The sequence below is a fragment of the Ambystoma mexicanum genome, chromosome 2q (genome assembly GCF_040938575.1).
Source record: "Ambystoma mexicanum isolate Mex_15411 chromosome 2q, UKY_AmexF1_1, whole genome shotgun sequence".
Taxonomy (NCBI): Eukaryota; Metazoa; Chordata; class Amphibia; order Caudata; family Ambystomatidae; genus Ambystoma; species Ambystoma mexicanum.
In genome coordinates, this window is record NC_090924.1 from 1,119,825,994 (window position 1) to 1,120,402,709 (window position 576,716).

Consider the following 576,716-nt stretch of genomic DNA (forward strand, 5'->3'; position numbering starts at 1 on the left):
TACACGTACCGAGGCCAATCGCGTGTGGAACTTCCTGCACACCCCGTAGTACACGTACCCAGGCTAATCGCGTGTGGAACTTCCCGTGCACCCTGAAGTACACGTACCCAGGCAAATCGCACGGCTGGGGGGTGGGGGTGATAGGGGACAGGAGTGGGGGCCTGATGGAGGCTGCCCCTGCACTGCTGGGGGGTGGGGGTGGTGGGAGACATGAGTGGGGGCCTGGTGGAGGCTGCCCCTGCACTGATGGGGGGTGGGGGTGGTGGTAGACATGGGTGGGGGCCTGGTGGAGGCTGCCCCTGGTGGCTGGGGGGTGGGGGTGGTGGGAGACATGAGTGGGGGCCTGGTGGAGGGTGCCCCTGGTGGCTGGGGGATGGGGGTGCACGGGGACATGTGTGGGGGCCTGGTGGAGGCTGCCCCTGCACTGCTGGGGGTGGGGGTGGTGGGAGACATGATTGGGGGCCTGGTGGAGGCTGCCCCTGCACTGCTGGGGGGTGGGGGCGATGGGAGACATGAGTGGGGGCCTGGTGGAGGCTGCCCCTGGTGGCTGGGGGTGGGGGTGATGGGAGACATGAGTGGGGGCCTGGTGGAGGCTGCCCCTGCACTGCTGGGGGGTGGGGGTGGTGGTAGACATGTGTGGGGGCCTGGTGGAGGCTGCCCCTGGTGGCTGGGGGGTGGGGGTGATGGGAGACATGAGTGGGGTCTGGTGGAGGCTGCCCCTGGTGGCTGGGGGGTGGGGGTGCAGGGAGACATGAGTGGGGGCCTGGTGGAGGCTGCCCCTGGTGGCTGGGGGGTGCGGGCGGTGGGAGACATGAGTGGGGGCCTGGTGGTGGCTGCCCCTGGTGGCTGGGGGTGGGGGTGATGGGAGACATGAGTGGGGGCCTGGTGGAGGCTGCCCCTGCACTGCTGGGGGGTGGGGGTGGTGGTAGACATGTGTGGGGGCCTGGTGGAGGCTCCCCCTGGTGGCTGGGGGGGTGGGGGTGATGGGAGACATGAGTGGGGTCTGGTGGAGGCTGCCCCTGGTGGCTGGGGGGTGGGGGTGCAGGGAGACATGAGTGGGGGCCTGGTGGAGGCTGCCCCTTGTGGCTGGGGGGTGGGGGTGGTGGGAGACATGAGTGGGGGCCTGGTGGAGGCTGCCCCTGGTGGCTGTGGGGTGGGGTTGGTGGGAGACATGAGTGGGGGCCTGGTGAAGGGTGCCCCTGGTGGCTGGGGGGTGGGGGTGCAGGGGGACATGTGTGGGGGCCTGGTGGAGGGTGCCCCTGCACTGCTGGGGGGTGGGGGTGGTGGTAGACATGTGTGGGGGCCTGGTGGAGGCTGCCCCTGGTGGCTGGGGGGTGGGGGTGATGGGAGACATGAGTGGGGGCCTGGGTAGGCTGCCCCTGGTGGCTGGAGCGTTGGGGTGGAGGGAGACATGATTGGGGGCCTGGTGGAGGCTGCCCCTGCACTGCTGGGGGGTGGGGGCGATGGGAGACATGAGTGGGGGCCTGGTGGAGGCTGCCCCTGGTGGCTGGGGGTGGGGGTGATGGGAGACATGAGTGGGGGCCTGGTGGAGGCTGCCCCTGCACTGCTGGGGGGTGGGGGTGGTGGTAGACATGTGTGGGGGCCTGGTGGAGGCTGCCCCTGGTGGCTGGGGGGTGGGGGTGATGGGAGACATGAGTGGGGTCTGGTGGAGGCTGCCCCTGGTGGCTGGGGGGTGGGGGTGCAGGGAGACATGAGTGGGGGCCTGGTGGAGGCTGCCCCTGGTGGCTGGGGGGTGCGGGCGGTGGGAGACATGAGTGGGGGCCTGGTGGTGGCTGCCCCTGGTGGCTGGGGGTGGGGGTGATGGGAGACATGAGTGGGGGCCTGGTGGAGGCTGCCCCTGCACTGCTGGGGGGTGGGGGTGGTGGTAGACATGTGTGGGGGCCTGGTGGAGGCTCCCCCTGGTGGCTGGGGGGTGGGGGTGATGGGAGACATGAGTGGGGTCTGGTGGAGGCTGCCCCTGGTGGCTGGGGGGTGGGGGTGCAGGGAGACATGAGTGGGGGCCTGGTGGAGGCTGCCCCTTGTGGCTGGGGGGTGGGGGTGGTGGGAGACATGAGTGGGGGCCTGGTGGAGGCTGCCCCTGGTGGCTGTGGGGTGGGGTTGGTGGGAGACATGAGTGGGGGCCTGGTGAAGGGTGCCCCTGGTGGCTGGGGGGTGGGGGTGCAGGGGGACATGTGTGGGGGCCTGGTGGAGGGTGCCCCTGCACTGCTGGGGGGTGGGGGTGGTGGTAGACATGTGTGGGGGCCTGGTGGAGGCTGCCCCTGGTGGCTGGGGGGTGGGGGTGATGGGAGACATGAGTGGGGGCCTGGGTAGGCTGCCCCTGGTGGCTGGAGCGTTGGGGTGGAGGGAGACATGAGTGGGGGCCTGGTGGAGGCTGCCCCTGCACTGCTGGGGGGTGGGGATGGTGGGAGGCATGAGTGGGGGCCTGGTGGAGGCTGCCCCTGCACTGCTGGGGGGTGGGGATGGTGGGAGGCATGAGTGGGGGCCTGGTGGAGGCTGCCCCTGGTGGCTGGGGAGGTGGGGGTGGTGGGAGACATGTGTGGGGGCCTGGTGGAGGGTGCCCCTGCACTGCTGGGGGGTGGGGGTGGTGGTAGACATGAGTGGGAGCCTGGTGGAGGCTGCCCCTGGTGGCTGGGGGATGGGGTGATGGGAGACATGAGTGGGGGACTGGTGGAGGCTGCCCCTGGTGGCTGGGGGGTGGGGGTGGTGGGAGACATGAGTGGGGGCCTGGTGGAGGCTGCCCCTGCACTGCGGGGGGTGGGTGTGGTGGCAGACATGAGTCGGGGCCTAGTGGAGGCTGCCCCTGGTGGCTGGGGGGTGGGGGTGGTGAGAGACATGAGTGGGGGCCTGGTGAGGCTGCCCCTGCACTGCTGGGGGGTGGGGGTGGTGGGAGACATGAGTGGGGGCCTGGTGGAGGCGGCCCCTACACTGCTGGGGGGTGGGGGTGATGGGAGACATGTGTTGGTGATCAGTAGTGCAAGGTGACATGTGGGTTGGCTGGTGGGCATGGCCATGGTGGATCGGTTGCCTGTGGGAAATGAGCAGGGGTGCAGGGTAGTCCCCTGTGGTGTGGGCTGCCTGCAGGGGCCGTGGAGAGTGTAGAGGGAACACTTGGGAGGACCCACATGGCCAAATCACGTGTAGCATTCCCCGGCACCACCGAAATACACGTATCCTGCTGAAATTGCGTATGAATCTTCCCGCGCACCTCGGAATACACGTACCCAGGCCAATCGCGTGTGGAACTTCCTGCGCACCCCGAAGTACACTTACCCAGGCCAATCGCGTGTGGAACTTCCCGCGCACCCTGAAGTACACATACCCAGGCCAATCGCGTGTGGAACTTCCCGGGCACCCCGTAGTACACGTACCCAGGCTAATCGCGTGTGGAACTTCCCGCGCACCCCGAAGTACACGTACCCAGGACAATCGCGTGTGGAACTTCCTGCGCACCCAGGAACACACGCACACTCTATTTTTCACACAGCGGGTGTCCGTGTTTGTCGGTACCCCTTTGCACCTCATTTGTCCTAGAGGGCCACTGTATGGCCCATTAATCATGTCTGTATATGGGTGCTTTTTGTTAGCGCACATTTTGGCGCACATTTTTTTCAGTCGCAGGGGTGCTACCACCTGCCTTCTTGTGGCGTACTTGTTTGGCCCTGTGCGCCTCTTTGACCGTGCGCTGGTTTGCCCTATTCGATTCCATGAATACGGGTTGTAGGCGAGCGTGTGGGCGTTCCGCGCACTTGCCTCCTGCACTTCCCCCGTGACGCCCATATTTTCACGCGTTGTTCCCCATTCCGAGTGTTACGCCCCGTGTTAAGCCTACTTTTGTGATGTGTGCCGCGCTATGTGCGATTTCGCAGTGGCCGTGGCGCACGCTGTTGAATGACCTGTGAGCCAGCGTGCGCGGCGCACATTTTTAGCGCACATCCAATGTTTTTCTCGCGCACGGACTTGCATGAATCGATGTGCGCTGGTTTCCCTGCGATTTTCGCACTTGCACTGCGATTTTCCGCACTTTTACTGCGATTCGCACGTTTTGGCACCTCTGCGCTGGAATTTTTGGCGCACATTATTTCCATGAATCGACCCCCTAGTGTCATCTGCGTAGTTTGTAAATCTCACTCCATCATCCTCCAGCAGTTGAAATAGTGGTACAGTGAAGATATGATATAGTGATGGTGAGACATGGGCACCTTGAGGTATCCCATGCTGAATTTCTACTGGGTTGGCTCTGCTGTATTTTTGCATACCCTTGCTAGCCATTTCTCTAAGAAGACTTCATCCAGGAAACTGCAGTGCTGGAAAATACAACCACCATCTGCAATTTTTCAATCAACAGTGTATGGTCTACCAGATCAAAGGCAGCAGAGAGGTCTAATAACATAAGCAATGCCATTTTGCCCTTGTCGATAGATTGTAACAAACTCAACTTCGGGTATTGTTCGAGCAGCAGGTCACTCCTCGAGTTGCTGTGAGTCCCACTCCAGGGACTCAGGGACAAACATGGGGGAAGCTGGCACACAACTGTAGGGGTCCTTCAACATGGTGAGTTCCTCTGGTGCCGCTGTGGCTGGTAGAAAGGCATGTCTTGTTCCAGCAGCAGGTTCACCCCCCCAACGATCCCTGGGGATGCTTAAGAAACAGAGCTCACCTCTGCCTTGGAACACCAATGTTTACCTCACAACTGGAGGACTCTAGAAAAGACAGCTCTCCCAGCAGGGCAAAACCAATATCTTCTTCAAAGGTTGGAGTCCAAAAGATGATTACGTCTAAAGGTAATTGGACTAAAGCTAGCCGCTTTATTGTCCCAATACCTTTTCTTGAAAGAAGTGGACTTTGCTGCTCTGACATTCCCCTTTAAGTGATTCTCTCTAGAGGAAATGAAGGGGACAGGAAGAAGAGATAGAGGGAGAGAGAAACAAGGTGGAACACATCTTCCCAACTGTACAGAGCCCTCCTGTCTATTCTAAACCACCCCTTTCCTTCTCACAAATATAACGACCTTTAGAAAGGCTAACCCTAGTGTGAGGCTTCTCCCTTTGAATGGGTGTTGTCCTTTGAGTCATGGGACCAGGACAGCTGTCTGTTGTGTGTGGCTGGCTTTGGAGGAGGGAGTTACCTACCCTCAAAAAGTGATCAAAGAGGTGGCATGGCCATTCAGGTTACAGTCCTGTCATTTAGCAGGCTTAGACTGTCTGGCTAGAATATGTGCTGACACATGTGTTATATCAAATTGAATGTGGCTGCAATGATCATAAATAGTGCCATGTACCATGGCTTAACTCAGGCATAGCTTATAGTTAGAGTTTACCATGCCACCATCATGGGCTACCTCTTATCATCATAGTTCGATACAGGGTGCATATCTTAAATCAACCCCTGCACTGTAGAGACCTTACTGTCACTGCAGCTGTGTTAATGGGGCACCTGTGACCTTTGAACCTGCTCTGTGCCACTGTTAGAGTAGGAGCTGTCGATTAGGATACTGATGCAGCAGGGCACAGGTACACACTATGTTTTTGGCATGGAACTTATGACAGGGGAATCTGATCAAAAGATTAGCCTTTCAGAGATGGAATTACCCGCATAATTTTAATAGTTGACACAAATCAACAAAACAAGGGTGTTCAAATCCTTGTCTGGTAGCAATTCATCACATTCATACATGGATGATGGTCTACAATTACCCTCTATAATTTTCATATGTGCTCAGACTAGGAACCAACCATATATTCTCTTCAGAGTAGCATTATTTTGAGAATGTAAATCCAATATCTATCATAATATTTTTCTCTAGCTCCAGCACAAATCAGTGGTGCTATAGGAAATACAATGCTATGCATATTTTGTCGTTTTCTCCGGTCGCAACACTTGCTGTGTGGGTCCTAGATAATCAAGTGCATTTTATATTGCCAATTGTGTATGAAAGTATTTAAAAATACAGAAGATGACCAGTTGAGATATTTTGAATGTCTATTGCATATGCATACTGCTGTGCAATGATAGCTATTCAGATTTTATTTAATAGGAATCGATTTTTGCGCATTGTGGATGTCAACAACAGTGAGACAAAAATAGGCATGTTATTTTCCTTTTCTGTAGACAAGTGGCATGTACTGACTTGTATAGAATATTGTGTGCATTTTATCCAGAATAAAGTTAGGGAACCTTCTATGATAAATAAAACCAAATATTTATATCAAAAACAGTTTGGTTCTTCTCCTAGAATTTCGGGGTGCAATTTTTCATGGTATTGGTGTATGAATAGGGGATGCCATTTCTGTACAACACATCTTCAAAGCTAAAATACATTCTACAAATCAAATCATTATTACAATCCCATAGTTTATGATTGCTAAAGGTAGAATTGGACTGGATTTTCCAAGTGTTTTGAGATTTCTTGGTTCCAGAAGAAATTCTACAATAGACCATATGTATAGCTTGTTAAATTATTTTAAGTCGTTTGGATCGTTTGAGATATTTTCAGGACCTGACAGTTATCATTCAGCATGCATCATGAGCCTGAACTTGATTGACCTAAACAATGGTTAATCTACTGTGTCTAAATCATTCTCAGAGCATGTCTCCTCCAATGGTCGAACAGATAATGGGAAACTATTAGACAAACATTGTATCCTGCAGACATTAATTAGCAATCATGCTAAGGAGTATGGAAACTGTGTTGGTGTGGGTGTGGAAAACGTGTTAAATGCACTAAGACACCATACTACGACAGGCTTTGGCTGGGTGCTTTGATGGTGTAGAAAGGCCTAAACCATGCATTTAATAATTGGAAATGCACAAAAAGAAATATAGCGGAAATGTCCCAAGCCAGGAAAAACTATAAGGAAGAAGGAACTAGCTCAGCAATTTTTGGAACAGTTCCTTGATGCTGTGGCAGATAAAAAGTGAAGGAGATTTTGGGGCCTCACTGATCTTTGCTCTTTCTTGAATATCGATCTTAGTGTAACATCCCAGAGTGTTGGTTCTCATACTTTTAGGCATATCGCCGAATAGCCCTGGTTTAGATCTAGTTCTTAGGGACACTGAAATCACAAAAACAGTGAAGTAAACGAAGAGCTTAGGGTCCATATGGAGTCACTGGCAATCTATTTGATGTCATGCTATCCATTTTCTAACTTGCACCTATATGCCATGATTAGATTAATGTGATACCCTGAATTCTGGCAATTGGCTACACTTGTTGTTCCTATTTTTTTTTTAAAAAAGGGGACTACTCATCTACAAAGGGATATTGTTGTATATCACTTCTGGGGATTCTTTTAGCAAAATGAATATTAACTAAACTGTAAAAGGTAAATGATAAGGACATCTTAGCACCGAACCAGCTCGGGTTCCGAGAGGGACTTTTGACAACAGAACACATATTAAACGTATTCTTTATCATTGCCAAGTGCATTCATTGCAGAAAGAACCAATATATCTCACATTCATGGACTTGTCAACAGCCTTCAATTCAATTATTTGATAATGCATTAATTTAGGAAGAAAGAGATGAAATATTATGAGGCAGACGGCAAATAACACAATGTGTCTAACAAACTGAGAAATATTTAAGTGAAGTGAGTTATCTGAATACAGAATACTATTTAGGTAAGTATGTTTTAGTCAAATAATTGTTTATTTAAATGTATACAAAGAAGTTATTATCCCTAAGCTGTGCTTAGGAATATATTGCAGAAATACTAGCGTGTGACACAATATAAGTGGAGTTTATGAAAACTGTTAGGGAAGTGAAGATAATTGCCTTAGCACATATTATAACTGATATTTTTCTTACAATGTAATGATATTCGGTTGATTGTAATGGACCGGAACAAAAAGCAGTCCCAATGGTGGGATCTAGCTGGCATTGCATTTATTCTTGGTGCAGGAATACACTGTACAACCCACCTTTTAAACATTACTGATAGGATAGTGTAGCCCTTAGATTTAACTTCCTTTATTTACTACGGGAGAATTCTATTCTGTTGCTGTTATGCTCTTTGCTGCATTCGTTCTCACTGCATGTCTGCAGCCTGAGTGTTTCATTGTATAAGTTAACTAACGTATCATCCTGCTGGATAACCTTCAACATGCTATCTAATTTATTTACCTAGGTCCTAGAAATGTAACTACACAGTTAGACAGATTTAGCTTACTCCTGGCTATACCTATTGTAGTCTAGATTTCCTCATTACCCAATTTTTAAAGAATCTGTCCAGCACTTACTATTCTAAACCATATAGAAATGCAAGTATTAACCAAACCTAACCCTCACTTAAAGCATCTCCCCTTTCCCTTTTTAGTTATCCTCACCCACACCCTGCAGCTCCACCCCAAGACATGCCAAACATGGCAAGAAATGTTAAAGACTGAAGAATCAAAGCAGAGGAAAGGGTACAGAAAACAATGTAACCAACCTGTATGACTTCCTCAGATCATCCAACAGGAAAGCTGCTCAGACCACTAACAACCTGTATATCCAGATATTTCTTTAAACTCCCACCCGAGCCAAGCTCCGTTGACCAGGCGCCCATGCCCTAGAGCAAAAGAGTATGTGGAGCAACAGTCCACAACTTTTTTCCAAAAGGCCAAGTCACAAACATCACCAACCACCCTGACCGGACAAAACCAAGAGCTACCACGAAATGGCTGGCACCAGACGTCTATTGAATATTGCTCATTCAATTGCTAAACACACATTTTTGTAACCTCTTCTAGGAGAATTAAATATAGCTACTCTTCATCACTAAGACCTGGCTCTCTGATTATCAGTCACCAGTTATTAACAATCATCCAACCATGCTACAAAAACAAAGGTGCCTATCATGCCAATAGCAGAGGAAGTAGGATAACTAGTTCAAAGATATTTGATCTACGTCTCAACACTTCCCATTGCAAAATCAAAGACTGTGAATCACTCTCCCCTGTCTGACCATCATCCAAGTCATAATCACTGCATTTTCTTCTCATCCTGAAATCACCATCCCACAGACTGACATTTGCTGTCAAACTTGCAGATAGGATACTAAACATATCTCTGGTTCAACAATGTTTCTAATTACTCAGAGATGTCAATCTCTAGCTTGAAAAAGAAGGCAATCATATCAAAAAGTCATTTAGAGCTGTCACTGAACAAAAATGGAGGACTCAAATTTTGGGCGAGGTTAGTTTTGTAAACCTTTAATAGCATCACTTCATGATGAACACTGGAATGGGCAACACCCACTCTCCACGCAATTCTGAAACTACATTACTCCATCCCTTTACCTGTAACTTTTTAGTTTCCAAGTGCATTGTCTTCAAAACAATAAATGGACTTTTCTATGACCCCACCAAGTAAGCCTAGCAAACTTAGATGCTCAAGGGTGTTTCTCAAATCTGCAGCCAATGTCACAACAGATGTGTACCCTTAATATAATTAAGACTAGCATTATTCCATCATCACGTGTTATAAACAACTTATCTTCATTGCTGAATATACTTTCAGTAATGTAATCAAGGTTATTAGTAATTGTGCTAGGGCAGCTGAACACAAGTGTATGAGTAAATATAGCATTATTACTTTTTCTATCTTTAGGTAATTATTTACATATATCTGAATTTTTCGTGTACAAAGCAAACCTTGGTAGTTACATTTTTTATTTTTTAAATGGTTGATGGCCCAACACAAATAGTATGGCACTGAGTCGATGGCCTTTTTGGTAAGAACATTGTCACTGTCTGAACCACAGTTCACCTTGTTATGTTATCAGGATTTATAGACCACACTATCACCCAGAGGCATCATGGCACTAGGATATAACAATGGTTAGACAAGAATCAAAGATTAGAACAGAAGCATCTTCAGGAGATGCCAGAACTCGAGATTATTAAAAAATGTTCCTAAGTGAAGGAGGCAGACCATCCCAAATTTTGGCTGTTGCAACATAGAAGGCACGGTCCCCTACCTTGGTTAACAGGGAGGAGGGGTCAGATAATAAACAGGCAGATAAAGACTGAAGAGAGCCACTAGGCAGATATTGCACACATGTGTCCTGTATATAACTTGCTCCCAGGCCATAAAAGGCCCGATGCACCAGGCAGAGAGATTTAAATTCAATTTGTTTGCCACCAGAAGCCAGTGGAAGACACAAAGTACCGCCGTGATTTGATTCCCATAGGGAACATTCCTAGCCACCCGAGCAGCGAGATTCTGCAACAGTTGTAATCGATGGATCAGGCCCTTGGGCTGCGCACTGTATAGAGCATTGCAATAGTCAATGCGGCTCAGCACACAGGGCGCGACAACTGGAGGGCAGACGTAAAAAGGAAGCATAGGAAGAACTTTCCTAAGAATCTTGAGATGGTAATGTTGGTCTCTCTGCATAGATCAGCTATCCATCCCATTTCAATCTTCACAAAGGTGATCACACTCGTCGAACCATCCAAATGACCCACCACACTTATTAGAGCCTGAAAAGACTTAGGGCCTCATTACACGGATGGCGGAGAACCATGGCGCTATTAGCGCCATGGTTCATGACAGTAAAATACCGGCACCGCCTTGGTGGAAAGTGGAATTACCGCCCCATTCCAAGGTCGGCGGGGCGGTAATTCCCGCTTCCACCATTGCCCTTCCCCATTCCCATTTTTGCCCCATAGGGCATAATGGGAATGGGGAAGGAGCTAATTACGGTACCGCAAATTGCGGTACCGTAATTAGCTCCCTGGGTCCCTTTGCGGGTTGGTTTTTAACGCCTGCAAACAGCAGGCGTTAAATTTCCCAACCCGCAAAGGGTCCTTGTAGTAAGGCGGTAAGGATTTACTGGTACCGGTAAAATACCGGTACCGGTAAATCCTTACCGCCATCCGTGTAATGAGGCCCTTAAACTTAACATTGTAATGGTGATACTTGAACAACCCATACATTACAGTAGATTCACAAATGGCAACACTGAGAACACCAATAGCAAAACAAAAGAGGTGATGGCTGGAATATTTAGAATACATCTTAACCTCTGGCATTGACTGGACAACCCTCCAGACCATCGTTCTTCGCCTGCCAAGCCATTACAAATGGGGAAAGACCATATGCAAATTTCTACTCTGTGTGGCTCACTGACTTTGAAGACAGCTTTGTTAGTCCACTTCTAAAAAAAGCACATCTGACTGGAAGAAAAAAGAAGTTTGCTAACGCCTCCTCTCAAACACTTTTTTTATTGGAAAAGTTCTGGAAAATTTAATATGCGACTAGTTCTGGGAATATGTAGAATGAACAGCACACTTCACGAGGTCCAACATGGTTTAATAATTAAAACATCTCTGTACACTGTTGACCATATTGAATCAGCCTTGGATGAGTATCATTAAAAGACAAATTCTTCATACAGCACCCTAACCCCCATAGCCGAGACATCCTTACTATTTTGTAAAAAACTTGGATTATGGCTGAACTCCGTGGTACTTCAGCAAGTCCAAGTGATGCAGGAAGAGTTGGTGACAGAAGGAAAAGGGAAGATAAGATCGTGGCAGGCATACTGGAACTGTCTTACACACAAACTTTGGTTCTGAAGAATAAATTGGCAGCACATGGGGTGATTAACCTAGAGACTCTCACGCAGACATCACAGACATAATGCTCAGAACTCCTGTAGCCCCCACAATCTGTTACAGCACTTACAGAAACTAGACCAAGCCAACTGCAGCTAGCTAGGAGACAGATATGCAAGATAGACACACCAGTTCCATCATCCTAGAGGTCTGTCATTGTGTTTGCTTGTGACTACGTGAAACATATGGCAAACAAGGCCACCAAAGGAAAATAACAAACTAATGGCAATATCAATGTGATCATTACCATTGTGACCATGCCCATGTGAGAACCAGCATCCAAAATCTTAGCAAATAACATAATTTCCTGGCTTCATGATATAGTTCGTCCAGGACCTCAAGGTCAAAAGACATTAAAGGAATGGTGAAAGTACGATAGTATCATCATGGGCTGTGGCAAAACAAATCTTCCACTCTTCCCTATGTTCAAAAAGGACATAAGGAGGGAGTTTTTTTCAAAATGAAGCTAGCTTTGGGCAATTCAAACCCAGCTGTTTCTTACTGGGAATTAGCCAAGTAAATCGAAAAAAATCGATCGAATGTTACATTTTACCGATTTCAGCCATTACCATTACATACATTTTTAAAAATACCGAACATGAAGAGCAGGGGTTGTTCCGTATTTTTGGACTCCAGGGATGCGTGGGTGTCCTCCGCTTCCTCAATATTGGAGTAGGAGGACTGAAAAAAAAGACAAAAAAGAAAAAGGGTACTGCAGGAGTGCAGAAAAGGTGGTGACAGAGAAAAGACAAGTAGTGAATTAGGGGGACATTAGTTTGGTTTGTTTGGTCGCAGTAAAAATGTATTTGCAGCAAAATTGAGTACGATCAATTCCGCCACAAACAATCCTACCACGGTCAAACAACCCAAATCCTCTTATTGAACCCAAGATAAGCATTGTTTAGAATAGTAAGAGCTTTTCCATGAGTTCAGCACACAGCATGGGTCCATTTATTTCTTATGAGAGCATTTGTTTCCAATAAGACTAAACTGCGTAGTAACATTTTATGGTTTTCTCTATTACTTTTCCCTTAGGCTTTACGTTGGTAGGAAAACCAATGTGGTATGCATAGACTACAGTGTTAGTCGGATATTATTCCTAATACATGCTCATGTCCTTTTTTTTCCTCATTACAATTATTCTTGAATGTGATTTCTGCAGTCTCAACAATTGCTCTCAACAATTTCTAGTATCGTTGTATTATGTTTTAGTTTGTGACATTTTTCATTTGTACTGCACAATTGCTTTTTGGTGCACTTAAAATCCCGAAGGTGGAAGTGTGCTAAAAAGAATTAAATCAGACTCTACCCATCAAAAGGAGCCTTGTCCTTAAGCTCACATATTTACAAGGACACGTTTAAATTCCAAATCAGGGGGTCCGATTTTCACACATGTATAGCACAGGGGAGTTGTCGCACAGACAACAGTCACCTGTAATCATCCTAAAACAATGCTGTATACCACAAAAGCATGCAATGAAACATGCACTGAGACCCAAATCCCCACAAACACTCTTTTTCACGGCATGCATCCTTCATAATGTAAATGTCTCAAGAATGTAAATTCCCAAATGCGCTTCAGCATCGAGTTTGTATAGATCGTTCTGTTTTTTTGCTGGTGTGTCATAGTTTTAAATTCTGTCGAGTATGATAATCATTGGCTTTGTGATTATATGCATTAATTTTGAACTTCACAGTGGCATTTCCTTAGCAAGCAAAAGGGAGGCAACATTTGTGCCCCCATTATGAATTTCTTCTAAATCCCCCTGTTGTTTCTTGGTATTAGGTCTGCCTTTGCTATAATTACACACATGGTAGGAACACAGATCTGGGAAGGATGTCGTATGCTTTGTGTGTGGTTGCTAGGGTAAAGTTGCATTAGCTTCATCCCTGATTGTTTCCATGCAATTTATGCCATGGAGCTATTTCAGACCCATGGTGTTTAATGTCTTACTGTTAGCCAGAGCTATTGCGCGGTTTGTTTTTCCCCTGCTATTCAACTTGCAATTGCGTGCATTTGTTCAGTTTTGTTACCAGTGGTGTTCTGTTCCTTCGGTGAACTTAGCGGAAAAGCTAAATGACCACCATTTAAAAAGACTAAATCCTCATGAAGTAGCATGTAAACATCAGTGCTTCATTGAACATTGCATTTGCATCAAGAGAAATGAAAGCAGTGCACCATGACAAGTTTTAAAAGTCCCAGTCTAGGTTTTGATGGCGAAACCTAGCAATACACTGCCTCCCACTACACCACATAGCCAATCATATATCAAATCTGTTGAAAACAAACAATTTTTGTGAAAAAGATAGGAACGTTAGAATTGCTGGAAATCCTCATGCCCGCAGGGATTGGCTTTCTGATTCTTCCTGAATAAGCGCATTCCACCAAATGGTGCCTAGTTTTCTACCCTGCGCTTCCATTTGAAATCAATGGGGCAATGACTGAAGCCATTGTTGTGATGGCGGCTGTCATTGCTCAACTACTCTGGGTGCCTGGCAAAGAGCACCCTGGTGTGTAGGGAAGTGTGCATCAGACTGGGCAGGTTTCCAGGTTTCTGCAACCTTAATGGAGAGCATGTGGTTATTCCCTGATTAGTATCCTGAGGAAGATCCCAGCCATGCAGTGGGCTATTTCCAATGGTTCCACTCCATCAAAAGTATAAACAATCCAGAAATCGGCCTTTAACCTGCGTCAAATACATATTTTTATCTTCTCAAAATAGGTTACTATAAAAGCATGCTGTATTTTTCTATAATGTGCAGAAAAAGGGAAGGTTTAGCTCTTCCCTAACTAACACCAACAGGGCATTAGAAACACATTAGAAACGAGGATCGTTATGCGCTTCCCTTTCTGCTAATGACCGTGGCTGAGCTCAGCGAATTAACACAGCCATTGCACACAGCAGTGAGTAGGTTGGAATTATTTTGGGCCCAATAGCCTCTGAAGCATCTGTGGCTTGCAAAGTGCAAATGAACACGTAGTATACTATTACTGTAAGTATTTATGAATAATACAACATTTATTTCATCTCAAACACTGCTCTTTCTACAAAGCGCAATCCAATCTTTTCCTACTACAATGGGCCTTGATTTACCAAGGTTTTTCAATGGGACTGAGCCATTGTAAAACACTTTTGTAAATCAGGTCCAATATCTCGCTCTGGACTGCGTTGTTTGGCGTGGTCAGGGTCAACTTTCAATGGTTTTGCTGTGACGGTCTGAAGTTAAGTACATTTATATGAGTGTCTGCTGCGGCCGCTGTACCGCATTGAGTTCTGGGTTGCAGATTGCACCAGTTGTTTTGTAAAGAAGTTAGCAAGCAGCGAAACATCTGGGAACTTTGGGTGGGCTCGGCATTTCTGTGGAAGAGGAGGCAGGGAGGGAAACTTCTCCTTAGACTGGAGTGCCACCCTTGTTCTCTGGCCAGGGAGTGCCTCGCTTTGCACAATGGTGGCCATTATCAGCCACCCGTAAACTGAAAAGCAGCTCCACAAAGCCAGCCACTGGTGCTTTGTGCATGAGTACTGGCACCTCATACCGGGCCTTCAGGGCGATTGAGGAACATTTTGTTATCACACGCAGGCCAAAGCAGGCCTTTGAAAAACCCCACCCATCCAACCAAAGGTTATAGCCCCAACAACTGCTCTTGTCCCAAGACCCCTGAATTCTGAGATACCAGTTGACCCCAGACCACCGATCATAAACCAATCCACCATAAAAGATCTAAGAGCATGGTCGTCCCACTTTTATTTCAAAATAACATGATTTGTAATGCGAGGTACAAGGAAGGATACATTATAGATCAAAAGCGAGGGTGGAAGCCTTGGAAGCTGAGAGACATGATCGGGATGAGTGAGGATATGTGGGACTCCCCCTGTGCCAGTCCTTGAGCATGCCAGGTGCACTGGATAATGATAGAGTAGCACTGTTCACAAATTTAGCTAATTGCTTCTTTGGTCTTGGTTCCCTGGAGACAATGAGCCCAGCAGACCCCACGCGATGGAAGACGGACGGACTGGGATGGGACCAATGAACTGGCACCCCATGGAGTAGTCTGACCACGTATAGGGTCACACCAACCAGCCACAAAGGTTTCAACTGTATACAAAAGATGCAATATATGATGCTGTGTCCACTTTTAAACCTTCTGCTTGCACTCTTTTTTGCCAGTATGTTCCATGGCAACAGAGTTCTTTGCTGATGCACCTATTTTGGAACGAATAAACACTTGTTATCTTTGCAACAGTTTCTTGGGCCTTTTTCCCTAGCGGGTTGTATTTTTTGTGGTGTGAGCATTTAGGGGTATGTCTTCACACTGGCTTGGTGGCATAAGGTAAATATTTTGCAATGCTTTTCACATAATCTGTTAAACCTCCGGTGCATACTGGGTTCTGTGGGAGGTGTTCCAAGCTGTCAAACACTGTTAGCATATCACCCTCTACCCACAGAGCTATCCAATTCATTCTGCTCTGGGCCTGAAGATTGGCGTTCACCACCAAGCTACCCCAACGGGTAGGGTATAGTCGTGTTGGACATGTATCACTGACACACCATGAACTGTTTTCCGGGCGTGTCTATAGTTACGCAGGAAGCTTCTTATCTGTAGACTAGTATGTTGTGCTGAGCGTTGATCTTGAAAACGTTGTCACAAATCTTCATAATAGAAGCAAATGCATAGCAGCTCGGTTTCCTTCAAATTTTGGGCCTCATTACACGGATGGCGGTGGACCAAGGTGCTATTAGCACCTTGGTCCATGCCGATAAAATACCGGCACCGCCTTGGTGGAAAGGGGAATCACCGCCCTATTCCAAGGTTGGTGGGGCGGTAATTCCCCCTTCCCCCATTGCCCTTCCCCATTCCCATTTTTGCCCCATAGGGCTCTATGGGAATGGGGAAGGTGCTAATTACGGTACCAAAAAATTGCGGTACCGCAAATTGTGGTACCGTAATTAGCTCCCTGGTCCCTTTGCGGGTTGGTTTTTAATGCCTGCAAAAAGCAGGCGTTAAATTCCCCAACCCGCAAAAGAACCTCGTAGTAAGGCGGTAAGGGTTTACTGGTACCGGTAAAATACTGGTACAGATAAACCCTTACCGCCTACCGTGTAATGAGGCCCTTTGTCTCAGCTATGGCTTCCCACTCCTCACTAGGTAGAAATGTCCTGATGTTGCATTGTCAGGTCTTAGATCAAAGGGTAGTAGTGTGTAGCCATATGCATAGTAATTGTGTGGGAATGCAACTGCTGCATCACGCATGTGTGTCCCTGTAATAGACACCAACTCCATGTACTCCCTAATTATGTTCGGAAGTATGCTTTTGCGGGGATCAGGTCATCATCATTCTTATGCAAAGCGGCATAGTTCATGTTACAGTGTTTGTAGTCGAAGGGGTTTCGAGCGTATGCGCCTATGAGCAATGTTGTTTCAACAATCCCCATGATGATTATTTGGGGGAGTAGTCCCAGGAACAGGTTATCTTGACTTAGACCACAGCTATGGTAGGAATGCTCAAGATTTTCAGGGCTACCCTCCCAACTGGTTACTTCACATTAGATATTTGCAACACCTCTGCATGCTCTAGTCTAATGGTTGGGGAGAGGGTCACACATTTAACTAAAAAACTAGCCAATACAATAACTACCTTGTATAGTTCAGCATCCCCGCCGATGAGACAGAAAGCCTCCGTATTTCAGGATAGTTTCACTTTAAGGTCAACACCATTTATCAACAGTTTATCCTGAAAGAAAAGTTCTGAATGTAGATGCCCTAGTAAATCTAATGTTCTAATGCCCCCGGCGTAGCAGGCTCTCTTCACAAACCCTGCATTCTCACCATCCAGAACTGTGGAGTCGAACTGCCCTGCGGTGTCTCGTAAAAGAGACAGGCCGAAAGCTGGTTTTCAAGGCATCGTGCCATAATATAATATGGACTCTATATAGGCCCTGTAGGCATACACATTATACCTCTGTGTTATCATTTGATCGGCCAGTCTTACATTCACATGGTTGAAGATTGTGGCTATGGGCTATGCGATGGTAGCCACACATACACGTAATGTTGGTGCAGTCTGCATTTGTTACTTTACAGTTAGATGCACCAGTGTGTTGTTCAAATCCAGATGCATGTCGGTTGATCCCAATATAAAGAATTTTATGGGGGGCTAGCAGCAAAATCACTGACAGAACCGACATCTCCATGAAAAAACTTTTCTCGATTCTGGTTTCGATTGGCAGCACTCTGAAGAGATTAAGCTCTGATTTCACATACTCCTAGGAGGATCAGTGTAATAAGGCAATTGTTCTTTAGAATTTATTGCTGCTTTTGTGTCTATCAGGGGTAACATGCTTCTTCTTCGTATTCAGGTGTCTATGTCGGCTCTTCAAGCTTCTTTTCTTGGTGGGTTATGGGGGGCCGTGCAGATGGGTAATGGACCTCTTCCTCTTGACACTCCTATGGGGTCTATTCATTTTTTTTTGTGTGTGTGTTACAGTTCAAAGAACTTTTCACAAATCTTAATACAGATCAATTAAAAAAATAGAAATAGAAATCAACAAACATACTGATAGCAATTAAAAGATCATCAATAGTACAATATTCAGATCATTAAAAGACATTCTTACATAAAACAATTACAATGTTGCAATGATATAAAAAAAACAGAACAGAGCCACATATGTAGAGGACACTAAATATGTCTATTTCTCACACAGAACCAGGAAAAGAGGAGTAGCCTGAAATGTGAGCATATTAAGCCGCCGGGGGGAAGAAGGTACAATTATAGCTCAGTTATAGCTTCACATTTCCTTCAAATTCCCTAAGGCGTAAATTCACCACCTTCCAGATCTGAGTTATTGCGATTATGAGACTCCAATTCCAACCTGCTAAGCATCTCAACCAAAACCTTTCGCTAGCAATATATGTCAAATCATATTTATATCTAGAGAAATATTTCTCGTAAATAGAGCTCATATTTTTGCAGCAGGTAAGAACATGTCTGATGGTTTCCTTCTCTGTTTCATTACAACACAGTCTGCACATCCTCCCTTCCGCTGGAATTTTTAACCATGCTCCCCGTGCCCCTAGAACATTGAGGCGGTTGAGCCTCATGTCCAGGAATATTTTCCGATTTTCTTTAGAGGGCATTAACTTTAGGTAGTACTGTGTTTTATTATGAATTTTGCAAATGTACACAGGGAGCTGAACTCAGCAACCCTATCATTGCTGTAGGCCCAGTCCCACTTTTCCAGCGAATTTTTCAGAGTCTTCAGTACCACCCCCTCACCATATTCCCATTTTGGTACAAAAGCAATTCTTTCGAAGGTCTCCAGAATTTTTTTCTGGAAGGTACTCAAAGCTACCATGTTTCCACCCTTCAGTCCTTCATGTATTATGTATAGTAGAGTGCCTTGCTATTTTGATACATAGCTTTGCCCTGTTATATTCGATATGAGCAGGCAAGGAAATCAACCTCATTTATAACCGAATGGCCTGAATCGGCATATAATTAGAGAAACCCAGTAGTCTCCTCCAAATCACACCCTCTGTCACATCTGCCCATTCAGACCAATCGGAAAAGGAGGCTTCCAGAGCATACAAGAAAATTGCAACCAACTTTTTTTTGTAAATATTGATAATTCCCAGTAGACTAAAACCTGTAGTCTTCTTCAAAAAGATTTTGACAGCTGTTAAGGTTAGTTCTTTTGCTCAGTTGAACTAACTGATTCATTTTCTATCTCTTGCCACATATCTCCTGCTCCAGATATTTATAGCTGTTTACTTTCTTTATAGATCCCAGGGGGCACAGTATGGTCGATTTTTTACAGCAATGTGGTCCAAAGGCCATAAATTGTGTTTTTTTCAGATTGATTGATTGATTGATATTTTATTTCTATCGTGCTCGTACACAAGTGTTTCAGAGCGCGACAAGGCAAGGGAGGGGAGCAGGGGAGAACAAAACATCGATCTTACTAGGCCCAGTGACATTGAGAATGCGCAAGTGCATGGGAGAGGGGGGAGGGGAAAAGTGCATGGAAGTGGGAGAAGTGGAAAGTGCGAAGCAGAGGAGAAACAGATAAACAACAATAAATAAATAATAAAGGCAACAATCAGTGGTAACGCAGCCAGCAATTTGCAAGTGCTAGGTTTAAGGCAGCAGACAGGGTAGGTCTGATAAGTGCAGGAAAAAAAAGGGGGTGCTGTATGGGTACAGATACAGACCCCAGTGCAAAGGGTGGCACGGAGGCAGTGCAGGAGGGTGGCAGGGTGAGCAGGTACCTGGGCCCGAAGGACAGAGGGTGGCCAGGTGCACGGTGCCAGGAGAGAACAGATCAGCAGGGGAGAGGGGGAGCGAGAGGCAGAAGAAAAGAGGAAGGTCTTGAGGTGCTTCTGGAACCAGAGATACTTTTTCTCAAGTTTTAGAGTGGCAGGGAGGCTGTTCCAGAGGGAGGCCCCAGCCAAAGACAGAGATCTACCCCCAGCTCGTTTCTTTGAAAAACGACTGACCCTGAGGGAGCTGGAGGTAGAGGAGCGAAGAGCTTGAGAGGGGAGGCATTTTGCGGAGGGATAGCTGAAGGTATTTTGGACCCAGAAAGCCTTGTAGACAATGCAGAGGGTTTTGAATTTAATCCTTTCATCCACTGGGAGCCAGTGGAGAGATTTCAGAGCTGGAGAGATACGATCCCAGGGCTTGAGGCCAAGGACAAGTCTCGCAGTCCTGTTCTGGATTAGTTGCAGAGGGCGGAGAGTAGAGGCAGGTAGATTTAGAAAGAGGCTGTTGCAATAATCCAAACTAGAGAGAACTAGAGCTTGGGATACCATGAGCTTCTGGGGGAATAGAGAGGAAAGGCAGAGTACCTCTTAAGAGGTGCAGTCGGAAATTTGACTTTTTAGAGACCTCAGAGATGTAGATGGAGAAGGAAAGGGTGGAGTCAACGATGACCCCGAGGTTCTTAGCCTCGCAGGTGGGGGTAGGAGGAGGGCCAAGGGAGGCCAGCCAGAGAGTGAGGGAAAGGATGGTGAAGGTGTGCCAATGAGGAAGATCTCTGTCTTGCTGGCATTCAGACAAAGATCATTGGCGGCACACCAATCTTGAATGGCAGTTAGGCCATCAGAGATGAGAGAGGGAAAGGAGGTGGCAGAGGGCAGCCTGAAAATGAGTTGAGTGTTGTCAGCGTAGCACTGGAAATTTGTGCAAATTTGAGCAGAAAGTGGCAATACACTGGGCGAGAGTTGCCAGGTATTGGTTGAAAAGCCAGGGAGAGAGGTTACATCCCACAGAACACCACAGGTAGAGAGGAAGATAGATTGACAGTCATGCCATTGGTTGTAGCGTAGGTACACAATGAAGCAGCACTATTACAAATGCCCACATATGTATTGTCCATGATTATCCACCCCACCTTATGCTGGCCAATTTTGGGGAAGGCATTCATTTTATCTTTAAAAATATGGCCAAAATCTGACATGAACAAATTATAGAATGTGGGCGCTAGTGCGCATCCTTTTTATACACCTTTAGAGATGTTGATGGATTCAGATAGCGTGCCCTGATTATCCAAGCGTATCATGGCCCTGCTGTCAGCATAGATCATCATACAAAAATATAACAAATTCGCAGGCATACCACAGGCTTTAAGTTTTGTCCATAATCTCCCCTGCTCAACTGAGGCAAAAGCGAAGGTGAAATCGACAAATAGTACATATAGTGGTAGGTTTTTATCACAATTAGCCTGTTCTATTAATGCATTAAGTATGAAGATGTTATCAACCGTTGCACAACCTTTACGGAAACCAGTATGAGCTTTATGTAAGATGTTATCCTTCACAATCCATTTGTTAATTTCCTGTAAAATGATAGTACAGAAAATCTTACTGGGGACATCAGTAAGGGCTATTAGCTTATAGTTCTCTAGGAGATTGCGCGGACCACTCTTGAAGATAGGTATAATATTAGAAGTCTTCCAAGAGTTAGGCATCCTCCCTGTATCAATAACTTTTTGGAACAGTATTAATAATATATCAGCCCAGATTTCTGTATTTTTTTTTAGGATGATATTACAGAGGCCACCTGGTCCCGGAGCTCAGGAACTCTTTAGCCTCTTAATTGTTAACAAAATATCATCCCTGCATATGGTCATATTAGCTGTAGGGCATATATCAAGTTTTGGAGGATCCCCTTTAAATTTTCCGGTTAGAAAATTTGCCCAAGTACAGCCATCAATGGGGATCAGGAGCTCTGGACTCCCAACATTATTGAGGCTTCTAAAACAGGCTAAATACTTCCTGGAATCACCTTCAGTAAGCAATCTAACCATATGTTGCCAGCTAGAGTTCTTCTCAGAGGCACGATAGAATTTGATCTCATTGGAATTCCTATTTGAATCTCCCTTCTACCTTTATGAATTGCTTTGGGGCTCAGGCAAAGCTTATTACATTGACGCATTTTGCTTCGCATCTCCCTTTTCATACCCCTTATGTTTTTTTTAAACAGTCTGCCATTAATAGCTTCATTCTTTAAGGGACAGACTTTCCCTGTGATAGGCATAAAATCAGAGAGGTGATTAGAAATCCACGCTACTATATTATCCACCGAGGTGTGCAAGAATTGTTCAGCTTCAATTTTTTTACCCCATCTTTTTCCTTTGGCCAAATTGGTATCAGACCATCCAATTCTTATACCCTTACTGTCGGTGTATATTTCACCTACAGCATCCAGGGCTGGAGGGGTGATATCCAATTCAAGCCTACATTGTAGTAGATGGTGGTCACTAAAGAGATTGCCCAGAGTTTCAAAACCTTTAGTCTGTCCAAGTAGCTTATCGCTTAGGCAGATATAATGAAGGGTGGAAGTATGCGCATTATGAGCCCATGTTATGGTATTAGGGGATTTATTGTGCTTCCATTTAGTAGTCCTAATTCGATATCAGTAATAAAGGTTCTCCAGATTTCTGCTTTGCTTAGTAGGCCTATATCATCAGCCAGCAAATTAGCATTAAGATGCCCTTCAAGTATAATGTTCATTTCACCCTCCCCCATGGATTGAGTGGTCAGAAAATCAAATATAGTCTGTTGTATAGCAAAGGTATGGTCTAAACCTGGCGGATCATATATGTTAATCAGCAGGATTTTGGAGGTACTAGGCAAGACAACCTCCACCATTTGAACATTGGGATTTATTGGCAACAATACACATTCTTGAGATTTTAATATATTGGAGACCAGAATGGTAAGGCCTCCAAAGGGTAGACCCTTCTCTCCCTTTTTTGCAGCATTATGATATGCTGTAAAATCATCAAACAGCGCACCCTTCATTAGCCATGTTTCCTGCAGGAGTACAAATAATGCATCTTTCAGTAAGTGAAAGGAACCATTTTCTCAGACAAGATGGGAATGGCCCCTGGTGTTCCATGATTTAATAGTGTAATCCAATCATTCACCACTAGATACTGGTGACAGAAAGGAACATAGCCATTCCCAGTGAGATTTGTTTATATAATTTCCCATTTTTGCACCTTTTAGCCGCTGATCGTTTTTAGCAGGGGTAGATGTATTACTATGACCTTCTGCCTTATCATGTTTTACATCCAGAAGATAGCCATATTGCTTCATCTCATCTTTATATTATCTCACAAGACTTACCACTGAATCAGAATAACAGTGAATTCAGCTAAAACTGCCCCTAAGGGCTCAACAAATTTGATGTACCCACTTTTCAGTATTCGTAACTGGAGTTGCCTATGCAGGGCTTCCAGCAGCACCCTCCTGTTAATAACAGTAGTATTTATTTTATTCATACAGCAGATAGTGAACTGCTTTTTTTTGCAAGAAACCATTAGTCGGATTCACAGTTTTATTTAGCCCACCAGGCTTTACCTCGGATTTACCAGAGTTTACCCAGTTATCCTAGACTATTTTAGAAAATGCCACCTTTGATTTTGTAATGGGCAGTGATATATCTGTCGATTCGGTCGACCTATAGCTACTGTTCACCGAAGAGACATCATCATCATCGACAGAGCTATCACAAGCATCATCATTGTCATCGACAGAGCTATCAACCTGTTCATTTGACTGTTTGATGGAGCTGATTTTAGTTTTCTCAGCATCAATCTCCCATGATGTTAATGTTCCCTTTTTTTTCGGCACACTTTTTTTCAGCACACTTCGTTGCATTCTTGGCTGCCCTCTCTCTCTCTCTTTTAGTGCCTTTGAAGGGTTTCCCCTGTCAACCAGTGTTTCCCCGTCTTTAGCAACTTTCTGTAAGTCTCTAAGTATCTTATGTTTCTCTCTTTTAGAAAAAGGGCAGCTGTTTTCATTCTCACACTCGCTCCCTGCCAATATTTCAACCAAGGTGGATTCCAGGTTAACTTTACACATTTCCACAATTGGCTCAGACATTAATGAGACTTCAGATCTAGTATCAACTTTTCCCTTCTTACTGGATATATTGGCCTTGGCTAGATCTTTTAGCATATCGGCATTATTCCTAGCTTGTGCAGCATTAATATAGCAAAGCCTAATAACATTTTAAGTGCAAAGCTAGTTCCAGAATTATAGGCATCACGATCTCAAAATTTTGATTCAATATTGCATTTTCCACAGTCCTGGTTAAGAGTCATAGGGCCTCATTCCGAGTATGGCGTTAAGGGATAGCGGCCACCGGTAATGAGACCGGTGGCGGTGATCCCTTGCCGCCATACTCCGAGTTCCCTTTGCGCCCTCGCTCTTAACACCTGTTTTGAGCAGGTGTTAAAGTCGAGGGCGCAAAGGGGCCTCCAAACCAATAACGGTGACCCTAATGAACGGTCACCGTTATTTGCATCTACCCCGTTAATAGCGCCATTGGTTAGCGCCGTACTCGGAATGAGGCCCATAGATATGCTATCCTGTGCAGCACTGACTTCTGCAGTTGTTGCGTCAGCCAGACTAGTCAGACGGGGAGAGCAGGAAAGTCTTTCCTTATTTGTGTTCGTTGTAGTACTTGAAGAAATAACCACAGTACTCGGATCATGATTACTGACGGCATCCTGAGGTTTAGCTGAGTCTGACTTCCCAGACCTCTCTAGGTGAAGAATTTGGCCCTCCAAACTATAGCACAGGTTCAGTAATGAATTATTGTAATCGAACCCTGCCGGAATACCGACCTCGTCACTCGTGATAGTAATAGTAGATAGTGGTTCAGAGTGAACTTGCGCCACAACTGTCTGGTCGCTGAAAAAGTCAGTGATCTTCTTTTCCTTGGCTAAGGAAGTTTGTGGGCTATTTTCCATTGTAGCAGGGGCTTCCCCCTATTTTATTTTATTTTTGCAGATTTAGTATTTTTCAGTTTACTTCTGAGCTTCATAATGCAGTCTCTACTGCTTGTAATGAAGGAACACCGCCTGATGCTCTAAATCCGCAAAAGTATAAAAGTCGTGCCGGCTCAAAGAGCTTAATCCATAGTCACAATTCGGGGAGCAGCACAGGGTCGCGTGATCAAAGGAGTTTCACTCCCGCAGTCTCACGCTATTCCCCAAGATATTAGCACAATAGGCAGTGAGGCGTTTCTTACCTATGAGGTAGTGCCAGCCCTTGCACAGTTCCAGTTGGCGTTTAATTCCAGCAGTCTGGAAACCCTTAGCAAACAGCAAACCAGTGCAGCATACAGCACCCTTTACTCCACTGTCGAGCTTCACCATTCAAATAATACAGCCAGTATCACCAGCTGCCGCCAACTGCCAGTAACTGCTTCCAAACTCTGCTTCCAAACTCTGCTTCGCTCCCTGAGTTTGGGAAGTATTTATTGTCACCACCTGCAGCGCGTGTAGACAGGGAAAACAGCCTCGCCTCCTGCCAGTAACTGCTTCCAAACTCTGCTTCCAAACTCCACTTCGCTCTTTCCTATAAATGAAGCCTGATCTGTCCTGTAGTTCCTTTTTCTGTTTGGTGAGATGATTGGCAACCACTGTTGTCACGCTCCTCATGACGTCTTTTGCAATATTTGTGGTCACCGTTTTCACATGTCGTTTAGCTATTTCGTTGCCACATCGTAGGAAGGGCATTGTGCGTCTGAAGAGAATTCTAAAGATACTGCTGAGTCCAGATTCATACATTATAGTTCTCACACCAAAATATGGCTGATCGCAATAGCCGGACTGGGTCCTTTAATATTCCATATAGGCCCTAGGGCCACCATAGTTCTTTAACACATTCATTGTAATGCCTTTTTATAAGCCTTTCAGCTGAGGCGGTCTGAGGTGCAGTCACAGCCAGATGGTTCCTTATTTAAATGATACAAACTGTCATTGTTTGTCTCTTATCTGTATGTTGACAGTGTCAAAATGGTTTTCACACATGGGGATGTAATCGGGTTTGCTGTATTGAATGTTCACAATATGCTGTTGTTTCCTTTAATCAGTAATGGTAGCGGAGCTATCAGCTAGGTTTTGTCTTGCGCTTCTTTACTTCCAGCGTGCGTCATGGTTATCAATATGGTTCGCAGTCTCCCCATTGTTGACAACCTGACAGACGTGCCCGGTCCCTGAAAAAAAATGTTCTGCTGGTGCAATGTCGTATCACCATATTCGGGTATAGTTGATATGCTTTTGTTGATGACTCTGACAAGAACCTGGATATCTGGGAAGTGCTGCTCTGTGAACCATCCCAGTGAGAGCCTTGAAAGATTTGTTCATTTTATGATAATTGTGATGTCCCCCCCTGCCTAAAGTATGCCACAAATGTACTGAACTTCTGTGAGCGCCACTGTCCTTCCAAATGTATGGGTTTTGGCCAGCTTTACTGTGAAGTTGGATATTTTGCTCTCGGGAATATATCTGCAAAGGCGTTGAGGGGAGCATAATGTAAAATAGTGTAGACACCATGACGTTTCCGCTATACACCTGTGCCCTCAAGAAAACTGACATCCACCCAACTGTTGGATTTGACAGGCCGTCCCAACCATTTCCCTATATTTTCCTTCTTAGCTCCACAGCCTTTACTCTTTATGACTTTTTCTGTTCTATAAGCTAAGTGACTTTCTGGATCTCTTCCCTATAGAAAACATATTGAACAGCTACCCCTAAGTAATCAACAAGTCTGTATATATAAAGACCTTCGCAAAGTGCCACTCCATCTATTGTAAAGATCTAATACTTCACAAATTCAGCAAATTTACTTGCAGTCCTGTAATGGTGTATTACACTCAAAAAGCAGTGCCTATTATAACCTTCGGTGCTGAAACTGCCTCGGGAAAGACTATTTTGGGAAAAGATTGAGGGAAAATATTGGCAAACGATTTCAATCTACCCAGCTCCACTCCAATCCCCTTGATTTGTTTTGAGTTGGCTGCCTTATCTCTGTTTGCCATTAATTCCTGGAAACTATGTTCATTCTTCAGGAAATGTCTAATAGCAGCAAAAACTGCCGATCTTTTGTTTATTCTTTCATCTCACCTGCTGTTATCAACACAACCATTTCCAATAAAATGGAGAAGCTTCACTTTAAATCTATTAGCTGCTACAGATATAGCAATTGAGCTTTTAATACCTTATCTGTGTCATGTTCAACTCAAGCTTTATCAACATGACTGGATAATGACCCAAAAACAAATGTTGTACTTATACAGATTTTAAATCTATTTTATTTGACTAAAAATAATTTAAAACCATGGCTTCATATCTTACAAAATTCAGATTAAATTTATGGCATACAAGAGACATTCAAACCAGATGGGGGCTTCTTGAAAAAAATTATAATCTGTGTTGATTCTGTAAAAATGAACTTCACAAAGAAACCGTGCAGCATCTGGTAGTTGAACATCCGGCCCTATCTGAAAGACGATACAAATGTTTTAAGCACTTGTTTATTACTCTCCAAAGTTTGTGCAATGATGATGTTCATGCAATGATGATGTTGTCAAAAGAATGTGCACAGAAAAACCTAAAATTAGAATTGCCACTATCCAATTCTTAGAAAGTTTAGAACTGAATGCACAGTAATATAGTGCTTGGGAAATAAGTGCTGATGTTGACAAACGACCAAGGACCTCTACATACAAGGGATCTTTGTAATAAATCAATATGTTATTTCTTGTATCTAAAAATCTTTGCAACCCCTTGTGCTATATTGTACATTTTTTGCATATTTTATAACTGGTTTGACCAATATTTTATGTAAATTCTATATGAATTTGACTAACAAAGGACCTAAAATCCTTGGAAATAACTGCTTTATTCTTTTTGTTGTTTTGTGGATTCAATGTTTTTTTAAAACAGGATATTTCATGTTAATTTTAAAATTATGACAATTTACATGATTAGATTGTTAATTGTAAAACTGTGATATTGCAAAATCATGTTATTTTAAAACTGTAAATTGAAAGGTTGATTAATCACCCAAACAATAATAAAAATAAAAAAATATTAAAAAGATCTCATTTCTCTAGTTCTGCTCATACTCCTTTGTAAAGTGTAGAGGGAGGAAACGGACACAAATTTGGCATTATGATTGGTGTACACTTTTATTTGAGATGGAAATAAAGAGAAAACCTACCTCTCCCTATATTTGTGGGGGGTTTTCCCGCTTCACCTAAAGTGCTGACTGAAGTGTTATACTCCAATTCTAGATGTGACAGAAAACCACCATGCAACCTCGTTTGTGACTCTTTGAAGACGTTTCGTGGCACTTTACCACAGAACCTGATCACGGGAGGAGTGCAGGCAAAGACCACACTTCAATGAATAATTGAGTCACGAACAATGGCGGATTTCTGCCACAACTAGTTTTGGAGAATAAGACTTCAGTCAACATTCAGCATACATAGTCACAAATGCACTGTTTTATGAATGAGAGTCATGGAGCAACACAAGACTATGAGGCTGTGAAACCTTTATTTTTGGGGACACAACTGAATACCAACAGATTGTAACAGAATCTTTTAGACAAATATATTGAACACAATCCAGCTTGATCGATGAACTCCTAGATGGACTGCCTTCCTTTGACCAAACATTAAGATGTGACAAGGGCCTCATGAGATTGAAACACGTGTTGGCATTGTTTGTTTAATGATCATAAAAACATAATCATAAAAACATTTATGTTTATTGAGCGTTATATGTGTGTACTTATTTATAAGTAGGGATTTGGACTATTATTGGTACTAATAATTAACTTACCAAGTCTAGTTTCTTTTCAATTTTATTGGGAGTTAAGGAGCGCATGAAATAGAGCCCTCCCTATTCAGAGTTGTACCGGTGCATCTGACGTTCTGTGCTCGTCGGTGCCTGTTAGCCCTCCAGGAAAGGCCTGGCGGGCTGACAGGCACCCACGACCAAAACACGTAGTATGGTGATCCGGGAACTGCGGTACCGCCTGCTTACTGGTAGCATAGTTCCCAGACTTCCAGGGTCGTAATGAGGCCCTATGTGTCTGCATTGTAACATATGTGTACCACCAAAGACTATGAGAGTACTCTATCTCATCCTGCAACACTCATCTCCCGGTGTAACTTCTTTGTTGCAAGTCTTTGTCTGGCTGCGTGAGAGTGTTCTTCATTCCCAGATACTAGTTTCAATTCATCATCTGCTTGGCCGGTCATGTGTCCCGAGACCGTGCTTTTGAGCTCTGCAGCTCTAAATTAGTCTGAGTTTATTAAAAATCATTTGCATTTACTGTGGCTGGTGTTGCTATAGTTTAGGGAATGGAATGTCACTTGTATCTTTATGGCCTTGGCAGACGTCCCTGTCTCATACGTTTGCTCCTCTGTGCAGCCTGAATTAAGCTCTGCTTGTCTCTTGCTCAGGGTATTGGCCTATGGTGGTTTTCCTAAGCCATGGCCTGGCTGCTACATGTTCGTGTTATTCCATAGCTCTCCATTTGTTAGTAAAAACAGTGGTTCTGTTAAGTCCCATAGGTGCTACTGCAGTCCCAGTGGGTTATTTGCATGTACGCATCTGCAAGCGTGTTCAAGATCTATTGCTTCTTGTGATTTTCTGATTTGCTGCGGTTAAGCTAATGACAACATAATAAAGCAAAGGCAGTATGTATATGTATCTATCCACTAGCTATAGTAATGTACGCATGTGTTCTTCATGTATTTGGGTGCGTGCCTGTGTCCCGATGTGCGGATGGCATGTGTGCTTCATGTCTAATGCTGCTATGTCGTGGGGCTTCATTCTGACTTTTGAGGTAACCAAGCCGCTGTTTGTGGCATGGCTGCCTCCAAAATCGTTCTGAACTCGGCCTGTCATGAGTCCATCCCTCGGGGACCCAGACCAAGTCCAGCAACCCCGGAAGCAGGCATCAAGTTATCCCAAGCAAGCCCAACAACCCCTGCTAGGGGCTATTTGGATCTAGTCCTGGCGCCTATGGCGCCAGGCTCATATGGAGAGTCAGTCCTGGCACCATAGGCACCAGGCTCATAGATTAAAACTTACCTGATGCAGACCATGCTGCAAGAGCTCCAAGCCAAAAAGAGTCTTGGAAGGGACTACTTTCCTTAGGGACTATTTTTTTACTCGGGCAGGGCTGGGAAGGAATACTTACCTGGGACTACTTTGGAGGCTATTTAAACCATGCCCGAAGAGAAGCACACTCTTTGCGTTATTCTGCATCCAGCAGCGTAACGCTCACCGTGCCTGCAAGTCTGCATCCAGCCTTCTGCCACGCCCGCCTCGAGTTTGGAGCTCCTAGAAAAAAGGAGAAAGAAGGAGATATGGTTAGAACAAGAGCAATACCTTTGATCCTTACCTGAATTCCCGATCCATCGCGCCTTCGAGCTGGAAGAAAGAAGCTATTTATGCACGTCGCCTTGCCTGCTGCAGCGCCTCGCTGAACTCACCTGCCTTTGCTGCATCTTCACATTCCACCGCATCCTCCTGCATGTTCCCAACACACTCCGGCACCTAAGGAGAAGACAAGAACAGTAAGGTGAGCCAAGGGAATACACAGAGGAATATTAGTTACCCCCCCATAGACTTACCTGATTTTACCACCGGGGGTACTATTCCTCTTCATGGGTCGGCGCAGCTTCCACTGCATCTTCGCCGAACCCTGGCCCCTAAGGGGAAACAAAAGGACAGCAAGGTGAAACAAAGGGACTAACAAGGGGAACCCTCCTCACCACAATCAGACTTTCCTGATTTTACCGCCGGAGGTATTATTCCCCGAGACTTCATACTTTCTCTCAGCGCCTGAATAAGGGAGAAAGCAACAGGTTACATATTGACATTATTTTATCGAACTGTGTTGGAAAATACAAATCCTTACCAGAATACTACCGGTTGCCACGAGGAACTCTTCATTAGGGTCAAGCTGCAACCTGCAAGGAATCGGACATGAGGGAAAGTCAGGCATTTGACTCTTATGAACTTTATACTTACGGCGTCTTGCCGGGAATCTCGGAGTAAATATTGTTCTGGAACTCACCAATTCCTTCGAGCCAGTGAAGCAACTGGTTATCAACGTGCCTCTGCGCTCAATGCAGGATGGAGAGCTCATCTTTTCAAACCATCAGGTGAGACTATAAGAGGGGACATCAAAGGTGATCTGTGGGGAGAACAGCGGGGGTGGGGGGATTTACGCTCAACTCCACGGGTGGTTAATTCCCTTTCTCCATTTGCAGAAGAATATTCCTACGGGCCAAGCAAACGAAACTAGGTGGGCCAGTCCAGTCCATCATCTCGGCCCTACGCGTCACATTGGTGGAGACCGCAGCAGTCCAGGTCCGATCGATGCCTCTGTAGAAACCAGGTGAGCATAACAGAACACGAAGCCTACCCACAAATTCCCACCCGGGCGTTATGGATACCTCAGAGACTGACCAATTGGCCCAATTACTAGGGGAACTGAGGGCTGAAGTGCATTCCGCCCATCAAGAAACCAATGCTCTTAGGAGAGAACTGATTTTGTCAAAGGAGCGAACTGATGACCTTGCTAGGCAACTATTGCAAAGCCAGGCTGGACAAGCACCCCTACCTAGTTCCGGGGGAAATCCAGCCCCTGTGTTATCGAGTAACCCTGTGCAAATAAACCTACCAGGAAATATTCCATTAGCTCCACCCGAAGGCTTTGCCAGAGATCCCAAAAGGTTTGCCGTGTTTATGAACCAATGCTGCTTGCACTTTTTATGCAGACCTGGAGCCTTCCCAAACGATCAAGCCAAGGTAGCCTTTGTATTGTCATATCTCAGCGGCAGTGCAGCTGATTGGTCAATTCCACTAGTTCCTCAGGATGATCCAATTCTTCGGGATTTTCAGGGCTTTCAAACGAGCATGGAAAGACTATTTGCCCGGCACTCCCCAGGACAGGCCCTGGATAACGAACTTTTGTCCCTATGACAGGGTAACCAGGACCTTCTATCCTACATCGCAACCTTTAATAGGTTGATAGTGGAAACTGGATGGCCTGAGGTAAAACGAATCACGTTATTTCATCAAGGGCTTCGAAGAGAACTCAAGGATGTCTTGGCTCAAGTCGTGAACCCACCTCAAGACTGCGCTAAATATATAGACTTAGTGGTCCAGTTAGATCACAGACTTCAGAACAGAAAGGCTGATCGGGCCAAGTTTGAGAATCGGGTGTTGGTCAAAACTCACGCTAACCCCAAAGGAGCAGATGCTTCAGAACCCAGGCAAATCGGAGGGGTTAAAGGATCCTTGACCCAGAAGGAAAGAGAAAGGAGACGGCAAATGCAGTTGTGTCTATATTGTGGAACTTCTCGGCATTTTCTACGGGATTGCCCTGCAAAACCACCCAAGAAGGTGGTAGGAGCTGCTGATAAAAGCCATATGGAGTCAGACTCGGGAAACAACCACGCCCGACAAGTGTAGTGGTCCGCTTGCCGAGCTTGAAGAAGGATACTCAGACCTCGCTTTTCATCATACCATTGATCCTCGTAGATCCAGGGCAGCCATCGCAAATGCACGCAGTAAGGGCATACATTGATAGCGGGGCCATAGGAACCTATGAGGACTGTGAATTGGCTTCCAGGATGAATCTACCTCTCTGCCGAAAAACCACCTCAGATGTTATCACCACAGTCGATGGAACTGAAATTGCCTCTGGGCCTGTAACTCATTCCACCGCAGAGATGACACTATTGGGTCAGGAAGGGCATCGAGATACTATTGTGTTTGATCTAATCAAAGCCCCACAGTTCCAAATAATACTGGGGATACCTTGGTTGGAAACACATAATTCTTGTATTGATTGGCGAGAGAAGAGAATAACCTTCCCGGATTGTGCACAAACCTGTTACCCAAAGAAAAGTCAGAACGCAGGCCTGGCCACAGTAACCACAGCAGTCATGCAACTACCTCCAGAATGCCAAGAATTCCAGGATGTCTTCCAAAAAGAACAGGCAAACACCTTACCTCCTCACAGAACGTACGATTGTCCAATCGATCTCATACCCGGTGCACAACCCCCTTGTAGCAGGATCTATGCCCTTACCGAACCTGAGAATCTTCACCTACGACAATACTTAGACCAGTACCTTGCCAATGGCTTTATTCGCCCATCCAAGTCCCCTGCATCTTCAGCTTTGTTCTTCGTGCCCAAAAAGGAAGGTGACCTCAGAACGTGCATAGACTACCGCGCATTGAACCAGATAACTGTTAAGAACCGATACCCATTGCCTCTGATCCCTGAACTACTAGACCAAGTGAAGGACGCTTGTATATACACTAAATTCGATCTCCGGGGGGGCATACCATCTGGTACGTGTAAAAGAAGGCGACGAATGGAAGACTGCTTTCCGCACTAAGTATGGGTTATTCGAATACCAGGTGATGCCTTTTGGGTTGTGCAATGCACCAGCAGCCTTCCAATACTTCATGAACGATGTCCTTCGTGAACTCACTGATGTTGTGTTGTCGTATATATCAATGATATTCTAGTATACTCCTCTTCAGAATCTGACCATGTGAAGCACGTCCGAGCAGTCCTTGAGAAATTGCGCCAGCACAAACTATATGCAAAACTGAGAAAATGCGTTTTTCATGCCACAGTAGTTGAATTCCTTGGGTTTATCCTGACCCCAAAGGGAGTCCGAATGGACTCACGAAAGGTGGACGCAATCCTTAAGTGGCCATCACCAAGTTCAGTTAAAAGAGTACAAAGCATGCTCGGCTTTGCCAATTTCTACCGCAGATTCATCCCAGATTTTTCACATATTGTACATCCCATCACAGCACTCTTGCGAAAAAATAAATGCTTTATGTGGACTGAAGAAGCTGATAATGCCTTCAAAGAGCTGAAAGCGAAATTCACGTCTGCACCTGTATTAAAGCACCCGCGCCCTGAACTTCCATATATAGTGGAAACTGATAGATCCAGTCTAGCCATGGGAGCTGTCCTGTCTCAAAAGGACCCTGAAACTGGCCAGCTTCATCCAGTAGCATTTTGGTCCAGAAAGTTCTCGGCACCCGAGTTGAACTATGCGGTTACCGACAAGGAGTTATTAGCCATTAAATCCACCTTCAAGGCTTGGCGGCACTATCTTCTCGGTGCCAGCAGGCATACCATTACTGTGATCACCGATCACCGGAACTTTCAATATTTAAAGACAGCCAAGGCCCAATCGTCACGTCAACTCTGATGGGCATTGTTCTTTGCCGAGTTTGATTTCGTAATAACCTATCGACCAGGTTGTAAGAATGGTAAAGGAGACGCCTTATCCCGAATAGGGATGGGAGAGGCAGAAGTGAACCCAGAACCAGTACCTATAATTTCCGAACAAGGAATTCTTGGCATGACTACTCTACAGACACTAGAGGACATTCAGGTAAAGCTCCAGCAACTCTTTGATCCTACAGCCCTGCAGGACTGGGTAAAAAAAGGCCCAGACTACTCTGTCACCATTGATCTGCCTTATTATCAAGGGCGGCTATTTCTGCCACACAAGGAACTACAAGAGCTAGTCATTTCCCGTTATCATGATACCCTAATGGAGGGGCACCCAGGTATTGCAAAAACTGAAGCTAAAATTAAAAGACAATTCTGGTGGCCCACTGGCGACGAAAGGATATTAAATCATTTGTGATGTCTTGTGGCATTTGCGCCCAAAACAAAAGTCAAAAGAAAAAACCAGCGGGACTCTTACAACCTGTAGACATTCCGCCTACGCCATGGCACACCTTATCATTAGACTTTATTACTGATCTACCCCAATGCAATGGATTTAACACCATTCTAGTTATTGTGGATCTTTTTTCCAAGATGGCCCTCTTTATTCCTTTAAAGGGATTACCTTCAGCTTCAATCCTGGCTAAGGAGTTCCTCGAAAACATTGTTTGCATACACGGATTTCCGTCCATATTAGTCTCTGACCGGGGCAGTCAATTCATTTCACATATTTGGAAAAAATGCTGTCAATTGGCGCAAATCGATGTGACGTTATTGACCAGTCACCACCCCCAGACCGATGGTCAAACGGAGAGGACCAACCAGACTCTCGAACAATACCTGCATTGTATGTTACATCAGCCTGAGAGTAATTGGAAAGACATTCTTTGGATCGCCGAATATGCATACAATAATTCAGTACACTCTGTAACTGGACAAAGCCCCTTTTATACCTTATATGGGCACCATCCTCGAACCTCAGCCTTGACTCACCCCAACACTTAGAAATGCCCGCAGTGGACCATCTGCACGCTACGATTACACAAGCCTTTAAGGAAGCAACTACACATTTAAAACAGGCGAAAGAAAAATACAAGAAAGATGCTGATCGGCATAGAAGTGATTCTCCACAATTCCAGATAGGGGACCAAGTATGGTTAGCCACAAAACATATACCTCTAAAGGGAACACAGACCTTTAACCCCAGATATTTGGGACCTTACTCTATTAAGGCCTTTATCCCGGTGGCTGTCAAGTTGGACTTACCTGCAAATACGCAAATTCACCCCGTCTTTCATGTGTCACTTTTGAAGCCAGTGCAACCAGGGACAAGACTAAATAAGCCACCAGACCCTATCCTTGTAGACGGTGAACCCAAATTTGAAGTAAAGAACATCCTGGACTCCAAGCTGATAAAGTCAAAACTCTTTTATTTAATCGATTGGAAAGGTTACGGACCACAGGAAAGGTCATGGGAACCTAGTGACCATGTTCATGCACCCCGATTGGTGAAAAAATTCCACTGAAATTTCACAGACAAACCGAAACCACAGGGAAGAATGACTTTAGGAGGGGTCTTGGGGGGGAGTGCTGTCATGATGCCTACCCCCGGGGACCCAGTCCAAGTCCAGCAATCCCGGAAGCAGGCATCAAGTTATCCCAAGCAAGCCCAACAACCCCTTTGGCGCCAGGCTCATATGGAGAGTCAGCCCTGGTGCCATAGGTGCCAGGCTCATAGATTAAAACTTACCTGATGCAGACCATGCTGCAAGAGCTCCAAGCCAAAAGAGGCTTGGAAGGGACTACTTTACTTAGGGACTATTTTTTTACTCAGACGGGGCTGGGGAGGAATACTTACCTGGGACTACTTTGGAGGCTATTTAAACCACGCCCGAAGAGCAGCACACGCTTCGTGTTATTCTGCATCCAGCAGCGTAACGCTCACCGTGCCTGCAAGTCTGCATCCAGCCTTCTGCCATGCCCACCTCGAGTTTGGAGCTCCTAGAAAAAGAGAAAAAGAAAAGGTTAGAACAAGAGCCATAACTTTGATCCTTACCTGAATTCCCGATCCATCGCGCCTTCGAGCTGGAAGAAAGAAGCTATTTATGCGCGTCGCCTCATCAGCCTTCGCAGCATCTTCACATTCCACCGCATCCTCCTGCATGTTCCCGCCGCACTCCGGCACCTAAGGAGAAGACAAGAACAGCAAGGTGAGCCAAGGGAATACACAGAGGAATATTAGTTACCCCCCCCATAGACTTACCTGATTTTACCACCGGGGGTACTATTCCTCCTCACGGGTCGGCGCAGCTTCCACTGCATCTTCGCCGAACCCCGGCCCCTAAGGGGACACAAAAGGACAGCAAGGTGAAAAAAGGGACTAACAAGGGGAACCCTCCTCACCACAATAGACTTATCTGATTTTACCACCAGAGGTATTATTCCCAGAGACTTCATACTTTCTCTCAGCGCCTGAATAAGGGAGAAAGCAACAGGTTACATATTGACATTATTTTATCGAACTGTGTTGGAAAATACAAATCCTTACCAGAATACTACCGGTTGCCACGAGGAACTCTTCATTAGGGTCAAGCTGCAACATGCAAGGAATCGGACAAGAGTGAAAGTCAGGCATTTGAACTCTTACGAACTTTATACTTATGGCGTCTTGCCGGGAGTCAATATTGTTCTGGAACTCACCAATTCCTTCGAGCCAGTGAAGCAACTGGTTATCAACGTGCCCCTGCGCTCAATGCAGGATGGAGAGCTCATCTTTTCAAACCATCAGGTGAGACTATAAGAGGGGACATCAAAGGTGATCTGTGGGGAGAACAGCGGGGGTGGGGGGATGTATGCTCAACTCCACGGGTGGTTAATTCCCTTTCTCCATTTGCAGAAGAATATTCCTACGGGCCAAGCAAACGAAACTAGGTGGGCCAGTCCAGTCCGTCATCTCGGCCCTACGTGTCACATTGGTGGAGACAGCAGCTGTCCAGTTCCGATCAACGCCTCTGTGGGAGCCAGGTGAGCGTAACACCGCCCTTGTGAATGGAGTAATTACCTGTCAATTCCAAGGTTGGAGGGACCAGTAATTCCCCATTCACCAGGGCCCTTCCCCATTCCCATTTGAGCCCCCATAGGTCTCAATGGGAATGGGGAAGGCGCTAATAACGGTACCTTAAATTACGGTACCATTATTAGCACTAAAGTCCCTTTGCGGGTCCCGTCCTTAACGCCTGCTAAAAGCAGGCTTTAAGGAAGGACCTGAAAAGGGAACTCGTAGTAGGGTGGTAAGGGTTTAGCGGCAGCGGTCTCGTTACCGGTGACCGTTAACCCTTACTGCCCTACTCGGAATGAGGCCCATGGTGTCTCTAACGATGTTACAGCATAGCTTCTTCATTTTTTAGTCAAGACCTGTCAATTGTGGTCTCCTCAGTTGCATCTTGAGACTCTGCATCCACTCTAGGTAGAGTTTGTACTGCTCTTGGGTTGTATGGCTGGCAGAGTGGGTACCTTTCTGCATACTTGTCTGGTGTAGGAGCACTAGGAACCAGTCCAAAATGGTATGGACGATCATGGTATTTGCGGTTCTTCTTCCGGGTCATGTGTCTTGTGGGAGGGGACGCAGTGGTAGGATTTGCCTGTCCTTCTCTCTGGGCTGCCATATCTTTGTAATGCCTCCAAGATGTCCATAATAGTTTATGAAAGACCAGTACCTGTAGCAGCATGATCCTTTGGGGTTGCACCAGATCAATTTTCCCTCTTAAGTTCTTGGATCACAGGGGTTGTTCCTGCTGGGAATAAGTCACACAGTGCGATTTCCTCCATCTGATTGTTTTTGTTCTCTTACAATGTCATCATTAATTTCCCATACGGTCACGTCTATAAGTATCTGCATTCTGATTGCCTCCTCTGCTGTTTTCTGGCACCTTGCAATGCATACCTTAATCCCAAATGCTGATGCTGTTCCTAATATGAGCACTCCTGCTAACACATTCAGGCTACCTGACAAACATGATGACATCCATAACCATAGATATGATAGCTAGTTCATGTCTTTCCCTGTCACACGTGCTTCATCTTCTATCTTCGCATGCATGTGTGCCAATTGTGCTACTGCATAAGAGAAAGTTACATTATCTTCATCGTTAGCTGGTGTGAATGTGCAACATGAACCCCCGATCTTGGCGCAAACTCCTCCTTCCATCGCTGTGAGGAGATCTAGAAGATATCTTTTCTGGAGTGCAACCAACCTGATTGCTCTGAGCTCTTCTTTTATGCGTTGAACCTGTTCACTGTTCAGTTGATTGATACCATCAGCTCGCATCAAGTGATCTGTAACTATTTGACATTTCTGTATGTATGTATTCCTGGTATTAGTAATTCAAAGAACATTTGTGTTCAACTGAACAGTCTGTGTTCCGCTGGGATCTCATCCAATGCTGCTTCTGATTTTACTGGGATGTAATTCCCCCCGCTTTTCACTCTTCTCACTCCTGCCGATTTTTCCACCTCTTTGGGTTCCATTGCTGGAGTTTCCTCAACTGACCACTTCCGTCGTCTATTATTCTCCATCTTTGGGAAATCTTCGAGCTTCACATCCTTCTTAATTATCACCAATGAAGGCATGTTGATGTGTACCAGGGAGCATACTCCTCCCCAATCAGGTGGCAGTTTTTTGCACGCCCTCGATCTGCACACACAATAGTGAACCATTAGTAATGCTGTTCCTACATTCATTGCTGGAAGTTGTTTGATCATCTTACATCCTACATTCTCAACAACTTCAACGTCACCATTGTTCTGGTAACACAAGGCTGGTGTCTTCAGGGGAAGTATTGGTATCGGCCCAGCTTTGTTCTTTACCCATGTTAGTATGTTTGCGTTTGTCCCATTCCTTCAGGAACTTGCATTTTCTTTCTGCACCTTATTCACTGCTGACTTTGCCAGTGTCAGTGCTTTGCTTCCCACTACTCCATCTTCCCATCTGCCATTAGTGTATACCCGTCCATAGATCAGTATCTGTGGTCTCTCCCAGCATTCAGGCTCTCCTCCTATCTCCTTTACCCTAGTCCATGAGCATGGTAAGTCCTTCAGTGTGATTGTCTTTGTCTCTCCCTTCTCCGGTCTGTCAGTCATGTACCGCAAGCCTTCATGTAGCTGCCAATAGTTGCAATGATAAAGAGGGATCGAGTCAAAAGCTACCCTTGACATAGGCGTGACAAGGGGTCAACAGGACCATGCAGTGTATCTAGGTGGCTACTAGCTTGAGAAGAGATCACCGTGAGATACAGAGTTAAGAAGAGTTTATTTAAACTAACAAGAAGACATATTTACAGAAGTTACATGTGCCTTGGCACAGGAAATATGTGTACTGAAATGCATTGTAGTCTGCATATTGGTGAGTTAGTAAGCAAAAAAGTGACAGTTTATTTCTTGTATTTTTTCAAGTCACAATACATTAACATTGTCGACACACTAGTTGGTGTTTCTGGTTCGGTAAATGAATGGCAAAAGGCAGTGGCTTTGAAGTGGAGCAGCGCTGCAAAGTTGTACCAAACTGTTTTCAGGACTAAAGTCGTGGTCGGGACTTTGTTAATAGAGATGGGTGACCTCCTAGAGTTAGATAAGGAATTGTGTTAGGTGAGGGTGGTCAAGTGATGCCAGTAAATGGAAAAAAACAGCAAGGAGGTCAACTTACCATGTGCAAGTAAGTAAACGCCATGGCTGAAATCTTGATTTTTCCAGTTGCTAGTTTATTGCAACTGGGGAAGCAGTCTGTGTAAGTCAGATGCCAGGATCTAAGTAAGCAAATGTCGAGGTAACAAATTGATTAAAAAACATAGGATGCAGTGGCAAGTTAATGGGTGCATCTCTGGGGATTGGAGTGCAGAGTAGCCATGCCTATTTTGTGTGGGGTTGGGCCACTAAGGCCTGCTACAATAAGGCAAGGACATATTGATCGCTTGTATAAAATCATGTAGGTGGCGGTGATCCGGGCAAAATCACTGGTAAAACCGCGAAAAAATGTTGTGCTCTAGGAAGTCTATGGTGCATATGGTCAAAAGGAACTATCCTTTTGTGGAACTCCATGGATCTGGAAGCCGTGTGTCTCGTATTCAGGAAGTAAGAGTGGGACCCGAGCGAAGCTTGCGATTTCAGAGATATCGAACATAAGTACAAACAGCAGGTGAGCGGGGTGCGGTATTAACGGAGGGAGTGTGGCTGCCCGATGGTTTAGAGTCCGTGAAGAGGAGCTCTGCTAGAGCTGTGGTCTTACCTGTGGCGAAAGAAGCTGTGTCACTGCGTAGAAGCTAGGAACCGGCTGTGCGCATGCGTGCCTTGTGATTGCTATATTTATTCAAAAGCGACCAAACTTTATTGAGCTGGTACTGCGCATGTGTTGGGGGAGTAGTGTCTCAAATGCATCTTGTTTCAAGAAAGTCAAGGAGAGCAATGTCGGTGTTGCATCTTGTTTTAGACCAGAAAAGCACATAGTTATGAAAACATAATTAAAATTAGAATTTCTGCTGGCGCATACGTCATTGTCAAACTAGGGGGGGGGTCTATGTTATTGTTGTCAATGTGGCATAAATCGACAGTAGTACATTGGTTGTATCGCATTTACATCTGGAACATATATGTTTATTATGGTGAACACAACAATATGGATGCAGCAATGTTATGGCTTTCTTGAGACAATCTCTGCATGAGGAGATGTTGGCCTCAATGGACCTCCACCGCCAAGTGATGGCTGCCTTGCGACAAACTAACAAAATGCAGTTGGAGAAGTCAAGGGTCAGCAAGCAAGCTGACTCTTTGACCATTCACGATAGCCATCATCAGGACCTTGTTGCGATTGGGGCCCTCTTCCATGCACACCCCTCGAAAGTGGCCCTAGCCAATGAGGACCATCTGAACCACCCAGGTGATGCCATTGGCCATGGCCCCACACACCCCTATCCTCGTGCCACTAGCACCCCTTCTTCATGCACCTTTGTGTCTAGAGGCATGTGGATGGAGTATGGATGTTTCTAATGGTTTTCCCACTCCAAGGTGGACTGTTTTCAGTTTCCCTGAATGACAGGGCCATAGTTCTCTAGAGGGCAGTGACTCAACTGCCCATGCTACTGGGAACATTATTGAGCTGGGGACAGGACATTTGGACATTCTCAGTGAACTCAACTGACGCAGTCTCGTGGATTACTACAGCCTCCCACATACAGGTTAACATTCCATTCAGCATTGATGGATATATGTGCGGTCTGTCAGATGGACTAATCCAAACAAATGTCATTGTCATTTCAAATGTCTTGCCTTTTCCAGTGCCAGCACTCCCTGAGAGGATATCCTGGGCACCCTATTTCCATCCAAATATCCATTTCCTTTCTGGACACTGACCCTCCTAGCAACAATGCGGAGGCCCAGTGTTAGGTGGAGATGGAGAGGGATTAACAGCACACCAGCTGTAACAGCAGGTAAGCTTGTGCACTGTCATGCATTATGATATGATATATACGTGGCCCGCATCCCTCTTAGATGGCCGCCACATTCTGAGGATCTAGACCAGAACGCCCCTCTACCGATGCTGTTTCCTGATTGGTTGCAACATTGCACATTAGCCAAACATCTGTTGCCAGCTGGTGAACGCCGTCCCCGAAGCAAGGCACTGAATTAAGGCACCTGACAAAGCTGACCGAGCGTGCCGTGCTGCGGGCTGCCCGCTGTCCTTAGGCGCACTCAGAGCCTTTCCTCTGTTGTCGCTGCCTGTTATCAATGCCCGCCACAACGTACTTCGAGATCCCTAAGGTGAGACGTGAGTTGTTCTGAAACTATTGCCTACGCATTTCTGTTCCATTTCCAGGCCTGAGCCCTGGTCTATTTTCCTGCAAATAACTCCCATCAGTCTCAGGATGACACAGCAAGCCTAGATGAACTAGCCTTGTTTACACCTTAGTCGTCATATGTAAACACCTACAAGTACCTCTACTTCCGCCGGGGGCCAATTTCCGCAAAATCACTACGTACTCTTATTCCTACCCACTATTAATAGCCTATCAATCCTTGGACCCATTCCACCAGCTACCAACAGCATGATAAACAGTTGCTGGTAATCAGACTCATGAGAATATCTCACATTACCTTGCAACCCCACGATGGACGTTCCGTGTCACTCTCCCATTACTTTATATCGTACACCTTACAATCCAAAACTCGCCAAATTATAAATGTGATCTGGACTGTGTAATACTATTAGACTTGATGAAAGTGTCTGCTGAGCATGATCCTGCCAAGTGCTTTGTGATTGTGATTTTGATGTTCTGCCCCACTGCACTATTTGTATGCGATCAGGCTGTACGCCCCCCTTGTTATCTATCATCTGACTATAACCGTAATGTCTGCCTCCCACTAGCTGATCCGGTCCACGTATTATAGCCTGTCTGCTATACTGGTTAGTCCACTTGATTCCTTTGTCTAATGCCTACCTGACTTAGACGTGCCTTTAGCAAACCTAACAAACCTGCGCATTGGTCTCTTGTGATACCCAAATGTATTATAGCACGCTGCCCATTGCCCATTGGATCTGCTTATTCTAATCTTCCACTATGTGATAAGCTTCATGCTTAATGGTTCTCTCTAAGACCATCTACGTTACAATATGCTGCCTATTGTCTGCTATACTTGCCTATTATATTCACATACTGGGTGATTGATTTCATGCTCATGTGCCTGCTGTACTTGCCTATTGTATTCACAAACTAGGTGTTTGATTTCATGGTCACGTGTCTTATACAATTCACTGTTGTGTTATAGCATGCTACCTACTGTCTATTCCATTTGTCTACTGTGCCCCTATACCACCAGTGCCTATCGTGCACACATGCTAACTAATTAGGCACAGCTCAACGCCTGTATTAGTTGAACTCATCTGCTGTACCTTTTCCATTCTGTGCTTTGTGACACTACTATGCTAAATTAACCAAGAGCTCTATCTATGTAACCACACTACCTGCATGGTTCGCACCTGTGACAAGGTGTTTCCCTCACCAAGCATCAGCATGTCCACTAAAGTTACCAGCCAAACCATCTGCATACTATTACTTATATCAAGCATCACATTCTGCCTTGTTAGACGCCACACACAGATACTTGGGGACCAACCTCTTTCCATGGAGGACCCCCCATACCAAATGTTGAGTAACCCATGCACTACTGAATATAGGAATACCCATCTCAGAGCTAGGCTAGCTAAAATATATGATTCCCGTAGAAGTTCGCTACCCTTCTCTTTATGAAAAAGAACACCTAAAACTCTGCCTGTCCCTACGCCCACAAGTACCAAATCAGCACATAACCACCCTCCTAAGACAAAAAGAGGATTAGGCCAGCACCTGAATCCTAAAGACCAATTATCTTCCCACCCAAGAACTACAGCTCCCACTAGCCCCCCATTAAAGGAGCCTTAATAAACTCTAGATCACTAGTAGCTCATGCCACAGAGATTGCCGATCTGATTCTGAGGGATAACTTAGACTTCCTCGCCATCACCGAGACATGGCTACATGCAGCAGCAGGCCCTATGCTTATGCTAGCAGTGCCTGATGACTATACTATTCTAAGACAAGATAGACAAGGGACTAGAGGAGGAGGTATTGCCATTATCTGTAAATGCAGCTTCTCTATGAGATTAGCCCCCTCCTACGATATTCAATCATGCAAAGTATTCTCAGCCAAAGTACCTCTGAATAACTATCAAACCCTGAACATCCATTTGATATATCGCCCCCAGGCCCAATTGGGACATTTGAGGAAGACATTAACACAATTCTAGCTAATAACCTAAAAAACACTACTCAAGCATTACTATTAGGCAACCTTAATTTAGGCTTCAATGACCCTTCGGACCAGTCTGCCATGGCACTTGTGAATACTGTCTCAGATCTAGGCTTCACCCAAAGAAGCACAACCCCTACCCATTACAAAGGTAGAATACTAGATAGGGTGACAGACCACAATTGCCATGCCAACATCCTCTCCATCTCACAGCTAGCTTAGACCGACCACCTCCTAGTCTCATTTACGCTCTCTACTAATAGACCCTTGCCTACTCCTGCCATCACGGTGAAGTGGGAGAATGGAAGAACAGGCTCCCGCCCTTCCCCTCTCGCGCTTGGCCTAGGGGATCACAGCCCAGACACCCGCCACGAGAGGAGTTTGCCTATCTACCGGACGACCAAATACCCTGGTACAGGAACATACGGATGTGCCCATCTACCTGCCCAACAGCCCGCCCTGTCCATGCCGACACCTGCGGCACGGACCAACTCGACTAAACCTACACGTCGTTAGAGATGCCATGACGACCTAGCCAACGGTCAGCACACCTGTGCAAATATACACACCGGACACTCCCGCACCAATCCACACGAAGAATATACTCAGTGCTATGACGTAGGCGACAGACATACTCACGAACGTACATCTTTATTATTTTCCACATAGGCTTTCAAAATGCAGAAACGCAAGACACATCATGAACTTATATAAAAAAGGCTTGCTCACGCTTCTTCTAAGAGCCATGTACCATAATGAAGAATATAACGGGGACACGATACTGAGGACAAAGCAATATGATACCGTAACCTAAAGCGCTCTGCATCAAACGGTTCCACCTATGACCCAAGCCCAAGTAGGCTGCAGGCAAAAGCTTCCATGAACATTGAGTGAGCAAGAACTGGGTTGCTGACCCTGCAAAATGAGCCCGGCGAAAGCACACCGCCAAGGGCACGATGTTGCAATCTCGCATGCTGCAAGCCAACGCCAAGGTCGCACCTGCAAGATAAACCAGGCACACAGTAGGAAAAACAATATTAATTGTGTTGAATTTTGCCTCAAACACGGTCCCACCTCACGTGACAAAGTCAAACCTGACAAGATGCCAAGCCCAGGAGGAAGGAGACGCCTGAATCCCACGTTTTGAGACACAGGCAGATACAATTAAAAGACTCATTTGGACATCTGCAGCAGTGGGAGTATTCGACCTGCCAACATATGAATAAATCCTCACATTGTTTACACCTACCCATATTAAAACATTGTTGCAAATGACAGGTGCACCGCGAGCTGGGAACAGCGATAGTCCCAGACTGGGAGGCTCGCAAGCGGACCAATTAGAACTTGGGGTTCTTATCACTGACGCCATTCACATTGACCAATCCTCAGAGGTCTTCATGTAACAATTTTCATGTATCAAATTGAAGGGACAGCCCAGGTATACCACCTGACTAACTCTCAGCCAATAACACCGTTCTCTATATGTGCGCTATACTAACCCTACCACTCGAGTAACCAATCCAGAGTGGAGATAGGTTTTTGCTAAAACTTTCCAAGTGACGCAAGTAGCATGTCATACTAAGGTAAAAAGGGCCTGCGAGCCCCACGATTGTTTGTGTGTCAGGACGGACGCGTACGCTCCTTGACCCATCCCTGCCGTTTTGTCTAATAAACAGCAGAGTCACCTTGCTTCTTGCGTGTGTCTCATACTCTATCTCTTTTGGGATATACGGGAGGAGTTGGGGCCTCCCTGCCCGGAGGTCTGCGGACGGTCCGGCCGACCCCGGCAGAATTTCCCCCCCGACAAGTTGGAGGCACTGCTGAGATCTGTTTAAGATCTGCTTTTTTATTTTTACTTTTTCCAGGTAATCGCGTTGCGAGGAGGCCCGGCGGCGCGGCCCCCTCTGCCGTTGCCCCCTTCTGAGGACTACAGGACCATCGTGGAGCTGCGAGAAGACCGGACAGCGCAATCCGGATATTGGCCCTCGGGAGCCGGTTGAGAAGTATCCCGCCCGCGGTTGGCGAGTGTCCAGACGTGGTACAGACGAGGGGAGGTGGCGAGCCGCTTGGAGGGGTGCATGCAGTCGAGCGGCCCCGCATCAAGAGAACTTGGTGAGCATGCCACGCACAACAAGCAATGTGAAATTGTGAGGGAGGGGGGAGGAATTAAATACGGGAGGTGGGAGGTGTTGCACAGGTGCGCGGCGAAGGTTTGACAATTTAGTGTTGGCAATGGAATGAATGGTAGCCGAACGAGAGTGAGAGCAGTCGGCTACGTTATGCGAGGGGGGGAGGGCGGAGCACGAAAACATCACGTGCGGCCGCTCGTAGACACTGATATGCCTAGGTCGCGACTACGTGTAAGGGTGTGTGTGTGTGTGTGGTTTCCTACGATTTGGCATTTATTGATCAATGAGTAGATGAGGATCCCTATTGTTCGAGCAAGAAACTCGATAGGTAGATGACGTTTCCCTGTAGGCGGTAGCTAGTTAGTTGCCCAATACGGAAGATAATTGGCTGGTTAAGCCCCCCTGTCGAGGGGCGTATCACATGCGAGGCGACGCAGCGTGCGCAGTCCGATTATATTATTGATTACCTTGTTCCAGGAGTGACAGGAAGACAGCTGTGAGGGTAACGGGGGTAGATTGCAAGTGTATTTTGAACTTAAAGAATATATGAAGAACTTACCAGTAGCTCGAAGAGATCGGTGACGTTACCAGTAGGGCTTTCATAGGATATCCCGAGCACAAGGCATCTTTCTTTCTGAGAGTGGTGAGGAAGAGAACTGTGGTAAGGGAGTGGAAACGGAGACAAATGGTAATGAGCTGATCGGGGAAAGGTGAAACGGGGGACGTGGCTGCTCACGGAGAGCGCCGACCACGGCAAGTGTAGAAGAAGGAGGAGGAGCAAGTGAAAATAGGACGACTGTATAAGAACGTCATAAGGGGCACGCAGCCGCAGGGGGCTACGTGCGCCTTGGCCGCAGGGGGCCGTAAGGGTGTCGTATAAAGGAAGAAAGACAGAAGAAAGTATACAAATGTAAATACTATATTTTTATAATTTTCCTTAGCGGACTATCGCAAGTCCCCAAACTTACGGGGCCAGGTAACGATATAAGACTGCATATTGTAAACTGCTAGTGAGATAACCGCTACCAAATAGGGGAAGGGTAACAAGTGGAGCGCTACTTTGTCATACGGGACAGGATCGGGAGGGTGGGGGAACACCCTCACTACCCCACTACAGCACATATGTACAACACTGTCACCCCATAGGGAGAAACTGATTAAGTATAGTAAAGAATGGACCCAGGGGACGGACAACAAAATGATAACACCGTGGCCGCCTAATGGTAGCTTCGATCCATATGCCCAACATTCACTACTAAACCATCTGCATAATACATACAAAGGGAAGAAGTTGGCAAACCACGTGGAGGTGTTTAACTTATGGAGGATGTTCCAAGGGTCCCGACCAGGACCAAATGGAATGTTCACTGTGGAGGAAATACCGGAAGAAAAAGAGATTAAGGAGGAAGGAGAGGATGGGAAAAAGGGGAGTCAAGACCCAAAGAACACGGGGAACGGACAAGAGAGAGGAGAAAAGAATAATACATCAAATGAAATAAAAAAGGAACCGAGCAACAATATACCCCTAGCAAAGGGAGTGAAAACAGAGGGAGGGGGGTTGTACCCTTTAAGGGAGTTAGGAGAAATAGAAAGAGGTCAGTTAAGGGCGGCTGAGGGGTACTCGAACCCGGCATACAGCCCTCCACCATATGTGGCTCATAGGAAGATGCCAGCAGGGGAGGGGAGGACTGGAGAAGAACAAACTGTGGAAATAGGAAATGATGAGTGGGTAGCTGCACAGATACTATTAAAATTACGAGGTTCATTAACAGGGGAAGAGAAGGAGGTAGTAAGGAAAACAGACGAGGAAAATACCAGGGAGAGTGGAATGAGAGGGTAAGAGCTGTTACGGCAAAAGGAAGAGATTTTGGAGGAACGACTAGCAGAATTAAGGGATGAGCAGAATGAATTGATCAAACAGCTCGAGAGGGAGGAAAGAGAGAGAGCGAGGAAAAGGAAAGAAGGTAAGAACGAATTGGAAAAAATAAGGGAACGAACTGAGGAGCAAAGGAGAGAAGCTGAAAGGGTAAAAGCAGCAGCAGAAAGGGTATCAAGAGCAGTGCTGCGAGAAAAGAAAAGGGAAGAAGAAGAGAAAGAAAAAGAAATGGCAATGTGGAAGAGGAGATTACTATCAGAAACGACTAAGAAATACGAAGAAGGGAGGGTGATAGAGAGCATATTGGAAAGGGAAAGGGTGAAATGGGAAAGGAAGAAAGAGGATGAAAGAATACTGGAACAAATGAGTAGTGAAATAATGGAGGAATTAAAAAGGAAAAGGGAAGAAAATGGTAAGGAGATGGAGGAGAGAAATGAAGGAGAAAGAGAAGATAGGAGAAGGGAGAGTGAAGTATGGGGGGATGTATATAGAGACACAGAAGTAGCAACAACATCAGCGCAAATGGGAGCGGTTGATAAAGGAGAAAAAGGAGAACTGGACCTAATAGACTTACAAACAGTAAAAATAAAGGGGGAAAAGACCGAGTGGGGGGTGCCGTTTATGACTGACTTTTGTAGTGAGGAAGAAGAAGGAGTGGAGAAGGAAGGACGAAAAAGTGAAAGGGAAAGCCTAGATAAACTATACATCACCCGGACCAACACAGACTCGCCATGGATCCGTAGGAGAAAGGATGAACTGGAGAGAAGTGAGGAGGATGAGCAAGGAATAGCGGAAAGACAGACACATGAGGCCGCACCGTCCCCATCACGCCCTCTCCCATCGCACCCTACATGCTCAACCACCTCACGCTCGTTACGCACAATAAAACTTGCGCCCTTCACAGACGAACTAACACCCTATGCATGTCGGCTTAGGGACCTCCCTAGACGCAGGCAGGAAAGACGAATACACATGCCCACATTAAATACAGGAAATGATGGAAGAGGGGGAAAAGATGGAGAAGAAAGAGTTACGAGCAGGGGAAATACGGATGAAATTGACGATGTAGAAGAAAGGGAAGAAGAAGAAGGGTGTGAGGACTCGATTTTATGGAACACAAAGGGTAAAATGAGACATAACTTAATGCCACTTCTGGAGAGGGGAGGGGTTAGGCCACAGTATGTGCCTTGGAAGCATACAGACAAAGAAAATATAAAATGCAGGCTCCCATCATTAAGTGGAGGTGCGGGTAAGTGGATATATGAAATGGAAAAACACACCACAGGACAGAAACTGGCAGTAGGAGATGTGAAGGGCCTTCTAATATCGATATTAGGGGATGCAGCGGATGACATTTGGAAGAGAGCGGGATTCCCTGGGGTAACAATAACAAACACATCGCATGATAGGGTACCATTCGCAAACTGCAGACATGCACTATGGCAGGCACTGAGGGTACAGTACCCAGACACATCAGACATAGGAGCAATTACCTCCCGCAAGATGCGTGAGAACGAAGATCCTGTTGATTATATCCAGGAAATCCAAGAGAAGTGGCGCATGGAAACTAGATTACAAATGGACAAAACACCCGCAATATTTTATCATATACTAGTACAAGGGCTCCCGGAAGGAGTTCAGAAACAACTGAAGAAAGTAGTGGGAATGGAAGCAAAAGCATGGCCAGAAATACAACTGACTATAGTGCATCATTGCAGGACATGGCAAGGAAAAATGAAACAAAAGGAAGAGGACAGGAAAACGGAAGAGGCTAAACTAGTACAGAAAAAGCTTACAAAATACACAATGGAAGGGGCACTAATAACTACGCCTACAACAATGACCCAAAGCCCCACACAAGTAGTGGCTGCACAAGATCCCTCCCAAATACCACCTTCACAGACTATAACACAACAGGTGCCGCCACTACAGCCATACACGACCAACATGGGAGGAGGATACCCAATGCCAGGAGCTGGGTATTATAATTACAACAGGGGTAGAGGAGGAATTATGAGAGGGAGAGGATACGGATATAATACCCAACAGCAGGTAGGAGGACTTAGAAGTTCCTATCCCACAGGGCAACCAGTATACCAGGACAACACAGGGAGCTTTCCATGGCAGAGTAGGGAACCACCGGTGTGTTGGAGTTGTGGACTATTAGGGCACATGTCACGCACGTGTAGAGTAAGACCAGGAACACCATCATGGAGTGAGCAGGGACAACCAAGGCCCACACAGGAACAGCAGGGCATACAGCAACAGCAGACGTTGCAACAGGGAAATGAACAGCAACAACTAATAACACAACAACAGCCACAGACACATTCACTGACACAACAACAGGTAGCGATAACACAACAACCCCAAGTACAACAAACACAACTGGGTAGGGTGACGGTGCTGGGACACAACCCTTACACAGGAAATGGTCAATCGCTGTACCCTCAATAGGACAGCCCACAGACGGCCTTGGTGTGTCCCATCCTGTCAGTAACACCTAATAGTGCGGAGGAACCACGCATAGAGGTAACAATAGGTGACAAAAAGTTATCATTCCTTGTTGACACCGGGGCGACCCGGTCTTGCATAAGGGAGGGTAAATTTAAGATGTCAGGCGAAGCCATGAACACCCAAGGATTCTCTGGGGCTAAAGGGTTGGTTCCTTTTACTGATAACATTCCCTTATCTATAGGAGATTATGACCTGTCAGTCCCACTTCTATATTATAGTGCCTCAACAGTAAATATACTGGGGAGAGACATAATGAACAGGTTGAATATGACGATCTCATTTACTGAGGACGGCATAATTTGCTCCACTCCAGGGATTAACATGCTCACGGCACGACAGATTATGCAAGCATACTGCGGACAAACAGCGATTAGGGCGGAGCCAGTAGATGGCGAGCTCTTCCAGTACGGGACAGACATGGCATTTGCATGGATGCCAGGGATAGAGGGAAAAATGTGGAGGAGGCCAGCAGCCTATCTGTTCAGACCAGAAACACCAGTCAATGAGCCAGAAGGAAATGTGGTTCCAGTGGACATTGAGAGCATTATAGCAACAGCTGATTACATTGCTGTACATGCCCAAGACAGAGCAGGAAGGGCATGGAGGGCAGTGATAGCACTAGCGGAAGGATGTAGACTCACCCAGGTGTCAGATGAGGAGCTGTTCTCAGATGAAAAGGAGGAAGGTGAAATGGTGTTTATGATGAGTGTGGAAATATGGCTAAGAGTGGCGTACAAACAAGTAGCACAGAAAATTGCAATGGCGCTTGAGGCACCCGCATGCACCCCAGTCCCCTTCTTTAAGGAGGATATGACAAAGGTACCCACATCACTCTGGACTGGACTACTAGCCCCTATGACGTGGGGTGCATAAAAAGTATAGGGGGAGTAAGGATAAAATTGAAAAAAGGTGCAATACTCCCCAGAGTGAAACAGTACCCACTATCAAAAGAGGCAGATGAGGGCATATATGAAACCATAACGGCCCTTATAAATAATGGCATATTGGTCCCCTCAGAATCACCATGTAACACGGCTGTATACCCAGTGCGCAAGGCTAAAGGGGGTTCTTGGCGCTTCATACAGGATCTCAGGCCCTTGAACAACATAGTAGAAGCAGAGTATCCCATAGCAGCAAACCCGGCCACAATATTGTGTGGCATTCCAGCAGAAGCATCACGATTTACAGTGATCGACCTTAAAAATGCAATCTTCTCAATACCATTGCACCCAGACTCACAAGATCTGACAAGCTTCACTTACAGAAACACAAAGTGGAAACACACCAGATTGCCACAAGGGTATTGCGAATCACCCTCAATTTTCAACAGAGTAATACAGATGGATTTGGGTAACATTGAAGTGGAAAGCACAGTGTTGCAGTATGTCGATGATATAATAATTTGCAGTACAAACGAAAGAACATGCAGAGAGGACTCATTAAAGATGTTGACAATATTGGCTGAGAAAGGTTACAAGGTAGACATGGAAAAGTTACAGTACTGTCAAGAACAGGTACTTTACATTGGTCAGCTCATATCCCAACATGGAAGAAAGATTGCACCACAAAGAGCACAGGCCATTTCAAACACACCAGTGCCACAAACAGTGAGGGAACTGCAGCAGTTCCTGGGTCTATGCAACTACTGTAGAGCATGGGTATTTGATTACAGCTCATACATAGGGCCCCTGCTTGAGGCGTCAAAGGAAGCTAATAAAGGGGAGAAAAATCTGAGGTGGACAATGGAAATGAAAGAGGCTTTTGATGAGTTGAAAGATGCGATATCAACTGCTCCGGTACTGGCATCCCCAGACTATGAGCGACAATTTTTTATATTTTCACATTGCGACTCAGCAGTAATGAAAGCAGTGTTGGCCCAAAAAACAAGCATGGGCTACAAGCCAGTAGCATTCTACAGCGGCCACTTAGATCCTGTGATGCTAGGTCATTTCACTTGCGAACAAGGTCTCGCCGCAGCTGCTTTTGCGGTAGAGAAAGCATCAGCAATAACCATGGGGTGCCCAACTACACTGTTTGTGGAACATGCACTATTTGCCATATTGAATAAACCTAAGTCCACCCTAACCACGCAAAGGGCATCAGGTTATGAGATCATCTTATCCAGAGCTGAACTATCAATTGTTAGATGTAGCACGGTCAACCCTGCAAGGTTCCTAGCAGAAGTATTTGAGGAGGGAGATTATGCCCACGACTGTACGCAAATAACTGACATGTACTCATGTACTAGAAAGGTTGAAGAAAACGCGCTAGAGGGAGGTGAGCTCTTGTTCATTGATGGGTCATCAACTATCGACCAAAGGGATGGTGTAAGGAGGACTGGGGCAGCAGTGGTTAAAATGATGGAGGTACCGGTGTGTGTGGCCATGAAATGTGTACAATTACCACAGCATTACTCTGCTCAAGCAGCGGAATTAGTTGCACTGATCTTGGCGTTGAAGGAAAGCTTTGACAAACGAGTGACCATATACTCCGACAGCACGTATGTTACATCCACTGTCCACTCAGGGCTGTCGAAATGGAGAAGAAGAGGGTTTAGGAGAGCTGATGGCACTCCAGTGCAACGTGCCCTCCTATTGGCTGAACTAATTGAAGCAATAAATGACCCCCAAGAATTAGCTTTAGTGAAATGCACCGCACACACCAATGGCGAAGATCACATCTCAAAAGGGAATGCAGCAGCAGACGCACATGCGAAGTATGCTGCATACTTTGGTGAGATATGGAACCCCCCAGAGTCACAGAGAGGGAGAGGGAGGGGAATGGCTAAGGAGATGTTGATAAGAGAAGGGTACACCCATCTCCCAGCCACACAGATTATGGAGCTACAAGCGGCTGCACCAATGGGCGAAAAAGAAATATGGGTAAAAAGAGGATGCACAATGTCACCAACCGACGCACTATGGCGCCAGGGTGACACTGGAAAGGTTGTAATACCATTGGCACTTTTGAACACCGCCCTGAGCCAACTACATTACCCAGCCCACACAGGTAAGGAAGTAATTGCAGCACGAATTAGGGAAGACTGGTTCTGCCCCGAGTTAAATTCTCATGTGTCAAATTTTATCAGCAACTGTCTCACATGCCAACAGTTTACGGCCGGCCACACTCTGAAGGTGATAAGAGGTACTATACCCCGGCCAGAGGGACCGTTCCGACATCTCCATATTGACTATGTTGATATGATCAACGTATGTCAAGGAAATAGGTATATGATTGTAGTAGTATGCCCATTCTCGAGGTGGATTGAAGCAGGGCCCTGTTCACACCAGATGCATTTAGAGCAGCTAAATTCCTAGTGAGGGAGGTCTTCCCTAGGTGGGGAGTGTGTGAGGTATTAAGGTCAGACAATGGCCCACATTTCGCAAACGAAATGTTCCAGCACATTACATCCTTGCTGAACATCAAGCATAAATTTGCATGTGCATACCACCCACAGGCCAACGGACTATGTGAACGCCTGAACGGCCTATTAAAGGAGGCAATTGCAAAGATACAGCAAACAACAAAGAAGAGTTGGTTATATTGCCTTCCATTAGCCCTATTTGAGCTAAGGAATAGACCAGGGTCCGACCACCACCTCACCCCTCACGAGGTGGTTACTGGACGTCAAATGCGCCTCACCCCTAACGCCAACATCAAGAGCATTTACAGACCACGAGAGCACTGCGAGTGTTCTTGGTGATGAAATGTACCAATATGTGTCTTCTTTGATTACTAGTGTAGTGTTTGTGTCTCAACAGCTCGAGCGCACGCGGGGCGGGTCTAACAGCGACCAACAAGAAGACGTGGATAAAGAATTGGAAAAGGAAAGACTGTGCAAAGGTGCTAAAGGTGACCACATACTACTTCGCAATTTCAACAGAAAGTGGAACAGTCCACGATTCACTGGCCCCCATCTGGTAGAAGAGGTATCAACGAGAGCAGTAAAGTTACAGGACAAACGTGGTTGGAACCACCTACACGACGTAAAGATCTACAAACTCCAGTCCCGCCCCAGCGCCACCGACAGGGCCACAGGAAGAACAACAACAGCGTCACCAACGGAGGAAGAGACTTCTCCCACAACTAGCAGCCTAAGTGTCCCCATACCCTGCCACCCCCCAGATTCCCCAGAGACAACTATCAGAAAAGAAAGGGGTGATCCCCATACCGCCCACCCCATGGTTACACGATCAAAGGGTAAAGAGACTCCCGCCAGCCTGAGCCCCAAACCCTCTGCCCATTGACCCCCTACCCACTGTAATAGTAACTGAACTGAAGGACATTGTTTTTGCAAATATACACATGTAAACACCTGAATGTTCTCTGTCTTTTCTCTCGCACATGCAGGTAAAGCGTATTATTGTACTGTTAAGAAAGTAGATAACTAACTAATTCACTGCCCAGGAGTAGATGGTACCCTCAGACGATAATTACCTGGAAGAATTGTCACACCAATTTGTATATGAAATAAAGCGGCCAATGTACCTGAAAGGAAGGAGGGTACGTGTCTACTACACAGCATTCCTCTTGGCCATAGAACATTCAATGCCCCACCTCCAACCATACTTGCCTGCCCTAAGAGATAGATCGCTTAGATTGGCGTGGGAACATCTCTTCACCTGGGCACTGAATGACTTCTTGATAGGGAGAGCTTAATAACGATAACTAACCTTAATAACGAGCATATTAAGAATTTTCAGGCGGGCAACTGTAACGTCGCAAGAATAAGCTGCCGGACTGCAGCAAGGTAAGAGCAAAATGCCGGTGAAATTAGCATTTGTAATATAATTGATAGGGATTTTAATGATCACCGGGTTCTTGGCTGCCTCTGTATGGCAGTACAGCTATGCTATTGATATTATTGCTGTACCCAAACCTAATATACCCCCATCCCCAGCTGCAACAGGTGTTACGTCAGGTGGTACTAGTAAAACCCACACCAGGAAAATAGAGTCAAACGCAGCACATACTCAGATAATAAAGGCATTGACAACTATGTACAAGATTCAGCACACGTCTCTAACAACATGTGGTACCAACACATGACCAAAATAGGCAAGCAGACAACAGAAGACAGCTGCTACATTTGCTCATTGATCCCATACGCCATGAGCGCTTCTCGAACATTTGTTGCTACGGAGATAGATGAAAAAATAGCACGATGTATAATATACCTGGCACTGTTCCAGACGAAAGGAAGATTCCAAGGGACAGTGGTGCATCTGGTGTGGAAAACACGAGATACATATCCATATGAAAACAACTTCCTTAAGACTTATTTGAGTTACCACAAGAGCAGTCTACATGCTGAAGGATTCAGATACATAACAAGTGGTCCTGAAAAAGGAGAAACAAAGAAGGTAACACTGCAGTACCTACCATGTGATTGGTATGCCGCTGAAGTCCCTGGTAAAAACGGATGTTGGGAAAGACCACTGATGATAATAACAGGGAAGGTGTACATGGACAACAAATGGGACATAGCAGTGGTTGGCAGCAACATGGTAACAAGAGAAAATATTTCAACTATTGATGGACATAACCATAGATGTTGGATGACTTGGATCAAGTGCGTACCCATGCTTACGTGGATGGAGAAGGATGAAGACCCAATAACAATATTGCTGTTAACTGCGCCTAAGGTATGCTACCAACATAAAGGAGAGGTGGATGTAGGATACAACACCAACTGTGAAAGCGTGATGGAGTTACCTGAGGGGGGAGCAGGAACAGCAGTGGTAATGGACCATTACTGGGCCTGTGGAGACAAGGCGTATCACACACTTCCCCCTTTATGGAATGGTGTATGCACTATAGTACACGTTAATGTACCATCACTAGTGGTACCCCAGAAGCATGTGAATATGGCGAATCTCCCCAAGATGGATGAAGGAAACAAAAGGAAAAAGAGATCTGCACAGCCTCGAAAAGGATCAGAGAACAGACGCAACGGCAACGACACTGTCCTCAACAGAAGGAAAAGACAAGGAGAACCTCTGACAGGAAATTACCTGTGGGGAAGGTCGGAAACAGCACTGACCTCAATACCGCCGGAACACAGACTATTCAGCAGAGCAGCTATGTTCTTCTCCTCAATAATACATCCTGGACTGCAGGCTTACGCAAACGCAAAATGGCTCCAGATAACTAGGTGGGAACTAATGATGACAATCAGCTCTACAGTAAATGGATTCAATGCAATAAAAGAGGAATTGCGAGCAGTAAGAATGGTTGCACTACAGAACAGATATGTACTGGACCTCCTCACAGCAATGGAAGGAGGAGTTTGCGCAAAGATAGGACAATCATGCTGAACATTCATTCCTGCTAACGATGCTGACAATGGTACCCTCACGGAAGCTGTGTCACAATTGGCCCAGATGCACTCAAAAATGATGGATGAAAGTAAAGGTGTGAAAAAGGATGAGAGCTGGTTTTCAATATTATGGTCATAGATGCCATCTTGGCTGTCAGATGGACTGAAGATTATAGTTGGATGCACTATTTTGGCTGGAGCTGCACTGATCATAATAAGATTTTGGAAGGCCCGGAAGGCACGCACCACAGACGAGATGATCGAAATGGTTGTATACACCTCTTGATGCCAACAGATGACGGCCAACACACAGGTACAATAATAAAAGAGAGGCAGAAGTTGCGCAACCAGATCATCACCAACCACCTGGACCCACCATCTGTAAAACTCGAAAACCCAAGAAACCCAAGGAGCTACATAGGGAAATGGGTATACTGCACTCCTGGAGGAACATGTGAATATATGTATTGGTCATTCGAAGACCATGTTAACCACTATGGACATTTGGGAGGAATAACTAAAATATGGAGAGTAAGAGGAGATAAAGAAAAGGATATGTTTGTGGTCGACAAGTCGACCAGAGGGGGGACTGAAGTGGGAGAATGGAAGAAAAGGCTCCCGCCCTTCCCCTCTCGCGCTTGGCCTAGAGGATCACGGCCCAGACACCCGCCACGAGAGGAGTTTGCCTATATACCGGACGACCAAATACCCTGGTACAGGAACATACGGATGTGCCCATCTACCTGCCCACAGCCCGCCCTGTCCATGCCGACACCTGTGGCACGGACCAACTCGACTAAACCTACACGTCATTAGAGATGCCATGACGACCTAGCCAACGGTCAGCACACCTGTGCAAATATACACACCGGACACTCCCGCACCAATCCACACGAAGAATATACTCAGTGCTATGACGTAGGCGACAGACATACTCACGGACGTACATCTTTATTATTTTCCACATAGGCTTTCAAAATGCAGAAACGCAAGACGCATCATGAACTTATATAAAAAAGGCTTGCTCACGCTTCTTCTAAGAGCCATGTACCATAATGAAGAATATAACGGGGACACGATACTGAGGAGAAAGCAAAATGATACCGTAACCTAAAGCGCTCTGCATCAAACGGTTCCACCTATGAACCAAGCCCACGTAGGCCGCAGGCAAAAGCTTCCATGAACATTGAGTGAGCAAGAACTGGGTTGCTGACCCTGCAAAATGAGCCAGGCGAAAGCACACCGCCAAGGGCACGATGTTGCAATCTCGCACGCTGCAAGCCAACGCCAAGGTCGCACCTGCAAGATAAACCAGGCACACAGTAGGAAAAACAATATTAATTGTGTTGAATCTTGCCTCAAACACGGTCCCACCTCACTTGACAAAGTCAAACCTGACAAGATGCCAAGCCCAGGAGGAAGGAGACGCCTGAATCCCACGTTTTGAGACACAGGCAGATACAATTAAAAGACTCATTTGGACATCTTCAGCAGTGGGTGTATTCGACCTCCCACATATGAATAAATCCTCACATTGTTTACACCTACCCATATTAAAACATTGTTGCAAATGACAGGTGCACCGCGAGCTGGGAACAGCGATAGTCCCAGAATGGGAGGCTCGCGAGCGGACCAATTAGAACTTGGGGTTCTTATCACTGACGCCATTCACATTGACCAATCCTCAGAGGTCTTCATGTAACAATTTTCATGCATCAAATTGAAGGGACAGCCCAGGTATACCACCTGACTAACTCTCAGCCAATAACACCGTTCTCTATATGTGCGCTATACTAACCCTAACACTCGAGTAACCAATCCAGAGTGGAGATAGGTTTTTGCTAAAACTTTCCAAGGGACGCAAGTAGCACGTCATACTAAGGTAAAAAGGGCCTGCGAGCCCCACGATTGTTTGTGTGTCAGGACGGACGCGTACGCTCCTTGACCCATCCCTGCCGTTTTGTCTAATAAACAGCAGAGTCACCTTGCTTCTTGCGTGTGTCTCATACTCTATCTCTTTTGGGATATACGGGAGGAGTTGGGGCCTCCCTGTCCGGAGGTCTGCGGACGGTCCGGCCGACCCCGGCAGAATTCCCCCCGACAACGGCCCCACCCACTCTAACCAGAAATAAAAAGAGTATCACAGCGGATAGACTCATCCCTGCCTTACTCCCTACCCTTAACTCACTTCCTGACAATGCCGACTCAGAGAGCATGGTTGAGGAATATAATAAAATTATGACCTCTACTTTAGACCAGATCGCACCCATTAAACTCAGACCAAACAAGACAAAAAACCATCTGAACAAATGGTTTACACCCTTCCCAAAAAACCTAAGGCAACAAAAAATAAATTTTGAGGCTGCCTGAAACTAGTACCCTCGGAAGCTAATAAATTAAAGCTCACCAAACTCTCATCCTTATATAAAAAAGAAATCTGCCTAGCTAAGCGGGTCTCCTACGACACTCGCATCTCCCAAGCTAATGCCAATATGAAAGAACGATTTACTATACTCAAGGAATTAGAGACCCCTATCGCTATTACGGACACTTGCAACAAAGATAAAAAAAGGTTTGCAGACATCCAACATGCACTCGCTAACAAAGTATCTACTTTACAATATAAAATATCCCCCAAAAAAGACTCTTTAAAGAACCCACCACCACACAAAATAACTGGGAACACAGCTGAAACCCAACCTACCCGATTCAATTTCTTCAAAGTATCCATCCTTGAGGTAGAAAGAATTATTCTGGCCCTCAAACCCTCCAACTGTCAGAGCGATCTTTGCCCTGCACAGCTCAACAAGGATCCGGCTCGAGACCTATCACCCTTCATAGCCAAGCTCATCAACGCTTCCTTCGCCACTGGTACTATCCCCACTACCCTCAGAAAATCATGGATACTCCCACTCTAAAAAAAAAATGTTAGATCCCTCTACACCTATCAACTATAGATCTATCACAACTGTCCCCTTTCTCTTAAAAATACTAGACAAGGTAGCCTACAAGCAAATATAAAAACATCTGGAATTACACCACTTGCTAGGAGCTAGACAATCAGGCTTCCATCCACAACACAAACAGAGACTGCCCTCATTGACCTCAAGACCCAAGTCGATGAGCTCAGAGACAGTGGTAAATCAGCCTAGCTCCTCCTCCTAGATCTCTCAGCTGCGTTCGATCTGGTGGATCATACAATATTATGCAACCATCTCGACACAGCAGCACACTTCTCCAAGGACGCCATAACTTGGATTAGATCGTTCCTAAATGGCAGAACTATGAGAGTCTTCTCGCCCTCTGCAGCCGCAGACCCTATACCCATCACTTGCGGCATACCACAGGGATCTTGCGTTTCACGCACACTGTACAACATCTCCACCAAGCCCCTTTTCAATGATCTGGACAATCTGGGTATCACCTACACTAACTATGCAGATGATACCCAGATACTCCTCCCACTTTCAGGGGATTACAACAAGGATTGGGCCTTGGTGAACAGAGTGTACATCATAATCCAGGCATGGATGGCCACGCACGGTCTATGCCTTAATGATCATAAAACAGAACTCATCATCTTGGGCACCCCATCAACCTAAAAAAACTGGGACCTGACTACTCCTCATTTATAATTGATGGTAATTGTATCAAGGTAGCACAGGAGGTAAAAATATTAGGTTTTTATCTTGACTCTATGCTTTCATTCTCTAAACAGGTCAATATGTTAGCATCCACAGCGGCCTATACGTGCAAACTTATAAGGACAGGCAAACTATTTCTTTCCAACAGACTTCAGATTCTACAAAAATACGCCTTAAAATGCACTCTTAACCTCCCGCGTAAGGCTCACATCTCCATGGCCAGCAAAGATGCCCAATGGCTCCCCATCCGCTACAGAATTAAATTAAGAACGCTTGTCATTACACACAAGTGCCTATCACTGACTGCCCCACGCTACCTATCTGACAAATTCTCTAGACACAGCACCTCCAGACCTACCAGAACTCCCTACCTGCACCAACTAAAGATCCCCAAATTCAATCTAAAAACAGCAGGAGGCTCCAGCTTCCCTGTTCTTGCAGCTCAATGCTGGAATACACTCCCTCTCGCTATCACATCGGAAGCTTCCTTCTGGCCATTCAGAGTCATGGTGAAATCTTGGCTCTCTACCTAACATGCTGCCACTCTTCTACACACTTGCCTGTCTCCACCAATTCCTACCGTATGATTTAACCGCATCCTGAAACGGACCATAATGTAACCCCTTCCTCACGTTCTACTTTATTTTCTACTCTCATTGTACCCTTCTATGTAACATTGAATGTATGTACCCATTTCTTTTGATTTCACGCAACGATATGTAACTATGTTGTCCACATGATTATGCGCCCAGCTACCCAAGGGTTCGGCCGCACTCTATAAATAAACACACACACACACAGAAAAAGATCAACTTTGTCTTGTTATTCCAAGGACCTAATTACAGATTAAGAGGTGATCGATGTTTCTCAGTGGCTGGACCCCCTATTTAAATAAGACTGATGATTGTCCACTTTAGATTTCAAATTCTGTGCTACTTGTTCTCAGTATGATCAAGCTTTTCGTTATAAATGCTACCATCTGCTTGATTAAGTTTGCTGTGTGCATGTTTATAAATATTTCAAATTAAAATTCATCATGGGGAACAGAGGATGGAGGGGGCATCAACATGCATCATGGAGAAACAGAGGGGAGTGGGGGACATCAACATGCATCATGGGGGAACAGAGGAGGAGGGCCTCAACACACATCATAGGGGAACAGAGGAGCAAGGGGACTAATCACACATCATGGGGGAACAGAGGGGCCAGGGGCATCAACAAGCATCACAGGGGAACAGAGGTGCAGGGGGGCACTCACGTGTATTATGGGGGACCAGAGGGGCATGGGGGCACTCACATGCATCATGAGGGGACCATAGGGGGATGGGAGGCATTCACTTGCATCACAGGAGACCAGAGGGGACAGGGGAGCACTATAACCAAAACACAGGGGACCAGAGGGGGAAGGAAGGCACTCACAGGCATCACTGGGGATCAGAGGGGCAGGGGGCACTCACATGCTTCACGTGGGGACCAGAGGGGTTATGGGGGCACTCACATGCATCACGGGGGACCAGAGGGGCCAGGGGAGCACTAAAACCAAACACAGGGGACCAGAGGGGGAAAGAAGGCACTCACATACATCACAGAGGACCAGAGGGGGCAGGGGGGCACTCACATGCATCACGGGTGAACAGAGGGGCTGAGGGGCACTCCGATGCATCACGGGGGACCAGAGGGGTTTGGGGAACGCTCACATGCATCACAGGGGGATCACAGGAGCTGGGGGCACTCATATGCATCACAGGGACCAGAGGGGGCTGTGGGGCACTCACATGCATCAAGGGGGATCAGAGGGGCCAGGGGCGCGCTAAAACCAAACACAGGGCACCAGAGGGGACAGGGGCGCACTCACATGCATCACGGGTGAACAGAGGGGCTGAGGGGCACTCACATGCATCACAGGGGACCAGAGGGGGTTGGGGAACACTCACATGCATCACAGGGGGATCAGAGGAGCTAGGGGCACTCACATACATCACAGGGACCAGAGGGGGCTGTGGGGCATTCACACAAAATACAAGGGGGACGGGAGGGGGCAGAGGGGCACTCACATACATCAGAGGAGACCAGAGGGGCTGGGGGGCACTCACATGAAACATGGTGGACCAGAGGGTGCAGAGGTGCATAGCTTGTGCCATATGCTTCTCAATAGTGGCATGATGTGGCACATGCTGCAGGGTTGAGCAATGTAATTAAACACGGTGATAATTAAGTGATAATCACTGTCACTAAAGATGTGAGTTGTCCTACATAATTGAGTGTGTGCATGTCTGCTCGATCAGCTATGCATGTGCTTTGTGTTACTGGTTACACCTCCATGACATGCTGCTTGGAGTCAGTCTCCTTGGGATGTTCCTGTGCACATGTTGTTGGTCAGGGGCATTGCAGTTGCTTCTTATTCATGTGTAATTACATTTACACTCCTGTCATGCCAGAATTGCATGCCATTTCCTGACATCTGTAATGTCAAGTAGCCATTACAGATGTCAGGAAATGGCATGCAATGCTGGCATGACAGGAGTGTAAATGTAATTACACATAAATAAGAAGCAACTGATCATGCAACACACCTGACATTCACAATACACATACGAGTATGATCCAGATGACAAGAATGCATGTGGATGTTGTGTGAAGTATGTTATGCATTGCTGGTGAGGTGTGAATGTCGGAGGCCTAAATGTCTTTATACTGTGACATGTGCAATGTTGCTGCTGTGTTCCCATTAATGTGACCAAGAACTGTTGATAGTGAGGGGTGTGTAACCTTAGTTCATTTAGATACATTGTTATATTATGTGAGTGGCTACATTGCTTTCTGGTAGATTTGGGGAACATCCTCATGAAAGGACAAGGGGCATGTTGACGGTATCAGAGACACGCACGAGGAGGGGTTGTTGGGCAGTGTATGCTATGATGAATCGCAGTCATGTGTCCCTTCTCCCCAAGGAGGAGACTCCCCCTATAAGGTGTTGGTGAGGTGAGCCAGCTCTGAAAGACACTCCCTAGGGGTTGAGTCAAGTGGGACCTCATCATAAGAGAGTCCCCCTTTGGGGACCAGTGCTTTCATTCCTGTGAGGAACTCCCTAAGTCAAATACCATAGCTGCATATCTGGAAATATATTCTATGAACAGTAGTGTGGCAAATGTATGTTTGGCTGAAGACAATGTGAAATGAAACATATGTGGAAGAAAAAGGGAAGATGTATCTTTAACCATAGATGTGTATTTAACTACGACGAATCAGAGCAGGAGAGAATGGGAGTACTATGCAAAATGGAAGCCCCCGGACATCATCACACCATGTGAAGGTGAAGTCAAGTCAAGTCACAGAGCCTGCAACATTCGAAGAACGAGATCAACACAGAGTGAGATGCTGGAGGCCTAGCGTATGCAACTTCAAAGGAAGCTGTACGAAAAGGAACAGAGAGGAGAAGTACCTGGTAGTGGCGTGACCACAACCAGCATGACGTTTATACTTGCCATGAAGAAGGCTGGGTGTTTTAAAGAACATTACCCACACCGTTGGCCGAATCTCAAGTTGGCAGTTTAAAATTGACTTTTTGTCTGTGATCTATATTTTTAAAGTGAAAATGTGTGGGTTTGTGGCTGGGTTTACTTCACACTGTTTCACCAATCTGCACCAAATTGTGCAAAGTTACCTGTTAGGACCCTCTGCACAATATTGGTTGCATGACATTTTGACACCACGCCACTTACCCTGGATTTCACCAAAAGTAAAAAAAAAATGTCTGTGTTTGTAACTTGTTGAAGCGTTGTTCCTTACACAATTCCACACTGTTTCAGCATTCTGTCCCAAATTCTGCATAGTTACCTGTTAGGAACCTCCAGACCTTACTGGCTACCTATTTATAAATAAATAGATAAATAAATACATACATACATACATACATACATACATACATGACATTTGGTCAGTGTTAGGGAGAATTCTCAAGAATGTGCTAATTTCCCTTACCTTTTGAGACCCCCAGCAACTTCTGGATTTCTGGGATTTAATTTACCTGGGAAGCGTGTGCGCCTTTTTTTCCCACTCTTCCATGTATTTTTTGTGTGTTTTACTTTTGTGTTCTTTGGTTATGGAGTTTTAAAGCAACTCCAGTGGCATCATCTTTTTCTGTGTGTCACACAGCACCTTCAGTGCAGTGGCACAGAGGTGTCTTTCAGACTCCCTAAGGTTTAAATACCTTCTCTGGGACTGACTACCGTCTCCCAGAGCATGTACAGTTAAATTGGCTTTACTAGTCTTTTTAAATTTACTAACCCAGCACACACTATCTTCTAATAGAGTGCTGGAGGGATTGCTTAGCTTCCCCTGAGTCAAAACACTCATGTAACAGTAAAATATTACCTTTTTCTACTTTAAATGGCTGGTGGCAGTGGTTTAGAACAAATACCATGATTGTTCGTGACCGCTAACAACGGTAGCTAAAAATCGGGTCAGCCATGCTTTTCAATATGGCGCCCAAGGCCTATCTGTAAAAACAGTCTCCGGTCATCTTTTTTCACCAAAGGAAAAGTCCTTCTTGTGTTTGTCTCTGCGCACCAAATCTGGTTTGGTGCCTTTGTCCGTTGGCCTTTGAGAGTCTGGGGTAGAAACGCCCGAAACTCCCTGTGCTTAGTCTCCTAGGAGATCTGAATGCATTCTGGCATGAATGGCTGGCTCGCTGTCTGGCAAGGACAGCCACCCTGCTGTGTGAGTGACAGACTGACTGGAATGAATGGGGGAAAACTGTTGAAAAGCAGGTCTCTGGGACTTGGAAAGCAAAGTCGACCACTGGAACGAAAGAACTGAAGACGAACTGAAGGACGAGGACTGCTGCAACTCCTGGATGACCAGTGAATCCCTGCTGCAGGTCCAAATTGCCTGAATGAAACTCCAATCGACAGACAAGCACTTCAAGGTTAACTTCTTCCCTTGAGTTTGGTGGGAAGAACCAACTCGTAACCCACTTGGACACCGTCCCCAACTGGTCAAACTTTCATCAGAGCGCTGTTGAAAACCAGATAGCCAGTGGGAAGGAACACAGCTCATGGATTTTAAGACACCTTAAACCGACCTCTTGCTACAGCTTTTGGCCTCATCCCTGGGCAGTGCAGGAACCTCCCGACGTCCTCCTTCTTGTCCCCATGACTGAAGCTCAGGAACAGCGAGATCTGCTCGAACTGCTAGGAACAACTGCCTCAGCTACAGCTTTCTTTATTGACAAGGTACTGTGCAACCGCGGTCTGGAACTATTTTCGGCCATCTAGAAAGTGTGTGAAACTTTCCTCAACTTCAAAGGCTTGTCTTTCCCTAAACATTCGTCAAATTTTTCGCCTAGACAAATTCTTCTAAACTCTGTGGCAAAGACTTAACCATTATCTACCAGAACTGTGTTATCCTATACAAAGACTCTGATCCATTGGCTTTGGCCCAGGCCTATGAGAATAATTGCTGGTTGTATTTAAATGAAACCCTTTTCCCTGCCTAAGAATGTATTTGGGCTGTATATTCTTATAACCTTGTCTTTTTATCCCTTTAATAAGTATTTGAAGTGCCATTTTGCTCTCACTTCATTTTTGAGCTAAACTTGTTCAATTACTTACCGGTTGGATTTGTGTGGTTATTAGTGTGTGATATTGAGCTGCTTATGCTAGTGTAATGTGTTCTAACTGACTGAGTAAATAAAGGTATATTCTTTTACCAAGAAACCTTGAGTAAGTGTTTACTTGAATCACTGTATCAGTTGTTCCTTTGTGTAACTAGTTCTACTGTTCACTTAAACTCTTGAGATAAGTCTGGCTGTTCAGCCATTGCTACCACTTTACTGTGTAGTACAGGCTTGTACCAAAGGTGACATTGTGCTTACACTTGTAGTCCTAATTGCCTGAAGGTTTCCCAAAGGGTACTGCAGGTAATTCTGCCTAACACAGAGATGCTAACTATGTGGTTGAGAAATTTCATTGATTGCAAGATGACAGCCTTGTAGACAATGCTGCAGGAATTGAAGGTGTAGTAGACTTGCAATTGTTCACTATGTAGGTATATGGTTGTAGAATTAATGTAGCCTAATTTGTAGAGTATGTTGATGGTTGGTGCAACTGCATACGGGACACATCTCAGGGGTAGGATGTTAGACAAAAGGGATTACATAGGGTTGTGGCACACACCCTGGTAGGAGAGCAACCTGGGAAACTGAACTGGGCAGGGAGATGTTAACACTCTTCGAAATCAGATTTGACTCTGACCTCTTTCTCTTCCCATTCACAAACATCTGTGTTTATGGAATGCATGACCTTGTGCAAGGGTCCAAACGAAATATCACTTGGCATGTTATGAAAAGTACTGCACATCTAAGTAATATAAGCTATACATTTACAGGAAGAATACAACGACATTGGAACCTTCCAGACAGGTGTCCTTTCCGACTTAAGTCTTACATACCACATGCATCGTCTTGTGGGGCCATCCAGTCTTTGCTTGCAGACATTGAAGGTGAGCATTGTGACACAGCCAACGTGTATGTCTTTCACATCCACTGACAGTGAGGGCAGAATTCACCCTTGAGACACATTAGGTCAGGCATCCCATACAATACATACCTATATTGGCTTAGGAATCCGTATATGCTGGACAAGTGGTGGAACACACACACCTGTCATCCATACATTGGTGTAGGAGGAGTGGTCGCCCTCATATTGTGTGAGTATTGGTCAAAATAATCTTAAATTGAATCTTCTATTGTACATGCTATGCCACCTATGGCAGACCTAGACCCACCTTGACATCGAATCTAGACACCCCAGCAATAGATTATAAACTACATTGCCTTTGTCTGCTAAGATGCACAAAGTAATGTAACACCCAATCTGCTACGTCTCTCCCTTCCATGCGACCTCGCTCCTCACCTGCCCACATACACCTATGGAAAGTACTTGTTCATCCACATAGCCCAACATTTGTATGGATCATGCTATCTGACCCTATTTGACTGTGCTGTGCCTTATGGTCACTAGTAGGCCACATTCTGATTGTGATGTGCCTTATGGTCACTAGTAGACCACATTCTGATTGCGATGTGCCTTATGGTCACTAGTAGACCACATTCTGATTGTGTTGTGCCTTATGGTCACTAGAAGACCATATTCTGATTGTGATGTACCTTATGGTCACTAGTAGACCACATTCTGATTGTGCTGTGCCTTATGGTCACTAGAAGACCACATTCTGATTGTGTTGTGCCTTATGGTCACTAGAAGACCACATTCTGATTGTGATGTGCCTTATGGTCACTAGAAAACCACATTCTGATTGTGTTGTGCCTTATGGTCACTAGAAGACCACATTCTGATTGTGATGTGCCTTATGGTCACTAGAAAACCACATTCTGATTGTGTTGTGCCTTATGGTCACTAGAAGACCACATTCTGATTGTGATGTGCCTTATGGTCACTAGAAGACCACATTCTGATTGTGTTGTGCCTTATGGTCACTAGTAGACCACATTCTGATTGTGTTGTGCCTTATGGTCACTAGCAGACCACATTCTGACTGTGTTGTGCTTTATGGTCACTAGTAGACCACATTCCGATTGCGTTGTGCCTCATGGTCACTAGTAGACCACAGTTCGACTGTGCTGTATCCTATGATCACTAGTTATCATTAACCTGCCTCATGCTATGCCTGCCTAATTACCGCTGACCATATCACGCTAGACACTCCCAAGTTCTACCCACCTATCTGCTCCATTTAGCGGTAATGGAATCCCCTACCTACGATACTACTCCATCCTGATACTGGAATTGGAAGTATGCTACCTTGCAATACTGTTCTGTACCATGGCTACTGCCATACAGGTGGACTCCAATAGCCAGGAATACACTGGTCAGTCACCAGTACCTGCCTTAGACCTTAGCCTACTAACCCCTATAAACATGGTGCAACCTAATCTCTCCTTACTCTACAAGGCCCGAGAGATAATACCCTACGCCTCTTTACCATGCGCCACGTCCAATAGAAATAACAGACTTCGCGCCAGACTAGCCAAATTACACGAACCACTGAGAAGAGCCCTTCCAGCCACCAATCTCAAAACAAATTACAAACCCAACTCTAAACCGCCCCGTCCAAGGTCCATCTTGAACGCGAATACCCTGCAACTTAACCATAAGCCCAAAGTTTGCAATATCTCTGACAAGTAAACGAGTAAACAAAACACCTGATGCCTCCCCTCTCAAAGGAGCGCTTCTCAATGCAAGATCACTAGTCGCACACGCCACTAATATTGCCGACTTAATCACTGAAGGGAACTTGGACTTCCTTGCAATTACGGAAACGTGGCTCCATAATGCAGCAGGACCTGCTCTTATGCTAGCTATCCCTGATGGCTACACCATAGTCAGACAAGACCGTGATAATGCCCGAGGTGGCGGTATTGCTATTATCTCTAAAAGCGCTCTTGGGCTTAGACTAGTCCCCACCTTACTATCACAATCTTGTGAAACTCACACTGCCAAAATTCAGATAAATAACTCGCAATCCCTTACTATACACCTTATATATAGACCACCGGGCCCTCTTGGTACCTTTGAGGAAGACCTGCATAACATAATTATGAATAACCTTAAACCTACCATGCAACTAATCCTATTAGGTGACTTTAACCTAGGTTTTAATGACCAAATAGATAAAAACCCTACTGAAATAGCCAATACGATCAAAGCACTAGGCCTCACCCAAAAAGTCAATAAACCTACTCACCTTAAAGGGAGAATATTAGACTGGATAGCGGACCTTAATTGCTCAGCCACTATTTCATCCATCCTGCCTTCAGCATGGACAGACCACTCTCTGATCTCCTTTCACTTATCCACTATAAGACCTATTCTGCTGGCTCTACCACTAGCGCCACCATGCTCAACCAGGAGTAAAAAAAGTACCACGGTAGAGAAAGTTATCCCTGCCATTCTGCCCACACTCAACGCACTACCTGAAAAACTTGACCCCAGCAGCCTAGTTCAGGAATTTAACAACATTATGCTCACCACACTGGATAAAATTGCCCCTATCAAACTTAGGCCGAGCAAACCAATAGCCCACTTGAACAAATGGTTCACCCCACAACTTAAAGACCTCCGCACCTTAAAGAATAAAAGTGAAAGTAATTGGAGACTTTGCCCCTCTATTGAGAACAAAGCCAAACTAACTTCACTTTCTTCACACTACAAGAAGGAAATCTGCTAAGTAAAACGCAATTCATACGACAAGCGTATTGCTAACTCAAATTCAAGTATGAAAGAACTCTTTTGCATACTTAAAGAACTAGAGTCCCCAATTATTACTCCTGATGTCTGCACTAAGGACAAATCCTGGTGTACTGACATCCAACATGCCTTAGCAAATAAAATTGATACACTCCAGAATAAAATTCAACAAAAAAAGAAGTTCTGAACTTACAGTACTCGCCTAACACCCTCCTGCCTAACAAGTCACCATCGGCACACAATAATACCTTCCATTTTTCCAAAATGTCTACCCTAGAGGTAGAAAAAATCATCCTATCTTTGAAGCCCTCGAACTGTAAAGGCGATATTTGCCCAGCACAGCTAATAAAAGATGCTGCCAGAGAACTCTCTCCATTTATAACTAAACTGATAAATGCCTCATTTGCTACTGGTACCATACCTGCTAACCTTAAACAATCCTGGGTGCTACCCCTCCTCTAGAAACAGACACTAGATCCTCTTATTCCCACCAACTACCGGCCCATTACCACGGTCCCATTTCTACTAAAAATATTGGATAAAGCTGCTTACATTCAAATTCAAAAACACTTGGAATTGCATAAACTTCTAGGCAACAGACAATCTGGTTTCCGCCCACTACATGGAACAGAGACAGCCCTAATCTATCTAAAGTCCCAAATAGACGAGTTGAGAGACAAAGGAAGGACATTACTCTTGCTCCTACTTGACCTCTCTGCCGCATTTGATCTGGTCAACCACAAGGTCCTATGCCGGCACCTTGATTCTGCAGCTCACTTCTCCACTGGTGCCATCAAATGGATTGAGTCCTTCTTGAGCGAGAGAACCATGAGAGTCTTCTCCCCCTCAGCAGCTGCCGACCCTACACCCATCCTATGCGGTGTTCCCCAAGGGTCCTGCGTCTCGCATACCCTTTACAATATCTTCACTAAGCTACTGTTCGATGATCTGGACCAGCTGGGTATCACCTACACTAATTATGCAGATGATACTCAGATTCTCCTCCCACTTTCTGGGGATTACGGTACGGACATGGGCTTAGTGAACAAAGTTTACCTTATCATCCAAGCATGGATGGCCACTCATGGCCTGTGTTTGAACGATGATAAGACTGAACTTATAATTCTGGGTTCGCAGGCCAATATCAAAAAACTAGGCCAAGAATTCTCATCATTCAATATTGACGGAAATACCATTAAAGTTTCCAAGGAAGTAAAAACCCTTGGATTCTACTTGGACTCCACACTGTCCTTTGATAAACAAGTCAAATCCCTTACCTGTGCTACGGCTTACACCTGCAAATTACTCACAATTGAAACAATCACCCTACCAATGGCAAACACAAAAATAGTGGCATGATTAGTGGCATCATCCATGCCCCACTGCTACTAATACTTCAATTACACCAAAGCATGAATTTTCAACAGGACAGTTACAGAGTGCAGACATCATTGCTGGAGCTAAGACGTTGTTATTATTCTGAGACATCTGGGAGTTTTAGTTAATTCGTTTTTGTCAGAATCTGCATATTGACATGACCTGGGATTTACTGGTTGGGATTGCAAGGAAGTTGATGGTTCCATACATTTCCTAAATAGTTGAGTCTGAGAATCACATGTCAGCCAGATGTAACACTCATTCATTGTGGTAGCAATGATTTGGGGCATGTATGAGGCATGTCTTTGGCTTTCATGATGAAACAAGATTTAGAAAAACTCATGGAACCTTTTCCTCACACCACCTCCTTTTTTTCCAAACTAATTTAGAGACTTAGATGGAAGTCAAGCACCAGATTTAATTCTAAAATTGAGAAATCTCAGAGAAATGTAGTTGCTGTTTTCATCATAGATCACATACATCTGTGGATATCCAACAACAACATCCAATTCTACATGTCTAACTTGTATAGACATGATGGAGTACATCTAACGGATCACGGAAATGCACTTTTTCTTGACCCCATTAAAGCAGCAATCCAGTTTTGCTGAAACACTACAATCAGTGTGCCCCAAAACCGTTGTTTTAAGGACTACCTATTACACACATATACATATGTATAACTGCGAATAATCCACAGCTACAAAAAAATAAACACAACACACACTACATGTTTAATATCATTGCATACCTTCAATAGGTGACTCTTAAAAGAGCTGTTGTGCTTTTATGTGAAAATCATAACAAAACTTGTATATTTATTGCGACAACTCCTCCACTTCTTCATTTCTCTCTGCTCTTCCCTTAGATGACTAATTAATGTTCTCTTTCCATTAAGAAAATATCTTGCGCTCCCTATCAAAAATATCTGACCACAGCTTGAGTACACACCCCTTTCTTCATAGACTCTGTCGATAGTAATGTTATAAAACCAACAACATGTTGTTAGTCTATGCTTGTGAAAGACATCACCTATATTCGCCAATATCACTATTAGTCCCTTTCTCAAAATTCTCTATTCCTCCATAATCTTCTAAACAAGGAGATTCATCACCATACAGCCCACTCAATGAGTCATCAGCATCTGCTTCAACTTGTCTCAATTTTTCCACCTCTAAACAATATTTCCAAAATGTCCACCAATAACAGTATGTATTGACTCTTCATCTCCACATCTGCTAATAACACATTTCTCTCACAGGACAATGTAAAGTAAATACCACCTTCCAATACCATAACATCTTTCAAAATCTACCTTGGATCAACCAATCAGACATTCCTTTCAAACTCATATTCTTATTGGTGTAAATTTGTCTCCTTTACCTGTATAGCTGTGGTTATAATGTCACCGAGTGGGATCCAGTATCTGTGGCTATCAATGCAGCAGTTATAGCCGTGGGTACCATAGCTGCCAAGAAATACACAAAGTCCCATTGGCTGTCCAATAACTGCAGCTATAGCGATAGCTGTATTGCCACGGTTATAAAATGTGCCGAAATAGAACGACGGCTATTGTCTGCCAAAATCATTTGGACTAGGTAGATTGCATGTGTATCACCACCCTTCTGATTTGGACAACTAGCCTCTCTTCTGTGCCCACCGGCCAGCCCATGTTGGTGGCTACCTTCAGGGAGCATTGCTGTGGGCTCTGGTCGGCCCTGTGACTTTCCTTTGGACCTGGTGCACCTTCCGCTGACTTAATTCCAGCTATGGTGGCTCCACAGCTGCAGGTTCCCTCTGTGCTGCTCTACCAATGCAGAATGCATGGTCCCTCTTCATCCATCAGGTAAGTCAGCTGTTTTCTAGTAGGGTGAATGGCCGTTCCACTTCTGACCCTTGAGAGGCGTTTTGCCTTTGCGCCTCGCATCCCAGTCCCCCTTGTTTCTCTATGCTGCACTGCTGACCTGCTTGTGGCTCCTTCAGGCAGGGCTGACCTTTTCTCTCCTGTTTTCCCTCTTCTGTTTTGAATGTGACTTGACCAATAGGAATTCTGGAACAACTCGAATGTTCACTAGTGGTTCCAGGAGTTCTCCGTTGGGTATACTAGACTCTTTCTGATCCCAGTATTTATTATTTTGGTTACGTGACAGATGTGCATGGGGTTACAAAGTAGGGGTGAGGTAGATGAGGGGGGCTGGATTGGAGTACACTGTGTTCTCCTTGGATCCCACCTCTCCAACAGATGGTTCACTCTCCATCGGATACTTCCCCTGAGTACCACCACCAAGGAGACTATCGGGTGGTGGCCTCCCCTCCCTGGCAGCATTAGAAGGAGATCCCCTCAGGGAGAAGTGACAAAATCCAAGGGTTTTTCACACTATGTAGTCTCTAAGTAGTGCATATACGTTTATGTGTACATGCCATGTGAGCAGGCTAGTAATGGAAGAGCCTAATGGAATCACCCAAATATAAACTCTGGGGTTAGCATGTGGGAGAGAGGGAAGAGCCTCCATTTACCATTGGTCACATGTAACTTTGTCACACAGCCCACACCATTGATTTAACCATGAAGGACGTTTCAGACATATCCCAGCTGATACCAGCACTAGCTGTACAAGTGTGAATTTTCAAAAATCTCACTTGTGTGTCTAAACAGGGCTTCATCAAATTACTGATCCATTGGCAGCTGATCAAAGGCACATCACCTTTATCTTTCAAAGTAATTTCCCTAAAATGGATGTAGCAAAAGAGATGTTGCCTTGTTCGAACATCTGGCAGGCATTACAAACTAGTGATCGATGAGGTACCTTCTTACGATTTACGTATTTATTGGTTGGAGATTGTTATGGCACCAACTGTAGTCACACCAACTTCATGGCACCTGCAATGTCTGGGAAGGGGGGGATACAGAGATGATATTTCACAGGGCTAGGAAGCAATTCATATCAGTTATTGAAAGGGGAATGACATGGAGAAGTTGCTCTAGGAGCATGTACATGGCATGTCAGTGGACAAGTGCATTAGAAACATCTGCAAGCACACGACAACAGGATCACAAAGGAAGGTAAGTTAATGCCCAAGACCTGGTGGATCACAAAATGAGTGAGATCCATTAGCAGGTTAGTAGAGTAGTCAAAATATAATTCCCTTTCAACTTGGTTTACAAAGAGAGGAAATCATTGTTTGGATGTTCACTTGCTTTACTGCCCACACTATCATTCACACTTTCTGAGCCACACTCTGCCCACTAAACTACCCAAGTTATTTTCTACCTCCTCTGAATACCCCATCTCCAACAGCTCATTGAGAGGCACACACTGTCCAAGAATGAGAGGACGTTGCCCACATTCAATAAACATTTTCTTTCTGCTTGCTGACAAATTTCAGATCACTATCTGAGTGGGATCTTTAATTAAATATGTAATCAACATTTTTTTTTTAAATTTGTTTGTTTGAATTTTCGTAAAAATAACCAAAATCCTGCAAACGTTATTTGTTTTGGAGATTAATTTGATTTGATGTGTCATACTAAACCAACTTAATTTATTGACTCAAATCCAATGTACGGAGCCCTATCTGTTTATTGCACATCATCCAATAAGTCAATTACGCAATGGTTAAGGTTTTGTTTTGGATGTAGTCCCCTGGCACTCCCAATAATCACATACTGTTTCACCAGAAAACATTCCTTGACCTTTGCCAAGGCTACTCAAGGGAAGTGGTATGCTTAGCTCAACAATGATTATAATGTTGATAATGTCAAATAACTGCTCTAATTTGAATATTTTGTCATCATTATGTTTGGTCAGCTGGTTTTATTTCTTTATCTGAGAAGTGGAAAAGAAAGGAGAGAAGATGGCGACCACAGTGTAGTGAGGTGGGGAGCTCGAAAACGACTTTCCACTTAGATTAATATGTCTGCTGGATAGACCTGACCTCTCCCTACCATTACGTTGTTCGTCTTGGTCCTCCTTGTCATCAGTGTTCTTTCCCTACCCTGTTGCGTTCTTGCCCAATAAATATCTATTGCGTTTCCTTGGTTGGGTCTCTTGACCCCACAGACTGTCTGCAGCATTAGGCGGGCGTGCTTTTCGGCAGAATATTGGCTGATCTTGGTCCCATGAAGAGTATGTTTTGTACTGGTGACCTGGTGGATAAAGGGGATTGTTGGAAGTCTGGTGGTCTATTATTCAGCCTCTCCATATTGCATGATGTGGTACAATCTACATCTGGGTTAAGTGATTGAATGGGGCAATATATTGTGCTTAGTTTTAAGGATTAGGAGGCTGCATACTCCTATGATTCCTCTCAGCCAAGCCTGTTTTCAGGCTAAGGCTTTCGTTAGTTAGTGCATGGTCTGATGGCTGGATCAAATAGTGTCAAACACAAAGCAAGAAGGGGAAATCTTAACTTTAGAATGTGGAGTATGATCGTGCTATGTAAAATGAAGAGAGCTACTTTATCACATGTAGCTTTTTGGATTAACCCGTACCACTATATGTCTTCCTTCTCTTATAGCTTATCCTACCTGTCTTTATGTCTTTCCTTTCAGGCTGATTTAAGGAAGAGGAGGGGTTTCTAACCTTTCATGATTGACTGTTGGCTGGACCTCTGAATTGTGTGCATGGATGGGGCGTTAACTAGGCTGGCTGGGAATATATGAGAAAGGTAAAAGTAGATAACGTGTAGTTCTTGACATTCCCCACGTCCACTTTCTAAGTGTGTTCCAATGTAAAAGAGCAGCAGATTTGGAACACCAGAATGGCTGCCCAGAGGAAGAACACCAATGACGAGACTTACTTCCTTTGCATGGATAGAAAGTGATCAGATCTTGATGGGGTACTTAACTTTTTAGACCTCGTTTGTCCTAAAAGAAAAGGTAGAGGCAAAGGGAGGTCTAGAGACTCAAACCCCATCTCTGGAGCACGCTTGTAAGATTTAGTATATAAGGGAGGGAGAACAAGTGAGAAGTAGTATGCATATAAAGTACTAGATGCATAACTATCGTGGGCAGCAATGTATTCACTGAGCAGCAATGGGTGACCGCTCATAAAAAAACAAGAGTGAATCTCAAGTTGCCTATGATGTCAAACGGAACACAGAGGTCAAATTAACCCTTTTATTAATAAAGGCCAATCTACATTTCTAAGTTAAGTATGACTCTTCTTTGTCTCTTTCCCATCCGCTGTGCTTACCCTATGGGCCAGCAGTACAGGGGGTGGTAAAGTGAGATTTGGGAACCTGAGCCAAAAGAACATATTTGTGGTCATGCCACCCTTACCAACCTCCCTATTTGTCAGCATCCTTTACTATCCTTGCCACCACAGACCTGGTGAGGTGATGAAAATGTCGTGTCACAGACATATGACTCACATATTCCACTGCCATGATGTCTTAGAAGGAGGCTATAGCCCTTAGAAATAACGTTGGTGGTTATGTCTACTTATCTAAGCCATGTACACCATAGTGTATTCTTATTGAAATCAGACAACAAACATATGATATCCAAAGCTCCAACAGCGTATGCCATGAACATGGACAGGTCTATTGTGTCAACAGAGGAAACTGTGGTGAAATAGCAGGCCATAGTGCAATCCTCTAACATGCTAACAACACATAATATGAGGAAAGTACTCTGTGAGTAGGAACACATAGCAACGAGAACCTATCTCGATGAACCTTTACATAAGGGCTCTTGCATTAAAGAAAATTCTCCTGAGCAGTTTGAAATCAAGCTTTAATTCAGCACCTGTTAGTGTTTCTGCTGCAGTTCACCACATTCTGCCACAAAACATATGTTCAGGAATAGGTTGGGATTCTGCCTTCAAACGCGAGATTATATTTGGGAGAACGATGTATACATGCTTGGGTTGTAGGGCGCTATCATTTTCTAAGTAACCTCTGCCATTATGTTCCCTGTTGCTCCCTTAGGTCAACCAGGCATAAGCAGTTTAAAGTGCCAATTGTGTTGAAAAGTGGACACATACGTTCCAGGGCAACCCTGCACCCTTATAATTTAGAAATAATGTCAACCATCAATCCATATGGAAACCTCTATACAGTTGTCTATTTCAATTATTGGTTGTGCCCTCATAAGTACAGGATTTTCACCATATAATGGTTCTCTTTGGAGCCTACGTTTGTGCTTAATTCATATTTAATACATACATTAAATATTAAATAGACAAACATACAGAGAAAATGTGTGCAGTGCTACTGATAAAGTACGTCTCAAGGTCAGTTCTGGCGCTCAGACTCTAGGCTTTAAATGTTGCAACGCATCAATGTTTATAATGTGATTAACCAACACGCCATGAAAACAAGTCTACAAAAAAGCACAAAGAAACAAAATCTAAGTTTAAAATATGCAATATCTTTTACAAGAGAAAAACAAATAAAATATGCATTTTATGTAGCATAAGAATAGTCTTGCTACAAATATTTCAGTGAGCACCGCAGCTCTCTGACATTATATATATATCTCTGCAGGGGCCATACATTTCTCTAATGGTGCACACATTTTTGGATTTACATTTGGGCGCTGTACATGTCTATGAAGGCAGCATGTGAATTAACATATGAGAAAATGATGTGGCATATCATGTTCTTGCTTTGGGTTGGGTTGTGATGCAGGAGTGCAAGAAGCATAGGTTGCACCTAGATATTGATTCAGGAGTAAGGTCTTTAGTTCCTTCCTAAACTGCACGATCACTGTAGACGTCCAGGTTCATTTCTGAAACGCATGGGGCAACAACACAAACTCTGGAGTACATGATAAACACGAACCATATATTTAGCAATGCATTCCACTAGGGCAGGTGGATGACATATCTAGGAGTGATAGGGGCATGGCGGGCATACACACTGACCAGGCTCTGAAAGTCTGGAAGATAATAACCATTAAGGCTCTGGTGGCATTGGCAATTATAATTCCTGCTGACCTTTGTTTTGGGGGTTGTCTTCCAGTCTCCACAACCCAAGCTGGGAAATACATTAGCCGGACAACAGTAGCATTAAAGCAAGAACAACGATTGCATCTCCTTGGAAATTTGAGAGGGCTTGACAGTGTTAGAGGTGAATTCAACAACAGCTTAAGTGTGAGGTTGACATCAATGATGAAGTGACTCTGATGGGTGTTGTTTGGACACCCAGGGACTCCTTGAATATTTAGAGGGGATGTAGTAGGTTCGTCTTTGGATAAGCGTGTCTCCTGTCTTCTTGGATATGCATGAGGGTAAAAAGACTACTAGCCAATCTGAGGTAAGGTAGCCCTGGATCAGGAAGTGAAATGCCAGACGTAGCTGTGCTAAAATGGGCACATGTGCTGTGGAGTGGCTTACAGCCACTGGTACCTCCTCTGTCACCCAGGAAGGACTACAAGCGCCAGACAGAAGCTTAATAGAACAGGCTGAAGTGGGTGTTTCTCATTCAGGTCCACTGTTCACTTATTGTTTCATTGTTCCGGACAGATGATCCTGTGTGAAAGGTGTAAAGTGCCAGGTACACAATAAACTGTGTGTTGCAGTCCCAGACTTAGTCTAGCAGGCTGTGGGCAGAGTGCAATTATTGTTGCCGAATAACAAAGAATGCCTTAACGAATATGGGGAATCAAAGGCTAGCAGGATGAATCCAGGCAGCTGCCTGGAGCATAGTCAGGACCAAAGAGGGGCCTTTTCTTAAGTAGAGTTTGAGAAAGGGGCATCCGGATATTATCACATGTGATTGTGAGATATGTTCAAACTCTTGTGGGGGAGTGTGAAGTGGTATGGCCGGAACAATGAAGGACAGAACTTGAGAAGGAGAGAATCCTCTCTACTTGGAAACATTAACACACACATGTTTTACATTTATGTTCACTTGCCATTTTCTTTGGACTTTAAATGGTGAACACAAAAGACAGAGACCACTGAGACCTTTCATTGTCTTAAGTGGAATACAAGTGTCTGAAATGACTATACACAACAGCCATAAAGCAGCCAAGCCAGAACTCACACTGTGCGGCTTCCCTTATGATGCATCTTGCAGACTCAGTAGAATGGATCCTTTGCATGAGGAATTGGCTGCAATGGGCAGGCAGGAAAGGGGAGAAACATGTGCCATGCTTAACTCTAAAAGTCAGATGCTATGAGCGGTGGACTGGGAACCAAAAGAGGACAGGGAAATAATGTGCAAAGCGGCCCCATATTACACATTTTCAGCAGTCCCAATCCCTTTCCTATGAGAAAATGTGGACATGATATAGGTTATCACACAAAAGAGGTCATGGTTGCAGATGCCTGCCTTGAAAGCAGAGTTCCCTATAGGCCAGTCCACCCCTGGATATTATTATCATTATACAGAGCCCAAAAGATACAATTCTTCTTGGTTCTGCCGTACCGATAGGTTGGCCTATAGTCGTGCCATACCTACTAAAAAATCCTCTCTAGTGTATCCATCACAGTGCAATCTCTGAAACATTCTGGTTTTAGTTGCTTACATTTATTTAATTTTGTTACACTAAAAACAGTTTAAATTGAAATTTAGAGTGAATGCCAGCAAAGCAAAGGGTTGGCCCTCGTTATTATAATGGCTTTTGAAATAAAAATAGGCAGTGTGCGGTAACACTGCCTAAGTTTACCACCTGCCGGATTATGAGGCTAGTGGAAGTACTGCATAATAGTATTGCAAACGATGTCATATTGTGAGGACACATACTTTATTTTCAGGGCTGGTTGTCACCTACAGCCGGGTCCCCAATATGAAGTCGGATACGTGCCTCACAATTATTGCATGAGGTAATTATAGCAACTGTCGTCACAGAATAACTGAAAATAAGGCAGTCATGGCTGCAGATTTTTTAACTTGGCTCTGTGATGTTGATTTACATCTTCCGACATCTTTTAGGTGGGTGCTCCTCCTCTTTCCATCACACCCCTACCTACACACACACACATACACACGCACAAACACACACACCCCCTGGACCTCCCCCACCCCCTCTGTTTGTACTTCTACTTTCTCCATTACTGCATCTGTACTTGGACGTACTCCTGCTGGTGCTTTTTCATGTTCATTCTTCCCATACCAAATGCAATCTGGCACCCACATTTTATACATGTTTTTTTGTTTTTAAGGGAGTTTTTCTGGTGTTTCATTTGCATTTCTATGTATTGTAAGAGGATTCAATTCAACACTACAGCTAAGTCAACGCCTAGTCTATAATACTGAAAGAAAACCCTTATTGATATATCTTTATGTCCAGTTCATGCGTTCTGGATGACTACCCCTATATAACACCCCTCTCTTGGAATCCCCCTGACCCCACTGAGCCAAGAAGTAGTTCTGTTTTGCAAGTTTAAAAGGTTTATTTGATAATTTAAAATATATATATATCACACTTTATAATAAATTAATAATTGAATAGCACACTTAATCTGATATGATAAAGATCAACAACGGAGAATCTGGCACTAGCACACTTCTTATAATCACTAATGAGTTGACATGAAATGGATAAGGTAGCACACTGGTAAATAGGAACAAAAGTATAATGTGGTAGAGGATGCTTTATGTAAGCTCAGGTGGATGCAATATTCAATGAATGCAGTACAGAAAATACTCAATATGATTTCAACCAAAAAATGTAATCACTTTTCTCTGGCAATCCCCTCCCCCCCCTTGATGCAAGGCAAGGAAATGGAAGGAAAACACACAGTTCTCAGAAATGCAATCAATGTAAATCAGTTTACCCCAGCAAGATTACACTACAGAAAACAGATAGGAGTTTTGAAAACACAGGCAAAATGCTTTGATATGTGCTAGCAATGGATGAGAAATATGCTGGAAATGCTTTTAATTCCCTTTCAGAGGTTCAGGGTGAGTGGTATCTAGTTAATATTAGTCCAGGCTCACACTAGCAATGATGCAGGGATAGTTAGCAGGTTAAACGAATTTCTGGCAAATGGAAGGCAAGCAGCAGCAGTTTTTACATGTGAAGAAATTTGCAAATCGCGGTAAAATTCGCGAATGCGTGTTCCGCGATTGCGGTAAAACTATTAGGGGTAGGAATGCGGTTCTAGGTTCGTAGGAAAGCCACGATTCTAACCTTTCAGATGAAAGTTATTGCAAGTCTCTAGCACAAACGGTTGGGGAGATATGAGCGATTTTGTGAAGGTCGTTTTTCAGATTTGAAATTTTAAAGTTCAAAAAGACAAGTGCAGCTTGCAACTAGGAAATGACAAGTGACAGCTTTACAAATGACAGGTGACAGTTAGGAGGCAGTTCTACTTAGATTAAATAGATTGAATTATATTATTTTAACTAGGAGATTGGTTCTGCACAGTTTTCTAGGTACTCACACTATATTCTTGAGTGAAATGGGCCTCGCCATGGATCTGGTCAGGTTTTAAACTCGCCTCTGGTCTCTGCACTTCACAGTGATCTGGGTCAGCTCTCTCTGGTTCTCTGGTCTGGGTCTCTAGTTCTGGATAGATTGAAGTCTCTAGTTTGGCTCTCTGGAGGTTTGATGGAGGTAAAGTATGGATTTTTCCGGCAGAGCGTCCCGCTGCAGATGGAATTGAAGGTCCCTATCTGTCCTGTCTGCTTTTATGTGTTTAGAATGTGGGTGTGTTCTATCATCACTGACCCTACCTCTCTCTCAGCTTCTAATTGGTCAAACTTCCATTTCTTATTTGATTGGGGAATGAACTGTGAGTCAGAGGGATGTCATTTTATGGCTTGCAGATAGGACACTCCTCTGTCAGATTGCACACATTCTATATTTGATAATAAAAGACATATTTCACAGTTACACAGTTGCTTGAAATTACATATACATGGTGTGGCTGAATTTAGCCATGTCTCTGTCCAAATCTGCTGTTTCTAAGAGCTTGCATTCAGAAATGGCACATAATTGACTTTTTAACTGATTTTTCACTTTCTGACATTGACCCAACTTTACATACATGTGTGCAGGGAGTATGGACATTAACTGATGAAGTTTCAGATTTTTAACATGCATACATTTAGAGTAATATCCACTTTTCCGCTAAAACCCCCCTGAACACGCCACCGGGTCGAAAAACCTCTTAAAATGTGGGCAGAAAAATCACAAGAATTATGGTATCATTTATAAAATTTTCACATGTCCGCTCTATGAATGATCCATCTTTTTAAAGTTATGTTCTGGCTCCAAAGGGGTGTGGATTCCTCTCAGCACAAGGTTGAATTTCTGGTTTTTCCAGTTCTGCCAAGCCAGCTTGCTCTCACAGGCAGTGCTCCTCCCAGCTTCTGCCAAGAGGAAGCTACATTTTACGACTGCTGTAATAAAACCTTTGCCTGAGTCAGGAGAGGCTTATTGTTCAAGAGGAAGCCATTTATGATCCTCTCAATAAACCCTCTGCCTGGGTGAAGGGAGTTGCATTGTTCACTCTCCTGCAGAGCACAGGTAATTCAATTATCAGATATATGGCATATCCTTAGTGTGAGCAGCAAAAGGGCAGCTAGGCCTGGGAACACAGCTGTGACTCAAGTTTCACTCCTGATGGGGGTAGTTGCCAGGCAAATTGGAATCTCTTTAAGCTGTCATTTCTGTTCCCCAGTTTCTGCATTCAAATAAAACTAAACATTTTCACATATGCAGCTAGAAGGCTGATTCTAAGTTTAAAACTATGACATTTAAACAGTTACAAAGGCATGTGACACCAAACATAGGTCACTCATTTAATCTAAACATTTTCGATTTTAGTGTCTTTAAATCCAGTGCAACTTAAACTGCTGACTCCATAGCTCAGCCAGTTTTGTTATAAGCATTGTTCTGGGCTCTTCATTTCCCAGATTTTGTAGGCACACAACACTCCATTCTACCAAATGTCTGCTGGTGTCCAGTGAATATTTTGCACAGGTTGCAATGTTTGAAAATAGGCATTTTGAGTCTGCCTTCAGAGAACACAGGGTGGTTTTAAAACGCTTTGAAGCTAACCGGCGCTACTGTTTTTCCTTTGGCAACCCATTTCCCTCATGGCAACCCGGCCTTTCGTTCTCGCACTGGTGGGTGGCAAGTGAGGCAACCATTTCGGTGTGCGCACAAACTGCGCAGCTTTCCTGGATTTCGGCGCACATGTGGGTTTTCCGCCATCTTGAATTTTCTAAGCCCACAGCACCAAATGTTGTGGCATGATAGCTTAAACGTGGGTCAGGACACCCAACAAACCCCCCCCACGTGACTGCACTTTGAATTTGAGTCGATGGGGAGTCGCGTGCCCAAGGGTTTTGACCCATGCACCGGTCTGTCCGCATAATCTTCTTCCTCTTCTGTAGATGGCACAGTTCAGCATCTTCTTCTCCATCCGGTACTGATCGATGGGTTCTCCTCGCCGATCCTGATGGGAATATTGGGCGGTCCACTGGGCCCATTGGATCTTCGTTCCTGGTCTCCGGATCGCCCTCCTTGGCCATTCTTCATGGTTTCATCTCTCCTAGGATGATAAAGCAAAAGCGGCAATATCTACTCATAGACGATTTTTTTCCACCACTGTTGAGATAGTGGGGCAGCATATGCATTTTATCATAACGAAACATTACATTCTTATTTTAATAAAAACAGTATGACTAAGAGACAGTTTCATGCAAATCACAATATTTTAGAGACTAGATGTGGTATGTTTTATGATTGGAACAGAATTAGTCTGAGACAGTACCCGCTAGGATTCCAGAGGATTCCTCCAGTTGTTGCAGAGCGTGCCTGGGATGGCAACACTTCAACTGGTTTATGTGTACCCACTTGTCTTTCCCCTCTGCCAAAGGACCTTTGGGGATGTGGATTTTGTAGGCCACAGGGGAGATTTTGTCGATGATCTCAAAGGGTCCCTTCCATGTAGGCAAAAATTTGCGCTGCTTGGCCTGGTTCCTTTGGAAGTTGTATAGATAGACCCGGTCTCCCACCTGATATTCCTTCCTGGAAGTTTTCAGGTCATAGTGGGTCTTCATGCTATCAGCTGATCTTTCTAGATTCCGCTGAGCATAAGCAAAAGCATGTTGGAGGTGTTTCCTTAAATTCTCTACATACTCATGAGTAGTGGAGGCATTTATCAGTGTCTGCTCTTGGGTCCTGTAGAGCAAATGCTGAGGAAGCACCATCTTGCGCCCAGTCATCAACTCAAATGGTGACATTTTGGTTGCAGATGAAGGGGTAGATCTGATGGCCATTAGGACCAGAGGTAATCGGATATCCTAACTTGGCCCAGAATCTGCCACAAACTTCTTTAATATGCTCACAATTGTCCGGTTATATCTCTCTACTGCCCCAGAAGAAGCTGGTCTATAAGCAATATGCAGCTTTCTCTTGACCCCCAGTATCTCCCACATCTTTGTCATTACTTCACTGGTGAAGTGGCTACCTCTGTCTGACTCAATCCTTTGAGGTAGACCAAAACGGGAAAAGATGTGGTTAATCATCAAGGCAGCTGCCGTTTCTGCCTTGCAGTTTGGGGCTGGGAGACATTCCACCCACTTGGTAAACAAGCATGTCACAGTCAACATGTACTTATTCCCCCTAGCCGAGCGAATCACAGGGCCTACAAAGTCGATTTGTAAATCTGACCATGGCAGTGTCATCCCCCGCTTTTGTAAAGGCGCCCGGTGTGTGAGGGATGTCGGCTGAAATTGTGCACACACAAGACAACCCTTCAAATATTGGTTGATGTCCTGGCCCATGTGTGGCCAGTATGCAACCTCTCTTTCCAGTGTTGTGTGAAACCCCCTATGACCGGCGGTGGCCGCATCATGGGCGTGACTTAACATCAGGCTTCGGAATGAGGTAGGAACCACCCACTGATCGTGGCCAGCTTTGGATTTCCTTACCAGCAAACCGTCTTGGATCCGGAACATTTTTGGACATTTCATCAACACTCTTAGGTCCTCTTTCCCAATGTAATCGGTATCCGTCAGGGGAAAGTTCTCAGGGTCCTCAAGGTGCTGGTAAAATTTACCAATTATTGGATCCCCCTTCTGAGCAGTAATCAAATCAGCATCAGGGGTCTCCTTACTCCATTGTGCAATTGAGAGGTCGTTGTGAGCATTTGTCTGGGACCTAGTGATAGCAGCGACCTGGATTTCCCCCAACAGGGACTCTATTTCTATTAGATCCCCTTGGATGGCCCCGGTTTTGGCCAGCTGATCAGCTAAGTCATTTCCAGTTTTGTCTGGTCCCTCTACTTTGGAATGACCCTTAATCTTTTTCCAGTAGATGGTCATCCCATTCGATGTGACCAGATCATCAATGTTTTGGATCAACTTCCCATGTTTCAAGAGTTTGTTGTTAGCACATAACATGCCTCTGGTTTTCCAATTAACCAGGTGCTCCACGAACCCGTTCCGTACATAATCCGAATCTGTGATTATGACCAGTTCGTGGAGTTGATGCTGGACAGCAGTGAGGATGGCCTGATGCACAGCCATCAATTCTGCCACCTGACTACTTCGGGGACCAATTTTGTATCCGGCGGAGGGTTCTGGGGACTCATTCACCCATGCATTCCCTACGCCGGCCACCAGTTCTTTCTCCTCGTTGTTGTCAACACGGTAAGAGCATCCATCCACATAGACAGTGGGCATTCCCTCACACTTGTCTTCTTCAAAGACTTTGTGGGGGGAATTAAGGTATGCCTCCATGTTGTCCTTTATTTTTAGACTTTCGTCCTCGAGACAGTTTTCTCTGGCACAATCATGCAAGTCAGCCAGACCTTGCGCGAGGGGACTCTTCTTGTTTTGGCCATATCTGACCTCCACAGGAAAGCCTTGCATTGACAGAATCCAGGAAGTAATTCGGGAATTACTCACATTTCCGGCCCGGATTCTGTCACTTTGGAGATATTGCAGAGGCTGGTGTGGAGTCTCCACTATGATGTGTTCCCCCTGGATAAACGGGCGGTAATTCTTCAATGCCCACACCGTTGCCAGGAGTGCCTTCTCACAATCGTTGAATTTTTCCTCCACAGAGGATAAAGTTTTGCTCGCATAGGAGATTACTTTATTGACCTTGTCATGCTTTTGGTATAATACTGCCGTCAAGCACGTATCAGAGAACCCTGTCTCCAGGAAGAACTCCTTGTTTCTGACAGGGTAAGCTAGGCAAGGCGCTTGTGAGAGGCTTCTTTTGAGTTGTTTTACTGCCTCGGCTTGTTCTGGACCCCATTCCCACTTGACCCCCCCCTTCAGGAGATGAATCAGGGGTCTGGTGATCTCTGCGTAGCCCTCAATGAACTTTCTGCTGTAATTAGTCAGTCCAAAGAGGCTCCTTAGTTCTCGCAGAGTTGTGGGGTCTTTCAGTTTCTGAAGTGCTTCCACTTTTTTTTCCTGGGGACAGAGACCCTGAGGAGTAATCTCATGCCCCAAGAAATTAACACGGGTTCTACACCACTGTGCTTTCTGAAAGGAAAGTTTTGCTCCGGCGGCCCTCAACTGTGTCAGAACATAACGGATCTCCGCTATGTGTTCCTCAACAGTTGAGCTTTTGATGAGGACATCATCTACATAAGCCAGGTTACCCCTTGCACCCAAGTCGGGCATGGCCTTATGTAGGAAAATGTTGAATTCATTGCCGGAGTTGAGGTATCCGAAGGGAGTCCGGGTCTATGTGTACTGCTGGCCCCCAAAGGTAAAAGCCAGTTTGTATTGGTCCTCCCTGCTGACAGGCACGGTCCAGTATCCATTGGTCAGGTCTATTGCAGTGAATACCTGTGACCCCTGAATCTGGGCCAGCCCTTGGTCAATGTAGGGCAGAGGCCATCGGGAAGTATGGACCCGTTTGTTGAGCTCCCTAAGGTCGGCGCAGAGTCTCCACTGGCCGTTTGGCTTCAATATTCCCAGCACCGGATTATTGAAGGTGCTGTGGACGGGACGGATTATTCCCCGGGAATCAAGGTTCTTAATTATTTCAGTAAGGGACTCCATTGATGCGAGAGGCAAACGATATTGCTTCACAAATACAGGAGTCATGCCAGGGTCCGTGGGGATTGTTGTTGTGTGGAAGTCAGCGCGACCACAGTCATATGAGTCTACCGCAAAGAGATCTTGGAAATCCAAGAAAACTTGTTTCAACTTTTGCTTCTGTTCCAGAGTCACACAGGCATCAGCTAGGTTGACTCTCTCTTCCACCATCTGCCTGAAGCCTGGAAAGACTTCTGGTTTGGCTATCTCAGCGGCCTCCTCCAGCTGGGTGGAGAAGTCCCTGGTCAGAGTGCTGATTTGGACTGGAGGCTTCAGGTGGAAAAGGCAGCCCTCATGGACTTGGAAAATCACCTCCTCCCTCCTGAAGTCACAAGTCACATCTTCCTTACCATAGGGGCAGGAAGTGTACACCAGGAAGTTCCCCCCATGCCGGGTAAAAATCCTGTCTGGTGTTGTATTGTCCTCACTGTCACTGTCAAAACAGTCCTTGGGGATTGGTCCTAACAGTTCATTTACTAAGTCGATGGAAAAATGTCGGTCATCAACCGCCATTCCAATAATGGTGCCTGCGGCTCGAGTAATACTCTTTAAGTCGCTGTTATCCACCTCTATTAGAATGGTGTCATGTTCTATGTTGACTAATGGAGTTGGGTTTACCCCTAACCCTTGCAGATGGAGAGAAGCATTTAGATGTATGTAAGCATCAGGGTTTTGCAAATATTGTCCTCTTTTAACTTTCACTTCCAGGGAGAATTGTCGGGTCCTTTCTGGGATGGTGACTTCCTCTTTAATCTGAATTTCAACTGCATAAGGTAGCAATTGAGCTGACCTAAATGCTTTTTCTGGATCATCAAAGCCCATGGGATTATCCGCTAATCGGGACCAAGCTTTGAAGTTTATTAGGTCCAAACTAATGGCAAAGCGATTGAGAATGTCACTGCCTAAGTAAAAGGCGGCAGGGACGTCTCGCACGACCCAACAATTATGGACAATGCTCTTGTTGCCAATGGAGATTTTGAGCATACACCTGCTTGGCAGGAGATGTTTGGAATTAGGTGCTTCCAGGTCCATTTCCCATTTGTCTATCAGTTTGAAGGTGGGAATGGCCGGATCTTTTGGGAGTTGGCGAAACATGGCTTCGCTAATGAAGCTCTTACCGTTGTTCACACACACTCGAGCGAGAACAGAGTCCTTCCCATCATTTAACTGAACAGGGATGAACAACTGCTCTCCAATTTGCTGAATATCAGCCAGGCTTTGAGCTGATTTCACTTCTTTCTGGACTATAGGAGTGGGAGTTCCTGATTGTGGATTAGTATAGAATTTCAGAGTGTTTCCTTCCAGTGTGGAATACCACCTTAGACTGGAAGGAAGGTTGATTTTCAGAAATAGAGAGGACCCCCCATCACCAGTCTGTTGTCCTACTGCTATTACTGTCACGTCTAGAATTTGGTTGTTCTGGAAGTGGAATTCTATTTGGTCAGATTTTTGTTCAACCATGTGGCATGTGCCGTTTAAACTAACATGGTTGACACTCTGTTTTAATTTTATTGGTCGGCTAGTCTGGGTCCAGAGGACCTTGTTTACGCAATCTATTAGGGGAGACAACCTTCTCAGGAGGTCATTCCCTAGTAAACAAGGGGTGCCCTCTGGGGTCACAACTATGACAGGGTGTTTCAACTTGTGTCGCCCGATCTTAATGTCCAGGTCTGCAGTCCCCTCAACGGGAATTTCCTTCCCGTCAAAGTTCTGCAGTTGTCCAGGAAGAGAGGTGAGAGGAATTTGGTAATTCTCTCCCCTTCCTGCATTCAGTTCGTCAAAGGCCCTTCTGGACAGAAGGGTAGCTTGAGATCCAGTGTCCACCAGTGCCGAGATTGTACCCTGCCCCTGTACTTGTACCGGGGCATAATATCTTCCCTCCTTCTCCTCAAGGGGGCACAGATAATGTACATTTTTGGACAACTGGTGGGCTAATTTTCTGGTTTTGGACATCGCTAGCGAAGAGATTTGGGCAGAATTCTGTGGAGAGCCTTGGGAATCTGAAAGAAAAATTTGGCAACTGGAGATCAGAGCCATTGTGGGTTCCCCTGGTTCCGGTTCTGGGCCGCCCCCCCCTTTTTGGAGGCAGTCCCCAGGATGGGTTTGAACCAGGGGATTTTCTTGCTGTTGGTTCTGGGATGAGATGGTGGGCGGCGGTAGCTCAGTCTCCACATCTCCCCAGTCTGGATTTGCATCCCTAGGGACCCATTTTTCTTTGGGAGGAGTTCCCCCCTCTCTGAAGGAGAAGATCCTTTCCCCAGGATCCTCTGAGGATCCCTCTCCCTCAAATTGGAAGATCTGTACCTCCTCCTCAAACTGAGTCTGTTTGGGTCTTTTGTTTCTCCTACCCCCCCTCTGCTCCTTAGGAGGCAGACTTTCAGGGGCAAGAGATTTTGTTTCCGGTTCCTGGGTTTCCAGGGGCTGTTTACAAGTGAGGAAGGAAGCTTCCTCCAAGGCTTTACACCCCCCTTCCCTTTGTGCCTCCTCCCTGGGAACTGGTGAATTATCGGGGTGCTGCCCCCGTCATTGTTCTGGAGCACCAGGTCCAGAGTTGGGTGCGTTCTGCGCCGGCACGCCCATCTGAGGGTTCTGCTGAGCCCTCAGTATGTGACCCAGATCCCGCGCCATGTTTTGAACCTGGCGCTCTAACTGGGAAACCCGCTCAGGCTGATACGGGGCCCTGTTTTCTCCCCTGGGCTGATCCCGGGAAGGGTAACTATCCCTTCTCTGGTAATACCCCGGATTGGGAAGATTTGGGTACCCCTCCACCCTTGGCCTCCCCTCTCCCGGATTCAGTGGTCTGGGCTCAGGGAATTGGGGAAAGAAGGATGGATGGTTTTGGGGCTGAAAGTCGGGTGGATATCTGGGGAAAAAGTTCTGCCCAGGGTTTGGTAAATTTCTGCCCTCCTGTGGGAAGTTTGGAGGGAAGTTCCCTGGGTTAGGTGCTTGGCTGGATCCCCCCCCTTGGGCTGGAGGAGTCCACACATAACCCAGGATGGGTCGATTTCCCTTGTAACGGGGACTTACATAATCAGGAGAGCGAGGGACCCCATTTGTGGGGCTGCCTCCCTGGCTCCCTGTCTGTGACTGGCCCGAGGACCTTCTGGGCCTAGCATTATTAGGTGCAGGTAGGTTTTTAGGCCCCCCATCTCCAAATCCAAAATGGGGGTGACCTTTACCTCTGCCACCTTGGCAGCAGCAGGGGTGCTGTTGGCTTTGGGGTTTTTCTGGGCATTACTTTTGCTATCTACCGGTTTCTGCACCTCATAGATCCGGGTAGCCTGTTCAATGACCCAGTCTAAAGATCTTTTCTCGTGAAAATCCCTCACGAGCTGGGTCATGATATATTTGGGCAAGGCATGGAAAAACGTATTAATAAATTCCCTGCTATCCGTGCGCACCCTTCTTGTGGTCTGTGCAAAAGCACGCTTTAACTCCTGCACAAATTCTTGTGGGGCCTGATCCTCCCCACATTGCAAATTGTAGGCTGCCTTGCGAGCCTCTTGAGGATTTCTGTGAACAGAAAAATGTTTCAAGATGGCCGCCTTATAGGTGGACCATCTTAAATGATTTTGGTCCTCCAGCCCCGCAAAGAAACTGGAGTATTCCGGGGAGAAGGTCCACTTTACATATTGAATACAGCTTTGGCTGTCCTTCATATGGAAAGTCTCCATCATTTGCTCAAACAACTCTAAGTGCTCCCAAACAGAATACTTAGCGTTCTTATTGTAAGGCGTGATGACGCTCCTGATCGCCTTAATCTGCTTTAAAGGGTCCTTAAGCAAGGCCCTTTTTGTCTTATTGGCCCTTTTGGTCCGGGTAACCCTGGTCCAATCGTCCTCGGACTCGGAGGCACTGCTCCCAGAGGTTCCCGTCTGTTCTTCCAGGTTTTCCCGGATTCTGCGAGCCTGGGAATGGCTGGCAGAATGTGGGGACCTGGTCTCCTGTGTCCTGCGCAGTTCAGAGGAGTCTTCAGATTCCTCCTTGCTGCCAGGATTTGATGGGTACCCCCTCCACTGACCTAACTGGGCAGAGGTTTTCAGGATGCCCTTAATGGGCCTACTCTCCTGGGGTTCCCCATCGAACTGTACTGTACTTGGGTGCCCATACCCGGATGCCCACCCCTCCATTCCTGGGTGGTACTGGCCTATGAGCCCCATACTCTTAGCTGGATAGTAATCTGCCATCCCTGTGGCCCTGTGCTCATGTGCGCCAGGGAACATGGGGGTGGCAGAGTCCAGGGACTGAGAGGTATGAGGGCCTCTGGTACTAGGGCTCCTGAGGTTATGCTCCGGAGTTTCCCTTTCCCAGCGAACCTCATCTCTATCCGCCCCTGCTCCCTGTTGCAATGCAAGAGCCTGCATTTGTGCCTTCAGTTCCTCAGTTAAGGCCTTACTGGACTCTATCAGTCTCTCCTGCATCGCTACCTGTTGTTGGAGCCTATCATTGTGTTCACAGAGGGCCTCGTTTTCCCTCTGTGCTTCCTGGTTGGTCCTGGAGAACTGGGCCAGTCTTTGCTGCAGGAGGGTTACCTCCTGAGCTGTGTCCCTATTGGCCTGCTCCTTTCTTGCTAGAGCATCCTCCACCCTCCTGGTGTGCTCTAACAAGTTCTGGTGTTCTTTTTGGAGATCACCCAGTCCCTGGTGGGCCAGGTGATTTTCTTCCATTTTTCTTTTTAAATGGCAGACTTCCTGGCCTAAGGCGTCTCTTTCCTGACTAAGAGCCTGCATTTGTGCCGCCAGGTCGTCCCTCTGCCTTTGAAAGGCACCAGCTTTCTGGCGTTCTTCATCAAACTCTGCCTGGGTATCCAGGTCTTTCAAGATCAGCTTGTTGCTCTCCACCTTCACTCTATCTAGATGACTTTGCAGGGTGGCTACCTGCTCCGTGCATGCCCTGTTAAAGTCTAATTGTTGCTCCAGCTTTTTCTGGCTCTGCAGTAAGGAGTCCAAACTGTCTTGGTGCTCCTTCTGCAGGGCCAGAAATCTAGTATCCTGTTCTACCTTTTCCTGTTGCAGCACATCCATATCCTCCTTTATTTTAGTGATGTACCGTCTGCTGTCATTTTCTGACTCCTGGCTCCTCTGCAGCCTCTGCTCAGAAGAGTCCAGGTCAGATTGGGCCTTCTCTAACACCATCTGTTGCCTATTTGCCAGATTTTGGCTTTCAGCACATCTATCCTGCATGTCTCCCATATATAGGTACAGGTATGCTGCTATCCTGGCAATCTTGTTGTGTTCATCTTTGGCCTTAGGAGCCATATATAGTTCACTCAGGGCCACATGTAATGGACCCTGATCTCTCCATAGGTCTGACCCTGTTTCAGTGACCTGTCGCGTGATGGCCTGCAACCAGGCATCCTGGCCCTGTTCGGTCCATTCACCTCTCACAAATAGCTTATGCAAGAGGTGCTCCCTGGCTATTTTCATATCTACCAAGGTCGTCATTCTAGAGATTGGTCTCTGTCCTGACTTACAGAAGTTAGTATTTTATTTTTGCAGAACAGAACTTTTCTTGGAGTGTCCCTTTTGAGGAATGCTTCACAGGGTAATGCAGTGTGGTGATCCGACCGGATGTATGTATCCCGTTAGTTAGCACACTGTATTAAGCTGCACAAGTGGTAAATCTAACCCAACGTCTCGGCTCGAGCCCCCAATTTGTAAGAGGATTCAATTCAACACTACAGCTAAGTCAACGCCTAGTCTATAATACTGAATGAAAACCCTTATTGATATATCTTTATGTCCAGTTCATGCGTTCTGGATGACTACCCCTATATAACACCCCTCTCTTGGAATCCCCCTGACCCCACTGAGCCAAGAAGTAGTTCTGTTTTGCAAGTTTAAAAGGTTTATTTGATAATTTAAAATATATATATATCACACTTTATAATAAATTAATAATTGAATAGCACACTTAATCTGATATGATAAAGATCAACAACGGAGAATCTGGCACTAGCACACTTCTTATAATCACTAATGAGTTGACATGAAATGGATAAGGTAGCACACTGGTAAATAGGAACAAAAGTATAATGTGGTAGAGGATGCTTTATGTAAGCTCAGGTGGATGCAATATTCAATGAATGCAGTACAGAAAATACTCAATATGATTTCAACCAAACAATGTAATCACTTTTCTCTGGCAATCCCCTCCCCCCTTGATGCAAGGCAAGGAAATGGAAGGAAAACACACAGTTCTCAGAAATGCAATCAATGTAAATCAGTTTACCCCAGCAAGCTTACACTACAGAAAAAAGATAGGAGTTTTGAAAACACAGGCAAAATGCTTTGATATGTGCTAGCAATGGATGAGAAATATGCTGGAAATGCTTTTAATTCCCTTTCAGAGGTTCAGGGTGAGTGGTATCTAGTTAATATAAGTCCAGGCTCACACTAGCAATGATGCAGGGATAGTTAGCAGGTTAAACGAATTTCTGGCAAATGGAAGGCAAGCAGCAGCAGTTTTTACATGTGAAGAAATTTGCAAATCGCGGTAAAATTCGCGAATGCGTGTTCCGCGATTGCGGTAAACTATAAGGGGTAGGAATGCGGTTCTAGGTTCGTAGGAAAGCCACGATTCTAACCTTTCAGATGAAAGTTATTGCAAGTCTCTAGCACAAACGGTTGCGGAGATATGAGCAATTTTGTGAAGGTCGTTTTTCAGATTTGAAATTTTAAAGTTCAAAAAGACAAGTGCAGCTTGCAACTAGGAAATGACAAGTGACAGCTTTACAAATGACAGGTGACAGTTAGGAGGCAGTTCTACTTAGATTAAATAGATTGAATTATATTATTTTAACTAGGAGATTGGTTCTGCACAGTTTTCTAGGTACTCACACTATATTCTTGAGTGAAATGGGCCTCGCCATGGATCTGGTCAGGTTTTAAACTCGCCTCTGGTCTCTGCACTTCACAGTGATCTGGGTCAGCTCTCTCTGGTTCTCTGGTCTGGGTCTCTAGTTCTGGATAGATTGAAGTCTCTAGTTTGGCTTTCTGGAGGTTTGATGGAGGTAAAGTATGGATTTGTCCGGCAGAGCGTCCCGCTGCAGATGGAATTGAAGGTCCCTATCTGTCCTGTCTGTCTGCTTTTATGTGTTTAGAATGTGGGTGTGTTCTATCATCACTGACCCTACCTCTCTCTCAGCTTCTAATTGGTCAAACTTCCATTTCTTATTTGATTGGGGAATGAACTGTGAGTCAGAGGGATGTCATTTTATGGCTTGCAGATAGGACACTCCTCTGTCAGATTGCACACATTCTATATTTGATAATAAAAGACATATTTCACAGTTACACAGTTGCTTGAAATTACATATACATGGTGTGGCTGAATTTAGCCATGTCTCTGTCCAAATCTGCTGTTTCTAAGAGCTTGCATTCAGAAATGGCACATAATTGACTTTTTAACTGATTTTTCACTTTCTGACATTGACCCAACTTTACATACATGTGTGCAGGGAGTATGGACATTAACTGATGAAGTTTCAGATTTTTAACATGCATACATTTAGAGTAATATCCACTTTTCCGCTAAAACCCCCCTGAACACGCCACCGGGTCGAAAAACCTCTTAAAATGTGGGCAGAAAAATCACAAGAATTATGGTATCATTTATAAAATTTTCACATGTCCGCTCTATGAATGATCCATCTTTTTAAAGTTATGTTCTGGCTCCAAAGGGGTGTGGTTTCCTCTCAGCACAAGGTTGAATTTCTGTTTTTTCCAGTTCTGCCAAGCCAGCTTGCTCTCACAGGCAGTGCTCCTCCCAGCTTCTGCCAAGAGGAAGCTACATTTTACGACTGCTGTAATAAAACCTTTGCCTGAGTCAGGAGAGGCTTATTGTTCAAGAGGAAGCCATTTATGATCCTCTCAATAAACCCTCTGCCTGGGTGAAGGGAGTTGCATTGTTCACTCTCCTGCAGAGCACAGGTAATTCAATTATCAGATAGATGGCATATCCTTAGTGTGAGCAGCAAAAGGGCAGCTAGGCCTGGGAACACAGCTGTGACTCAAGTTTCACTCCTGATGGGGGTAGTTGCCAGGCAAATTGGAATCTCTTTAAGCTGTCATTTCTGTTCCCCAGTTTCTGCATTCAAATAAAACTAAACATTTTCACATATGCAGCTAGAAGGCTGATTCTAAGTTTAAAACTATGACATTTAAACAGTTACAAAGGCATGTGACACCAAACATAGGTCACTCATTTAATCTAAACATTTTCGATTTTAGTGTCTTTAAATCCAGTGCAACTTAAACTGCTGACTCCATAGCTCAGCCTGTTTTGTTATAAGCATTGTTCTGGGCTCTTCATTTCCCAGATTTTGTAGGCACACAACACTCCATTCTACCAAATGTCTGCTGGTGTCCAGTGAATATTTTGCACAGGTTGCAATGTTTGAAAATAGGCATTTTGAGCCTGCCTTCAGAGAACACAGGGTGGTTTTAAAACGCTTTGAAGCTAACCGGCGCTACTGTTTTTCCTTTGGCAACCCATTTCCCTCATGGCAACCCGGCCTTTCGTTCTCGCACTGGTGGGTGGCAAGTGAGGCAACCATTTCGGTGTGCGCACAAACTGCGCAGCTTTCCTGGATTTCGGCGCACATGTGGGTTTTCCGCCATCTTGAATTTTCTAAGCCCACAGCACCAAATGTTGTGGCATGATAGCTTAAACGTGGGTCAGGACACCCAACAGTATTCATTCACTCCTTTCTTTATTCTTTGGGGGCAAATACATATAATACAGGTGCAGCACTCAGTTCATGAAAAGGGCATCAAAGCAACCAAATAAGACATGGAAATGTAATCTGATAAGCAGAACGGAATCTACACTCCAGTTTCGACCATGGATTTCCATGTTATACTCTACCAACCAGGCAAAGTAACTGCAGCCCAGTTCAAGAACAATATACAGGGCTAGATTATGCAGATTAACTCCCAGAAAATTCCAGCCTCAACCTAAAAGGAATCCTGCCTCACACACTGCTATAAAAATCTCCATAAAGTTCCTTGCAGACCTCAAAAGCTTTCTGGAAGCCCAGTCCAGAGCTTTGCTCCCACAGGGAACATGGTTCAAAACCCACCATCCTTTAAAAGTGCCAACTTGCCGATGGCTACTGGTATAACGCCCCCTGGGGCGGATGCCAAGTTCTATACTGACTTTCCTGACATGGTATCGGCTCTTCAAATTGACCATCCTAATCTATGGGTGTTAGGGGATTTCAATCTGCCTGCCAACTCCACTTCAGCTAGCCAGGTTGAACACTTTCACTCTCTTATGAGTGATCTCAATCTTCCTCAATTGATTGAAGTGCCCAATCATCAGTTGGGCAACACACTTGACTTTATTTGTGCTCCCAAGTCACTCATTGCCATTATTCCCTCTTGCCCTGTACTATTTCTTTCACTTCTGCTCTTCCTGGCCCTGTCCGGTGCCCCCTCAAGTTCCCCACATTGAAAAGAAATTGGTGCAAGATCGATCTTTCCACACTATCTGCCTCACTTCTCTCTCACTTTGCTCCCCCAAACTCTTGTACGTTGCAGAACCTTGGTGCGTCCTTTCTAGACGTAGCTGATCAACTTGCGCCGGCCAAGTACAGCAAGGAAAGAGCCCATGTGTCTGAACCCTGGTTTTCGGATGAGCTCACAGCACTTAAACTTACCTGTCGCCAAGCTGAACGTAAGTGGATGGTAAGTTATATGAAGGATACAAGAGCAATCTTTCACTGCACTCTAACAACCTACCAAAAAGCAATTCTAGCTGCAAAAAACACTTTTTTGGTGGGAAGATTGAGGATGCTGTCAATAAGCCTAAGACGCTTTTTGAGCTATTGCAGTCTCTCTCCACACTGACTAATTCTGGCCCTTCGATCGAGCCTTCACAAGCTCTCTGTGAATCTCTTTCCTCTTTCTTCCATTCCAAAATCATTAACATATGCGAAGATATCAAAGTTAATTTGGAGGCTACGGCTAATAAACAATCTTTCCCTGATCCTCCTATTCCTAGTGCATCTTGGCCTCTTTCCATGTGTTCTCCGAGCAGAATATTCTGAAAGCCATTCATGGGCTCAAGTTGGCATCTCCTGCTGACGCCATCCCTCTAGACGTGCTCAAAGCCATTTCCCCTGATATCAACACTGAAATTACAACAACCGTTAACGCATCTTTTCAAGAGGGGTTGATACCAGGGTCCCCGAAACACGCTCGGGTGCTTCTACTCTTGAAGAAGCCTTCTCTTGACCCTGCTGTCATAGCGAATTTCCATCCCACATCCCTTCTCCCATCCCTGATGAAAACTTTGGAGGCGTTGGTCTCCCCCTTCTATCATCTTTTATGGAATCCTCAGGTTATTTTGATATTTTCCAATCGGGATTCTGCCCCGGGAGAGGCACCAAATCAGCTCTTAATTCTGTACTCGATGACCTCACCCGCCTAGTTGATCAGGGAGGTGTGGGAGCCTTGCTCTTACTCGACCTCTCAGGCGCATTCCACACAGTCGATCATTCTACTCTGATATCCCGTTTGTCGGACGCGGACCTGGGTGGCCAGGTGCTGAGCTGGTTCGCAGATTTCCTGAAACATCGGTCTCAATCTGTGCTCCTGCCTCCCTACTGCTCGGAATCAGTCACACTGTTCTGTGGTGTTCCACAGGGGTCTGCTCTGTCTCCCATTTTTTTTTATATCTACATCCGTCCACTGCTTCTCCTTATTCTATCTCACGGTTTTCGATTCTACTCTTATGCAGACGATACGCAGATCCTTGTACGCCTGGATCTCACCCGGTCTGACACTGCAGCCCGTCTTAGCAACTGCCTTGAAGACTTAGGCGCTTGGATGCCCGTTCCCCCTACCTTCTCCTCTTACGGTGAGAAATCTGGGAGTTGAGTTTTCATCCTCTCTGACAATGACTGAGCAAGTGGGTGCTATCTTCACAACTAGTCATTTAAACTGCAGACTTAGAGAAAGGTTCTTTCCTTTATGCCGGGCCATCTTTATTCCCCAGTGGTAGGAGCACTGGTTCTTAGTACAGTGGATTATTGTAACTCGCTGTACTATGGCCAACCACAATATCTGCTCAATTGTATCCAAATGCTTCAAAAAGCAGCAGCCCGTGCAATACTGCACCCTCTGGCATGGTCACATATGGCTCCCCCTCCTGAGACAACTACACTGGCTCCCTATCAAACAACACATTTTATTTAAATCCATGTGCCTTGTTCACCGGGCCTTTTATAAGGCAGGAGCAGAGTATTTGCTGGAGAAATGTGTCCACTATGTGCCTACCCGCTCTCTGCGCTCCCAGACTGCGCTACTTCTTTTGGTTCCTCACTTCAGACGCGCTCGTACCGGCGGCCGTGCTTTTTCGATGACAGCAGCCAAAGCCTGGAACCAACTTCCTCTGGCTCTTCGTGCGACCGCTAACCATCTGGCCTTCAGACGCGCTCTAAAGACTTGTCTCTTTTAGTACCTTTTTTTCACCTGCCACCCTCTAGCGCCAAGATGCCTTTGGCATATGTCACGCTTTATACATTTATATAACATAACATAAAATAGCATAGCTGCGCAGGTAGTAAGTAGAAGGCCCTTGCTCACCTGTTTTATGGAGAATAGTTTCAAGATATCCGGGCTCGCTGTGACTTCCTGCTGCTGTGAAAGTCCTCAACGCCTGACCACTCCTGAGCCAAAGGCAGTGCTCAGTGTCCTTATGGATCGTGCATGAAAGGAAAAGCCCAAGTGCTCTAATAATACTGTGATGGTGGCTTTGCACACTTTAAAACATTCACAATACACTTTTGATTGAAAGGGATTTCAAGGTGCACCATCTACACAGCTCGCCATTTCTCTTGCCAGTGAGTCCATTTTGGAGCACATTATCTCCTGTTTGACATTCATTACTTCTATGTTGGCTGGTTAGACATCTGATGTGGTCTTCTGTGCTGTTTGTGAGGTCCACCTGTATTGCATATGCTTATCATAACAGTCAAAGCACAATAACATAACCTTACATAACATTACATAACAAAATGCTATCCGGCTGTCACTTCATACACATAGAAAGACATCTGGCCCTTCTCTCCCTATCCTGTTTTTCGCACATGCACCTCTGCCTTTGACATAGCCTAATGATTTCAGCCTGTAATGGTAGCTCGGGATTTTTTTTCTCTCTACAGATGACAATGTATTACTATACCTTCAGTAAGGCACCATCCTGTTGCCCTGAGAACTAAAATAAACTGTAGTGTGACATGACATGGAACAAACTATCTGGTTTACCCTACTAGTTTGTTCACTTGATTCCCGTACCTTCTGTTACCAACAGCATTCACCTATTTGGACAGTCTGTGCTTGAATATGCCAATCTTGGCTCAGGCATGGAAGTCACTGATTCGACATTCTGCGGTACAACATAAACAGATGTCTGGACAAATTAGACACCAAAGTTCCAGGATTCCCTGAACACGTTCTAGAGTCCCTTATGCACCCAACATTTCATTGCTTGCTATCTTACAATTCTACAAATCTGCCATGGAATGACAACCCAATTTCAGCCACAATGTTGCACATGTCCATTTCGTACCTTTTGCAGAACTATGGTCTAGCAGAAAGCGAAGGCAGGCGTCTTTGCAGAAAGGTGTTCATGCAAAGTATGAGTGCTTTTATTGTCTGTACATTGCTCTTTAAAATAGCGCAGATATCCATGTGTGTGCTTGTGAATTATTAGTTAGCTCGCTATCAGAAAGTAACAAGTGCAGTCTGGCAAGTGATCCCTTTCAGCTGTTTGGCTTGAGAATTGAGTTATAGAGGTCTGGCATTCGTTTCAAAATGATGCTGGATACCAAACCATTTACTGAATAAATAATGACAAACCCCATCACGTGCATTTTAAACTGATATAGGATTCTCGGGAGTTCTGTGCATGTAGAACGTAGAGTTGAAGTCCATTAAGCTGTACATAATACAGGTCAGACTGCAATGCCTGAATACAAATTAATCTAAATAGTGTTCCTGTTACAGTCTAATTGTAAAACCTCTACTTACCTGTAACACAAACATATCTTCACTGTTATTTGTAAATCTACTGTTTCTATTACTACTACTAGCAGTACATACAATCTCAACACGTGAGTAATTTCCAGATATACCTCCCGGTGCAGTGAACACCTATCTCCAGCTATCTCTCCTTTTGGTGTTGCACCCCATAGAATACTGTTGAGCCCCACAATAAATTCGGTCCAATTGTGCACATAGCACCTCCACGTTTTCCTACCCATACCTTCTTAAGGATCCTAACTATCCACCTCCCTTATTCTAACTATTCACCTGACTTTCCTCCTCCTTACTACTACTGCATGTCCTATCACGCTCCTCCATTTTCTCTCTGACAGGCGAAGTGCTTCGACGCCATAACCTATGGCAGGAGGCACAATACAAATGCAAGATAACGCAACATAACATAGCATCACTACTACTATTTCACATTATTAAGTCTATACATAAATACATAGTAGTCAACCAAAATAACATATTACAGATGCTGCTTGAGCCAGAAGATATCAGGATTGCAGCTGGGGCATGTGACACACGATTAAAGTATGGCTAGTTTTTCAAATCTCTTTCTTATCAGATCTCAGCCATGTGTTAAGATGGAACTGTTATTGGTAGTAGTTCATCTTGTGCACTGCTGGAGTTAATCACAGGTGACCTGTGAAGTATCTAGATGTGCTCACTTGTTTTAAATTGTATCTGCCCTTTATTTTGCCCAGAAACCATCTTCTATACTTGCCTCTTCTAAATTCACATCTTCTAACATTTACATCTTCTTGCTGCTTTCTATACTCGTTGCTGTTACTTTGCCTGCATCTTCACATCTCCAAAGTTAGATTAAAGGTCAGAGATAAGAAAAGGGGTAGGATTGAGGTTAGAGTTAGGGTGTGGGTTAGTTTATGCTTACTTTTAAGGGTAGATGTGAAGAATTGTTTTGGGGTAAGGGGCTGGGGTTAGGGAAGGTCAGGTTTAGGGGTGGGCTAAAGCCAAGGTATCATGTTTAGGTTAGTTTTAAGGTTATGGTTGTCATGAAGGGTGGGATAGGAAGCAAAAGAATGGTTATAAAAGAAGTGGAGCTACATGGGGTTCTTCCTCTGGAATGACAACGTGAATGCTGGAGGACGTGAACGATAGACACGGTAAAGGTAAGAATATGTAAAAGTGACAAAGTGAATGTATAGGAAAGCAAATGCAGAAGAAGTGAAGACATACATCCATTTTAAAGAACAACCGATTACGTTGTATTAGCACATGGAGATCATGTTTGACCTCCACTCAACCAATCAGACTGTTCAGAGCACAGTCAGTAACTATGGACATTGACTGCATTCTGAACATTTTGACTTTCTAAGCAGTCAGAGAAATCACAATGCAATTTCCGGCAATGTTTATTTCAACAAGACACTTATTTTCTGGGCGGACCGTTTACAATGCACAGGACAGAGTGAAAGCTAAAAGATCAGAATATGCTTTCACTTCCTTATAGTTGTACCGTTTACTTTTGCGTGATACCTAATGCATGCTCATGTTAAACCCACTCTAGTTTAATTAACTTTGCAATTAAAATTCTTAACTTATGGAGCCAACCTTGTTATTTAAACAACACACAACACACCATATTCAATGTACTGAGTTCGTCTATTTACTTTACTCATCAAAACGAATCTTTTACTTCACCATAGCCTTATAGAATGCAGGAGGGGTTATCATTTAGGATAATGACCGTTGCCCAACTTGGTGGTGAGTTATTATGCCGTGATCTTTTTTATTTCTTTCAGCCAAAAAGGTTTTAAATGTATTATATGTATCAAGAATCAGAAGAACAATTTTGATCTGAGTAAGCAAGGATCCAAAGTATTAACAGGGATGATGTTGGGGCTGTGTCCTATAGGAGTACAACAATAACCTATTCTACATTAAAAAAAAACATATTGCAAGTCGCCTCAGAGTTATTTGACCTTATGAAGGAAATTAGACTTTGGCCCCTTTCCCATATTGTCATGGTATTTGATAATGGAATATCTCTGTCAATCTCATTATAACATACTGAAGATTGTTTTTATAACATCTCTGCTTAACTTATTATTATATATCATATAACTGTCATCAAGTAATCAAATGTGATATTCATATTCCATTGTTGTGACATAGCAGAGGAATTAAATAATATAAAACACATTGTATGTGCTTATGATGTGTTGATTACCACAGTGCAGATTTCACATGCATTTTAAATTCCACAACTGTAAGAGGTCATGCATCTATTACCTAACAATCATTTACATCAACAACATCTGTTGACACACACACTTTCTGTCCATCATTGAAACCTGCATGTCAAAAGTGCCTACCTGAAGCTCAACCTGATGAATGCTAAATTCATTTTCATAAGAAATCCCTGCAAGCACACCTAAATACAGAATTGCTTGATGGACATAGGACTCACTATATTCAGGCCATATCTCTCATTCAGCGCTAAATCTATCTTGCCATAGAGTGTGAAATCTCATTTAAAATACACATCTCTAAGAAGATCCAAGCAGCATGACACCAGCTTCCACTCTCCCACAAAGTCAACCTTTAATCCTTGCTCCTAGTTTCATGACAGTTGTCCAAGCACTGGTCATCTCCCTTCTGGATGGTGACAGTGCTCTACTCTCAGAGGTCTGAGAATCCACTTTGGCCCCTCTGAATGCCATCCAGCATTCTGATGAAAACTTCACAGAGCAGTAAGAAAATTCAACACTATACTCAACGATCTCTACTGGCTCCACTTCAAGGAATCATCATGTTCAAGATAATGTGCAGTCGCACCTGGAGCATTGCAAGTGCCAGATGGAAGCACCCATTAAATTATCTCAGGCCCAAATAACTGGACAGACTCAAAGAATATGGCCTAAAACTAATTTATTATCAGCTCAAATAAAGTAGGGAAACTTGGTGAAGAAACACATTGCAGCTCACTCACTTTCGAATACATTTCTATTACACAAAAGTTTTACATCTCAATGTATGTCAGCTATGAAGTCATCCTACGTGGCAAACAGTAAAAAACTATTAAAAGGAGGGATTGGGTAAGGGAACATGTATATCTATACTTCGTTTAGGTGTTAGTAACATCTTTGGCTGGCACTGTACTGTTGGGCACACCTTAAATTACCTCTAACTAATGATAATACAGATTAATGGTAGAATAAGAGCAGCGGATTGGCTTCTGCGACAATGTATGGTCCATTGCTCCATAGGCTCTCATGATTTGTTGGCATTCCTTCCCATCCTTGGACATTCGGGTTGTTAGCAGCACATAAGCAAAATGAAATCCAGGTGCAAGGAACAACTTCAGACCACTTTCCAATTGGCCAATTAGTCTATCATCTCTCATTAGTTAGGCCCCAAACCAATGCTTCTTCTTTGTAGTTGACCTTGCTGACTGTTCTCTTCCTCCAAACTTTAAAATGGGTGAAGGTGCATTGCTATTGTCGCCAGGAGCTTAATGAGTAGGACTTTTTTCTGGTCTTGCCACACATGTGAGGAGACCATGATTTTTGGTCATCCTGACCTTCTATTTAGTGCCATTTGATTCAATTATGCTGAGTTCTGTTATTTCTTTTGGCCTCTAAAGACTTGGTTGCTCCGTCTTGCATATGCTTTCTGCATCTTTCATTGTTCAATACTTGGTGCTTGCAAAGGTTAAGTCTTTTCCTTAATCTAAGAGAAATATGTCATGTTTATGTAGATTATCTGCTTCAACTCCTTTCATTCCTCGCAACTGCATCTTGCTGTGGCATCCTTGACTCTAAGCCAAACAAATATTATTTGTTCTTTGCACAAAGCTCGTTTCCAGTGCCTGTCAGCTCTGCAGAAGATCTCTCTCCTTCAGGCTTCTTGCTTACTATTTATACAGAGTCGACGTCCATCTTTTCATCATGGCTGCTTTGCCCATATTATAATTTCTACTGCCGGAAGCTTCTACGTTATCTTATCAACCTTGCGTTTCTGTGCATATACATTTACTGCATCTCTTCTCACTTACCTTCTCAGTGTATGTCAGTTCTTTGTATTTTGCATGTGTATTTACCTAGTTGCTTCAATTACCTCTTCATTCCTCAAGTATTTGCATATAATTTCAGTGTGTCCTCATGTCTTCTCTTCATGGCATTACTTGGCACTTGTCAAATTTCACTTTTAGCTCTTCTATGTTCAATGGTGTATGTAGACATCCTTCTACTAAGTCACTTCAAGGGTACAACTGATATGGCTGTCTGAGTGCATAATGTCTCTCATATCGTTAATGCATTATTGGGATGAGACCTGGTGTCATGCACAGAGGCTTTTTGTTGTTCTTCCAATATGACAGAGGTGAGGGGGCAGGCACTATAGGTGATGGGTACATCTACCTCTCTACAATAATTTGCATGTAATCACATTGGTTCATAAAGGGCACAGGGCGTGGCATTTGATTTTGATTGTTGCTTTATTTTCTTGTGGTGTTTCCACAGAGAACAAAATAAGAGAAAAAAGGAAGAAAGCACTTGGATCGTAAAGTTCTCAGCTTCAGTGACTTTCAGGGTAAGGCCACTGTCTCTTCAGGGATCATGTATAGTATGGTTTAACTCTTGCATAGTGCCTTTAAGAACATTTACAGGGTTATTCATCCATTCTTTCTAGGCCTTGTAAGGAAACTGACACAAAACACCATCGTGGATTGTAATCACTTACTCTTCAGGTTATCTGTGCTGGTTGTTTTCTGGTCCACTCCTAATGTCTGCTATTGATAATGTTTGAGGCTGCCCCTTTTTCCAACCACAGACTCCTGGCACATCCCCCTGGTCATGATTGTCTGTCACAATAAGTAGTCAGCAATGGTTTGCAGTTTACCAGGTAGATGTTGTGTGTCAAAGGTGACAGGCTACATAGCCAAGAACCACGAGAGAACTGATGAGTGTGAGTCCATACTTCTAGCCAGCCATGTTAGAAGAGCATGGTCGAACTTTCCAGAATCATAGGCGAGAATATTTTGCTACCTGAATGTAAAAGGGCAATATGTCTATAATTGTAGCCAAGGTATTTGATTTGGCTTACCCTGATAACCGTTTTCTTGCATTGATGTTGGGACCGCTGAGTTGCAGCAAATAGTGCCACATCAACTTAATAGCAAGGCACTCTTTTATCAGTGATGATGTACCTTTATTTATGGGGAAGAAGCATCTGGCCCAGAAAGACAATTGGATGTCAAATCCTGTTGTTCTCCACTCTCTGAGATAGAACTATTCCGAGGGGAATGCAGGAGACATCAGTTTATAGGAAGAAAGGGGCATTGAAGTCAGGATACGTTAGCATAGGATCCTATGACATCATTTCTTTCAAGGTTGTAAATTCATGGTATATGGAGACATGGGTCACTCGGGTTTCGTCTGTCAAATGTTTAAGTGTACTGGTTAGAGGGGAAATCAGTTAAACATAGAGTGGTATTAAGTTAGGATTATATCTCTCCTTGGCTGGAGCCTCCCTTTGGAACAGCCTCCCTGCCCCTCTCAGACTTGAACCGGACTTCCTCAAGTTCTGGAAATTGCTCAACACTCGGCTGTTCTCTATTTCTTTCCCTTCCCTGTTAATCAGCCATTGGGACTGGTGGCCTGATCCTCATGAATCTGACAGGATATAAGGCCCTCTTCATAGTCGATATCAGAGCCGCCCCAAAGCCCACTGGTTTGCCATTGCTGCCCCTTGCTTGGTGGCTCTGCATCATACATGTAAATCCCAATATTCTTTTAAAAACAAAAAAGAAAAAACAATTAATTTAACAATCCTAAAAACCACATTCCAAAACAATCCTCGAATATTTAATAAGGCCAATTCTTCCAACATTTGTATCACTTTGAATGTTAAAAATATGTAATTCCCTGCAGATCAAAGATTCCAATGATATTCCACATATACCTCATTAGTGACTGTAAATACATTACCAAAATATTTTGTTGTAAAAACTAATTTGGGGTATTTAACCATCAGGTATTTAAAGAATTCAACTACTCCCACAATTTCACAGTGGCGACACATATAACTTTCGCTCCCATATTTCTTGTTATGAATCTGCTGTATTTCACGCATAGGCAGAAGATTTAGACAAAATGTCAGAAAATGCATTCTGGTGGGTGAAAAAGGGTAGTATGCCAAATACTTTAGAAATGCCCCCAATGCTTTATCAGCTCGTGAGAAAGTAGAATGCATTTTATATCTCCTGGTTTGACTCATGGTGTTGATCCAATCCAATTAGTTTGCTGCCTTTTTGACTGTTAATGGATTCCCAGATACGTCAATTTCGACTTCTGCCAATATGTGAGAGCAAACTATTTACAAATAACTCTATGACATTCAAGAAATTAGATGTTTTATTAAGTATGGGTTCCTATAAATTAGCATATAGAAAATTCATTTGGGGGCAAAAAAAATGTCAGCAAACGGATATTACCCTGCACACAAACCAAAAATATAGGGCCAGGAGACCAAGTTCATGTCGCAAAGAAGCCATGGGTCGAGAATAAGGGAAACCCAGCACCCTCTTCCAGAGTCTGCTTTCATATGTATCCCACGGAAAATCATATGTGGCTGGCTCGATCTCCAAACCATACAAAACCTTTAGGACAACTTTCACAAAGTAGAACTTTAAAAGAGGCTTAATGGTAAATGTACAGTTCTTAAAAAGAATATATTTCATTTGAAAAACAGACTGATACATTTCATTCTCAATAATACAATTGATTGCTTCCTTATTATAATGTTTGGACGGATTAACTGCAAGATATACCAGATTCTTCCTAGTCTCTATACCAATGTCATCTATAGTCCTCTTGAGCTTACATCTGTCCTTCATAACATTGTTAAAACACGTAATATGATATTTCTTGCGATTAATTATCAAATGGTTATTCCTAAAATAAATACTCAGTGCTGATAGTAGCCTCTGAAGTCCATGGGTGTAAAATCCAAGAGGACAACATCATCCGAATAGGTTAGCCAACTGATTGCTTGATCACCAACTTTAGGTCTAATCAAAGCAGCTCCTCCCAAAGGTTCCCCAAGTCACATAAATACAGATTGAAAAGACAGGATACCAACATGCATCCCTGTCTTAAGTCTCTTGATGTGTAAAACTTGTCAGTAAGGGAACTTGCCACATCCAACTTAACTTTCACTGATGTGCCCTCATGTATGTACTCCAAAATAGATGAAAGGGTTGGGGGATCCCCCACATTTTCAATTTCTTCCAAACCAGATGGTGCTTAAGCACGTTAAATGCCTTGGAGAAATCTATAAACACCACATACACAGTAGAAGGTACAAAACTATCCAAAATCCTGGCACTGTCCTTTAAAACAGACCATATAAGGCCATTTAATGTGGTCAACAGGCCCTTTGTAAAACCACACTGACATTTTGCAAAAAGGTTCTTTTCCCAAGATCCTGAGTTCGAACTTTCCAGAATCATAGGCGAGAATATTTTGCTACCTGAATGTAAAAGGGCAATATGTCTATAATTGTAGCCAAGGTATTTGATTTGGCTTACCCTGATAACCGTTTTCTTGCATTGATGTTGGGACCGCTGAGTTGCAGGGTAACTATTACTTTATTTATATACTCCGATGGTACTTCCAGATGGGTCTGAACAGAATATGTTGTCTAAATACATAGCTTTGTATGGTGTGTCTAACCTTAGTACCATAAACATTAGGCATTGGAATGAATATTGGTGGGGCCTTATATAATCTGAGAGGTAGGACTGTTAATTGATGCTTGCTTTCGGGTGTTGCAAAAGTAGCATATGCCGTATCCTTTGGTTGCATCAGAATTTGCATATTACCCTTTGTATATTCCATGTTACTAAGGTATTGGCTCCCCAACCTTTTACGCAATACATCGATGTAGGGAATTGGTTCAGAATCATATTGTGAGATTTTATTTAGTTGTCGGAAATTCATATATTAGAAATTGACTCATTGGGTTTGGGCACTATCACAACCGGCAAAATCCAATGGCTGGTCAAGTGTTCAATGATTCACTATCATAATATGTCCCACAGTTCCTTTTGTACAGTCATTTGTCAGGTCTCTTTATATGGTAAGGTCTCATTTATACATGAGCCATGGGTTGCTCTGGATAGCATGTCCCACCGATGTGGTCCTCCCAGGAAAGTAAGAGAATACTTCCAGGTAGTCATTGGGAACTTAAGACATTTCCCAATATTTGTCTTCAGATGTTCTCTTCCCAGAAAAGAAACCCTGGAAGTAGGACTGCCATTGTTCAGGGAACATCACAGGGAATTTCTGTAGCCCTACTTGAGCTACTTTATACATGTTTGGTCTGATCACCTCAATGATGGTATAAGGGCCCCACCACTATGCAAGCAGTTTGTTTTCACTTGTGAATAATGAAATCAATGCGTCTTCCCTTACTTGAAATTATCTCAACCTAATACCTTGATTAAAATATTGTTCCTGTACTTTCTGCACTTGAACACGTTTTATTTGAACCATTTGGATATGTGCTTGAAATTCCAAGGAACAGTTGACCATTGTTCTCTCCTTGGCTGGATGTTTTTCTCTCACTTGGTATCAACTAAAGTCTGGGGGTTCCTTCCGAAAAGGAGATACAAGGGTGCAAATCTCTTTGTCATTAGGCTTAGAGGTAAGACTTTGGCCTGTTTCTTCCTTTCGGGTTCCACCATATTTCTAAGAATCTATTTAAATATTTGGATGCATAACTCAAACAATACATCTATTTGCGGATGGTAAACCGAGATTCACATATGTTGAATTAGAAGGATATGAAATGTGTGTATTTGTCAGTTTCAATTTTTGAAGGTATGCCTACCTCGGCGGAGAAAATAATTAAATGATCACATACTTGTTGGGCTGAAATTTCCAGTATGTGTAATGCCTCCAAATACCTGGTGGCATAATCAATGATTACTAATATAAATCATTTTCTATGGCTTGTAAGTTCTAGGGGGGCAACCATATCCATTCCGATCCTGAAGAATAGTTCCTTGTTCATTGTCATAGGTTAACAAGTCTTAAGGAATGGGCAGTTTATTTTTGAGCTGGTAGGTTGGATATGCCTCACAAAACCATTTGGTTTCTGTATACACTTGTGTATAGGCGCGTTATAAATTCCATATCATATCATGTCATATCATAGGTTGCTGGCCTTAAATAAATGATGTAGGGTGTTTTGTTGTTCTCTTGTTATTGGCTTCCTGGTGGCCACCTCCTATGTGTAATTGGGCCTACTTTAGCACCAATTCTTACTGACTGCTGGGTACTGTTTTTTCAGCCAGTATTAAAGGTCCTTCTCTTTATTGTATTTATTTATTTATTTTTCATTTCTAAAGTGCACTAATCCCGGGGGCATCACGGCACTGTTACAGAACCAGGTACACATACAAAAAGTAATCACAAGGATAAGCTCAGGGCAAAGTTTATGCATCCTACCATTTGCAGTTATGAAAATAGCCAAGTTTTTAGTGATCTTGTGAATATCCAGTTAGATACCTCCGCTTGCAGTGTAAGGAGGAGAGAGTTCCACTGTTTTTCTGCAATGGTTAGAAAACCGGCACAACCAGCTTTAGTTTGTTTGTATTTAGGTTGCAATCGTTTTTTGCTGTAGGGGGCTCTATGGGGTTGGTTAAAGTGCTCTCTGATGATTTTCTGGGTTAAGTAGGGGGGAGCAGAGTTGGACAGCTCTCTGTGTGTGATGGATAGTGTCTTGAATATACTACGCTCTCTGATCGAGAGCCAGTGAGCATTTTTCCTGGGAGCTGAGATATGTTTACATCTTGGGATATTGAGAGCCGCTCAAATAGCATTGTTCTGGATCACCTGTAGCTTTCCAAAGTTCCGGCAGGAAGTGCAAACGAATACCGCATTCCGGTAATCCAGCCTTGATCCTATGATTTCCCAAGCAAGTGTGAGACAGGTGTCCTGGGAGAGGAAGGACCTGACAGCATTAATTAATTTAGTTGTGTGTGCAGATGTAGAGGCAATACTATTGAATTGGCATTTGAGCGAATGTGTAGCATCAAGGTAAACACAGAGGGGTTTTACTGATGATGAGACAAGTATTTGGTTGCAATCAATGCAGAAAGATGTGTATGGGACGTATACGATTCTTGATTACTGCTACTGGCCCCACCAGGAAGAGCTCTGTCTTGTTATCATTCAGACAGAGATGGTAAATGGCGACTCAGCATGTATTGTACCATAGACATTGTTTAGTGAGCGGTGTCTTCTTAGTAGTTGCCAGACAAAAGTAGGAGGATTTGTGTGTCAACGGCATAGTTTGTATAGGATATTCCAGTGGAGTCAAGAAAATCAAAGAGGGGTCTGGTGAATATGTTGTAGAGGGTTGGGACACACACGGTCCTTGGGGGACTCTGCAGGTGATAGGAGCAGGTGGGACGCTGTGGTTCTAAGCAAACAATCTCATGGACCTGCCCTCAAGGAAGGAAACCATCCAAGTGGTGGCTTCTGGCGAGAAGCATGCTGTGGAAGTGAGGTGTTGGCATAGGATCTGGTAATCGACAGGTTGAAAGCAGCTGAAAGATCAAGGAGGATGTGGAGGGCAGGTTTCCCCTGATCTCTGATCTCGTCAAGCTGGTTTTTGAGGTCAAACATGGCCGATTCTGTGTCATGGCTAGGCCCGGAAGTCGGATTGTCGTGTACCCAGGATGTGGCGGGTTTCCAAGAATTGCTGGATCTGTATGTATGCAGTTCTATCCAGTATTTTTAAAAGGAAGGGGACAGTGGTGATGGACCAATTGTTGTAAGGGACTACAGGATCAAGTGAGTTTTTTTTTTTTTATCAGAGGGGGTACCCATGCCTCTTTGAGGTTGGGTGGAACTTGGATAGAGGAGAATGAGGCATCAATGAATTTCTTGATAAACGGGATTAGTTCATCTGCACAGTCCTTAATGATGGATGCAGGGCAAATGTTGCCTTTGCACCCACAGGGTTTCAGGCTCTTTAGAATAGAGCAACTTCAGTCTTGCAGATGGTTCTACAGTGAAACAAATGGTATTTAGTTGGCCTCTGGTGTAGTCACTGGGTGATGGGTGGACATAGGTACAGAGGGAAATTTGAGCCGGGATAGATTGAGGAGGGTCTTTTTGTGTATGATCTCGATCTTAACCAGCATGACTTTTTGGATTTTGGTGCACCATGCCTCATCTTCCTCGTCTTTGAAGATGATGGGTAAGGGGATAGCTGGGTTTCTAATTTCCTCAGTATTGTGAAGGATCGTAGATCTAGTAAAGATTTTGCACTAGCAATACTCTGATTGTAGGAGGTAGACTTAGTCTTTATGATTGCTTGTCTGTAGTGTTTCACTGCTATTCAGGGTGTCTGTGGGTGTTTTATTCTAGTTGACTTCAGTCAGGCATTTGGTTTTACGAAGCTCAGTGAGTTCAGTGGTGAACCAGGAGTTGGCTGTTTTGGATTTTCTAGGAACTAGTAGTGCAACTGCATCCACCGTTATGGTGAGAGTGCTTGTGTATAAGTCAGTGAGTATATGTAACTAAGTATCATGTATATGTAACTAAGCTATGTATGTAACAAGCGCCACGATGCCCATGGGATGTTGTGTGCTTTACAAATCTAAATAAATAAATAAATAAATAAAGAGGGGACATTGGAGTGCAGGTGTTGCGATGGGAGTGCTTGCAGTAGGGGAGCAATATTGTCCTTTGTGAGTTTGCGAGAGCTGTATGCCGAAGCTGGAAGTAGGGATAGATGGGCAAGTGTGGTGTGCTCCAGGTGAGAGAGGGTGAAGGAAACTATGTAGTGCTCAGACCAAAGGCGAGGTGAGTTAGAATGGATGGCTAATTGGCAATTGAGATCAGTTACCCAGTTTAGTGTGCAGCCCTTGATGTGGGTTGCATAATGGACATGTGTTGGAAGCTGAGGGTACTGAGTGATTTGACTAAGGTGGATGCATTCATGTCCAAAAAATCATTGAGGCCGAGGTTCATGTCCCCTAAGCGAATTGTTCTAAAAGTAGGCTTTATAATGGCACCCATGGCATGAATGAGATCCTCTTCAAAGGTTAGGATGGGGCCAAGAGGACAATAGACAACAAAGATGTTCATGGTGTCAGAGGGTGAGAGGGAACATTTACCTGAGAGTAAGTTGCGGTTTCCTGCCATTGGTACTATGCCATGTCTGATAGGAATGGATTATTTGGCAATCAATGCAACCCTATCACGTCTAGCACATGGTTTGTTGGTTCTGTAAATTACATAGTCAGAGGGGATGGCAAGTGATAGTGCTGGGCCAGAGGCTGCATGCAGCCATGTTTCTAAGATGGCAAGGAATTCTAGGTTGTGGGTACTGATGGGGTCGTTTACGTCAAAAGACATGTGTGGAGATAGATCTGGCATTGATCGGGGCTCCCCTTTGAGGTGTGGTAGGAATAGATGGTGCATTCAGGCTTGGGATTGCAGGACCAATGGAGGGATCTTCTTGGGCCTAGTAAGGTTTCCCACTATTGGGTCGATGATTTTATACTGTCTGAAGGGCTGGGTCTGGATATGCTTAGGTAGTTTGGTAGTTTGGGTGCTGTGTCTTGGCAGTGGGGTGTTCTGTGAAGAATGGCATTTGGGGTAAGAGATGTTGTGGTTGGGTCTCAGAAACATGGTGGGGAAGTAGCATTCTCCAAGTCGCCTGTTCCTTACCTGACTTGATTGTGGGCGTGAAGTGGCCAGTGAGAGATAAGTTCTAGAGCAGAGCCTGCTGTTCCTATGAGCAGGGCTCATTGTGGGTGTGGCAGGGAGCAGAGTTGGATCAGGCTGCTGGGCCAGGTGTCTTGTGGTGATCAAAGGGGGCTGCTGTCAGCATTCAGACCTGGGCTGCCGGAGTGGGTGAATGGTTGTAAGTGTGATGTGATCAGGCAGCTCGGAGAGGGTGTGTCGTGCTGCCTTACTGGGACATAGCATGCCTGGGTGGGGTTTTCAGCCATGATGAAGGCAGTTGCACTTTTCTTCTTATGTACCGTGTAATCCAGACTGGAGAGTAGGGGAGGTGTGAGCCACCAATTAAGGGTCAACGGCAGAGGTGGGGTGAGGTCAGTAAAGGTTGCAGGCTGCGTAGACAAAGCTGAGAGCAGGGTCAGCAGCACTATTGGCATTAAGGGAAGGGTCTGGCAATGGAGGGCTTTATGGGCAGTTGCAGTGTTGTCGCAGTTTGTGGGTGTGTGCATGTAGTGCATGCAAGTCAAGTGATAGGAGGTGCGATTGAGTGGTGAGGGGGCAGTAAATAATACGGGCACTGCAGCAGTGGACCTGATCTTGGGAAGCTGAAATGCATGCTGCAGTAAGAGTTAAGGCACGGGCAAGCATCTGCAACTCATTAGAGCTCTGGGTGCACCCCTGAACTGAGTGCTTAGGTTTACGCTTGGCAGGTGCTGCTGCCTCGGGCAATGCTGTAGTGTAGTTGGGGGGTCGCATCAAAGGAGAGAGGGGACTGAATAACATTATGGGTGAGTGTTAAGAAGCAGAAAGGGGTCAGAGGTGGAATCACATTGCTGCAATATAATCGAACAGTGCGGTGGACAGCAGGATCAAGGGAGCCGGCTACACTACATCAACAAGTAGTGCAGGCTTACTTTCAAGCACATGGACATGGACATAGGTTTTACAGGATCGCTTATGCACCAATTTGGTCCTTGCGGTGCAGGCGAGTCACAACAGAGATCAGCAGAGAGTGACAAAGGTCTTCGATGCAAGCCTTGAAGGCAGGGCGGTGTTGCCATCTGACTAGAAGCCATTTCATCATGTGTTGAGACTTCTGGCCAATCACAGTGTGCAGACTTGGATGCACACATTTGTTGTTCCTCGTTACCGCCACAGTGTCCATCTTAATGTGCTCTTCATTCCCAATTAGCCCAATGGTGGCAGGGGGCAGGGGGAGGCTGGAGGGACCCTGGAGTGGGTTCTTTATGCTTCCTTCTTCAGCAGAGAGTGCCCAATTGATATATAAGTTTATAAAAAAATCACCACCACTGGTGTGTCATTGTCTTAGGTCTGTTTACCTTTGGGTATTTACCAAGCTGTGATCCAGGAATTGTGCCATCCAGAAGCTAGGATGTACTTTTCCTGGAGCTGAGTCTGATGGGTTCAATCTACCTGCGTGATTCACAATTCTCTTCTTGCCTTTCTTCTTCAACTCAGTGTTTTTGGTGTTGGGTGATCAGGTATGGATAGCTCTTTGTTAAGGAGATTTCTCCAGAATGGCTAATTTCCCTTACCTACGGAGTCCCTCAGCAGCTTTGCTGTATTTCAAGGATTTATTTTTTTCACCTGGTAGGAGTGTGAGTCTTTTTTTCCCACTCTTACATTTTGCTGTGTGTGTTTAACATTTTTGTGTTGGTAGACTGTAGAGCCTCACCTACTCCACAGGCATCATCTTTTTACTGTGTGTTACACAGCACCTTCAGTGCAGTGACACAGGGTTGTCTTTTAGACTTCCCAACTCAGACTCCATTTTTCTGGGACTGTCTACTGTCTCCCAGAACATATAAAGTTGCCATTAACTGTATTAGCCTCTGTAAAACCACAGACCCAGCACAAACCATCTTTCTTGGAGTACTGGAAAGGGTTAATATTTATCCCTTTTTGTCTATTTCTCTTGGAGCATTGTTTGGCTCCCTTTTCATCAAGACTTGGCTGGTGGCAGTGGTAACTACCCTATTTTTCCTACCGCGGTTATATTTGTTTTAGGCTATCTTGGTAGCCTCGAACTTAAACCTGCTAGACCATATATTTTATTATGGTTCCGGCTGGGTTTATTCGCCATATCTTTTTGAAAAAGTCTTTCTCGTGTTTTACTCTGCATGCCAAACCAGGTTTGGTTCCTTTGTTCACTGTCTTTTCGCAGGCTTCTATGCAGAGGCCCTCCTTAGGTGCCTGTATGTCTGGGGGGGACAGGATGTGAGGGAGGGGTTAGGGACTTCCTGCACAGGGTCTCCTGCTATGTGATTGACAGCCAGGCTGTGTGAATGGGGGAAAACCGCATACAAATCAGGTCTCTGGGTCAGGAAAGGCAGAGTCGCCACTGGAACGAAAGAACCGACGAGGAGCTGACGGAAGAGGACCCCTACCAGGACTGAACCACCCGGTGAAGCCCTGCTGCAGATCCGAATCCACAAACTCCAACGACAGAGAAGATCTTCCAGGAATCTCCTTCCCCTGAGCTGGTGGGACCAACCAGTTTGCCAAAACTGCAAGCCAGGACTCCCTCCTCTGGTCAAATTTGATGCACAGAGTGGGCCGGATAGCCAGGAAGGTCGGACCCTGCTTGGGTATTAAGGAGCGCACCTTTTATTTGTTGCTTTGCTCTGCTGCTTGTTTCTTCCCTGGGTATTGCAAGACCCACCAGCCTTCCTACTTCATGTCAGTCCTACAGTCGCTTCAGGAACCGGGAGCCTGCAGGAACTACCAGGAATGTCTGCCTCAGCTACAGCTTCTTCTCCATTGTAAGGTACTGTTCAAATCCGGTTGTTCGTTTCGTTCAGCCGCGGTGAAAGTCTGTGAAATCTTTCTCCAATCCCAGGGCTCGTCCTTCTCTACTCTCAAACTAAACTTTTCTGCCAACCAACTTTGTCCGTAACTCTTGGCAAAGACTTAACCGCGAACTACCCTGAGCTGTGTAATCTTGTGCAAAAGACTTTTGTCCTATTGACTTTGGCCTTAAGCCTTTTTAATTTGATTCTCTCACTGTAGTTCCTCTTTCTAGATTGCCATGCTTACTTACCTGTTGGTGCTGTTCAATTTCTGCCTAACTTTGTCTTTCCTTCCCTTTTAAATTTCTGGAGTGCCATTTTGCTCCCACTTCATTTTGTGAGCTTAACTTGTCTGGAACCTATTGGGAGTGGTGTGGTGTATTAAGAGTGTGATTTTTAAACTGCTTTACTTTAGTGAAATGTTATATGACTGATGTGTAAATAAATATATATATATATATACTCAGAAACCTTGAGTCAGTGTTTGTTTGAATCACAGTAATTGCTGTCCTTTGTGTAACTATTGATACTGCTCACTTGCTCTCAGCCATCTCTACCACTTTTACTGTGTAGTACAGGTTTGTACCAAAGGTTAATTTGTGCTGTCATTTGTAATCTTAATTGTGTGTGGTGTTCCCAAAGAGTACTGCACATATTTCTGCCTAACACTGGCAGCAGCGGTGGGATCAAACATAGCCATTACACTTAGAGTGCTGCTAATAACTTGGATCAACTAACCACAAGGCTAACATCACTGAAAAGCAATATTAATCATGTTTGATATGGAAAGCTACAGCCAGGAGATCTTCCTTAATTACACTGTAGATTCTTTAAACAATCTGTGTAGAGAAAGGAACGTCTAAATTGATTGAAAAGTTGTTTAAGAACCAAAGTCTGGGGAATAGGTCTGAATGGGTCTGAAATACCTGACTCTCCAGCAAATGTGGAAAATAATGAGGATGATAATGTAACTATTACTGATGAGTTAGAGGAAGTAAATCTGTCTCCTAATGTAGGCCTCACTGGTCCCTTGTCTGCTCAGCAACCTCAACCTTTGTCCACAAGGACCCCATCAGGTCCTACACTCAGTCCTGAATTCATTGCTCTAGAAAAGATGATGCTTTAATTGGAATTCAAACGTTTAAATGCTCAAACTGAACAAAGACACCAAGAATTTAAACTCAGAAAAATGGACTTGAATCATGAACTAGAAATGAAAAGGTTATCACTTGAACATGCTTCTCTCCCAGAGTCTTCTAGGTCTTCCAGTCCTAAGAGACCCTGTATGCGTAAAGAAATTGTGGGTATGCATGAGGTTAAGCTTGATATTTTGGATTGGTTGGCAATGTTTGAATATAACCATGGGATTCAAGGTTTTACAGGGAATCAATTGCTTCCCTGGCTCTTCTCTAGGCTGCCCACTGTTCCATCTGATGTTGTGATGGAGTTGGGGGAGGTGAATAGGATGGATTATGAGTGTGTGAAGCTAGCTTTAATTGCTAGATTTGGGAAGACCCCTTCCCAGTACCTTAAGAAATTTAGGACCCTCAAAAAGCATGATGGTACCCCTTGGGCTACCTGGTGTATGTGAATATTTGAAAAACTTAGATGGTTGGGTTAAGGGTTACAGAGTAAAGACTTATGAAGGTATTTGGAGTCTTGTTATGTTGGAGTCAATTTATGATGCCTGCTCTCCTGAGCTCAGGCAGCACTTGGCTGATTCTAAGGAGATAGATCCAACAAAGCTAGCTAAGGATGCTGTCTTGTGGGTTGCCAACAGGGCTACTCACAAGGATTCTGGGGCAACTCAGAAGAAGGATGAAGGAAAGCAGCCAAAGAAAGATAACAAGGAGAATTCTAATACATCCAATCCAAAAGAGGGCCACAAACAGCAACATAAGGGTAAACCACAGGGAAAACCAAATCAGGCTAGTGTACTATATGGACCCAAACCAGATGGAGGTCAGAACAAACCCGCATTCATCAAGACATTTGGGAAATGTTATGTTTGTGGGGCAACTGACCATGTGAAAGGGGATCCCAGATGTAAAGGTAAACCTTCAGGGATTCACACTGTGTGCTTAGCCTTCTCCCCAGAGGAAGACATACCTATGGCAAGTGGAAACCTTCACCTACTGGCTGATGAACCCATGGGAGTCTCAGCTAGTGTGTCTTTAGTGTCCATGGGCTTGTGGGAACAACAGAATTTAGATGTCTATAATTCCATCCCAGATAATACTAAAGGGTATTATCAAGATAGTGTTCCTGTGAATGGCCAGGAGACTCCTGCCATCTGAGACACTGGAGCCAGCATAACTGTATTGGATGAATCATTTTTCAAGGTGGAGTATGTTGCTAAGGCACCCAAATGCCTCATTAAGTTATCTGGAGGCCCTGTGCAAATGCTTCCCCAGTTCCCAGCTCTCACCCAGTGTAATGATATGACTGTCAAAATCCCAGTTAGTGTGCAGAGTGAAGTGCCTGGGAGAGTCCTGTTGAGTAGTGACCTAAAAAACTATTGGATTTGTGTCAAGCACCCCCAGGCCTCCCAGTAAGAGGAGACAGGAACTCACTAGGCTTGCAAGGGAGAGGACCTTAAGATGCTCTCCAGAGGAGCTGATAGAGGAAACTATCACTCCCACTCCACAGGAGTTGCTCACTGCTCTTTCTAGGAAGAATGAGGCAAAGGGGAAACCCAAGACCCCAAGGAAAAAGTCATACAGCACCCCTGTGCTACCAACAAGGACATCCCGAAGATTGTCCAAGATCACACTTGTGATCTCTCCACCTGCTGAGGCAGAGTGTGAGGTGCAACCTTGTGTGGTTGAGCCAGTTTCTGAAGAATCAGATCTGGAAGAAGACACATTTTTAGTTGGAGATCTGGACCCTGTTGACTGTCCTCAGCTGCAGTCTTTACTGGCAGAAGGTGGACCCAATAGGGCATACTTCAGCAGAGGACAGAGAGAGTGTCCTACACTTGAATGTCTTCGACAACAGACTGCTAACCAGCTTGATGGGCAAGAAGTTGGAAAGCATAGGTTAAGCTGGGAAGATGGCCTCTTCTACAGCGAACCAACTGAGTCTATCGATGGGGACTGCAAAAGAATTGTAGTGACCCTTGCCGACAGACTCCAGTTCCTACAGTTGGCCCATGAGATACCTTTGGCTAGTCACTTGAGTTTCAAAAAGAACAAGGAAAGGCTCTCCTTATACTTCTACTGGCCTAAAATGGGTTCAGAAGTTGACAAGTTCTGTAGGAGCTGTCACACTTGCCAAACATCTGGCAAGAGTGGAGCCAATAATGTGGCACCCATGGTGCCTCTCCCAGTGGTGGGAGCTACTTTTGAGAGGGTGGGCATCAACATTGTTGGTCCCCTTGACCCTCCCACATCTTCAGGGAACAGGTTTATCCTGGTTGAAGTAAACCATGCTACAGGATACCCAGAAGATATACCTATGAGAACAGTTACGGCTCAGGCTGTGGGTAAGGCTCTACTTCGTATTTTTACCAGAGTAGGGTTTCCTAAGGAAGTGATATCCGACAGGGGATCCAATTCTATGTCCCACTACATGCAAGCCACACGTTCTCTACAGCCTACCATCCACAGACAAATGGACTGGTAGAGAGGTTTAATCATACTATGAAGAGCATGATAGGTGCTTTAGAGGAACCCCTTAAAAGGAAGTGGGACCTTCTACTGCCATGCCTTCTATTTGCTTATAGGGAAGTCCCTCAAGAGGGAGTTGGTTACAGTCCCTTTGAACTTCTCTATGGCCATCCAGTCAGAGGTCCATTGGCCCTGATTAAGGAGGGGTCGGAGAGTGCTCCTTCACCTAAGCCAGTCAGAGTGACTGACTATGTGATAGCTCTCAGGAGGAGAATGTCACACGTGATGGCAGAAGCTAGTGATAACTTAAAAGCAGGTCAGGCTCTAGTCAAACATTGGCATGACCAGAAGGCCAGCATGGTTGAGTTTACTCAAGACCAGCTTGTATTAGTTATGGTGCCAACAAGGCAGAGGGCCTTGCAGGACAAATGGATAGGACCCTTCGAGGTTGTGGGAAAACTTGGAGTGGTGAACTATTTGGTGGATTTAGGCAGACCTAAGGAGCCTCCCAGAGTGTTTCACACCAACTGTTTGAAGGCATATGTCTCGAGACCAGAAGTGGGAGCAAATGACTTTTGTCCTATTGACTTTGGCTGTAAGCCTTTTTGATTTGATTATCTCACTGTAGTTCCTCTTTCTAGATTGCCCTGCTTACTTATCTGTTGGTGCTGTTCAATTTCTGCCTAACTTTGTCTTTCCTTCCCTTTTAAATTTCTGGAGTGCCATTTTGCTCCCACTTCATTTTGTGAGCTTAACTTGTCTGGAACCTATTAGGAATGGTGTGGTGTTTTAAGAGTGTGATTTTTAAACTGCTTTACTTCAATGAAATGTTATACAACTGATGTGTAAATAAATGTATATTATTTTACTCAGAAACCTTTAGTCAGTGTTTGTTTGAATCATAGTAATTGCTGTCCTTTGTGTAACTATTGATACTGCTCACTTGCTCTTGAGATAAGTCTGGCTGCTCAGTCATCTCTACCACTTTTACTGTGTAATACAGGCTTGTACTAAAGGTGAATTTGTACTGTCACTTGTAGACTTAATTGTGTGTGGGCTTCCCAAAGGGTACTGCATATAATTCTGCCTAACACTCTTCCTGGACAAAAAGTGCTTCCTGCCACTATTCCGCCTCCAGCCCCTTGATTAGATAGATAAAGCCAGACACATCAAATCTGAGGTCAGCATGGAGTGAAGTATTGTGTCCTGCACATCTGTTTCTCCCCTTTACATGTATGATTACCATCTTATTGGGATATTCGTTTATGTCACTGTGAATAAAACAGATCTAGTCTGAAAAGGGTGGATTGTACTTTCAAAATTAATTTGCAGGTATAAGGACGGTAATGGCATTGTCCCATTGATATGTGTGGTTATTCCCCTTAGTGCTGTGTAACCACATCCCTAACTCCATGGGTTGGGCCTTTGCCCTTTTTGGACACACTCAGTGAATATGTGTCTATTCTTGGCAGTCAAAACAGTGTGGCATTTGTGGGGGGTGGAAGCCCTCCCTTTTCTCCATACTTATGTAATTATCAGGCATTGGGGGTTGAGGGTTAAAGCCAGACCTGCTGCCAAGCTGTTGCTGACTGGTTCCAGGGGTCATGAAATGCTCACTATTAGTCTTCTGGTTTCTGGTAAAATGAAGTGATAAAGTGTTAATATAGGCTAGGGTGATAATGCTGACCTATCTAATTTTGGATAAAGGGAGGAAGGGCTTCCAAGAATTGATTCTGAATGATTGTGTTCACCACATCATGTACCATGGTGCTCATTGTCTACACTGTTGTTAAAGTCTTTTATTCAGAAGAATAACTGCTGAGATATTTCCCTGGGCTGCATTTTGGTTTCTTAAAACATTTGGTGCTATGTCTTTTGACTGCATCTCTCTGTTGGGGTTTACTGCTTGGAAAACTGCAAAGACTGGAGGGGGGTATCTTTACTCCTGTTCTCTATATGGCAGAGTAGAGGCACAGAGCACCCCAGCTAAGATTGTCTATTGGGTAACGTAGGTCAAGCAATCAAGACTTAAGCTCTCAGGAGGTGATCTGGGCTGATTCTTAAGTACAGTGTAGTCCCCAAGCACCCACAAAGGAATATCTGCACACTATGTTAGTGAAAAAACAGTTCTTTATATAAATGAGGATTTGATTATGTACACAATCACAATAACACACTTTGTGCCAAGTTAATCTAAAATGGTAAATATATACAGTTTATATGTGGTACCACTATTACTTCTTAGATTCCATTAAAATGCGTCAACTGTACTTAGTTCAAATGTCATACAAATCAGTTAACAAAGTGAACCAACAATAGACATAGTAGGAAAGCAAGTTGGTTATGACAATAGGCAGAATCCTGCGCCCCTACCATCAGGCACAGTTCTGTGTGAGGATCCCCCCAACTGGGCAACCTGTAAATAGTGATATACTGCAAGCCCAGTCCATATATTGTCTAACAGAGTCTTATCTTCTTCTATAAAAGTTCTACCACCCCAAAGTACCTGGTTTAGCAGAGTTCGACATCGGGTCATCGACGGATCCTTCTTGTGTGACCCCCTTTAAGGCAGGAGTCATGGATCATCGAGTTCCCACGAGGAAATGGTAAACAAAGACGACTATAGTTGGTTGCTGCAAAGAGACCATGAAGAAATTTGGACCAGCAAGGGCGTCGAGTCGTTGTTGTTTCTCTGGTCTTCAGGTGGCGGGAAACCCACCGGTGAATGCTCCTCAGCACACCAGCGGCCTCGACTTTCAGCCAGCGGGACAACTCCGTCGATGGAGGAGGCGAGAATGTCCTTCTTTCAAAGTGTTCTTAGGCAATGGAGCGTTGCAGCTCCGGTCAACGATGATCGTCATCGACGGTGATGGACTACAATGTCCTAGCGCATCGCTTTGTGATTCCGCAGTCCCTATCTCAGGTCGACAGCCTTTCGAGGATTGAATTCCAGGGCACTTCGTCAAAAGTAAGCTGGTGTAAGATGGTCCCTCGTAGGTCGGGGAGAGGTCTCCTAGCCAGGTCCTCTCTTGGATCAGTTCCTTGAAGGCAAAGCAGCTTTCAGATTGGCGAAGGACAGCAGCAGCAATTCTTCTTCTTCCAGTGGGCTTCAAGGTTAAGTTTCAAGTATCACCTTCAGTTTCTGAACAATTTCTAGCAGTGAGAGGCCCTCAGATATACTGTTCTGCCTGGTATCCAGTTATAATATCGAAAAAAAAAGTCAAATGCTAAAATGTCGAAAAAAATGTCGAAAATAAATTTGAATGTGTTTTTTTTTAATTTGTATGTTATTTTTGGGTTTAGCTAGTAAAAATAAATGGGGTGTTGGGGGGGAACATCCCCATTAATCACTCGAAGGGCATTCGGGCATTCAGGCAGTCAGGCAGCCAATCAGGCTCACAGTGCATTCAGGCCATTCTTCTCCATCCAGACACTCACAACACGGAATGTGGATTCGGACAAGCACTCTGCCATTCAGCACTCCACACTGCATTCATACCAGTTTCAGGCAGGGCTGTCTCAGTCATTGTGTCAAACACCAGATATCAGACACCATAACATGAAATGTGTATTCATCACACACTCCATTCACCCAGCTCCCACCCCACGGGTGTACCCACAACATACAGTCTTTGGGAAGGCTCCAGCCAGTCTGGCCTGGACTTCCCCACACTACCATATATGGAACTTCAACCCAACAGACAGTCAGGGAGAAGGTACAGAGTCAGGGCTTCCCGGGACTTTGGGAAAATAAGGTGACAGGCGATAGAAAGCAAGAGGCCACAAGGGCCATCTTGTTTCCCATCAGGATTCAACTGATTCCACTTGCAGGGCCTGGGTATCCCCAAAATGGAGTATACTCAGAGCACCTGTCAAATTCAGCATGCAGCTTCCACCAGCCCATAACCTGCTCTGTAGGCCACACACAGGTGTACAGCATACACTAGGAGTACAGGGTCATACTCCCACCCATGGGTGCCATAAGGGTATCCCAAGGGTCTGTTCACCAAACAAAAAGTGGAAGAGCCACATCGCCAGGAGTCCCACATGAACAACTGCACGGAAAACAAGTCAGAACATACATGGTAAAGCAATAAAGGACAAGGATATGTAGGCCCTGTCCCTCCAATGCATTTCCAGCATCACAAACACCATTTAGATTTGTTCTGTTATCAAAAGTCCAAGTATATACCCCACTGTTCCAGTGGCAATTGAGCATTCCTTGCTACCTGCTCAACATGTGTGAAGAAATATGTGGGGTCTTTCTCAGCTGTATATTTTTGAAGCATGTAGTAGGGTATTTGTTGGGGTGAACGTGGTCGACGACATGACCTTGGTGAGTTGTTTGAGTGCATCCTGTTGCTTGCCCTGGGCAAGTGTTTGACAACTACCCTGTAGCTGAATATCTTCTTGCAAAGCTTGTTACTCAGTATGTGGCTGTTGACAATACAGATGTATTCATTGTTGATGCTGTTGCTGGCATTTCAGTGAGAGTCTTGATGAGGGTTTCCATGGTAATCTTGCATCCCATGTCTGACACCACTGTAATCGCGTTGGTTTAGGAAGGACAGAGGGACCCGTTGGTGCCTTTTATATTTTCATTGTTTTCATTTGGTGGACTCATAAAGAAGAGAAAAGAGAAACATTGAAGAAGGTGCTTGTCTCATAAAGTGCTCAGCTTCAGTGACTCTCAGGGCAAAGCTGGCTTCTATCAGGGGTCAATAGAGTGGGGTTTGCTTTTTGCATAGTGATAAGTAAGCCCAGGTAAAGGGTTCTTTGTCATTTCTCTTCAGACCTTATAAAGAGATTTTAAATTATAAGGGTACCTGTAGTCCCGAAGGTCCTCCAGGTAGACAATATAGTAATATATAGACAAAAGGACCTCGGTGATGAGGTTGGAAAGATAACAATAACAGTTTATTTCAATACAAAAATAAATGTATTACAAATTACAACAAAATGCTAAAATGCTTTGATAATGCAACAAAATCACACTTTTGACATCCAATGCATTCCACCATTTATAGACATACTAGCAATCACACATCCAATGTCAACTTAAACAAAACGTACGGTCAACACTTGCGTGAGACCCTTTTTATACATCCACACAGTATTTTAATTTTTCACACCCATGTCGCCTGACAATGTGTGTTTATTTTGTACAATATCACCCTGCGCTTATTGACATGGCCTACATATGTTTCAGTCAGCAAATATGGCTTTCAAATTCGGCCTGACGTATTTCCGACCTTCTTCAGGACATTGGTGAGGCATGAGTCTTACCTCACACTTATAACACAATCCGGTGGAAGATGTCTTCCAGTAGTTACTCTACAAAAAACAAAAAACACAATCCAATTACAATCCAACCTCTTTTCATAACTATGGCATATTTAAATGATGCATGTAAATCTTGTGTGATTATATCAGTTCACACTCACCTTTAATTTCAACAAATGGGGTTAGCACAAACACAGGACCTGTTCCTCAGCACTCCAGGGTTACCAGTTCTGAGAAGCCTGAAAAGGGTGGAGGCACAGGATAAGTCAAGGGCTCCTTCCCACTCTAATCAGATGCAATTTATCTACACGTCAGGATTGACACTTACATCTAGCATTTCACTGAATACTGCAGATCGTCTTGAAAATCCACCTTCTGGGTTGGCTCTTTTTCAAGTACCCCAATTGTAAATATATTGTCAGCAACACAATTCCTTAGTTCCTAGGTTCGGCAGACCTACAAAGAGTGTCAAACGTAACAAATTAAATTCCCAAAACTGCCTTCCTTATTATCACTAGTCAAGATACACCTAGGATCGGAGGCACTTACTTATTCCGTAGTTGTCACTATTATCCGCTACCGAAATGACATGTCCACTCCCACATAGGTGGCATCTGTTGTGAAACGGATTACTTTGCATAGTGTCAGTGAAGGAGCCAAGCTTCCTCAATATTGGAATCTACAAGCTGATCGCTGTCCATTTTCTACTTCGGCCACATCACATGTTCAGAGATCACAAATTTGAACTGTGCAGCTCTGAATTATGAGTATTTTATTTGTATTTACTGCAGCTAGTCCATTTGTCGTCTAGGGATTGGAATGTCATTCGTATCTCTTGGCCTTGGCAGAGGATCTAGTCTCACACGTCTTTCTGTCTGTCTAGCCTGAATCAGCTCAGCTAGTCTCTTGCTGAGAGGCCTGTGACCTGCTGTAATTTTCCTAGACCATTGTAATACAGTTTCCACAGTGTCCATGTCACACTATATTTCCATAGGTTAGTCACACTTGGTTCTATCAGGTCACATAGGTACTCCTGCCGTTCCATAGGGTTATTCTCACATAAACATCTACAAGCTTTTGTCAGAATCTCTTGCTTCTTGCAGTTTCTGCATTGCTGTGTTTGGATAGTGGCAAAGATAATAAAAGCAATGACAGTATGTATATGTGTCTCATCTCTAACCATAGAACTGAACATTCGTGTTCTTCATGTATTAGAGTGGATGTTTAGGTGCCAAAGTGCGGATGACACGTGTGCTTCACGTCTAGCACAGCTGTCTCATGGTATCTTTAACAATGTCAGCTTCATGACTTCTTGGTGCTTTAATCGAGACTGTCAATTAAGGTTTCTTTGATCATGGCCTGTGGTTGTTCATCCACACAGGGATATATCTGTACGTCACTGGGTCGGGATGGCTGGCTGAGGAAATACCTCTCGATGTACCTATCAATTATGGGTCCATTTCGAATCCTTCCGAAATAGAATGGGTTATTGCAGTGTTTCCTGGCCTTCTTCCTCATCATGAATTTTGAGGGAGGGGGAGGGGATTGTAGCATTCCCCATTCATCTTCAGTTCCCCCTCTGGTCGACTTGTCGACCACATACTTATGTGACAGTCCTTTTGCTCTGGGCTGCCATATGTTTGTTATTTCTCCAAGGTGTAATAGTAGTTTGTGTGGTCATCTAATGACTAATTCATGTACCAGCACTCTTCTTCGGGGTTGCACCGAACGCACTTCCTTCATAGCACTTTGCATCAAATGGGTTATCTAACCTCATTGAGCTAGTTGGGAATAGATTGCATTGTGCAATTCTCTCTCTTATCTTGTCTCTTTCTTAGACAATCTTGTCCTTTGCCCCTCCTATGTTCACATCCATCAGGATCTGCATTCTGATAGCCTCTTCTACTGTTTTCTTGCACCTAGCCATACAGATTTTGATCCCACACATATAGGTGGCTGCCAGTAGTAGTGCTCCCATTATCATCTTTAGTCCATCTGACAGCCATAATGGCATCCATGACCATATGTATGCTATCCAGCTCTGGTACTTTCCTGTTCCCCTTGCTTCATCATCCATTTTGGCATACATTTGTATGGCATACATCTGCTACCAACTTCTTTGGAAGAACTTCCAGGCATGCCAGAGTGCCACTGGGAGTCCGCAGACTCTTGAAAGCCACAAAACCTTCACCAGGATAAACAGAGGACTCAGTCAATGGCAAGTTCAAACTGTGGTTTATCACAGACAAAGCCAACAGGGATCAGCACAGGAACAGGTGAAATCCATGTACATCTCGCTCTTCCTCAGCTAGCGGGCCGGTTTTACTCTAGTGTGACACCACGTCACAACCTGGGCCCTTCTCCAGAAAATCTATCGGGCCTCCTAATTGGGTTTTCAGTATTATATTAACTATAGTGGACACTATTCATTAAACACCAGGCCAAAAGCATAGTGTACACTAGCGCCCTGCTTCATTAGTACATGTCTGCTCCCCTGCTCTACAGTGGCACAGAGCAGTTTCAGGGTGCACAGGTGCCCTGTTAACAGCTGCTGTGACAGCCAATTACCTGCACTGTAGTGGTTGCATTCTACTCTAAACTTTCATTCCAAAATCATTATAATAGTGATAAACTACCCAGCTGGTACCAGGATCTACATATAAGGCATACCTATTTTGGTATGGTGGTTGGTAGTTCACATAATTATCAATGCCATATCTGATTCGTAGAATACTAGTGTCATCCGTGTGAAGATAGACAGCTTTGGTTGGCTCAACATATTTTCTGAACCTACCTGTTTGCATTCCAGTGAATGAGACACAAGGACATGATGCATTCCTCTAAAGACTCACTGGGAGGAAAGATAACACATTCCTCGCCAGGCCTGGCATCTCCCAACTGGAGATATCCTATGAATTTTGCTTCAAAGAGCCAAGTCCATGGCAAAGCTCAGACTCACAGTAGAGGGCTGAACACCAGAGAGCTTTTCAATCTGCAGTACATGAAGGGGGGTGGGGGATTAGGAGAGTCATGGAGCACAAGTGGGTTTCTGGAAGGGTTCCATCATTTTACTTTTCTTTGTTCTTTTCTCTTATTCCTTTCCTCTCCACTTACTGCGGAACAAGGACCCCTGGGTATAACATCAGAGCGCAAGGAGCACTTGCCAAAAGGACAGAGATTGGAACTCTTAAAGAAGTCTTGCTTTCCTCCAATTCCATGTGGCATTTTCAGTATAAAAGAGGGAGTCTCTGACTCCTTATGTGATACACTATTGGACCTTCAAGGACTTAAGACAAAATTCATTTGGACCCCTTTTGGTAGTGTTGATCTTTCCAAAGACCTCAGACATTGAGATGAAGAAGAAGCGTTCCAAGACAGAGGCAGGCTCTTGCATTTTCTATCTTCTTTTATCGGGATCATTTTATTTTGTGTTTAACTAAAAGTATACATACTTATAGAAACGTCATTAAATATAGTTGTTCTTTAGTACCTTTGTACTAATGCTGTTTGGAATGGCACTGTATCACATTCATACCCTCTCTCTGCTGGAAAGTGGTGTGTTCAACCTTCTTACCAATTTCGTAGATATCCACAACCTTCAAGATCCCTTAAAAGCAGGTGTATACTCCTGTCAATCCGCCGAAACTGCTCACATGAACGTTTCCAACTTCACTGTCTCTGCTAAACACTCCAGTTTATCCTCAATCCTAATTCTCCTTGACCTGTCCACTGCCTTTGAAAGTGCTAATCACTCTGATCTCCTGTACATTACTTTATTGTATTTGTATAGTACACCAAGTGGCCCGGAGGCATATGGGCACAAAACAAAGCAAACAAACAAACAAATAAACAATAACAAGATGCACAAGAAAAATCATGACTGAGGAGCAATCTCGGGCAGGTAACATCAACTGATTGGAGAGAGGACACTATCTAAAGAGTAAGGTTTTAAACTTCTTTTAAATATTGCAATCAATTTCATTTCCCGGAGATCCGGAGGTAGCCTGTTCAAAGCATTCAGTGCTGCTACAAAGAAGGCCCCTTTTTCTACCAATGTAAGTTTACATCTGGGCAATTTCAGTAAGTTCAAACTGGTGGATCTGAGATCTCGACTGAATAAATTACTCTTTAATGCTTAAGCAAAATACACAGGATTAGTCAATGTCATATATTTATTATTCAATTATGGCCTCCGTTGGGAGCCAATGTAGGCCTCTTCTAACATTCGATGCATGGTCTCGCTTTTTGGGGCCTAAAGTAATCCCAACAGCACTGTTTTGTATTAGTTGAAGCCTGGCACAATCACTCTTACATATCCCTACCAGCAGACTACTGCAGTAATCTATTTTAGCACCAATAATGGCACTAGCAACAGTTTCACAGCTTGCTGTTGAAATGTAGGGTCGTAGCTGGGCCAACAATTTAATATAGTAGGCTGATGAGGAGACCAAATTATTTACTTGGGCTCGCATGTTGAGGTTCGGAACTAGAAACATTCCCTGTGTTTTAACTTTCTTTTGTGTGGAGATTGTGCACTCTGCTACCTTCAAATGCAAATATTCTTCTCCGAGTTTAATGATTTTTTTTTCTGTTCCCACAACCATCAGCTCGGTTTTCTCATTGTTCAAGGCTAGGCCACTTTCCACCATTCAGGCCTGTATTAATTCATATATTTAATTTACCTTTTTGGTGTCCAGCTCATGCCTGCCAGAAAGAGAAATAACACATTGTGTGTCATCTGCGTAGTTGGTAAACCAGACACCCTTCTCCCCCAACTGGTCAAAAAGGGTTACCATATAAATATTATAGAGCGAGGGGGAGAGGCACACCCCTGTGGCACCCCAAACAACAATGGCGCTGGTGCAGCCTAAGCATTCTCGCTACAAACCCTAATCTGTCTATTATTCAAGAAGGATTGAATCCACCGTGCAGGCTTAACCAAAAAGGCACCTGCTTCCATCAACCTAGTGACCAATAAAGAGTGGTCCACCAGGCCGAAGTCCGCAGATACGTCAAACAGCATGATTAATGCAGCCTGTCCCATATCCACAACCTGGAACAGCCTAGATTTCACCTTTCCTGATGCCAGACTGCCATTTATTTTAATTATCATGTGTGTTCAAATGTTCTAAAATTTTGACATATGCGACACAATCTAAAATGTTCTATAAAAATGGTGTATTGCTAATGGGCCTATAGTTACTCTGGGTCTTAATACTCTCTGTGTTTTGGGGATTTGCGATCAAGTCCTTAAATGATTTGAATTCAACCTAGCACCTTGCCAATTCTGTGTGTCCTGGAAAATCAACACCTCACAACTCACTATTCTAACTGTTGTTGTTACCAAGGATCTTTCTTGGGCCCTCTCCTCTTTACACTCTGCACCTCTACTCTTGGGGCCCTAATTTCCTCTTTTGGGTTTGGAACCATTTCTTTGTGGAGGACACCCAAATTGTATCCTCTTTTCCTGAACTCTTCTCTGATCTCTATATCAAAATTACAAACTGCCTCACTTCCCTTAAACGTTGGCTGGTTTTGCACTCTCTGATGTTAAACTCTTCCAAAACAGAGATTCTCTTCTTCCCTGTGGAATACTATCGCTCATCCCCTCCCCTGCCTATCCAGTTCCCACCTGATCCTCTTCAGCTAAAGCTCTCGGCATCATCTATGAATTCTCTCACATCTTCTCTACTTTCATCAATCATGCTCCTCCTTCCATTCAAACTGACAAACATCTCTTAAGAACTCCTGTCTTCTCTAAACTGGACTACGGTGGCACCATCTTCTTTGGTCTCCCCAACAAATATTTCTGTCCTCTTGACAATATCATTAACTTCACTATCACTACTCTCGCTGAACTCCCTCACTTCACACCTACTTCCTTTTACAGTCATCAGGCAGGATGGCTAACGTAGCAAAACAGGGCAAGATTTTAAATTCTTCTCCTGGATCACAAAGCTATCCATGGTAAGGCAACACAGTTTCAGTTCTCTATCCAACTCTACATGTCTTCATGTAATTTCTGCTCTGCCTCCTCAACTACCCTTGTGGCACCCTACCCTCCATGTGCTTCCTCTCCTTCCACTCTCTCTGTTCTTGATCCACTTGCATGGAATTCACTTCTCATGAACATCCGCGAAACATTCCACATAGATTTGTTCAAAGCCACATTGGAAGCCTACCTCCTCGCTTCTGAGTTATCCTCTTAACCTACCTCCCATCTGCCTTTGAGCTAACATTTTTTGTCTCTCGCCTTCAACCTGCTCTGCACCTCACCTTCTCTGCCTCCTCTCTTAATGCTTCTTCCATCATGGTCACATCCCTAACATAGCTGGCTGTACCACCTACGCACACTTAATAATGTCAAATGTTGAATGGCCTTAATCTATGTAAGTCCACCCATGTATTGTCCCCGAGGACTGTTGCATTTACTCCCCACCAAAACATGTTCAGAATGTCACACAAACTCACCCCATTGTACATAGCTCACTGCCTTCCCTCAAATTTGATATCTTATCTTTTGTATGTTCTTTTGCAATCAAGTGTTCTGCTACCACAAAATTAGAAGGAGGTATATGACTTGGCTGTTCCTGTTTTGACTTTATGATTGGTATCGCTACTGGTGTGTAGAAGTGTTGGGGCTGAGTAGGCGGTTTAGAATATACTCATCCTTATACTCCTGCAGAGCACAAGTCATGTTGTCACACCATTAGCAGAGGTCAGTGCACTAACAGAATCCATGACATTGACAGAATGGAAACAAAGCAATGCAAGAGGGAACAACCCGGAAACTGTCTTTACCGGCTACACATGCTGTCTCTGGAACAAGTTACCAATGCAGATAAGGCGGCCCCTGTTCACTCTACATTTCTGAAAGAATCTCAAGGCCCTACTCTTAAAATAAATCTCACTAATTACTGATTGCTCCACTCAACCCTACTTCTCCCCTGCTCCCCTGCTCCCATCAAACCTATCGCAGGTCATCTGCTCATCCAACCTTCTATTTGTAACCTGCTGCATTCATTTCCTATGCAGGGCGCAATTGCTGCACAGCTAGGTTGGCGCTTCATGAAACCCATACATAAACATTTTCATAGGGAGGAAGAGGCTAACAATGTTGATCGCTTAAAGTTATATGATAGATAATTGTTGGTCTAATATAGGCACAGAGGTAAGTATTATGCAGACCCAGTTCTTTATTTTCAACATAGCAGTAAAGGGTACACCAGAAAGAAAAAGAAAACAATATTTTTCAGGCACTACAGGTCCTAGTATCATAAGTGAGTCAATTGTTCTTCTCAGTTAATCCTCCTGGAGCCACACTCATAAAAATGTCAAGCAACACCATCTCCACCTCTTTTATTCCCTCCTGAAATAGGCCACTGTCCACAGAAAGAACCCCAGTAACATTCATAGTTGCTAAGTGTGTTGATTCAAATGGAGTAATTATATACGAGAGAGGATCATATGGGGGAGACAACTACCGGGAAGATATCATGACTTCATTGGACAGATGGGGTAGCTCCCCCTTCTCCATGAGGAAGACCCTCTAATACCCACAACCTTAATAGACTATTATCAGCTGCCTATTCCCACATTTAGAGAAACATATTTTTTCATATTTTTCTTTTCAAACCCCCACTTATGACCTAAACACACAAAGCTCCAACACAACACCTTTTGCTTCTGAGGTACCGTTATGTAAAATCACTAAGAAGAACTGTTAAAATGCTGTGTGTCCAATGACACACATGGACTCCAACTCCCAGAATCACATGAGTACTGAGACGAGGAGGATGAAGTATGTTGTACAAGGTATCAAGATCTTGAAGCACAACATGCAGTCTAGCTGGTTTTCTGAATTATCTGTATGCCGGACATTTAAATATGGCAACCGCACTACTGAGTGTAGCAGTGCAGGACAAGACGTCGGCTCATATGCAGAGGTGAATAGAGGCTTGTCAGTATAGTAAACACATGCCGGTGAGGAAGAGCAGAGGATATCACTGGGATCAAAGGAGAAATGCAGTGTGCGATCAGGAAGTGCTGTGGAGATGCTGGGAACCACAAGAAAGTCTCTCTGCGCTCAGCAATTCAAAGAGGCAGTGCTCTCTTTACCATGGCCTGAAGGGAAGCAGGCATGTGACCTTGGAGAGCCACAAAGGAAGCCAAAAGGATGTCTACACACTGTAGAATGGGAAGAGATTGAAAAAGCATCTCAGCAGAAGCTGACCTGACCGGAGACGCTAGAGAGTACCGGTGAGTCAACCCAAAGCCAATGGGGACCTTGGAGCATTCGGGTGACTGCACCAATGACAATTTAAATGTGATGCCATAGCTTATTTATTTAAGATTTATATAGCGCAGAGCCACTGACCCTGGGCTTAAGGGCTCTGACACACACAAAAGACAGATGGCTAAAAAGCCACAAGAGAGAAGTACTGAATCAGGAGAGCAGACGGTCGAGCCAGAAAATTGTTTAGTTGAACAAATAAGTCTTCAGGCCTTTTCTGAAAACTCTGTTACATGTTTAAACTCTCAGCTTAATGGGAAGATTATTCCAGGCCGTAGGTGCCACCGAATAGAAAGCTCCCACCTTAGCCTCTGACAGCCTACAGGCCGGGACAATAAGCTGGGAGTGACTATTTGAGGTAGATCGGACCAGAGTTTTTCATACAGTTGAATGAGATGGACAGGAGCCGAAAGAGAATCTGTTGTTAATAGGGAGCCAATGAAACTCCATTCTGGCCTTAGATATGTGATCTGATCTCTTCTTGTCCAGAACAACCCCAACAGCATTGTTCTGCACTACTTGCAGTCTATTCAGTTTGCAGTTGGGAAGGCCGATCAGGAGACTACTGCAGTAGTCTATCCTTGAACTAATCAGTGTTCTCGTTAGGGTTTCCCTACTAGTTTGTGCGAGAAAGGGGCGGGCATGAGATAGCAATTTAATATAATCGGTGGATGAGGCCACGAGGCTGCTGGCCTGTGCCTTCATATTAAGATTGCAGACAAGATATATTCCAAGTGTCTTGACCTTTCTCTTAGTTTTTATAGCACAGTTGTCAATCACAAATTGGGAGTACTGGTCTTCCAGTTTGCGAATTTTAGGGTCAGTACCCACAAGCATAAATTCTGTCTTACTTGTGTTCAGGGCCAATCCATTGGAACACATCCAGCTTTGAATGAGATGGTAAATCCTATTGATGTTTATTTCATCATCCAAAAAGACACCCGTAATCGGGATGATACATTGGGTGTTATGAGCATAGTTTGTAAATTCGATGTCATTAATATCCAGGAAGTCCAGAAAAGGCACTGTAAAGATGTTATAGAACATGAGCGAAAGACAAGATCCATGTGGGACTCCTTGAGTCAGGTCCTTGGTGTTAGCATCTGCCAGATTGCTACTCACTCTCCATTGGCGATCTTTCAGGAAGGAGGCAACCCAATCAGCTGCCGACACTGAGAAACGCGCCACCTCCCTCAACCTGGAGACCAACACTGTACGGTCTACCAGATCGAAGGCGGCCGACAGGTCCAACAATATCAGCATGCTGGGGCTACCTCGATCCATATGGCGGAGGAGCCTAGATTTTAAATCCAGCAGCGCAGACTTGTTACTGTGCTTTTCCCAAAGGCTGGATTGTCTCTTATTCAGAATGTTAGCATTTCTCAGATGAGCCAGAAAGGGAGTATATGCAACGCTACCAAGGATCTTAAGTAGAAATGGGGAGTTAGAGATTGGGCGATAATTAAGTGGGTCATTGGGTTAGAGGTCTGTTTTTTTTTAATGATGGAGTCACCCATGAGTATTTGATGCAGGTAGGCACAGTGCAGACCATGAGGGATGCATTAACAAACTTACAGAGGGTAGGAATAAGTGAAGTAGCACATGCTTCAATCGTTAAGGCAGGACAGTCAACTCCCTTACACTTAGATGGTTTGGGGTGTTGTACTTTCACTGTTAGGTCTGCCTCCATCATAGGCTTGAAAGAGAAGAGTTCTTCCTCTTTCCAGCATCTAGATGGTATAAGCTAAAACTATGAAAAGAAGATTGTTTGAATGGTAAAAAGGCAAAGTAAATATTCAAACACCAGTCAGCTACAGATGCATGAGGTGCAGGTGTGGGGCAAAGTTTGAGTGAACATTACCACAGACATATATACCAAACAAAGAACAAAACATACACATTTGTTGATACAGAGGAACTGTGAAATACATAAGAAGTCCTGGCAAGTGAAAGATACCAGGCATTTGAAGCGCAAAAGAAGTCCTGCAAAGGGAAATATACCAGGCAAGTTTTTGTTTGTTTGTTTGTTTGTTTATTCATTTGTAGCGCGCTCCAGACCCGAGGGTATCAGGCCGCGAGGGTTACATGAAGATTCTCAGCTTAGTTACACAGTATCTACGCAGTAGAAAAAACGATACAGATACATGTATGTAAGGATAGTCACAGGATAACACAGTATCTACGCAGTAGATAAATAACGATACAGAAACATATATGTAAGGATAGTCACAGGTAACAGGAGACAGTGCAGTTAAATATTTGTTGCAATGCTGTCCACAATTGTTATGACCACTGTGAGGGGGCACAAGTTGTGCCACAAGCAGGCTCCCACCACAACCCTGAGGGCCTTAAAACCACTGCAAAAGGGCTCCTGGAGCCAGTCTAGGCGCCTTTGGCACCAGTTTCATATGTAGGAAGGAAGGGCTGTTCATACTAGGTCCCATTTATGTACATGAGCTTTTAAATTCAACATGGAAGCACCCACACAGTCTAGTTCTAAGAACCAAGCCATGCAGTCTAGGGTTTTTGGTGTGGCATTCCTGGTACTACTTTACCTAGGCTATATAAACCACACCCTGACTGCAAAACACGCTTCGAGTTATTCTGCTACCTGCAGCGTGACTCTCACCGTGTACAGCTCCTGGTCTTCAGCATCTTCCTGTAATCCTGCAAGAACAAGAACAAGATTGTTCTGTCTTACCTGAGAAAACACCATACAGCACTCAGCATCTCAACTGGGCTGCAATATGTGGAAAAGGAAAGAAGAAGAAACATCACTCACCTGTGAGTACTAGCTTAAGGACTTCCGGCTAACCACTACCACAGCTGCTGTTCGAACATTGCGACCTGCAATAATGAGAAAGGGAAAAACAATATTAGAACGCGCGCTTCCAAAACATCGAATTCCATCAGTCTTACCTGAATTCCATTGCGCTATGCCACGCTTCCATCCGGAGCACCACAGCAACATCTGCCAAGGAAAAGAGACATATTCAGGTTCGCTTTCAATATTAAACAACCGCACAGTGCTGTACTTACCTTAACAGATTCCGGGGGCCTGTTTTTAATCACGCTCTCATCCATTTGCAGCACCACAGCAGCCTGTGAGGAGAAGAAGAAGAAAACACAGGTTAGCTTTAAAAGACAATAAAGGCACTGTGCTTTGCGCTTTCTCTTACCTAGAAAACGTGCCTCTCCATCCGGCACGCCAGCATCAAGACCTTCGCACCTGAAAAGAAGGAGATAAAGAAATGAACAAATTCCCACCATAAACAGAACAAAGACTTACAATTAACAAATCTACCTGCCTACCAGCAGATTCAGGGTCACAGCAGGCCTGGAAGGCCAACTGCGCCAGTGAAGCAACTCGGGCAGCTCGCCAACAAACGTCAAGCGCCCCTGCACAAAAAACGCAGGATGGATGGGTCACCCTACAAATAACTAAGGTGAGAAAAGAACCCAGTGGGAAGGGAATCGGTCGGAGGGAGGTGGGAGATTCACCCATTAGAGACAGTTATCACAAATCCTCCCTTCTGTAATTGCAGATTCATTATTCAGCACTGGGCAACTACGCATCCAGAGTTCCAGATCTCAGAGCCTTCCAGATGCCTCTGGGGATATCAGGTGAGCATAACACAATATGGTATTTGCAGCAGGTGGACGTAAGGCTGGGGTTAGAGATCAGAGGATTTGAGCCAGATGGTACATTTGGAGCTGAAGTAGCTGATCTTCTCAAATTGCAGGTGCCATGGAATTGCAAAGCTGGGCCGCTTTTATGGGGAAGCTATTACCACCTACTTTAGAGAGTTTAAATCTAGGGACAAGGAGGGAGTTACTGGGGGCTGGTCTGCAAGGTCATGTGAAGGTCCTTTTATGGAATCTCTCAGCGAGATAGCTAGGGGCAGCGTTGTTCAAGGATTTGTAGGTGAGAGACGCAATTTTCAGTTTGATTTTGTCATTTGTGGAGAGCCAGTTGTTTTGACATCTGATCTCCAAGATATGTGGTCTCTCCTGGCCACTCCAAGGGCCCCTCTAAGGGCATTGTTTTGGAGTGTCTGGATTTTCCTGATGATTGCTTAGTTAGAGCCAATATAGAGTGTATTGCAATAATAAGTCTGGACAGAATGAGGGCTCTGGCCAGGATGATGCAACTGTTGTTTGAGGGGAAGGGTTCGCCAGTTCTGATGAGTTTACATGTATAGCTGGTAGTGGAAGCCAACGTGTTAACTTGTTTGGTGAAGGAGAGTGTTGAGTCGAGATAGAAGCCGAGTGTCTTCACCTCCCTGGTCACTTTGATGAGGTTGCCATCAATTATGAAGGAGGCATATTCACACCCTAGTTTATTGTGGTTGGTGGAGGTGCCAAGGATGATGAGCTCTGTTTTGTCATCATTCAGGCATAGACCATGATTAGCCATCCATGCCTGGATGATGAGATACACCCTATTCACCAAGGGCAAATCCTTAACGTAATCCCCTGAAAGTGGGAGGATAATCTGTTTATCATCTGCACAGTTAGTGTAGATATTACCTAGACTGTCCAGATCATCGAAAAGGGGCTTGGTGAATATGTTGTATAGCCTGGGAGAAACACACGAACCCGGGGGGACACCTCAGGTGATAGGGATAGGGTCTGTGGCTGCTGAGGGCAAAAATATCTGCATGGACCTTTCACTTAGGAAGGACTCAATCCAACTTATGGCCTCCTTAGAGAAGTGAGCAGCTGAGTCTAGGTGACTGCATAGGACCTTGTGATCAACAAGGTCGAATGCAGCCAAGAGGTCGAAGAGAAGGAGAAGTGGGGATGTCCCTTTGTCCCTTAGTTCATCTACTTGGGTCTTTATGTCTATGAGGGCCGTCTCTGTGCCGTGGTGTGGACGGAAACCAGACTGGAGTGTGTGTAGTGCAGGTGGTGTAGTTCCAGATATTTCTGGATTTAAGTGTAAGCAACCTTATCGAAAAATTTTAATAGGAAGGGTACGGTTGTGATGGCCCGGTAATTATTGGGTATTGAAGGGTCGAGTGTTTGTTTTTTTAGTAGGGGGAGCACCCATGATTCTTTCACGTTAGCAGGGATGATGCCGGTTGCAAATGAGGCATTAATACGCTTGGATATAAAGGGATCTAGGTCCCTGGCTGTGTCCTTGATGAACTGGGCTAGACAGGGGTCACCCTGGCAGTTGGAGGGTTTGAGTGAAAGTATTGTTTTTTTTTACTTCAAGGATAGATGTCTTAGCAAATTTGAAGCAAGTGGGTGGTGAGCTGGGTGTCGTAGGTGTCTTAAGGTTGGACTGTGTGACGGTGGTAGGAGGCACGATATGTAGAGATTGGTAAGTGGGCGAGTTCAAGGATGCTTTTTATGGCCTATTTTATTTTGGCCTCCGACATGAGTAATTGCCAGGCGGCCTCGCTGAATCTTTTTTCTTTTCTTACATTTGTGAGGTATGGGGTGAACCATTTGTTTAGGTGAGTTTTGGGTTTGCTGGGCCTCAGTTTAAGCAGGGCAATTAAGTCTAACGAGGTTGCCATGAATTGAAATGCATAAGAGGTCCTGGCAAAGGAAAGATACCAGGAAATTTAAATGCCTAATAAATCACAAGAGAAGTCCGAGCAGAACAGTACACCAGGCAGTTGGAAATGAATAAGGAATCCAGGGAGGATAGTACACCAGGAAGTTGGAATTGCATAAAGAGTCCTGGCAGCAGAGTATACATGGCAATTTGCAAAGCTACAAGAAATAATCAAGGACATTTTTTTCTAACAGAGGACAAACGTGTGTTAAAGAAACAGTGTTACAAAACTTGTTGCCTAAACAGGACCCTTGTGAATCAAGGAGAGACACAAAGGTACTGTTATTAAAGACACAATTGCCATCCTCCTTAAGAATCCAGGGGAAGACGAACACTGTCTGGATCTAAGGTCTTTCACCGCAGAGAGCATTTTTGTTGAAGCTATTCTGATTTTAAGTTGTGGACACTTTGTTTGCCAATATCAGTTTGAAGACATTTCCTTGCACATTGTATTGGTTAATTTATGGTGTGATGGTCAGTATAGGGCGTTTTGGACACAAGGGAAACTCCTCTTTAGTATAGGGTCAGAGAGGCATGTTCCCAACCCATTTACATTTAATAGCAGTCTATAGCCACAACATAACATCCTTGTATCTTATGACAACAGCAAGGTATTGGTTCAACCACTGTGCATAGACCATTGACCAATCCTTTCCTTAATATACAGTTTTATCAATTGGTATTGGTATTATTTCCATGTTTTCACAAATGAGAGATTTCAATAAATTCTTCACGTTCAGATTTAATTTCATTTGGTGATTAATATGCTCCTGCCAACACGAGTTTCAACCGTACAGAACATGGGTCTTCTTCTTGGCCAATGTCTCACCTTTCTTCTGAATTAATATTCTAACTAAATAATAGAATGGTGTCCAACAGCTTGCATACAATCTTACTGGCTGGACTAAAAGTTCTAGTGCCATTTGATTTTAGAGAAATTTGTTCACCTCCTTGGATTGGAGAAGCACTTCTTAACCTATATGACGCTTCCAATAGCATATAAGTACTGCCTGCATTGGTCTGCTCCGTGCAACCAACACCTTGATTCTTACTCTCATTGATGACTCCTCATACCAACCACTGTTATTTCATTATCAAACTTGTCCCCATACTACAAAACCTTTTGTTAGGGAGAACTCTCAGAAATGTGCTAATTCCCTTACGAGATCCCTTAGAGACCCCCAGCTCTTTGGTGGACTTTAGGACTTTTAATTTCTAACCTGGAGAGAGTGAGCCCTTGTTCTCACCCTCTCATGTATTTTTATTTTGATTTGGACTCTGTGTTTCTTTTTACTTTGGAGTCTGACAAACTCCATAGGCATCATCTTTACATTGTAACACCCAGCACCTTCAGTGCACTGGCACAGTGAAGTCTCTTAGATTTCCCAAAGGATTAAATACCATCTCTTGGTGAAACTTCTGTTTCCAAGAGCAGTGAAGTGAAATTGACTTTACTTACATTTTATAATTTTCTAGACCCAGCACACACTATCTTACCATAGGGTGCTGGAGGGGTTAATTATTATCTCCTTTGTCTAGTTTCTTATGTAACATTTTTATGTTACCCTTTCTACAATTAATGGCTGGTGGCAGTGGTTTACTTGTTATTACCATTGTGGACGCGAGGAGCTGAAACACCAAAGGACTGCTGAATCGAAGTTTGCCCATTGCTGCCGCTGACCTTCCCATTGCAGAACAGGAGCCCCCAGATGTCCTCCCTCTTGTCCCCGCAACTGAGGCCCAGGAAAACAGGATCTGCAGAGCTGTACAGGAACAGAAGCCAGCTGGAACCATTTCTTCTAACCAGAGGTACTGTAAAGTCTAAGAGAACGTACCTCTTGTTGTGTAGCCTTGCTTCCTCTCAGTTGAGACCTGTCTTGGTTACCTTGCAGAGTTTCTATAGCTTTTCCCCTCACAAGCCTCCCAGCTTGAGGCCCTGCAAGTGTTCTATCTTCTACAAACTTTTCTAAAAACATTGCGCAAGACTTTTTACCTACCTGCAAAGAAGATCTGCAGCTTCCCTAGGCATTGTGAAATTAACATTGACTGTCCTGGCTACCTGAGTGACAATTCTTTACCTCTGACTTTGTGCTTTGGCCTTTCCCCAAGGAAAGGGTTCATTTTACACTGCATTGGAAGGTTTCAAAAGTACTTACCAGTTTGTGAATTATTTGTTAACCTTTGTTTTATTCCTCTCTTCTATCTTTTACACCAAACTCAGTATTGCTCTAAATGTACTAGTGATAAATCAATGCCCACGGTGTCGTAGCTATTTAAGTCACCTGAGGGTGTAGGAAGTGTCTATGTGCCATCCCCAATGGGTATCATCTGCTTTAGAGAAACACAGTGGCCCTCATTAGGACCCTGGCGGAGTGGGTCTACGCCAGCGGTATTCACGGCGGACCCGTCCGCCCTACTACGAGTTCCCGTAGCGCCATGGAGCGTTTTCCGCCTGGTTTTTCCGGGCGGAGAAATCCATGGCGCTACGGGACCTTGTTGTTAATTACGCCACCGTATTTTACGGTGGTGTAATTAACGCCTTCCCCACTCCCATTATACCCAATGGGTCAAAAATGGGATTGGGGAAGGGTGAAATGGGGAATGGGGATTTACCGCCCCGCCAAGGTCGGAATGGGGCGGTAAATCCGCCAACCCCCATGGCGGTATCGGCAGCTTTCCGCCGTGCTCCATGGTGCATATTGCACCACGATTTCCGCCAGGGTCGTAATGAGGGCCAGTGTGTTTTGAAGTGTATTATAAGTGTTACATATATTGTTCCCTTCTGAAGAAGGCTTATAATTTAGCATTTAGCATTTATATGGCGCTACAAACCCTCAGTATCTGAGTGCTGCTTATTATTACCCACGATGTGTGGTGCTCATTTATCAACCTCGGAAAGATGAAAGGCTGGGATTGGCCCTGCCAGGATTCGGAACCTGCGTCAGCAGGCTCTGCACAGATGTCAAAGCGAGCGCTCTACTCGCTGTGCTATCGGACCGGTTATACAACTGACTGTGAAATAAATTAATAATTGTTTTTATCAAGAAACCTTGAGTGTAAGAGTTTATTTGAATAACTGTTACTGTGAAACTCTGTGTCACAACAATACTGCTCACATTGACCTCTCTTGAGATAAGCCTGGCTGCTCAGAAAACACTAGCAACCTGTATAGTTCAGACTTATACCAAAGGTTGGGTCCCTATCACCAGGAGGTCATGATTGTTGTAGTACACCCAAAGAATACTGCATACAATCTTGCCTAACACCTTTTGACCTGAACATCCTACCAACTGCTTTTCCTACAGAACTTCAAATGTAAGGGTTGACAATGGGAGGGACATTACTCACCCCTGTGTCTTTAATAGAACCACAACTCTCCCTCATGAAACCATGAGCTATGGACAATATATAGTGTGGATGTTTCCTATTATGCAGGTTCCAAGTCCCACCAAAACTGAATGACCACCATATAAAAAAGGTTTACAAAAACATGTTGTGAAATCTACTCTGTGGACCAATAATCAGCCCTGAGAATGTCCACAGCACTGGCCCCTCCAAAAGAAGGCCTTGGAAGCAATAGCCACACAGACTCAACGAACCCCCAACAAGTGTGACATCGATACCTGCAAGAAAAAAAGTGATCAAATCCATCTGCCCGAGTAAGAGAAGATAGATGAAGATTGCGTGTTGTCCAAGAAATTAAAAACAGATCAAAGGGCCCTCTCAAGAATGTCATCTGCTCCTCATATTTTCTAAGGCAAAACACCATGCAAAGAGCCAACATCATTGGATATGGTGAGATTTCAATGAGTCAATGCCCTGTGTTAGTATGTCTTAAGACATGACACACACACTTAAGAGATATCCCTGCCTTATAGATGAATGGCATGTGCATCCCCAACTCTACTAAATAAAATGAGACACATAACCAATTTCATTAACAGTCCTTCTAAAGAAAGCTTCCCATGGCAAATCCACTTTCTAAACAGAGACAATCATCTTAGCCAAAATACACTCAACTATGACATGCATATATATCCCATAGTTGAGTGTATTGTGGCTAAGATGATTTGGACACTCTGCAGTATCTTGGAGTGGCATTAACTTCAGGCAGGAGACAGGCACCACTGCACAGCCAGGTATATTGAAAAGGTAAGCTTGCTTTATTGTTACAGTTGCAGCTAGGAAGGTAAGTAAGGATAGCAGGTAACTAGCTTCTAGTCTCTCTGGCTCTCTCTCTGCCTCTCCCCAACCATCATTCCTGAAACTACCCTGAACCCTAGGTTCCAGGCCTCACACCACATTCCAAGCTCCACTTCACTCAAACAGACACACACAGCTTATTATGCTAAGTGCTAGGTCACAACACACTGTTACACCTTTTAGAGGTCTAGACACTAAAGAGTGAAATCCGAAAGGAAGAGCAAGCTGACCTTTACACTTTAATGGAGCTATACTCCAGATCTCAAGACAGAGAAGCCAACAAATGTCCAATTAGCACAGTGCCTGTTACTGCACCAGTGTAGTCAAACATCCCAAACACCCCAAGTAACCATGTATGATCGCCTGGGCTACTAGGAGCTCAGTCCTAAAAGATGGACCCTGCAGCTGCTGCTGAAATTCCCCCTGGGGCCTATCTCTGCCTGAAAGATGTTACACCATCATCCTCAGGAATCCCTCAATAATCAGTAGTTGAAACATTTTCAATGTTGAACTTGATTGCTTCCAGCAAGCTGAGTCAACACTCAAGTTAGTTGGACCATAAAAGGTCAAGCTGGTGAACTGGTTTCTTGAGATGTTTCACATCAAAGGTTCGAGCTAGAACCTGGATGGCACAAAATGAAACAAGCAGTTAGAACTTTGAGTGGAGCTCCAAAAATAGCACTGTGGGTCTCGTGTCAGCTCGAAGGATGTTAAAAATGGTCAAAGCAGCTTGAAGGGTTTGAAGGGAGTCCCAATCCAGAGGCTCCAAGACAAGGCAAGTTCTTCTTGCTCTGTACTCCCAGATCAGAGAGTTTGCCTGGCACCTACAGTGGATCCTTAATTTCCGGTGAGCGGGCAGGAACCAATACAGCTGGCAGATTGCAAGCCTTGTTCAATAGCAATGCACCCCCAATGTGCCCTGAGATAGTCAGGGATCTGAGCTTTTCTCTGCCTTAAATGGCTTTTGTATTTACCTTCATGACAAAGGACTCTTGAATTGACTGTGCGCCCAACAACGATCCAAAGGGGAAATCTCTTCCTTTTAAAGGCAGCATGTTGCAAAGGTTTGGTCTAAAGCAAACCTGCTGCACTGAGTCTGATCCCTGCAGATGTCACAAATGATCCTTGCTTCTGACATCATACACAGAGTGATGTGTCCTGTGGGAAATAGAAAAACAGGAAGGAGAGAGCCCTGTCAGAACACCAAGATGGTTGGACCCCCTCTCAGGCTTATCTTCCCTCGCTGGGTCCTCTAACTCCACCCCTTACTCATGACTTATGACTTCAAATGTTCTCTGGGGTGCAGCACCCTGGTGTGTAGCTAGCTTTGCAAGTCAGTGCTGTCTTTGAATCACTGAATCCAGGGAGATCTCCCACTGAGAGGTCCTGGGCTTTGTGGGGGGTGTTACCGTTGCTCCCTAGGATTTAATAGAGGTTGAATTCTGGAAATGTTGTCTCCCTTGGTTGAATTGGCCCAGCTGGGCAAGCCATGAATACAAATTGCCTTGGTATAGCTTGTGCCTGGGCTCACAGGGATGACATTTGTATGATATCAAATTATAGTGGCTTTCATAATTGTGCTCTCCTATCGGTCAACATACCACAGCCAGGCATGACTTATTTTTAGATATTACCCTGCCACCAAATCGATAAAGGCACACAATTATTAAATGAAAATAGGTGACTCAGACATTCGAATGTGAAAGAACGGCTTCCATGAAGAATAAAATGCATGCTAACGAGTGGTTAGTCAATTCATTGGGGCTGAAAAGTAACCTGATTCTCTCCAATTTAAAACAAAGTTACAGTTTACCTACCCAGTTAGACAATTTACATAATCACAAATATTTTGTTACAAAGTCATTCCCCAGCCCTCTATTGGCTAACTCGAATACAAAGTAACTTAATCCCCCTAGCTCTAAAACCCCATTGGATACATTTACAAAGTACAACCCCTTTGGCATGTGATCTTCTTCCAATGAGCAGTTATGACACACTCCGCATAAATCATGTATCATTCATGTATAACTCAATGTATTTTTCAGAGTATGTGATAGACTCCCATTAATCCAAAAGGTGATTGTGCAAGGCTTTCCATAAACACTTTAAGGCATGGGGAGGGAGAGAAATACATGAGCATACCTTTGAAGCAACAGTAAAAATCCTTACCCTCCAAGATGCTCCATGCATCCATACTATGTTCCCTGCATTCTTTCACATAATCCTATTTGCGACTGTCATCTCAAGTCATTCAGCCTTTGGCATACATCCTTCTACGTATTTCCCCAAAAGCCCATATACCATCAGCTCCCAACGTAGCCCTCCATCTAACCAGACTTTTTGGGTCGTTAAAAAACAAACCTCAGGGAAATTACACTTTGCAGTAAAGAACCCAATCTAGCCTTAAAAATAGAAAAAATGATTTCTATTCCATTCTCACCTTAAGCCCTTTGCAATATTATCACAACTGCCCATATGTAGTTCATGTCCTTCCATGACATAGGTCAACCAACTCTCCAAACCAGGCAAAAATAAATCTCTTTGAATCCACAGACACTGCAGCCTACGAAGACTTCCAAGTAGGTAAAACCTGCATTCTGCGATGTCTCCATGTTCCTACGAGGAACCCACTATTTTCTAATGCCCTAAATGTGTCTGCAATCTAAACCATTGTTGAATTCCTACATGTTATTTTCCCCTTCAATGAACTCCTCTCTGGTATGCATAAAGCTCCCCACTACATTCTTCTCAGTGATACAAATTGTACATTGCACAATACATTGTAACCATGCTACAGCTAATTGCGTTGCTGCCTAATGTGACTCTAAAATGTGTCCAACTAAAACACAAAGTAGCACTCATTTCAAATTCTTCTAACTATACTGAACACATATTTAGTTGCAACATTACACCTAACCCCGCCGCACCATGGCCTGGTACAATTTACGTAGTGTGAACCTCTTTTCCGTGTTGAGACCTAACTTGCCTACTCCAACAAACTTTTGATCAGTGGAGCAGAAATTAAAATGCCCTTTGTCAGAGGGGACTTGGTGTTCCAGCAGGTGTAAGTGATGCACATGTGACCTTTGAACATGCCCTGTGTCACTGAAAAGCAGAAGCTGCCGATTTCAGGAGACAGGTGCAGGGGGAAAAATAGCTGGATGTACTATACTTTTGGAATTGAGCTTTTATGAAAAGTGTTCTTTTTATCAGTGCACCATACAGAAACAGAATTACCTGTACAATTGTATTTATTAATTAAAACAATTAAAAAGCCAGGACTTCCACACTTTTGCAGATGGCAATCCATCAAAATCCTGGGAAGATCCTCTAGTTTCCTATTCAAACCCCCTTTCTTAGCTAAAGATACACATGTACCAACTAAGCTCATGAACTCTTGCCTCCAATCATCAGTATTAGAAGGGAAATCAGTGGTTATACTAGTCTAAGAAGCTGCTAATTATCAATATCCTTCATTCAGGCACCATCATTCAAAAACCATGTACCAAAATGTCATCAATGGGCCTGTAAACTAGGTTGTGAGCTAATTTCCCCTAAACCTATAACATGGCAGCACATTTCACCATATATGCTGGTCCTTTGCTCTATTAAAGACAGTTGCATGAAATCAATCTGACTCAGCAAACTCGGGTCTTCTCTTTAAATGCGTGCATACAATCGGGCCATACATTCAAAACAGACACAGAGAAAGCTAATCCTTATTTTTCTCCTGATCCCTGCATGTGCTAAACGAAAGGCACCGCTCCTCTCTCTACCTCAGATATGCTCTGCCTGATTAAATTAACAATTAAAAAGAACCTGAAGCATGCAATGCGCTGTAACATTATAACCAACTTCAGAGATAGCATTGTTGCTTTAATAAAGCCACTTTTTGATACTATTCAAAAGAACCAGAAAGGATAATACATACATTGGTGTCCATCCTATGCTACCACTAAGACATAAGGAGATGGTGTTGTTTTGTGGACATTTTAGGAATGTAGCTCTTGGAGAATTGGAAGAGGTGATCACGTGACCTACTTAGGATTCTGGGACGTGTAGTGCATGAAGAGTGTTATGTGTTTTTCCTGGTGTACTTTCTACTACTATGTTTAAAATAAAGAGGAGAGTTCTGGGTAATTTTAATCCTCTGTGCCATGCCACAGCACTTAAAGGATGATGTTGTCTCCATATATTATTTGGATTAAAATACACTGAACGGTATGTAAAAAGAATATTGCCGTAAATAACGTTGACATCAATAAAGTTCGGTGAAAAGGCGATATCGCTCTACACTTCTTAAAGCTCAGCGGCCTCACTCTAGGGTCACATATCTTCTTGATGATTTGCAATATTCCTATACAATATGCAGGGGTACGTCATGCTTAATAATGTCCAGATTTGACTTTCGTTATTTAGTTATTAAAGTCGGTATACCTTTTTGGTTTCCACCAACGCAAGTCGTTTTTTGCTTCCACCCATTCTTTGTAACAGATGGCCCCTTCGAGATGCTTATACGGGCAGGTCAGAAAATGTTATAGTAAGCAGTTCTACTTTTTGCTGGAGTGCCAAAGCGAATACTATTTGTCTTTTTTGATATCAGACTGACTGCATATCATTTCTCTAATTTTAGAAAGCCTACTGCCAGCCTTCCCTAATTACAGCCTGTCTCCTTGACGTGTGTCCCCATTCCATGTTCTGCTGAGTCCGTCTGAACATTGTGCCTGCTGTCTGATTGCATTACCTTGTTATAGAGCCTCAGAGCTGCTCCGCCTGCCGCCCTTTTAATGTCAGCCTAGTTTACTCTGCACAAACATAGCAAGCTAACACTCGCCGCCCTAAGATTTACTCCTCGTAGTGCCTGAGAGTCAGAGGCATTATTTAGTCACATTGATTAAAAGTCAATGTTTAATCTGCAACACTCAAGTTAGTTGGACCATAAAAGGTCAAGCTGGTGAACTGGTTTCTTGAGATGTTTCACATCAAAGGTTCGAGCTAGAACCTGGATGGCACAAAATGAAGCAAGCAGTTAGAACTTTGAGTGGAGCTCCAAAAATAGCACTGTGGGTCTCGTGTCAGCTCGAAGGATGTTGAAAATGGTCAAAGCAGCTTGAAGGGTTTGAAGGGAGTCCCAATCCAGAGGCTCCAAGACAAGGCAAGTTCTTCTTGCTCTGTACTCCCAGATCAGAGAGTTTGCCTGGCACCTACAGTGGATCCTTAATTTCCGGTGAGCGGGCAGGAACCAATACAGCTGGCAGATTGCAAGCCTTGTTCGATAGCAATGCACCCCCAATGTGCCCTGAGATAGTCAGGGATCTGAGCTTTTCTCTGCCTTAAATGGCTTTTGTATTTACCTTCATGACAAAGGACTCTTGAATTGACTGTGCGCCCAACAACGATCCAAAGGGGAAATCTCTTCCTTTTAAAGGCAGCATGTTGCAAAGGTTTGGTCTAAAGCAAACCTGCTGCACTGAGTCTGATCCCTGCGGATGTCACAAATGATCCTTGCTTCTGACATCATACACAGAGTGCTGTGTCCCTTGGGAAATAGAAAAACAGGAAGGAGAGAGCCCTGTCAGAACACCAAGATGGTTGGACCCCCTCTCAGGCTTATCTTCCCTCGCTGGGTCCTCTAACTCCACCCCTTACTCATGACTTATGACTTCAAATGTTCTCTGGGGTGCAGCACCCTGGTGTGTAGCTAGCTTTGCAAGTCAGTGCTGTCTTTGAATCACTGAATCCAGGGAGATCTCCCACTGAGAGGTCCTGGGCTTTGTGGGGGGTGTTACCGTTGCTCCCTAGGATTTAATAGAGGTTGAATTCTGGAAATGTTGTCTCCCTTGGTTGAATTGGGCCAGCTGGGCAAGCCATGAATACAAATTGCCTTGGTATAGCTTGTGCCTGGGCTCACAGGGATGACATTTGTATGATATCAAATTATAGTGGCTTTCATAATTGTGCTCTCCTATCGGTCAACATACCACAGCCAGGCATGACTTATTTTTAGATATTACCCTGCCACCAAATCGATAAAGGCACACAATTATTAAACGAAAATAGGTGACTCAGACATTCGAATGTGAAAGAACGGCTTCCATGAAGAATAAAATGCATGCTAACGAGTGGTTAGTCAATTCATTGGGGCTGAAAAGTAACCTGATTCTCTCCAATTTAAAACAAAGTTACAGTTTACCTACCCAGTTAGACAATTTACATAATCACAAATATTTTGTTACAAAGTCATTCCCCAGCCCTCTATTGGCTAACTCGAATACAAAGTAACTTAATCCCCCTAGCTCTAAAACCCCATTGGATACATTTACAAAGTACAACCCCTTTGGCATGTGATCTTCTTCCAATGAGCAGTTATGACACACTCCGCATAAATCATGTATCATTCATGTATAACTCAATGTATTTTTCAGAGCATGTGATAGACTCCCATTAATCCAAAAGGTGATTGTGCAAGGCTTTCCATAAACACTTTAAGGCATGGGGAGGGAGAGAAATACATGAGCATACCTTTGAAGCAACAGTAAAAATCCTTACCCTCCAAGATGCTCCATGCATCCATACTATGTTCCCTGCATTCTTTCACATAATCCTATTTGCGACTGTCATCTCAAGTCATTCAGCCTTTGGCATACATCCTTCTACGTATTTCCCCAAAAGCCCATATACCATCAGCTCCCAATGTAGCCCTCCATCTAACCAGACTTTTTGGGTCGTTAAAAAACAAACCTCAGGGAAATTACACTTTGCAGTAAAGAACCCAATCTAGCCTTAAAAATAGAACAAATTATTTCTTTTCCATTCTCACCTTAAGCCCTTTGCAATATTATCACAACTGCCCATATGTAGTTCATGTCCTTCCATGACATAGGTCAACCAACTCTCCAAACCAGGCAAAAATAAATCTCTGTGAATCCACAGACACTGCAGCCTACGAAGACTTCCAAGTAGGTAAAACCTGCATTCTGCGATGTCTCCATGTTCCTACAAGGAACCCACTATTTTCTAATGCCCTAAATGTGTCTGCAATCTAAACCATTGTTGAATTCCTACATGTTATTTTCCCCTTCAATGAACTCCTCTCTGGTATGCATAAAGCTCCCCACTACATTCTTCTCAGTGATACAAATTGTACATTGCACAATACATTGTAACCATGCTACAGCTAATTGCGTTCCTGCCTAATGTGACTCTAAAATGTGTCCAACTAAAACACAAAGTAGCACTCATTTCAAATTCTTCTAACTATACTGAACACATATTTAGTTGCAACATTACACCTAACCCCGCCGCACCATGGCCTGGTACAATTTACGTAGTGTGAACCTCTTTTCCGTGTTGAGACCTAACTTGCCTACTCCAACAAACTTTTGATCAGTGGAGCAGAAATTAAAATGCCCTTTGTCAGAGGGGACTTGGTGTTCCAGCAGGTGTAAGTGATGCACATGTGACCTTTGAACATGCCCTGTGTCACTGAAAAGCAGAAGCTGCCGATTTCAGGAGACAGGTGCAGGGGGAAAAATAGCTGGATGTACTATACTTTTGGAATTGAGCTTTTATGAAAAGTGTTCTTTTTATCAGTGCACCATACAGAAACAGAATTACCTGTACAATTGTATTTATTAATTAAAACAATTAAAAAGCCAGGACTTCCACACTTTTGCAGATGGCAATCCATCAAAATCCTGGGAAGATCCTCTAGTTTCCTATTCAACCCCCCTTTCTTAGCTAAAGATACACATGTACCAACTAAGCTCATGAACTCTTGCCTCCAATCATCAGTATTAGAAGGGAAATCAGTGGTTATACTAGTCTAAGAAGCTGCTAATTATCAATATCCTTCATTCAGGCACCAGCATTCAAAAACCATGTACCAAAATGTCATCAATGGGCCTGTAAACTAGGTTGTGAGGAGCTAATTTCCCCTAAACCTATAACATGGCAGCACATTTCACCATATATGCTGGTCCTTTGCTCTATTAAAGACAGTTGCATGAAATCAATCTGACTCAGCAAACTCGGGTCTTCTCTTTAAATGCGTGCATACAATCGGGCCATACATTCAAAACAGACACAGAGAAAGCTAATCCTTATTTTTCTCCTGATCCCTGCATGTGCTAAACGAAAGGCACCGCTCCTCTCTCTACCTCAGATATGCTCTGCCTGATTAAATTAACAATTAAAAAGAACCTGAAGCATGCAATGCGCTGTAACATTATAACCAACTTCAGAGATAGCATTGTTGCTTTAATAAAGCCACTTTTTGATACTATTCAAAAGAACCAGAAAGGATAATACATACATTGGTGTCCATCCTATGCTACCACTAAGACATAAGGAGATGGTGTTGTTTTGTGGACATTTTAGGAATGTAGCTCTTGGAGAATTGGAAGAGGTGATCACGTGACCTACTTAGGATTCTGGGACGTGTAGTGCATGAAGAGTGTTATGTGTTTTTCCTGGTGTACTTTCTACTACTATGTTTAAAATAAAGAGGAGAGTTCTGGGTAATTTTAAGCCTCTGTGCCATGCCACAGCACTTAAAGGATGATGTTGTCTCCATATATTATTTGGATTAAAATACCCTGAACGGTATGTAAAAAGAATATTGCCGTAAATAACGTTGACATCAATAAAGTTCGGTGAAAAGGCGATATCGCTCTACACGTCTTAAAGCTTAGCGGCCTCACTCTAGGGTCACATATCTTCTTGATGATTTTCAATATTCCTATACAATATGCAGGGGTACGTCATGCTTAATAATGTCCAGATTTGACTTTCGTTATTTAGTTATTAAAGTCGGTATAACTTTTTGGTTTCCACCAACGCAAGTCGTTTTTTGCTTCCACCCATTCTTTGTAACAGATGGCCCCTTCGAGATGCTTATACGGGCAGGTCAGAAAATGTTATAGTAAGCAGTTCTACTTTTTGCTGGAGTGCCAAAGCGAATACCATTTGTCTTTTTTGATATCAGACTGACTGCATATCATTTCTCTAATTTTAGAAAGCCTACTGCCAGCCTTCCCTAATTACAGCCTGTCTCCTTGACGTGTGTCCCCATTCCATGTTCTGCTGAGTCCGTCTGAACATTGTGCCTGCTGTCTGATTGCATTACCTTGTTATAGAGCCTCAGAGCTGCTCCGCCTGCCGCCCTTTTAATGTCAGCCTAGTTTACTCTGCACAAACATAGCAAGCTAACACTCGCCGCCCTAAGATTTACTCCTCGTAGTGCCTGAGAGTCAGAGGCATTATTTAGTCACATTGATTAAAAGTCAATGTTTAATCTGCAAAGGAAGATCTGACCTTCTGACCGTATGCTTTGCAGCCGTGCACCCACGGCCATTTCGCCTCTACGAGCCGGGTCATTAATTAAACAATTGTGACCTTATCGTCTGATGGCACACAGCACACGAGTGATGACTCTTGCAAATGCATGCTATTACTAATTTAACGAAATGCCATCATTAGTTAGTTGTACAGTGCTCTCGTGATTTGAACTCATATCTTCCAGCGCATTGCCTGTCTTTCACTGGGTCGTTTGCGATATGGCGTTTATAAGACTGAATTTTAAAAATAGGCGGGCGCGCTGGTTTACTACAGAATGCATATATTGTCACGGCAGAATAATTGCTTTTGAGAGAAAAAGGATCGGGTGCTGCAAGAAGCAATTTAAAAATGGCATTCATTTGAAAAAGACGTGCTTGATGGTTCCTTCGTGTTCAAATATTGTTAAAGCAATTCCCTGGCCTCTGCTCCTGGTTTTTGTACCTAATCATGCGCTAGTGAGTCAGAGATGTGGAGCAACGCACGGAGGTTGACGGCCTTTATAAACTGATAGTAGATTTTGCCTGACGCTTCTCTCGCTTTGTCTTCCTGTATTTTACATGTTACTGCTTGTTCATCTGAACATTGCTGGTAGGTAAGCAGGGGAATATCCAGCATTGCAAGAGTGGAGGGGCGAGCCCCGAAAAATGTCCTGCTGCCTATACCCCCAAATGCAATGCATGCAATTCCCTATGGTCTCATTTGCACCGTCAAAACGCCCACTCCTGCCTCAATCTACTTTTTTGGTAACATGAGTGCCAGATGGCAATTTAACACATAACACAAAAAATAAAACTGCAGAATCATTACAGATGGAGGAAACTCATCTATTAGAGCTTTGTCCATGCGCGCTGGGGAAAAATACATGCACACCTCCTAATTTGCATATGGATTGTACTAACAGAAATGACTTCACAGAAAAAATACGTTGAAATAAGTAAGCCAAGTGGCAAATAACTGTGGTGCATAATACATAAATTGCACTATTATCATATATCGAGCAACTCTATCGTCATTAGGCTTTTTTTAGCTAATAGCATGATATTTTTTTTTTGTTTTGTTTTATTGTATATGGTTTACAAGAAACCTTTACAAAAAGAATGACTTTAAAAAGTAGAAAAACATTCATTACATTTAAGTTTCAATTATACAAACAAGCGTTAAAACATAGATCCAATTTCCAGTTAAAATTTCCAGAGAATAAGGGACAAATTTAAGTTTAGATTTGAAAAGTTCAGTGCAGAGTACAGTGCAGCATTAAAGAATATACCGACAATAGAATTTTAAAATTTACAAAATTCTAAAAATAGTAAATCAACCTGCAAAGAATAAAAAGAAATTTCATAGAGACAAGCATAGTCATAACAAGCATAATCATAACAGAGGGGCGTTTAAATCTAAAGCTTTGATAAATCCAGCCACAGCAAGTCCATCCTTAATGTTTGAAATAGTGAGACACTGAGACCAGATCAAACGGGCCTCCCCCATTTGCCCCATTACATTAAAACGACCTAGATATTTGTCCCTTAAAGCTGTCAAAGCAGTGCAGTCTAAAAAGAGATGCCGAGCGGTTTCAATCACCCCCAGAGTTTTACAGAAACGGCAACTAGGATCTAAATCAGAGAACTCCTTCCTTTTATGTAAAACTTCCCGCGATATATTATCATCAACTATGAAGTGAATCACTTACAGAGCTGCAGATAAGACATGATTTGCCCAGGATTACACACTTTGGTTAAATGGTGAAACCGGGATGTGGACAAATTAAGCAACTGAGCACATCTTCCTAGATTTAGTTCATATTGTGGGGTGCATTCAAAGGCCCCCAAAAAAGGTCCCTTTCACATGAAAAGCAGGATTTTTCAATACTGACACACAAACAGCGTTGCATGTGTGATTGAAATGAAAATTGAAGGGCCTTGTGAAATAGGCCTACCTGTCATTACCCGGGGAAAAGCAGCATTTTAATTGACAAAGCAAGAAGAACAATCAAAGGTCTCTTTCAAATGGAAAACAGAATGTTTAAACACTGTCACAAAAACGGCTTTGCATGTGTGTGTGCAAGTAAAGGCAGTGTAAAATGTAAAAAATTTCCCACTGCTAAAGGAAACATATCAGGGGAAGAAGACATGGTGCCTGTTGACAAAAAGTAATGTATATTATGTTTCCCATACAAAATACCAGTTACATTTGAAAAGCCACTTTGTTTTCCATGGGAAAAGGTATGTAGGCCAGAGGCAAACCCTTTTTCTGGCTGTTCGACTTATGTCACAAGGAACTACAACACTGGAAGACTGGCATTCTAGTGTTTACAACTGCAATAAAATATGGCTTGCTCTGCAAGGTGTGTAAAGCCAAGTGTGCTTTAGACTGGCTGTCTCTGCATGACCATTTCTCCTGGTTGATGCATGACCACAATGTAGACAGTAGGTGTAAAGAGGGGAGCTGTGAAGAGAATTCAACTAAGGGAACCTGAAACTCCAACTTCAAAGAGGTAACCCACTGCAAAGAGACTGATAAAGAAAAAACTCTGGTTACAGGCATGCACAGTGAGACCATTTAGTGTGAAGGCAGGATGATTGCCTTTTGTCTGAAATTAAGATTTGCTATTAAATTAAAAGGACTAGTATCATTTCTGCCTTTTTCCCAGCAACCATAAGGTGGATTTTCTTCATTTATGTACAGTGTTTCCTTGCAGCTGTCAGATTGTAAATTGCAGCAGCACTCCTTTCATGGACAATTTCAGCAGCTCTGCCCCTTCCTCCTAGTACAGTTCCCCTATATAGCAGCAATGACACCACCAATTTTACAATTGTGGGGGGGTACCCTGAAAGAGGTCACACCAATAGAATTGGACAGATACCCTTCTCTCTCCTTCCCAGACTCTCAGTCAGGATTGGTTTAGGGGTCTGGAGCATACATATGGCAGCTTAATTTGCAATCCCCATTTGTTTTCCTGTCAAAGTTTTGGCAAAATATAGTTATGTAGCAAAACTTCACAATTGTACTAGCAACTGGCATAAAATATATATTTTCCTTTTCAGTTAATCATGGGGAATTAAATAAGATGATATCTAGGAACCACCATTACTTTTCCCTAACGTTTAGGTGCATGCATTGCAGATCTCCAAAATCACCTGGAAATTACCTAAAACACTAGATGAGATTGGTGAGAGTGCACCTGGGTGGAGATGTCTACTGCTAGAAAGGTGTAAACACTGACTGGGTCCTATGGTGAAGAACTTGAGGCCATCCTTGAGAGTGGAGTGACCAGACCCCTGCCCTATCTCTCCAGAGGGTCCTGACATGCAACTAGTTGTCCTGAACTTTAAACAGAGGCTTTCTATGTAAATAGAACCAAGCCCTGGGAAATCCAAAGGTGGGAGGTCTGCTTGCTTAAATGTGTTCCCTTTATAGGGGTTGGGAACTGTGTTCATCCTTAGCCTGCTTAACTAAAAATAATAATGTCATTAATTCCCCATTTGGTGGAACAGTGCAGGGTGATTTTTGTTAAAATTTGAAATTAACAAAGCTGACTTCCCAGTGTGCACTGAAAAACAATAGCCTATAATATATTGGTAATCCTTTTTGTTCTGTTGACCCTGACGTCTTAAGGAAGAGGGGTGTCTTTGTTCTTAAATCAGTCCAATCTTTTTGTCCAACTTTTCTCTAACAGAGGCCTTTCAGCGGCAGGAGATCTGAATCCGAAATTCCCCAAATCATTCCAATTTTTCTGTCTGACTTCCCCAACACAGTTTATTTTAAATCAAAAGTGTGGGTGAAATCATAATTGCTATATGCATTTGTACCATTCTTGAAATCCTACTGCTAGCCTTTTAAGCCTGCAGGAAAATCAACTTGTGCAGCACTACCTCTATAAATGTGTACACTGACCAGCGCTGATTATTTATTGAAGTGAAATTTGTAGAATTGTGATTTGTGTTCTTTTCAACTCACTTTTGTAATGTATTTACATAGAGACGTGTATTCTGTTGTGCCATGGATACAGTTGTGTTTGACGTTTTTGTGCACATTTCTATTACTTTTAATTTAAATAAATACAATATATATTTCCCATACAATGGCCTGGTTCTTGGCTCATTGATAGCTCGTGTGGGGGAGGGGATTCCAAGGGTAATGATAAGTGTCTAAAGTAGGGCTGAATAAAATAATCAGTTAGACAGTTTGTTGCGTGACACTTTGAGTGGGGTGGGAAGGAATGATAAACTACCCTTTCATAGTAAACTAACTATACACTACGTTATCATAGAAATATGTTGAGCAATAAGAGCATGGCTTTAGTTTTATTCTCTCTTGAACAATATAAAAAAAGATTGGATGAATTGTTGAGCGAAATGAAGACATTTAAAGACGACCTGAAAAAGGAACGGATTAGGCGTCTGAAAAAAGATATACAACAATTTAACCATGAAAAAGCCTTCCCGTTCACTCAAGATAACTACTTCACTAAATAACAAGAAGAACAAGTACAGAAACAGGGCAACCCCAAAAGGCGAGTTAGGTTCAGAGGAACCTCGTATAGCGCAAGCGAAGACAGTATGGGAGAAGGCAATAATGCAGGCAGAAGAGGACGAGACCCTAATTACAACACAGGGAGAAGAGGTTTTAGAAGAGGAGGTGGCACAAGAAGAAACAGCAATAGAGGCAATATAAGTGGACAACAATTTTTTTTAGAACAGGACCAACAGGACTGGGACCCGGACCAACAATTAATGACCCGCAGCATGAAAACCCTGTGGTAAATTTATCGAATTATGTTTTGACTGTGGAGGAGACACAGGCCCTTAATAAAGGCCTTGGGTTTGTAACCACTACACACGTAACCGCTTTAAGTTTCGAGAAGAATTTTCTGAATTCATGAGGAAGATCCACCTTAAGCAATTTTTCGATGATAAAATCGACAACAGAGAACCAGACAGTGGGCTGCATAAAAAATTTGACTTCTGCCCCCCAACACAAATCCAAACGGCAGAGGCTAGGGTGTTTGAAAGTAGGGTACTAAAAGAAGTTGCAACATTGGAAGAGAGAACTAAAACAGAGAAAACTTACCACAACCTTAACCAGACAAAAAAAGCCACTCTCAAGATAAGTCAATAATCATTCGAAAAGCAGACAAAGGCGGGGCTACTGTGGTATTAAATAGAACAGATTACATAGAGGAATGTATGAACCAACTAGGAGATAAGAATAACTATCTACCCTTGGAAGAGAATCCAACAGGAAAATTGGAAAGATTAATCCATCTGAAAGTGACTAAAGCAGAGGAAAGAAGATGGATTACGAAGAAAGAAGCAGCCTTTTTAATAGTTGACAAACCAAGGATTCCACAATTCTATATACTCCCTAAAATACATAAATCCTTGACTAGACCACCAGGAAGACCTATAGTGTCAGGGTGTGATTCCATCTTAGAGCCATTATCCAAATTTGCGGACCATTTTATGCAACCAATGGTCAGGGAAATGGCATCCTATGTAAAATACACAACACAGATTATAAGAGAGATTGAGGGTAGACCATTTGATAACGCCACAGAGATATAGATCAGTCCCTGTATAGCCCTGTATACGAATATACCCCAGAAAGAATCTCTGGAAGTGTTGGAGGAAAGACTACTCACTGAGACAATGACTACCAACACTCCAGTGTCCTTCATAATGTGGTGTGCTCAAATGGCACTGACAGAAAGTTACTTCCACTTTAATGGCACCTTTTATAAACAAATAAAGGGTACAGCCATGAGAGCCACTTTGGCCCCAAGTATTGCCAACCTCTATATGAAGGCGTTTGAGAAATATTGCATCCAGAATGATACCAACCCATTTAGAGCAAATATACTACTATGGAGGAGGTATATAGATGATGTGTTCATCATCTGGAGAGGTAATGAAAACACAGCCAACAGATTTTTTGAGTAGATTAACCGACAAAACCAGAATTTGAAATTCACGGAGAACCTTAGCAAAGTGGAAATGAATTATCTGGACGTGACCATCAAAGCAGATACAGAGAAGGGAGAACTGTATGTGAAACCATTTAAAAAGAGCAAGGGAAGAGGACCCAAGGTTGGAGTCCTCCCGTCCCCTGCACACTCTTGGACTACGTAACAAGGGCATAGATTCTTAAGGATATAGTTAGCAATATTCGTTTTTAAGTACTCTTTAAAAAAAATATATATATATATACATATATATTCACTAAGAAAAAACATTGTTAAAGGGACGTTATGGTTAAGTTGCACTACTAAAAACTTTTTGCCTTTACTGAAAGAAACGACCCTAAAGCAACATTATGCTTAAAGTGCCCTAAAGACCTGTGAAATTCACTAGCAAAAAAAAATGTTGTTAAAAGGACGTTATGGTTAAGTTGCTCTACTAAACACCTTTTGCCTTTAATGAAAAAACTGCAGCAACATTATGGTTAAAGTCCCCTACTTCAAATCTATGAAATTCAATGGAAAAACGTTGCTACAGGGATGTTATGGTTACAGGTAAAACCTACAAACCCAGAAATTCGCAATTTATGGTACGGTACGCAACCATAACTCACGCTACCACTGTGCACTGCAAGGACTAACACCAATGACACCAAATCCTTCCACAGACCCAATGCAAGTTCCTTAACCCATGCATGCCGCCATGTGCCCAACTACCGCATTCCATCCACATAGCACAGCCACCTACGCTCTGACCAAATGTATGGCATGTGCACATTTTTCCCCTTCTAAAATGTACCTGCCACCACTCACCACGGAAAGAGGTGGCTGCAAACAGGTGGTTCCACAATCTACGGGGCCGTTGCAGCACCTGCCTCCAAACACCACACAAAGTACTTGCCTGCGTAGATACCCGCAACTTCACGCAGTACGTGCAAACACTACAGCCACTCCTCCACCTTCTTCCACCTACACACATATTTCACATGTACCACTTCTCACCCCCCCACCCGTTCCCTCCCTTCTTGCCGCCAAAATCACGGCGTACCGCAGGCCAATGACACTTCGGTCCGCGTAGCGAACAGGGAACATACATTTCAATAATTCGCCAAAAAATTACTGGTTGGATTTCCACCAAACACACAAAATCACGCTTTCTGCCCAAAGCCCCCGCTCCTGCCGCAAATTTGCTGAAAATCTGTCCAGCCGTTCGGCCTGTAGCCGCGTGCAAAGTTTTTCCCCATTCAGTCTATGGGGAAAAAAAAGTTTTTGGGACCACCTCTATAACTCTGCCCCCGCCCCACTAAACCTCAGCAACTTAACCATAACTACACGCCCGCTATGGCGAGCTGTGTAATATATATATTCTAAAGGATACTAGGTACTCTAAACATTTCTCCTGCTTCTGTTTAAGCAACACAATATATTTCAGTGATAACATTGCTACCTTTTGGCTAATGTATCATTATGCATTTTTCAATGGAACCAATTCAACATTAGAGGAAAACTAGATTGCCTCCAGTATCAAGACATGTATGACATCAGAGTAAAATCACTTGAACAAACAATATTTGAAAACAAACTCCTGGTTTATTTGGGTCCCCTGTAAATGTCTGGGGTTGTGAACATATTAGCTATGCTCAGGATAAGTACATGTTGACAATGGTTAGCTTAAAATGACTAACACAACACTGCTCAAAATATGTATGTGCAGCATCCAGAGAGCATGTGTAGACAACTTTTAATGTTTGCGAGCATGCCTTGCTTTAAATATATCTATCTCTGCAGCTGCTTGAAATACACATTTGTGTGTGCACTGCTTTTAATCTATTTCTATTGAGTTTTGCTTCAGCTCAACAAGTTTGGGTTGGAGATGTAATCTTCCTGAGGAAAATTTACAATATTAAAACAGAGAGAGCTTACTCTGTTCATGCTGCTTCCTTGGCTAACCCGTTAACCCCATACCGCCCTATTATGAGGTCCCCTTGCGGGACCCGCTCTTTACCAGACATCCTTAGCGGGTCCCGCGTGGGGGCCAGCATGCTAACATTAACGGGCCCATTGTTAGCATGCTCCCCATTCCCATTGAGCTCTACGGGGGCTGAAATGGGAATGGGGATTGTCCGGGTACTACCCCTGGCACCCCTGAGATGTGTCCTTCATGCAGCAGCATAACTCATCCTTATCAAATGACTCTGCAAATTCCGCCAGATCATCAACACTACCAATCACCTGTGGAGCCCCACAAGCAGAGTGGTAGACAGGTAGGACCTGGGCAGGCAAGGCCAATCCCAAAATCTACAAAGTACCACTCAGCTGCATTGTGTGGGTATTTACAGATGTTAATGCCACTGTGGTGGGCCGAAAATACATTAGCTTCAGGCCCCACTTGTTAGACAATCCATGCTTGCCTCTGCCTGCAAAGACCCATCCTGCCCCTGTGATCTTTAATCTTTACATGGAACGGCTCGGAACCCTCCTCACTCCACACAACATACGCATCCACCAATATGCAGATAACACACAAATCTATCTCAAGATATCCTCAATCAAAGACATCCAAAGTCTCAAGGCCAACCTCATATTGAACCACTTATGGCTGTTGAGTGATTACATGAAGCTCAACCTCTCCAAGGCTAAATTCCTACTGCTGGCCAACAACAATGAAAACCCTCAAATACAGTCCTAGCTCTCGCTTCAGAACATAGCTGGCCACCTGCATCATGTTTCTTGGTTCGACAAAAGCAGACACCTCTCCTTCAAACAATACATATCAAACAATACATATCAAGGAAGACACCATCTTTCTCTCCTGTGGAAAATTAAGCCCTTCATCCCAGAAAACAAATTCAGATCTGCTCTCCAAGCCTTGGTCCTCTCTCCCACCTGGGTGGTGGCAATGTCTTTAGGAAGACCAACCAATTACTACCCTGGCACCCCTGAGATGTGTCCTTCATGCAGCAGCATAACTCATCCTTATCAAATGACTCTGCAAATTCAACCACATTGACACAACCCTCATCGGACTGCACTGACTCTCGCTGCAATCCTGTATTATCTTCAAATACAGTTGCATTTTATTTGTATTTTTATACAGTTGTACAACCACTTAAAAAAAAACAATTCATCCATTCACATCTCAAATCTGTACATCTAATAGCAGTCAAACCTTTCCTATAAGAACATTTGTTAATTAAAACAATGCATCAAAAATGTCAACAATCTTTTTCCAAAGCAATGAAAATTGGTAATTACAGCTTTCGTGATTCCCATCCATGAAAATTGTCCACACCTCAAAAGACGAGAGTGAGGGTTGTATGCCTGCCCCTCTCATTGCAGTTAACCATAGTGAAACAAGAGCCTGACAGTCTATTAGCAAGCGTTTAGCCTGAGATTTATCTGCAAACCTATTCTTACAATGCTCAACTGCCTCTAAGTCTAAGCCTGATTTTGTGTATTTTTTTTTTAATTTGGAAAAAAGGCCAATCCAAGATGTCATTAGGTGCTCCAGTCAACCATGCATTGCCAGTGCTCACAATGTTCAATACATTTCTAGCTTGCATAAATGTTGCTCTGGATTTAGCGGTTTTGTTTAAAAGACACAACACACAGTCACCCATAGCATTATGCATTTTTCAGATAGGACAGAGACAGTTGCATTTTCTATAACACTGTCACCCAGATCTGCCCAAGCTACCTCACTAAGAAACTGAGTATGTCCGGAGGCCTGTGATCCTCCAGAAATATGGATGTGTGCAGACCTGAACTCTACCAGTTTAGGAAGGACAGAGCTAGAAGACAGGCCTTCTCTGTCTACACCCCAATATTCTGGAGCCTCCTCCCCATCAACATCAGACCCACCCCATCGCTTCTACAGTTCAGGAAAGAGCTCAAGACCTTCCTTTTCCATGGTTCTTACCTAACACGCAGGGCCAAGCACCCTCCACTTCCACACTACCTGACATTCAGTGATCTGCTCCTCCCTGTTTCCTCCACTGGTTGCTTGTTGATCCCTTGCTGCCAATTGCCCACCCTACGCCGTAGTTAGCTCCTGCTTACTTTTCTATGCTTCTCTCATTGTGTTCTTCCCCCAACCATTCTAACATGCTCCATTGCTTCCCAAAGTTAGGTTCATGCTCAATAAATCCAGTAATAATAATAATAATATTAATAATAATAATAATAATAATAATAATAATAATAATAATAGTAATAAAAGAAGACTGCAAGGGTTTTACACTTCACATGATTTTCTATGATTAAAATGAATTCTCTGTGTTCATTTAGTTTTTTCACAAACATATAAATTATGACTATGCAGATCCCAGCCTGCCCAGTTTTGCATGATTTCACAATAGGTAATATCATGAATACACTGTGACCTTTGTGATTCTTTGTCAGCATGAGCCAAGGGTGCTAGAGTTTACAAAAAACAGTCTACCTTAAGGTTTCACCAAAATGCATTTAGTTTTAAATCTCTCACTACAATGGGGTTTTAGAAATCTAAGATCTCACTCTGTACCCAATGTAACTGGGGGACACTGCACATCCAATATTCCATTGGCTCCCTCCCTCCATTCTGAGTTTTTAACCTGGCCAACTTGGAGTTATATTGGGGTTTCTATATTTGCTTTTTAAATACTGCCTTTCTTGTTTTGGAGACACAGCTCAATCTGCAGTTAATGCCTAAGCATGGGCATTTTTAGCTAGCTGGCTGGAAATTCAGTTTCCCCACTGCGGGTCGTTCCTCTGTCTGCATTGGCTCCTTTCATCAGCCTGGCTGGAACACAATTATCGAGATCTGAGCACTGTTCCCTCCATTCTGTTGTTTCCAAAATGTTCAATGCTATTCTTCCTGTATTTCATAATAGTCTAGCTTCCATGGGATTGCTTATTATATATGTTTTAACTCCACCCAGACCTTGTGACATAAGAATGGTTAATACCAGTCTCATGACACTAAAAGGTGGTAAGATAGCTAATAATGAAAAATGGTGATTTTGTTTTTAGGAAATGGCTTTGGATGTGAGTGCGTGAGATCAATACATTTAATATTATCAGATTGTGTAGATCAGTGCTCACAATCACATGTGTGAACAATTGCACTTTAATAAACACTGGGGAAGATAACCTGTGTTCCTAAGTATCTCCTGACACACTGTGTATATATTTATGGGGTTTGTTAGATATGATTTCCATCTACAAAATGCAATTCGTTTTGTGTTGATCAGACCTCTCATCACAGAGATATGATGTATTTAAAAATGTAAGATTTTGGTTTTAAGATAATGTGTATTTTCCTATCCAGTTTGGGAGTGAAGAAATGTTGGCTTCCTCCTATAGTGGGCACCGTTGATACATCTCCTGCATACTCCTTTTTAATGATATCAATATATGTCCTGGCAAAATATATTTGGCCTCTCACTGTATCGATTTAGCTAAAGGAGTTTTATTAGGCCTATATTTTGACAAATGGTGACAGGGTTTTTTAAAGCCCAGAGCCAAAGCCAATTATCCAGCATCTGGCAGCCGTTTACTGGGCTGTCATCTGTCACCTTGGAAACTGCTTTCAGTACAAAATAGCAATGGTTCCGTTTGGGCACATATCTTGTGACTGCATTTATGAACTGTGGATAATCTTTGTGTTGGAATGTTCAAACAGTTTCAAGTTAGCTTGCTTCAGTTCTACCCTATATTTCACATAATTTTGGTTAAAATGAAACATTTACAAATATAGTCCCTGAAATTAAATACATTTTTCCATGCTACACAAGTGCAATTTGTATTGTCTTTACTTGGTACTTTGGCACCCGGACATCACATATGACTGTACTGTGGGCCGTGTCATTTCCACATGTGAACAGCTGCGACTTTCTGTGCATTTTTATGCATGTTCTTAGATTCTAAGGAGGCAATAGTTGAAGTAGTGTGCCCATTTAATTATAATAGATTTTTTTATAACTCGCTTAATACCGAAGAGGTTTCTAAGCACAGACCCGATATTCAAACCTGTGTTGCTCTGTGTCGCCTTGCTTCCAAGGCAAGCTTGTTGCCACTGAGCTATGCTACCCATGCAGTAGCACACAATTCCGGTTGTGTCTCTAACGTACAAAATCAGGCCTTGGAATTAGTTGCAATCTGAGATTCACGTAGACACTATTAAAATGTTCCTGGGCATGCGTGCATTTGTACACACCTCACACTTAAACAGGTATCCTTTTAATCATGACAGAAAGCAAGATGAGCAATCTAATATGAATTTTACTTTTGTGAATAACACCTCTCTCACTCTTTCAGGAACACCTTTCTCAGTTCACTTTGTTTTGGATGATTCCTTTTCAATTACAACACTGTTGCGGTCGTCAGTAAGGGTCCCCATGATTATGAGGGCTTCATGTTGTGCATGCGGTATTGATGACTGGGGCAGAGGTGAACTGTGCACGATGTTGCAATTTCACATGTACCAAGTGTTGTTAACTATGGATGGGATATATTACTTTTAGTGCTACTGTCATTTAGAATTGACATATTTTAGCTTTTCATGTATGAAGAAAGATACAATGTTAAAACCAAAAATGTAACATAAGCATGATCTACACACACAGGGTGCTCTCAAGTACATGGTAACTGGGAGAAAGAGGGGAATTCAATGTGCATACAGAGGGGGGCCTGTCCTGAGATCCCACATTAAAGAATTAATAACATTTATAAGTCATGCGCACAGAGATATATATATACACAAGGATATTAATAAGGAGTTTGTATAAGTCTGCATATAGTGGGGGTTTGTGAGTTTAATCAGACTTTGCAGTTAACAGTAACACAATGCATTTTACGTAGCTGGGAGATTCTGGTTTGGGCTTGGGGGTTGACATATAATGAATGAGTCATCCAGCAGAAGGTCAGTCATTGAGCAGGGTACAGGCTTATAGCTCAACAGTTCCACAAGGAGCAGATGTAATTGTGCTCACTGCATTGAAGTCATGTAGATGGGACTGACCATTTGTTTGGGCCGGCAATAAAGATGGGGCCTGAGGCCAGGGTGTCCGGTGTTCAATTGTTTTCACAGGGTGAAACTAGAGGCTGTACATGTTGGAGTAGTGGTCGCATAAATTAGAATATCTCAAGAGGAGCCATGAGTCTGGGGCAGAGATTGAAATCGGTAGTTCAAAGAGAACCTATTTTTTCAGCCCTTCCTTGTATTTCTAAAATATTTGCACTGACCATGTGCAATCACATTTAAGGCTAAAAGGCTCCAGGCCAGTTGTTACTAAGTAATGAATTACGTTATATGTGAATGTTTCATTGCACCATGGTGTCACATCCTACCACAGACCAATCCCCAGCAAAGGGGAACTTCGGAAACGATCCAAAGATGGGAGTAAAGATTATCGATGACCAATGAGAAAGAATTAATTTGGAAAAGATGGAACATCTTTGTGAATGTTTTTTCCAATAATGTTTGAGGGGTGTGTGGCAAAAACATATCTGGGAGTGTTTGAACTGTTGCTAAAATGCATGCAAATGTATAAATTGATGCAGTTCATTGAGACGTGGGTTAGTTTGGTCTGAAAGTACCATGCAACTTCTCCCCAGATAATTTTTACAATTACCTTGCATTGCTAACAAAACATGCACTAGTTTCTCAGGCGGTGGATGTAGTTTGGGTTAAGGCAATTAGGTGTCCGCCCCTACAATGTTTAGCCTGGTCTTTGGTCTCACTGTGGCATGGAATGTGATACTGTTTACTCTGCATCAAGGGTAAAGCAAACATGAGTGTTATTATGTAGCTATACTGGCTTACATTGGTCTGTCCAGTCTGGTCATATGTTCTTTGGAAGACAATGCATTTTTGCACTTTGCATCAAGATTAAAGCAAGCACTAGTGTCATTACCTGCTACGCTGGCCTTTGTTGAAATATACAATCTGGATATGCCTTCATTTTGTAGCATGCTACCTTTTACTGGATGGATGTCCTTATATGGTAATAGAGGCATATATGTATTCAGCTTGCACAGACAGATATTGGCACAGCCAGCATGAAAATGTTTTATATACTGGAATATGTTGTGGGAAATGGCATCATAAAAATGCATTGGAAAATGGTCCTGTGCCCTGTTGTTGACTTGCATCTATTCAGGGTTTTTTTTTCATGTGCTACCATACAAAACTGATTGCACACTTTGTGGCATTTTACCCAATTGTTCACAGACAGTGCTGTGAAATGCACAATTTTAACCCATTATTTTAAAAATGTTCTCGGGGATAACCATACCAATCTCCCTATTTTGGTTCTGGCTCCCACCCTACACTCGGTCACTCCTGCATATTAGGTGCAGACATGTACACCCCTCCAGTTAGGATAGCAGTGGCTCTATGTCAAATACCCTGCGCCATGAGACCCACATATTTCATTCATAATGTTCTTCAATTTTTAACATAACGAATTCAACGATCACAAATTCTAAGTTTCAGCTTACAGGCAGATATTCATATCAAGCACACAATGTGGTTAAAAAAGACCATCAGGGATGTAGTTTGAACAGGTATGTGTCAGAGTGGGTGGGAATAAACATTGATCTCAAGACGGCATGGGAGTTCATGGGTGGGTAAACACCAAACAACACCCACCGGCTGTTTCCCTCCTTACATCCCATGTCTCACTCCCAACTTAAAGACCCATACCAATAGTTTTGGATAATAGGCAGCACTTACAGCGCCACCTAGTAGCCAAAACTAAAAACAGATTTAAATTACCGCACCTCTGATGTGTTAACATTTCTACAAAAGTCTTTCCTTTAAAAGCTCGGCTATTCCCCTTTATAGAAACACCACTTTTCTAATTTAATGAAGTCTCATTGAAACATTTATAAATAAGAAAAGTGGCAGACGTTTTAGAAATCCCCATAGCGACATTGGTGCACATGTTGCTCCTACAAAACAAGACTGTCTGAGATTTTGCAGCTGAAAAGCATGAAGGTTCTCCCCCCAATCCGTTAACCCACCTCAGAATGGTGGTGCTGGAAACTGGAGGGTAGAATGTCACCTTTCCACTCCAGTTTTTACCAAAGGTCAGAATCGGGTAGTCCGATTTGTAATTCATACTTTAAAACCACTTTTTGCACTCCTTGGATGTTTGTTAATTTGGCAAGAGCTACGCCTGCTTTTCACAATGCTATGGAATTCGAATGGTTTTCCTCGAGCAAAGATTTTCACAAGTCAGCAACTGGTGAATGTAAACACCTCCATGTGTTATAGTCCTGTATACAGAAGCGCTTTTGTAAAGCATCAGTGGTTATATACATATTTAAAAGGAGTTTGAGAGTTGTAGTTCAGAGAAGATGCATTAATCAATTCCCTGAGGTAGCAAGACTACGGATGGATTTATAGACATGTAGCAAGAATTTAAAGCGAATGATGCTGCTTGGAAAGCCAGCCAGTGGGTTTACAGTGGGTGGATGTTTGGGTGGATCTGGATTGTTTATAAAGGTTGTGGATTGCAAAGTTAAAGACATTGGTCAAAGAAGAAAAAGAGTAGCGGTGCAGAACAAGAAGTAGGCTCAGTCCAGTTTGCTCAGTTCAAGAGCTGAGATCATTGAAATAGTTGAGTGGTGCATGGGGTCTGGGTGGATTTTTCCAATGTTTAGGAAGTTGAGCCTGGCAACAGTGGCAGTAGCCATAATGAGCTAGTAAAGTCTTGGGTTAATGTCAAAGGGAGACCTAAGGATGTGAACCATTGTGGAGGGAGTGAGGAGGTCAACAAGGAAAGAGGTGGGAGAGGGGAGAATGGGGTTGACATTGGAAGTAGATACCAAAATGAAGTCCATCTTTGAAAAGATGGACATAGGCCTTGATCAGTACTCACAGGCTGTGGAGATTGTAAAGTTGAAAGTGAGGAATGAAAAGCATATCTGAATATTGTCAGTGAAGAGGTGATAGTTAAAACGAAAGAAGGAATTGAGTTTGCCAGGGGAGGAGTAGTAGACAGTCAATAGAAGGCACCCTAGGATTGATCCTTATGGAATTACATGTTTTGTAGGAGCTGCTGAAGTGACTGATTGCCATGTGTAAGGTTGTGAAAGTCTGAGCCTTTGCATTTGTTATTAATATAAACTGATTCAGGTCATTATGTTTCTGATCGGGATGCCTGCTAATCAAGCCCAACTTTCAAAATGTTCCATGATAAAATTATAATGCACACAAGTGCGTTGCTGTAACCAGCCTACTGACGTAAGCACCAGATCTGCTGGGGTACACAGAAGGTTCAAATGTCACATTTGCATCCATGACAGCTTCTGGGGAACAAAGGCACTTCAGCAAGAGGTAGCAATGAAACTTCTGCAGCTTTAATAGTATGCCTTAAACAGTCTGGTGGCAGGCATATGACTAAATATAAGCCATGCTTGGTTGTGGCATGATGACTGTTAAAGACACACAATTGTTAAGCCACACCAACAGCTGTGTCAACTTTGTGAGCATGGCTGAGCTGTGACAGGACTGATGCATATTGGAGTCTACAATACAGCTGAGAAGGCATTCATCGAGGAATGGTAACCAGGGTGCTGTCTCTTTTGATTCTCCAATAAAAAGGGGCATCCCTCCCATCAGGACATACCAGTTTCGCCTAGGAGATTTACGGGGGGGTGGTGCTTCAGAGGCAGCACTGACATACAAATCCAGTGTATGTCAGCACTACACCGGTATGCTGATCATTGGACTTCGTTTGAAGCCAGCAGGCATGGGAAGTGGGTGGAGTTAGAGTGGATAGAGAAGTAAGGCAGGTCTTCAGAGGGGTTACTACATCTTGCTTTCTGATAGGGCTCTCTACATGTCCCCACCATTTTCTGCAAGAAAGGCACTCTGGATAATGTCATAAGGTAAAGTGCACTTGTTCAACCAACAGCCATTGGAGGCCTTACAGCAGGCACGTTTCGACCAATCCCTGGTGGCAACTTGCCTATAAGCAGAGAGGTCCAAAGTCCTTTGCCAGGGAGGTGAAGACAGAAGGCATCTGAAGCATCAGCTCCCTAACCATCCCCAAGCCACATTGGAGGTGAACTTCTGTTGGTGCAATGCCTGACTGTGACAGCACTGAATGCAGGATCCTGTCACTGCAGGTGAATAAACCCCTGTAGGTACCGCCCAATCTCCCTGAAGTTGGAGCGCATTGGTAGGATTCACCTTATCCTGGACCCCCTGGACTGTTACTGACAGCATCTCATAAGCCAAAGAGCAGCTGGACGCCCCTTTCACTGCTTTGAGCCATTTGTTGTAGAGGGCACAGAGTAGAGATAGGCAGATTGAGAAAGAGGCTGTTGCAGTAGTCCAGCCTGGAGAGAACCAGAGCTATGGAGACAGTGAGCTTCTGGTGGAAAGTGAGAAAATATAGAATACCTTTTAGGAGGTGCAGCTGGAAGTGAGCTTCTTGGCAAGGTCCACAATGTGAGCAAAGAAGGAGAAAGTGGAGTCGAAGATGACACCAAGTTTTTTGCCTCACAGGAAGTTGAAGGAAGGGGGCCCAAGGAGGGCGGCCATAATACGAGAGGAAAAGTGGGAGCACGGGTCCCACTGAGAAGGACCTGTGCTTTACTGGCATTAAGGCAGAGATCATTGGTAGAGCACCAATCCTGTATCATAGATAGACAGTCAGGAATGAGCAAGGAATGAGATGTGGATGAGGGAATCCTGAAGGAGAGCAGAGTGTCATCTGCATAACACTGAAATCTGGAGGAGAAGGTAGAGATCAGGTGGGCCAAAGGGGCCATATAGACATTAAAGAGCCAGGGTGAGAGGATAGAGTCCTTCGAGACACCATATGTAGAGAGAATGGTAGTGAAGAAGATGGACCCAAGTTGGACATGGGACGGACAGTCCAAGAGGAAGGACGTCAGCTATGCCAGAGCCTGATCCATGATGACCAGGTCTCACAAAGTCGATTGATCATGGTGGAGTCATTAACCATGTCAAAAGCAGAAGGAAGGTCAAGGAGGATGAGGACAAAAGGAGAGCTAGAGTCAAGATTAGAGAGCAGATCTTCACGGGTGTTCAGGAGAGTGGTTTCCGTGCCTCTGGCTGTTCTGAATCCAGGCTGATGTTCGTGGAGGCAACCAACATATTCAGTGTGGAGAGTAAGCTGGGAGATGGGCAACTTTTCCAGGAGATTGCCAAGGAAAGCAGTGGTAGAAATCGGGCGATAGTTTGCCAGACAGGTAGGGTATGCAGAAGGCTTTTGTGGGAGGTTATGCACAAGGGAGTGCATGAGGAGAGAGGGGAAAGATCCAGTGGTGAAACAGTGATTGCAGAAATAGTCCAAGGCTGGAACGCGGGTGCCAATGTGGTCCTTGATGGTTCTGGAAGAGCAGGGTAACAACTGTTTAGATGAAACTTTCATAGATTAGACCTGTCTGGAAACATTGTCAGGTGTTGAGAAAAGGAGTTAAAAGGAAGAGGAGAAGGAGAGGCAGCCAAAGGGGGCCTGATATGGGTAGAGGGAGAGCAAAAGGAAAGTGAGGACAGGATGACCTGAGTTTTAGTGGTGAAATGAGAAGCCAGCGCTGTGCAGAGGGCCTGTGAGGGCAGAGGAGAGGTGGGGACTGCTGCAGACGGATTCTCATGGCATGGGCAAGGATAAAGAGATGCAGGTTAGAGAGGGCTGTGTCAGAGTGTAAGTCAGGATAGGAGGAGCAGAGAAGGTAGAGGCAAAGATGACCACTGACACTTGCTTCATGGGTCGAATGACCGAGAAGAAAGGTGGCAGTGCTGTGGTAGGATTTAAATGTGGAACATGCAGTGTCTGGTGGGAGGAGAGCAGAAAGTGGCCAGTCCACAGGGGAGGAGTGGTGAGAGGGTTAGCAAGAGGGATTTCTGAGGAGATGAGAACACCCAAGGTGTGGCCGGCAGAGTGTGTTGAACTAGAGGGAAGAATAAAAGGAGAGTCACAAAGGTTGCAAAACAGCCCAGAGGAGGGATTAGACACATCCAGGGGGATTTTGAGGCCTCTCAGAAGGAAAAGCTGAGTGGTAGAGGCAAGGAGAGAGGAGGAGAGATCAGCCCATTCAGAGAGGAAGAGGGCGACCTGGCCAGGTGGCTTGTAGATGGTGGCTACAGTCAGAGACAGACCAGGAGAGATAGAGAGCCTGCAGATCAGGCGTTCAAAGGAGGAGGGGGCCTACGTAGGAATGACAGAAGCAGGGAACCACTCCGTAAACATCAGGGCCACCCCACCTACAGGCCGATGAGTTCTGGACTTGAAGAGGCTCTTGTAGCCCTCCAGAAGGAGGGTGACAAAACCTGTGACAGAGCTGGCTGTGTCTTGGTGAGAGCGAGGACATCCAGGTCAAGTTCTTCAAGGGGGCGGCAGATATCAGAGGAGGGTTTGACAGCACAGTGAGAATTGAGAGTAGCAACTCTGAGCAGGTTACCACATTTGAAAGACTTCTGCGGTGGGGTACAGGAGTTAGATACACCAAGGGAAGGTTTTAGAGAGGCCATAGAGTGGGCAGAGGCAATTGACGGAAGTGGGACGGGCTCATAGAGGAGGAGGAGGAAGGTTACAGAGAGGCAAAGGAGGAAGTAGGTGGTGAAGGAGCCAGAGAGTGTTAGAAAGAGTAGCAAGAGAAGAGAGGAAGTTGATAAGAAGCGGGAAGCACCTAGCAAAAAGGAGGAGATTGGTCTGAGGGCCATGGACCGAGACAGTCCCATTCAGATAGACATTAATGATGGTTTTAGAGTATTGGAAGGAGGCCAAGAGGGCCTCCCACTGGGTGCCACTATTAATGGAAGAGGAGGAGATAGGAGAGAGAACAGAGAACATATGAGGGGTTCATAGGTCAGGAGAGGGAACAAAAAAGAGGATGTCGGTGAGAGTCTGTCTGAAGGAGGCACTGATGTAGGTATCAGCGATAGTGAGGTCTGGGTTGGAGACCAGGATCTCCCTCTTAAACGTTTTCCTTCCAGACTTGGTGAGAGGGATATGATAGTCGAAAGAGTAGCAGTTAGAGAATATGGGAGAATTAGAGAGCACCATAGGTGATGTGATAAGCAACGTTGGAGGAGGAGGATGAGAAGAGAGATAGAGAGAAAAAGAAATAGAGTGAGAGAGAGAGAGAGAGAGAGAGAGAGAGAGAGAGAAAGAGATAGAGAGAGAGAGAGAGAGAGAGAGAGAGAGAGAGAAGGAGGGGAGAATAGCTCAGTGCCATGCCTTGCAGGATGAGCAGGAGGAGGGTGGGGGGGATCACGCAGAGGAGCACAACAGTAGGGAAACACAAAAAGAAGCAAGTTAGGGCACACAGCAGGGGGGAACAAGGCACAGTAACAGCAGTAACTACAGTGGAATGGGGAACTAGAGAATGGGAGTGAACCTAGTGGGACATCAGAGACACAGTTACAGCAATAATCACAGTGGAATGGAATAGGCACCTGGAGAGTGGGAGAGAGCCTAGTGGAACAGCAGCGACCCAGTAACAACAGTAACAACAGTGGAATGGGGACCTTGATATTATATATGATATGATATGTACGCGCCTGTACACAAATGTGTCTAGGTGCGACAAGACAAGGGAGGGAAGACGGAAGGAGGACAAGACAAACACACTTACAAGAACTTGTGTCATTCAGATTGTGCAGATGTAATCTTCCTGCAATTAATGTAAATATCCTTAAAGATCCCTAAATATCCTAAAAATGCCCCCAGCAATGATCTCCTGGGCATTCCATAGGTCAAGCATCAACAGGGAGAGCAGAGGAAGAAGAGGTAGTTGCTGGAGTAAATGAAGGGAAGGATGTAGGGTTGATAGTTGGAGTTGATGGGAAGAGAGGGAGAGGGGCAGCCTGAGAGGCATTTGGGAGGAGAGTAACGGATGAGGATGGGATGACAGGGGGGCTGTGCAAGGCGTGAAGGAAATATAGGTGTGCTGGGTGGATGCCAAGGGAGAGAGAGATAGAGGAAAATAACAGTAAGCAAAGGAGCAGGACTCACGGGAGCATGGAAGGAAATGAGCGATGGGGCAGTTAAAAGGAGTACAGGCCCCTGCTGATGAAATAGTGTCATTAATAAATACAGTGTCCTACGTAAGAAAACAGTGAATTTTAAAAATCCTATAAGGGTAGGCAACCAAACATCGCCTTCTGGAAAGGCCCAAGATGCTGACTAAAACTGACCCATACTACACTTCAGCTAACAGTCTCTGATCTTCCAAATTACAATCTGCCTGTAAAAATAAATAAAAAGAATTAAAAAAATGTAGTAACTTATTGGAAGTACCTGCAGCCAGATTTTGGAATACTTGAAATCAATCCTTGATAGAGCAACCCAATGATCACAAATACTGGCAAATGTTTAAGCAGAAATTTTCAAAAAAGGTATTTGAGTGATAACTTCTTTATAAAGTTCGGAATGAATTTAGCTAACCAAGACAAACTATAACCTTCGAAAATGGACCACGATCTAAAGACTTCTATTCCCAGTTGTACTGCCCTTGCCCCTACAGCCTTTTTTTACTACCCTATAACTTACACCACTGGTTGGCAAACGTTGGCTTAGCAGATATTTGGAACTACAACTCACACGATTCTTTACCAATACATAGGCTGGTTGAAGCTAATGGGATTTGTAGTCCAACATGTCTAGCGAGCCAAATGGTAAAAACCTCTAATTACCCTCGATACTCTCGGTACTGGTGCCTCTCATCACTTCAATATTCCCCTAGCCTGCTCTAGTGCCATCATTCCTTTTTAACTTTAAGATTTGCCCACAACGTTCACAGTGCAATCTTTGAAGCCACAGGGTGAACATTGTGGTGCTTTGTAATGCAGATTAAATAAATAAACAAACAGTCAAGCTTATTAATATGCAATACGTTTAATTGTAGTGGGAGAGCCTGTCACCTTTACCTAGCAAAGTGCTTCGAGATGGCGCTTTCAAACCGACACCTTTATTTGGATAAACGTGGTGACAATAATGTTTGAAAGCAGATGCTTGAAAGGAATCTTCAAATCTGTTAAAACTATTACACCCAAAATGTGCACATTATTATTATGTTACCAAATTAAAAATACCCCTGTACTATGTGATGCAGTACACAATTAGCCAATGTATTATACATATGAATCCTTAGCATGGCCCAGCACATTGTTCACTTACTGTGACATATCTTGGAGTGACCATTAATTCTACCTTGCTATGTATTCCCCTAGATCACTGACATTTTCAAATCTTAATTATTCTACCATAACGTTCTTCGCTTAGCATCTGTCTACCAAGGGTCGGACTGGGGCATACAATTGTCTCGGCAACTAACAGAAAATTGGGCCATAGTTGCATATGGGAATTCATTCCTTTTGCGACACTGTTTGAATAGTACCCAAGGGGAAGGTTTTTACAAAAATGTGATGCAAATTGTACACTTTAAAGAATATGTATTCAGCAACCAACACTGATCAAAACTATTAGTCGTCTAGTGAAGTAACTCATCAAACTGGCCCACATTGGCCAAAAAAGTGCCCCACTTTGATCCAAAAAACTGGCCCACCCAAGCATTTTGGGTTTTTGGCTCGGCAATGGGCCTATTGCTATATAAGCCAGTCCGAGCCTGTATTACCTGATATTGTATTGGCATGACAACACTCTCTGTGCCAGTTGTGAAGTGTGTGAGGGAGGGCCTGGCCCGGCTATGACGCACTTAGCTCTGAGTGGAATAAGGACGCAGACACCAGGTGTGGGTGTCCGAGCAGGAATTGCCTTACGGCGGGCTCCACGCTTGCCCTTATTAACTTGTCCATGTGACCGTGGGCACGTGGACATCACATCGCTCATCAACTTTTAGATAGATGTTTCAACATAACTTGATCACTGGTAGTCAAGCAGATACTTAAAGTCAAGAAACTTTTAGCAAACTGTTCAAACATAAAAATCACTTGTATAGAAGACAGGCATTTGAACATGAGAAACATAGTCCTTCAACCCCTGGAGTCCTCTGTGACTTCTTCCTCGATCACCACCTCCAACTCATGGGGATATTCACCACTGTTCTCACTAGGCTAGCATTGATGCAGTCCTCCACGTCTTCTGTCTGGGTTGTTTCTCAGTCCTTCACCCTGACTGAACATAGACGCCATTGAGGACGTAGCCTTTCAGCCTTGTCGAGGGAATTTGCTGTTTTCTGAGCGTGTATCGCTCACTCCTCTATCATGGGGGGGTGTGTCCTCTTTTCTTTCTTCTTTTTCCAGGTGGGCTTGAGGCTCTGGGCGCATATCTTCTCCTTGGCTTTCTTGAGGGTTATCTGTCTGTGCTGGTTGGCTTCCTCTGGAATTGCTTTCTCTTTTCCTTTCTTCCCACAATGTCAGCGGGACCTTTTGGAAATGAGAGGCATTTCTTGATACTGACTCCCGCCCTCGCGTGACTGACACAAGGCCATGTTCTCGCCGGGATACAGTCCATGGTTCTGATGGCAGTGACATCTTCCCCTACCGGTTCCGATTCTTCACCAATACCGTGTCGCCAACCTCTAGGTCACTCGTCACTGCTCTTCTGGCTAAATCCTCTCTAGCATTGTGTAGCCATCTCCTTGTTCCGACGTCTTCCCAGTCGACTGGGGTTGGTTTCCAAGAGTGATGCAGGGGCAAACCCCCTTGGATGGGAACTTGAAACATCATATCCGCCGGGCTGATGTGCATTGAGGAGTGTGGTGTGATATGGTATGTGCGTAGGAATCTGTAGAGCTCGGGGAGCCACCTGCAACCTCTGTCCTTTCAATTCGGATGGTTTTGTTCATGGACGCCATAAATCGTACAGCGCCCCCGTTCGCTTGCGGCCAGTACGGCTTGATGTGATGATGGTGTATCCCTAGATCTTCCATGAAGTGGCGGAATTCCTTACTGGTGAACGATGGGCTATTGTCACTTTGGATTGCCGACGGAATACCACGCGTTGTGAGCATTTTCTCTGAAGCAGTAGTAAAGTAACCACTTCTGCTTCTATGGAGTAGACTGGTTCCACTTCGGGGTACCTTGTGTGCTCATCAATCGCTACTAACAGGTAGGTCTCAATAGCAACGGTCTATGCTGATGGATTCCCACCTGCGGGTGCTTCGTGGTAAGTATTCCATGGGCTCTGGTGGTCCGGGGCGACGCTAAAACCGGCAGGCGCTGCAGGTTTCTACAAGGGCCAATACTTTCTGTTGCATGTGGGCCAGCCAGATGCGTGACTGGAGGTATGCCAAGGTTTTGATGACACCTTGATGTCCCTCATGCACCAATTGGATTGCTGTCTCGTGGAGGGACAGCGGTAACACAATCCTGTGCCCCTTTAGGATCAGCCCTTCCACTGATATGGACAACTCATGGCATATCCCGAACAGCGCATGTAACAGTTCTTGTGCTGATTGTGTTCTCCTAGTGACTGCCGACAGAAATGTCTTCCATTCCCCTGTCAGAATAGCAGTCTTTGCAAGCTGTAGGCATGGGTCACCCTCTGTTTCAGACTGAATTCCTCTAACATCATGGCTTTTGGTCTGGCCAGCTCAACGATTTGACAGACATGCTCTTCTGCAATTTTCACTGCTTCCTGTTCAGATGCCGTAGCTGCTCGTGGGTGGCGCGACAAGTAGTCTGCAGGGTTGTCAGCTCCTGCGTGGTACTGCACATTCAAGTCAACCTGTTGCATTTGCAGTAGCCACCGTTCGATTCTCGCCGGTGGGTGTAGTGGTGAGCCTCCAAAAATAGGGATGAGTGGTTTGTGGTCGGTGAGCACTTTTATCGGGTGCCCTAGGATATATACGTGAAAATGCTTCCACCCCCAGATGATGGCTAGCGCCTCCTTCTCGATGTGGGCATGGTTTTTTTCTGCTGGCGTTAGTGCTCCGTTTGCAAATGCAATAGTGTAGACCATTCCATTCTTGTCTCTCTGCTTCAGCACCGCCCTTAGCTAGCATCCATGAGTAGTTCCGTGGATCGATTGATGTCAAAAAATGCCATGGTGGCATCACTGGAGAGAGAGTATTTTATCTTCTGGAACGCCTGCTCCTCCCTGATGCCCCACTGCCACGATGCCTTTGCTTTCGTAAGCTCCCGTAGCGCAGCAGCAACCATGGCGAGGTCTTGAATGAAACAGCCACAGTATGTGGCCATGCCTAAAAAACTTCTCACTTCCGATGCAGTCGATGGTGCTTTCGCATTTTTGATGTTGCCAACTTTACCAGGGTCTGGGAGATGCCCTGTTCGTTGAACACATAGCTGAAAAAACTGAGTGACTTCTTTGCGAACATTCTTCTGCATGGTGTATGAGTCCCGATTCTTTGACCTGTTGCAGTGTCGCCGCTAGTCGGGCTTTGTGTTCTGGTTCTGTTTTCCCGTAGACTAAGATGTCATCGCTGACATTGGTGACACCGGGCAGATCCTGGAGCACTCGACGAATCTCATTCTGAAAGACCTCCGCTGCTGAGGAGATTCCAAAGTTGAGGCGACGGCATCGCCAGAGCTCTAAATGTGATGAGAAGGTGGTAATGTAGCGAGATTCCTTGGCCAATCGGATCTAATGATAGCCAGATCAAAGATCGAGTTTGCTGAAAGCAGTTGCACCAGTGAGGTCTACGATCAGCTCATCAATCGTTGGCATGATGTGTCTTTCTCGGACGATAGCTGCATTGGGAAGATGCATGTCAATACAGATGCGCACAGCATTGGGTTGTTTGGGTTTTGCCGTGAATACCATGGGGGAAACCCATGGGGTGGCTCCCAACGTCTTTTTGATGATGTTCTGGTCTTCCAGTTGATTGAGTTCAGCTTCTACGGCGGCCGTCATATGAAAGGGGACCCTCCTGTGCCTCACTGCTCGGGGTTCAATGGTCGGGTCGATTGTGGAGCTTCACTGATCGACCTTTTAGACACCCAATGCCAGTAAAGAGTTTCTGGTGTTTTTTTAGAAGGGTCTCAATGTTCTCAGGCTGGACCAAAAGATTGAACTGTATGACTTCAAGGCGTTCGGCCGTGGTGCAGCTGAGTACGGTTTCAATGCCGGCATCCACAACATGGATCCAGGTTTTGCAGCTGATGCCGCGATGCGAGAGCAGCGTTTTGAAGTATCCTGTTGATGGAAGAGGCTTTTTGCACCCATCGGCATAGAGCAGGACTGAGCGTTGTCGAAGTATCTGCTGCGGTTTAAGCTTGTTGAATCTGGAAACTGGCATAACATTCACAGTGGCCCCAGTATCTATCATCATGGTGACTGGGATGTCTCCTACTAACACTGTGCACCGTCGGGATTTGGCACCACTGCGGTCATGGCTATCTCCTGGCTTCACAGCTGATATCATATGTGCTTTCTCCTTTCTCCAATTGTGGGTCCATCTAGTGTTACTTGGGGATGTCTCTCTGCTGGACTGGCTCTCTTTGCTGCTACTTACACTGTCAGACCCTTCACCCCCAATGGCGCAGGCGCGCCCACTTCTGCCGTGCCAGGGTTTCTCCATTGGTCTTTTCTGATGGGGCAGCTGCCTCTCTCGATGCTTGATGGATCCTCAGGTTTCTCCATCATCTCTGTGTTGTGGCGTGTTTTCCCCGCGAGTAGTGTCCCTGGGCGGCCTCGAGCTCAGGCACACCGATGCGTAATGATTCTCTTTCCCGCACTTATGTGGTGCCGTACGCAGGGATGGTTCATTCCTGTTATGCTGTTCCCCACACCATATGCAAGCTTTTGTCTTCTTGCTGGATGGCCCTCCTCGTGTCCTCTGGTGCCTCAGGGCATTGGCCGTTGGGGTGTTGTTCTTTGACAGGTCAGTGTCTAACGGTAGGCGACTTATAATCTGCTCCTAACTCTGCCCCATATTCATCTGTCCTTTCACATAAGCGTTCCATGGACAGGATAGTGTCAAGGGGGAGATTTTCTTCAGCTAGAACTACGCGCCTTAGCTTCTCCGAGGACAGCCCATGTATGACTTGTTGCCTGACTGCAAACTCCTCATATGGGAAGTCACATGACAGCGCCATCTCTCTTAACCAACTGTGGAAGTCATCTATGTTCTCCTGTGTGCGTTGTCTAGCCTGGCTCATCTTAAATCTTTCGAAATCATGGCTGGCTTTTGGTCTGAATTTCTTTGTGAGGACGTCCCTGGCAGTTGCATAGTCGTCGTCTGTACCTCGGTTTGGCAGAGCACTGAAAATGCGAAGGGCCATCGTGCCTAGGTTGAGCATGAGAAATGCGCTCTTCATCTCTTCATCCTCAATCTTGCGGGTGTGGAGGGAGGGTCGAACTGTTGCAGCCACAGTTCCCACCGGAGGCCGGTGCGGGCACCAAATGGTTGCGACCTTTGTGTCGTCGCAATGTCATCTGCCATGTTTACACTTATTTCTTGCTGCTTCCTCTCAACATGTATGGCTTGGCTGTGGACGAATTTGTCTGGTCAGTACGTGTATGGGTTTCTAGCGTGCTCTTTACATCAATTGGGGTACTCCTGGTGCTGTGTTTGAGCTTCATGTCTACGACGCCACAGGGTTCATGTGGGGACTCATAGATGCTCAGTGCTGGCATGCTGTACTGTTGCTTTTGGCTGCTCAGTGCTAGCGTGTGCTGTACTGTTGCTTTTGGCTATACCAGTAGGTTTCTGAACTGGGTCACTGTCCTTGTAGGTGCTCAATGCTGTCACATGCTGTACTGTGGTAGTAGGTTTGGGCTTCTGAACCGGATCACTGTCCTTGTGCCTTTTCCCTGTATTGATGGGTGTGCCTTAGGTGGAAAAAATGGCCTTTCAGTCTTTATGATGCTTCTTGTGCTTTGTGCTCACTCAGGAAAACAAAACAAAAAATAAAAAATGTCCTTTCTTACTTCTTTTAAGAAATGTACATATACATATTTTTTTTTCTTGGCACCCAGCATTATGTGGGCATGTCAGGGCACAACTGGGGTTCCCCCCCTTTTTCTTCAGCCATGCAAACCTATGGAAGCAGCCGTTATCTTTTGCGCGGGAAGCTCAGCACTTACTGATCAAGTCCACGACGGTGGGCTTGTGTTGTTTTTTTTTTTTTTTCTCGCGCTCCCCGGCTTTACAGCCTGGCGCGAGTAGCTCGGTGAGCCTGGGCTGCCGGGGGAGCGTGAATGTCTGGAGTCTTTTCTTCAGACGGGTCCGCAGGGGATCCCCGCCTCGTCGCCAGTGTGAAGTGTGTGAAGGAGGGCCTGGCCCAGCTATGACGCACTTAGCGCTGAGTGGAATAAGGACGCAGACACCAGGTGTGGGTGCCCGAGCAGGAACTGCCTTACGGCGGGCTCCACGTTCGCCTTTATTAACTTGTCCACGTGACCGCGGTCACGTGGTCATCACACCAATGTCCACTTATATCGCCTAAACCGGCTTTGGCTGTACAATTCAGTCGCTCAACCTTTTAGTACATTGCACTTTAAAGCTGACTTATGCCTGTTGCAAGAATTTATACTTCAGGCCTCCTCTTATTGTAATACAGGCTTATTTCAGGAAATATTACAAAAAGCGTGCATTGGCACAAGTGCAATTACCACTAGATCAACATTTTCCCTAGTGCATCTGTGCATCGGGGCTATATTTAGAAATCACATGGTGTTTGTACTAGGGCAATGTGTGCCCTAGTGCTAATTGCACTTGTGCTAATGCAAAGTTTCTGTACAACTGCCCTTATTATTTGTTTAGTCCCAAACCCCAGCCCTCCTCCGTTGCTTTCCGCTGATCGTGTTCTAAGCAATACAGTGAAACAAAATCTTCAAGGTCACTTCCTGCATCATCAAGTGCTTTTCTGTATAAGACATTCAGGGAATGCTTATTATCAAGCTTTTGCTTTGCGTTTCTAGCTTCAATACATTTGCAAGAATCATCATTTGAGAACACACAAACACATACACATGAAGCGAACATACACACTGTGATGACTTGACTTCTGACTTCCTGCTCTACAAGTTGGAGTCGAGGCTAAAGCGCCCACTCAGCCCTCCCATCACTACAAACTAAGAACCAACCCAAATATAAAGCTAAAACAGGGACATTAAATAAATATATCTCCTTGGAAACGTGGGCAGAGGGAAGGCTATACTCTCAAGAGGGGTGTGAGTGTGGTACAGTAGCAACACAAACAGCAAAGTATAATAATCCAGAATAAAGGAAAGTCCAATCAAGATTCTATAAATATATACTTTAATCAAACACATCGGGCCTCATTACGAGCATGGCGGTAGCCGTGGCTGTATGGCAGGCACAGCTACCACCATGCTCGCTACCGGCACCGCCTCCCCCGTTTGGGCAATAACCGCCCATTACAAGATGAATGGGCCAGTAATTTCCCATTTGCGGGTTGCGGTATTGCCGGGCTCCCAATCCCCATTCTGCCCCATAGGGGAGCATGGATGCACCGGCACCATTGATAATGGTGCCAGAGGCATTAAGAGTTATGCTCGCGGCATATAAGACCTGGCGGCTGTCAGGAACCTGCAACAGAACTCGTAATGCGGCGGGACGGTATGAACGGTGCCAGTGCCTTACCGGCACTGTTGATACTGTCAGCGCCAGGGTCCTAATGAGGCCCATCATCTAAAATAATAGCTAACTAGAAAAAAACTGTAAAACCACCCTTGTAGAAGGAACACACAATATGCAAAGATAGAGTAGATGCAACACTCTGGCTAATGAGACAGGGAGCAATTAACAGACCACAATTTTCAAAGAGGATATTTCTTGAAGTTGCTAAAAGGGATCACAATGATTTAGTCAGCCTCATGGGCCCAAAGGCAGACCAGGTAGCCAGATATCAGTCAGCAAGACCTCTGCAAATGTTTTGGTGGTTCAAAAGAGTCGAACCAGACTTTACAGCATCAGTGAGGGTTCTTTTTGGTTCGAGGATGCGACTGACGCAGTGGTCCAGCTGCTAGCAGAGATCGAGTCTGTGTCAAACAGAAGGTTGCTGTCGTCTCAAAGAGTCTACTGGAGCTGTGCGGATACAATAGTCACCAGGTGCGGGTGGCTGTCGAGGATCAATGGCAGCAAACTGGCACCTGGATGCGCAGCTGAGTCAATTACATACTGAGGCTTGTCAGTCACTGTTCAGAGGACATCAGGGTCAGAATGATCGACTTACAGGAGCATCAGTGAAGAAGCTAGCCGTCCAAACAGTGCTCCAAAAAATGAGCAAAGCAGCAGTACTTATTTGGTTTGAGCTGATAAAACAACATGCTTAAGCTGGCATGGTGTTGTGGCACGCATGGTCGAACAGGCAAACAGTGGTTTGAAGAACAATGAATACCAAATGCAGCATCAAAGGGCCCTGGTCGTTTGCTTGGCGCCGAACATGATTGAATTATAGTCTGCAGTAGGTTGACGTCAACAACACCGGGTTCTAGCTTTCAGGCGGTGTGAGTCCCAATTCAGGTTCTCAAGGGCCAAGGTTAGTCCTTTTCTAAGGCTCCCAAACACGGGGAGGATGACACACACCTTCATGGATCCTGCAACATGGGGAGATCCTAGCCAACATTGTGGCTGGCAGAGATGCAGGTCTTGTCCCAGCATTAGAGTTCACTCCCAATGGTCCCTTGGGATCATTAGGGGACAACGCTTGCCTCTGCCTTAGAACACCTACATTAACATAACAACTGGAGGACTTCAAAGAGGACTCCTCTCCCAGCAGAGTCCAATGAAATCCTCTTCCAGGATTGGATTCCAAAGAAGATTCCAAGATGATTGCCAAGATAATTCTAAGAAGTGGTTTGAAACCCTCTTCTTAGAATGGTAAAGGTCTGAAGGTGATTGGACTAACACTAGCCTGCCATAGTCATTCAATCACTCTTCTTGAAAGAAGAGTGTTTTGCCCTTCTGACATCACACCCAAAGTGCTTTTCTCCAGAGGAAGTGGAAGGGACAGAAAGGAGAGAGAGAGGCAGAGAGAAACAAGATGGTGGATGTCTTCCTCTGCTGTACAGAGCCCTCATTTCTACTCTAAACCTACCCCCTTCCCTTTTCACTAAAAACAAAAGCACTTTAGAAATGCAGCACCATGGTGTGAGGCTGATCCCTTTGGATGGGTGTGCTCCTTTGATGCCTGTGCCCAGGACAGCTGCCTGTTGTGCAGCTGCCTCTAATGGAGGATGTTACCTGCCCTCACAAAGAGATCAAAGACGAGGCATGGACATACAGGTTCTTGTCCTGTCATTTGTCATGCTCAGCCTGTCTGGCCAAAACACACATTACCTTCCAAAGCTGAATTCGACTCACAGGAGCTGACATATGTGTGATATTGAATTGGATGTGGCTGTCATGATCACAAGTAGTGTCATGCACCATGCCTTACATAGGCATGGCTTATTTTTACAGTTTACCCGACCACCAGCTTGGGCTACTTATGATTATCATCGACATCAGAAGCCATTTATTCTGACTGCTCTGGATCTGGAGAACGATGGTCTGGAGGGTTGCCCAGAGCAATGCCAGAGGTCAAGATTTATTCTAAACCGTCCAGCCATCAACTCTTTGGTTTTGCTATTGTCACCCCGAGTGGGAAGGGTATGCCCAGACGTGGGTCCCTTGCCTGCTGGGCCTAGAGACCCAAGCTACTCCTCACTGATGACGCCCAACAAGGCTGAAACATGTCTGGGGATGCTTGTGGTCTCGTGCAAAAGGGATGTGACCTAGCAGTTCGGGCTGGACTACCCCTTTGGAGGTGGGACCAAGCCTGATTTGCATATGGTCTTTCCCCTTTTGTAATGGCTTGGCAGACAAAGAACGATGGTCTGGAGGGTTGCCCAGAGCAATGCCAGAGGTCAAGATTTATTCTAAACCGTCCAGCCATCAACTCTTTTGTTTTGCTATTGTCACCCCGAGTGGGAAGGGTATGCCCAGACGTGGGTCCCTTGCCTGCTGGGCCTAGAGACCCAAGCTACTCCTCACTGATGACGCCCAACAAGGCTGAAACATGTCTGGGGATGCTTGTGGTCTCGTGCAAAAGGGATGTGACCTAGCGGTTCAGGCTGGAAAACCCCTTTGGGGGTGGGAACAAGCCTAATTTGCATATGGTCTTTCCCCTTTTGTAATGGCTTGGCAGGCGAAGAACGATGGTCTGGAGGGTTGCCCAGAGCAATGCCAGAGGTCAAGATTTATTCTAAACCGTCCAGCCATCAACTCTTTTGTTTTGCTATTGTCACCCCGAGTGGGAAGGGTATGCCCAGACGTGGGTCCCTTGCCTGCTGGGCCTAGAGACCCAAGCTACTCCTCACTGATGACGCCCAACAAGGCTGAAACATGTCTGGGGATGCTTGTGGTCTCGTGCAAAAGGGATGTGACCTAGCAGTTCGGGCTGGACTACCCCTTTGGGGGTGGGACCAAGCCTGATTTGCATATGGTCTTTCCCCTTTTGTAATGGCTTGGCAGGCGAAGAACGATGGTCTGGAGGGTTGCCCAGAGCAATGCCAGAGGTCAAAATGTATTCTAAACCGTCCAGCCATCAACTCTTTTGTTTTGCTATTGTCACCCCGAGTGGGAAGGGTATGCCCAGACTTGGGTCCCTTGCCTGCTGGGCCTAGAGATCCAAGCTACTCCTCACTGATGACGCCGAACAAGGCTGAAACATGTCTGGGGATGCTTGTGGTCTCGTGCAAAAGGGATGTGACCTAGCAATTCGGGCTGGACTACCCCTTTGGGGGTGGGACCAAGCCTGATTTGCATATGGTCTTTCCCCTTTTGTAATGGCTTGGCAGGCGAAGAACGATGGTCTGGAGGGTTGACCAGAGCAATGCCAGAGGTCAAGATTTATTCTAAACCGTCCAGCCATCAACTCTTTTGTTTTGCTAGTGGATTGTCGAGGGCTCAACAATCTTTTTCAGATAATGCCAGAGAAAAAATGCCTGAGAAAAATTCAAGATAGACGGACCCCCCAGCTCGGTTGTGTATACAGGCAGGAAAGTAGAGGATGAGGGCAAAATCTCTGCAGGCACAAAATACCCTTCACATTCTTCAAAATGTCCTTTTATCGGTTCCATGTGTTAATATCCCCGCAAAAACATAGCGATACAAAATTATTGGCATATTTTTGCGGCAATATTGACCCATGGACCCTGCAGGGGACACCCCGCAACTCCTGCCCCCATAAATTACCCCCCCAAAAATATCGCCTATGGTGAGACAAATGGCCATATGTACGGCAATATTTTTGGTGGGGATATTTTGTAGGGATACCCTTTTATCTATCACGACATTGGAGATCGGAGAGATTCTGAGAAAATTACACCCCGACTCATGTTTTCAGAGATGTTATCCTGACCAAATTAATTCTAGACAACATCAAAATATGCTCCCTGTTTCTTACAAGATTTGGTAATTTTTCATTCTTACACACCTGTGTGCCTGATGTCATTAAGGAAGTCACAGTTATGCCATTGGTCAAGAAACCAGGACTGAGCCCAAGGGTGTCGGCCATCCTTAGTCCAATTGCAAACTCACACTTGTTACTTAAAGTGATAGATAAGGTTGTCTATATTTAACTCAAGAAACATCTAGAAGTGGCAACTCTTCTACCCCCTAAGCAGTCTGGTTTCTGACCACATCACAGGACTGAAAGTGCACTTTCATTAGACTTACAGTCTAACATGTTTAACATCATGATCAACAAAAGGTTGGACTGCTGGTCCTACTAAACCTCTCTGCAGCCTTTGACCTCCTAGATCATGATCTGCTACTAACTATCTTGTCCACATTGGGCTACTACTCAGAGAACACCACTTATTGGATTTAGTTGTTTTTGAGCAACAGGAGGTCGGCCATACATTGGTGAAATGCCTCCTCCTCATCAGCCCCAATAACCTAAGGTGTCCTCCAGGGTGTGAGGCTATAACCTGTGTTATTCAATATGTTTATCAAACCACTCTTTGATATACTGGCTGACATGGGCGTTCCTTTTTTACAAAGTACACCAATGAAACTCAGCAACTGTTGGAACTTGAAGGAACATGTAAAACATATGCGGGCAACCTTCAATCTATTTATGGTACCATCAAGCAGTGGCTGTCAGACAACTGGATGTGCCTGAATAGTAAGAAAACAGAGCTACTAACATTCGGTTCTCATCAATCCAGGTCTAAGTTGTCGACAAATTACTCGATCTTCACGATAAAGGATTGTGCATTCCCAGTACTCAATAAACTCTGTGCGTCCTCTTGGAAGCATCCCTACATCTTCAAAAATTCACAATACTACTAGAAATTGATGAGACAAATAAGACCTTTTCTGTCTGATAAAAACTGTATCCACATTGCCCGAGCCACTATCCTCCACAGAATCAACTACTGCAACGCTTTGTTGGGGAGGTTGAGTAAGATCAACATCAAAAAATTACAAGTACTGCAAAACAATACTATTCTCATAGCAAACAATCTTCTGTGCAACACTCATATTTCTGAAATATGGAGAGAATTGCACTGGCTCTCGTATACAGTTTAAAATTCTCATTTGGGCACATACATGTATTCAGGGCACCTCACCCCGATACCTTTCAGACAGACGGAATACATTTGAACCAAGTAAAATTCTAAGATCTTCAGGTACCTGGTTACTAAGATGTCCTAAAGTAAGAAATACCCTGGGAAATGTAAGATGCTTCATAACACAAGGCCCCAAAGCATGGACCACCTTGCCGTTGGCTCTCCGACAGGAAGTCAACTTACTCCTGTTTCCTAATCATTTGAAGACCTTCCTCTACACATAACACAGGCACTGTTATCACTTTTTCCTGCCATGTCCTGTGTTTTTGTCTTTAAAATTGGTGTGTACCCTGATGCCTGTGTCCTTTCGTTGTGGTATAAATAAATGAATAGATAAATAATGTTGGTACAGGGGTGCATGTCTAAAATGCAGCCCCTGTGCTGCAGAGACTTGGTTGTCACTGCAGCTGTAAAATGGCAGCTGTGACCTCTGAACCGCCACTGTGCCACTGGTAGAGCAGGCGCTGCAAGTCAGGATACTGATGCAGCAGGAAACAGATGCACACTATGCTTTTGGCATGTAGCTTCTGAAACGTGAATCTGATCAGCAGATTACACTTTGAAAGACGGAATTGCAAGCGTAATTGTATTAATTTATAAAAAATAATAAAGCAAGGCCTATCGCATCCTTGCCAGGTGGCAATTTATCAAACCCACACAGGATCTGGCTCAAATAAAAGACGTGTAGATAACGGCTGATTTGCAACACATTATAGTAGAAATGTGGCCAAAGTCATGGGTAAAAGTGAAACTTGTAGTCTTCAACCAGTCGGCAAAGAAAATGTGCATAGATAACAGCTTGAAGCAGTGCTGCATCCTGCCCGCCAGTTATTTTTATTGTATTTTTACCTAATTGTTCACATCATGGAAATTTGCTACCTCCTAACCTATAAAATGTGTTGGACCACCAATTTCCCAGACAGATTTCTAAGAATATCGTAGGTTGGACCTTATGAAAATCAATGTAGAAAAAACAAATGAGATTTTTTTACAAACACTTATAGCCCATGTCTCGCCTGGTGTAATTCGTCAGTAAATGTTGACCAAGTCGAAGCATTCAAATATGTCATTTTTAAGCACAATCTGACAGGGAAAAAAAACAGAAAATATGGAAAATAGGGCTCATTTGACAAGGATTCGATGCTCCCAATGTATGACATCACAGAGATCTTGTAGCATCTTAACCATTAATATGATGACAATTCCACTACGTCTCGTTTATGAGATAAATTGTTTCCTTTACAATGCTCTTTGATCATTGAAAAAACTGAAAGAATGATGTGGAAATCATTTCTATGCCATACTGTGGACCTCGCAACACTTGAAGAACACAGAGGTCCCCGAAGGACGCTGCCATTAAGTATCTATCTGAGAGGCCGCTGCTGCATCGCTAGGTCTTGGTTGTGGTACATTTGGACAGAGATGGGATACAACTCATAGAGAAAAATGTTTAATCACTAGAAATTTCAAGTTTCAGGTTGTGCTTGCTGTTTATAACCGTTGTAAAGATTTGGAAGGCATTTGTCAACAGGGACGTCATGTCACCAAAATGCCTGGACTAGTGGAGGTGACATCACATGACCCTTCATCTCTGAAGTTATGTCATTTGACCCCACCCCAAAGTGACATCACAGGAAACAACGGAACATGACTGTTTACCCCTTGACAAAACAGGAAGTTGAACAAGAAAGCCAGCCACTCTAGAAACAAAGAGGCACATGACATCGGCCACAACCCAGGAGCTTCAATTTGTTAAATAGAAACTAGAAAGAAAAATACATTTCTTTTTTTTAGGGGTAGCAAGAGAGACCACAGGGTAGCAAGGGAGACCACAGGGAGACCACAGGGGTTCCAAGTGCGACCCCTGGCGACACCTGGCAACTCCTAAATGATGTTCCTGTTTATCAAGATGCAAATCCCAGGGAAATAAAACTTTAAAAAACTTTAAAAAAAACAATGTAAGAGTTCAACACGCACCGAAAAAAAGGAGCCCCATAGTTTGTACTGTGTTTTAAAGCCTTTAGTTCTGATGTATGTCTTGGGGAAAATGCAATATATTTGGATAGAATGTGCTCTCTTTGTAATACAGCCTTTCAGGATCGCAAACATATATTTTTTTGTTTGCCAAAAACGTACCATTATTACCATTAGAAGTAAACAATTTCTTAAGCCATTGTTTATTTAACATAGGAGAGGACTCTTTCAGCCACAATAAATATTACCCCTGCTAATTGCTCAGGGAGTATTAATTCTATTAAAGACTAGGAGGCAAGCATTATGCTTCAACTTCATTTAATAATACTCTTCAGCAGCTTCAACAAACTATAACAAAACAACAATATTGAAAATGTCCCAAGTAACTTTTCTACTTTTGAACATCGAATCCCATAGTCTCTGTAGTCCTTCCTCTCCAGCTCAGCTATGACCACTTCCTGTCCCTGAGCTCCTCCTCTCTTTTACGAGCTCTGAATGTCACTTAACCATTAAAACTTTTCTGTCCCGCCAACAGAGCGAAGACTTTTTCCACTCCAACTCGTTGCGAGCTCCTCATGCTGCTCTCTCGCCTTCCCTTTACTAGTCACTTCGCTCAGCTATTCACCTGCTCTTCCCCTAAGGAAAATACAAAATAAAGTATCAGGGTGGTGTCCAGATTTGTTATCATATTATCACCAAATATGCATACAGAAACATATGATTAACAATAACAGCGGGTGGGAACTAATGCTCGCCTCCTAGTCTCTAATAGAATTAATACACCCTGTGCAGCTAGCAGGGGTAATCTTTATTCTATGGCAAGACTGGAGGTGAGCATTATGCTTGTTTAAAGCTGCCCCAATACTGTAACAGCTAGATTCTCAGAAGGCTTAAAGTAGAATTCTCTAAAAGTCTGATCATAAACCCAGTCTGCTGCTGACATGATCTCTTGTAAGGGTGCCCCTGTTGTATATGCTTTATGCGCCATCGCTCCCCTTACAGAGTGTGCCCCATATTTTTGTAAGTCAATCCCTGCTGCCTGCATTACCTCTCTGACCCATCTTGCGATGGTAGCTGTTCTTATAGCATGGAAAGGCTTCCTACATGCTATTATCAATTGAGTAGTACTCGCTGCTCTATTTTTTGCTGTCCTATTTTCGTACTCTTTGATGCAGCTTGCTACACACTATCTGATACTATTGGGAAAATAAGGATAATGCACAGTCGAAGTGCCTGCACTACCACAAAGGTCACTCCTTCCGGCCCGAATGTCCTTCTATTAATATCTAGCGCTTTGATATCTGATACACGTTTACAAGATATAAGACACAGTAACATCGCTAATTTGCCTAAAAGTGTTTGAGAGATAGGTATTTGTTAGCTGGCCATCTCTCTAATAGTCGCAACACTACTGTTATGTCCCATAAGACTTTGTATTTAGGTTCAGGAGGTACTTTAAACTTAGATCCTCTAATGAGCCTGCTTACCGCCGCTGCTCTCCTGCTGGCACTCCCTCGATAGGTAGGTGCCCCGCAGAGATCGCTGATCTGTACACTCCTATGGTGTGGAATGCTTTCCCGTCCTGTAGGAGCAGCGCTAGGAAATTCAGTATAGCTACTGCAGGTGCTGAAATGGGATGAAAATCTCTCCTTCTACACCAGCTAGTCCACTTGGCCCAAGCCGAGTCGTAGCTCCTCCTAGTCGATGGAGCCCAGGATTCTGCGATGAGCGCTGCAGCTTGCATTGAAATGCCTGGCAAGTCCCATCGTCTCCTGATATCCTGCACGCGATGAGCATGAGTGTCCCTCTCACTGTCAGAGGATGACACTGTCCAGCTGGGTCCGTGAGCAGTTGCTCTCCTTTGGGAAGGACTCTCGGCATGTCTATTGAGTGTTCCTTCAGTGTCGGGAACCATATTTGCGATTTCCACAATGGTGCTACTATCACCAGCTCCGCTTTCTCCCTCCGACATTTCACTAGCACTCTGCTCAACATCATGAAAAGGGGGAATGTGTCATGGAGTCCGCCTGTCCAGTCTTGCAGGAATGCATCTGTTCCGCTTGCGTCTGGGTCTAACCTCCAGCTGAAGTAGCTTGTTGTCTGTGTGTTGAGGCGAGACGCAAAAAGATCTGTGTGTATCTGTGTGTATCAGACCCCATCTCCGATTCAGAATCTGAAATACTTCTGGATCCAGCCTCGAGTCGCTGGAGTCTGTGAGGTATCAGGAATTCCAGTCCGCTACCACGTTCAGTGCTCCGGGCAGGTATTCCGCTGTCACTGACGTTCCTGTCTGCAGGCAATAGTGCCAAAAATCTTTAGCTAGCTCTGCTAGCATCCTGGATCTCGTTCCACCTAAGTCGTTTATGTACCAAACTGCTGAGATGTTGTCCATCTTCGGCAGTACGCATGACTTCACTTTGTCTCTCATGAAGGTCTTTATCACGAAGGAGCCTGCCAGAAGCTCTAGGCAGTTTATGTGTAAGTTCAGCTCCTCTTCACTCCACTTGCCCCCTGTCTGCAACTCTCCACAACATGTTCCCCAGCCTAAACGACTGGCATCCGACTCTATGTTCAGGTCTGGTTGGTCTCTGAAAATGGCACGCCCATTCCAGGCGTCCATATTCTGCAACCACCATTTCCAGTTCTGTGATGGACTCCTGATCTAACGGTATCAGTTGATGATACTTCAATCCTTGTTGGAGGTGCCTTATCTTCAATCTTTGTAAGGCTTGATAGTGTAAGGGACCCGGAAATATGGCTTGTATGGAGACCGGCAAGAGGCCCACTATTCTCGCAAGAACCCTCAGTGAAATCACCTTCTTCCTCAAATACATCCTATTCTCTCTTTTGATATCCCGAATCTTCCTTGCTGAAAGTTTCAGGGTAGCTTTCCTTGTGTCTAATACGAAACTGAGGAAATCTTACCTCTGTGCCAGCTTGGTATCTGACTTCTCTGTGTTCACTAGAAAACCTATGTTCAGTGATGTCATCAATAATATGTGTGATGTCATCTTTGATGACCTGGGTGATAGTCTTAGCAATGCACGTAGATGCTGCGAGTTAAGGTTGCTGAGCTTACCATAATGGGGGAATGTGCAGTGTTTTTTGGTTTCACTGTGAAGTATAACATCCCTTTAACAACATTTTTTTACTGAATGTACATATATATATATATAGGGCAGGGAACGAAAACAAAGGGGCTAAAGATGTGATGTCGTCAGTGATGTCATCAGTTACATTTGAGAGGACATCTTTCATGTTCTGGGTGTTAGTGTTAGCAGTGCACAGTGGTGATGGCAAGTATGGGGGCTCAGTCTGCCATAAATGGCGAATTTCGGGGTTTTTCAGTTTTAATTTGAACCATAATGGGGAAGGCGAACATTTTTTTTAGTGAAGTGCACAGGTTTTTCGTAGGGCAACTTAACCATAACGTCCTCTCAACAAAGTTTTTTTTGTAGTGAATTTTACAGGTTTTTGGGAGGGCAACGTAACCATAACGTCCCTTTAACAAAGTTTTTTTTTTAACTGAATGCCATAGGTTTTTAGTAGTGTAAATACATCATAACAGTACTTTAACAAAAATGTTGCACTACATTTATCAGGGTTCTAATAGTAACACATAAGCATACTACTGTAAAGGAACATTTGAAGTAACTGCCCACCTTCCGAAGAATTCCAAATTATCATATGCTGGCGCACAGCATGGGGGCGTGTTCGAAAAGTCATACCCACTTCACAATAACATGTGTAACTGGGTGATAGTGCAGAAGTACATTGTATATTCTTGTAGGAACTTGTAACTGGAAAATTTCCGGCACAGAACTCCACAAGGCAAGTGTGCAACACAATATAAGCAAGAGTGCATACTGACGTATCTGGATCATTAACCCCCATTCCTCCCCAAAGAGTGGGGGATGAATGTCATAAGAAATCGAGATTTAGAGCAGTAACCTGTGCTACCAAGAAAGAGGATTTTTTGTCTTCAACCGGAATGCCTCCAGCGTTCCCGGCTGAAGAAAACAAATCCTTTTTCAAGATGGCCACCATAGAAATGGAAGACGGGTGTTGGATAGAAACCCTTCTTCGCTTTCCATTGCAGGCTACAGAAAGCAAAAATGAAACTGTGTGACAGTAAAGGCAGAACCACATTTGTGTTCCTTGAGAAATGTATGGTTATGAGCAAGACCTTTACCAGAAAGGCAGTCCCTGGTGGACATGGCGACCTCAATGCAATGTTCCAGTAATGGCCAGTAGCCACATCCCCGACATTGTGGCCACTAACCATACATAGAGGCTACCCCTCAGAGATGGAAGCTGTACCGTTGATTTGTTATGTACATGGATACACTTGTTAAATATCAAAACACTATCACATGCACAACATAAACCTTTTCGGGTGTTGTCAATGACCTTTACATACATGTGTTGTACATGTAGTAATTTTTTTCTGTAAAAATGTGCTTAAAAAATGGAAAGGAGTAGTCTACTTACGTTTACAGAAAATCTCAAACAAACTCTGTGATGGGAAGCGCAATGACGTTAGAAATACTGGAAGCAACACCATTAGCACTCACCTTTCGACAGATCATTTCGTAAGGGGCACAGGTCGAAAGGTGTGAAGATATGTGTATTGGGAGGGTGTAACCATGTATTATTTTACAAACATTTCTGTGCAGAAAACACTTTCAGTGCACCTTACCTCATTTTTCCGCTTTTAAGAATATAGTAATCATTCTGAACTAATGTTGGTTAATAGGGCATCTGGGTGACAGAAATTGATCTGATTGTGACAGAAATTGGCCTAACGACACTAAGGCATATGAGATGGGCCTGACCCTCCTGTAGTCAAAGCAAGTGGTATGCAGTATCTTTCTCCATAACGTTCCTTGGCAGCTTAAACAAATGTGTCTATATTGATGAAAGTGTCGTGATGTAGCACCTACAAAAGAACACATTACAACCTGCAACGTAGCATGCCACATTGTAAAAACAGAGAGTACATTTGTAAAAAAAAAACTAACATTTAAGAATTAGTACAGTAGTTTTATTTCACAATAAACTGAGCGAAATCATTGCCCTAAGCAATTAGTAAAGTAGTTGTGTTTCACAATGAACTGTGCGAAATGATTGCCCTATTCACATTTCCATACAAGTAGTACGTTTCTGTCTTTGGTCGACAATGAAAATGGTAATGGGCACGTTGGTTTCTTTCACACACAGAAAGTAAGCGTTGCCGCCACAGTAGTCGTTTTCCTCCCACATTGATGTGCAAGACGACGTCAACCGCTGTGATCTACACCACCAGAAAAGATGGAATGTTACTCCTTATGGCGACAGCAGCGTAAGGACATAGAGGTCTGACACGGTAATCCCACTGAATTATGACGCACAGACAACCAGTAATGAACAGTTGCATTTGACGGTTAAAAAAGCCGTCACTTGGCAGCTGTAATCTGTGACAATCACAATAGGGAAGAAAGTATCTGAGGGGAAAAGCTGAAATAAAATGTGTATCAATGCGCAACCTCTGCACAAAACAAAGTTGTAACACATACTTTTGTTACTAAATATTAATTTAATTTGGGGAAATGTACTGGCACCCTACAAACAGCGACAATGTGCAATGTCCATAATGGGAAAAAAAAATTCAACGGCACATAAACCTTGTAATTCATTAGGAAAAAATATTTTTTTTCTTCCCCAAAGTAAAAAATTAATGTCAATTCGGTATATAGGCGTGAAAAATACACTTACATGATGTGGACCGGCTCCATTGCGTTGGCTGCAGTCAGACAGTAGTGTTTTTCCAATAGTGCCTCTTGGGGAACTAATATTTAATGGTCGGTGCAAACGTTTTTGAAGCAAAACCTTATCAAACAATATGTTTTTCTAACTGTTACTCCCTCCATTCTTTCTGCTCTTGCCCTGTACCTCAAGGTTAAAAAACAAATGACCCTTATGGTGGTCGACAAATATGCGGCCGTACTGAGCTCGTATTTAAAACAGAAAATGAAGTGGCCTTCACTTCGAATGCAAATAGATTCTCATTTTGCAACAACATATCAGCGGCTATTCATGAGAACCGCTACTCCCGTACACGTGCAGAACTGCTGTGTACGAAATAGAGCAGGTGGCTGTCTCAGATTCCTGCCAGTCCGACCGCAGTAATGTTGTTTATGTATTGTAAAATGGATGCAGTAAGTTCATTTCGTACAATGAGTAGAAGTTTCATTGTACCGTACGACAGAATACTTCAATGTCTCACTTTCTACTACCAAGTCTCATTAACGCTCATCTTTCGAAACAGTGTTCCATAAGTGTAACAAGTGTATTGGTGTCTTATTCGTTTATGTATATTAGCGACGATGTCCGCGTGCAACAGAAAATGAAGTAAACATGACGGACGTATCGAAAGATTAAGACGCACTTCACGCTGTGCCACAACCAATCGGTGAAAGTGCAACATGGTTGTGGCCAGCATGCCATGGAATAGCCAATTGCAATCTTCTCCACGGAGCAAACAGGGAAGTGTGACCGGGGAGCAGACATAGATATCACAAATTTTTAGAGACATACTTTTTGATTGTTTTTAAGGGAACTACTGGATGGATTGTCACAAAATGAACAAAAGCATGCTTTCATGACCAAGCCCCTGCCACTGCCGCAAATTTGGTTGAAATCCGTCCAGTGGTTTGGCCTGTAGCCGTGCACAAAGTTTTCCCCCATTCAGTCTATGGGGAAAAAAAGACATTATGGGACCTCCCCTATAACTTTGCCCTCCCTGGACCAAACATCACCAAACTTTGTACTTTGTAAAGAAATTCTGAGTAGCCCATATACTTTTTGTTGCAAAGTTTGATGAGGATTCGTCCAAGCGCAGCGGAGTTATAAGCCGCTCAAAAAGTGCTCTTCCTAGGGAAACAGCAACTTAACCATAACTACACAGCAACAACCGTGGCTGTGTAATATATATATGTATTGATTTTAAGCAAAGCACTTGCACTTTAATTGATGGTTGCAAGACAATGGTCATCGAATTATTCTGCTATAATATTGCACTATGCACTAGCACTTTACTACTAAAAGCTGCCATGCACTTGCACTTTAATTACAAATTGTCTTTTATGTATATGAAACCACATAATGCCACACCATCACCTTGTATAACAATATCTTAGTTATGTGTTTTTTGCAAAAGAGCTTGACATACTACATTACACCTATATGTGTATTATTATTAATAGTGTCACTATGATGCTTATTTAATGTCCATTGCTCGAATTTGACTAGGGGCCTCATTACCCGGTAGGCGGTGAGCCATGGCGCTATTATTGTTGTTTTGTTATAGTTTATTAAAACTGCTCAAGAGTAGTAATACATGGCTATTAGCGCCATGGCTCATGCCGGTAAAATACCGGCACCGCCTTGGTGGAAAGGGGATTTACCGCCCCATTCCAAGGTTGGAGGGGCAGTAAATCCCCCTTCCGCCATTACCCTTCCCCATTCCCATTTCTGCCCCATAGGGCTCTATGGGAATGGGGAAGGTGCTAATTACGGCACCGCAATTTTGCGGTGCCGTAATTAGCTCAGAGGTCCCTTAGCGGGTTGGATTTTAACGCCTGCAAAAAGCAGGCGTTAAATCCCCCAACCCGCAAAGGGACCTCGTAGTAAGGCGGTAGGGATTTACCGAAACCTGTATTTTACCGGTACCGGTAAATCCCTACCGTCATCCATGTAATAAGGCCCTATGGGCCTCATTACCCGGTAGGCGGTGAGCCATGGCGCTATTAGCCATTAGCGCCATGGCTCATGCCGGTAAAATACCGGCACCGCTTTGGTGGAAAGGGGATTTACCGCCCCATTCCAAGGTTGGAGGGGCGGTAAATCCCCCTTCCGCCATTGCCCTTCCCCATTCCCATTTCTGCCCCATAGGGCTCTATGGGAATGGGGAAGGCGCTAATTACGGCACCGCAATTTTGCGGTGCCGTAATTAGCTCCGAGGTCCCTTAGCGGGTTGGATTTTAACACCTGCAAAAAGCAGGCGTTAAAATCCAACCCAACCCGCAAAGGGACCTCGTAGTAAGGCGGTAGGGATTTACCGGTACCGGTATTTTACCGGTACCGGTAAATCCCTACCGCATCCGTGTAATGAGGCCCTAGGTGTGCAATAACTTGAAAAGTACTCTGATTTTCCAAATTATTTTAAAATTGAGATGGAACGTATATTGATATATGTACTATCTGGTAAAATCTATTAGGTGTTGAACAGTATTGTCTACATGCAGACATGGTGCCTCATTACAACCCAGGCGGTAAGTTCCCTACTTTACCACCATGGTGTAAACTCTGCGGATTTACCGGCCCATTCCAAGGTGAGTGGGGCAGTAAATCCCCATTCCCCATTTACCCTTCCCCATTCCCATTTTTGCCCCATAGAGCATAATGGGAGTGGGGAAGGCGCTAATTACGGCACCGTAAATTACGGTGCCGTAATTAGCACCAAGGTGGGTTAGCGCCTTGCATTTTAACGCCTGCTAAAAGCATGCGTTAAAATGGTAATCAGGCTTTAAGGGTTAACGGCGCCGACGGCGCCGTTAAACCCTTAAAGGATAGTTCCGGGACTTTTTTTTTATTGTCCCTACGGGTCGGCCATGTGTTTGTAAGCATAAATCGGTAGATCGTAGGAAACTTTCCTATGGACCTTACCCGACTTTTCGCCCATTATCGCACTCGAAATCAGCCTCCATTTTGTGATAATCCTATCATTCCGCCGCATCGACCTGGCTCACCTGCCTTTGCGGCACTAAATCAAATCCCCCGCCCCTGAGCCTGACATCAGCAGACGCGTACTGCCCATTTCAAGCACGTCTCGTGTCAACAATCGCTGCGCCTCAGCTATTGACGTGTTGCCATGGAAATGGCAGGACGCCTCTTTCCCCAATAAGTATAAACAGACCGTTTCACAACACACAGCAGCAGATTTTCGATTCCATTCCTCTCTCTGTGTTACTTTGAGTATTCTGTGACTCGTTTCAGTGCTCTGGTCAGCTACCTTCGCCGCTTGTAGCCCGTGTGAACACCTGTACCATCTCTGTAAATTATTTTACTATCTTTACCGCACAATGGCCACAATAATGCCGTATATGTACGAGCCCGAGTACACCGAGGAAGAACTACTGGAAAGTCAAGCACGCGAAAACGATGGGGATTCGGACGGCAGTTGGGAGGACCAGTCAACGGATGAAGAGCCTGGACCATGTCGCATGGACGGCGTCTCCACCTGGTGCACGTGCAATCGGTGCGAGCTAATGCCAACTGAGGAGGAGAACTGCTGCTGCCGTGAAAATTCCGGGTGCTTGGCCTACATTTCGGAAAGCGAGCAAAGTCTGCAGGAAGGCGAGCAAAGTCCGCAATGCATCACCGAGCTGCCAGAGTTCAGGGAAGCCTGCCTCTCACGGACCGTGTTGAGGATGATGATGGTGCTTATGCACGAACTTCGCGGCACTGTTCGTCCGCGTAATCCGAGTAACGAGTAAGTATACTCTGTTTGTGATGTCAGTGATGCCACCACTATTTCATGGTCGTCTCCCACATATAAAATTACATTTACATATCATTCGAACGCATGTAAATTTGTTCCATATAGTGCATTTTCTAGATATAATTTTTTTCTAAGAAAAATGACATGTGTTACCTGAATCGACATTGATAAGAAAGTTTGGTCAGTTTAATACAGTTTGCATCTTTTTTTTTCACAGGTGGTACAGGCTGGTGGCCTATCGTTGCTTCACTTGGTGGCTTCACGGGAGGCTCGGACACCGCGTTCGGAGAGTAATACCTGCCTGTGCGGTACTTGCCATTAGACAACATTTCCCCAGTGACAGTGGACAATACCGCGGATTTTCCCTCGATGTGCTGCAACCTCAACTTTACAATGTGTAATGTTTATTATTTATGTTTAATTAAAATCTAAAATAAAGCCCAACATATATTTTAACAATGGTTGTTTTGATTTTTTAAATGAATCTAGTGTATATTCTCCTGGGAGGGTGAGGTATTTATAAACTCACCCCCCTGCATTCCATGTAGTAGATCCTGCAGCCATCCTCTTACATTCAGTTAGATGGCCTCTCCTTGGTGAGGCCCTGCGGCAAACGGGTCTTGTCTGCACGACCACCGCCCCGATCCACCCCCCCGCCCTATCAAAGGCAGTTCGCACCGGGGTACTTGTGCTGGCAAGTGGAGCTGTCAGGGAGCGATAAAGGCCAAGAGGTGCCAAAGACCATGTACACTTCAAAGTGGTCTATAGAGCATGGGTTGTTGTTCCCATGTCTACCTCCAGACCCCGTGTCTCCTGCCAAGCATCCCCCCTCACGCTGGACGGCCCCCTGCAATCCACATAAGTGTGTCTCCATTCACGAGTCTTCCTGTGTCTTGTCTGCACGACCACCGCCCCGATCCACCCCCCGCCCTATCAAAGGCAGTTCGCACCGGGGTACTTGTGCTGGCAAGTGGAGCTGTCAGGGAGCGATAAAGGCCAAGAGGTGCCAAAGACCATGTACACTTCAAAGTGGTCTATAGAGCATGGGTTGTTGTTCCCATGTCTACCTCCAGACCCCGTGTCTCCTGCCAAGCATCCCCCCTCACGCTGGACGGCCCCCTGCAATCCACATAAGTGTGTCTCCATTCACGAGTCTTCCTGTGTCTTGTCTGCACGACCACCGCCCCGATCCACCCCCCGCCCTATCAAAGGCAGTTCGCACCGGGGTACTTGTGCTGGCAAGTGGAGCTGTCAGGGAGCGATAAAGGCCAAGAGGTGCCAAAGACCATGTACACTTCAAAGTGGTCTATAGAGCATGGGTTGTTGTTCCCATGTCTACCTCCAGACCCCGTGTCTCCTGCCAAGCATCCCCCCTCACGCTGGACGGCCCCCTGCAGACCGCATAATGCCACGACATATACACGTCATTCATTCACAAACACACCCCTGTTTCGAATTCTTTATAACCCACTTCATATTTCTAATGAGAACTTCTTTGCGCTTTGCTAGTCAACCCGTGAAGGTGCTGGTTATCTGCTCTTCGTCTCTGTGAACTTCCGTGACCACTTTGAGCAAACTCGTCAGTTTGCAACCTGTGAACTGCTCCCTGTTCTACGACAAGAAACTACTCTGATCCCTGCATCTAACTGTTTGTTCGTCAAGGTAAGTCCATGTACCATAATCATTTTGCGTCCAATTTTTTAATTTATATCTATTTGCTAGTAGTCATCAAATTGCATCCATGTTTTCTTTTCGTTCACGACAGTACATGCAAGGAACTAGTCACATGTTCTGAGTTTAGTCAAATTACTTTTTCTATTTTTTGAAAGTTATTGAAATACTTATCCGCATGTGAATAACATGTATAGTTCCAAGAACCAAAACGGACCTTGCATTGAACCTTTTATGTGTCATTTAATGTTTTAACACATTGGTATTCATAGAGAATTGTTGATCTTTACTTTTCAGAACTTTCCATAATGCCTGCCTGTTCCATTGGCGGTTGCCCTTCGAAGACCCATAACAAATCTGAAGGTACTATAATGCATGTTTTCCCTAAGACAATAGATCAGATAAGAGAATGGGTCCGATATTGCGGATATCCAGCCTCTGAGATAGAAAGTAGAGTCCTAGAAGTCTTTGCGGACAAGAGGGGTGATCGATACCGCATCTGCAGCAGGCACTTTAGCCCAGACATGTACTCCACATCATTGCTAATAAGGACGAAAACACCGCGAGCGAGGCGAAAATTGCTCTCAACCGCTATTCCCACTCTATTCGTCCACATCCCTCCACTGGTGAGTCAAGTTTACGTATTTATCTCTCGGCATTGCGGTAGTGTGTAGCATTAGCTAACAATAATTTCCCCATTTATGTATCCACTCAATATGAAGGCTGAAGATTCTCCATCCGTGTCGTTATTGCAGTCATCAGCCACTTCAAGCGCCTATCGGGTAATCTTACTTAGCTATTCTGACACTGACTTGTTTTAGGCATGTAAATCAATAGTTTTAATTGATCGTGTAATTATTTTACCTAATGGTACACCACAGTACTCGTCCTCTAGTCTTTGTTTTCAGTTATAATTATTGTTATCCAAAATAATGCAAGTACTGTCTTTCAGGGAGATGCTGAGGAGTCCAACGCATTGACGACAACCGTAGATGTCACTCAGATGCTCGAGGTACGTTTCCGGACAGTTCCATCGATGGAGATCATCAGATCTTGCATTCTTGTAGCGTGATTGTTACACACAATGTTTCTTTCGTTTTTAGCCATTGGTATGTCCTTCTGTCGTCGCCCTCCTATGTGTCTTCTTTTTTCAATATTGTGTTCATTACTAATGAAAGTCCTATGTTTCAGGGAGTCGATGGAGCATTAGTCCAAGAGGAAGGGGGAGCATGCAGTTACGGGTCGGCGCAACAGCTTGCAGAAGTGTGCACCGCAGTTACAGCGTCCCTTGATGTTCTTATGCATTTCGAGGTATGGATACTGACAGATCAATCATGCGAGATCAAATGACGTGATTACATCCGCTATACTTCCTTCTTTATTAACGCAAGTACTATGTTTCAGGGAGCTGACGGAGCTTCTTCAACAAGAACATCACCCCTAGTAGTTGATGCAGATCTCTGGGTGGTGACACTTCCAACGATGGAGCAAATCGAATCATATTTGGATATCCATTATTTATTTTAGACAACTGATCATTTGTGCAGGTCTATTTAGATGAGCCGTTGACGCCTGCAGAAAGTTTATGTTCTTTTAAACAAAATAGAAAACCATACTAATGCAATTACTGTGTTTCAGGGAGTTGCTGAAGCGTCATCTTCAATAATATCATCAATGGAAGTCTATGCGGAGCCCGAGGTATGGATCTTGACAGTTCAATCTAACTAGATCAACAATGCGTGAACTATTGTCGTTTGAATGTTCTACACAATGCGTTCATTCGTGTTTTGCTATTGAGATGTACGTATGGGTATTGGTCCCCAAGTACATTTTGTGTTTTCAATATTATTATACATACTAATGAAAGTTCTATGTTTCAGCGAGTCGATGGAGCCTCAGTGAGTGATGGATGTGCTTATCATGAAAGTATAGTCGTTGCAGCGCGAGAGGAAGTGGAGACATGCACACACGAGTCGGAGCAACAGCGTCCAGATGTTGAAGTTCGAGGAAAGAAAGTTTCAAAGAAAAGAAAGCAAAAGAAGGTTAGTGTCCTGTTCACTATATTATGTTGTCTTTCACTGTCAATAGTTCAATACTGTAAGTTGTGTTTAAACTGAACATCCCTTTTCTAATCTGTCCTCTAGTTGCGAGTGGGTGTAAGAACTAGATCTACACAGACAGTGAAGCGAACGAGAGATGTTGCTTGTCAAACCTTTTGGCAGGGACTTGAGACTGGAGATGCATCGTGCCAATGGGAAGAATATGAAGTGATTGACAACGGAGCTATACCACCACCAGCCATTGATAGTGAATGTCCTCCTGGTAGTTTGGATGCAGTCGTAGATCAATTCACAGAATCCACACCCGCAAAAAATAAGAGCACGCGAAAGTTGAAGACATTGTTTTTTTCTCCCATCTCCGGACAAGGAACAGATGTTGCAATGGAAGAGAATGAAGTGGACGACAATGAAACACCATCAATATCACTCAGCATAGCGGAAGACGATATCAGAGATTGTACCTTTCATGCGAGTGACATGTCCTCAACGTTACAGGCCGAACCAGCTGGGATGCAGAGTGACAGTATAAGGAAAGAGGCCAAATTCATTGTATTCGATAGCTGTTTGATGGATATTATTATGATGATGAAATGTGGGCATTGGGTTGGTGGGGAAGTATGTGGGGAGCCATTGATTAATGTGACTCGTGCAATTCGAGGCACTAACCTTAAAATACATGCCACCTGTACACAATATCATCCGTTCGCATGGTCTGCACAACCCATGCTGGGGCAACTGCCAGCAGGCAATCTACTTTGTGCAGCGGCCGCACTTTTTAGTGGTTCAAGTTTTAAAAAGTTACAGTATTTCTTTCAGTTTGTGGGAATCCATTTCATTGCGAAAAGTCAGTTCTACAAATACCAAACCGATTATCTATTTCCAGCCATCAGCGAAGCTTGGAGAATGGAAAAAATGTCAATGGAAAGTACATTCGCGGGCAAACGCTTCAGGCTAGCCGGTGATGGACAATGCGACAGTCCAGGATTTTCAGCCAAGTACTGCACCTACCACTTTCAGGACATGGAAAGTAAGAAAATTGTGAGTTCGGTGGTCGTGCAGGTGTCACAAAGTACATCCTCAGTGGCCATGGAGAAAGTTGGCTTTGTAGCATCATTGCAAGAACTACAATCGCGGGGAATGGTGATCGACCTGATAGCCACGGACAGACACGTTTCAATTGCCAAGACAATGAGAGAACAGTACAAAAATATAAATCACCAATTTGACGTTTGGCATCTTGCAAAATCAATCAATAAAAAATTGTCGGCTGCAGGAAAAAAAAAAGATATGCAAGGTATTTCACAGTGGTCCAAGTCAATCAGCAACCATCTTTGGTGGAGCTCAAAAACATGTGAAGGGTCGTTGGAAATTCTACTGGAAAAATGGCGGTCAGTAATGTTGCACTGTAGCAACGTACATCGATGGTCGACAAATGAGCATTTCCACAAATGTGAACATGGCCATTTGTCCACAGAGGAGGCACGGAAGAAGAAGTGGTTGATTCCTTCATCACCCACTCACAAGGCCATTGAAAAGATTGTATTTGATAAAACTATAACAAGAGATTTGAGGGGACTCACGGAATTCTGCCACACAGGAGATTTGGAGGTGTTCCACAATATGTGCCTAAAGTACAGGCCCAAAAGATTGCATTTTGGCATGGAAGGCATGATAAATCGGACTCTTCTAGCGGTCTTGGCACATAACCATAATGTTGGCCGTCAACAAAGTAGGACGACCGGAACTTTAGGGACGCTTCGCTACAATAAGGCCTTCACTAAAAGAAGTAAACAATGGGTGATCAAACCAGTGTTTGAGGATATGCAATATGAGTTTATTGAGAGACTTATCGTAGATGTCCTCGATAGGCACATACATGGAGTGGTGAACGAACCTATGCAGGGGACAACTGCATTGCCACCCAACATTGCCTCTGTTCCATGTCCACCTAAAGCAGAGCTCATTGAGAAATACACATCACGGTTTAAATGATTGTAATTCGATTGTCTGTTCTCTCGAGTCTCCTCATGTTGCAGGCCCATTGCAATTAAACCAAACAGTAATATAAATCATTTTTACAAAAATTATAGAATGTTTCCGTATTACAAACACATGGCCGACCCATAGGGACAATAAAAAAAAAGGCACGCAGACAAGATGCCCTTACACTAACTGGAGCTAACTAGAAATGTGTGCTCGCTCAAAGTGAAGGTCAGCTGCTTTGATGTTTTGCTCGCGTGGCGGAAAGGCCCACGACCCAATATAAGGTTCTATTGTGATTTGACCTTGACAGGCCGGGACCATCCTGAAAGACTAAGAAAAGATAATGAATAAAATTTCAGAAACGAAACGATGAGCCACGCTCATTAGAAGAAGTAACGTCGGCAAAGAAGGAGTGGTGTTTCGGGTCTGCCCTACACAGAGACACAATGGAAAATGCAAATATAATGTAAGTAACTTTTGATGAGTTTATACCGCAATTTCATTACTATACAGTGGCTTTAAAGACGGGTTCAGTTGTACTTGTTCGTTCTATGTGGCATAGTGTTTTCTACCGCGCACTATCTGGAGGAGAACCATCTTCTTTTACTGAAGCACCTCAAAACCTTCCTCTTTGCTTCTGCTTTCTCTCTCCCTCTCCCCTGCTACAACTGGTCCACTGTCTGCGACCTCGGTCCTGGGCCCTTCCACTCTCCACCTGCACTGCCTCCCTGTCAACCCCTGCACTGGGGGACTGTCTCAGTATCCTACAGCCCCCCCTTCCCAGCACTTGTTCTGCACTTACCTTGCACTTGCCACCAGCTGGCCCTATTTATTTATTATTTTATGCTACTTACCTTGTACTCCACTCCCCCCCCTCCATGCCTCGCCACGCCTTTAAACACTTGTGTACACCCAGTAGCGCTGTCCTCGCTATGAAATGAATAATTTTAATAAGGATCTGATGGTGAGACTAATTTCATTTTTTATGTTTTTAGGTACATCATTCACTACTGTCTGTGTCACGAGTACCAGACACCGGCGGACGGCTTCTACAGCCGCCAGTTGCTTCTCCGCGTGAACAACGTTACCACCCTGACCATTTTATGGGACGATCGCCAAGTACAAGTATGCCCTTACGCGGTACTAACGGTTAGATGCAACATACCTACCGTTGTGGTGGCCTAGTGCCTCGTTGTTGGAACAGCCATGCGATTATCAGTGCGACAGAAGAGCTTATTTTTATCGTAAACCAACACCCTGTGTACTGCACACGAACATCGCTTCCCTCAAGACGAACTAATTTGGATCGAGAGCAAATAAAAATGCAAATCGCTGAATATTCTCTAAACATTTGATGTCCAATAAACGTACTTTGCCAAATGTACAATCTTGCCGTTTGCTTTTAAACCACGGTTTCACATTCCGAATTGTGGTGCTGTATTGTGAGATGCTCTAAGACCCTGTGTACAGCAAAGGACCATCGCGTTCCTCAATACGAACTTTTTGGAACATGAGCAAATAAAAATGCAAATCGCTGAATATTCTCTAAACATTTGATGTCAAATAAATGTACTTTACCACATTTACAATCTTGCGGTTTGATTTCAAAGTACAGTTTCATATTCCGAATTGTGGTGCGCTGTATTGTGAGCTGATCTGTGTTGATTTCCGGGGTCTGTGTGGAGTCGCGTAGAAGACGCCTGGGCGCGTTTGCCTACGCAGCTCAGTCACGTCACGGATAGAGGCGGGGAATATCAATGTTTTGATAAAGTCTGTTTCAGGGGCGGGGGATTTGATTTAGTGCCGCAAAGGCAGGTGAGCCAGGTCGATGCGGCGGAATGATAGGATTATCACAAAATGGAGGCTGATTTCGAGTGCGATAATGGGCGAAAAGTCGGGTAAGGTCCATAGGAAAGTTTCCTACGATCTACCGATTTATGCTTACAAACACATGGCCGACCCGTAGGGACAATAAAAAAAAAGTCCCGGAACTATCCTTTAACGCCTGGGTTGTAATGAGGCCAATGGTGCTAGAATTGCATTTTGCACTGTGTAAAATGGCCGAATGTAAAAACGTCATCTCTGTAAGTCACCTTTTCTGTGTTCATTTGGTATGCCATGGGTTAAAAGAGCTCCCACAACAGGGTGGAGCTACTGTGAACAAGCCACAGGAGTGTGGCGAAATGCGTCAGGTAGCCTCCCCTTGCTACTGGGAAGCTGTTTTTCTACTGCAAATAATCTTTGAATTAAAACTTGAAACTTTTTAAAAGCAAATTTTTTGCTGTGCAGTGGTTTGCTTTTCGGCGAGCACTTGTTGCTGGACATTGATGGATTTCGTTAACTAAAGGGAGTGCAGCTTTATGTTTTTCTTTTTGTTGCTGCACCGGACTCTTTATAATTCTTTCTGCCAGATGGCTTAGTTCTTTCTTTTTCGTGTGAGGCTGTTTCACTCCAATGTTAGGAAGGGCTTGGTCCTGCAGATGGGTGCTGGTCTTCCTGTCTACTGCCCCGAGAGGCTGGAGCCTCCAGTCTCTTATGCAGAGGATTTCCTTCTGCTGCTCTGCAAGTTGTCTGGGTTGTAGAAAGTTATTAATAACGCTGATCTTCTGACTACATGGCTTTGCTCGTGTGTGAGCGTTCTTCCCGGTATGAAATGCTCCGCATCGCAGATTGAATGCGACGGAGCATGAACGAAATACTGGGCTCCAGCTCCGCCCACGCAAAGGTGGGGGCCAGAGCGCTCTGAACTAATCCCTCTCCTGAGGGCTTCCTGCGATCGCGCTTCGGCACTCGGCTCCGCCTCCACAAGGGAGGGGGCCGGAGCTCCATGCGCTCTTGCCCTCGTATGAGGGCCTGCGAGCTCTGCGGTCCACTCAGCGAAATCCCTTGGGTGCCAGTCATACGGCACGGGGCTGAAGCGCCGCTGGAGCCCTTACCTGTTCTAGAACATGACCAAGGCGAATCTCGTCTCGCGGGCAGGAACGCTGCCTCCAATGTTACGCGCTGAAATAAACGCTGCTCTGTTGTTCTATCGCTGACAATGCTATGCTCAAAGAGTCTGTGTATTATCTATACATTCCGTGCCCTAAGAAGATATGCTATAAGCTTTATACATTCACATCCACTAGGCAGATATTTGATATAAGCTATGCCAGTTATATCTAAACAGGGAGGTAAATAAAACATTACTTATCTGCTTGAAGAGCAGTAAAAGAAGAGGAGGAGCTCAGGGACAGGAAGTGGTCATAGCTTAGCTGCAGAGGAAGACCTATAGAGACTATGGGATTCGTAGTTCAAAAGTAGAGAAGTCACTTGGGACATTTTCAATATTGTTGTTTTGTTATAGTTTGTTAAAACTGCTCAAGAGTAGTAATACATAAAGTTGAAGCATAATGCTCGCCTCCAGGCTTGCCATAGAATGACAAAGGGCCTCATTACGACCCTGGCGCTAAGGGGTCTGCGCCAGCGTTAGCTGCGCGGACCCCTTACCGCCAACTACGAGTTCCTGGAGCGCCATGGTCATTTTTCCGCCCGCTTTTTGCGGGCGGAAAAATCCATGGCGCTCTGGGACGTTGGTGTTAATTACGCCACCGTATTTTACGGTGGCGTAATTAACTCCTTCCCCACTCCCATTGAGCCCTATGGGGCCGAAATGGGAATGGGGAAGGGTAAATGGGTCAATGGGGACTTACCGCCCCGCCGACCTCGGAATGGGGCGGTAAGTCCGCCATCCGCCATGGCGTAAAGGGACTTTGCGCCATGGCCGGAAAGTCCGTCGATGGCGGAAAAAATCCGCCAGGGTCGTAATGAGGGCCAAAATCAGACACTGTACATTTTATTTAGATGCAGACTTTTTTTAGATGTTGGTGAACGGGGTTTAGCAGTCATAAAGAGGGATTATGCCTAATCTTTGTTTTGTGAGTTTTATTTTTCTTTGTTTTTGAATATGTGTCTTATGGAGCTGCATTACGTGTGCAGTTTCTGTTTGTGCCTGGTAACACAAATAAATGCATTTTAATTTGATTTACCCCAAAATAGAAATAAGAGAGCACATAAATGAGGAGAAGTGATCCCACTGAAGAAGTTAGGAGCTAGAACCTTCAAAGCGGGTGTAGGTGGAGGTGCCATTGAAGGTTTGCATCTTAATGGTGCTGACAATGTGTGCAACTGCACAATCTAAGGAATGACTAATGGAAACTGTTGTACACTGTCAGGACAGCTGGGACTTCATTCAAGTCTCATTAATGATGATCAGATGAACATGGGCCCAGGGATGTCGATTCAGGGTTAGTGGAAGTGACGTCATATACCCGATGACATCATAGGAAGTACTGTCAATTGACCTTTGGCCCCAATTTATTTATTTATTTTATTTTTTCATTTGTTACGCGCCCAGACCCTCGGGTATCACGGCGTGGTTACAAACAGCTTAGTAATTGGTAATACATTTGTGGTAAGAGCAAATTAGAAAATATTTACACACAGTGGGCCTCATTACGACCCAGGCGGTAAGTTACCGCCTGGGCCGTGACTTTACCACCATGGCGTAAACTACGTTTACGCCATGGTGGTTGGCGGACTTACCGCCCCATTCCGACCTTGGCGGGGCGGTAAGTCCCCAATCCCCATTTACCCTTCCCCATTCCCATTTTTGCCCCATAGGGCATAATGGGAGTGGGGAAGGCGTTAATTACGCCACCGTAAATTACGGTGGCGTAATTAACTCCATGGTCCCTTAGCGCCATGGATTTTAACACCTGCTAAAAGCAGGTGTTAAAAGCACCATGGCGCTAGGGGACCTCGTAATTGGCGGTAAGGGGTCGGCGCAGCTAACGCTGGCGTAAACCCCTTACCGCCAGGGTCGTAATGAGGCCCAGTAACTCATTCATACAAATCATAGGTAAACATTATATACAGGTGGTTGCACTAATGTCCGTTCAGCAGTGTGCTAGTATTAATTCAACAACCATGTCTTTAGGTGCTTTTTGAATCCGGGGAAGGAAGTCTCTGATTTGAGGTTGATGGGAAGGGAGTTCCAGTGTTTGGGGGCTAGGACCTGGAAGCTACTGCCCCCTGCTCTGGTGTTATTGTAGCGGGGTAACACAAGGTATGGACTATCGTTAGATCTCAGTGTTCTGACATATTCTTTTTTCTGAAGGGTGTTGTTCAGATAAAGGGGAGCTTTTTTGGCCAGGCACTTATGTGCGATGCATAGGGCCTCATTACACGGTAGGCGGTAAACCATGGTGCTATTAGCACCATGGTTGCCGCCGGTACCATACCGGTACCACCATGGAGGAAAGGGGAGTTACCACCCCATTCCAAGGTTTGGCGGTAATTCCCCCTTTCTCCATGGCCCTTCCCCATTCCCATTTTTGCCCCATAGGGCATAATGGGAATGGGGAAGGAGCTAATTACGGTACCGCAAATTGCGGTACCGTAATTAGCACCAAGGTCCCTTTGCGGGTCCCAACTTTAACGGCTGGTCTACACCAGCCGTTAAGGTCAGGTCCTGCAAAGGACCTCGTAGTAAGGCGGTAAGGGTTAACAGTCATCGGTACCCTTGCCGGTGACCGTTAACCCTAACCGCCTTCCTTGTAATGAGGCCCATAGAGTTTTAAAGATGATCCTGGCTTTGACAGGTAGCCAATGGACATAGGGCCTCATTACACGGGAGGCGGTAAACCATGGTGCTATTAGCACCATGGTTGCCGCCGGTACCATACCGGTACCACCATGGAGGAAAAGGGAATTACCACCCCATTCCAAGGTTGGCGGGCGGTAATTCCCCCGTCCTCCAGGGCCCTTCCCCATTCCCATTTTTGCCCCATAGGGCATAATGGGAATGGGGAAGGAGCTAATTACGGTACCGCAAATTGCGGTACCGTAATTAGCACCAAGGTCCCTTTGCGGGTCCCAAGTTTAACAGCCGTTAAGGTTGGGTCCCGCAAAGGGACCTCGTAGTAAGGTGGTAAGGGTTTACCGGTACCGGTGCCCTTACCGGTACCGGTAAACCCTTACCACCTACCGTGTAATGAGGCCCATAGAGTTTTAAAGATGATCCTGGCTTTGACAGGTAGCCAATGGACCTCCTTCCTAATCTTAGCGATATGATCATGTTTTGTTTATCCCTAATGCTGCCCTTAAGGCTTTATTTTGCAGGAGTTGCAATTTGCAGAGTTGATGTTATAGGTCCCTGGTAGGAGCACATTGCAATAGTCAAACTTTTATAATACCAGGGCTCTGGCCAAATAAGGCAGTTAGTCAGCGTCAAAAATTGTTGACTTAATGCTATCAATTTGGCTGTGTACGCCGTGGATGTAGACAGGGAATTGATATGTTAGGTCAAGGTTAGCATCAAGGTGAACACCTAGCGTTTTTACCTGCTTGAGGAGTGGAATGATAGATCCATCTAAGTTGATGGAGTTCTAGTCTGCATAGAGTGTTGCTATTTTGGTTGGTGATCCAACAATGAGGTATTCTCATCATTGAGACAAAGGCTATTTAGCACCATCCAGTTCTGGATGATAGCATATATTTTATTAATGGTAATGGTATCCTGGGCATATATCCCTGTGATGGGTATAAGGATCTGGGTGTCATCTGTGAAATTCGTATAGATGACACCCATATTGTCAAGGGCAGAGAAGAGGAGTTTTGTGTAGGCATTATAGCGTGTAGGGGAGAGGCACGATCCTTGGGCTACTCCTAAGGGTACTAATATGAGATCCGCAGCTTCCTTACCTATGGTAACCCAAGATGTCATTCAGCCAGGAAGGATTTTACCCACATCGTCGCATCTTTGGAGAAATTGAAGTCATTGGCTAATGATGTGCACAGCTTATCAAGGTCCACAAGGTCAGAATCTGCAGAGAGGTCTAATAGCAGGATACAGAGTTTCCTTGGTCCCTGATGGTATCCATCTGGATTTTAGGTCCAAAAGGGAACTGTTTCTGTGCTATGCTTAGGCCTAAAGCCTGATTGTCTGGTTCCTAGCAGCTAGTTCTGTTTAAGATGAGAGTAAATCTGTGTATATGCTATTTTGTCTATGAGTTTCAGTAGAAATGGGACCGTTGTTATTGGTCGATAATTAGTGGGTACTGTGGGGTCCAATGTAGTTTTTTTTAGGAGAGGGGTGGCCCAGGCATGTTTGATGCTTGCTGGGACTGTGTTGGTGTTGAAAGAAGAGTTGATAAAGTTGGTCAGGTTGGGGATGAGAGCGGTTGCACAAGCTTTCACTAGTTTGGCTGGCACGCTATCGCCTTTGCAATTTGAGGCTTTTAGTTTGGAAATGGTGTCAAGTACCATTTCTTGGGTGACCAGGGAGAAGTGGGAAGAGAAGTTGGGATTTTCCAGGGGGGGTGGGTGGGGTGTTGGACACAGTGGTGTTTTTGTCAACTAATGCTAGTCTGTTGGCAGAGATTTTATGTTGTAACAGGACAATTCTAGCAGATAATGCTTCTTGAATAGTAGTGCACCATTCTTTTCTGTAATTGATGGGGGTCCTACTTGGGGTGGGATTTTCTAATTCCCTGAGAATGGGGAAAAGTTCTTTGTAATCTGATGTGGCGTTGCTGATGCAGGTGTTAACACCATTGGCTTTATGGGAAATGATAGAGGTTTTATAGATTTTGTTAGCGTCCTTGAATGCTTTGGAAGTCTCTGGAGTAGGATGTTTAGTGTGGGCATGTCCAAGGCGGTGTTTGGTTTTTCTTAGGGAGGCTAGTTCTTCGTCAAACCAGAAGTGGTTCTATTTGTCAATTCGGAATGTTTTAGTTGACAAAGGAGCAACTTTATTGACGGTGAGTGTGAGGCATTTGTGGTAGTAGTCTGCAATGATACTGGGGTCATTGCTGGTGACTAGGTTAGATTCAAGTGTTTTGATGAGGATAGGGGCGACATTTTCTGCCGTGAGTTTGCGGGGATTTCTAGCTTCAATGGTATCCGTAGTATTGGTCTAGGGAGGAAGGAGTTCCTCGTTCATGATGGTGAATTCTATGCATTAATGCTCTGTCCAGTTGAGGGGGGTGATCAAATCGATAGTTCAAGTGGTGTTAAGTGATAGTATCCAATACAGGATTCTACCCTTGACGTCTGTTGCACATTCACCAATTGGGTGAAGTTCATGTCTTTGAGGGATAGGTGTAGTGAGGCGGCTTTGTGGTCTTTGTCATCGTTGAATCCTAGATTGAAGTCTCCAAGGATAATACATTTATTTTTGAGTTTAATAAGAGGTGTAATCAGTAGTAGGATATCTATTTCAGGATGGCTGTTGGCGCTCAGTGTTCTGTATATCACTATAATGTTAATCATGGTTTTATCATTCATGGCGAGCATGATTTCATAGCCCGGGATATCTTCGATAGTGCTGGATCTTATTTGTAGATTGCTCCGTGCTATGATGGCGACACCACCTCCTGTGATGAGGGTTCTGCCTGTTCTGAATATGCTATAATCAGGCGGTATGGCAAGCGCGAGTAGAGGTCCTGAGGCTTGGTGAAGCCAGGATTCTGTGATTTAGTAAATCAAGGTTTTGTTCAATGATTAGAGCATGGATTTAAATGGCATGGGCTCCTAGTGAACAGGCATTAATAAGGGCACTTTTCAGGCTAGTCAGGGGCTTAGTGGTAACTGTTTTGCTGCTCTTTGGCATCTGAAGCTGTGGGGAATATGTATTTTTGTTAGTGGTCAGGGGAGAGGGTGACTCTGTTTTTTTTGTTTTGGTGAGGGTCATTGTGAGTGGGTATTTTAGGCATGTGGGTGCAAGTGAGAGATGAGCATAAGGAGGCCTGGTGCACGATCTGAGGTGAATGGTTCTGTTGATACCAACAATAGGGTTAGTATCTGTTGAGAACTTGTGGGTGATAGCCAGGTCTAGTATTTGGTCAGAGGCTATGCACTCACTAGGAGGAGAATTTGAGGTAACAATGGTATTATGAGCATGTTCAAGGCTACTTCGGAATGGTGGCATGGGTGAGAGGAATGGAGTTGGGTAGGGTATAGGATGGTGTCTGGGGCAAGCCCGTCTAGAGAGACAATTTCTGAATACCAGAAAGTGGTTACCTGTGCATGCCATATTTTTAGGTACAACACAGTAGGGGAGCATGGTGAGGCATAGCCAGGCTTAGATAATTGTATTAAGACTGAGGTGTGGCAGAATATAGGTGAGCATAGGATTCTGACATCGGATTCTCTTTAACCATGGTGACATCACCAGAAGTGGTTTGGTGGGGGGGTAAAAAAAAGGACATACATGTAAACATGTTTACATACCAAATAGGCAGACACCCATACATATTTTATATACCAACCACATTGTATACAAGGCTACTGCCTTCATACGCCATGGATGGGCTCATGATATGACAGGGTTAGAGGCAATAGAACAATATAGGTTGAGGCTCTGCCATAGTTATGCCATTTCAGCATTGTATGGCCAGTTACTTCCATATTATGGCAATTATAGCTGCATGTCAGGTATTTTCATTTTATGAAATGTAGGGCCCCTACATTGACAGTTGCTGCAATAATACGGGTATAGAAAAATCCAATAGATGCAAGTCACTGTAGTGCACAGGAGCATTACTGCTTTAATTAATAATGATAATTTGTTATTTATATTGCGCTTTTTGGGGTGGCCGATAAAGGTCCCAATGAAAAAGAGAGGTTCACGTTGCATGCGCCATATTGATGACTGGGGGAACAGCGATGTTGATGCAATGTTGCGACTTAGCCTGTATCTAGTATAGTTAATCTGAATGAGATAACTTTTACTTTTAGTGTTACTTTGTGTTTCAGTTGATACATTTTACATTCACACGCATGCAGCAAGATAATGTCAGAACTGCTGATGAATATAAGTGTGAGATTTGCAGCATAGCACCAAAATGTTGGGCAACAAGGAGCCTCATAGACGCATGTGTGAATTGAGATTTGCAACGAAGAAACCACTGTGAGGAGGACTCAGTAGTATTGAACATAGATCCACAAACCTATATATCTGTGGATCTTGAGGGACGTTTGTTTGGGACAGTTGGTGTACATAGTGAATATACAAATCTGTATGGTGAAAGTCCTCTCATAGTTAGGGATTGTGCAGGGCTAGGAGGCTGGGTTGGCAGGTTGAACTCTGTGTGACTGGGAAAACTGGTTGAGCAAGCTTGAAGGCTGAGGAAGGGCAGCAGGCAGCAGCCATTACATCAGATGGTCAGCTACGGCAAGGCTCTGGTTTATACGACTTGGTACTATTGTGGAAAGGAGAGGTAATCTTTTTAAGTACATGGGAGCCTGTTATTTATTGTGCAGGGAGGTTTTGCCATCTGGGTCGTGGCCGAGTAATAAACATGGTGCAAGAACCCCTTAAGGGCAGAGTTGACAAATGGTTTATGGGTTTCGATCAGTTTCTGAGGATGTGCCCAGAGGCCATGCATGTTGAATTGGTAGTTATATTGATTAGAGTGAAATAAGGACACCAGTAAGTCTGGGCAGATGTGATAGTTATCACCAGTTCATAGGTAACCTGTTTATTTCTCCCCTCCTCATATTGTTTAAGTGTCATGCAAAGTCCATGTGCATCACGTCCGGGGTTAGAGATCCCCAGCCAGCTGAAACTTGTAATGAATTATGTTTGACGTGTGCATGTGTAACCATGGGATGATGTTATGACCTACCACAGAAAGATCCCAAAAGGGGTGTGCTGTAAATATGAGCTGATTTTTATGTTGCACCACCGGCGATGGTCTTGGTGGTGCTGTGGTAGGCTTTGTTATGCCTTTCCCCTTGTCTTCCCTATGATGGCAGTCGGGGAGTACCGTTCCGTTGGATCAAGACAAGCCAGTCCTGTCAATGCAGTGCTTCTGCATTCATGCGGTCATGTGACAGCATATAGACTCTTGGATTCTGCACCTCCATGTATCGCTACTCTAAATCAGGATGCTCCATCTATGTCACTTGCAAAAACACCTGCGCTGCTCTTGGTGGCCCAGACCCGGCACGTTCCAGAAAGAAATCCCTTCCCATGGCACGTCGAAGCTAAGGTCCAACCCTTATGTACTTTAGCTCAGTCTTCCACAAACACAAGTACCCGCGGATCCCGAGTCCTGCCTCTCCTGAACACTTCTGATTTACGGCTCCGCTACACAGACCGCAAGAACCATATCCCTCAGCTGCAACACTCTCTCTCGTAGGTTATCAGGGAAACATATGAGTCCTTTCCCTTTCTACACTGCTATATGCTCACAGTTTCTACAGTGCTTATCCTTTTCTCTGAAGAAGGTGTCAAGACATCAAAGACCTCATTCTCCCATGTAGGTGAGATTGGTTCACCTTAGCTCTCTTCATCTATGCTTCCTCCTCTAACTGGTTACTTTCCCATCTGCTCTCATCTCTCAGGCTTTCTTGGGGAAATCTTCTGCTGAAGCTGCATTGTACAGCTACCAGTCCTGCTTTCCGAAGATAGATGAGCTGCGGTTGATCAACGCACACAATTCCTGAACAGGGTTTTCTACCGCAGAGGGTTTCCCTGGGAGTTTTGCCCCTCTCCGTCCTGGTCCCATCTAGGCGAAGGGCAGTAAAGCTCTCAGGGGGGGTTTTCCCATCAACAAAGACACTGCAATCTGACCATGTTAGTGGTTTTCTGCTTCATTATATCGTGGCATGACAGATAGCAACGCCTGTACGGCAGATACCATGGAACAGCAGACGAAGCATCTTATGGCCGCTATGCAGTCCTTGTCACATGAGGTAAAGAACCTTAAGCAGGAAAATGCTCACCTAAGGCAGCAGGTTGCCCGAGTGAACACTGAATTACCACCCTCATCCTTGCCCACCAGCAAGTATGACGTCAGTTCACATAAACTCAAGGAGTTTTTGGATTATTGCACTGTGCAATTTACATTCAAGTCACACTACTTCCCCATCGACAAAAGACAAAGTAGGGTTTCTTGTCTCTCTTCTGGCTGGGGAAGCTCTCGCTTGGGCAACTCCTTTAGTAACCACTGGGAACTCAATTTTAGACTCCTACCATTTGTAAACAACCTTAAGAAAGACTCCTTGACCTCAGACACGGAACGCAAGATCTCATGTCCTATGTGACTCAATTCAACCAGCTTTTGGCGGAAACTGCTTGGCCAGACGATGCTTTACTGACCCTGTTTCGAAGAGGACTAACAGATAAGCTCAAGGACGAGAACTCTATGGTATCCAGACCTGCCACTCTAGCAGATATGATTACTGTGACAATGCAGTTGGATTCCCACCTACAGGAACGCCAATCAGAATGTAGAAAAGGTTGGTCCCACCAATCAAGAATGGAAGTTCACTACAATCCACCTAGAACAACTCCCATGGAAGAACCTATGCAGCTAGGAACTGCTAGAGGACCCCTAACATCTGAAGAAAGAGACCGCAGACATACACAGGGTCTGTGTATGTATTACGGTTCCTCCACCCATTTAGCCTGAGACTGCCCTGTGCCCCCACCTAGATCCTCTGAACCCAGGAAATTGGAAAATACCAAAGCCCAGCCGTAAGGGGAACCATGGCTCGGGTGTGTAAGGATGGTTCCTCAAAGATCCCTAATAATTCACAGAACACCAATCTTACAAAACATCCCATGGTGATCATATCAATCTGCCTGATCTTTCAGGGGCAAGAAATCCACGGCATTCCGGCACTGGTAGATTGCGGGGCAGCCAGCAATTAAATAAACGACAAGTGGGCTGAGAATAAGGGAATTGAACGCATTTCTAAATCCATGATCATACCCATTTAGGGGGTCAACAGCAGTCCTTTAAGCTCAGGACTCATCCGGGGAACAAACCTTGCCCATAACATGTCACATTACTTCCCATGAGGAGGTTTTGAGTTTTGACCTGATCAAACCCGCTCATTTTCCTATCATTCTTGGATTACCATGGTTACGTCTCCACAAACTATACATCAACTGGTCCGCAGGTACACTTTTTCTTGTATCTGAGTATTGTGTATCTTATTGCATGTCTCACAATTCTGTAGGAATCCATGTTTCCCCTGCAAGTCCTATTCCGAATCAGTTACCTTTGTCAGTCTGGCGGCATTCCAGAGTTTTACTCTCAGTTCACTTCAGTGTTTTCTTCACTCCAGTTTTCCACTCTCACTCCTCACTGACTAGATGTTTTTCATATTGAACTGATTCTCGATCAGCCCATATCATTCAGGCGAATGTATATGCTCTCCCAAAAAGAAAAGTCAGCACTTCAAGAGTATCTGCAAATAAATTTACAAAACATTCTCATTTCGGAATCCACATCCCCCACGGGAGCCTCATTATTTTTCATCCCAAAGAAGGACATGTATGAGTTACATCCATGTATAGATTATAGGGGACTAAATAAAATCACTGTGGCTGATAGGTTCCAATACCCTTAATTCCCAACATCCTTGAGGCCGTGCGAGGAGCCACCATCTACTCCAAGCTGGATCTCCGTAGCGCGTACCATCTCATCCAAGTTGCCCCCGGAGATGAATGTAAGACAGCCATTCGAACACCCTTTGGGCACTTTGAGTATCACGTAATGCCCTTTGGACTTTCCAACGTGCCAGCCATAATTCAGCGCTTCATGGATCATTTGTTTGCAGACATATTACTACACTTAGTAGTGATTTACCTTGACGACATCCTCATCTTTTCATCTAACCAGTCTGAGCACATACATCACGTTACACTGGTTTTGGATCGCCTACAGGCAGTGCTGTAAGTGGACCAGGGCCTGCCTGGGCCGGGCCCGGCAGTCTCCAAAAAGTGGGGCTGAGCCGGGGCCCTGCTGGGGCCCCCCGTCCCACCATGCCATGGCAGGATGCATTATCCCGCCGCAGCCGCGACGGGAGATGAGCCCGGCAGTTTAACATTAGGCAAGCGGACAGAAGTGCCAGGCAGCCACAGCGTCGCTGAGGCTGGCTGGCACTTCTGTCAGTTACTGTAAATTCCCTGATGACCCCCCATCTGTGGGGTCATCAGGGAAGTTACAGTTCCTTTGTTTGCCCTCGCCAGGTCACTGACCCTCTTTGAGCCCTCAGGCTCCATGATCTAATATGCAGATTAGATCACGGAGCCCGCGGGATCCCAGAGGGTGTACGTTTCAAGCCAACTTTTATAAACGTAGAAACATTTCTATGTTTATAACAGACGGCTTGAAACATACACAATTCAAGGCATCTTTTATAAAGCTTGGTCGACGGACAAAACCACCTTGGGTTTTATCCGTCCTCAACGCTTTATAAAAGATGGCTTGAATTGAGTACGTTTCAAGCCATCTTTTATAAACATAGAAATATCTTACAAATGTCTATGTTTATAAAATGTAGCTTGAAAAGTATACAAACCATAGTAAGGTAAGCACACAAGTGTGCATAACTTACTATGGTTTGTGCACTTTCAAGCCACCTTTTATAAACATCGAAATATGTAACATTGCTATGTTTATAAAAGAAGGCTTGAAAAATACACAAACCATAGTAGTACGTAAACAAATATATAAATGCTCACATATATTAATATTTGTTTTGCGCACCCTAATATGATTTGTGCACTTTTAGGCCATGCCAACAGTGGATGCCACGCCCCCAAACGAGGGGCCCCACCTCAATTTCTTACCCCACTTAAAGCACTGCCTACAGGCCAACCAGTTGTATTGTAAGGCAGAGAAATGCAAGTAGAATGCCCGCCTCCATCCAACATTAAAGAAATCCAAAGATTTGTTGGTTTTGCCAATTTTTTGCTTCCCTTAACCAGAGTCCTAAAGAAACGGATTCAGTTCCTGTGGTACTCGCTAGCACAAGCCGCATTTGATCGCCTGTGAGAGGGGTCATACATCTATAGTCAGGGAAATACAGAATTGTAGTCGGGAATACTGTACTAGTGATGAAAGCGGTATTGTAGTGAAAAACATTGTTCCCTTTGTATGCTAAAGTAAAGAGGATTTGAGTTGACATTTTGTTTTTTGATAATATGTTGTCCTTTAGGTAAGAGTGTGAAGTATAATTAAAGTGAACAACTAAGAGAGGTGATTGTGGTTAAAGTGTATGAGGTGAGTGATTGTGGGGAAGATTAAGAAACTGGGAAGAGTAACACAGGTTTGGCTTCTGTGTTTTAAGTCATTCATTTTGAAATGAAATTGTTAAAAGTTAGACTAGGGTTGGATTATGGGGACTCTACTGAAAAACTTGTATGACTATAAGGTAAATATTTTAAAATACCATCAACAATGGCTGCCGGGATCTGAGGGTAAAATGCTCAGTTCTTGACCTAACGAGGGGGACCTATGGTAAGGGGGTGTTGGAAAACCTGAATACTTTCTAAATTACCTGGCACAAGGGTTCAAAGCTAGAGAATCATTTAAATAAATATCTTAGAGTTATGGAGGATATATGTGAATCGCAGGAAGACGCATAAACTTAAAATCTCAGAGGAAGAGACGAGAAAGTAGGGTGCAGGAATTCCTTCCGCACCACCCCCATATGGGTATTGTCCTTAATTGAAAGCAGAAGGGTATACCAACCCTGAGTTTGAACCTCAATATTTTCCAGCAATCACTCCAGTGGTTGCAAGGCAGACACAGGTACTGCTTTCATCAACTACGATTCCTAAAAGATGGGATAGTGAGTAAAGTGGAATGTTAACTCCGTCAATGATTAGGGCCACAAAAAGGTTGCGACTCCCCTGAATGCTAGGTTATCAGAGATATTAATGGTGGAGAATTGAGAGAGAGTGAGACCTTCAACTTGAAGACTAGATGAAGGGCTGAGAATCGGCAGAAAAGGGGAGACTAATCCTTTTACTGGTAGGATAGAGGATAGGCTGTGAATGGCAGTGAAAAAGCAGGAGCTTTGAGGAAGAAGCATTGCGGCTAGCGGAGGAAGAGGTAGTGTTGTTACGACAGCAGAGAAGTGACGAGTGGGAAGAAGTGAATAGGCAGGTAGACGATGTAGAAGAAGGAAGGTGAAGGCATGGATAAGTTTCTATTACATTGGATAGGTCAGTTATGAAGGAGCTCAATGTAGACCTTGAGGACAGAAGTGTCGCTGTTGGTGCAGGATTTGAGCAAGGAGAACGGGGACTGCCACCCTATGGAAGTGCTGAGTATGTTTCCATGCCCATAGAAATGCCAGGTAATGTGATAACAGGAGTAGGCGACGAGGGTGAATGGGATTCAAATCTTGAGAAGGGAGAACAGGGTATTGAGAAGGAGCTAAATACCCCCACCTCAATCACCTCACCCATCTTGCATATATGTTGGGAACCAGAGTGTGAGACACGTGCAGTACCAGTAAAAATACTGATACCAAGGAGAATCCTAGAAGCAAGGTTCCCATTGAGAAAACCATACCTGCATACGAGACAGTACGATGGCCATTTGAATGAAATTCTGGAAGAGCAAATAAATGGCCAAGACGAATGGTGACGTCACACAGAGTCGAACTGACGTACATAGAAGAGATGCAGGGATGAGAGAATGCAGATATTCTATATCAAGAAAATATCGAAGATAAGTGACATCTTGGGATCAAGATGAAGAAACGTATACTACAGAAAGGGTGAAGATGTCAACCTGTTTTACACGTGTACAGATGCAAAGAAACTCAAGCAGACAAAGTATTTTAGAGGCTACCTTTATAGTGAATAGATTGTGGCATGCACCAACATATAGATACATGTATATAAGAGTAAAGAAAGGATGTTTCCACTACATGTTATAGCAGAGCTGGGCTAAAGAAGGAAGGCCTTTTTTCCAGTGGGTTGCTGTTAGAAAACAAGTGAATTACAAAGTGAATCTCAGAAAGGTGAGACTGGATGAGCCAAGAAGCCATGTTTTTATCAGGCTGGGGTGAGCACATATTGGATACAAATCGTGTGAAAGAACGAAGCTCCTGTTCAGGAGGCATGAACAAAACAAGAAGGACGTCGGAGCTCTATTAGAAAATAGTATTTTTAAATACACGAGAGGCTCGATTTTGTGGTTTTCAGTCACATGGAGGGATGAAGTTGGAGGAACATGATGGTCACACCTACGCATGAGGGCAGAGCGTGCCTTCACTCCTTTGAATTCTCCAGAGCAAAGAACACTCCCAAGAATAAGTTCAAAGCCCTTATTGACAGCAGACCACTGAGGTGATGATGGATGAATATGCTAATTGGTGGGAATCTATGGTTGAAGACTAGCTCACCAGCACCTGGAAGCCCAGTCTGTGTGCTGCTAACATAGGTGGAAAAGTACTGATTGAGGTTAGAGTGCCAACCAATGGTAGAGGACTGCATGATTAAGGGTCCTATAGTTTGTTTAGCCGATGGGATGTCATGTATTTAGTGACGTTCATAGTGACCTGTTTTAGGGGAGGGCTTAGTTGCCTCACCTGATGTTAAGAAACCTATCACATGTCTTCACTCCTGTAGACGAGTGTGGATCGTGTACTTAGAGGTTTTTTTAAGAACCTATCACGCTTGCCACTAGGTTTTTGCCATGTAGGATAACTTAAGTAATACATAGGTTTACGTCACCTATGATGATTTTTTGTTATAAAAGAATGTTTTTTTTCAAGATGCTTTCAGAGATCTTATGCTGAGATGACCTTTGATGTCCGTTGTACTCCCTGTTTTAGATAATTGATATTAAAAAGTTATCCTTTTGCCAACTACCTGAGTCATTTCGATTATTGATGTTTGAGTAACTTCTGCATCCCCATTCATCTCAAGGGTATTGCTACCTCATGTAAAGGGCTGGAAGACCCCATTTCACGTGGTAGCAGAGGATGGTTAGATACTCATTGTGATAAGTACACTTTGGGGTCCCGGAAATATTGCACAACCTGTGCCATTTGGCTGAAAGTACGTGAAGCTCCCTGTAGATAGCGGTTTTAATGTAACGCAAAGTCTTGCAAGCCAGGTTATGCGGGTCCCTTGTTTTCAGGCAGAAACCCCTCCCGGCGTCTACAGGAAGCTGAACGGATGGAAAGTTGAAGAGGCTACTGAGGAGGCATATGATCCCGAGAGTCAGAAGTCGAAAACTGAATGGTGAGTAAAACTGAGTGGGGTGCCAAAAGTGTGAATGGGCAGTGGGTGAAGAAAAGTGATAAGGGAAAAATGAGTAACGGAGGGAGGTTGGGGTACGGTAACTTGAGAACGATGAGCATTGAATATTAAGTAATTGACTTGAGGAGAGTCCAAGCAATTAAGAGGTCCCGTGAGGAGAGACCACGATAAAGGATATGCCCAGGTATTCCTGCGTTTTAAAGAACGGAACAGAAGAAGTCGCACCTAGAGCCCTATTTACGGGTGACGTAGACCACAAACTCGTTTAAAGATGAGTTTAAAGAGGGCAACTTAAATCCCATGTCGGGGTATTTTTAGGAGCAAGACAGGTCTTAAAGAGAAGACTGTGAGCTGTATATGGCCGGTCGAGTATGTCCATCTGTCTGTTTGTTTTAAGTGACTATATATGGTGAAAAAATAATAGAGAAATTGATAGACGTGAAAAAGAAAACACTGGAATTGTGAATTAATTATTTATTTATTAGTATTGAACTGATCATGTTTACTGACAACATAGATTAAATTAAAAAACGTGATATAAAGGGTTTAGTGCCTGCAATGACTGGTGAACGCGCATATTGTTTTGTTTTTCTGAAACCTATTGTTTTCGAATTTGCAAAGAGAAAAGGTGAGTATTGACAGTCAAGAGTGACATGTCAACATGGAGGATATTACTCTGCTTGTACAGCTTTGTAAGCAGTTACCCAAGCATGCACCCAAGCTTAGACAGTACAGTGCAGAGTGGGTTAAGTGCACAGCAGACAAAATGTTCATGCAATCGCCACAAGGGGAATTACTATCGAAGGCAGTTCTGCAGCATTTGACAACATATTTGCATGCTGCATATAATGGAAAAAAGTTAGAAAAGCTGCTAGCGAGCTTAGAGCTCTGGAAGATGTACCAGGAGGAGAGAGAGGAGCCACCTCCTGAAGACTGGATATTAATGTATGCAAAGAGGGGGGTGACTAACCTTCTGCTCCACCCACCGTGGCTGAAGTAGAAAGCGATAGCAAGGAAGATGATGCGCTGTACCCATTAAGGGAGCTCGAGGCAGCAACGCGGTACAGTAACCCGGCATATGACTTGTCTGCGCAAAGCAGCGACGAGGGCCCAGAGAAAAAAACTGAGAAAGATGTAATCTCTAGAGTCCCGAGGGGCAAAGAGAGACGCGATAAAGGGAGACGTGATCGACCAAGTACATCCTTAGATATAGGACGAGAAATAAAGAGATGGAAATGAAAAAAGAGAAGACTGATGAATTAGCACTTATACAGAATGAATGGTTGGGTGATCAGATTTTGCTCAAACTTGATGGTAAGAGCATTGAGGACGTAAGGAAAAGGGAAGATCGAGATGAGCAAGACAAAATTGATAAAGAAAGAGAGGAGAGATTGAAAGACGATGGGACAAAAAGAAAGGATAGACAAAGGGCTTCATTATGACTTTGGAGGTAGCCATGGTGCTATTTGCACCATGGCTGCCTCCAAAATCATGTCTGGGTCCGGTCTGGTGGAGAGGGGACTTACCGGGACAATCCTCCCTAGGCGTACCCGGTAAATCCCCATTCCAAATGCTATTCCCCATTCCCATTTGAGCCCGTATAGGGCTCAAATGGGAATGGGGAAGGAGCTAATAACGGGCCTGCAAATAGCTGGCACGTTATTAGCTCCTTGGTCCTTTAGCGGGTCCCGTAAAGATTGTGTGGTCAGACCACACGTCCTTTACGGTTCCTGCTAAGGGACCTCAGAATTGCGTGGTAAGGGATTACTGGCACCGGTCTCCTTACCGGTGCCCGGTATCCCTTACCGCCCACCCCGGAATGAGGCCCAAAGATGGGAACAATTGAATCAAGAGGAGCAGCTGAGAAAGCAGGGAAGAGCAGAAGAGCAAAAAATAATATGATAACAGACAGAGGGCAATCGAAGAACGAGAAAGAGTAGAAAGGAAAAGAATGGAGGAAGAAAAACAGAAATTAAGGGATAAAAGAATGCAAAGACATAGGGCCTCATTCCGAGATTGGAGGTAGCCATGGCGCTATTAGTGCCACGGCTGCCTCCAATATCGGGTCCGGTCTGGCTGAATATTGGATGGGGACTTACCGGGTCATTCTGACCCTGGAGGACCCGGTAAGTGTCCCCATTGAACCAGCCATTCCCCATTCCCATTTGAGCCCCCAAAGGGCTCAATGGGAAAGGGGAAGGCGGTAATTACGGGCCAACTAATAGCAGGCCCGTAATTAGCACCCTGGTCCCTTAGCGGGACCTGTAAAGAACGTGTGGTCTGACCACACGTCCTTAGCGGTTCCCACTAAGGGACCTCGGAATTGGGCGGTAAGGGATTACCAGCACTGGTCTCCTTACCGGTGCCCGGTATCCCATATCACCCAACTCGGAATGAGGCCCATAGAGATGAGGAAATACAAAGGACAAATGAGAGAAGGGACATGAAGAGAAAAGTGGAAGAAAGGGTAAGAGAGGAAGCAAGAAAGCGAATGTCATGATGCCTACCCGCAGGGACCCAGACCAAGTCCAGCAACCCCGGAAGCAGGCATCAAGTTATTCCAAGCAAGCCCAACAACCCCTGCTAGGGGCTATTTGGGTGCAGTCCTGGCGTCTATGGTGCCAGGCTCATATGGAGAGTCAGTCCTGGCGCCATAGGCACCAGGCTCATAGATTTAAACTTACCTGATGCAGACCATGCTGCAAACTTACCTGATGCAGACCATGCTGCAAGAGCTCCAAGCCAAAAGAGGCTTGGAAGGGACTACTTTACCTAGGGACTATTTTTTACTCGGTTGGGGCTGGGGAGGAATACTTACCTGGGACTACTTTGGAGGCTATTTAAACCACGCCCGAAGAGCGGCACACGCTTCGCGTTATTCTGCATCCAGCAGTGTAACGCTCACCGTGCCTGCAAGTCTGCATCCAGTCTTCTGCCACGCCCGCCTCCAGTCCGGAGCTCCTAGAAATAGGGACCGCGCCTTCGAGCTGGAAGAAAGAAGTTATTTTATGTGCGCCGCCTCGCCTGTGCCTGCTGCAGCGCTGCGCTGAACTCACCGGCCTTCGCAGCATCTTCACATTCCACCGCATCCTTCTGCATGTTCCCGTCACACTCCGGCACCTAAGGGGAAGTCAAGAACAGCAAGGTGAGCCAAGGGAATAAACAGAGGTAATATTAGTTACCCCCCTATACTTACCTGATTTTACCACCAGGGGTACTATTCCTCTTCACGGGTCGGTGCAGCTTCCACTGCATCCTCGCCGAACCCCGGCCCCTAAGGGGAAACAAAGGGACAGCAAGGTGAAACAAAGGGACAAACAAGGGGAAACCTCCTCTCCACAATAGACTTACCTGATTTTACCGCCGGAGGCATTATTCCCCGAGACGTCATACTTTCTCTCAGCACCTGAATAAGGGGGAAAACAACAGGTTACATACTGACTTTTTATCGAACTGTGTTGGATAATACAAATCCTTACCTGAATATTACCGGTTGCCAGGAGGAACTCTTCGCTAGGGTCAAGCTGCAACCTGCAAGGAATCGGACAAGAGTGAAAGTCAGACATTTGAACTCTTACGAACTACATACTTACGGCGTCTTGCCGGAAATCTCAGAGTCAATATTGTTCTGGAACTCACCAATTCCTTCAAGCCAGTGAAGCAACTGGTTATCTACGCGCCCCTGCGCTCACCGCAGGATGGAGAGCTCAACTTTCCAAACCATCAGGTGAGACTATAAGAGGGGACATCAAAGATGATCAGTGGGGAGAACAGCGGGAGTGCGGGGGGGGTTAACGCTGAACTCCACGGGTGGTTAATTCCTTTTCTCCATTTGCAGAAGAATATTCCTACAGGCCAAGCAAACGAAGCTAGGTGGGCCAGTCCAGTCCGTCATCTCGGCACTATGCGTCACATTGGTGGAGACTGCAGCTGTCCATTTCAGATCGACGCCCCTGTGGGAGTCAGGTGAGCGGAACAGAACGCAAAGCCTACCCACAAATTCCCACCCGGGCGTTATGGATACCTCAGAAACTGACCAATTGGCCCACTTACTAGGGGAACTGAGGGCTGAAGTGCATTCCACCCATCAAGAAACCAATGCTCTTAGGAGAGAACTGAGTTTGTCAAAGGAGCGAACTGATGACCTTGCTAGGCAACTACTGCAAAGCCAGGCTGGACAAGCACCCCTACCAGGTCCCGGGGGAAATCCAGCTCCTGTGTCTTTGAGTAACCCTGTGCAAATAAACCTACCAGGAAATATTCCATAAGCTCCGCCTGAACTCTTTGCCGGAGATTCCAAAAGGTTTGCCGTGTTTATGAAGAAATGCTGCTTGCATTTTTTATGCAGACCTGGAGCCACCCCAAACGATCAAGCCAAGGTAGCCTTTGTATTGTCATATCTCAGCGGCAGTGCAGCTGATTGGTCAATTCCACTAGTTACTCAGGATGACCCAATTCTTCGGGATTTTCAGGGCTTTCAAATGAGCATGGAAAGACTATTTGCCCGGCACTCCCAAGGATAGGCCCTGGATAACGAACTTTTGTCCCTACGACAGGGTAATCAGGACCTTCTATTCTACATTGCAAACTTTAATAGTTTGATAGTGGAAACTGGATGGCCTGAGGTAAAACGAATCACGTTATTTCATCGAGGGCTTCGAGGAGATCTCAAGGATGTCTTGGCTCAGGTCGTGAACCCACCTCAAGACTGCGCTGAATATATTGGGCTTCATTACACGGATGGCGGTAGGGATTTACCGGTACCGGTAAATCCCTACCGCCTTACTACGAGGACCCTTTGCGGGTTGGGGGATTTAACGCCTGCTTTTAGCAGGCGTTAAAATCCAACCCGCTAAGGGACCTCGGAGCTAATTACGGCACCGCAAAATTGCGGTGCCGTAATTAGCGCCTTCCCCAATCCCATAGACCCCTATGGGGCAGAAATGGGAATGGGGAAGTGCAATGGCGGAAAGGGGATTTACCGCCCCTCCAACCTTGGAATGGGGCGGTAAATCCCCTTTCCGCCAAGGCGGTGCCGGTATTTTACCGGCATGAGCCATGGCGCTAATAGCGCCATGGCTCACCGCCTACCGGGTAATGAGGCCCATAGACTTAGTGTCCAGTTAGATCACAGACTTCAGAACAGAAAGGCTGATCGAGCCAAGTTTGAGAATCGGGTGTTGGTCAAATCCCACGCTAACCCCAAAGGAGCAGATGCTTCAGAACCCATGCAACTCAGAGCAGTAAAAGGACCCTTAACCCAGAAGGAAAGAGAAAGGAGACGGCAAATGCAATTGTGTCTATATTGTGGAACTTCTGGGCATTTTCTACGGGATTGCCCTGTAAAACCACCCAAGAAGGTGGTAGGAGCTGCTGATAAAAGCTATATGGAGTCAGACTCGGGAAACAACCACACCCGACAAGCGTAGAGGTCCGCATGCCGAGGTTGAAGAAGGATACTCAGACCTCACATTTCATCAAACCAATGGTCCTAGTAGATCCAAGGCAGCCATCGCGTATGCACGCAGTAAGGGCATACATTGATAGCGGGGCCATAGGAAAATATGTGGACTACGAATTGGCTTCCAGGATGAATCTACCTCTCTGCCGAAAAACCACATCAGATGTCATCACCACAGTCGATGGAACTGAAATTGCCTCTGGGCCTGTAACTCATTCCACCGCAGAGATGACACTATTGGGTCAGGATGGGCATCGAGAGACTATTGTGTTTGATCTAATCAAAGCCCCACAGTTCCAAATAATACTGGGGATACCTTGACTGGAAACACATAATCCTTGTATTGATTGGCGAGAGAAGAGAATAACCTTCCCCGATTGTGCATAAACCTGTTACCCAAAGAAAAATCTGAACGCAGGCCTGGCCACAGTAACCACAGCAGTCGTGCAACTACCTCCAGAATACCAAGAATTCTAGGATGTCTTCCAAAAAGAACAGGCAAACACCTTACGACCTCACAGATCGTATGATTGTCAAATCGATCTCATACCCGGTGCACAACCCCCTTGTAGCAGGATCTACGCCCTTACGGAACCTGAAAACCTTCACCTACGACAATACTTAGACCAGTACCATGCTAATGGCTTCATTCGCCCATCCAAGTCCCCTGCATCTTCAGCTTTGTTCTTCGTGCCCAAAAAGGAAGGTGACCTCAGAACGTGCATAGACTACCGCGCATTGAACCAGATAACTGTTAATAACCGATACCCATTGCCTCTGATCCCTGAACTACTAGACCAAGTGAAGGACGCTTGCATATATACTAAGTTAGATCTCCGTGGGGCATACCATCTGGTACGTGTAAAAGAGGGCGACGAATGGAAGACTGCTTTTCGCACTAAGTATGGGTTATTCGAATACCAGGTGATGCCTTTCGGGTTGTGCAATGCACCAGCAGCCTTCCAATAATTTATGAACGATGTCCTTCGTGAACTCATTGACGTTTGTGTTGTCGTATATATCGATGATATTCTAGTATACTCCTCTTCAGAATCTGACCATGTGAAGCACATCCGAGCAGTCCTTAACAAATTGCGCCAGCACAACCTATATGCAAAACTGTGAAAATGCGTTTTTTATGCCACAGAAGTTGAATTCCTTGGGTTTATCCTAACCCCAAAAGGAGTCCGAATGGACTCACGAAAGGTGGACGCAATCCTTAAGTGGCCATCACCAAGTTCAGTTAAAGGAGTACAAAGCATGCTCGGCTTTGCCAATTTCTACCGCAGATTCATCCCAGATTTTTCACATGTTGTACATCCCATCACAGCACTCTTGCGAAAAAATAAATGCTTTATGTGGACTAAAGAAGCAGAAAATGCCTTCCAAGAGCTGAAAGCAAAATTCACATCTGCACCTGTATGAAAACACCCGCACCCTGAACTTCCATACATAGTGGAAACTGATGCATCCAGTCTAGCCATTGGAGCTGTCCTGTCTCAAAAGGACCCTGAAACTGGCCAGCTTCACCCAGTAGCATTTTGGTCCAGAAAGTTCTTGGCACCCGAGTTAAACTATGCGGTTACCGACAAGGAGTTATTAGCCATTAAATCCGCCTTCAAGACTTGGCGGCACTATCTTCTCGGTGCCAGGCATACCATTACTGTGATTACCGATCACCGGAACTTACAGTATTTAAAGATAGCCAAGGCCCAATCGTCACGCCAACTCCGATGGGCATTGTTCTTTGCCGAGTTCGATTTCGTGATAACCTATCGACCAGGTTGTGAGAATGGTAAAGCAGACACCTTATCCCGAATAGGGATGGGAGAGGCAGAAGTGAACCCAGAACCAGTACCTATAATTTCCGAACAAAGGATTTTTGGCATGACTACTCTACAGACACTAAAGGACATTCAGGTAAAGATCCAGAAACTCTTTGATCCTACAGCCCTGCAGGACTGGGTAAAGAAAGGCCCGGACTACTCTGTCACCAATGACCTGCCTCAATACCAAGGGCGGCTATTTCTGCCACACAAGGAACTTCAAAAGCGAGTCATTTCCCGTTATCATGATACCCTAATGGAGGGGCACCCAGGTATTGCAAAAACTGAAGTCAAAATTAAGAGACAATTCTGGTAGCCCATCTGGCGAAAGGATATTAAATCATTTGTGATGTCTTGTGGCATTTGCGCCCAAAACAAAAGTCAGAAGAAAAAACCAGCTAGACTCTTACAACCTTCAGACATTCCGCCTACACCATGGCACACCTTATCATTAGGCTTTATTACTGATCTACCCCCATGCAATGGATTTAACACCATCCTAGTTATTGTGGATCTTTTTTCCAAGATGGCCCACTTTATTCCTTTAAAGGGATTACCTTCAGCTTCTTTCCTGGCCAAGGAGTTCCTCGTAAACATTGTTCGCATACACGGATTTCCGTCCGTATTGGTCTCTGACCGGGGCAGTCAATTCATTTCACATTTTTGGAAAAAATGTTGTCAATTGGCGCGAATCGATGTGAGGTTATCGAACAGTCATCACCCCCAAACCGATGGTCAAACGGAGAGGACCAACCAAACTCTCGAACAATACCTGCGTTGTATGTTACATCAGACTGAGAGTAATTGGAAAGACATTCTTTGGATTGCCGAATATGCATACAATAATTCAGTGCATTCTGGAACTGGAAAAAGCCCCTTTTATACCTTATATGGGCACCATCCTCGAGCCTCAGACCTTGACTCACCCCAACACTTAGAAATGCCCGCAGTGGACCATCTGCACGCTACGATTACACAAGCCTTTAAGGAAGCAACTGCACATTTAAAACAGGCGAAAGAAAAATACAAGAAAGATGCTGATCGGCATAGAAGTGATACTGCACAATACCAGATAGGGGACCAAGTATGGTTAGCCACAAAACACATACCTCTAAAGGGAACACAGACCTTTAACCCCAGATATTTGGGACCTTACTCTATTAAGGCCATTATCAACCCGGTGGCTGTCAAGTTGGACTTACCTGCTAATATGCAAATTCACCCCGTCTTTCATGTGTCACTTTTGAAGCCAGTGCAACCAGGGACAAGACTAACCAAGCCACCAGACCCCATCCTTGTAGACGGGGAACCCGAATTTGAAGTTAAGAACATCCTGGACTCCAAGCTGATAAAGTCAAGACTTTTTTATTTAATCGACTGGAAAGGTTACGGACCACAGGAAAGGTCATGGGAAAATGAAAAAATTCCACCGAAATTTCCCAGACAAACCGAAACCACAGGGAAGAATGACTTTAGGAGGAGCCTTGGGGGGGAGTGCTGTTATGATGCCTACACCCGGGGACCCACACCAAGTCCAGCAACCCCGGAAGCAGGCATCAAGTTATTCCAAGCAAGCCCAACAACCCCTGCTAGGGGCTATTTGGGTGCAGTCCTGGCGTCTATGGCACCAGGCTCATATGGAGAGTCTGTCATCGGACAAGAGTGAAGACAGACATTTGAACTCTTAGGAACTACAAATCTCAGAGTCAATATTGTTCTGGAACTCACCAATTCTTCGAGCCAGTGAAGCAACTGGTTATCTACGCACCCCTGCGCTCAACGCAGGATGGAGAGCTCATCTTTCCAAACCATCAGGTGAGACTATAAGAGGGGACATCAAAGGTGATCAGTGGGAAGAACAGCGGGAGTGGGGGGGGGGGTTAACGCTCAACTCCACGAGTGGTTAATTCCCTTTCTCCATTTGCAGATGAATATTCCTACGGGCCAAGCAAACGATTCTAGGTGGGCCAGTCCAGTCTGTCATCTCGGCACTACGCGTCACATTGGTGGAGACCGCAGCTGTCCAGTCCAGATCGATGCCCCTGTGGGAGCCAGGTGAGCGTAGCAGCGAAGAGAATTTGACAAAGAGTTAGAACGAAAGAGAAAGAGGATGAGTATGACTCGTGAAGCATTGGGGATGCTATTGATGAAGTCTGTCATGATATGAAAGCTATGGAAGTGATGCAAGGGAAAGGTAATAATCATCGACTCAAAAGTTCACAGCTATACGACAATGAGGGATCCTTATGAAGTTTTGAGCCAACGAAGGTGTCTTTGGATAGACTGAATCTGAATAGATCGAAGAGGAGAGAAGTCACACGAATTGGGGACATATGGCAGATGAGGACAAAGCAACCTTTTGTGGGGAAGAGGAAGTGACACATGTGGCCCTGAAGGGTGTTTTTCAATGGATAAGGAAGTAAGATGGTCCGATCTAGATCAACCCAAATCTCGGTCGTCAGAATTATTGACGCAGCTAAACCGATCTAAAGAGCGATCCCATGGTCAGAGGGGGCACTTGTCACCTTATGTGAGCAGGCTAAGGTCACTGACAGGTAGAAGAAAGTGGAACCACTGTCCCAGCTATGGATAGACAGACGGTGGGTGACGAATGCGAGTTTGGGGTTTCACAGTGTCATTTGTTTTAAAAGGGAGGAGCAAGGCCACAGTATATACCTTGGCTGCAGATAGATAAGGATCATTTAAGGTGCAAACTCCTGAGTTTAACTTCTGGCACTGGGAAATGGATACATGAGTTAGTGAAAATGACAGGAGGAAACATGTTAGCTATATGGGACATTAAAGGTCTCTTGATAGCTATCCTTGGGGAGAGGGCTGATGATGTTTGGTCAAGAGCAGGGTATTCTGGTTTTACTATGGTGAAAATTGCTCATGATGGAGCACCGTTCAATAACTGTAGGGCGGCAGTCTGGAAAGTGCTTAGAGTACTGTATCCAGACACTTCAGATATAGGAGCTATAATGGCGAAAAAGATGCAGGACGGGGAGCTGCACTTGTTTACATTCAGAATTTCCAAGAGCAGTGGACCTTGGAGAAAATCTATACCTATATTTTATTCTATATTGTGCCATGAGCTGCCAGACGCAGTGCAGAAGCAGCTCAAGAAATTGGTGGGCATGGAAGCGAAGCCGTGGTCAGAAATACAGCTGACCATTGCGCATTATTGTAGGCTTTTGCAAGAGAAGAATCGAAAGAAAGACGATGTTAGGAAAGGTGAAGAGGCAAAGTTAGTGCAGAAAAAAATATCCAAGTACGCCATTGAAGGGGCAATGTTGACTAGTGGAGACGGTTCACATTCACAGCAAGCAGCGTACATGGCGCAATAATCAAAGGCAATTCGATCAAAATAATAGTGGATTTGCACCACAGGGAACGGGAGGCTATTGAGGTAGGGGCTTCCAGAATAATCAATGTTTGTTTTAAAACACGCTGAACGATAATCAAGGCATGCATTAGGGGCAAATCAAAAGACCTCCGCCTATATGTTGGACATGTGGTATGTCAGGGCACATTTCTCGCATGTGTAGAAGTCAAGGATTTGTGCAGAATGGGCAGTTCTTAAGAGGGGGGACTATAAACACCTGCATATTCACAGCAAAATGGAGTTGGTTTGCTCAGAATCAAACAGTGCAGCAGACACAAGTGGCGAGAGTGTAGCAAGGCTTCCAAATGCAGCAGGCACTGATGAATCTGCCACAAGGGCATTCACAGCAGTCACCCATGCAGTTACAGCAGACTCCTAGAATAGGGGGTGTCACCGTTGATGGACACCCCCTATAATCTTTTCACAGGTACGGAGATGAGAATGTACCCACAATGGCACAGCTCACTGAGAGACTTGGTGTGTTTGATACTATCTATAACGCCTAATCCTCAAGAGGAACCAAGAGAGTTGATGTTAATATAGGAGATCCGGGTGCAACACGCTCATGTATACGAGAGGGGAAATTTTCAATGTCTAGAAATGCCATGAATACTCAAAGGTTCACAGAAATTACAAGAAGAGTACCTTTTACTGACACATTGCCTGTCTCTATAGGAGAGAGTGACATGGCTGTGCCATTATTGTATTAGAGGCAAACACCTGTCAATATATTAGGTCAAGATTTAATGAACAAGTTGAACATGACAATTTCGTTCACTGATGAAGGCATAGTGTGTTCAATACCAGTAATACATTATTTAAACGTGAGAGAATTTATCATGGCATTTGCAGGACAAGTGGTCATGGGAGTAGTATCATTAGAACCAGAGTTTTTTCACTACGAGGTACACATTCTGTTAACATGGCTGCCAGGTTTAGTGGCCAGTACTATGAGAATACCTAAAGAATTTGTGTTTAGGCCAAAGATACCTCTGGATGAAGAGGAAGGTTGAATCTTTCCCTTACAATTACAAGCAGCCATAGTGTGAGGAGAAATAGCTTTGCTTGATGGGAATGACCATGACGGCAGACGATGGTGCACAGTGATTGCCACTGAGGAGAGTTACAGAGTGACTGACGTCACCGATGAGGATATGTTTGGCGATGATCCATCAGATGACGAAGTAATATTTGTGACGAGTATTACATATAGGGTGAGAGCAATTAAACATGAAGTTCCTCAGAAAATGATGATATCGCGAAAGCGCCCAGAGTATTTTGATGATGACATGGCAAAAGTGCCAGTATCATTATGGACAACAGGCCTCTATGATGTAGGCCTATTGAAAGGGGATGGAGAAGTAAACATTGAATTTAAACCAGGAGCAATTTTACCTCAAGCACGACAGTATCCCATGTCTCGAGAGGCAGATGAAGGTATTATTAAGATGATATCTGCTATGATGGAGCAGGGCATCTTAGTGATGTCAGAGTCCCTGGGTAATACCGCAATTTCTCTGATTAAAAAAGGGAAAGGGGGGGTCATGGTGTCTAATTCGAGATATGAGACCGATTAACCAGATTGTAGAGGCCGAGTTTCCTCTAGTTCCTAATCTGGCGACAATCTTATGTAATATACCTGTTAAGGCACGATATTTCACTGTGATTGACTTGAAAAATGCGTTTTTCTCAATCACATTGCATAAGGACTCGCAAGATCTGATGTCATTTACATTCAGACAAACTCGCCTGAAGAGCACTCGTTTACCCTAGGGGTACTGTGAGTCCCCATCTATTTTCAATAGGGTCCTACAGATGGACTTAAGCAATACTGATTTAGAAAGTGTTGTGTTGCAGTACGTGGATGACACATTGGTCTGTAGCACATCAGAGGAAGAGTGCAGACGTGACTCAATACGGCTAATGATTATCCTTGCCGAGAAAGGATAAAAAGTAGACAATGAAAAGTGTTGTCAAGAGGAAGTGCTGTACATAGGCCAGTCAATATTGTGTGAAGGAAAGAAGGTTATTCCTGAGAGGGCTGAGGCTATTTTGAAAACAGCAGAGCCACTCACGATAAAGCACCTGCAGATATTTTTGGGACCATGTAACTATGTAAGAGCATGGGTCTTTGATTACAGTCCATACATAAGGCCCTTGTTGCAAGCTCTGAAGAAAGCACAGGTGAATCAGGAAAACATTGTTTGGTAGAAGTGTTTGATGAGTTCAAAAAGGCAATCTGCACTGCACCAGTTTTAGAGAGTCCCAATTAAGCAGAGGAATTATTTTTGTTCTCGCGCACAGATGGCACTGTTATGACAGCTGCACTCATGCAAAGAACCACGTTGGGGTACAAGCCCCTTGCATATTACAGTGGGATTTTGGACCCAGTAATGAGGGGTCACTTTCGGTGTGAACAATATTTGGCAGCCACCGCATTCGCCATTGTGAAGGCTGCTAGCATAGTAATGTAATATTCCATGACCTTGTTTGTTGAACACGCCTTGTTTGCCATTTTGGAAAAAACCTAAAGGTACGTTGACTTCTCAAAAGGGCTTCTGACTATTAGGCAGTCATATCTATCAAAATGATGGACACAAATATACAGGTGCCGCTGTGGTGAAACACATGGCCAATAGAGAATTTGAAGTACTGATAAGTGCATGACTACCGTCTCACTTTTCGGCACAGGCTGCAGAATTTGTGGTGCTGATTATTGCGCTCAAGAGACGGACACAGTAGGAAATAAGAGTTTACAGTGACTCTTCCTACATGATGTCAATAGTGCATGCAGGATTAGCAGGCTGGAAAAGGAGTGGCTACCTCCGAGCGGCGGCACTCCAGTGCAACACGCAGCCTTATTGGACAGACTTATTAGAGCATTACAACTCCCAGTAGCCATCGCAATCATTTAATATGCAGCAAATACTAAAAGGGCAGACTTTGGGCCTCATTAGGACCCAGGCGGTAAGGGGTTTACGGCGGCGTAAACAGCACCGACCCTTACCGCCTGATTCCGAGGTCCCTTAGCGCCATGGCGGATTTAACACCTGCTTTTAGCAGGTGTTAAAATCCATGGCGCTAAGGGACCATGTTGTTAATTACGCCACCGTAATTTACGGTGGCATAATTAACGCCTTCCCCACTCCCATTATGCCCTATGGGGCAAAAATGGGCATGGGGAAGGGTAAATGGGGATTGGGGACTTACCGCCCAGCCGACCTCGGAATGGGGCGGTAAGTCCACCAACCACCACGGCGTAAACGTAGTTTACGCCATGGTGGTAAAGGTACGACCCAGGCGGTAACTTACCGCCTGGGTCGTAATGAGGCCCTTTATCTCACGTGGAAATCAAAAAGCAGTTGAGGCAGCAAAGCAAAATTGCATGTTCAGGAATCATTATGTCATTTGATACGCCGGATGTGAATGAAAGCATGGTAGTGATGATGAGTGTGTCTAACTGTTATAATAATTTGTCTAGGACTCAGTTAGCAGAGATACAAGGGGGAAGCACCCCAAGACGAAAAGGACTTGTGGAAGCTGAGAGGGTGTTCTTTAGACCCCTCTGAAGCATTGTGGCAACAAGACAGCACTGGTAAACCAGTGATACCTGTAACCTTATTAAGGGTGATGTTGGAACAGCTACACTATCAAGCGCATGCAACTAGGGCGAGCCTCGCCACAACTATTGCAGTGGATTGGTTTGTTCCAAATATGGTAGAACATGTTGCATTATATGCAGTAATGTGTATCATATGCCAAATGTGTACTGCTGGGCACACAATGTGCACAATTAGAGAAGTTATTCCAAGGCCTAATGGTCCCTTTCAGCATTTACACATTGACTATGTGGACATGCTGCAAGTATGCAATGGAGACAGATATATAATTGTAGTGGTCTGTCCTTTTTCAAGGTGGATTGAAGCTGGACCATGTCCACATCAATGTGCAGCAAATTTTTAGTATGAGAAGTGTTTCCTAGATGGGGAATATGTGAAGTATTGAGACCAGATAATGTCCCTCATTTTTTTAACAAAGTATTATAGTATAAAACACACGTTTTTATCGTCGTATCACCCGCAAGCGAACGTTGTGTGTGAGAGACTCAATGGCCTGCTTAAAGAGTGAATAGTCAAAGTGAAACTTATCCTGAAAAAGAATGGTTGCATTGTCTACCAGTGGCATTGTATGCGTTGAGAAATCAGCCAGGTTACCACCATGAGATAGTGACAAGGAGGTTAATTAGGACACCTCTCACACCTCTGTCTAGAACTAGAATTGTTGCCCAGCCGACAGCAGAATTTTTAGGAAAGGAGCTACATGATTATCTTACATGCATGACCTCAAATATCTCTGTCATTTCAGATCAGCTCAAGCGGAAGGGGTGTGGGGAAACTCAGAACACAGAAGGAGATGTTAAAGCAAACAGAGTTAAAGAGGTATGTCTTCCAAAACTTTTCCCCAGAGATGCAGTCCTAATCCACAACTTCACTAGAAGGTGGCAGGAGCCACGTTTTAACAGCCCCTTTAGAGCGGAGGACGTTACACTGTCTGCACTCAAAGTACAAGGCAGACCCGCTTGGATATTTCTCTGAGATGTGAAGCTCTATGCTGCAGAACCCTCTTCACCCCCACCCCTATTGGAAGAAAGCATTGGGGAAGAACCACAGCACGTGCAGACTAGGACTATGACGAGGAAGAAGGACGCAGAAGCTGTTGAGAGTAAAGATAAAGGGCCTCATTACATGGATGGCGGTGGACCAAGGTGCTATTAGCACCTTGGTCCATGCTGGTAAAATACCGGCACCGCCTTGGTGTAAAGGGGAATTACCGCCCTATTCCAAGGTTGGTGGGGCGGTAATTCCCCCTTCCCCTCATTGGACTGTGGCTTTTTTCAGGACACTCTTTTCAGTCACTAAAAAAGGAGTTAGGAAATCTATTTGTTCTTGAGCCACAGGAGTTTGTTGACATGCTTAAGTCTCGAGCATAAAGGAGAGTATGCCAGATTTTGAGTTCCTTTTCGATGAGTGGAAGGGGGAGCAGTTCCTGAATTCCATTCTCACTGAATTTCTTTTCGGAGGGGCCTATGGTGGTGCCCATTGACAACATTTCATGGATCGTTCTTGCAGTTTCCCTGTTCATTTTGCGCACTTAACCAGCGCTTGTGGGGAAAACTACTAGTGTTCATCTGTTCTTGCAAGATCCTAAGAATGGTCCAATTGTGAGCTATCACTGAGAAAATTCTTCAGCTTCCTGAGTTCAGTGGGGTGAACACAAATTCCCCTGTCACCAGAGAATGCACATAGACTGGTCAGTTTGGTGTTTTGATTGAGGAATGTGCGCATCTTGTTGAGAGACAAACTGATGTCAGAACCTACCTGAGAGATCCGAGAAACAATGCAGCACTCAATGAGATCCTGAAAGACATCATAATTCAAGTGAATGGGTACTCTGAGAGAATGCTGAAAACTGAATGAGACTTTTGAGGGAGAAGATCCAAATGTCTACTGACTGAGGAACTTTGTTTCTTCATGTCGTCTGGTAACAGGTCAATTCGGGGCCTTCACTGGGAACTTTTGTTCATGACCGTATAGCCAGCTGATAGAGAAACTTGTGGAGCTATCTCAGCAGCTTCCAGAAGTAGTGCATGATGTTGCCCAATTAAAAGTCTGTTTTTCCTTCCTTAAAAGTAAAATGGGCAGCATCAATAGCAACTTTGTCATGGCAGATCACGAGAGACATCCACGTTGTGCAAAAATCTATTGCTGCAAATGGTCATATCTATGTATTATTTACTCTTGCATTTTGTTCATAGTGATACTGCTCTCATTTACAGTACACACTGCTTATTATATAGAGACAAGTGGAGCAAATACTCCTATGTATCCTCCTGTACAAGAGAAGGGTACAGATGCAGCAACTACAAGACAGCCAAGACCCTTTGTAATCATCCCTATTCCAGTAAATGATGTAAAATTACATGGGTCTATGACAAATGTCACTAGATATATTTTGTTAGGAAAAGGTATTGTGGAGATTGTTCTTGAACACCAGAAACAGGCTTAAAAGGAGAGACAAAGGAAGAGATTGTCTAAGAGTGAACTTACACAGATAGCACATATTAAAGCACCCAGTGCACTGACAAATGTTCCGAAGATTGGTCCAGAAGAAACTATGCTGACATATTGAATGGGATGGTTAGAGAAGCTCATAAGAAAAGAACAAGATCTGAGAGAAGTGCTAGGGAGGATGAACATGAGCTGAATGATTACCTGGACAGTACAGCACACTTGGGGAATAACAAATGGTATCAGCATATGAAAGAAGTGGGAAGGAGTACCTCAAAGGAGGAATGCTTTGTATGTGCACTCTTGCCTTGTAGCATGGGGATGCCTAAAATCTTCATAGCTGTTGACATAGATGTCCAGATAGCACATTGTCTATCACACATTGGCGTTCAAGAGGCCTGATCATGGGTCGGGATGCCCATCTCAAATGGGCAACTGAATGGACAGATCCAGATGAAGATTATTATATCCAAGACAGGAAGACAAGAAATGGGAAGTATACTAAGAATCTTGTTATCAGACATGATAGGCCTGGAGTGGCCTGGAGTGAAAGGAGCTGGAATCAGATGGGAAATAAACAAAAGACTTGAGAGTCCAGGAAACTCTGCAGAATAAATTAGAAGATGGAAGAACAGAGGCCAAATACAGATCTGGGGATCAGTGCTATCACCAGATGGATGGGAAGACAGAGTGGTGATCTGCAGAGCCTGGGTGGTCATTGGTTGTTATAATCCAACCATTAACAGTGCATAATGGATGCAAGCCATGATGGCCGAGGCTTGTTAAGCTACTGACATGGTTCAGAGACAGAGGAGGACCCCTGCAGATAGGTCCTTTGGAGAGTGCAAAACTGGTCTTCAGAAACAATGGCACAAACAAAATGGGAGAGAATCAGAACTGTGATTGTATCTTTGATGTACCAGGAATAAAAGGATCACTATTGGGCTTGTGGATCTAGACCATATATAAGGCTACCCAAAAATTGGGGACGAATGTGCACAATGGTGAATGTTTATGTTTCAGCATTGGTGATTCTTAAAAGTGATTTGAACATTGACAGTTTCCTGAAAGCAGATGCTCACCTGATGAAGAAGAGATCTGTGGAACTAATTAATCGAATGAAGAGGAAGAACTATTTCTCTGCCAAGTCAATAGAAGGCGTTGACTCCATTGCTTATGAGCATAGTGTTACGCTCACCTGATAGCCACAGATGCGCCACACGATACTGGATGGAGGTTTAAGCGCTATCCCATGCCCCTCTCTGCTTGGTTATGTGCCAGATGTTGGGTAGCGCCTATAACAGGAGAATGGAGGGTAAAGATATTGGTTCTGTGATGGGTGGACTCTCACCTCCCTCTGGTCCAAATCCCCTCCATTGGGGTGATTGCTCACTGTAGGTTTTTGTACGTTGAACTCTCCGTCCTGCGTCTCTGTGCATGGGCACATGGTTGGTGCGGACGTTCCGTGGATCTAGTTGCTTTACTGGTCCGTGTGCCCTTATGTTAGGTCCAGACCGACTGTGACTTTGACTCTGCTTGCTGTCTTCCAGGTGAGTTAAAATGTCTTTTCCTTCTTTATTCTGTCACTTTCTTTCCCTCGGTTTTCTCTGTCTTCTCTGCGTCTTGCTCCACTACGCTGTTCTCTAACAATGTCTCTTTTTGTTTTCACAGGGATGGTTGCAATCTCGGAGTTGCTGCGCCGATGGCGAAGACCAAAGTGATTTATTGATGCGCGGAGCGCTGAGCTGTTTATTGGTGTTAATTGCTCACCTGTGTTCTCTTCCCTTCTTTGTACAGGTTACAGTGATGTTCCGGAGTGAGGAGCGATCGAAGCGCTGCTTGCCCAGGTAAGTGCTTTGTTAATGCTGACCTTGTTCCTGCTCCCTTGCAGGTTGCGGTGAAACCTGGAGACGGGCGAGGTAAGAGAAGTGCAGGGTACTGCAAGAACTCGCTGCTTGTCCAGGTAAGAATTTTTATTAATGGAATCCAGATCTAAGGCTTCAGGATCGGGCCGTCGGAGAAGCAGGTGAGAAGGAGCTGGACACGGTGAGCGTTATGCTGCAGGAGTGCAGAATAACGCAAAGCGTGTTCTGCTGTTTGGATGTGGTTTAAATAGCCCAGGTAAAGTACTTCCAGGCCAAGTAGTTCCAGGCCCAGCCACACCCAAACCACTAGACCGCATGGCTTGGTTCTAAAGAACTGAGCTGTGTAATAGGCCTCCATGTTGGATTAAGGTCCAAAATTGGTATTGCTTTATTCCAAAGGTGCCAGGAATGACTCCAAGTATGTTTCTGATGGGGTTTTAAGGCCCTTGGAGCTAGTGTGAAGGGATTTAGCCCCACTGCTTTCAGGGGGCTGTTATACCTGAGGGGGTCAGGGGCATGGATCGTGACAACACTCCCTACTAAGGCCCCTCTCAAGGTATTTCCTCCATCTGGCCCTAGTTTGGTCAGATGGTTCAGATGAAATTGTCTTACCAGGCGTGGCGCATTGACGTGGACACTAGGCTTCCATGTCCTGTCCTGAGGGCTGTATCCCTTCCAGTCCACTAAGTAATATAACTTGGACATGGTGAGCTTAGAATCTAGGATGTCCTTGACTTCAAATTCGGGTTCTCCGTTAACCAGTACCAGATTTGGTGGTGTTTTGACCTGAGCTCCAGGCTGAACAGGTTTTAAAAGTGGCATGTGGAATACGGGATGGATCTGCATATTTGGTGGTAAAGCTAGTTTTATTGCCACAGGATTTATAATAGCCTTGATGGTATAGGGCCCAGGATATCTGGGACAAAAAGTTCAAGTTACTCTTATGGGCACGTGCCGAGACGCCAACCAGACTTCATCTCCGACTTGGTAGTCTGAGGCTTTTTGTAGGGGTTCATCAGAGTTACTTTTCTGTCTTTCTTTGTCTTGGCTCAAGAGTTCTGCTTTCTTTTTGAAGGCTTGAGTGATGGTCGTACGTACAGTCTTCACCGCGCGCATTTCCAAGGCCATGGGGGTATCTAATTCGGAGGTATGCCTTCCATATACGGTATAAAATGGACTCTCTCCGGTACTGGTGTGTAGCAAGTTGTTGTAGGTATATTCGGCTATCCACAGCACATCCTTACAGCTTTCTTCCACTTGATGTAACATGCACTGTAGGTTAGTGCTCTAGTGTCTGATTTGTCCGCTCCATTTGGCCATCAGTTTGGGGTTAGTGACTAGTGGACAGACGAATATCGATTTGGGCAATTGCACAACTCTTCCTCCAAAAGTTAGACATGAACGGACTCCCTCAGTCAGAAATCAGGACGGAGGCGAAATCATGTAATCATACGACTTGCTCTAAAAACACCTTTGCCAGCCGGGATGCCTTTAGTAGACCCTTAAGCGGAATGAATTGGGCCATTTTAGAGAATAGGTCAACAACCACTAGGATAGTGTTGAACCCTTGTCAGGGAGGCAGATCTGTGATGAAATTGAGGGAGAGTGTGTATCAAGGTGCAGGTGGAATTTCCAGGGGTTGAAGAAGGCCCGCAGGTCTTTGTTTCTTGGATTTATTCTGTGCACAAATGCCACATGACAGGTTAAACTGTGTAATGTCCTTTCGCCAGGTCGGCCACCAATAACGTCTTTTCACCTTGGCTAGGGTCTTGGCAATTCCAGGATGTCCTTCTATCAGGGTGTCGTGATAACCAGAAATGACTTGTTCTTGTAGTGCCTTATTCAGTGGATATAAATGCCCTCTGAAATACGGGAGTTGGTTCATTGTTGTGTAATATTCACCTTGAGTGGTCCAGTCTTGTACAGCCTCGGTGTTCATTAGGAGCCGAATTTCATTTTGGAGTTCGTCCAGGGATAACGTTGTTGTAAGTCCTAGTAGTTTGTCACCTGGAATAATGGGCACCGGGTCTGGGGTTGAATATGTGTTCTCATCAATGCCCATGTGGTATAGGGCGTCGGCTTTTCCGTTCGGGACTCCAGGCCGGTACGTGATTATATAATCACATTCTGCAACGAATAAAGCCAATCATAGTTGACGGGATGATTGAGCTTTTGCCATCTTGAAGTATTGTATGTTGCGATGGTCGGTGATTACTGTGATGGTATGTCTGGTGCCTAGGAGGTAATGCTGCCAAGCCTTATAGGCTGCCTTGATCGCTAGGAGTCCCTTGTCTGTTATTGCATAGTTAAGTTCAGGTGTAGTAAGTTTTCACGACCAAAAGGCCACGGGATGTAACTGGTCTGTTTCGGGATGTCAAATGAGAAAGTATATCGTGCCTCCTATTGCAATGAATATATGTATATTGGCCTACGCCAAGCTGCTTGTAAATCACTTGCAAAATGTCCGTGCTGCAAGGTCCTGACCTTAAAATCAATGTAAACCGCCATTTTAGGTCAATCCGCCATTTTAGGTTCGCTTTGTAAAATCACCCTGTGAGTTAAAATGGTGGACGATGTCATTCCGAAATACATCATGGCCATCTTGATCTCTGTGTGTAATTAATATGTAACTTGCATGCAGGCCATTTGTGAGGTCATGAATGGAAACCTTGTCCTTCGTTGACCTGTGTGTAAAGGATTACTCACCTCAATGAAACTAATCCGCGAGCATATGTTAAGAACAATGTATTCAAATACTGAACTAAGAACATTTGTTTAACTACATTGTATTAATGTTTGAGAAGACCTGCATGGGAAATCCCAAAACACACAGTTGCCGTGTAGGCTTGTTGATGTATGTATTAAAGGCAAACTAGTTACATGTGGATATGCGAACTCGGCATGAACCCTAGATCAGTAATGCTTTAGAGGAATATTAACCCAAAGTAGGGTTGGACATTGTGTTCACAAATAGTATAAAAGAGCAATGAATTCAGGTACAGCGTATCTCACTGAATACACCGAACCACGCTGGAGTTCGCTGTGTTGCACTGAGGGCCGATAGCTATCTGATTTTGTTCTGTTCTTTGTAACTGAATTCAGTATGAATTAAAGTACTTTGTATGTTCCTTTGTAACCCGTGTCCGGTGTATTTCCTTTTGGGGTACTCAGCCTCGATATTTTGATTTTGTTTTCACAGTTGGCGCCCGAATAGGGACCCTCAAGAATGATGCCGGATTATCAAAGGTTGACCCTCGCTATCGGACCGGGATCGGACGGAGTGAGAAAAAGGGGCCCCACTGAACGAGACGCGACACCTCAGCAGCGCTGCACGACCCGATCCCTGGACGATTAGCTTGTGGTCCGAGAACGGCATCTTGACGAGGGTCCACTTATCGAGGCGGGCAGATTTGCCGAAATCACCACACACGAGGTAAGATAGGTAAGATTCTTTGAAATCCGATCGGACCTCCTTAGGCTTGATCAGGTGAGTCGTGACCTGATTCTTAATATAATCCTGATAATTTGATTTTGGCATATTGTATCTGCAGACACAGTTATTGACCAGGTAAAACCAATAATTGGATATGCCTGGGAAATTGTCTACCTGCTTCAGGGCGTTATTCTGCAGTGATAGACAATCTTTGGGATTTAGCCGTCCCGCACCACAGGAGGGGTCGCCGGTGTGTACTATGTACTGTAAGCATGGCATTGGAAGTATAATGTTTAATGATATTTGGCACAGACAAACCAGACATGCCTTCGAACTTCAGTGGCCAATCAATGGTAGTGTTGAAATCCCTCGTATTGAGTACTTAGAGTCAATTCTATTAAAGAAAAAGGCTAGACCTGCAGCATTTGATGTTTTGCAGAATTGGAAAAAAGAAGCGTTGCAGCAATTTAAGAGTAGAGAAAAACATGCGCCGTCATAAGACGAACACCGAAAAAGCATTATTGTATGACCAAGATAAACATTCTGAGTCGACTAGGGATATGGATAGGGCTTTCTCACTTGGAATTCAAAAAATCTCTCCTTCTAAACACCTTTGTGTATCCGCGAATTCACAGACAAATTGTTAAATGAACCAAGGCCTGGTGCCTCTGCGCCACCTCCGTATGTTCCTCTTTCTGCTGCTTTGCCTCTTCCTGCTGCTATTCCTGCTCTACCTGCTGTTGTTCCCATTGTTCCTGCTCCTCCTAATGTTCCTCTTTCTCCAGCTCCTCCACCTCTTCTTATCGCACCTGTAACAACATTACCTCCATTGAATTTGCCTGCTCTCCCTCTTCCAAGTGGTCCAGTGCCTCCTGTAGTCGATCAAGGTGTGCGGTCGAAGGTTGTCACTCGCAATACTGAACCACCAGAGAAGAAACGTGATTTGATTGCATGTGCTAAGGATTGTATGGAGAGGGATGATCAAGCTAATGTTTTTGCCACACTTTATAATATGGATAATTTTCCTGAGAAAAATGTTTTTATTGAAGGTTTAGGGATTCATTTATGTGTAATGTGGGGAAAATTAAATAATGCAGATCTCCCGCAAGGATTAAGGGATCTAAATACTTTTTCAAGCGTTTTCAAGAGACACTGTGGAGAAAGTAAACAAGCATGTCAGAAGGTTATTTGAGTATAGAAAGGAGTTGGAAAGGTTACAGAATGACGAGGGAGAAAGTATGTATGTACAGAAACAGTTCCTTCCTTGTCGAAAATCGATATCTGAGGAAGCACGAATTTGTATGAAGGACGCGCTTAGATGGATTTCAGATATGTTGATAACTCCAGTTGAAGTATATGACACATATAGTCAGTATACGCCAGAAATGCAGAGGAAAGTGATACAGGTAATGATAGAGTACCTACAGGATGATTGTGTAAAAAGAAAGGTGAGTTGTCCCACAGAGTTATTGAGTATTTATAAGAGAGTTTTTTCACTTGACACTCCTTCGATTGCTTTAGCGCTCTACTTAGCTCTGTTGCTTAGTAAGCGTTTGGAGTCACCTACTTCTCAGTTGTCTATGAGAGAGGTTCCTCCGACATTTGTCCCGAAGGTCGAGGTTGCGACCGATGCTGCACAGGGTATAGTTGCTGTGAATATTCCTGCACATTATGTATCGCAGTTTGTTCATGTCCCGTTCTCAAGACAGGAAGTGAATACTGTTAGACAATCTATTCATGATATTATGAAAAATCCAACAGGATTCTGTAAAGAAATAAAGTCCGTCTTGCAATCCTCAGTGTTCACCTTAAGCGATAATTGATTTGTTATTTCCTATACTCCTGCCCGTAGATTTGTGGAAACAATTTAGGACTATAGACGATGTGCCAGGGTTGGGAGATACATGGGCGAATAGAACTAGATTCGATGGAGAAAGGCCAGCTGGTGAAAGACCGCCCCGGGTGATGCTGACTTTGCCTGATAGAATCATTGCAAAATTGAAAATCATAATTCCTGAGAAAATAATTATTTGGGATAAACTTACGGCCTGTGTCCAAGGGAAGTCTGAGGGTGCTACCGAGTTCTTTAATCGGTTCGAACAGGTATTCTCGGATTTCAGCGGACAAGACTTAGGCACAGAGTCTGGGAAAAGGTTATTTGTGGACAAATTTGTGCGTGGATTGCCGCCTGACATCCAGTCACAAATTATGTCTTCTGAGAGCGCTTGGCAGGCAAAGTCCCAATTAGAAGTACTGCATATGGCTCAGTACTACGAGAATCGTGTCAATAATGAAAAAGATAGAGTTGAAAAACGAAAAGGTGATTTAAAGACTAAAGTGCTATTACAGCAAATTGTTAGAGGCCCCGGGGGGGGGGGTAGTTCACAGATTAAAGGTCAGTATGTCCCACAAGGGAACGTGCCCTTGGGTCCTGTGAACATTAACCAGTGTGCCTATTGTTGTCAAGAGGGTCATTGGCGTGCACAATGCCCCGTCCTTCGACAGAGGTCAAATAACACATTTGGGAATATGGGTAGACGATCCAGAGGTCGCCTGAATGTAGGGGGCCCTGGTAGAGGTCAGTTTGCACAGGATCCTCAGCAACCTTTTTCACAGGATAATCAGACTCCGAGTGTGGATACTAGGAACATATTTGATCATCCTTCTGCTACATATTTATCTGAAGAGCTTCCTTTTGATGATATTCTGTTTCGTTAGGATTGCCCGAAGCAGGGTTGGAACCTACACCTATTCCCATCAATCAGAAAGGTCCCTATGTTGAAATGGTGGTGGAAAATAGGAAACATCAGTTTTTGATAGATACTGGAACACGGAAGTGTTCCATTGATCATTCACAGGTTCCAAACATTCCACTGTCAGGGCAAACCAATGTTTCCGTAGGGTTTTCTGGCCGCCAGTTGTTTGTCCAGTTTCTTCACCGGTACCCTTTTCTTTGGGTCCCTTTATGGACCATTGTCCATTTCTGTTGACTTTGAATTGTAGAGAGAATTTGCTGGGGTTGAACCTGTTAAAAGAATTGAATGCAGTAATTTATTGTTCTTCTGATGGAGTGCGCTTGACGATTTCACCACAGCAATATTCCGTCTCGCAATTCTTGACTAGACCTTTGCCGCCAGAATTCATTGATGTACCAGAGAGCTTATGGGCTGTTCACGACAACGATGTCGGTGTTTTACAGATTGAGCCTGGATAGTTTTGAAACATGGAATTTAGCTGCCATGCATTCACCCGTATAAGATTTCATTTGAGGACGAGCAAGCTTTGAAATGCATTGTTTCTGATTTTGTGCATCGCGGGGTGATTGAGGAAATTTCAAGAAGTTTGTGCAATAGTCCGATTTTACCCATGTACAAGCAAGGCAATAATGCAATTGTATTCCGTTTCATAATTGATTTACGTGCCATTAATAAAGTCGTTGCTCCGCAATTTCCAATTGTGCGTGATGTGACGACAATATTAACCGTGATTCCAGCTACAGCTACTTACTTTAGTGTTGTGGATCTAAAGAATGCTTTCTTTAGTATTCCTATACACAAGGATAGTAGATACTTGTTCGCATTCACCTTAGGGGGACGCTCGTTCACATTTACTTGTGCACCTCAAGAGTACACAGAGTCCTAGTATCTATAGTAGGGCTTTGAAAGAGCAGCTTGATACCATTGAATTGCCCTCTACTTGTAAGTTGCTTCAATATGTTGATGACTTTCTTTTAGCGGCTGATTCTGAGAGCTCCTGTAAGGAGGGCACTGTGTTATTGCTTATTCATCTAGCTAAGCATGGTCACAAAGCTTTGCTTAAAAAGTTTCAATATTGTTGCCAGGATGTTGCCTATCTAGGCTATCTCCTGTCAAAGGAGGGAAGAAGATTGACACCTGAACATATAAAACACATTTCTGGCATGTCTGTCCCAAATACACAGAAGGAAGTTAGAGCCTTGATAGGTATGGCTTCCTACTGTAGGTTGTGGATCCCAAATTTTTCACTAGTGATCAAACCGATGTTGGCTTTGACAAAGAAGGGCATTTCTTCGCCATTGCCGTGGAACGCGGAACACCAGCAATCGTTTGCTTTGCTCAAAAGTGCATTATGCTCTGCACCAGTTTTGGGCTCACCAAACTATGAAAAGGCCATTGTGTTGTTTGTGCATGAATGTGATGGATGTGCTTTGGCTGTATTAACGCAGGAACATGAAGGGAAGAATAGGCCGTGCGGTTACTTTTCTTCCGCCCTTGATCCTGTAGCATGCGCTTTGCCAAGATATTTGTGAGCTGTCGCTGCTGCTGTGTCTGTAAAACAGAGTGAGGGAATGTCCCTAGGCCATGATCTAACGCTGATGGTGCCTCACTCTGTAGATGTTCTATCGAACCGAACCCAAACGCAACACCTCACTTCTGCACGGTTGATGAGATATGAATTGATCTTGTTTGCTCCTCACATTCAAATTAGGAGGGGTTGTGTTCCTAATCCGGCTGAACTCCTACCTTTCCCGCAAGATGCTACTTGCGGCGATGAAGAGTCACATGACTGTCTGTATACTACCGAACAAGAGACAAAAGTTACAATTGATTTGAAAGACACTCCTTTGGATAATCTGCAAGGAGAGCTGTTTTGTGACGGCTCCTGCTTTCAACTTCCGGATGGTACATCCACAGCTGCTTATGCAATCACCACATTAAGCACGGTTGTGGAAACCAAGAGAATCATGCATAACTCTGCGCAGGCCGCAGAGATTATAGCATTGACCTGAGCTTGTGAACTTTCCGAAAGGCTTGCAGTAAACATATATACTGATAGTCAGTATGCCTTTGGGGTGGTTCACAACTTTGGGAGACTTTGGTCAGAGAGAGGGTTCGCAACTTCACATGGCACTAAGATCCAACATGGCTCCCTAATAGTACAACTACTCTCAGCGCTTGCGCTCCCTACTCAGTTAGCCTTTATGAAATGTGCAGCACGTCGAAAGATTACAGATGACATAGGAAAAGGGAATGTTTTCGCTGATCAGATAGCTAGACAAACTGCTACCGATCTCCACACGAAGATGTATGTTTCGAGAGAGACTGTAAATGCTTATGCAATGGATGAGGCTGTTGGGTCTGTACGGGATATCCAAGCTGATGCCACGTTAGAAGAATCCAAGAAGTGGGCTGAAGGCTTGGGGAAACTTGATGATGACGGGTGTTGGGTGGACATAGTTGAAGGGAAATGGCTACTCCCTGACGCGTATGTAATGATGATGGTCATCATGGTCCATGGTCCTACGCATGTATGTGCCCAGAAAGTAACAAAAATGTTAGAGAAAGTTTGGGCAAATGACAAAACTTTGAAAATTTCCCAGCACTATGTTCAGGGTTGCATGATTTGCCTACAACACAATGGGCCTCATTACGTCCCAGGCGGTAAGGGGTTTACGGCAGCGTAAACAGCGCCGACCCTTACCGCCTGATTCCGAGGTCCCTTAGCGCCATGGCGGATTTAACACATGCTTTTAGCAGGTGTTAAAATCCATGGCGCTAAGGGACCATGTTGTTAATTACGCCACCGTAATTTACGGTGGCGTAATTAACGCCTTCCCCTCTCCCATTATGCCCTATGGGGCAAAAATGAGAATGGGGAAGGGTAAATGGGGATTGGGGACTTACCGCCCCGCCGACCACGGAATGGGGCGGTAAGCCCGCCAACCACCATGGCGTAAACGTAGTGCAGATATGTGCGGCATTACAGATCGACAAACGGTTCCATTCAGCCAGACACGCTCAGAGCGCCGGACTAGTAGAAAGACACAATGGTATCATCAAGAACAAGCTCGCTAAAACGTGTACGGCACTAAATTAAAATGGCCGTACGCCTTACCGATCGTGTTATTATCCATGTGTACAACCCCTCAAACTAAGACTGGGCTCTCTCCATTTGAGGTGGTAATGGGGAGACCTGCCAATATTTGGAACCTTCCTAAATGTAGATCGTTAAGAAATGTTGAAAATGTATTACTTTCAGATTATTGCAGCTAGTTGACTAAAAACCTGTATTTGATTTATCACCAGGTACGAGAGACTTTGCCTGTGCGATACGAGGGCCCGGGCCACAGCATATGGCCTGGAAGCTGGGTGCTCATCAAGGCATTTGAGTGCTCTTTCTGCCTTGCACCTCGCTGGCGGGGCCTGTCCCTGGTCCTGTTGGTCACGCAAACAGCAGTGCGGGTCTCTGGAAGAAAGAATTGGATCCACGCATCCCACATCAAGAAACTTCCTCACCCTGTGCCACACGATACAGAAGAAACAGAACCCCTTGCTAACGCTGCAACCAATGATCCCATAGCAGTAAATAGCACCTAGAGTGTGTCAGAGAATCTTTCTGAGCACGTGAGGCTTGGGGAAGCAGCCATTTTGTCTCCACACTCTCCAAAAGTTTTGCATCCAGAAACTGTTGTTTGAAATTCGGCATCTTCACTTGTTTCTGATACGTTGCTTCCAACAGGTAGTGATGACACATTGATTCCGGATCAATCAGTACCGGGAAAAGCAAGGTACAATCTGCGTCCAAGAAAATAGACTTACGGCACGGTTTTGCTCTGCATCTGATAGACTTACGGCACGGTTCGGCTGTGCATTCAGAGAAGGAAAGGATCATTGAGGGCTTGTTTTTGCCCAAATTTGAGAAAGGGGATCCTGTTGGCTAGGGTTGTGGAAGGACTATGAAGTCACGCGGCCGGGAGTTTGCCAGAAACGAACATTGGGGGTTTCCGTTTGAAGACTACAATGCCTGCCACCGCTACCGCTGGTATGGGACTCGTAAATGATTGTGTGACCAACCGGGACAATGGACAATGCACCCAGGCCTCGAAAACGTATTGCTGTGTATTTATAATAATATTTGGTTTTATAATAGTCACTGTCTTAGGTTTATGGTACCTTGAGGAAACTCATCATTTAGGGTCCTTGTTACCGACTGAAAATGTACCTACTGTTCCTACTCCCTTTGTACATTTGCATACTCTGTCCCCTAGGGACTCTCAGCATAGATAAAGGTACCACAATAATACTCTGCTACCTATTATGAATGCTACGCATGCCGTTTTTAATAACTCTAACTGTTGCGTCTGCTCACATTTACCGCAACACGGGCATAAGGGGCTAGGTTGGTATATTCATCCTTTACCTTGGACAACTGCTTGTTATGCTTCTCTTAGAGCACTGTTCTTTGGCTGTTGGAACGAGAGCATCTCGGGGAACTTTGATGGCACTAATTTGAATAGTTTTGAGAAACGTGTTTTGACTCCTCTAGGATGCTCGCTTTTCGCAAATAGGAGTAAGCCTAACGTTGCTTCTATTAGGCCTTCTGATAGATTGTCTCGTCCTTTCCAATCTTTGATTTCCTTCAAGATGGCTCCGATAGGCAATAAGGATGCCCTGCCTCCTTCTTACACTGTTAACCATTGCCCCGATTCAGTTTCTTTTAGCATACAGAGGAATGGTACTCAGTCAATGGGAGATTTTAAAGGTTGTGCCAACGCAAATTTGACTGAGGAAGACAGACCTTTGTATGTAGGCAAACCTGTCTACTTTGTTTGCGGTAATGTAGCATTTCCATGGTTCCCCAAGGACTGGCAGGGAACCTGTTATTTAGGGATCCTGTTACCTGGGGTGTTTATAGCCAGTACGATAGAAGTTTCAAAGGCTCGTCCACGGCGGGACGAGAATGGTGACACTCCAGCACAAATCTTGGGAGATATAGCAAAATCAGTTGTGCCATTTTGGGGGCAGATAGCGAATTCCGAAGATATCACAAGACTAGCGAGAGTATTGGAGAGAACCATCAACCGGACCACGGACATACTCTATAATATGACATTAAAACAGAAAGCGATAAGACCAGTAGTGCTTCAGAACCGGATGGCATTAGATGTCATTCTGGCTGAACGTGGTCGAGTGTGTAAATTAGTGGGGTCCACTTGCTGTGTTTTTGTGCCAGATTCTTCCCCCACTATCTTCAAGGCAATACAGAATCTGCACGTCCTTAGTTCAGAAGTGCATGTTCCCGAGGGAAACTGGGATCTTAGCGCTTGTTTCTGGGTCTTCTTGCAATCTTGCGGTTGGAAGGTACTTTCGGTCTTACTGATCATTTTGGGAATTCTGTTGTTCCTTTGTTGTTGTATTCAGTGTCTACCTAGTATATGTTCGATGCTAGGGGGATGTTGCGCACAAGCGATAGGTACGATAGGACATAAAGTGTGTGCCCCAGATAAAACTTCCAAGGAATATGTGTTAAAAGAAATTTTAGCAAATGACCTGATGGCAATAGATATTTCTGACAGCGATTCAGGGTGCATGGACGATGATGCATGGAGTTATTTGCAAGGAGTTCCGAAGTAGTTTAGTACATGGCATAGGCCAAAAGGAGGGTTTGTCAAAGGAGAAAGTATATTGTGCCCCCTATTGCAATGAATATATGTATATTGGCCTATGCTAAGCTGCTTGTAAGTCACTTGCGAAAAGTCTGTGTTGCAAGGTCCTGACCTTAAAATCAATGTAAACTGCCGTTTTAGGTCAATCCGCTATTTTAGGTTTGCTTTGTAAAATCACCCTGTGAGTTAAAATGGTGGACGATCTCATTCCGAAATACAACATGGCCGTCTGACCTCTGTGTGTAATTAATATGTAACTTGCCTGCAGGCCATTTGTTGAGGTCTTGAACAGAGACCTTGGCCCTCATTACGATACCGGCGCTAAACCATGGTGCTATTAGCACCATGGTTGGTGCCGGTATCGTAACGTGTCCGCCATGGTGAAATGGGGAAATACCGCCCCATTCCATGGTTGGCGGGGCGGTATTTCCCCATTTCCCCATGGCCCTTCCCCATTCCCATTTTTGCCCCATAGGGCATAATGGGAATGGCGAAGGCGCTAAGTACGGTACCGCAAATTGCGGTAACATACTTACCGCAAAGGTACCTTAAAGGGTGTCCCGACTTTAACGGCTGGTCTAGACCAGCCGTTCAGGTCGGGTCCCAAAAGGGATATCGTAATTAGGCGCTAATGGGTTAACGGCACTGCAGCCTTTTACGGCACCGTTAACCCATTAGCGCCAGCATCGTAATGAGGCCCCTTGTCCTTCGTTGACCTGTATGTAAAGGATTACTCGCGTCAATGAAACTAATCCGCAAGCATATGTTAAGAACAATGTATTCAAATACTGAACTAAGAACACTTGTTTAACTACATTGTATTAATGTTTGAGAAGACCTGCAAGGGAAATCCCAAAACACACAGTTGCCGTGTAGGTTTGTTGACGTATGTATTAAAGGCAAACTAGTTACATGTGGATATGCAAACTCGGCATGAACCCTAGATCAGTAATGTATTAGAGGAATATTAAACCGAAGTAGGGTTGGACACTGTGTTCGCAAATAGCATAAAAGAGCAATGAATTCTAATGTACAGCGTCTCTCACTGAATACACCGAACCACGCTGGAGTTTGCTGTGTTGCACTGAGGGCCGATAGCTATCTGATTTTGTCCTGTTCTTTGTACCCGAATTCAGTATAAATTAAAGTACTTTGTATGTTCCTTTGTAACCCCTGTCCGGTGTATTTCCTTTTGGGGTACTCAGTCTCGATATTTTGATTTTGTTTTCACAGGGATACCTTTGGGAAAGAAAGGCCCCCATTGCGATGCTGGAGGCATCTGTTTCCACTACATATGGGAGATCTGGGCGGGGGTGTCGTAGCACTGGGGCTGAGGTAAATCTGTTCTTGAGTTCCTGGAAGGCCTTTTCCGCCTCTTCTGTCCTTTGGAACAGTTTGTTATTTTTTCGTAATAAAGAAGTGATCGGGTGCACAATCTGGGAGAAACCCGGGATAAATCGGCGATAAAAGTTCGCAAAGCCGAGTATACTTTGGACACCTTTGACTGAAGATGATGATGACCAGCTAAGGATGGCATCTACGTTTTGCATATCCATCCAGACGCATCTGGGAGTGAGGACAAAACCAAGGAACTCAACTTCAGTGACATGGAAGGAGCATTTTTCAAGTTTGGTGTATAGCTGGTGCTGTCAGAGTTTTTCAAGGACGGAACGGAGGTGCCTGATATGGTCCTGTTTAGAATAGGAGTACACCAAGATGACGTCGATGTAAACTAGGGCACATACGTCGATCAATTCCCGTAGTACATCGTTCATGAAGTACTGGAATGCGGTGGGAGCATTGCAAAGCCCAAAGGACATCACCTGATATTCTTACAGCCCACACAAAAGGCGGTCTTCCATTTTTCTCCTTTCTTTACATACACAAGATGGTATGCCCCCCTGAGGTCCAATTTGGTGTAAATTTGGGCATCCTTGACTTGGTCCAGCAGTTCTGGGATAAGGGGTAGAGGATAATGTTTTTTAACTGTTACCTGGTTTAGTGCGCATTAATCGATGCACGTTCTCAAGTCCCACTCCTTCTTGGGTACGGAGAATAGGGGCGAGGCTGCAGCGGATTTGGACGGGTGGATAAAACCGTTTGCCAGGTATGGTCCAGATATGATTTCAAGTGGAAATTTTCTGGTTCGGTGAGTGCATAAATTCAACTACATGGGATTTGTGCACCAGGTACGAGGTTGATCTGACAGTCATATGCCCAGTGAGGGGGTAAGTATTAGCCTGTTCTTTTTGGAAATTGTCTTGGAAATTGTGATATTCGCTTGGTAGTGTACTTGTTACACCTAGTACAAATCCCTCTTTATCTTGGACAGGTGTCTCTGGGTCAGAGGATGGCATTTCCACTTGGTAGCACGCATGAGGACACTCATTGGAGAAGGCTAATATTTTGGCTGGCCAGTCGATGTTAGGATAGTGAGCCCGCAACCACGGCATCCCTAGAATCACCCGGAACTGAGGGGCCTTGATAAGGTTGAAGGCAATGGCTTCCCGATGTCCCTCTTGGTACAGAAGGGGCAATTCTGCTGTGCGTTGAGTTACAGGACCAGAAGCTATCTCTATGCTGTCGACAGTGGTGACCTTCTCAGTTGTCGTTTTCTGACAGAGGGGAAGCCCCATCCTTGTTGCCAGGCCTTGGTCTATGTAGTTACCAACGGCTACACTGTCTATGTATGCCTCCACAACATGCATCCAAGATGGTTGTTGGTGATTGATCAAAATCACAGGCAGGGCAAGGTGTGAGGTCTGTGGCTCTTTTCCTTTGCTCGACAAACGGACCTCTATGCTTGCCGGGCCTGGACGTTTTTTGACTCTTGTTCTCCTCCTTCTTTCTCTGTAGCTCCAACTGTTCTGCTAGGGTGTTTTATGGGACATTCTCTGAGGAAGTGACCAGATTTCCCACAGTACAGGCATAATTGCTGTTGTCTCCTTTTGTCTCTTTTGGCCTTGGTTAATGGACTGCATACCCCCCCAATTTGTATGGGTTCTGAAGTGTTTTCTGATGAACGAGGAATGTTCTCCTTTGAGCGTGCATACACAGTCCAAATCTCTGTTCTGGCTCGATATGTCCTTCGATCTTGCAGACTGTGGTCTAGCTGCACCACTAGGTTGATGAACTCTTCACAGTCTTTTGGCGGGATTACCACCTGAGCTAGGATGTCTTTCAATTCCCCCCATGATCCTTGATGGAATAACGTTGTTCGTTTCTCCTCAGGGCACCCATTTTCAATGACAAGTCTTTTAACAGTGGCGATATATGTTAACAAATCTCGGCTGCCCTGGCGGAGGGACAGAAGTTCATTATCCAGAGCTTGGCCCTGGGTATGTCGGGCGAGCAGCTTCTCCATCTGCTGTTGAAACCCCCTGAGTGGTTCATCCTGGCTTACTAATGGTATGGACCAATCCGCGGCACTGCCACTCAGATATGACAGAACGAAGGCAAGCCGCGACTGATCGTTAGGAAAGGCTCTGGGTCTACAGAGAAAATGGAGGCGGCCCTGGTTCATGAATACTGCTTATTTTCTTGGGTCCCCCGTAAAAGGTTCTGGTGGGGCCAAAGGAACTGCCCCAGGGAGGACCAGCTGCACTGGATTGATGGATGTGGCTTTAACCGGCGGAATACTTCCTGGCAACAGAGTCTGCCCAGCCTGTGTTTGGAGCAATTTTCTGGCTTATTCATCAGTGCGGTCCTTGGTGACAATCAACTCCCTCCTAAGGACGTTGATTTCTTGCCGGGCGCAGTGCACCTTGGCCTGTAATTCTCCCAGTAACTGGGCTAGTTGGTCAGTCTCTGATGTTTCAATGATGCCCAGGTGGATGTTTTTAATTGAGGCTTTGCATTCTGTTACGCTCACCTGGTATCCACGGGGGTGCCACACGATACTGGATGGATGTCTAAGCGCTATCCCGGATCCCTCTCTGCTTGGTTATGTGCCAGACGTTGGGTAGCACCTATAACAGATGAATGGAGGGTTAAGATACTTATTCAGTGATGGGTGGACTCACACCTCCCTCTGGTCCAAATCCCCTCCCGTTGGGTTATTGCTCACCTTAGTTTTTTGTGCATTGAACTCTCCATCCTGCATCTCTGTGCAGGGGCGCGTTGTTGGTGCGGGCGTTCCGTGGACCTAGTTGCTTCACTGGTCCATGTGCCCTTATGTCGGGTCCAGACCGGCTGTGACTGCGGCTCTGTTTGCTGTCTTCCAGGTGAGTTATAATGTCTTTTCTGTCTTTATTCTGTCTCTTTCTTTTCCTCCATTTTTGCTGTCTTCTTGGCGTCTTGCTCCACTGCGCTGTTCCCTAACAATGTCTCTTTTTCACAGGGATGGTTGCGATCTCAGCGTTGCCTCGCCGATGGCGAAAACCACAGTGATTTATTGATGCACAGAGCGCTGCACTGTTTATTGGTGTTAATTGCTAACCTGTGTTCTCTTCCCTTCTTTATACAGGTTGCGGTGTTGTTCCAGAGTGATGAGCGATTGAAGCACTGCTTGCCCAGGTAAGTGCTTTGTTAATACTGACCTTGTTCCTTCTCCCTTGCAAGTTGCGGTGAAACCCGGAGATGGGCGAGGTAAGAGAAGTGCAGGGTGCTGCCAGGACTCGCTGCTTGCCCAGGTAAGAATTGTTATTAATGCTGTCCTTATTTCTTTACCTTTGTAGTTTGGGGTAAACTCCGGATATGGGCGAGGTAAGCTAAGCGTGGGATGGATTCAAGACCGGTTACTTCACAGGTGTTTTGCTCGCTAATGCTGTTCTTGTTCTTCCAGGTTATTAATGGAATCCAGATCTAGGGCTTCAGTATCGGGCCGCCGGAGAAGCAGGTGAGCAGGAGCTGGACACGGTGAGCGTTACACTGCAGGAGTGCAAAATAACATGAAGCGTGTTCTGCTGTTTGGGTATGGTTTAAATAGTCCAGGTAAAGTAGTTCCAGGCCAAGTAGTTCCAGGCCCAGCCACTCCCAAAGCACTAGACCGCATGGCTTGGTTCTAAAGAACTGAGCTGTGTAATAGGCCTCCATGTTGGATTAAGGTCCAAACTGGTATTGCTTTATTCCTGATAATGAGCCTGGTACCAAAGGTGCCAGGACTGACCCCATGTATGTTTCTGATGGAGTTATAAGGCCCTTGGGGCCTTTGTGAAGGGCTTTAGCTCCACTGCTGCCAGGGGGCTGTTACACCTGAGGGGGTCAGGGGCATGGATCGTGACACACAGACTGTTCAGCCAGACTTTGTCAGTATTTACATTGATCTTCATGTCGAGAATCCATGTTGGAGAAAATACCAAATGGCTGCAGATTACCAGATGGGATTTACTGCAGACGATCAACACAACCATAAAGGGATTCAATGCTATAAGGGAAGTGCTGAGAGCCATACGACGGATGACTCTTCAGAATACATATGTCCTGGACATGATCACAGATATGGATGGAGGTGTTTGTGCAAAAATCTGAGAATTATGTTGCACATTCATACCTTCTCATGACGACGAGAATGGGACCTTAACAGAGGCCATAGAGATGCTAACGAAGCTACACGTCCAAATGATAGACGAAAAAGAAGACATTGCTGAGGAAAGCTGGTTTGGAGCACTCTTTTCTTCCGTTCCGCAATGGATGACAGACATGTTCAAGTTCCTTGGAGCCCTGATCGTCTTGGTGTTGCTTGGATTTTATGTGATCAAGATAATAATCACACAATGTAAGAAGACAGAAAAGAAAGCCATAAGATTGAAAATCATGATTGATGTTGAATCAGGATGGAAGGCCAGAGACTTAACAGATGAAGAAATATGAGTCTTTGTAAATGCCAGTATCCATGCACCTGAGGGGATGAAGTTCCTGTATCCAAAGAACCATACAAAGTATATGGGAAGATGGATCTATTGCAGTCCAAGTGGACAGTGCATGCTCATGTCTTGGAACAAGGATGGGCATGTGAAATCAGCTGGATGCCTGAATGGAGTCATAAAGATATGGATCCCAAAGAATAATTTCTGCAGGCAAGAATGTCTAGATGTGAAGGATGATGGGAGAGTGGTCGATGAATCGCCCAGAGGGGGGAGTATAGAGAAGGAGCTAAGTTCCCCCACCGCAATCACCTCACCCATCTTGCCTATATGTTGGGAACCAGAGTGTGAGACACGTGCGGTACCAGTGAAAATACTGATACCAAGGAGAATCCTAGATGCAAGGTTCCCATTGAGAAAACCATACCTGCATACGAGACAGTACGTTGGCCATTTGAATGAAATTCCGGAAGAGCAGAGCAAATGAATGGCCAAGACAAATGGTGATGTCACACAGAGCCGAACTGACGTACGTAGAAGAGATGCAGAAACTAGAGAATGCAGATATTCTATAAGGCATCAAGAAAGTATTGATGATAAGTGGAATCTTGGGAACAAGATGAAGAAACATATGCTACAGAAAGGATGAAGATGTTAAGCTGTTTCACACGTGTACAGATGCAAAGAAATGCAAGCAGACAAAGTATTCTTAAGGCAATCTTTATAGTGAGTAGATTGCGGCATGCACCAACATATACATACGTATATATAGGAGTAAAGAAAGGAAGTTTCCACTATGTGTTATGGCAGAGCTGGGCTAAAGAAGGAAGGCCGCTATTCCAGTGTGTCACACTTAGAAACCAAGTGAATTACAAAGTGAATTTCAGAAATGCGAGACTGGATGAGCCAAGAAGCAAAGGTCTTATCAGGCTTGGGTGAGCAGACATTGGATACAAATTGTGTGAAAGAACAAAGGTACTGTTCAGGAGGTATGAACAAAACAAGGAAGACTTCAGAGGTCTATTGGAAAATAGTATTTTTAAATACACGTAAGGTTTGATGTTGTGGTCTTCAGTCATGTGGGGGGATGTAGTTGGACGAACATGATGGTCACACCTACGCATGAGGGCAGAGCATGCCTTCACTCCCCTGAATTCTCCAGAGCAAAGAACACTCCCAAGGGCAAGTTCAAAGCCACTCACCCTGCCTAATACAATGGGCCTCATTACGACCGAGGCGGTAAGTTACCGCCTGGGTCGTACCTTTACCACCATGGCATAAACTACGTTTACGCCATGGTGGTTGGCGGACTTACCGCCCCATTCCGATATTGGCGGGCGGTAAGTCCCCAATCCCCATTTACCCTTCCCCATTCCCATTTTTGCCCCATAGGACATAATGGGAGTGGGGAAGGCGTTAATTACGCCACCGTAAATTACGGTGGCGTAATTAACATCAAGGTCCATTAGCGCCATGGATTTTAACACCTGCTAAAAGCAGGTGTTAAAACCTCCATGGCGCTAAGGGACCTCGGAATCAGGCGGTAAGGGTCGGCGCGGTTTACGCCGCCGTAAACCCCTTTCCGCCTGAGTCGTAATGAGGCCCAATGGCTCCTAATACCACTGACACCACCCGATGCTCCAGAGGCTTATACATCCGACTAGGCATAGGACTAACGTGATTACACTGCCCTAGACACCACCCCCTACCTTGCCTACCCTATTCTTGCCAAACATACCAGCCTTCGCTACTGTGACCCCCAATGTTGCCCCCCACCATGTCTATCCTAGGCACATCACGCTGCGTCAGACTATCATCCAGAACACCCAGCTCCCTCGTACTCACTAAACATATGCTAGGTACTATGAGAAAAGCAAGACTTTCTTCCAGAACATCCAAGATCCTCTTCTGCCCAAACGCCTCCAACAACTCAGGCAGACACCAAGCCATCAGCAACCACAAAACTACTAGCGTGTGTACATTGACATCGGCGAAACTGAATTTCAAACAATACAAAACCCATTGCAGCACTGCACCCTCTCCACCAACACCTATAGTTCAAAAACCTCTACCCGCCATAAACATTGCACCCTTAAAAGGAGCCCTGCTCAATGTAAGATCGCTAGGAGAACATGCCATTGATATACACAACCTTATCCTAGAATACAAATTGGATTTCCTTGTCCTAACGGAAACTTGGCTCCAAGCAGCATCACCATTAATCACCATTGCCATACTTCCAGAATACACACTACTAAGAGCAGCCCGCCATGATACTATAGGTGGAGGAGTAGCTATCATCTCCAAAACATCTCGTCAATTCAGAGAATGCAAAATGGAAAAAATACCAGGGTATGAACTCCTAGCTCTCAAACTAACCACAGATCCCAAAACCACTATTAACTTCCTAATAGTATATGGATCTCCTAGCTCAACCAGCAACCCAGATACCGAACTACCACTCCTCATTACCCCCCACTTAAAGCTCAACACCAAATTCATACTCCGAGGAGACATTAACTTAGGGTACAACGATATCTCTAACCATAAAGCCACCGCTTTCCACCATGCTTTCTCAGAAATGCAATTCTCACAAATTGTCAACTCCCCCACCCATTCCAAAGGGCGAATCCTAGTTTTTATTCTTACACTAAACACTGCAGTCCATTTAGATGTGATCCTAGAGATGTCCTGGACAGATCACTTCCTCAATAAATTCAACATCATTCTAACCAACGTCCCCAGTCCACTCACTACACCGTCTGTACCCATCTTCGTGAGAAATGCATGAAAACTCACACCAGAAAATCTATCCCCCGCGCTAAATAAGTAACTTAATGCAGACTCCCCAGTGGACACCAACCCAGACAACATCGCTCTACACTACCACACCTGTCTTAAATCAGCTATAGAGGAAATAGCTCCTCTCAGACCCAAACTCCCCAAACTACCCTAACTCAAACACAGCAATTCATGGTTCAACGATGACCTCATCGAACTTATAAGGAAAAAAAGGGCACTAGAACACCTCTTCAGGAAAAACCCTTCCAGCAAGTCCATAAAAGAACAGCTAATTTCCATAGCCTACAAATTTGAAGTATTTACCCAAAAAGCTAACTCACTGATCTCACGCATCACTAATGCCACCTCAAACAGCAAAGAGCTATTCTCCATCATCAGAGAATTAGAAACACCCATCCCCCTCCTAGCCTAGATAAAATGAGCAAGAAATGGTGTACCACCATCCAGGATGCTCTAGCCTCTAAGATAAACACACTTCAAAATAAAATAGCGATGCATAGAAAACTTTTAACACCCACTACTGAGCCAATCACTTTACCCTCGACTCATATCACAACTACCATCCCTGAATTCCACTTCTTGCCAGTGAACACAGACCTGGTGCTCAAAGCTATAGCCTCTCCCAAATCCTCAAACTGCAAGGGAGGCAGTTTCCCCACCAAACTAGTCAAGGGCTGCGCCCCCATACTTACACCCATTATCACCAAATTCGTCAATGCCTAATTTAACGCTATCACCATACCAGCCAACATCAAAGAAGCCTGGATCACCCCACTCCCCAAATCAAACATTATTAGACCCCACTATCCCCACAAATTCGAGGCCCATCACCACAGTCCCCTTCCTACTCAAAATAATAGATAAAATGACACAAGTCGAATCCCATCTCGAAAACAACCATTTGCTAGGGGAAAGACAATCAGGCTTCCGACAGAGATATAGTACAGCAACAGCACTACTGGATCTAAAAAAACAAATGGACGCTATCAGGGATTCAGGAAAACTTTGCATCTTACTTTTACTTGACTTATTTGCTGCCTTCGATTTAGTAGACCATAATAAACTCTGTCTGACGTTAGCAAATAACTTCCAATTCTCAAAGGACGCTACCGCCTGGATCAGTTTTTGCAGACCACACATCCAGAGTAGAGATACGCGATGTAGAAGCAGACCCAACAACAGTCCCAATGGGAGTCCCCCAAGGATCCTGCCTCTCCCCGACACTCTACAACGCATACACAAAATTACTATTTGCAGCATTAGATGCTATGGGAGTAATATACACCAACTTCGCCGATGATACACAAATACTCATTCCCATCACAGGCAACCTCGAGCTGGATACCATTGCTTTCAATAAAATGTACTCCATCATTCAGAACTGGATGGCGACCAATAGTCTCTGCCTCAACGGAGAAAAAACAGAGATTCTGATAGTAGGATCCTGTTGGGTGTCCTGACCCACGTTTGAGCTGTCATGCTGCAACATTTGGTGCTGTGGGCTTAGAAAATCCAAGATGGCCAAAAAGCCCACATGTGCGCCAGAATCCAGGAGAACCACACAGTTTGTGCGCACACCAAAATGGTTGCCTAACTTGCCACCCACCAGTGCGAGCATGATGGGCCAGGGTGCCATGAGTGGAATGGGTGCCAAAGGTAAAACAGCAGCGCCTGTTAGCAAAAAAAAAAAACGCTTTAAAATGACCTTTGGTTTCTCTGAATGCCAGCTCAAAATGCCTATTTTCAAACATTGCAACAGATCCAAAAATCTCACTGAACACCAGCAGACATCTGGCAGAATGAAGTTTTGTGTGCCTACAAAATCTGGGAAGATGAAGAGCCCAACATAATGTTGATAACAAGACTGGCTGAGTGCTAAACTGAACTGAAAGACACTAAAATCGAAATGTTTAGAATAAATGAGTGACCTACTTTTGAGTGCCACATAGTTTGTCACTGTTGAAATGTCATAGTTTTGAACTTAGAATCAGCATTCTAGCTGCATGTGTAAAAATTGTAAGTTTGATTTAAACTGGGAACCCAAAATGACATGTAGCTAAAAACTCGCTTAAAGAGATTCCAATTCTGCCTGACATCTACCCCCACAGGAGTTGAAACTTGATCCAGCAGGTTCCCAGGCCTGGCTGCATTCTGTTGCCCCTGCCAAAAGGAGGTCACACACTCTCTGATTGAATTAACTGGGGACTGCAGGAAACTAAACAAAGGGCCCAGGCAGATGGTTTATTGGGGTGGTCGTAAATGGCTTCCTTTTGAACAAAGCCCTTCCTTGACTCAGGCAGATGGTTTATTGGGGGGGGGTCGTAAAGTGGCTTCCTCTTGGCAGAAACGGGGAGGGGCAGCCCCCTCTGAGGACAGGCTGAGCTTAAAGAAAGTGGATAGACTGGTTTCTCCACCATGTGACCTGGGAAGACACACCCCTGTTGGCCAGAATATGATTTTAAGAAAGATGTATAACTCATGGTGCGGACTTGTCAAAATTATCTAAATGATACCATAATTCTTGTGATTTTTCTGCCCACATTTTAAGAGGTTTTAGGACCCGGTGGTATGATCTGGGGGTTTACGAGCAGAAAAGAGGCTGTTACTCTAAATGTATGCATGTTAAAAATCTGACACTTCCTTATCTAAATGCCCACATGCCTTGCACACAATTGTATGAATTTGGAGAAAAATCTGATATGGAGAAAGCTACTAAAAAGCGCAAAAAGTTGCCATTTCTTTACCCAAGCTCCTAGAAACGCCAGGGTCGGAACAGTGTCTCCCATCAGTAATGCATGATGTGTGTATGCAATGACAAACAACTGTGTATCTGTGGAATATGTATTTGGGTCAAATATAGATTTGTGTGCAATTTGACAGGGGAGTGTCCTTTCTGCAGGCCATAAAACAGCATCACCATGACTCACATTTCCTTTCCCCTATCAAGGAAGAGAGAAAAGCTTGACCAATGATCAGTGGAGAGAGGGGCTGGCTTAGTGATGCTGCGCACACACCCACTTTCAAAAGACATAAAAAGAGCCACTGGAAGCTAGAGAGGACATTCAAATCCAGTTGCTGCGGAGCGTGTTGCCGGACCACACAACATCCGGAAGATACCAGTTCCAGACTGACTCCAGCTACATACTCCAGAACCTAGAACTTATACTTTAGAACCTAAATCAGAGGCCTAAAACCACAAGCTGAGTTCTCTGCAGCAGGCCTCAAATCATTGCAAGCTACTCACAGCCGGGCGAGCTGCTTGAATCCCTTGCCAAGAACTTTTGCCAGGACCAGTGCAGAGATCCAGGAGACGTGCAGAGACCGCTGTATCCGGACAGACCAGACCAGAGATCCAGAGTGACCCAGACCGCTGTGAGCAGAACCAGAGAGCTGACCCAGATCACTGTGAAGTGCCGAGACCAGAACCGGAGTCCAGTCCAAAACCTGACCAGATCCGTGGCGAGGCCTATTTCAAATTTATATTGTGAGTACCTAGCAGAACTGTGCAGAACCAATCTCTTAGTTAAAATAATAATCCAAACTATTTTAACCTAAGTAGAACAGCCTCCTAGAAATCGTGTCATCTGTCATTTGTAAAGCTGCACAACTGTCACCTGTCAATTCTGAAGCTGCAAGCTGTCACCTGTCATTTTGAGTTTACTTTAAATCTGAAAAACTACCTTTATTTAATCGTCCGTATCTCTGGATTCGTTTGGGCTAGGAACAAAATTTAACTTTCCTCTTAGAATCTCAGCTTTCCAACGAACCTAGCACCGACTTGCTACTCCTTATACTTTTGTCGTAATCACGATTCACGCACTCGTGAATTTTACCGCGATTTGCTATTTGGTTAAAAATCCAGCCAAGTGTAACCATCAGCAGTCATTTCTTTCCTTGCTAAAAATGTGTTTGCCTCTTAATCACCATCTCTGAATCATTGCTAAAGTGAGCCCGAACTCATCCCAAGTATATCTCACTCACCCTGAACCTCCTAAAGGGAACTAAAAGCATTTTCAGCATATTTCTCACTTCACTGCCACCACATTCCAAGCACTTGGGCCTGTGTTTTAAAACTCATACCTGTTTCCTCTAAGCTTGCTGGGGGGGAACTGAATTTCGTTTTGTATTTGATTGCATTCCTGAGAACTGTGTGCTCCTCTTTGCATCTCCTTCCATTTCTTACATTGCATAGGGGAGGGGGGTGAATTGCCAGAGAAAAAGTGATTATCTTATCTTTTGCTAAAATCATATCAAGTATTTCTGTACTGCATTTTATTCCTCATTGCTTTTCCCTTGAAATCATAAAAGTATTTTTGCTACTTTAGCCATCCTATACTAACTCCTCATTGATTGTAAAGAAGTGTGCTAGTGTCAGATTACCCATTGTTGATTAACATTATATTTATAAGGGCGATATCGATTATTAATTTAATATAAAAGCGTGGTATCTATATTTTGTTTTATTTCTCAAATAAACCTTTTAAACTTGCAAAATAGAACTACTTCTTGGCTCAGTGGGGTCAGGGGGATTCTAAGAGAGGGGTGTTATATAGGGGTAGTCATCCAGAACTCATGAACTGGACATAAAGATATATCAATAAGGGTTTCCATTCAGTATCCCAGACTAGGCATTGACTTAGCTGTAGTGTTGAATTGAATCCTCTTACAATCCCTAGATTGACTAAGCAAGCTTCACCCACAATATTCTGCCATAGTCATTGAAGGCACCCGAATCAACATCTCCAACCAAGTCAAACACTACTTGGATTCCAGCCTTACCATGTGAAAATACATTAGCACACTCTCCTCATCTACAGCATACACGGCTATCTCTGAGCCTCAAGTAGACCCCTATGCACGCCCCAAAACTGCATCATGATGGCCAGAGCCCTCATCCTTGCCAAGATCGACTACTGCAACATTCTCCTTCTAGGGACCTAAAAAAAACATAAATAAAATGCAACTACTCCACAACAAAGCAGTCAGAGCAGCGTTAGGCATAAAAAAGAGAGAGCATATTTCACAATATAGGAGCGAGGCCCATTGGCTTCCCATTCAAGCTAGGATACTACATAAAACCCTCACGATAGCACATAAATGTGTATTGGGCACTGCATCCAGTTACCTCAATCAATGCATAACACACAAAATCACAATAAGAACACTCAGATCTAAATCAGACACCCACCTATGCATACCCTGATTCAAGAATGTGAGAACAGGTAACACCAGCTTCCCAGTAGCAGCCCCTAGAATGTGGAAATCTCTACCAGCTAATATCTGTAATTAGCCTTCCCTCCAAATATTTAAGAAAATACTCAAAACCTGGCTCTTTAATAAATTCTAAATAACCATAAAACCACCATCATAACAATGAACTGTACTCTAAATGCTTGACTGTAAAATTGTTAGGTTGTATTTCCATGTAACCATTCACTTTTGCGTGTAATTGCTAGGCCTGCAAGTTGTAATCCTGCATCACCATATAACCGCACATAGCCCTGTATGTATGCTAAACTGATAATATGCAAAGACTAATAGCCTGATTCATGGAATTATTTGTGTGAAAAATGCAGATTTGCGCGTCTTTCTGCCCGAAAATCCCCATACTTCAAACAGGGATTTTCTGGCAGAAAGACACACAAATCTACGTTTTTCACGCAAAAAATTCCATGAATCAGGCTGTAAGTATCCAAGTAATCTTGTAACCTACGCCATGATATCCCAGGGTTTGGGTGTATAACCAAATGCAATAAATAAATAAATAAATAAATAATTGACAGCAGACCACTGAGGTTATGATGGGTGAATATGCTAATTGGCGGGAAGCTATGGTTGAAGACTAGCTCACCAGCACCTGGAAGCCCAGTATGTGTGCTGCTAATGTAGGTGGAAAAGTACTATCACATTTCTTCACTCCTGTAGACGAGTATCGATTGTATACTTAGAGGACCTATCACACTTGCCACTATGTTTTTGTAGTTTGCCACGTAGGATGACATTAGTAATACGTAGGTTGACGTCACCTATGATGATTTTTTGTTATAAAAGAATGCTTTTTTTCAAGATGCATTGAGAGAACTTACGCTGAGACATCTGTTGACATCTGTTGTACTCCTTGTTTTAGATAATTGATATTAAAACAGTTATCCTTTTGCCAACTACCTGAGTCATTTTGATTATTGATCTTTCAGTAACTTCTGCATCCCCATCCATCTCAAGGGTATTGCTACCTCATCTTAAAGGGCTGAAAGACCCCAGTTCAAGGGTGTAGCAGCCCCACCTCCCATTCCAGTAGTAGCAAATAAGATTACACCATGGGATCTTAGGACACTTGGTGGTACTTGTATGGTCAAAGTGAGCAGCAGGAAAAAAAAAGGGGGAGCCCCAGTAAAGGCAGGTGAGACTCAATTTCTGTTGCTCGAGAAGGGTCAGGCAAAGGCGTATTATGTGCCGTGGTGACACATGTACCGTAATAATTTTATGAAGACACTCCCTTCGCTCACTGCAGGGGCGGGTAAGTGGATGTATGCATTAGAGAAGCACAACACCGGTGTCATGTTGGCCATTGGGCACATGCAAAGCTTATTCATGGCTCTAATGGCGGAACGGTCAGGCAAGCTTTGGAGAAGAGCAGGGTATCCAGGAGTTCAGTTCAATACAAATACCCGTGATTGAGCAGTATTAAATCATTACTGTGCACAGCTATGGTGAGCCCTGTGGGTATGTATCCCGATAAACTAGATATAAATTCTATTTTGGCCAAGAAAAAGAAGTTAGATAATGATCCTGCTGCACACATCCAGTTAATTCAGGACACATGGAGGACAGGGACGGGAGAAGAATGTGTCCATTTATTATCACATGCTTAATAAGAGACTTCCCAAATAAGTCTAGCCTGACCTAGATATAGTAGAAGGGAGGGAGGCCAAGGGATGGCTGGAAATTCAGGCACAAATTGTGCATTTCTGTAAGAGGAGGCAAGAGAAGGAAAAGGAGAGCATGGAGCATGCACAAAAGGCAGAGGCCAAGCTTCTTCAGAAATAGCTAGCAAAGATCTGTTTGGAATGAGCAGTGATTACCAGCTCAATGGAGGGACAACAAGGACAATTGGGACAACAAGGACATATTGAATCAGGTATTAGACAAGCTTGGATGGACGGGTATGCTCCTGGTCAATGGCAAATCGGAGGGTTTTTAAGAGGTTGGGGATGATTTTCATGAGAAGGTGGGTCATTTGGCGGGTTTGGGGTATTGGGGCACCGGTTTAATGGGCCGATGGGAAATAGCTATGAAGGGTTGTATGGGATACAGTGGTGGCCATGTGGAAGGATAGGATACATGGCACAAGACTGTCAGAACAGGCCAGAGTATTTCAACATAGGTGCTCAGCAAATGCAAACCCTGACCATGCCATATGCCCCAGGTTCTGTGCAATAACAGCAGGTACAGGTTGAACAGCCCCCAGCTCTGGGGATGCATAAACCTATGCATTTGAACTGATCATCAGCACAGGCACCGGTACAGGCATGGGAGAAAAATCCTTTACCCCAAGGAACGGTTACTCACTGCACTGGAGCATGTGTTTTTGGAGGGAATGGTGCTAATATGTACCCAGATTTGGACAGCCCACAGGGATTTCTGATGTGTCCAGTCCTGTCATTTACTGATGATCCTGAAGTGGAATCCCAGAAAAGTGTACAGGAGTTGACCAAACGTTTTCATTTAAGGTCTGTACAGGGGCTACAAAATCTTGCATCAAGGAAGGGGAGTTCCCTTGCCAGGCAAAACCATGGTCACACAGGAATTCTTTGGGGCTAGCCTGTCAGTTCCTTACACTGAGGATATACATATTAAAGTAGGTACACAAACTGTATATGCTCTCTTTTGTTTTGTGTGTTGTTGTATTGCCCAGATACCCTGGCAAATCTGTTGGGCAGAGATCTTCTAAGTCGACTGCACATGTCGATCACCTTCACAGATGAAGGTATAGTATGCCCGACTCCAGGTTTAGTTTTTATTTGTTTATTTATTTACTTATTTATAAAGTGCACTAAACCCACAGGCATCAAGGCGCTGTTGTAACCAGTTACACAGAGACTTCAGGGATCAGCATGGTAGTATCCAGGAAAGTCAGAGGAACAAGGCCCTCTCTTACAAAGTTAAGCGAAGAGCCAGGTTTTCAGTGTTCTCCTGAACACCTAGTATAATTTGTTCCGTTCTCGGTATCAGCGGAAGTGCATACCATTGTTTAGCCGCAAAAGTAGGAAAGCTTGCACCACCCGCTTTAGTCCATTTGAATTTCAGCAGCAGAAGCCTGTTGGTGTAAGCCGACCTAAGGGGTCTGTTTGTGTGGGATTTGGTAAACTTCTGTGAGAGATATGTGGGGGCTGATTTGCAGAGGCATCTATGTGTAATAGATAAGGTCTTAAACATTATATGTTTACAGATATGAAGATAGTGCGCATTATTTCTGGCAACCTAGGTATGTTCCCCTTTGATTATATTGAGGGCAGCTCTCATGGCGTTGTTCTGGATCGCCTGCATATTACAAATGTGGTGTTTGGAGGTGCAAGAAAACAGGGTGTTACAGTAGTCTAGTTTGCACCAATGATTGCACTGTCGATAGTGAGGCAGCTGTCCTGGGAGAGGAAGGATCTGGAGGCGTTGATCAGTTCTGTTGCGTGCACGGCAGATGTGGTAATGGCGTTCACTTGTCTCATGAGTGAGAGGGTGGAGAAGGTTGAGAGGGTGGATTCAAGGTACACTCCTAGGGTATTTACAGAGTGAAAGCTGGGATTTGGGTGCCGTCAATCTTGAAAGATGCATACTGGGAGTTAAGCTGGTTTTATACAGTAAGAGAAGCAGCGCTTTTGCAAGCATACTCTAGTGACAGCATGATACACTCAGCTTTGTTTCTTTGTTTCTTTGTTTCTTTATGGAGAAATGGTTGTGTTGAGTTGGGCCCCAGGAACCAGGGATCAGACATGGCATATACCAATTTAATTTTTGTTTCAGCCTGCTGAGCCACAAGAGTTAACAACAGGTACCATTGTCACTGTTCTCATAGAAGCAGTGGTTTTCAAGAAGAGCAGGATTGTTCTCTCAGGCAGTGATGAGGAAGGCAAAGAATGGTGCACATTCTAGTTCATTGATCTGACCATATTGCTAAGGGACGTGTCTGACAAATAATTGCTGGAAGACACCGAAGAGACAGGAGAGATTGTTTTGGAGATTGGGGTGCCTTCCCAGATAGTGAAAGTGCAAAGCGAAGTACCACAGACCATGCTCATCCTTAGAAATACATTGCCATATTGGTAGGAGGTTTTGAAGAAGGTGCCAGACCATTTATGGACCAGCAATCCTCACGATATGGGGCTGTTAATAATAGTTGGAGCAGTACAATAAAATTAAAACCTGGTACGATACAACTACATGTTAAGCAGTATCCCATGCCTAGAGAGGCTGACGACGAGATTTATCACACCATTATGATTTTGTTGAAACAAGGCATAATACAACCTTCTGTGTCTACATGCAACACAGCCATCTACCCTGTGAAGAAAGCAAAGAGGACCAGTATGTTAAATCTCAATACCATTGTTGAGGTGGGGTTCCCGGTGGTAGCAGATTCTTTTACCATTCTCCATAATATCCCAACTGGGTCGACCCACTTCAAGGTGATCGAGTTAATTAATGCATTTTTCTCAGTCCCGTTAAATCTCTATTCTCATTACTTTATGCCGTTTACATATCGTGGTCAGAGATTCAAGCACACAAGTTTGCCACAGGGGACTTGAATCTCCAAGGGCCTCATTACGAGTTTGGAGGCAGCCATGGATCTATTAGCTCCATGGCTGCCTCCAAACCGGGCTCCATTACCGGGTTCCTGCAATGAGGAATAATCGGGTCATTCCGACATAGGAGGACCCGGTAATTCCTCCTTCCTTGAACCATTTCCCATTCCCATTTGAGCCCCCATAGGGCTCAATGGGAATGAGGATGGAGGTAACAATGGGCACATTACAAGTGTCCCATTGTTACCTCCCTCTTCCCCTCGCGGGACCCGGAAAAGACGTCTGATTTTATCAGATGTCTGATCCGGGTCCCGCAAAGAGAACCTCGTAATCGGCCCTGACATAAGGAAGGTCCCGCACCAGGGTCGTAATGAGGCCCTTGTGTTTTCAACGGGGTGGTTCAAATGGATTTGGGGAATTTGCATGTGTCAAGTACACTAATCCAGTACATGGATGATTTACTAGTTTGTAGCATTTCATAAGAGCAGTGTCAAGGAGATTCAATAGCACTCTTCACCCTGCTTGCGGAGAAGGGGTACAAAGAGGACAATGAAAAATTGCAATACTGCCAGGTATTATATCTGGGCAAGTGATATTGCTGCAGGAAAGAAGGTTTGTTTGTTTGTTTGTTTGTTTGTTTGTTTGTTTGTTTATTTAGTATAGCGTGCAAAACCCAAAGATAATAGGGCGCAACAGAGAACAGGAGGTAAGATTACATAAAAACTTAGTTACTGGAAAGGCACACATGAGTGAGAAGCTAAAGTACATATATATATATAGTTAATAACTTGCTTACATATTTACAAATTTGATGCTGTGCATAGAGGCAGTTCGGTTGAAGTTGCATATTTACATATATACATTTTAATGCTGTACATAGAATCAGTCAGGTTTGAGCAAAGGCATGAGCATGTGAGAGGGCAGGGTTAGTCAAGGGGATCATTGGACCATAGCCAGGTGAGGGTGTTTCGCCTGAAGCTATGGTAGGATTGGTCTGTCCTGATGTTCAGTCGGGGGGCATTCCAGCATTGGGCTGGCAAGACAGGGAAGCTATTGCCGCTGGTTTTCTTTTGTCCGAATTTGGGTACCTGCAGGCAGTGAGAGTTAATCAATCTGGTGGGGCGGGTGGAGGTTTTTTTTTGCTATTCTGGCTGCAAGATAGGGGTGGCTGCATTGTTTAAGCATTTGAAAGTGAGAGATGCCGTTTTGAGAGAGATGCGGTCAGAGATTTTTAGCTATTTGTGTTCTCTCCTTTTGTTGGAGATGTGTTCCTTGGATGGTAGGTTAAGGGCTGTTCTGAGTGTGTTATGTTGTAGTGTCTGTAGTTTATCGGTTATGTATTTGTTGGCTCCTAGGTACATGGCATTACAATAGTCGAGTCTGGAGAGTAATAGGGCATTGGCGATGATGATGCAGCTAGCATGGGTGTGGAAGGCTCTGCTTGCCCTGATTAGCTTGCATGTGTAGGCGGTAGAGGATGCTAGGGGGTTAACTTGGTTTTTTTAGTGACATGGTTGCATCTAGGTGAAAGCCTAGCGTTTTCACTGTTTTGGCTACTGTGATGGTGTTGCCATCAATGATGAAAGCCTTATAGGTCGAACTGAGTTTTTTTAGATTGGTGTTGGATCCAAGGAGAAGGATTTCGGTTTTCTCATCATTCAGGCATAGGCCGTGTGTGGCCATCCATTCCTGAATGATGAGATATATTTTGTTTACCAAGGCCGTATCCGACTCGTAGTTGCCTGAAAGGGGTATGAGGATCTGGGTGTCATCTGCGTTATTAGTATATGAGACACCCAGTCTATCCAACTTGTCAAATAGGGGCTTGGTAAAGATGTTGTAGAGGGTGGGGGAGACGCAGGAGCCCTGGGGTACCCCGCAGGTTATTTTGATGCGGTCTGCTGAGGCTAGAGTGGAGGAGACCCTCATAGTTCGATTGTCCAAAAATGATTGGATCCAGGCTATAGCCTCTATCGAGAAGTGGGCAGCTGAGGCCAGGTTTTCGCACAGGACTGCGTGATTCACCAGGTCGAACGCTGTCGACAGGTCGAGGAGGAGTAGCATGGGGGTGTTCCCTTTGTCGTTAATCTTGTTGATCTGGGTCTTGAGATCAATTAGGGCTGTCTCCGTACTGTGCTGTGGTCTGAAACCCGATTGGCGGGCACCTAGCAGTTTGTGAGTTTCAAGATATTGCTGAATTTACAGGTATGCTACTCTGTCTATTATCTTTAACAGGAACTGCAGCGTGGTGATGGGCCTGTAATTGGTGGGAATAGCAGGGTCAAGGGTTTGCTTCTTGAGGAGAGGCAGGACCCAGGATTCTTTAAGGTTGCTTGGTATGGTGTTGGAAGAGAAGGATGCGTTGATCAGTTTGGTTATAAAGGTGGCTAGATCCCTGGCAGCATCCTTGATTATCTGGGAAGGGCAGTTGTCGCCTTTACAGTTGGATGGTTTAAGTGAGGCTATAACTTTTTCTGTTTCTGGGATGGATATTTTGGTGAACCTGAAGAGATTTGGGCCTGGTGGGTTGGTTATTTTAACTTGGTTGCTAGGAGATGCTTCATTGGTGGTGAGGGAGTCTTTTTTTAGTGCAATTTTAGTTTGGAGAGTTTTAATTTTATTAGTTAGGGCGTTTTGGACGCTGGTGCACCATACTTTGTCCTTAGTTATGTTGTCTGGTGGGGGTATGGGGGATTCTAGTTCCCTTAGTATAGCAAATAGTTCCCTGGTGTTGGTGCTAGATTTTTCGATTCTTTCATTGAAGAGATTCTTTTTGGTGAGTAGAATTTCTATTTTGTAGTTGTTTGCAAAAAGTTTAAGTTGTGATTTGTTTTCTTCTGTAGGGGAATTGCACCATTGAGTTTCTAGTTTCCTTTTGCACAATCTAAGTTCTTTCAGATGGGGGGGTGAACCAGGCGTTCAGGTGGGCTTGTTGTTTGCTCTTTTGTAGTTTAAGAGGGGCAATGATGTCTAGTCCTTTCTTTATGGCGCTGTTGTATTTTTCTACTAGACACTCAGGATTTAGGTTGTTGGGAAGAGCAGTAGTAGTGGTAGGAGGTTGTCAGGGGTTATATATTTTTTTGCTCTAGTGAGCAGTGGTGGTGCCATGATTTTTATTTTGTTAACTTCTTTGTTGAGTGCTAGTGTGAAGTCAATGAGGTGATGGTCTGTCCAGTGTTGGGGAGAGTTTTTGGTGATGAGGGTGTCGCAGTTCAGGATGGCAATCCAGTCCAGGGTCCTACCTTTATAGTGGGTAGGGGTAAGCACTCTTTGGGTTAGGCTGTGTAAGGTAATGCCAGAGAGAGCCACCGCAGTTCAGAATACACCCCAGCCAGTCACATTGAAACAATTCTTGGAACTCGTAGATATTTGACAAGAACCTTACTGCAGGGACTTACGAGAGCGCAGAAAATGAAGGGTCTAACGGAAAGAGAAGTAAGGTCTGAGAACATGGCACATTAAACTTTGACATGTGGCAGGAGCAGTGTGCAGTTCAAAAGGTGATACTTTGAACCAAAATAGTCCAACAGGGGTGGGAAAAGCTGTTCTCTCCTTGTCCTCTGGATTAACGGGAACTTGCCATTATACCTTTGCAGCTCAGCCATGGAGAGGAAGACAGCGGTTCCCAATCGATCAATTAGATCATGTATCCTTGGCATAGGTTAACTGTCGAATTGGGAAACCACGTTCATCCTCCTGAAGTCAATGAAAAACCTCCACGATTGATCTGGTTTGCCAACAAGTACTATCGGAGAGCACCAAGGTCTTTGAGATGGTTCAATGATATCAAATCTTAACATATTCTGCACCTCCATTATGACTTTTTCTTTCTGGGTTTCTTGGATCCAGTAGGGTTTTAAATGGACCACCTTCTCTTGGGGTGTACAGATACAGTGACTAATCCTTTCACTTTTCCAGAAGATGAGATTTCAAGGAGGAGCGGAAAGAGGAGTAAGAGGAAATTAAATGGATAGGGAGAGGTAGTGAGTTCCAGTGTAGGGGGGCAAGGAGCTGAAAAGAGCGGGAATGGGAAAGGGTACAGAGAGGCGAAGAAACCGTGAGTAGGAAGAGATCGGCTGATCGGAGGGAACGAGAGGGAGCGTAGAATGAAAGGAGAGAGGAAAGGTAATGGGGTGCAAGATCATGATGAGATTTGAAAACAAAGCAGAGGAAGTTAAATTTGAGTTGGGACTGGAAGGGGAGCCAGCCAAGATGAGAAAGAGAAGAGGAAATGGAGTTGTGAGGAGAGAGAAGACAAAGGGTACGGATGGCAGAGTGGTAGATGTATTTGAGGGGAGCAAGATGAGAGGCTCGGGAGGCCAAAGAGGAGAGAAGAGCAATAGAAAAGATGAGAGAAGGTGATGGAAGAGATTAAGAGTTTGGTGGCATGGAAGGTGAGGGAGGAACAGATTTTGCAGACATTGAGGAGGTGATAGTGGCAGGCACTGGAGGTAAGAGAAATGTGGTTGGCAAAGGAAAGGGATGAGCCGAGGTGGAGGCCTAGATTGCGGGCAGAGGCAGAGATTGGGAGATTAGTAGGGGGAAAGAGAATGAAAGGAGGGGGTAGGGAGAAGCATGTTGGAGGGAAAGAATAAAACTTCAGTCTTATCTGTGTTGAGCGAGAGAAAATGGGATGACATCCAGTTCTTGATAGCCGTAAGACAGGACAAGAGATTAAGGTGAATATCAGGAGTGAAAGAAGAAAATGAGAGGAAAGGTGGGTGTCATCAGCATAGAAATGGTGAGAGATACCGGCATAGAAATGGTGAGAGATACTGAAGGAAGAGATGATGTGGGCAAGAAGGGAAGTGTAAAGTGAGAAAAGGAAGGGGTGAAGCACAGATTATTGAGGAACGCCGAAGTCCAGGGGGATAGTGGGGGAGGTATGACCACCCCAAGAGACAGGAAAGTAACGGTTGGAGAGGTATGAGGAGAAGCAGTTAAGAACAGAGCCTTTGAGACCAAAGGAAGAAAGAGTGTTGAGAAGTAAGGGGTGGTCTACGGTATCAAAGGCCGCAGAGAGGTCAAGGAGGATGACGACAGAGGATTGCTCAGACTAGCGAGCACTAAGGAAGGAGTTAAGAACATAGGTGAGGGCAGATTCGGTTGAGTGTTTAGGGCGGAATCCAGATTGAGAAGGGGGAGAAGAGAGAGATTGGATACGAAGGTAGAGAGTTGAGAGTAGACTAAGCATTTGAGAAGTTTAGAAAGGAATGGTAGAAGAGAGATTGGGCGAAAGTTGGAAGCAAGGAGGGGGTTAGCAGAAGATTTTTTTCAAAATGGGCATGATGGTGGCATGTTTAAAGGCGGAAGGGAAGGTGGAAGAGGAGAGACAGATGTTGAAGAAGGAGGTGAGGTAAGGAATGAGAAGAGGGTTGATCTTAGGAATGAGGGGGTGGGGAGTGGAACAGAGGGGGCGGCAGTAGGGTGAGATTTGGACAGGAGGAGGGAGACATCAGAAGGAGTGACAGGAGAGAAATAGGACAGATGGGAGGGGTGGGGAGAGAAAGGGGAGGAGGGGAATAAGAAGGGGAGTGAAGGATATTGTGGCATAAAGAGAGAATTTTAGATGAGAAAAAGTCAGCAAAATCAGAAGGGGAGAGAGGAGAAGTGGTAGAGTGGTCGGGGGTGGGCGGTGAGAGAAGACGAGATAGGGTCTGAAAGATACGACGAGGATGGGAGGATTGGGATTGGAGGAGGTTAGAGTAGCAGGAACGTTTACCTAAACTGAGGCAGGAGTCATAGAGAGAGTGGTATGAAAAATAGGAAGTTTGGTTAGAAGGTGAGCGGAGCTTGAGCCAGCATCACTCGAGGTGACGGAGGAGGCGGTGCATGGACAGGAGGTGAGGGGGGAGCCACGTCGCAGAGGGTTTGCGGGTAGGTGGGAAAGAGGAGAGAGGATGAAGCTGATCAAAGTTACAAAGTTGGGCTATGTTACAAATATCACATCTGGAGAAAGAAATGGGGGAAGGAGAGGAGAGTGGGGAGGGGGAGGAGGAGAGAGGGAGAACGAGTGTAAGGCATGATCGGAAAGATAGTTGGGAAGGGTGGAGACAGGGGAAGAGGAGAAAGAAGAGATGAAGATGAGGTGAAGAGTGTAGCCAGAAGAGTGAGTAAGAGCAGTGAGGAGGGGGTAAGGAGATAGGAGTCAAGGATGGAAAGAAGAGGTGATGGTTGATGGGAAGAGGGAGAGATGTTAGAGAGGGAGAAGAGCTACATTTAGGGTGACAGAGAAGGCCAACACCACCGCCACGGCCATAAGGGCGGGAGACGTGATAGAAGGAGGAGGTGGTGAGGGAAGCATGAACAGTTGAGTTGTGAGGGTGGGTCCAGGTTTCGGTTATACAGAGGAATTGAAGGTTGAGTCGCAAAAACATGTCCAGAACAGCTGCAGTTTTGTTGCAGAGGGATCTTGCGTTCCAAAGGGTGATGTTAATGAAGCAGGAGGGTTCAAGAATGGGTGGATAGATGAGGTTGGAACAATCTGGACAACATCTTATTCTCAGATGCTGGTAGGAGAACAAGAAGATTATTTTTCATGGTAGATCTTTTGATGTTTCTGTGCCTTCATTATGTGAGCTTGAATGATTGTCCTGATAGTAGCCGTATGTTCTTTTAAATATTGAGCGGTTTGGGAAAGGAGCAAGGTGGCTTTCTCCTGCTCTTCCTTACTATCCTGTAACATGTCAAGGACATCTTGTTGCTCTCTGCCATATAATAATTCAAAAGGGGAGAATCCTGTTGAGGATTGTGGTGATTTTCAGACAGCAAAAAGGGCCCACAGTGTCATGATATGCCAATGTATGCTGTCTGCCTCCACTAACTTCTTTAGGACATGTTTCAGGGTCTTATTGAATGGTTCCACTAACTCATTGGTACATGGGCATGCTAAGGGATTTTATATGCAGGATTTCCTTCACCTCTGAAATGAGTTGGCACATGAATGTAGTTCGCTGGTATGTTAGGATCTCTTTTGGGAACACAATCTGTGAAAAAAATGGGATCAAGAGTTTGAAGATTTGTTGATTTGTATTATTGTGTAATGGGAATGCTTCAGGATATCATGTTGCATAATCCACTATTGCCAATATATATTATTTCCATAATTTCAATAGTTCAAGGGGCCCAACTATGTCCATGCCTATTCAGGAAAAGGGCACATCTATTATTGGTAAAGGTTGTAATGGAGCTGCACTGGGTATATGAAAACTAGTCTTTTGGAACATGGCAATGTTTTTCACATAGACTTAGATTCCTGGCCAATAGAAATTGCTTAATTGTGTTATTTCTAATACCATTCTTTTTGTGGCTCTTAGGTACCATTATTTCAAATCTGGGAGTACCATAAGGACTATGGTCACCCATACAGAATATCCCAGCCTTTGGAAAAAAAATGGACCTCCTTTCTCTCTGCCCTCCTCTTCAAGTAACACATGAAGAAAGCTTCTGCAAGCAAGGGATCATTCCGTTTGGTGAATTTCACCTGGCCAGGCCTGATTTAGAGGCAAGTCTGTTACAAGTTGCTCACATGAGTATTAAAACCAGATCAGTTGGTATTAAGATTTGGTCTCCAGGTTGTATTAACTCCCCCATCTACTACATAAATCAAATCCATTGGATTGTTCTGTAGCTACTGATGGATTGGAGGCTCTGTTGCTATGCTTTTCAAACCTGAGGGTCCATCAGAGTGTGTCAACTGACCCCAATCCCATTTCTGACACCAACGGTGGGGAGCAAGGAATGAAAAAAGGGCACAAAGGGTTCATGGGTTTGGTCAAAGAATTGTATTAACATAAAAGGGGCAGGGAAATGCATCTCTGTCCCTGCACTAGAGTGTTTCCTTACCTAAAACCAAACCTTAGGGTCTGTCAAGGTCAGCGTGTCAAAAGCAAAACCTCTACATGTCCAAATTACTATTCTGGCCCTCACATTCTAACGAAATAAACTCACATGTTAAAAGAGTAATGTCTTTGGCCTTGAAATGTTTAAAACATGTTAAAAAAATACAATGAGCAACTCCAACACAAAAGTTCCAGAAGGATAGAGTCCCTTATTTCAGAGGGCTGTTCCCTTCCCCGAGATTGCTCTTCCCTCTCTAGTGTATTCAAAGATATCAGTTACTTAAGTTTTCCTGGATAGCCAACACAACTGGTACACAAAACAACTTGGCTCTATTTCTTTGTCTTGTTAGGATACCTAGTGTATCCCCCTGCCAGGTTTTCACTCCTCTTCTTTTAGGTTTCAGACAGCCTTTTGCTAGTCCTAATGTAGTCTTCTCAGGACCCCTTTAGGTGATGAATCTCTTATACACCGTAAAGTTTGTCCTTACCTGGTATGCTTCTCCACCAGGGATTTCTTGCATGAACACTCTTGCACTTGCCTGGTATACTCTCCTGCCAGTACTTTCTTAAACACACTTACAACTGCTTGGTATATTCTGGGAGGGCCTTCTTAAATGCACATACTTGCAGCTTTACTTTGCCTGATGTATTCTCCTTCCAGAGATTCTCTCATGTGGGTACCACAAACACTTTCAAATGTAATATCTTTCTTTATTTGGTTTATATAAGGCTGTGTCTGCCTGGTACACTATCCTGCCAGGGCTTTTCTGAAATGTGTAGACATACACTTGCAGATCTTAAAGATCGTCCTATTCAACAAACTACCCAGTGGCTTCTTTTCTTTCCAGAATTATTTACTTCTTTAATATTTATTTCTATGTGGAACAGCTGTCAATATGCCCCGGTGTCCCTGTTTCCTCTTTAGGGGACTGACCAGCTCATGCTGGTGTGTTTCCTTCTTTCAACCGCAAGTCCATGCCCAGCTTCTCTTGCTCTCACGGTTCCTGCTGGGATCTTCTGTTTCATATCCGACTTCACTGAGGTAAATGCTGCCATGTAACACCTGCAAACATCCAGGATCCCTGAACTGGCTTCTGGCATTCCTGCAGCATGTTCTTTCTCACTAACAGGTTTTCTTCTGTGTCTCCTTGAGTCGGATGGCTCCTCTCTACTCTCTGCAGCACCTAGTTTCCAGATCCAAACCGAGAGAAGCAGCTGTTTAAATCTCCGGGCAACAGGTATGCACTCACGACAAATAAAGCTCCACCTGTACTTTTGGTCATTTCCGCTCTGCATTCATCTGCTCATCTTCCTCATTCAGTATCCTGGTAGTAATGGGGATGGTAGTCCATTCTTGATGCTTTACATACAAGGTCTGGGTAAGTGTTCTTAAAGGCCAAGTCAGCTCTGAATGACTTGCAGACAGAGTCTAAAAAGGTATTTTCATGAGACTTCCACATAGAGCTTGAGAAAAAGTCTTCCATATTCTTCATGAATGAGTGAGGGGCAGTGTATCAACATGCCCTTAAGGCATTGGGTATGGATGGAGTGTACTCAAGAGAGGAAGGGGAATACCATGTCTTGTCAGATGGTGCCCTGCTACTCTCCTGGATGGTGACTCCCCCCATGTGATCCTCCCTCAAGTGCCCCCAGTGTCAGGATCAGTTATCAGCTGCCATCCCCTGGCCACGTGGGGAGAGGTCACTGCTGGCAAAGGAATGATGACACCATCAGATTCATCACCGTTTTTTACTTTCTTTTCTAGGGAGGTCTTTCAAGGTTTCTAAACAAAACATCATTGTATGTTGTACATTTCTTTTATTTACAGGTACAAACAGAAATAAGGAAAATGTAAAAGGTAAAATAAACTTTGGCATGCTGGCAAATTGGTTGGAGGTGATGATCACATGTGGTGGGCATTAGTGGTAGGTAGATTGACTGTGTGATGTAACACATCACCTGGTTGACCGCTGAACAGTAGTACAGAGGAGGAACTTTCACTGGACCAGCTTGATTGAACAGGCACGCTCAAACAAAGCACAAGTAGTCAAATTGCTTTGTGCAACAGAAAAGAATGTGTGGGTGATGGAGCAATGGGTTGATGTGGTTATGATCACATGTGTTGGGTAGATTGGCTGTGTAAAATCACTCATTACCTGCTTGAGCACTGAACAGTAGGATGGACGAGGAATTTGTACTTAGACAGCTGCTTTGAAAGGGCACACTCACACACAATAAAAACAGTTTATTAGTTTGGGGAACATGTGGTGCTGGAAAAGCTTACAGAGTTGTTGGTGACCACAGGCAGTTGGCATTTAGGGCAGGTTTATTGGCTGTATGGTGGCAAACAGCACCTGCTCGGACAAATCGAACAGTAGAATGGCATACAAATCTTTCCTGGGCTAGCTTGTTTGAATGGGCACACTCCCGCACAGCACAAGCAGTTCAATGGTTTTGGGGGTACACAAGAAATTCTGAGATGTAAGAAAAATTGGTAAAGGTGGTGGTGATCCCAGTTAGAGAGCATTAGTGGAAGGCTGATTGGATTTATGATGTAATACATCACCACCCTGAACCTTTAGCAGTAGGAGAATGAATGTTCACTTGTTTTAACAGGCACACTAACACAAGCCGCAACCACTTTAATTGTTTTGATGAATAGAATGAACATTGTGGCTGTTGGAAAATGTGTTGGAGGTGGTGGTGATCAAATATGGTGTGCATTTGTTACAGGTTGACAACACACCACTTGCTTAAGAACACCAAAGAATAGGACAGAGGAGAAATGTGCGCTGAACCAGCTTGACTGAATAGGAAACCTGCACACAACACAAGCAGATCGATTGCTTTGAGGCATAGGAAATAATGTGGAGATGCTGGGAAATTGTTGGACATGGTTGTGATCACAGGTGGTGTTAATTTGTGACAGGAAGATTGACTGTGTGACAGAACCTAGACACAACTCAGAACCTGATTGAGCATTGAGCAGTGGGACACAAGAGCAATGTGCACTGGAGAGCATGTGTGAATGGGCACACTCATACACAGCACAAGCATTTGAAGTGTTTAGTGGGAGCAGAAAAAGCATAGGGGCAATGGGAGATTGTCATACAAATGTATGATATTGGTGGTGATCCCAGGGAGTGTGCATTAATGAAAGGTTTATTGGCTGTGTGATGTTACACAACTCCACCTTGGACACTGACAGTATCACAGATTGGATTCACAATCAACAGCACTGCAGCAAAGTAGTGTGTCTGCCAGTGCCAACCTCAGCACACAAATTCAAAGTAGCAGTAGGGTAACATTGTCAATGCAGCCACCAATCCTCAGTAAGTCATTTGGGTGCAGTCAGATATATATATCACTATCCAAGAATGCAGCTTTTTAATGCTATACTGTTATTAATGCTGACAATTGCCCTTTTGCCATAGACCTGAGTTGAAAACAAACTTTTCAGAGGGCTGATGGCAGATGCGGAGGCCTGCTGGTAAATTCCCATCAGGACTTACTTTTCACACAAACCTGCACCTGCCTTGCCGATGCAGTGTTCCTGCAGTGATATGGGCCTTGGACAGGGCAGAGGGTGAAAAAGTACTCTTAACTATGTATAAGTGTACACGCGGGAAAGCACTGATTGCATGGCTATAACAATCTCATATAGTGATACGCAAGAGAAGTAATAAGAGCAGCTTCATGCTGTCCACCAGCAAGCCACTTTGTGTATGCAATGCTTTGATGGTAGGAGTTACAAAGGAGAAGACATCTGTGATCAAGAAGAGTAGGTGTTGGGAGAGTAACATACTCCCTAGTAACTAGCATTGGGCTTATTGGCAGCAGACAATTGCACCATTGTCATTGCTGCACTAAGTCTGGGAAACACAGTGCATGTGATATGCTTTGCACATGTCCTTCAACTTGTGTTGATACATTTCTTTCAGAGATTGCTTCCCTTTCTATGATATGCTTGCACTGGCACACAAGATATTATCTTATTGCAGCCAATGCTACATCACCAGAAATGCTTTGGGTGTGTTGCAGGAGCAGCACAAACACCCACACCATCAAATAGAAATGTCTGTGCCAAGCCAATGGAAAATTAACGAGGCATATTCTCCAATGGCTGTGTTAGCAAATCAGCGCTGTAACTGACTACATCTAAAGTCACAGTCAAGCATTGAATGGGCCTCCCAACTCAGTAGCACCTCGCGTGCATTGTCTGCTGTTTCATACGACCATTTGAGGAAGCCACATAGTGTGTGAGCCAATGCACTGTGTGACCGAGAGAGGTACTTCTGTTGATCTACTTGCTTTAAGGAATCAAGAGCCAGAGTGGGACACAGTATTAGGTTCTGGGCTTGAAATAGTACTTTTATTGTCAAAATAATGAGAGGAGTTCGGTAAATCCTACCTGTTCATAAGTCTATGAGTGGTTTCCCTGCCTCAACAAAGCTAATGAACATCTGTTTCAGGATGTTCAACAAATAAAGCATCCTCTGTCCTGTGTCCCAAACCTTGAACCGACCCTTACTTGCTAAACTAAATACAAGGTGAAACAGGGGATTTCTCTGAACTATAAACATATAGATTATTCTTGAAATTTCAAACATACAGTTCTAAAGTGCAGAAACAGTAAGGAATAATATTCCACCAGGAAAGAGTGGTTCTCCATGTTTCCTCTGGTTTCTAACAGTTTGTCTGGCACTTCTGGTAAAGTCAATAATGTCCCAATGTTTCACAAGGAGATGACGCTCGCCCTGAATATTCCTTTTTATACACTTTGTTATCTCACAATTTGAAGGAGGGGACGTGTGAACAATTCCACCCTTTAATCCCTTCAGACTTCACTAATTCAATGGTCTTCTTGTTAATACGAAGAAACAAGGATTTCCTTTGTCTCCCTCAGCTTCCTTTCAATGTCACAGTTCTTTGAGATATTCATTTTCTCTCTCCCTTTCTTGATCTTGGTCCTCTCTCAAGGGGTACAGCTTCCCCTTTTGTCAGTACTCCACACCTTCAGGTTTTTTCAATTATCTTCTGACCCCTGGTTTACTCACAAGCCAAGGCATCACTGTTTTGTTACTTATTTTTGTTTCTTTTGTTTCTTTTATCACTCAAAGGGGTACAGCTCTTCCCTCTCTGTGCCCACCCTTATGGTTTCTTGTTTTAATCCTTCTCATCTCCCTCGCATACTCTCCTGCCAGGATATTGTAGATCATACTTATAAAGCAGTATGGGTCCTCACTTTGATCAATGTTGAATACTTTCAAGGTGGGGTTCTTAATCCCTTTGCTTACTTCTTCTGTCACCCCTGCCAGGGTGTCATAACATTCAGAGGTGTGGTGTGAGTCCCAGACTCACTATTTGTCTGGTTCAGTATCCTGCCAGGACTTCTTCATTTTTTTCCACTTATTCTTGTATCCAAAAAAAACGCTTCTCCAATATTGGCTCACTGACCCTTTCTTTACAAGCTTTGTATCAATTGTACTATCTTTGCTTGAGTTTTCGGTATTAATGTTTCTGTCTTCACTTAGGTTTTTCCCAATGTTTGTATCAATTCTACTTTCACTTAGGCTTTTCGCAGTGTTCGTATCCGCATCAATTATATTGTCTTCTCTAAGGCTTTTTGCAATGTTTGTTTCAAATCTAAAACCTTCCCTTAGGCATGTCACAATGATCATACCTGTATCAATGATATTGCCTTCTCCTAAGCTTTTTGCAGTATTTGTCTCAATTCTATTGTGTTCACCTGGGTGTTTTGCAATACTCTTGTCTGTTTCAATTTCATTTGAATTGAGATTGATTTGATCGGTTATTTATAATGCGCTTAATACCCATAGGTTTTTTAAGTGCGGACCCGGGGATCGAACCTGTGTTGCTCCGTGTTGTCTTGCTTCCAAGGTGAGCACGTTGCCTCTGAGCTATCCTCCCGAGACTAATTATATGGCCTTGTCTGTTTGGGCTCTCTCGCGTTGGAGCCAGCATGTATTATTTGCCCTGAAGCGTCCTGGGAACCCATGTGCTCACCCTGGACTTAACAGTGTTACTCAGCGTCTTCGCCATTCGTTGCACTTCTTTGTCCTCGCCACTTTATGCCAGTTAACCGGCAATGCCTTTTGTGAGCCGCTCTGTTCCCGCTTGGCTTCCCTCTGTGTAAGGCAGCTCCAGCTACCCATGATAATGATGCAGTGAACCTCTCACAGCTTTTCTTCCCTGCATGCCATATCTGTTAGCTTTTGAGCTGCACTCCGCACTCCACTCTCCTCCGATGTCCCAAATAGTGTCAGAAAAAGTTGGATGCCGTGGAAAGCTAAGTCTCTCTCGCTCTGGTCGCTCATCGGTGTGCATGTTAAAAGTCCAGCTTTAATCAGTAGTAGTTTCAAGTGACTACAACATGGCATTGGTTTGCTGCATGTGGCCATCTTCATTACTTCATCCCTCTTCTTTGTCTCATTACCAGAAAGGGGGTAGAGGTGCAAAGTGTCTACATTACCATAACCCATACAGGAGTGTGCTATAAGTCTTTGGATGTTACTAGGAGTCACCACTGGAGGGTTGTTTAAATCTAATATTCTATGGCCTCCATGACTCCAGACTGAATGTCTTCTCCTACGTGGTCCTCCCGCAGATAACCACCCACAGGGTCAGTGTCAGGTAGCTTCTTCCTTTCCCTGGCCTCACAAAGGATGCTTCCTGGCAGAGAACCATTGACAACATTGCTATATTCATCAGGCATTGCACAGTTGATGAAAGGCTGCTGGCAATTTCTTAGAATTACCCGAAAACAGTGACTATCTTTCAGCATCATTTGTTGATCTTCATTTTAAGTTAAAGTGGCAGCATTCCAGAATATGGGCAGTAGCCAGTAGGATGGCACATACAGAAGACATAGATGGAATGTGAAAGACTGCTCATTAGGCATTTACAGCATCACTTGTTTGCAGAGAAGAGGCTCAAGCACGGGCAACAACAATAACTGAGAATCTCCAACAGCCAGTAAGAAGCTTGTGTTCATCTGGTAGCACCCACTCCACTGCAATTGTGTCAGATCTAGGGGCTCCTCATTTAGGGTGTGCAACGTTTACACATATACTCCAGTGAGACTTGCTTCCAGGTTTGGATTTCTTCAATGTGTCTGGGCATGAGAGAATAACAGGTAGCAATAATGGACTGAGAACAACACTGATGGTTGTTGCATATGTCATAGACACATTAGGTCATGGTAGGGATGAATATGTACTGCATTATTGGTTTTCAAACCAGTATGTGTGGCCAGCATCTTATCTATGTAGCTATTGATACCATAATCTGTCCCGCAGAGTGCAGTCATAGCAAATTTGTCATGCTGTTCGTGCTATTGTTTTTGAGTATAGGAGAAGCTTCTGTGTAACTTATGTAGAACAAATGGCACTCAATAAAATGAATGAAAACCATTACACTGTCAACTATGGCAACATACTGTTGTTTTTCGCAAGCACATTGAAAGGGTCAGACATGTCAGCAGCATATCATAGTTGAGTCAGAGGATGACCTGTGTCCCAGTGGACAGGTCAGCCTGGCCAGTGGAAGTGGGTGGCTGCTAATGTGATTTCCATTTATAATACTAGTTCAGTCTATGCACATTACATTTTATTGCAGGAGTGATGGTGGATTTGATTTTGATTTTGATTTTGAATATTTCTTACGTGCACCAAGCAGAATAAACTGCATTCGGGCGCAGATGTTGACTATGATTTGTACCTTGATCAGCGTATAGCGACTGTGATATAGATCACCTAAGTTCACTTAAATAGGAATTGTTTTAGTGCTTTTCTAAAGCTTTCCAATGATGGACAAGAACCAAGGTGCTGACCAAGGTGATGATAAACAACAATTGTGATGATGAACCTGCTTACAGTGTGCAGTAATAAGTGTGCTGCATGGTGTTTTTCTACTGTCAGAGATTAACACAGGTGTGCATGCTTGTCTTACGTTAGTTGTTCCAAACGATAAACACCAATTGTGATGATGTACCTGCTTACAGTGTGCAGTAATAAGTGTGCTGCATCGTGGTTTTCTACTGTCAGAGCATAACACAGGTGTCCATGCTTGCCTTACGCTAGTTGTTCCAATGATTGAATATATAGCCATTCACTCACAGAATTTGTAGGACTCTCCTTTCTTGTCAGGTGCACAGAATCAAATGTTAGTGTTCCCTCTGAAGTAGGGGTGACTACATACACTCAATTTTTACATCTCCTGTAGAGCATGAGATGGGGCACAACATGCATTTATGAATCTCTATTCTCTTTCAGGGGGTGATTGCACACACTCAATTGTTCATCTCTCTTCTCTCTTGCAGGAATGGAGGTACACACCTAATTTTTACAGCCCACCTCTCTCGCAGGTGTGTAGTCACAGACTGAATTTCATATCCTTCCTCTATTTTGTTGTCTATCCTGTCTCACAGGTTTGAGGGCCCCCGATGGAATTTTTACATTTCTCCTTTCTCACAGGTTTGTTGACACATGCTCAATTTGTATGTCTCTCCTCTCTCACAGGAATAAGGCACAGACTGATTTTCTACATCTTCCTGTATTTAGAAGGAGGGAAGGCTCGCATACTGTTTTTACAAGTCTTCTTTCTCATAGGCGTGAGACACCCAGTCATTTTTGACATCTCTCCTGTCTCTCAGGAGTGTTGACATAGACTGATTTTGTACATCTGTCTTTGCTCACAGGGGTGATGGCACGCAGCCCTGAATATGTAATCTCTCTCAGGGAGCCTATATATAGAGGTTTACTTGATGCACCACTTTCAAGTCTGAGCTGGCCGCCTTCACATGGTGAGACTTGCTGTAAAACATTGTCACCAAATCTCAGCAAGGCACACTACACTGTTGTCACAAGCTATCACCCTTAGCTATTAGTGTTTGATTTGTTAGGAAACTTAACACATTCAAGCAAACACAGAGGGTTTCAGAAAAGCAGAGAAACATTCTGCTTTTCCTCATAAAAAAACTGCAAGAAAATCCAACAATTGAAAGACAAAATTGCCTTCCTAAAACACAGAAGAATCTACCATTCTGCAATCTGGAAATGCAAAACACTTTTTTACACCAATAGATTGCTCACAGCAACTAATGCATTGAGAAAGGCACTCAAAATCACAGGGAATTCGGAAATTCATCAAGCCTGTCATCAGTCATCACGGCCTCACAAAGACTGTGCAATGACAAGGGCTGGGACGAAAGCTGAGAGGTTGAGACTCACACTGGAATACGCTTCCGCCCGTTTTGGGAAATCAGCATTACGGTTCTGCCACCAGTGAAATTTTACTACCAAGGAAATTGTGTCCGGTTTAGTGCATCTTCAAGCGAAGCCCAGGGGATGCATCACAGCAGGAAAACAGATCTATTTTTGTTCTTGTGCCGTGTAACGAAAAAGTGTGGTGTTTCATTCCCATGTTGGTAGATCAGTACTAGATTTTGCACAGAGACACAAGAAACTTTGTGCGGTACTTAGCAAACTATGTTAGTTTTGTGAAGTAACATGAGAAACTCTGTGCGGGTCTTTTTTGATCTGTGCTAGTTTCAAGCAGTTAAGGTACCAAAATTGGTGCACTCCTAATTTGGTAGACTTTTTTATGAAATTAGTCAAGAACAATTGTCAATATAATTTAAGGTGCGGGGGAGGAACTGAGATCCTGGCACAAGACCTTCACAAATAACAAAACAAAAGAAGGAGAAGGCTCAAGCTTTGAACCCGCCCGTCCCCTGCACACTATTATGTGTGGCTAAACAAACTACTATAACCTTGGAATGGTTAGTTCTGGTTGTAAATATCAATAACAGACCATTGTAAATATCAACAATAGACCATTGTCTATTATTGATATTTACAAAGAGAACTAACCATTCCAAGGTTATAGTAGTTGGTTTAGCCAACAATTAATAGTGTGCAGGGGACGTTCTGTTTGTAAATATCAATAATAGACCATTTTGACTACATCATCTCAAACTTGCTGGAACCTGTTTGCTGCCTATCCCCTTGCTGAGTGCTTCGTTGCTCCGCCTAAAACTTGAATCTCTTCAGTGTACCCGCTACCTTAAACCACCTCTTCGAATTACCAGCATCTTCATTGCTGATCTTCATCAACAGTCGACTAGACCCTTAGGAGATCCGTTGAACCTCAACCTTCAAACAGTGCAATGGATTCTCTCGACTGCTTATCCAGTCAGCAGACTCTTCAATGCCAAACCAACTGACAAACCAAACCTTCCCCAAGCCTCACTTTGATTCGCATAAGAATCACAGCTAGATCAATGTGATTGCTATACCCGAACTGCTCAACAACCTGTTTAAATCTGTTTGACGCTGTTCCAGGCTAGCTGGGTGTGTCATTGCCTCGCTCAAACTACATTTTCTTTATTGCATCTCCCAGCTTCAAGCCACCACCTGACCCGGAAGCATTTTTACTGCCAATCATCATCACCAGTCAAACCGAATCTGGTGGATCATCTAGCCCTGACCCCCAGGCACTGCCTGAAGTCTCTCAAATCACACTGCATATCCAGTCTACAACCTCTTTTTCGCTGAATCAGATGTCAGACTGACACTGGTGGCCCTCACAATATGCAGCAACTAGAACACTTCATGGAACAGATCCAGTAAGAACCATAAAGTTCCCCGCCTAGAACTTGACCTCTGGTTTCACACTATCCAGAACTGCCCAAACACCTGATTTGATGATGTCGACAACCAAGAACTGCAAAAAAGCTATAATTGACTTATAACTGCTCCCTGGGTCCAGTTTTGGACTCTAGAGACTGGTAAGGACATTAATTCCCTTTTATCATCCAAGAACATTACCTTTTACAAACATTGTGTTTTTTACTTGCCTTGCACCCCTGATTTTATATCTAGAATGCTCCATCTTTCTATCTCTATATCTGTGTCCTTTCTATCTATCTGTGTTATTTCCTTCGGGGTAGATTTTGTATAGTATTTTCCTTGTTTTTCCTTTTTCTGCAGATAGTGGGTTTTATTAAAGTATATCTATTTTTATGTAAAACCTTGCTTGGTCCTTCTCTTTATTTTGGACTGAAGTACTATTGCTGTTTGGGTTGCTACTGAATCACATTCACACCCCTCTTGATAGTATTGACTTCCCTCAGTTCCAATATGCCTGTTTTACCTTTATGATTAGGATAATTCTTGATTTATAGCAGTTAGAGGTCAGAGAAGGTGCTTTAACCAATTATCCCCTTTTTAGCCCTGCAGGGTAGAAGCAGTTTTGTCACAGGCACAGACTATAGATATCACACACAACAGTTGTATACCCTATACTAAGCATAGACTGAGAGGAATGATTTGCAGACTGAGATGTCTCTAACTGCATTCCCACTTCCCCAACTCCCCAACAATCTGTTCCTGTTTAGGAAGCCACCATCATTTTAAAGATTAAACCTATTAGCAGAGTCAGCCCCTATCAAATCCTTAACTTAGAGATAGGTGTACAGGCTACCTCTCTAGTGTCACTGATGACTTCAAGAACACACCAACTCTCGAAGTTTTTTTATAAGAAGAATAGTGCAGGCCATTCCCTCCCAAGCCAAGTCTTTTTTGAACCCCAGGATGGTCTCTTGTGATTGTAACCCCTACTGCCTAATTTCTGCCTGTCTACCGATGATGACCTGGGGGAAAACACCCTAACTATCCCCCTCCAAGAACCATATAGGTGGTCCCTAACCAAGGTCCCAAAAGCAGTTTAATCAAATGACAGGTGCCTTCCAGAAACCCAGGCCCCACTTGGCCCTTCCTTTTCATGAATATGCACTAATCACTGTCATGTTCTATCCTTAATCTACCTTCTATTTCCTCTCCTCTCCCTCTACCTCAACTCTCCACTTCTTTCCCTTTGCTGTTCTCCCATTACTCCTGCTCACCTTCTCTCTATATTGCAACTCTTCCCTCTACACACCACAAATATGCTACCCTCTCTAGACCACTACTGCTCTTCCTTCTCCACACAACTACTACACTTTCATCCCTACACCACTAATACTCTCCCGTCTCCACATAGAGGATAAGAGATTCAGCTCCTCCTTTGGTTCTTGATCGCTAAAAGCCTCCTTCACGGGCATCACTGCATCAGATTCACCCCTGCATCCCAACCATTTGTTTAACAAAAAGAGGTTCCCCTAAGCAAAAGAGAAAGAAAAAGAAGAACATACTAAAATATCAAACATTCATACAAACATCACTGACTTCCCAAATAAACTGGCTTCAACATTGGCAAATAAATACAGGTTTCCCCAACTTACATACCAAAGTCTTCAACAATTCATACAAATGTACACTTATACAATACTGTTATCATTTCACAAGCAAAAGAAAACATAGCTTCATCCATATCCTGATACGAATCACAACAAACATTATTTAACAATCGAAGGATACTCAGAATACACATTTTTGCCAAACATGATAAGCTGATGCCGTAGTAACATAGGACTCTGCACAGTATAAAATGCTCCAACACTGGTCAGAGTCATGGCTGATGAGTTTTGCATAACCCTTTGCATATGCAGAACGTAAAATTGGACATACAATCAAAACATGCCACAGTGTTTCTACTTGGGTGGCACAGAGCCTACGAATGTACTCCTCTCTATGTATCCCCCTCCAGGCACCTGTATTCGCCAACACTGAGAGAAGGTCAAATTGTAGACAGAGAATAACATTTATTAAGGCAGGAAGGCGGAGTGACACTAGGTATTTCCTGCGTGAATCCTCAAAAAAACCCTGCTGAGCATAACCAAAATATTTACGCATCCCAGCGAGCAGGCTCAGGGAAGACATACAGTCAAAGGTATGTGTCTTCCTACGTAAACTGCTCCGGAATGGAGGCACATCGAATAATTCTGAGCAGGATAGGTTAATATCCCCACAACGAGCTGCCACCATGGACGCCAAGTCCCCAAGCCAAGAGCTTTTAGAGAAAAAGCATCTGTGAGGTTGCGCACTATACAAAAGTGACAAAGTTGAACTCCAATTAAATGTTGTATCTATCCAGAGCTTAGAGGCCGATGTTTTCCAAGTAGAAAGCAGCAATTGAAAGCCTCGTTCCAATCTGAGGGCTTCACAGGGACTGCACTCGGCATATTTAGTAGAGATCATAACATTTTCTGATCAAATTTAGGCAGCTAAGGGAGGGCTTTAAGTGTAAAAGCTTTCAGTGCATACAAGATGGTTTCAATTATCACCTCCTTGTATGCCATTACAAGGGCTTCAATAGACCTGCCCCCATGTTCTCAAATAAGCCTCCTAATTGCTAGCCACTTGCCCCATGATCTCGTCACTATGCGGTCCTTCACATGTGCTGGGGACGAGGAAGCCTGCAAGTGTACACCAAGATACTTGTAGGTTTGGACTCGGTCTAGGCATACATGGTCAAGAAACCATACAAAGGAGCAATTGTGCTTTGGTCTCCTGCCGCAATACATAACTTTTGTTTCTTTAATTTTGTTTTTCAAACCATTAATTTTAGAGTTCGCCTGTAATGCATTTAAGGAGCACTGAAGTCCAATTGCAGTCCGAACCATTATCACTGTTACATCGGCGTACATGAGACAAACTGTTTTCTGCTTACCAAATTGGGGAGGAAGGTGCCGTGCCACACCAGCTAGTGATTGCCTAGCAATGCAGTCTGCAACTCTGCAGTGGCTCCACCAGGCAGCCTTTTTGGTGGTTTAAACGGGCGGACAAGGACACAGTCAGTAAATGTGAACCCCCTCAGTCCAACCCAGGCCAGATCAGATCAGCTCAGGCAACCATACTCTGTGCAATGTCAACTTACCCCACCATGCCCCACCCAATCGCTTTATCTCCACCACAGCAAGGTCTTGATTGCACTTGCCGCTGCAGTCCCAGTAAGGGATTGTGGTTTAGGTGGGCTTACCTTCCAGCGGTGTAATGGAGCATGGGGTCCACCAAGCCTGGGATGTTCAAAGGTACCCAAAAGCCGCACTGCGACCTCCTGGCAACCTCCAGCCCCAGCCACCAACAAATGAGCAGCACCAGCAAGAGTGGCCGGTCGACAGGAGAAGAACAATTTTCCCCAGCATCAGCGACACCAGCAACGTCTGTCCTTGTTCAGCTCTCAAGTGGCATCAGGATGCTAGTGGAAAGGACGTAGTAACATAGCACCATGTCAAGCGTGTCAGCATGTTAAGCTGCACTTCACACCTCTCATCTCGTCCTGATAGTCAGCCGCTTCTGACACTGTCTTCACATTTAGTCAAAAAAGACAAGGATTACCTTAATAAAACAAAAAGAAACTGCTTGCCAAACAAACTTTCCGAATGACTGCCTCACAAAATACAAAAACAAAAAGAAATGTTTTCCAGCTAAAAACAAAAATAAATCCAACCCACAATAACACATGTACGGCCTCAATACGAGTTTGGAGGTATTCCAGTGGTAAATCCACTGAAATACCAGCAAACTCAATTACCGTTAACGCCACTTGGTTCAATGGAGTTACCATGGGATTGCAAGTGGTGGTAATTCACAATTTTTTAAGTCCTTAGGAATCCATGGCGATTTTTGGCAGATTTACCGCCAGCGGAATTACTGTGTGGTAAATCAGCCGATTTGTTTAGGTAAAGCAGAGGATTTACCTACAGCAACAAGCTACCTCACCTTCCTTTCCTTGTGGCGCTCTATTCCAAATCCTCGCACATTGCCCCAATCCTTGTACTGGCTTCTTGAACTTGTCTGAACTCACATGATAAATTCTTTAGCATTCTCCTGTGGATTGATCCGAATCTGGTGATAGAACTTACAGTGATTCTTGTGGGGTTAGGGAGATTCACCTAGACTTACCGATAAGTAGTGGGTCCCTTTCTTCATCAACTTAGTATATTACTCACTGAGTCCAAAAAATGAAAGAACATCTTCCTTGGTGGACTGTTCCGTCACATTTCTGCTGCTGTGCAGCAGATCCATCTTTGGCATGACCACTCAAGACAAGAGTGTATTTTCCAGGTCATCCAATTCAAGTATGAACAAGTGGCAGTTGCTCAACTTCAAATTTAATTGAAATTGTAATTTTACATGTTTATTTATACAGTGCTTATACACAGGTTGAGTGCTTCAAAACACTTAGCTGGGCATAACGTTCTCATACTTGGATGCTGGCAACGTGAACATTGGAATATCTCGTGGAAATACTGACATGTTTGATTTTTCTGAAAATGTTGTCCATCATTGACTGGGAATTTAGTTGAATTGGTATGTGCCAAAACAGATTATAAAATAGGTGGTAGGTGATCAAATTGGGTTGCTTCTTCAAGCACTCAGTGAGTTCAATTTGGTGGTATGCCAAACTTAAATAAAGATTTGAGAAAAGAGAAGCTTGGTGAAATGACTCAGTAACATAGGCTGGGTAAAAGGGGTGTGTCAAACTTGATGTTACAATTTAGGCTGCAATGATCAGTGCACATCCTGATGTCAACTTGATCCCCTTGTGTGCTAGCACAATAAGGTCCAACCACTCCATGACATTGACTCATTCAATGCATGTGCTTGATAGTGGTGGGGGCAGCTTTTGGTTCGGAGGGGGACAATTGACTCCTGAGGCGGCACTGGCACTCTAAAAGAGTAAAGGTCAGTGGTGGCCCTAAATTACTTTCAGTGGCTGGGCATTTCCTATCTCACCCTCAGATAGTGTGAGTGACTGAGCATTGTGAGTGTGCTCTATATAATGTAAGAGGATTGCAGGGAGTAGCCCAGAAGATATTTGAGCTAATGTGTTCAAATTGTTCATTTTACAGCAAGATGTTTGATAAAAAATGGGGTTAAAAAACATGCAATATATAATCAGCTATTTCAGATAAAACATTAATATATGCCGGCATTGCAATTCTAAATAACATTGATGAGGTAATTGCCACAATATATGCCAGAATTTCTACTATAAAATAATGTTGACTATGGTGCACCCACAATATAGCCCAACATTCATGTTGAAAAACTCTTTAGATTTCTGTGATGTTGTAACTACCATAGTATATGCCAACATTGATACTGTAAAGCACTTTTATGATGTCATTCCCACGATTTATGGCATTGCTCCCTCAATAAATAACTGTTATAATTCTGTTTACGAAATATATGCTAACATTGCCACTGGAAATCACTTTCATGAAGCTATGCCCATCAAATAACATAATTGACATTGGAAATCACTTTCACAAAATGGTAAATCACTTTCACAAAACTGCATGTAAAATATATACAGCAAACCCCTTATTAAAAAAAAATAAAAAAAACCCACAGCATAATATTTAACAGTAACAATGCTGCATGAAAGTGATTTTTAAATCCAGTAAACTCTATTCAAATATTCCCTCCAGAGTAAATCCCAAATATGAGATGTGTCACACTAGTTGTGATCACGCTTTCATGTGGTACATTGGGTAAGTTTCTGTGAAGGGTTTGACTCACTGTTTTAGCACTGTACATAGTGGCTGCTAATACACCACACCAATAACTCAACTAAAGGGAGTGCTCCAGGGGAAAACATTTCAGGGTTCAAGCAACGTGACAGGCTTAACATGTTGTTTGCTTTTCAGTTCCAATGCCCACAGTTTCTTGATTGCCATGACACAATGCAACTTTTACAACCCCAAAATGTGTATACATAAATATCCTGCAGAGTAAAATTCCAAGATGGAACATTTTATGTGGGCTAAAAGGGAAAGAGTTTCACATGGCAACTTAACCTCGGTTTCTATCCTGGCTTTGGCACTGGTCAGCAGCCGATTGCATAATTAACCGTTCATTTATATTCAAGTGAGCATGCTACTTTCGAATGTACGCTCTGCCTCTAAAACCCCCATGGAGACCGTGTCCATACCCACACACATCATTCAATGCATGCAGGCATGCATGCCTATACTTTAGTTTCAAAATGTACCTTACCAGTTAATCTGCTGCTTTAGTATACCCTCGGGGCCAAGCAGAAACAGGATACAATGTCACTGCAAGGCAGAGGCAGGTAGGGGTGAGTGAAATGTTCACCCGCGAAAAAAGTTAAATCCACACTGGAATCCGCTTCCTCCTCTTTCTAATCTGTGCTAGGTTCGTCCATTGACACGAGAAACATTGCATGGCATGTTTCGGTTCACGAGATGGAACAGGAAACTTTGCAGATAAGCAGGTGAGATGACATGGAGGATTGCAGTAAAACAGATCAAAATCTTACATGTTTCACTTCTGCTGCTGGCGGAATGGTATTTAACAATTTCACCCAGGCCTACGGGCAGTGGAGTATGAGTGGAGATTCACAATGTGGTAGCAACCTCCAGTTGACTCTTTTTAAATAATTGTAATGCCTTATCAAATCTAAGTAAAGGCCCTGTGGCATGGGAGCATGATGGTCATGGAGGAGTGGTTCGCATGAGGCACCCATCCCTGGCTCCTTCAGCTCCAACTCTGCATCTTGAGGAGGGTTTCAAGCTTGCCTTACCTTCCTCACCTGGCTTCAGGGAAATCTGGTGCTTCCAGAATAATCAGGTGGGGCTCCTAGTAAAATACGTATTGCCCACATTGCTCCATGCAATGTATTCTATCATCAATTGAAAGTGACCCACAGTTTTGATTGAATCTCATGAGTAAGCAGTTTATGCGATGAACACTGGAGCCAAATGCCATATTTTGGCTAAAACCTTCTCCTTTTATAGTTGATCAGAGATTAAAAGAAAGGATGCAATGAACTGGAAACCCCTTCCCAATGATGACCATCTTGCTATTGGCCTTAGGGAATCTATGTCCTCTTATGGTTCTCCCAACGCTAGAATCATGCACTCACTTGTAATCGCCATTGTCAAAGGCTTCCTGATACTGGACATCCAGACTGGTTAAATTGGGACCTAGGGTTGTCTGTTACTCCCACATTTCCTGCCACACTTGGGAGAAGATGTTCATCCTTCCACATGTAGAACCCCTTCTGTCACAAACTGGACATTTCTTAAAAGCAATTAAGTGAGGTACTGCCAGACCTACTGCACTGATTAGCATCTACATGTATTTGGCCTGTCAGATCATGACTATGGGGCTCAAATGGGAATGGTGATGTACCGGGCCCGGCACCAGCGAAAGGGCAATTACCGGGTTCGGCTGGGCCAGAATAGCCCAGTAATTGCCCATTCGTGGGTGTCGGACCCGGATGCGAGTTTGAAAGTACCCTTGTCGGTAAAACCGTCAAGGCTACCTCCAGCCTCATAATGAGGCCTAATATATTTAAGGAAAGACTAGCATACCAGCACTGAGAGGTCCCTATGCACTGCTGGCCGCAGCCATCAGGGCGGAGATGGGTGGTGGTGAAAGGGCAGCGCATAAATGTTCGGCTTTGTCTGGTCTTAATTATTTCTTCCATATAGCCTTCTATCAGCAACCTTTGCTAAGCTAGGGTTCGCTACACACTTTGGGTTGAGTTGCGGCATGCTCTTCTCTTTCGTGATCACACAACTCCATGTCAGGGATGGTTCCATTCCCTTCACTGCTGTGACAGCCTGGTTCAGAGTGGGGCCTGCCACCAACTATAAGCCCTCCGGCAATTTCTCGTTGTTGGTGTCGATCTACAGCTGGTCTCCGATAACCTCACCCTGAAAATAAAACCTGAAAAATGTACAGGTTGTGGCAATCATCCTGAGGTAGTGTTCAGTTATCTCATTTGGAAGCTACACCCTAGTGTAGAACCATTGCCTCTCCGTGACAGTGCTCACTTTCAGGAGATAATGCTTGTCAAGTGGTGCAGATGTTTCGTCATACATGCCATGGGAACTAACCTCAGAGCCAACGGTATGGGTGGCAGATATCGACATACTTCCTGCCCAAAAAAGTGAGTTGGGATGGCCTTTTTCTTCTGTGAAATGGGTGGAACCCAGGACACCCAATGTGTTATGTTAAAGGGTCTTATACCGCACACTGATGCCACCTGCTCTGTTTCTTGGGGCTCAACGTGCAGGGAAGTAAGAGCATCCTTCGCAGAGAGCTGCATGCATTGGAAGAACATGCACTTCCGGGTCAATCAGATTCCTGCTGGCTCCCAGCTACACTGGTGGAATTATCATGGTGAAAGTCAAGGACACCAGCACACAGAATGCAGTGCAAGCAGCAGACCAAGAGTATGGAGTGCACTTTCTACTGAGAGGGCTAGATACTACTCCAACAGCATTGGTTTATGGCACAAATGTCACACAATGGCAATGCTGTCTGTTGTTCTGCTGTAGTAGACTGCTAGATGTGCCGGTCTCGCTGCACCGATGGGAGTTTTGGGGCCTCTCTTTGCATGCAGTAGATCTCAGCTCTCTGTACTCTGGCTGTACCCTGGCTTGTCACCATGTGAGTACTGATGCATCCATGTGTAGAACACAGCATTTAGGCAATTAGCATGTGACACAGGGGCAAGGAGCCTGCTCAATTTTGGTGAAGAGCTCTCTGATATGATGCCCGGTGGATTTTCCCATAGTCTATGTAGGCACAGTGTGAGGCTGAGCCAATCAGCGCCAGCACACGTGATGGACAATCTAAGCTGGTGTCCTGTTTGCCAGAGATGTAAGAGCATGGCGTGCACATCACTTGATAAAGAAGGCTCATGTGCAGATGGTATGTGCAAGCACATAAACGTACCCGCGAGGGGCAGGATGGGCTCCTGGGCTCTGATGCTGTCTGCAATTAATTTGTCTGAAATTAGGAGAGATTATCATCTGGTTTGCTGATGCCTGTGAGTGATATGCCGTGCCTTTTAGCAAGAAGACTGTGAATCTGGATAGACGGGAGGCAGGGAGTTTCTCTCTGTCTCCCATGCACTGGGTAAAGCCAGAGGGCAAGTCATCAACAATGAAATGAGCATGGCGTGATTATGATACAACTGACGCGTCTCTTAAAATGCCACACATAAGGCATCTGACCTCAAACAAAGTATTGGCACACATAAATACATTGCAAATATACAGAGGCTCAGTTTTTCTTTTCATCAGTGGTATTGTGCTGTCAAGGGTTTTGACCCATGTTGAATCCTTAGACTGGGTAGATGTGGGGATGAGCTGTCGCCGCCCATTATTCTATCCCAGAACAAACTAAATCAATAGACTGCGTGGATGTGGGGATGAGCTGTCGCCGCCCACATTCACGCCAGAATCCAGGAGAACTGCGCAGTTGGCACAAGGCCACTCCAAAGATACAACCTTTTTTTGGGAGGTTCCACATCACCACTCTACTGTAAGGATGCCATCAAAACAATGTTAAGCAAGGGTCCTATACTATCAAGCAAAAGACCACTCTATTGAAATGCAGTAATTCAAGACAGATCCCAAACATGGATGCAGTACCGGTGCTCACCACTATCAGAAAGCCGACGTTTTAAAACCACCAGACTTTTGTGTAAAACTGAACAAATGAACCGAAACCAGGCCAAGGAAATACTTGCTAAGAGGTGGATACAATGTAAAACTATATTCTGAAATGACTTGAAGGAAGTAATTATTTAATGTATATGTAAAAATTGTAAGGTTGATTTACACTGGGAACTAAAGGGACATTTAGCTGAATTCTGCCTGACAACTACCCCCGACAGGAGAAACCTGCTCAGCCACTCTTCCCAGGCCTAGCTGCATCCTGCTTCCCCACCAAAAGGAGATGACACCTCTCTGATTAGATTAGGGGGGGGCACATGCAGGAGGTTGAACAAAGCACTGTCCTGGGCTCAGGCAAATGTTATATTGGGGGGGGCGTAAAGTGGCTTCCTCTTGGGGGAAACTGGGAAAGGCAGTGCCTGTGAGAGCCGGCTGAGCTTGGGGGAAGTGGATAAACCAGTTATTCCACCATGTGAGGTGGGAAGCCACACCCCTTTTTGACCAGGGCATAATTTAAAAAGATAGATAACTCATAGTGCGGACTGGTCAACATTATATAAATAATATCATTATTCTTGTGATTTTTCTGTGCACATTTTAAGAGGTTTTAGGACCCTGTGGTATGTTCCTGGGGATAGTAGTGGAAAAAAGGTTGTTACTCCAAATGTATGCATGTTAAAAATCTGACACTTTATCATCTGTAACCCATATCCCTGGTGCACATTTGTGTAAAATCTGGAAAGGCTTAGAGGTCGTTATCTGGATGAAAAGGGGAGAATTCTGTCATCAGTGGACATGACATCGTACAAATACAGGGATCGGATGGTTTTGTGCTACAGAAAATATGTTAACTGGACCTATAATATTAGAAAAATGGAACATAGATAAATATGCGTTTGGGTCAGAAATAGATTTGTGTGCAATCTGACAAGGGGAGATTCCTCTGACCATAAAACCTACAGCATCAATCTGACTCACATTTCCTTTCCCCAATCAAGGGAGAGAGGAGGAATCGGCCAATGATAAGTGAGAGGGGCAGGTTTAGTTATGACCAACGCACACACCCACTTTCCAAAACACATAAAAAGAGACTGCAGGGACAGGTAGAGACATTCAATTCCATTTGCTGCGGAGCATGCTGACCGACGACTTCACATCCAGAGATCCAACACTTAGACTTCCAAGCTAAACAGAGACTACAGAACTTTGAACCAAGAAGGCCCACTGCAAGCAAAAGTATTTGTCAGCAGGCCTCAAAATCTTTTGCAAACTATTCAACAGCCGGGCGAGCTGTTTGAATTCTTTGGCAAGAACTTTTGCCGGAACCCCAGACCCAGACTGCTGTGAGCAGAACCAGAGATCCGGATCGCTGTGAGCAGAACCGGTGCCTGATTGACCCGCCGAGCAGAGAGAACCGCCGCTGGACGTGTTGACCAGATCCGTGACAAGGCCCATTCATTTCAAAATTAGGAGTGAGTATCCGACAGAACTGTGCAGAACCCAATCTCTTAGTTAAAATAATCTAATCCAAACTATTTTAACCTAATTAGAACAGCCTCCTAGAAAATCGTGTCATCTGTCATTTTTAAAGCTGCACAACTGTCACCTGTCAATTCTGCAGCTGCAGGCTGTCACCTGTCATTTTGAGTTTTACTTTACATCCTCTGAAAGCTTAGAATCTAAGCTTTCCAACAAGCATAGAACCGACTTCCTACTCGTTATATTCTTACCGCAATCACGATTTACGCACTCGCGAAATTTACCACTTGTCAAAATAGCAGCTCCATTCCTTCCTTTGTTAAAATCCGTTTGCAACCTGGTAATAACTCATAGAGCATTGCTAAAGTGAGCCTGAACTAATACCAACATGCATCTCTCATTCACCCTGAATCTCTAGAGGGAATTAAAATCAGTTAGCATATTTTCCCATCCATTGCCATCACATTTAAAAGCATTTTGAGCCTGTGTTTCAAACTTCTACCTGTTTCCTCTAAGCTTGCTGGGGGGGGACTGAATTCCGTATTGTATTTGATTGTATTCCTGAAGACTGTGTGTGTTACTTCCATCTCCTTGCATTGCATATAGGGGTGGGGGGGTGAATTGCCACCAGGGGAAAAGTGAACATATTATCTCTTGTGAAAGCATATCCGTTTATTTTCTGTACTGCATTTATTCCACCTTGCATTTCCTTGAAACCATAAAGCATTTCAGCTACCTCATCCTCTATACTACTTCTAAGTAACCCAATGAGTTTACCAATAGAACATTATCCATTGTTGATCACTGTCATACTTAAAGTGTGATATCCAATATTAATTTATTATAAAAGTGTGATAGATATATATTGTTATATTTCTCAAATAAACCTTTTACATTTGCAAAACAGACCTACTTACTTCTTGGCTCAGTGGGGTCAGGGGCATTCTAAGAGAGGGGTGTTATATAAGGGTTGTCATCCAGAGTACATGAACTGGACCTAAAAATATATCAATAAGGGTTTCCCTCAGCATCCCAGACTAGGCATTGACTTAGCTGTAGTGTTGAAGTGAAGCTGTTTAACAGTGCTGCTATACAACTTTAATACTATGTAGAAAGGGGAAACACATTGGCCACTAACAAGAAAGCAACCAAACACATAATCAAAAGAATATTTATTGGGCCTGTGGCTAAGTGGACTAATGTATTAATTGCCGAGATATCTGCTTAATCAAACGGTCAGAGGTCCCATTCCTGGAAAGTCCACTCAAACCTTTCGACCTTTGAGAACATTTGTAACCTTGACTTTGCCAAAAAGTTAACATTTGTGTCTTGAGCTCCCCTGTTGTGAAGGTGTCTGCTTCAGACACACTTATGTTACTGCATATGGAATGGGGAGTAGAACTGAATTGTATTTTGGAGCTTGGCAGTATCTTGGGTAGAGCCAATGGATGAGTGCACATCTTCAATACATTGTTGGATTTTGCGGTAATCAAGATGTGTGATTACATTTTTGACTAGTGAGGCATTGGTGGTATACCAGTCATTGGTGATGTTTTGGCAGATGCATGCAGGCCTTGGTAGGGTGAGGAAAACACTTCCTAGCTGAGTTATGCTGTTTTCTACGGGAATATGTTCTGATATTGTACTTTACTAAAAGGGGAGGGTTTTTAGTTATGGCTGAAGTACATGAGCTTCGTTTCGTTGCATATTTTTTAATGCAAGGTTTTCCACAGTAGCAGAGGACAGAAGGCAAATATCTGCCCCAGTGGCTGATAAAGGCTGCCCTGTGAGATAATCGAGTGCCTCTTCTGGTTTTAGGCAGAAGTTTGCTGGTAGTGTATAATGTTGTACTGGAGTTAATTGGCTGCCAATTCTTCTATGGTCTAATCTGAAAGACACAGCATTTGGAATACCATCCGTCTTTGATTTCCACGAAGTGTAGATGTATCAAGTCGTCGTTGCCAAACTGTAATTTATTTACAGTGAGTGTTACTCCCACTGCATCTGTAATACTTGTATACATATGTGTAGTTTACCATATTCCAGAAATAGGTTTACCATAGAGTCTGGAAAAAAAATGGGTGTGTTACCATACATATCAGACAATCGTTCTCAGTATTTTAATTTGGAACAATGTTCATTTGACCGCTGCTCTTACATTGATAATTAGAATCATATCACCATCAGTGAAAATGCTTGAATTTGACTCCAACTTTCAGGGCCGGTCTTAGACCAGTTTGCAACCCAGGCGGGAAGCATGGATGACACCCCCCCAAAATGTTGGGAGAGGTGCTAACTTCAGAGACGATATGGGGTACTTTCTTGTGTGGGGGAATCTAACTTCTTTACTCATTCTAATGCAAATATTCTAGTGCAGCTTTAATATTACTTTAACTCTCTCCTTCACGCCTGAAACCACACACTTAAGCACTGCTGTGAGAATGAACGGTCTCCTGCCCCTTCCCTTCCAATCACTCACCTGACATGCAAGTACAAACACCCATCTGATTTCAATTGCCTAGAAATCTATGCATACAAATGTGTGTGCTAACAATAAACATGTTTTACATTAGTAATTGCCGGGCATTTGTTAACTGTGCAGCCACCAGCACTGCATATTGTCTGTGTCCTATTGTGTCCTTATCCAGCTCTGTTCTAACTAAACATGATGAACGGAAGAGGGGTGATTGCTGGAGTCTGAAATGTCTTAGTAAGATAAGGAGAAGGGATCATTGGGTTTCATGTGTTTTGCTTAAAATTCCAGGTGTCGGATCTGTATCACTGAAGCTGATCAGGGTTATTTGGCTGGGCTTTGCTTGATTCACTCGAGGTGGGCGATTGGGGTAGCAGGGCTATTTGGGCAGTCTAACCGGTACCTCTCCCCTGCCCACACCCCCATTATCTCCACCCTCTCATAGGTGTCTGACCTGGTGCTTCTCCAGTGGCTGTATGCACCTCGGTGTGTGCCCGTGTGCAACACAATGATGGGTGTAGCTTTGTGTCTATGTGTGCTCTGTGCAGTCTCTTAGCAAACACCAGCAACATGGGGAAGCCTGGCCTGTGGGCACCTTTGTGACAGATTACAGAGAGCTCAGGAAGTGAGGACGACACACAAAATATATAAGCACATGTGTGTGCTGTATCACTTCTTTGCAGGGCCCTTTAGCCTGCAGACAGCCACTAATATTCAAGTTGATTGCATTATTTCAGTGACAACAGCGATGGCGAGGCTGAAACTTAAATAATGGACTTCTAATACATAGATTGTTGCTTCTGCGGTTTGCAACCCCAACCTTACCATGTTGTAATACAGTGTAATACTACATTCCGAATGCCCATTCCCCTATAGTGTTTACAGTGGTTGCACAATATTAACATTAAAAAGAAGCTATTTTAGGTTATTTTACACTCGTAATTTTGGAAAGAAAACACTTGCCGTTTATACATTGCTGTGCTTGTGCTACGCCCAAAGCATGGCAAAGAAAGGGTTTTTCATGTCTGTGTTAAAGTGTACTTAAAATTATGACAATGGTGTTGTTGGAGTCAGACTAGCGCCCCCTAGAGCCTGGCACCTCAGGCAGCCGCCTGCACTGCCTGATGCAATGACCGGCCCTGCCAACGTTCTCTCTCAAGAAGACTGGCAGTGAACAAAGTGAGTTTACATTTTAAGGAGGTGTTTTGGATTTGTTGAGCTTAAGGCAGATTTAGCCCATAGCGATTCAACTGTTATGAGACCTTCAGTGACAGCATGAATGATATTGGCATGAATGGAACTGCAGATGGTGGGTTTGGTGAAAATCCATGGGCTGTGTGAGACAGACTTTAAGATGTTACGGACAGATGACAACTCATAGGGATCTGCATACAACTGGACGAGAGACAGGAATGTTTTGTTGTTATGTTTTGTGTAAGGTCAGATGGAATGACTTCAACCTCACCAATCAGGTGGGTTGGCTCCTGACACAGAGAGTCAGTGTTTCAGTAGGATAGAGTGGCCTACCACGTCAAATGCGACTGAGAAGACTGATAGCATTAGTGCACTGATAAAACCCCTATTCATTATCGCAAGGAGGTTGTCGAATCTGTGACCAGGGATGCCGTTCATGCCGTGTAGTGGTTTGAAGCTTCATTGGCAGATGTCCACAATTGTCAATATGTACCAGGTATTGGACTGTCACTACTTTCTCGACACTTACTTAGATGCATTGCTATGATAGTAATTAGGAACTGTGAAGTATGTCCCAACACAATTTTTGTTGAAATAAGAGGATTTACTTAGGTATATGGTTTAGCCTACCGGCTCAGTCAACAGCACAAAAGCAACTGCTTGTTATGACATTCCATCCCTGGATCTTTCCTCCAATGTTCCATGTTCTATGTTCCACTCTCCAATCAGGTGGGTGAGAGATGAAACATAGAATACAGAACCATGTAGCACAGAATGCTACACACCTCCATTCTTTATACAAATAAAAACAATTTCTAACTATATACCATAAAGCTATTTGTTATATAGTACATAAATTATGTGAAAATATATGTGGTATACCAACAAGTTCAACCTATTCCTAACAAAGAAACAGAGATATGAGAAATACAATTCAGAAAATACTACAGATGTGAATACTTCTTACAAACATATTTTTCACCTTTTCTGGTTTTCTAACAATGCTTTACAAAGTCTTAAGTAAATCTTTTGGAGATTTTACACATGAGGAATTCAATTTACATAATCCTTCAAATATGAATGCTTCTTACAAACACATTCTGGTGTATATAATTTGTCCATTGCAAGTATTTATCTTGTCTCCCAAAACCTTATTTTTTCCAGATTTGTGATCTCTCACACACTCCTTACCACTTCTAACTACAGTAGTACTCTTGGGAATGTATCTGGAACACAACCTGTCCACACTCCATACTCTTCCATCTGACACTTTTGCAGCTCCATGAAACCTCTCTAACACTTGTGTGGCCGCTGACCATTTTGCATAATCGCCTGCAGCTGTTATGGGAAGTTTAATCCTTACGCAATCACCCACTTTCACACCACATTCTTTCACCGCCTTTCTCGTGTCAAAACATTTTTTATTACGTATCTGTCTATGTGTTATTTTCTTCTCAATATCCTTAAAATCTTTTGCATGTCATACCCAACCACGAGGGACAAACTCTTAAGTTGGGTTTTCTGCATCTAAGAATTTCAAAGGGAGAGACACCTGTAGTGGTCTGTGCGCCACAACAGGTCTTCAACAGCTTTCTTCTAATCATCTCTACTCGCCAAAACACTCCCAATGCTATTCTTTATCACTTTATTGAATCTCTCTACAATACTGTTTGTTTGGCGATGATAAATTGAACTAATTCTTTGATCTACCCCATTGTACTTAAGAAATGTTTTCATTTCTTGTGATACTAGTTGTACACCATTGTCAGTAATAATAGTTGTGGGATAACCTTCTGTTTTGAAAATAGTATCCAAAAATGAAATAATATCATTGGAACAAATATTCTGGACCCATTTGATATCCAACCATCTGGATAACATGTCAATTAGTAGCATACAGAACTTTCACATTCCATTACTTCTCACTGGCCCCACAATATCTAAACCTACTCGTTCCCAAGGCATAGTAGGTATAGGTTCTTGCCTTGCAATGTACCCTTTAGCTGAATCATCACAATTACAGCATTCTCTAATAATTATTTCTACTTCTAAATCCTTCCAGGCCACATATAATCTTGCCTGACAATCTGTTTGATCTTTGTCATACCTTGGCTTCCTTCATGTGCTATTTCTAAAATTGTACATCTTACTTCCGTAGGTGGATACTGTAACGCTTGCCTGGACTCCTCGGGAGCGTAATGCCTTCTCAGCCTGTAGACATGGTACCTTGGCACTAGTATTCCCTTTCTCTTAAACAACAATGGCAACAATAGAAATGCTATAACATCTGTGTACTGCATGAGATTTATACTCTTTCAATCCCTTCCTTCTCGCTTGTGTTTATTTATTGTGGAGCTCTCCATCCTGCTTTTCTACAGGGGCACATTGGGATGAAGAAATAATGGTAATGTGGATAACTGATGTAATCTATTGCTTCTTGCCTTGAAATGTCGGTATTTTTTAAGAATGAGTCTATGGGTAAGTAAGCTGGCGAAAAAATTGTAATCCTTAAGGGCTTGAATAAATTCCTATGTTGGAGAGATCTCTCTTTGTAATAATTTGCTCTTTCTTTCTCTTTTTGCAGGTTCTTGGAATTTGGGATAAGAATTGTGACTGTGGTTGGCTGCAGAGTTACTCAGGATGAGAACATGTTTTAAAACATAAGTGTGCCTATACAGAGTAACTGCAGCCTTCAAGGAAGAGTGCAGAAATAACTTTGAGGTGAAAACTTGAAGAACCTTCAGGTATGTAAAAGCTTATTAAACGTCTTCTTTTATAAACTGTTAAGTTTATTTGTTAATTAAATACCTTTAGTGTTGTTTTCAGGTTTTCGGAAAGCTGAGGAAAAATACCTTCAGTAGATGCTGTGGCTGCGGAAGAAACTTCTGACTGAAGATGTTGCGACGTCAGGCGAATACTGCTGACTGAAGATGCTGCGGCTACGAGCGACAACTGCTGACGGACGATGCTGTGGCTGTGTGTGAAACATCTGACTGTAGATAACCGCTTCGAAGAAAACTTCAGTTAGGTAAGTCTTTTCTATGAAGTATTGTATTCGGTAGTTTTCTGTAAAGCTAATGTCGCTATTTTTTCCTTTTACAGATTCTTTGAGGAGAAACGCAGGTAGCGTTACCGGCTGTCAGCAGAGCAGACGCGAAGCGCCTTCCAGCAGAGGCGGGGCTTAAATAGCTCCCTTTGCAATGTGAATAGAACGTGCTGCAATTTATGAATGGATCTTGCGGCGGCCATGTTTAGTGTATAAAAGTTACTGTTAAACATTGCTAGAGTCTAAGGAAGCATATGCTGTGAATGGTGTAAATGCCATATGTGCCAGGCTAACACCCACCTTTGACCTGCTGACCGGTATAATGTTCCCTGTCTAGCCTGAATGCCTGAATGAGGCCTATGCTCACTGACTGGGATCATAACATTTTTCCCCCAATGCCCCTCCCATCTTCCAGCCTTGGCTTAGTGGGGTGGTTCTGATGAAACCTCTGAAGAAATATGGGTGCATGAATATTTGAACTACACTCCCAAGTCCTGTCCTGTGGACCAAACCCTTTCCAATCCACTAGGTAGAATAATTACCTTTAGATAATCTTGGAAACTAAGATTTCTTTCACTAAGAATTCTGGTTCACCTTCTATGATTAGGGGTTTTGGTAGTGGTTGTAGTCTGGTCCCTGGATTCATTGGTTTTAACAAAGAAACATGGAATAAAGGATGAATTTGCATGTGGGATGGTAGGTTCAATCTTACTGCTACAGGGTTGACAATGGTTTCTACAGAGAATGGACCCAGAAACCTAGGCTGGAATTTATGTGAGGCCTTAAGTGTGATGTGTTTAGAAGACAACCATACCTTGTCTCCCACTTAATACTGTGGAGATGTTCGTCAAAGTTTATCTGCAAATTTCTTTTGGCTTTTCTTTGCTATAGTTAAATGTCTCAGGACCTCTATTGTTCTCGTGAAGATTCTATACTGCTGGCATCTCTAAGGATTCTGTTGGATCGAAGGTAGAGGTTTGAGGATGTGAACCGTTAAGGATGTAGAAAGGAGTATAACCTGTGGAAGTGTGTTTATAGTTATTATAAGCACACTCTGCTACCCAAAGGACATCCACCCAAGAACAATCTACCTGGTGGAGAAGACATCAAAGGTATTGTTCTAGAGTCTGATTGGTTCTCTCAGTTTGTCCGTCAGTTTGTGGGTGGTGGCTCGTAGATAAACGTACTTCATATTTAGCCAACTCACAACATTTCTTCAAGAATTGAGAGACAAATTGACTCTCTCTATCACAGATCACTGCAGAGGGAAATCCATGAAGATGCACAATTTGTTCTAGGAACACCTTTGCTACGACTCATGACGTGGAAAGTCCCTTGAAGGCAATGAAATGAGCGATTTTGGAAAACAAATCCACCACTATAAGGATTGTATTATAACCCAAATAAGGGGGTAACTCAGTAATAAAGTCCATAGAAATGGTGGGGGTAATTCATGGAATAAATGTGCACCGAAATTAGTGGCGCAAGCTGGCGCAAGCATGAAAAAGCTAGCGCAGGTGTCCAAATCGCACATGTGTGTTTCATGGAAGGTCCTCTGTGTGTTTTTCCCAGGATGTGAGCCAAATCTGCGCTAACCTTACACGTCACTGCGACTTTCCAAACGCGTGCACGACAGGAACGGGGAAAGTGCACAACTTCTCGCACACACACCTAAAAACGTGGCGGAACACAGGGAATGGGGAACAACATGTGAAAATGTAAGCGTAACGTGGGAAGTACAGCTGGGAAACACACGCAAGTGAACAACACGCATTCATCGAATCGAATAGGGAAATCTAGCGCAAGTCAAAACACACGCACATGCACAAATATGTCAGCCACACGGAAGCAGGCGGAAGCACCCCCCTGCAGCATAAAAGTGCACAAAAACAACAAACAAGCATATACAGCTACCATTCCTCGCAGCAGTGATCATGGGACACCACAGGAGGAGGAGAATAGCCAGGCCCTGCATTTTATTTTTATCAGGACCAGCCTTTTTGGGATGCCTGATGACCAGACCTATGGCAGGTATAGGTATCCACCTCACATCATCCTAGACCTGGTCACTCACTGAGTGGGAGGATGAACTCACATCACTCACCCTGTGCTCCCAAGCATTGAGCCCCTTGTAGAAGCTGCTCAATGTACTGCATATTTAGGCCACTGGGTCATTTCAGCAGACAACTGCCATAGTGGGGGCATCTCACAGCCCACACAGTCATGTTGCCTATATAATGTGTTGGCAATCATCACTCCGCAGGCACATATACATGCCCAGAACACCCACAGAAAGGCAGGCCGTGGTCCTGGACTTCTACAGGGTGGCACACTTCCCCAAAGTGCTTGGTTCCATGGATTGCACCGATGTGGCCCTACCCTACGTCCACCTAGGGCCACTGAAAACATCCACCACAACCGCAAGCACTGGCATTCCATGAACATGCAGGTTGTATGTGATGCCAAGGGAATCATCACCTCTGTCTATGCAAACTATCCAGGGTCCACCCATGACAGTTTCATATACAGAATGTCTGCCTTGATCCGGGCCTTGGAAGCTGGGAAGCTTGGCGACACATGGCTCATAGGTCAGTACAAATGCCTGTGCATTCCTATCAGGATTGAGTCTGTCCTGATTGGTGTTGCGTTGCGCACACGTGTAATTCGTGATAATGTGTGTGCTTCCTGGCGTGACCACGCACGTCATCAGTCATCACGAAGAGATGTGTGCCAACATGGCCCAGTTGGGAGGGCTCGTGGTCGGGGGTTTCCTCCATGTGTCGCTCTGTCTTGTGGCCCTCTCCTCCTCTGTGCACAGTATACGCCAGTCGTTATCCGTGCCGTCTTCCATCCCAGATGACAGCAGGGCCCCCTGTGGACCTGCTCCAACCAACGCAGCCAGGTTGGTGGAGAGCCCATCCCTGCCACAGTTAGGAGTCAGAGCTTCAGCACAGGTGGTCACCCCCAGCAACTAGACCCCTGGCCATGGACGATGTGCAGGCATATTCAAGCAGGGCACCTGCACGACTTCCCTGGGTGTTGCCATCTACCCAGAGGAAGTCGTGGCGGCAGCAGGCTCGGCATAGGAGGAATGTGGCCTTGGGGCCATCTACATCATCGGTGCAGGCATCGGCCGGCGGGCAGGAGGACCCAGGATTGGGAGTGTCTTCCGTGTGGCAGCGGTTGGGCCAGCAAATAGGTACAGAGCGGCGGCGGGCGGAGAGGGAATGGCTCACAATGGTCAGAGCGGAGAACTCCATGCACAGGGCATTGAAGCGGGCTCAGTGCCTCGAGCCAACTCGCAGGGAGTTGGAGGAGCCCATGGCTGCATGCCAAAGCCAGGGAAGAGGCCCACCTCCGGAACATCGACGTGGAGTTCAATGATGCCCTGGCTCGGAACATCAAAAAGTGAGCAGTCGTACTAGCCCCGCAGCCCTGTATATAGTTATTTAGGTTTAGGTTTCATTTGGTTTATATTTTTATTTGGAGTTTACTGACTTTGCTCCACTTTTTGTATATAGTTCTATTTTAGATAGGGTTTTAGGTAGGTTTCCTTTTGTTTTGGGATTATGGACCCTTCAGACTTTTGTTTTCATTATTACGGACTTGTACATGCTTTTTTTTTAATTTTCACATGGAGTAATGTGTTTCATATTTTTCAACTTAGGTTTTATTTCTATGGTCTTGGGGTATGGACCACTTTTATTTTTTCATGTTTTGGATTTTTATTTTTCCTTGGATTTCACTTTATTTTTCATATTGCTTTCATTCTTTCTTTATTTGTATGTGTGATTTTCATATTGTCATTTGTTTTTTTTTTAAATACATTTCATAATTCTTCATTCTTGGTGTGGTCTACTATGATTTCATTTGTGCATGTCTCCATGGGCATTGGCTCAGTCATGTGTTGCCACTGTGTGGCTCTGTAGGACATTTGTTGATGGGCATGCTGGTTCTTTTCAGACTATCATGGAATGGGTGATTTATTAGGGAGTGGGTACAGTGGATCGTTGGGTGTTTGTACTGGGGGGTGGGGGTGTGGGATATGGGTTGGCATTAGGGCCATGGGTCTGTATAGTCATGACGTGGTGTTTGGGGGGACATGAGCAGGGGCCTGCTTGCAGGTGCCTGTCATTGGGGGTGTGGGGGGGACATGAGTCGGGCCTGCTGGCAGGTGCCCGTCAATGGGGGGTGGGTGGGGGGACATGAGTGGAGGCCTGCTGGCAGGTGCCCATCAATGGGGGGACATAAGTTGGGGCATGCTGGCAGGTGCCCGTCAATGGGTGGGTGGGGTGTACATGAGTCAGGGCCTGCTGGCAGGTGCCTATCAATGAGGGAGTGGGGGGGGCATGAGTCGGGACCTGCTAGCAGGTGCCTGTCAATTGGAGGGGATATGAGTCGGGGCTCCCATGTGGCCTGCTTGCGGGGCATGGGGAGGGTGGATGTGCTGCCTGTGGGGCATGGTCAGAGTGGATGGGATGCCTGCAGGGCATGGTCAGGGTGGATGGTCTGCCTGTGGGGCATGGGGATGGTGGAGGGACTGCCTGCGCGGCATGTTCAGGGTGGATGGCTTATAAAAAAATTGTATTCTACAAAAGACAATGCCCAGCGTAGTTGTCAGGATTATTGAGCCTTTGCATTGCGTAAATATTGCAGGTTTCGGTGATCTGTGAAAACTGTGACGGTATGCTGGGCCCCTAATAAATGATATCTCCATTCTTTGAAAGCATGTTTTATTGCTAGTAATTCCTTATCTGTGATACTGTCATTTATTTCTGCTGCAGAAGGCCACTGGATGCGGTTGTCTGGTTTTGTTATTTTTCTGGGATAATACAGCTCCCATTGCAGCACTAGATGCGTCAATTTCTACTACAAACGGTAGCTCGGGTTGTTGATGTCTCAAAATGCGAGTGGTGGTAAAAAAAAATGTTACGGTCTGGAAAGCCTCTTCCGCTTCCTTGGTCCAGGAAAATTTCTTGTGCTTTCGCGATAATAAAGTTATTGGATGAACTAGTTGGGAAAATTTTGCAACAAAGTGTCTATAAAAATGTGCCAATCCTAAAAAACTTTGGACTCCTTTTACTGATGTAGGGGAAGGCCACTTCAGAACTGCTTCAACTTTTGATTATCCATTTGAAATCCCATTGGTGACAAGATGAATCCTAGAAATTCCACTGAGGTCGCATGAAAGGAGCATTTCTCCAACTTGACAAATAACTTGTGTTGCCGTAGTGTCATAAGTACTGAGTTATGTGCTCTTGGGCCGAGCTTGAATAAATGAAAATGTCATCGAGGTACACTACGGCACTGACATCTAACAATTTGCGTAAAACATCATTCATAAAGTTCGGAAAATCTACTGGAGCATTGCATAAACCGAAGGGCATAACTTGGTCATTGTATAAACCGTATTTTGTGCAGGATGCCGTTTCCATTCATCCCCTTCTTTGATTCTCACTAAGTGGTAAGCTACGTGAAGGTCCAGTTTGGTAAAAACTTTGGCATCCTTGACTTGGTTCATTAACACTGGAATGAATGGAAGGGGCTACCGGTTCTTCACTGTGATCTGGTTTGGGACACAATAGTCTATGCAAGTACGAAGGTTTCCTTCCTTCATGGGCAGGAAGAACAGAGGAGACACCATGGGGGACTTAGAGGGTCGATTAAAACCATTGGCAAGGTAGTTATCCAAATATGTCTTCAAATGAATATTTTCTTGTTCGGTTAAGGAATATATTCTACTGCAAGTGCTTATTGAAGCAGGGATTAAATCAATTTGACAATCATATGGCTGATGTGGAGGCAACACGTTGGCCTGTACTTCTTCAAAAACCTCTCGAAAATCTTGATACTCTGGTGGAAGTGTTCCAATTAATCCTAAAGTGGGTTCTTCTCTTGAAATCGCTCAAACTTCTTTTCCAAAAGTTCCACCTTGAACGTAGCAGGAGTGTTTGCATTCCTCGGTATATACTAAGGTTCTGGCACGCCAATCAATCTGTGTATTATGTTTCTCTAGCCATGGAATTCCTAAGATCACTTTAAACTGTGGAGCACTAATCAAGTCAAACAAGATCTTTTCTCGATGTCCTTCCTGGCAAAGCAAGGTGCAAACATCAGTACACTTTGTCACTGGTGCGGATTTCAGTTGAGTACCATCCACTTCAGTGATATTTTCTACCACAGCCTTTGGGTTTATACCAATATCCATCTTGCCTGCTAGGTCGTGATCCATGTAGTTCCCAATCGCACCACTATCCACATATGCGTCCTGAGCATATATCTTGGAAGGTTGAATGTCACTACTTAAGATAGCTGGAACAACAAAATGAGAGATCTGAATTTTCTTCTTCTGGCTCGACAAGTCGACCTCTACATTTGTCGGGCATTGGAGTTTTCTGTCAGTTCATTCTTTATTATATTCCTGTCTGCCTTGTCTTCGTCTCACACTGGTGTCCACGGCGGTTTCACTGGACAATTATGCAAATGCTGACCGGCTGAACCACAATAAAGGCATATATTCTGTTGTCTTCTTTTGTCTATTTCTTCTTTAGAAATGGGACACTGAACACCTCCTAACTGCATTCAGTCACTTGACAAGTTCCACTATCTTTTGAATAAACATAGAGTGATCTAGTCTCTGATCTGGCCCGATCAGAGCACCAGTCCTGCAGTCGGTGATCCAGTTGTATAGTTAGGTCAATGAATTTGGCACAGCTTGTAGGAAGGTTAGCTACTTGCACCAATATGTCTTTGAGTTCCCCTCGTAATTCTCGATAAAAGAGTGTTGTTCTCTTCTCCTCAGGCCAATTACTCTCTGCTACTAGTCGATTAAAAGAAGCTATGTAAGCTAAATATTCTTGGTTACCTTGGTGTAAAGAGAGCAGCTCATTATCTAAGGCCTGTCCCTGAGCATGTTGGGAAAAGAGTTTCTGTAACTCCTGCCGAAAATCAGGGAAGTTTCTTAATAGTGGGTCATCTTGGTTGACTAAGCGTATGGATCAGTTGGCAAAATGTCCACCGAGATATGATAACACAAATGCCACCTTAGCCTGATCTGAAGTAAAGACCCCGGGTCTTCACAGAAAGTGTAAATTACATTGATTCATAAAAAGTGCAAAACACCTTGGATCACCCGTAAACCTTTCTAGGGCTGCTAATGGAATGTTCCCTGGTAAAACCACCTGTAGAGGAAAACTGGGAGCGGAAATGTGGCCCTGTGAGACACCACTTGGAAGTGGTGCTTGTCCTGCTTGGGACTCTAGTAATTAGCGACCCAATTCATCGGTCCGTTCAATGTTAACCACCAACTCTCTTGTGGGAGAATCGGTTTATGACCTAGCTGCATGGACCTCTGCCCTTACCTCTCCCAAAATCTAAGTTAAATTGTCTATTTCTGTGTCTTCAATTATGCTCAGGTGGAGTATTTTAAGTACGGCTTCACGTTCTGTAACAGGTACTCCCATCACTTTTAAGAGTGCTTTTGACAGGAAGGGGTCAGAATGATGCTAAGGGATAGACATTGTAAGTGTGCTTGGGCTGGCGGAGGGCCATGGAGCAGAGAATGTGGTTTGGGATTACATATTCAAGGATACTTTGATCAGCGACCATCTTTAATGTCAAGCACATGAGGCCGTGCCCCAAGCAGGATTCCTGGGAAATGTAGCCCCAAACAACATGTTCTGCCCTTAGCCCTACAACCCCATACACACTTGCAATGGCATCCCCTTACCTCCATTGAGATGAGTACAGATCTCAGGAGACTATACAGCTTCTCAGTACTAAAAAGCTAGAAACAAATATACATTTGACTCTAAGAAAAGCCAAATACACCTAAGAGGAGGGATATGAGCCATAGCTTATTATGCATACCTGTGTATTGTGGCGGGTCAGAAGGAGGACACAGACTGTGATTTTCCATCTCACTGAAAGTTTTATTAAACCAAATAATAAATACCTACATTTCTCAATACTATGTGGTTTCCCCACTTAAGAAAACTAGCTAAGATGCTCGTTAGTTGTCAGCGAGAGTTCAAACAGAATATGCCCACCGTCAAAACTAACCTATTCTAACCCTACCACTTATAACAACAAAAATCAGGAGAATGTCTCTCTTCTCCTAAAGACTTGTTTTTCACAAATCTATCAATTTATACAGTTCTGTTACATGATTATTCAACTTCTGATTCTTCTCTCTTATGTGACTATTCTCTGTGTCTTTCCTGGTCTTGTCTTGAATTATTTTACTTGTAGTTATCCTTCTCTTTTCCCAAGGTAACTTCATCCAAAACACACAACTCTCACCCTGACTGCTCTGTCCCTTGGTATATAGTTCATAGTCGCTCGCTTGTTTCTCTTTGGCCCCTGCCCTTCTTCTTTATCTCTACCTTCTCTTCAGCCTTTTATTTTCTATGGTATTTCTCTTTTTTGATTAGATCGTCTTTATCTGGTTTAATCTCAATATGAACCTTCCAATCCTTCCAAAGATTTGTTCCTTCTATTTTGGAGTGTGTCAAGATTGTCTTCTTGACTGGGACGAATATGAGTATTCCAGAAATGATTCTCATTCACTTCATTCAATGTCAATGTTTTATCTCGACTGGGACAAATATAAGAATTCCAGTAATGATTCTCTTTCACTTCATTCAATGTCAATGCTTTATTTCCACAGTGATGATAATGTGTGTTCCATTATTGATTTTCTGTCCCTCTCACAGGTCTCCCGTTTTCCCTGTTACTTGCCGTGTTCAGAGACTGTCCTGGTGCACATCTACATCTGCAGTTTGCTTCTTCTTGGTCACAGGACACAACACCTCCAGCCTTGTCTCTGTGTAAGCCGGCTAGCAAGTTCATAACTAGTTCTCCAGTCACCTCCCCTTTCTTTTATTACATAGCTGTGGGGTTCCCCCAGCGAAGTCTCATTTTCCTTTCTCTGTGTTTGTTTAGTCTTCTTTACTCCTCCACAGACCTTCCTCCTCGTCTCAGTTAAACATGATTTTTCATGTAAAGGAGCAAGCAGAGTGTCTTGATCATAATAACACATAATGGCATTTTCTTCAAACATTTCTCTACTGGATGTATTTGAAGAAGTATGATTGGAAGGTTTCTTAGGGAGTTCCTCACAGTAACAGGAGTCCTTTTCCCAAAAGGGGGAGTGTCTCCCAGTGCCCTGATCCCTAGCGAGTGTGTTGCAGAGTGGGCTCACCTCCCTAGCAACACAGAGGGGGCGGAGGGGGGCTCCCCTTGGGGAGGAGGGACACATTAATGTGATTCATTACAGTATGTTCAGACCCACTGCCTCAAAATTAGAGTGACATTGACTAGCAGACCAGTAGTCAGACTGACTGAAGTCACAAATAGCCATGCAAACAAAAACAAAGCAAGTCATGTTATTTCCGTGAAGGGTGACGTAATGCTTATACTGGCATTGTGAATCAGACAACATCAGTTATGTTTCTCTGTTAAAAGTAATAGTGTAAAACAGCAGTGTTGTCAAGGGTATACAAAAGTGAGCCCACTCTTTCCCGTGTTCCTCTCCCATCCATAACCTCTTCGTAATCCTCCAACTGGTTACCTTTCATTCCCCCACCCCATCCAATCAATGTCACCTAACGCTTTTTCCCACTTGGCATAGCGCATTCTCAGAACATTACAGTTGTACTTGTTGGTTCTCAGAGATGGATTATTTTCACATGTTTGGGTTCTCAGGTTGTGCTTCATTTCCGAGTTCTCAACTTTGATATTTAGGCCGCCTAGTGATGGTGAGCCTTTTATGCTGGGAAGGGAATGCAAAGAGGGTGGAAAGAGTGCCGGAAGAGATGCTCTATTGCTCCTCACAGGAGGAGAAGAAGGATTTCTGCATGACAGATAATTAGGGGGAAGCTTGTGCCATTTGTTGGAGACAGTGTTTGGGCTTGGATCCCAAAGCATTGCTGATCTTTTGATTAGGCAGGGGAACCTGAGGAATTGGGAGAGGCCTCAGGTGAAGGAGTGGCAGAGGAGGTAGGGTCATTGGATGGGTCCCTCATTAGAAGCATGAAGGCAGGGGTTGCAGGGCTTCATGTGGATAGCCTAGAAAGGGAAATGATGCAGAGCCACCAGTAGATGCCTGCACAAAATCAGAAGCAGGAGAAGCAGGAGGGCATGTTCCTCATGTGGGAGGAGGGGGAGACATAGAATGCTCTCTGGAGTAGTGGTATGGGACGGCTCTTGTCTGGATAGAGGGCATTGAGAAGTGCTCAGCCAGTATAGAGAGGTAGGAGACGGCCCAGGATATAGGGGAAAAACACCCAGTGAAGGAGGAGGAGCAGGTACAGGAGGATGCTGAAGGGACAAACCAGGGGCAGGAGGAGTAGCAGGTAGTGGCTTCATCTACCCGCCCTGTACAGCACCCATGGTCCTGAGGATTATTCCCTGTTACCAGGTAAGACTATCAGGGGGAAGGATGGAAAGTCTTTTGCATGGTGAAGGAATATGTGGGGGCAGAAGGGAAAGGGCAAGAGCCATGGCTTAAAGACAGTGGCAAAAGCAACAACTTTTGATGGCTGCACACGAAAATATACCAATCATTGCTAGTCCCTTGTTTTTGCAGAGTTTTCTGGCAAATTAGATGCAACCATCTGTCCCTTCATCAGTGGAGAGGAGGATGAAGGTCCTAGCACTTGCCATGGTCAGGGTACACCATAGTGGCAACATCAAGCAGGCTGTGTCAAAACGGTAGTACCCACTTTGATCGTTTTGAATTGATAGTATGCTACATCTGGCCGAATTAGGCCAGTACCATTCGATCGATTCGATACGATCAAATTGGGTAATCAGTACCAAACATGGGGAGCGGGGGTTGCGAGGGTGTCCCCCACTCCCCATGTTTTTAGTGATGGCCTTTCGGGGGAAATGGGGGAGTCCCCCTCTTCTGAAAGGGGAGGGGGGAAAAAAGAAAGAAGAAAAGTGGACCCTGTGGCGTTGGATGCGACCCATGTAGGAGGGGACAAAACTGATGCTGCAGGGTCCGAAGAAAAGCAGACCTCCAAAACGTAAGTAGGGGGTGGGTGGGGAATATATTGGGGGGCTAAGGGGGTTACATTTTGCTGGATTGGCCTCTGCAACATTGTCTTCACAGCAAAATTGACCCCTGTCAATTGGGCCACCAAGAATTCTGCCACTGAAAAATCGTATGCATCCATCAAAACCGCTACACCATCCAGCCTGACTAATAGGTGCCAGGAGGGCAAGCAAAAATAGCCAGCATTAAGGCTCTGTCAATTGCGCCACTCCAACATGTGGCTGCACAGGTTTTACACCCTCTGGGTGGGGGCACCCTAGACTTTAATATGATATATTCAGGGACGGTGGCAATTATTGTGTGCATCTTATTAGCCCCAGGAAGCTGATCCACATAGCCCAGACGACCATCATGAGGAGGGCAATGTAGCTCTACCACAATCCCCTTATATAGTGTGAACACATAATAAGACTGTCCTATGAGTGGGGCTGTCCTCTCAGGATGACTCCTTACCTGCAAGATTGGCAGCAGTCTTTGGGATAGCTGCTCGTTTTAAGGAACTGCTCTGTAGGAGAGATTGTGAATTTTAGTCGGTAGCTCCACCCTCTGAAGAGCTAAACCATAAGGGGTGGCTCTGCCACACAACGGGAACTTATACATTTTAGTGGATAGCTGTGACCTGTGGGAAAACATGAAAAATTGTGTGGGTGGCCCTGTGAAGATCCCCAGAACATTAAGGAGGATCTTAGCCCAGTGGGAGAACCCCGGAAATTGATCTGACTCGCTAGACACCACCTGCCCCTCTCCTCCCAACCACATGGTACAGCTATACCCCTCCGGCCCCTCTGTATCCTACCCCACGCCGTATATCTGTTCTGTTGTTACGACTAAAAAGTGCTGTGTTATGTATCTGTAATTTTGTACACCTCTGTAAATCACTCTATCATGTATCTGTATTGGTGTATTCCTCTGTAAAGCGCTCCATTGTTTCTCGAAGCCAGGTTCACACTCAATAAATGCCATAATAATAATAATAATAATAATAATAATAATAATAATAATAATAATAATAATAATAATAATAATAATAATAATAATAATTATTGACACTAGAATTCAGGCGTGTCTTCAGCCTGTGGGGGAAACCCAAAACATAAAGGGTTTGCAGTACTGTGTGGTATAACACATGAGCTTAAGTTGGTGGCACAATGAGAGAATTCCACAACCTTTAGGGGCAGCTAAACCCTGTCAGAACACACCCAAATCCTTAGTCAGTGATCGTATAAGACTTGCACTACTTTCTGTCCGCTGCATATCGGAGGCGGTGACCCTTGATTTACAATGACTTCCTTACCTACAATTCGCTGCAGTGTCTGCGGAGTCGATCCTTTCAGCATACTGTTACAGCACTTACCCTTCACACCAGTCCCTTCTCTCTCTGCACGTGCATGTCCTGAATGTTCACAAGGCCTAGTAGGACCACCTCTGCCTTTTGCTCATATTTGTTTCCTTGTTCCCTCCCCTTTGCCCTGTAGGTGCTTTAAAACACAATTCCTTTATGTATAAGTATCTCACAAATGCACAATAAATACATAAATAAATAAATAAATAAATAATGAAAATTAAGTGGTACAACATCAGATGGAAGAGGAGTTATCCTTGTGAAGTTAAAGGAAGCATTCTACATCATAGGATTAACTCTCCCACCAAGATGGCCCACGCGATGGATAGCGATAATGGGGCAAGACTGGACGCAGCTAATTTGGAACCTACTAAATGCAAGCATAAGCTACGTCATACTCATACTTGCCCTCACAACATTATACACTCTGCTAACATTAACAGCGCACCAGTTAGAACTACCACTCAGAACGCTAAATTCATGAACTTTTTGCCTTATCACTCAACAAATCTTGTAACTTACCCATAGGTGCCCCAAACCAACACTCTCCACAGGTTGTTGATAATAATGAAAATATAGCAGCAGTTTTGACTACCAAACATGGCAAACTTTCAAACAATACGCATAATTCATGGATGGTGGGCTTAATTGATATTCATAATACGATTTCTGATCACATGAGTAGAAGACTCTTATGCTCACCGCAACTTCCTATATTCAATGTATATGTGAGCATGAGGAAAAGATGGAGCTTCTAGTGATAACTCACTTCCCCCTGATGTCCATCTTGTAACTGAATCTTCCAACACCCAATATGATGTTTTAGCGCCATGTCATGCCCACACTAACGTTGCATGTGATCTCTAATGCTATTGTAGAGATACAAACAGTTAAGAAAAGGGCTACCACAGGTTCAAGCTGCTTCACTCAAAAATATCAACAATCAACCACTAGTGCCAAGGGAAGCACTGGTCTGGACATCGGTACGGCGTATCCCAACGTCACAAACGATAAAAAATTGAGACAAATGCCCTGACCAACGTACACTCCTGAAATGAATTATTAGGTTGTTTACAAAGTGATTCCTATCCAAAAGGCTAATAATATGTCACAGGTGGTCAGTTTTTCATGATTAGCCATTTATTGTGTAGAAGCTGAGAAAGCAACAGAGACAGCACGTGTTTCAACCTATAACCAGGTCTCCTGAAAGGCTGTTTGCAAATGCGCATCACAAAAAATAAGAAACAAGCACAGTTTATGAATGCCAACAATGAAGTAATTGCGAAGATACATTAATCCATATAGAACAATGGCTCAAAGTCAATACAACACCAGAAGAGAAGGGGGGAACTAGAAAAAGGAAGAGGAATATGAAGAAGCATTAGTAAAGCAACCTGACAACAATCCTGCATTGCAATCACTAACATAAGCACAAAGTGGACAGAAAAAGTGTCTCTACTCCAATTCCGACTAATCAAAAATTCACCAAACACCCCGATGAGGCTAATGGATAAGTGACACTATTTCAGATGGTGGAAATCATGCAGTGAACTAAACAAGTGTATATCATCTGGAAAAATAAAAAGCAACTAAAATCTGAAGCTCGTGGTTCCATGGTAGAAATGGCTCTGCCTCATTCTAAAGCTACCAAATAGTTCCGTCCTATAGTGGACAGACAAATGCACCAAATCACAACCTGACTGTGGCACCTTAAATCACAGAACCACTGCCCGTACTCTGGAATAGAAAAATGCATAACATCACAGAAATAGCACGAAAAAAGATGTTCAAGCACAAATAAAGTTCCCAAAGACCTCCATATCTGAAAGGTAATCCGTCAATTTAGTATTGATAAATCCTCAGCACGGCCTGCAATCCGTTTCTCAATACAAATATAGGAAGATGCACCTAATCCAAAAGAACAGACTGGACCACAATGTTATCTCAGGAGGAGAAGGATACAAAACAGGCAAGTGCCTTTGTACGTCTACCACTCAATACATACTTACATATAAACACTGAGCAGTTTTGGCTCAGTATATCCCCAGTGGACAATACATGACATGCCACATGTTCATGGTCGCCATTTTGGAAAGGATGTATATTATACTAATGATGACGTTCGACGTATGTGATGTCATAGGTGTGCATGCACACAAGTAAATAATACCCAAGAGGCATCATAAGGCAATCCCCGTGGGGTGCAGTATACATGATTCTCCAGAAAAAGACTAATCACTAAACTCATAAAATTAAAAGATATATGAAAGAAAGGAACAAAAGGAGTAAAATAAAGATATTTATCTAGTGATCAACGTAAATTAATAGCAGAAATGCATATGTGATATGTAACAAAGACGTCGAAATACATTATTAACCATAAAATAATCCAATGGCAGACATTAAATTAAGGAAGACTGAGAACATAAATTGATGTATGAACAGTTACAAAAAACTAAAATGTTACAAATTCACTGGCTCACTTTGGAACAAAAGGGCAACCTGTGCACTAAAATCATCAACCATTGAAACAAGTCCCTTGGAAAAGTGTCTAAAAATTACACATATCCAGGCATTGGAATAGGTCCTTACATTTTCAATGTTGCAACTTTGCATCAGCAAGGATCAAAAATCCTAATTCGCATAAGAACTAAAATCGCATTCCTGATCTAAAATTCTGACAGAGAAGAACGGATATTGTTGCAGAGGATACAAATACAGCGAAATTCAAACAGTGTTCAGTCAATCAGTCAACAAGTTGTTAATGATCAGTAGATACATTTGCAGTCTACAATATACTCTATTTAGCAACCTTGAGTAATGTGTTAAGCCTATGCATTGGGCAAATAAACCTCATGATTCACAGAAAGGACCCATAAACTAAATGGGCATCAAGAGATCTAAAGAACATGGCTGTCGGTGCACAAAAACATGATTTGTAATGCGAGGTACAGGGAGGAATAAATTATAGTTCTAAACGAGGGTGGAAACCTTGGGTGCAGACAATGTGATAATGAATTAATGGAGGATGTGTGGGTCAGCAAAACTTTCCATGTTCCAGTCCCAAGCCTCCCAGGCGCAAAGTGTAACGATAGAAATAACAATGTTGCATAGTTAGAATGAATTGTTAGTTTGACCTCAGTTCACTGGAGATGATGAACCCAGCAGCACCAACGTGGACGAAGACGAACAGATGAAGATGGACCAATGATCTAGCATCCCATATGGAACAGACCCTAAATGTGTAATACCCCATCCAATAGGGATGGTGACATATATTCCTTACTATTATGTCATGAGGATGCTGTTCGAAGTTATAATGTGTTGTCAGGGAGAGTCAGAATGTTTCATAGCAGCAGAGTCCTTTGCTGATACATTTTTTGTATGGGAATAAAAACAAGTTGTACTCGCAAGAGTTTCTTGGGCCTTTTTCCCTAACAGGCTGTATTTTCTCTAGTTTGATCGATTAGGGGCATGCATTCACATTACAGCTCCCAAACCTGTGTTGCAAGCATCTGTTGACAACATAGTTTATCTCCCTACTTTGGAGTTGTTCAACTACAGTGTTTGTTCGAGGGCATATTAGATTATCCCAAATTCTTCAGTATTTCTGTCATTCCATTCATATTTGGCCTCATTCTTCAACAATGATCTCATAATGACAGTATTTTCTGCAAAGTTCGGTATATAGTTTGAGTAAATTCTGCCATCCATAAGAAGGAACATAGTACTTCCTTACCTCTTGCTACCAGAGTTTTCTTAATGTAATACACCAGGCCTTGCTTCACATTAACACCCACAGCTGATATTGTGTGGCCCAAATAGTCAATTTATTTTCGATTGAACTTACACTTCTCTTAGCTCAACTTGAGTCCCCTTTCTCAATGATATGATATGATAAGTCATTAATAACGTGCCTGTACACAAGTGTTTCTAGGCATGACAAGACAAGAAGGGTGAACAGAAGGAGGACAAAACAAAGATATTACTAGGCCTTGTTTCATTCAGATCACGCAAGTGCAGGGGCGAGGAAGGGGGGAATTGTCCGGGGGGTGGAGAGTGCCGGTTACTCAATAAGTGCTGCCCGAGGGTGGCTCATACGTGCAGAGAGAAGGGACTGTAGGGTTGTAGATACAGACCCTTAAGTGATGAGGGAGCCCAGAGGTAGTGCAAGGTCAACTGGACTTGCAGGAGCCTGGGTCCTAGTTCAGTGGGTAGCTAGGAGACCAGTGAACGCACCAGTCAGGGACATTGGCAGTGGATAGGAAGAGAGAAAGGAGAAGCAAAAAGGAAGATCTTGAGTAACTTCTGGAATCAGAGTTGGTTCTGCTCAAGTTTGAGAGAACCAGGGAGCCTGTAGCAGTGGGAGGCCCCAGCCAAGGATAAAGATCTGCCCCACACTCTCTGCTTGGAGAAGCATCTGACAGTGAGTGTGAGAAGGAAGATGTTTAGGAAGAGAAAATTGGGGGAAGTGAGGTCCCAGGCTCCAGAAAGCCATATGGATGATGCAAAGGGTCTTGAACCTGATCCTTACAGCCACAGGGAGTGAGTAAAGAGATTTCAGAGCTGGCGAGACATGATGCCTGGGCTTGAGGCCAAGGACAAGTCTCACAGTCCGAAGAGTAGAGACAGGCAGATTTAGAAATAGGCTGTTGCAATAGTACAGCCTAGAGAGGACCAGGGTTCTGGAGATAGTGAGTTTCAGGGGGAAAGTGGGAAAGGGCAGAATACCTCTGAGGAGGTGCAGCTGCCAGTGTGACATCTTAGAGATGCCAGAGACGTGAGGAGAGAAGGAGAGGGTGGAGTAAAAGATGACACCAAGGTTTTCAGCCTCACAGGAAGGAATAGGAGGAGGGCCCAGGGTGGGCAGCCAGAGAGAGATATGCAAAAGGAGGGAGCAGGTGTCCCGATAAGGAGGATCTCAGTCTTAGTGGCATTAAGACAGAGATCATTGGATGTACACCATTTCTGAATTGAGGCTAGAAAGTCTGGTATGCTAGAAGGAGTAGAGGTGGCTGAGGGGATCCTGAACAAGAGCTGGGTGTCATCTGCATAACACTGAAAATTGGATCAGCATATAGAGATGTGGTAGACAAGAGGTGCCAGGTAGTGGTTGAAAAGCCAGGGTGAAAGGTTAGACCCATGGGCAACACCACAAGTAGAGAGAGGATAGAAGAGAGAACAGATCCCATTTGGACCTGGGAGGGTCAGTCAGTGAGAAAGGAGGTCAACCAGGCCAGGGCCTGACAAGTGATATTCAGGTTGTCATGGAGGTGATTGAGCAGGATGGCATGGTTGGCCATGTCAAAATCAGAGGATAGATCAAGGTGAATGAAGACAGAAGGAAGATTTGTGTCAAGATTATAGAGCAGGTCTTTACGGGTATTCAAGAGAGCAGTTTCTGTGCTTCTGGCAGCTCTGAAGCCACACTGGTGGTCTTGGTGACAACCAACAGTTTCAGTATGCAGATTAAGCTAGGAGATGGCCAGCATTTCCAGGGGTTTTCCTAGTAAAGAAGTGATGGAGATCGGGCGATAGTTAGCCAGAGAGGAAAGATCGGCTGAGGGCTTCTTTAGGGATGCACAAGGGAGTGCTTAAAGGGCAGACGAAGGTTTTTGCGGCAAAGGCATGATTGCAGAAACTGGCCAAATCTGGAGTACGAGTGTCGATGTGGTCCTTCATGGTTCTGGATGAGCAGGGGAGAACCTGCTTTGATGAGACTTTCATAGACTGGACTTGTCTAGAAACATGTTCAGGGGTGAAGAGGAGAAAAGAGGAAAAAGGTGGAGGAGAAACGCAGGAGTAGTAGAGGAGGAGGAAGAGGAGGTAGAAGAAGAGAGAGTGGGCAGGATGTCCTGAGCTTTAGTGGTGAAATGAGAAGTCAAAGCCATGCAGAGGGCCTGGGAGTGAACAGGGGAGTTAGAGACTGCAAAAGGATTGGCCAGCTCCTTGCAGATTAAAAATGTTTGGGCCAGTTGTTAGATGCCAAAGATATGCAGGCTTGGATATAGGCTCTGTTCTTAGTGTGGACACAGAGTCTGTACCACCTTTCAAGCAGGTGACAGGCCAGTTCGTCAGAGGGTGCGCTTGATGCCCCGCACTTCCTCTCAACCACCCTACACTTGCATTTAAGGGTGGCGAGGTTGGAATCGTACCAAGAGTTACACTTGGATTTGGGCATCAAACTGATCCTCATGACAGGGGCAAGGACATCAAGAGTCTTATAGATAACAAGATGAAGGTTAGAGAGGACTATCTCAGAGTGTGAGTCAGCCAAAGGTGCAGGAAGAGGAGAGATAGTAGCGGCAAAAGCTTGAACCGACACACGCGTCATGGGTCGCATGACCGAGAAGGTAGGTGGCAGTGCTAGAGTTGGCTTGACCTGAGGGGTACAGAGAGAATGGTGGAAAAGGAGAAAGTGGTGGCTCCAAGAGAGAGGAGTTGTGAGAGGGTTAGTGAGGGGGAGGTCTGAGGAGATAAGAACATCCAGGGGGGTGCCCTGCAGAGTGAGTCAGGCCAGAGAGTAGAATAGAGAGAGGGAGAGAGACAGAGAGAGAGAAGGTGAGAGGTAGAGGCAAGGACAGAAGAGGAGAGGTCAGCCCACTCAGAGAGGAAAAGCGTGACCTGGCCAAGCGGACTGTAGGTTGTGACCACAGTGAGAGAGAGGCCACAAGAGGCATTCAAAGGAGGAGTAGCCCTGCATTGGAATGACAGAAGCAGGGATCAACCCCAGGAACATTAAGGCTTCACCCCCACCAGGACGGTTGGTTCTGGGCTCGGGGAGAATCTTGTAGCCATCGGGAAGGGGAGTGTCAAAACTCGTGACAGAGGTGGCCGTGAACCAAGTCTCGGTGAGACTGTGTGTATCCAATTCAAGCTTTTCCAGGAGATGCCAGATGTCAGAGATGCTTGACAGTGGAGTAAGAGTTGAGAGTAGTGATGTGGAACAGGTTTCCACCTTTGAAGGACTTCTGTGGAGGGATAAAGGCCAAAGTTACACCCTGTGGAAGTGTTGGAGGTTCCTGAGGAGGAAGGAAGAGAAGGCAGTGTAGGCAGAGAGGAAGAGGTGAGTGCCAGAGAGGTGGCAGAAGGAGGATGCAATAGGGTGGCCAAAGAAGCAGCAGAGGGTGCTGGAGAGGTAGCGGATGAAGGAGGAGACAGAGGAGCCAGAGAGGGGTAAGTAGGGATATCAGGACAAGAAAGGAAGTTGATAAGCTGCTGGAAGCATCTATCAAAAAGCAGGAGATTGGCCTGAGGGCCCTGGACCAAGATGGTGCCATTTAAGTACATATTAATGATGATCTTAGAGGAGTGGAAGGGGGCCAGGAGGGCCTCCCACCTGGTTCCACTATTAATGAAATAAGAGTAAAAAGGAGCAAGAACATAGACCATATGGGGTCTATAGGCCTGGAGAGTGAACTGCAAACAATATATCAGTAAGGGTCTTTCTGGAGGAAACACTGGTGTATGTATCAGTGATAGGGAGGCCTTGGTTACAAACCCAAATATCCCTTTTGAGCTTCTTCCTTCCAGGACTTAGTGAGAGGGATAGAATAGTCGATAGAATAGCAGTAAGAGAAGATAGGTAAGCGATCACCATAGAGGGTGCGGGCAGAAAGAGGGGGTGGGGATCCCAATAAGGAGGTTGGGGGTAGCACGGGGGGCAGACCGGTGGGAGGCACAAGGGGGGACACGACAAGGAGGGGAACACATCACAGAACAAGAACACTGGATCTATGAAATCAGATGCAATACAGAACCATCAACAACGCACAAAACACAACAAGGAACCAGGAAGCAAGGAGTGCAGGCAATGCATTGTAATGCCAAAACCGTAGAGTACAACACAATGTCAAAACTGTAGATAACAACAAAATGGCAATACCATCAACAAGGCACAATACATAACAAGGAACCTGGAAGTAAAGAAAGCAGCGAATGCAATGTAATGCCAAAAACCGTACAGAACAACACAATGTCAATACAAACCCAACCCACCAAGGCACAGTCTACAACTGTAAACCCTAGAAGTAGAGGAATGGAGGCAATGCAAAGGTACAGTAATATAACAAAGCAATGGAATGGCAAGGGGACACAACGTAAGTGGGTGACAAAAACTAGAGCGAACAGTAGAGCAAAAGGGCAAAGATGTGAGAGGAAGGAAGGGAAATGATGGGAGGGAAAACATGGGCAGGATTCAAGGATCTATGATGCAAGGAAACGCACATGGCCTAAGTTGTGGTATGGCCTGTTGCAAGGGAGCGCACACGTCCTAAAATGGGATACAGCTTGATGGAGGGGATGCATGTGGCTTGAGAAGCAGGGAGTGCATTCAGCCTAAATTGTAAGGAAGCGCACGCTGTCGAAGTTGGGACGCAGCCTGATGCGAGAGAGCGCACATGGCTTGAGAAGCAGGGAGCGCACACGGCATAAGTTGTAAGGGAGGTCATGCAGCCTAAATTGCGAGCAATGCACGTGGGCAAGGGAGAAGTGAGAGCATGGGGGGTGCAAGGACCGGTTTCAGGGGGAACTCATGTGTGGAGGGAGCAGGGGACAAGGTCAATGGGGGTGCGTGGAGTGTAGCAGTGCTAACACTACCCGCCCCTTCTTACCTTGCAGATACAGAAAGGAGGGTGAAGTCATCCTTGCTCAAAATATGTGCTGCTAGCCTTTCACCACCAAACACCTGCGTTGTTGAACACTGCAGCCTTGCCCTGCAAGGGCTTTGTTGCAGATGGTCCTAACCTTGGTTCTTAAAGGCTCAGAAGTGTGGATTTAGAAATGTGTGCTACGTGTAATCGGGCAGCATCTCCTGTGCACCTTCATCACTCAACACCACAGACTTGTCCTGTGAGGGCTTTGCCACAGAGGGTCTCAACCTCGGATCTTAAAGGCGCAGAAGTGTGGACGTAGCGTTGTGTGCTACATGTAATCAACCAGCATCTCCTGCGCACCTGCGTTGGTCAACACTGCAGCCTTGTCCTGTGAGGGTTTTGCCAGAGAGGCTCCGCACCTCCATTCTTAAATGCTCAGTAGTGTGGTTGTAGTGTTTCCTACTGCTTGTAATCTGGCAGCGTCTCCTGCACACCAGCATTGCTCAACTCTACGGCCTTGTCCTGAGAAGGCTTGGATGCAAAGGGTCCGAACAACGGTTCTTAAAGGTTCAGAATTGTGGATGTAGTGTTGGGTGCTAAGTGTAACGGGCAGCGTCACCTGCACACCTGCATCACTCAACACCTTGTTCTGTGAGGGCTTTGCTGAAGAGGGTCCTGTATAGATATGCCAGAGAGGACCGGGGTTCACACCACACATTCACCTTTCGAAGCACTCAGGGCCCAACAACTGTCATCCGAAAAAACCAAATCCCTAACCATCGTGTTGCCCCCCCGTGGGCAAGCACGCTCCGGTCTCGGACAATCTTTGACAACCTCCTAGGGGGTTATGGATCACTATACCCCCACTTGGCTGCATTCGTATCAGGCCCTATGTGCACTGTGTTTACTGCTAGATTATGACTAACAACACAATAACATACTCCTATCTTACTACTGTGAACACAATTAACATGAGACACAAGACACAAAGAAAACACAAATAATCGATTCAATTATAACAAGGGAATACATTTATTTATGTACACATAGCATGTGTAATGTAATGCATAACAATGCAGGCAGTTCTAATGCTATGTCTAATTTGCACCTTTTATACTTCTGGTGCAAAGCTATAATGCAATGACCATAATCCTTCCAGGTTTCTAATGCAAGCCTGTGCTGCAAGTGTGTGGTTCTAATGCAATCTAATGCAAGCGCCAACATCCATCACCTTCATGGGCAAATCCACCCCAAATCCACACCATCTTCACACTTTCACTCTAGACAATCCACTGTCTGTCTTTCCCCTCACCCAAAGCTCTTTGTGTGTGTGTGTTTGTGTGTGTTGTTCTTATCAATCAGTCAGCCTAGCCCAACACCATACTTCCCATTCTGTTTCCAGCTCTGTCTTTGCCAGGCCTCAAGATCTGGTAACTGCCAACTGCGAAGCTCTCGATCTCATCAGAGCCTCATCACCATCTCCAGCCAACAGCCAGCAACCTCAGCAACCCCTCTGTGGCTCTCTCCAACTCTCTGGCAACTCTCCTTCAGCAATCAACAACTGGAACTCCCCGCAACTCTCTGCTGACTCTCCCGAACTCCCTCAAACTAGCTCCAGCAAACAACTTCTAACGGGCTCTCCTCTCCTCCTTGGTTATAGTCCCCAATGACACACATATCTCTATGGTTACTCTACTAAGAATGTCTCTCTCTGTGTCAGCATATAGCAATGCCTGCCTGTCTGTATTTGTGTGTTCCTTGCACGGCATGTCCTGTCACTTTGTGTGCTGTCATTGACATTTTGACATCATATCTTCTTTCATGGCCATTCTGTGTCTGGTGTGAAACATCATCTATTTCCCCATTCATACCCCATTCTCTCCACTGTAGGCTCTGTTAGCATCACAAAATGCTCTTTTAGGCCCCGTCCCTCTCATGCAAAAGACACCTTCTCCTATCTCTCTATCGTGATTATATGGAGTAGCCCCCACCTTCGCAGTCTCTCCGCGAAGCACACCAAGCCAAGCTGATAAGCTTCCCTTCTCGGACAAGGGTTCATGTTATCTATGTCTCTCTGCCAATGTTTACGAACACTTTCTCAGTGTAATTCATAACAATTCTCTGCACTGAGCCCAGTGCACTCCCGTCTCTCTCCACCAGAAAATGGCTCTCAAATGCCAGCCTAATGCTTTCTAGCATTTACAATTACTCTCACAATACAAGCGCTAACTACATAATGCAAACTCATTCTAAGTGACTCAACATACATACATACATACATACATGACAGTCTCTAAATGTGTCTCTACAAAGCATACAATCTAAATGGCTTTTCATGTCATTTCAAATATGACAGTGTGTGTGTTATTCCAGGCCAAATTCGTAGTTTCTCTCAGCCTAAGCATTATTTCTAATGCAAACATAAATGCATAGCAAATCATGGTGCAAATATACCGTGTCTCTAAAGCACAATCATGACACTTCAAATATATGCAAGTGTCATTCAATTGCAAATGGCAAAGTGCAAAGTGGCAGCATGTTTCTCTCCTAATGGCAAGCAAAATATGCATACATATCAATCTATAAGCAAATCTGCAAATGCATACAAAGGTGGCAGTCTAATATGTGATTGGGTAATGGTGTCTACTTCAGCAATGTACTAATCAGCACTAAACTGAATGCAATAATGGAATGATTCCATAGCAAAGTAATGATTGGATAATGGTGATTCTAATGATTCTCTAACAGTGAGTCTAATAATGGGTAATGGTTCTCTACCGATAGTACTGTCTAACAATGGGTGTTATGATTCTCTAATGATAACAATCTCAGGCTCCTCATTTCATCCAATTCCACACAACCCCTCCCCTGGCATACAAATGGAGGACTCAGCCAAGGGCAAATTAGAACTGTCCTTTATTTTCCTTAAAAGATAGGGATCATACAAGAAAAACAGAATTCTCTAGCAATCACAGCTCCTGAGCCCATGTCAGGGGATTTTGTTACGGTCTGACATCACAAATCAGGGTTTTTCCCCAAACACCTAAGAGCATGCTTGATTGGGTGGTTGGGGTGGTATGACCTAAATCCAGCACATATAGAGGTTATCTGACTGGCCATTGCATGTCAAGTGGCTTGCCTGAACCTTCCCCAGAACCTATCTATGATATTGTTGCAGGGTTGCAGGACCATTGTCCTTGCCCTTTGCCATCCACCTCTGGATTTGTGTTCCCTGATTGGCTGGAGCTGATCTCCCGAAGCCTGGCACCCAGCTGTGTTTTCAGTGCTCTGTGCACCTTCTCAAGGTTATGAGAAAGACATGTGTCCCCATTGTTGCCATAAGTATGACCACTTTTCCTTTAGAAAGTGCCTATAGGGTTGCAACATTGTAAAACAACACATGTATCCCTTTGTGTCTGTTTTGCTGGGAACTGCTCTTCTTCCCACCATGAGTAAATGGCCATTGTTCGGTTTGGCTGCATCATGTGGTTGAAAACTTCAAAATTGAGCTTTCTGGTCTGCAATTAGTGAAGATTTATTCAGCTTTTCGGCAGGTGGCTACTTGTCTCTGAGGCTTAGGAATGTTCTGCTCGCCTCTGACCTTGGCTGCAAGACCTGGCCTGGTGCTTTGTGCAGCCTAATTCTCCTTTTCTTTGCCTTTCATTCTGAGTCCTGTGGCTTCATGTAATTCTACTATATTTATGCAATAATTGTTATATGTCTACATTGTGCTATTCTTCCTAAAGTTTAGAAGTATTCTGGCTCTTCCAGGTCCCTTATACGATATCAGAACTATTTGCTCCTGAAGAAGGGGTTTAACACCGAAACACGTTGAGCTTCGAAAACTTCACAATCAAGATCTTCTCCGTTTGTTGTAGGAGATAAACTGTTTTGTGAAACTGTAAATCTTGATTATATTTCAATTTATGTGTGCGAGATTAACTTTTTTATTTGTGAACTACCAGAAGATGCAAGTAAAAACTCATTATTTGTGATTAATAGATTGACTGTGTTTTCAGTTTTTAAGGTGTGCAGGGGACAGGAATGTCCTAAGTGTTAGACACTATCGTTGTCCCTTATACGATCCTGCAGTTCCATATGGTTAGTTGCAATACACATCTGCAAGCTTATTTTGCATCTCTTGTTTGCTTGCATTTCTGCACTGCTTTTCTGCCTTTGGCTAATGAGAGTAAATAATAAAGGCTTTTGACAGTACTCATATGTATCTGTCCTCTATCTAGAACACTGTGTAAGCATGTTCTTCCTATGTGTATGTGTGTGTCCATGTAACTTTGTGATTGGATTCGAGTTTGTTTCATGGCTAACGTTGCTATGTCATGGTTCTTCTAATGACATCAGCACAGTTAGATATTTGTCATTTAGTCAATCAGGTCCAGCGAGGCACCTGAATTCATGATCAGTGTTGGGGCACCTGTATCCGTGATGACGTTAGCTGGATAAGTTTTGAATGACTGTCTGAGAGAATATCTGTTCGCATATGTATTTGTCACTGGCCCTCCTGGGGGCTGTCCAAACTGCGACTGGCATCTTGCATCTCTGGCTTTTCGGGCTGTCATGCTTATAGGGGTCAAGAGGGGCATTCCACAGACTCTCTCTTCAGTCCAAACCTCGGTTCTTAAAATCTTAGAAGCATGGACGTAGCGTTGCATGCTACATGTAACCGGGCAGTATCTCCTGCGCACCTGCATCGCTCAACTTCACAGCCTTTTCCTGGGAGGGCTTTGCCGCAGAGGGTCTGAACCTCGGTTATTCAAGGCTCGGAAGCATGGATGTAGCGTTGCATGTTAGCTGTAATCGGGCAGCCTCTTCCGAGCACCTGTGTCACTCAACACTATGGCCTTGTCCTGTGAGGGCTTTGCTGTAATGCTTCCATTACTCTGCTTAACCTCCAGTCATATATTTTTCTGGTCTGTCTTGTCCAAATATCATCACAACATCTTGAAAGCATATGAATAGCAGTTCATTTCTGAAGATGTCATACATGATTCTTTAAAATACTAAAGCAGCCAATACCAGTCCAAACGGCATGCATTTAAATTAGAAAAGATCTTCTGGCGTGATGAACCGAGAGAAACGTGTCAACTGGGATGGAGTCTTATCTGGTGGTGCGCTGATGTGAGATTTAATGATGAAAACACACATGCATTTCCTAGTGTTGCTAGTGTTTATGCAGTTTTAGACCAAGGATGCATGTCAGGTATCACACACTTATTAACCCTTTAAGTGCCAAGGACGAGATAGCTTGTCCTTTGGATTATCTCCCTAGTGCCAAGGACGAGATAGCTCGTCCTTAGCACTTAAGGGGTTAATAAAGGAGAAAATGTTAGAAGGCTTTGAATGGCAAAATACCGAAATCACCAAAAAAGGCCTTGGCACTGGGGGGGGAAACCCATGGCAGGGATCGTAGATTGACACAGTCTTACATTTCAATTTAATTTAGTTATTTTGAGCAAAGGCAAGACCTGTTCTGATGCTTCAATTCTTTCAATTATTCTCATTTAAGCTTGAGAAGCTATTCCTTTCCTTTGTCTCTAATCACCATTGGAATGTTTCTGACCTTTGTGTGATATGTTGACCCACTCAGCTGAGCTGTGTTACATCAGTCTAATGCATTGGTGCAAGAAACAGCACAAAATGGATGTGCTGACCCTTGTGCGTTCCAAGATCTCGAAACTGCATTTGGTCATAACCAGAAAATGGCTGCACTACCCTACCAACCCCATTTCAGGTGGGGTAAAACAGAGTACTCACTGCAGGAGTATGCCAGTGGGCTCTGCAACATGTAACATGGCGCAAAGAAAAGAAGCAGCATTACTTTGCTGTAATTCCAAAATGCCTCTTTAAAATGTCATCTTTTCAACCTTAAAAAGTGCTGTTTGGGTGCTAAATCCATTCATTTCTCATGAACCACTGTGGTTAAAGGGCCCTGCAATGCCCAGGATAAGTCTTGAATCTCAGAGGAACCGGGCCTCATCTGAATGACAGCTCATACCAAAAGTATCTTTGAAAAAGAAACCCAGGGACTTTGTTTTACATTTCCCACAGGAAACGCAGCTAGTTCTTTGCAAAAGTATCTAAAGAATCAGCTGTCCAGAGAAAGACTAAACAAATGCTTGATACATTTATCCATGCTGCAAACATTTCCAGCACTCAAGGGAAGGACTAGAGCTGACTAAAATGTGTACTTGCTGCAGATGAAAACTGAATTTAAAGGAATAAGTTAAATGTGCTTCTTCCTGAATGAAGAGCAAAAACTCCTATTTTTAAAGGATGTAACTCTGTAAAGGCTTGCTTTTTTAAGAATGTAAAAGGATTTGCTACTGTTAAAGATCCACCTATAAACTGTTTAATTCCTTAGGTTTGAAGTAAAGATTTAAAAGGTGAAACTCAAAGCCCAACCCAGTCTGAGTTGGTAAACTATGTAAAAGAAAACAAAAACCTGCTGTGCAAGTTGCTAGCAAGCACTGAGAAAGGCAGACACCTCAACTGCTGGAACAGGAAAAGGCTAATTCCTAGAGTAGAGGCTTGAATCCCCAGGACAATGGGACCTTTCAAGTCTGATTCAAAGGATTTGACATTTGCTTACACTTGGAAAAAGAAAAAGAAAACTGACAAGTGAGATGTGGTGTTTAAAATGCCTGGTTTGCAGCTGAATTTACAAGACATTTAACTTTGCCACAAGAATGAGGAAGAATCTGAAAGTTGGTAGTTTCACATCTAATTTTATGCTATTCATTTGAAGACTTGGTAGGACTCAGTACTGCTTAAGAAAGAGAAGTTATAAAGAATGACCGATTGCAGAGAAAGTTTTAATGTTGCAAACATAATATTTAATACACATATTGTAGGGGTAATAGCGCATCTATATACAAAATTGGGAAACGTTAGGCCAAATCTTTCATGGTTAAACTTGCCAAAATGTCGCAGAAAGTCAAAACCAGGTCCCACAGACTTGGGATTTGGATTGAGATGTAACCCACACAATATGTAACATGTGCATCTGATTTTCTTAGAGGTCATAACTACATAAATATGTATTTGTGGGAAAGTTAGATTTTGGTCCCAATAGCTATGGGAGGTTTCCAGACATTGCAAAAACCATCCCATACACATGACATCCTTTTCTGTCATCCAATCAGCGAAAAGCAAGGCAGAGATTATGCTTTTGCCCAATCCTAGCATTAGGGGTGTTGACGGTAAGACTGCCCCTGCCGTATAATTTAGTGATGTCATTTGGCATGATAAATAAGGTAACCTCACAGCACACAGACACTGATTCCTGGCTTCTTCCTGATTTTCTGCGTGGCTCCCTGTTCCTGAATTCTTCATCCTTGATCCTGATTTCTGATTTTCCTTACAAAGCTAAGGCCTCAGCATTGCTGAACTACTTTTTCAGCTAGGCCTCAAAACTCTCAAAATCCCAAAAACCTAAAGAAAGCATTCTGATCCAGCTGGCTTGCTTCTACTAAATGCATGCTTGCTGCAGACTCGCCATCCCACTGATCTCCAGTCTCCAGTAACCAGTGCAGTCCAGAACAGTCCGGTGGCCAGAACTGCCCAGCTGACCCTATCCTGCCAGATGTGCCCTGCTGTCCTTGATTAGACCCGATCCGTGTGATGACCAGAACCTTTGACGGTCTAAAATCCTAAATTAAATTGGACTGTAAGCATTAATAGGAAGCATAGAAAATCATAGCATACCTTGCCTTGTTTTGTTCCATCCCAATCTCTAAACAATCCTATACTTACCTTAAGAACTTGTAACATTGTTACAATCATTCTTGAAACCTTGCCTTTGATTCTTTGTGCTAGTGCTAACTTCTTTAATAATTGTGTCTTGTGAAATCCTAAACTCTCAATCCTCCTTCCGGTAATCAGATTGGGTCCGCTAGGGCAGACACGGAGCTGCTGGGGTTGGTTCCACAGATCAACTCCAGAGCTTACTGTGTTTCAATCTGGTTACCTAGCCTGAATGCCCTAGTGTAGAATAAAAACGTCAAAAATTGATTTCTGTTCTTTTTCGCACCTTTATTTTCCAAAAATGCCTCTCATTCAACATTGCAGAATCCACTCAATTTAATAGCTACAGGCTTCATTTCAACTCTGGCTTATACCTAAGAACTGTAGCTGTAGCACTCCAAATCAGTATATTTCACCTGTTTTTCTTAAAAACCTTTTGGTTAAATGTAGGTGGGAATCCGCATTTCGGCAAAGTTTTATACGTGTGAATTTCATTCTAAATTATTTTCAACCTTCCACGTGTGAATTTCATTCTAAATTATTTTCAACCTTCAATTTGTATTCAGAGGGTTTATTTTTGTACAAAATGTAGCTCGTGATTGTTTGCATCATTTCAATGTTGCTCCCATAGAAATTTGTATTGATTTAAGGATTGCACACATTCATTGTTTTACATAGCCATTTTTAATGTAATTTTAGAAAGTTTAAGATTTCAAAACCGTTTTTCTCTCTTGTTTGGGGAGGGAAGGTTGCACTCAAATTCTGTTTACTGTGCTGTATTCCAGATTACTTGCTGCTTCCTCACATCTGTTTAGAATTGCTTATTTGTGGGTTGAGGAATATTGCAAGGGGAAATCTCAACTGAAGTGCTATTCTTCCAAAACAAGCCAAAAGTGTTCTTTTCTCTGTGTTTTATATTTGTGTTGCTGACAAGTGAAAATAACTGCCTTACATACCTTCCTATCTGTAATTGTCACCACATTGGTGATTGCTGCTCCCTATTCAAAAGTATGTGTTTGATTTGAATTTTAAATAAATAAATAAATAGATAGATAGATAAATAAATAAATAAATAAATAAATAAATAAATATTACCTTTACCAACCAGCCTCATTCCTGGTCCATCGTGACCTGGGGTATTTGAAAAGGTGTGTGATATGAGTGGTATATCACTCAGAATATTGAACCTATAGACATACTTAACACCTTGTGCACCATTGGCTGTGAATTCACTTGATCCAATGAATGAATCCCTTCAAACAACCTGCCTTCTTGCTGAACAATGGTTGCATTTTATCTTTGTTGCAGTACATAACTGCCTTACATTCATTGGGATTGAGCATGATTTCCAATTTCTTCTTCTGCAGCCAGCTCAATAGTGAAATAGATCCTTTCTCAGTAATGTATACTTTTCCTTCCCTTGAAATCAATGTTATCCATGAACCCAACTACTATGCTTATTTTGGCTTCACCGTAGGCCACTAGTCTGATGTCCAGAGCAGTCAATGCCTTCCCTTGAAATAACATATCACAAATAAATTTTGTACAGGAGTGTATTTTGGACCTGAATCAATCATCATTTCAACTTGTTGCCCATCAATCCTTACTGTGTCTCTGGGACCATCCAAGATGTCCTCCTCATCTCCTGCAGCAAAAACATCCTCATCAGCATACTGGTATAGATCATTGATGATATTGATTGTATGTGACCTGCAACATTTAGTCAGATGTCCCTTCCCTTTGAACCTGATGCATTTTTCTTCCAGAGTTTGACAGGTGGGAACGTTTTCAAAGTGATCTATGGAGACACACCCAAAACATCTTTTCTGCACCGGTACTGGTTTTGGAATTGGGGTGTGTTTGACAGCTTGGTTGCTATGTTTTGCTCCAGCTGTATCAGTGGTTTTGTTGCACGTGGAAATTGCAAACACTTTGTTCAAGCTCCCTACATTCTCATCTGTTGGTTTGAGTTGAAGAACAATATTCTCGAGAGCCGTGACACAGTTCATCTAATGGCATGTCTCCCTTAGACCGCATTTGCCCTCTAATGTTGCTGCCTCTGCACTCAAGCATGAACTGGTCCCACAATCTTTTGTCTGTCTGCTGACTAAAGTTGCATGGTCTCGCAAGACTTCTGAGAGACATGATGAATTGTTCTATGGTCTCATCCTCCCTTTGAATTATTTTCCAGAACGTATATCTTTCTAGTATGACATTTATCTTAGTTTCATATTGTTCATCCATTTTAGCAACACATTTCTCATATTGGTTTAAATCCGCTGCTTCTTCTGGTAATAGATCAGGAAGATCATCATTTTTCTCTTTGCCCAAAATGCAAAGACAATGTATGAGTACATATTTCTTCCTTTCCACCACATAGTTTGCGCCACACACAGCTGCAGCATAATGCTCAATGTATTTCTTCCAGTGTTTTCATTGTACAGGTGGATCAGCTGGATTTGGAAGAAAATTAATGGGAGGAGATATGTTTTGTAACATCATTGTATTCAGATTGGTGTCTTTCCTGTTGTCTCCTTGTGCTTTTGTTTTTGTGCTTGTAATTCTATATTTGTGACACTCTTTCACTCAGTCACTTTTTGCTTAACTCCAGTATTCTTACAGTGCCATTAATTACTCCCTTCTTTCCCTTTTTGAAGTGCAGTTTTGTTATGTATTTTGATTGTTTGTTTTTTCTTTCATTCCTGCTGTAGTGATTTTACTCAGGGCAGTTATTTTACAGCATTGCGTTTTTGCAAGTTGTGTGTTTACATGTTGCTTAGCAATGAGGCATTGTCTGTCTTCATCAGTCTCCGTTCTCTGGTGTTTATCAGTTGCTGAACAGGAGAGTACAATACGCCTGTGTAGTGATCAAGTACAAGAACGGACAAAGGTGCTTTTCTGTAATGTGATCAATGGCTTCACCGCAAAGTCAATCTCATGCTGATGAGAAAACCAATGCATTTTTATAAGGAACGGGATTACGCAGGACCGAAGTGAGAAGTCTTACCTTTTTACCATTGCGCCTCGCTCCTGCCCTCCGAGAGTGCTCTGAAATTGTTTCCGGTGAGATCAGCCATTGGTAGTGCATGAAATGCTCCTAGGGCGCCTTAATGCCAATATTGTAATGATCTTCGAAAAAGCCCTTGCAGGACAAGGTCAGAGTGTTGTGCGATGCAGGACCGCAGGAGACGCTGCACATCGTTATGTAACATGTTGCGCTACTTCTGTGCATCCAAACCTTTAAGAACCGTGGATCGGGCCACGTGCGGCATAGCCCTTGCAGGACAAGGCCACGTTATTGTGTAACGCAGGTGTTTGGCGATGAAGGGTTCGGAACACAGAGTGAAAGCATGCAAAGCAGATGTTGATCAGCAGCGACCACAAGGTGAGACTGGTGCTGGTGGACGACACAGCCATTACTGCATCCTACTAAACTGCCCTACATCGCGCATACTTCTATTTCAATGCAAATCTGTCCCTGGAATGTCTCTACACATCCATTAGGCTATTCCTCTCCCGGGTAGCCGTAATCTGTTTTTCTGTGTCTTTGATACTGTTTCTCTGCATTTCCTTTTCATCTTCTGCATTTGTCCAGTCAAAATGATGGTTTTGGCCTCCATCACTTTTTCCCTGTGTCCCCCTGCTTGTTCTGCATGTTTTCCTGTCTAGGTGAATGTATTGGCCTCTATCACTGTTCTTTGCTTTTCTCCTGCATTCTCTGCATCTCCCCTCTAGGCAAATGCTTCTGGGTGTTCTTGCATATGTTTTGCTTTGTCCAATAGGCCTTTCTCCTCTTCGCTAGGTTCCGTCTTATGCTTTGATCACTACTGTTGCCCTCCCGGCCTTTCTTCCTTTCTCGGTTGAGCTTTCTCCACTCACTGCCTTATGCTGCCCTTTCTTACTTGTCTTTGTCTGCGCTCTGCTGTGGCCGGTTGCTCCCTCGGTTTACACTCCCCCCTTGTTCCACAGATCCCCTCGCTGTGCACCCTGTGGGGCATAACTCATTTCAGTGTTTCCTTCTCTTCTCCTCTTGACTGCCCTTTCTCTTCCCTCTATCACACCCACTATTGTGCTCTCAATCGCCCCATCTTCTCTTACTGCTTTTCTATCCCCTATCCTACTCTTCTCACTAAGACTGGATGGAAGAATCTCAAGAAGGACACTCTGGTCTCAAATCCAGGCCTTCCCATTGCTGACACATATGTCAGTGCTTCCTCTAGGCAGACTCTCACCGAATCCTCTTTGTCATTCCTTTCCCCGACCTATTCACCCTTCATATGGTCACACTTCTCACTCCTTCCTCCTCTTCTCCCATTAATGGTGGCACCCGGTGGGAGGTCCTCATGGCCCCCTTCCAGTCCTCCAAAGTCATCATTAAAGTCTATCTAAATGACAGCGTCATGGGCCAGAGCCCTCAGCCCAATCTCCTACTATTTGATAGGCACCTCCCTCACCTCATCAATGTCCTTCCTTCACCTGCTATTCCTTCTACCACTCCTCTGGTTCCTTTGCTACCTCCTCATTCTCTTGCTCTGGCCCCTATGTCATCTACTAATGCTGTGGCTCCTCAACCCCCTCTGTCCTCCACCTCCCTGGCTCCTCTGCCACTTCCGATGGGTACTCCTCTCCCATGTACCCCCACCCACCCCTGGAAGACTTTCAAATGTGGCAACCTGTTCCACCTGGCTACTCTCAACTCCCGCACTGCTGTAAAACACTCCTCTGACATCTGCCACCTCCTTGAACAAAACATTGTGGCATCACTACAAAGAACAGAATTCCTTCAGACTGTAATTAAACAAGCAATTGGCAACAGCTGAATATAAACACAGCCTCCCTGAAGAGAGTTGGAGACTCGAAAGTACTTGGAGGAGCAGAACTATTGTGCATTTGAACTGGCCGTTGGGATTTAACCCTGGTATATTTCTTTTTGAACATTTGTGGCAGTTGGGATTTAACCCTGTCATTTTTTAACATTGCTTGGATCAAACCCTGTTTTTACTAGTTTGAGGATTAAAAAGACTGGGAGCTAGAGTGCACACCTGAACTTTTATTTCTATCAATAAAGTAGGTCAAACTATATCAAATACACAAGTATGCTATATGATGATCATGACATTTTTTATTCAGGTGTTGTTCCTGAGGAGGCCAAAATGAAAAACTTTTTTCAGTGCTCGATGCGTTTTGGGATGTATTCCCCTTCTTCAAGAGCAAATCACACTATAGGGAAAGAGACCCTAATAGATTTAATCAACTTAGAGTATCAGTATAGTTTATTAATATGCTACTACATATATATGCCCCATCTTTACAGTATCTGTGAAAGTTTCCAACATCACCTGTGACAACATGCCAAGGGGTGTCCAGGTAAAATGTATGGTGTATTAGTGAACCAACAATGGTGTGACACATTCATTATGAGTAAAGGGAACAAAAGGATTCATATCCATGCACCCCTTATCAGCTGTTCTTTGATAGGCACCTTCTAATGGTGAGTAAGTACCCATATTGGCCCCAGATATCAACAGAAATGCCCTACCCGGCCTTTTTGAGTTGAATCCAATTTCGAATGTAGGGAGATGTCAGAGATCTCGGATAACAAGTCACCTCTGAAGAAAAGGTTCTTTTCACTGCATAATAATCAATAAACTATAGTCCCACTCTTACCTATTACTCCTCTAGTTCAGGATATGCCATTCTCCAATATGTCGCATCACCTCGTTTAATGTAATATAGTAAGAGTCATTCCTTGCTATGCGCTCATAGACCGCATCCACCAGTTCCTGCAAACATGATTCGGACAATGTCTGTCTCATGATATCTCAATAATGGACACTGTGGAGGGCATATATGTCCATGTGGCATACCCAATTGAGTGCTGTGTAACAATCTAATTCATGCAGCCAGTGCAATTTACCTTAAGTCTGCCAAAGTGCCATATTCTTCAGTCCACCGCGTACGTAAGCAAGTCGGCTGCTGCAGAAGTATGCTGTTGGAGAGAGAAGTCACGTGAAGGGAAGCTTAACATTCTGTGTATGTGCCGTTTCACCAATAAGTAAAGTTGGAAAATCATCACGCTATCGTGGGCGCCATTTTTAAAGAGGATTTGAGCTCATGCTTATCCTGTCCAGTACGGGTTGAGTGTATTCCCACTTCGATATTTCGGAAGAAATATATTGTGGTGAATATTATACCTACAGCTTGAGGAGGGGAAATCTACTTGAATGCCCAACATTCTATACATGATATAGATCACCATGCACCTTACAACAAGGATATTAGACATGGTCAATGTCACACGATCATCTTAACTGAAACTGGTTCAAGATGTCACAATCAGGGTATTTGATATCCCTACAATTAATGCAGATGCTGGGTTCATCTGTATATTCACATTGACTACATCCCCTCAATCATCGCAGATGACTCCATGTATAGGCATATTGTACACTCATATTTGTTCAAAGAAAATAAAACTTTTTTTAATGTAAAAACACATATTCCTAGTCGATTGTTCCATCACCAGCACCAAGTAATACAGTGTATACAATACCTAAACCCCATGGCATGTTACTTTGTTCAGGGGTATCAAACAAATCATTGTTTTCTCATCCAGTATATCCACATATCTTAAATGTAAATATCTAGAGTGGGATTCAAGTGCCCTATCACTTGGATGGTATTCAAATAAACAGTTCAAGCTAAAATCTTCATTCATTCCCCTGGGGTGTACAGTGTCCATTTGGTGAATCCAGAACATTTTCCTTTCTAACCTGCCTTCTTGCTGAACAATGGTTGCTTTTTATCATTGTTCCAGTACATAATTTACATGCATGACAAGCCAATTCAATAGTGAAATAGATCCTTTCTTTAAAAGAGAGTTAAAGTCACCACCCCTCCCCCACCCTCTTGAGGGGCGTTTAACCACTTCCAATACCGTAAATTGTATTTGGGCAACAGAATGGTTGTGTTCATTGTAATGTCTTGCCGCTGGGAAATTCGAGTTTTTACATTGTACCTTTGATTTGTATTCAGTCCATCTTTCTTGAACAGGTCATACTGTTTGGCCTATATATACAAGGCCACATGGACACTTAATAGTGTGTATGACTCCAGGCATTACACGTGTAGCATTGTGTCAGGCTGAGATCCTGGTGTCTGCGGAAGCTGCTGAACCCCCGACAATCCACCCAAAATGTGGCACTCTGAGCTGATAATATATATAACCGCTCAGTTTACCTCACTTCTAGGGGAAAGGGGGACGGGACAAATAAACAAACACCAGGCTGGAAGCTATCAACAAGCTGGTCCTTCACCTGTAGTAAAAAACATAAACATATAATACACCTCATTACTCAATGGGTTACTATACTAAACTTAAAACTCTATATCCTTTACCAAAATAGTAAAAAAAAAACAGCCCTGGTACTTCTCTACAGAATGCCCAGAGAAGTTATAAGCAGACAAGGCTTCCTTACTTGTTGACCAGAATCTTAAAGATCATTCAGCCTTCTCAACAGGTCCATGAATGTAATATTTAACTTTGTAGTAAGATCATTCAGCCTTCTCAGCAGGTCCATGAATGTTATATTTAACTTTGTAGTTTGTCTTCTGCACCTCAAGATTCTTGAACAAAGTCTAAGTTCTTTAAATAAGTTTTAGGAAGTTCTTGTATTTATTTTCATATTTTCTTGTTAGAGTGTCTTTTACTCTTGAACGATTTTAAAACTTGCGATGAAATCTTCTCATGGAAAAATCCAGCACACGCGCTAAAAATCCAAACCACGGGTAATACGCATACGCGCTGAAAATCCAAACCGCGGGTAAACGCACACGCGCTGAAAATCCAAACCGCGGGATAAAACACACGCGCTTTAATCGAGGTCGCGGGAAATACATACACGCGCTGAAAATCCAAACTGCGGGAAAAAACACACGCGCTTTAATCGAGGTCGCGGGAAATACGCACACGCGCTGAAAATCCAAATAGCGGGAAAGACGCACACGCGTTAAAGTCCAAGACGCGGGTTAAACACACTCACGCTAAAGTCCAACCCACGAAAAAATATGCACACGCGCAAAAACCAAATCGCGGGAAAAAAGCACACACGCTTTTATTTTATCACGTGATACTTCTGAGAGCTCGCACGGAAGCTCCACATAGATTTGTTCTTGCACACAGGCAGATTCGAAATGCGTAATAAAATACACACGCAAACTCACGTAGCAATACCCTCACGTATATGAACAGAAAACACGAGTCAAAAGTTCACGCTCGCGCTTCACTCTCACGCGCCGAGTCACACGGGCAGGTTCAAGGTAACGAAAAAATCACGCGCTAGTTTGAAATGAAACATAGGAAAGAAAACAAACGTACGCGCTTCAGTTTTTAGATACAGGTTTGCGATTTCAATCCTTTAAAATTAATATAACCTTTTTACAAAGTTCATCAAAACATGGAAAGTCACTTATCTTGTGATTGAGTCTTGAAAACTTCTTTTCTCAGAAAATTGGAAATGTTCTCACTCCTGTCCTGTGTATCCACGAAACTCCATACTAGACTCCTGTTATATTTTCAAAGATGCCGCTCGACTGCTTGAAACTTGACACCCCTGAACAATTTAAGCAGGAGCAGCATAGCACACGACCTCTCAGCTGGGCAAAGACGAAGAAAGGCAGTTTAGAATGTTCACTGTCCTCCCTATAAACAATCTCCAGCCAATTAGAATTTAGACTGAGAACCTCCATCTTGGCTTGGGGCATTTTCCTTAGACTGCAATGAAGGTTAAGGGCAAAATTGGCTGTTTTAAAATATAACCCATAACCTTTCTATACTAAATATGTGTCTCCCCTGACCCAATGTAAATGAGTATATGATACTGTATGTAAAAGAATATGTCACTCCAACCTGACAGTACCTGACACATAGTCATGCACTGGAATTTTCTGGCTAGTCTGTGGATGAGAGATGTTCTTGCCCGTCAACACCTTATTGCAGTGACTGCATGAAAGACATGGAAAGGTACCGTTCTTTCTTGTGCTCAACAATGTTTGTATGTTCCTCTGTGGCATGATATGAATTGATATGATATGATGTGATATGATATGATATGGCATGTGTAATGCGCCAATACCCAAGTGTTTCAAGACGCGACGAGGCAAGGAAGGGGGAACAGGGAGGAGAGAGACAAAAATCTTACTAGGCCAAGTGACATTGAGATTGTGCAAGTGTAAACGAGAAGGAAGGGGAAAAGTGCCAGGGAAAAAGGGAGGGGCAGTGCTATACATGGGATCAAAACAATAATAAGAAGTGCGGCAAGGAGGTGGCAGGTGCAAGGGTAAGTGCAGACAGCAGGTGTTCAAAAGTGGTCTTTCTGCTCGCTCCAGTTTGTCTTTCAAATTTGTACCTCTTTTATACACCATCATGGGTGGTGTCGGAAATTGTTTATGTAACACAGGATCATGCTGCAAAATGGTCAAATTTGTCTTTAATATGTTGTTTATTTGTAAACTCTGTCTACAGAATTTTGATACAAACAGTAGGGAAACATCTCGATTCTTCTGCTTGGTTTGTAATATAGTTTCTTTGGGTACCAATCCTGCTCTAGTTATATCCTCCTCCAGAACCTCCTTTGGGTATCCTCTTTTTTTGAACATATTGCTGAGTTCAGATCATTCTGTGTTTAAAACTACTGGGTCAGAAATAATTCTTTTGAGACTTAACATCTGACTGTATGTAAGACGTTTGATCATGACTTTTGGGTGAAAACTGGAATAATGTAGCAAGTTGTGGACATCGGTAGGTTTGTGGTATAATGGTGTCACCACCTTGCCTTCACTTATTGAGAGATTAACATACAAAATGTTAAGTCCTGGTAATTACATTTCTAGAGTGAATTTTATACGTGCGTGTACCTGATTCAGATAGTCAAAAAAGGATGTTAGTTCTTGTTGTGTTCCACACCAGATGCCAAAGATGTCATCTATGAATCTTTTCTAGACCAATATTTTATTGGACCAATGTGTGTGTTCAACAATAATTGTTTTTCAAAGATGTACATAACTAATTTGGCATATGCTGGGACCATTGCTGACCCCATCGATGTCCCTGATGCCTTTGCATAGAATGTACCATGATATCTAAAGTAGTTGTTGTGTAAGATGATGTTTAATAACTCTATGATTAATTGCTTATTGCCTCTAACTCCTTCTGAATGCAAGAGCATCCACTCTATTGCCACAATCCGTTTTTTGGGAGGGATAGAGGGGTGTAAGCTGCATACATCTAATGCGAAACATAGACATTCAGTAGATAGTATAGCAATTTCATTAAGGCAATTCAAGAAATCAGTGGTGTCTCTCAAATATGTTGGAATACCATGTACAAGAGGTTGCAATATTTTATCAACATAGATGGCTAGAGGGTCAAAGATGCTATCTGTACCAGCTACAATAGGACTTAGTGGAGGTTGGGTGCGATGCTTGTGGATCTTGGGGAGCCTGTAGAACACAGGGGTAGTGGGAAATATATTCATAAGGAAGTTATTTGTTTTTTCACTTATCCAATCATTCTCCAATGCTTTATCCACAGTCTTAAGTGCCAACGTTTTAATCTCATTAATGGGATCATGAACAAGTATAATATACGTGGATTCATCCATCAAGAGTGTCAGACAACTTTCATGGTAAAACAATGTGTCCATCACAATTATAGCAGCCCCTTTATCAGCATGTTTTAAATTAAGCTGTTTATCGCTAGCTAATATTTTCACCTGTTCCAGTTGTGCATTCTTGATGTTGTGTGGAGCTGCCTTTGATAATTAATATTTTATAGTTCCATCGCCACTTTTCTTTATTGGGGACCGAGTTTTGAATGTGTGGATCAAAATAGCTTTTCGGTCCCATTTCTAGCCTTTCGTGTACACCTAGCTGTTGGTCCGTTGGTGGTTGTGTTTCAAAGAACACTGTGAGACATATCTTACATAGAAGTTTATGTAAATTAATATTTCATCAAATAAAGTGGTGTTACATGTTGGGACAAATGAGAGACCATGGTTAACTGTATCCAGTTGACCCTTTGTGAGTGGTTTAGTCAATATATTGATGACTATATCGTCATTGGTTATTTGATTATTTTGCCTTGTTAGTCTTTTTACCTCTCCTTGTTTTCCTCTTATGCCTAAAAAAGATCCTGATTCAGAATTAGATCATGTTACTGTGTTCCCTACACCTGTTGCTAAGGAAACCCCTGTTGGTAGTGTAAGGGTATTCGTTAATGTACATGGTCTCGAACCGTTTGATGGAATAGGTTCTCCAACACTGCTGTTACTGCTAAAGTCTGATCCCAATTGCCCAGGATGGGGATTTGGAAATCTATTTGAATTCCTATGGGCGTAGTATTCCTGCCATGTATTTACAATGTCATTCATATAATCAAATTTGTCCCTTTTGAATTTCCTAAGTTTCTGTTGTTGAATATTGCTTTTATAGGATGAAAGTTTCGTAATTCACATCCTCTAGAATGGCAGTCAATTCCGAGATGGTTTTAAATGCACCCAGCTGTACTTTTAGAACATTAATGTCATTTTCAATGGAGTTTCAAGATTTCAACAAGTCTTTGATTGTAAGAAGGATCAAATCAATACTTCCTTGCACAAACTCGGTCGCAAATATACCCTAAAGCCTGTTGGTATGAATAAGTTTCCAGACAAGTCCGGTTTATGAAAGTCTCATCCAAACAGGTGATCCCCTGCTCCTTCAGAACAATTAAGGACAACATTGGTTCTCTCGCTCCAGTGTATTCCGATTTCTGTAATCACTTCTTCACAACTGGATTTTCCCCTCTCTTCTCAATTCTTCCCTTGTGCACCCCTATTAAAAAAAGACTTATGCCGATCCCTCCATTCCAGCAAACTATCACAGATCTGGGCTTTGCCAGGTAAACTCTTGGAGAAGTTGGCTATCTCTGAGCTATCCCTCAACACTGAATTTGTTGGTTATCTACATGACCATTAATCTGGCTTCAGAGCAGCCTGAGGCATGGAAACTAAACTCCTGAACACCCATGAAGATCTGCTTTCTAATCTTGACTCTAGCTCTCCCTCTGCCCTCATTCTCCTCGACCTTTCCTCTGCATTTGACACGGTCAACCACAGCATCCTGATTTCTCATCTATGCAAGACCCTTGGAATCACAGATCAGGCTCTGGCATGGCTGACTTCCTTCCTCCTGCACCAACCTTCCCAGGTACAGCTTAGGTCATTTCTCCCCACTACCGCTCTCTCCACATGTGATGTTCCTAAGGGCTCTATCCTTTCCCCCTAGCTCTTCAATGTCTATCTGGCCCCTCTGGCCCTCCTGATTGCTACCTTTTTCCTATACATTTCAGTGTTATGCCAATGAGAAACAGCTCTCTTTCAGGCTACCCTTGGCCTCCTCCTCCTCCTCCTCGCTCATCCCTGACTGTCTATCCACTATTAAGGCATTGTTCACCTCTAACGATCTCTATCTTAACATCAGTACGACTGAGCACCTTCTCTTTGGGACCCCTGCTCCCACATTTCCTCGCTCACTCAGGCCTTGGACCCTCTGCCCTCACCCTCTTGTGAGGTAAAAAACATTGAGGTCATCTTCGTCTCCCCTCTTTCCTTCTCTGCACACATCACAGACCTTGACAAGAAGGTCAGTTTCAGCTATTTCTCCTCAGAGTTATTCTCCCTTTTCTCACCTTCGACCAGAAGCACACTGTCTCCAGAGCCCTGGTTCTCTCTAGACTGGATTTCGGCAACAGCCTCTTTCTCAATCTGCCTAGCTCTACTTTTTGCCCTCTTCAACTCATCGAGAATAGGGCTGCAAGACTTATCCTTGGTCTGAAGCCCAGGGAAAGCATCTCTCTGGCCCTGAAATCCCTCCACTGGCTCCCGGTGTCTGCAAGGATCAAGTTTAAGACCCTCTGCATCGTCCACAAGGCTTTCTGAGGCCTTCAACTCTATCTTCCTCCTAGAGCCCTTCAGTCCTCTACCTCTAACGCTCGTTAGGTGAGTCGCTTCTCCAAGCAGAGTATGGAGGTTAGATCTCTCTCCTCGGCAGGGGCCACCCTCTAGAATGACCCACACGCCTCTGTTCGCCCTGAGCTGGATCTTCATAAGTTCTGGAAGCTCCTCAAGACCTCTCTTTTCTTCTCTTCTTTCTCACTCCCTCTCCCCTGCTAACCCTCCCTTGCTCTTGCTCTGTTTTATGACTGGTTGCTCGGTGTTTTCCTCACACCAGTCCCCTCTGACCAGTCCCCCTGCCCTTGTCTCCTGGATAACTTTTGCACTACCGGGCTGGGATTGCCCCATGTAGTCCCAGCCTTCCTTGTACTTAACTCAGGGCCCTGCTGCTCTGGGTGCACTTCTCCCTGTACCCTCCTCCCCTGCACTTCTTGTTGCGCACTTGCACGATTTCAATGACACAAGTCCTAGAAAGATCATTGTATTATCGTCCCTTTGTTCCCCCTCCCTTGTCGTGTCGCACCTTGCAACACTTGTGTATAGGGGCATAATAAATAACAAATCAATCAATCAATGATTCAATCTGCTCCACAAAGAATATGTTTCATCAGGTATTTATTCCATGTCAAGTTGATTACATTGAAATCCCCACCAGCAGCACATTAATGCACCTCCTTTTCATATCAATTATCCAACATCTCATGTCCACTGCACATTCTGATTCCACCCCACATTCACATTCTACATTTGTATCCATCCCGTCCATGGCTGCTAGCATACCACAATTGAAGAGAGTGTATTTACATCTCAATAGCCAGGATTGTAAAAATAATTCCAGTGCTGGTGACAGGCTGCAAATAAAAGGTAGTGGTGAGATAATTGAGGTGCATAAGAGAGGAATAACGTCAGCCCATTCAGTCAGTAACATGCTTCTGGCATGGAGCAGCAAAGTACTTTCAAATAAATCCTGGACAAATAAGGCAAAGTGAAGCAATTGTATTAAGGAAAGGAGTCAAGCTCTTGTCAAACTAAAAGGGACAGGTTTAGTTTAGTTTATTTACTTGTAGAGTGCACCAAGCCCTGCGGCATCTGGGCACTTATCTTACATAGTTGCATAGTTACATCTAGATTAGTTACATACAGACACGTTGAATACAATAGTTAGAGTGACAGTGCTAAAAGAGGTGCAATCAACGGATGGGCAGTGTCACGAGGAGCTACTAATTTCTTGCCCGAGGATCCACAACTTTAAATGTTTTCTGAATATATGGTAGGTGAGTTTAGATCTTAGCGTTATAGGAAGAGTATTCCAACTTTTAGCTGCTAGAAAAGGAAAGCTACTACCTCCTGCCTATTGTAATTTGAACCTGGGGATCTTGAGGCAATGTGTCTGTGCAGTTCTGGTAGGTCGATCTGATATGTTGCGTGAGAGACTGTTGGCCAATTCTTTGATTGACGGATAGCAAATTCAGATTGCGTCTGGTTTCGGAGATGTGTTGCGATGTCGGGATGTTCATTGCTGATCTAATGGCATTGTTTTGTATTACTTGCATCTTATTTAAGTTCCATTGATTGGTTCCAAGATAAAGCGTGTTACCGTAGTCAAGTTTTGAAAGGACAAGAGCTCTGTCTTTGTTGATGCAGTTTGCAGTGGTGATGAATGGTCTGCAGGCCATGATTAATTTGCTGGTTTAGGCCATCGAGGAGGCAATTGCATTGGTGTGTCTTGTTAGAGTAAGAGCATAGGCAATATAAATGCCTCATGTTTTTACGTCCTTGGCGATTTTAATCATGTTCCTGTCTATGTTAAAGGCGGTAAACTGTCCATCTAGTTTAAGTTTTGCTGGAGATCCTAGGAGGAGTAACTATGTCTTATCATCATTAAGCCAGAGTCCATGCTTAGCTATCCAGGCTTGTATGATGAGGTAAATGTCATTAAGTGTTTTGCTGTCTGTAACATAGGCCCTCATTCCGAATTTGGCGGTAAGGGTTACCGGGCGGCGGTAAGGAGACCGGTGCCGGTAAACCCTTACTGTCCAATTCCGAGGTCGCTAAGCGGGAACCGCAAAGGACGTGTGGTCTGACCACACGTACTTTGCGGGTCCTGCTAAGGGGCCAGGCTGCTAATTACGGGCCCGCTATTTGCGGGCCCGTAATTAGCGCCTTCCCCATTCCCATTGAGCCCTAAGGGGGCTCAAATGGGAATGGGGAATGGTTGGTTGAATGGGGATGTACCGGGTCCACACAGGTCGGAATGTCCCGGTAAGTCCCCTTTCAACCAGACCGGACCCGGACCCGGTATTGGAGGCAGCCATGGCGCTAATAGCGCCATGGCTACCTCCAATCTTGGAATGACCCCCATAGTCTCCAGTGATTGCAATGAGTTTTTGGGTGTCATCAGTGTAATTGGTGTAGGTGACACCCAAATAGCCATGGTCGTCGAACAGAGGCTTTGTAAACACATTATATAATGTTGGGGGCATGCATGATCCTTGGTGGACCCCACAAGTGACAGGTGTTGGATCTGTGGAGGCTGATGGTGCAAAGATCCTTATTGATCTTTTGTTAAGGAATTAACAGATTCAGGCATTGTCTTTATCAGAGAAATGCGCTGCTGATGTTAGATGGTTGCCTAGGACTTTGTGGTTTACTAAATCGAACGCCGCTGACTGATCTAATAAAAGAAGAAGGGCAAGTTTGCCTTTCTCTTTTAAGACTTCAATTTGGATCTTGAGGTCAAGCAAAGCCGTTTCTGTCCCATGACTGGGTCTAAAACCTGATTGTCTGAGACCAAGAAGGTTATTTGTTTCTAGATATTGTTGAATCTGCAGTTATGCTGCTCAGTCCAGTATTTTCAAAAGAGATTGTGTTAGCGAGGGCGAGTGCCTTGGGATCTATGGGGTCCTGAAAGCCTAAGTTCAGATCACCCACAAGGATACATTGTGAACCTGGCTTGGTGTTGGCCGTTAGGAGGAGAGAGATATCTTCTTCAAATGTGGATGTAGGGCCAGGGGTCTATATATGAGATGGATGGTGATCGCATGGGTTGCTGATATTGGTAGCTTAATGGACAGTAGTTCTGTGGATGGCATGGATTGGCTGGAAGTGACCCTTAAGCCTAGGGAGGTTTTTGAAATGAAGGCAATACCCCCGCCTTTCATTTGGTTGTATTCTCTATCGTGGCGGATGATGGAATATTCCTCCGAGATCGCACGCAAGAAAGAATGAGGGTCCTGATGTGGCATGAAGCAATGTCTCTGTGATTGCTAAAAAGTCAAGGTCGTGCGATGTTATGTAATCTGCAATGTCTAGAGCATGGGCTGGCAATGGTCTGGCATTAATGAGAGCTCCTTTGATTGATAAGGAGGTGTTTCCCAGCTTGCAAGAGTGTGAGGTGATTTGTCTAGGTGAGGGCGCGTTGTTTGCTGGCTTCTTTGTGGAGTGGTGGTGTGTTTGTGGTTGGGTGGGGAGTGTGCTGGCAGGAATCTAGAACCTAGTCTGTAATTCTTGATTTTCATTAGGCAAGGTAGGTTGATTGTGGATGTTGTGACAGCTTGTTTGTACCCTTGAATTGGTGTGATTCGAATAGGGTTGTTTATCAATAGTGGTGAGGTTAGCAAGGATTCAGGTGTTGCTTGTATGCAAGGCTGTAGAAATCCTGAGGGTGGTAGGTGATCCTTTGAGGGCAAACTCAGTGGTATACTTAGCATGGCTTAAGGTGCTACTTGAAGGCAAGGTGATGGGAAACCTGAAGGTGGTATGTGATCTGAAGGAGGTAAGCTCAATGACATGGATATAGGGATGGTAGGTGACCTGGGCGTAGAATTGAGGTCCATGATGGGTGGCAGTGGGCAATTGCTCCTGATGGTGGCCGAGGTGGACAGGTGCATAATCCAGAGGAAGATTTGAATGGAAACTAGAGAGTGGAGCAGCAAACGACATGCCGAGTTGTTACTTATGTCTCTGCACTTGCAGATGATCTCCGGCCTGTCCCCTCCTGGGCACTCTATTTTCTTTCCTTACGGGAACCTATTCAGTATGATGTGCAGGGCAGTTGTTTGACAATATAGTGCCCAAGGCGCAACACGCACGGCAACCCTGCTGCAACATTGTGCAATCATTGCATCAGAAGCACAGCCGGTTTTTATTAGCATATAACTGTACCACTAAAATGTATTGAGTAGACGCAAAAAGCAGTAACAATATTTCAAGATGTACACACGGTCATTATGTGGAGGGCATTCTAATTTTTTAATGTGCAGTCTCCTGGGTTTTACTGCTGCAAAATATTGTATTGCTCCATTTTTCTCTCATTTAAAAGTATAACTTAAACCAAGTGGATCTTTCAGCCAATAATGATGGTAAATATGCTTTTATCAGTTTTAATTAAGCAATAAACCCCAAAGAGGCATAACCAGGTCAGGTAATGACCCAGGGCAGAGAGGCAGACCTGCACAATACAAGAGCCTTAATGTGAACCCGGGGGAATTACCAAACCCGGCAATGCACCAAACCAATATTGCTATTAGCATGCCTGCAAGTCTACTTGGTGCTAATATTTTTGTTTAAGTTGATGAATGGCACCATTGCTGCTGTGGTCCAGGAGAATGAGGACTACACAAAGTATCTTCTATATTTACATGGTGGCCATTGCTGTGGCAGGGAAGCGCCAGAACACCAATTGTTCCAGGCGTCGTCGAGGGACTGGACAGCATCAGGTAACTGGGGAAGGGGTTGGGGTGGGCATGGAATGGCCAGGGAGATGGCATTTTGGAGTGGTAGTGAGAAGAGGAAGGGCAGGCTAACTTACCTGTTGTCCAGAGGGGAAAATGTCCGCCTCCCATTGCACGGGTGTTCGGAACATTGGGCTTACCATTGGGCAAAACCTGCATTCAGAAGTCTGATTGGCTGCGAGGCTCTTTGGCCACCGTTACAGGCCTTTCAACAATCATCTTTAAAAAATATCGAATAAATATGTCTTTTTCTGGTGAATATGCTGAAAAAAGAAAAAATAATCACCATCACCAAGCTAAAACATTTGACTTTGTGAAGGCTACACAAGTGTAGTAAACCGTGGATGAGTTTTTAAAATCAAATGAGTACACTGCTAATTGAATCGCTGCTGAGGGGCACCAATTTTGTAAGCTAAGGCAAAGTGAGAGTATATGATTTGCTCAGTAACACACAGTTTGGTTAAGTGGTGAAAGTATGCTATGATTCCAGTCTGCGATTTTGGACACTTCACCAGATATAATCCCAGCTCTTCATAGAGATGACTTGACATTTACACTGATCACAAAATAAACTGGCAAAATAAAAATTAAAACTCCATATAGAATTATGATTCAGGCAAACATGCTATGATTCTAGCTGTATGTTTCCATCCTCAAAAGAGTTAAGAGGCACAACAAAAGATCATTCATGCTGAGGTCACCAGTTTGTCGTCATTACTGTAGACTGGATGCTACTTGGTATGCACGCCTTTCATTTTAAACACAAATTATTCACACTTCTTTGCGGAAAGTCCACTAATATTAGACACTCTCAATTACCCACTCAAGACTGTGCCGGCAGTCATTTAATGCTAATCACCCATTTATTATGCTGAGCTAATAAAAAAGAGAGATGTTTTCTCTTTTTAAACTTAACATTTAAAGCAAAAAAATAAACTGCAACAGAGATCTCTCGGTACAGAAAAGTAAGTGTGAAGGGAAAGGCATATCCATGATGCCTTTCCATGCACACTGTGCTGTATTCTCAGATGCGGCAGATCGAAAATCAATAACTGGGCATAGCAGGGTGAATGTTCTGTGCTGTCAGCATAAAGAGCACCACTCTCAGGGTGGAAACGTTCTGTCACATAGCCGTGTATACACAGCTGTTCAAAGTCATTATAGTCCCGTTCACTCTGCCAACCCTGCATGCCAACGTTTGTGACCAGCAAAATGGACATTGTAGAATAATGAAAAACCATCTGTTGCAGGGATAGGAAAGGGCAAACAGTGACCTGAAGCACAATATATGGTGAACAAATGCGCTTTGTGGCACAGTGAAACAACTCACAGCAGCTATCTGAGGATGGGCACCTTTCTTCTTGTGGTTGGATATATTTGCCCCTGCCCACTTTCACCACACTCGTGGCATGCTACTGTTTACAGTCACTAGCTGAGACATGTTGCACCCCCGCTGTGCAGAACAACTTGTCATTGTATACATAACCTAAACAGGACTTGTTGTCACAGTGTGTTCAGAAATGCTGAGATGACCTTACATTGGATGGGCCGACTTTCCAAAGTTAAAGTTTAGAAGGTTGCATATGGTTGCCTGTCAGAAGCTTTTCTCCGCCACAATACCACTTTCACAATCTGCTAACTTGTCTCCAAGGATTGATTGGGTTGCCAAAGATGTACCCAATTGTTTAAGTATCAGATGTGCTGTGTATCACATTTGTACACATATGTATAGAGTCATGTTCATTATTTCGTACCTGCTACCGTTTTCTATCATGTGTTTCTATAATGCATTGATAATCCTCAACCAAAGATTATTATTATTTTATTTTTTTATGTATTTGCTTTTTGGATTTGTACAGAGAAAAACCTATCCAAAATAATAAGATATAAAAGTAAACAATTACATCAATACAGAATTACTTCATACAAAGTAAATAACAGATAATTTTTTTTAAATGGACCAGTATAAAACAGAACACCAATAAAAGAGAAAACCACTTCGGAAACTACAGCAAAAGGAAGTTACATTACATCAGAGAATCAATAAGTACACGAAAAATAAAACAGTTAGTCCATAATACAGCTTAAAAAAAGCACACGGTAATGGAGAGGGACCCAATTTCAACTCTCAGCTTCAAGTACATTGATGTGAACCTATTGTACATAGAATCAAAGGTTCTGAGTCTAGGGATGTTTCCGGTGCACACGGCCGCATACTTCAGATAATAATCGTACAATTGCAATATTTAGTCCATTTGATGACCCATGTTGCATTTCCCACCAAACAACATCCAAAATCACTCTCTCCGGATCTGAAACAAATGTTCTTGAAGTGTTTAGGCCTCTGGGAGCTGATAGAGGCACACGCTAGCAGAAGGTGTCTAAGAGTTTTTTTTTACTGCCTCCTTTTTGCAGAATCTACACAAAAATGGTCCTGCCTCTCTCTCAGCTCCAACTTCCATTATCTCTCCAGTCGATAACCCGAGATTATTTTCTTTTCTTAACCAGAGAAGCATCAAACAGAGTTAAATCCTTCTGGTCACATTGAGTTAAACTGGGTGAGCTTCATTATGACTCAGACTCCCACTTAGAAATGAAAGAAACCACTAAACCCTGATGACTTTATTCAGATCTGATTTATTACACCTAAGACAATTCCCCCTTTCTTTTCTTACTAGCATCTATTAAGCATGTGTGGAAAATAAGTAATGCACGAATGAATGTGCCTACCCACGAGGCTGTTCTCTCAGATGTTCTCTCGGATGGCACACAGACCCTGTGTGTTCTCTTGTAAACCGTAATGGAAATGGTGAGTGGTCATAGCTGGGCGGACCACTATCCATTGAAAATCCCACCAACCAAAATGTCACCAGGCGGTGATATTGACTCAAATTTGCACCCTGATTAAATTCATGCATGTTCCCCAAATATTCTAGGACTGGAGTTTAGAGTAGTAACTGGCACCATTCTAGAATATGTTGGGAACGCATTTTAAGAGTGAGTAAAAAAATAAATCACCTTTCAGGTGAAATTTTACAGGCAAGATTTTCATACAAAACCCACAGATCTTCTCTACAATCAGACTAGAAATCCTTAGCTTCAGTGTGAAATATGTATAGCAAATAACCATATACACACAGAGTTGGTCTGTTGTAAGCTATGGCCTCTTAATTCACACCCTGCACAAAGGTCCACTACTAGTCCAAAGGATGGTGCAACAAACAAAGAAATAAAAGGTTTCAGTGTTAGTTACCCCCATGAGGCAGTGTCACTCTGCACATTATGTTGTAGTATCTTGACATTAGCACAGCTCTCCTGCCTATTGGATGTTCAAAGAAAGGGAGGATGGCCACAGCACACACCCAGCCACGACAGTCTGTCATTGCTGAACTTTTTTTTATATAAGCATGGTTGGCACAAATACTGCCAATCAACTCATCATTGGATGATTTTGTAAAAATACTCAAAAAAACAAATTGTAGTTCAGCTGATACCTTCTTCTCTTCTCCTTATTTGTTAGCAAATGTTTTAACAAGCACCACCATGTCTCAGGAGGATAGCTCAGGGGCAACGTGCTTGCCTTCCAAGCTAGTGTCATGGCCACAGGCCCCAGAACACAAAACCCACACCATCTAGTCCCTTTGGAACCGATAAACACAGGGGCCCTGGCTGGACTCAGTCCTGGTGTCTCCGGCGTGAGGCTCATATAGAGATGTGAGCAGGAACACTTTATTTCAGGGCAGGAGTGCTTTTATTTTACAAGAACATTCCAGGAGCTGAAAGCCTTTATTCTAGAGAACATCCTCATGTGCTGACTCATCGGGTGTGGCTCCCTAGGCCTGGTCTTCATGTGCTGACTTATTGGGTGTGGAAGGGTGTGGCAGGCAGGCTGAATCTGGTGGGCGCGCCATTACAGCTATATAAGCTGCTCCATTCTTAAGGCCGGTGCTTCGCGTTACTGTGCACTCGCGTGCAACGTGACTCTCACCGCCACTTGGACCAGTTTACTTACCTTTGAAACCAGGCGTTCTCCTGCATACTCACCTCAAAGAAACTGGTGCTTCATCACTTCATCTGCAGACTCATCTCCTGACATCCAATGATCTTGATTCCGATGCCGCAGCACCGCACTCCGCATCAACGAACTCGGACCCTGTGAAGAAGAAGAAACACAAGGTTAGGACATCCGTCCTAAGGCCGCGCCGCATTTGAACCCAGCGTGCCCCAAGTTAACAACTTACCAGCTACTGTACTGCTGCAGCTTCGTTCCTCATTCCCTCCGGCTGTCGCCTTGAGCTCTGCAGCTTCTGCCGGGCCAGCAACATCACCTGCAAGGGAAGAAAGCAAAAGAGCAAACATCAAAAGTGGAACGGACAGCAATACAAGACACCAAACTTTGCAATACAACAAAAACAGACGAGGAAAGACAAAGGCGAACAGGAACACTTACCTGAAGTATAGTGGCTTAGTCGCAGCAGGACTGGACTACCACATGCAAAGGACCAGTGAAGGAAATCGGTCCAGATCATACAAGCGCCCCTGCCAGAAGCAGCAGGACGGAGTTCTCGCCAAAACTAATCAACAGGAGCAGTCCCGAGCAGCATCACCTATTACCATCAGTCACCACATAAGCACAGAGGGCGAAGTCGGACCCGAGTGACCTCATCCCCGGGAGGGCTGCAACCGTGCCCCAACGCCTACGGAGAGACCAGGTGAGCATAACAACAAGACTCCCCGGGTCCGCGCTTAGAAACCTCTGGGTATTAAGTGCGTTATAAATGACCTATCATCATATGCACAAACACTAAAATGAGTAGTGACCTCATTTTTTAACATATGTGGTTGCATGTTGTAAGAGGATTCAATTCAGCACTACAGCCAAGTTAACGCCTAGTCTAGAATACTGAATGAAAACCCTTATTGATACATCTTTAGGTCCAGTTCATGCGTTCTGGATGACTACCCTTGTATAACACCCCTCTCTTGGAATCCCCCTGACCCCACTGAGCCAAGAAGTAATTCTGTTTTGCAAGTTTAAAAGGTTTATTTGATAAATTAAAATATATATCACACTTTTTAATAAATTAATAATTGAATATCACACTTAATCTGATATGGTAAATATTAACAACGGAGAATCTGGCACTAGCACACTTCTTTAATCACTAATGAGTTGACATGAAATGGATAAGGTAGCACACTGGTAAATAGGTACAGAAGTATAATGTGGTAGAGGATGCTTTATGTAAGCTCAGGTGGATGCAATATTCAATGAATGCAGTACAGAAATTACGCAATATGATTTCAACCAAACAATGTAATCACTTTTCTCTGGCTATTCACTCCCCCCTCTTTATGCAATGCAAGGAAATGGGAGGAAAACACACAGTTCTCAGAAATGCAATCAAGGTAATCAGTTCAATCCCCCCCAAGCTTAGACAACAGAAAACAGATAGGAGTTTTGAAAACACAGCCCCAAATTGCTTTGATATGTGCTGGCAATGAATTAAAAAAATATGCTAAACGCTTTTAATTCCCTTACAGAGGTTCAGGGTGAGTGGTATCTAGTTAATATTAGTCCAGGCTCACACTAGCAATGATGCAGGGATAGTTAGCAGGTTAAACGAATTTCTGGCAAATGAAATCAGGCAGCAGCAGTTTTTTTACATGTGAAGAAATTGCAAATCGCGGCAAAATTCGCGGATGCGTGTTCCGCGATTGCGGTAAAATTATAAGGCTAGGAATGCGGTTCTAGGTTCGTAGGAAAGCCACGATTCTAAGCTTTCAGATAAAAGTTACTGCAAGTCTCTAGCCCAAACGGTCGCGGAGATATGAACGATTGAATAAAGGTCGTTTTTCAGATTTGAAATTTCAAAAGCTCAAAATGACAAGTGCAGCTTGCAACTAGAAATGACAGGTGACAGCTAGGAGGCAGTTCTACTTAGGTTAAATAGATTGAATTAGATGAATTTAAACTAAGAGATTGGTTCTGCACAGTTTTCTAGGTACTCACACTATATTCTTGAGTGAAATGGGCCTCGCCACGGATCTGGTCAGGGTTTTAGACTGGACTCTGGTCTGGTCTGGTCTGGCCTCTGCACTTCACAGTGATCTGGGTCAGCTCTCTCTGCTGGTCTGGGTCTCTCTGGGTACAGCACTGCTTTCTCTCTGGTTCTCTTAGTTCTGGATAGATTGAAGTCTCTAGTTTGGCTTTCTGGAGTTTGATGGAGGTAAGTATGGATTTTTCCGGCAGGGCTTCCAGCGGCAGATGAAATTGAATGTCTCTATGTGTCCTGACTCTCTGCTTTTATCTGTTTCTTGAGAATGGGTGTGTGTGTTGCATCACTAGACTTGCCCCTCTCATTCGTCATTGGTCAGGCTTCCATTCCTCCGCTTGATTGGCAAACTGAACTGTGAGTCAGATTGATGTCATTTTATGATCTCTTGAAACAACCTCCCTTACCATCTGTGCACCCAAATATATATATGATCAAAATCCATACTTCAGAGTTACACAGTTGTTTGAAATTACATATACATGGTGTGGCTGAATTTAGCCGTGTCTATGTCCAAATCTGCTCATTCTCGGAGCTTGCATTCAAAGAGTGTACATAATTGACTTTTTAACTGCTTTTTCAATTTCTGACATGGACCCAACTTTACATACATGTGTGCAGGGGGTAGGGACATTAACTGATGAAGTTTCAGATTTTTAACATGCACACATTTAGAGTAATATCCACTTTTCCGCTAAAACCCCCCTGAACATACCACCGGTTCCTACCACGTCTTAAACTGTGGGCAGAAAAATCACAAGAATTATGGTATCATTTATAAAATTTTCACATGTCCGCACTATGAGTTATTCATCTTTTTAAAGTTATGTTCTGGCTCCAAAGGGGTGTGGTTTACCCTCAGCACAAGGTTGAATTTCTGGTTCTTTCCAGTTCTGCCAAGCCAGCTTGCTCTCACAGGCAGTGCTCCTCCCAGCTCCTGCCAAGAGGAAGCTACAATTTACGACTGCGGTAATAAAAACCTTTGCCTGAGTGAAGAGGGCTTTGCTCACTCTCTTGCAGAGCACAGATAATTCAATTATCAGATAGATGGCATATCCTTAGCTTGGGCAGCAAAAGGAAGGTTGGCCTGGGAACACAGTGGTGACTCAAGTTTCACTGCTGATGGGGGTAGTTGCCAGGCAAAATCAAGTTCCTTAAGCCAGACCTTCAGCTAACTTTTTGTTGCTTTTAAAATAACTTGTAATTTTACACATGCAGCTAGAATGCTGATTCTAAGTGCAAAACTATGACATTTCAACAGTTACAAAGGCATGTGACACCAAACATAGGTCACTCATTTAATTTAACATTTTCGATTTTGGTGGTTTTAAATCCAGTTGCAGTTAGGCTTAAGCTGCTGACTCCATAGCATTTTTGTTATAAGCATTGTTTTTGGGCTCTTCATTTCCCAGATTTTGTAGGCACACAAAACTCCATTCTGCCAAATGTCTGCTGGTGTTCAGTGAATATTTTGCACATGTTGCAAGGTTTGAAATAGGCATTTTGCTTGCCTTCAGAAAAACACACAGTGGGTTTTAAAACGCCGGCTTTTGGATAGTGGTGAGTACTGGTACTGCACCCATTTTTGGGATTTTCTTGGATTAATGCATTCTAAACAGGAATGGTTCTTACATGGTAGTAAATCCTTGCTTAACATTGTTTTGATGGGGCTCCTTACAGTAAGATGGTTATGTGGAACCCCACAAAAAGGGTTGAATCTTTAAAGTGGTCCAATGAGTCACGATTTCAGCAACTTTTTGACATCAGTAAAAGTGGATTTTGTTAACAAAGACCTTTCTTTACCCTGGTGGGTGGCAAGTTAGGTAACCATTTTGGTGTGCGCACAACTGCGCAGCTTTCCTGGATTTCGGCGCACATGTGGGTTTTCCGCCATCTTGAATTTCCTAAGCCCACAGCACCAAATGTTGTAGCAGGGTAGCTTAAACGTGGGTCAGGACACCCTACAAGCCCCCCCACGTGACTGCACTTTGAGTTTGGGTCGATGGGGAGTCGCGTGCCCAAGGGTTTTGACCCACGCACCGGTCTGTCCGCATAATCTTCTTCCTCTTCTGTAGATGGCACAGTTCAGCATCTTCTTCTCCATCCGGTCAGATCGATCAGTTCTCCTCGCCGGTCCTGATGGGAAGATTGGGCGGTACCCCGGGCCCGTTGTGTCTTTGCTCCCGGTCTCCGGATCGTCCTTCTTGGTCATCCTTCATGGTTTCATCTCTCCTAGGATGATAAAGGAAGAGCGGCAATATCTACTCATAGACGATTTTTTTTTTTCCACCACTGTTGAGATAGTGGGGCAGCATATGCATTTCATCGTAACGAAATATTACATTCTTATTTTGAAAAAAAAAAAACAGCATCACTAGAGACAGTTTCATGTAAATCACAATATTTTAGAGACTAGATGTGGTAGGTTTTATGATTGGAACTGAATTAGTCTGATACAGTACCCGCTAGGATTCCAGAGGATTCCTCCAGTTGTTGCAGAGTGTGCCTGGGATGGCAACATTTCAACTGGTTTATGTGGACCCACTTGTCTTCCCCCTCTGCCGAACCACCTTTGGGGATGCGGATCTTGTAGGCCACAGGGGAGATCTTATCGACGATCTCAAAGGGTCCCTTCCATGTAGGCAAAAATTTGCGCTGCTTGGCCTGGTTCCTTTGGAAGTTGTATAGATAGACCCGGTCTCCCACCTGATATTCCTTCCTGGAAGTTTTCAGGTCATAATGGGTCTTCATGCTATCAGTCGATCTTTCTAGATTCCGCTGAGCATAAGCAAAAGCATGTTGGAGGTGTTTCCTTAAATTCTCTACATACTCATGAGTAGTGGAGGCATTTATCAGTGTCTGCTCTTGGGTCCTGTAGAGCAAATGCTGCGGAAGCACCATCTTGCGCCCAGTCATCAACTCAAATGGTGACATTTTGGTTGCAGATGAAGGGGTAGATCTGATGGCCATTAGGACCAGAGGTAATCGGATATCCCAACTTGGCCCAGAATCTGCCACAAACTTCTTTAATATGCTCACAATTGTCCGGTTATATCTCTCTACTGCCCCAGAAGAAGCTGGTCTATAAGCAATATGCAGCTTTCTCTTGACCCCCAGTATCTCCCACATCTTTGTCATTACTTCACTGGTGAAGTGGCTACCTCTGTCTGACTCAATCCTTTGAGGTAGACCAAAACGGGAAAAGATGTGGTTAATCATCAAGGCCGCTGCAGTTTCTGCCTTGCAATTTGGGGCTGGGAGACATTCCACCCACTTGGTAAACAAGCATGTCACAGTCAACATGTACTTATTCCCCCTAGCCGAGCGAATCACAGGGCCTACAAAGTCGATTTGTAAATCTGACCATGGCAGTGTCATCCCCCTCTTTTGTAAAGGCGCCCGGTGCGTGAGGGATGATGGCTGAAATTGTGCACACACAAGGCAACCCTTCAGGTACTGGTCGAGGTCCTGCCCCATGTGTGGCCAGTATGCAACCTCTCTTAAGATTTCCAGTGTTGTGTGAAACCCCCTATGACCGGCGGTGGCCGCATCATGGGCGTGACTTAACATCAGGCTTCGGAATGAGGTAGGAACCACCCACTGATCGTGGCCAGCTTTGGATTTCCTTACCAACAAACCGTCTTGGATTCGGAACATTTTTGGACATTTCATCAACACTCTTAGGTCCTCTTTCCCAATGTAATCGGTATCCGTCAGGGGAAAGTTCTCAGGGTCCTCAAGGTGCTGGTAAAATTTACCAATTATTGGATCCCCCTTCTGAGCAGTAATCAAATCAGCATCAGGGGTCTCCTTACTCCATTGTGCAATTGAGAGGTCGTTGTGAGCATTTGTCTGGGACCTAGTGATGGCAGTGACCTGGATTTCCCCCAACAGGGACTCAATCTCAATTAGATCCCCTTGGATGGCCCCGGTTTTGGCCAGCTGATCAGCTAAGTCATTTCCAGTTTTGTCTGGTCCCTCTACTTTGGAATGACCCTTGATCTTCTTCCAATAGATGGTCATCCCATTCGAGGTGACCAGATCATCAATGTTTTGGATCAACTTCCCATGTTTCAAGGGTTTGTTGTTAGCACATACCATGCCTCTGGTCTTCCAATTAACCAGGTGCTCCACGAACCCGTTCCGTACATAATCCGAATCTGTGATTATGACCAGTTCGTGGAGTTGATGCTGGACAGCAGTGAGGATGGCCTGATGCACAGCCATCAATTCTGCCACCTGACTACTTCGGGGACCAATTTTGTATCCAGCGGAGGGTTCTGGGGACTCATTCACCCATGCATTCCCTACGCCGGCCACCAGTTCTTTCTCCCCGTTGTTGTCAACATGGTAAGAGCATCCATCCACATACACAGTGGGCATTCCCTCACACTTGTCTTCTTCAAAGACTTTGTGGGGGGAATTAAGGTATGCCTCCATGTTGTCCTTGATGTTTAGACTTTCGTCCTCGAGACAGTTTTCTCTGGCACAATCATGCAGGTCAGCCAGACCTTGCGCGAGGGGACTCTTCTTGTTTTGGCCATATCTGACCTCCACAGGAAAGCCTTGCATTGACAGAATCCAGGAAGTAATTCGGGAATTACTCACATTTCCGGCCCGGATTCTGTCACTTTGGAGATATTGCAGAGGCTGGTGTGGAGTCTCCACTATGATGTGTTCCCCCTGGATAAACGGGCGGTAATTCTTCAATGCCCACACCGTTGCCAGGAGTGCCTTCTCACAATCGTTGAATTTTTCCTCCACAGAGGATAAAGTTTTGCTCGCATAGGAGATTACTTTATTGACCTTGTCATGCTTTTGATATAATACTGCCGTCAAGCACGTATTAGAGAACCCCGTCTCCAGGAAGAACTCCTTGTTTCTGACAGGGTAAGCTAGGCAAGGCGCTTGTGAGAGGCTTCTTTTGAGTTGTTTTACTGCCTCGGCTTGTTCTGGACCCCATTCCCACTTGACCCCCCCCCTTTAGGAGATGAATCAGGGGTCTGGTGATCTCTGCGTAGCCCTCAATGAACTTTCTGCTGTAATTAGTCAGTCCAAGGAGGCTCCTTAGTTCCCGCAGAGTTGTGGGGTCTTTCAGTTTCTGAAGTGCTTCCACTTTCTTTTCCTGGGGACAGAGACCCTGAGGAGTAATCTCATGCCCCAAGAAATTAACACGGGTTCTACACCACTGTGCTTTCTGAAAGGAAAGTTTTGCTCCGGCGGCCCTCAACTGTGTCAGAACATAACGGATCTCTGCTATGTGTTCCTCCACAGATGAACTTTTGATGAGGACATCATCTACATAAGCCAGGTTACCCCTCGTACCCAGGTCGGGCATGGCCTTATGTAGGAAAATATTGAACTCATTACCGGAGTTAAGGTATCCGAAGGGAGTCCGGGTCCATGTGTACTGCTGGCCCCCAAAGGTAAAAGCCAGCTTGTATTGGTCCTCCCTACTGACAGGCACAGTCCAGTATCCATTGGTCAGGTCTATTGCAGTGAATACCTGTGACCCCTGAATCTGGGCCAGCCCTTGGTCAATGTAGGGAAGAGGCCATCGGGAAGTGTGGACCCGTTTGTTGAGCTCCCTAAGGTCGGCGCAGAGTCTCCACTGGCCGTTTGGCTTCAATATTCCCAGCACCGGATTATTGAAGGTGCTGTGGACTGGACGGATTATTCCCCGGGACTCAAGGTTCTTAATTATTTCAGTAAGGGACTCCATTGATGCGAGAGGCAAGCGATATTGCTTCACAAACACTGGAGTCATGCCAGGGTCCGTGGGGATTGTTGTTGTGTGGATGTCAGTGCGACCACAGTCATATGAGTCTACCGCAAAGAGATCTTGGAAATCCAAGAAAACTTGTTTCAACTTTTGCTTTTGTTCCAGAGTCACACAGGCATCAGCTAGGTTGACTCTCTCTTCCACCATCTGCCTGAAGCCTGGAAAGACTTCTGGTTTGGCTATCTCCGCGGCCTCCTCCAGCTGGGTGGAGAAGTCCCTGGTCAGAGTGCTGATTTGGACCGGAGGCTTCAGGTGGGAAAGGCAGCCCTCATGGACCTGGAAAATCACCTCATCCCTCCTGAAGTCACAGGTCACATCTTCCTTACCATAGGGGCAGGAAGTGTACACAAGGAAGTTCCCCCCATGCCGGGTAAAAATCCTGTCTGGTGTTGCGTTGTCATCACTGTCACTGTCAAAACAGTCCTTGGGGATGGGTCCTAACAGTTCATTTACAAGATCAATGGAGAAATGTCGGTCATCAACCGCCATTCCAATAATGGTGCCTGCGGCTAGAGTAATACTCTTTAAGTCGCTGTTATCCACCTCTATTAGAATGGGGTCATGTTCTATGTTGACTAATGGAGTCGGGTTTACCCCCAACCCTTGCTGTTGGAGAGAAGCATTTAGATGTATGTAAGCATCAGGGTTTTTCAACTCTTGTCCCCTTTTAACTTTCACTTCCAGGGAGAATTGTCGGGTCCTTTCTGGGATGGTGACTTCCTCTTTAACCTGAATTTCAACTGCATAAGGTAGCAATTGAGCTGACCTAAATGCTTTTTCTGGATCATCAAAGCCCATGGGATTATTCGCTAATCGGGACCAAGCTTTGAAGTTTATTAGGTCCAAACTAATGGCAAAGCGATTGAGAATGTCACTGCCTAAGTAAAAGGCGGCAGTGACGTCTCGCACGACCCAACAATTATGGACTATGCTCTTGTTGCCAATGGAGATTTTGAGCATACACCTGCTTGGCAGGAGATGTTTGGAGTCAGGTGCTTCCAGGTCCATTTCCCATTTGTCTATCAGTTTGAAGGTGGGAATGGCTGGATCTTTTGGGAGTTGGCGGAACATGGCTTCGCTGATGAAGCTCTTACCGTTGTTCACACACACTCGAGCGAGAACAGAGTCCTTCCCATCATTTAACTGAACAGGGATGAACAACTGCTCTCCAATTTGCTGAATATCAGCCAGGCTTTGAGCTGATTTCACATCTTTCTGGACTATAGGAGTGGGGGTTTCTGATTGTGGATTAGTATAGAATTTCAGAGTGTTTCCTTCCAGCGTGGAATACCACTTTAGACTGGAAGGAAGGTTGATTTTCAGAAATAGAGAGGACCCCCCATCACCAGTCTGTTGTCCTACTGCTATTACCGTCACGTCTGGAATTTGGTTGTTCTGGAAGTGAAATTCTACTTGGTCAGATTTTTGTTCAACCATGTGGCATGTGCCGTTTAAACTAACATGGTTGACACTCTGTTTTAATTTTATGGGTCGGCTAGTCTGAGTCCAGAGGACCTTGTTTACGCAATCTATTAGGGGTGACAACCTTCTCAGGAGGTCATTCCCTAGTAAACGAGGGGTGCCCTCTGGGGTCACAACTATGACCGGGTGTTTCAACTTATGTCGCCCGATCTTAATGTCCAAGTCTGCCGTCCCCTCGACGGGAATTTCCTTCCCGTCAAAGTTCTGCAGTTGTCCAGGAAGAGAGGTGAGAGGAATTTGGTAATTCTCTCCCCTTCCTGCATTCAGTTCGTCAAAGGCCCTTCTGGACAGAAGGGTAGCTTGAGATCCAGTGTCCACCAGTGCTGAGATTGTACCCTGCCCCTGTACTTGTACCGGGGCATAATATCTTCCCTCCTTCTCCTCAAGGGGGCACAGATAATGTACATTTTTGGACAACTGGTGGGCTAATTTTCTGGTTTTGGACATCGCTAGCGAGGAGATTTGGGCAGAATTCTGTGGAGAGTCTTGGGAATCTGAAAGAAAAATTTTGCAACTGGAGATCAGAGCCATTGTGGGTTCCCCTGGCTCCGTTTCTGGGCCGCCCCCCCCTTTTTGGAGGCAGTCGCCAGGATGGGTTTGAACCAGGGGATTTTCTTGCTGTTGGTTCTGGGATGAGATGGTGGGCGGCGGTAGCTCAGTCTCCACATCTCCCCAGTCTGGATTTGCATCCCTAGGGACCCATTTTTCTTTGGGAGGAGTTTCCCCCTCTCTGAAGGAGAAGATCCTTTTCCCAGGATCCTCTGAGGATCCCTCTCCCTCAAATTGGAAGATCTGTACCTCCTCCTCAAACTGAGTCTGTTTGGGTCTTTTGTTTCTCCTACCCCCCCTCTGCTCCTTAGGAGGCAGACTTTCAGGGGCAAGAGATTTTGTTTCCGGTTCCTGGGTTTCCAGGGGCTGTTTACAAGTGAGGAAGGAAGCTTCCTCCAAGGCTTTACACCCCCCTTCCCTTTGTGCCTCCTCCCTGGGAACCGGTGATTTATCGGGGTGCTGCCCCCGTCATTGTTCTGGAGCACCAGGTCCAGAGTTGGGTGCGTTCTGCGCCGGCATGCTGATCTGAGGGTTCTGCTGAGCCCTCAGTATGTGACCCATATCCCGCGCCATGTTTTGAACCTGGCGCTCTAACTGGGAAACCCGCTCAGGCTGATACGGGGCCCTGTTTTCTCCCCTGGGCTGATCCCGGGAAGGGTAGCTGTCCCTCCTCTGGTAGTACCCCTGGTTGGGAAGATTTTGGTACCCCTCCACCCTTGGCCTCCCCTCTCCCGGATTCAGTGGTCTGGGCTCAGGGAATTGAGGAAAGAAGGATGGCTGATTTTGGGGTTGGAAGTCGGGTGGATATCTGGGGAAAAAGTTCTGCCCAGGGTTTGGTAAATTTCTGCCCTCCTGTGGGAAGTTTGGAGGGAAGTTCCCTGGGTTAGGTGCTTGGCTGGATCCCCCCCCTTGGGCTGGAGGAGTCCACACATAACCCAGGATGGGTCTGTTACCTTTGTAGCGAGGACTTACATAGTCAGGAGAGCGAGGGACCCCATTTGTGGGGCTGCCTCCCTGGCTCCCTGTCTGCGACTGGCCCGAGGACCTTCTGGGCCTAGCATTATTAGGTGCAGGTAGGTTTTTAGGCCCCCCCATCTCCAAATCCAAAACGGGGGTGACCTTTACCTCTGCCACCTTGGCAGCAGCAGGGGTGCTGTTGGCTTTGGGGTTTTTCTGGGCATTGCTTTTATTTTCTATCGGTTTCTGCACCTCATAGATCCGGGTAGCCTGTTCAATGACCCAGTCTAAAGATCTTTTCTCGTGAAAATCCCTCACGAGCTGGGTCATGATATATTTGGGCAAGGCATGAAAAAATGTATTAACGAATTCTCGACTGTCTGTGCGCACCCTTCTTGTGGTCTGTGCAAAAGCACGCTTTAACTCCTGCACAAATTCTTGTGGGGCCTGATCCTCCCCACATTGCAAATTGTAGGCTGCCTTGCGAGCCTCTTGAGGATTTCTGTGAACAGAAAAATGTTTCAGGATGGCCGCCTTATAGGTGGACCATCTTAAATGATTTTGGACCTCCAGCCCCGCAAAGAAACTGGAGTATTCCGGGGAGAAGGTCCACTTTACATATTGAATACAGCTTTGGCTGTCCTTCAAATGAAAAGTCTCCATCATTTGTTCAAACAACTCTAAGTGCTCCCAAACAGAATACTTAGCGTTCTTATGGTAAGGCGTAATGACGCTCCTGATCACCTTAATCTGCTTTAAGGGGTCCTTAAGCAAGGCCCTTTTTGCCTTATTGGCCTTTTTGGTTCGGGTAACCCTTGTCCATTCTTCCTCGGACTCAGAGGCACTGCTCCCAGAGGTTCCCGTCTGTTCTTCCAGGTTTTCCCGGATTCTGCGAGCCTGGGAATGGCTGGCAGAATGTGGGGACCTGGTCTCCTGTGTCCTGCGCAGTTCAGAGGAGTCTTCAGATTCCTCCTTGCTGCCAGGATTTGATGGGTACCCCCTCCACTGACCTAACTGGGCAGAGGTTTTCAGGATGCCCTTAATGGGCCTACTCTCCTGGGGTTCCCCATTGAACTGTACTGTACTTGGGTGCCCATACCCGGATGCCCACCCCTCCATTCCTGGATGGCACTGGCCTATGAGCCCCATGCTTCTGGCTGGATAGTAATCTGCCATCCCTGTGGCCCTGTGCTCATGTGCGCCAGGGGACATGGGGGTGGCAGAGTCCAGGGACTGAGAGGTATGAGGGCCTCTGGTACTAGGGCTCCTGAGGTTATGCTCCGGAGTTTCCATTTCCCAGCGAACCTCATCTCTATCCGCCCCTGCTCCCTGTTGCAATGCAAGAGCCTGCATTTGTGCCTTCAGTTCCTCAGTTAAGGCCTTACTCGACTCTATCAGTCTCTCCTGCATCGCTACCTGCTGTTGGAGCCTATCATTGTGTTGACAGAGGGCCTCATTTTCCCTCTGTGCTTCCTGGTTGGTCCTGGAGAACTGGGCCAGTCTTTGCTGCAGGAGGGTTACCTCCTGAGCTGTGTCCCTATTGGCCTGCTCCTTTCTTGCTAGAGCATCCTCCACCCTCCTGGTGTGCTCTAGCAAGTTCTGTTTTTCTTTTTGGAGGTCACCCAGTCCCTGGTGGGCCAGGTGATTTTCTTCCATTTTCCTTTTTAAATGGCAGACTTCCTGGCCTAAGGCGTCTCTTTCCTGACTAAGAGCCTGCATTTGTGCCGCCAGGTCGTCCCTTTGCCTTTGGAAGGCACCAGCTTTCTGGCGCTCCTGATCAAACTCTGCCTGGGTATCCAGGTCTTTCAGGATCAGTTTATTGCTCTCCTCTTTCACTCTATCTAGATGACTTTGCAGGGTGGCTACCTGCTCCGTGCATGCCCTGTTAAAGTCTAATTGTTGCTCCAGCTTTTTCTGGCTCTGCAGTAAGGAGTCCAAACTATCTTGGTGCTCCTTCTGCAGGGCCAGAAATCTGGTATCCTGTTCTGACTTTTCCTTTTGCAGCACATCCATATCCTCCCTCATTTTAGTAATGTACAGTCTGCTGTCATTTTCTGACTCCTGGCTCCTCTGCAGCCTCTGCTCAGAAGAGTCCAGATCAGATTGGACCTTCTGTAATGCCATCTGTTGCCTATTTGCCAGATTTTGGCTTTCAGCACATCTATCCTGCATGTCTCCCATATATAGGTACAGGTATGCTGCTATCCTGGCGATCTTATTGTGTTCCTCTTTGGCTTTAGGAGCCATATATAGTTCACTCAGGGCCACATGTAAGGGACCCTGATCTCTATATATATCTGACCCTGTTTCAGTGACCTGTTGTGTGATGGCCTGCAACCACACATCCTGGCCCTGTTCGGTCCATTCACCTCTCACAAATAGCTTATGCAAGAGGTGCTCTCTGGCTATTTTCATGTCTACTAAGGTCGTCATTCTAGAGATTGGTCTCTGTCCTGACTTACAGAAGTTAGTATTTTATTTTTGCAGAACAGAACTTTTCTTGGAGTGTCCCTTTTGAGGAATGCTTCACAGCGTAATGCAGCGTGGTGATCCGACCGGGTGTATGTATCCCGTCAGTTAGCACACTGTATTAAGCTGCACAACTGGTAAATCTAACCCAACGTCTCGGCTCGAGCCCCCACTTTGTAAGAGGATTCAATTCAGCACTACAGCCAAGTTAACGCCTAGTCTAGAATACTGAATGAAAACCCTTATTGATACATCTTTAGGTCCAGTTCATGCGTTCTGGATGACTACCCTTGTATAACACCCCTCTCTTGGAATCCCCCTGACCCCACTGAGCCAAGAAGTAATTCTGTTTTGCAAGTTTAAAAGGTTTATTTGATAAATTAAAATATATATCACACTTTTTAATAAATTAATAATTGAATATCACACTTAATCTGATATGGTAAATATTAACAACGGAGAATCTGGCACTAGCACACTTCTTTAATCACTAATGAGTTGACATGAAATGGATAAGGTAGCACACTGGTAAATAGGTACAGAAGTATAATGTGGTAGAGGATGCTTTATGTAAGCTCAGGTGGATGCAATATTCAATGAATGCAGTACAGAAATTACGCAATATGATTTCAACCAAACAATGTAATCACTTTTCTCTGGCTATTCACTCCCCCCTCTTTATGCAATGCAAGGAAATGGGAGGAAAACACACAGTTCTCAGAAATGCAATCAAGGTAATCAGTTCAATCCCCCCCAAGCTTAGACAACAGAAAACAGATAGGAGTTTTGAAAACACAGGCCCAAATTGCTTTGATATGTGCTGGCAATGAATTAAAAAAATATGCTAAACGCTTTTAATTCCCTTACAGAGGTTCAGGGTGAGTGGTATCTAGTTAATATTAGTCCAGGCTCACACTAGCAATGATGCAGGGATAGTTAGCAGGTTAAACGAATTTCTGGCAAATGAAATCAGGCAGCAGCAGTTTTTTTACATGTGAAGAAATTGCAAATCGCGGCAAAATTCGCGGATGCGTGTTCCGCGATTGCAGTAAAACTATAAGGGGTAGGAATGCGGTTCTAGGTTCGTAGGAAAGCCACAATTCTAAGCTTTCAGATAAAAGTTACTGCAAGTCTCTAGCCCAAACGGTCGCGGAGATATGAACGATTGAATAAAGGTCGTTTTTCAGATTTGAAATTTCAAAAGCTCAAAATGACAAGTGCAGCTTGCAACTAGAAATGACAGGTGACAGCTAGGAGGCAGTTCTACTTAGGTTAAATAGATTGAATTAGATGAATTTAAACTAAGAGATTGGTTCTGCACAGTTTTCTAGGTACTCACACTATATTCTTGAGTGAAATGGGCCTCGCCACGGATCTGGTCAGGGTTTTAGACTGGACTCTGGTCTGGTCTGGTCTGGCCTCTGCACTTCACAGTGATCTGGGTCAGCTCTCTCTGCTGGTCTGGGTCTCTCTGGGTACAGCACTGCTTTCTCTCTGGTTCTCTTAGTTCTGGATAGATTGAAGTCTCTAGTTTGGCTTTCTGGAGTTTGATGGAGGTAAGTATGGATTTTTCCGGCAGGGCTTCCAGCGGCAGATGAAATTGAATGTCTCTATGTGTCCTGACTCTCTGCTTTTATCTGTTTCTTGAGAATGGGTGTGTGTGTTGCATCACTAGACTTGCCCCTCTCATTCGTCATTGGTCAGGCTTCCATTCCTCCGCTTGATTGGCAAACTGAACTGTGAGTCAGATTGATGTCATTTTATGATCTCTTGAAACAACCTCCCTTACCATCTGTGCACCCAAATATATATATGATCAAAATCCATACTTCAGAGTTACACAGTTGTTTGAAATTACATATACATGGTGTGGCTGAATTTAGCCGTGTCTATGTCCAAATCTGCTCATTCTCGGAGCTTGCATTCAAAGAGTGTACATAATTGACTTTTTAACTGCTTTTTCAATTTCCGACATGGACCCAACTTTACATACATGTGTGCAGGGGGTAGGGACATTAACTGATGAAGTTTCAGATTTTTAACATGCACACATTTAGAGTAATATCCACTTTTCCGCTAAAACCCCCCTGAACATACCACCGGTTCCTACCACGTCTTAAACTGTGGGCAGAAAAATCACAAGAATTATGGTATCATTTATAAAATTTTCACATGTCCGCACTATGAGTTATTCATCTTTTTAAAGTTATGTTCTGGCTCCAAAGGGGTGTGGTTTACCCTCAGCACAAGGTTGAATTTCTGGTTCTTTCCAGTTCTGCCAAGCCAGCTTGCTCTCACAGGCAGTGCTCCTCCCAGCTCCTGCCAAGAGGAAGCTACAATTTACGACTGCGGTAATAAAAACCTTTGCCTGAGTGAAGAGGGCTTTGCTCACTCTCTTGCAGAGCACAGATAATTCAATTATCAGATAGATGGCATATCCTTAGCTTGGGCAGCAAAAGGAAGGTTGGCCTGGGAACACAGTGGTGACTCAAGTTTCACTGCTGATGGGGGTAGTTGCCAGGCAAAATCAAGTTCCTTAAGCCAGACCTTCAGCTAACTTTTTGTTGCTTTTAAAATAACTTGTAATTTTACACATGCAGCTAGAATGCTGATTCTAAGTGCAAAACTATGACATTTCAACAGTTACAAAGGCATGTGACACCAAACATAGGTCACTCATTTAATTTAACATTTTCGATTTTGGTGGTTTTAAATCCAGTTGCAGTTAGGCTTAAGCTGCTGACTCCATAGCATTTTTGTTATAAGCATTGTTTTTGGGCTCTTCATTTCCCAGATTTTGTAGGCACACAAAACTCCATTCTGCCAAATGTCTGCTGGTGTTCAGTGAATATTTTGCACATGTTGCAAGGTTTGAAATAGGCATTTTGCTTGCCTTCAGAAAAACACACAGTGGGTTTTAAAACGCCGGCTTTTGGATAGTGGTGAGTACTGGTACTGCACCCATTTTTGGGATTTTCTTGGATTAATGCATTCTAAACAGGAATGGTTCTTACATGGTAGTAAATCCTTGCTTAACATTGTTTTGATGGGGCTCCTTACAGTAAGATGGTTATGTGGAACCCCACAAAAAGGGTTGAATCTTTAAAGTGGTCCAATGAGTCACGATTTCAGCAACTTTTTGACATCAGTAAAAGTGGATTTTGTTAACAAAGACCTTTCTTTACCCTGGTGGGTGGCAAGTTAGGTAACCATTTTGGTGTGCGCACAACTGCGCAGCTTTCCTGGATTTCGGCGCACATGTGGGTTTTCCGCCATCTTGAATTTCCTAAGCCCACAGCACCAAATGTTGTAGCAGGGTAGCTTAAACGTGGGTCAGGACACCCTACAATGTGGGGGTGATGCCTTTTGGTTTATCAATAGATTTCAATATATTGAAGAGTTTGATGGTGGAGTTGGCTGCCACTGAGATCTGTTTGTCATAGTAGTTATTTTTTGCCTCAATTATCATTTCTTTATAGGTTTTTCTCACTGATTTTCCAAAGTGTTTTCTTGTCCGATGTGGGTTCTTTTTTCCACTCATTTTCCCTTTTTCTTTTGAGTTTTTTCTGTTCGAGGAGTTCCTCTGTGAACCACTCATGTTTTTTGTCCTTAGGCCTAGAGGTTTTGGTTAGGAGTGGAGCTTCTAGGTCCACTAGGATCTGTAGGTGGCTAATTAATTTGGATAGGGTGGCCTAGCATGTGTCTTCGTTATTTCCCTGTGTTTCTGATGTTTTTATAATTCTGCAGTGTTTTTTTAACAGGGAGGTTGGGAAGTTTGGGTTTTTGAGTGGGGGGGATATGGAAGGTCACACTGTAGTAGTCCGACCATATACATGGGTCAGTTTTATATTCTTGGGATAAGAGGTTGTTGGTAACAACCCAACACAATCTAGTAGATGACCATTGTCCATGGTGGGACCGGTGTTCATCACTTGATAGTCTATGTTATTCAAGAGTTTCTCCAGTTTAATGGCCTCTTTGTCTTTGGGGTCTCCCCACCACCGATTGAGATCTCCTAGGAGTAGAGTGGCGGTGTTGGGTCCATTGACCATTTTGAGTTGGTGTGTTATTTCTTCATTAAAGTTGGGCATGGAGGTAGGTGGTCTGTAAACAACAATTAAGTTGAGGCTACTATTATTGGTTTGGAGGTGTTTAAGGTGGAGGATTTCTGTACCATTGCATTGTATTTTAGTCGGGAACAGTTGAATGGTGTCTTTGGCAATAACTGCCACACCACCCCCTTGTCCTGATTCTCTGTTGGTGTAGTATATGGTGTAGCCCTCGGGGACCGCTAGGTCGCAGCTGGGGCCAACGGGCTCTTTTAGCCAGGTCTCGGTGATACACATATCATCGATATATTTCCACAGATATCTTATCATGAACGCTGATGGCGTGTTTGTTGAGGGAGCAGGTATTGAGAAGACAGATCTTTAGATCTGGGTGAGGTTGGGAGGGCACTTTCTTATTGATGAAAGTCTGTGATGTTCTTTTTTCATGTCTCTTAATTGCGATTCTGTGGCAGTAATTTTTGTGTCAGGACTAATTCTTTCGAGGATTGAGTCACAGGCGGCTTTGGCGAGCTTTGTGTTTTGGTAGTTGCGCAAGATGGTAGCAGCTATATCAAAGGATAGTTGTCCCATGGTGTTTTTAATTAGCTGTGGTTCCTGGGCAGCGTGGTGTGCACCGGACGCTGTGGACGGCGAGGACTGGTGCAAGACTGGCTTGGCCCAGAAGCGCCGGCGCTGAAGCGCTTGAAGTTCCTTTAAGAGGGATGTTGATGCTTCTGGGAGTTGACGTCCCAATATGTCTTTCAGCCAATGGCAGAGGCTGAAACAGCCTTCTACTCACGTGAGCTGTATTAAAGAGTAGTTTAACACGTGCCGCAAAGCGGTTGGCGTTCGCCTGAGCAACTGTACAACTCGGAGCCCCAGAGTCAGCAGAGCAGTGACTCGCAGGTGAGTTGTGTGGGAGCATCTATTAGCTACCAGTGCCTGAACTGATTTTAGCACTTAGAGGCTTGCACAGAAGGTTTTCTTCAAAACAGGTCAAAGTGTCAGCAAAAGCTATCAGCTAGGCACTGCAATTCCTGTTAGAGTTGCAGTTTCTGTGGCTATAGGTAAAGCAATTGTTACAGAGCAGTCATTTGATGCTTCATTCACACAAAGGTATCAGGCGGGCAAACAGCGAGTTAGTACTTCTAAAAATGAAAGCAGTTTTAACCCCTGCAGTGACTAGCACTGTTCCTCCCACCTTGAATGCTAAGAGATGAATGCCCAGGTCTTCTGGGTGTTTATGTGTGGTAAGTCTGCTAATTTGAGGGATAAAGTGACAGATTCACCTCCAGCTTGTTGCTGGAGGTAAATAGTCCACTTTACTACCAAATTCATAATTTGATCGCTCAGCAAAAACAGTGATAATTCTGTTAACGCCAAAAAAGATTTCCGTAACAAAATTACCCCCCTTTTTCCCTAGACCACCAAACTTGCAATGGGGCCCTGTTTTAACAATGCATTGAAATAATACATATTTCCACTAGTGCAGTTGCCCTGATATCAATGGGATGAATTGCTTTCACCAGTGCAAAGTTTCTGTAAAACAGGCCCTGGTCACTAATCGCTTTTATGTACATGATCAATCTGCAGACACATTTGTGTGGGTGAGAACGGCTAAAGCATTTATATAATATCTCTCTGAAATGGCTTCTTATCTTAGACTCCTGAGTAGTACAGTAAGCCATGAATAAAGAATGGTTAACACAGCGTGGGAGCTGTAAGAATAGTCATATCTTCTGATGTGCTTTCATGATGTTATTGGGTTAGATTTCCTAGAATATGTTGCATTAGGGGCAACTTCGATGTTAATTCGTACAATAGCAATATAATGGGTACATCAACAATGGGAGAGCCTGGAGATATATGTGCTATCTTTCAGCAGTTTTAATCTTCTTTAGTGCACGTATGGAGCAAGTAAAATGTGTCAAGTGGCAGACAATCTATTTTCCCCAGAAGAATAAATGACCTTGTTGCTGTCTGCCAACACCGTCAGAAGAATCTGTTCTCATGAAATTTTCTCCTGGAGCTCAGCAGATCGTTCCGCGCTGTTTTTAGCTTATGGTTAAATGAACATAAAAAGCTGAGAAGGGCCCTCGTTGTCCGAGTGGGCGTGGCAATAATTAAAGATTAACAAGTGGGTCGCTATTCTACTACAAGAGCACGCTTAAATAATGCCCACATTATGCATTAATGCTGTAAATCAATGTATGTTTAAAATATATATTTTTTTTATCTGACAACACTACTGTTGTAAAGATATGGGCATGTCATTATCACCACTTTCATGTTTTAGATCTGTTTTTGCAAATCGTAAAAATGTTGCAAGCGGAGGGACTCCACTACATTTTCACAGGCCGTGGTACACCATGGCTCGAGGTGTGCATATCAAACTTCAAAGGCCAGGGGCCAGATTGCAGCAACTTTGCACCGGTGCAAGTGCAAAGTTTGCATGGTATTAGCACTAGGGCAAAGTTTGCCCTATTTTTAAAAACACTGGGACACATTAAAAAACCATTGCACCTCGACAAGTGCTGTTTGGCAAATTAAAAGCACCAGGGCTAAAATTGCACTATTGATAAAAAGATACATTTTTGAAGCACCTTTGCATCAGGGCAAAGTGTGCCATAGTGCTAATCTGCATTAGCACTAGGGCAAACTTTGCTCTGGTGAATAAATGTAGTGAAAATGCATCTTTTTTGCACTAGGGCAATTTTTGCCCTGGTGCTTTTAATATTCCAAACTGCACTTGTCGAGGTGCAATGGTTTTTTAATTTGTCCCAGTTTTTTTTTCTTTTAAATAGGGCAAACATTGCACTTGGGTTAGGCAGAATCATATGCAGTCCCCTTTCGGAACACCACACACAATTAAGACTACAAGTGACAGTACATTTTCTCCTTTGGTAGAAGCCTGTACTACACAGTAAAGTGGTAGCTATGGCTGAGCAGCCAGACTTATCTCAAGAGTAAAGTGAGCAGTATCAATAGTTACACAAAGGACAGCAATTACTATGGTTCAAACAAACACTGACTCAAGGTTTCTGAGTAAAAGAATATACATTTATTTACACATCAGTTCTAAAACAATTCACTAAGTAAAGCAGCAGAAAAATCACACTCTTAATATATTACATAACCCCCAATCAATTCTGGACAAGTTAGGCTCAAAATTAAGTGTGAGCAAAATGGCACTCCAGCAATTAAAAGGGGAGGGAAAGACACGGTTATACAAAATTAAGCAGCACCAAAAAGTAGGCAGGGCAATCTAGAAAAGGCTTGCTACAATGAGGAATCAAATCAATAGGCCTGGGCCAATGTTAATGGTTCAGAGTCTTTGCAGAGGATCACACAGTTCAGAGTAGTTCGCGGTTGAGTCTTTGCCAAGAGTTTGAAACTAAGTTGGTCGAAGGAAAAGCTATTAAAAAGTATAGAGAAGGACAAGCCCTCGGATTGGCAAAAGATTTCAAACACTTTCACAGCGGTCGTTCAGAACGAACAACCGCGTTAGAACAGTACCTTAAATGAAGAAGAAGGCTGTGGCTGAGGCAGAAGTTCCAGACAGGTCCTGCAGGCTCACGGTTCCTGAAGCGACTGTCGGACTGACACAAAGTAGGAAGACTGGAGGGTCCTGCACTGCCCAGGGAAGAACCCAGAAGCAGAGCACAGCAACGAATAAAAGTTGCGCTCCTTAAAAGTCAAAGATGGTCCAGTCCTCCTGGCTATCCGGTTCACTGCAGCTGTGCACAGCAAATTCGACCAGGGGAGGGAGGCCTTGCTTGGTGTTTGGAAAACTGGTTGGTCCCACCAGCTCAAGGGAAGAAGATTCCTTGCAGATCTTCTCTGTCGTCGAAGTTTGGAGATTCGGACCCCCAGCAGGGCTTCACCGGGAGGTTCAGTCGAGGTAGTGGTCCTCTTCTTTCAGCTTCTCTTCGGTTCTCTTGATCTAGTGGTGACTCTGCGTTTCAAGTCCCAGAGACCTGCTTTTTATGCAGTTTTCCCCCATTCACACAGCCTGGCTGTCAATAGCCCAGCAGGGTGGCTGTCCTGGTGGGACATTCACCACAGCCATTCATGCAGAGTGCAACATGGGTCTCCAAGGAGATCCTGTGCAGGGGGTCTCAAACCCCTCCCTCACATCCTGTCCCCCTCAGACATTCAGGCACCTAAAGAGGGCTTCTGTGTAGAAGCCCACCAAAGGACGGCGAACAAAGGAACCAAACCTGGTTTGGCGCGCAGAGTAAAACACGAGAAAGACCTTTACAAAATGAAATGGCAGATAAACCCAGCCGGAACCAAATAAAGTAAATGGGGTCCAACGGATTTAAGTTCGAGGCTACTAAGATAGCCTAAAACAGTACCAAGGCTACTTACATAGACCGCGGTAGGAAAAATATGGTAGATACCACTGCCACCAGCCAAATCTTAAAGAGAGGGGAATTAAATAATGTTCCATGAGAGACAGACAAAAAGGGATCACTATTAACCCTTTCCAGTACTCCATGTAAGATAGTTTGTACTGGGTCTGTGAATTTAAAAAGACTAATAAAGTCAATGGCAACTTTAGATGTTCTGAGAGACCGTAGTCGGTCCCAGAATATGGAGTTTAAATTGTGAAGTCTGAAAAGACAACCCTGTGTCACTGCACTAAGGGTGCTGTGTAACACACAATAAAAAGATGATGCCTATGGGGTAGGTGAAGCTCCAAAGTCTATGAACACAAAAATGTTAAACACACACAGCAAAACAAATGTAAGAGTGGGAAAAAAGGCTCACACCAGGTGAACAAAATTAATGCTAGAAATCCAGCAAAGGTGCTGAGGGACTCAGTAGGTAAGGGAAATTAGCCATTCTGGAGAATTCTCCCTAACACTTGCCCCCCAGACTAAGGGACAGGAGGATGTAATCCACTCCTGGATGAATCTCTTCACTCTAGTCGGTTATAAACATTCTATAGAGACCATCAGCATTTTGGCGGTCACATCCTGACCTGTGCTCAATGGTGAAATCAAATTCTTGCAGGCAGATTGACCATCTTAGTAGTTTTGGGTTCTCCCTTTTCATTTGCATTAACCATCTCAAGGGTTGGTGGTCTGTTTGAATCACAAAAGTAGATCCATATAAGTATGGTCTAAACTTCTCCAGAGACCACACAATGGCAAAACACTCACGCTCTAGGGTTGCGCACCTTGTTTCTGGTTCCTTCAGTTTCCTACTGATGAATCAAAAGGGGTGCTCCCTACCTTTCTCATCCAGTTGTCTAAGGACTGCACCTATACCTGTATTGCATGCATCTGTCTGCACAATGAAGGGTTGGTGGTAATCAGAAACTCTTAACTCTGGAGCTTGACAAAGGGCTTTCTTCAGGTTATGAAAGGCTTGAATGCACTCCTCATTCCATCTAACCTTCTAAGGGAATTTTTGAGAGGAGATTACATTCAAAGGAGAAGCTATGGACCCATAGTTCTCAATGAAATTCCTGTAGTACCCAGTGAGACCTAGGACTTGGGTTTGAGTAGTAGGGCTGGCCCAGTTTTGTACAGCTTGTACTTTGCTAGGCAATGGCCTTATTTCACCTCCTACTACTTCATGACCAAGGTAGACCACTTTGCTCTAACCAATTTCACATTTGCTTGCCTTTATGGCTTTATGGTCAGATGGACCAATGATAAGCTGTGTATCATCAACGTAACTACTGAATTGAACTCCCAATGTATCTAAGAGGTCATACAAAGGCCTACAGAAGATGTTAAATAAAGTTGAGGGGATGCATGCGCCTTGGGGGAACCCACACTCTAATGATTCTAATCCAGAGTAAGCATTAACCCAGATGATTCTTGACTAGCTACCACTCAGGAATGAACTGATCCAATGCACTACATCTTCACAGGAATTACTTAGGTTTTTTAACCTTTGGACTAGCTTGCCATGATCCACAAAAGTGAAGGCTGCTGATAGATCTAACAATATCACCAGCCCCGATTGGCTTGTATCCAAGATTTTAAGCATTTCAGTCTGTAGATCCAACAAAGCACTCTCTGTACCATTGAATTATCTGAAGCCTGATTGTTTTGGATGTAGTAAATTGTCATGTTCCAAATTCTGCTTTAAGTGCATAATGGCCAATATATCAATCATTTTCAAAAGAAAAATGTGCATTCGTTATTGGTCTATAGTTAGTATAAAGTTTGTGAACCAATCCTGCTTTTTTTTATCAATGGAGTGACCTTTATGGAATGGAATAAAGAGCTCTCTATTGTCCAGTATGATTTTAGAAGTGAGAATTTCCCCAAAACATGTGGTAGGTCTCATTTTCTTCAAAATGTTCTCCATAATTAATTGGACACTGGTTTAAATGAAAACGCCCCATCGGTCTGCTGGACCGGTTCCTCCCTCAGATGAGCACCACCACTATAGTGTGAGTTTTCCATATTCTTACAGATGTTATCATGAGATGTTTTGATCTTCTCCCTAAGTGCCTTCACAATCTGTTGTTTGGGGAATAATTTGCTCTATTTGGGCCATGGCTTTCTCTAAATCTCTAAAAATGTCAAAGAGCTTTTTATAATCATTGTTAGAATTTACAATGTGGTTGTCGTAAACGTTTTTTTAGCAGTATAATTTATTTACGGTATTGTTTATCAAGTGACTTCCAGATGTTTTTATTCTCCCAATACTATGGTGGAGCAATTAGGTTTGTTCAACGTAGCCAGGATAGCTGAGATCTCCTCCTAGCACTCTGGCGTTTCTCGTGGCAGTTGATATGTTAGCATAACCTTCATGAAGTTATTAGGAATAGGGTTAGCCTTTAATAACATTACTTCGCAGCCCCCACAAACAATGAGTGACCTAAACAAGTTTAACTCTTGTTCAGCCAATATGGAAACCCCGTTTCCCCCTTACAGTGCTCTCGGTTTTGTCCTAAAAAAATATATAACCTTCCAGTGTGGTTAAAGCAATATTAGGGCCACTTGAATCTTTCATCCAGGTTTCCGTAATACACATGGGGGGTAATTCATAGAATTTGGCGCCGAAGTGGCACATGCGGCTCACGCACAGAGTGCGCGTGCGGCAGACTGCGCCAGCCTTGTGTGCCAAAACCCATTTAGGCGCACAGCGTATCCATGGATTAATACATCCATAAGCAGTGTGGCTCAGAGTGGCGTAGCGACTCTGCAGCAGTGCCAGTTACGACCCCAACCTGCCCCGTGCACCAAAAACATTGCTCAAATCCATTACACGACGCAAAGGCCAATGGACCAGCATATAGCCGCCCAACCACGAAAACGTGTGTAAACCTCCCCACGCACCCCCCAGAATACACAGACCCCGCTTGCGCCAGGCCTATCGCGTGTAAAACTCCCGGCGCACTGCTCGGAATACACGTACCCTGATTGCACCAGCAAAAATGCAGGTAAAACTCCCCGCGCACTCCACGGAATACTCATACCCCACCCGTGCCAACGAAAATGCGTGTAAAACTCCCCGCACTACCCTGGGAATACACGTACCCCGTTCACTCCAACAAAATCACGTGTAAAACTCCCAGCGCACCCCTCGAAATACACGTACCCTGCTCACGCCAGGCCTATCACATGTAAAACTCCCCGCGCACCCCTCGGAATACACGTACCTCGCTCGTGCCAGCAAAATCGCCTGTAAAACTCCCTGCGCACCCCTCAGAATACACGTACCCAGCTTGCACCAGCAAAAATGCGTGTAAATCTCCCAGTGCATCCCTCGGAATACACGTACCTCGCTCACGCCAGTGAAATTGCGTGGAAAAAGTCCCCCCTGTGGTGTGGGCTGCCTGTGGGGCATGCCCAGGGTGGATGGGCTGCCTGCGGTGCATGGGGAGGGTGGATGGGCTGCCTGCGCATACTCTGGGGAGTTTAACACGCGATATGCCTGGCGCGAGTGGGGTACATGTATTTCGGGGGTGTGTGGGGAGTTTTACACGCAATTTGGCATTGTGGGCACTCCTGGGTGTGCCCTTTCCCCCCTCCCCATGCTCTGCAGGAAGCCCACAACACAGGGGACTACCATACACCCCTGACCATGCCCTGTAGGCAGCCCACACCACAGGGGACTAAACTACACCCCTAACCATGCCCTGTAGGCAGCCCACATGGCACCATGCACTTGTGAGCCCCGACTCATGACCCCCAACCACCCACCATTGACAGGCACCTGCCAGCAGGCCCCGGCTCATGTCCAATTGACGTGCACCTACCAGCAAGCCCCGACTCATTGTCCCCCACCCACCCACCATTGACATGCACCTAACAGCAGTAACCGACTCATGTCCCCCACTCACCCACCACTGACGGGCACCTGCCTGCAGGCCCCGGCTCATGTCCCCCATCCGGACAGGCACCTGCCAGGAGGCCCCAACTCATGTCCCCCACCCACCATTGACGGGCACCTGCCAGCAGGCCCCGGCTCATGTCCCCCACCCACCTACTCACCATTGAACGCACCTGCCAGCAGGCCCCGACTCAGGTCCCCCACCCACCCACCATTGACGGGCACCTGCCAGCAGGCCCCGACTCATGTCCCCCGAAATTGACAACAGGACACTCGTACATACGGAGGACTTCTTTGTATCAGGAGGGATTCATCCCTGTGAACTTCAGCACCTTTATGCATTATGCAGTGACTTATGAGCTATCTATATGGCCTGGATTCGATAAAGGCAGCTCTGCCGAAACACGTGTCATCCACAAAGGCTCTAACATCACAAAAATAAACAGGAATTGATTAATCATCACTACTTGCCATTCCATTATTTTTCGGCGCACTATCAAGGGATAGCTCAACACAACCATTATATATTGGCACCTGCCAGCAGGCCTCAATACGTGGCCCACCAAACACCATGTTCTAACAAAAGAGACCCATGGGCCTAATGCCTACACAAATCCCCTTTCCCCCCAGTACAAGCACGCAAGCATCCACTACCCTCACTCCCAAATTACCCATGCAATGACAGCCTCAAAAGTACCACCATGGCCATGCATAAATGTACAACAGAGCCACACAGTGGTAACACATGATTGAGGCAATGCTCATTGAGACATGCACAAAACGAATGAGAGTACACAACACCAATAATGAAGAAATATGATTTGTATTAAAATACGTAATGAAAAAACATAAAGAAATATCAAACTTGCAAATTAAGAAATGATTGAATCAACAAAAAAAAATCAAATACAATGTAAGCCAAAATGCACAAGAGGAAAAAAGGGAAGTGGTCCATTTCAAATGTCCAAATAAAGTACATGAAAAAATTAAAATAATCCATTGATCCATGGGATGACAAAATAACTAAAGAATGTACAAGTCTGTGAAAGTCTGAAGGGCCCATGATGCCCAAACCAAATGAAACCTACAAAAAGGCCTATAAAAATAACTATGTACATAAAGTGGAGCAAAGTCCATGGACTCCAAAATAAACAGAAAACAAAGGATACCTAACCCTAAAGAACTATGTACAAAGGCGGTGGGAAAGTCCAACGGCTCACTTGTTGATGTCCTGGGCCAGGGCATCATCGAACTCCTCTTCAACGTCCTGGAAGCGGGCCTCTTCCCTGGCCCCGAGGTCTCGCAGGGATGCAGCCATGGCCTCCTCCAACTCCCGACGAGTTGCCTCGAGGTACTCAGCCCGCCTCAACGCCCTGAGCATGGAGTTCTCCGCCCTGATCATAGTGAGCGTGCCTATTCCGCATGCCGCCACTCTGCATCTATTTGCCGGCCCAACCACTACCACACAGAAGACACTCCCAATCCAGGGTCCTCCTGCCCTCTGGCCGATGCCTGCCACTGTGATGTTGATGTCCCCCAGCCATCATTGCTCCCACCTTGAGCCTGCTGCTGCCGTGCATGTGCCCTGCCTATCGATGCCTGCACGTCCTCCTCCTGCTGAGGTCCAGTTGTTGGGGTGGCCACCCCTGCTGGACCTCTGACACCCAACTGTGGCAGGAATGTGTCCTCCACCAGCCTGGCTGTTGGGTCAGGGGCAGCTCCACAGGGTGCCCAGATGATACTTAGGCAGGAAGATGGCACAGAGGACAACTGGCGCATAGGGGGTTCAGTTGAGGAGGGGGTTGGTAAAAGGTCCAGCACATGGAGGAACCCAGCACTGGTGACCCGTCCTAGTAGGTTGACGCGGTCAACGAGGCATCCGAAATAACGTGCATTGTCCACACAGGAACCCTGCATGTCATCCCGAATGCCACGTTGACGCAACGCCACCCCAGCCAGGACAGGCTCAACACGGTCCCGGATCACCACGTCCACAGGGAGAGGAAGGTCAGTTGTTGTGTGCGCATCCCCTCCCTGAAAACCGGTCTGGACGAAGGCATCCCTACTGGTGCGGGATGATGCAGTCACAGGATCGGGAACAGGATTACACACAGGCACCTCCACGGCAGCCTGTGCTGCCTCCTGTCCCTGCCCCTGGACTGCACCACTAGCACCAGTGGAATCCCCCCTCCAGGCCCCATGCGTGGGCCTCCCATGGCCTCCTCCTCAACCAAACCCCCCACCAACCTGGATGACTCTGTGCCATCTTCCTCCATAGGCCCCTGTGGGGTCTCAGCTGCCCCTTCTGCTGCCGAGGATTCCACCTCTGACCTCCGCCTCTTGGACCTACCCTCGCAGCTGCGGCTGGGGACACGGCACCAGACTCCTCACTCCCCGAAGAGATGACAACATGGGAGGGGAGCTGGGCCTTGCGTCTCCGACTGGCGGTGGGATCCCTGCTGCTGTGCTCCACAGCACCGTCTCCGCCCTCTTTATCAGTTGACGCTGCATACAAGGAGAGACAGAACACAGGCATCAGGGCAATGTACAATGGTCTGATACACACATGACAGTTGCACATGAGTGGCAGTCTCAAACTTCACAGATGGCATCACACTCCCCAACACACATATCATTTGAACCCACACACATGCGCAAATTAACAGGAATGATGCAGCAGGCAGCACCATCCATACACAGAAAACAGCATGAGCATCCGAAGGTCAATCTGATGTCACATGCAACACGGGGAGTGCCGAACACATGCACACACGCCACCAGACATACATGCATCTGTACATCTCCATCACCTGTCACAGTGAAATCATAGGCAACTATGTCAGATCTGCCAATCAGCCTCCTACATGTCGTTGTCACATGCATCCATGGTGTATCACTGTGGCACACATGTCAAATACACACACACGCACATGCACGTACAAGGTGGAACCAACATCCATGTGTCACACCCCAACCATGCCATAGAACATACACAGAAATATAAACATGTGTGCACCCCCACATGTATTTGGGCATCATGTATTCGAACACATACACCATTGATGTGCCTCGCACATGACTGGACTCACATGCGGCAGGCTCATGTCCCTGTACATACACATCCATACATGGGCCTTTCAAGACATATGTCCAACCTGCACACTCCTGGCAACCTCAACATGCACAGCGTCTAATCAGTACGCATGGACACTTACCACTCGACTCCAGATGGGTCTGCCTCTGAAGGACCTGGAGGTGGACTGCTGGTCGTGTACGTTCCAGGACCCTCATCCGGATGTTGGTAAGGCGGACCCGGCACCCCTCTGCATAAGCTGGCTCCAAGAGGCGCTGTGCATTGCTGAGGGTCCTGGACATGAAGTCCTCCCAGCGCTTCCGGGACATGTTGCATGTTGCGGGCTGCCACCCCCTCCATGTTGATGGCAGCCACAATGTCCTCTATTAATAAGAGAGGAAAACCTGGTAATTATTTGTCCACTACTGAGTGGAACCAAATGACTACTCTGTCTATACCCGGGAGTACATTCAGCAAATTACTAGCGATGTATCTGTTTCTAATCATTATTCGATAACACTAGTTGTATTCCTGTATACATCCAGGAAGTTGTCTCAACTGAAAACTTCCTGGATAGGAATTATTAATAGTAGATGTTTCAGTCATAAATTCTTGATGTGTATTTAATTAAAGTTTATATATGGTATTTTATGAACCACACCGTTTTGTGCAACCTGATTTACTGAGCTCTGTCTCTTTATATATTGCAGCCACAATGTCCTTCCAGATCCTCTTCCATCCTTCACTTCCGAAGAGGACATCATAATGCACCAGTACTTGCTCCACCAGGATACCAACTTCTGCGGCACTGAAGCTGGTAGCCCTCTGCCTTTCTGGCTGGGGGTTGCCAGTGGTCTCCGATGGTGTTTCCCTCAACATGGCAACCCCCGAGGCAGGTGTGAGTGGGCAACTGGATCCTGGTGCTGGGCAGTGGAGCGATGGAACTTCGGTCAGAAGTCTTCTGTTCCAGCAGGGGTGTTCACAGCAACTGGAGCCCTGCAGATGGCTGACGGCAGGCACCACATAGCAGTGCACGTGGTCAGCAGGCAGGCAGGCAGCAGCAGATGGCAAGTTGAGCGAGCTCAGGGATCTGGGGGGCAGGAAAATGGCCTTCTGGGCAGGAGCATGGTCTTCCTTGTGTTGTTGCGTGGCCAGCTTGATACGGAGTGAATTGGCACGGGAAAAAATAGCATGTCCGCGTGTTAATCTCTGTAATTCGAGGAAAGGGCCTAAGCGCGTAAGTGAAGTGAGCGGGGCCAGCAGTTTGCTCTACGTGTCTTTCGTGGAGACCGACGTGTGTGTTGCTACTTCGTGGTGTTTCGTGCGCCATCACAACTTCACATTGGATCAAGGACGTATCTCTTCTTTTGGCGGGGGTATTGGCTACACGTGTTTTTCATTATCACGCTAGTCTGACGGTGAGTCGCGCACGCAATTTTTCCCACTGCAGGTGCCCATGTGTATCGCATACCGGTTTCGAGGTCAGAGTAGCCTGCATGTCCCATGCGTATGTGTTTTTTGTGTCCCTCGGTGCCACCGCGTACTGCGGGAGGGTAATTCCACACACATAGGCTACCAGGGGTTGTGTGCACGGTTTTACTGCAGTTTTGGGGTGCCTGAGCATTGCGTGACCTGTCACTTTTTCACCGGGGTCATATACAGCCTTGCAGGTGCACAGGGGTGCTGTTAACATCTTGTATCCCACCCCCTTCATCCCAATTGCCCAGGGCAATTGTCGTGTACACCTCCTGTACACCTCCCATTGGCACTACTCCATCAGTGCCGGCACTACTCCATCTGTGCCATGGTTGGGAGGCCAGGAAAGGTGAGGGGCGTGTCAGCTGGGCGTACTCCACATGGCGGGCGTGTTCAGGGACGTGGCCGGTATGACCAGGGAGTAGGGGGACTCCAGGGTGTCTAGGGTGGCCACAGAGGGGAAAGAGGCAGGGGTGCACCAGTTTGGCACGATGTTGTGCCACGTGTTGATGCAGTCATGCCACCACCCCCTGTGGTTCCGGGAGATGCAGCTCTTGCATCTGGCACTGGCGCCCATGTGACCCGGCAGTCCTTCTCATCTGCTGCCATGAGCCCAAGGGTAGTGGTAGCTGCAGCTGCAGCTGTGGACACCACCACCCAGGCTCAGTGTCATGATCTCTGCTTCCAAAAGGTCAGGGTTTTCCCAACTCCCTTGGAAGCAGATTCATAACCCAGGTTCCGAGTGCCAACCAGTCCCAATTGGGACCTTTTGGACCCAGTCCTGGCGCCAGTGGCACCAGGCTCATAAATATGCCCAGTCCCAGCGCTGGAAGCGCCGGGCTCATAATGCTTGGGTGGACTTACCTGCAGCAGACCGTGCTGCTTACTTGCCTGCCAGTTGAACCTCTGATCCTCTTCTGTTTGGAACTACTTTTCCTGTTGGGTGGGGCAGGAGCCACTCCCTAGGTTCAGAACACTGGAACTCTTCTGGAAAGCAGGAACTCTTTTCTTACCTAGGCGTGGCTGTGGATGGAGACACCTAAGCACTACAGGAGGCTATTTAAACCACACCCGATGGATGAATCTTGCTTTGCGTTATTCTGCATCCTCTGCAGCAGAACGCTCATCGTGTCTTCTGCATCTGATCCTGGGCCTAAGGAAAAAGGCTTACCATCCTGAATCCAGTCTTCAGCAACACCTATAAAGACAAGAAAGAACAGGTTAGCATTACGGTCTTCAGTGACAGCTCTTCACTTACCTGGTCCATCGGCTGTCACCAACGCCTCGCGCTGCATTCTGTTAAAGACCAAAGCTTACCAACTCTTCGCACGCTCCGGAGGCCTTCGGCGCTGCATCCCGCATCTGAAGGACAAAACAAGGTGCGTTTAAAGACATTGGGGAACTTTAATACTCACGTGCCATTACTCCTTTCCACATCTAACCCAGTGGGTATTCCGGCACCCTGCAGCCGCTCCGAACTTGTGCCTGCAAAATAAAAAGACAGTTAGAGCGCATCGTGAAGCAGGCAACAAGCGCTTACTTACGTGCTTCCAGGCGCTTCTATTCATCACACGGGCTCCATCTTCAACTCACTTCAGCCCGTCATCCACCATCGCTGGAACCCTGCAAAACAAGAGACATCATTACTAAAGACTTTAAAGACATTAGAATTACTCGAAACTTACCGTTCGTGCAGTAAACGACGGACAGCAGTCCTCTGAAGTCAAGAGGCCTGCTCCCCTTATCCAGTGAAGAAACTGGTTGCAGCACCCTGCCCCGAGGCAGATGGAGAGCACGGCGTTCTCTTACCTAAGGTGAGAGCTTTAACCTTCGGGGTTCTACAGGAGAAGAGAAAGGGAAGAAGAGAGAGACATTCAATAACCCAGTTCATTAATCCCATATTTTCTATCTGCAGACATCTTACCCTTCGAGTCAAACATACAGTGCACAGAGGTCCAGCCCAAAGAGCCAGCCGTGTGTTACACATCACCTTTGAAGATACGGTATACGCCCAGTCAAGACCGGCGCCTCTACGGGAATCAGGTGAGCATTACAGAACGCAAAGCCTACCACAAAACTCCCGTCCAAGCGCTATGGAAACCTCGGATACCGACCAACTAGCCCAGTTACTTGGGGAACTAAGGGCAGAAGTGCATGCAGCCCGTCAGGAAACGAACGCTCTAAGAAGGGAACTGATTATTTCCAAGGAGCGAACAGATGATCTCGCTAGACAATTGCTACAGTCACAAGCCGGACAGACCCCGTTACCCGCATCTGGGGGAAATCTTCCTTCTACATCCTCTATGAATCCAGTGCAGATCAACCTACCTGGGAATGTACCTCTGGCTCCGCCTGAACGATTTTCTGGTGACCCAAAGAGGTTTGCAGTATTTATCTATCAGTGCCGGTTGCATTTCTTATGCCGGCCAGCAGCCTTTCCAACTGATCAAGCTAAAGTACCTTTCGTGCTTTCTTACCTTAGTGGCAATGCGGCAGACTGGTCGATCCCTCTAGTAAATCAAGATGATCCGGTCCTCCATGATTTTCAAGCTTTTCAGCTCAGTATGGAAAAACTGTTCGCAAGACATTCACAGGGGCAGGCCTTGGACAATGAGCTTCTTTCGTTGCGACAAGGTAATCAAAACCTTTTGGCTTATATTGCGTCTTTCAACAGACTGATAGTGGAAACTCAATGGCCTGAGGACAAAAGGATTACGCTGTTTTATAGAGGTCTACGTGGAGAGCTCAAAGATGTGTTAGCCCAAGTAGTGAATCCCCCACAAGATTGTTCGGACTATATAGACTTAGTCGTTCAAATAGATCACAGACTGCAGAACAGGAAGGCCGATAGTTCCAAGTTTGATGCTCGAGTATTTTCCAAACCGCCAACTCCTTCCAAAGGAATAGACTCCGGGGAACCCATGCAAATAGGCGGTCTGAAAGGTCCTCTAACACAAAAGGAGCGGGAAAGGAGAAAACAGTTGCAATTATGCCTCTATTGCGGAAACTCAGGGCACTTTCTTCGAGACTGTCCGGTGAAACCTGCTAAGAAGGCAGTAGGAGCTGCAGTTAGCAAAGTTACAAACTCTGAGCAGGGAAACAACCTCGCCCGACAAGAATAGAGGTCCTCTTGCCGAGCGTGAAAACCAGTTCCGTGACCTCGCATTTCGTGATACCTATGGTCCTCATTAGCCCTGATAATCCGGATCGATTACATGCAATTGAAGCTTACGTCGACAGCGGTGCCATCGGCAATTATGTGGATCATGAAATGGTTTTGAGGATGAATCTAACTCTTTGTCCCAAGGCTGTAAAGGACGTCATTACTACGGTGGATGGTACGGAGATAACCTCCGGGCCAGTAACGCATACCACTCAAGAAGTGACGCTAATAAGGCAAGATGGACACCATGAGAAGATTGTGTTCGATGTGATCAAGGCCCCTCAGTTTCAGATTATTCTAGGAATACCTTGGTTAGAGAAACACAATCCTCTGATCGATTGGCGAGCAAGAACGGTCCAGTTTCCAGAATGTGTCTCTACTTGTCACCCTCCACCTGGTGTTGCACTGGCAGCAATTTCTTCAGAGACTCCCCAGTTACCTCCCGAATACCTAGAATACCAAGATGTTTTCCGGAAGGATCAGGCTAACTCTCTACCTCCTCATAGGTCTTATGACTGCCAGATAGACCTGATACCTGGATCTACTCCTCCTTGTAGTAGAATTTATGCCCTCACCGAGCCTGAGAACCTTCACCTTCGACAATACCTGGATCAATACCTGGCAAATGGGTTTATTCGTCCTTCCAAGTCCCCTGCTTCTTCAGCTTTGTTCTTCGTTCCAAAAAAGGAAGGAGACCTTAGAACTTGTATAGATTATCGCTCCCTGAACCAGATCACCGTTAAGAATAGATATCCGTTACCTTTGATCCCTGAACTCCTGGACCAAGTCAGAAAAGCATGCATATATACAAAGCTGGATCTTAGAGGAGCTTACCACTTGGTACGAGTAAAAGAGGGCGATGAATGGAAGACGGCCTTCCGCACCAAGTATGGGCTATTTGAATATCAGGTCATGCCCTTCGGACTTTGCAATGCCCCGGCCGCCTTTCAATATTTTATGAACGATGTCCTCAGAGAGCTCATAGATGTGTGTGTTGTTGTTTACATTGACGACATCCTCGTTTATTCTTCATCGGAATCTGAACATCGGAAACACGTGAAAATGGTCCTCGAAAGATTGCGTCAACACAAACTTTTCGCTAAGTTGGAAAAATGTGTTTTCAACGTGACTGAAGTTGAATTCTTGGGATTCATATTATCACCTGGCGGAGTGCGTATGGATTCAAAGAAGGTCGATGCAGTTCTCAAATGGCCATCACCATCCTCCGTAAAAGGTGTGCAAAGCATGTTAGGCTTCGCTAACTTTTACCGCAGGTTTAACCCCGAATTCTCTCGAATAGTCCAGCCCATCACTGCCTTGTTAAAGAAAAACAAACGTTTTGAATGGTCTACCGAGGCGGAACAAGCTTTCCAGGATTTGAAGACTAAATTTATCTCTGCACCAATCTTAAAACACCCTCGCCCCGAACTCCCCTACATCGTGGAAACTGATGCTTCAAGCCTTGCCATGGGGGCAGTTCTATCACAAAAGGACCCGGTCACCAATCAGTTGCATCCCGTGGCATTTTGGTCCCGCAAATTCTCGCCTCCTGAAATCAATTACACGATTACTGACAAGGAACTTCTGGCTATCAAGTCTGCCTTTAAGGCTTGGCGGCATTATCTGCTGGGGGCCCGACACACCGTTACTGTGATTACGGATCACCGAAACCTGCAATATTTGAAAACCGCAAAAGCCCAATCCTCTAGACAACTCCGTTGGGCATTATTCTTTGCCGAGTTTGACTTCATAATTACCTATCGACCTGGTACAAAAAACGGTAAAGCTGATGCCCTTTCTCGGATGGGAGTGGAAGAACACTTGATCAACCCTAAACCTGTACCAATCATTCCCGAACAAAGAATTCTGGGTGTAATCGCCACACAATCCATAGAGGAAGTTAAGGATAAAGCCAGGCAACTTGTAACTCCAGCAGACATGCAGAATTGGCATCTGCAAGGAAAGGACTTTGCAGTAAAGGACAACTTATTGTATTTCCAAGAACGATTATACCTACCCAGCACAGATTTACAGAAAGAAGTAATCTCTTGTTATCACGATTCTTTAATGGAAGGACATCCCGGTATAGCCAAGACCTCAGAAAAGATCAAGCGCTACTTCTGGTGGCCGTCTTGGAAAAAAGATATCAGAGACTTTATAATGTCCTGTGGAGTATGCGCCCAAAACAAGAGTCAAAAGGAAAGACCAGCAGGCCTCTTACGCCCTATTGACATCCCACCTCGCCCTTGGCATACGCTTTCTATGGACTTCATCACCGATCTACCTCCATGCTCCGGATACAATACGATTCTAGTAATCGTGGACTTATTCTCCAAGATGCCGCTTTTCATTCCGCTCAAAGGCTTGCCAACAGCAGCAACTCTGGCCCGAGAATTTCTCGAAAACATCGTCCGACTGCACGGTTTTCCTTCGGTTCTAATTTCGGATCGAGGTAGTCAATTTATTTCTCATTTTTGGCGAAGTTGCTGTCGGTCGGCTCAAATTGATGTGAGACTATCGACCAGTCACCACCCTCAAACCGACGGACAAACCGAGAGGACCAATCAAACTCTGGAACAGTATTTACGCTGCATACTGCAACAAACTGAAAAAACTTGGAAAGACATCCTTTGGATAGTCGAATATGCCTACAATAACTCTGTTCATTCGGGAACTGGGAAAACCCTGTTTTTTCTTTTGTATGGCAGTCACCCTCGAACCTCGGAGTTGGATCCCCTCCAAGATCTTGAAACACCAGCAGTAGACTACCTGCATTCTACAATCACCCAATCCTTTAAGGAAGCTGTTTCTCACCTTCAAAGGGCTAAAGAACAATACAAGAAAGGAGCAGATCAACATCGGAAGGAAGCCCCTCAATATCGAGTAGGGGATCAAGTCTGGTTATCCACCAAATATCTACCTCTAAAAGGGCCACGCACATTCAACCCAAGATACCTTGGTCCCTATTCCATCACTACCATAGTAAACCCAGTAGCGGTCAAGTTGGACTTGCCCCCGCACATGAAGATACATCCGGTCTTCCACGTCTCTCTATTAAAACCCGTGCAACCTCAAACCCGACTAACTAAATCTCCAAAACCTATCCTAGTTGATGGGGAACTCGAGTTTGAAGTCAAAAGCATTCTGGACTCCAAGATCTCCAAATCTAAACTATTTTACCTAATTGACTGGAAAGGCTACGGCCCCCAAGAGAGATCCTGGGAACCTGCTGAATATGTCCACGCTCCTCGCCTAATCAAAAGATTTTACCGAACATTTCCTGACAAGCCAAAACCCCCGGAGAAGCCCGGTTTGGGAGGGGCCTTGAGGGGGGGTACTGTCATGATCTCTGCTTCCAAAAGGTCAGGGTTTTCCCAACTCCCTTGGAAGCAGATTCATAACCCAGGTTCCGAGTGCCAACCAGTCCCAATTGGGACCTTTTGGACCCAGTCCTGGCACCAGTGGCACCAGGCTCATAAATATGCCCAGTCCCAGCGCTGGAAGCGCCGGGCTCATAATGCTTGGGTGGACTTACCTGCAGCAGACCATGCTGCTTACTTGCCTGCCAGTTGAGCCTCTGATCTTCTTCTGTTTGGAACTACTTTTCCTGTTGGGTGGGACAGGAGCCACTCCCTAGGTTCAGAACACTGGAACTCTTCTGGAAAGCAGGAACTCTTTTCTTACCTAGGCGTGGCTGTGGAAGGAGACACCTAAGCACTACAGGAGGCTATTTAAACCACACCCGATGGATGAATCTTGCTTTGCGTTATTCTGCATCCTCTGCAGCAGAACGCTCATCGTGTCTTCTGCATCTGATCCTGGGCCTAAGGAAAAAGGCTTACCATCCTGAATCCAGTCTTCAGCAACACCTATAAAGACAAGAAAGAACAGGTTAGCATTACGGTCTTCAGTGACAGCTCTTCACTTACCTGGGCCATCGGCTGTCACCAACGCCTCGCGCTGCATTCTGAAAGACCAAAGCTTACCAACTCTTCGCACGCTCCGGAGGCCTTCGGCGCTGCATCCCGCATCTGAAAGACAAAACAAGGTGCGTTTAAAGACATTGGGTAACTTTAATACTCACGTGCCATTACTCCTTTCCACATCTAACCCAGTGGGTATTCCGGCACCCTGCAGCCGCTCCGAACTTGTACCTGCAAAATAAAAAGACAGTTAGAGCGCATCGTGAAGCAGGCAACAAGCGCTTACTTACGTGCTTCCAGGCGCTTCTATTCATCACACGGGCTCCATCTTCAACTCACTTCAGCCCGTCATCCACCATCGCCGGAACCCTGCAAAACAAGAGACAGCATTACTAAAGACTTTAAAGACATTAGAATTACTCGAAACTTACCGTTCGTGCAGTAAACGACGGACAGCAGTCCTCTGAAGTCAAGAGGCCTGCTCCCCTTATCCAGTGAAGAAACTGGTTACAGCACCCTGCCCTGAGGCAGATGGAGAGCACGGCGTTCTCTTACCTAAGATGAGAGCGTTAACCTTCGGGGTTCTATAGGAGAAGAGAAAGGGAAGAAGAGAGAGACATTCAATAACCCAGTTCATTAATCCCATATTTTCTATCTGCAGACATCTTACCCTTCGAGTCAAACATACAGTGCACAGAGGTCCAGCCCAAAGAGCCAGCCGTGTGTTACACATCACCTTTGAAGATACGGTATACGCCCAGTCAAGACCGGCGCCTCTACGGGAATCAGGTGAGCGTTACACTCAGGGTGGGCCAGCGCATGCTGCATTGGCACCAGAAGAGTCCCTGGATGATTTCCAGGATTTCAGGAGGCACAGAGTAAGTGCACGCAGGGCTGCCCTGACCGAGCCACATGTCCCTGGGGCAGTATTGTCATCTGCTGCCCCGGCTGTGAGTCTACCATCCAGGACAGTCCAGGTCAGTGACCTTAGCACAGCAGATGTTGCTACGCAGGGTCAAGTCAGGGGCAGCCAGCAGCCGCCGACGGAAGTCAGGGCTTCCATCACTGTTCCACCTGCCACTCACTTGGTTCAATCCAACAGCGCCATTGCCCATACTGATCAGGGCGGCATTTGCCAGTCAAGGTCCAGACCACTGTCCAAGAGGAGGAATGTTGCACCTGCAGTAGAGGCTGGGACCCCAGACACATCTCCGGCCTCCGGCACGTTGAGGAAGAAGCCTTTCTGCGTGCAGGAACTGGACTTCCTTGTGCGGGAACACAGCCGTGATATGCTAGTGGGGCCGAATTGTCACACTACGGCTGCCCATCATATGTCCCACTGGAAGCAAGTTGCGGATTGTGTGAGTGCATTCGGACATGAGGTGCGCACAGCTCAGGAGTGCAAAAAGCGTTGGGATGACATCCGACGCAGTACTAAGGCAAAACGTGCCTCCAATTATGCCGTGACTAGGTTGCCTGGCGGTGGGTCACCAGCTCAGGAGGAAGACCTCACTTTGCACGAGTCAGTCGTTGTGGGGTTCATATCGGCAGGATTGGTCGAAGGAGTGGGAGAGATGCAGACTTAGATACCCCATCCAGTGAGTGTTGTCGCGTGTTTGTCCAGACCATGTGTGTTTTGCTTGTGTGATGTGTTGTGCTTGACTGCCACTACATGTCTTGTGTACATGGTTCTCATGTGCGAGTCATGCAATGCTTCACTGATGCGTGCCTGCTGTGCAGCATGCTGGACATGTAGAGTAGATGGGGACTGTCCTCATCACCACACTTGCACCCTACTCACATGCTACTCACCCGGCTGCCCATCTGGTCCATGTTCCAGCTCACTGGCCCTTCTGCATGTAGCCTGGGGTGTCTTTCCTCTCAGCACTGGGACTATGTCATTGCATGACTGATGTGCATGTGTGTTCTGCTGGTCAATGGCTGTTCCTGTGTTGTGTTTACCTCTCATATGTGGGGGGACTGTTGTGGTTTGACATGCTGGGGTGTACACATGGGCAATGTTCACATGTGATGTGTACAGGACACTGAGTGTCACTTGATTTCACATGCATATATTGAGTGCATGTCCCTACTGACACACACACTTACACAATGCTCCACCAAACATACAACCACCCTTCCATGCCCACATGTGCACACAGATTGCCTTCTCTGGCACGCTGTGTCCCTGCAGCGCATGATCAATTAACATTTGGGGATTGTGTACATGCGACAATAGGTTATTTTTGTTGCTTGTCCTTTTTATGTGATGCTCAAGGTGTATCCCTAACACAATGACTGCTCACTGTGCTGTGTGCTGAGCAGTGTGTTGCAGGAGACACACACAGCCCACGGGTTAGGGATTAGCAGATTTGGCTTGGCCAATGTGCATGAGAACAGGCATTCAGTCTTTTGTCTTTTGTTGATGCTACCACTGATGGCAAGCATGTGTTTATGACATGTGTGGGAGGTTGTTGGTCAGTCATTTCATCTGATTCCATGTCAGACGTGATTGTCTCGGGCCTCTTTCCATTCATCACATGTCACATCGTATGTAATTGGACATGTGTTGGGCTTTTGCTGTTGCATGCCATGTCATGGTGTGGCAGACAAGGGTGATGTGGGTTGGGAGGGTTAGGGTGACATACCAGTGATTGTCATGGCCTGTTTTGCAAGGGGTGGTGTGATACACACCTTGCATGTGTTCCTTTTGGTCACACAGGATTGGTTATGTTTAAGTAGGTAGGGATGCACACAATGTAGCACTTCCGTGGCAACATTCTCAGGATGGTAAGGGTGTGACAGTTGACTGTCTCTTTGTCATCATCGATTGTCACCTGGTATGTGCCAGGCCTTTGTGCACTCTGCAGGGGTGGGAATTAAGGTGAAAAATGTGGCCGCAAGCTGGGTCCGGGCTGCCTCGCCACGTGCCCTTTCCCCTCCCTTGGCCAGTGCCTGTGCAGGTGGTTGGAGATGTGGGGGCACCACCATGTCCACCGGTACGTTCCGCTGTGTTGCAACATTGTGCAGGACACATGCTGCCACAATGATCCTGCACACTACTGGGGGTGCATTTAGTAGCTGTCCGCCAGAGTTGTCAAGGGAGAGGAAGCGTGACTTGAGCACTCCGAATGTGCGCACCACTATGCCCCTGGTTGCAATATGGACAGCGTTGTATCTTACCTGGGGTGGTGTGGTGGGGTTCCAGATTGGCGTCATCATGTGGTTGCTCAGAGGGTAGGCAATGTCCCCTGGGGAGGTGATAATGGTTGTGATTAGTTGGGTTTGTGTATTTGTATGTGTGTGACATGCGTGCGTGTGCACAGGCATTTGTACTCACCTAGGAGCCATGTGTCGCTGTGCTTCCCAGCTTCCAGGGCCCGGCTCAGGGCAGACATTCTGTATATGAAACTGTCATGGGTAGACCCAGGATAGTTTGCATAGACAGAGGTGATGATTCCCTTGGCATCGCATACAGTTTGCATAGACAGAGGTGATGATTCCCTTGGCATCGCATACAACCTGCACGTTGATGGAATGCCAGTGCTTGCGGTTTTGATAGATGTGCTCAATGGCTCTAGGTGGACGTAGGGCCACATGGGTGCAATCTATGGCACCAAGTAATTTGGGGAAGTGTGCCACCCTGTAAAAGTCCTGGATCAAGGCCTGCCTTTCTGCGGGTGTTCTGGGCATGTATATGTGCCTGTGGACTGAGGAGCGCGCAGTCATGATTGCCAACACCTGGTGTAGGCAGCGTGATTGCGTGGCCTGTGAGATGCCCCCAACTATGGCAGTTGTCCGCTGAAATGACCCAGTGGCCAAAAAATTCAGGACATTGAGCATCTTCTCCAAGGGGCTCAATGCTTGGGAGCACAGGGTGAGTGATGTAAGGTCATCTTCCGACTCCCTGACTAGGTCTAGGATGATACGTGATGGAAAGCTATACCTGCCGTAGACCTGGTCGTCAGGCATCCCAAAAAGGCTGGTCGGGGCAAAACAATGCAGGGCCTGGCTATTCTCCTCCTCCAGCAGTGTCCCACGATCAGTGCTGTGACAAATGGTGCATTCATCATAGCTGTATATATGTATTTGTTGTTTGCGCACACTTTTATACTGTGCCACCTTGCACCACGATTTTCGGCGCACATTTGTTCCATGAATCAGACCTATAATGTCCACCTTATTATCTATAATATAATCCTGTATCTCTATGGCATGTTTGTCCAGCAACCGAGTATTTAGTAGGGACCTTTTAATAGTGTCAGTTTGATTTTCCATGTGAGTATTTTTTGGGATACGCTATGCACTTAAAGGCTCCTGTTACTGATATGTCTTTAGTAGTAGGAGTAAGCAGTAGCACAGGAGCTGTCTCTATGCATTCCATATTAGTACGTTTTTGTGTATCTATAATACTAGGATGTGTCTGTCGTAGCTTACGCTGCAATATTACATCTGAGCCGCACAGAGATACAGTCGTGTCTTGCACTAGCTCTGGTTTCAGGTCTCGCGAACAATGTTGTTGGTACAATTGCATAATCCATGTCGAGATGTTGATATTTTGCAGTAATATCTGCTCTTCGCGCTTCTGTTCCAGAAGTAGCACGTGATATTTCACAATAATATCTGCTCTTTGTGCTTTCAGATTAAGAAGTAGCGATTCCATGGATGCATACAAATTGTTATTAGAAGATAACTCAATTTGTACCGGCCACAACAGAAGTGGCCACAAATCCATCCTGCAAGTCAAATGTTATCAGCAAGAGATTTTGGGGGACCAATATCTGCTTTTCTTAGTTGTTTAATGCCTCTCTGCTGCAAAAAGCGATATAGCTAACTTTTCTGGGAGCAGTGGGCACCCCCCCTCCCTGTTGAATATTTTATTAAACTCCTGGATGTATTTACTGCAAACCTGTCCCAGAAATCAATTCAACACTTTGTGATCAAGCTCTTTCTCATTTGGTCCAATTCCATCCAGCAGTTTTTGCGCTTTGGCCTCAAATAATTTGGACTTTTCTCTATGGGAAAGAGAATGGGAGTTGATCGAAAACAGCATTTTTTGCTTTCTTAATAACTTTTTAATTTCTAAATAAATCTTTCCCAGATTTTCCAATCTGGAGGGTGGGGGGCTGTGACAACATTTTATTTTGGAATATATCAGCCAAATTTGTCCTGCAAGTCAAAGGTCATTAGCAATAGAATGTTCGCATTTCCAATGGATCAAGTCACTCACCTTAACTATAGCGCTACATATTTCAAGAGTTTGGCGTAGTGTAAGTCATGTTTTAAAATCAAACAAAATACATGTTTTGGTGCTATTTGTGGTACTGAATGAAAATCTTATGCTTCAATGGTAGTTTAATTAGCTTTCAAAGGGCCTCGTCACAAGTTGGGTGGTAAGCCCTAAAGGTGACCTTAACGGTATTAGTGCTGTCAACAAGGCTACCCCAGATCATTCGCCGGCGCAAATCCCGCTAATTGTGAAACAGCTGGCGGAATCTGCACTGATACCATCAAACCCTATCACTGCCGCATCACAAGTCCCTGTACGGTGGTATTAGCGCTGGAAAACTGCACTAATAACCCCGAGAAAAAATGGTGCAATTAGCCCTAGCATCCAGGTGAAGGTAAATGAACACAGGTAGCAGACATCAAGGCACAGGTGGTGATTCCAATCCACTCCAGAGGGCTACATAAGGCACACACCTTCCCCAATAACAGTTACAAACACCATGCTGCCACAAGCCATTGCAAGATGGGACATGCAGCTGCTCATGCTGCACCTGGAAGTACAGAGGCAGGACAACTAGCCCAGGGCAGAGGAAGTACAGGGGAGGAGGAGGAGGAAGGGAAGAGGCATGCACCGATCCCCACGGTCAGGCTCTTACCCTGGACCCTCACTGACAGCCAGTTGGACACCGTGCACCACTTCAACTGGCAGACCATAAGTGAGCTGCTCACCACAATCAAGGGTGACATAGGGAGCTGGGTAACATGCAGACAGCCGTGTTGCCACTGCTAAAGCTATTGTCCATCCTACAATTCCTAGGAAATAGTACCTTCCGGGACTGCATGACCATGATGCACGGCATGGTACGGCCAACATTTTGTACAGTTTTGGGCCAGGTGCTGGATGTACTCCAGCAGCATGTCTCACACCACATCTCACTACCCACCACCCCAGCACAGGTACGGCACTCTTGTTCAGAGGAGAGTTGCCTGGCATTTCGGTTCTGGACTGCACCAGGGCAGGACAAAGAGTGATATATTATGATATTTCTCCTCGGTGAAAGAGATAGTGAGCTAAAGATACTGGCTAAGACTCTCGAAACCGGGACTAATGGCTGGTAGAGGGACTCCCAGGACCCCCCTTGTTTTCGCATAATGGAAGTAACTTTGGGTATCACTATAAGTTACTAGGGAAATCCAGACAGGGACCCCTGGCTGACTGGTCTTAGAGAGGCACAGCTTTATCCTACTAACGAGGTCCAACCTGACCAAAACGTGTGTTTGGTTGTTGCTGTCTGCACTCTTGTTCTGAGGAGAATTGCCTGGTATTGCGTTGCTGGACTGCTCCAGGGCAGGACAAAGACTGATATGTTATGGATATTTCTCCTCTGTGAAAGAGATAGTGAGCTAAAGAATCTGGCAAAGACTCTCAAAACCAGGACTAATGGGTAGTAGAGGGACTCCCAGGACCCCCCTTGTTTTTTGCATAATGAAAGTATCTTCGGGTCTCACCCTAACATACTAAGGAAATCCAGACATGGACCCCTGGCTCCTTGGTCTTAGAGAGGCACAGCGCTACCCTTCTGATGAGGTCCAACCAGACTGAAACATGTGTTTTGGATTGCTGTCAGCACTCCTGTTCAGAGTAGATTTGCCTGGCATTTCGGTGCTGGACTCCCTCAGGACAGGACAAAGACTGATATGTTACACATATTCCTCCTATGTGAAAGAGATAGTGAGCTAAAAAATCTGGCAAAGACTCAGAAAACTGGGACTAATGGCTGGTAGAGGGACTCCCAGGAACCCCTTGTTTTTGCATAATTATAGTAACTTTGGGTCTCACCTTAAATTACTAGGGTAATCCAGACATGAACCCCTGTTTCACTGCTCTTAGGGAGGCACAGCTCCACCCTTCTGATGAGGTCCAACCACACCAAAACATTTGTCTTAGGTTGCTGTCTGCACTCTTGTTCAGAGGAGAATTGCCAGGCATTTTAGTGCTAGACTGCCTCAGGACAGGCAAAGACTGCTATGTTACGGATATTTCTCATCTGTGAAAGAGATAGTGAGCTAAAGAATCTGGCTAAGATTCACAAAGCTGGGACTAATGGCCGGTAGAGGACTCCCAGTACCCCGCCCTTGCTTTAGCATAATTTAAATATAGTAAGTTTGGGTCTCACCCTGAGTTACTAGGGTAATCCAGATGTGGACTCCTCTCTCTCTCCTCTTAGAGAGGCACAGGTCCACCCTACCGATGAGGTCCACCCAGACTGAAAAATGTGTCTGTGGTTGCTGTCGGCACTCTTGTTCAGAGGAGAATTGCCTGGCATTTCGGTGCTGGGCTGCCCCAGAGCAGGACAAAGACTGATAAGTTACAGAAATTTTGCCTCTGTGAAAGAGATAGTGAGGTAAAGAATCGGGCTAAGACTCTCGAAACTGGAACTAATGGCCGGTAGAGGGACTCCGAGGGCCCCGTTATTTTTGCATAATTAAAGAAATGTTGGTTCTCACCCTAAGTTACTGGGGTAATCCGGACTTGGACCCCTGGCTCACTGCCCTTAGAGAGGCACAACTCAATCCACCCTAATGATGTCCAACCAGACGGAACCATGTGTCTGGGGTTGCTGTTGGCACTCTTGTTCAGAGAAGAATTGTCTTGCATTTCGGTGCTGTACTGTTCCAGGGCAGGACAAAGACTGATATGTTACGGATATTTCTCCTTTGTGAAAGATACAGTGAGGTAATGAATTTGGCTAATACTCTCAAAACTGGGACTAATGGCTGATAGAGGTACTCCCAGGACCCCCCTTGTTTTAACACACCATGAACACACAGTTATATGCCGTTGCTCAAATGCCCAATGTCATTGCAGCCTTGACGGTACCAATGTTGAGTTGGTGGTACCCCAGTCCCACGAAGCAGTGTACCGCAACAGGAAGCACTACCAGTCTTTGAATGTGCAAGTGAACTGCAATCCCAACCTGTACATCACCCACTGCTGTGCCTGTTACCCTGGTTCCACCCACAATGTAATGGTCCTACGGAACAGTACACTGCCTGGATACATTGTGAGGACAATGGACGTGGATAGTTGGTGAGTAACACTGTCAGCATGCACATGACCAAATGGGAGGGGGGTGTTTAAAACTACACAAAGCATGGCATGCCAAATTAATGCAAAATTCAAACATGCCCACCTCCCGCACCAGCATCATAGTACAGCCCAGGGAACATGCACATGTCAGACATCCGTGGACGAATAAGCTGATGCACACATACAATAGCAACTCCAAACACACACATGACTACAGGTACCACAAGGCAACATGCATAATCTGAACCAATGTCAAAAAAAGTGCACATCACACATCAACTCTGCCATACCACAGCCATGTACCCATATACACTCAGCCCACAATATCGACCTGCTGCCCCAGAATCCTGGGAGGCCCTATAGGAAACCCATTAGGTAACATGCATGAGAGCAATACATTGCCGCAAGACAGCCACCATATCAGCTTGACATGGCACTGACAGGGTGCATGTTAAGTATATACAATGCATGATACAAGTGACATAACATGCACAAACATTGTAAAGACAAATGCCATGCAATGAAACCCCATATCCATGCATATGATGTCCATTGCTATTATGCTGTGAACGGCCACTAACCACAATACACTATGGCACATTACTGTGCCTCTCCCCATGCATATGACTCTGGGTACCCGTAGCTGGCCTGGCTCATGACACCTGTACATGATCCACAAATACCAGAGGATTTTTCCTACATCCACGCTCACAGCAGGACCTGTGTGTGCATAGAGTAAACCTTTGACCTCCGGAAGGCCAGTTTCTGCTGCCTGGAGCATACAGGAGGAGACCTGGTGTACACACCAGAAAAAGTGGGTAAAATAGGGCATGTGTGTGACATGCGGCACAATATCTGCCTCAAGCGGAATGTACCACTACCCCCTGATGTGGAGATGTCACCCCCAGGTGGGAGAATGCAGTGCCTGTGTCAGAGGCATCTACATGCATTGCCAGATACAATGTCAGGGATGGCTGACTAGCATGCCAGGGACTGATATAAAATGTATCTGAGACGTTCACATGCACATGCCATGCACCACTGTTTGACATTCACGTCAATGAATCAACACAATTATGACACAATGAGGAATGTCCTTGCATTGATTAATTTCAACTATTTTAATGTAATTAAGTGCACTAACTACCCCCCTCCAGCTCCCACCACCAACTCCTCCACACACTATCCCCCCTCCCCATCCCACCACCACCACCCCAGCATGCCACTGTGGGCTGAAGGTGTGTCACTGTCACATCTGTGGCCTCTTCCCCTTCAGGGCTCCCCCTAGTGATTTAGGCCCCAAATGGCACTCAGACTGGTGCCTGGGTTTGCTGGGCTTAGATCCCTCAGTGGGTGTGGCCGAGATTGAGGGTATGGACTCTGGCCCCCAGAAGTCTTGCAGAGTGAGTTCTATGCTCTGTTGCATCAACTCTGCAAAGGCCAAAATCCCCTCTGTCAGCTCCCTGATGTGCTGGCCATACACTAGTACTGCTGCTAGTACTGCCACTTCTGCCGGTTCCTCTTCATTGTCCTCATGATCCTGTGGGTGTCTCCTTGCATACAATCGCATATGGCCTTGGGGTGCATTGAATGTGTGTGGCCAATGACATCCATCTCCCGTTGCCACCTCTCCATTTCTTCCAGCCTCTGGGGGATGGATTGGCTCGATGTTGTGTGTATGGTGAATGGAATAAGGGCTCTGCAGAGGGCCAGGGCTGAGGGCAGGCTAGCGATAGAAGGGGGTGTCCATGTCTGGCTCAGGTGTCTGGGCAAGCTGGTGGTGAGGAATGCTCTAAGGGTTGCGTGTCCCTCCCTCGCCCTGTAGCACTTGGTTTGTTTCCTCCTGGGTGTCTACAGAGGCCTTGCCAGCAGGTGCAGTCCCAGTGTCAGGCACTACAGCTTGCAGTGTGGGTGCAGTGTGGTGGTGGTGGTCCTGTTGGCATGTGCGTTTGACACAGGGCCTGCGCTTCCACCAGAAGTCTTGTTCCAGGTGTGGCTTAGTGGTCCTTGTACCTTGGTGTGGTATGTGGCTGCCCTTGAGGGGTGGTGGTGGTGGACCTTGAGGGCCTGGAGGCACCACTTTCCAACAGGCCTGCCCCCTCATCCTCCTCTGATACTTAAGGAGATGCATGAGTGCCTGTAGGGGACATATGAAATGTTGTCAGGCATGGTACTTTCACGTGTGTTGGCATGCAAGACATATATGCTATGGCACCCAACACATTTGGGAAGATGGGTCTTGTTGCTCTGGGGATATAGCATGTGGGAACATCATTATTGGACTGGTTGCAGCCATGTGTGTGTGTGTGACACTTGGACAGGTGGCCTTTGGCCTGTGTGCATTGAAGGCAGGATATACATGCAGGGTCAGTGGAGGTGTTACATGCATGATTGTTGTCCTGCAGGGTCACACTTTGTGACATGCTCTCATGGTCAAATGATGACATACAGGCACAGCCTTGGATTTGGCACCACATGGGAAGGTTGTATGTGTGAATTCCTCCACATCACCTCCCTGGGAGATGCATGCCTTGTGGGAGTGGATGATTTGACTTTGTCTATGGCACCTCCATGGTTATTTGGGATGCTGCTGTGCAGCCAGCAGCTTTGTGCTGTCTTGTTTTGTATTTAGTTTAGTTTAGTTTATTATTTATAGGGCGCGCCATACCCTGGGGCATCAGGGCGCACAGGCCAAGAATATGCTCAGCTTAGTTACAAGTACATAATAAGTAATAACAGTGCAAGGGTATCATACAATGTACATTATATAGTAGGCATATATATATACACGGCCGGAACTAGGTCCAGAGCCAACACAGTTTTACAGGTGTGGATATACTATCGGGAGTATACAATAGTATATACATTAGTAATATACATACAATATATAGTATACAATAATATATACAGCAGTAACATACAGGTATCATTCCAGTGACATTCCAGTGCAGAAGGAAGTTGAATTAGTTAGTTTACCAATGGAAACAGTCAGGGCAGGGAAGTTAGTTAGGCGTCATTTACTCTCATCCAATTGATCAAGTTCTGCCTGAATTTCGCAAAGGGCTGGGGTTCTCTGATGCCACCCATGCCGGTGTAGGAGGATATGTACTCCTACACCGGTGGCTTGCTGCACCCATGCCGGTGTAGGAGGATATGTACTTCCATGAGGCTCATCTGACATGGGGCAGGTCGACTGTGCCGGCAACATATCGGTATGACTGCTGCACAGTGTTGTGGTTACTCGCACACAACAATCCTGCTGGCACAGGGGGCCCTAGCAGGGGGTGTGTGTGTATTGCACTTGGATTGGTCACTTGTCACCCCTTCACAGTGCAGTTTTCCTCACAGATGCACTTCGTGCCCTGCCCCCTGGCTGTGGTGGGTGGCTGATGTAGCACCCCGTCACTTCACCCTGATTGGCTGTCCCAGCTGCTGGGTCTGATGGCACGTGCCAGCAAGATGGCAGTTTTGAGCTGTCCTGTAGTTTTCTGATGTCTGGCGCCATACAGCTCCTCACAGTGGGCTACTATCTCATTGGTGAGGACTACAAATTCTCCCTCACTGAATTTAGGCTTTCTCAGCCAGTTCTCTGGCACCTTCCCTCGGGTCCAGTCCTGATACATGTTGACAGTGTGTTTCAGAATCGGATGGCTGCAGGAAGTGGGTGATTCAGGTTGGATTTAGTTTTTAAAGATGTCCTCCTCCATGCTTCCCGTTCCAGCAATGACGCTATTTCTGCCGGCAGTAGTAGTGCCGACGGTAACAGCAATGGAGGATGCTGGCGCTAGCGCTATTAGGCGAGACATTTCAGAGGTGTGCCTTGTTTCGGCGCTGATTCTGGTGGGAGGTATTAGTGTTGCTGCCGGTGTGGGGTGTGCATTCACACATCGTTGTAATTTGTCACGAATAGCGCTGCTCGTCTTGGCAGTAATGCTAATTCCGCTCAAAGGAAATTCCACCTGTATACCACCCAACTCGTGATCACACCCAAAGTCCCAGAGACTTCCTATCAGGTGGTGGACACATGATAAATGAGCCAAAAAGAATTTCAAACACAGAGCTGGAAAAAGTTTTTACATAGAAAGAGAAAAAAAGCAATGGATTCTAGGAAGATGTATGCAAGGAATTCAATTCTGCATGGCCACTTTATCTGAAGGGCCATACAATCAGAAGGAAACAGGCATATACTCAAACACTGAGAAGCATTTCTCATTATTCAGAAATTGCATTTCAAGCAGAGCAAACATAACTCACCAAATATATTTCATGGCATTTGTAATATTTCCAAACAGGTAAGCATGATATATCAAATAAGTGGATCCAAGTATGAAAAAACAGTGATGATATTGTAGACATTCCAAAATATTAGATTCAAAGGCACAGTTTGAAAATGAAAAGAGATGCTTTTTCACACCTCCCTGGACAGTATAAGCTTTTTGCCATGTATAGTGTTCTTAGATTTCCAATGTTTCAACAAGTCATTTTTAAGACTACAAGATGTACAAGGTATATTAGCATATTCCTGGCAACAATAGCCAAATAATTGGTTGCAGTGATTGTACGGCACAACCAGTGAGTATTACCCATTTTAGTCAAATTACACTTTTCGCCACATTTGTTGCCGCATTTATTATCAATCTTTTTTTACCACAAACATGCAGATGGTAAGTTGGGCAAAGGTATATAGAAGAGGGTTACGGTAGTAAAGTGTAGAGGGGAGTGTATGAGGTCTTCCCCAGCATTTGGGGCAAAAAACAGGTAAAATCAGTAAATTAATCGATGAAAGTATAATTCGATAAGAAATATTTGGGAAACATGTGTAGGTCCCACCAGTTTGTGGGGACGAAAACATTGTCAGATGTAAGTGCGTGTGTTTGCAGCCTCCATGCTGTGTTAGGGTCACACAGTAAGTCAACCAGAGTTAATTAGGTCTATTTGTATGCCTATGGTGCAACCAATACATGAATATTCCGTAATCTTCCATGTCCACATTTATCATTCGTGTGCCTCTAATTTAACAATGCCTTACTGACTTTCTTATAAAATGTTAAATAAAAAATATGTTACCATTGTTAGAATGTGAAAGTTCCTCTGTTGGCTGGCATGACTCTTGTTTTATAAAGGGTACCAATCATTTGTGCTTAGACATCCAAAATGGCCATACTTGATGCCTGTGTCCTTACTCATTCAGGGTTCTGAAACAATGTGTTCAACGGTCGTATGTGAGAAGTGGTAACGGACACCTATCTTCCAGTACTGTCGTTGTGGTTGCCTTGAAAGTCCCAGTCTCAAAGTACACCATAGTGTGCCATAAACCTGTTATCTATGTTCAGAACATCATTTGCCAGGTTGAAAATCTTGAGCTCGTATGTTCTGCTTTGTGTGGTATTCACGAGGCTACCTTTCAATGCCATCAGTGACGTGTCCTGCAATGTGTGCCAATACTGTGTGAAGTGTTGACTAACTGGTGTTTCTGTTTTGCAGTTCAAGATAGTGTTTCTATGAAGGTTCATTCGTTCATGTAGTTCCTTGCAAGTCTCACCAACTTGCTTTCCTTGCAGATATTCTGGCATTGGATGAGAAATACCACACTGGATGATTTGCAATTGTATGACCCTTGCATCCATAATGTTTGGTTTTGTGGAGTTGTTCAGATGTGCTGGCTGGTTTTCCATCTGCTGACACTTCACATCGATGTTCCCTGCCTTATTTGTTTTTTGTCTGGTGGAAATGGAGTTCTAGTGTGGGGCAATGCTAGATGTTCTTTTTTCTGTTGAATGTAGTTTAAAAAGGTCCTCAGATCCTCTTCCTTTTATATATTGTAGGCCCTTAACAATGATATTAAGGGGGTAATTCATAGAATTCAGCGCACAAGTGGCGCACGCCAAACCCCATTTCGGCGCACAGCGTATTCATGGATTTTAAAATCCCTAAGCAGCCGTGGCGCAGAGTGGCGCAGCGACCCTGCAGCAGCGCCATTTACGCCCCCAACCCCGCCCCATGCGCCATGAACAGCACACAAATCCAGTACATGGCGCACAGGCCAGTGGACCAGCATATAGCCCCCCCAACCATGAAAAAGTGTGTAAAACTCCCTGCGCACCCCTCGGAATACACGTACCCGCTCACGCCAGGCCAATCGCGTGTAAATCTCCCCGCGCACCCCTCGGAATACACGTACCCCGCTCATTCGCGGGAAGTTTCACACGAGATAGGCCTTGGGCGAGCGGGGCACGTGTATTACTGGGGTTCGCGGGTAGTATCACACGCGGTAGGCCCTGTGCGAGCGGGGTACGTGTATTACTGGGGTTCGCGGGGAGTTTCACATGCGGTAGGCCCTGTGCGAGCGGGGCACGTGTATTTCTGGGGTTCACGGGGAGTTTCACACGCGGTAGGCCTTGTGCAAGTGGGGCACGTGTATTTCTGGGGTGCCCAAACGAATTGGCAGTGAGTGTCCTCCCAGGTGTGCCCTCACACCCCTCCCCAGGGCCTGCAGGCAGACCACAACACAGGGGAACACACTGCACCCCTGGCCATGCCCCACAGGCAGCCCATCCACTCTGGCAAAGCTCCCCAGCCAGCCCACATGTCACCAAGCACAAGCAGGCACATACTCATGTCCCCCTACCCACTCACCCACCCAGCAGTGAAGGGCACCTGCCAGCAGGCCCCCACTCATGTCCACCCAACACCCACCCAGCAGTGAAGGGCACCTGCCAGCAGGCCCCTACTCATGTCCCCCCAACCAACCACCCACCCAGCAGTGAAGAGCACCTGCCAGCAGGCCCCCACTCATGTCCCTCCACCCACCCAACCACCCAGCAGTGAAGGGCACCTGCCAGCAGGCCCCCACTCATGTACCATAGCAGTGAAGGACACCTGCCAGCAGGCCCCAACTCATGTCCCCCCAACACGCCAAATTCCACCGCACGCCACCCCTGCCCAAATAACCAACCAAGCATAACATACACCCCACATTGAAATGGCCATTACATGAAACAACCCAAATGGCATGTATGTACATCAACACATGTCCGTCACACACACACACACAATGGGTGCCAGTGAATGTGAAAACCCACATCGTGACATGCATGAAACCAATGAGAGAATACCACACATTGAAGTACGGGAAAAAATGTTTTGAACATAAAATGTGGAGAAACACATTTAAACACCAACCAATGGACATAAGGAAAGCAATGCAGAATGTCACATAATGATAAAAAAAGGAAATCAGAATCCAAAATATATGAAATCAAAAATGTCTCCAAAGTCTCCTTCCAACAAAGCAAATCCAAACAGAAATGAAAAAGTAAAATCCATTGATCCATGGAAAAATCCCAAAAAAGAAAATGCCGACAAATCCACACTCCAACTATTTACAAGGATGAAATCCTGGGTCCATTAGCCCAACTGTCCAAATTAAACCTACAAAAATACACTAACTAATGAAGAACTATATACAAAAATGTGGGGTATTGTCCAAGCGCCCCAAAAAAAATGAAAACAAAAATGAAACCTAACACTAACTAACTAACTAACTACTTACAAAGGCAGCGGGCTAGTCTGACGGCTCACTTTTTGATGTCCCGGGCCAGGGCATCATCGAACTCCCGCTCAATGTCCTGGAGGCGGTCCTCTTCCATGGACCCAAGGGTTCGCAGGGACGATGACATCTTGACCTCCAACTCCCTGCGATTTGCCTGAAGGCACTCGGCCCGCCTCAGTGCCCTCCGCATGGAGTTTTCCGCCCTGACCATTGTGAGCCCTGCCTCTTCCGACCGCTGCCGCTCCGCATCTATGGCTTGGCCCAACCGCTGCCACATGGAAGACACTTGTAATCCTGGGTCCTCCTGCCCTCTGGCCGATGCCTGCCCCTCCGATGTTGAAGGCCCCGAGCCTTCATTGCTCCCACCATGTTGCTGCTGCTGCTGTGCCTGTGCCTGTGCCCTGGCTCTTGCTGCCTGCACGTCCTCCTCCGGCTGAGGTGCAGTTGTCATGGTGGCCACCCCTGCTGGACGTCCGACTCCCGACTGTGGCAGGGATGTGTCCTCCACCAGCCTGGCCGCTGGGTCAGAGGCAGCTCTACAGGGTACCCAGGTGATACATGGGTGGGAAGATGGCATGGAGGACAACTGGCGCGTAGGGGGTTCAGGTCAGGAGAGGGTCGCAAGAAGGTCCAGCACACGGAGGAATCCAGCACTGGTGACTCATCCCAGTAGGTCAACACGGTCAAAGAGGCATCCGAGATGACGTGCAGTGTCTTCACGAAAACACAGCAGGTCACCTCGCATGCCTCGTTGACGTAATGCTATCCCAGCCAGGACAGGCTAAAATCAATCACGGAGGAAGATGGCATGGAGTCATCCAGGTTGGTGGGGGGTTTGGAGGAGGAGGAGGCCGTGGAAGGGACACACACGGGTCAGGAGGTGGTGATTCCACTGGTGCCGGATGATGCAGTGACAGGATCAGGGACAGGATTACACACAGGCACCTCTGTGGCGGCCTGTGCTGCCTCCTGCCCCTGCCCCTGCACTGCACCACTAGCACCAGTGGAATCACCACCTCCTGACCCGTGTGTGTCCCTTCCACGGCCTCCTCCTCCTCCAAACCCCCCACCAACCTGGATGACTCCATGCCATCTTCCTCCGTCGGACCCTGTGGGGTCTCAGCTGCCCCTTCTGCTGCCGAGGAGTCCATCTCCAACCTCTGCCTCTTGGACCTACCCTCGGCAGCTGCGGCCTGGGACACGGCACCAGACTCCTCACTCCCCAAAGAGATGACAATCTGGGAGGGAAGCCGGGCCTTACGTCTCTGGCTGGTGGTGCGATCCCTGTCGCTTTGCTCCACAGCACCCTCTCCGCCCTCTTCATCAGTTGACGCTGCAGACAGGGAGAGATAGAACACAGGCATCAGGGCACTGTACAATGGACTGAAACACACATGACAGTTGTACATGAGTGGCAGTGTCAAACATCAGACATGGCATCACAATCCCTAACACACATGTCATTTCTACTCAAACACATGAGCAATTCCACAGCAATATTGCACCAGGCAGCACCATCCATACACATACAACAGCATCAGCATCCGAAGGTGAGCCTGATGTCATACGAAACACGAGGAGTGCACAACACATGCACACACACCAACACACTTACATGCATGTGTACATGTCCACCAACTGTCACAGTGATGAGATCGCCATCCATGTCACATCTGGCATTCAGCCTTCTACATGTCAGTGCCACATGCATCCATGTTGCATCACAGTTGCACACTTGTCAAATACACACACATGCACACAGTGCAGATACATGTAGCTGGAACCACCATCCATGTGTGACACCACAACCATGCCAACGTACATACACAGCAATGCAAACTTGTGTGCTCCCACACCTGCATTTGGCTTGCATGCTTACCAACACATACACCATCCATGTGTCTCACACATGAGAGGACTCACATGTGTCAGCCTCACGCCCCTGTACATACACATCCATACATGGCCCTACAAAAACACATGTATAACCTGCATACTACTGGCACACCACAACATGTACAGCGTCCAATCAGTATGCATGTACACTTACCGCTCGACTCCAGACGGGTCTGCCTCTCAAGGACCTGGATGTGAACCACTGGGCGTATGCATTCCAGGACCCTAATTTGGTGGTCTGACAGCTTTGGCATCTGCTGCCTTCAAGAGGCGTTGGGCCTTGTTGAGGGTCCTGGATCTGAAGTCCTCCCAGCGCTTCCGGACATGTTTGATGTCGCGGACTGCCAACCCCCTCCTCGTTGATGGCAGTCACAATGTCCATCCTGATCCTGGTCCGTCCTTCATTGTCAGCGCGCGAACATCCAAAGAGGGCATCATACTACCCCAGGGCTTGCTCCACCAGGACACCAACTTCCCTGGCACTGGGGCTGGTGGCTGCCTGTGGTGCCAGATGATGTTGTGCCCGACATGGCAACCCCAGAGGCAGGTGTGGGTGGGCAACTGGGTCCTGGGGCTGGGTTGTGGAGCGATGGTATCCCAGTCGGGAGTCTTCGGTTCCAGCAGGGGTGGTCACAGCAACTGCACCCCTGGCTGACGTGCAGGCAGCAAATAGCAGGGCACGTGGGCAGCAGGCAGGCAGGCAGTAGCAGATGGCAGGTGGGAGCATGCTCAGGGCTCTTGGGGCCAGTAATTTGGCCGTCTGGGCAGGAGTGTGGTCTTCCTTGTGTTGTCGCATGGCAAGCTTGATACGGAGTGAAATGGCACATGAAAAAATTGCACGTCAGCGTGTCATTTGAGGAAAGGCCCTTAGCGCGTAAGCGCGTCTGTGACATGACGCGCAAGGGCATTTCCCTTAACACGGGTGCATGTTCATTGTACACATGCAAAAACTGCACGTCCGAGTGTCAGCTCGTGTAATTGGAGGAAAGGGCCTTAGCGCGTACACGCGTAAGTGACGTTGTACGTGTGGGTCGGTTGTAAAGGTACGTGTAGGACACCATTTTCTTGTATGTGCTTTTCGTGGAGAGCAAGTGGGTGACTTTTGTACTTCCAGTCGGTTCACACGCGATTACTTCACAACGGTTCAAGTTCGTACTCCCTGTTATCTCTGACAGCATTCAATTCTTATTTTGGCCTGTTTCCTCAAACAGCGTTCACTTCTTCTTTTGTCCTGTTTCCTCACACAATGTACAATACTTCTTTTGGCGGGGGTGTTGCCAATGCCCGTCTTTTTCACGTTATTTTTCCAGGCATACGGTGAGTCGCGCACGTATTTACCAACTGTGCTTGCCCCGTGTGTTGCGTACCCCTTCAGAGGTCAGTGTAGTCTGCGTATATTATGCGTACGCTTATTTTTGTGTTTCTGGGTGCCTCAGCATAGTGCGGGTTCATTTTTCCATGCACGTGGTCTACGAGGGGTTGCATGCACGTTCATTTTGGTTTTCGGGGTGCCTGTGCGTTGCGTGACCCGTCATCACACAGCCTTGCTAGAGCACTAGGGTACGAATTCCATCTAGTACCCTTCCCCTTTCACCCCCAATTGCCCAGGACAATTGTTTACTGCTAATCCCATATGCACAACAACATCAGTGCCATGGTTGGGAGACGACCAAGCGGTAAGCGAGGCAAAGGTGGCCGACCTCCAAAAGTTGGGTGTGGTGGGCACGGTAGGGGACATGGCTAGGATTTGCAGGGTGCCCCTAGAGCCCCGTGTGTGGAGGACCAATCAGGGACACCCATGCCCCCCCTTGTTGTGGGAGACGTAGCTGACACCATCCCAGCTCAGCCCTTGTTGGAACAGCCCATTTTGGCACCTGAACCGGCACAGGAGGACTCCCAGGCTGACTTCCAGGTCAGCAAATCTAAGCCACATGTGGCAGTGCAAGTTGCTGTCACCAGGCCACGTGGATATGGGGCAGCAATGTCATCTGCTGCCCCAAGTAGGCAGGGTGGAGGCTGCAGGGGCAGCTGCAGCTCTATCCACCCCAGCTCTGAGTCTCCCAGCCGGGACAGTGTCGGTCCAGGTCCATCAAACCAACATTGGCCCTGCCAACATCACCCTGCAGCCAATGCCTGCACCAAGACCTATGGTCATTGTGCATTCGCACACTCCTAGTACCCAGTAAACCGGCGCTTCTGCCCCTACTGACTAGAGCGGCGTAAGCCACTCAGGATCCGCACCACCTTTGAAAAAGAAGAAGGGTGCTCTGGCACTACAGGCTGAGACCCCAGACACGTCTACTCACTCCGGCACGTCAAGGAAGCCTAGCTTTAATGACGCCAAATTTAATGCACTTGTGGCCTATGTGTCGGCACATAGCTGCGAAATGGTGGTGACTGCAGAGTACAAGACCACAACTGGTCAATGTAAGGCACACTGGCAGACCATTGCGGACATCATTAGTGCCCTTGGATTTGTGAGGCGCACATCTGATGATTGCTACAAGCGGCGGAATGACCTGAAACACAGAGCAAAGAACAAGCTGGCCTCAAATCATGCCTCTACTCTGGTGACTGGCGGTGGGTCTCCACCAGAGGACAACCAACTCACTGAATATGAGTCTGTTGCTGGAACCTTCATCACAGAGGAACAGATCCAAAGCGTGGGAGACCTACCAGATTACGACGCATTGTCCGGTGAGTGCCCATGCATGTGTGTGTAATCCATGTGTATGTTGTTTGGGTGACGGGTTCTGATTGAGTGCCAGGTGATGGTGTGTACTCCTGAGTGGTATGGGTCACCCATGTGCTTCCTCCAAAACATTCACCGGCCTTGAATTTAGGTATGACAGTATCCCTTCTGCCCACAGTAGCCAATTAGCGCAACATTACTGCAGTTGCCCTTGAACAGTCATCTTGCAACAACATTGTTCAGATTATTTCAGGGTTCATTCAGGCTGATTGTTTCAATTCTCCCATTTTTGCAACGCATCAGCCCTAATGCCACATATGTGACATGCTTCTATCATTGATTACACCCCACATTGGCCCACATTTGTGACCTTGTTATGTGAAAGATTAGACCATTCAGGCTGATTGAGTATTGGCCTGCTCACATTAATTTTTGGGGCCTGTTTGAATGTGGTACATGATAGTTGTTTCCTGTCATGTTGAAGTGACCAACCATTGATGTGTACATCTGCCTGCCATCACTGTATTATTGTACACTGGATGTATCTCACATGGATGGGTGACAGTACTCATTCACTGACATATGGCTGTACTTGTCAAATGTACCATGGCTATGCTACATGCCATCTGTGTGCTGGCATGTGTCATGTGTGTGTATTGGACATGCCACTCACAGGCTAATGTGTGATGCCAGTGCTACCCAGCATGGAGCAAATGTGTTGCTTTTCCATCTTGGTGTCCTCAGTGTCTGCGTTTTGCCTCCCCTTCCAACTCATTGACAGTGCATGCATGCCAGGGTTATAGTCATGTGGGACATGTGTAAATCATGTACTGGATCACTGGCTTGTCAGGCCTATGTGTGTGCTATGGTGCTAAAACCTGTTTCCATTTTTTGTCTTTCATGTTTTTGCAGGTGATGACGCACTTGATGCTGTTGAGGTTGAGGAGATGGTGCAGACCCAGGAGGAATCTCAGGCATGACCGGGCACCAGTGGGGGATGTGGTGTGGTGGTGGGTGAAAACCCAATGTTACTGCAGACCATACTGTCCAGGGGTGTCTCTGGGTCCACCTCCCCAGACCTCTATTCAGGTGCTGAATCCGATGATGAGACTTATGTGCTGTCGCAGGTGAGTGTTTCTGGCAGGGATTCTGTTCTGTCCAACCCACCTGCACCAGGGGTAGAACCCTCTATGGGGATGTCAGTGTTGGTAAATCCGCCTTTGGTGGTTGCGGATGCAGGGTCACACTCCACAACATCTGATCCTGTTCCTGGGCCAGCAGATCAGAGGGGGAATGCAGTCCTGCAGCCTCAGGCAGTGCCAGCACAGCAAGGTGCAGATCGCCTTGCCCCAAACAGGTGTGGTGCCCGCCGACGCGGTGGCCGTACGCCACCAGGCAATACTCTATGGGAAAACTCCATTTACAGTATAGCAGCCCAACAGGGAGCATCGGTTGAAATGATGGCTCAGGCAATGGAGAGGGTGACCACTTTCATTCTCCTCCCTGAAAGGCAGATGGAGCAACAACAGCAGGCAACAGACTCCATTTGCCAATCACACAGGGAAGACATGTTGGCGTCCAACAGGGACCGACGGGTGGCACTGGAGACTCTGCGCGAAGCCATATCTATAGAGTCACAGGGCCACAGGAAAGCCCTGAGGGTAGAACTCCATAACCTCAGGGAGACTCTGGGTGAACTTGAGGCTTCCCGAAATTTAAGGTCAGAACAGCAGCTGGAGCAGCTCACACGTTCACTCTCAGCTGAGCTGTAGGCAACTCGGGAGGAGATCTGGGCGTCACGGGAGGCCATGCGTGCAGAAACCCGTCAGGTGCTGCATGGGGATCTCCGTGCTATCATCCTCCAGAACGAGAACTTCCACACCCGCATGCTTGCTGCCATGCAGGACCATACCAGGGCTTTGCGTGGGCTGCCTCCCATAGCACCACCACCTCCTGATGCAGCAGCAGAGGGTGATGAAAGCAACAGCAGCACTCCTCCCACACTAGCGTAGCCGTGCAGGCCATGAGCCCATGGAGGTATTTTTTTTCCGCAACATCCACACAGGTGGCTGTTGGTGTGCACCCTGTCCTCGAACCTCCTGGGTGGCCTCTCCCCAGCCCACCTGGCCATTTTTTGATTTTTTCTTTTTTTTTTTTTACAGTGTGTTGCCTTGTGTGGCTCCCATGGGCATCCACTGTGTATTCCGGCTGGGCACATGCAGGCTTGTGTCCTGTGTTTGAGTTAGATGCTTGGGTTCCTGACACACACACCCCTCCTGCTTCCCGTTTCCATGGGCTTGCAAAGGGTGTGACCAAGTGGCAGTGACTTACACAGTGACATTGGTCTCCCATGAGCTGTGTGGGCAGTCTGTAGTCATAACTGTGTGGACATCCCTAGTGGGGTTTGTTTTTGTATTGAACACTGCATGGTGTATTCATAAGTGCTTGTGCATCCATGTCTTTCTCCTTATTCGCAGGTACCTTCTTCATGTCTTCACAAGGCTGTCTCCTTTGCAGATGCAGTTCATGTTGTATGCAGTACACTGACACATTTGCCTGACAGCAACACTCTGCAGTTGGAAGGGGTGGATGTGCTGTATTATTCAGGTTGTAAGACTTGCACTACTTTGAGTTTGTACTGTCATATTTTGGCAATGTTTCATGCTGTGTTGCTGTATTGTGTTGCTGGTAAGTATTTTGTCAAGTGTGCTGTTTGTTATTGATTACTGGGAGCATATTGTCTGTGGCCTCTTTCCATTTGGGACAGTGCACTTTGTGACACTTCTGTCATGTGTTGTGCATTCCTTTGTTTGCTTTCACATTGCATGACATGCCATGGTGTGTTGGGTGGCGGAGATGGGGAGGGGTTGGGCGACATGGCACTATTTTCATGTTGTATTTTGCAAGGGGGTAGTCATTCATGCAGCATAAATGTGTGTCTTTTTGTGACAAGCATTGGTTGTCTTTCAGTAGGTAGGGATGGACACAATGTAACACTTCCAGGTGACCAATCTCAGGCTGGTATGGTTGTGATAGTTGACTGTCCCTTATGTCATCATCGATGATGGTCAGCGGGTATGTGCCAGGGCAGTGTGGCGGCAGCCTGCCTTTCTGCAGGTGTTCTGGGCAGGTATATGTGCCTGCGGACTGATGGGCGTGCAGTCATGATGGCCAACAACTGGTGCAGGCAGCGTGACTGCGTGGCCTGTGACACCCCTCCCCACTATGGCACTTGTCCGTTGAAATGAACCAGTGGCCAAGAAGTGCAGTACATTGAACCCCTTTTCCAAGGGGCTCAGTGCTTGGGAGCACAGGGTGGGTGATGTGAGGTCATCCTCCCACTCACTCACCAGGTCGAGTATTAAGTGATGTGAAAATCTGTACCTCCCATACACCTGGTCATCAGGCATCCCAAAAAGGCTGGTCCTGGGTGTAAAAATTATGGCCCTGACTATCCTCCTCCTCCTGCGGTGTCCCACGACCACTGCTGCTAGGAACAGTATATTCATCGTAGCTTCTGAGCTTGTTTGTTGTTTGCGCGCACTTTTATGCTGTGCGGATCCGCATACGCCTGCTTCCTGCTGGTGTACGTGTCTCCGGATTAGTGTGTCTTTTTTGGTGCACACGTTTGCCCTGTTCGATTCCATGAATACGTGTTGTAGGTGCGCGTGTGGGCGTTCTGCGCGTTTGCCTCCTGTACTTGACCCGCAACGCCAACATTTTCACGCGTTGTTCCCCATTCCGCGTGTTACGCCCCGTGCTCCTCCTACTTTTGTTGTGTGCGTGGCACTATGTGTGCTTTCGCTGTGCACGTAGCACACGCCGTTTGATGATGTTTGCACCCACGTGTGCCACGCAGAATTTTAGCGCACATCCCAGAATTTACACGTGCACGGACTTCATTGAATCGATGTGCGTGGATTTTGCACACTTGCACTGCGATTTTCGCACTTGCGCTGCAATTCGCATGCTTTCGCACGCTTGCGCTGAGATTTTCGGTGCACATTTATTCCATGAATCGGCCTGTTAGTTGTTCTAGTGCTGGTTGATACATGAAAGCCGTGAATATTCTTTCTGTGGCTTCACTGTCTCTGTATTCAAGCAGGACATTTCTGTTATGGTTAAGTTGCATTCCCCATTGGAGGAGCTCTTTTTGAGTGGCTTATAACTTGTCTACAGTTCAACAAGTCAGCCCAAAACACACAACCATTTTAATCTGGGCAGTTTTTTTGTTCAGAATTGCAAAAATGTAGGCACAAAAATAGTGATATATGTTTGGTGCCAGACAGATGTTTGGTCAGCATGGGTCGGCTATGGGGCTAAAGTTGCCACTACACCAGGCCTGATATTTTCTGTGGGTGGCTTGGCAGGGCCTGCAACGTGTCTGAAGTCCATGTACCAGGGAGTGTGGCCACTAGCCATGGAAGTGGCACATGGTTCCATTATGGAGGTATAGTGGGCCAAGCCACTGTGAAGGACACAATGTGCAATGCAAAAAGATGTTGGTTAAAGAATAATTATCGTTCTTTCTTATATGTTAAAAGAGGAATTATCAATTACTTACATAAAATGCTGTATCATCATGAACATTCTGCACTTATAAAATGTATTGAAATTTGCTGGTATGTACGGTGTTCAAAACGTGGACATGCAATGTCAGTTGTGGTTACATGTGCTTGGACAGTAAGGGTGCCCTATTATGATGTTGTGCCCATGTTATGGACATGGGTAATGGAGATATTGTTGTGTGGTCCATTACAAAGTGTAGCCATCCACCCTCAATGTATGGAGGTGACATGTGTGTATGGATGTTGGTGATTGTAATTTTGGAGCATTGACCTTTCAGGGATTTTGATGTGAACTGTCTTCCCACTGCATGTGAAGTCTGAGTTGATGTGTGACCATGCCATGAGTGTGTGTTTGGAGCTACAGCATACTCGCATGTGCAATTTGTGCATGTATGTGTTGCATGATTACAGGTCAGGCTGTAAGGGAGGATTGTTGGTTGAGGTAATTGTGTGGACAGATGCCCAAACAGGTGTTTTCATGGCAATTCTGTGAGTAGTACAATCATGAGTGTCTACTGAGATCCAGCATTCCACTGGCTCACTTGCCACCAATGTTTTCCCAGCAGTACCCCGGTCCATCTGTGCTTCCATGCATTCTGTAGTTGACCAAACTACAAGTTGACTCCCTGGCCACCCCTGCACCCCTGTGCATGATCCCTGTGGCAACACAGCATGTTGCAGTTGGGTCACCTTAGCATTACCATTGTGCCCTGTCATGATTCTTGGTATGTGTCTGTGGACCGCCGTCTATGTGCTGTGTTGATATGTGAATGTAGCGTTGACCCTAGAGTGGTGCGTCAGTTTGCATGGGAATTGCATGGGTATGTGTGTGTGGCTGCTGCTTGTTGACCCATGGTGACTTCATGTTACTGTAAAAGTTGTGTATGCCACACATGACCTCACAGTGTTGACTGATGTCAATGTTCTATGCCTGCTATCCCAGAGTTGCTGCAACCGGTACAGAGGGTGGAAGCAGTGCTGTGGAGCATGGATGCAGGGATTGTGCCATTAAACCAAGGTGCAGACCCCAACCACTCACTCGTGACACCTCCTCTTAAGGGAACGATGCGGCTGAGGGAGCACCTTGACCATCAGGCATGGCTGCTGGGGGTAATTCCCAGGAGGTGAAGGAGGCAGGGGACAACTCAACAGTGGTGGGACAGATTGATGCCACACAGGGGCCATCCACCAGGGAATACAACCTGGAGTCATCCAGGTTGATGGATGACTGCACTTTTGCTCGGGCTGTAATGCACTCAGCCATTCTTCATGGATAGGGCCAATATATGATTCTGTGTACTTCTGTCCTCCACAGGCATTAGCTTGCTTGGCTTTGAGACCTTTGCAATGACACATGGGCAATATGCAAATGCCACTTTGAAGTGCATTCATATGTCACATGTTCATGGGGTGGCCACAGTGTAGGTGGTGCAACAGGGTGCTGTCCAGTTGAGGTGCTGCAGATTCGGGTCTACCAGGGAGTGACAGGAGATGCTTTTTGGATCAGCTGATGAATTGGCCATTTGGATTCAAATACAGTGATTCCAGTTGATTGTGCTGCTGGTGGACATGTGGCAGGTCTGCCTCATGGTGGAAGCAGATCAGGTTGCTCTGTCAGGGGCTGACTGGGGGTAGTGGAAGAGGTGAGGGGAATTAGGTAAGGGGGTGTCATGTCAGGGGGCTGACTGGGGTGGTGTCTGAGGGCTAGTGTGGGGTATAAAGACTGGACAGGGCTGACTGGGATAGTGTCAGAGGTGAGTGGGGCTGGTGGGTGGTACCAAGACTTGAGGGGGCTGCCTGGAGGTAGTGTTGGAGTTGAGGGGGATGTGGGGAGGAGGGTGTCATGTCAGGGGGCTGACTGGGGTGGTGGTGGAGGTGATGGCGCTAGTGTATGCTGTCAGGACTTGAGTGGCTGCCTTGGAGTTGTGGCAGAGGTGAGGGGGATGTGGGAAGGGGGTGTTATGTCAGAGGTCGACTGGGCTGGTGTTAGAGGTGAGGGTGTCTGGTGGGTCATGTCACTACTTGAGGGGGCTGACTGGGGTAGTTGTGGAGGTAAGGGGGAGCTGGTAGGTGTTTTCAGGACTTGCGGGGGCTGACTGGGGTAGTGGCAGAGGTGAGGGCTGGTGGGTAGTGTCAGGACTTGAGGGGACTAACTGAGGTAGTGGCAGAGGTGAGCAGGGCTGGTTGGTGGTGTCAGGACTTGAGGGGGCTGAATGGGGTAGTGCAGAGGTGAGGGGTGCTGTTGGGTGGTGTCAGGGCTTGAGCGGGCCACTATGACTTAGGGCTATATGGCATCAGTGTCTGTGCCTTGGAAGTAGGGGGGATGGCCTGCAGTTTCTCTCAGGTGAAGCCGTTCCTTATGGTGGACCTTGTGTAGTTTTGCAGGGGTGCAGCCGTTACTTACGGGGGACGACACACAGTTCCACTGGGGTGCTGCAGTTACCTAAGGACCAGGCAGTTCGTAAGGCCATGACAGTTTATCCACTTGCCATTTTTATTGAATCCCTGATCACACCCCTTCTTCATTCTTTCCTTGAGGGCTCACATTTTCTGGACCCCTTCCAGTAGGTTTTAAGACCAGATCGAGGCTCTGAGTCTGTCGTGGTGTCTGTTACTGATGATGTGGCACAGATAGAAGATCAGGGAGGTATCATTACTCAGATTCTCCTTGGTCTCTCTGCGGTTTCTGAAACCATTGACCATTCCAATGCCTTTAAGGTGCTACGTCAGTGCCAGATAAGGGGACTCACCTATCAACTGCAGGAGTAAAGAAGATGCACAGTGGGGGAGGGGGGCACATTGTGAATAACACAGATACTCTGAGCCACAGACACACTGTATAAAGGACTTCACCAGGAATGGTAGGGGGTAATGATAAATTGGATGTAAACTTTCTCCAACACATTGCTCTATGATTAGCTAAAGGAGGCGAGGGACAAAAATAGCACAATCCGCATAGTGGGCTGGATCTGGGAAATTTTCAATTTCAAAAACATGACCATATTGACAGGGATGTTGAAAGGGGGGAGTAGGCTCAATTTACTCGTCATATGGGAATTAAGACAACCGTAACAGGGTGATGTAAATGCAGGGTGGCCAGCCAAACAAGCCAACCTGCAACAAGCCAACCTGCATGGTAGCGGGGAGGGTGGATCTGTACCAGTGTGCCGGTCATATGACCGATGATGCCCATCGGCTGGCGGCAGTGGGAAGGGAATACTGGATGGAGTGGCGCTCCTCAGCACAAATGTTGCTTCATTAATAACAAGATGTTCCGGGGTGGGTTTTGAATGAAATGTGGTACCACATGGGGAGGTGAGGTAATAGGAAACTATTGAATTGCTTGCTCTAATGATGCTTTCACTAATTAATGTAACTATAAAGGAGGAGGAGATTGCAAGCCAATCAATTCCTTTTGAAGCACAGAAAAGTAATCCTCCAACTTGCTTGTGTTTCTTCTGAACTCCGACTATTGTATTTCTTGTTATATAACTACTGTTCATAGTTCATTAAGATGTCAGCCTCTCGATCAGAGCTGATCCACTGTTCTGTTTGATTTGTTGATTGCTTCCTGCCCAGTTTGTGCTCCATTTTAGAGTACATGGTTTTTATTATGCACTAATTAATAGACACCTGACTACACCATCTTGGTCCAGAGACTAGCCCCTATGGGGATGACAGTCAAGTCCTTGACTGGTTTGATTCCTTTCTGGCTGACTGCGCTCAGTCACGTTTTCTCTCTCCTTTTACTTCTCCTCCCCTTCCTCCGACTTGTGGAGTACCCCAGGGCTGAGCTCTTTCCCCTATTTTCTTTAATGTTTATATTCAGCCTTTAATCACTCTGATTCAGTCTTTTGGTTTTCGGTGCTGATTTCATGCTGATGACATCCAGATCCTCAAGCCACTGGACCTGGCTCTTCCATCTACAGCGGTGCACTGTCGGCTTTGTCTGTCTGTGATCTCTGCTTGGATGGGCCAAATTTGGCTCCCACTCACTGGTAATAAGACTGAGGCTCTGATTTTTGGGGCCGCTCCTGAGGCCTCGCCTTGGTCATCTGCATTCTGGCCTTCTGAGCTTGGCCCCATACCTCAGCCATCTGCAGTATTTAAAAACCGTTGGGGTTAAGCTATCTGCGTCCCTGTCTATGCTGTCTCAATTGAGTGCAGTTTGTCAAATGGTCCATTTCAAACTCCTAACCATGCAGAAAGTTCTTCCTTTTCTTCCCCTTGTGCTCTGCCCTCTGGTGGTTTCTTTGTTAATTGCAGGGTCGCTTGACTACTGTAACTCTATCTTTTTAGCCCAGCCTGTCTGCCTTCTTCGATGCCTGCTTCTGCAAGACTCTGAAGCTCGGCCGACTACTAGTGCCTTTCGCTATGCTTCAGCTTCTGCTATCCTCCAATCCCTCCATTGGCTCCCGGTGGCAACTCGGGTCAAATTTAAGGCACAGTGCATTATGCACCTGGCTTTTTATAAAACTAGCTCTGAATATCTACAGGAAAAATTCTCCCGCTATCTACCCTCATGCTTTCTGCAGTCGACCAAAATTACATGTATTGCTGTTGTGCGTGTTAGGCACGTCTGCATGGGGGGCCGCTCCTTTTTGGTTTTGGTGGCCTTAGTGGGAAATTCTTTTCCTCTTCCTCTCTGCCCTATTGAGGATCATTTATGCTTTAGGCATGCTTTCAAAACCTAGCTATTTGCATCTAAACTCTGGATGTAGTTGTGTATCACTTATTGCTTTGTCTTTGTCTTAGTCGTAGCGCCATGATGCCCTTCCGGGTGAAGGCTCGCACTTTACAAGATACTATATCATAACATAGCATAACTAATGGGGGACCTCACACAGTTTCGCTGGGGTTTAGCCATACTTGTGGTGCTGCACTTAGTTTTGCAGGGGTGCAGCTGTTACTTACAGAATTATGCACATAGTTTCAGTCGAGTGCAACCATTGCTTATGGGGGACCTTGCACAGTTTTGCAAGGGTGCAGACATTACTTACAGGGTGCCACACATAGTTTTGCAGGGGTGCAGCCGTTGCTTATGGGAGACCTTGTGCAGTTTTGCCGGGGTGCTGAATGGTGGGTTAACATTTGGGAAGGTAGGCACAAAGGTTGGTCTTTGGCAATGCTTTTTGTTTGTGTGGGGGTGTGTTGAGGCCTTTCCTGATGCAGAAAATGTTTCTTTGTACGTCGGGTTACTTTACGATTTGAATTTCATAAATATGTGAAAAGCATAAAGAGACGTTAGCGCGCAGTTGCATGCAAAGTTATTTTACATGCACAATACTTGGCGGGGTCTTTGCACTTTTTCTATAAATCGGTCCATTGATCTTTTGTGCTTTTCATCGACATCTTAGTATATAGTCGGGATATTGTTTATCTTTTTGAAAATGTATTCAGATGTGCTTATGACCGAATTGTTATTTAAGCAATAAGGGCTACTTCAGGTTATGCCCTGGGGCCTATAGTTACAGGCCCGTGCAAAGCGATGGCCTAAATAACAAGGGGCTTGTTGCTTTTAGTACCCCAGCCCATAAGATTGTGGTACTAAAAGTATTGTTTGTCTGTTCCAAAACGCTCTGCATTTCTACCAGAAAAAAAGGGAAAAAATGGCTGCTAAGATTGGAAAATGAAGTCTGTTTTCCCTTCAATAGCCCCTTCTCCCTTTCCATTGGCAGCCATTCAGAAAAACTGAAATAAATGTAAAGAAAGAAATGGCCACCATGGAAAGGAGCAGGGACTACATATAGTCCCTTCTTCCTTTCCATGGTGGTGTGTCGCAGATCAGGAGCAGACGCGCTGGAGACAGAAGTGTTTCCAGCGTGTTCGCACCCGAAGAGGAGCAAAAAGAAAAGGTAAGTGAATGGAATTTCGGGGGGGGGATCTGTGGAGGGGGTGTGGGTAGGGGGATCGAGTACTTACCACATTCCCCAGCGGGGGAAGATGGCAGCCTCCAGCCGTGAGCTGGCTCGAATTGGGAGATTACCACTGGTAATTGTATCATTCCGAGCCTCCTCATTGGCTGAGAGACTGCCACCGCCGCCAGGTACTTATTAATATTAATAGGGGAAGGGATTGACTGTTAGCGTTGTACAATTTATGCACAATATTGCACATTGTAGAGTGATATGCATAGATGATCTTAATGCAGAGAAAAATACTTTTACCTAGAGTTTCAGAACGATAGTCTAGCAATGACCAAATATGGACTACCATATCTACTGGTATCTATCTGCTGGTACCCGCAATGAGAACCAGCTCCTGCACAGATTGAAGAGCCTGCACTTAGGCAGCCAAGATCATTAACAGTTTAGACAAACAGCAGGATTAGAACCTTTGAGGAACTCGACCAGCGAACCACTGAAACAAAAGCACAGAATCCTGCAATTATCTAAACCATTCAACAACCAGTTATCCAATTGAATTTTGCGTGTCTACACCTAGTACAAAAGCATGGATCCCAGAAACCATTTGACCAACCCCAAGCAGAAGACCACATATTGAATCCACCTTGCCTTGATAAAGACACTTAGGTCAAAACACGTCTTGGCTGTTCTGTTCTTTCACCAATGAATTACTGTGTCTATGATCATAATTGTAACCTGTCACATTGAAAAGTCAGACACTGACACAGCACTACTTGTATTTACTGAATGTGCCGACACATTATCGTCAAATAAATCATAGTAGAAAAACTCATTGACAAACACTGCAATTGCAAAGTTGTCTTTGGTCCTTCTGTTCTCTTACTTTATACTAGTGCCTGCGGGGGTCCATACATTTTTAATGGCATCATTCCATGAATGGAGAAATGGTGCAGAGAAGCTGCCCTTGGTTCTTTATTCACTTTGACTGCCATTGTCAACTTCATCTAATGAAATTGCATTTAATTAAACTACAGCTGGAATTTCTTACTTTTTCCAGTGATTACTTTTCCGTCTGTGAGTAAACCTCTTTCTCAACCAAGATGGTCTCCATCACTATAGTATGAGTCAGAAGATAATCATAATTGGATGAAACTATGGTGACAGCACTGTTTTCATCTCATTTCACTGGCAATAGTTGTTGCACAATCTACACTAGAAGTTGATTGCATGGATAGACTGATTTTGATTTATTGGCATGCTTTAATCCCAGACTGAGCCAGACAGCTTGATTCTTGGAGTGGGCTCATTCTTGCTTTATCCATCTTGTTTACTTGGTGAGATTTTTCCATTAGGTTTTTAGGCACTTGAATCTTGATTGATTGGTCTCTGTATCGAAGGAAAACAATTTAAATATGCATGCAATAAGAAGTGTTTTAGTTTATTAGGAAAATACCAATCTTTATGTACACATATATACTGTACATTTGTTTATGCCTGTGTTACACATGGGTGCCTCTGGCCATCATCTATCTGGCAACCCTTTCTCTGAAACAAACTTTCAACCTAAAAACATAGTTTATTTTATTGAGAAGAGGCTCCATAATATCCCCTCCCTCTCATGTTAATACCCATATCTTTGCTGCATATGTGGTACAATGTGTCTTTATTTGCAAGATAGAGAGATAGAGCAAGAGAGACGAACAAACAAACAGACAGAATGCGAGAAAAAGGGAAACCGAGAGAGAGAGAAAGAGAGTACTGTTTGGCAGCAGTGATGGCTTGCAGGTTGAAGATGCAGTGGACGGCAGGAAATGTTGGGTCGGCAACAATGGAAGACTCAGCGGCCTGGGATGAAGAGAAGTGATGACGGCCCTTTGCTGGTGACAGGATCCACAGATCCGAGGCACAGGGGTGAAATGAACCAACCCCACTGCGGTTTTGGGACGTGCAAGTCAGTGCTTACACAGGGCTCTGCACCCCAGCAGAGAAGACGGGTTACAGTAACGTTGGTTTGACAGTAAGGGGGAAGTAGGGGAACAGGAAAGAGGGTTAGGAAGAGGTAATAGATGGGAAGGGAGATGTTAGGATAGGCCTCAACCACTGTCCACACTTCCAGCGTGTCAATACTGTCACCAACAACCACATATATTACTCCTTACACACTAAATCACTGTGAACTAAGGAATGTAAACATGAGTATAAACAAGAGTACAAGAGCATGATAACAAGACATGGTTGTGCAACACATAGCTTTGGTTGTACACCTGGAGTGTCCCTTGCTGTCTTCTGAGAGACTGTTGAGTTGGGCTATGTTGCAGAAGCAGTTCAAATGCTGCAGAATAGTACTACAATTAATGCACAGGCTTCCACTGCCGCTCTTGGCTATTCACCTGCACATGCATATGCGTTTTCAATATTAGTAGTCTCACATGGCTGCTCACTGGCTTATGATATAACTTTTTCTTGGGGTTATCCGCAGGTGGCTGTTCACGTGCTTTCATGCAGGCACATTATGGTAGCCACATGTGGCTATACGCATGCACTATAGGGGCTGCATGTGGCTTTGTCAAGCGTTATTCCATGCAGGAGTTCTCGCAGTTAGTCAACGCTGGAAATCATGTTCTATAGTGCTTCAAATCATGCATAGGGTCTGCAACTCATGAGCCACTGTCTATGGTGCTGAATAGTGAGCGCTTTGGTATGCAGTATGCTGCATATGCAAATTTAGATTTGCGAGAAGCAGGGGCCAGAGTCTGGTGGGACTGGGCCTCCTACGTTATGCCCTGGCTTCCTATAATCTGTCAGGGTGCTGCAGCATTTATCTGAGTCTGGCGAGGGGCCGGGATGAGGTCTGATGGGGAGTGGCCCCTCGTGTAAGCTTGAGAGGCTGGAACGGCTCAGAAACACGTCTTCACACCATGGAGAGTCGAGCACAAGCCCTGTGCCTTGGGTTCAGCGCACACACGCTGATGTGCCACTGCGAACATGGCTTTTCTGCTGTGTTGGGCCCTCTTATAGGTACAGTTTAGGTTTTGTTTAGTCCTGGCCATTATTGTATACTCCATGACATGGCTAATGCCATGTATTGTTAACACTGTGCCTCTTCTGTGTGCTTCTTTTCCCCTTTTTCCCCAAATCCTGACAGCACCCCTCACCCCCCTTCACGGAAAGACCGTGGTTTAGGATTTCAGGGTGATTGCTGTGAAACGTGCACAGTAGTTTTGGGGCGTGTACATTCTGGATGGTTCACAATATCCATCCTTGGGGCCGTAAGCCACCGAATCTATTATATAAACTTGCCCATCTCTATGGTGTCGGTAGTTGAGGATAGCTTGTACTTTATACTTGTGCTTCCCATTTACCAATATTGGTGGAGGTTTCTTGGTACACCCTGTCCGCCACCTGATATTGAGGACTTAAATGATGGTGTTAATCTGCATATAACCTATATGATTCCTTGGCATGGGATAGATTGGTTTGGACATCTTTCCACAACTGTAGCCTATGTGTGTGCTGACCCAGCAATGTAGGTAGCGTTGCGGGTGGTGAGGCTGTGGCAATAGCCAAAACCCAGAGATGGTACCCATATATACTGTAAAACGGAGTGTGTTTGTTGGAAATATGAACAGTGTTATTGTAGGCGATCCCAGCTAGCCAAGTATGTTGGACCCATGAAGATTACATTCTCACGGTGAAACAACACAAGAACGGTCTGAGCCCCAGGCTGATCTTCTCATTTCTGTCCATCTGTTTCTGGGTGATATCCACTGTATGTCCATTTCGACTATCTTGCAGAATGAGCGCCAGAATCGTGAAGTGAACAGGTAACCTCTGTCAGTGATGATCCGGGTTGGCATGCCATGGAGGCATACCACATGTTGTAAAAAGAGATCCGCTATGGCAACCGCTGTGGGAACACCCTTAGATGGGACAAGTAACTCATCCTGGTAAACAAGTCTACTATACTGAGAATGGAAGTGTGTTCTCGTACCGGGGGTAGGTCTACTATGAGATGCATTGTGACTGTGTGCCAGGTCATAAAAGGTGTGGGCATGGACTGAAGAAGTGATGCTGGCTTTGGATGATTGGAGTTGTTTCTACAACAGACCTCGTAGTCCAACATGTATTGCCGTACATCCTGTCGAAGGGTGGGCCACCAAAAATTCCTGGCCACTAGATATTGTGTCTTTGTCATACCTGGGTGACCCACTAGCAGGGAGTCATGACTCCATCACATGGCTTTGGTCTGCATTTCTGCGGTAGGTAAGTACAAAGCCTGAGAATGATACGGAAGCCCATCAACGAGGTTGTGCTGTGTATCAAGATTACAACAATCATTTAGTTCACTGATAGTCATGGCCTTTTGGATGGATTTGAAGAAATCCACCATAGTTGTCGCACCTAAGATTTGGATTGTGGGTATGATCAGATGAGGTTTGGCAGCAGCTTCCTTATCGAGGGGTTCTGGGTAATGAGAGAGGACATCTGCTTTTTGGTTGTCAGACCTTGGCCTGTATGTGATAAGAAAATTGAAATCGGCGAAAAATAATGCTCAACATAATTTACGTGGACTTAGGGTCTTTGTGGTCTTAATGAACTGTAGATTGCGATGGTCTGTCATCACAGTCACAGTATGCTGAACCCCTAACAGGTAATGACGCCATTCCTCGAAAGCAGTCTTGACTGCCAACACGTCCCAGTCAGCAATAGTGTAGTTTGCTTCTGCTGGTAGTAGCTTGCATAAATGGTAAACCACTGGATGGAGAAGCCCCGTTTGTGGGTCCCCCTCAGAGAGGACAGCCCCTAGGGTGTAACTTGGTGCATCAGTCTCCACTATAAATGGTTGTGACAAGTCAGGGCATTTTAACACAAGGGTGACTGTGAAAGCTGTCTTGAGTTGTTGAAAATTGTGTCAGGCTGCAGTATCCCATTCAAACTTCTGCCATTTCCTAAGCAATTTGTTTGTGGTCGCGATCAACTCAGATCCTAAAAAGTACTAAATGTCCTTAACTGAGGTGGGCGAATGCCAGTCCAAAATGGCTTGCACCTTCCTTTGGTCCATTTTTACTCCTGATGGAGTCAAGAAGTACCCCAGGAAATCCACGGTGGTGCAGTGGAACTCGCACTTCTCAAGTTTAGCAAAGAGGTGATGCTCTCGCGACTGTTGTAACAAGGCCCTAACATAGCCTATGTGGTCCTGCATAGTCTGGGAGTAAATGAGTAGATTGTCGATGCACACAACTGTGAAAACATTGCTGTACTCCCAAAGGACCTCATCTAAGAAGTGCTGAAATGTGGCTGGAGCATTGTAGCGACATCTCCTGCATGCACCTGTACCAGATGGTAGGCACTTCTTATGTCCAGCTTGGTGTATATAGACGCATGGCTTATTTGGTGCAGCAACACTGCAATGAGTGGGAGGGGATATCATTTTTTTATGGTAATATGATTAATTTCACAATAATCTTTGCGTGTGCGAAGGTCTCCTGTTTTCTTCAGGACGAAGAAGAGGGGCGATGAGACCGTTGAATTAGAGTGCCTTTTGAACCCGTAATTAAGGTTTGCTTCAATATATTGTTGCAGGTGTTCTGTTTCTGCTTCAGATAAGGCATAGACTCGGCTGCATGGTAATACTGCAGCCAGCTCCAGGTCTATGAGGCAGCCGAACGGCTGATGGGGCAGCAACGTTTCTGCAGTCTGTTTACTAAAGACATCTTAGAAATAATGATTTTCCTGCAGGAAGTTGCTGAGATCAATTGCCTCAGGTTAATTACCCACTTCAGCATTGACATTGTGGACCATGTGTACTGAAGGAACAGGATGTGGACAAGGCTGCTCACATTGTTCCTGACAAGAGACTAGGTTCACGGTTCCAGCAGCTGACTGTATTTGGGGTTTGTGCTGTTTTAGCCAGGTATGCCCAGGATAAGCCTGAACTGAGGGGCAGCAACGAGGTCGAAACAGATGTCCTGCCGATGTTTGACACAAACACCAGAGCATCAGCGTCTGTGTGCATTGAGTAATGGGGCCAGAACATAGAGGAGTACCATCCACTGCTCTAATGGGTTCTGTCTTGCTTTTCCGACTAAGGGGTACCCTAATCTTGGCAGCATGTGAGGCATCTATACTATTCCGTGTGGCCCCCAAATTGAGTAGCATACTGCCTGGCTACAGTCTGATAAACATAACAGGCCAGAGCGCACAATGTGTGGTACATAGTTGGTACAGCCTATGGAGGGGGCCCCCTCGCCAGCCATGCTCGACTGTGTGATTCCTGTGACCATTGATCCAAGGTGCATCCCTGAGTCTTAGGCTTTGTTGAACACTCTCACAGGAAGTGACCCGTGGTTCACCAATACATGCAGAGGATGTCTTTTCACTGTCTCTCCTTTCCCTCTTTAGTGTGAGGCCCCCTGACTGGGCATATCTGCATTGGCTCTTCCCCTCTCTCCTTGTCTGTGCCCCCGCGTGGTTATCGAGACTTGTCTAACCGGGCAATCGAGCATGTGTCACCCCATTTTCTGAAACCCTGTTGCTTGGCCTGCCTATGGTCCAAGCGCAGGGCCAGGTCGATCATAGCAGTGCATTCTGTGGGCTGGGGGCCTACCTGAGTGATCAGGTCCTTTAAGTCATCCAAGATTCCTTGGTAAAACAGGGACATCCTTTTCTCCCTGGGCCATACAGACTCAGCCACTAAGCGATTAAACTGTGTGACATATATCACCAATTCCTAACCACCCAGCCTAAGAGTTATCAACTTCCTATACCTATACATGACTGCGGCCAGGTGATTGAATTTTTTGCCAAACTCTTCCTGAAAACTATTCCAGTCATACAGGATAGGATTGTCCTTTTATTCCAACGGGTTTACCCATGACGCAGGATCGCCACTAAGGCATGCTATTACAAATACCATCCTGGCCTGAGTTTCCCTGAATACTTTAGGTTTCATAAGAAAGTGGAGGTGGCATTGCATAAGGAAGTTTTATATTTCTGCAGGGCCCCTGCATAACGCTCAGGCAGGACAAGGCACTCTGTGGCTTTGGCCATTAGCTGAACTTAGACGGGAACTGGAGGTGGTGTGGGAGGTGGACAGGGCAATGGAGCAGACTCAGCTGCCAGACCACGCACTTGGTTTTCTAAAGAAGCACAGTCCTGCCTTGTGGCAGCCTATTGAGCACATAGGTCTTGAAGGGCTATAGCGATCTCATCCATGATGCAGTCGGGTCGTACCACTTAGGCACCTGATAAACATGTGATATTGTGCTTCTGATCCACAGCTACAGGCACATGAGTGGCACAAACCAACCATCCCCACTGTGGTTTTGGGACCCGCAAGTCAGTGCTTACTCAGGGATCCGCAACCCCAGCAGGGAAGGAGGGTTAGGGAAATGCTGGTTGGACAGGTAGAGGGAAGTAGGGAAACAGAAAGAGGGTTAGGGAGCAGGAAGGGGGATGTTAGGATAGGTCTTGACCACTATGCACTCTTCCGGCCTGTCACTACTGTCACAAAGAACCACACATACTAGTCCTTATACACTCATGCTAAATCACTGTGAACTATGACTTGTAAACATAAGCATAAACACAAGTAAAAGAGCTCGATGCAAGACAAAGTTGGTTGTTTGCCTGGAGTGTCCCTTGTCTCCCGCTGAAATTTTAGGTCCACCTTTGAATGTTTTTTCACTGTTTCATGCTGTTTCAACAAAAGGTGGCGCATAAGCCATTCAATCATTAGAGGGGATGCCCCAAAAGGATTGAATGGCTTATGAATGTGGTGCCATTTTATGAATCTGCGTACATGTTTGCAAAACGATTTTAGACCCAACTTTGAATGGTTTCACAAAGTCTGATGGGATTTTGTCAAGAGGGTGCAAAAATAGAGTGTGGGGGGTTCCCATAAACTACGATGTCCTGGGAGTTAGTCCTAGCAGTGCATGGCTGTGGTGCTAGTTATGGTGCATATCAAACTAGATGCTGCGTATTTGTTCGTTTTTCAATTTTTGTAACGATAACATCTCTTTAACAAAAGTGTTTTCACTGAGTTTCATGGGTTTTTATTAGTAGTACTTAAACATAGCATCCCTTCAACTAAAGTTTTTTCTCTGAATTTTATTGGTTTTTACCAATCAACCTAACCATAACGTCCCTTTAACAACGTTTTTTTCCTGTGAATGTATTTACATATAACTACCCTTCATACGCATATTGTTATACTTTTTATCTAGACTGCATTGGGAACAGAGCTTTGGCAATGGATTATCGTTTATTTAATCATTTAGAATATGAAGTTAGAACTTTTAATGAGATGCCCTTTTATCTTAACCAATATCATTCAAGAAGCTTAGGTCTGAAATGTTATGTTTTAAATTGAACCTATTGCCCAGCAGAGAAGTTGTTTGGGCTAGACAGGGAATTCCACGCTCTCTGCATCTCTGCAGACATTGTGCTCCTCATTTACAAGGTAATTCATAGATTTCAACGCAGAGGCAGGTCACGCGGGCAGCGCAGAGAGGGTGCGTGCGGCAGCATGCGCCAGTTGTGTGCGCTAAACAGCATTCTGGCGCACCGCGTATTCATGGAATTACCAAGCCATTTTCAGCACTGGTGCAGAGAACATCCCGCAGCGCCAGTTACGCCCCCAAGAACACCCCTTGCGCAAGGAAAAGGCATTGAAATCCCCAATGCAGCGCAAAGGGCCTTGCTAACCCTGCACCAGTTTACAGGGCCGGTACACTGTAATCGTGTGAAAATAATACGTGCACTCCGCTCACGGCTTCCAAAAGTGTGAAAATGAACTGGCGCACCCCTCGGAATAAGCGTACCCCACTCGTGCCAGGTAAATTGCGTAGAAAAAGCACCCCCCTGTGGTGTGGGCTGCCTGCGGGGCATGCCCAGGGTGGATGGGCTGCCTGCAGGGCATGGGGAGGGTGAGTGGGCTGCCTGTGGGGCATGGCCAGGGTGGATGGGGTACCTGTGTGTATTTGGGGGGTACGCGTGGAGTTTCACACGTGATAGGCCTTGTGTGTGCGGGGTACGTGTATTTTGGAGGTGCGTGGGAAGTTTCACATGCGATACTCCAGGCGAGAGCGGGGTACGTGTATTTCGGGGGTGCGCAGGAACTTTTTCATGCGTTTTCGCTAGCGCGTGAGCGGTACGTGTATTCTGAGGGGTGCACGGGGAGTTTCACACACGATTTCGCTAGCGCAAGAGTGGTACATGTATTCTGAGGGGTGTGCGGGGAGTTTCACATGCGATTTCGCTATCGCGAGAGGGGTACATGTATTCTGAGGGGTGCGCATGGTGTTTTACATGTGATTTGGCAGTGTGGGTCCTCCTGGATGTGCCCCCGCCCCAGGCCTTGCAGGCAGCCCACACCACAGGGGACTACCCTACATCCTTGTCAATGCCCTGCAGGCAGCTCATCCAGCCTGGTTATGCCCCACCGGCAGCCCACAGCCCACATGGCACCATGCACTTGTGAGCCCCAACACATGTCCCACCCAGCATTGACAGGCACCTGCCAGCAGGCCCCGACTCATGTCCCCCTGCACCCCCAGCCACCCAGCATTGACGGGCACCTGCCAGCAGGCCCCGACTCATGTCCCCCCCAACACGTCATCACGATCCACACTCATGGCCCTTATGGCCACCCAAATCCCACCCCATGCCACCCCTGCCCAACCACCCAACCAAGTATTCCATGCACCCCACATTGAAATCCCCATTACATGATACATCCCAAATGGCAAGTATGCACATCAATACATGTCCGTCACACACACACAATGGGTGCAAGTGAATGAGAAAACCCACATTGTGACATGCATGAATCCAATGATAGAATACCACACAAATGAAGTATGAAACCAAAATGTATTAAATATAAAAGAAGGGAATGAAAGAAAACCACACAATAATGGGAATAATACACAAAAGGCTGCATGTCCAAGGTAATAGAAAAAAAAAATATGAATGCAGAATCCAAATAAATCCAGATGAAAATGGCTCCAAAGGGTTTGTCCATCAAAGGAAATCCAAAGGAAAAAAGAAAAATCAACATCCATTGCTCCATAGTAAAAAACGAAGTCTAATCCAGTCTTCAACTATATACAATGTACAAATCCAGGGTCCATGAGCCCAACAATCCAAATAAACCTACAAAAAACCCTACCTAATAAACAACTATATATAAAAAGGTGGGGCATAGTCCATGCTCCCCAAATGAAAGAGAAATGGAAAGGAAACCTAACACTAATTAACTATATACAATGGCGGCGGGCAAGTCCTACGGCTCACTCTGTGATGTTCCGGGCTAGGGCATCATAGAACTCCACGTCGATGTCCCGGAGGCTGGCCTCTTCCCTGTCCTCGAGGTCTCGCAGGGATGCAGTCATGGCCTGTTCCAACTCCCTGTGAGTTGCCAAGAGGCACTCAGCCCGCCTCAATGCCCTGCGCATGGAGTTCTCCGCCCTGACCATAGTGAACCATGCCTCCTGAGTCCGCCGCCGCTCCGCATCTATCCGCTGGCCCAACCGCTGCCACACAGAAGACACTCCCATTCCAGGGTCCTCCTGCGGGTCCTCCTGCCCTCCGGCCGATTCTTGCCCCTCTGATGTTGATGGCCCCGAGCCATGATGCCTCCCAAGTTGAGCCTGCTGCTGCCTCCGACGCAACTGCCTCTGCCAGCATGACGGCAATCGGGCTGATGGAATCCACCGCCGCCGTCGTACACGTGCCCTGACCAATGATGCCAGCACATCCTCCATCTGCTGGGGTCCAGTGCTGGGGTGTCCACCCCTGCTGTACCTCTGACTCCCAACTGTGGCAGGGATGCGATCTCCACCGAGCTGGCTGCTTTAGTCGGGGCAGGTCCACAGGGGTCCCTGGTGGCATCTGGGCCAGAAGACGGCATGGAGAACGACTGGCGCATAGTCTGCACAGAGGAGGAGAGGGCCGCCAGAGTGCCCAACACATGAAGGAAACCCCCGACCATGGCCCCTCCCAACTAGGCCACATTGGCACGCAGCTCTTCTTGATGTCTGCATGCTCCCCCCAGGAAGCACGTCACGGACATGTGTCATGCATCCATGGAGTTTACAAGTCACACACACGCTACTCAGACACACAGACATGTGCACCATACATGTCCCTGACAGCAGCACCCATCTCTCACACCCCATCCATGTCCAAGAACAGAGACATTGTAATACATGCACCATCCATGTGGTTCACGCATGACTGATCTCACATGCAGCACCATGATGTCCCTGCACACACACATCCATACATGGCCTATGTCACACATACAGGCAAGTAGCTGACTACCAGCACACTGCAACATGCCCTGTTTCACACAGCAATACATGGCCACTTACAGCTCAACTCCAGACGGGTGTGCATCCTGAGGATCTGGTGGTGAAGCACTGAGCGAATATACTCCAGATCCCTCATCTGCTGGTTGGTAAGCTGGCCCCGGCGCCCCACTGCATCCTCTGCATCCAAGAGGCACCGGGCCTTCTTGATGGTCCTGGACTTGTAGTCCTCCCAGCGCTTCTGCACGTGTTTGATGTCACTGGGTGCCACCCCCTCCGCATTGATGGCAACCACTATGTCTGTCCAGATCCTCTTCCGTCCTTCCTTGTCGGCGTGCGATGGTGTGAAGAGGGCATCATACTGCCCCAGGACTTGCTCCACCAGGATGCCAACTTCATTAGAAGTGAAGCTGGCAGCTCTCTGCCTCTCTTGCTGGGGGTTGCCACTGGTGCCGGAAGGTGTTGTGTCGGACATGGCAAACTCTGAGGCAGGTGTGTGTGGGCAACTGGGTCCTGGGGCTGGGCTGTGGAGCGATGGAATACCAGTCAGGAGTCCTCTGTTCCAACAGGGGTGGTCACAACACTGGACCCCTGGAGATGGCAGATGTGCAGGCACCAAATGGCAGGGCACGGTGGCAGCAGGCAGGCAGCAGCAGATGGCTCGTGGTCTGCTGCTCAGGGCTCTGGGGGGCAGGAAATTGGCCTTCAGGGCAGGAGCGTGGTCTTCCGTGTGTTGTCACATGGCCAGCTTGACACAGAGTAATTTGGCACGTGAAAAAACTGCACATCAGCGTGTAATTTGAGGAAAGGGCCTTAGCGCGTAAGTGCATATGTGATGTAACATGCACGGGCGTTTCCCTGCAACGGGTTGAGGGTCCCACGTGGGTTTCCATCACTCTGTACGTGCTTTTTGTGGAAAGCGGTGCGTGTGTTTTCCAGGCGTTGGGGTTCACATGCAATTACTTCACGGCGGGTGGGTGTTGGCTACGTGTTCTTCTTCTACACGCTATTTTTCCCACTGCGGGTGTCTCTGTTTGTCGCATACCCCTTTTTTTCCGCCCATACTAGCCTGCGTGTTGATCACGTACGTATTTTTGGGGTTCCTGGCTGCCACAGCGTACTGCGTGTGTTTTGTAACACGCACATGGGCTACAGGAGTTGCTTATCTCTTTTTCTTGCATTTATGGGATGCCTGTGTTGCGTGAAACATCATTTCTCCTAGGGGGCCACAGAACGGGACATTCATCGTAGCTGTATGTACGTGTTTGTTGTTTGCGCACACTTTTGTTAAGCGCAGGGACGCTACCGCCTGCCTTCATGTGGCGGATGTGTTTAGGCCTATGCGTGTATTATTTGGCGCACGGATTTCCCCTGTTCGATTCCATGAATACGTGATGTTACCGCGCGTGTGGGCGTTGCGAGCATTTACCTCCTGTACTTCCCCCGTTACGCCCACATTTTCAGGCGTTGTTCCCCATTCTGCCTGTTACGCACCGTGTTCCACCCATTTTTCTTGTGTGCACTACACATTGTGCACTTTCCCTGTGCGCTTCGCGCATGGTGTCTGGTGACGTGCGCACCCGCGTGCACCACCCACGGATTTGGTGCACATCCCAGAGTTTACACGCGCAGCGCATTCCATGAATCGACGAACAGCTGCGTGCGCTGCTTTTGCACACGTGCGCTGCGATTTTCATGCTTGCGCTCCCATTTTCGGCGCACATTTATTTCATAAATTACCCGGTTAGAAACGATCTGTCATATTGTAACTAAATGCACTACTCAGTCTGATTTTTGTTTTAACTTCTTTGGGCGATTTGTTGTGGATAAAGGTTTGTTTAACACTGATTGGTTCTCGGGGGAGATTTTAAACAGCTGCAAGCCCTCTTTATACATATCAGTTTTAAAATGCTTAGATTTGTATTGTATAAAATGAAATTGGTTTATGGTGTTTTTTAGTAACTTAGGTTTTAGCTAATTGACTATTTGTTTTGAAATGAATTGAAATGTAACGTAATGATTTTGTATGGATATGTGTTCCTCTTTTTGTAAAGGTTATGTTGTTAACCATATACAAATAAATAAATTAATACATATCGTTATATTAGTTCATAGAGCTCAGGCATGCCCCATCATAGAGTTTTTGTTTGGACAGTGTGATCTGCCATTGATCATTGTGAGCAAGAGAACAGCCATTTTAGTACAACGTCAGTGTTACAGGCTGTATTATCCTGTTAAGTTGCTTTTCAGAATTAGGGCTCTTTCAATTGTTTTATTTGTGGTGAGTGCACGCGCCACAAGGTCAGGATGTTTGGGTAGGAAAATCAGAAATTCATTAATTTTTTAAAAGGAAGCTGCCCCCAAAACTTGAAACCCAATTCCAAACAAGCAGGTGCCATCCAAGGCGAAAAGCGGATAAATACACAAACGACAAGACATGGCAGCAGTGTCAATCTACAAAGTTAGAGAGTGAACACAGCGCCCCAGTGCTATGAAAGGCACTGTTTTGTGAAGTAACTGCCGAGATAATTTGAAGAAAATAACTGAAATTAAATTTGAACGGCAGTGTCTCAGCTTGGCTGTTTGACAAAAAAGGTAGCAGGAAGGTCATGGTGTACTGGGTTGTGGCATGTATCAAGATGAAAGTCGCATTGCGTGCAGGTGCAGGGCTTCGAAAACAGAGAAAGCCAATTATAATGTTCACAGGCTTTGCAACATATCTGTCCTCCCTATTTCTCTATTGCTTCCCACATTCCCATTGGTCAGATCCAAGTGAGACGCGAAGGCTCAATGTTATTTAAACATGTTTTATAATCCAATTAATACAGAGCTTCTCTGTCAGGAAGGCTTCATATGACCCAGCCAATAAGAACACGGTCTAAAATTAGCTGGTTTGAGGGTGGGGATTTGTTAGGAAGGCAAGGGTGGATTTGCCAATGTGCAAGCACAATGTATAGTATTCTGTAGCGGGCTGTGATATGCAGCCAATGATATTCTAAAATTTTGAATTATTGTAACACTTATTAAATATGAATTACTTGTGGTTTGCAGTTTTAAATTGTTTGGCCCCCAAATAAGAGTGTGGGGCGGTTTTCCAGTTTTTATGCTGTGTGCTCTCTCCCAGCTGTTCTGGAAATAAAGCTTTGTTCCTTACTCAGTTTGTGTCCTAATTGTGGGTCGTTTTGGGGAATCTCCACCATTATAGGGTTACTGTTGGAAATCATCTCCCAGTTAGGAGACTCCTTCAAAGTCTATTCATTGTATTGACTCCTCTGGCGGTATTTTGATATAATGCATGCACACTTCCAAACAGGCGATTTATAAGCAAAGCAAATACAACACGAAATCAAAAGTCTACGGCATTGCGCTCGCTTCATCTTTATGACATGAGTTAAAAGTTTCATAAACAGATCTGCCTCGATTCACTACAAACTACCTTGCTGTTCGACATGAAATCGTGTGATGGAATTGATAACATGGAACCAATTTAAGAGAACGAAGAGAATGGTTTATTGCGCGTGCACAGGTCAGGGATGGGGCAAAAGCGGAGTGTAATGGATGGAATGATAAATGGCGGCCGCCGGCCACTAGCTGCACTGCAGTCCATCAACACCGTGCTAATCAACCGACAGCAGCCGCCTGTAAGCCACTGCTGCACCCTACGGTTCCGCACTGTTGCAAACCCACGTCTAGAAACCATTTGGTGGTTCAGAAATGCTGCGTTTGAACCATTTGACATCAGATCGCACCGGCATACGTGAGAATTCAGACAAGTTTTTTGCCTTTGGAGACTACACTCCAAACTAAGGCCGAGGGCATTTTGTGTGAAATCAATGTTTTACAATATTTAGTAATATGCAGCTATGGCATACAAGCCAAACAGGGCTATCTAAATGATATCCAATATCCTCCCTACAAAATATTAATTGAATTACTACCATAGCAACAAGGAGAAAGATACAATTGGCATCTCTTCAAGAAGCATGCCAACTCGACTTCACTGCAATATGAGAAAGGATAAATGCAATTCATTTTGCTCTGACGGCAGAGAAGAGAAACTGTCAGCTCACTTTTTAAGCCATGAAAGCACTCTAGGAAAGTAGACATTTGGAACCATCTCCTTTGCAAAAACGATAAATCTAAGATCAATTTGCTAAGTGTATGTAGATGCAGATTTTATTAAAAGCCCTCAATTATGCTGAAGATTGATAGAAAGCAAAAAAGGCACAATTCACTGCATTTCACAACCAGGTTGCAGTAATGAAAAGGAACTAAAAAGGAAATCTGCAAGATACTATGTACCCTTTAGGTTGTGTGTGTGTATTACACGGCCTGCGGTAGAGGATGAGTAGTTATGGTTAAGTTGCTCAACCCATAGTAAGAGCACTTTTTGGACGGCCTATAACTTTTCCCCCCTGAATGAATCTTCACCAAGTTTTGCAAAAAAAGTATATGACCCCCCTGGGATTGATTTTGAGAATTTTGGTGAGGTTCCATCGGGGGAGGGGTGGGCTGGCTGGGAACAACGGTTTAGGGGGTACCAAAATTTGTGGCTTTCCTCATAGACGCAAACAATGGAAAATAATGTTTGCTCATGCCTATAGCCCAAACAGTTGGATGGATTTTCACCAAATTTGCAGCAGGAGTGGCTGCTTGGTCCCAAAAGCGTGCTTTTGCAAATTTGGTGTACATCCTTCAAGTAGCTTTTTTAAAAATGGCCAAAAAGTAGGTCAACAAAAATGTGTGATATATGGGTCTGGTCTGTGGACTCACTTCCCTATTCGGTCTGCAAACACCCTCCTGGACCAATCAGGGCCTCGTTTGATGTCCACGGACATCAGACAAGCCCACAGATTGGATGGGGAAAAACGTGAGCTGCGGCAGATCTTTTGATACGGTTTCCATGTTGGATTTGCAGACAACCACCATTGTCCGAGGACATTGCGGTAAAACATATTAAATAACATAACATTGCACTTGTCAAACTGATGAATCAATCTCTGGTGAGGTGAGGGGGTGATGATGATGGGATGGGATATGGCCATATAAAGCCACAAAACAGGCGTTTTTTCCATCTTCAAAGTTTGCAAACAGTTTGGGACAGCCCTGTGATGTTCACAAACATTTCAGATGTTCAGGGGCATCCATGCATATGTTTGCATTACATGGTTGGGGAAAAGCAGCTTTTGGATGGCTTATAAATTTGGTGCAACTAAATGAATCTGCATGACATATTATGATATCATTCTAGATCTAACCTTGAAAGGTTCTACAAGGTTTGCTGCTGTTTTGCCAAGCGGGAACAACATTAGAGGGGTAGGGGATCCCAAAATATTTGAAAGGCTTATACATTTGGTGGCATTTAACAAATATGCACACATGTCTGCAAAAAGATTTAAATCCAGAATTGAATGATTTTGCAAAGTTTGGTGGGAGTTTGTGCAGAGGGGGCAAAATTAGAGAGGGGGTTTGTACATTTTTAGATGGCTTATATCTTTGTTGCTATTTGACAAATGTGTACAAACGATTTTAGAAAGATTATAGACCCAACCTTGAATGTTTGTGCAAAGTTTGAATGGATTTGGTCAAGTGGGAGCTAAGTTATATGACTATTTTATGTAAATACATGTTGACACTTTTCAAAAAATAAAACATGGACGTATTTGCAGCAAAATTGGTCAATGAGCATTGGCAAGGACCTGAAAGCATGGTTTTGCAAATGTTTCTGTGTTTTATTTTTTGAAAAGTGTTATAATGTAGGTACAACAAATAGTGATATACTTTTGGTGACTGAGGTATAGCCTGTGGCCATGGCCAGTGGCCAGATTGTACTAGTCATGAACTGTGGCCATGGGCAGTGGCCAGATGGTCAGATTCATGGTCAAAGGCCATGACTCAGACATTCTGACTATTGGCCATGACTACGAGGGACTGGCAATGAGGTTGAATTGGGCATGACCACCAGGGAATGGCTATGTGGTAACATTTTGCCGAATCGGGCTAGGTATGAATAGGACATTTTATTTGGCCTGTGGCTAAAATTCCGCCCATGGCTACAGCTCAAAGTGCTGCACAGGATTGCATCAACAGATCGCTGTGACTACCGCTGTATACACTGCGAGACAATGATAATAAGCAGATAATTACTGAGGACACCAAAACAGGTGCCCACGTGGTCACCAGGCCACCCCCTCAAATTATTTACTACCACTATTTACAGCCATACCAGGACAAGATATTGGGATTGCATTCCGGCCTCATTTCAACAACCCTGCAGCAATGAATGGACCACAATCCACACACATTGAGAAAGACCTAAAGAGTCAATACACTTGTTGGTTGACTTCTAACAATGTATATAGCACCAACAATGGTTTGCAAGACTGGGCTCACTCTCCTATTCGAAATCTAACACTTGAAGAAGGAAAGGCACCTTCACAAAAGAACCTCATAACTAGCAACAGGGTAATCCATTTAAAGTACTAGATGAAGCGCAGTGATCTACCCATTTTACCACCCTGCAATTACTTGATAATGACATACTTTAATCTGATTATTAGGGCATGCAGCATGGCCGAAGTCCTGGGTTTGAATGGGAAAAAATATTTTTCTTACGGCTACAGCTTGAAGTGCTGTACTGAATTACAGCAAACCTTCCAAGCAGCATCAGTAAGTACCTGAAAGCATGCTTTTGCAAATCTGTTTTGTGTTTTATTTTTCCAAAGTTTCCAAATTTAAGCACAAGAAATTGTGATATAAGTTGGTGTATGGAAAATGGGCCTACTGTGATTTACTTACTGGGGCATGCAGTATATCGAAGATCTAGGTTTAAATTTGAAAAAATATTCTGCTTGTGGCTGTAGCCCGGAGTGCTGGATGGAATTGTGGCAAACCTGCGCAAGAAGAATGTGCAAGATCTGAAAGGATGCTTTTGCTAATCTGTCCTGTGCTTTACTTTTTTTGAAAGTGTTGAAATTTAAGTACAGAAAATAGTGATATGACTTTTCTGCTGTGGGCCTAGCCCTCACAAGGACAAATGTCTACTCTGAGTTGCCTATGGGGGTATGTGGCATGGCCGAAGCCCATGCCTCATGGATTGTGGAGGCTGGATATGCAAGCCATGAGCACTGGCCATTGATTATGTTCTGAGGGTATAGTGGACCCTGAACTACGATGCTGGGTAGGTGCAGTGGATAACGGGGGTGGTTTGGTGGGGCTGCAGTCATGGCCGAGCCTTATGCCCTAGGTAATTGACCAATGACTTGCATCCTAGCATGCACTGCTGACAACGATACACATAAATATGCATTGCATAAAATATGTTTGTTAATGGAGGTTTATAGTTGTTTAATATATGTTAAAAGGGACTATTAATAACTTATGTATAGTTAGCTAACATTATGAAACATTTTCACTTATAAAAATCTATTTAATTGGCAGAAAAAATGTTGTTAAAGGGGCATTACGGTTAAGATGTATCCCACCCTTGGGGCTACGGTGCCCCAGCAGTTAGCCAGTGGCCTTCCACTTTGGCCTCCCACCTTGGCATCCCTTGGCACCTTCCTCCTGGGCTCCCATGAGAACTTGTCCATCTGTACTGCCCCTTTGATTTATGGAATTGTTTCACTGCACAATGCATATGTGCATTGTAAGCGATATTCACTCAACACTACAGCTAAGTCAAAGCCTAGTCTGGGATGCTGAGGAAAACCCTTATTGATGTATTTTTATATTCGGTTCAGTGCTCTGGATGACAACCCTTGTATAACACGCCCCTCTTAGAATCCCCCTGACCCTACTGAGCCAAGAAGTAGGTTTGTTTTGCAAATTAAAAGGTTTATTTGAGAATTTAAACAATATATATATACATCACACTTTATAATAAATTAATATCTGATAGTACACTTCGACATATGATGTTGATCAACAATGGGTAATCTGGCACTAGCACACTTCTTTACAATCAATGAGGAGTTAGTACAGGATGGATAAAGTAGCAAAAAGACTTTTATGATTTCAAGGGAAAAGCAATGAGGAATAAAATGCAGTACAGAACTACTTGATGTGATTTTAGCAAAAGATAAGATAATCACTTTTTCTCTGGCAATTCACCCCCTCCCCTATGCAATGTAAGAAATGGAAGGAGATGGAAAGAGGAGCACACAGTTCTCAGGAATGCAATCAAATACAATACGAAATTCAGTTCCCCCCCAGCAAGCTTAGAGGAAACAGGTAGGGGTTTGAAACACAGGCCCAAAATGCTTTTAAATGTGATGGCAATGGATGGGAAAATGTGCCAACTGATTTTAAGTCCCTCTAGAGATTCAGGGTGAGTGGAAGATGCGTGTTGGTATTAGTTCAGGTTCACTTTAGCAATGCTGTATGAGTTATTACCAAGTTGCAACAGATTTTAACAAAAGAAAGAATGGAGCTGCTATTTTGACAAGTGGAGAAATTGAGCCAAAATCGCAAAATCGCGGTAAATTTCATGAGTGCGTAAATTGTGATTCCGTATGAAGTCGGTTCTAGGCTTGTTGGAAAGCTTAGATTCTAATGATGAAAATTTCGCTCCTAGCCCAAACGGTTCCAGAGATACGGACGATTAAATAAAGATAGTTTTTCGGATTTAAAGTAAACTCAAAATGAAAGGTGACAGCTTGCAGCTGAAGAATTGACAGGTGACAGTTGTGCAGCTTTAAAAATGACAGATGACGCGATTTCTAGGAGGCAGTTCTACTTAGTTAAAATAGTTTGGATTAGATTATTTTAACTAAGAGATTGGTTCTGCACAGTTCTGCTAGGTACTCACAATATAAATTTGAACTAGGCCTCGTCACGGATCTGGTCAACACGTCCGGCTGCGGTTCTGTCTGCTCGGCGGGTCAATCAGGCACCGGTTCTGCTCACAGCGATCTGGGTCAGCTCTGCTCTTCTGGTCCAGCCTCTCTGGATTCTGGATGTAACACTGCTTTCTGGGTACTGCTACAGGTTCTTGCAAAAATTCTCGGCAAAACCTCAAACAGCTCGCCAGGCTGTTGAATAGTTTGATTAGTTTTGAGGCCTGCTGAAGAGGATTCAGCTGGTGGATTCAGGCCTCTCTGCTACAAATTCTGGAGTTAATTTCTGCTACAGGTTCTGGAGATTGATGGATTTGAAGTCTGGATCTCTGGATGTGAAGTCGTCGGTCAGCATGCTCCGCAGCAAATGGAATTGAATCTCTCTACCTGTCCCAGCAGTCTCTTTTTATGTGTTTTGGAAAGTGGGTGTGTGCGTTGGTCATAACTAAACCTGCCCCTCTCACTTATCATTGGCCAATTCCTCCTCTCTCCCTTGATTGGAGGAAGGAAATGTGAGTCAGAGTGATGCTGTAGGTTTTATGGTCAGAGGAACCTCCCCTTGTCAGATTGCACACAAATCTATTTCTGACCCAAATACATATTTATCTATTTACCATTTTTCTAATATTATAGGTCCAGTTAACATATTTTCTGTAGCACCAAACCATCCGATCCCTGTCTTTGTACAATGTCGTGTCCACTGATGACAGAATTCTCCCCTTTTCATCCAGATAACAACCTCTAAACCTTTCCAGATTTTACACACATGTGCACCAGGGATATGGGTTACAGATGATAAAGTGTCAGATTTTTAAAATGCATACATTTGGAGTGAGACCCTATTTTCTGCTAGCAACCCCCAGAATACACCACAGGGTCCTAACGCCTCTTAAAATGTTCACAGAAAAATCACAAAAATAATGATATTACTTATATAATTCTGACAAGTCCGCACTATGAGTTATCTATCTTTTTAAAATTATGCTCTGGTCAAAAAGGGGTGTGGCTTCCCACATCACAGGGTGGAATAACTGGTTTATCCACTTCCCCCAAGCCAGCTTGTTCACAGAGGCACAGCTGCCCCCCAGTTTCTCCCAAGAGGAAGCTATTTCACGACGCCCCCAATATAACATTTGCCTGAGTCCAGGACAGGCCTTTGTTCAACTCCCTGTAGTCCCCAGCTGCTCCACCCCTAATCTAATCAGAGATGTGTTAACTCCTTTTGGCCAGGGGCAGAGTGGCTGAGCATCCAGTTTCAACTCCTGTCGGGGGTAGTTGTCAGGCAGAATCCAGTTTCATTAGGCCAGGTTTCAGCTAAATGTCACTTTTTGTTCCCAAATTAAATCACTTACAATTTTTACATATACATTAAATAATGACTTCCTTCAAGTCATTTCAGAATATAGTTTTACATTGTATCCACCTCTTAGCAAGTCTTTCCTTGGTCTGGTTTTGTTTCATTTGTTCAGTTTTACACAAAAGTCTGGTGGTTTTAAAACGCCGGCTTTCTGATAGTGGTGAGTACTAGTAATGCAACCATTTTTGGGATTAAGAAAATGAATTCCCCACAGTTCTGAGTTGCTTTTTTTTGGCAATCAGCATTGCCATTCCCAATGGTTTCAGGCTACTGTGTGTGTAGCCCAATGGTGGTTTTAGGCAGTGCCCTCCTGTGCTCACAACATAGGCAAAAATGGGTGGCAGCCTATTCTTCATGTTTTTCCTGTGCACTCTCTGGGGAGTTCTGGCCAGCATGACGTTTTCCATGCCAGTACTGCACAGTTTTATGGTAGGGCTTGTATGCATGGGTAAAAACATCCCACAAGCCCCCCCTCTTGCGATGGCCATTCTGTCCTTTCGCTGATGGAACTCGCAAGATCTGGGATGTTCGCCTCCTCTTCTTCCGATTCCATGGATGGCACAGTTCAGCATCTTTTCCTCCCTCCAGTCAATCAATCAGTCCTCCTTGCGGGTCCTGATGGAAGGATTGGGCGGTACCCCGGGCCCCTTGGGTCTCTGCTCCCGGTCCCCGGTCGTCCGCCTTGGTCAGTCTCCATGGTTTCATCTCTCCTAGGATGATAAAGCAAAGCGACAATACCTATTCGTAGACATTTCTTCACCACTATTAATGGTGTGGCGAACATATACATTTTATGAATCAGAATATATGAACATATACATTTTCTTTTTTAAATTAGGAGACAAGAACATATATATATACAAGGATCACAGAATTTTATATGCTATATGTGGAATATTTTGGGGTTGGAACTGAATTACTCTGGACCAGCCCCCTCTGGGATTCCAGTGGATTCCTCTGGTTGTTGCAGAGTTTGCCTGGGATGGCAACACTTTAGCTGATTTATATGTATCCACTTGTCTTCCCCTTCCATCAGACAGCCTTTGGGGATGCAGATCTTATAGGCAACAGGGGAGATCTTGTCTATAATTTCAAACGGTCCCTTCCATGTAGGCAAGAATTTTCGCTGTTTGGCCTGGTTCCTTTGGAAATTGTATAGACAGACCCGATCACCCACCTTATATTCCTTCCGGGTGGTCTTCAGGTCGTAGTGGGTCTTCATGCTGTCGGCTGATCTTTCTAGATTCCGCTGAGCATAGGCAAAAGCATGTTGAAGGTGTTTCCTTAAATTCTCCACATACTCATGAGTTGTGGAGGCATTTATCAGTGTCTGCTCTTGGGTCCTGTAGAGCAAATGCTGGGGAAGCACCATCTTGCGTCCCGTCATCAACTCAAATGGTGACATTTTGGTTGCAGATGAAGGGGTAGATCTGATGGCCATTAGGACCAGAGGTAATCGGATATCCCAACTTGGCCCAGAATCTGCCACAAACTTTTTTAAGATGCTCACAATGGTTCGGTTATATCTCTCTACTGCTCCAGAAGAAGCTGGCCTGTAAGCAATGTGTAACTTCCTTTTAACCCCCAGTATCTCCCACATCTTTGTCATTACTTCACTGGTGAAGTGGCTACCTCTGTCTGACTCAATCCTTTGAGGTAGACCAAAACGGGAAAAGATGTGGTTAATCATCAGGGCAGCTGCTGTTTCTGCCTTGCAGTTTGGGGCTGGGAGACATTCCACCCACTTGGTAAACAAGCATGTAACGGTCAACATGTACTTGTTTCCTCTAGACGAGCGAATCACAGGGCCTACAAAGTCGATTTGCAAATCTGACCATGGCAGTGTCATCCCCCTCTTTTGGAGAGGCGCATGGTGTGTGAGGGATGATGGCTGAAATTGTGCCCACACAAGACACCCCTTCAAGTATTAGACGAGGTCCTGCCCCATGTGTGGCCAGTATGCAACCTCTCTTAAGATTTCCAGTGTTGTGTGAAACCCCCTATGACCGGCAGTGGCCGCATCATGGGCGTGACTTAACATCAGGCTTCGGAATGAGGTAGGAACCACCCACTGATCAATGCCAGCTTGGGATTTCCTTACCAACAAACCGTCTTGGATTCGGAACATTTTTGGACATTTCATCAACACTCTTAGGTCCTCTTTCCCAATGTAATCTGTGTCCGTCAGGGGAAAGTTCTCAGGGTCCTCAATGTGTTGGTAAAACTTACCAATGATTGGATCCCCTTTCTGAGCTGTAATCAAATCAGCATCAGGGGTCTCCTTGCTCCATTGGGCAGTTGAAAGATCATTGTGAGCATTTGTCTGGGACCTAGTGATCGCAGTGACCTGGATTTCCCCCAACAGGAACTCTATTTCTATTAGATCCCCTTGGATGCCCCCGGTTTTGGCCAGCTAATCAGCTAAGTCATTTCCAGTTTTGTCTGGTCCCTCTACTTTGGAATGACCCTTGATCTTTTTCCAGTAGATGGTCATCCCATTCGATGTGACCAGATCATCAATATTTTGGATTAACTTCCCATGTTTCAGGGGTTTGTTATTAGCGCATAACATGCCTCTGGTTTTCCAGTTGACCAGGTGCTCCACGAACCCGTTCCGTACATAATCTGAATCTGTGATTATGACCAGTTCGTGGAGTTGATGCTGGGCAGCAGTGAGGATGGCCTGATGCACAGCCATCAATTCTGCCACCTGACTACTTCGGAGACCAATTTTGTATCCAGCGGAGGGTTCTGGGAACTCCTTCACCCATGCATTCCCTACGCCGGCCACAAGTTCTTTTTCCCCGTTGTTGTCAACATGGTAAGAGCATCCATCCACGTAGACAGTGGGCATTCCCTCACACTTGTCTTCTTCAAAGACTTTGTGTGGGGAATAAAGGTATGCCTCCATGTTGTCCTTGATTTTTAGACTTTCGTCCTCGAGACAGTTTTCTCTGGCACAATCATGCAAGTCAGCCAGACCTTGCGTGAGTGGACTCTTCTTGTTTTGGCCATATCTGACCTCTACAGGAAAGCCTTGCATTGACAGAATCCAGGAAGTAATTCGGGAATTACTCACATTTCCGGCCCGGATTCTGTCACTTTGGAGATATTGCAGAGGCTGGTGTGGAGTCTCCACTATGATGTGTTCCCCCTGGATAACCGGGCGGTAATTCTTCAATGCCCACACCGTTGCCAGGCGTACCTTCTCACAATTGTTGAATTTTTCCTCCACAGAGGATAAAGTTTTGCTCGCATAGGAGATTACTTTATTGACCTTGTCATGCTTTTGGTATAATACTGCCGTCAGGCACGTATTAGAGAACCCCGCCTCCAGGAAGAACTCCTTGTTTCTGACAGGGTAAGCTAGGCAAGGCGCTTGTGAGAGGCTTCTTTTGAGTTGTCTTACCGCCTCGGATTGTTCTGGACCCCATTTCCACTTGACCACCCCCTTCAAGAGATGAATCAGGGGTCTAGTGATCTCTGCGTAGCCTTCAATGAACTTTCTGCTGTAATTAGTCAGTCCAAGGAGGCTCCTTAGTTCCCGGAGAGTTGTGGGGTCTTTCAGTTTCTGGAGTGCTTCTACTTTCTTTTCTTGGGGACAGAGACCCTGAGGAGTAATCTCATGCCCCAAGAAATTAACACGGGTTCTACACCACTGTGCTTTCTGAAAGGAAAGTTTTGCTCCGGCGGCCCTCAACTGTGTCAGAACATAATGGATCTCCGCTATGTGTTCCTCCACAGATGAACTTTTGATGAGGACATCATCTACATAAGCCAGGTTACCCCTCGCACCCAGGTCGGGCATGGCCTTATGTAGGAAAATGTTGAATTCATTGCCGGAGTTGAGGTATCCGAAGGGAGTCTGGGTCCATGTGTACTGCTGGCCCCCAAAGGTAAAAGCCAGTTTGTATTGGTCCTCCCTACTGACAGGCACGGTCCAGTATCCATTGGTCAGATCTATTGCTGTGAATACCTGTGACCCCTGAATCTGGGCCAGCCCTTGGTCAATGTAGGACAGAGGCCATCGGGAAGTATGGACCCATTTGTTGAGCTCCCTAAGGTCGGCGCAGAGTCTCCAATGGCCGTTTGGCTTCAATATTCCCAGCACCGGATTATTGAAAGTGCTGTGGACTGGACGGATTATTCCCCGGGACTCAAGGTTCTTAATTATTTAATAAGGGACTCCATGGATGCGAGAGGCAAGCGATATTGCTTCACAAACACTGGAGTCATTCCAGGGTCCGTGGGAATTGTTGTGGTGTGGATGTCGGTGTGACCACAGTCATATGAGTCTACCGCAAAGAGATCTTGGAAATCCAAGAAAACTTGTTTCAACTTTTGCTTCTGTTCCAGAGTCACACAGGCATCAGCTAGGTTGACTCTCTCTTCCACCATCTGCCTGAAGCCTGGAAAGACTTCTGGTTTGGCTATCTCAGCAGCCTCCTCCAGCTGGGTGGAGAAGTGCCTGGTCAGAGTGCTGATTTTGACTGGAGGCTTCAGGTGGGAAAGGCAGCCCTCATGGACCTGGAAAATCACCTCATCCCTCCTGAAGTCACAAGTCACATCTTCCTTACCATAAGGGCAAGAAGTGTACACCAGGAAGTTCCCCCCATGCCGGGTGAAAATCCTGTCTGGTGTTGTATTGTCCTCACTGTCACTGTCAAAACAGTCCTTGGGGATTGGTCCTAACAGTTCATTTCCTAAATCAATGGAGAAATGTCGGTCATCAATCGCCATTCAATAATGGTGCCCGCGGCTAGAGTAATACTCTTTAAGTCGCTGTTATCCACCTCTATTGGAATGGTGTCATGTTCTATGTTGACTAATGGTGTTGGGTTTACCCCTAACCCTTGCTGTTGGAGAGAAGCATTTAGATGAATATAAGCATCAGGGTTTTTCAATTTTTGTCCTCTTTTAACTTTCACTTCCAGGGAGAATTGTCGGGTCCTTTCTGGGATGGTGACTTCCTCTTTGATCTGAATTTCAACTGCATAAGGTAGCAGTTGAGCTGACCTAAATGCTTTTTCTGGATCATCAAAGCCCATGGGATTATCCGCTAATCGGGACCAAGCTTTGAAGTTTATTAGGTCCAAACTAATGGCAAAGCGATTGAGAATGTCACTGCCTAAGTAAAAGGCGGCAGTGACGTCTCGCACGACCCAACAATTATGGACTATGCTCTTGTTGCCAATGGAGATTTTGAGCATACACCTGCTTGGCAGGAGATGTTTGGAATTAGGTGCTTCCAGGTCAGTTTCCCATTTGTCTATCAGTTTGAATATGGGAATGGCTGGATCTTTTGGGAGTTGGCGGAACATGGCTTCGCTGATGAAGCTCTTATCGTTGTTCACACACACTCGAGCGAGAACAGAGTCCTTCCCATCATTTAACTGAACAGGGATGAACAACTGCTCTCCAATTTGCTGAATATCAGCCAGTCTCTGAGCTGATTTCACATCTTTCTGGACTATAGGAGTGGGAGTGTCTGATTGTGGATTGGTGAAGAATTTCCTTCCAGTGTGGAATACCACCTTAAACCGAAGGAAGGTTGATTTTCAGAAATAGAGAGGACCCCCCATCACCAGTCTGTTGTCCTACTGCTATTACTGTCACATCTGGAATCTGGTTGTTCTGGAAGTGAAATTCTACTTGGTCAGATTTTTGTTCAACCATGTGGCAGGTGCCGCTTAAACTAACATGGTTGACACTTGTACCGGGGCATGGTATCTTCCCTCCTTCTCCTCAAGTGGGCACAGATAATGCACATTATTGGACAACTGGTGGGCTAACTTTCTGGTTTTGGACATTGCTAGCGAAGAGATTTGGGAAGAATTCTGTGGAGAGCCTGGGGAATCTGAAAGAAAATGTTGGCAACTGGAAATGGTTTCGGGTTCTGGGTCACCCCCCCCTTTTTGGAGGCAGTCCTCAGGATGGGTTTGACACTTGGGATTTTGGTATTGTCGGTTCTGGGATGAGATGATGGGCGGCGGTAGCTCAGTCTCCACATCTCCCCAGTCTGGATTGGAATCCCTTGGGACCCATTTTTCCTTGGGAGGAGTTCCCCCATCTCTGAAGGAGAAGATCCTTTTCCCAGGATCTTCTGAGGATCCCTCTCCCTCAAATTGGAAGACCTGTACCTCCTCCACAAAGTGGGGATGTTTGGGTCCTTTGTTTCTCCTACCCCCCCTCTGCTCCTTGGTAGGCAGGCTTTCAGGGGCAGGAGATTTTGTTTCCGGTTCCTGGTTTTCCAGGGGCTGTTTACAAGTTGGGAAGGAAGCTTCCTCCAAGGCTTTACACCCCCCTTCCCCTTGTGCCTCCTCCCTGGGAACCGGTGGGTTATCGGGGTGCTGCCCCCATCTTTGTTCTGGAGCACCAGGTCCAGAGTTTGGGGCATTCTGCAGTGGCATGCTCATCTGAGGGTTCTGTTGAGCCCTCAGTATGTGACCCAGATCCCGTGCCATATTTTGGACCTGGCGCCCAAGTTGTGAAACCCGCTCAGGCTGATACGGGGCTCTATTTTCTCCCCTGGACTGATCCCAGGAAGGGTAGCTATCCCTTCTCTGGAAGTACCCCTGGTTGGGAAGATTTTGGTACCACTCCACCCTTGGCCTCCCCTCTCCCGGATTAGGTTGTCTGGGCTCAGGGAATTGGGGAAAGAAGGATGGATGATTTTGGGGCTGTAAATTGGGTGGATACCTGGGGAAAAAGTTCTGCCCAGGATTTGGAGAATTTCTGCCCTCCTGTGGGAAGTTGGGAGGGAAGTTCCCTGGGTTAGGTGCTGGGCTGGATCCCCCCCTTGGGCTGGAGGAGTCCACACATAACCCAGGATTGGTCGGTTTCCCTTGTAGCAGGGACTTACATAGTCAGGGGAGCGGGGGACCCCATTTGTGGGACTACCTCCTTGACTCCCTGTCTGTGACTGGCCCGAGGGCCTTCTGGGCTGTGAATTATTTGGTGCAGGCAGGTTTTTAGGCACCCCCCATCTCCAAATCTAAAACGGGGGCAACCTTTACCTCTGCCACCGTGGCAGCAGCAGGGGTGCTGTTGGTTTTGGGGTTTTTCGGCGCGTTATTTTTATTTTCGATGGGCTTCTGCACCTCATAGATCCGGGTAGCCTGTTCAATGACCCAGTCTAAAGATCTTTTCTCATGAGAATCTCTCACGAGCTGGATCATTATGTATTTGGGTAAGGCATGGAAAAACGTATTGATAAATTCCCTGCTATCTGTGCGCACCCTTCTGGTGGTCTGCGCAAAAGCACGCTTTAATTCTTGCACAAACTCTTGTGGGGCCTGATCCTCCCCACATTGCAAATTGTAGGCTGACTTTCGAGCCTCTTGAGGATTTCTGTGCACAGAAAAATGTTTCAAGATGGCCGCCCTGTATGTGGACCACCTTGAATGGTTTTGATCCTCCAGCCCCGCAAAGAAACTGGAGTATTCTGGTGAGAAGGTCCACTTTACATATTGAATACAGCTTTGGCTGTCCTTCAAATGGAAAGTCTCCATCATTTACTCATAGAGCTCCAAGTGTTCCCAAACAGAATACTTGGCGTTCTTATGATAAGGTGTGATGACACTCCTTATTGCTTTTATTTGTTTCAATGGGTCCTTAAGCAAGGCCCTTTTTTTCCTTATTGGCCTTTTTGGTTCGGGTAACCCTGTTCCATTCATCCTCCGACTCAGAAGCGCTGCTCCCAGAGGTGCCCGTCTGATCTTCCAGGTTTTCCCGGATTCTGCGAGCCTGCGAATGGCTGGCAGAATGTGGGGACATGGTCTCCTGTGTCCTGTAATGCTCAGAGGAGTCTTCAGACCCCTCCTTGCTGCCAGGATTTGATGGGTACCCCCCCACTGACCTAACTGGGCAGAGGTTTTCAGGATGCCCTTAATGGGCCGACTCTCCTGGGGTTCCCCACTAAATTGCACTGTGCTTGGGTGCCCATACCCGGATGCCCGCCCATCCATTCCTGGGAGGTACTGGCCTATGAGCCCCATACTTCTAGCTGGATAGTAATCTGCCATCTCAGTGGCCCTGGGCTCATGTGCGCGAGGGGACATGGGGGTGGCAGAGTCCAGGGACTGGGAGAGATGAAGGCCTCTGGTACCAGGGCTCCTAAGGTTATGCTCAGGCATTTCCCTTTCCCAGCACACCTCATCTCTATCCGCCCCTGCTTCCTGTTGCAATGCAAGAGCCTGCGCTTTCAGTTCCTCAGTTAAGGCCTTACTAGACTCTATCAGTCTCTCCTGCATGGCTACCTGTTGCTGGAGCCTATCATTGTGCTGACAGAGAGCCTCATATTCTCTCTGTGCCTCCTGATTGGTCCTGGAGTACTGGGCCAGTCTCTGCTGCAGGAGGGTTACCTCCTCAGTCCCATCCCTACTGGCCTGCTCCTTTTTTGCCAGAGCCTCCTCCACCCTCCTGGTGTGCTCTAACAAGTTCTGGTGTTCTTTTTGGAGGTCATCCAGTCCCTGGAGGGCCAGGTGATTTTCTTCCATTTTCCTTTTTAAGTGGCAGACTTCCTGGCCTAAGGTATCCCTTTCCTGACTAAGAGCCTGCATCTGTGCCACCAGGTCGTCCCTTTGCCTTTGGAAGGCACCAGCTTTCTGGCGCTCCTCTGCCTGGGTATCCAGATCCTTCAGAATCAATTTATTGCTTTCCTCTTTTTCCCTATCTAGGTGGCTTTGCAGGGTGACTACCTGCTCAGCACATGCCCTATTGAAATATAATTGTTGCTCCAGCTTTTTCTGGCTCTGCAGTAGGGAGTCCAAACCTTCTTGGTACTCCTTCTGCAAGGCCAGAAATCTGGTATCCTGGTCAGCCTTTTCCTGTTGCAGCACATCCATATCCTCCTTTATTTTAGTGATGTATTGTCTGCTATCATTTTCTGACTCCTGGCTCCTCTGCAGCCTCTGCTCAGAAGAGACCAGGTCAGATTGGGCCTTTTCTAACGCCATCTGTTGCCTATTTTCCAGATCTTGGCCTTCAGCACATTTGTCCTGCATGGCTCCCATATATAGATACAAATATGACGCTATCCTGGCAATCTTATTATGTTCATCTTTGGCTTTAGGGGCCATATATAGTTCACTCAGGGCCACATGTAGGGGACCCTGATCTCCCCATATATCTGACCCTGTTTCAGTGACCTGTTGCGCGATTGCCTGCAACCAGACCGTTTGGTCCTGACGAGTCCACTCACCTCTCACCAATAGCTTATGTAAGAGTGCTCTCTTGCTATTTTCATATCTACAAGGTCGTCATTCTGGAATTTGAGTTCCTTCCTGACTTACAGAAGTTTTTATTTTATTTTGCAAAACAGACCGTTTCCTTAGAGCGTTCCTTTGAGGGATGCTTTCACAGTGTAAAACAGCGTGGTGATCTAACCGGATATGTGTATCTGGTCAGTTGGCACACTATATTAATCTGCACAAGTGGTAAATCTAACCCAGAATGTCCCGGCTCTGAGCCCCCACTTTTGTAAGCGATATTCAATCAACACTAAAGCTAAGTCAATGCCTAGTCTGGGATGCTGAGGAAACCCCTTATTGATGTATTTTTATATTTGGTTCAGTACTCTGGATGACAACCCTTGTATAACATCCCCCTCTTAGAATCCCCCTGACCCCACTGAGCCAAGAAGTAGGTTTGTTTTGCAAATTAAAAGGTTTATTTGAGAATTTAAACAATATATATATATCACACTTTATAATAAATTAATATCTGATAGTACACTTCGACATATGATGTTGATCAACAATGGGTAATCTGGCACTAGCACACTTCTTTACAATCAATGAGGAGTTAGTATAGGATGGATAAAGGAGCAAAAAGACTTTTATGATTTCAAGGGAAAAGCAATGAGGAATAAAATGCAGTACAGAACTACTTGATGTGATTTTAGCAAAAGATAAGATAATCACTTTTTCTCTGGCAATTCACCCCCCTCCACTATGCAATGTAAGAAATGGAAGGAGATGGAAAGAGGAGCACACAGTTCTCAGGAATGCAATCAAATACAATACGAAATTCAGTTCCCCCCCAGCAAGCTTAGAGGAAACAGGTAGGAGTTTGAAACACAGGCCCAAAATGCTTTTAAATGTGATGGCAATGGATGGGAAAATGTGCCAACTGATTTTAATTCCCTCTAGAGATTCAGGGTGAGTGGAAGATGCGTGTTGGTATTAGTTCAGGCTCACTTTAGCAATGCTCTATGAGTTATTACCAAGTTGCAACGGATTTTAACAAAAGAAAGAATGGAGCTGCTATTTTGACAAGTGGAGAGTGCGTAAATCGTGACTGAGGAAAAAGTATAAGGAGTAGGAAGTCGGTTCTAGGCTTGTTGGAAAGCTTAGATTTTCGTTCCTAGCCCAAACGGTTCCAGAGATACGGACGAATAAATAAAGGTAGTTTTTCGGATTTAAAGTAAATGACAGGTGACAGCTTGCAGGTGCAGAATTGACAGGTGACAGTTGTGCAGCTTTAAAAATGACAGATGAGACGATTTCTAGGAGGCAGTTCTACTTAGTTAAAATAGTTTGGATTAGATTATTTTAACTAAGAGATTGGTTCTGCACAGTTCTGCTAGGTACTCACAATATAAATTTGAACTAAGCCTCGTCACGGATCTGGTCACCACGTCCGGCTGCGGTTCTGTCTGCTCGGCGGGTCAATCAGGCACCGGTTCTGCTCACAGCGATCTGGGTCAGCTCTGCTCTGCTGGTCTAGCCTCTCTGGATTCTGGATGTAACACTGCTTTCTGGGTACTGTTACAGGTTCTTGCAAAAATTATCAGCAAAACTTCAAACAGCTCACCCGGCTGTTGAATAGTTTGGTTAGTTTTGAGGCCTGCTGAAGAGGATTCAGCTGGTGGATTCAGGCCTCTCTGCTACAAATTATGGAGTTCTTTTCTGCTACAGGTTCTGGAGATTGATGGATTTGAAGTCTGGATCTCTGGATGTGAAGTCGTCGGTCAGCATGCTCCGCAGCAAATGAATTGAATTTCTCTACCTGTCCCAGCAGTCTCTTTTTATGTGTTTTGGAAAGTGGGTGTGTGCGTTGGTCATAACTAAACCTGCCCCTCTCACTTATCATTGGCCAATTCCTCCTCTCTCCCTTGATTGGGGGAAGGAAATGTGAGTCAGAGTGATGCTGTTGTAACGCTCACCTGGTTCCCACGGAGGCGCAGCGTCAAAGGCGCAGAACTCTGAAGATGGACAGGAAGGGCCCCTCTATTCTGGCTTCCCTGGCTCGTTGGATACCCTCCTTAGGGTTTGGAAGGATGAGCTCGCCATCCTGCTTCTGATGTAGGGGCACGTTGAAACCCAGTTACTTCACTGGATTGAGGATTGATGGGAGTTCAGGTAAGCTTGACTGTTCAGGTAAGGCGCTGTAAAAGTTCTGTTCAAAAGTTCAATCTTAATAATAATGTTCGTTGTCTAATTGCAGCAAGCGCTAATGCTTATGTCTTTTTCCCCTTAGGGGCCGGGGTTCGGAGTGCCGGAGATATGGCGCCGACCCGAAGTGAAACAGTTCTGGATGAGCGCTCAGGTAATGTCTTTGCATTCGCTCATTCAATGTCTTTGTCTTTTTTCCCCATAGGGGCCGGGGTCCGGAGATGCCAGGAAGCGGCAGGACCCGAAATGCAGTGGGAATAATCCAACAGGTAAGACTTAAAAGGAAACTGAGCTTTCCTTATTCCTTTTCTCCCTCTCACCTTTGTTCTTGTCTTTTTTCCTCTAGGCACCGGGGCGTAGCTGAATCCGGAAGATCGCTGCTGAAGATGGAAGCGCCTTGCAAAGGTGAGTAAAATTCAGCGCTGCAGCGATCGAAACGAAATGCCTTTAAAATGATGTCTTCCTTTTCAGGGCCGTTGGAGAAATGACTCCGGGATGCAGATTTAGCAGGTAAGGGCTTTTCTTCTCCTATTCTCTTCCTTTCTCCCCTTGCAGGTGTTCCAGGGTGCTGGCAGGCGTGGCTGAAGTCAGGATGCAGGAGCTGACACGGTGAGCGTCCAGCTGCTAGGTGCAGAACAACGCGAAGCATGTGTGGCTGTTCGGGTGGGGTTTAAATAGCCTTGGAAGAAGTTCCTGGTATGTATCCTTCCACCAATCAGGTATGTATCCTTCCCCGACCACACCCGGGTGGTGAAGTAGTCCTACAGGTTAAGTAGTCCCATTCAGGCCTCAAGAGGGCCTGGATGAAGCAGCAAGGTCTGCATCAGGTAAGTGTGCACCCAAGCACTTAAACACATATCCTCTTCTATGAGCCTGGCGCCTAAGGCGCCAGGACTGGGGTCCGCTATGAGCCTGGCGCCTAAGGTGCCAGGACTGAGTCCAAAGGGCCCCGACTTGGGCCCGCTGAGACTTCCCTGGGGAAAATGATGTCTGCCTCTGGGGTTGCTGGGCCCGGCCTGGCTCCTTAGAGGTAGGCATCATGACAGTTGTATGTTTTATGGTCAGAGGAACCCCCCCTTGTCAGATTGCACACAAATCTATTTCTGACCCAAATACATATTTATCTATGTAACATTTTTCTAATATTATAGGTCCAGTTAACATATTTTCTGTAGCACCAAACCATCCGATCCCTGTCTTTGTACGATGTCGTGTCCACTGATGACAGAATTCTCCCCTTTTCATCCAGATAACGACCTCTAAACCTTTCCAGATTTTACACAAATGAGCACCAGGGATATGGGTTACAGATGATAAAGTGTCAGATTTTTAACATGCATACATTTGGAGTGAGACCCTATTTTCCGCTAGCAACTCCCCAGAATACACCACAGGGTCCTAACGCCTCTTAAAATGTTCACAGAAAAATCACAAAAATAATGATATTACTTATATAATTCTGACAAGTCCGCACTATGAGTTATCTATCTTTTTAAAATTATGCTCTGGTCAAAAAGGGGTGTGGCTTCCCACATCACAGGGTGGAATAACTGGTTTATCCACTTCCCCCAAGCCAGCTTGTTCACAGAGTCACAGCTGCCCCCCAGTTTCTCCCAAGAGGAAGCTATTTTACGACGCCCCCAATATAACATTTGCCTGAGTCCAGGACAGGCCTTTGTTCAACTCCCTGTAGTCCCCAGCTGCTCCACCCCTAATCTAATCAGAGAGGTGTTGACTCCTTTTGGGCAGGGGCAGAGTGGCTGAGCATCCAGTTTCAACTCCTGTCGGGGGTAGTTGTCAGGCAGAATCCAGTTTCATTAAGACAGGTTTCAGCTAAATGTCACTTTTTGTTCCCAGTTTAAATCACTTACAATTTTTACATATACATTAAATAATTACTTCCTTCAAGTCATTTCAGAATATAGTTTTACATTGTATCCACCTCTTAGCAAGACTTTCCTTGGTCTGGTTTTGTTTCATTTGTTCAGTTTTACACAAAAGTGTGGTTTTAAAAGGCCGGCTTTCTGATAGTGGTGAGTACTGGTAATGCAACCATTTTTGGGATTAAGAAAATGAATTCCCCACAGTTCTGAGTTGCTTTTTTTTGGCAATCAGCATTGCCATTTTCAATGGTTTCAGGCTACTGTGTGTGTAGCCCAATGGTGGTTTTAGGCAGTGCCCTCCTGTGCTCACAACATAGGCAAAAATGGGTGGCAGCCTATTCTTCATGTTTTCCCTCTGCACTCTCTGGGGAGTTCTGGCCAGCATGACGTTTTCTATGCCAGTACTGCACAGTTTTATGGTAGGGCTTGTATGCATGGGTAAAAACATCCCACAGCATTCATAGGAGCACTGTGTATCATTTGTTGATGTAAGTATGGGAAATGCAGATGCAAAAGATGTGTAGAAAATATTTAAGTGGCAGTTAGTTGGTGGATATATGTCTGAATGGCTTAAAGTCGGCAATGAGGGAGTCTTACAAACATAACAGTAAAAAGAGTAGAATGGCTGTCTTGTGTGTTGGTGTGCATGTGCAATCCAGGTTTTAAAATGATAAGGCATGGGCTAGACAGGGGAATGCAGGGATTGTTTCTGTTCTTTTTTCTTTTTCTCTAGTATACAGTTGTCCATTATTTCTATTATCATAGTAGAACATGAGTACTTTATGAACATATACACAGGTTAATCTGTAGATATATAAGACCTTTTAAATTTTGGAAATTCTCATTGTCAGTAAAAACAAAAAATGAGCCTAATCATGTCAGTAAACAAAAACACGTGGCCCAGATATGTGATGTCATCAGTGATGTTATCAATGCCATTTGTGATGTCATCATTCATGTCCTGGGTGTTAGTCTTAGCAGTGCACGGTGGTGGCACGAGTTACGGTTGCTTACCTTACCATAACTAGCATATTTCTTTTTTTTGTATCGGTTTCACTTGTAGCCATAATGTCCCTTTAACAATGTTTTTTCAGTGAAAGAGCCGTTCCCACTCCCTAGTTGCTTTAGAGTGAAGCGAGTCCCATAGACAGACTTTCAATGCACCAGGGGGGAGAGGGCAGTGCTAAGAAACCCGGCACAAACACAATATTGCATACACTATAGATATATAGACTTAGTGCAGAAATATAAAGAGTTGCCATTTTGTAGTTATGGTAGACAAATTCAATCGTGCATGGCCGTGCGGTAAACGTAGGCCCGGCTGAGGAATCTGAGCAGGCCGGAAAGCGGAGAGCAAAACCATGCTGTTAACTTCCATAGAAATTTCCCTTTGTTCCTCAACTGTTGCAATTACTCTGTTAATGCAGAGAGGAATGCATCCTGCAAGGTCATGGGACAGCACCAGGCTCCTTGCGGCACGCCTTCATCACAGCCAGGCCATAAGCAGACCTCCAACCCTCACCCAGCCCACAAGGAGTAATGGCACCCACAACTGACCCAGTCCAAGACCCCTAAATTCCGCGATAGTAGGTGGCCACAGACCACCAACCATAAAACCAGTGGTCAAAAAAGATCCAAGCAAACACAACCTTTTCACCTTTTCCCATAAATACACCCTTTGTAATACAAAGTACAAGGAGGAATACATTATAGCTCAAAACGAGGATGGAATCCTTGAGTGCAGAGAGTGTGATATGAACTGAGCAAAGAATGTGTGGGTCAGCATGATTGTGTTCCTCCCCCTGTGGTAGTCCCTAAGTTTCCCAGGTGCATGCCATAATGATGTAGTAGTATTATTCTACAATAGTAACGCTGTGCTACCAACATGTGAATAGCTTTACCATCAGTCCCTGGAGAGATGAACTCAGCTGACCCCACGTGTTGGAAGACAGAGGGATGAGACTGGAGCCAATCGCAACCTGGCATCCTCTATAAAGCAGGCCCATGTATATGATCTCACAAACCAGCGACGTGGATTTGTACTATACAGTGATGATGCTGCAATGCCTTATAAGCCTCTGCTTGTACTTCTTTAAGCAAAATGTTCTCGACCAGCAGATTTCTTTGCTTGCACCCTTACTTTTTTGGACAATTAAAACGTGTTATCCTTGCAAGAAATATGTTGGCCCATTTCCCTAGCGGGTTGTATTTTTTCTGGCGTGAGCATACAGGGGCGTGCCTTCATTTGGTGTCTGCCGTACCTTCAGAAGTCTCCAGGCAGCCTCTATGGAAGGGTCACGCCCACCTACAGCAACCAGTTCCAAAAACACATACTTCCCAGAGGCAGTACAGGAGCCGTCTTTGCAGAATCTTGCCTGCTCTTTGGTGCAGGGAACGGAGGAGTTTGGGTGAACACACGCACATGAGTATAGCATTGCAAGGGATAACAAGTAGTGGACAGATGTATGGGGAAGTGCGAACAGTGTGAACATGCAGAGATTGAAATTTGGAGTGTGGCATGCCTGTGGCTTGTTTTGTTTTTTGTTTTTATACATTTTTTAAGAAGAATAATAAGGAAAAGGAAGAGTGTGTCTGAAAAGAGTGTTTTCACGTAACGAAGGAGACCGAAAGTAGAAGCAGAGGGGTGGGGGAAGGAAAAGAGTATTTCTTGATCTTTTGGGTTGACAAAAGGGGGGGATTTAATTGTGTTTTTGACAAATATCTGTATAACTGTGCGCCGCATTATCACAGGCGTAGTAGTCCAAGCAAACTCAGAGATGACATGATCATGGGGGGAGAAGCACCCACAGACTAGATGTGTAAGACCCTGCCGTTGTACTACATCAGGATAAGAAGTATCACAACCAGTGGGTGACCGAGTCTAAGGGAGAGGGGATGCCCCACTCATGGCCAGAGAAGGGCTCCTTTGACAAGATTATGCTAGAAAATATGTCATTTTTTATGACAGCAAAGTACAAAGGGAAACAATTACAAAACAGAGAGGAAATATTGATCCTGTAGAAGATGTTCGAGAATACAGAGGAGTACAGGGGAGGAGGAGGGCTCGCAAAGACAGCAAAGGTGCAGGCCCAAGCAGGGGATGGGAAGGTATCGATGAGACATATGGGAATATAGCCGTTAGAAGCCTATCCTGCAGTATGGTAAACCAACTCGACATATGTATCAACAGAATAAAATGCACCAACACCTGCGACAGCCCCACTGCCCCTATATGTCTCCCCTCTAAATGTCGCAGCACATGCAGACGTCGATCCAAGGGACCTATAAATAGCACTAGCATCGACGCACACAGAACTAGCCAGATACTTGTGCCATGTGACATAACCAAAACAGTTCCTGCAGACACACAAGCGCAGTAGGGGACAGATGAGTGGAAGTCAGGATACTTTTTATTCTGGATAGACAACGCGCCCATAGCCTGGGCTCGAAAATGTAGATTCCCGGAGGGGAGACGAAGAAGAGTGGAGTACATTCAATGAGGTTGAGGACGATGCGGATGGGGAGGCAGAGCAAGCGTCTCAACGTACCCTGAGAGTTGACAGCTAATAGGACAGCAGGTTGAGAAAGAGGTTCGGCTATATTGCAGCAGTAAGGAGAAAGGGAAGTACAACAAAGGGTGCAAGGAGCAAATTGAAAATGCAAATCCCCCTCATACAAAAGGGCACAGGGAGGCCACACTATGTGCATTGGGCACAGATGGACTAGAACAACCTAATAAAGATGGTCCTCACCATTACGGTAGGCACAGGCAAATGGATATATACCTTTGAAAATCAAGTGGTGTGGGTGTCCCTACCAGTAGGAGATATGAAGACTTTACTGGTGGCCACTGTCAGTAATCAGGCCGGCGAAGTTTGGGTGAAGGCGGGGTACCCAGGAATAACCGTGAGTAAGGATGCACATGATGGAGCATCCTTCAATAAGATTAGAGCAAAGGTGTGGGACGTGCTGCAGCAAGCAGATTTACAGTCAATTATGCAGTGTACCATGGGTGATGACGAGGATGCTGCACAATTTATTCTTAAGGTCCAAAAGATGTGGAGGGCAGAAACAGGTAATGCCTGGGACCAGTCAATGCCCTTTTTATATTTTATAGTGAAGCAAGGATTGCCCAAAGAAGTGCAAAAAGCGCTCAACCAAATTGTGTGGGTCGAGGCGAAGGGGTGGACTGAGATTCAGAGCATCATATTACATCATTGTAAGAGGATAAAGGAGTGTGAGAAGGAAACGCTTCAGATGTGTCAGAAAGAGGAAGCGAACCTGGCACAAAAGAAATTAGCTAAATTAGCCAGGTGGCATCGGGACTGATGCCCACACATAGGAGAGGCCGGGTACTCACCTAACTTCACAAATGCCAGAATAGCAGCGTTGTGGACAAAAGGAGGACAAGGACAGTGTGACATAAACCCGCAATTCTCTGGCCCACAGTGGCAGGGAGGACCAGGCTGAGGATGAGGTGGCTTCATAGGATCTAGGTGAGGGGGTTTGGAGGAATGGGGCAGAGAGGAGGAGGAATGGGGCAATGCTGGTACTGTAGGAAGTGGGTGCATTTCTCAAGAGAGTGCAGGAGCAGGCAAGGAATGGGATATAGCTATGGCCAACCGAACTATGGCACACCACCTCAAGGAGCTCCTCAAGGGTCGGCTCCTAGAATGACCTCAGTGACCTACGAGATACACGGAGCCTATACTCAGTTGCCCATTTATATCCCATGCCCTCTCCCACTGCAACATCCCCAGCAGGCGATGCAACGATACCCTCCTCACAGCAATTTCCAGTAGGAATCTGCAGCAGGCCAGGAATTCGAACACCTTCGGCCAGTATACAATTCCACTACAGTTCAAAGACACCAAGGAAGATGCATTAGAAACATCAAATTCATCAAGCAAAATGATCTCCAATGGGCATATGGGAGAAAAGTGTAGAAGCAGGCTATCTTCCTCTAATCCTTCCTACTGGAAAAGGGGGAAGATATGATGAAAGGTCCTCACAAATTAGTGCATCAGAATATCACTCTGGACAAATGTATTCTGAAGACCCAAGATTCAGACAAAATGTAGAATACATTGTCCACCTCCAGATCGCAACTCTATGTTATGGAGCTGCACAGACATCAAACATGCTCTCATTTCTTAAACATGTCAGCTACCCAATTACTTGAAAAGAAAAAAGACTTATATGAAGTTTTGCAGTCAAGTATCACAAATCTCTTGGCAAACATGTGTGGTACAAAAGAATACTGGTTCCGACGTCACACTGATGTACATTGTATGCTAAGGAAACTAGGCCCACCACATGGTTTGTTAATTTAAGTGGTACAGAATATGCATGGGGTGACTTGCATGACTTCTTATGAACTGCAAATCAAAATAAAGAGGGAATAGGCATAAAAACACCAGAAGAACTGTGTTCTCTTGAACGTGTCAATATTTCAAGATTATATGATATGGATTTATAACATGACTATACGTAAGTGTTTCAAGGCGCAACGAGGCAAGGGAGGGGGAACAGAGGGAAGACAGTGCCAACGATCTTACTAGGCCAGGTGACATTGAGATTGTGCAAGTGCAGGGGATGGGGAAAGAGGAAAAGTGTGAGGGCAAAGGGGCGAGGGGCAGTGCAGTACATAGGATAAACAGTAAAATAGATAAAAACAATAAATAAGAAGTGCGGCCAGGTGGTGGCAAGTACAAGCGTAAGAGCAGACATCAGGTGTCAAGTGCTGGTAGGAGGCTGGTAGGAGGCTGGTAAGGTACAAGGGTTGCCAGGCGGGCAGTGCAGGTGTGCAACTATTGGGGAGGGGACCTGGGCCAGAGAACAGAGGGTGGCCAGGTGACCAGTGCAGTTTCAGTTTCAGCAAGGAGTTCAGCAGGGGAGAGGAGGAGAGAAAGCAAAAGCAAAGAGGAAGGTCATGAGGTGCTTCCAGAACCGAAGATGATTCTCCTCAAGTCTCAGAGAGGCAGGGAGGCTGTTCCATAGGGAGGCCCCAGCTGAGGAAATAAATCTACCAACAACTTGGTGCTTGGAGAAGCGACTAACCATGAGGGAGGATGAGGCGGATGAGCGAAGAGCTCGAGAAGGAAGATATTTAGGAAGAGAGAGTTGAAGGTATTGAGGCCCCTGGACCCAGAAGGCCTTGTGGACAATGCAGAGGGTTTGTAACTTAATCCTCGCGGCCACTGGGATCCAGTGCAAAGATTTCAGTCCTGGAGAGATACAATCCTTGGGCTTGAGGCCAAGGACAAGTCTCGCAGTCGTGTTTTGGATGAGATGCAGAGGGCGGAGAGTAGAGGCAGGCAGATTTAGGAAGAGGCTGTTGCAGTAGTCCAGTCTAGAGAGAACCAGAGCTCTGGAGATAGTGAGCTTCTGGGGAAGGAGAGGAAAGGAAGAATACCTCTGAGGAGGTGCAGCTGGTTGTGTGACTTCTTATAGACGTCAGAGATGTGAGAAGAGAAGGAGAGTGTTGAGTCAAAGATGACCCCGAGGTTTTTAGCCTCTCTGCTGGGAGCAGGAAGAGGGCCAAGAGAGGCCGGCCAGAGAGTGACAGGAAAGGAGGGAGCAGGTGTGCCAATGAAGAGACTCTCAGTCTTACTGGCATTAAGGCAGAGATCATTGGTGGAACACCACTCCTGGATAGCAGACAGACAGGCAGAGATGAGAGAAGGAGAAGAGGTGGCTGAAGGGAGCCTAAAAAATTAACTGTGTGTCATCCGCATAGCACTGAATGTTGGGGCAGAGAGCAGCAAAGAAACTTTCACTGGTCAGTTCATTGCCATGCTGCAGTTCATAGGCAATAGAACAACCCCTCCAGTCAAAGAAGTAGAACACTTCTTTTGGAGAAAAGTCCAGAGAAGCACAACACATTCACATGCTTTTGTGGATAAAAGATGCTCCCAAATGTGCTATGACAGTGATGCCCCTGTTATACAATGTATGCATTACCTGTGACATACCTTCAGAAACTACACATAGTGGCCTACGTACACAAACCCTGTGCTTGGAAAACACATAGGTTTTGCAAATACTGATGATATCGAAATAAAAGCAAGGGTAAATACCTTACAGAATGTTGCTTTGGCTTCACTACACCAGTTACTACCAAAGGACAAGTAAATAACTTGATGTCTTCTGTTAGACACAGTACAAAATGGTAATCCTCTAAAAACACATACAGCATCAAAAGATATGAGGCATCCAAGTACATCAATAATTACAATGCGATCCTAGCCCTCTTGTGGAATACAAATATAGACATACAATACATTGCAGACAATTCCACTTCATTTGCACAATATGTCACAGCCTCTCACCAAAGACGATAAGACATAGCTAAAAGTCCTTTGGGATGACATATGTAAAACAGGCATGGTATCAGGGGAGATGACACAGACAACAGATATATATTTCTAAACAAAACTTTATTTATGATCAGGATGGTGTAATGCCTAACTAACCCTATCCTATGGTGGAAATTTCCATTCCTAAATAAATCTATGGAAAGTCTGTGTCTATAAATTCAAACTAAAAGCCTGTCTCTGTCAAAATGTATGCTGGTCCTCACAAATACAACAACTAGTCCAGAAATGATCTCAACCGCATATAATTGTTCAATATAGTTCCAATGTAACTTTGTTTCAAGGTGGTTTGATCATTGTATGAAGCTACCTTATGTAGGTTCACTGGCATCACAGTTTGCATCAAAAGAAGATCTTGGGTTTCCCTTCTCCGAGTTCAAATATAATCAAGTTCATACTACACTGTGATCTTGGGACTCCCTTCCCCAGGACAAACAATTGTGTTTATCATTTCTGAAACATGAGGACAGAAACAATGCAATAATACACTTATCAGCATTGCTAATGTAAATCTCTGACAACACTTTAACTACAGAGAACTAACTCAAAATATGCATCAGTCTGCATATCTAACCTATGCTAAAAGGTTAGCATTAGAAATGGTCTGCTTACTAATGATGCAAAATCCATATTAAACAGAGTAATCCATAAGCTGTATGGACAAACTACATCTGTCCCTTATGTCATGGAACAATAAACTGATATCAATGTAAAATGCATGTTCTTAATGCCAATGCTTGCAAGCCATACCCAATTAAATGATACAATGTTGAAAAAGGAAATGCAGCCCATAGTGCATATCAGCTCCACAGAAAAACTAGAAGTTCACTGCAAGACACTTCCTATGTGTCAACAAGCAACAGCACGACTAAATAGCTTAGAAAAATGTATCTCCAACACAGCTGGATTAGAAAAATGATTAACTCTCTGTCTAAACTGCGGAGTAATTCTAAAACGTCACATTGACATAGAACAAGGTTTAGTCAATGGAGTAATTGGCACACTTGTTGGCTTCCAAACATATCCGCATGACAACAACATTCAGTTTGTCAACATCCACGTTGAGAAACTAACAGAAGTTTAACGAATAGACCACACAATAGCACGTTTCCTTCTTTTCAAAGACATGTATGTACGCAGAGAACAATGCTCACTATCTCTTGTATATGCTGTCACTATTCACAAGTAGCAAGGTCTAACTCTTTACCATGCACTGATCAACATTTGCAGCACAGTCTTAAAAGAAGGTAGAATTATGTAGTGCTTTTATATCTCTGTACTCTTGATGGTCTATTCCGAGACATCTTTGATACAAACAAAGTCAACACTGACATTCTTGCATCCTAGAATACAACAGGCTACATGCACTGTAAAACCCCATCCAGATATGTACCCTGCACGTCAAAAAACAAAACATTTAAAAAGAAAACTAATATAAACAGAAGCAATACCAGATCTCCCTGCAATAGCACTACAAAAAGAACAATTGCTTCTCCAAAAAATAATACAAATACAAAACTCTATAGTCCAAAAACAACTACATTTCCATCAAGACAAAAAGCCAAATGTCTCTTGTTGTAAAACAACTGCAGGCACCTCGAAGGAAACAAAGGCAAAACTATCTGGTCCATTTAAAATCAGCAACACAACTGGAGTACATTGTTATGCAAATGTAGCAATCAATCTTCTCTTCCAATTGCCACCAATTGTTCAAAACATTTACTTAAACGGCTCCGACCAGTTGTGTTTGCAAATGCTTGTCTTTCATACAAATGACACAAATAATCCTGACAGCACCTACAGTGTCTCAAGTATAAGGCAAAAGTTGGACTATTTTTCAGAAATTGTAGAATCCACCATAAACACACAGTAAGATCCAGAAGAATTCCTACTGTACCAAGTACAAGTATAAGAAACTAAAAACATCCATATTAATGAAATCTTACAGATTTCATACACGTGGAAACAGGTGTGCACTATCTACAACCATGTTTCACAAGAGTATTTCCCTAATGAATCATGTGTGTATGCATCCATACCAAATTCTGAATGCATTCCATTTCATCAGCTTCTTCAGAATGAAATTCATAGCATGTTATGCTCTTTTTGCAACTTAGACAATTTACCCAGCATACAAATTAACTTGCATGGCCAATATGTCATACTGATGCTTCTAAGGTGCAGATGGTACCAAAAATAACTGTAAGCTCACTAGCTTTACACATGCCCAACTATCTCTTGACAAAAAAACTTCACAATAGTAGGCATTATCTACCACACTGGTACCACAATCACTTCAAGCCACTGTACTGCATTTAGCAAAAATTGGTTGGTTTGAATGTAACAACACTTCCTTAACTCTAAAACATAGTTTACCAGCACAAATAACAAATGCCTACCTAATATTCTTGAAACCTAAATGTACTCACTAAAGTATACTACAATACACTGTTGGCATACACCAACAACACACTTCATATATGCCACCACAGTTATACTTACAAAATACATCCATAGTACTACAATGGTACTTTTAAAATACAATTGAGTTAGAATACGCCAAAGGGTATCTAACTACTTTGACCATACCCTTCATTACAATACACTTCAAATATGCTTTCACACTTGTACTTACATAATATATCCATAGCACCACATACATGTATTCTGTAACAAGTATATACTTTAAAACTGTGTAAATGACACAGACTGTATGTAAATGTAGTGTTTTTGTTTAATCCACCATGGATTTTCTTTTCCCAAAGACTCTTCATGTTAATATAACAATAGTGTACCACGCACTTATGTTGTACCATACATAGTACATACAATTTACTATTTATGAGGGTCAAAAAAGTAAATCTATATGTACAACTGTATGTAACTAAAGGTTTTAAAGTAGCTTGTTTAACAAATTATGCTTTATTTTTCTTCACAGAGAAACAACCACAGATTCCCTCCTTATCAACCAACTATCCACACTGAGGATGCAATACTCTGTATATATTACTATAGCCGTAATTAGTAAGGACAGTGTCTTATATGTTTCACCAGTATATACAATTCTACATTTCAGCCTTCTTACAATATTCAAGAAAGCATCTATCCCCACTATGAAGACACTGATTAGCTAAAATCACTAAGGACAAAATATTGTAACCATGTGCAGTGCCCATTATTGTGGTAGGATTATAAACACCATATATCTACTTGAAATTGTTCCACAATATTACAAATTCTGTCCACTCCCCCTAGAGTAGCTATAATTACTATACACATATTACTATGGCCGTAGCAGGTGTCCAGAATCTTGGGAGCGTGGCCTCCGGCCCCATCTTGATGTGACCATGCTCCTAAGAATCTGGACACTGTCCATCGCCAGAACATAGAATTGAACCTTCACATAAATATGCACAATAAACCTTCAAATAACATGACACACCCATAATCCCTCCCAATCCCAATATCATACGCAGTCACATGTCCATGTCCATGGATACATGTCTGTGTCCGCAGCACAGGCCATTGCTGTGGACAGTTAAATTGACCATGGACTTGGCTACACCTGCACAGCCTTCTTCACCTATAAAAACAGCTCCATATTATGTTTTTTTTCACTCCAACACCCTTCTTAGACACAATAACCCCAAATGTTCTCACTGCACTGTTCACGGACAAAGGCTGTCTTCTGTGGAACCAACATGGCGACCATTTAAAAGAATGTGATGCAGATCATGTTATTAAAAAACCAATCAGCATGCTCGTTTGATGTCCGTGAATACCATGCAGCTCTTTGATTGGTCCATGGGTGTCCTCAGACACCCAATTAGGAAATGAATCTGCGAACTGGATGCAAATATCACTAATTTTATTGACCTCATTTTTGGTCATTCTTTTTTTAAAAACGACTGGACGAATTTACAACAAATTTGCAAGATCATGCTTTTGGGACCAAGATGCCCCTCCTTGCGCAGTTTTGGTGAAAATATGTCTAGTAGTATGGGGCTGTAGGAATGAGCAACATTTCTTTTCCATTATGTGTTTGAGGATTTCAAATTTTTGGGACCCCCGTATAACTTTGCCCACACTGGATGAAACCGCTTGGTTAGGATACATTGAATGGTGGCAAAGTTATAGGCCACCCAAAAATGCTCTTCCAATGAGTTTTGCAATATAACAATAAATACATGTCCGCTACCTCAGGCCGTGAACTATATGCATAAATTACACTTTTTAAATTCATCATAACTTTCTTGATGTTGTGAAAACATGGCCAAATGCACAAACCGCAAGACTGTCAGGACTATAGTGCACTGTTGATCCCTAATAAAAACAGGTATGTAGTTCTCCTGACAGCCTTGCAAAATATCTGTCTTGGGTTAATTCAGCTATGTATAAAGTAGCACTGCCCACTTAGGCAAAGATAATTTCATGGAGAAAAGGATTGCCTTTGGACTAATTTGCCTAACCACAATGCCGTGCTGTTGTGGCTCAGATCTGGAGGTGAACCTCCAGCGATTGCTACTAGGTGGCGTTGTGAAATGTGTGAATTGGCTCAAATGGACTTTCCTGCTTTCACATTTCAGGTGAAAGTTTGTTTTTCAAACCTTTGTACACCCACCATAACTTTCTTGGTGTTATTATAGGGTGACGATAATTAAGTCTATTTTGCCAGCTTTTACACGACCGCGTCACATTGCCATGATAGCTTGCGGGACAATGTGCAATAATACAAATACTTAAATTAGGACGTTGACAGACATAAGAACCATACATGGGTCGTAATGTTAATAAATGAAATATCATTTTTAGCCAGATCGCCAGCTTTTACAACAGTGCCACGTAGGCAGCAACAACATGGCCACCACCTTAAAAGGAATTGGTGACAATGATGACGCACTAACAGCATTCTGAAGCAGCTGGAGGCTCTTCTGCCTTGCTGCATTCACTTATTCCCTTTTGACAATTGACTCCACAAAGGTAAGGAATCTCTTACTTGCTTGCAATCAGTGTTGTAGGCACGATGACACATCGGCATGCTGGATGCGATCGGGCAGCAGCACCTACATTAATTTAACCTTAGACTGTCTAACAAGCAAAGTGTTTCAGGATCTGCTTTGTTGATGACTGTACAGAACATTACGCGGGCACTGATGCGCTCACACTTTCTCTGTCAACAGGCTATGTGACAGCGCCTCAAACATTCCGCTCCTATGGAGGTGATTACATTCAAGGATCTAATCCCTATGGAGTCCATTTGAGAGGGTAAGATCAGATTCACTGAGGGAGATCGACATTTTTGGGCCGATGTCTAAGAGCATGCATATCATTTACCACAATGATTAGATACAACCAAATATCTATCTGTTTTTCAACAGATACATATGGCATAATCCAGGAGTGGCAAACCATTGTGTTTTGGACTTCTCCCGAGTCCAGATACCTTAGAGCTAAGCTTTGGCCTGTTTGAAAACATGGTAGGACCACTTTGTGTTCTGCCCCAGCAGGAGGAGATCCTTGATAATAGAGAAATGCATTAATTGCCGCTGGAAATCTAATAGTAATATAGTTTTTCGGAACTCTGCATACACACCTAACACATATGTCTCTGTCTATTTCTTGACAGAACACACAGGACCTCCACACCACTATCTTTCTCATCCTGATGAAGGTCTACAAATCCACAGCTAAATAGTGTAGCTAGAAATGGCTGAAACACAGTAGTGTTGACTCGTTGTCCCAGTGTCCAACACTCACACTGCCAAAGCTTTGTAATCAGCTACACCCTCACCAAATTGTGTATATTTGTCCATATGTTTTTTGCCACTGATCGAAGGTTATTGATATGTTTAGCATTTTGATCCAAGTTAAGTATGTTGGAATCTTGGATGAACACCAATGTATTTTGTATGATATTATTCTTTGTAAATTGATGAGTGTCCTGTAAATATGTTTTAAATGCCATGCAATTCATGTTGGTTATTAAATTATTGATAAAAGGAAAACAATCTAGTCAAGTGTGTGTAAATTAGTAGATGTGTATGCAGTATGTCCATTGACCCTGTTCATTTGCTTTGTTCAATTATAATCCCTGAGGAAGACCTGAATATGAATAGGTCAAAACACGTGTTGGCTGCATATCAGGTGATTACGGCTGTATAATAAGAAGAACAAAGATAAAATCAACAATGAACAGAAGATTCATGTTTTGTATTTCATAACATTGTGCACATTCCAGTGGTCTTTTAATTCTGTATTTCAAATACTAAGAGTCAAAGAACAAAATCATTTTGGAATTAAGGTTCAAAGATCAGGGGCATGAGTTAGTAATCATTTCTTGTATTATTAATTTGTGGTGCCACTAGGTTTGAGGTCACTGTTTGTACGTGACTTCTGCAGCCAATTGATCTATCATCAAGTGAGATTACAGAGTAATTTTTTAGTGAGTGCAGAGAAGTAGCAAACCAAACATCAGATTATATCCCAAACATAGTGGTACTGCTGGAAAGGGGAGCAGTGCATTTGTAGACAGTTTTTGAAAAGTCTTCTTTTTTAACCTCTCTGACATTTTTCTTAAAATGGAGTGCTGCAGGTGTTTTAAGTCTCTGGTTGTTGGTGGTAGCACCTTTAATGTGTGGAGTTGATTCTGTACAACCACTGCTCACACCTAGTTTTTAAGTGTTTTTTATTTCAAGTTGGCCCAATCACTAGTATGTGGAAAGAGAACAGTGTTGTATGCACAAATGTTGCATTTAATGTAGTGCATGTGATGCACTGCATACAAAATATGAGGGCCATAGAAATGTGTGTATTCAATTGTGTTTCTTAAAGTGTGTGTGTTTTTTAACTGATTATGTTTTCGTTTTTTTTCAGATAAAAGGATATTATTTTATTTTTTAAACATAGATGAATAACCATTGCTACGGTGTAGCCCATTGGGCCATTGCATAATGGAAGCGTGGTTAACCACAGCAACAACTGGGGAGGGTGGTAACAGAGGTTCATTGGTCCATACCCACGGGTATAAGCCGCAATGTGGAAAAAAAGTATGCTGATTGTTCACAAAAGAGTCCTTTCTAGGACTGATCTATTATGTATATATTTATGAAAAGCTATGTGACATGCTCCCCAAGGATTAATATTGTAACCGCTGCTATGAGTGAGGAGGTATTATGTACTTTATATAACTCTTTTTAAGTACTCTTTTTACTGCCTCCTTTGTTATTCATTTTCTACGCTCAGTTACTGTAAAATAATCATACAATCCTATAGCTGAGGCTACTGCAAATGGAGCACCATTTGTATATTTATGATCATGTTTTGGAGTAGCAACGTTAGGGTGTGTTTGTCAGCGGCTATATCAGATCCACCCTAATGCAGCTATGGTTATGGAAAAACATTTGGAAAAAATAATTACATGTGGGCTGTGTTGAACATAGCATTTGTGAACGGTTATTGTAACATTTGAAATACTTTATATTCATTAATTATACATGTAACTGTACATACTTGGGAAAAAAGTAAATAAATATGCAAACAACGTTTGTTGAAAACATGTTTATTTGGGGGGGTGGTTGTGTTTTTTTTTTCTTCTTTTAGTTGGAACACATGATATATCTTCTGCTTTATCCCACTTATCTGGTTTTGTACTGTCCATGATTTGTCTTAAATGTTCAATGTCCTTTTTCATTGATTGTACTTGTTTTTAAACATTAATTAATAGTTGTTTTGATTATTTTAATGAATCCATGGTTAGTTTCTTGGGCAGTTATTGTGGTGCTTCTTGTTTGATTCTTCATGATACTTGAATGACTTCTTCATCTGTTTGAAAATATTTAAAATATTTTGAACCAATTGAAGATATAAAACACTTTAAAAATATTTGTATTGGTTGAATAAATATTTGATAGTATATAGATAAAGCATTTGTGTTCGGAGACTAATATTTGTTCCTTAAAATATTATTGTAAGTCTCATTTCAAATAAATATGAAGAATGGACTTCCAAAATCTTGAATGTGATGTATTTCTTCTGGTTCATTTTCTTCAGCGTCTTCTTTTTTAATGTCTTCCTCTGTAGGATAATTGTCCTCCAGCCATTGCATTTACGTTTCCATTTTAGTGTGGTATAAAGAAATACTGCTTGTCACTTCAGATATTACAATTAGCAATGGAGGAAGAGTACATGAGGAGAGAAGGTGGAATATTTGTTTTTACTTCTGATTGGTTGTTCATTGTCTATGAGGCGGGTGGCTGCCCATAGTATGTACCTCAAATGTTATTGAATTGCTGAACCTATCATAGAATGTATTTTTTGAGTGATGTTTTAATATGCCAACAAACTATATTGTATCATTGTATTACGTGTTGTTCTAAATAGTGCATTTTTGTTTCTTGACAGTGAAGTGTAGTTGTAGGAGATTGTGCTATTTTTGGTGTTATATTTATTTTTTGATTGGATATTTCAAACATGCAGCCAATTTCAGAAGGAGAAGATTTTGATTGTTTAGAATACTGTGGAGAATTTTGAGAATGGGGTTAATAGTGATGTTGGGGACATAGGTGATGTGTTGTCAAAGCATTGGCTAACAATGTTTATTTGGTTTTATAATAGTATTTTAGATGGAGTGTTTGAAATGAGAGGTTTATGTAGCAACTGTGGAGAAATATTTTTGACTGGGAGCACAGTTTTTTCTCTTCGGTAAAATAATACTAATTAATCATCTAAAGAAAGAGCACAGAGAAATATTGCAAGATGTCTTTAATTGTAATAGATGTGAAGACTATTTCTGTGATTGAAAATATATTTTGGGGGGTAATATATTGGTATAAGAACCCAAAAGCTCTTTTAAGAGCCACCCATAGAACTTTCTAAGTCTATTGGAAAAGGAAAATACCTTTGATGACTTTTTTTTTATAAAATAGCCATGGTTAAGGCTTCAGCCAATGAAGCGTTGTGCCCTGTCAGATGGATTATAGCCGTGGATATCACCATAGAAATGAGCGGTGTATTTTCGGCAGGTTTAGCCGCGTCTATGACTATCACATTAGCCGTGGGCATGGCAATTCCGATTTCTGTGCATTGATGAAGTTGTTTCCTTGATTTTACACTACATAATTGTACATGTGTTCATGATTCTATGCCCTCATGTGTACATTTATGTTGTTGGAATTGTCACACCTTGTCAATATGTCTTTTTGAATCTGTAAAGATGTTATGGGTATCTTCGGCTATTGGTTGTTGACTCGATCCATGGCTATGAACGGTCAAATTGTACGTCGTTCTTTCCGGTGGGCTTTGGTAGCCACGGGTATGAACCTGCTGATTGTATCCGCAGTAATATCTGTGTGTATTTTGGTGCAGTGATCATATTGTTTTATGGATGTTTTAGCACAGATTTCTACATTTGTTTCCGTTAGGATGTTCTCATCTAAAGGCATGTGCGATTTAAATTTGAAACCTTTGCAATATGTGTTTTCCAGCACATTTGAAAAATGTACACGTACCGTGTCTGTAGGGATTCTTCGCAAGTCATAGAATTTGTCAAATTAAGAAAACAATATGATTTATTTAATTGTTTTGGATGATGTTCTACAAAGTATTCTTTGTACAAAGAACCTTGTTACAGGGACGTTATGGTTAAATTGCACTACAAAAAAATCAGTGAAATTCAATGGAAAAACATTGTTACTGGAACGTTATGGTTACAAGTAAAACCGAAAACCTCCAGAAATTTGCCAGTTATGGTAAGCAAAGCAACCATAACTCGCGCACCACCATGGACCGCAAAGACTAACACCCAGGACATCAAAGATGACATCATAAATATCATTGATGACATCACTGATGACACCACATATCTGGGCAACTTGTTTTTTAAGAATCATCTGCCATTTTGATTTCGACTCCTGCTTTGTGTTCTAAAATGGTGGACTGTGTTTTCAACTTGCAGCTGAGCCGAACAACCTTTGAGTTTTGTTAATGTTTAGGCTCACCGAGAGCAGACTGTTTGTACTATGCAAAGAAACCTTGTGACCCAAATGAACTGCAATCCAAGTGTTGTCTGCGCTTGCAAGCCTCATCCTCATATAAACAACAAGACAATGTAGAACAAACCTAGATCGTGTATTCTTGCAGAACTGCATTATAGCGATTCTTGAAACAAGGCTTACTGTGCATCAGAATACCAACAGCATCATTGTGACCTCATGGACATGCAAACTTGTCAAATCAGTTGTACAATATTGTAATATTTGTCATGTGAACTGGGCACGAACCCTAGCATGTAAGTTATTAGTTTGGAGAGGGGCTGGACAATGTTTGAAAAACTGTATAAAAGTGTCCATGTTAAGATGTCCATCTCTTTCTACCATCACTGTGTCTGCTGGTACAGACTGTGAGGTATTGGGAGCCAGATAGCTATCTGTTTGCTTTGAATCTGTACAGAAGGAAATATACTTGTATCTTTTCAACCCGTGATTGGCGTATTTCATTTTGTGGTACTACGCCTCGATATTTCTTTGGTCTTTCAGATGGCACCCGAATAGGGACCCTCAAGATTGATGTCTCCTCGCTGAAAAGAAGATGCGGCTATCGTACTGGGATAGGAGAGTGAAAAAAAGGGGGCCCCTTTGTATGAGACACAACACCTCGACAGTACTGCACGGTCCGATCCCTGAATGGTGAGCACATGGTTTGAGAGGGCATCTTGACGAGGGTCCCCATATCAAGGCGGGCTCTTTGCCAAAATCACCAACCATGTGGATCATTTGTAATCTGATCTGACCTCCTTTGTATTTTGTAATCAGGTGAGTCGTGCCCCAATTCCTAAGTATCCTGATATTTGGTTGTAGATTTGCACTCGAGAGTTCAAACAATGCCAGGTAACACCAGTGATCTGACATGTCTGTGAAATTGTCTGCCTGTTTCAGGTGTTTATTCCGCAGAGACAGACAATCTTGGAATACGGCCGACCTGCGTCACCTGAGGGTTCGCCGGTGTGTACCATGTACTGTAAGTATGGCCTTGGTAGTATAGTATTCAACGATATTTGGCACAGACAAACTAGACATGCTTCTCAATTTCAGTGGCCAGTTTATGGTAGTTTTGAGTATTTAGAGTCTATATTCTTAAAGAAAAAGGCTAGGCCTGCAGCATTTGATGTGATGCTGAATTGGAGAAAGGAAGCTATGCAGCAACTTAAGAGTAAAGAGAAACACGCACGTCGACATATGTCTAACTCCATAAATGCATTATTTTATGATCAACAAAAACAGTCAGAATCTATTAGAAGCATGGATAGGGCTTTTCAACTTGGAGTACAGAAAATATATCCATCTCAGGATGTTCATGCCTCAGACGAACTAATGGATAAACTTCTGAATGAGAGTAGGACTGTTGCCACTGCACCACCTCTTTATGTGACTCTCCCTGTTGTTTTACCTCTTCCCGTTGTTGCAGCACCTCCCGTTGTTGTTCTTGCTCCTACCGTTATTGCTCCTCCTCCTGTTGTTGCTCCTCTTCCTGTTGTTGTTCACCCTTCTGCATCTCTGCCCCTACCGACAGTTGCTGTTCCCATAATTCCATCTTTACCGCCAGTGGTAATGTCTCCACTACCCCTTATACTAGATTTCTCTGAACTTTCTTTACCAAGTGGTTCTGCTCCACTTGTAGCGATTGAAGGGGCGACTGCCAATCCAAAAGTAGTGACTTGTAGTACAATATCAAAAGCTAGAAAAAGAGAATTGTATGCATCGGCTAAGAAATGTATAGAAGAAGATGACAAATCAGCTGTCTTAACTGCAATTTCTGACCAAAAAAGTATTCCCGAACAACATATTTTGATAGAGGGGATGGGAATGCATTTGGCTGAAATGTGGAGTGATTTGACGGACATGGATGTCCCACAAGGGTTGAGGGATTTGAATGTTTTAGCTTACTCAAGGGACACTGCAGTGGAAGTACATGAGCATGTTGAGAGGGTATTTGAGTTTAAGAGGGAGTTAGATTGATTACAGAATGATGATATGAATGGCGATAGATTGGACACATCGTATGTGCAGAAACAATTTCTTCCCTCTTGTAAACCAATGAGTTAAAGACACATATTTGCACAAGAGACGTGCTTAGATGGATTTCGGATGTTTCAATTTCTCCCATTGAAGTATATGACACATTTAGTCAGTATGCTCCAGCAATACAAAGGAAAGTGTTACAGGTAATGGTAGAGTACCTGCAGGATGAGTTTATGAAGAAAAAGGTTTGTTGTCCCACAGATTTTATGGTAATTTATAAAAGAGCATTTTAGCCCGATACTGCTTTGGCTACTTTGTCACTTGATTTAGCTTTGTTGCTTAATGTACAATCAGAATTGCCTATTTCTCAAGTGCCAATGAGGGAAGTACCTCTGACATTTGTTCATAAAGTGGAAATTACAGCTAATGCCGCAACAGGTGCAGCTGCCACTACTATTGAAGCCCATTATGTCGCACAGTTTGTTTGTGTCCCTTTTTCCAGACAGGAAGTGAATACCATTAGACAGACGATTCCAGATATTATGAAAAATCCAACAGGATTTTATAAAGAAATTGAATCTGTGTTGCATTCATCAGTTTTTATGCTTTGTGATATAGACTTGTTGTTCCCTGTGATCCTACCTGCTGATTTATGGAAACAGATTGGCACTGTAGATGATTTGGCAGGATTGGGTGACACATGGGTTAACTTGGTACGGATAGATGGAGAAAGGAATGCTGGTGAGAGACCGCCATGGGTGATATTTACACTGCCAGACAGAATAGTGACTAAATTGAAGGCTTTAGTTCCATAGAGAAGAATAGTTTGGGGCGAGTTTACAGCTTGCATCCAGGGGAAATCTGAAGGCGCTACCGAGTTTTTTAATCGGTTCGCAAAAGTGTTTTCAGATTTTAGTGGTCAGGATTTGAGTACTAAGTCAGGAAAAAGGCTTTTTGTAGATACATTTATGCGTGGATTGTTGCCTGATATCGAATCACAAATTATGACTTCCGAAAGAGCCTTTCAAGCAAAATCGCAGTCTGCAGTATTGCACATGGCTCAGTATTATGAAAATAGGGTCAATAATGAAAAAGAGAGGATAGAAAAGAAGAAGGGAGACTTGAAGACAAAAGTATTGTTGCAGCAATTAGTAAGAGGAACTAGACATGGGAATACACAGTTTGTCCCAGAGAGTAATGCACAATGGGTCCTTTACACATGAACGAATGTGCCTATTGCAGACAACAAGGTAATTGGTGAGCACAATGCCCGATCCTTCAGCAGCGATTGAATAACACATATCGTACCATGGGTAGACGATTCAGAGGCCGACCTGGGATAGGGGGTCAGCAGGATAGTGTTGAAAATAGGAACATTTTTGATAATCCTTCGGCTGTCTATCTTTCTGAGGACCCTGCATTTGATGATATACTGCTCCATTAGGGCAGCCTGAAGCAGAGTCTGGAATCAGTACCTATTCCTGTCGATCAGAAAGGGCCCTATGTAGAAATTAAGGTGGGAAATCTATTTTTGATAGATACAGGAGCACAGAAGTGTTCCATTGATCATTCACAGGTTTCAGATATTCCACTGTCAGGGCAGAACAACATTTCTGTAGGGTTCTCTGGTACACCAGTGGACAGTCCGGTCTCTCAGCCGGTACCGATTTCACTGGGGTCATTTACCTATTCATGTCCATTTCTATTAACAATGTATTGTGGCGAAAATTTGTTGGGGTTGAATCTGTTGAAAGAATTGAATACGGTAATTTATTGTTTTCCGGATAAAGTGCATTTGACAATTTCACCTCAGCAAACTTCTGTTTCACAATTCTTGACTTGGCCTTTATCGACTGAATTGGATAAAGTTCCGGCATAATTATAGGTGGTAGATGATAATGACATTGGTATTTTACAAATTGGACCTGTTCAAATTGTGTTGAAACCAGGTATTAAACTTCCACGTATTCCACAGTATAAGATTTCAGTTGACGGTGAGAAAGCTTTAAAGAGTATAGTTTCTGATTTTGTACATTGAGGATTGATTGAGGAAATTGCAGGAAGTTTGTGTAATAGTGCAATTTTACCGGTGTATAAGAAAGGGGATAATGCAATTCCTTTCTATTTTATTATTGATTTACATGCTATCAAGATTGTAGCTCCACAATTTCCAATTGTGCCTGATGTGACTACAATATTAAAAATGATTCCAGCTTCAGCTACTCATTTTAGTGTTGTGGATCTAAAGAATGCTTTCTTTAGTATTCCTGTACATGTTGACAGTAGATACTTGTTTGCGCTCACCCTAGAGGGACACTCGTTTACATTCACTCGTGTGCCACAAGGGTACACTGGGAGTCCAAGCATTTACAGTAGAGCTTTGAAGGAACCACTTGTATATTGTTGCAGTATGTTGACAATCTTCTTTTAGCTGCAGACTCAGAAGTTGCTTGCAAGGATGGCACTGTGTTACTGCTTATTCATCTAGCAGAACATGGGCATAAGGCTTAATTGAAAATGTTTCAATATTGTCAACAGCAGGTCGTCTATTTCGGCTATCTCCTATCAAAGGGGGGGAGAAGACTGACACCTGAACGGATACAAAGCATCTCTAGCATGTCTGTCCCAAACACACAGAAAAAGGTCAGAGCCTTGATAGACATGGCCTCGTACTGTAGACAGTGGATCTCTAATTCCTCATTAATGATAAAAAAACAATTTATGCATTGACAAAGAAGAGCATTTCTTTGCCTTTACTGTGGAACATGCATTGCCAGAAAGATTTTGATCTGCTCAAGGCTGCGTTGTGTTCAGCACCGGTTTTGGGCACACCAAATTATGACAAGGCCTTTGTTTTGTATGTGCATGAATGTGATGGATGCACTTTGGCCGTGTTAACACAGGAACATGGAGAGAAGAACAGACTGTGCGGTTATTTTTCCTCCATGCTCGACCCTGTTGAATGCGCTTTCACAAGATGTTTGAGGGCTGTTGCTGCTGCCGTTGCATCTGTAAAACAAAGTGAGTGTATGGTTCTGGGTCACTCCTTAACCATGATGGTACCTCACTCTATAGATGCTCTATTAAACAGAACCCAAACACAATATTACACATCAGCACGATTAACAAGATACAAGCTTATTCTATTTACACCGCATTTCCAAATTCAGAGATGTTGCGCATTAAATCCGGTCAAACGCTTTCCTCTTGCGCAAGAAATTGCTTGCTGTGACAAGACGTCACATGACTGCCTCTATACCACAGAGCAAGAAACGAAAGGCAGAATTGACTTAAGTGATACACCATTAAAAGATCCACAAGGGGAGCTGTTTTGCGATGGCTCCTGCTTCAAACCTCAGGATGGTACCTCCACTGCTGCTTATGCCATCACTACATTAAGCACTATTGTGGAGACCAAAAGAATTCCGCATAACTCTGTGCAGGCCACAGAGATTATTGCATTGACTCGAGCTTGTGAACTTTCCGAGGGGCTTAGTGTGAATATATTTACAGACAGTCAGTATGCCTTTGGGTGGTTCACAAAACATTGGTAAATTATGGGCAGAGAGAGGGTTCTTGACCTCACATGGAACTAAGATACAACATAGAACTTTCATAGTTCGGCTACTCTCAGCACTTGCGCTTCCTACTCAACAAGCAATAATGAAGTGTGCAACACACCAGAAAGTAAAAGATGATGTGGGGAAAGGAAACGCTTTTGCTGACAGGATAGCCAAACAGACTTCCACTGATTCGCATTTGAAATGTATATAACAAAGGAAGTCACCAACACCTGTATAATAGACAAAGGAATTGATTGTATAAAAGACATTCAGGCTGATGCCACTCCACAAGAGCTTAAGTAATGCGCCGAGGGTTTATCAAGTTTAGATGATGAAGGTTGCTGGGTAGACATGAGAAGAAAAGATGGATGCTACCCGATGCTTATGTCACCGCTATGGTTACGATGGCTCATGGTCCAACTCATATATGTGCTAGAAAGATTTGTAAAGTGTTAGAACCTGTCTGGGTGAATGTAAATATCCCAATAACTGCTGAGCGATTAGTCCAAAATTGCATGGTATCCTTACAGCATAATGTGGGTAAGGGTACATCGACACCAAGGGGTAGTTTTGGTCCCCCTCTCTGTGCCTTTTGAGGTTATACACTTCGATTTCATTGAAATGGAGCATTGTCAGAATTACAAATATGTTCTGGTAGTTATTTGTGCTTTCAGCAAATGGGTCGAAGCTTTTCCTTTAAAAGATGCCACAGCAATGACAACAGCAAAAACCATGCTGAAGGAATATTTTCTTGGGTTTGGTTTGCCGAGGGTCATTTGGTCGGACAATGGTCCACATTTTATCACTGCTGTTATCCTGTAAGTAAGCGCGGGATTACAGATCAATAAATGGTTTCATTCGGCCAGACACGCTCAGAGTGCTGGACTTGCAGAAGGAATAACGGTATATTGAAGAACAAAATGGCAATTTGCAATGGCCACATACCGGCACACACTACAAGGCAGCCCCTGTCTTGAGCCTGTCCTGAGAGAACAGAGGCCAGGGCCTGGAACTCTGTCCATTTCCGATTAGGACCTTCTGACATTATGACCTTTGCTGAACGTCTCTGTTCCGTCTGGTAAGCTTTATTCCACTTACCAACTGATTGGCATGCCGCTACTTTGTCTACACTATTACGCAGCACGTAGCTTGTGCTCAACTATTACATCTTGCTTACTTGTATAATTGCCACCTCCAGTACTGGCAGCTTGTGTTCACACATGTGCCCTTCATTTCTCATTGCGGTACTGTTTTCATGCTGCTGGTTGTGCCAGTAATACTGCTACTCTGTTCTGGAATTTATTCACTCGCATTATTGGTACCCCCAAGGGCCAACGGCTCCTTTACAAACGATTTTGTTTGCACCTTCTGCTGACTAACTACCCTGTTCCACTCTTGTTCACCACCATAAAGTGCCCCTATTACTCACACTACGATTGTGTTGTGTTGCTAAACTGTTACCATTAACCTGTAAGGCATGTCGATGTCTTGTTGAACACCTCTGTTTATTTTGCCAATATTGTTCTGTCTCAAAGAGCTATGTTTCAACTGCGGAATATCACCTACCAAGGCGAGTTAAGTCGTGTGTTATACCAGCACTAGAACTACGCTATTTTAGTTCACACATGGCCTGGTCCTGTCCTAGATATTCGCTACGCAAGCGTTTACCCCACGTGTTATTTTACTGTGATGCTTGTATTAGCCATGGTAGTAACCAACTCAGTGTCCTGATTGCCGTACCGCTTGCTGATGTAATGTCTTTAAGTTGTTGGTGGAGACAGTTACACCGCCTTTCAGTACCTGTAATAGAGCACTATTTGGACCCTCATTCTAGGACCAATAGCTTCTTGGTAACCACCTTGATTGCACCTACAGCTGCCTAAACTGCCCTGATTTGACTGTTGGTTACCTTTTTTAAAGATGTATAGTCCTAGTAACTTCTAATAGTCAGTGCCACATGGTGGCCTCAGGCACGGTGATCTGCCTGTAGACACTCTGGTGCCGAACCGATACTGCTGCTGATTGCACCTGCTTATCCTTCGTACCCCCTAGTTGCTGACCCATTGGCATCGACCTTACTTGCTGCTTCTCCACCATTCTTTCACAATTCCCTTTGGGACTTCTAGTCGCCTTCATAACACCCCCCCTACTGTCTACCATGCTTTTGTTGTTCCCCCCTCACTATAATCACTGTATGACCTCACTCATAACTATCATTTCTCTGTTGCTCACTTATGCTTTACCAGCACATCCTACCTGCTCTCACTCACCCACATCGCCCGCCCTACTGCCGACACAGCTTACCGTTAGTGTCACTACATATTTCTCCCACTATCAGTGACTGCTCCCACTGTGCCTCACCATGGGATGCCCTTTGCTCACTGTTAATGAGCACAATAACAAAGTTGCCTACACCAATCAGTACCTTAATGACCCTGCCCTCTGGCTGGAACACTTTGCAAGGAAACCTATAACCAATCAACCTTGCTACCTCTTCATCAGAAACAAAAGACTAGGTTGGAGATTCTGCCATTTAAACCAGCGTAATAACAATCTCACCATTCCTAAACTTCCGTCCCTCAATCTCAGCACACCCGTTCCAAACACTAAGCTTAAAACCTCTGCCCTAGAAGCCAAAACTTTACAGATCAAGGGTGCCCTCATCAACGCCAGATCTCTTCATGCCCACGCACTAGACATCGCTGACCCAAGAGCTTGACTTTATTGCAATATCTGAGACATGGCTACATGCAGCCTTTGGACCTGCATTGTGCTTGGCTATACCTCCAGATTACTGCATCACTCGATGTGATTGCAACACTACTCAAGCTAGAGGGGGAGGAGTCGCCTTCATTCATAAAAATTCACTCGGCCTAAGAGCGGTACCTAATACCCACTTTGAGTCCGCAGAATTACTCTTGGTCAAATTACCACTAACGCCTAACCAAACTGCCACCCTTCACCTTATTTACAAACCTCCTGGCCCAGCATCTTCCTTTGCTGATGTGATTTCCACATTACTTCTTGACAAATCTAAAACCAATTCCCAAATTATTCTCCTAGGAGACCTCAACCTGGGACATAGCGACCCTAATGACCCTACCGCCATTGACCTCGCTAACACCTTAACGGATTTCGTTTTCACCCATCACATCCAAGGACCTACCCACACTAAAGGGAGGACACTTGATTGGCTAGCTGGCACTAACTGCAACATTAGCGTACTCTCTAATACACCCTGCGGTTGGTCAGACCACCATATTATTACCTTTAATATTGAAGCAGCCACACACTCTCTTCCAACGATGGCACCAACTCTCCCCACCAGAAATCAAAGGGATATAACCAGAGAGAAACTACTCCCTCTGTTACTCCCATCCCTTAACAAAGTTACACGCTCCTGCTCAGATCCGACAATCCTAGCGAACACATACAATCACGCAATGCTCTCAGCCCTAAATTCAATTGCCCCCATCAAACTCAGGAAGCCCAAACCTCATGCACATCTTAACTCCTGGTTTACACCTCAGCTAAGAATGCTCCGCAAAGCTAAACGCTGCGTGGAAAATCGCTGTAAAAGTCATCCGTCGGATGCTCACAAGGATGGGCTCATCCTAGCCTCCCTCAACTATAAAGATGTCATCTTCCATGCTAAAAAGGAGTCATTGAACAATCATATCTTGCAAGCAGACTGAAACACTAAAGAACTTCTCAAGATCCTAAAGGAACTTGAATCTCCCGCTACCCCTTCTGACACCTGTATTAAATACAGTAAATGGTGTGTTAACATACAGTCAGCTCTACTGAACAAAATCTCATCCCTTCAATCCAAAATTAAAAACAAACAAAACTGTCTGGTGTTGGACAATCGTCCCAACACCCTAGTAATGGCTGCCCCCTTGACCCCACCTAACTTCAAACCTTTATCCTTCTCGCCTCTCGCTATCTCCGAGGTAGAAGACATCATCAATAAAATAAAATCCTCTAACTGTCAAGGCGATTCCTGCCCTGCTCCCATTATCACGGAATCTGCTCACGACTTGGCCCCGTTCATCACGGCCTTTATTAATTCCTCCTTTAAAACAGGCACTGTTCCAGACAATCTTAAGGACGCTTGGGTGATCCCATTGCTTAAAAAACCATCCGTAGACACAAGAATACCTACTAACTATAGACCTATCACCACTGTCCCTTTCATGCTTAAAATACTAGATTGTGCCCCATACCTGCAGATTCAAGACTATTTGGAATCTAACAATCTCCTAGGCCTATGACAATCTGGCTTCCGTCCTAGGCATGGGACTGAAACGGCCTTGATAGATTTGAAAACACAAATCGAAGTCTTGAAAGACAATGGGAAATTAGCCTTGCTATTACTCCTAGATCTTTCCGCAGCCTTCGATCTGGAAAATCACCAAATCCTGTGCCAGCACCTCCGATCTGCTGCCCACCTCTCCAACTCAGCCACGGCGTGCATCAATTATTTTCTTAGTAACTGATCCATGAGGGTATTTTCCTCTTCTGCAGCTGCTGACCCTGCTCCGATTCTTTGTGGGGTCCCACAAGGTTCTTGCATGTCACCTACACTCTACAATGTCTTCACTAAACCGCTCTTTGATGTGCTTGACTATCTGGGTGTCTCTTACACAAATTATGCTGATGACACCCAGATACTCATCCCTATCACAGGCGACTACACAGTTGAAACTAAGGCTTTTAACGACGTGTATTTGGTCATCCAGGCCTGGATGGCCCAACACAAACTTTGCCTCAATGATGACAAGACGGAGCTCCTCATCTTGGGCTTCACTCAACGTCTTAATAAACTGGAGCACTCTTACCAGTCTTTCATCATTGACGGCAATTTTATCAAGGTTTCCAAGGACACTAAAACATTAGGTATCTATCTAGACGCCACCTTGTCCCTATCTCGACAAACCAACGCAGTCAGATCAGCTTTGGCATATACCTGCAAACTTATTGCAGCCTGCAGACCTTTTCTGACTACACCTAATAGCATCACCTTAGCTAGAACTCTTATCATGTCTAAAATTGACTATTGCAGTGCCCTCTATTTGGCGACTAGCCAGGTGAACCTGAATAAACTGCAAATCCCCAGAACAATGCCATCAGAGCGGCATTAAACATTCCTAGAAACCAAGACATTTCTGAATTCAGAACCAATCTACATTGGCTCCCTGTCAAGCAGATAATTTCCCTGAAAACACTTGCCATTTACTCACAAATGTTTAACCAGCAATGCCCCCTCACCTATCTAACCGCCTTTCTCTCCACACATCCACCCGACTTCAAAGAATTGCCCAGACACACAGCCTATCGATACCTAGATTTAAACTGCAGAAAGCTGGGGGTGTGAGCCTCCCTGTGTTGGCATCTAAGTTTTGGAAATCTCTCCCCACTACCATCAGATCTGAGGCTTCATTTAATTCTTTCAAACAGAAAACAAAATCCTGGCTCTTTGCTCATATTTGACAAAGTCCGTAAATTCAGTAAGCGTCCATAGTTACTTGTCTCCTACTAGACATTGGTCCTTCTAACTTATTGTAATTTATGTCTTGCTTAACTTATGTGCCGCCATGATAACTTGCTGTTGTTCATTTTTGACTCTGTAATACTCCTACCTGACATGAACTTGTAACTGTTACAGCGTGTCCCATGTTCATGTCTCTTGTAAATTTATGTATCTGCTTTTAAGTTTTTGCACCCTGATGCCTGCGGGCCCAGTGCGCATTATAAATTGATCAAATATTTGTATTATATTTATTTGTATAGCGCACCAGACCCAAGGGCAACCGGTCGCATATCTTAGAACAACAGGTACGTTTATATGGCAAAGATTACAGTTACCATCATACAGTTACAATCAAACAGAGGAGTAAAGTACATAGCAGTGCTTAAGGCAAGGAGGTTGTTGTGAAATAATAAGGCGATAAGAATCGGACAGCCTGTAAAGGCAATTATTCAAACGTGGCAGATAGCCAAAGCTTAGCTTTATGTTTGAATAGGGTTGGAGACGGCAAAGATCTGATGGTGAGTGCCAGTGAGTTCCAGAGTTTAGCGGCTAGAACTAGGAAGCTTACAGCTCTGACTTTTTGCAGTTTGTATCTAGGGATGGTGAGGCAGTGGCTTGGGTGGAAATGAGTGACCGCGAAGGTATATACTGAGAGAACCGAGAGGGTAAGTAGATGGGGGCCTGGCTGTTTACACATTTGTGTGTGAGGGCCAAGGATTTCAGTGATATCCTTTGGGCCATTGAAAGCCAGTGTAGACTCTTCCTTGTTTCAGAGATGTGTGCAGATCTGGGAATATTAAGGGCCGCTCTAATAGCATTATTTTGAATGATCTGGTGTTTGTTGAGGTTGCGTTGGTTGGTGCCTTGATAAAGTGCATTGCAAAAATCGAGTTTGGACATAACCAGTGTCCTGGCTAGAATGATGCAATTCTGTGTGGAGAGGAAAGGACTTCAGGCTGTAATAAGCTTACATGTGTAAGCAGAGGCAGCAACGACTGCATTCGTTTGTCTATTAAGGGAGAGTGTGGAATTGAGATACATTCCCCGAGTTTTGTATCTTTGGATACTTTGATGGAATTGCCATTGATATTTAAGGTGTTGAACGAAGGGTTAAGCTTGTTGAGTCTCTGTTGGGTACTCAAGATGAGGAGCTCTGTCTTGTCGTCATTGAGACAGAGCTCGTGTTGGGCCATCCAGGCTTGGATGACTTGGTAGATGTCATTCAAAAACTTTAGAATCAGCAATGTAGTCACCAGTGATAGGAATGAGAATCTGGGTGTCATCGGCATAGTTGGTGTAGGTAACACCCAGATAGTCAAGCACATCAAACAAAGGTTTGGTAAGTACATTGTAAAGTGTAGGGGATACACAGTACCCTTGTGGCACTCCACAGGGGACCGGAGTTGGATCTGCAGATGAAGTAGGTGAAAATACTCTCATGTGTCTGTTGTCCAGGAAGGAACTGATCCAGTTGATGGCTTTTTCAGAGAAGTGGGCATCTGATTTCAAATGATGGCAGAGGATTTGGTGATTGACCAAAATGAAAGCTGCTGAGAGGTCAAGGAGTATAAAGAGGGCCAGTTTGCCATTGTCTTTTAAATCCTCAATTTGAGTTTTGAGATCTAGTAAGGATGTTTCTGTCCCGTGCTTGGGTCTAAAGCCAGATTGTCTCGTGCCAAGTAAATTGTTAGTTTCCAGGTACTTCTGGATCTGTAAATAAGCTGCTCTGTGTAGTATTTTTAGAAGGAACAGGACCGTAGTGATGGGGCTGTAGTTGGACAGCCTCGAGGGGTCTAGAGAAGGTTTTTTCAGCAGTGGGATGACCCATGAGTCCTTGAGATTGTCAGGGAAAATGCCAGAATGAAATGAAGAGTTGATGAAGGAGGTGATGAAAGGGGCAAGGTTGTGTGCTGATTCCTTAATGAAGGGTGCAGGGCAAGAATCACCTTGGCAGTTGGAGGGTTTTAGATTGCTAATGATTTTTTCAACCTCTGGGATGGTGAGAGGTACAAAGCTGAATGGGGTGTGAGTGAAGGAGGGGGTGGCCGTTTTAGGTGCTGGGAGTTTAGTTTGGGAAGAGGTAAGAAGGCAGTTTTGTTTGGTATTGATTTTGGATTGTAAAGTGGTTATTTTAGTGAGGAGGGCATTTTGGATATTGTTACACCATGTACTGTCTTTGCTACATGTGTCTAGGATGGGCGAAGAGGATTCTAATTCTTTAAGAATTTTGAATAACTCCTTCGTGTTGGATTCTGCTTGCGAGATACGCTGGTTGTAGGTCTCTTTTTTTGCTTGTACGATCGCTTCCTTGTAATTAAGGGATGCACTGAAGAGGTTGTCTCTATTAGTCACACATGGAAGACTTTTCCATAGCGCTTCGGCCTTACGTTTTTCTTTGCGAAGTGCTCTAAGTTGCGGTGTAAACCATGAATTCAAATGAGCTTGTTGTTTAGCTTTCCGTATTTTGAGGGGTGCTATGGTATTATTGGCTTTGAGCAATGTTTGATTAAAGATGTCCACTAGGACTGTAGGGTCGTTGTGCTGTGAGGCACAATTGTTGAGAATAGGTAAAATGAGGGGGAGTAGTTTGTCCCTAGCGATGTCCTTTTTGTTCCTTGTAGGAATTGGGGGTGCTATGTTAGGTTTAGGGCAAGGGTTGTTGGCTGGTTTATGAAAGATGATGATGTGGTGGTCGGACCAGGGGCAGGTGCAATTGGAGCTAATTGATGTGTTGCAGTTTAAATCTGAAATCCAAGCAAGCATTCTGCCCTTGTTGTGAGTTGGTTCGAGAATGTGTTGCAGAAGACCTAAGTTAGCGATGTTACTAGCAACCGTCGTGGCCATGAGATCCTTGGGGTCTGATAGGCCAAGATTAAGGCCACCCAGTAGCAGCACTTGGGAATTGGGTTTGGTGTTGTCAGTAAGGATGGATGTAATATCCTCCGAGAAGAAAGTGAGGGGTCCTGGTGGTCTGTAGATAAGGTGTAGTGATGCAGTGTTGGTCGGTGATAGGGAGAGTTTAACTGTGTACAAATACAAATACCTTACTGATAGTTCTATTGTCCATGTGGACGACTGCACAAACAAAAACTCGGCTCTCTCCCTATTAGATAATCTTGGGGAGACCAGCCAATATTTGGAACGTACCTAAACCTAAGCAGCTGGAAGATGTAGAGCATTTGCTCCTTTCTGAGTACTGTGACCAGTTACCTCAAAACTTGTATTTGAATTATCAACAGGTGTGAGAAGCCCTCCCAGTAAAATATGAGGGGACAGGTCATCAACTCCGACCCGGTGACTGGGTGCTCGTCAAGGCTTTTGTAAGAGCATCCTGTCTCGCACCTAGCTGGAATGGACCGTTTCAAGCCCTATTGGCCACACAGCCCGCTCTATGAGTAGAAGGAAAACGACACTGGATTCACGCAACGCACATCAAGAAGATACCTTTTCCTCTGCCTCACGACAAAGGAGAAGAGAAGGAAATTGTTCAGTCTGTTCCTCATCACAAGTGTGTTCTAACCGACACCAAATGTATCCCGGAAATCTTACCTGAGCCCGTGGGACCTGGGTGGACTGCCTCTTTGCCTTCCAGTTCTTCTTTGGATCTTTCTGCACCATTGACCAATCTTGCTTCTGTGCCATCGTTTCCATCAGGAAGCAACAGCACTCTGTTCGCAGATCACACCATACCTGGACTCTTGAGGTACGAACTGCGTCCGAGGAATCAGACTTACAGCACAGCATCAGCTGTGCCCACTAGATATCACTGTTGAGCCAGTCCCTTGTCACTCTTTCGTTGGAAAAAATAAATAAGCAGCAGGGACCGGCAAAGCTACCTTCTAGCAAGATAGGCCACGTGGTCAGGAGCCACCGACGGATGAACTAAAAGATCCTAACGGAGAGGTTTCTAAACGGACTCTGAGAAACAATGTCCTTTCCTAAATCTACTCGTGCGGAGCAAGCTATTGGTCTTGTGGCTGACAAAGAATCCGTACAACAAAGATCATGGTCCCTAAGGATCCATTGTTTTTTAATCACAGTACTGGTCTGTTGTACTGGTCTGTTTAGTAATTGTATTTTCGTTTGGGTTATGATTCATTGAAGGGGTGCGTCCACTTGAGACTTTGTTACCTACTGAAATTATCTCCACTGTGTGTCCACCTTTTGCGCATCTGCATATTCTTCCTCCTCAAGACTCCCAACATAGACAGGGTTATCATAATAATACCATTATATTGATCATGAATGCGACCCAATGCGATTCTAAACAGAACAAATTGCTGGGTGTGTTCACATTTGCCTCAACACGGGGAAAGGGGTTGGTCTGGTATATTCATCCTCTACCTCTAACTACTGCATGCTACGCCTCACTAAGGGAACTATTCTTTGGTCATTGAAACAACAGTATTTCTGGGAACTTTGATGGGACTAATCTGAATGAATTTGGAAAACCAGTCCTGACACCTTTGGGATGTTCCCTCTTTGCAAATAAGAGCAAACTCAATGTTGCTTCTATTAGGCATTCTGATCGACTCTCTAGACCTTTTCAATCACTGATTTCTTTCAAGATGGCTCCCGTAGGCAACCGGGATGCAATGCCTCCTTCCTATATTATCAATCATAGCCCCAACTCTGTTTCCTTCTGTATGTAAAGGGATGGTTCTCAGCCAATGGGTAAATTCGAGGGTTGTACCAACATTGCAAATCTAACCAGTGTGGATAGACCTTTGTATGTAGGAGATCCTGTTTACTTTGTGTGTGGTATTGAAGCTTATCCTTGGTTACCTAGAGATTGGCAGGGTACTTGTTACTTGGGTATCTTGTTACCAGGCGTATATGTGGCTACCACTTCTGAAGTCTCTAGAGCTCGTCCAAGGCGGGATGAGAATGGGATACTCTTTCACAAGTCTTGGGTGATGTAGCAAAATCCTTTGTGCCATTTTGGGGAAAAATAATGATTTCCAAGGATATTGGAAGAGTAGCAGGGGTACTGGAGAAAACCATCAACAGAACCACCGATATTCTGTACAACATGAAACTAGAGCAAAAGGCCATTAGATTAGTGGCCCTTCAAAATAAGATGGTATTAGACGTTATCCTAGCTGAGCGTGGTGGGGCATGCAAATTGGTGGGATCTGCGTGCTGTGTTTTCGTCCCTGACTCCTTCCCTACCATATTCAAGGCAATACAAAATCTGCATACCTTGAGTACGGAAGTACATGTCCCCGAGGGAAACTGGAATCTTAGTGCTTTGTTATGGGACTTGTTACATTCATGGGGTTGGAAGCTCTTTGCAGTCCTAATGATAGTTCTTGGTGTTCTACTGTTTTGTTGTTGCTGTATACAATGTCTTCCTGCCATATGTTCGATGTTAGGAGGATGTTGTGCACAAACGATAGGTACATTCGGACCAGAAGTACATGCGCCCAAAAAAACTGCTAACGCTTCTGTAATGAAGGATATTACTATCCAGGAACTTAAGGCAATTGATATTTCTGAAGCATGTGATTCAGGATGTACGGCAATTGAGATGTGGGCTTTTGAGTAAAGCAAGTGTGTGAGTAATACTCTTGGCTTAGGCCAAAAGGAGGGTTTGTTAAACTGTATTCATATAATACCGTCTTGTTACTAATATTGGCCTAAGCCCATTCACGTTGCATGGAAAACCGCATCTGAAATGTTTTGATTTTCGATCAACTTTGCTGCCATTTTAAGAATCATCCGCCATTTTGATTTTGACTCCTGCTTTGTGTTCTAACATGGTGGAATGGGTTTTCAACACACAGCAGAGCCGAACGACCATTGAGCTTTGTTAATGTTTAGGCTGACCGAGAGCAGAAACCTTGTGACTCGAATGAACTGCAATCCAAATATTGTCTGCGCTCAAAAGCCTCATCCTCATATAAACAATGAGACAATGTAGAACAAACTCAGATTGTGTGTTTTTGCTGAACTGCATTGTAGCGATTCTTGAAACAAGGCTTACTGTGGATCAGAGAGCCAACTGCATCATTGTAACCTCATGGACATGCAAACTTGTTAAATCAGTTGTACAATTTTGTAATATTTGTCATGTGAACTGGGCACAAACCCTAGCATGTAAATTATTAGTTCGGAGAGGGGCTGGACAATGTTTGAAAAACTGTATACAAGTGCCTGTGTTAAAATGTCCAGCTCTCTCACCCCTCACTGTGTCTGCTGGTACACACCGTGAGGTGTTGGGAGCCAGATAGCTATCTGTTTGCTTTGAATCTTTACAGAATAAAAGATACTTGTATCTTTTTGACCCGTGAATGGCGTATTTCATTTTGTCATATTACGTCTCGATATTTCTGTGGTCTTTCAATATTGACACATGGTGTTTTTTATTTCAGTCATGACTAGTTCTGCTTCATTTACTATGAGTGGCTCTCCAAGTGGTCCTTGGCTTCCTGTAACAGGTTGACTGCCCTTAGGAGTGTGTTGTCCTGGAACTTCTTCCATTTTTTGGCGTTCATTGTCCAACATGTTTTTGTACTGCTTAACATTGATATGTGTTATACTGCTTTCATTTGCATTGATAGAATCTTCAAAGGAGTCATGGGTACCTAATAAATCTTAGTAGGGACATACAGTAAAGTTCTCTATATTGAGAAGTTTTAAATGATAGCTTTATATGATTAATTAGGCTGGGTTTGGTAAGTTTAACAACGCTGCCTTCACAAGTTTTCACGAAGTAGTTAACTTTTTTTTCATCTGGTTTAATATTATTCTTGTATAAGAAATGCTGGCCTATGTGGTATAGGCACATGTTTTTCAAAGCACTACTTCTTTTTGGGTAGTGTATCCAATAAATTGTTTTTCAACATGTCCTGGATGTTGGGATCATTTTCAACTATAGTTTCTTTATGTCTTGATATGATTTCAACACTCTTTTTCTGGATGCAGCAGGACCAAGGCTTACGCAGACTTCATTTTCAGATTTGCCATATCAGGCTGTACCTGTTAAACGGTCTGCAGCTTCGTAGCATCCACATTCTCTATGGGAGAGCCTTTTTTATGCCAACACTGTACAATTTGTGTGACAGTGTTTTGTCCAATGATATGTCATTCCAGAGGTCTTTTATCTCTGTTTTCTCAGCTTTGGTTAGGTAGGCTGTGACATATCGTGCAACAGCAGTGGAAATGTCTGCAATGTACTGTATATCTAGGTTTGCATTCCACAAGAGGGCAATTATTGCATTGTAATCATTGCTATACTTTCAAGCTTTGTTTCTTTTAATGCAGTATGTGTTTTGAGGTGATTTGCCTTTGACACTGTGTCTAACAGAAGTCATGAAGTGTCCTTTTGCTGAAAATGGTCTAGGGAAACCAAAGCGGCATATGGTGTAGGATTTGCTTTTGTGTTCATATCTGTGTCACAATGTTTGCTACATTTATGTCTTTGGAAGCATATCATGTGTGTATGTAGGTCACTATATGTGCTTTCTGAAGGGATGGCGCATGTTACATATTTGTGAATGAACTGCAAAACAGGGGCATCACTGTCCTGATCAAATTTAGGAGCATCTTTTATCTGCAAAGGCATGTGGATGTGTGGTGCTCCTCTGGATTGATATTCTTTTCTCCAAAAGAGGTGTTGCACTTCTCCGAGGGGAGGAATTATTTTTTATTACAGATGAAGTGCAGCATTGCAATGAAGCGGTGGTGAACGTATCTTGATACATTTACAGGGTCTAGCAAACAGAGTTCTCCTGGAGTTTTTATGTCTATCCCTTCTTTGTTTTGGTTTGCTATGCGTAGGAATTTGTGCAAGTTCTTCCATGCATATTCTGCACAACTCAAAGTGACAAACCATGTGTGTGGGCCAAGGTTTTGTAGCATACACTGTACATCAGCGTGTCATCAGAACCAGCAGCCTTTTGTACCACGCATGATTTCCAAGAGATTTGTGATGCTTGACTACAAAACTTCATCTTTGTTTTTTATCGTTTGAAGTAGTTGTGAGGCAGACATGTCTAAAAAGTTGGAACCTGTTTTTAATGTGTGCAACTCCGTAACATAGAGTTCTAGTTCACTTTCAAACAGGAGGTGGAATATGTAGGAGGTGGAATATGTATTCAACAATATTTCTGCATCTGGGGTCTTCAGAATACATTTGTAAAGCGGTAATCAGATGCTGTTATTTCTGACCATCTTTCATCGTACATTCCCCCTTTTCCAGTAGGGAAGAGTAGAGGAAAGGCTCCTGCTTCTACACTTTATTTCCATATGCTGATTGGAGATCCTTTGGCTTGCCGCATTTGATATGTTTCTAGTGCATCGCCTATGGTGTCTGTCGAGAGCAGTGGGTGAATTATATACTGGTCTAAATTATTGGATGCCGTTATAGGATCTACAAGTTCAAATTGGCCAGCTGCTGAGGAATCCTGAATTATTTTGGTGATTTCCCTTAGGTTTTGTTCAATGTTTATTTCTTTGTAGTACTCATTGCTCTCTTTAAGTTTCTCTAGGGCTTCTCTAACTTTGCTTAAGTCTACTAGTTGTTGCCAAATTTGTGTGTCTTTCGTTGGTACACCATTCACTAGGATAATCTAAGATTGATCTATTGGCTGTTGCACTCCAAGGGTGTCTACATTTTCTTTAAGATCTAATGGCAAATTAACTACTTTGCCACACATGCCTTTGAGTAATTCAGAAAGAGGCAACTGGCTGTTTTGGGTTGGAGGCGTCTTATAGCTTGAAATGTGTGTACTGTTTGGATTATAATGCTCTAATACAAAATAGGCTGCTGGAGAGATCTTAGGAGAGGGAATATGTCCATGTTATAAGTGATAGGCCGCGAAGGCATTTGGTTATTTTCAAGCGTTGTATTGCAGTATGTGCAAAGTATTAAGGGGTTAGTAATTTCATATGTTTTTCTGCTATAAGTTAGAGAGCTAATTGTAACCATTGGGATTCCTCATTGTCTTCTATTTTGTATGGTACATCTACCATTCTGGTGCTCTGTGTATAAAATGTTCTGCGCCAACAGACACATACTTTGTTACTCCAGCAGATGTGTTTTTAAACGTTGCTATTTCTTTTTTGTACGTGTTTATTAGAATGTTGGCATTTGTAAGGTTTTCACTACTCTTCTATAAAGTTACTGGATTTTCTAAGTGATCTTCACTACCAAAATATTTTGCTTTGGATGTAGTCTATTTTGTGAAGGAGTTCTTTGGCTGTGCCATGTAGGAGAATGTTATTAAAATGTTCCAGTTCTAAAGCAGTACTTTTTGCATAGTCGAGTCTCGGGACAAGATGCTGTATAGTGGAATGGTGTGTCACTAACATGTGGTGGAAGGTACTTTTGCAAGCAGGTCCTAAAATGCAGGCTAATGAATGTCCTCACGGTCCAGTGTAATGGCGCACTGGACAGGGGTCCATGGTTTGCAAAGATTTTATTCTTATTTTCTCTTTTACTTTCACATAGTGATTGAGGAATTTCTGTAAAGATTTGAAGGATTGTTTCCGTACGTTACACATTGAGGTGTAGCCCCATTTGTAGATGGGACAGAGTGCTTCAGTGGAATGGAGAGATGATTGTAAGTTGGTTGGGGACATTTTTTCAATGAGGGTTTCTTCTGCCATAATGGTGTTGTCTACAATTTCATACCCTCAGCCGCTGCTGTGTATGGCAATTGTTACTTTTTTGCTCTTGTTTGTATGCCTCATTGTAATATGGTTCTGTGCTGGTTGTGTGAATCCACTTACCTGCACAGAAGTTTGCATAGGTATGTATGTTGACATGCGCATGTTTCAAAATACTTTTTGTAATTTACTGAATCATTTTGTTTGTGTTTCTATTTTGGTTAAAATTAATATGAACAATTTTCTTTTAAGGAACATTGCTCTGTCAATTAGAGCTTCCAGGATTATTCTTCCGCAGTAATATGTAAGGGTTGAGCTTGATTTCCCTTCTTTTTTCATATGATTCTGAAAAACTGTATAGTGGAAAACTTTTTGTAAACTACATTTTTTGGAATGTTTAACTGTGGCTGTGTGCACATTGTTAGATGCAGTGCTAGTGCTATTGGAAGTTTTATTTTTCTTAATACTTTCTTTTTAATGTTACTTTTTGGAAGAGGGGCCATACTTTTTCTACTACTAGCCGGTTCAGTTTTGTTCATTGATGTATTAGCTGTTTTGTTTGAACATTTGCTATAAACACAACTCTGCTAGCGGTGGATGACTATTGTCCATGCTTTTAGTTTTATCTGCTCTATTTTTTCGCTGTTTTCTATAGAGTTGCTTTTTGGTAGGCATTGCCTTTGTCGGTTGGAGAAAAAAGAAAAGTGTGGGGTTGAAAGTTGTGCAATGTGTTTGCGTGCACTGTGCATGAGTGTCTAAATATGAGGGCAGGCATAAATAGAGGGGTGTGTCATTGTGCAATGGGCTGTTAGTTCTGGTTGGGAAGGTTGCAATAGTAGCTGTTTGTGTTGATGTGTGAAAGGCTTGCTTCAGTGTGTATGAAAGTGTACTGTGAATGAATAAGTAAGGAAATTATGATGTTTTCACAATACCAGTGGGTGGTATGAAACAAATGTTGAGATGAGAATACAAAGAGTGTACCTGCAGAGGTGCAATGAGTAAGAGTAAGCAAATGATTTTGGATTGGATAGAATTTTGTAGGCTACTATACGGCTATACTGTATGAGTAACAGAAAGAATACTACTACATTACTGCACTTACTATGTTGGATGTGAAGAGTAGTTTTCTTCCGGGTTTTATCTTCTTGTAGAGTCATTTCTATCTTTCAGGAGGCTGTTCTTCACTGCAATTGTGAAAAAAGAAAATGTGCGGGTATGTGCGTTAAAGACAAAATAAGTGTACTAGAAGAACACATGATTTTACACTGTTGGAGGATTTGTTGGGAAGAAGAGTTAGTAACATAGAACCTGATTACGAATATGGTTGTAATACTGCTGTTGGTGCAGACGGGTTGCCACCAGATTCCTAAAACTTGTTTGGCAGAAAGCTTCCCAATGTAACTAGGATATTACAGGCCATGTTGGCCTGGATAGTCAGGTGTTGGACTATGTTAGTCTCTATGTGTGTGCAATTGTATACCTCTGTATGGGAATGGACACTTGAGAGCACCAGCATCGTTGGCATTGGGGCCGGTCATTCTGTGATAAGTATGCTGTAAAGGGCTGCAGTTTTCACAGTGTGAGAGGTGTTGTTGTACTATTTGTATTTGTATTGGTAATGGAGTAGTGCAAGTCCTAGTAGGCTGAGAAAAATGGAGAAGCCAAGAAAGATGTACAGATTAGAAAGGAGAATGTTACTGTATGCACTTTTAATAACTTTCCCACACATGAATGCTTGCTGCATGAGTGCCATTGCAGAATGTTGGAGAAATCCTTTCCTGTTCCTTTCATTTATTTATAAAAAATACAGCCAACACTGTTGTAAATGTACACATGCATTTATTTGGTTTCCTTCAAATGCTGCTGAAATTAGTAGTTTTACATGCAGTGCATTTTGTTAATTTTGCAATTCATGAACATGGCATGCTTTGGTAGCATGCATGCATTTTTTTCGTTTTCTGTGTGCATTGTGGGAGTTTTACTGCAGATGTGTTAGTGGGAGAAATAGTTTTAAAAGTGACAGAATGAAAGAAGAAAATAAGAGTTTGCACATTCGAATGGGTGATATGGGCAAGCATGCATGGCGTGGTAATATATTGAAGTTTCACATAAGATCTGGCAATTTATCATGCTGTGGACATGTTTCGAGTGTTGTTTTATTTTATGTTTTTACAAAAATCACAGAGTGCTGCTAAAATTGAAATATAAGTGGCAGGAACCCTGTTCAAATGCAACCACATCTTTTTTTGGCATATGCAGAATAGTGCCCTGATGTGGTTGTGGCACCAGTGTGGTATACTATACCTACTGTTGTAAAGATTTTCTTTCCAAGAGATACTTGGTTGTGTGTGATGCCTGTAAGCTTACAGTTATTTTTGGTACCATCTGCATTGTAGCTTAGAAGCATTAGTATGACATATTGACTATGTGAGTTTATTTGTATAGTGGAACGATTGTCTGAATTGCAAAGAGGGCATAATATGGCATGATTTGCATTCTGCAGAAGCTGGTGAAATGGAATGGATTTACAATTTGGTATGGATACATACACAAATCGTTCATTAGGGATGTGCTGTTGTGAAACATCGTTGCAGAGAGTGCATGTATGTTTCCACATGTATGAAATCTGGATGATTTCATTTATAGGGATGTTTTTGGTTTCTAGTACTTTTAGTAAGTACATTAGGAATGCTTGTGGATCTTCCTGTGTGTTTATGGTGAATGTTGCCATTCCTGTGTAGTAGTCCACACCCTTTTCTCACCATGCTGTCTGCTGTCAACGTTGAGCGACCGCAGATCCAACATGATGACTGTTTCAAAAAATCTGATGCACCTGATGTTTTTGAACATTCAATCAACATGCGTTTTTGGTGTCTGCAGACATCGAGCTGCCCCCTGATTGGTCCAGAAGTGGCAGCAGACTCCAAATCATAAAATGAGTCAACCGACCGGTCCTAGCTATCATTAATCATTTTTTTACATAGGTTTTGGCTATTTTTTTCAAAAACTAATCGGCAGATTTACAACAAATTTACAGAAATATGCGACTTTTGTGACCAAGCCGACGCTACTGGAGCAAGTTTTGTGAAAGTCTATTCAGCAGTTTGGGCTGGAGGTGCGAGCACATTTCTTTTTCATTGTGTCTAACTTTTCCTCCCCTGAATGAAACTGCACCAAACTTCAAAAAGTAATTCTGAGGTGGCCATAAACTTTCTTTGCAAAGTTCGGTGAGGATTTGTCCAGCCGCACAAAAGGTGCTCTTTCTATGATTTGAGCAACCGAACCATAACTACAGGTCTGCCACCGTAGGCCCTGTAAAAAAAAAGAAAGAAGGACACAAGGAGCAACAATAGCACTATAACTGAGGACACGAGCATCATCCTCATGTCAGTGAGGATAACTATGCAATTATTATTAAGAAGATAACAATGAATGGGAATAATGACAATTAATCAATTTGTATTTCCAACAATTGTACTGTAAGTGGGATTTCTGTCTACAAACAGGTGCACATTATGTGAGCAGTAACTCAGTGGTAGAATCATATTTCAAATAAGAAACAAATGTGTTGGACCTAAAGTGAAAACAACAGTGAACATCTAACTAGCCTATTAGATACAATGACTATGAATAGAAGGCACCATATATCATGCCAACTGTGCTAAATTGAATGCATCTACGACATTAAGGAACTGCTGAGTACCATATATTGACCTGTTTCATTGCCCCCACCTTGGCCCCAGCTTTATAAGAGCAAGCTGTTGAGATTAACATGGAAACAGAAACGCTTTGGTACAGTATCATACTTAGAACATGCTACCAGGTTCAATAACCGAGCAACGTGTCAAATATTCTAAATTTCGGATGAAATCTACTGCATACAAATTGTATCGATATGTTTTTCCTTTTCATAAACATGTTATGCTGTCCATATTAATATGATTTATTTGTACGACTGTTATATTAGTTTAATTATTGTATCAATTTTTGTTACTTTGTTTTGATGTAGCTTCCACCGCGTTATCTAATATTGTAAGCACATGCTAAGGTTCTGTAATAACACAGTTGTGCCATGGTGAGTCAGTCACCTGTAGGAGATTAGGTATCCAGTGATGATAACAAACACAATTACAGAGAGGGATTGCTCAATGAAACGAAAACAGCGGGAAAAAAACCACTATACCTAAACAAAAGCGGGTTGGGCCGGGTTTAGACTCATAGGGAAACAGAGGGTTTGGGGTGGTGGGGGACCCCCCCCCCAAATAGAAAAAAAAAACATTCAGTATGTATTTCGCTGTTTTTGTTTTAGGTGAAACATCCCTCTCTGTAATTATGTGTGTGCCGTCACTGTGGCATTGGTGCAAGCTTTCCATGCATTAGTACTCATGGATCATGGTTTCCTGCCAACCCCTCTAAGTGCTTCTAGTAAAATTAAGGCAACAGTAGCAGACATGCTTCTACTGTAATCAGATGACACTGTCCATGTACCAAATGTCCAAGTGTTAGTTATGTACATACATCTAAACTAGTCGGTGTCAATTTTAGATTTAATTTTTTGTCTTTTGGCTGAGAGCAAATATTTGTTAGGATTTTACTTGTCTCCATTTTCTTCACAGGCTTCTGGAGTTAGCAGGAGTCAGGAGTAAGATGACTGAACCAGCATGGAGTATGGGAGCATTGAGGGCAGCAAGGAAAACTGCTGACATGGGAAGGCCAAGGTTACAGGTAAGACATGTTCATTGTCTGGCTCAAAATGCCATGCACATGCCACCATAGGTTGCTCGTTTTACAGTTTATTTAAACATAATAGGCACATGGATTGTCTCTTCGCATGAGATCACATAATCTCGGGTGACTTCACCACGAGTTCATGTTCTTTTGTTAGATGATATAGTACGGCGGATTTCTGCAGTCCACCACTAAACAGATACACCCAGGCCAGATTACCATTTGTGGATTACATCCCTATTGTTCATGCACTCTACTGTGATTCCAATTGCTATAACCCTGTGGTTTGTGTAGCTGTGGCAAGTAGGGTGTTATTTGGTACAGCAAACCTGACATTGGGCCTCATTACGAGGTGGGCGGTAAGGGATTACCGGCACCGGTAAGGGCACTGGTGCCAGTAATCCCTTACCGCCCTACTACGAGTTCCCTTTGCGAGTCTTCCTTAACACCTGTTTTTTTCAGGCGTTAAGAACAGGACCCGCAAAGGGACTCTAGAGATAATAACGGTACCGTTATTAGCGCCTTCCCCTATGGGGGCTCAAATGGGAATGGGGAATGGCCCTAGTGAATGGGGAATTACCGGTTCCGCCAACCTTGGAATGGACCGGTAATTGTTCCATTCACCAGGGCGGAATCGGAACGAGTTTGGAACAGCCATGGCACTAACAGCGCCATAGCTGCCTCCAACCTCGTAATGAGGCCCATTGTCTTACTTGTTTGATATGGCATGACCTATACTTTTGGGAATTCATCTCTGTGGTCTTCAAGGGCACTATGGCCAATGCACAGTGCTTTAAGTGGATTCTTTTCTAGACTAGTAGCCAATGGACTGATCTTGGAGCTTGCGTTATATGTTCTCTCCTATCCGTGTAACAAGAAGTATTGCCACCATTTGCTCCATTTGTTCAAGTATTTTAGTAAAATAAACTGAGATGCTGAAGTAAATATATATTGTTTTCAAGGTTGATACTTAATAAAATAAACAATATGAGAACAAGTGGTCTCTGGGGAAAGGTTTGGAAATATATAATTTGCCCCATTAAGAGTAGGTGCTAAAAACAAAAAAAAACGTACCTGTGCTTTGATGTGTGGTTCTAAGGTAAGCCCATTGTATATAGGAATCCTAAGATTCTTAATACATTTTGGGATTTCTGGCCAGGCACCCATTTATGAAGGCCTGGGTAATGTTGCTTGTGGTAGTGAGTAATGAACGTCATTTCTCTTTTGGCCAGGACTGTTGACAGTGGAATGTGTGTCCTGGTTAGTGTTCGTATTTAATCTAATGTAATATTCATGTGTCACCTGCATAGTAGTAGGTTAGCCTGTGCAATTTGATGAGTCTCATATGAGGGGCCATGCGCATAATGAAGAGAAGTGGTGATAGCTGTGTTGCTTTTGGTGCACCACACCCATATAGCAGCAGTTTGGGCTTGACATGTTGTAGCCAAGTGATGTCTGTTCTCTCTTTGTTGATGGACCTTATCCATTATACCACAGTGATGCATCACTCAACTTCATCCAGCCTATATATATATAAGCTATGAGGGCTTGACCATGTCAGAAGCAGCTCAGATATTCAGGGGCATGATGGTTGAGGTGATATTACTATCTACATTGATTATAAAATCATCACACATGGATACAAGTACAGATTATGTTACTCCTACTTATCTAAAACCTACCTGTGTGTGTCCTAGAATGATTGTCAAAGTGAGGAAATTGACAAAGTGTTTACTTAGCAGCATTACCTGGAACCTTCTGGGTGTTTGGTGGTTTTTGTTTATGGAACATTTAAAACATTTATGTTGTAATTTTCAAGTTGAAAAAGTGCATATCTAAACAGTATAACCTGGAACCATTAGAGACCCCACTATTTTTTCCTCACTTTGACATTGGTTGGCAGCGCAGATAGTGAGGTATTCCAAAATCCTTGCTTCTTGTTTTTTGAAGGGGTTCCGAGAAATTACCCTTCTGGGCCTCACTACTGACGCATACCTCTCAATAGACATTCATATGCTTTGAACATATACAGAAACTAGACCTACAATTGTGTTTGTGCGCACCTCCTAACATAGGTTAATTTCTCAGACACCTCAACCTGTTCAGAAGGCATGGACAAAAACAAAACAAGAAGACATCAGAGGTCTATTAGAAAATAGTATTTTTAATACACTAGAAGCTCGATTTTGTGGTCTTCAGTCACGTGGGGCGAAGATGGACGAGCATGATGCTCACACCTACGCACAAGGGCAGAGCGTGCCTTCACTCCCCTGAATTTCCCAGAGCAAAGAACACTCCCAAGAACATGTTCAAAGTCCTAAGTGACAGCAGACCATGTGATGATAGATGAATATATTAATTGGTGGGAAGCTTAAAAAAAGCTCACCAGCACATGGACGCCCAGCCTGTGTGCTGCTATAAGTAGGTGGGAAGGTACTGACAGAGGTTAGAAGCCAACCAATGATAGGGGACCACACGATCAAGGGTCCTATGGTTATTTAGCGAATGGAACATTGTGTATTTAGTGACGTTTATAGTGACCTGTTTGAGGGGGGGGCTTTGTTGCCCCACCTTATACTAAGAAGCGAATCACATTATTCCACTGCCCTAGATAAGTATGGATTATATACTTAAATGATCGTGTTTGACCCTATCACACTTTCCACTAGGTTTTTGTAGTTTGCCACGTTGGATGATATTAGTAGTACACAGGTTAACATCACCGATGATGATTTTCTTGTTATATGAACAAGCTTTTTATGAAATGCGTTGAGATCGTGATGAGGGACATCTGCTCATGTCCGTTGTACTCCCTGTTTTAGATAATTGATATTAAAACAGTTATCCTTTTGCCAACTACCTGAGTTCTTTCGATTATTGAAGTTTGAATAATTCCTGCATCTACCATCCATCTGAAGGGTATTGCTACCTCATCTTAAATGGCTGGGAACCGCAGTTCAATAGAAACCAGTAATTTTCAGGGGCTAGGTGATCTCCAGATTTGAAGACAGGAACCAGTACTGATTTCTTCCAAGAGTCAGGTGTCGCCCTTGCAGCACAATCTTTTTGATATAATGGACACAGGGCAGCAGCCCAAAGGCATACATCCCTCTTTAGCACTGCAGCTGACAACCAGTTAGGCCCTGGAGCCTGTAGGATATTTTGTGTAAATGTGGGGTTCGGCAGCATTTTCTTACTGCCAAAAATGAGCGGTGGTTTGGTGATAACGCATTCTTGCATTTAGATGGGGTTTGGCCTCATATCATTTCAGTGACCATACCTTGTAATATTAACAGGGTAATTCATGGAATAAATGTGTGCCGAAAAGGGGAGCGCAAGCGTGAAAATCGCAGTGCACGTGTGCAAAAGCCACGCACGCAGCCGTTGATCGATTCGTGGAATGCGCTGTGCTAGTAAAAGCTGGGACGTGCGTCAAATCCGTGGGTGGCACACACGGGCGCACACGTCACTAAACGGCGTGCGCTATACGCACAGGGAAAGCGCACATAGCATAGCGCACACAAGAAAAGTGGGCAGAACCTGGGGCGTAACATGCGGAATGGGGAACAAAGCGTGAAAATGTGGGGGTTATGGGGGAAGTACAGGAGGTAAATGCTTGCAACGCCCACATGCGCGCTAAAAACATGTATTCATGGAATCAAACAGGGGAAAGGTGTGCGCCAAAAAGACGCGCTAAACCGGAAACACGTACACCTGCAGGAAGCAGGTGTAAGCGGTCCCGCGCAGCATAAAAGTGCGTGAAAACAACAAACAAGCTCAGACGCTACGATGAATCTACCGTTCCTTGCAGCAGTGGTCGTGGGACACAGCAGGAGGAGGATAGTCAGGCCACACATTTTTTTACCCAGGACCAGCCTTTTTGGATGCCTGATGACCAGGTGTATGAGAGGTATAGGTTTCCACCACCCATAATCCTAGACCTGGTGAGGGAGCGGGAGGATGACCTCACATCACCCACCCTGTGCTTGCAAGCATTGAGCCCCTTGGAAAAGGTGCTCAATGTACTGCACTTCTTGGCTACTGGTTCATTTCAGCGAACAAGTGCCATAGTGGGGGGGGGTGCCACAGGCCACGCAGTCACGCTGCCTACACCAGGTGTTGGCCATCATGACTGCAAGCCCCTCAGTACGCAGGCACATATACATGCCCCGAACACCTGCAGAAAGGCAGGCTGTTGTGCAACAATTTTACGGGGTGACACACTTCCCCAAAGTCCTAGGTGCCATTAATTGCACCCATGTGGCTCTACGTCCACCCAGGGCCACTGAGCATATCTATCGGAACGGCAAGCACTGGCATTCCATCAACATGCAGGTTGTATGTGATGCCAAGGGAATCATCACCTCAGTATATGCCAACTATCCAGGGTCCAGCCATGATAGTTTCATATTTAGAATGTCACCCCTAAACTGGGACCTGGAACCTGGCCGGAATGGCGACACATGGCTAATTGGTGAGTATAAATGCCTCTGCACCTGCATGCATGTCACAAACTGAGAAATGGGAAAAGCCCACTAATGACAACCATTATCACCTCCCCAGGGGACAGTGCCTACCCTCTGAGCACCTACATGATGACGCCAATTCGGAACCCCATGACACCACCCGAGGTAAGATACAACACAGCCCATATTGCAACCCGTTGCATAGTATAGCGCACATTCGGAGTGCTCAAGTCATGCTTTTGCTCCCTTGACCGCTCTGGTGGGCAGCTGCTATATGCACCCCCAGTAGTGTACAGGATCATAGTGGCAGCATGTGTCCTGCACAACGTTGCAACCCGGCGTCGCGTACCAGTGGACATGGTGGTTCCCCCACATCCCCAACCACATGCACGGCCTCTGCGCATGGGAGGTGAAAGGGCACGTGGTGAGGCAGCCCGGATCCACCTTGTGGCAAATTACTTCACCTAAAATCCCACCCCTGCGGAGTGCACACAGGCCTGGCACATACCAGCTCACAATCAATGATGATGACAAAAGGGACAGTCAACTGTCACAACCATACCAGCCTGAGATTGTTCACCTGAAAGTGCTACATTGTGTGCATCCCTAGCTACTCAAAGACACCCAATGCTGTGTCACAAAAGGCACAAATTCATGCAGCATGAAGGACTACCCCCTTGCAAAATACCACATCAAAATAGTGGCATGTCACCCAACACCTCCCCAACACACCATGGCATGGCATGCAATGTGAAAGCAACCATATGAATGTACAACACATGACACAAGTGTCACAAAGTGCACTGTTCTAAATGGAAACAGGCCACAGACAATTCGCTCTCAATAATGAATACAAAATCAACACACATGAACAAATACTTACCAGCAAGAGAAAACATTAGTACATGGTCAAACAGCGGCAATATATCACAATAAAAAATAAAAGTGGTGCAAGTGTCACAACCTGACTAAGGAAGCACATCAACCCCTTCCAACTGCAGATTGTTGCTGGAAGGCAAATGTATCAGTGCACTGCATACAACATGAACTGCATCTGCAAAGTAGATGGGCGTGTTAAGACATGAAGAAGGTACATGTATATAAGGAAAAAGTCATGGATGTAGAACCATACATAAATCCACCATGCAGTGGAGATTTTTACAGCAATACCCACTAGGGATGTATACACAGTTTTGACTACAGACTGTCCACACAACCTATGGGAGCCCAATGTCACTGTGTAAGTTACTGTCACTTAGTCACACCCTTTGCAAGCCCAGGGAAAGGGGAAGCAGGATGGGTGTGTGTATCAGGAACCCAAGCATCTAACCCAAAGACAGGACAAGCCTGCATGTGCCCAGCTGGAATACACAGTGGATGCATACGGGAGCCACACAAAGCACCACAGTGTTAAAAAACAAGAAAAATCAAAAATGGCCATGTGTGGACCGGGGGGGGTGGGGCACCCAGGAGGGAAGAGGTACAGGATGTACCCCAACACCCACATGCGTGGATGTTGAGAAAAAACAAAAATACCTCTCACCGACTGCACGGTTACGCTAGAGCGGGAGAACTGCTGTCGCTGTCATCACCCTGTGGTGGTACATCAGAAGGTGGCAGTGATATGGGAGGCAGACCACTCAAAGCCCTGACATGCTCCTCCGTGGCGGCAAGCATGCGGGTGTGAAAGGTTTGGTTCTGCAGGATGATGGTACGGAGATCCCCATGCAGCACCTCACGAGTAGCATGCATTTCTGCCTGCATGGCCTCGCGTGATGCCGGATCTCCTGACGGGTCGCCTGGAGCACAGCTGAGAGTGTACATGTCAGCTGCTCCAGCTGCTGTTCTGCTCTTGTACTCCGGGACACCTCAAGTTCACCCAGAGTACACAGGGACCTGTGTTCTAACCTGAGGGCTTCCCTGTGGGCCTGTGACTCTACAGATCTGGCTGTGCGCAGAGTCTCCAGTCCAGCCCTTCGGTCCCTGTCAGACACCAACATGTCCTCCATGTGTGAGTGGCAAATGGAGTCTATTGCCTGCTGCTTGAGCACCATCTGCCTTTCAGGGGGGAGAATGGAAGTGGCCACCCTATCCATTGCCTGAGCCATCATTTCACACGATGCCCCCTGTTGTGCTGCTATACTGTACATGGAGTTCTCCCACACAGTATTGCCTGGTGGCGCACGGCCACCGCGTTGGCGGGCACCACAACTGTTTGGGGCAAGGTGATGTGCACCTTGCTGTGCTGGCACTGCCTGAGGCTGCAGGACTGCATTCCTCCTTTGATCTGCTGGCCCAGGAACAGGAGCAAATATTGTGAAGTGTGACCCTGCATCCGTAACCGCCAGAGGTGGACTTTCCAACACTGAAATCCCCATAGAGGGGTCTACCCCCGGTGCAGGTGGGTTGGACAGAACAGCATCCCTGCCAGAAACACTCACCTGCGACAGCATATATGTCTCAATGTCCGATTCAGCACCTGATTCATAGAGGTCTCCGGAGGTGTACCCAGAGACACCCGTGGACAGTATGGCCTGTAGGAGTAATGGGTTTTCACCCTCCACCACCCCACATCCTCCACTGGTGCCCGGTTGTGGCTGTGAGTCTTTCTGGGTCTGCCCCATCTCCTCCTCCTCAACAGCATCAAGTGCCTCACCATCTGCAAAAACATAAAAGATAACAAATGGAAACAGGCATGAGCACCATAACACACCCACATAGGCATGACGAGGCAGAGATCCATTACATAAATGACACATGTCCCACATGACAATAACTCTGGCATGCATGCACTGTCAATGTGTTGGAAGGGCAGGCAAAAAGCACACACTGATGACTGCAAGATGGAAAACCAACACATGTGCTGCATGCTGGATAGCAGTCGCATCAAACATTAGCCTGTGAGTGGCATGGACAATCCACATACATGACACATGCCAGCACACAGACGGCACGTACCATAGCCATGGCAGATTTGACAAGGAAACCCAGATGGTAGCAAATCAGTACTGTGACCCCTCCATGTGAGATGGACATCATGAAAAAAAACATGTAAAAAAGAGTGAGAAAACACGCATGTGCCACACGCTGCAACAAAGCCAGTGTTCACTGATGCAGGGATGGCAGGCACATGGATACATCAATGTTTGGTCACTTCGACATGAGAGGATACAATTGTCATGTTCAACATTCAAACAGGGACCCAAAATGATAGTGTGCAGGCCATGTGTAGGTGCACATTACTCAATCAGCCTGATTGTACAAAACTTTCCCCTAATAAGCCAATAAATGTGGCCCATTGTGTGGAGTAATCTATGACAGAAGTATGTCACATTTGGGACATTAGGCCACAAACATGTCTGGTAAATATGCTTATCATTTATCAATCAGGCTGAATGAAGAGGAAAAGAGTATGAACAAAGTTGTGGCAAGAGGACAGCTGAAGGCCAATTGGATTAATCATGTGCAAAAAGTGAACTGTGGTCAGAAGGGACACTGTGAAACGGAAACACAAGGCAGGGCAATTTTTTTGAGGGACCACATGGGTGACCCATAGCAGTCATCACTAGACAGCCTCCCCTGGCACTCAATCAGAACACATCACCCAAGCAACATACACATGGATTGCACACACATGCATGGTCAATCACTGGACATTTCTTCAAGATCTGGTAGGTCTCCCACGCCTTGGATCTGATCCTCTGTGATGAATGTTCCAGCAACAGACTCAATTTCAGTGAGTTGTTCCTCCTCTGGTGGAGACCCACCGCCAGTCACCAGAGTAGAGGCATGATTCGAAGCCAGCTTGTTCTTTGCTCTGCGTTTCAGGTCATTCCAGCGCTTAGAGCAATCATCAGCTGTGTGCTTCTTAAATCCAAGGGAACTAATGTGGTCCGTGATGGTCTGCCATTGGGTCCTACGTTAAGCAGTTGTAGTCTTGCACCCTGCAGTCACCACCATTTCGCGGCCATGGTCCGACTCACAGCCCACAAGTGCATCTAGTTCTGCATCATTGAAACTAGGCTTCCTTGACGTGCCGGCGTGGGTAGCCGTGTCTGGGGTCCCAGCCTGTACTGCAAGAGCACCCTTCTTCCTCTTGGAAGGTGGTGCGGACCCTGAGTGGCTTACGCCACTCTGGTTGGTAGGAGCAGAAGCGCAGGTGGACTGGGCGCTGGAAGTTCCCAAAGGCACGATGACCATAGGTCTCACTGCAGGCATTGGCTGCTGGGTGATGTTGGCAGGACCAACCTCGGTGTGATGGACTTGGACCGAGACTGTCCTGGCGGGAAGACTCGGAGCTGGGATGGATTGAGCTGCAGTTGCCCCTGCAGCCTCCTCACCCTGACTACTTGTGGCAGCAGATGACATTGCTGTCCCAGATCCACGTGCCTGGTGACAGCAACTTTCACCGACACACATGGCTTAAACTTGGTGACAGGGAAGTCAGCCTGGGAGTCATCCTGTGCCTGTTCTGTTGACAATATGGGCCGGTTTAACAAGGGCTGAGCTTGGATGTTGTCAGGTACATCTCCCCGAACCATTGGGGGGGCATAGGTGTCCCTTATTGGTCCTCCACACACTGGCCTCTTGGGCCACCCTGCAAATCCTGGCCATGTCCCCTACCGCGCCCACCTCTTTAAGATCGGCCAACTTTGCCTTCCTTACTGCTTGGTCACCTCCCAACCATGGCACTGATGTTGTTGTGCATATGGGAGTTGCAGTAAACAATTGTCCTGGGCAATTGGGGTGAAAGGGGTAGGGTACTAGATGGAATTCGTAACCTAGTGCTCTAGCAAGGCTGTCTGTGACCCCTTGGGGAAGATGACGGGTCACGCAACGCACAGGCACCCCTAAAACAATATTTAACATGCACGCAACCCCTGGTAGAGCACGTGCGTGGAAAAATGATCCTGCACTACGCTGTGGCACCCAGAAACATAAAAATAAGCATACGCGTGGTACACGCAGCCTACAATGACCTCTGAATGGGTATGCGACACACAGGGGCAACCACAGTTGGAAAATAGGTGCGCGACTCACCATCTGCCTGGAAAAATAATGTGAAAAAGACGCGCGTGTGTGTGTTGGCAACACCCCCGCCAAAAGAAGAATTGAACGCTGTCTGAGAAAACAGGGAGTACGAACTGGAACCGTTGTGAAGTTATCGCGTGTGAACTGACAAGAAGTACAAGAATCACCCGCTCGCTCTCCACAAAAACCATGCATAAGAAAACGTCATCCTACGCTTACCTTTTAAGCCAGCCCACACGTGCAACGTCACTTACGCGCGTACGCGCTAAGATCCTTTCCTCCAATTACACGCAGTCACATCCGGACATGCAGTTTTTGCACGTGTACAATCAACATGCACCCGTGTTCAGGGAAATGCCATTGCACGCCACATCACAGACGCGCTTGTGCGCTAAGGGCCTTTCCTCTAACTACACACTGATGTGCAGTTTTTTCACATGCCAAATCACTCCTTCTCAAGCTGGCCACGCAACAACACACGGAAGACCACGCTCCTGCCCAGAAGGCCATTTTCCTGCCCCCCAGAGCCCAGGGCACGCTCCCACCTGCCATCTGCTGCTGCCTGCCTGCTGACCACGTGCCCTGCTATTTGATGCCTGCACGTCAGCCATCTGCAGGGGTGCAGTTGCTGTGACCACCCCTGCTGGAACAGAAGACTCCCGACAGGGATACCATCGCTCCACAGCCCAGCCCCAGGACCCAGTTGCCCACACACACCTGCCTCTGGGGTTGCCATGTCGGACACAACACCATCTGGCACAACTGGCAACCCCCAGCCACAGAGGTAGAGGGCTACCAGCTTCATTGCCAGTGAAGTTGGTATCCTGGTGGAGCAAGAACTGGGGCAGTATGATGCCTTCTTTGGAAGTTTGCACGCCTACAATGAAGGACAGAAGAGGATCTGGATGGACATCGTGACTGCCATCAACGAGGAGGGGGCGGCAGTCCGCGACATTCAACACGTCCGGAAGTGCTGGGAGGACTTCAGGTCCAGGACCCTCAACAAGGCCTGGCGCCTCTTGAAGGCAGCGGATGCCAAGGGGTGCCGGGTCTGCCTAACCAACAACAAAATGAGGGTCCTGGAACGTATACACCCAGCACTCCACCTCCAGGTCCTTGAGAGGCAGACCCGTCTGGAGTCGGGTGGTAAGTGTACATGTGTACTGATTGGACGCTGTGCATGTTGAGGTGTGCAAGGAGTGTGCAGGTTGTACATATGTCTGTGTAGGGGCATGTATGCATGTGTATCTACAGGGAAATTAGCATGCCGCATGTAAGTCCTCTCATGTGTGAGGCACATCTATGGTGTATGTGTTGGTAAGCATGCTTGGCAAATGCAGGTGTGGGTGCACACATTTTTGAATTTCTGTGTATGTGCTGTGGCATGGTTGTGGTGTCACACATGGATGCTGCTTCCACCTGCATGTATCTGCACTATGTACATTTGCATGTGTTTGTATTTGACAAGTGTGGAACTGTGATACACCATGGATGCATGTGACACTGGCCCTCATTACGACCCTGGCGGAAAGGGGTTTACGCCAGCGTAAAGCATGGCGTACCTTTCCGCCTGACTACGAGTTCCCGTAGCGCCATGGTGATTTTTACGCCTGCTTTTTGCAGGCGGAAAAATCCATGGCGCTACGGGACTTGTCGTTAATTAGGCCACCGTAATTTACGGTGGCGTAATTAACGCCTTCCCCACTCCCATTATACCCTATGGGGCAAAAATGGGAATGGGGAAGGGTAAATGGGGATTGGGGACTTACCGCCCCGCCAAGGTCGGAATGGGGCGGTAAGTCTGCCAACCCCCATGGCGGAGTTGGCAGCTTTGCGCCATGGACCATGGTGCAAATTGCACCATGGTCCTCCGCCAGGGTCGTAATGAGGGCCACTGACATGTAGGAGTCTGATTGCCAGATGTGACATGGATGTGGATGTTATCACAGCGACAGGTGGTGGAGATGTACAGATGCATGTATGTCTGGTGGCGTGTGTGCATGTGTTCTGCACTCCCCGTGTTGCATGTGACGTCAAGCTCACCTTCGGCTGCTCATGCTGTTGTTTGTGTATGGATGGTGCTGCCTGGTGCAACATTCCTGTTGATGTGCTCATGTGTGTGAGTTCAAATGACATGTGTGTTGGGGAGTGTGATGCCATGTTTGATGTTTGACACTGCCACTCATGTACAACTGTCATGTGTGTATCAGACCATTGTACAGTGCCCTGATGCCTGTGTTTTATCTCTCCCTGTCTGCAGCATCAACTGATGAAGAGGGTGGAGACAGTGCTGTGGAGCAAAGCAGCAGGGATCGCATCGCCAGCCAGAGACGCAAGGCCCAGCTCCTCTCCCATGTTGTCATCTCGTCGGGGAGTGAGGAGTCTGGTGCCGCATCTGTGGCCGCAGCTGCCGACGGTAGGTCCAAGAGGCTGAGGTCAGAGGTGGACTCCTCGGCAGCAGAAGGGGCAGCTGAGACCCCACAGCGTCCGATGGAGGAAGATGGCACTGAGTCAACCAGATTGGTGGGGGGTTTGGTTGAGGAGGAGGCTGTGGAAGGGACACACACTGGGTCTGGAGGGGGGATTCCACTGGTGCTAGTGGTGCAGCAGAGGGGCAGGGACAGGAGGCAGCACAGGCCGCCACGGAGGTGCCTGTGTGTAATCCTGTCCCCGATCCTGTGACTGCATCATCCGGCACCAGCAGGGATCCCTACGTCCAGACCCGTTTTCAGGGAGGGGATGAGCGCACAACAACTGGCCTTCCTCTGCCTGCAGACGTGGCAATCCAGGACCGGGTTGAGCCTGTCCTGGCTGGGATGGCGTTGCGTCAACGGGGCATGCGAGATGACCTGCAGTGTTTTCGTGGAGACACTGCACATCATCTCTGATGTCTCTTTGACCGCGTCGACCTACTGGAACGGGTCACCAGGACTGGATTCCTCCGTCTGCTGGACCTTCTTCCGACCCCCTCCTCACCTGAACTCCCTATGCACCAGTCGTACTCCGTGCCATCTTCCGGCCCATGTATCACCTGGGGTACAACAACTGCACCCCAGCTGGAGGAGGACGTGCAGGCATCAAGAGCCAGGGCACAGGCACAGCAGCAGGCTCAAGGTGGGAGCGATGTTGGCAGGAGGATACTGGATTGGGAGTGTCTTCCGTGTGGCAGAGGTTGGGCCAGCACATAGATGCGGAGCGGCGGCGGGCGGAAGAGGCACAGCTCACTATGGTCAGGGCGGAGAACTCCATGCGCAGGGCGCTGAGGTGGGCCGAGTTCCTCGAGGCAATTCACAGGGAGTTGGAGTTGGACATGGCGTTATCCCTGCGAAACCTCGGGCCATGAAACAGGCCCGTCTCCAGGACATAGAACAGGATTTGGATGATGTCCTGGCCCGGGAAATCGGCAAGTGAGCCGTAAGACTTGCCCGCCGCCATTGTATATAGTTAGTTAGTCTTAGGTTTCATTTATGTTTTTCTTTCATTTGGGACGCATGGTCTATGCCCCACCTTTGTGTAGATAGTTCTTTGTTATGTAGTTTTTTTGTAGGTTTGGGCTCATGGACCCTGGATTTGTTATTTGTATATAAACTTTGGACACATTTTCATTTGGATTTATTTGGATTCTGATTTCATATTTTATTTCATTTTGGAACATGCTGCATTTTATTTCTTATTTCCATTATTGTGTGTTTTCATTTGATTCACTTCATTTTGTGTTGAATACATTTGTGTTCCATACTTCAATGTGTGGTATTCTCTCATTGGTTTAATGCATGTCACTATATGGGTTTTCACATTCACTGTCCCCCATTGTGTGTGTGTGATGGACATGTGTTGATGTATATACCATTTGGGTTGTTTCATGTAATGGGCATTTCAATGTGGCGTGGATGTAATGCTTGGTTGGTTCTTTGGGCAGGGGTGGCATGCAGGGGGATTTGGGTGGCCATGAGGGCCATGATTGTGGATCATGATGACGTGTTGGGGGGGACATGAGTCGTGTCTGCTGGCAGGTGCCCCTTACTGCTGGGTGGGTGGGGTTGCAGGGGGACATGAGTCGGGGCCTGCTGGCAGGTGTCTGTCACTGTCGGGTGGGTGGGGGTGCAGGGGGAAATGAGTCAGGGCCTGCTGGCAGGTGCCTGTCACTGCTGGGTGGGTTGGGGTGCAGGGGGACATGAGTCGGGGCCTGCTGGCAGGTGGCCCTTACTGCTGAGTGGGTGGGGGTGCAGAGGGAAATGAGTCAGGGCCTGCTGGCAGGTGCCTGTCACTTCTGGGTGGGTGGGGGTGCAGGGGGACATGAGTGGGGGCCTGCTGGCAGTTTCCCCTCACTGCCGGGTGGGTGGGGGTGCAGGGGGACATGAGTCGGGTCCTGCTGGCAGGTGCCTGTCACTGCTGGGTGGGTGGGGGTGCAGGGGGACATGAGTCGGGGCCTGCTGGGCCTGCTGGCAGGTGCCAGTCACTGCCGGGTGGGTGGGGTGTAGGGGAACATAAGTTGGGGCCTGCTGGCAGGTGCCCCACACTGCCGGGTGGGTGGGAGTGCAGGGGGACATGAGTCGGGGCCTGCTGGCAGGGGCGCCTCACTGCCGGGTGGATAGGGGTGCAGGGGGACATGAGTTGGGGCCTTCTGGCAGGTGCCCCTCACTGCCGGGTGGGTGGGGGTACAGGGGGACATGAGTTGGGGCCTGCTGGCAGGTGCCCCTTACTGCCGGCTGGGTGGGGGTGCAGGGGGACATGAGTCAGGGCCTGCTGGCAGGTGCCCCTCACTGCCGGGTGGGTGGGGTGCAGGGGGACATTTGTTGGGGCCTGCTGGCAGGTGCCCCTCACTGCTGGGTGGGTGGGGGTGCAGGGGGACATGAGTCAGGGCCTGCTGGCAGGTGACCCTCACTGCCGGGTGGGTGGGAGTGCAGGGAGACATGAGTCGGGGCCTGCTGGCAGGTGCCTGTCACTGCTGTATGGGTGGGGGTGCAGGGGGACATGAGACGGTGCTCACTGGTGCATGGTGAAATGTGGGCTGGCTGGGGGGCATGCCCAGGGTGGATGGGCCACCTGTGGGGCATGCCCAAGGTGGATGGGCTGCCTGCAGGGCATGGCCTGGGGTGCAGGGTAGTCCCCTGTGGTGTGGGCTGCCTGCAGGGCCTGGGGAGGGGGAGAGGGCACACCTGGGAGGACCCACACTGCCAATTCACGTGTGATACTTCCTGTGCACCCCCAAGATACACATACCCCGCTCGCCCAAGGCCTATTGCATGTGAAACTTCCCGCACACCCCCAAGAAACACATACCCCGCTCGCCCAAGGCCTATCGCGTGTGATACTCAATGCGCACCCCTCAGAATACACGTACCCCACTCGCACATGGCCTATCGCGTGTGATACTCCCCACGTACCCCCAAGATACACGCACCCCGCTCGCACAAGGCCTATCGCGTGTGATACTCCCCACGTACCCCCAAGATACACGTACCCTGCTCGCACAAGGCCTATCGCGTGTGATACTGCCCGTGCACCCCCAAGATACACGTACCCCACTCGCACATGGCCTATCGCGTGTGATACTCCCTGCGTACCCCCCAGAGTACACGTACCCCACTCGCACATGGCCTATCGCGTGTGATACTCCCCACGTACCCCCAAGATACACGTACCCTGCTTGCACAAGGCCTATCGCATGTGATACTGCCCGTGCACCCCCAAGATACATGTACCCCACTCGCACACGGCCTATTGTGTGTGATACTCCCTGCGCACCCCAAGATACATGTACCCTGCTCGCACAAGGCCTATCGCGTGTGATACTCCCCGCGCACCCCCAAGATACACGTACCCCACTCGCCCAGCGAAATCACGTGTAATATTCCCCACACACGCCAAAAATACACGTACCCTGCTCGCACAAGGCCTATCGCGTGTGATACTACCCGTACACCCCTCAAACTACACATACCCTGCTCGCACATGGCCTATCGCGTGTGATACTCCCTCGCGCCCCCAAGATACACGTACCCTGCTCGCCCAAGCCCTATCATGTGTGATTCTCCCCGCGCACCCCTCAGAATTTATGTACCCCGCTCGCCCAGCTAAATCGCGTGTGAAACTGCACGTGCACCCCTCAGAATACACGTACACTGCTCGCCCAGCGAAATCTCGTGTAATACTCCCTGCACACACCCAAAATACACGTACCCCACTCGCACAAGGCCTATCACGTGTGATACTCCCTGCGCACCCCTTAGAATACATGTACCCCGCTCGCACAAGGCCTATCGCATGTGATACTCCCCACGCACCTCTCAGAATACACGTACCCCGCTAGCACAAGGCGTATCACGTGTGATACTCCCCAAACACCCCTCAGAATACACGTACCCCGCTCGCCCAAGGCTATCGCGTGAGAAACTTCCCACGCACCCCCCAAATGCACTGTCCTGGCCCTGTGAACTGGTGCAAGGTTAGCGCTGCCCTTTGTGCTGCATTGGGGATATCAATGCCTTATCCTTGCGCAAGGGGTGTTCTTGGGGTTGTAGCTGGCGCTGCGGGATGTTCTCTGTGCCAGCGCTCAAAATGGCTTTGATATTCTATAAATACTCTGTGTGCCAGAATGCTGTTTAGCGCACATGGCTGGCGCACGCTAGGGCACACTACCTCTCTGCGCTGCTCGCGTGTGCTGCCTCTACGCTGAAATCTATGAATTACCCTGTATATTGGAGAACCTACTAATATGTATTACTTACAGTATTTTATGGTAGCATATGGTTCATATGGTTTGCGGTATTTAGTGGTGAGCATAATTTCCCTCCTTACATCATGACCCCATCATAAACAAAACCTTCCTTTCTATGAGAATACCTCCTAGTGATCTATAGACAGCCTTGGACCTATACACCCAAAGAAGCCCAACACTTTTATATAGAGTGCCACCTATGGCCTGTCGCCGGTATTATGGGCTTATCTACACCAGTGGTCTATGCACCCGTAGGCATCATTACTGGTTCATAGACCCCCAGTAATCTATATTATATTAGATCCCCTCCAAATAACATAGACGGAGGACACACCCACACACACACACACACCTATTTTATCACTGCTTATTCTGTTAGTTATTCTATCTGCATGGGTAAATTGACTAATGTATTAAAAAAGAAAGTGAATTTCCCCCGTGTCCACATAATGCATTAAAAAAAACTCTAAACAATCTGTTTTTATATATTGGTTATATTGCGGATAAGTACAATTCACAATACAAATACTACCATATACATTTCACCATTATCTATAATAAAATGAGAAGAGAAAAAATAAACAACAGATACAGAGCAAATAAGCCTTTTTAAAAAAAAAAAAAATAGGCATTACTTTTTAGCATTATAAACATGACGAATTAAGATGCAGGGGATTTCCTTTGCTAATCTGCCTACATGACATTTTTTAGATCGGTCATTCATCCAACAGCGCACAATGACCTCACTTAAAAACTGTGTCTGCTTACCAAAATATTTGTTTGAATCTCTCCTACACGACCTTGTCCTTGCTCCCCTCAGAAGACCAGCCCCAGCCAACAAATCGCTCCTGCTAATCTTGAATGTTTGGAATGCGCAGTGAGAACAGAGGGTTCTCGAGCCAGCGCTGAGTGAGACCAGGCTCATCTGTCTCAGAGCCCAGTCATCCCGAACTAACTTCTCTCTGTCAGTTTTCCGATTAGCAGAGCTCTGCACCTACCCACTTTGCCTATGTGATATATCTGCAGACACTTTCCTCCAAACATGTTAAAAGGCAGCATCACCCTTCACTTTTACACAATGGGATCTTTGCTCACTGAGCAACCGTTTCAATTATTGTTTCCTTTTGTGCATACTTTCCACTTTCTGCAAACACAGAAAGAGATAGTAAGAATGCTAGTGCTCATTTGAAAAATGAATTTCAGAATATGTATTTTCACCTCATTTTGTACATGGGACTACATTATAATGTTAAGGAGTTAGCATTAGTGATTAGTAATTGTTAATTAAATCAGTCAGTTATATAAATAATGTTCAATAATGTAGTATTCTATGCATGAGGTATTCAAGAGAAATAAAATGGATGCACTTTTACTCTCTGCAGTTTCATATTGGGCTTTTGCTGCATTATGAATTCTATACCTTGCATGCCACCAGCAACATATTCACATGTTATACTGGCAACATAAAATAACTATATGTGTGTGCCACATTATTGTGGGTAACAAAAGGCCATCACATTTATTTAAGCTCTATATACTCTAAAACGCTATAAATAATATAAAGCGCTATACATATTACTACATACCCCTCCTTTTTCTGACAATTTGGCAATACTCAAATCCACAATTGGAGGAAACTGAACTTGTGCTTTTTCTAAAATGTATGCGTATTGGGATATCTTTCATTCCCTATCGTTATTAATATCATAAACAACATCTTCATCTTTATGGACAAAATGATTAACCATCCTCCCATCACCAACACTACAACAGCCAAACCCACCATAGTGTGTTCCACCCAGGTTCCCCAATCAAACATTTCCACTTCTATTATACCCAGGCTACTAAGTGTAATATTGTTCTTTCTCAGATTCATTCTAATAGTGTGCTTTTCTTTATGATTCAATAAGAACTCCACATCCGGGTCTATTGGGAATGTATCCTTTTGAAAAAACTCAATATTTTCCACTTGGCTTTCCCAAATATCATTTGTAATATGGAACAACGTTAAACCCCCAATTGAAACAACTGTATTCTTTGGAACCTGTAAATAAAATACATTATATTTCAATTGCTTGACAACAAATGTTCCATGATTTAAGTGTGTAATCATTATGTTCTTCATACAGGTGCTGACCAACCATTTATTTCTGAAAATTTTAGCTTGTGCTAATTCCTCACCACCCAGATTGCTAATGACTATTTCACATCCTCCTGATATACCTGGATCAGATTTCAAACCACAAATAGCATCTGTATCATCAGGAACAAATGGTTTATCTGGACACATGTAATTTTGTTCTTTACATTTTATACAAGTTTCCAGGTTCGGGATCAAGTAAACCTCAGGGTCCCTTGACTGAAATGCCACCACCTCTGGAGTTTTAATTTTTATATATTTACCTTCTTGCCAAAATCCCACGTTATGTACCCATTTAGTTTGATAAATAAGTTCAGGAGCTATATATGGGATGCACAACAAAAACCCAATTTCCATCCTTTCCAAATTCCCATATAGGTGCATTGCATTTCCCATTTCAAATGCAATTTTCACTTGTACCATATCAATCTCCCTTCTGGTTAACCGTTCTATCATTTGATGAAAAATATCTTGTGAAACAAAATATAATGGTATATGTCCTCGAATTAATTGGGAAAGCGTAGTTTGGGCTTCCCTTATGTAATTTGTCAACAATCTATCAACAGGATTTATCACATTTAGTACATAGTAATCTGTGCTTCCATAGTTTTGAGATCCATACAATCATCAATATTGTCATCCATGTCGCTGGCGCCATCATCAATGACATCCGTTTTACAGGCTTGGTCTGCGCCCCCGGCCGGGGCTTTTAATATTTTATATAGCACTGGAGGCACCTTACCTATAATTTGAAACGGCCCCTGCCAGGCCGCCAGAAATTTAGAATTTTTCTGTTTACCTTTTCAAAAATGAAATTTATACACCCGATCCCCTACACTATAATCTTTCACAGATGTATTTTTTATCATAATATGACTTTGCACTGTCAGCAGCCCTTTCCAAATTCCGCTGCATAAAGAAAATGCATGTTGTAAATGCTTCCATATATTCCATATATTCATGAACTGTAGATATGCTTACAAGTGTCTGTTCATGTCTGGTCATGTGTCCTGTATAACAAATGTTGTGGTAATACCATTTTCCTACCTGTCAATACCTCACGAGGGCTGATATCTGTTGCTTTGGCAGGAGTTGATCGGATTGCCATCAAAACCAGAGGTAAACGTAAATCCCAGCTGCAACCTGCCTCTGCTACAAACTTCTTTAATATGCCCACAACAGACCTGTTGCAACGTTCAACACCCCCAGAAGAGGCAGGTCTTCATGCAATGTGCAGTTTTCTTTTTACCCCCAGTATCTGCCACACTTTACTCATTAAAGCGCTTGTGAAATGACTTCCTCTGTCTGATTCTATTCTTTGTGGTAACCCAAATCTTGGAAATATATGATTTACCAGTAATGTATGCTGTTTGCGCACTACTATCTGGTGCAGGAATACACTCTATCCATTTTGACATCAAACAAACCACGCTCAAAATATAACGGTTCCCCCTGCTTGACTTTTTTACAGGCCCTACATAATCTATTGGCAAATCGACCATGGAAGGGTTAAACCTCTTTTCATCAGTGGGGCTCTATGCATTGGTGAAGCGGGATTAAATTGGGCACATACTAGACACCCCCTAGTATATAATTCTACATTTTGGGACATATGTGGCCAGTAAGCATAATCTTTCAATATCTCTAATGTTTCCGTCAAGGACTAGTACTTATTAAAAATTTGGGAAATATTCCATGAAACCAATCGTAACATTTTACAAACATTTGCACCATTTCTGTCATACGGTCGAGAGTCAATGATAAATTTACAAACAACCGTATGGACCAACTTGAGCGAATCTTTTGGACAAAGGTCTTAGCCATTCCAAAATCCATTCCATCATCACAAATTTGATTCGAACTTGGCCTGCAATCACTGCTATCAATAATACGTTGAAAACAACTTGACCTTCTCAGAAAAATAGCAGATGAACGTACTGCAGTTGGCAGGCTCTAAATGAAATCCAAAAAACCTTTGGACCCTGAAGAACGAAGGGCACTTATTTTATCTGGCAAAAATAACTCAATGACGACTGCGGTTGTCTGCTTCTGGCAAGCAATCCAAACACAATTAACGTCTGGATATGGACAATTGCCTTTCCATGGACAATGAATGTAAAATGTTAAAATGTTACTGTACAAAATTATGTAATGAGATTAAGACAAATTTAAGGTTTAAAGATATAAATCAAATGTAAGGTTTAAATATGTAAACCATATGCATTTTTAAATTAAAATAAACATAATAATGTTTTTTGTGAACCTCTGTGTCCTGCAGTTATTGCATCATGTGTATGGTGTAGCATCAGCCCTCTGAATGAAAGGGGTACCACCCACTGTATTTGTCCTCTTATGGATTCCATAATCATGAGTCCATATTCTAGTCTGATTCGTTTTTTATTCTTTAATAGCACCCTCAACTCTTCTTTTCCTGTACAATCATTTTCAGTGAAATCATTATACATTAAACATATTTCAACCTTGTAGTAAAATAATACCATCTGCTTCAGCGCCCTTGTTCAATGTTTACCACCTATGGTATTTTATTTAAATCTATTTCACAACAAGAATCACATCTATTTTATTTCTCTGGTATTGGGCACTATGAAGAGAACCATGTGTTTTTCTTTCATGTATTCAGGGCACTTGAGCTGTTTCTACTTGCTCAAGCCTCCTGACTTCTTGTCACCCTCTGTTCTTAATATTATATATACCACTGGAGGCACCTTTTCTATAATTCTAAATGGCCCTTACCATGCTGCAAGAAATTTAGAGTTTTTCTGTTTACCTTTTCCAAAATGAAATTTATATACCTGATCCCCTACACTATACTCTTTCACAGATGTCTTTTTATCATAATATGAGTTTGCACCATCAGCAGCCCTTTCCAAATTCCGCTGCACAAAAGCAAATGCATGTTGTAAATGCTTCCTCATTTCTTCCATATATTCATGAACTGTAGATGCCCTTATAAGTGTCTGTTCATGTGTCCTGTATAACAATTGTTGTGGCAACACCATTTTCCTACCTGTCACTACTTCATGAGGGCTGATACCTGTTGCTTTGGCAGGAGTTGATCTGATTGCCATCAAAACCAGAGGTAAACGTATATCCCAGCTGGAACCTGCCTCTGCTACAAACTTCTTTAATATATCCACAACAGACCTGTTGCAACGTTCATCACCCCCAGAAGAGTCAGGTCTATATGTAATATGCAGTTTTCTTTTTACCCCCAGTATCTGCCACACCTTGCTCATTAAAGCGCTTGTAAAATTACTTCCTCTATCTGATTCTATTCTTTGTGGTAACCCAAATCTTGAAAATATATGATTTACCAGTATGTGGCTTCAGTTTGCGCACTACAATCTGGTGCAGGAATACACTCTATCCATTTTGACATCAAACAAACCACACTCAAAATATAACATGTCCCCCTGCTCGACCTTTTTACAAGCCCTACATAGTCTATTTGCAAATCTGACCATGGAAGTGTTAACCCTCTTTTCATCAGTGGAGCTCTATGCATTGGTGAAGCGGGTTTAAATTGGACACATACTAGACATCCCCTAGTATATAATTCCACATCTTGGAACATCTGTGGCCAGTAAGCATAATGTTTCAGTATCTCTAATGTTTTTTGTGAACCTCTGTGTCCTGCAGTTATTGCATCGTGTGCATGGTGTAGCATTAGCCATCTGAATGAAAGGGGTACCAGCCACTGTATTTGTCCTGTTATGGATTCCCTAATCATGAGTCCATCCTGTAGTTTGATTCGTTTTTTATTCTTTAAAGCACCCTCAACTCTTCTTTTCCCGCACAATCATTTTCAGTTAAAGAATTTTGTTCTGCGTCTATCAACTGATTATAATAGATTCCCAAAATTGAATCATCTTTTTGTGCCTTAATCAGGTCTTGATCTGGTGTATCATAACTCCATTGCACTACTGGTTGTTCACCCTCTTTTGGAACCTTAGAGCGTGTAACTGCATCAATCTATATTTCACCAAGTAAGTGTTCAAAAGATAGCAACTCTCCCATCACAGCCCCAATTTTGGCTAAATGATCTGCTTTATCATTTCCCTCCTTATCATCTCCTGGAGTTTTTAAATGTCCACAAATTTTCCTCCAGTATATTGTTAAATCATTCTCTGACACTAATTTGTCTATGGCCTGTATCATTTTTCCATGTTTGAGGGGCTTTTTATTGTACGTAATCATGCCTATTGCTTTCCAGCCAGGCAAATATTCTACAAAGCTATTTCGTGCATAATCAGAATCAGTCTCCAGCACAATTTCACAAGATTTAGGGGCCGATTCATGGAACAAACGTGCGCCGAAAATCTACGCGCAAGCAGGCGCTAGCGGAAAAAAAGAGGCGCATGCGCACGGGTGCGATTCATGGAAGTCTCTGCGCGTGTCTTCCTCGGGATGTGCGCCAAACCCGTGCATGGCGCACACGTCACTGCAACATCCCGAAAGACGTGCGCGACGCGCACAGTGAAAGCGCACAACCTCTGCGCATACACTAGAAAGTGGGCCGAACACAGGGCGTAACGCGCAGAATGGGGAACATCTCGCGAAAACAAGGGCGTAACTGGGGATGTACTGCAGGGAAGCAGACGGAACGCCCACACGCACCCGAACCACACGTATTCATGGAATCGAATAGGGCAAAGCCACGCACAGCGAAAGACACGCACAAGCCCAAACACGTCCGCCACACGAAGGCAGGCGGTAGCGTCCCTGCGCATTACAAAAGTGGCAACATACAGCAATAGTGCCTGTGCGAGTGGGGCACGTGTATTTCGGGGTTGCGCGGGAAGTTACACACGCGATCGGGCCTGGGGGAGCGGGCTACGTGTATTTCAGGGGTTCGCGTGAAGTTTCTCACGCGATCGGGCCTGGGGGAGCGGGCTACGTGTATTTCAGGGGTTCGTGTGAAGTTTCTCACGCGATCGGGCCTGGGGGAGCGGGCTACGTGTATTTCAGGGGTTCACGTGAAGTTTCTCACGCGATCGGGCCTGGGGGAGCGGGGTACCACTCACCGTCTGCCTTGCGTGTAGAAGAACGCGTAGCCAACACCCGCTGTGAAGTAATAGCGTGTGAACCCCAACGGATGGAAAACACACGCACCGCACGAAAAGCACGTACAGAACATAAAGGCACGCGGGATCTCCAAGCCCTGCCAGGGCAACGCCCGTGCGCAAAACGTCACAGACGCGCTTACGCTGTAAGGGCCTTTGGTCCAATGAAATCGCGTACGCGTGTTGACACGCATACGCGCTAAGGGCCTTTCCTCGATTTTCACGCTGACGTGCAGGATTTTCACGTGCCAAATCACTCCGTATCAAGCTGGCCACGCGAAAACACACGGAAGACCACGCTCCTGCCCAGAAGGCCGAATTACTGCCCCCCAGTGCCCCGAGCAGCCTCCCACGTGCCATCTGCTGCTGCCTGCCTGCCTGCCTGCCTGCTGCCACCGTGCCCTGCCATTTGGTGCCTGCACATCAGCCATCTGCAGGTGTCCAGTTGCTGTGTCCACCCCTGCTGGAACAGAAGACTCCCGACTCGGATAACATCACTCCACAGCCCAGCCCCAGGACCCAGTTGCCCACCCACTCCTGCCCCTGGGGTTGCCATGTCGGGCACATCAACATCTGGCACCAGTGGCAACCCCCGGCCAGAGGGGCAGAGGGGCACCAGCTTCACTGCCACCGAAGTTGGTGTCCTGGTGGAGCAAGTCCTGGGGCAGTATAATGCCCTCTTCGGATCGTCCCGCGCCAACAGGGAAGGACGGGAGAGGATCTGGGCCGACTGTGTGGTTGCCATCAACGCGGAGGGGGTGGCAACCCGCACCATCCAGAAGGTCAAGAAGCGCTGGGAGGACTTGAGGTCCAGGACCCTCATGAAGGCCCAGCGCCTCGTGGAGGGGGGCCGGGGCCGCATGAGTTCCATCCAGTTTAGGGTCCTGGAACGCGCACACCCAGCGCTCCACGCCCAGGTCCTTGAGAGGGAGACCCGTCTGGAGTTGAGCGGTAAGTGGCCAAGCATTGCTGTGTGAGACAGGGCATGTTGCAGTGTGCTGGTTGTCTGATACTTGCCTGCATGTGTGACATAGGCCATGTACGCATGTATGTGTGCAGGGACATCATGGGAATGCATGTGCGACCTGTAATGTGTGAACCGCACGGTTGTTGCATGTGTTTGAATGCGACATGGGGAGCCCTGTGCAGATTGCACACATGAGAGCATGGCAGTCTCTGTTCCTGGACATGGGTGGGGGCGAGGGATGGGTGCTGATGCCAGATACATATGTGGTATCCATGTCTGTGTGCCTGACCTGCGTGTCTGTGACTTGTGAGTGCCATGGATGCATGACACATGTCTGTGACAATGTACAGATTCACTGATGCAGCCTAGTCATCCTTGTATGCACTGTGATTGGGGTGTACGGGGCCAGATGGATGTGACTGAGGTGAAGTGTGTGCATGTGATAGGCATGACCCATGATGCATGTGAGTCCCATTACATTGTATGATTCGAGAGTCCATTGGACATGCATTGAAATGTCCATGGCACGCACCATGACTGTCACTGTGTGTGTTTTGCCTGGACTGACACATGTGTTGTGGTGTGACATGATGGAAGTGTACTTTGACAGTGGCACTCATCTGCTATTGCTTCCTGTCTAGGGGACCATTGTACAGTACCCTGATGCTTGTGTTCTATGTCTCCCTCTACGCAGCGGCTAGTGAAGGAGAGGGCGGAGACGGCGCTGTGGAGCAAGGCGGCGGGGATGCCCCCACGGCTGCAGCGGAAGGGGTGGGTGAGCCCCCACAGGGGCCTGCTACGGCGGTAGACGGCGAGGAGCCATCCAGGTTGGTGGTTTCCACAGAGGAGGAGGAGACCGCCACTGAGGCGCACATGGGGCCTGGTGGGGGCATCCCTGCTGGTGCAAGTGGTGCAGTCCAGGGGCAGGGGCAGGAGGCAGCACAGGTCACCGTGGAGGGGCCTGTGCATGTCGCTGTCCCTGAACCTGTGGGCGCACCACCTTGCACCAGCAGGGATGCCCCGTCCCAGGCCCGTCCGCAGGTAGAGGGGATGTCCATGTCATCTGACTCCCCTCCACCTGCGGACGAGGGGACCCCTGGCCGTGTGGAGAAGGTCCTGATTGGGGTCGCGATGCGCACGGCTGTGATTCGTGATGCCGTGCGTGCTTCCCAGGAGGAGCACGCACGTCATCACGAAGAGCACTGTGCCGGCGTGGCCCAATTGGGATCGGCCATGTTCGGGGGTTTCCTGCATGTGTCGGCCAATCTGGCTGCCCTCTCCTCCTCTGTGGAGACTATACGCCAGTCGTTCTCCTTGCCGTCTTCCGGCCCAGATGCCACCAGGGCCCCCTGTGGACCTGCTCTGACCAATGCAGCCAGCTCGGTGGGGATCCCATCCCTGCCACAGTCGGGAGTCAGAGGTCCAGCAGGGGTGGACAACACAGCAACTGGACCCCAGCAGATGGAGGATGTGACGGCATCATCGGGCAGGGCACGTGCACGACGGCGTCGGTGGTTTCCATCATCCTGGATGCCGTCGTGCTGGCAGAGGCAGTGGCGTCGGAGGCAGCAGCAGGCTCGAGGTGGGAGGCATCATGGCTCGGGGCCATCAAGATCAGAGGGGCAGGCATCGGCCGGAGGGCAGGAGAACCCTGGGATGGTAGTGTCTTCCGTGTGGGAGCAGTTGGTCCAGCGGATAGGTGTGGAGCGGCAGCAGGCGGAAGAGGAGCGGCTCACCATGGTCAGGGCGGAGTTCTCCATGCGTCGGCCTTTGAGGCGGGCAGAGTGCCTCGAGGAAGCTCGCAGGGAGTTTGAGGTGAACATGGGGTTATCCCTGCGAGACCTCGGGGCCAGGACAGAGTCCCGCCTCCAGGAAATCGACATGGAGTTCGATGATGCCCTGGCCGGCAACATCACAGAGTGAGCCGCAGGACTTGCCCGCTGCCATTGTATATAGTTCTTTAGTTAGTTAGTGTTAGGTTTCCTTTATTTTTTGAGATTTTTTTGGACCGCTCGGACAATGGCCACTTTTCTGTATATAGTTTTTTTATTAGGTAGTAGTAGGTTTCATTTATAGTGTTGGGCTCATGGACCCTGGAATATTCTTGTGTATAGTTGGATTTTTTAAAATACATTTTTTTGATTCATATTTGTGTTCACCATGAGGCAATGGTTTTTCCTTATTTTTTTTCACCATGATTTTGCTTTGGACAACATTAGTTTTTGGATTCCTTTGTTTTTTGGATTTTTACATTACTTATCGGACATGGACAATTTATTTTGTTATCCCCATTGTTGTATGTTTGATTAGTTTACTTAATTTTCTTCGAGAATACATGTTTTTATAACTTTCTTTTGTGGTATTTTCTCATTGGTTTCATGCATGTCATGATATGGGTTTTGACATTCACTTGCACCCATTGTGTATGTGTGTGTGACGGACATGTGTTCATTTACATACTTGCCATTGGGGTTGTATCATGTAATTGCATTTGCTATGTGGGTGGATGCAATCCTTGGCTGGGTGTTTGTGCTGGGTATGCTGCCCATTACTGCCATGATTGTGTATCGTCAGGGCCTGGGGGCAGGGGGACATGGTTGGGGGCCTGCTGGCAGGTGCCCCACAGTGCTGGGGGGTGGGGGTGCAAGGGGACATGAGTGGGACATGAGTGGGGGCCTGCTGGCAGGTGCCCCACAGTGCTGGGGGGTGGGGGTGGTGGGGAACATGAGTGGGACATGGGTGGGGGCCTGCTGGCAGGTGCCCCACAGTTCTGGGGGGTGGGGGTGGTGGGGAACATGAGTTGGACATGGGTGGGGGCCTGCTGGCAGGTGCCCCACAGTGCTGGGGGGTGGGGGTGGTGGGAGACATGAGTTGGAAATGGGTGTCGGCCTGCTGGCAGGTGCCCCACAGTGCTGGGGGGTGGGGGTGGTGGGAGACATGAGTGGGGGCCTGGCAGAGGCTGCCCCTGGTGACTGGGGGGGTGGGGGTGCTGGGAGACATGGGTGGGGGCCTGGTGGAGGCTGCCCCTGGTGACTGGGGGGGTGGGGGTGCTGGGAGACATGGGTGGGGGCCTGCTGGCAGGTGCCCCGCAATGCTGGGGGTGGGGGTGCAAGGGGACATGAGTTGGTGATCATTGGTGCAAGGAGACATGTGCCTTTGCTGGGGGGCATGCCCATGTTGGGTGGGCTGCCTGCGGGTCATGACCAGGGATGCAGGGTAGTCCCCTGGGGTGTGGAACTTCTCACGCACCCCTGAAATACACGTAGCCCGCTCCCCCAGGCCCGATCGCGTGAGAAACTTCACGCGAACCCCTGAAATACACGTAGCCCGCTCCCCCAGGCCCGATCGCGTGAAAAAGTTCACACGAACCCCTGAAATACACGTAGCACGCTCCCCCAGGCCCGATCGCGTGAAAAAGTTCACGCGAACCCCTGAAATACACGTAGCACGCTCCCCCAGGCCCGATCGCGTGAGAAACTTCACGCGAACCCCTGAAATACACGTAGCCCGCTCCCCCAGGCCCGATCGCGTGAGAAACTTCACGCGAACCCCTGAAATACACGTAGCACGCTCCCCCAGGCCCGATCGCGTGAGAAACTTCACGCGAACCCCTGAAATACACATAGCCCGCTTGCCGTGCTGGTACAGGGTTAACGCAGCCCTTTGCGCTGGATTGGGGATTTTGATGGCTTTTCCCTGCGCGGAAGGCGTTCTTGGTGGCGTAACTGGCGCTGCTGCAAGGTCGCTGCGCCACTGTGCACCACGGCTGGTTTTGGTGGCTGGAATCCATGAATACGCTGTGCGCGGAAATGGGTTTTGGCGCACGCGGCTGGCGCAGGGATTCGCACGCGCACACTGTGCGCCAGCCGCGTGCGCCACTTGTGCGCTGAATTCTATGAATTACCCCCTTATTATCAACTGCGGTAGTAATTGCTTTAGAAATGGCTGCCAATCCCGCTACCTGACTGCTCCTAGCCCCAATTCACATCCCTATACTGGGAATGTCTTCACATTTCAACCAGCCATTTCCTATTCCTGATACCAATTGTTTATTACTGTCATTTTCAATGTGAAAGGCACAACCGTCAACATATACAGTTGGCAAATCCTTGCATGTCTTTTCATTAAAAGCTTTGTGTGGTGATTGTTCAAACTCCTGCAGGCTAGATTCCACCTCTACTTCATTTGAAACATGTTCAGCTGCACAGTCATGTAAATCGGCCAATCCTTGAGCAACTGGGCTTGCTTTATTTTGGCCATACCTCATTTCTACAGGAAAAGCTTGCAATGCTAATGTCCAAGAAGTCATTCTGGACTCTGCTAGGTTGCCTGACCTAATCCGTTTACTCTCTAAAAATTGCAATGGCTGATGATTTGTTTCAATGATTACCTTTTCTCCCTGAATAATGGGCCGGAAATGCCGTAACACACAGTGGGCAAAAGGGCCTTTTCACATTCACTGAATTTAATTTCAATGAGAAAATGCCTTACTTGCATAAGCAATGGTTTTGTGATTCAAATCATGTTTTTGAGATAAAACTGCTGACATACAATGTTCAGAGAAACCTATTTCTATAAAGAAATCCCTGTTCTTTATGGGGCATGCTAAACATGGTTCCTTTACAAGATATTCCTTCAATTTGGCCACTGCCTCAGATTGCTCTTTTTCCCATTTCCAGGGTGTATTCAGCTTCAGTAGTTTAGTTAATGGTTGAGTAATTTCAGCATAATTTTCAATACATTTCCTGTTATATCCCGACATTCCTAATAAACTTTTTAAACCTTTCACATTTCTAGAGTCTTTTAATTTCTGTATGGCCTCTACCTTTTTCTTTTGTGGGTTTGGTCCATGTTCAGTCACTTCATGGCCTAGAAAATACACCTTTTTCTTGCACCATTGTGCTTTCTGTAAAGATACTTTGGCACCCGCCTTTTGCAATTGGCCAAGAACATGTCTAATTTCATCAAAATGGCTTTTCAAGCTTTCATTTTTTATCAGGACATCATCCACATAAACTATAGTTCCTCTTTCCGCTGCATCAGGCATAGCCTTTCTCAAAAATATGCCAAATTCACTCCCAGTTTTGACATACCCGAATGGTGTTCTAACCCATGCGTATTGGGTCTTATCAAATGAAAATGAAAATAAATTCTGTATATCCTCTGCCAATGGCACACACCAATGTCCAGATGTGAGATCTAATGTAGTAAACACCTTTGAGCCATGCACCTGAGCAAGGCCTAGATCAATAAATGGCAGTGACCATCTGGACACTGGCACACTTTTATTTAATTCTCTCAAATCTGCACAACCATTTGGCTTAAACACACCCAAAATAGGAGTGTTGGATGTGCTATGTATGGGCCTGATAATTCCCAGAGACTCCAAGTTTTTAATTATTTCTACCAGTTACTCAAAACATGCCAGTGGTAAGCGGTACTGGCGCACAAATACTGGATTTCTACTACACCCTTCTGGTAATGTGGCAACATGTAAGTTAGTTAGGCCACAATCATATGCATCTTTACCAAAGACGTCTTTAAATTCCATAAATATTTTCCTCAATTCATTTTTATCTTCATCGCTATCACATGCATCTGCCAATAAAATCTGCACCTCTACCATTTTTGAAAATTCTGGGAAATCCTCCAGTGGAGGAATCTCTGTGCTTTCTACTAACTGTGTGGCTGTGTCTCTCTGTAAAGCTGCCACTCTTAAATATGTTGGCATATTAGCCTCCACTTCAAAGTGCTGATTTCCTGTTTCATTTTAATTTAAGTCAAATACTATATAATCCTCTTGGTGACAGCACACTGTCTCATTTGAATCATAAGGGTACACAGACTGAATTTTAAAGATCCCTTTGGGCTGAGAATCCAGATATTGTGGCAATACACCCCTTGCATCTGCATATCTTTCAGTATATTTCCAATTACCATCTTATTGAAATCTGCAGTATAATGGGATTTTTGTATGGCCATCCGTAATGATGAATTTTCCTCTAAATGAATATCCTGATGTCCTTTATTATTCACCATAATTTTGACAGATCCTTTTCCAATATCTATCAATGGGGTGTATTCATAATCCAGGCCTTGTTGTTTCTTGGGCTCATTTAAACACACAAATGCATCCAAATCTTTCATTTGCTGTCCATTCTTGCACTTTACAGGCCGATTCATGGAATTAATGTGCGCTGAAATTTTCGGCGCAAGCGTGCGAATCGCAGCGCAAGTGCGAAAATCGCAGTGAAACCCGCGCACAGCGATTCATGGAATTCCGTGCGCGTGTAAATCCCTGGATGTGCGCTAAAATTCTCCGTGGCGCACGCTGACGCACACGTCTCCAAACAGCGTGCGCTAAGCGCACAGCAAAAGCGCACATAGCGCAGCGCACACAACAAAAGTAGGCGGAACAGGGGGCGTAACACGCGGAATGGGGAACAACGCGTGAAAATGTGGGCGTCACAGGGGAAGTACAGGAGGCAAATGAGCAGAACGCCCACACACGCGTCTACAACACGTATTCATGGAATCGTATGGGGCTAATGCGTGCGCCAAAAAAGACGCGCTAATCCGGAAACCCGTACGCCAGCAGGAAGCAGGCGTACATGGACCCGCGCAGCATAAAAGTGCGCGCAAACAACAAACAAGCTCAGATGCCAAGATGAATATACCGTTCCTAGCAGCAGTGGTCGTGGGATAACGCAGGAGGAGGAGGAGGATAGTCAGTCCCAGAATTTTTACACCCAGAACCAGCCTTTTTGGGATGCCTGATGACCAGGTGTATGGGAGGTACAGGTTTCCACCTCACATAATACTTGACCTGGTGAGTGAGTGGGAGGATGACCTATCATCACCCACCCTGTGCTCCCAAGCACTCAGCCCCCTGGAGAAGGTCCTCAATGTACTGCACTTCTTGGCCACTGGATCATTTCAGCGGACAAGTGCTATAGTGGGGGGGTTTCACAGGCCACGCAGTCACGCTGCCTACACCAGGTGTTGGCCATCATGACTGCACGCCCAACAGTCCTCAGGCACATATACCTGCCCAGAACACCTGCAGAAAGGCAGGCTGCCGTCCAGGATTTCTACGAGGTGGCACAATTCCCCAAAGTGCTAGGTGCCATTGATTGCTCCCATGTGGCTCTACGTCCCCCCAGGGCATCTGAGCACATCTATAGAAACCGTAAGCACTGACATTCCATCAACGTTCAGGAAGTATGTGATGCCAAGGGAATCATCACCTCAGTATATGCCAACTATCCAGGGTCCACCCACGACAGTTTCATTTACAGAATGTCAACCCTAAACCGGGACCTAGAAGCTGGGCGGCATGGCGATACAGGGCTGCTTGGTGAGTATTAATGCAACTGCACATGCATGCATGTCAGATACTGAGTAATGTCACAACCCCACTAATGATACCCATCACCACCTCCCCAGGGGACAGTGCCTACCCTCTGAGCACCCACATGATGACGCCAATTCGGAACCCCACCACGCCACCCGAGGTAAGATACAACACAGCCCATATTGCAACCCGGGGCATAGTGGAGCGCACATTTGGAGTGCTCAAGTCACGCTTTCGCTCCCTTGACCGTTCTGGTGGGCAGCTGTTATATGCTCCCCCAGAAGTGTGCAGGATCATAGTGGCAGCATGTCTCCTGCACAACGTTGCAACACGCCTGGGCCTGCCGGTGGACATGGTGGTGCCCCCACATCCCCAACCACATGCACGCCCGCTGCACATGGGAGGGAAAAGGGCATGTGGTGAGGCAGCCCGTACGCAGCTGGTGGCTAATTACTTCACATAAAATCACACCCCTGTGAAGTGCACACAGCCCTGGCACATACCAGCTGACAATCAATGATGATGACATAAGGGACAGTCAACTGTCACAACCATACCAGCTTGAGATTGGTCACCTGGAAGTGTTACATTGTGTGCATCCCTACCTACCCAAACACCACCAATGCTGTGTCATTAAAAGACATACATCTATGCTGCTAAATTCATTACCCCCTTGCTAAATACAACATGAGAACAGCGCCATGTCACCCAACCCCTCCCCAGCTCCACCACCAAACACACCATGGCATGTCATGCAATGTGAAAGCAAACAAAGCAATGCAAAAGACCTGACACAAGTGTCACAAAGTACACTGTCCCTAATGGAAACTGCCCACAAACAATATGCTACCAGTAATGGATAACTAACAGCACACATTACCAAATACTTACCACCAACACAATGCTGCAACACACCATGAAAAAATGCAAAAAGATGACAGTACTAAGTTCAAGTAGTGGTAGTCTTACAACCTGAATACACCAGCACATCAACCCCTTCCAACTGTAGAGTGTTGCTGCCACGAAAATGTCTCAGTGTACTGCATACAACATGAACTGCATCTGCAAAGTAGACGGCCTTGGGAAGACATGAGGAAGGAACCTGCAAATTAGGAGGAAGACATGGATGCACAAGCACATATCAATACACCATGCAGTGTACAATACAACAACGACATCATCAACATAATGAGGAACATCAAGCCCTCTAACTGCAAAGGTGATGCATGCCCAGCCTCCATTATCAAAGACTGCACGGAAGCGCTAGCTCCCTTCCTAACAGCCTTTGTGAATGCCTCCTTTACCACAGGGAAAGTCCCCGCCTCCCTCAAGGAAGCTTGGGTCCGCCCTCTTTTGAAAAAAACAACTCTCGATCCCACCTCCCCCAACAACTACAGACCCATCACCACTGTCCCATTCCTCCTCAAAATATTGGACAAAGCAGCCTACTTGCAGGTCCAGCACTTCATTGAAGAGAACAAACTCCTTGGACTCCGCCAATCTAGCTTCCGCCCCAGACACGGGACCGAAACCACCCTACTTGACCTGAAAAACCAAATGGACGATGCTAGAGACATTGGTAAACCAGCACTTCTCCTACTCCTTGACCTATCCGCGGCATTCGACCTCGTGGATCATGGCGTCCTATGCCACCACCTTTCCTCCACTGCCAAATTCTCCCCAGAGGTCACAGCATAGATCACCTCCTTCTTACAAGACAGAACCATGCAAGTATTCTCTGACCTAGCCGCCGCATCACCAACTATTATACTTTGTGGTGTACCCCAAGGTTCCTGTCTCTCCCCCACCCTGTACAACATCTTCACACGACCCCTCTTCCTCATCATCGACGCTATGGGCATCTCATACACCAACTACGCCGACGACACCCAGATCCTCCTCACTCTCACAGGTAGCTATGACACCGACTCCCTGACCCTCAACAAGCTCTACAACACCGTCCAAGCCTGGATGGTAGACAACGGACTATGCCTCAATTCTGACAAGACGGAACTCCTCGTGGTAGGTTCCCCCGATACGCAAAACAATCTAGATGCCCAATTCAGCCACTTCACCATTGACTCCATTAAAACCCCGGTCTCTGATTCTGTCAAAACCCTGGGAGTCTACCTGGACTCCAGCCTATCCATGGATAGACAAGTCAACGCAATAGCATCCGCAGCTGCATATCATGCCAAACTTATCAACGCAATCAGGCCCTTTCTCTCCAAAGAGAACTGCACCAACATAGCCAGAGCCATCACCGGCTCCAGGCTAGACTACTGCAACGTACTCTTTCTAGGAACCTCCAACAAAAACTTCGAGAGACTACAAGTAGTACAGAACAATGCTCTCCGGGCAGCCCAAGGCATTGCTAAAAGAGAACACATCTCTGAAGCCAGAAAACTAGCCCACTGGCTCCCAATAAAGGAAAGGATCGTAATCAAAGCCCTAACACTGACCCACAAGTGCATTCACTTCACTGCTCCAGCATACCTCTCTCAAAGGATCCACCCTGTCGCCACTACCAGGCCAACCAGATCACCGTACACCAACATGCTCTCTGTGCCACTAGTAAAAAGAGTAAAAGCGGGTGGATCCAGCTTCACCTATCTCGCGCCCACTCACTGGAATGCCCTACCTCCCACTATCCGTGGTGAGGACTCCCTCACCACCTTCCGCAAAACACTGAAAACTACCCTCTTCACATAAGGACCGACACATCAGCATGAATACTTATCATATATGTTGTAATATACGACCAAATGCAATATTTGTAACAACAGTATGATTTCTTGTACTATTCATAATGTGTCAACAATCGCTATCATGTGTACCATGTAACTAGTTATTGCAAGTAACAGCGCCTCAATGCCCCTGGGCTGCTTGTGCGCTATATAAATAAATAAATAAATAAATAAATAAATAAATAAATAAATAAAACAATATCCACTAGGGATGTCTACACAGTATTGACTACAGACTGCCCACACAGCTCATGGGAGCCCAACGTCACTGTGTAATTCACTGTCACTTGGTCACACCCTTTGCAAGCCCATGGAAATGGGAAGCAGGAGGGGTGTGTGTCTCACGAACCCAAGCATCTAACCCAAACTCAGGACAAGCCTGCATGTGCCCAGCCGGAATACAGTGGATGCCCACGAGAGCCACACAAGGCAACATACTGTAAAAAAAAATCAAAAATCAAAAATGGCCATGTCGTGGTCAGGGGGGTGGGGGAGGCCACCCAGGAGGTTCGAGGACAGGGTGCACACCAACACCCACCTGCGTGGATGTTGGGAAAAAAAAATAACTCCTTGGGCTCATGTCCTGCACGGCTATGCCATTGTGGGAGAACTGCTGTCGCTCTGCTCATCCTCTGCTGCTGCATCAGTAGGTGGTGGCACTATGGAAGGCAGCCCACGCAAAGCCCTGGTATGCTCGTCCATGGCAGCAAGCATGCGGGTCTGGAAGGTTTGATTCTGGAGGATTAAAGTGCGGAGATCCCCATGCAGCACATCACGGGTTGCCTGCATTTCTGCACGCATGGCCTCACGTGATGCCCGGATCTCCTGCATGCAGCTCAGCTGAGAGCGGACATGTGAGCTGCTCCAGCTGCTGTTCTGCCCTTAAATTACTGGAAGCATCCAGTTCAACCAGAGTCTGCCTGAAGTTATGTAGTTCTACCCTCAGGTCTTCCCTGTGGCCCTGGGACTCTATTGATATGGATTTGCGCAGAGTCTTCAGTGCCGCCCGTCGGTCCCTGTTGGACTCCAACATGTCTTCCCTGTGTGATTGGCAAATGGAGTCTGTTGCCTGCTGTTGTTGCTCCATCTGCCTTTCAGGGGGGATAATGGAAGTGGCCACCCTCTCCATTGCCTGAGCCATCATTTGTACTGATGCTGCCTGTTGGTTTGCCATACCGTACATGGAGTTTTCCCATACAATATTGCCGGGTGGCGCACGGCCACCGCGTCGACGGGCACCACACCTGTTTGGGGCAAGGCGATCTGCACCTTGCTGTGCTGGCACTGCCTGAGGCTGCAGGACGGCATTCCCCCTCTGATCTTTTGGCCCAGGAACAGGATCAGATGCTGTGGAGTGTGACCGTGCATCCGTAACCGCCAAAGGCGGACCTACCAACACTGACATCCCCATAGAGGGTTCTACCAATGGTGCAGGTGGGTTGGACAGAACAAAATCCCTGCCAGAAACACTTACCTGCGACGGCACATAAGTCTCATCATCCGATTCAGCACCTGAATAGAGGTCTGGGGAGGTACACCCAGGACACCCCTGGACAGTATGGTCTGCAGTAACATTGGGTTTTCACCCACCACCACACCACGTCCCCCACTGGTGCCCGGTCATGCCTGAGATTCCTCCTGGGTCTGCACCATCTCCTCAACCTCAACAGCATCAAGTGCGTTGTTAGGGAGAATTCTCTGTTAAGCTGAATTTCCTAACCTAGTGAGTCCCCCAGCAGCTTTGCTGGATTTCTGGAGTTTGTTTTTTCATCCTTCCAAGAGTGAGACTCTTTTTCTCCCACTCTTGGACATGATTTGTGGTATTTCTTTTTATGTTAATGTGTTCTATGGGCTATGGGGTCTTTTACTCCATAGGGTCTCATGTGTTTTGCTATGTGTGTTACACCGCACCCTCCGTGCCGTAACACTGGGGTGTCCTAGGTGACCCCCACCATAAACTCCATACCGTGGGACTGACTACTGTCTCCCAGGGCATGTAAAGTCACCATTGGCTTTACTAGACCTAAATTTACTAACAGAACCAGTACAAACCATCGTATTGTGGACATACTGGTAGGGGTGATTTGATTACCCCTGGGTCTGTTGTTCGAGGGGGCACTGTCCCGTCCCCCCTCGTCGAGTTTTGGCTGGTGGCAGTGGATACTACTTTTTATATTCGACCGCGAATATATTCCTATGGGATTATTCCCATTGTTCGAGTCTAATACTTTTTCACATTAGTCTCTAACATACTGCCGGTTTATTTGTTTTAAATAAATTCACCGGTTGGTATTTTCTGCCAGAACTAGGTTTTTAAAATAGTGTATGTGTTCGCCTCTGTAACTCCGAACCAAAGGTTGAGCCCTTTGTTCCACTTTTGGCAGGCTTCTGCATAGAAGCCCTACAGAGTGGTGCCATTCTGTCTGGGTACTACAGGGGGTGTGGGAGGGGGATTAGGCAGCCTGGACTGAGTTGCCTTGCCAACTCAAGTCACACTCTGGTGTGTTTGGCCCAAGTGGTGAGCCGCCCCGCTCACCACTTAGCATGTTTGATTGACAGCTAGGCTGAATTATTTGGGGTTTTCTGCATAAAAGCAGGGCTTTCGGGACTGGAATTTCGGAAGTCGCCACAGGACCTAAGAATCCGACGAGGGTAAAGCTGAGACAACCTGCAACGACGACACCTCCGGTGGAGCCCTGCTGAACCGACTCACCACTTTCCAACGACAGAGGAGATCTCCCTGCTGGAGAGTCTTCTTTCCCTAACTGGTGGGAACAACCAGTCCCTTGCTTTTTCTTCACTTCCAGGACGTATTGTGGTCGAATTTGCCTGTGCTGAGCACCCCGGCAACCGGATAGCCACTAACCACTGAACCGCGACCAAAAGATGGTGCCTTGTGACTGAGCACTCTGCGGCTGGTCTCTTCCCTGGTGGTGCAACGACCTTCAACTTTCCTCGACGACGAGATCATCTCATCTTCTGGCAAAGCCCCGACTTGCATCCACCACCAGGAACAACTTCCCCCGCCGGAGCTGTCTCTTCACTTACAAAGTACTGTGTCTGCCTGGCTTCCCTTGTGACGGTTAGCGTGAGCTGTCTTAAATCCTTACCTTTCCATTGGGTCGCCTCCAGACCTTCTTAACTTTTGTTCTAAAACTGGTCCAACCTTTCTGTGACATTTTGCTACAAAGACTTGAAGTGCATTTCCACTGTGGTATTTTTGGGACATACCGCCTTGCCTCTCTCCGAGTGGGCCTTGCCTCTGAACTTTGTGATCTACAGTAGACCCTGCCTTGCTTACCTTGCATTTGTTTCGTAAAAGTGTTGGTACTGAGTTGGTTTCATACCCTAGCTTTTTCTCTCCCTTTCTAACGAATACTCGAGTGCCATCTAGGTAAAGCACTCACCTCTGTCTGCAAATAAGTGGTGTCTTTGAACCTAGACTTGTCGAAATATTGTTATGGGATTGATATATACTTATAGTAACTGTGATTGAAGTTGTTTGCCATATTAGTGCCAGTGTGTTTTTCATAGATGTGTTTTGAAATAAATAATTATATATCTTTACACCCAAGCTCTTATCTGTGTCGCTTGTTCTACTGTGTAAATTGCCCCATCTTGTATACTCTAAATACTGCCTAACTCGTCTTGAGAGAAGTCTGACTGCTCAGCCACAGCTACCAGGTAGATCTGGGTGGTGCAGACTGCTACCAATTGGGTTTACTGCTAACTCCTGTAGTCTTAAACTTTTTGCAGTGGTCCCAGAGGGAACTGCACAGGTTTCTGCCTAACACTGGTGTACAGCGGTGGGATTTGTATCGAGTATACAGTTTAGAGTGCTTTTTAACACTTTAGGATAACTAACCACAAAGCTTAGCACTAAAAAGCAACTTTCAAAAAACATGTCTACTATGGAAGTTTACAGTCAAGAGTCCTTGTCAGGTAAAAATACTGAGAGTTTGAGAGCTCTCTGTAGACAAGAGAATCTTTCTGTAAGAGGCAAGAAAATAGAACTGATAGCGAGATTGCTGGAAAACCAAAGTCTGGGTACTGGTTCAGAGGAACTGACTTCTCCAGCAAATGTAGATAACAGTAATGGTGTTGACCTAAATCAAAGTTCTGATGATAGTGATGAAGAGGCTGAAGAGGAAGGAGAGGCTAATGACACTGTCTCCCCTGCCCCTCTGTCTGCCTTAGCAGCTGTACCTACTGGGCCTATAGCAGGTCCCACACTAAGTCCTCAAGTCCTTGAACTAGAAAAAATGAAAATAGACGTGGAATTCAGAAGGATTACTGCTCAAACTGAACAGAAGCACCAAGAAATGCAACACATTCTTAGGCTCAGAGAAATGGAGCTCAAGCATGAGTTAGAAATGAAAAAGTTGTCTGTTGAAACTGCTTCTGTCTCTGGCTCCTCTAGAAGTTCCAGTCCCAAAAGATCCCGTATGCCTAAGGAATTAATTGGTATGTATGAACCAAAGTTGGATGTGTTGGATTGGCTGAGTTTGTTTAAGAACAATCATGGGCTCCAGAGCATCACAGGTAATGAGCTACCTACCTGGTTGTTCTCTAGGCTCCCCCCTGTTGCAACTGATGTGGTAATGGAGTTGGGGGAGGAGGATAGGAAAGAGTATGAAAGTGTGAAACTAGCTCTGATAGCTAGATTTGGGAAGACCCCTTCCCAGTATCTTAAGAGGTTTAGATCCCTCAAAAAGCATGATGGTACCCCTTGGGCTACCTGGGTGAGTGAAGGGTTGAAAAACTTAGAGGGATGGATTAAGGGTTACAAGGTGAACACTTATGAGGGTATTTTATGTTGGAGTCTATTTATGATGCCTGTTCTCCTGAGCTCAGACAGCACTTGGCTGAAACAAAGGAATTGGATTCCAGGAAGCTAGCTAAGGCTGCTGACTTGTGGTTTGCCAACAGGGCTACTCATAAGGATTCTGGGGCAACTCAGAAAAAGGATGAAGGAAAACAGCCTAAAAAAGACTCAAAAGAGAATTCTAATAACTCAAATTCCAAAGAGGGCCCCAAACAAAACAATAAGGGTAAGCCACAAGGAAAACCACAGCAGAATAGTGTACCTTCTCGTGCCAAACCGGAGGGAGGCCAGAACAAGCCACCATTCCAGAAAGCATTTGGTAAATGCTTTGTTTGTGGCTCTACAGACCATGTGAAAGGAGATCCCAGATGCAAGGGTAAACCTTCAGGGGTCCAGCTTGTCTCCTTAGCCTTCGCTCCAGAGGAGGAAGTCCAAATGGCAAGTGGAAACTTTCTACTGCTGGCTGATGAACCCATTGTAGTCTCAGCCAGTGTTTCTTTAGTGTCTCTGGGTTTGTGGGAACAACTGAATTTAGATGTCTATAATTCTATCCCAGATAATACTAAGGAGTATTATAAGGACAGTGTCCAGGTGAATGGACAGGAGACTCCTGCCATTAGGGACACTGGGGCCAGCATAACTGTGGTGCATAAATCTTTTTTTCAGGCTGAGGATGTTGCTAAGGCACCCAAACGCCTCACCAAGTTAGCTGGAGGGCCTGTGCAGATTCTTCCCCAATTACCAGTTCTCATCCAGTGTATTGACATGACTGTGAAGATACCTGTCAGCATACAGAGTGAGGTACCAGGACGAGTTCTGTTGCGTAACGATTTAAAAACTCTTGGAGTTGTGTCTCATACCCACAGACCTCCTAGTAAACGGTTACAGGAGCTAACCAGACCTGCAAGGGAGAGAACCATGAGAGGTACTCCCGAGGAGATGATGAAGAAGGATATCACTCCTGCTCCACTGGATTTGTCAGCTGCTGTCTCAAAGAAATCAGAAGCGAAAGGGAAACCTAAAACTTCTATACCGAAACCTGCAGCCAGCACTTCAGTGCAGCCAACAAGGACTTCCCCTCGGTTGTCCAAAGTTACACCAGTAACTCCCCCTCCAGCTGAGGCTGAGAGGGTGGTACAACCCTGTGTAGTAGAATTAGACTCTGGGGAAGAGCTAATGGAAGGCCAGGAACTCATTGAAGATCTGGATCCTGTTGACCATCCTGAGCTGCAGTCGTTACTGGCAGAAGGTGGACCCAACAGGGCAGACTTCAGTAAGGGACAGAGAGAATGTCCAACTCTGGAAGGTATTCGCCACCAGGCAGAAGCTCAGGCTGAAGGGCAAGAGCCTGGGAAATACATGTTGCACTGGGAAGATGGCCTCTTCTACAGTGAACCGACTGTGTCTGAACCTGGAGACTACAAACGACTTGTAGTACCCCAAGAGAACAGACAACAGTTCTTGCAGTTAGCCCACGAGATTCCTTTGGCTGGTCACTTGAGTTTCAAGAAGACTAAGGAAAGGCTAACTCTCTACTTTTATTGGCTAAAGATGGGGGCCAAAGTAGAAAAACACTGCAGGAGCTGCCACACCTGCCAGACCTCTGGTAAGGTTGGCTCCAAGAATATGGCACCTTCAGTGCCTCTCCCAGTTGTGGGAGTCCCATTTGAGAGAGTAGGGATTGACATTGTTGGTTCCCTTGATCCTCCAACCTCCTCAGGCAACAGGTTTATACTTGTTGTAGTAGACCATGCTACTAGGTATCCTGAGGCAATTCCTATGAGGACTGTTACAGCTCCGGCTGTGGCTAAGGCCCTCCTTGGTATTTTTACCAGGGTTGGGTTTCCTAAGGAAGTAATCTCTGACAGGGGGTCAAACTTTATGTCCCACTACATGAAAGCCATGTGGAAAACCTGTGGAGCTACTTACAAGTTCTCAACAGCTTACCACCCACAAACCAATGGGTTGGTAGAAAGGTTCAACAGAACCATGAAGAGCATGATAGGTGCTTTAGAGGACCCCCTTAAACGAAAGTGGGATCTTCTACTGCCATGCCTTCTCTTTGCTTATAGAGAAGTCCCTCAGGAGGGAGTAGGTTATTCTCCCTTTGAGCTTCTCTATGGTCATCCCGTCAGAGGTCCATTGGCCCTGATTAAGGAGTGGTTGGAGAGTGCTCCTTCTCCCAAGCCAGTCAGAGTGACTGACTACGTGATAGGTCTCCGGAGGAGAATGTCACACATGATGGCAGAAGCAAGTGATAACTTGAAATCTGGAAAAGCATTGGTCAAGCAATGGCATGATCAAAAGGCTAACATGGTTGAGTTCACTCAAGACCAGCTAGTTCTTGTTATGATCCCAACAAGGCAGAGGGCCTTGCAAGACAAATGGATGGGACGCTTCAGAGCTGTGGGTAAACTCGGAGAGGTCAACTATCTGGTGGACTTGGGCAATCCCAAGGAGGCTCCAACAGTCTTCCAATCCAACCGACTCAAAGCGTATATCTCAAGACCGGATGTAGGAGCATTGCTTCTAGCAGCATCAGAGGAAGAAGAAGAGAGTGAAGCTCTTCCTGATCTCCTCAGAGGCTTCCCTTTAGACGAAAAGATTGAAGGAGTAAATCTCTCTTCAAATCTGACACCTGAGCAACAAGAAGAGTGCAAATCTATGTTGAATCAGTTTGCCTCTCTGTTCTCACTTTCACCAGGCTTGACCCCTTGGGCCCAGCATGACATACTAACTGGTGACTGTCTGCCAGTCAAAAGCAGAGGATACAGAATGTCAGAAAATGTAAGAACCCACATCAAAGGTGAGGCCAGCAAGATGCTTGATCTAGGGGTAATAGAGCCCTCTACTAGTCCATGGTCTAGCCCAGTTGTGTTAGTAACAAAGGCAGGATCTAAAGAACTTAGATTCTGTGTGGACTATAGAGCTCTTAATGCAGTCACCAAGATTGATGCCCACCCTTTGCCAAGAACAGATGAGTTGGTGGATAGACTTGGTTCAGCCAAGTTCCTCAGCACATTTGACTTGACGTCAGGCTATTGGCAAATAGCCCTGACCGATCATGCCAAGGCGAAAACTGCATTTTCTACACCAGCAGGCTTATACCAGTTTAAGGTAATGCCTTTTGGATTGAAAAATGCACCTGCTACATTTCAACGGATGGTAAACCAGGTTCTGAATGGGATGGAGGACTTCTGCATGGCACACTTGGATGACATAGCAGTGTTCAGCAATTCCTGGGAAGAACATGTAAACCACCTAAGAGATGTTTTGCAGGCTCTTGGACGAGCCAATCTGACCATAAAGGCAAGTAAATGCCAAATTGGACAGAGTAAGGTAGTCTATCTTGGACATGAGGTAGGAGGTGGAGAAATAAGGCCTTTGCTCAGTAAGATTGAAGCTGTGCGAAATTGGACAACACCTACTACTCAGAACCAGGTGAGAGCCTTCTTAGGTCTCACCGGGTTTTACCGGAATTTCATTGAGAACTATTGGACCATAGCTTCTCCTCTGAATGTCATCTCCTCTCCAAAATTCCCTAAGAAGGTTAGATGGAATGAGGAGTGCAATCAGGCCTTTGAAAACCTGAAAAAGGCTCTTTGCCAAGCCCCAGTACTCAGAGCTCCTGATTACCACCAAACTTTCATTGTGCAGACAGATGCTTCAAATGTAGGAATAGTTGCAGTACTCAGTCAACTGGATGGGAAAGGTAGGGAGCACCCCGTTTGCTTCATCAGCCGCAAGCTGAAGGATCCTGAAACAAGGTGGGCAACAATCGAAAGAGAATGCTTTGCTATCGTGTGGGCTCTGAAGAAGTTTAGGCCATACTTGTATGGTTCTACTTTTGTCATTCAGACTGACCACCAACCCTTGATATGGTTCATGCCAATGAAAGGGGAAAACCCAAAACTACTGAGATGGTCAATCTGCCTGCAAGGGTTTGATTTCAACATTGAGCACAGGTCAGGGTGTCACCACCAAAATGCAGATGGTCTCTCTAGGATGTATGTCATCGACTAGAGGTATGAGATTCATCCAGGAGTGGATTAAATCCTCCTGTCCCTTAGTCTGGGTGGGGGGGGGCGAGTGTTAGGGAGAATTCTCTGTTTAGGCTGAATTTCCTAACCTAGTGAGTCCCCCAGCAGCTTTACTGGATTTCTGGAGTTTGTTCTTTCATCCTGCCAGGAGTTAGACTCTTTTTCTCCCACTCTTGGACATGATTTGTGGTATTTCTTTGAATGTTTTTGTGTTCTATGGGGTCTTTTACTCCATAGGGTCTCATGTGTTTTGCTATGTGTGTTACACCGCACCCTCCGTGCCATAACACTGGGGTGTTCTAGGTGACCCCCACCATAGACTCCATACCCTGGGACTGACTACTGTCTCCCAGGGCATGTAAAGTCACCATTGGCTTTACTAGACCTAAATTTACTAACAGAACCAGTACAAACCATCCTATTGTGGACGTACTGGTAGGGGTAATTCGATTACCCCTGGGTCTGTTGTTCGAGGGGGCACTGCCCCGTCCCCCCTCGCCGAGTTTTGGCTGGTGGCAGTCGATACTACTTTTTATATTCGACCGCGAATATATTCCTATGGGATTCTTCCCATTGTTCGAGGCTAATACTTTTTCACATTAGTCTCTAACATACCGCCGGTTTATTTTTTTTAAATAAATTCACCGGTTGGTATTTTCTGCCAGAACTCGGTTTTTAAAATGGCGTATGTGTTCGCCTCTGTAACTCCGAATTAAAGGTTGAGCCCTTTGTTCCACTTTTGACGGGCTTCTGCATAGAAGCCCTCCAGTGTGGTGCCATTCTGTCTGGGTACCAAAGGGGTTGTGGGAGGGGGGTTTAGGCACCCTGGACTGAGTTGCCTTGCCAACTCAAGTCGCACTCTGGTGTGATTGGCCCAAGTGGTGAGCCGCCCCGCTCACCACTTAGCATGTTTGATTGACAGCTAGGCTGAATGAATGGGGGTTTTCTGCATAAAAGCAGGGCTTTCGGGACTGGAATTTCGGAAGTCGCCACAGGACCTAAGAATCCGACGAGGGTAAAGCTAAGCCGACCTGCAACGACGACACCTCCGGTGGAGCCCTGCTGAACCGACTCACCACTTTCCAACGACAGAGGAGATCTCCCTGCTGGAGAGTCTTCTTCCCCTGACTGGTGGGAACAACCAGTCCCTTGCTTTTTCTTCGCTTCTAGGACGTATAGTGGTTGAATTGCCCGTGCTGAGCATCCCGGCAACCGGATAGCCACTAACCACTGAACCGCGACCAAAAGATGGTGCCTTGTGACTGAGCACTCCGCGGCTGGTCTCTTCTCTGGTGGTGCAACGACCTTCAACTTTCCTTGACGACGAGATCATCTCATCTTCTGGCAAAGCCCCGACTTGCATCCATCACCAGGAGCAACTGCCCCCGCCGGAGATGTCTCTTCACTTACAAGGTACTGTGTCCGCCTGGCTTCCCTTGTGACGGTTAGCGTGAGGTGTCTTAAATCCTTACCTTTCCACTGGGCGCCTCCAGACCTTCTTAACTTTTGTTCTAAAACTGGTCCAACCTTTCTGTGACATTTTGCTACAAAGACTTGAAGTACATTTCCACTGTGGTATTTTTGGGACATACCGCCTTGCCTCTCTCCGAGTGGGCCTGGCCTCTGAACTTTGTGATCTACAGTAGACCCTGCCTTGCTTGCCTTGCATTTGTTTCGTAAAAGTGTTGGTACTGAGTTGGTTTCATACCCTGCCTTTTTCTCTCCCTTTCTAACGAATACTCCAGTGCCATCTAGGTAAAGCACTCACCTCTGTCTGCAAATAAGTGGTGTCTTTGAACCTAGACTTGTCGAAATATTGTTATGGGATTTATATATACTTATAGTAACTGTGATTGAAGTTGTTTGCCATATTAGTGCCAGTGTGTTTTCCATAGATGTGTTTTTAAATAAATAATTATATATCTTTACACCCAAGCTCTGATCCGTGTCTGCTTGTTCTACTGTGTAAATTGCCCTATCTTGTATACTCTAAATACTGCCTAACTCATCTTGAGAGAAGTCTGACTGCTCAGCCACAGCTACCAGGTAAATCTGGGTGGTGCAGACTGCTACCAATTGGGTTTACTGCTAACTCCTGTAGTCTTAAACGTTTTGCAGTGGTCCCAGAGGGAACTGCACAGGTTTCTGCCTAACATGCGTCATCACCTGCAAAACATGAAAGACAACAAATGGAAACAGGCATGAGCACCATAGCACACACATAGGACATGACAAGCCAGAGATCCAGTACATGATTTACACATGTCCCACATGACTATAACCCTGCCATGCATGCACTGTCAAAGAGTTTGAAGTGGAGTCAAAAAGGCAGACACTGGGGAAAGCAAGATGGAAAAGCAACACATTTGCAGCATGTTGGGTAGCACTGGCATCACACATCAGGCTGTGAGTGGCTTGTCCAATACACATACATGACACTTGCCACCACACAGATGTCATGTAGCATAGCCACGGTAAATTACAAAACTACAGCAATATGTCAGTGAATGAGTACTGTCACACATCCATGTCACATCGACATGATGCAAAGATTAATGCTGAATAGTGTTGCTAAATATGCATGTGCCACACACTGAAACACATCCAGTGTCCAATAATACATTCATTGTGGGCTGATTAATGGTTGGTCACTTTAACATTACAGGAAACATCTGTCATGTTCGACATGCAAACAGGCCCTAATAAAAAATGTCTGCAGCCCAATACTCCATCGGACTGAATGGTGTAATCATTAATATAACCAGGTAAAAACTATGGCACAGTGTGGGCTTTAATCAATGACCGAAGCATATCACATATGTTGCAATAGGGCAGAAAAATGCCTAGTAAAAATGGGAGAGTGGAAACAATCAGCCTGAATGAACACTTACAAAATCTGAACAATGTAGTTGCAAGATGACAGTTCAAGGTAAAGTGCACTAATGTGGGCCTAATTGGCAACTGTGGGCAGAATGGATACAGTCATACCCAAATCCAAGGCACGTGAATGTATGGGAGGAAGCAAATGGGTGGCCCATAACACTCAGGAGTACACACCCTCACCTGGCACTCAATCAGAACCCGTCACCCAAGCAACATACACATGGATTACACACACACGCATGGGCACTCACCGGACAATGAGTCGTAATCAGGTAGATCTCCGACACCTTGGATCTGTTCCTCTGTGACGAAGGTCCCAGCAACAGACTCATGTTCAGTGAGTTTGTTGTCCTCTTGTGGAGACCCACCGCAGGTCACCAGAGTAGCGGCATGATTTGAGGCCAACTTGTTTTTTGCTCTGCGTTTCAGGTCATTCCACCGCTTGTAGCAATCATCAGCTGTGCGCCTCACAAATCCAAGAGCACTTAGGCGGTCCGCAATGGTCTGCCAGTGTGCCCTACGTTGACCAGGTGTGTTCTTGCACCCTGCAGTCACCAACATTTTGCGGCTATGTGCCGACACATAGGCCACAAGTGCATCAAGTTCGGGGTCATTACAGATAGGCTTCCTTGACGTGCCGGACAGTGTAGTCGTGTCTGGGGTCTCAGCGTGTAGTGCCAGAGCACCCTTCTTCCTCTTCTTCAAAGGTGGAGCAGAGCCTGAGTGGCTTGCGCCGCTCTGGTCAGTAGGGGCAGAAGTGCCGGTGGACTGGGTACTGGGAGTGTGCGAATGCACAATGACCATAGGACTTGGTGCATGCATTGGCTGAAGTGTGATGTTGGCAGGGGCAGCGTCAGTTTGATGGACCAGGACCGACACTGTCCCAGCTGGGAGACTCAGGGCTGGGGTGGATAGAGCTGCAGCTGCCCCTGCAGCATCCCAACCCTGCCTACTTGGGGCAGCAGATGACATCGCTGCCCCAGATCCACGTGTTTTGTTTTATTTGTAACACGCTCCTTCAGGCCCGGAGGCATCAGGGCGCAACTTGGACATGGTTACATAAAGAGCATACATATATTCAAACTATAGGTACAATGCAAAATTCAGAGCATTCCGCTATATACATCAGTTACAAGTAGAGATTAGAGCAGGAATATTAAGGCACATAAGCAAGTCTAGGTTTCAAGCCTGGTTGAAGAGCCAGGCTTTCGTTTTAGTCTTGAAGGCACTGAAGCATTCTTCTGATCTAATGGTGAGGGGGAGAGCATTCCATAGCTTGGAGGCTAGGACGGGGAAGCTTGATCCACCCGCTTTTTGAAGTTTTAACCTTGCGATGGTTAGACAGTGGGTCTGGATGGTTCTTTGAGGGTGGGTAGGCACATGGCGGGATAGCCGGCTGCAAAGATAAGGGGGGGCTTGGTTGGCTAAGCATTTGTGGGTAAGGCCTAAGCCTTTCAGTGAGATTCTCTATTTGACAGGCAGCCAGTGTAGATTGGATCTAGATTCCGAGATGTGGTGGTTTCGCGGGATGTTTAGAGCCGCTCAAATGGCGTTGTTCTGAGAGATTTGCAATTTGTTCAGATTCTCTTGGCTAGTTTCCAGGTAGAGTGCGCTACCATAGTCGATTTTGGCCATGATGAGGGTTCTGGCCAGTGTGACCGTGTTAGGTGTGGTCAGAAATGGTCTGCAAGCTGCAATGAGTTTGCACGTGTAAGCTGAAGCAGATCGGACTGCATTTGCTTTTCGGGATAGGGATAAGGTTGCGTCAAGGTAAACGCCTAAGGTGTTCGTGTCTTTCGAGACTTGGATGGTGTTGCCATCGATGATGAACGATTGTTATGACGGTTCAGGTTTTCTGAGGCGTTGCGTAGTGCCCAGGATGAGGAGCTCAGTCTTGTCATCGTTGAGGCATAGTTGGTGTTGTGCCATCCAAGCTTGGATGACTAAGTAGACATCATTCAGAGCCTTGGTGTCAGCCAAGTAGGCTCCAGTGATGGGAATGAGTATCTGGGTGTCGTCAGAGTAATTCGTATAGGAGACACCCAGATAGTCAAGTACATCAAAGAGAGGTTTTGTAAATACATTATAGAGAGTTGGCGACACGCAAGAGCCCTGGGGGACGCCACAGTGAATAGGGGAAGGGTCAGCAGCTGCAGATTGGGAAAAGACCCGCATAGATCTGTTACTCAAAAAAGATTTGATCCAGGCAGTAGCTGATGGAGAGAAATGGTCGGCAGAGTGCAGATGCTTGCATAGGATTTGGTGATTGAGCAAGTCGAATGCAGCCGAGAGGTTGAGTAGGAGTAACAGGGCCAGTTTGCCGTTGTCCTTTATAACTTCAATTTGAGTTTTTAAGTCTAGTAGAGCTATCTCAGTTCCGTGTCTGGGGCGGAAGCCAGATTGTCTGAGACCTAGTAGATTGTTGGCTTCCAAGTACTCTTGGATTTGCATGTATGCTGCGCGGTCTAGGATTTTTAGCAGGAACGGGACAGTAGTGATGGGTCGGTAGTTGGTGGGTATGCTTGGGTCCAAGGAGGGTTTTTTGAGCAGGGGGATCACCCATGCGTCCTTAAGGTTGTCAGGGACAGTTCCTGTTTTAAAGGAAGCGTTAATGAAGGATGTGATGAATGGGGCCAGATCATGTGCCGATTCCTTAATGATTGGGGCAGGACAGGGATCAGCCTGGCAGTTGGATGGTTTGAGCCTAAGGATAGTGTTTTCCACCTCGGCAATGGTGAGCGGAGCAAAGGCAAACCGTTTGAGATTGGGTAGGGCAGGGGAGAAGGCCTCAGCTGGAGTAGGAGGGCGATTGTCTAGTTTCATACTGTCTTGTTTAGCTTTGATCTTAGATTGAAGCGTGGTGATTTTGTTCAGTAGCGCTGCCTGAATGTTAGTACACCAGTTGCTATCTTTAATGCAGGTGTCGGGGGGGGTAACGGGGGTTTCAAGCTCTTTTGGGATCTTAAAGAGTTCCTTGGAATTGGTGTCCGCTTGCAGGATGCGATTATTGAGAGACTCTTTTTTTGCCTCTATAATGGCTACTTTGTAAGTGAGCGATGCCAAGAAGAAACCATCTTTGTGTGCTTCAGACGGTTGACTTTTCCAGTGATTTTCGGCACAATGTTTGGTTTTACGGAGTACTCTTAGCTGTGGTGTGAACCATGAATTAAGGTGGGCCCGTCGTTTGGCCTTCCTCAGTTTGATGGGGGCAATAGCGTCTATAGCTGTGAGCATGCTACAGTTATAGATGTCAGCTAGAATGGTGGGGTCATTGCTGGAGTCAGTGGCCGCTTTGAGAGAAGGGAGTAGTAGATGGAGAAGTTTCTCCTTGGTTATGTCCTTTTTGTTTCTGGTCGGGAGGGCAGGCGCTATTAAGGTGGGGATGCGGGGTGAGGCTTCAATATTAAAAGTGATCATGTGGTGGTCAGTCCATAAGCATGGGGTATTGGCCAAGACATTAATATTGCAGTTAGTGCTGGCTAGCCTGTCAAGGGTCCTGCCTTTAGAGTGTGTGGGCTCTTGGATGTGTAGGGTGAAGCCAGAGTTAGAGAGGGCATTTTCCAGGTCTAGTGCAATAGGATCTTTGGGGTCGCCAAGTCCTAGGTTGAGGTCTCCAAGGATAATGATTTGTGAGTTAGTTTTTGCATTGTCAAGGAGGAGGGAAGAGATTTGGCAGACAAAGGAGGGTGCGGGGCCTGGGGGCCTGTAGATTATGTAACGCTCACCTGATTCCCGCAGAGGCGCCAGTCTTGACTGGGTGAATGCCGTATCTTCAAAGGTGATGTGTAACACACGGTTGGCTCTTTGGGCTGGACCTCTGTGCACTGTATGTCTGACTTGAAGAGTAAGATGTCTTAGGTAAGTGAACGCCGAGCTCTCCATCTGCCTCGGGGCAGGGTGCCGTAACCAGTTTCTTCACTGGATAAGGGTGCAGGCCTCTTGACCTCAGAGGACTGCTCTCCGTCGTTAACTACACGAACGGTAAGTTCTGGGCACTTCAAATGTCTTAAAAGTCTTTTGTAATGATATCTCTTGTTTTGCAGGGTTCCGGCGATGGCGGATGGCGGGCTGATGAGAGTTGAGGATCGAACCCGCGTGAGGAATAGAAGCGCCTGGAAGCACGTAAGTAAGCGCTTGTAGCCTGCTTCACGATGCGCACTAACTGTCCCTTTTATCTTGCAGGTACAAGTTCGGAGCTTTAGAGAAGCTGAAGGGTGCTGGAATACCCACTGGATTCGGCGTGGGAAGGAGTAATGGCACGTGAGTAATAAAGTTGCCCAATGTCTTTAAACGCACCTTCTTTTGTCTTTCAGATGCGGGATGCAGCGCCGAAGGCCTCCGGAGCGTGCGAAGAGCTGGTAAGCTTTTGTCTTTCAGATGCCAGAATGCAGTGCGAAGACCTCCGGAGCATGCAAAGAGTAGGTAAGCCTTTGTCTTTCAGATGCCGGAATGCAGCGCGAGGCGTTGGTGACAGCCGATGGACCAGGTAAGAGATGCGCTGCCACTGAAGACCGTAGTGCTAACCTGTTCTTTCTTTGTCTTTACAGGTGCTGCTGAAGACTGGATTCCAGGATGGTAAGCCTTTGTTCCCTTAGGCCCAGGATCAGAAGCAGAAGACATGATGAGCGTTCTGCTGCAGAGAATGCAGAATAACACAAAGCAAGATTCATCCATCGGGTGTGGTTTAAATAGCCTCCTGTAGTGCTTAGGTGTCTCCTTCCACAGCCACGCCTAGGTAAGAAAAGAGTTCCTGCTTTCCAGAAGAGTTCCAGTGTTCTGAACCTAGGGAGTGGCTCCTGCCCCACCCAACAGGAAAAGTAGTCCCAAACAGAAGAGGATCAGGGGTTCAACTGGCAGGTAAGTAAGCAGCATGGTCTGCTGCAGGTAAGTCCACCCAAGCATTATGAGCCCGGCGCTTTCAGCGCTGGGACTGGGCATCTTTATGAGCCTGGTGCCACTGGCGCCAGGACAGGGTCCAAAAGGTCCCAATTGGGACTGGCTGGCACTCGGAACCGGGGTTATGGGTCTGCTTCCAAGGGAGTATTGGAAGCAGAGATCATGACAGATTAGGTGAAGGGTGGCTGTTTGATTAGGTGTTAGTGTGAGTTTGACTGATAGTAGTTCAGCGGACTCAAGTTTGGTGTTGGTCAGTACTCTTAAATCCAGAGTAGTTTTGTAGATGATGGCTAGGCCGCCACCTCTAGTGTGGGAGGCAGAGGTGCGGTCACATCTCATGATGCCCAAGCCGGGTGGTACGGCAAGGGAAAGGGAAGGACCGGAAGCCGCATGAAGCCAGGTTTCGGCTACAGCAATGAAGTCAAGATCTGAGGATATTATAAGGTCTGCTATATCTAGTGCGTGCGCAGGGAGGGATCTAGCGTTAATGAGGGCACCCTTGATAATCTGCAACTTCACCTCCGTAGAGGGGGATTTGCTAATGGTAGGTGCAGTAGGAGAGTATGGTGGTGTGTGTTGTGGTTGCTTGGGAGAATTACTACAGGTGGTGCGAATGCGGAATCTGGTGCCTAGTCTTTTGTTTCTCAAAGATAAGGAACACGGTTGATTCGGAATAGGTTTACTAGCGAAATGTTTCAGCCAGAGGGCTCGGTTATTTAAATATGGGTTAATGTTAGTGTAGGGGTGCTGGAGGCCTATGGTGGGTGTCGTAAGGTCCATTGTAGGGGTTTCCAAGTGCAGGGTGAGGGTGACAAGGCTTGGGAGAGATAAAGTGGCTGGTAGCTGGAGGTGTGTAGGCCGTGTTGGACATGAGCGTGGCTGGGTGATAATTACTGCTTCAACAGGCAGAATGTGGTACAGTATGAGGAGTGCCCTAAAGAGCATGGTGGATAGGCACCTGGGAGGAGGTACGTCGTGGCAGTAGGGAAATTATATTATGCTGAGGCGGTGCAAAATCAGCAGTAGGCAGATTCGAATTTAACTAGGGCAGTGCAAAATCAACAATAGGCAGATTCGAATTTAACTAGGGCAGTGCGAAATCAACAATAGGCAGATTCGAATTTAACTAGGGCAGTGCAAAGTCAACAATAGGCAGATTCGAATTTAGCTAGGGCAGTGCAAAATCAACAATAGGCAGATTGGAACCTAACTAGGGCAGTGCAAAGTCAACAATAGGCAGATTCGAATTTAGCTAGGGCAGTGCAAAATCAACAATAGGCAGATTGGAACCTAACTGGGGCAGCGCAAAATCAACAATAGGCAGATTCGAACTTAGCTAGGTAGAGCAAAAATCAGCAATAGGCATGTTCAAATTTCACTGGAACAGTGCATAGTCAGTAGTATTCAGGGTCACTTGGTTGTGGCAGTGTAAGCTCAGCTTTGACTGCGATTTTAGTTAGGGCAGTACACATTCAAGGAGCGAATTGCATGGTGCTTCAAGAGGAAGGGGGACACTGGTAAGGAAGTGATCAAAAATGGTGCGTGTACAGTAGACATTGTGTGAAGTGGAGGTTCATGTACCTCATGAGTAGGGGGTTTAAGGGAGCATGCGCGCATCAATAGCAGGAGATAGGTGAGTAGAACGATGGTGGTGGGTAGTACTCGCAGACACAGGACAGCGGTTCTGTGTACCGGATGTGCAGTAATGTGCAGGCAGAAGTGTTGTGCAGAGATGTAGTGCCTCCGTAAGGGGCAGCAGGAGGGGTTGGAATGTTACCTCATGCAGGTGGTCCGGACTGGTGCGGGCAGACGACGGTAACAAGCAGGCCAGTAACTGGCAGTATACTTGAGTCAGTGTGAAGTATTGATGGCAGGCAGCTCGGGAACGAGGGTGCTTGAGCAGAGTTTCTAGCCTGTGCCTCAGACAGCTTCGGGACAGGCTTGAGACAGGTACCTTTGTCCAGGGCCTTCGTCCGGGAGCCGGCTCACGCCTGCCAGCGTTCTGGTTGGTGCAGATGGTGGAAGTAAGCACCAATCCGGCGCCAGGGGCGGGTGCTGGGGACATGGAGGGTCAGGTGGACCATAAGCATTGTAGGGCGGCCTGGAGTCACCACATGGGTTGCAATGGCGACGCTCTGGACAAAACGATTCAGTGGGGCTGGACAGCCAGTTTCACGGCTGCACTGCATCTTCAGGCGATCGAGAGGAAAATTAAGGGCAGCAAGGCATAACGATTCAAAAACAGCCGCACTTCCAGGAAAAGCACAGTCAGAGTTGCTGGGAGCACTAACAGAGCCCACTGGCTTACTTGTAAGCACTAATGGGCAAGATTGAGGGGGACACTGCCCCTGCAGTGTACAGAGAGCTCATGCTCCTCTGAAGGCACTGATGCTGCTGGAAGGCTCGAGACAGGCGCCTTTGTCCAGCTCCTTCGTCCGGGAGCCATGCCCTGGTGACACCAACTTGCACCGGCACACGTGGCTTAGACTTGCTGACCTTGAAGTCAGCCTGGGAGTCATCCTGTGCCGGGTCAGGTGCCACAATGGGCTGGTCCAATAAGGGCTGAGCTGGGATGGTGTCAGCCACGTTTCTCTCAACCATGGGGGGGGGCATGGGTGTCCCTGATTGGTCCTCCACACATGGGGGTCTAGGGTCACCCTGCAAATCATGGCCACGTCCCCTACCGCTCCCACCACGCCCACCTTTTGGAGGTCGGCCTCCTTAGCCTCCCTTACCGCTTGGTCGCCTCCCAACCATGGCACTGATGTTGTTGTGCGTATGGGTGTTGCTGTAAACAATTGTCCTGGGCAATTGGGGGTGAAAGAGGTAGGGTTCTAAATGGAATTTGTACCCTAGTGCTCTAGCAAGGCTGTCTGTGACCCCTGGGGGAAGATGACGGGTCACGCAATGCACAGGCACCCCAAAAACAAAAAGTTATGTGCACGCAACCCCTCATAGACCACGTGCATGCAAAAATGAACCCGCACTACGCTGTGGCACCCAGAAACACAAAAACAAGCGTATGCATGTTACATGCAGCCTACAATGACCTCTTAAGGGGTACGCGATGCACGGGGCAAGCACAGTTGGTAAATGCGTGCATGACTCACCGTCTGCCTGGAAAAATAATGTGAAAAAAACACGCGTGTGCGCGTAGGCAACACCCCCGCCAATAGAAGAACTGTACGCTGTCTGAGGAGACAGGACAACAGAAGAAGTGAATGCTGTTTGAGGAAACAGGCCCAAAAAAAATAAAGAATGCTGTCAGAGGTAACAGGGAGTACGAACTTGAAACGCTGTGAAGTAATCACGTGTGAACCGACAAGAAGTACAGAATTTACCCACTCGCTCTCCACGAAAAGCACGTACAAGGGAATGGGGTCCTACACGTACCTTTTAAAGCGGGCCACATGTACAGTGTCACTTACGCATGTACGTGCTAAGGCCCTTTCCTCCAATTACACGAGCTGACACTCGGACGTGCAGTTTTTGGACGTGTACGATGAACATGCCCCCGTGTTGATGGAAACGCCCGCGCGCATTACGTCACTTACACGCGTAGGCCCTTTCCTCGGATTACACGCATCCACACGCGGACGTGCAGTTTTTTTACGCGTGCTGAACCACTATGCCCACGTCATGAGGGAAACGCCCGCAAGTCACGTCACAGAAGCGCTTACGTGCTAAGGGCCTTTGGTCCAATGAAACCGCGTACGTGTGCTGATGCGCTTACGCACGAAGGGCCTTTCCTCGAATTACACGCTGACGTGCAAGATTTTCACGTGCCAAATCACTCCGTATCAAGCTGACCACGCAACAAAACACGGAAGACCACGCTCCTGCCTAGAAGCCCGAAATACTGCCCCCCAGAGCCCGAGCACGCTCCCACCTGCCATATGCTGCTGCCTGACTGCCTGCTGCCCACGTGCCCTGCCATTTGCTGCCTGCACATCAGTCAGGGGTGCAGTTGCTGTGACCACCCCTGCTGGAACTGAAGACTCCCGACTGGGATACCATCGCTCCACATCCCAGCCACAGGACCCAGTTGCCCACCCACTCCTGCCTCTGGGGTTGCCATGTCGGGCACAACACCATATGGCACCACTGGCAACCCCCAGCCAGAGAGGCAGAGGTCCACCAGCTTCAGTGCCAGGGAAGTTGGTGTCCTGGTGGAGCAAGTGCTGGGGCAGTACGATGCCCTCTTTGGAAGTTTGCGCGCCGACAATGAAGGACAGACCAGGATCTGGATGGACATCGTGACTGCCATCAACGCGGAGGGGGTGGCAGTCCGCGACTTACAACATGTCAAGAAGCGCTGGGAGGACTTCAGGTCCAGGACCCTCAACAAGGCCCGGCGCCTCTTGAAGGCAGCGGATGCCAAGGGGCGCCGGGGCCACCTGTCCGACCACCAAATGAGGGTCCTGGAACACATATGCCCAGCGCTCCACATCCAGGTCCTTGAGAGGCAGACCCGTCTGGAGTCGAGCGGTAAGTGTACATGCATACTGATTGGACGCTGTGCGTGTGGTGGTGTGCCAGTAGTGTGCAGGTTGCACATGTGTTTTCATAGGGCCATGTAGGGATGTGTATGAACAGGGGCGTGAGGCTGCCAAATGTGAGTCCTCTTAGGTGTGAGACACATCGATGGTGTATGTGTTGGTAAGCATGCTGTGCAAATGCAGGTGTGGGAGCACACATGTTTGAATTTCTGTGTATGTACGTTGGCATGGTTGTGGTGTCACACATGGATGGTGGTTCCTGCTGCATTATCTGCACTGTATACATGTGCATGTGTGTGTATTTGACAAGTGTGCAACTGTGATGCAACATGGATGCATGTGACACTGATATGTAGAAGGCTGAATGCCAGATGTGACATGTATGGCGATCGCATCACTGCGACAGTTGGAGGAGATGTAGACATGCCTTTAAGTGTGGTGGCGTGTGTGCATGTCTAGTGCCTTCCCTGTGTTTCACGTGATGTCAGGCTCACCTTCGGCTGTTCATGCTGTTGTATGTATATGGATGTTGCTGCCTGGTGCAATATTGCTGTGGAAATGCTCATGTGTGTGAGTTGAAATGACATGTGTGTCGTGGAGTGTGATGCCATGTCTGAAGTTTGACACTGCCACTAATGTGCAACTGTCATGTGTGTATCTGTCCATTGTACAGTGCCGTGATGTCTGTGTTTTATCTCTCCCTGTCTGCAGCGTCAACTGATGAAGAGGGCGGAGGGGTGCTGTGGAGCACAGCGGCAGTGATCGCACCACCAGCCGGAGATGCAAGGCCCAGCTCCCCTCCCAGATTGTCATCTCATCAGGCAGTGAGGAGTCTGGTGCCGCGTCCCAGGCCGCAGCTGCGGAGGGTAGGTCCAAGAGGCAGAGGTCAGAGGTGGACTCCTCGGCAGCAGAAGGGGCAGCTGAGACCCCACAGGGTCCAACGGAGGAAGATGGCATGGAGTCATCCAGGTTGGTGGGGGGTTTGGTGGAGGAGGCTGTGGAAGGGACACACACAGGGTCTGGAGGTGGGGATTCCACTGGTGCTAGTGGTGCAGTGCAGGGGCAGGGACAGGAGGCAGCACAGGCAACCGCGGAGGTGCCTGTGTGTAATCCTGTCCCTGATCCTGTCACTGCATCATCTGGCACCAGCAGGGATGCCTAGGTCCAGACCCGTTTTCAGGGAGGGGATGAGCACACAACAACTGGCCTTCCTCTCCCTGCGGATGTCGCTATCCGGGATCGTGTTGAGCCTGTCCTGAGTGGGATAGCGTTGCGTCAATGGGGCATGCAAGGTGACCTGCAGTCTTTTCGTGGAGAGACTGCACGTCATCTGGCATGCCTCTTTGACCACATTGACCTACTGGGATGGGTCACCGGTGCTGGATTCCTCCGTGTGCTGGACCTTCGTGCGACCCCCTCCTCACCTGAACCCCCTACGCACCAGTCATCCTCCATGCCATCTTCTCACCCATGGATCACCTGGGTACCCTGTAGAGCTGCCCCTGACCCAGTGGCCACGCTGGTGGTGGACACATCCCTGCCACAGTCGGGAGTCGGACGTCCAGCAGGGGTGGCCACCACGACAACTGCACCCCAGCCGGAGGAGGACATGCAGGCAGCAAGAGCCAGGGCGCAAGCACAGGCACAGGCACAGCAGCAGCAACATAGTGGGAGCAATGATGGCTCGGGGCCTTCAACATCGGAGGGGCAGGCATCAGCCATAGGGCAGGAGGACCCCGTATTTCAAGTGTCTTCCGTGTGGCAGCGGTTGGGCCACGTCATAGATGCGGAGCAGCAGCGGGCGGAAGAGGCACGGCTCACAATGGACAAGGCGGAGAACTCCATGCGGAGGGCCCTGAGGCGGGCTGAGTGCCACGAGGCAATTCGCAGGGAGTTGGAGGTGAACATGTCATCATCCCTGCAAACTCTTGGGACCATGGAAGAGGACCGCCTCCAGGACATTGAGCAGGAGTTCGATGAGGTACTGGCTCGGGACATCAAAAAGTGACTAGCCCGCTGCCATTGTAAATAGTTAGATAGTGTTAGGTTTCCTTTCTGATTTTGTTCATTTTGGGCCGCTTGGACAATGCACCACATTTTTGTGTATAGTTCTTTAATAGGTAGTGTTTTTTGTAGGTTTCGTTTCATTTGTTGGGCTCATGGTGATTTGTATATAGTTGAACAGTGGATGTTTCTCGTTTTTGTTTTATTTTTAATTTCACCATGGCGCAATGGATTTCATATATTTTTTTTCCCTTGGATTTGCTTTGTTGGACTGAGACTTTGGACACATTTTCATTTGGATTTCTTTGGACTCTGATTTCATATTTTTTATTCTTTTCCGGACATGCTGCATTTTATTTCTTATTCCCTTTATTGAGTGTTTTTTTTTCATTACATTCATGTTGTGTTCAATACATTTTTGTTTCATACTTCGATGTGTGGTATTCTCTCATTGCTTTCATGCATGTCATGATATGGGTTTTCACATTCAATTGCACCCATTGTGTGTGTGTGACGGACATCTGTTCATGTACATGCTTGCCATTCGGGTTGTATCATGTAATGGCCATTTCTCTGTGGGTGGATGCAATACTTGGTTGGGTGTTTGGGCTGGGGTGGCGTGGGGTGTGATGTGGGTTGCCATGAGGCCCATGATTGAGGATCGTCATGACGTGGGTGCTGGGGGACATGAGTGGGACATGAGTGGGGGCCTGCTGGCAGGTGCCCATGACAGCTGGGGGGTGGGGGTGCTGGGGGACATGAGTGGGGGCCCGCTGGCAGGTGCCCCTGATTGCTGGGGGGTGGGGGTGCTGGGGGACATGAGTGAGGGCCTGCTGGCAGGTGCCCCTCACTGCTGGGGTGTGGGGGTGCCGGGGGACATGTGTGGGACATGAGTGGGGGCCTGCTGGCAGGTGCCCCTGACTGCTGGGGGGTGAGGGTGCTGGGGGACATGTGTGGGACATGAGTGGAGGCCTGCTGGCAAGTGCCTCTGACTGCTGGGGGCTGGGGGTGCTGTGGGACATGTGTGGGGCATGAGTGGAGGCCTGCTGGCAGGTGCCCCTGACTGCTGAGGGGTAGGGGTGCGGGGGGACATGAGTGAAACATGAGTGGGGACCTGCTGGCAGGTGCCCCTCACTGCTGGGGGGTGGGGGTGCTGGGGGACATGAGTGGGGGCCTGCTGGCAGGTGCCCCTCACTGCTGGGGGGTGGGGGTGCTGGAGGACATAAGTGGGGGCCTGCTGGCAGGTCCCCTCACTGCTGGGGGTGCTGGAGGACATGAGTGGGACATGAGTGGGGGCCTGCTGGCAGGTGCCCCTGACTGCTGGGGGATGGGGGTGCTGGGGGAAATGAGTGGGGGCCTGCTGGCAGGTGCCCCTGACTGCTAGGGGGTAGGGGTGCTGGGGGACATGTGTGGGGCATGAGTGGACACCTGCTGGCAGGTGCCCCTGACTGCTGGGGGGTGGGGTGCTGGGGAACATGTGTGGGACATGAGTGGGGGCCTGCTGGCAGGTGCCCCTGACTGCTGGGGGTGGGGGTGCTATAGGACACGAGTGGGGGCCTGCTGGCAGGTGCCCCTGACTGCTGGGGGTTGGGGGTGCTGGGGGACATGAGTGGGGGCCTGCTGGCAGGTGCCCCTGACTGCTGGGGGGTGGGGGTGCTGGGGACATGAGTGGGGGCCTGCTGGCAGGTGCCCCTGACTGCTGGGGGCTGGGGGTGCTGGGGGACATGAGTGGGGGCCTGCTGGCAGGTGCCCCTCACTGCTGGGGGGTGGGTGTGCTGGGGGACATGTGTGGGACATGAGTGGAGGCCTGCTGGAAGGAGCCCCTCACTGCTGGGGGGTGGGGGTGCTGGGGGACATGAGTGGGGGCCTGCTGGCAGGTGCCCCTCACTGCTGGGGGGTGGGGGTGCTGGGGGACATGAGTGGGACATGAGTGGGGGCCTGCTGGCAGGTGCCCCTGACTGCTGGGGGTGGGGGTGCTGGGGGACATGAGTGTGGGCCTGCTGGCAGGTGCCCCTGACTGCTGGGGGTGGGGGTGCTGGGGGACATGTGTGGGACATGAGTGGAGGCCTGCTGGCAGGTGCCCTTCACTGTTTTGGGGTGGGGGTGCTGGGGGACATGAGTGGGGGCCTGCTGGCAGGTGCCGCTCACTGCTGGGGGGAGGGGGTGCTGGGGGACATGTGTGGGATATGAGTGGGGGCCTGCTGGCAGGTGCCCCTGACTGCTGGGGGGTGGGGGTGCTGTGGGACATGTGTGGGACATGAGTGGAGGCCTGCTGGCAGGTGCCCCTGACTGCTGAGGGGTAGGGGTGCGGGGGGACATGAGTGAAACATGAGTGGGGACCTGCTGGCAGGTGCCCCTCACTGCTGGGGGGTGGGGTGCTGGGGGACATGAGTGGGGGCCTGCTGGCAGGTGCCCCTCACTGCTGGGGGGTGGGGGTGCTGGGGGACATGAGTGGGGGCCTGCTGGCAGGTGCCCCTCACTGCTGGGGGTGCTGGGGGACATGAGTGGGACATGAGTGGGGGCCTGCTGGCAGGTGCCCCTGACTGCTGGGGGATGGGGGTGCTGGGGGACATGAGTGGGGGGCTGCTGGCAGGTGCCCCTGACTGCTAGGGGGTGGGGGTGCTGGGGGACATGTGTGGGGCATGAGTGGACGCCTGCTGGCAGGTGCCCCTGACTGCTGGGGGGTGGGGGTGCTGGGGGACATGTGTGGGACATGAGTGGGGGCCTGCTGGCAGGTGCCCCTGACTGCTGGGGGTGGGGGTGCTGGAGGACATGAGTGGGGGCCTGCTGGCAGGTGCCCCTGACTGCTGGGGGTTGGGGGTGCTGGGGGATATGAGTGGGGGCCTGCTGGCAGGTGCCCCTGACTGCTGGGGGTGGGGGTGCTGGTGGACATGAGTGGGGGCCTGCTGGCAGGTGCCCCTGACTGCTGGGGGCTGGGGGTGCTGGGGGACATGAGTGGGGGCCTGCTGGCAGGTGCCCCTCACTGCTGGGGGGTGGGTGTGCTGGGGGACATGTGTGGGACATGAGTGGGGTCCTGCTGGCAGGTGCCCCTCACGGCTGGGGGTTCTGGGGGACATGTGTGGGACATGAGTGGAGGCCTGCTGGCAGGTTCCCCTGACTGCTGGGGGGTGGGGGTGCTGGGGGACATGAGTGGGACATGAGTGGGGGCCTGCTGCCAGGTGCCCCTCACTGCTGGGGGGTGGGGGTGCTGGGGGACATGTGTGGGGGCCTGCTGGCAGGTACCCCTGACTGCTGGGGGTTGGGGGTGCTGGGGAACATGCATGGGGGCCTGCTGACAGGTGCCCCTCACTGCTTTGGGGTGGGGGTGCTGGGGGACATGAGTGGGGGCCTGCTGGCAGGTGCCCCTCACTGCTGGGGAGTGGGGGTGCTGGGGGACATGTGTGGGACATTAGTGGGGGCCTGCTGGCAGGTGCCCCTCACTGCTGGGGGGTGGGGGTGCTGTGGGACATGTGTGGGACATGAGTGGAGGCCTGCTGGCAGGTGCCCCTGACTGCTGGGGGGTAGGGGTGCGGGGGGACTTGAGTGGGACATGAGTGGGGGCCTGCTGGCAGGTGCCCCTCACTGCTGGGGGATGGGGGTGCTGGGAGACATGAGTTGGGGCCTGCTGGCAGGTGCCCCTCACTGCTGGGGGTGCTGGGGGACATGAGTGGGACATGAGTGGGGGCCTGCTGGCAGGTGTCCCTGACTGCTGGGGGGTGGGGGTGCTGGGGGACATGAGTGGGGGCCTGCTGGCAGGTGTCCCTGAAAGCTGGGGGGTGGGGGTGCTGGGGGACATGTGTGGGACATGAGTGGAGGCCTGCTGGCAAGTGCCCCTGACTGCTGGGGGCTGGGGGTGCTGTGGGACATGTGTGGGGCATGAGTGGAGGCCTGCTGGCAGGTGCCCCTGACTGCTGAGGGGTAGGGGTGCGGGGGGACATGAGTGAAACATGAGTGGGGACCTGCTGGCAGGTGCCCCTCACTGCTGGGGGATGGGGGTGCTGGGGGACATGAGTGGGGGCCTGCTGGCAGGTGCCCCTCACTGCTGGGGGGTGCTGGGGGACATAAGTGGGGGCCTGCTGGCAGGTGCCCCTCACTGCTGGGGGTGCTGGGGGACATGAGTGGGACATGAGTGGGGGCCTGCTGGCAGGTGCCCCTGACTGCTGGGGGATGGGGGTGCTGGGGGAAATGAGTGGGGGCCTGCTGGCAGGTGCCCCTGACTGCTAGGGGGTGGGGGTGCTGGGGGACATGTGTGGGGCATGAGTGGACACCTGCTGGCAGGTGCCCCTGACTGCTGGGGGGTGGGGGTGCTGGGGAACATGTGTGGGACATGAGTGGGGGCCTGCTGGCAGGTGCCCCTGACTGCTGGGGGTGGGGGTGCTATAGGACACGAGTGGGGGCCTGCTGGCAGGTGCCCCTGACTGCTGGGGGTTGGGGGTGCTGGGGGACATGAGTGGGGGCCTGCTGGCAGGTGCCCCTGACTGCTGGGGGGTGGGGGTGCTGGGGACATGTGTGGGGGCCTGCTGGCAGGTGCCCCTGACTGCTGGGGGCTGGGGGTGCTGGGGGGCATGAGTGGGGGCCTGCTGGCAGGTGCCCCTCACTGCTGGGGGGTGGGTGTGCTGGGGGACATGTGTGGGACATGAGTGGGGTCCTGCTGGCAGGTGCCCCTCACTGCTGGGGGTGCTGGGGGACATGTGTGGGACATGAGTGGAGGCCTGCTGGCAGGTGCCCCTGACTGCTGGGGGGTGGGGGTGCCGGGGGACATGAGTGGGACATGAGTGGGGGCCTGCTGGCAGGTGCCCCTCACTGCTGGGGGGTGGGGGTGCTGGGGGACATGTGTGGGGGCCTGCTGACAGGTGCCCCTCACTGCTTTGGGGTGGGGGTGCTGGGGGACATGAGTGGGGGCCTGCTGGCAGGTGCCCCTCACTGCTGGGGAGTGGGGGTGCAGGGGGACATGTGTGGGACATTAGTGGGGGCCTGCTGGCAGGTGCCCCTCACTGCTGGGGGGTGGAGGTGCTGTGGGACATGTGTGGGACATGAGTGGAGGCCTGCTGGCAGGTGCCCCTGACTGCTGGGGGGTATGGGTGCGGGGGGACATGAGTGGGACATGAGTGGGGGCCTGCTGGCAGGTGCCCCTCACTGCTGGGGGGTGGGGGTGCTGGGAGACATGAGTGAGGGCCTGCTGGCAGGTGCCCCTCAATGCTGGGGGTGCTGGGGGACATGAGTGGGACATGAGTGGGGGCCTGCTGGCAGGTGTCCCTGACTGCTGGGGGGTGGGGGTGCTGGGGGACATGAGTGGGGGCCTGCTGGCAGGTGTCCCTGACTGCTGGGGGGTGGGGGTGTTGGGGGACATGTGTGGGACATGAGTGGAGGCCTGCTGGCAAGTGCCCCTGACTGCTGGGGGCTGGGGGTGCTGGGGGACATGTGTGGGACATGAGTGGGGTCCTGCTGGCAGGTTCCCCTCACTGCTGGGGGTGCTGGGAGACATGTGTGGGACATGAGTGGAGGCCTGCTGGCAGGTGCCCCTGACTGCTGGGGGGTGGGGGTGCCGGGGGACATGAGTGGGACATGAGTGGGGGCCTGCTGGCAGGTGCCCCTCACTTCTGGGGGGTGGGGGTGCTGGGGGACATGTGTGGGGGCCTGCTGACAGGTGCCCCTCACTGCTTTGGGGTGGGGGTGCTGGGGGACATGAGTGGGGGCCTGCTGGCAGGTGCCCCTCACTGCTGGGGAGTGGGGGTGCTGGGGTACATGTGTGGGACATTAGTGGGGGCCTGCTGGCAGGTGCCCCTCACTGCTGGGGGGTGGAGGTGCTGTGGGACATTTGTGGGACATGAGTGGAGGCCTGCTGGCAGGTGCCCCTGACTGCTGGGGGGTAGGGGTGCGGGGGGACATGAGTGGGACATGAGTGGGGGCCTGCTGGCAGGTGCCCCTCACTGCTGGGGGGTGGGGGTGCTGGGAGACATGAGTGGGGGCCTGCTGGCAGGTGCCCCTCACTGCTGGGGGTGCTGGGGGACATGAGTGGGACATTAGTGGGGGCCTGCTGGCAGGTGCCCCTCACTGCTGGGGGGTGGAGGTGCTGTGGGACATGTGTGGGACATGAGTGGAGGCCTGCTGGCAGGTGCCCCTGACTGCTGGGGGGTAGGGGTGCGGGGGGACATGAGTGGGGGCCTGCTGGCAGGTGCCCCTCACTGCTGGGGGGTGGGGGTGCTGGGAGACATGAGTGGGGGCCTGCTGGCAGGTGTCCCTGACTGCTGGGGGGTGGGGGTGCTGGGGGACATGAGTGGGGGCCTGCTGGCAGGTGTCCCTGACTGCTGGGGGGTGGGGGTGTTGGGGGACATGTGTGGGACATGAGTGGAGGCCTGCTGGCAAGTGCCCCTGACTGCTGGGGAGTGGGGGTGCTGGGGGACATGTGTGGGACATGAGTGGGGGCCTGCTGGCAGGTGACCCTGACTGCTGGGGGTGGGGGTGCTGGAGGACATGAGTGGGGGCCTGCTGACAGGTGCCCCTCACTGCTGTGGGGTGTGGGTTCTGGGGGACATGAGTGGGGGCCTGCTGGCAGGTGTCCCTGACTGCTGGGGGGTGGGGGTGCTGGGGACATGAGTGGGGGCCTGCTGGCAGGTGGCCCTTACTGCTGGGGTGTGGGGGTGCTGGGGGACATGTGTGGGACATGAGTGGGGGCCTGCTGGCAGGTGCCCCTCACTGCTGGGGGGTGGGGGTGCGGGGGGACATGTGTTGTGATCACTAGTGCAAGGTGACATGTGGCTTGGCTGGGGGGCATGCCCATGGTGGATGGGCTGCCTGCGGGACATGACCAGGGGTGCAGGGTAGTCCCCTGTGGTGTGGGCTCCCTGCAGGGGCCGTCGAGGGTGTAGAGGGAACACCTGCGAGGGTCCACACTGCCAATTCACATGTAGGACTCCCCTCGCACCCCCGAAATTCACGTACCCCGCTCTGACAGAAAAATTGTGTGTGAAACTTCCCACGAAGCCCAGTTATTTACATACCCCACTCGCACAGGGCCAATCGCGTGTGAAACTTCCCGCAAACACCAGTTATACATGCATCCCACTCGCACAGGGCCAATCGCGTGTGAAACTTCCCACGAAGCCCAGTTATGCACGTACCCCACTCGCACAGGGCCAATCGCGTGTGAAATTTCCTGCAAAGCCCAGTTATTCACGTACCCCACTCGCACAGGGCCTACCGCGTGTGAAACTTCCCGCACACCCCAGGAATACACGTACCCCACTCGCACAGGGCCTATCGCGTGTGAAACTTCCCACGCACCCCAGGAATACACGTACCCCACTCGCACAGGGCATTTCACGTGTGAAACTTCACGCACACCCCCTAAATACACGTACCCCACTCGCAGAGGGCCAATCACGTGTGAAACTTCCCACGCACCCCAGGAATACATGTACCCCACTCGCACAGGGCCTATCGCGTGTGAAACTTCCCACGCACCCCAGGAATACACGTACCCCACTTGCTCAGGGCATTTCACGTGTGAAACTTCCCGCACACCCCCGAAATACACGTTCCCCACTCCAATCGCGTGTGAAACTTCCCGCGCACCCCAGGAATACACGTACCCCACTCCCACATGGCCTATTGCATGTGAAACTTCCAGCGCACCCCAGGAATACACGTACCCCATTCGCACAGGGCATTTCGCGTGTGAAACTTCCTGCGAACCCGTTATACACGTACCCCGCTCAAATCGTGTCTGACACTCCCCTTGCAGCGGGGTACGTGTATTCGGAGGGGTGCGCGGGGAGTTTTACATGCATTTTCGTGGTTGGGGCCTGTGCGCCATGTACGGGATTTGTGCGCTGTGCATGGCGCACGGGGAGGGGTTTGGGGTGTAACTGGCGCTGCTGCAGGGTCGCTGCACCACTTTGCGCCATGGCTGGTTTTGGAAGCTAAAATCCATGAATACCCTGTGCGCGGAAATGGATTTTAGCGCACGCGGCTGGTACAGAAATTCGCACACGCAACTTGGGGATCTCCTCCCTCTCCATTATTTTCTGCAGTAATTTCTCATTAATAAAGCTCCTTTCCCGTTCAAGCGCTAAGGTGGCTTTTATCATTTTAGAATGGTCGTGTATACCAATGTGAACCCAGGGTTGCTCATCTTCCATGTGTATTTCAGCAAGAGTGGTAATGTGTTTTTCTGTGTCTATTTTAGGAGTAGTATTCTGTTTGCATTTCTTCTCTTTTAAATAGAAGCGCAATGTGCGTTCATCTACTTCAGTTTGCCATCTTTTTCTAGGACCTAAATAAATCTGAACATATTTTTTTTCACTTTGCATTTTATCTTGACACATCAAAATTACAGTATCGCTAGGTATACAGCTATTCTGGAGGTATACCTCCACTGCATCATTCATTTTGGCAACGGTGTGGCATTCATTTATACTGCTGTTTTGTGATTTTATTCTCTTAGGTCTCAATGTTTTTTTGGTTAAGGACCACAGTACTCCATTCACCCCATCTATGAGAGGAGATAATCTTTTCAGGCAACCTGTCCCCATCAAAAATGGAATTTCACAAATAGATCTGATCAACATTTCTTGTTTCATTCTGTGTTTTCCTATCTATATGTCAACTTCGGTAACACCTATAATAGGCACCTCCTCACCATTAAAAGTATGTACTGGACCTTCACTTTGCATCACTGTGATCTGATTCTGTGGAGATCTCCCTTCATTGATACTTTTTACCAATTCTTTGGACATAATTGTGGCTTGTGCGCCTATGTCAATCATCGCAAATGTATTGCATTTCTCTTCCACAGTGTTAGGCAGAAACCTGTGCAGTTCCCTCTGGGACCACTGCAGAAAGTTTAAGACTACAGGAGTTAGCAGTAAACCCAATTGGTAGCAGTCTGCACCACCCAGATTTACCTGGCAGCTGTGGCTGAGCAGTCAGACTTCTCTCAAGACGAGTTAGGCAGTATTTGGAGTATACAAGATAGGGCAATTTACAAAGTAGAACAAGCAGACACGGATCAGAGCTTGGGTGTAAAGATATATAATTATTTATTTAAAAACACATCTATGAAAAACACACTGGCACTAATATGGCAAACAACTTCAATCACAGTTACTATAAGTATATATCAATCCCATAACAATATTTCGACAAGTCTAGGTTCAACGGCACCACTTATTTGCAGACAGAGGTGAGTGCTTTACCTAGATGGCACTCTAGTATTCATTTAGAAAGGGAGAGAAAAAGGCAGGGTATGAAACCAACTCAGTACCAACACTTTTACGAAACAAATGCAAGGCAAGCAAGGCAGGGTCTACTGTAGATCACAAAGTTCAGAGGCCAGGCCCACTCGGAGAGAGGCAAGGCGGTATTTCCCAAAAGTACCACAGTGGAAATGCACTTCATCTCTTTGTAGCAAAAAATGTCACAGCAAGGTTGGACCAGTTATAGAACGAATGTTAAGAAGGTCTGGAGGCGACCCAGTGGAAAGGTAAGGATTTAAGACACATCACGCTAACTGTTTCAAGGGAAGCCAGGCGGACACAGTACCTTGAAAGTGGAGAGACAGCTCCGCCGGGGGCATTTGTTCCTGGTGGTGGATGCAAGTCAGGGCTTTGCCAGAAGATGAGATGATCTTGTCGTCGAGGAAAGTTGAAGATCGTTGCACCACCAGGGAAGAGACCAGCCGCGGAGTGCTCAGTCACAAGGCACCACCTTTTGGTTGCGTGACAGTGGTTAGTGGCTATCCAGTTGCCGGTGTGCTCAGCATGGGCAATTCGACCACTAGACGTACTGGAAGCGAGAAAAAGCAAGGGACTGGTTGTTCCCACCAGTCAAGGGAAGAAGACTCTCCAGCAGGGAGATCTCCTCTGTCATTGGGAAGTGGTGAGTCGGTTCAGCAGGGCTCCACCGGAGGTGTCGTCGTTGCAGGTCAGCTCAGCTTTACCCTCGTCGGATTCGTAGGTCCTGTGGCGACTTCTGAAGTTCCATTCCCCAAAGCCGTGCTTTTATGCAGAAAACCCCCATTCATTCAGCCTAGCTGTCAATCAAACAGGCTAAGTGGTGAGCGGGGCGTCTCACCAGTTGGGCCAATCACACCAGAGTGCGAATTGGGTTGGCAAGGCAACTCAGTCCAGGGTGCCTAAACCCCCTCCAACACCCCCTGTGGTACCCAGACAGAATGGCACCACTCTGGAGGGCTTCTGTGCAGAAGCCCGCCAAAAGTGGAACAAAGGGCTCAACCTTTGGTTTGGAGCTACAGAGGCGAACACATACGCGTTTTTAAAAACCAAGTTCTGCCAGAAAATACCAACCGGTGAATTTATATTAATTTAATAAACCGGCAGTATGACCGAGGCTACATAGAAAAAGTATTAGCCTTTACCAATGGGAAAATCCCATAGGGATATATTCGCGGTCGAATATAAAAAGTAGTATCCACTGCCACCAGCCAAAACTCGACGAGGGGGAACGGGACAGTGCCCCCTCGAACAAGAGACCCAGGGGTAATCGAATTACCCCTACCAGTATGTCCACAATAGGATGGTTTGTACTGGTTCTGTTAGTACATTTAGGTCTAGTAAAGCCAATGGTGACTTTACATGCCCCGGGTGACAGTAGTCAGTCCCAGGGTATGGAGTCTATGGTGGGGGTCACCTAGGACACCCCAGTGTTACGGCACGGAGGGTGCGGTGTAACACACATAGCAAAACACATGAGACTCTATGGAGTAAAAGACCCCATAGCCCATAGAACACATTAACATTCAAAGAAAAAAAATCCAGACATCCAGCAATGCTGCTGGGGGACTCACTAGGTTAGGAAATTCAGCCTAAGCAGAGAATTCTCCCTAACACTCGCCCCCCCCCCCCAGACTAAGGGACAGGAGGATTTAATCCAGTCCTGGATGAATCGCATACCTCTAGTCGATGATATACATCCTAGAGAAACCATCAGCATTTTGGTGGTGACGCCCTGACCTGTGCTCAATGGTGAAATCAAACCCTTGCAGGCAGATTGACCATCTCAGTAGTTTTGGGTTTTCCCCTTTCATTTGCATTAACCATCTCAAGGGTTGGTGGTCAGTCTGAATGACCAAAGTAGAACCATACAAGTATGGCCTAAACTTCTTCAGCGCCCACACGATAGCAAAACACTCTCTTTCGATTGTTGCCCACCTTGTTTCAGGATCCTTCAGCTTGCGGCTGATGAAGCAAACGGGGTGCTCCCTACCTTTCCCATCCAGTTGACTGAGTACTGCACCCATTCCTACATTTGAAGCATCTGTCTGCACAATGAAAGTTTGGTGGTAATCAGGAGCTCTGAGTACTGTGGCTTGGCAAAGAGCCTTTTTCAGGTTTTCAAAGGCCTGATTGCACTCCTCATTCCATCTAACCTTCTTAGGGAATTTTGGAGAGGAGATGACATTCAGATGAGAAGCTATAGTCCCATAGTTCTCAATGAAATGCCTGTAATACCCAGTGAGACCTAAGAAGGCTCTCACCTGGGTCTGAGTAGTAGGTGTTGTCCAATTTTGCACAGCTTCAATCTTACTGAGCAAAGGCCTTATTTCTCCACCTCCTACCTCACTACCTAATGTCCAAGATAGACTACCTTACTCTGTCCAATTTGGAATTTACTCGCCTTTATGGTCAAATTGGCTTGTCCAAGAGCGTGCAAAACATATCTTAGGTGGTCTACATGTTCTTCCCAGGAATTGCTGAACACTGCTATGTCATCCAAGTATGCCATGCAAAGGTCCTCCATCCCATTCAGAACCTGGTTTACCATCCATTGAAATGTAGCAGGTTCATTTTTCAATCCAAAAGGCATTACCTTAAACTGGTATAACCCAGCTGGGGTAGAAAATGCAGTTTTCTCCTTGGCATGGTCTGTCAGGGCTATTTGCCAATAGCCTGACATCAAGTCAAATGTGCTGAGGAACTTGGCTGAACCAAGTCTATCCACCAACTCATCTGTTCTTGGCAAAGGGTGGGCATCAGTCTTGGTGACTGCATTAAGAGCTCTATAGTCCACACATAATCTAAGTTCTTTAGATCCTGACTTTGGTACTAACACAACTGGGCTAGACCATGGACTAGTAGAGGGCCCTATTACCCCGAGATCAAGCATCTTGCTGACCTCACCTTTGATGTGGGTTCTTACACTTTCTGACATTCTGTATCCTCTGCTTTTGACGGGCAGACAGTCACCAGTGAGTATGTCATGCTGGCCACAAGGGGTCAAGCCTGGTGAAAGTGAGAACAGAGAGGCAAACTGATTCAACATAGATTTGCACTCTTCTTGTTGCTCAGGTGTCAGATTTGAAGAGAGATTTACTCCTTCAATCTTTTCGTCTAAAGGTAAGCCTCTGAGGAGATCAGGAAGAGCTTCACTCTCTTCTTCTTCCTCTGATGATGCTAGAAGCAACGCTCCTACATCAGGTCGCGAGACATACGTTTTGAGTCTGTTGGTGTGGAAGACTGTTGGAGCCTCCTTGGGGTTGCCCAAGTCCACCAGATAGTTGACCTCTCCAATTTTACCCACAACTCTGAAGGGTCCCATCCATTTGTCTTGCAAGGCCCTCTGCCTTGTTGGGATCATAACGAGAACTAGCTGGTCTTGAGTGAACTCAACCATGTTAGCCTTTTGATCATGCCAGTGCTTGACCAATGCTTGTCCAGCTTTCAAGTTAACACTTGCTTACGCCATCATGTGTGATTGTGATTGTGTGAAATCATTACTGATTTCTGGACTCACCTTTCTCAGGCCTTTTTCACTTTTGGCTAAGCACATTGGTAAATGGAAAGACATTGTTCCCTCCTTTCTGTCCATTTCTATGTGATAGACTTTATTCATTCCCCATATTCAGAGGTCTTTTGGTGTGTGGCCACCGTTCGCCCACCCATCCAGGGATCATCAGAGGTCACACTACAATCCTCCAACTGAACATGTGTAAAAACCTCACTTGGTAATTTGCCATTTTCTAATTCTGTGCATTTGTGGTTATTTGGTATGGTACCAGTCTTTTTAACTTCTTCAAACATCTGTGGCTCACAGAGCTCTTCAGGTGATTGATCTGTACCCTCCTTTTGAGTATCTTTTCTTTCTGTTTGTGTTTGGTTATTGTTTTTATTGCCCAAGGAAGGAGTTCTAGCATCCCCACTTACTCCCTGTTCACTTGTATTCCCAATGCATGAGTTATTTTTCTTAAATCTGTCTCTTTGTTCTTTTGGAACCTCAGGTTTTCCTTTTTCATTTGTACAAATCTCCAATGTTTGATTTAGCTCTAGGTTAAATTGAACTTCTTTTTTATATGTATTTGCAATTTTTGTCACATGTTCATTTGCCAGTATTTTCATTTTTAAATCATTAGGCATCTGAGAATCATTTTGCAAAACCAAATCATGACAATCTGTTTTCTTAGTATTGCAGGTATCAGTAAAATGTAGCCACTTATCAGAAAGCACCTGGTCATTGCCTTGGCTTTCTGCCCCCTCCTTTGATGACTGTTTTTGTGCTGTACAGAGCTTTCCTACTTGCTCAGCCAACATTTTCACTTGGGCATCGAGACACTGGAATCTTTCAATCTCCCTAGAATCTTCTCTCTGTGGCCTAGATCGATATTGGTTGTTTTCACCCTGATTGAATCTATTCTGATATCTCTCAGGAGAATGATTTCTATTGAGATTGCTTGTGAACTCTTGATTCATATGTGGAGGGGAGCAGGGTGCACCCATCCTTTGATTGTAGTCCCCTGGTGGTGGTGATTCATTGTACTGACGTGGAGCATAATTCATATGCTGCCTCATGTCCTGTCTCTCATTTTGTGAGTATTGACCCCTATGCTGATTCCCATTTTCAGTAATTTAAACCACATATCAGGGTCTATCCTGATTACCATATATCATGGTGTTAGGGTCAAATCTGCTTTGTGTCCCCAATGTCTGGTAGGGACTATTATTTCTTTGATCCTGACTTTGTCTCTGATTATTATTCATACCTGACATATCAGGCCGATATCCTGCCCGGGGCCTGTCTCCTAAGTACCTAGGGCTAATGTAGCTCTCCCTATTACTAGGATCATGTGATTGAAACATTGGTGCAGGGAGTGACGACCTTTGTTGATTACCCCTTTGTTCGGGTGCCAAATTATTTTTACCTGGACTTTGAGCAGACTCAAGAGACATTTTGGCTGACCTGATCTCCATCACTGTTGCTGGGGGTTCTTTAGATTTTGGTCTAGTGTCTTTCATTTTATCATTTTCTCTACCCGGACAATAGAGTACTTCATATAGTTTTGTACTTTGGTGTACAATCCATTTAAGGGTCTTATCACGGTCAAATTCATGGACTAACTGTGATATGATATCTTTCTGTAGCCCCTAGAAGTAGGCAGTTTTAAACACATTAGAATTGGGGTCAAAAGATACATCAAAGCAAGAAAAAGCTCTTTTTAAGTCTTGTAAAAACTGGCGAGGTGATGTGTCAAGCCCAGCCGTAATCGTGTATGCAACCTTTTTTGCCTCTTGCAATGATTGGAAAGGAGAAAAATTGTGTCTAATCTCTTTTTCAAACTCTGCCCACGTCTTTTTTTGCTGTTCATTTAACCCTCTAATAATACTGGCTGTGGGGGCATCCAGAGTTAAGTGAAAATATTGCCTGTATTGTTTGTTAGGTATCTGGAGGGCTTTGAATATATCATGCACCGCTTCTAAGTGGTCCTCTTTAAATGGTTTGGTCAGAGCATTGATTGATTTCATTATTTTTATGAGGCTACTAGTTGCTATGCATGGAATTGCACTACTTTGTGATTCAACCCTGGTTTCAGGTCTATGGGATTGGTGGTGGCCCCCAATGGGTGTATCAAATCCCCAAAGAGCGCTACCAAGTTCAGTCACCGGCCCAATCACTGGGCACTAGTTCTCTGCATAGAAGTAGGATTCACCTCAACTCCATTGAATGTGGTGCTCTGCCGTTTATCCTGGGACCTGGAAATTCATATTTGCTGTTCCAAATCCTTCCACTTTCTAAGGAGCCTATCTGCCTCCTTTTGCAAATAATTGTTTTCCTCACACATTTTATTAATTACCTCTTGCATATCGCCCATTTGCATTTGGCATTCACTGAATTCTTTGTTTCTCTTGTCTCTTTCTTGAAACATTTTAACCATTTCCTGTTCAGCAGTTTTGAGATTGCTTTCTTTCTCAAAATGTTCTTTTTGCAAAACCTGCATTTCCAAAACAACCTCATCTTTGTCTTGTCTAATATGGTCTACCAATGTTTTCAAGTGTTTCAATTCTTGTTCACTATCCTTAAACTTCTTCTTGCTTTGAGACAATTGAGTGTCAAGATCCCTATATTTTGACTGCAAGTCTTTTTGACATACCTCCAATTCTGCTCTTAACATTTCCTCTTTTTCACTTGCTCCATCCATATCAGCATTTAACCTGCTAATCAGCTTTGTATCATTTTCTTGCATTCACAGGGATCTATTTAGCATAAGCCATGTCTTGGTGCATAGCCGTATCAGACAATCTTTCTCTGCATGTTTATCAACTGCATTTAGTAGTCTGAAAAGGCAGACCACAATTATGCTGCCTTCTGCAAAAATGATGTCTAATGGTTCTTTCTGTACTTCACCAGAGATGCGGTCATGCCATTCTGTGGCATTATTTGATGACCATGTCCCATATGCAGATCGCTTTACCTCTATATATTGCAC